The sequence below is a fragment of the Dama dama genome, chromosome 12 (assembly GCF_033118175.1).
Source record: "Dama dama isolate Ldn47 chromosome 12, ASM3311817v1, whole genome shotgun sequence".
NCBI classification, from domain to species: domain Eukaryota; kingdom Metazoa; phylum Chordata; class Mammalia; order Artiodactyla; family Cervidae; genus Dama; species Dama dama.
The window spans coordinates 29,471,573-30,048,288 of NC_083692.1; the positions used below are offsets into that span (position 1 = coordinate 29,471,573).

The following is a 576,716-nucleotide window of genomic DNA, read 5'->3' on the forward strand; positions in this document are numbered from 1 at the left end:
TAACATGGAAAATGCCTGAAAAAAGGAAAGGACCAAAAATACTCATTTTTCCTTCTTAATTGTGAAAAGAATGACTCTGTAAATTAAAAATTGTTTAATTTAATGTTCTAAAAACTCAGTGTTAAGAACACTGATTCCAGAGTTAGGAGTGAGCTTAAGTACCAGCTCTGATACTTACTACCAAATCATATAACTTGTGCCTCAGTTTACTCATTTATGTCTAAACCACAGAACCAGAGCATGATTAAATGAGATAGTACATGTAAAGTACTTAGAACAATACCTGGAACATAGTAAACTATCAATAAATGTTAACCATTAGTATGTCAGGGTTGTGTTTTCATTATTCTTATCATTATTATTACCTCCAAATTTGTGCCACTACTATTGGTAATTACTTGGGCTTCTACCAAAGGTCAACAAGTTTTAACTATCCAAGACTGCCTATTATGTTAATATAAATTCACATGTATTCTTGTTTTCAACTGTGAAACTGCTCAGTGTTCCCACACTTGTATATGAGCATGATGGCAGAGATTTTCAACCATTTCCTTTTTATTTTACTGCTAAGAAATTTTCTCTGGCCAGTGATCATACCTGAAGGGTATAGTGTTTATTACAACAAAAAACTGAGCCTTTTGTAATATCAAATCTAAGTCATTTTTTAAAGTTTACAGCAGAATGCTAATCCAATCAGCAAAGATATTTTTGAATAGTCATTACATTTGCTCAGAGTTTACTTTTCCTTTCAAAAATATATAAAATACAGTATTTTATCTGTGTATGTACGTATATTTGTGTTTACCCACACATGTGAACTTGGAAAGCAGTAATATTCAGCTTGTGTTTTCACATAATCAAAAAGGAGCTAAATAGTATGCCCTAATTTAATCATTTTTGTTACCTAACAATTCTAAAAAGCAAAATTCCCTATGGGATAAAATTTTAAATTATCCTCTTTATAAACATCCATTAACAAATGCATTTAGATGATTATAATGTGACTAAACCTTAACAAACAATCATATTTAATTACTCTCTAATCTTTGTAAGTGTTCAAATTTCATTCCAAGTCACTTTGCAGAACTGTCTAAGTAGGCTGAAAGATTACTCGAAAATGACGCAATTGACCCTTAACCCATATTTATAGTAGGAAGTTAGACAGTGACTCAGGAGAGGCAGGATAAAACCAGAAATTTTAGTACTAAGTAACATAGAGTGTTGAGCTTTTTGAAGAGTGAAACACATCAGATTCAGATCATTTAGAATGCATCAAACTATATAACAAGACCTAGTGGTCAGTAAATGATTCTTGGCTTAATGTTATTCTTAGTTCTCTTCCTCTTCTCCTTCTTTATCTATTCTAAGAACAACAAAAAAGCATATCATTTGGAAGGAAGTGCTTAGCAGATAATAGACATTTAAAAAGTCTCTTTTTCTTCTCTTTCAAGGATCAAAACAGAAAATAAATATGTATATTTGTCTGAATTTTTTAATAAGAATACACTGAGATTTTGACACTAGCATTTTTCAATTATGATAGGTATTTTAAGTATAAATTTACAAAGAAATATCAAAGGATTTTCAGTTTCTGGTCCAACATGTAAGGAGCTTGGAAGCATCCATCCTCACAGTAAGAAAAAATGCTTAACAAACTGAAAACCAACAACTCTTCTTAGATCCACCAGGGAAATGAGGCCACAAGGCCAACTGCCGCCCTGAAAGTGGGAGAGACGACAGTTATAGAGAGTCACAGCTTACCAGAGGATCACAGTTTACCAGGAACAAAAGCCAGAAGTTGAGGTCAACATCACAGCTGGAGTCAACCAATATCAGTAGGAACATTTTAAACTGCAAGTGAGGAACTGCTGGAGGCTCTAGTGGACCTGCTTGAGAGCTAAAAACTGCAAAGGAGGCTCAGCCTTTGAGGGGCCCCACAACTTTCTTAAATTTCAACTCCAAGAGCCTAAGAGATTATCAGTGTGAAGATCAGAGGAAAATATCTTGCTTTTTGCATGACTAGAGAAAAAAATAACCCTTTTGAAATACTTTCAGAGCATTCTGTTAACAAGATCCATCCTCAAGGGAAGCTATTATACCAGAGCCTAATGTGCGTTAGGGAACAGGGAACACCCAATGCCAACCCCTTTTAGCCTTCAACATTAGAGAAGGAAAGTGCTCAACTCAGTCTCACAAAACAGCTGATCCCTAATCACAGGACTATAGCATGCTTTTCTTCTCCCACACCTTGCCATACCACCACATCAGTAGGGCTTTTCAGTAATAATGGAGGATTACAGCTAAGAGAAGCACAAGCCTCAGAACCTAGTTAAAGAGTTACTGCATGCTATGCTAAGTCATTTCAGTCATGTCCAACTCTGTGCGATCCCGTGGACAGCAGCCCACCAGGCTCCTCTGTCCACAGGATTCTCTTGGCAAGAATACTGGAGTGGGTTGCCATTTCCTTCTCCTAAAGAGTTACCAGGGGTATCCAAAAGCAACAAGAGAAACAAAAACAAGTACACTAGAGGAAATTTTAGCTTCAGACACCACAGCTACAGCAAACAATAGCATAGCCTATCTTCTAGCCAAACAAATATAAATTTCATAGTAAAGGCCTATCTACCTAAGTTCCTTTTACCTGATATTCCATGTATGGTTTTCGACAACAAAACTATGACTTGCTAACAAGCAAAAAGCATAATTGAAGAGATAAACCAAACATTAAAACCAGACTCAGATATGGCAAAGATTTTGTAATTATCAGACCAAGAATTTAATATAACTATGATTAATATGCTCTTGGATCTAATGGAAAAAGAACTATAAGAAAGAACAGATGAATAAAATAAGCAGATATATGGGAATTCTAAGGAAGAATAAAAAAAGTACTAGAAATTGAAAGTAAGGTAACAGAAATAAAGAATGATTTTGATGGGCCCATCAGTAGACTGGACATAGCTGAGAAAAGAATGAATGGACTTGAAGATATGCAAAGAAAACAAGTCAATGAAAAAGATGGAACAAAATATCTAAGATCTGTGGGACAATTACAAAAGGTGTAACCTAACTATAATGGAAATCCTGGGAAAGGAAGAGATATAGAAGAAAAAAAAGAATATGTAAAGAAACAATGGCTGAAAGTTTTCCAAAATTAATGACAGACACCAAACCACAGGTCCAGGAAATTTAGAGAATACCACATAGGATAAATATCAAAAAGCTTGTTCAAACCAGAAAAGCAAAGACAAAGAGAAAATCCTGAAAGAAGTCATGGGGTAGTGGAAATACTTTACCTCTAGAGGAGGAAGGATGAGAATTACATTGGATTTCTCTTTAGAGCCATACAAGCAAGAAGAGAGTGAGTGAAATGTTTAAAATGTTGAAAGGAAAAAAAAAAAAAACAAAAAACACCTATCTAGAATTCTATTGCCAGTGAAATTATTCTTCAAAAGTGAAGGAGAAATAAAACGGAGGAAATTTATTGCTGGTAGATCTGCCTTATGAAACATGTTAAAGGAAGCTTTTCAGAGAGAAGGAAAGTAATATAAATTAGAAACTAAAATCTGCATAAAAACCAGAAGAATGTTATGGAATGAATAAATGAAGGTAAAATAATTTTTTAAATGTTTTTATTCTTAGTTGATCTAGTAAATAGCAGATTGTTCAGAAAAATAATAGTAAAGGTATATTTGATGATTATGTTTTACAGATAATGAAATGAATGATAGGAATATTAAAAGGGATAGGAGGGAAGAATTGAGAAAATGCTAGTAAAAAGTATTTGCACTACTGGTGAAGCAATATAATGTTTGACTTGGATTAGTCATAAAAGTATTTTGTAAACTCTTGAGCAACCACTAAATTTGTTTAGATGTGATTGATATCCCAAGAGAGGAGAGAAAATATATAGAATGAATCATAAGGAAAGCTTCTTTTTAAAACCAAAAAAGGCAGAAAAGGAGTAGAAGACAAAAAAGAAACAAAGAACAAGGCGAATCAATAGAATTCACGGAAACAACACAAACAGAAAAACTCTGGAATGAATAATCAACAATAGCAAGATTTGGATATAAGGTTAATATACCAAAATCAATTGCTTTCCTAAATAAAGAAATAAGCAATTGGAATTTGAATTAAAAACTTACAATACTATGAATTATATTGTATTGTATTGTATATATCATATATATCATTGTATATATCGTATATATATGTGTGTATATATATACACACATATATGTACATATGTATATATGTTGTATGTGTGTATGTGTACATGTATGTACATGTGTGTATATATATTGTATATATCGTATATATGAACTATATCGTATTGTATACTTGAAAGTTGCTATGAGAGTAGAGTTTTAAGGTCCTCACCATAACAAGAACTATAACAAAATGGTAATTGTGTGAGGTAAAGGATGTATTAACCAACCTTAGAGTTCTCAGAATTTTGCAGAAAGTTCATGTATCAAATTATCACGTTGTACATCTTAAACTTACACAGTATTGTAAGCCAATTATATCTCAGTAAAGTTGGCGGGGGGAGCGTGAGACTGTTTATATTAGCAGCCCCCTCCAAAAGAAATATTTAGGTAAAAATCTAACTTAATATGTACAAGACTTATGTGAGGAAATGGAGAAGGAAATGGCAACCCACTCCAGAATTCTTGCCTGGAATTCCATGGACAGAGGAGCCTGGCAGGCTACAGTCCATGGGGTCACAAAGAGTCAGACACAACTGAGTGACTATCACTCATTATGTGAGGAAAACTATAAAACTCTAATGAAAGAAATCAGAGAATAGCTAAATAAATAGAGATTTCATGCTCATGGATAGGAAAACTCATAATTATTAAGATGTCAGTTCTTCTCCCGTTTGATCTATAGACTCAATGCAATCCAAATCCCTAGCAAGTTACTTTGCAACATTGAAAAACTGATTCTACAGTTTATATGGGAAGGCAAAAGATCTGAACTGTAAATACAGTATTGAAGAAGAACAAAGTAGGAGGACTGACTTTACCAAAATTCAAGATTTACTGCAGAGCTACAGTAATCAAGACAGAGTGTTATTGTCAGAAAAGTAGACAAATGGAGCAATGAAATAGAATAGAGAACTCAGAAATAACCCCCACAAAAATGGCCAAATGACCTTTGACAAAGAAACAAAGGCAATCCAATGGAGAAAGAATAGCCATTTCAACAAGTGGTGCTGGAATAACCAGACATGCAAAAACTGAATCTAGAGTTCAACCTTATTACACCTTTCACAAAAGTTAACTCAAGATAGATCCTAGACCTGAATGTAAAATGCAAAACTATAAAGTTTCTTGATGATAACATAGGAGATAATCTAGGTGACCTTCACTTTAGTACCAAAACCATGATCCATGAATGAAAGATAGCTAAATTGGACTCCATTAAATTAAAAACTTCTACTTTGCAAAAGACACAGCTAGGAGAGTGAAAACTCAAGCCACAAACTGGCAGAAAATATTTGCAAAACACCTCTCATAGAGGACTTCTATCCAAAATATACAAAGAACTTAAAACTCAACAATAAGAAACTAGATAACTCAATTAAAAACTGGGTAAAAATTCTGAATAGATACCTTACAAAAGAATATATACAAATGGAAAACAAGCCTAAAAGAAATGCCCAACATCATATCTTGTTAGGGAATTACACATTAAGTAACAGTGATATACCACTACATATTTAAAATGGCTAAGATCCAGAACATAACCAAATGCTAACACAAGGAGCACTGGGAACTCTCGTTCATTGCAGGTAGCAATGCACAATGGTGCAGTCACGCTGAAAGACAGTTTGTCTTTTACAAAGCAAACATAGTCTTACCATACAACCAGCAGTCACACTCCTAGATATTTACCCAAAGGAGCATGGAAATTTAAGTCCACACTAAACCTTCACATAAATAGTTATAGCAACTTTATTCCTAATTGTGAAGAATTTGCAACTAAAACTTACCAAGAAGTAATGGACAAACAATGGAATATCAATCAGTGCTAAAAAGAAATGTGCTATCAAGCCACTGAATGGCATTAAATGCATGTTTAAGGAAGATCTTAAATACATACTGCTAAGTGAAAGAAGCCGGAGAAGGCAATGGCACCCCACTCCAGTACTCTTGCCTGGAAAAGCCCATGGACAGAGGAGCCTGGTGGGCTGCAGTCCATGAGGTCGCTAAGAGTCGGACACGACTGAGCGACTTCACTTTCACTTTTCCCTTTCACGTGCTGGAGAAGGAAATGGCAACCCACTCCCGTGTTCTTGCCTGGAGAATCCCAGGGATGGGGGAGCCTGGTGGGCTGCTGGCTTTGGGGTCACACAGAGTCAGACACGACTGAAGTGACTTAGCCGAAAGTGAAAGAAGCCAATGTGGAACAGCTTCATTCTGTATGATTCTAGCTATATGGCATTCTGGAAAAGGCAAAACTTTTGGAGACAAAACAAATACCATTGGCTGCCAGGGACTAGGAGGAGGAAAGGAGGAATGCATAGGTGCAGCACATGGGATTTTTGGGGAGAGAAACTATTTTGTATGATAATCTAATGGTGGATACATGACATTATGCATTAGGCAAAACTCATTGAAATGTACAAAGTGTGGACCCTAATGTAAACTGTGGACTTTACTCAATAGCAATATATCAATCTTGGTTCATCAGTTATAACAAATGTGACGCACCAATACAAGATGTCAGTAATAGAGAAAACTGTGGGTTTATAAGTGGAGTAAGAAGGAGTACATGGGAATTCTCTGTACTTTCTGTTTAATTTTTCTGTAAACCTAAAATTACTATAAGCAATAAAATCTATTGATTACAAAAGAAAAATGGAATACTCTCCCAAAGTCAAGTTTTCATATATTCCTGAATAAAGCAAAGGGCTTAAACCTGTAGGAATAAATCTTGATGAAGCATCCCTTTGATTAGGAAGAAAAATGATCTTTGGATATTTTTCCAATATCTGAGTCAGTTGGGAGATTCTGAAAAGTCACAGCTTCTTAAGGTTTTTCATTTCTAGAAAGTAAAGACATAAGAGAAAAGAGAATTGTTCTTTCTTTGAAAATAAATGGAACTAATACCTCTTGATCAGATCCAAATACTTTCAAGATTTCAACTTTTTTCATCTGTATAAAAGTTGATAATTTAATAAACCAAAAAAAGATGCTTATTAAGAATCTGCCTTGCCCACTTCCTAGCCCCCATCCCATCCCAGACCACACCAATATGTTAGTATATTTAAAACATATAATGTTTCACTCATTGATTCAATATATATAGTAAACCTTCTATTATGGCCAGACATAAACTTCTCGCGTAATATGCAGGTTTGTGTGTCATTATAGAGTGTAGAGGGGCTTCCCAGGTGGCATTAGTGGTAGAGAACCCACCTGCCAATGCAGGAGATGTAAGAGATGCAGATTTGATTCCTGAGTCGGGAAGATCCCCCTGGAGGAGAGCATGGCAACCCACTCCAGTATTCTTGCCTGGAGAATCCCATGGACCGAAAAGCCTAGCAGGCTAAGGTCCATAGGGCCACACATAGATGGACATGACTGAAATGACTTAGCATGCACAAAGAGTATAGAGACTTTTTATGGACAGGAACTTTTATCTTGGCGGCCCCAGAAGATAGGATGGCCACCAGTACAAAGAACAATCATCTCTTGAACACTGGCCACATTCTAAGCACTGTGCTAAGGATTTTTAGAAGTGCTCTTTGATTTAAGCATGAGGACAGCTTATGAGTTAGAAATTGTGGTGGTCCCATTATGGAACAGTAAATTTATGGTCAAAGAGCTAGAAATACAAAGTCAAAAAGCTAGGAATCAGTGAAACCATGGCACTCCTTTATGTTATTCAAACTGTGAGACCTGTGTGGCAAAAAATGCTCAAAGCAGTGGAAGATGGGGGTGGGGGGACAAAAACCTTGTGTCTGTTTTAGAATAAGGAAAAGTCAAGTAATATAACTACCTGTGTGGGTGTGTTATGCATTTGGCTAGGAAAAAAATCAAATGCAGCAAGTGAACGAATATAAAAAAGTTGTCCTGACTTATCTTGCCTATTCTTTCTTTGTAGGACCTGCTGTTACCAATTATTTGTGTCTACACAGAGATATTCAATTAGTATACCAAAAAGTCTGTCTCATGTCCTTTCCTTTTTGTACAAATGATAGACTAGTATATACTTTGTCTACCTGTTGAATTCATTTGATGTGATTTTGTTTGTAGGTTAGTTCTTCTCAATTTGTATATATCTAACAATTTCAATATTTATAACAAACAGATGTACAGTGAAGAAGAATGCAAAATCATAAGAATTTTAAAGTAAAATTAATGTAACATTAACATCTATGAAAAAGATCTCTTAAATTTGATAACAAATGAAATGGAGTTTAATCTAGATTAACAGAGACATTCAACAGCTAGAAAGACTAATTTTCATAATACAGTTTGCTTCGGGAAAACCTTACCATGTCAATTTCTGTTCGTGGAAGCTATCAACCGTAAATGAATTATAAATAGAGAAAATTGCTTTCTACCTATACACACTATTCTAACCAGTTAAAAAATATTTTTTTTCTCTCCTTCATCCTTACTATCTCTACAGCAGCTACTCTGATTTTACATATCATGATGTGCTATGCTTAGTTGTTCAGTTGTGTCCAAATCTTTGCAACCCCATGGACTGTAGCCTGCCAGGCACCTCTGTCCATGGATATTCTCCAGGCAAGAATACTGGAGTGAGTTGCCATTCCCTCCTCCAGGGGATCTTCCAAACCCAGGAACTGAACCCAGGTCTCCTGCATTGCAGTGGATTCTTTACCATCTGAGCCACCAGGGAAGCCATAGATAGCATATATTCTATTTTTCTACCTGCAAGGACATGAAGCCTCTTCATTGTAAATAACAATTTCAAAATCTGGTTCAAACCAGCTTCGCTCCATCTGATTTTTATGAAAACAAAGGGTGAAAAGTACACTATGAATCTAAGAATTCTACATTAGGAGTTTTAAGAATTTTCTTGCTAGATTTTGAGCATTTATAGTTATGATATGAATTAATATTGCATAATTATTGCTTATTTGGGACCAAAATTCAGATTTGCTCACATATCTCTAGAAGAGAAAATCTTCAAGTTCAAAATACAGTCTGCTGTATTTCTACCAAAACCCTGCTAAACGATAGCTCTTGCTAGACTGTAACCTTCCAGAATTTCTGTACATCTCCATCCAACTTTGTTTTGATGCTACAAAGAAAACTTTTTTTTTAATATAGTGATTCTGGCAGTCAGATGACTGAGGGTAGGTGAGAGAATCCCAAAATAAGTATTATGTCAGAAGTGCTTACTTTTATAAACTTTGCAGTCTAGTCATCCTCTCCAAAACAACTGTGGTTTCTATCAGGAAGAAAACAGAATATTAAAAATGCCAGTGAATATGCCATTTAAAAGGTATTCTTCTTCTAGATGGTAATTTCCACTACAGGTTGCACCTTTTGTTTTACCCAGGGATTTTCAAATAGGTATTTTTAAATGAAAAACAGATAGAAAAATTAAAGGAGAAAGAAAAGAAGGATCTCACAGTGCCTAATATTTATTCTAGCTTGGTTTTCTTTCCATGTGCCCTAAGCCACAACTCACATTTTCCAAATTTTGGGTGGATAATGTTTTCCCTTTGATTTTTTTTTTTTTTTTTGTGGGTAATGCAGAAACATTAGCTGTTTGGCTCTTATATTGGAAAATTTATAAAGGTCCTTTGGTTAAGTGTCTCAGAACTTGCCTATGAAGAACCAGAGGCAGTTGCAAGAAGTTGGTTAATTTTATACATGGACTTGCAAAGACAGATTAGCTACTCTCCTGTGTAAGTGTGAATTACAAGGCAATATCAAGGCAGCCAAACTGTCACAGCATTACCTTATTATCAGGGGTTAGGATATTGAGCATGTCCTATGTGCCAAGGTTTGGGGTGGATCTTGAGAATTACAGACATTGTCTCATTACTTCAACCAACACCTTCTAGTCCCAGTCCTCACCTTCATCTGTTTTCTGCCCCACTCTTGGGATTGTGAGAGACAAAAGGAAGACATTCCAGTAAGTTGTTAAAAGGTTTTGTATTTGGACAGATAAGCATCTGGATACATGACCTGACTATTCCCTCTACATTCCCCATGTGACCAAGCAGTGGAACATCTGTGAGCCTTGCTGCATGGGTGTTCTCCAGTCCCTGTCCAGATCCTGTTAGCAAGATCTATGGCAACCAGCTTCAGGGACAAGATTTTACCTTAAGGTTTTGTTGCTACTGGTACTTCCCTGATACTTTCTGTTGGAGCAAAGACAATCCCAGAGCTTGCCTATCCTAGGACCTCTCAGTTCAGTTCAGTCGCTCAGTTGTGTCCGACTCTTTGCAACCCCATGAATCACAGCACGCCAGGCCTCCCTGTCCATCACCAACTCCCAGAGTTTACTCAAACTCATGTCCATCAAGTCAGTGATGCCATCCAGCCATCTCATCCACTGTTGTCCTCTTCTCCTCCTGCCCACAACCCCTCCCAGCATCAGGGTCTTTTCCAAAGAGTCAACTCTTCGTATGAGATGGCCTAAGTATTGGAGTTTCAGCTTCAGCATCAGTCTTTCCAATGAACACCCAGGACTGATCTCCTCTAGGATGGACTGGTTGGATCTCGTTGCAGTCCAAGGGACTCTCAAGAGTCTTCTCCAACACCACAGTTCACAAGCACCAATTCTTCGGCGCTCAGCTTTCTTCACAGTCCAACTGTTACATCCATACATGACCACTGGAAAAACCATAGCCTTGACTAGACAGACCTTTGTTGGCAAAGTAATGCCTCTGCTTTTTAATATGCTGTCTAGGTTGGTCACAACTTTCCTTCCAAGGAGTAAGTGTCTTTTAATTTCATGGCTGCAATCACCATCTGCACTGATTTTGGAGCCCAAATATATAGTCAGCCACTGTTTCTACTGTTTCCCCATCTATTTTCCATGAAGTGATGGGACCAGATGCCATGATCTTAGTTTTCTGAATGTTGAGCTTTAAGCCAACATTTTCACTCTCCTCTTTGACTTTCATCAAGAGGCTTTTTAGCTCCTCTTCACTTTCTGCCATAAGGTTGATGTCATCTGCATATCTGAGGTTATTGATATTTCTCCCGGCAATCTTGATTCCAGCTTGTGCTTCATCCAGCCCAGCGTTTCTCATGATGTACTCTGCATAGTTAAATAAGCAGGGTGACAATATACAGCCTTGACATACTCCTTTTCCTACTTGGAACCAGTCCATTGTTCCATGTCCAGTTCTAACTGTTGCTTCCTGACTTGCATATAGGTTTCTCAGGAGGCAGGTCAGGTGGTCTGGTATTCCCATCTCTTGAAGAATTTTCCACAGTTTGTTCTGATCCACACAGTCAAAGGCTTTGGCATAGTCAATAAAGCAGGATCTCTAGGAGAATGCAAATGAGAAAATTATGTTGTAGGAAAACAGGAATCTGTCCTGAAAGTTATCATATTGGTGTCATGGTGGATACACAAGTATATCCATATTTCAAAACACATCAAATGCATAAAATGGATTTATATTATTGTTTGTGAATTATACCCCAATGAAGTTAATTAAAATTGACACGATCATAGGAGACTTACCACCTGTTTGCTGTTCCACTCTTAATTTCTGAGGCTTTACTTGCTATCATTCCCACCAGGTTATATTTCAACTAGCAATTAGTTGATCAACAGAGAGCTGTCTACACCTTAGCCTTTGCTTGTTCATCTCAGCTCCGACAGTGGCCATTGGCTCCTGGATCCCAGTTCTGTTTCTCAGATCTTTACATACCCAACCAGAAGAACATATATAGCAGTTGATTGTCAGCTAGTGCAAAGGAGAAGAATCCAGAAGATAAAATAGTTGAATGGATACTCTCTGCTCCGAAAAGTAGAGGGCAAATAAAATGGTCAGACCCAGATTTCAAAAGCTGGCTCTTTTCATCTTCCTGCTTAACCAAGGGCTGCTGGGTGTTTAGGAAATGAATGCCACCAAGGGTATAAGCAAAATACATGTGTCATGCAGTACAAGGCAGATATGAGTCATACAGGTGGTTCTCACAATCCATGTGGGTTTCCACAGACATATTCTTAGAAGACTCAAAGACTTGGAAACTACCTCTTGGAAGACTGAAACTTGAATATTAACCCAAGATGGAGAAGCAGTGGTCCAATAGAGCCTTCCAACTAAAGAAATATACTGCCCAAAAGAGTATCAGCTGTGTGTCCTATAAGCTTAAGAGAATAGGTTACTTTTAACAACACATGTATCCTTTTATGACTAGTATTTCAGTAAACTTTAAACTCTGGCAGTGGTTTTCTGTCTTGTTGAATGCTAAATCTTTAATACCTTGAATAGTGCCTAGAACAAAAAAGGAAGTCAATAAATACCATTTTGTCGACCTCCTAAAACCTGGGCTCCATGAACACTAATGTGAAAAGATCTAGGAATAAGGAGTGGTGGTAATAAATATGATATAGCTTACTTGGAAGCCTGTGGAATAAGCATGATGGACAACTGTTCATTGAATGATTTCTGATAGGAAGCATAATATCTGAGAGCACTCTTCTTTGATGTGATGAAATAAGTATGACATATGCATCAATATCTTGGATACCTGATGTTTTATCCCATCTGCTATCTAGATAACCTACTCTTCTTTGGGACTCAATTTTATCATCTGAAAAATGAAGGATTTGAGCTATAGAATCTTCAAAGTCCCTTCCAGCTCCATAATTTTATGGCAAAACTCACCTAAAATAATTTAACTCACAGCTTAAAAAAATTAGACTGAGAAATACAGAATGAATGTCATTACTTAGTAGTAGGTGGACAAAGTCAAAGACCAAAATTTTAATTAATGAGAATAATAATCCTTCATCTTTGATTAGTACATTTAATATTTTTAAAGCACTTTCATATCTATTATTCCTACTTGATAGTTAAAGCCAGTCCACAAAACTGTTGAATATAATTCTCTAAGAAATAGGTTGATGGCATGAGTTCACGCAGAAAATTAGTCAAGAGATAAGATTATAATCCAAATTTCCAGAATCCTAGTTTTAATTTTAATTTAGAATTGGGTTAGACCACAGCCTTGTCTAACTCAATGAAAATATGAGCCATGCTGTGTAGGGCCACCCAAGATGGACAGGTCATGGTGGAGAGTTCTTACAAATTGTGGTCTGCTGGAGAAGGGACTGGCAAACCACTTCAACATTCCTGCCTTGAGAGCCCCATGAACAGGATGAAAAGGCAAAAGATAGGAAACTGAAAGATGAACTCCCCAGGTCTGTAGGTACCCAATATGCTACTGGAGAAGAGTGAAGAAATAACTCCAGAAATAATGAAGAGACAGAATCAAAGCAAAAACAATGCTCAGTTGTGGATGTGACTGGTGATAGAAGTAAAATCCAATGCTGTAAAGAACAATATTGCATAGGAACCTGAAACGTTAGGTCCATGAATCGAGGTAAATTGGAACTGGTCAAACAGAAGATGGCAAGAGTGAACATCGACATTTTAGGAACTCACTCAACTAAAATGGAATGGAATGGATATATTTAACTCAGATGGCCATTATATCTACTACTATGGACAAAAATCCCTTAGAAATGGAGTAGCCCTCATAGTCAAAGAAGAGTCCAAAATGCAATACTTGGGTGCAGTCTCAAAAATGACAAAATGATCTCTTTCATTTCCAAAGAAAACCATTCAGTATCACAGTAATCCAAGTCTATGCTGCAACCAGTAATGCTGAAGAAGCTGAAGTTGAACAGTTCTACGAAGGAAGACCTACAAGACCTTCTAGACTAACACACAAAAGAGATGTCCTTTTCATTATAGGGGACTGGAATGCAAAGGTAAGAAATCAAGAGATACCTGAAAGGCAAATGTGGCCTTGCAGTACAAAATGAAGCAGGGCAAAGGCTAACAGAATTATGCCAAGAGAATGCACTGGTCAGAGCAAACATCCTCTTCCAACAACACAAGAGACGACTCTACACATGGACATCACCAGATGGTCAATACCAAAATCAGATTGATTATATTCTCTACAGCCAAAGATGGAGAAGCTCTATGCAGTCAGCACAAATAAGACCAGCATCTGACTGTGACTCAGATAATGAATTCCTTATTGCCAAATTAAGACTTAAATTGAAGAAAGTAGGGAAAACCACTAGACCATTCAGATATGATCCAAATATAGTCCCTTCCTATTATACAGTGGAAGTGACAAATAGATTCAAGGGATTAGATCTGGTACACAGAGTGCCTGAAGAACTATGGACAGAGGTTCATGACATTGTACAGGAGGTAGTGATCAAGACCATCCCCAAGAAAAAGAAAGAAAAAAAGGCAAAATGGTTGTCTGAGGAGGCCTTACAAATAGCTGAGAAAAGAAGAGAAGCTAACGGTAAAGAAGAAAAGGAAAGATATACCCATTTGAATGCAGAGTTCCAAAGAATAGCAAGGAGAGATAAGAAAGCCTTCCTCAGTGATCAATGCAAAGAAATAGACGGAAAACAGTAGAATGGGAAAGACTAGAGATCTCTTCAAGAAAATTAGAGATACCAAGGGAACATTTCATGCAAAGATGGGCACAATAAAGGAGAGAAATGGTGTGGACCTAACAGAAGCAGAAGATATTAAGAAGAGATGGCAAGAATACACAGAAGAACTATACAAAAACGATCTTCATGACCCAGAAAACCACCATGTTGTGATCTCTCACCTAGAACCAGACATCCTGGAATGTGAAGTCAAGTGGGTCTTAGGCAGCATCACAACAAACAAAGCTAGTAAAGGCGATGGAATTCCAGTTGAACTATTTAAAATTCTAAAAGATTATGAGAAATTATGTGAAAGTGCTGCACTCAATATGCCAGCAAATTGTGAAATTCAGCAGTGGCCACAGGACTGGAAAAGGTCAGTCTTCATTCTAATCCCAAAGAGAGGCAATGTCAAAGAATGATCAAACTACTGCACAATTGCACTTATCTCACACACTAGCAAAGTAATGCTCAAAATTCTCCAAGCCAGGTTTCAATAGTATGTGAACCATGAACTTCCAGTTGTTCAAGCTGGATTTAGAAAAGGCAGAGGAACCAGAGATCAAATTGCCAACATTCATTGGGCCATCGAGAAAGCAAGAGGGTTCCAGAAAAATGTCTACTTCTGATTTATTGACTATGCCAAAGCCTTTGACTGTGTGGATCAGAACAAACTGTGGAAAATTCTTCAAGAGATGGGAATACCAGATCACCTGACCTGTCTCCTGAGATATCTGTATGCTGGTCAAGAAGCATGAGTTAGAACTGGACATGGAACAACAGACTGGTTCCAAATTGGGACAGGAGTATGTCAAGGCTGTACATTGTCACCCTGCTTATTTAACTTATGTGCAGAGTATATCATGTGAAATGCTGGGCTGGATGAAGCACAAGCTGGAATCAAGGTTGCCAGGAGAAATATCAATAAGCTTAGATGACACCACCGTTATGGCAGAAAGCAAAGAAGAACAGAAGAGCCTCTTGATGAAAGTGAAAGAGGAGAGTGAAAAAGTTGGCTTAAAACTCGGCATTCAGCAAACTAAGATCATGGCATCTGGTCCCATCTCTTCATGGCAAATAGATGGGGAAACAATGGAAACAGTGAGAGACTTCATTTTGGGGGGCTCCAAAATCACTGTAGATGGTGACTGCAGCCATGAAATTAAAAGATGCTTGCTTCTTGGAAGAAAAGCTATGACCAAGCTAGACAGCATATTAAAAAGCAGAGACATTAGTCTAGTCCAAGCTATGGTTTTTCCAATAGTTATGTATGGATGTGAAAGTTAGACTATATAGAAAATTGAGCACCGAAGAATTGATGATGCTTTTGAATTGTGGTGTTGGAGAAGACTCTTGATGGTCCGTTGGACAGCAAGATGATCAAACCAGTCAGTCCTAAAGGAAATCAGTCCTGATTATTTATTGGAAGAATGGATGCTGAAGCTGAAACTCCAATACTTTGGCCACCTGATGTGAACAACTGACTCATTTGAAAAGACCCTGATGCTGGGAATGATTGAAGGCAGGAGAAGAAGGGGATGACAGAGGATGAGATGGCTGGATGGCATCACCGACTGGAGGGACATGAGCTTGAGCAGGCTCCAGGAGTTGGTGATGGACAGGGAAGCCTGGCAAGCTGCAGGCCATGAGATTGCAAAGATTCAGACATAATAGAGCAACTGAACTGACACTGATAGTTTTAATTTTAGTTTCTTATATATATATATGTATATTTAGTTATATATATACACACATAGATGTATATATATGTGTGTGTGTATATATATATTTATAATGTCCAGAAAAATCTTTTGTATTTACTCTCAGAAGGTAATAAAACATTCTAGCTGGGCCAAAACTGGAATTTGAACAAGCTTACTTATGGGCAAGTAAATAACTTCCTTTCTACCTGCATCTGTGTCTATTCTGTTTGATTTGATTTAGACAAATATATCTTGAGAAACCATAATTCAAAAAGATACATCATAATTCAAAAAGATAACATGTTCATTCCAGCACTGTTTACAATAGCCAGGACATGGAGGCAACCTAAATGTCCATCGACAGTAGAATGGGTAAAGAAGATGAAGTACGTATATACAATGGATTATTACTCAACCATAAAAAGGAATGAAATAATGCAATTTGCAGCAACATAGATGAACCTAGAGATTCTCATACTGAATGAAGTAAGTCAGAAGGAGAAAGATAAATATCATATGGTATCACTTATATGTGGAATATGAAAAAGAGTACAAATGAACTTGCCTACAAAGCAGAAATAGAAGAGTTGTAGATGTTGAAAACAAACTTATGAATACCAAAGGGTAAGGGGGAGATATAAATTAGGAGATTCAGAGTGACATATACACTCTACCGTATATAAAATAAATGACTAATAAAGACCTACTATATAAATAGGGAACTCTACTCAATACTCTATAACAACCTATATAGGAAAAGAATCTAAAAACGTGTGGATATGTGTATTTGTATAACTGATTCATTTTGCTGCACACATGAAACTAACATATTGTAAATCAACTATACTCCAATGAAAATTTTTAAATAAAATAATTTTAAAAATTAAATTAAAAAATATTAATGAGGTATGCTGTCTGCCAAGTTGCTTCAGTGGTGTCCGACTCTTTGCAACCCCATGGACTGTAGCCCACCAGGCTCCTCTGTCCATGGACTTTTGAGGCAGGATACTAGAGTAGTTCGCCTTTTCCTTCTCTAGGGGGTTTTTCCAGCCCAGGGATTGAACCCATGTCTCCTGAATTACAGGTAGATTCTTTACCACTGAGTCAGTGTGCACTAAACCTTTTTGTCTTCCAATCCTGTAATTTTCTCCATCAGAAACACAGGGAACCAAATTCTATGGTACTTGTGTTTCAACAAACCAAAATTTTACAAAAGCAAAAACAGATGCCGTAGTATAGTCAGTTTCTTAAAAATTTACAAACATGCATTCTTACAACTTAAAACCACAGGTTCTATCCCTGGGTTGGGAAAATCCCCTGGAGAAGGAAATGGCAAGTTACTCCAGTAGAGTTATACAAATAACAAATCATTGTCTTATTGTCAGAAGGGCCTTATAGTCAGTAACTGTGTTTCATCAACCTAAGTTGAAATTTTTATTGTTTTTAATGTACCAATTAATTGTTTTTCAAATGTTAACTGATATCTCATCTTTGAATTGAATTATTGCTCAATGGTAGTTCTTTTAAAATACCATATTTTGTTGCATCACTATTGCAATTGCAGTCTTAGCAAGTATATGAGAACTACCAGATTTTGCAGTGATTTTTGCAATCTTGTAAGACCGTCCATTGTTATTTTTTTACATTTTAACACTGAGTTTTGAGAGATGGCCCAGAGGGGGGAAAAAAAATTTCAATATAGCCATATTTAACTGGAAGTTCACATATTAATTTCTTTTTATTGAAGTAGAATTGGTACAGAACATTATGTTTCATGTGTACAACATTATGATGCCACATCTGTGCTAATTACAAAATGATAATCACCAAATATATATTCTTCTTAACTAAAAAAGTATTTATATTACATAACTCCAAATTCTGTTTTAAAATTTTGAAATATTCTATGCATTTACCTGCTTTCTCAAGATGTTTCCTTTCCAAGTGATCCAAAAGTCTTAATGGTTTTGTAGCCTCAGTTGCAAAAGTACTATCACAATATATGACATATAGATTGTCTTGAACAGATTTTCAACAAAATCATAGGCTGATGTTCAATAAGATATTGTTGACCATCTTTTCTATTTTGGCACTTAAAATGATTAATGGTAGGTTGAAGGACTTTTGTAGAATCATAATAATAAAATGTCAATTATTTTTAGCTAATCCTCAAAGTCCAAATCACATGTAAACACTGAGAATCAAATATAGACAACATCTACAAGGTAGTCAATGGCAACCCATAGGCACAAGCAGTGTACTCTCGATTTACAACTTTAAGATAGAGCAATCCATCAAGAGAAAACCTGCCAATCACAGCTATTGTTCATCACAGCTTTCTAGCACTCACCTTAAGTACCTTTTGTGTATTTTCTTTGAAGTCAATGTCAATCAGTTCAGTCCAGTTCAGTCACTCAGTCATGTCTGACTCTTTGCAACCCCATGGACTGCAGCACACCAGGCCTCCCTGTCCATCACCAACTAGCAGAGCTTACTCAAACTCATGTCCATTGAGTCTGTGTTACCAACCAACTCTCTCATCCTCTGTCATCCCCTTCTCTTCCCACCTTCAATCTTTCCCAGAATCAGGGTCTTTTCAGTGAGTCAGTTCTTTGCATTAGGTGGCCAAATTATTGGAGTTTCAGCTTCAGCATCAGTCCTTCCAAAGAATATTCAGGACTTATCTCCTTTAGGATGGACTGGTTGGATCTCCCTGCAGCACAAGGGACTCTCAAGAGTCTTCTCCAACACTACAACTCAAAAGCATCAATTCCTCAGTGCTCAGCTTTCTTTATAGTCCAACACTCACATCCATACATGACTACTGGAAAAACCATAGCTTGGACTAGACGGACCTTTATTGGCAAATTAATGTCTCTGCTTTTTAATATGCTATCTATTAATGTCAATGCTGGCCATATAATGCCCATGAAAATTCAATAAGAGAAATAAAACTTTGAGGAATAATGATTTTGGTCAGATAGAGTTGAACTTTGGAGAAACATGAAACATTGTAATATCTAAGAGTTTTTCCCATCCAATAATCAACTTTTGCCCTTATTCAAAATGCATGTACTGGAGGTGTTTGTACATGGGAGACAGTGAAGGACAGGGAAGCCTGGCATGCTACAATCCATGGGGTTGCAGAGTCAGACATGACTAAGAGACTGTACAACAACAACAGAGGTATTTGTCATGAGAAATGAGATGATTTGTAGTTCATGGGGAGTCTCAAAAGGAAAACCATAAGGTATACCTCTGGTGTTCTGGCTCAAGACCATGCCTTTTGCTGCAAAGGGCTATAAACCATTCAAAAACCACTCCGTAGGCTCTTGGGCCATGATAGAGACAGAGCATGTGACCATGAGACATCAAGTAGCCACTTAGCTAGTGCAACCCATCATAACTTACCTAGGGACCCACTTGACGGCAAAGGAGTGCAGCCATGGAACATGGCCAGGGATTCATCGGTCTTATCTCACTGTATCCCTCAGAGGCCATCAGTCTGATAGAGCAGTGAAACAGCCTCTTAAAGATGTGTCTGAAGCTACATCTTTAAGGTAATATCCTGTGAGCTTGGCAGCATCTCCCAGGATGTTGTGTATATCCTAAATAACAAAGATTATATGGTACTCCTGTGTTCCTACAAGAGTTTGGGAACCAGAGAACAGAAAGGCACTGTCTGTTTATATTATCATCTCAGAAACCCATTTGAGAAATCTGTATGTCTTATCCCTGCTTTGGGAACTATGGGACTGAAGGCCCTTTTATTAGAGGATATAATAAAATTCTCATTGCATTTTAAGTTTCAACATTCATTTGGTCACTTTGGGCTCTATGAGCCAAAAGACCAGTAGGCAAGGAAAAGCATCACTATCCTGGCAAAAGTAATTGCCCCTAATCATCAGGACGAGATAGGGCTACTGCTCTACTGTAGGGGCAGGAAAGAAGATGTTTGGCATGCAGGTGATCCACTGGCATCTCGCTTGGTTTTCTCATGCCCTCTTGTTAAGAGTAAATAGAGGGACTGCTCTGGTGGTACAGTGGATAGGAATCTGCCTGCCAATGCAGGGGGACACAGGTTCGATCCCTGGTTCAGGTAGATTCCACATACCATGGAGCAACTAAGTCTGTGTGCCGTGACTAATGAGGCCTGTACACCTAGAACCTGTGCTCCACATCAAGAGAAGCCAGCCGATGAGGAGCCTGTGCACTGCAACAGAGGATAGCTGCTGCTTGCTGCAACTAGAGAAAGCTCAGGCATAGCCACGAAGACCCAGCCCCAAAATATAAACAAATAAATAAAAAAAATTTAAAAGAAAGAGTAAATGGATACCATCAGCAGCCACCACCTGAGGAGGGCGATGGTAAGTAGAGGATCAGATTCCTCATGCTGCCTGGATCACAGAGGAGCTGAATGAGGGTGGATAGTGGAGGAGGATAATGAGGAGGAGAATTGTGATTTCAAGGGCAAATGCAGCTTTGTGTGCTGTACTTTACTTTCTGGGTTGCCCAGAAAACATGAGATTTCCCAACCAAACTCCTGAAGAAGCTGCTCCGAAATGGAACAAACTTGTAAGAAATAAGTGGATTGCTATGTGTGATGGAGGAATCTAGTGGATTCCATGGGCTCCACCCTCATCTACTCCTCAGTGCTGGCTCATCCAACCCATGCTCCTGGGAATGGCAACTGACAGCACAGAGCTTTGTCCCTCACAGGGCATTGCCCTCAGCCACAGAGAACTGCCTTACCACATGCTGCATCCTCTTGTGGAATGGTCTTAGCCAAAGTCTGGTTGATTTAGGTACAAAGGCACATCCCAACTGCCTTAGTTTGAGACAACTCTGAAAGGACTTTTCATAAGGCAAAAAGATAGGAAACTGAAAGATGAACTCCCCAGGTTGATAGGTGCCCAATGCTACTGGAGAACAGTAGAGAAAAAACTCCAGAAAGAAAGAAAAGATGGAGCCAAAGCAAAAGCAACACTCAGTTTTGGCTGTGATGATGGAAATAAAGTCTGAATTCATAAAGAACAATATTGCATAGGAACCTGGAATGTTAGGTCCATGAATCAGGGTAAATTGGAGGTGGTCAAATAGGAGATGGCAAGAGTGAACATCAACATTTTAGGAACTCACTGAACTAAAATGGACTGGAATGGGTGAATTTAACTCAGATGACCGTTTTATCTACTACTGTGGGCAAGAATCCTTTAGAAGAAATGGAGTAGCTCTCATAGTCAAAAAAGAGTCTGAAATGCAGTACTTGGATGCAGTCTCAAAAATGACAAAATGATCTCTCTTCATTTCCAAGGTAAACCATTCAATATCACAGTAATCCAAGTCTATGCCCCAACCAGTAATGCTGAAGAAGCTGAAGTTGAACATTTCTGTGAAGACCTACAAGACCTTCTAGAACTAACACCCCAAAGAGATATTCTTTTCCTTATAGGGGACTGGAATGCAAAAGTAAGAAATCAAGAGATACCTGAAAGGCAAATGTGGCCTTGCAGTACAAAATGAAGCAGGGCAAAGGCTAACAGAATTATGCCAAGAGAATGCACTGGTCAGAGCAAACATCCTCTTCCAACAACACAAGAGACGACTCTACACATGGACATCACCAGATGGTCAATACCAAAATCAGATTGATTATATTCTCTACAGCCAAAGATGGAGAATCTCTATACAGTCAGCAAAAACAAGACCGGCATCTGACAGTGGCTCAGATCATGAATTCCTTATTGCCAAATTCAGACTTAAATTGACAAAAGTAGGGAAAACCACTAGACCATTCAGATATGATCCAAATAAAATCTCTTCCTATTATACAGTGGAAGTGACAAATAGATTCAAGGGATTAGATCTGGTACACAGAGTGTCTGAAGAACTATGGACAGAGGTTCATGATATTGTACAGGAGGCAGTGATCAAGACCATCGCCAAGAAAAACAAAGGCAAAAATGCAAAATGGTTGTCTGAGGAGGCCTTACAAATAGCTGAGAAAAGAAGAGAAGCTAACGGTAAAGAAGAAAAGGAAAGATATACCCATTTGAATGCAGAGTTCCAAAGAATAGCAAGAAGAGATAAGAAAGCCTTCCTCAGTGATCAATGCAAAGAAATAGAGGAAAACAGTAGAATGGGAAAGACTAGAGATCTCTTCAAGAAAATTAGCCATACCAAGCAAATAATTTCATGCAAAGATGGGCACAATAAAGGAGAGAAATGGTGTGGACCTAACAGAAGCAGAAGATATTAAGAAGAGATGGCAAGAATACACAGAAGAACTATACAAAAACGATCTTCATGACCCAGAAAACCACCATGTTGTGATCTCTCACCTAGAACCAGACATCCTGGAATGTGAAGTCAAGTGGGTCTTAGGCAGCATCACAACAAACAAAGCTAGTAAAGGCGATGGAATTCCAGTTGAACTATTTAAAATTCTAAAAGATTATGAGAAATTATGTGAAAGTGCTGCACTCAATATGCCAGCAAATTGTGAAACTCAGCAGTGGCCACAGGACTGGAAAAGGTCAGTCTTCATTCTAATCCCAAAGAGAGGCAATGTCAAAGAATGATCAAACTACTGCACAATTGCACTTATCTCACACACTAGCAAAGTAATGCTCAAAATTCTCCAAGCCAGGTTTCAATAGTATGTGAACCATGAACTTCCAGTTGTTCAAGCTGGATTTAGAAAAGGCAGAGGAACCAGAGATCAAATTGCCAACATTCATTGGGCCATCGAGAAAGCAAGAGGGTTCCAGAAAAATGTCTACTTCTGATTTATTGACTATGCCAAAGCCTTTGACTGTGTGGATCAGAACAAACTGTGGAAAATTCTTCAAGAGATGGGAATACCAGATCACCTGACCTGTCTCCTGAGATATCTGTATGCTGGTCAAGAAGCATGAGTTAGAACTGGACATGGAACAACAGACTGGTTCCAAATTGGGACAGGAGTATGTCAAGGCTGTACATTGTCACCCTGCTTATTTAACTTATGTGCAGAGTACATCATGTGAAATGCTGGGCTGGATGAAGCACAAGCTGGAATCAGGTTGCTTGGAGAAATATCAATAACCTCAGACGACACCACCCTTATGGCAGAAAGCAAAGAAGAACAAAAGAGCCTCTTGATGAAAGTGAAAGAGGAGAGTGAAAAAGTTGGCTTAAAACTCAACATTTAGAAAACTAAGATCATGGCATCTGGTCCCATCTCTTCATGGCAAATAGATGGGGAATCAATGGAAACAGTGACAGACTTTATTTTGGGGGCTCTAAAATCACTGTAGATGGTGACTGCAGCCATGAGATTAAAAGACCTTGGGAGAAAAGCTATGACCAAGCTAGACAGCATGTTATAAAGCAGAGATATTACTTTGCCAACAAAGGTCCGTCTAGTCCAAGCTATGGTTTTTCCAGTAGTCATGTATGGATGTGAGAGTTGGGCTATAGAGAAAGCTGAGTGCCAAAGAATTAATGCTTTTGAACTGTGGTATTGGATAAGACTCTTGAGAGTCCCTTGGACAGCAAGGAGATCCAACCAGTCCATCCTAAAGGAAATCAGTCTTGAATATTCATTGGAAGGACTGATGCTGAAGCTGAAACTCCAACACGCTGGCCACCTGATGTGAAGAACTGACTCATCTGAAAAGACCCTGATGCTGGGAAAGATTGAAGGCAGGAAGAGAAGGGGACGACAGAGGATGAGATGGTTGGATGGCATCACCGATGCAATGAACATGAGTTTGAGTAAACTCCGGGAGTTGGTGATGGACAGGGAAACCTCACGTGCTGCAGTCCATAGAGTCACAAAGAGTTGGACACGACTGAGCAATTGAACTGAACTGAACTGAAACCCTCCCAAAGTTCCAGGGCTCAGTGTTGTTTTAACAGAAGTCTCCATTGTAATTGCACTGTGGACTGATTTCTCTCTCTGTCAGTTCTATTTTCGTGTCTTCTTTGTAGGTGTATTTCTTTAATAGGTATCCCTAGTAAGTCTGCTACATACAGCTTTTGGTTTCAAAGCATGTTTCCAGGAAAGCTAATCTGATACAACTACCTGGCCATGCAACCAAAAACTTCCCAACAAATTAACCCTGGCAGTTATCCCCAGCTCAGTCAGGTGGTCAAAGTTTTGGGGTTTAGAGAAACAAGATGTGGTTAAACAAGAACTCACTCAACTTCCTGCATCCCCATCACAAAATTACTTGCACCTACTCTTATCTTTATCTCTTTGTCTTTGAGAAAAGATATCTTGCCTCTTGTAAGCAGCTAATTCCGGCTGTTTTGTTTGGATTTCATCACCTGCCCTTTCCTCAGGGATCTGGAACACACTTTATCTCCTCTCACTTGTATCTTCAACCTCCGCTCTGATTCTTTCACCTCAGAATACAAATAAGCTCACATGCTTTCCATCTCAAAAAGAGACTCTTGCCATAGTCCCTTCTACCTACCTGATACCGCTTTTACTTCACAGCTAAATTTTCTTAAGAAAGTAGTTTACAGTCATTGTTTCCGCTTTTTACTTCCTGGCCACTGCTTATTACCATTGTCTTCTGCTTCCATCACTCTAAGATAAACTACCTTTACATAGGTTGCAAATTACTTGATTCAATAACTGATTTAGACTTCTTATCTTACTTTACTGATCTGCAGAATTCGACAGTTAATTCCTCCTTGAGACATTTCCCTTGATTTCTAGAATACCACCCTTTGCTGGCTTTCACGCCATCTGCCTCTTGTACTGCAGCTTCTTTATTTTATTCATTTATTTTACTTTTATTCTCTTCTATTCTATTTTTCTTTATTTTCTTCAGCTTCTTCTCATTTATCCTCAGTACTTTTTAATGAAGAATTTCCAACTGGAGAAAAGTTGGAAGAAGTGTGCAGTGAATGCCAATATACCTATCCTTTTCTCACTTATGTTTTCACACAGCCATTCCTATCTCATATGTCTACTTTAGACCATTTCTGTGTTCAGACCTATCTGGTCCAAATGGACTTTTCTATCTTGATGGCCCAGAGGTCTCTCAAGGTCAGCATGGTGAAATTCAACTCATCATTCTAGATTTACCCTTTATTTTTCCTTTTCCTTATCAATCAAGTCACCAAGTCCTGTTAATTCTATTTCTTAAATATCTCTTCACTCTGTCCAAGTTCGGGCTCTAACTATTTACTGTCTCAACTGTTCTTCCTGCAGCCAGCTTGCTGTCTCCAATTCATTCTTCACACAGCTGCCAGAGTGTTGTTCCTAAATACAAGCACAATCATCTTGATTTCTTATTTAACATCTTGCAGGAATTTCAGTTTAAGCTCTTAATGCTTTAGCAAGGCCGTCTTTATCCTTGTTAGCCTCATCTTTCACTATCTTTCCTCTCAAACTTTATGAACCTGACTATATGAAGCTACCTGAAGTTCTGGAGTGTGCTTCTGTGTTCAAACCCTGTTAACTTTTCTCACACTTTCCCTTACTTCTTCACCTACTCTTCTCCCTTCCAACTTCCAATAACTTTTCCAAGTTGTCCTTCAAAATTCAGTTTTGATACTACTTTCTCTGGGAAAATTTCCCCAGCTTTCCCTTCCTACCATCCTATCACCCCCTTACAGGGGACATTCCCAGAGCACTTTGTCCTTATTAGTTAATTAGTTGATTCTTTTAATCAAGATTTGAAGGCCTACAATGTATTGTGCACTATTTAAGGTGATAGCAGTAAAACAGTAAAAACAAACACACAAAAAAATCAGAGCTCCTGCTCTTAAAGAATTTAACCACAATTTGAGGATTAAATCAGTAAAGGGATAATTGTGATAAAGCGTGGTTTGCTAATGAAAAGAAGTATGCACAAGGCACTCTGGAGATTCTTAGAAAGAATACAAGTCTGGACTTGGAGAATAACGGGAGGTTGTTTAGAGGAAGATTCATCTAAGATAAGAAGGAAGAATACGAATGAGGGGAAGGGAACGAGTGAAGGAGGGAGTGGCTGGAGAAGAGGAAGGAGACAGGGAATGTGGTTTTCAGGGTGCTGGTGAATGACAGCCCGAATCATTCACGGTAGGGAGTGTCCCCAGTGCTTGGCCCAGTGCCTGACAGAGAGTAGGCACTCCGTGAACATTTATTGACCGAGTGAATGCAGGCAGGCATGAATGAGTGAATGAATAAACACATGAGGCTGAAAACAGAAGGGGCCAGATTTGAAGGACCTCAAAAGAAAAGGAGTTTGGATTTCATTCTGAGGACACCCCACTGGTGCTCCACAGAAGAAAGGCTTTAAGCAAGAGGTTGACATAATCAGATTTATACTGTAATTAAGAGTATGGGTGAAATGAATTGGAAGGAAAGCGAGAGGTAAGTCTAGCAGCAGGAGACCAGTTAGGAGGCTGGTGTGGTCATTGATGTCAAATGGTGGTGACCTAAAAGAAGGATGTACAGTTGGGATGGAAAAGAAAAACTCTTTTGAGAGATAAAGAGAACACAGGTCAAAGGACTTAGTGATTGATTGTCAGAATGAGGATAAGAAAGCAATCAAGGATGATATCCAAGTTGCTGGCTTAGGCAATTGCTGGCAGCCACGAAGGCAGGCAGGCAGACAGGATGAAGAGGTTCTGGGGATGAAAATTTGTGCTTTGAACATTTGAGTGAGTTGGAGGCATTCTTTGGTCCTGGGCCTATTTGCCCACAGATCATTTTCCTTGCTCTGTTCTGTGTCGACTTGCTGGCTACAATCCCTGCATTCTCATGTTAGCTGGTTTCTGGCTTGGTTTGGGCATGGGAGGCACTGGCAAGGGATTAGAGAATAAGAGGAGGGGAGAGACCAGGATATTGTTCCTCTTCCCTTCCAGCCTCCAGCATGTCTCCAGCTGTGGCTGCGACTGCTCTGTGGCCCTAGCTTTCTCCAGACAGGCTTGTTCCACTTTTTTCCAATAACCCCACACTTTGTGTTTGAGTGACACATCACCTGCTTGGTCTCTCCTGTCTAGGAGTGGCGGTGACTTCCTACTGTTGCCAGACGCAGGATTCCCTCAAAGCCTCCTGTTTGGCCTTTCAGCTCTTGGCTCCCATGGAGTATTAAACTCTCTTTTTATTATCATTATTATTTTAATTTATTTTTAACTGGAGCATAATTGCTTTACAATTTTGTGTTCGTTTCTGCTGTACAATGTGAATCACTTATAAGTATACATATATCCCTTTCATCCTGAGCCTCTCTCTAACCTGCCATCCCACCCTTCTAGGTCATCACAGAGGAGCAGGTTGAGCTTCCTGTGCTATATAGCAGCTTCCCACTAACTATCTATTTTACACATGGAAGTGTACATATTTCAGGGCCCTCTCTTGTCCCACCCTCTCTTTCCCTCCTGTGTCCACAAGTCCATTCTCTACATCTGTGTCTTTATCCGTGCCTGCAAATCAGTTCATCAGTACCATTTTTCGAGATTCCATATATATGTGTTAATATACTAAACTTTCTATTTTAAATATTCAGAGTGGGTTCTGTTTTTCTGAGGAACACCCAACTAGAGATACGCAAAAAACAGCTAACTGTGTAGAAGAGAGATATGAGCTCAGAATCATCAATACACAGAAAACTGGAGTTTCTCTCATAGCACGTACTTCCCTGGAGGGTAATTGACTCCTTACCTATCTGGGTGCTGCATCAGCCTGAGAGATCCTGAAGTATAGAAAGATCAGCCTAATTTCTGTCCATACTCCCAGGGTCAACTCAACACCTGGTGAAGAATAGGCACTCAGTAATGTAAGTTTATTGAATGAAGACATGAATGCCTAATCCCTACACACTATTGTTAAGCAATATTAATTGGTGGATCCACTTTTACAGTAAAACTGAACTCAAGCAACCTGAGGAGTGCTCAATCTGAATTAATAAGAAATCTGAACCACTGAATACTTGTTAGCATAGGTAGTTTTATTGCCCTCAGGATTGTCATGATACAAGTGAAACAAATGCAGTAAGTTGCCCCAGTTGTTAAGTCATTTATTGAGCAGATAAGAATAATTAGAAATCATTGCTGTTATGCATATAACTGTGTATATAAAGGATATTGCTAAATAAACAGAAGATAGCAGGTTTGTTTAAATGCGTTAAGCATTTCACTGAATCCTCTAATCTTGGATACACAATCGATTTCCCAGGGAAGGATCTGCAGAGGTAACCTCAGCCAGGGTTCCTACTACCAAATCTGAGCCGTGGATGAATAAATCAGAAGTTACAAACAAGGCATTGCAAAGTGCAAATGTTGATATGGTATTAGCAGTTTTGACAGTAAGAGAAAAAAATGCTATCAATATAGGACATTTCATATTCAGTAAACTAAGAGCCAGTTGTTGTTGTTTAGTCACTAAGTCATGTCCGACTCTTTTGCAGCCCCACAGACTACAGCCCTCCAGGCTTATCTGTCCATGGGATTTCGTAGGCAAGAATACTGGAGCAGGTTTCCATTTCCTTCTCCAGGGGGATCTTCCCAATCCAGAGATCGAACCCATGTCTCCTGCGCATCTCCTATTAGCAGGTGAATTCTTTTCCACTGAGCACTTGGAGAGCCCAAGAGCAAATTTTATTGGTTTAAATCATTCATTGTTCAATTTACTGGTTCTATGATTGTATCTTTTTACACACAAACACACACACAAAGTGGAAATTCGTTGTTTGGGGCCTGTAAAAGTTTTTGTTACATTATTTCAGAATATGCAAATGAGGGTATCAGAGAACACACTCAAATGGCATAAGACTAGTCAAATCAAGGAACACTAATGCTCAGAGTTTAGTAAAATTTTCAAGTAAAGAGGGAATTTTAGCAGCAGTATATATCTTCTATCAACGCTTACATATGGGATCTAGAAAAACGGTTAGCTGATTCAAAGGGGAGGCATAGAGGTGCAGATGTAGAGTCCAGACTTGTGGACACAGTGGGGGAAAGAGAGGGGGACAAATAGAGAGGGTAGTATTGGCATACATATGCTGCTGCTGCTGCTAGGTCGCTTCAGTGGTGTCCGACTCTGTGCGACCCCATAGAAGGCAGCCCGCCAGGCTCCTCCGTCCCTGGGATTCTCCAGGCAAGAACACTAGAGTGGGTTGCCATTTCCTTCTCCAATGCATGAAAGTGAAAAGTGAAAGGGAAGTCGCTCAGTTGTGTACGACTCTTAGCGACCCCATGGACTGCAGCCTACTAGGCTCCTCCATCCATGGGATTCTCCAGGCAAGAGTATTGCCTTCTCCAATACCTACGCTACCACGTGTGAAATAGCTAGTGGGAAGCTGCTGTTTAGAACAGGGAGCTCAGCTCGGTGCTCCCGTGATGACCTAGAGAGGTGGAATAGGGGGTTGGGAGGGAGGCTCAAGAGGGAGGGAATATATGTATACAAATGGCTGGTTCACATTATACAGCAGAAACTAACACAACATTGTAAAGCAATTATATTCTAATAAAAATAAATAAATAAAAAGATCGTTTCATACTAGGAAGGCTATCATTTAAAGTTATTGATACCTATATATGACAATTTCCTTTAAGAGCAAGGACTCTCTAATTCAGAGGAGAGTCAGGTCTGTTCTTAAGAGCTAGAGTTTCTGGGCTTTGCTTTTGTCACCAGTAGGAGGGGCCACGCTGGGTTCCAGGGCCGTCTGCTTTGCAAGCTGTGAGATCTGTGATCGGGAGGAAAGGAATGAGGCCAGTGACAGCTTCAGTTTGTCAGAAGACTGCTTCAGAGGACTGTCTTCTGGTGGTGGAGAACCCATCAGAAATATTTCCTCCTGCTTTCTACATGAAAAATGGAAGTAGCAATGAGAAGCTAGGGAGAGTGTGTTCTTGATATCATACTTTGAGTAACTGACAAAACTCGTATTTGAGAATCATTTTAATTTTGTAAAAAAACAGCAGCAACATGGATTTATCACAAAAATAAAAATAAAAAAAATTTAAGGCATGCCTAATTTCACTATGTAGAGGCAATCTCTTCTCTCAATTTGGAATAAATTCTTCTGAGACCGCTGCCATGCAAATTGCTGTAGACTGAATATTTGTGTCCTCCAAGAGTCATTTGTTGAAACCTAAGCCCAAAAGTGGTGGTATTTGGAGAGGGGCCTTTGGGTCACAAAGGTGGAGCCCGTAAGAATGGTTATTCTGTGATAATGAGACCACAGATGGCTCCCTTGCCTCTCCTCCCCTGTGAGGGTACAGCTTGAAGATAACCATCTGTGCACCAGGAAGCCGTCTCTCACCAGACACCAAAGCTGCTGGCACGTTGATCTTGGACTTCTCAGCCTCCAGAATTGTGAGATATAAATGTTGTTTATAAGCCACCCAGTCTGTGGTATTCTGTTTTAGCAACCTGAACAGACTAAGACACAATTATTTAGATTTAAAAGGGTCTTCATATTATACATACTGCTCTGTGCAAAATATGTCATCTTCCATGTCAGTACCTGGTTGCACTATTGATGATATTTTGGTATTCCATTTCATACATTCACTGTAACTTATTTAACCAACAGCCCCACAGAGAGATATTTGGCCAACCTCCAGTTTTTCACTATTGGATGCCTAAGATGAACTATTAGCAACAATTTTTTAAGGTGAGGCCTCAAGCACCTGTCATAAGATATTTGGGGATAGGGTGAGAAAGATGGAGTTGGAATTAAAAAGGCATTCACAGGAGGAGGCAGAGAGATGTTTATGAGTTGATACTGTTCTTGATGGTTCTTGACATGTACAGTAAATCAGTTAACAGGAGTGGGGTGGAGGAGGATAGTGTGAGGAGGGAAAAAGTCTGAGAGTGAAATGACAGGTATGGAGAGAGAGAAACACAGAGTCAGACAATAGATTGAGAGACAGACAGAGGGCAAAGGGAAAGAAAGAATGTCACTAGAAAAAGTAGAAATGATCAAAAAATTTATCAAGGCTACAAAAGAAGTTTTGTGATGATTGCAAAAAGGACAGTGGCATTTACACTGCTCAAGTAATCATATATTATTGAGTAAATGAAAAGGGGGACAAATTTCCCGAAACCTGGAAACTTTGGTTATCAGAGTAGATATGAAGTAACCTTCTAAAACCTAAAAATAGTAGCAGATGCAAACTATTATATATAGAATAAATAAACAAGGTCCTACTGTGTAGCACAGGGAACTATATTCAATATCCTGTGATAGATCATAACGGAAAAGAATGCAAAAAGACTATATATATACATAATTGAACCACTCTACTGTACAACAGAAATTAACACAATATTGTAAATCAACTACACTTCAATTAAAAAATAAAATAAAAACCCTGGAACAAAGAATAATAATTAAGAATTTCCATTTTACTTCACTTAATTCACTAACCCACATCACAAATTTAAAAAATAGCTTATGTTAACTGTTAACTCTGAGACTTTATGTTTTCTCTTATAGTGATTAACAGGGGTTAAAATATTTTGCATCATTGCTTTGCATCACAGCCCCAGAGAAAATGAAAGAGGAAGGTTAGCTTCCCTTTTCTACTACTGCGGTGCCTGCTTCCTGTTTTAGAAAAAATGTGTGAACTGTCGCTTTCTCTAGAAAATCATTCTTCTGTATATTTTAGAGTAGGGTGGTATGTGCAATTTGTGGGGGCTGGAAGATGGCCTCTATGGTGATATTTTCTACATGCATTTCCAGAAAACAATGAAAAAACATTTCTATAATGAACATCACTTATATACATACTACAGTAGATTTAGTTTTTTAAAAATCAACATATGTAAAGAGAACAATCCTGACATCCCATGGGAGGCTATCAGACACAAATGAAATTATTTATGTGAAAGTGTTTCTGCTGCTGTTGTTTAGTTGCTTAAATCATGTTCAACTCTTTTGAGACCCTGTGGACTATAGCCCGCCAGGCTCCTCAGGCCACAGGATTTCCCAGGCAGGAACACAGGAGTGGGTTGCCATTTCCTTCTCCAGGGGATCTTCCTGATCCAGGGATCGAACCCAAGTCTCCTGTGTATCCTGCCTGGCAGGCAGATTCTTTACCATTGAGCCACCTGGCAAGTGTTTGGCAAGCTCTAGAAGTCTGTACAAGATCTTTTTAATATTATTGAAACTTGATTATACCCTGGCATCTGCAGAATCTTCTCAAGGACAGAATTTCTTCTCCTTTCCCACATCAAGGGGTTGGAATGAGGGAATAGATCAACAAATAGCCTTGTTCTTCATTCTCCCCTAGTATGATCACTTACATGGACAGAAAAATTAGGAAAATGCCTTTTCCTTTGCTAAATCTGTAAGAATTGGTCAGGTTTTCACTCTTGTAACTGGAAAAAAAAAGAATCTACTCAAGACTGGCTCATATGAATTACATCCTGTGTGGGACTCTGTCCTGTGTCACTGACACACCCCAAGTGAAGGGAAAGAGTGGTCATTGCTTCCCAATGCTCCTAAGGGCATTTTAATTAAAGCACTGATGCTTCATGCCCCACAAGTATAGCATGACTCAGCAAGGTTAGTCACGCCATTGCACCTCTGGAGCATCACAACACATGTAGTCACATGACCTTGGAGCTCAAGGGCACCAAACCAGACTCATTTAGCGGAACTGCTCACTCAAGTCAGTCCTGTTACTGAATGACCATGGGATAGGGCAGATCAAGGGCAGCACAGACCACTGTGGATTCTTGACAGAAAGTATTTCTATCATGTTACCTTGAGTCTAAACTAAGTGTGTGCCAATCACCTCTAAAGAGGGGGTGGAGGCAAACCTCCTTAAAGATTCTGATTCGTGTCTTCCATTTGGAGTGAACTTTTGGTCTGTTCATATTTGTGGCATTTCTTTGTTCCATTAAAGACTGAGGCATCGCACACATGAATGAGCCCAAAGTATTTTAAAGGAAAAAAGCTCCACATCTCACTTTCAACCAGCTATGCCCTACCTCATCATTTTTTTCATAGCACCCACACGTAATTTAGGTCTCTCTGAGCATCCTGTTTTTCTGAAAGTGTAAGCACTGCATGTATAATTTGCTTGCTGCGTCATTCTGAAATCTCTAATGCATATGGTTCAGACATCTTGTTTGCTTTCTGTTTGATTAATGCAATGCCAGCTTGCTGCTGCTGTTGCTAAGTCACTTCAGTTGTGTCTGACTCTGTGTGACCCCATAGACGGCAGCCCACCAGGCTCCTGTCCCTGGGATTCTCCAGGCAAGAACACTGGAGTGGGTTGCCATTTCCTTCTCCAATGCATGGAAAGTGAAAAGTGAAAGTGAAGTTGCTCAGTCGTGTCCAACTCTTTGCGACCCCATGGACTGTAGCCTACCAGGCTCCTCCATCCATGGGATTTCCCAGGCAAGAGTACTGGAGTGGGTTGCCATTGCCTTCTCCAGCAATGCCAGCTTATTTACTGCAAAAAAAATCTACTTCTTTTTCTTCTGGAAGAGGAAAGTTAAATATCATATACATTTAAAGTATTCTGTGTTCCAGTCTAATACAGAAGCTGCTGCTAAAGTTTTATACTATAACACACTGTCAGGTAATTCCACTATTCTGTTTACTTTTTGGCTTTATTTTTATGTGTGTGTGTTTTTCTTTTTTAATATGGTGTTTTGTTTAACTGCTACAAGTTAGAAAGACATCTTTAATATCAATGATGTAGCTTCTTCACTCAGGAGTTTTAAAACTGGCCAATTCTAGAAGTGAAAAAAAACTAGCATATGTGGTTAGTTGTACTTTTTATGGCTCAGCTTTGTGTTTTAGAGATGTTAGGGACTCCAAATAAAACAAACAAGCTTATCTGCAACTGCTCCAGCAATTCTGGTGTGTAATTTTGTTTGTTGGTTTTGTGTCAGGGCTTCATAATCGGCATGATATTACTCATGCAGGGTCTAGTTCTGGATGTAGGAAAGGTGCTACTTGGTAATTTTTTTTCTTTTGCTTCTTGGAATTTTTGAACTCTGCTTAAAAATGACAGATGTCTGCTCCCTTGGGCTTTTGGTACCTGTCAGACTCCACATTTACACTTCTGTGCCCCCCTTTTTTTTTTCAGTAATCTTGATGGATGTTTTGGAATGTGCTCTGAAAAAAATGCACACTAACGTATACCAGAGACGTTTACTTTTTTCTAGCAGAAGCTCATCCTGTGACATGTTTAGGCATCACAGGATGGTCGCTATGGTAGATAACATCTGAAACTCGTATATACCTTGATTTCTGATCCCTTGGAAAATGTGGTCCTTGAGAAAGGGAGTGGGAATCCACATAGGCTTTCAAATACTAGATGGATTCAAATTCCAATATCGGTGCCTTTGAAGCTGTTGTTAGGAAATCATTTGAGTAACAAGTCTAGTCATCACCATATCCTGAAAACCCACCGGGAAGATAAATTACTTCCTGTAAATTGCGACATAGAACCTCCACCCACGGAGATACACTATATTACCCAGCTGTCTTTTAAGTAAATTGAAAATGGTTACAAGGAATCCAATGTAAAATATACTCACAAGTATTTACCTAAGTACAGAGATAGGTAGCATTTTTAAATGAGTCAACAGTCTTCTCACCCTTTAAATGTGCCAGTTACTGAAATTTTCTATGGCATCTTGATCCTTAAAGGAGCCCCAGGAAGTAATTTAATCCATTCCCAGACATCTGGACAGACAAGCTAATCTTATCTTATTCTTCAACAAATGTAGCCAAGGTTCCTCCTAGCCCTTACAGTTTTGCTTTATAAGTGGCTTTTTAAAAATTTTTTCTCTGTTGATTGAATATACCTGTTTCCCAGTATTGAGTCAACGACTGGGCCCATTAAAAGGAGCAGAAAAGAGAAAGATTTGCCAGGACAAACTTAATATATTTGAATTTTAATTCAGACCACACAATATACGAGTAGACAATGACAGGCATATTATTATGAAATGATTTAAGTGTGGCCCTAAAAATACTTTCTAATGGTTCCAGCCTGGCTATTGCTCCCTTTACACCTGCTCAGAAATGGAGCTCTTACATCTTCTTTCTGACAGCTATGCATAGATTTCAATTCAGGAGTAACCTGACATTCGATCCATGTCACAATGACCCAGATGGTGTGAGTGTTTCAGAAATGGAAATATATAATAAATTTGTTCCTTCTCTGGTCCAGTGCGTTGGGCAGTATTATGGCTACAACATGACCGTGTGTGCTTCTTATCTTAAAGAGTTTCTTTTTTGTCTGCTTGAATACTTTCATGACTTTTCAATGTCCAAATGTAATGTAGTATTTTCTGAAAATTATACTTTTTTTAAAAGTATCTCTTTTGTGCTTGTTATTTTCTGTAATTTCATTACTTGGTCATTCAGAAACTCTTTTAACCAGATATTCTGTTGATTTTGTATATCCAATTTATTCACTCTGGTAATATTTGTTTGCTGTTGTCATAAAAAAAGCACAGCATTTTTACCCTAAATGGAATATATCTAATCTATTTCTCTCAGGGTTAAAAAACTAAGCCCAGAGAAAACAAGTGAGCTCTTCAAGGTCAATAGACACTAGAGTAGTTGAAGGAGCTGAGTCTAGCACCTACAGCCTTCTGATTCCTAGCCCAGGAATTTTTTGGTGAGTGGGGAGGAATTTTTTTTATCACTTTTTAATATGTTTTGTCACATGGATTTCAAAAATCCTACAGATAATTTAAACGAGTGACTAGTTTCTCCTCTAATTATTCAGATTATATCCATTGTTCTTTAATGATTTAAAATTTTGTGCAAGTGGGGCTTTCTTCTATGTGAAAGCAGGTACATCATTTCCCAACTCTCTCTTCTAGGAGCCACTAAACATGAGCAAAATATTTACACTTAGATGGATATGGTGTTGTACCATTTAACTCGCTGGTGATCAGCCTGGACCTGCACTTGGAATGGCTCTATTCATGGTTTATTTTCTCCTTCTAGAGAGTGCCGAGAATACAAAGCAACTCTCACCCATCTCCTTGCTTAAATCTCACTAGAAAGAATTTCAGTAAAAACATTATAATATACAGTACTGAGGCATTCAAACTGTATCAGAAAGTAGGTAGAACACAACCTTCTAAGCCATCATCCACTGAAAGTCTCCTTTTATTTGTGATACTACTTCATTTAAGAAAGACTTCCATCTAAATTAGTACCACAGCTAAAAACAAACTAGCACATAAATCTAGAAAAACTAGGGAGAACAGTCAATTAAATCATCTAGATAATATAAATGGGAAAACACTTTCACAACTCTCTGCCTGATTTTTGCACTAACCATGATATCTTGATATTTCTTCCAAAGAGAATGCTTAAATTAAAGTTGTCTAAAAGCAGTTATTTTACTCAGGGATGGGAATATCACTGACTAGTACATCTGGATTAATTTATATCTGCATTTGCTATGTAGTAATCATCTTAGAAAACAGAAGAGCTTTGGTGGGTTTGGATCCATTTTTAGGGAGTTCAGGTGCTGGCTGGATGGCCTAGAACTGTTTCCCAAATTTTAGTCATTTGCCAGTCCCCTTTATGATTTTTGCAACTTCCAACTATATACCGTTTATATATTTCTTATGTCATATTTTCTTTTTCTTGAAGTTGAGTAAATTGAAAACTTAAATATGTCTGTTTAAAAGAAAAATTGTATCACTCTTAAGCAGGAAACTAGATTACTTGCTGTAATATATAGTAAGCGTGAATGTAAATAAGATAAAATCCAACGTTATTCTGTTTTATAGTGTCACTTCAGAAGGCTGTGATCTTCCAATCTGTCATCGTTTATGTTAAAAGTTAGGGTAACAAATTTTGCATCAGAGGAGTATTAAATACAAATTTGCATCGAACTGAGATTTTCTTGAGGTTATCAGAAGGATTGAAAGAGACTTAGAAAAAAGAAAATCTGCTTCTGCAACATCATATCCCCCAGCATTATCCCACGCTGTGATGCTGGGGGTCTTCGAGCTGTCCTGCCAATGCACAGAGTTCACACCTGCCTCTGCACCTTCACAATTGCTATTTATTCCCTTCCCCAGAAAGGACTTCTCCCAGAGTCTTACAGAGCTCTCTCCCCTACTGGCTTTTACTCAAGTCTGTTTTATCAGAGAGTTCTTCCCTGCCTGACTACAGGCAGTAAAATACAGGCATACCTCATTTTAGTGTGCTTTGCTTTATTGGGCTTCATAGATACTGCCTTTTTATTTTTCTTACAAATTAAAGGTTTGCAGCAGCCCTGTGTCAGGCAAGTCTGTCAGCACCATTTTCCCAACAGCACGTGCTCACTTCATGTCTCTGTATCACATTTTGTTAATTCTCGAAATACTCTAAACTTTCCTGTTATTATTATATTTGTTACGGTGATCTGTGATCAGTCATCTTCAATGCCACTATTATAATTGTTTAGGGACACCACAAATTGTGCCCCTACAAGACGGTGAACCTAGTTGTTAAAAGACAACAAAGGATTTAGAATATTACTTTTTCTATTTACTTTAGATTAAACTTAGTTGATAAAGTAGAGGCAAGTTTTAAGAGGATTGACTCCAATTTTGTGGTAAAATGCTATCAAATAGCACTGCAGGCTACAGAGATATCATTTATGAAAGGAAGAGACAATAGATGGGACAAATTTCATTGTTGTCTTATTTTTTTGAGAGAGTATTTTTATTGAAGTATAGTTGATTTACAATGTTGTATTAATTTCTGTCATGTAGTAAAGTGATTCAGTTATAATTTTATTATATATGTATACATGTATACATATATAATTCAGTTATTATATGATTAAGTTTTGTTAAAAAAGAGATATTACATATCCAAAACAAACCCCAGAAGAATCTGCAAAACATTGACCTCTTAACCTCCAGGTTATAGATGTCCTGGTGATTGTCACTTCTTTTGTTATACTTTAATTTGATGACTGATTTTATCCCCAGTAAAACCAGTCCATGATTACAAAATTTCTGTTTTTGTAATCAGGCAAAACAATAGTGCTAGTTCCGTGTGGAAAAATGAGTGGTGTTTAACACAAGTCCTCAGCTCATTAAAATTTGGAGTCAGTAAGAATTAGGGCACTGAATCAAGCCTTGTTTAGGTGAATAAATTTAGTGAGAGAAATTCCAGTCTACAAAGCTGCAGTTTTAATCCTTAACTCCAGGCGGTCATTTCATAAGTGGTTTCCTTTGGTCATATAAGGTAACTGTGGGTCACATAAGTTCTGTTAGAAAAACAAATCAAGCCTTCTGTCCCACTAATGGTGAATCAGGTAACTTTCTCTCCTAGGAAGAAAGAAAATATTCTATAACATCAATAAGCTTATCAAGGCTTCCCTCACCCCCTGATTCTGCTTAGTGTCTTATAGGGCAGGCTAATGCTCCAAACAAAATTTAGATCTGTTAAACTGATAATCCCATTTTCCCATTAAGAATTTATTTTGCACTTACAAAATTAAAGTGTCACCTTGTGTTTATTTTTAAAGCAGGAAAATATTGATGAAGCAAATATGTCTTTCTCATTTATTGTATTCTGGAGCAAGGTTTATTTATACTCAGTGAAATGATCACTTTTCTGGTAATTTCTCTTTTTCCCAGCAAAGAAAGCTTAATCTTCTTTCTGAAAATGATTCTATTTGGGCAGCAAATCCCACACTGAAAATTGTTCCAGATCTCAAATTACATAACTCGAACAGATGGCAGCCTCATGGTTTTGACATGTTGGGCTCCAGTCCTAGGCCGTGCGTAAGAACCAGCTCTGGAGCCTTCCAGTGGACAAGCAGACAGATCCCGTGAGCAGGCAGGCCTGTATGACCATGGGATCAGGTGGAGAACTGCAGTCTGGCTCAGTTTCCCATGTTCACGACTCCAAAGCAAATTCCTCAGGATCCTGAAAGACATACCAGTAGTCCTAGAGAAACTAGTGGTAAATTTGATTGAATCATAAAAATAAACAAATCTTCTTCTGTGAGAGAAAACAGACTCTCAAGGAATGCTATACCAGAAGAGGGATATAGTTTATGATAAGAGTTGCAATGTCACATGCAGTTAGTTATTGAATGGATATGTTCTAAGGGTGTCTTGGGTTTGGAGCACAAAGAGACAAAACAGCTAAAAATGCCTGTCTCCACAGAGCTCAAAATTTAGTGGGGACAAGGACAACTAATCAATCAATAAACAAATGAACAAATAAATGTTCACATATGAGGGTGGTAAGTGCCAAGGAGGAAAAACAAATGCAGAAAAGAGGGATAAGTGTGTGAAATTTTAGACAGGATGGCACAGAAATCCTTTTTAAAAAGGTGACATTTGAGTAAAGACTGAAGAAAATAAAAATGCAGATCATGTGTACTTTTGGAGAAGGGCATTCTAGAGAGAGGATACAGGCAGTGCAAATGCCCAGGGTCAGGGGGATAGATGGACTGTATGAAGAACTACCAAAAATCCAGGGCGACTGAAGCAGGGGAAGGTTGCATGAGATGAGACCTGGGAGAGAAAGTGTGGCCAGATTATGCAGAGTTTAAAAGAGCATAATTTGGAATTTGCCTTTTATTCTGAGTAAGGTGGAAACCACGAGGAGGGTTTGCAGCAGACAAAGGAAACAATTTGAATTATTATTTCTCAGGATCCTTTGCGTAGAAAATCAACTGTAGGGTAGTGAGTGCGGAAACAAGGGGTGAGGGAGTGAGGGGCAAAAGGGAAGCATTTAGGAGAATGAGAGATAAGGAGGTAAGAAATAATGATTTGAACCAGAATGGTACCAGTGGAGGTGATGAAAAGTGTGCAAATTCTAGGTGTATTTTTAGTGTAAAACTGACAGTTCTGGTTCATGAATTAGATATGTAAGAAAAAGAGAAGTGTCTAGGATCATTCCAAGATTTGAGGGTTGTGCAGCTGGAAGGATGGAGTAGAGCTGAGAAGTGCTGTGAGCAGGAGAAGAATGTGGGAGGAGGAGCAGATTTGGGGGTTATCAGACTTTTGAGATGTCTATTAGATCTCCCTGCTGGCTCAGACAGTAAAGAATCTGCCTGCAATGTGGGAGACCTGGGTTCAATCCCTGGGTTGAGAAGATCCCCTGGAGGAGGGCATGGCAACCCACTCCAGTATTCTTGCTTGAAGAATCCCCACAGACAGAGGAGCCTGGTGAGCTATAGTCCATGGAGTCGAAGAGAGTCAGACATGACTGAGCGAATAAGCACAGCACACGTTAGATGTCCAAATGGAGATGCTGAGTAAGCAGTGGGATATACAAGTTAGGTGTGCCAAGGAGAGACTTGGGCAAAAGATAAAAAAATCCGGGAATCATAAAGATATACATAGTATTTAAAGCTGTGTGACTTGATGAGTTTACCTAGAGAGGGGAGTGAGAGTGAGCATAGAACCAGGTAAATATAGACAGTAATCATTTGTATGGAATGCTGCTGATTAGTAAGATGAGGCAAGTTGGCAATTGAATTTAGCCATGTCAAGTCATCATTAATCTTTATAAGAGGAGTTATAGAGAGTCTAGGGCAAAAAGCCTTGTTGCAGCAGGTCCAAGAGAGAATGGAGACCTTGAAGAAAGACAATTCTTTCAAAAACATTTGCTCTGGGGACTTCCCTGGTGGTCCAGTGGTGAAAGTGTTAGTTGCTCATTTCTGTCCGACTCTTCTGCAACCCCATGGACTGTATCGCTCCAGACTCCTCTGTCCATAGAATTCTCCAGGCAAGAATACTGCAGTGGGTAGCCATTTCCTTCTCCAGGGGATCTTCCCGACCCAGGGATCAAACCCACGTCTCCTGTTATCTCCTACATTGCAGGTGAATTCTTTGCCACCAGGGAAGCCCAGTGGTGAAGACTTTGCCTTCTAATGCAGGGCGTGTGGGTTCAATCCCTGGTTGGGCATCTAAGGTCCCACATGCCTTGAGGCCAGAAAACCAAAACATGAAACAGAAGCAATATCGTAAATGGCCCATATCAAAAAAGTATTTTTAAAAATTTGCTTTGTTTTAAAAAGGAGAGGAGTGAAGTGGTAGCTAGATAGGGAGGTGGGAGCAAGAGAGGAATAAAGAAAACTTTCTATTAAAATATAATGTACATGATAAAATGCACACAGCTTACATTGTAGCTCTCTATCTTTAATACAACCAAACACCCAGAGAAGCACCCTGGGAAGCCTCAGGCCTGGTCCCTCCCAGTCACTGTTCCCACCCTACTCAAGGGCAACATCTGTCCTGACTTCTAAAACCACAGATTCATTTTGCCTACTTTGTATTTAACTTAAATGGAATCACACTGTTCGTACTCTTCTGTATTTGGCTGTAGTTTAATCTTCCTTATCGCTGTATAATAACCCCTTACAAGAATACACCAAGATTTATTTATCTGTTCTACTGTTGTTGGGCACTTGGGTATTTTCCAGTTTTACAAATAGTGCTGTTATGTACATTCTGGAATATATCTTTCACTGAATATGTACATACACTTTTTACTGGTTATATTTCGAAGAGTGGAATTGCTGAGACATAAAGTATACATATGGAGAAGGACACGGCAACCCACTCCAGTGTTCTTGCGTGGAGAATCCTACGGACAGAGGAGCCTCGCAGGCTAGAGTTCATAGGGTCACACAGAGTAGGATACGACTGAAGGGACTTAGCATGCATGCATATGAAGTATGCATTTGTTCAGCTTTAATTTTCCAAAATGGTTGTACTAACTGCCTCTCTCTCCAGTACTGTAAGAGAGACTTTATCAGTTACAGCAGTGATTTTATCTCCATATGTCACTCATTTATCTTATATCTCAATTTGTTGAGAATTAAAGTTGTAAATAGGAGTGGAATTTATTGGGCCCCCTTAAAACCTTAAGGATAAGATTCTACTGCCCACAGTTTTATGAGAACTGACCACCAGTATAGAACCTGGCACCGTGCCTGATACAGGATATATATGCAGCATGTGTTAGTCATTGCTCTTATTTTGCCATCCTTCTCTCAGACCTACTTCCAAGCAAGGGTAAGGGAAGGCAGTGATAACTGCATATGCTTTCTTTTCAACTCACACTTACTCATCTGATCTTGTTTTACAGGGCTGAGAAAGGGCAAGACTCAGGTTTCTTCACTGATCATATTGTGGGGCCAAGAACAATACAGAAGCTCAAACACTCCTTTCCATAACTCCTGTTGCAAGTGTCCATCAGATAAGGCATCTCACTGGGTTGTTGGAAGGGCTGAAAAACAGTTACACCCTGGCTGTGATAGGTTTCATTGTAAAATAAGTCAATTAATAAGCCATCTCCAAGATCCTCTAGTTAGGCACTGAACTTCTAATAGTAGCAATTCTGAGGATGGCTAGTTACACAGCTAAATATAGTACCTTGCCCTTGGCAACTATCTGAAAATGAATATTGTTTATTTAAGCCAATAAATTAAATATACTTCTGCATTTAAAAATCCCTTTCCATCATCTATATTCATCTGTAGGAAGTAGTTGTGACTAATATCATTACATCCAAGGAGATAAATTGATTGTTTTCACTGATTTGTGTCTGATTACACCTTTTAACCTCACATTGAAATATTATTTATGGTGTGAGAAGCAATATCTTTCAGATATCACAAAGATAGTACAAATAGTACAAAGAGTTCCCATATACTCCATTCTCAGTATCTCCTATTATTAACTTATTTAGTATGCTACATTTGTTCTAATTAATGAATGGATCAATATTGATATTATTACTAACTAAAGTTATGAATTTACTCAGGTTTCCTTGGTATTTACCTAATGTCCTTTTTCTATTCTAGGATCTCATCCAGGACACCATATTACATCTACTTGTATCTTAGTCTTCTGGTGGTGAGAATTTTTCCAGAGTTAATTTGTTTTTAAGGAGTACTGGCCAAGTATTTGGTAGAATGTGACTTAATTTAGATTCATCTGATGTTTTTCTAATGATTAGACTGCATGATTGATTTTTGAGGAAGACCACAACAAAGATCACTTGCATCATATCATAGCAAGGTCCATTCTATCAACATGACCTATTGCAGCTGGTCAACACCATCTCAATCACCTGGTTTGTTTGATTAGTTTATGTTTCTCCAGTGTTAATTAAGCTCCTTCCATACTGTACTCTTTTTTAAAATTTATTTATGTTTTTAATTGAAGGATTCTATACAGAATTGTGTTGGTTTCTGCCAAACATCAACATGAATCAGCCATAGGCATGTATATGTCCCCTCATACTGTACTCTTTGTAAGGAAGCCATGATGCATCGCCAACACTAAAGAGGTTCCACCTCCTTGTGGGTGTGGTATCTACATAAACTATAACTCATAGTTACTACATTGTTATACATTGGATTATATTAGTCTAACATTACATTTTTATTTTATTGCTCAAATTTCCAGATTTGGCCACTGGGAGCTCTTACAGTTGGCTCTTGTATGCCTTCGACATCCCCCTGCCAGTGTGTGTGTATATGTGTATGTGTGAGTGTTTGTGTGTTTTAATACTTCCTAACTTTCTGGAACTACAAGTTGCTCCAGGACCATTTTGCGTCTTTCCTAACCTAGTCCTAGAACCATATTGTAGGGCCATACTTCTCTGAGGAGCCCTGGTTCCTTTTTTTGGCACATGGTATTAGAAACCAAGATCTGGGCACTAGGAGTGCTCCTTGCTACTGGGATGTCATTACTTCTGGGCTCTCTCAGGTGGGAGAACAAGGCAATATACTTGTGTATACTAATCCCTGTATATACGTGCATGTGTGCATGTTAAGTCATTCAGTTGTGTCCGACTCTTTGTGACCCTATGAACTGTAGCCCTCCAGACTCCTCTGTCCACAGAATTCTTCAGGAAAGAATACTGGAGTGGGTAGCCATTCCTTTCTCCAGGGGATCTTTCCAACCCAGCGATCAAACCCATGTCTCTCACATTTCAGGCAGATTCTTTACTGTCTGAACCGCCAGGGAAGCCCTCAACTTCCTAAACTAATTTTTAAGCTTGCATACATTAAGGTTCAGCCTTTGTGCTGTGAAGATCTTTGAGTTTTGACACACGCATAATATCATGCCTTTATAATTACAGTATCATACAGATTAGTTTCATCACCCCAAGAAATTGCCTGTGCTTAATCTACTTAACTCTTCCTCCCTTCTTCCTTAAAAATCACTGATGTTTTTACTATCTCTATAGTTTTGCCTTTTCTAGAATGTCAGAAAACTGAAATCATATAGGGTATAGCCTTTTCAGACTGGCTCCTTTCACTTAGCACTATACATTTAAAATTCATCTAGGCCTTTTGTAACTTGATAGCTCGTTTCGTGTTCTCTCTGAATATCCATTGCATGGACGTATCACAGTTTGTTTACTCATTCACCCACTGAAGGGCATATTTATTGCTTTCAGTTTTTGGTGATTATAAATATAAAGTCGCTGTGAATATTCTTATGCAAGGTTTTCTTTGAACATAAATTCTCAAATCAGTTGAGTGAATACCTGGGAGTGCAACTGCTGAATGATATGGTAAGACTACGTTTAGCTTAACTGCCTTATTTAACTAACATGTGCTACTCCTTAAAATCAAGTGGTACATGTGTGTTCAGTTGCTCAGTCATGTCCAACTCTTTGTGACCCCATGGACTGTAGCCTGTCAGTCTCCTCTGTCCATGGAATTTTCCAGGCAAGAATACTGGAGTGGGTTGCCATTTCCTACTCCAAAATCAAATGGCAATTACCCCTAAAATCATCCATCATCCTCATCGTGCATTCCTTCCACACCCATTCCAATTTTTGGCACATGAACATGGTTACTGAACTTCCCTTATGTCAGCAAAATCACTCTTTATATTTTTGAAAGTCCTTTTATGGGGACTTCTCTGGTGATTGAGTGGGTAAGACTTTCAGGTCCCAATACAGGGGGCCTGGGTTTGATCCCAGGTCAGGGAATTAGATCCCACATTCATGCAGCAGCTAAAAGATCCCCTATGCCATAACAAAGACCCCACATGCCACAACTAAGACCTAGAACAGCCAGGATAAGTACATAAATAGTTTTCTAAAAAGTTTTTTCACTTCCCTGATCACAGTATCAGTACAGTAGCCAACTTGTTCGAGGGAGAATCCTGGCTCTGCCTCTAACCTCCGACTTGACTCTGGGCAAATATCTAACCCCTTTCTCCTGTAATAGAGGATACCAGTAGTGTCTACCTCAGCATGTCATGAGAATTTAAGGGCTCAAGAGTGGTGTCCTTCTTTGACCAAGTTATGCTGCTGTTTGAAGGCTCAGCCAAGATTAGCTACAAATCTGTTGATTCCTAATCCCATGCTTCCTCCACTAGAGATGAGTTAACACCCCAACTTCATTTTCCTGCTCCCTAGCCAATATGTGGAACTCATCAACACCAAGTCATTGATCTAACTAGTCAATTAAGGAAACCATCTTACCACGTATGTATGCATGGTAAGTAAGGGATTTGTTTTCAGTTAAATGGTGTGATCCAATAGCCACTGGCAGAAATAGTCTTTTTTTCATCTTTAAATGTAAGGAAAAGAACATTTTAAGTTTTAGGCTCTCAGATCAGAGAATGGACTAAGCACTAAAGTAGTTCAATGATTCATGATTAAACTGCATGAACATGAATTTAGTGCATTAAAACTCTATGAATAAATTTAAAATGTCTAAAAAAAACCCCTCTGTGGACATAAAGTGAATCTATTCAGAAACAAGTCTGGGCAGTTCACATCTGAAACATAGTGTTTTCAGAGTAAGGTTTAATTATTTTTAGAGGTTTTAGAGCTCTGTATCCCAGCCAGAGAATGCTTATCTGCTTTATGCTAGTTTTTACCTGCAGAGTTTTTGTCTCTGTGACATCATTTATTTGTTCCTGCATTTTAAAACACATTGCATAATGATGGGAACTGAGCTAAGAGGGTTAATCATACCCTGGCAGTCCTTGAGCATGCTGGAAGCTACTAAGAAAGTTTGAAGAAGAATGTTATTTCAAGATACACTCAGGTCTATTCTATACGGCCAGGTTGACTTTCTATGATTATTTGTTTGCTTATGTAAACAAATGAAGGTGCAAAATTCCTCTAGGACTGACAGACAGAGATTAATATTAGTAAAATAAGCAAACAGAAAAAAATACACAAGTGTTTTCACACACACACACACATACACACACACACACATACACACACACCTTTGCTGCAATCTTTTTGGCTTGGACTAGATAGATGTATGTGTGGGACGTGACTGGAACTATCTAAGAGTATCACTGAATTTCCAAATCACCTGCAATAATTGAGATCAGTTGAACATGCTTGAATTATCCAACTGGTCAGTGTCACAGTCTAGTTTGGAAACCATTTGTAGATAAATTACATTCTACACACAACAGAAAATTTTAAATATGCAGATATCATTATAAAGATATGTTTAGACTAAATGTTAATTATATCCTAGTATCATTAGCAAGGAAGAATAATGATCAATTCATTTAGTGTTTGGTTTATAATGTGAAGGATAGGGTTCTGTTGGGTGGGCCAAATCTTTGTCCCTGGAATATTGGTGTCAGAACTTAGAAGTGTTTACTGACCTGTGTACTTTTATTGGGAAAATCAGGAAGTGTTGAAATTTTTGTTCCTTACTTCACTTGTTTTATTCATTCTACAGACATTCAGCACTTACTATGTACCTGGCAGTGGACTCGGCACTGGGGAACAGACAATCCAGCATTTGGGGAATGGAAACAGGTCTAGAGCCAAGTGCTCTGACTGCCTACATGTTTTAATTCAAAGTGGAAGACCCAGGCACATTAAAACAACCAAAAAGTTTTGACCAGTTTTACTTGTACACACCTAATATACCCACACCAACCTTTCTTTTTTTTTTTTTCAATTATTTTTATTAGTTGGAGGCTAATTACTTCACAACATTGCAGTGGGTTTTGTCATACATTGACATGAATCAGCCATGGAGTTACATGTATCCAACCTTTCACTAAATCTTTATTGGTATCTTTGCCTTCTTTCTAACTGTTGTCTGTTGGCTATAACTCCAACAGATTAGCTATAATTGACAAACCTAAAGGCTTATAAATGCAAACTACCTCCATTTATTTACTTCAACTATTCTTGAAGTACAATGAGAGGCAAATAAATGTCATTTCATACCAAAAAATGAGGTACAAGATTTCAGACTTTTACTTAAAAACATCAAAACAGACCCAGAAATGACCACAACAGAGATGTGTGGGCATTCCTTAGAATCTCTTGCTACTGTCCATTTGCTGGTATTGCTCTATAGCTTATTCTTCATTTTGGATCACAGATGACTATTTGGTAAGTGTGTTTAATTCTCCTGCAATTAGATTTGCAGAACATATTATTTCATGTTAATGAAAACATTTTTGAACTGCAGCCAAATTGCTGTAGGACAAGCAGATTTTGTTTTCTTATAATTTCATTAGTAAAAAATGAGGATACCAATATTGAAATGTCACAAAAATGGAGTTTTAAGTCAAACATCTGTGTTCCCTTAAAGGAGAATATCCTTTTGTGAAGCTTGGAGCTTTATTAGTGAACAATTAGAAATAAACTTGCAATAAAACAAAAAGAATTCAACTAAAGGGAATTTTCTTTCATTGCAACTGTTTCAGTAGTTTGGTTGAGTTCTGTTTTATTTAAAGTTTATTTCATTATTATAACAATAGAAAAAAAACACGTAAAACTATAGAATAGGAAAAAAAGAAACCAATCACTTTGGCTTCACTCTGTATATGACTCTGATGTGCTTCCTGGAACACAAGATGTTACCTGAGCCTCCAAGAAGCTGGTTCCTCTCCCTGGCTTGACACAGCACCTGCTTCTCACAGATGACTGAAAAGATACCCTGCCCCTCCAGGTTGCTGGGGTTCATTTCTGTTCATTGCACTACCATTTTACAGGGTGTAGTTATATATTCTGTAAGAGATGGAAGGTTCTAGTGTTGAATGTTGAGTGTACTGCAAATTCTATGTGTGCTCGATGCTATGGAACTGATGTTTGATTTGCCCCAACATTCCAATGTTGAACTACTAACCTCCAATACGATGGTATTTTTAGGTGGGGCTTTGGGGAGGTAATTAAGTCATGAGGTTAGCACCCTTGTAAGTGGGATTAGTGTCATTGTAAGAACAGACTTGAGAAGAATGATCTCTGTCTCTGCCACACAAGGACAGGGAAAGAAGGTGGCCATCCATACATCAGGAAGTGGGATCTCACCAGAACCCAACCATGTTGGCATGCTGATCACAAACGTCACAGGATTCAAAACTAACAGAACTACATTTCTGTTAAGTCACTCAGTCTATTTTGTTATAGTAGCCCCAGCAGACTAAGACATCCTTGTACCAAAAAGAAAAACCACTTAATTCATGGCCCATGGTGGTACAGACAATAGGGAACATCATGTCTAGTGCTGCAAAAGAGCAAGTGAAAGAAAATAAACTCTTATTTAGATATAGTTGCAAAAAGCACATATCCAGTATGAAGGAAATGGTACCTGCTCCTCTTAGTTCTGGGGATTGATATCTTTAATAACTTTAGAGAGACAAGGATACACTGGACTGTGAGTGCACGACTATTGTGTCCTACTGACTACAAAACCCTGGTGCAGAGAACTCGGTGGACACTCACAAATAGTCAAGAATGTGAAAGGAGAACAAGGAGAAGGTAAAGTTCTAAAACAGGCCATGTGGTCAAAGAAGATGAGTACATTCAGCCAAAGAGAAAGAGGTTCAAGGTACACAAAAATTCTCTTCAAAGTATTTGAAAGAAATCTTCATGTAGAAGAATCCTTATGCTCCATGTGGGGAACAAAATAAGTGACTGCACACAGAGAAATTTACAAGTATAGTTGCTCTAAATTGAAGAGTACCCACTGTAATAACCCTTCATTAGTCTTGCCCATGCCAATTCTTCGTCCCCATATCTTCCAGTCACTGGAATTGTTCATTCATTCATCTGTTCCTTCAAAAATATGTATTGAGCATCTTCTATATGCAAGACACTCAGTTAGATGCTGGGGAAACAACAAAGAGCCCAACAATCATGGCCTCTTCCTGCATTCAGTTTACAAGCTCATGAAAGAAACAGTCAACAATGAAATCAGACTGTGCAAGGTAACTTGCTGAAACAGAAGCTGCAGGATTGTTTGTTAAAGAAAACAAAAAGGAAAATTCTGAAGGGCTGGACAAATGATCTTACTAGTCCTTACAAGCCCAGAGATGTCTGGGATTCTACATTTCCTGTCTGTATTCCTGTCTTTTGGGGAGGCCCTGTGATGATACCTGGGAGTCAGTATGTCCACCTTCATCCTCCTCCCCTCCACTTTCAAGTCACCACTGAGTGCTGACCATTCTAATTCTAGCTCCCACACCCACACCACAAGGTCATCCTCATGGTTGCTGCTATCTCCTTACTGAGTATATGTCTCTAGTCCAGAAGTTTGCAAAGGACAGAGGGCAGCATTCCTGGAGATCCTAAGGCAGCTTGTCTGTTGATCATAGGTTGAGAAATAGGATTCTTCTGTGAAGTGGGTGGAATGATAGCGTCCCCAAAGATATGTTTATGTCCAAATTCTTGGAACATGTGAGTGATGTCTTATTTGGAAAAAAAAAAAAAAAGAATTTTTGCAGACAAAACTGAGTTAAGGATCTTGAGATGAGTCAACCTGCATTCCCCAGGTGGGGCCTAAATGCGGTGACAAGTTTATTTACAAGAGACAGAGAGGAAAAGACAGAGAGAGGAGAAGGTAATATGAAGACAGAGGCAGAGATTGAAGTGATATGGCCACAAGCCAAACCAAGGACTACCAACAGCCATAGGAAGCTAGAAGAGGCAAAGGATTCTCCCAGAGAGCCTCCAGAGGGAGTGCAGCCACCTTCACACCTTGGTTTTGGGCTTCCGGCCTGCAGAACTCTGAGAAAGTAAGTTTCTATCTGTGGTATTTGTTACAACAGCTTTAGGAATCTAATACATTGTGCCGCTCACCATTCAAAACAGCCCAGTATCCACAGTGCTGTCATGGGATCTTGCTAAACGGGAATGTGACCATCTCACACTTCTGCTTTAAGTTATCCTTTGCTGTTTCTGTATAGCCTGGTAGCAGTACTTCCTTTCCTTACCAGGACTCTAGGAAAGACCGTGTTGTCCTAAGTGACTTGTGCCCCTGGGGGCACACAGGTGATAGTCAACTCACAGCATGATGAAATTAGTGCCACATTCCCTCCCACTTAAGAATTCAGATTTTAGAAGAGAACAGAGATGAAACTTTTACAGGGAGAGACACTCTGATTTAATTATTAAATGTAATTAAATTGCTTCAGTCGTGTCTGACTCTTTGTGACCCTTTGGACTATAGCCCGCCAGGCTCCTCTGTCCATGGGGTTCTCCAGGCAAGAATACTGGAATGGGTTGCCATGCTTTCCTCCAGGGGATCCTCCCGACCCAGAGATCGAACCTGTGTCTCTTATGTCTCCTGCACTGGCGGCGGGTTCTTTACCACTTCTGCCATCTGGGAAGCCCAATAAAAATGGAAAAGAAATCATTTGCAAATGCCATTTTAGATTACTTAGCACGCACCCCTGCTGATCATCCTTTGCTAACTGCCTGATGTCTGCTTTCCTCCCCAGCCTCTCCCCTGAGTGGGTGAGGTTCAGCAGGGCCAACTTGTTGCTAGTTCTGAAGACACAATTTGCTTTTTCAGGCCTCTTATCCTTTGCACATACATTTCCCTTTGCTTGGAATGCCCTTCCACACTTAGCTACCTCCTAACTCCTATTCATCTTTTAAAGCCAGATTCATACATTTACTCCAGGAAGCCTGTTTGCCTGTGTAAGATTTGATCATTCCTTCTCTTATACAATGATCTCACTTTTTATAAAATACGTTTACTTATTATACCATACTATAACCCTATGTTTATGTCTAGTTCCTTGAAGGTCACGTCATTTAAAACTCATCTTAGTGTTTTGAGTGTCTAACGCACAGAAGAAACTCAATACCAGTCTATCAAATTATATTGATTTAGAATGTACACTCTGGAATCAGTGATCACATTGAGGCTTGTGATACCGCTTTTGTGATGAAAATAGCACAAATATCAATATTTAATGGAATTTTTCAAGATTTTCAGGGAGCAGTTGTGAGAGGTTGATAAAGATAGTGAAGAAAATATAGTTATTCCTTAGGCAGTCACATTGGATTTCACAGAATGAATTCAAGAACTGAAAACATGATCTACTTTAGGAAGATCGGGTGATAAAATTGAAAGAGATACTTTTATACTCCACAAGAAGAAACATTAAGGAGTTTTGAGAATGAGATGGCATTTTCTCTTCATGTTTCACATGCAGCGTTGTCCTGGACCCTGGTTCTTGTAAATTGTCATCTGCTGAGTCCTCCTATGTAGCTTTCTCCACACCAACAGAAGGGTCCCGTTTTCCCCAGAGATCCAGAAAGGCATTGTGGCTCAGGTTTCCTTTGGGAATGGATGTTTGGAATAAAAATAACACACAATACCATTTCCACATGTTCTCTAAATGGCTTTAAAGGACATCTCTTGATAAAAGCAGTTTCTCTCCCTGTCTTGAAGCCGGGATTCTGCCTGAGCTATTTTCGGCCTTGTTTCCAGTTGCCGCTGGCCAGTGGCAGGATTTCACACTCAGCTGCCGCTTCTCATTACTGCCCACGGCTCCCTTTTTTCAGGCAGGCTTCTTCCAGGCAGACAATATACACACCAGAGGCAGACTGCAGATGGGTGAGGCGCAGCCCCTGGCCTTGCTGGGCCGGAAGGATGCTCTGGGAGGTCTGGTGTACGACTAGGCAGGACTTGCACCTCACCTTCCAGACAGACAGTGCTTTCTCGCCCAGAACTGTGAGTATGGGAGATTTAACTACTTCTCAGGAAATTGCATTCAGAAATTTATTCAGATCAACACAGACATCAATGAAGCAGACATCTCTACGCCGGGACAGTGAGCTGTATGGACAACACTGATAGGTTTCCTTGCCCTCTGGCTTCAGGCGGAGCTTGGCCAATGGGGAGCACCAATAGAGTGTTGGAAGCAGAGAAGTGAGGTCAGGATACATTTTCCCTGATTCCCTCTCTGAGAGGTTGCCTTGGGCTGGCTGTATTCCTTGACCTAAATCACCGCTCCTCAAGGTGAACACCTTGAAACACTCAAGGTGTTTCTCTGTTTTGGACTCTCTCCTTTTGAGTTCCAGTAATCATTCCCTCGGGCTTTCCTGATGGCTGCAATGCAGGAGACCCTGGTTCAATTCCTGGGTCAAGAAGATCCCCTGGAGAAAGGGATGGCAACCCACTCCAGTATTCTTGCCTAGAGAATCCCCATGAACAGAGGAGCCTGGTGGGCTACAGTCCATAAGGTTGCAAAGAGTCAGACACAACTGAGGCTAAGCACAGCACAACCATTCCCTTCCTTTGTGCTCTCAGGTACGGTGTGCTAAATGCTGTGCAATTACCAACCTTGGCTTTCTGTACTGTCCACTGTGGTTCTACTAATACCCCACACCTTGATAAGACTTCAAGTTGAGTGTTCCATCTGTTTGCTATTGGGAGTCTCACGGATACACTCACCTAGACTGGAGTTATACTAGAAGGTCTATTGAACAGGGATTTTTGTGGTCTCAAGGGACTATTTGGTTTCAAAGAATAGAAACTCAGACGTTGAATGAAAAGAGGGCTGATTGAAATGATACAGGGAAGTTGAAAGACAAAGGACATATGATAAGGTCAAGTCATCCCCTTTGAGAACTACAAAGACTCTGTTTCTTGACTTTTGTCGTTTCTTGTCTCTATTGTCTGTTCCATTTTCTCCACAGAGCATCCTCCATTTTCTCTTGATTCTTCCTTCACACCCCATCCCAAAACTTTTTCTTGTGCATGATATTGTCTTGCCAAGATCCTGACTTCATTTTGCATCTCTGACCTGCCAATTGCCTTTAGTAATTATGTAGAGATTATTGGATCTCTAATAAATAAACTAACAAGATTGTAGTTATCAATGAGGAGATGAAGCAAACGCAAATCCTTTTGGAAGAAGTAGAGTGCAAAATGAATGTTTGCAAAAGATGGAAGTTGGGTTGGTTGAGACATGAACCTCCCTAATTCTTTAGAATCATAAATGGTGACATATGTCTACTACGTACCTGTATTTCTCAAAAATGAGAGTCAGGGTCTTCCAGGAAGTTGAAAAGAACATTGTTGTTCTCAGGCATGATACTTTAGGGACAACATGGAATAGGTTCAGTTCAGAGTTACTCAGTCGTGTCCAACTCTTTGCAACACCACGGACTGCAGCACGCCAGGTCTCCCTGTCCATCACCAATTTCTGGAGTTTACTCAAACTCATTTCCATTGAGTCGGTGACGGCATCCAATCATCTCATCCTCTGTTGTTCCCTTCTTCTCTTGCCTTCAATCTTTCCCAACATCAGGGTCTTTTCAAATGAGTCAGTTCTTCACATCAGGTGGCCAATGTATTGGAGTAGCTTCAGCATCAATCCTTCCAATGAATATTGAGGACTGATTTCCTTTAGGATGGACTGGTTGGATCTCCTTGCTGTCCAAGGGACTCTCAAGAGTCTTCTCCAACACCACAGTTCAAAAGCATCAATTCTTTGGCACTCAGCTTTCTTTATAGTCCAACTCTCACAGCCATACATGACCACTGGAAAAACCATAACTTTGACTAGATGGACCTTTGTTGGCAAAGTAATGTCTCTGCTTTTTAATATGCTGTCTAGGGTGGTCATAACTTTTCTTCTAAGGAGCAGGCGTCTTTTAATTTCATAGCTGCAGTCACCATCTGCAGTGATATGGAGCCCAGAAGCATAAAGTCTTTCACCGTTTCCACTGTTTCCCCATCTATTTGCCATGAAGTGATGGACCAGATGCCATGATCTTAGTTTGCTGAATGTTGAGTTTTAAGCCAACTTTTTCACTCTTCTCTTTCAGTTTCATCAAGAGGCTCTTTATTTCTTCTTTACTTTCTGCCATAAGGGTGGTGTCATCTGCATATCTGAGGTTATTGATACTTCTCCTGGCAATCTTTATTCCAGCTTGTGCTTCAGCCAGTCCAGTATTTCCCATGATGTACTCTGCATATAAGTTAAATAAGCAGGGTGACAATATACAGCCTTGACATACTCCTTTCCCTATTTGGAACCAGTTTGCTGTTCCATGTCCAGTTCTAACTGTTACTTCCTGACCTGCATACAGATTTATCAGGAGGCAGGTCAGGTGGTCTGGTATTCCCATCTCTTGAATAATTTTCCACAGTTTGTTGTCATCCACACAGTCAAAGGCTTTGACATAGTCAATAAAGCAGAAGGCCAGAGTTTTCTGTACACAGCAGCCTAGAAGGTCTGCCTACCTCAAGCTGGTCTGAATGTCTTTGGGACCTCAGAATCTCTTTGTTTGAATATTAGAATGGTGATAAAGAATCTACAGCAACTTCATAATGGTTGAGGTTATTAGACTGCAGTATTGACTTTGAGTCAGTTGTAACACTTGACCTTTCTTCTGGTGTGCCCAGGCCCTAGGAGTAAACTGGAGAAAGGCGTAGAGGACTAAAACTCTATTGGTTTTTAGACAAGATGACATTTATTGCTAAAATATTCATGTACTTTGAAGTGAAATTTGCTCAGTTGTGTCCGACTCTTTGTGACCCCATGGGCTGTAGCCCACCAGCCTCCTCTGTCCATGGAATTCTCCAGGCAAGAATACTGGAGTGGGTTTCCAGTCCCTTCTTCAGGGGATCTCCCTGACCCACAGATCAAACCTGGGTCTCTGGCATTTCAGGCAGATTCTTTACCATCTGAGCCACCAGGGAAAGTGGCTTTACTTTAACACCCTTATCTTACATGAGGAAATTGAGGCCAGGAAATGCAATTGACCTAGTCATAGTCACAAAAAGTTGATATATCCTGTCCCAGTTCTCCTTTTTTAGTTAATTACTTGTAGTATCCAAGATGTCTTCAAATCTAAGATGGCCAGGATAGAGGCAGTTTTCAGTGTTCATGGAAAACCCTTGAGAGACTGACTTCCACAGTAGGTCAATAAGATATGAGATGGCCATATAATCTATTGTCCTAACTGGGGCCATTTTGAAAGTGGAAACAAGTTCTGTTAATAATTGGGCCAACAAGAGAAGCCACAGCAATGTGAAGCTCATACTCTGCAGCAAAGAGGAGCCCTTGCTCACCACAACTAGAGAAAGCCCATGTACAGCAATGAAGATCCAGCACAGTCAAAAATAAGTAAAAATAAAATGAAAATGATTGAGCCAGAACATCAGGCAAAATCTGAGATTGTCTCTCTATATAAGAGACCATTACAGAGAAGTGATAAAAGGGAAATTTCATGCTAATCCATGAAACTCGTGAAGCCTGAAGAACAGGTGCCAATGTAACCAGGCCCTTGTCAGTGAAGTTTGCCAAGGTCCTGAGCCTCCATTTCCTGAAATCAAGAAGATGGACTCATCTTAAACGCAGAGCTTTGGGTGGAGGTTCTTTATATAATTGTGGGTTTACTGTTTCCTTTGATGGCAAAGGAGAACCATTTATCTGTCAAATTATAGACCACTTGTCTGTTGGACAGCTTTCAGAATCACATATGTCTTTTCAAATTGTGAGGTCAAGTTTTTCAGTCTAGTACCTTGAGGAACAAAGAAGTTATGGCATCAGTTTCACCACTAATCTTGATCTGTTCTCTTTTACTTCATTAAAAAAAAAAAAAGGTAGGGGTAATGAAAGTCCTTTTATAGGGCAGATCAGTTCTCTTATTTATCTCAACTCCATAAACAGAGGACCCAGCTACATCATGTTTCCAGGTCATTGACCATTAATGCTTCTTCCATGTCTGTATCATGGCACCTCTGTCAAAGTCTAGTGTTAATTGAACTCCAGCCATAAACTGTAGAAAATAGGGCTGTATACCAAGTCTTTATTCTCTTCTTTCCTATGTATATTCAAATAACATGTTACCATTACATAAAAGAATAGGATCTATGCCTTCCAGATAGAGCAACAAGGAAGACAATTTCTGCTCAGGAATTGGCTTTATATTTTTTTAAAAATGCAAGCAAATGAACCTACTGACTAACATTAATAATTTCCAGAAAGAGCAACATGCCGAAAAAATGTCAAAAGTATAATTTCTCAATTGACAGAAAACCTTCCTCAATTAATTGAAATATAAAACAGCTCCATCAAATAGATTGTTTATTCATTCATTTGTTCTTCCCTTTCATCAGTAACCCTTGAGTTCCTTTGGTCTGATTCTAAGCGGAACACTAGGTGGTAATTTATTTTATCATGTTAATTATTGGCTTATTTTTCTTCTAATCTATCTTGGCTAACCTATCAAGGAAAAATAGTATGGAAAATTTATATTTTTAAAAAGACTTAATAAAGTTTTTTCATCATCAAGGCAATTAACTGTTAACACCTATTTTTAATATTTTTTTTAACATCAAAATTGTATTTTCCATGTTGGCACAGAACTCAGCAGTGTCAACCAAATATCTGTCTATATGCATGGTTAGATTCAATGGTTTTCTTTTGGAAAAATATTAGCCTAACTGCCAGGAACCTTCATAGCTCTTGCCAACATTGAAGAGGAATGACTTTCTCTCTGGCCATCTCTGAAAGACAACTCTTATTCCCTCATTCCAGCTTTCTCAAGTGCCTGACTAAATTGCCCTGCAGTCAAAAATAGTGTCTCATACTTTCCAGTGTCAGAAAATACCCTTTGACATTTTCCACGGTTTCTCTTGAGACATCTGATATTTGAAAGGGATACTCCAAAGATGCTGCCTGGTTCTTCTTCCAGGTTGCCTAAATTCTGTTGAACTAAAGCAGTTTCTTGGCCAATGGATCTACAATTCCTTGCATGCCCTTTGGAAAACTCTCAGAATTATATACATTGAAAGACATTCTAGGACCTTATTTTTAAGGACTTTATTTAATTAAGCATACTATAAACAGGTGAAATTTAATGTTTAAATACAAAATTATAGACAATTTTATACTCCTCTATATGTAATAATAGGAATCATATTTCTGTCATTTCCCTTTCTACTTACTCTGTGCTGATCCTCCCAAATCTAATATGAGTTCAGGCTGTTTCATATTAGACACCACTAGGAAAATATCAAAAGGAGGAAATTGTGATGAAGTCATGGATTTAGGATTTTTATTTATTTGTGATACTATGTAGGGAAATTGTAGTTTTTCCTGAGTTACTCTCTCCTCTCCTCCTACTTCTGGGGAGAAGGAGGTGTTGCTGGACTACTTACTCTTTCTATCTAACTCCCACAAAATCCAAGCAGAGGATTCTGAAAAGCTTCTGTTATCAACTCAACTATAACTAGCAGATCAGATTAAGTTTAAGACAAGAACACAATCAAGGCATGTAGTTTCTTAAAGGTCATAGTTTCTATTTCTTTTAATGAGAAAAGGTTGTACTAAGAAATTATCAATAATATTTTGAACCTCATTAATAGTAAATAATTCTATTTCACAGTGTTCATCTCTTAAAAATTAAACATAGACTCTAAACAATCCAATATTTAAGTTGAGAGGGATCATGGGGATAGAAGAAAGGAGAAGGACCATTTTGAAAGAGAGCTCATGTTGGAACTAATCTGATGTCAATACTGGTTAGACAGCTGAATTTTGCAAATTATTTACCTTCTTCTCTAAATTAAAACAATATTAAGATTATACCCATGGCAATGTCCCCAGAATTTGCATCAGATGCTCTTTCCTGAATGAGAGAAAAAGAGAAGAAAGGGATGCAAAAGAAATTAATTGCCCAGAAATGGTGGAAGTTCCTTGACAATATGTTACACTTGTAAGCATGCATAAACTTCTGCCATGATAGATCTACAGAATTAGTAGTTCTAATTCTAGTAGTTCAAAAAATAAATTTCTTATATAATTTCACACTATATTTCCAATAAAATGCCTTCACTGAATTACAATTTAATTTTATACCTTCAAGGCTTTATTTAGAATCTACATGAAAGTTCTTTTGAACACTTGCATAATTTCATAAAATTGTAGTTAGAGATATTGCATCCCATTATCTAAGGGCCACACAGCAACTCATCTTTGAATTTAGTATAAACATTATTTTATTTTGTAAATATTTTACTTCATATTATTAGACAAAGGTACAATATAGCCCAATATGTTTCTATTTTTGTCAAACCTGCTAAAAGTCTCCAAATTAGATTTATTTCCCAGCTGTAATAATTCATTTAGTTCAAATGCCTGGTGATTCTCATTTCTCTTATTTTAAAAGTTGGGCATATACTTTTGTATTTACCATAACAAAATGTAAAAGGTACAAATAAGAAGTAGATTAGGCATTCACAGTCATAAATTCTATTTGATTACTTTTTAAAAAATTCTCATTAACCATGAGTCACATTGTTTTTATTTTGTCTTTGACAACATGGGCATTTTTTTATAAGGCTGAAATATAATTTCATTGATATTATAAGTGGGGATGGACACTTGCTCCTTGGGAGAAAAGCTATGAAAATCCTAGGCAGCATATTAAAAAGCATAGACATAAATTTACCAACAAAGATACATATAGTTAAAGCTATAATTTTTCCAGTAGTCATGTACAGATGTGAGAGTTGGAACATCAAGAAGGCTGAATGCTGAAGAGTTGATGCTTTTTTTTAAATTTTATTTATTTATTTATTTATTTTTCCTGTGGTGTTGGAGAAGACTCTTGAGAGTCCCTTGGACTGCAAGGAGATCCAACCAGTCCATCCTAAAGGAAACCAACCCTGAGCATTCACTGGAAGGACTGATGCTGAAACTGAAGCTCCAGTACTTTGGCCACCTGATGTGAAGAGCCAACTCATTGAAAAAGACCCTGTTGGGAAAGATTGAAGGCAGGAGGAGAAGGGGACAACAGAGGATGAGATGGTTGGATGGCATCACCGACTCAATGGACAGGAGTTTGAGGAAACTCCGGGAAATGGTGAAGGACAGGGAAGCCTGGTGTGCTGCTGTCCACGGGGGTCACAAAGAGTCAGAACACAACCGAGATGACTGAACACCAGATGACCCCCCCCATGGGGTCACATGGGGACAGGACTGAGTGACTGAACAACAACAAAAATAAGTGGGGATCATTATAAATAGCAAGTTTGTTTAAAAAAATATAAACACATGTTTTCTCTGACACAACAATTATGAGAGGTGATCATAAAATTAACTTCCAATGCTTTGCCAAATTGCCTAATAGTCAGGAATAAATACTGATTGCTTGTTTAATGTGCTAATTTTCAGGTCTTTATCAACATGGTCTTCTTGGCTATTGGCCTTGAAAGTAATTATGGATATAGATTTGGCTTGACACTTCATTTTGGTAAATAAATACATTCTTTCTTTAGCCATGTCTTGATGGAAAGAGGGATATATTTGCATGAAGTAAGCAGCTTATTACTCTGGGGAGAGATGAGTCTGGATTGAAAAAATGGAATTTTAGTTTTATGTGACAGCAGCTGTTCTGCAATATGTGTAGCAATATCAACTAATTTTGACTCTTGTAATAAGTATCTTACATTTTCTCCTGACTTCTGACTTCCAGCAAAAGTCATGCTTAGGTAGGACAATAGTTCTTAAGGATATTCCCTTTATCAATATTAAATGTAATAACTATAACTAAATACATGTTTGACTTTGCATCTTACAATATTAATGAATACACAGCCTGCCAAAAATTTTGTCAACTTTTATATCATGAGGATCAAATTTGGCCACCTAGATAACAATAATAAAAGAAAACATAGACAAACACAAATATAAAAACAGCACCAACTGAAATAAGTTGAAGAGTAATTCTCTTAGCCTAAAAGAAGATCTGAGGTAGGCTACCTATGGTTCATGCAGTGGTTCCACAACATCTCACTGTTCTCTCATCCTCATGATGTCACTTTATGGCCGATAATGGTTGCTTGCACGCCAACCTTTGTGTCTACATTTCAGTTAGAAGAAAGGGGCAGCAAGAGAAAGGTCTGCCTCTCTCCATTTTAAGGAAACTTCCCAGAAATACCACATAACATCGTCACTTACACATATTAGTCAGAATTTAGTTATATGATCACACCTCATTGCAAGGAATATTGGAACTTTGGTCAGTGAAGTGGGCACACTGCTATCCCAAATAAATGCAGGATTCTGCAACTAAGGAGGAGAGAGGGAATGGATATTGAGCCAGGCACTGTTTTGTTCACCAGATGAAGAGTATCACGTAATGGTTGAGGGCATAGGTCTGGAATCAGGCTACCCAGTTTCAGATTCGGGCTCCACCCATACTAGTTTTGTAATCTTAAGCAAGTAACCTAACCTTTCAGTGCCTAGGTTTGTCACATGAGTTGATAATGGAACCTAACCCATAGGGTTAGTGGAAAAGAATAAAATCACTTAATACAGTGCCTGACAGAAAAAAATTAACAGTGATTGCTATTAATCTGTTTTAAATTATTTATTTATTTATTTATGGCTGTGCGGGTCTTTGGTGCTGTTTTCTATGCTGTTGCGGGCTTTCTCCAGTTGTGGCAAGTGGAGGCCAGCCTCTAGTTGTGATCTGTGTGCTTCTCATTGCGGTGGCTTTTCTCGTTGTGGGGCAGGGGCTCTAGAGCACTGGTTTGGTAGTTGTGCGTGGACTTAGTTGTTCTGCGGCATGTGGGATCTTCTCCAGCCGGGGATTGAAACCATGTCCCCTGCATTGCAAGATGCCTTCTTAACCACTGACTGCCAGGGAAGTCCCTATTAATGTGCTTTTTATGTGTGTTATCTCACTGAGTCTTTAGAACTATGAAGTACAAATTCTTACCCTCATTTTACAGATGAAAATCTGAAAGATGCAGAAGTTAAATGATCTCTGTATCGGGCTTCCCAGGTGGCTCAGTGGTAAAGAACCCACCTGCTAATGTAGAGATGTGGGTTGGATCCCTGGGTCGAGAAGATCCCCTGGAGAGTGAAATGGGAACCCAATGCAGTATTCTTGCCTAGGAAACCCCATGGACAGAGGAGCCTGGTGGGCTACAGGCCATGGGGTCACAAAGAGTCAGACATGACTTAGCAACTAAACAACAACATACATCATTCACTTAGCAAATGACAGAAGCTAGACCACAGCCCAAGTCCCTTACTACAAACTTTAAATTTTTCTATCTTGCAGATGGTTTTATTACCAGATATTGGTAATATGATATCTCAGTCAGAGCTTTCCAGAAAGCAGGTCTCAAGACAAAATCTGGGCACCGCTTGGTATCAAATGCAACTGATTCTTTAATTCCCCCCACTACTGTTGCATGAAAGTTCATATGAACTACTCCTTCTCCAAATAACCAGTGTTGGAGAAGGAAGAGAAAAAATTGTATTTGCCAGCTCCCGTCTCCCATTGATGAAAACTTTCCTCCATACGTAGGAGCGAGTGGGCCTCACAGAATCGCATTTCAGCAGCAATATGAAGGCCCCAGGGTAGAAGGTCAGATGCCCGTACTATGAATATGAGGCAAGGTATTGTCAGGTTGTTCCCACCTGAGTGATTGAAGCCCACCCAGAATTGGTGCCACAGAAGTGGCTGGAGCAGAACCTCTATCTGTAGACTGTGGACACAGGTGAGGTCAAAAGAGTTCATAAGAAGAGGGGGAGTTCATAAGAGGTGTTCAACAAATTTGACAACCGATCCTCCCTTAATAAATCTTTTATAGCTCATAGCTTGCAGCTAGGTCAAACAGGATATTGCTTAGAGTAATTGTTCAGTTTGTGCTTACCCTTCCAGTTTAATAGCAGTTAAATATAAATAGCAATGAATGCACTGTTGACTAAGGCAGTATGTAGGTGGAGTTGCCAGGTAAAATAGAAGTTGCCCAGTTAAATGTGAACTTCAGACAAACAATGCGTAAGTTTGTTTCCAATATTTCATGGGCATCTAGTTAAACTTGACTTTCAGGTAAATAATGAATAACTTTTTGCCACAAATATGTCAACCCACTGCAGTATTCTTGCCTGGTGAATTCCATGGACAGAGCCTGGCAGGCTACAGTCCATGGGGTCCCAAAGAGTCAGACACGCACTCACATATCACAAATATTGCATATGACATACTTATATTTTAAAAGTTGCTGTTTATCACACAATCGATCCTAATGTTAGCTCACATTTAGGTCACTTAAGATCACATCAGATCATTTATGATCTTAACTGAGCACCCAGAACTGGCTCCACATAAAAGTAAGTAGATACATGTGATCAAAGAGATTAACAGACCTTTTCTACCTAAAAATAATCTTTGTGTGTTTGAAACATAGGAACTGAAATTTCTACCTTTCAAATAATTTTTATGATATTTCATCTGCAGAGATTTTAATTGAACTGTAAATAAAGTAACCCTAAAGGGTTCTTCCCATCTGCTATTATACCTACTGCCAAGTCAGAATGGCTTAGTTATCATCTTGTAGCTATATAACCTGAAATATGTGAACTTAGATGCTATTAGGGGAAGTGGGACTAGAGAATTGTGCATGGGTTTTGTATAGTTCCATTGTTTATCAGCTAGAACATTTCATGCGGCACCATGCAAGAAAGCTGAGCAGTTGTCTCTGTTGCCTTTCTCATCTAGGAGTAGAGGAGGATTGGATGTCTGAACACAAATAATGAATTTCTCATAGAAAGATTTCACTGAAAGATTAGGAGAAAGCCTTAAAAGTTAGATTTTGATTAGAGAGAAGATCAGTGAAAATGATGATCTCTTCTGTCATGCGTACATGTGTGCTCAGTCATACTCTTGTGTCCAACTCTTTACAACATTTTAGATTAGCCTGCCAATCTCCACTTGGCTGGATTTTTCAGGCAAGAATACTAGAGTGGATTGCCATTTCCTCCTCCAGGGGATCTTCCTGACCCAGGGATTGAGCCTGCGACTCCCGCATTGCAGGCAGATTCTTACCCACTGATTCACTGGGGGAAGTTCCTCTTCCATTCCTGTGCCATAATTAGTAGTACTTTATTTGTGAATTGCAAAATCCTAGAAGTTTATGCAAATATAAACAGTCCCATTTTACAGATTGAAAATTTGAGACTGAAACATTGACTTGGCCAAGATAGCATAGAGACTGAACGTTCATTTGGTAGCTTAAGATTTCCTGCATTTTCTACATTAGGAGAGCTCAAATTTTTATTCAAGTGACAACATCTAAAGTTTATGATATTTCTTGGGTAACATCTACTTAATTCATAAAACTATATTATATATATACAGCTTAAAAATCAAAATCATGAGCAAACATATCCTTATTTAAAAACTGCTAAAATAAAAAATGAGCCATCTACAAGTTTTTCAAAGAATATTACTCTAGAAACTAATAAGCAATGTACAACAGCATTTTGAGACAAATACAGGTATTACTGTCACTTTGCATGTGAGAAAATGGAATAGAGCAGTAATGGCCCACAGTCAAACAGCAACCCAACCCACTTTCCATGTACACCCACCCCATTTTACTTCGAAGAGGGAGTGTTATTACTGTAGCAGGGTTCGTGGAGGAGGGAGAGCCTTATCCTCTTTTATTTCTTGCTCCAACAACTCATGGAAATACATCTATCAACCACATACAGTATTCTTCTGGAAAGGATTTCTGAGTAATATTGTTTTCTTTGTCCTATTTCTTGTGATGCTTTATTAGCCCAGTGATTTTTTAAAATTTATTAATTGAAGGATAATTGCTTTACACTATTGTGTTGGTTTCTGCCATCCATACATCAACATGAATCAGTCATAGGTATACATTTGTTCCCTTCCTGCTGAACCTTCCTGTTGAACCTCCCTCCCACCTCCCACCCCATCCCACCTCTCTAGGTTGTCACAGAGCACTAGTTTGACCAGTGATGTTTTAATGTGTCCCATTGGTTATCAGCTTTTCCATGGTGGCTCTTTGATCCAGCTTAATGGGAGTTAAGTGTCCTAGTTCTAAACAGACGAGTGTCTCCCTCTTGGATTTTTGTAGTTCTTCCTATGTTGGAACCACACAGAGAGAAAGCAAACCAAAATTCTGCAGCTGACCACCCCAAAATATTATTTTACTGCTATTTTTGGGACACTTTTGTACCCACAGGTGGTTGTGGTTTGAGCAAACAAAGATGGGATATGGTGTAAATGAAGTAATCCTCCTTGCCTCCCTGAACATCCTGATCGTATGATTTGGCAGGGTCTAAGCAGCAAACAGGTGGCATTCAAACCAGCTGAATAAAGAGAGTTCAGTGAAGGGAATACATACAAGGGTGAGGGCAGGGTTGAGGGAATCCAAGAGAGGATAGTGAAACCCCTATGCGCTAGCAATAGCAGGGTGCTGCTACCATCTCTATGACCTCTACGCCTAAGAGGGAAGAGGAGGGGGAGGTTACAGAAGTCCACCCATGAGGACCTGTGGCATTTGATGGTGGAATGCAGTCACTGTCAGACCATGACCTGGCAGGGTAGACAATCTCTGTCTTTTTCTTCTTTCTCCTGACCTTTAGCTCGTGATTCTCACTGGCTAAACCCAACCAGAAATCAGAGAGCCCAGGAGCCGAATAGATGCAATCCACAGAGGTCAGCCTCTTGGTGGCACGGAGCAGGGCAGAGGAGGGTACAGCATAGATTTCAATCAAGGAAGTAGAGAAGATCCAGTACAACTTGTACTGTAATCAATGATAACCATGTCTTGGAAATGACTGAATCTGCTCATATATTGTTAAACACAGTGCATACACTAACAATATGGGGAATTACTTATAGCTAGATCTTAAAGGTACAGCATGATTAAAAAGTCATACCTCTTGTCTACACATATTATAGATGTATTCCATAAAATTTCTGAATTCATCTTTAAGAACTATACTTTTTACACAAGGTTTTTAAAGGAATCATTACAACATCAAAAACATTATTGTATGTTCACTAAAGGCTATAATTAGTTTTGTACAACCTATGGGCTTTCAAATATGCCTTGTTCAGAGAGACCAAAATTTCTAACATTTTTGGGAAGAGAATTTACGGGCAAGACAGGGATGTTACTATGGGTTAACTGTCCATGTAGTGTGATTCACCAGCATCAGCAAATTATCTCCCCATTGGACCCTAAGATGGTACATCAAATAATTAGAAATTCATTTTTATGGATTAGTGGTTTATTGTTGTTGTTTTTTTTTTGTAAAATGCAAATGCCCTGAGAATTAGAACATCATTCACTCACTTAATTCTTCCTTTACTAAACATTTATTGTTACTATCTATGAGTAGTTTGCTAGATATTGGAATAAAACATGAATAAGATAGTCCTTGTTCTCACTGTGCTCAGAATCTAATGGAAATTTGGCAGAGTTATCAATGACTCCCGAATTGGTTGACAGATGCCATGGTATAATATCACAATATACTGTGGGAGAATATATAACTTTCTTGGAGGATAGAAGAGGGAAGGAGGATGGTGAAGATAAAGAAAGACTCTTCACAACTGAAATAAGACCTGAACTGAAGATAAATGAAAGTGCAACAGGTGGATAAAGAAAAGGTGAAGTGAGGGTAGAGATTAGATTTTCTAGGAAAAAAACTGGGCCCTTCATCAGATCATATCCAGAGGATGTGAAACTAGAAATTATTGTAAGGTCAAATGATGAAGGACCTCAAATACCATTCTCAGCAGTCAAGGAAGGATTATGTGGAGGAGTGGCTCTTTAATATTTGACCCATGGAAAAATCATCCTGAGCAGTATGGAGAATTGAGTGGGAAAGGCAAGACTAGAGAATGAATCAGTTAAGAGGGCCTTTTAAAGGTTTTAGCAAGAGATTAGAAAGTGTGAGCTAATGAGGTCGCAGCAGGAAGAGTGGAGAAGATGGAGGGATTCTAAAAGTATTGCGTCTCTGCCATACAACAATGTGAATCAGCCATAAGGGTACAAATGTCCCCTCCATCTTGAACCTCCCTCCCACCGCTCTAGGTTGTCACAGAGCACTGGGTTGAGTTTTCTGTGATATACAACAACTTCCCACTAGCTATCTGTTTTGCAAATGGTAATGTATATGATTCAATGTTCAATTCACCCTACGCTTTCCATCCCTTGCTGTGTCCAGACATCTGTTCTCTGAGTCTCTATTCCTACTCTGTAAATAGGCTCATCAGTACCATTTTTCTGGATTCCATATATATTCATTAATATATGATGTTTGTTTTTCTCTTTCTGACTACTTCACTCTGTATAACAGGTTCTTGGTTCATCTACCTCACTAGAACTGACTCAAATTCATTCCTTTTTATGGCTGAATAATATTCCATTGTATATATGTACCACACCTTGAAAGCAATTATCCTCTAGTTAAAAATAAAAGAATTTTCAGACAGCTGGTATGAGGGATAAAGAGAGTATTGTCTTAGTATTTTAGAATTTTTGTACTTTCCCATTAAAAATAATAAAAATTTTAGAAAAGTAGGAGGTTATTGGACATGACCTTGTAACCCATTTGCTGTGGTGAAGACTCGCAGAGGGTGTGAATAATTGAGGGAGGAGTCCTAATTAGAATCATGCCCATGTTATTGTCCTGGGTGACTGGGAAGAGGTTTTAGCATCAGCTGAGATGAGAAATACAGGGGGAAGAAATGTGTGCAAAAGAAAATGATTGAATTTGTTTTTAAGCATCTTGAGACAGAGCCTGGTTGAAGGGTCTGAGGGACTTGTCAGAGTATGGGTGGGAATAAAAGTGGTGGTCTGGAAGGACTCGCCTCAAAAGACTACATGGATTAAGCACAAAAGAGGTTTAAAGATTAATCTTTAGGGAAGCCCCTAATAATATATTTGAGGGACATGTTAAGAAAGAGATGAGAACCAGAGCTGACTGAGCTCATGGGGAGAGCAGTTTTTAAGGAAAAAGTGGTCTACAATATCATATACTTCAGAGAGAAGGTATATTAATCAGGATACATTTGCAAGAAACGGGATAAAAATGAGTGATGTTATTACAGATGACTTCTCAAGACATCTGAGGTGGGGGTCTCTGGTTTTGTGGCCACTTTCCATCCTTCTGCTCTGCCATTGTCAGTGCATCAAAAGTGTCTCCCTAAGGCTCATAGGCTGGCCACTCCACGCAGTTGAGAGCATCTCAAGCAGAAGGCAAGGGGAGTGGAGACAATGAAGCATTCTCTTTGTGCACCTCATTCCCTTCCAGGAGGAAAAATCTTTCTCAGGGGCCCCATGAGACTTCTCCTCATGTCTCATTGACCAAAGCTCATTCCCACTGTTAGATTACTCATTGACAAAGTGGAAGGAGTTGCCGTGACTGGTTAGATCAATCATGACTCATCCCTGAGATATGAGCAAATTAAACAGTTTAGTTAGCAAGAAGGATGGGGAAAATGACAATTTTCATCATCTCTCTCCTACAGGACTGAGTATATGTATATTAATACCAATCTCCCAATTCAACCCACCTGCTCCTTTCCCCCTTGGTATTCACATGTCTGTTCCGTCCATCTGCGTCTTATATTTCTGCTTTGTAGATGAGACTGCCTTTGTGCTGCACTGTGCTAAGTTGTTTCGGTCATGTCCAACTCTTTGTGACCCTATGGGCTGTAGCCAGCCAGGTTCCTCTGTCCATGGAATTTCCCAGGTAAGAACACTGGGAGTGGTTGGCATTTCCTTTTCCAGGGTATCTTCCCCAACCAGGGATTGAACCTGTGTCTATACCAATCTTTTTCAGATTCTACATAATATGTGTTAATACACAATATTTGTTTCTCTCTTTCTGACTTGCTTTACTCTGTATGATGGTCTCTAGGTCCTTCTATGTCTACACAAAGGACCCAGTTTCATTCCTTTCATGGCTGAGTAATTTTCCACTGTATATATGTACCACATTTTCTTTATCCGTTCCTCTATAAAACAGATACCTAATAAGAACCAACTATATAGCACAGGAAACTACTCAGTTCTCTGTAGTAATGTAAATGGAAGGAAATCCAAAAAGGGGGGATACATGTGTATGGATAATTGATTCACTTTGCTGTACAGTAGAAGCTAACACAACATTTAAAGCACTGTACTCCAATCAAACTTTTTTTAAAAATAAAAGGACTGAGGAGAATCCATTGGATTCAGCAATTAGAAGCTTATTGGTGAGCTCAGAAAGAGATTTCTGTGGGGGGCTGATTAGGGATTGGCACTGAAGCCAGATTCCAATGGGCTGAGCAGTATATAGAAGTGGGCTATAGACGACTCCTCAACTAAATGTAAATAAGTTTATCAATCCTTTTGGAAAACATATCTTGATGAATTTATCTATTTATCTATAATTTCTTGCCAGAAATTATCTAAGGATTAAAGGAAAGAGAAACCAAGAAAGAAGTTGGAACATAGAAGACAAGTTTTGCCCAATTTATCATTTGAACAAGGAACTCTCTTTGGCAAGGAACATGGTTTTCTCGAAATTTCTCCAAATTTAAATTTCTCCTCATTGCTAGGCTCAGCCACAGACTGTAATTTTTAGAAATCTGAGCCAACAATGAGAAATGGAGGTTGTTTTGAACTCTGAATAGAGCCACACTATTTCCCAGCTGTGTACAATTTGGAGGGTGGGATGTGATTAAAAAATTGCTACAAAGCACTTAAATTAAATTAGCTAGGAGGAGATTCAATTTTGAACTCCTTCCAGGATTTCTAATAGAGATTATATATTTCATTAAAACTATAAGAATAAAACAGAAGGTGGAGTGATACATCTCATTGAATAAAAGCATAGATTGTCTACTAATGCAAGGCACTACATTTTTCCCCCTCTGGCATTTAAAAATAGTTTGTGTGTGTGTCTGTCTAAGCTTCAAAATGCACCTTTCCTCTGCCTGCCCATCGCTGAGTAGAGTAGTTAATCTTTTTGGTTGCTGAATCTCTTTTTTTGGATTCTTATCTATTTTTCACCATTTTATTTTTTAGAGCAGTTTTAGGCTCACAGCAATATTGACAAAAGATGCATAGATTTCCCATACATATACTCCATGCCTTTATACACCCACAGTTTTTTTAATTTATATCTCCCACAAGAGTGGTACATTTGTTATAACTGACAAGACTACCTTGACAGGTTATCACTCAAAGTCCATACTGTACACTAGGGTTCATTCCTGGTGTTATACATTCTTGGATTTGAACAAGTGTATAAAGACATGTATCCATCATTATAGTATCGTGCAGTATCATAGTCCTCTGTGCCTCTTCTATTCATCCCTGGCTTCACTGATCTTTTGACTGTGGACATAGTTTTGTTTTTCCAGAATGTCGTGTAGCTGAAATCATATAATCATATGCAACCTTTTTAGATTGACTTCTTTCACTTAGTAATATGCATTATAAGTTTCTCCATATCTCTTCATGCCTTGATAGCTCACTTCTTTCTAGTGCTGAGTAATATCCCCATGTCTAGATATACCACAGTTTATCTATCCATTCATTCACTGAAGGACATCTTGGTTGCTCCCATGTTTTGCAATTATGAATAAAACAAACATAAAAACAAACATAATAAGCCAATCTTCTTGATTGATGAGTTGTCTCTTATGCAGCTCTGGTCACTAGAGTCTTAGGTTTTGAGCTTAAGAAAATATAAAGCAGTAAGAAAAGCTGTGTCTTGTAGATAAATTTATTGGTCAAAGTTGTCATAAGATAACTGGTGACCTCTTTCTCATTGCACGGCACTATGTTTAAACACGCATTTTAGTGAAAGCATCTTAAGTACAGAGAAACTAAATACAGAGTAATTCAGTCTGACTCTATCTGGCTGGCGCCTTTGTGAGCATTATCCAATAGGGAACAGAATTCACTCTGGGTTTTAACAATTTAGAAGCATAAAGAATCAGCACTGAAGGACTCTAAGCAATCATCTGATCAATAGAAAAAAAACAGAGATCTAGTCATCTTTGTTAGATACAGTCCTACACTAGAATGTGGGTGTCCTGACTTGAATTCGGCTGTTACTCTATTTTAGCTAGTGTCCTCACTTTCCCAAGATTAAGACAAAATCCTAAAATCTAAACTGTTGTCCAGCTCACTTTAATTTTCCGGGCTTCAAATAGCTTAAAATCCATATTGCCCTGCAACTCTTGTCCTAAGCAATGATAAGCAGCCAGCTCAAAAAAACTTTACACATGTAGAATTGCTAAAGGAAGATTAAGCTGCTATTTACTTACTAACCCAATCCTTTCAGTTTCTTTTCTTAATGGAAAGTTAAAGAAAATTTCATCTAGTTCTTATAATTATTCTTTCTTACAATAACAGGCTAGAAGCTAGGCATTGTAACAATCTGCGTTCTTAGCTGCAAATAACAGACACCAAACTTGCTAATTTGAGCAGAAAGTGGAATTTAGTAGGAAGTTATTGGATACTTCCTAAACTCTCCAGAAGGAGTAGGAATCAGGTTTAGAGCATACACATCCAAAACCAAGCTGAAAATCATGCCTTTGAACTAGTCCTATGAGCACTAGAACGGCAGTTGCTGCTGCTGGGTGGGAGACATTGCCGATGGTGTTCCAAGAATCACCAAAATTGAAACCTGGATATTGCTACATTCCCTGATGACTCTGGAAATTGAATGTAGCTGCCATCCCAGCTACTAGCCATCAACAGGAGGGATTTGGTTCAGTCCCCTCTTTGTATCTATAGTCTCCAATTTAAAGTTTGGGGCAACTGAATCTGATTGGCAGAAACTTGATCAGGTGCCAATGTTCCAGCAGCAAAGGAAGCAGGAAAAGCTAGTGTCTGGCATATTCAGTTTTTACAGTGGGAGGTTAACTCTTTCTCATAAGTTGAATAGTTCAGATGCTGGGTAGCCAAAAAGGACTAATGTTGAGTATAGTGACTGATCACAGTAGTTTCATTACAGGGTTTTTGTTTTTTTTTTTTTTAATTTAATTTAAAATTAAAAAATTATATAGAATGTTTACCTACAACATTATATCAGTTTCAAGTGTATCATTTTAATGTTTTACTATTATTGATTGTTAAGAGTAGGTAATATGGTTAATACACTACAAAATTCAAAAGATAAGAAAAGAAATACAGTAAGAACCAAGTGTCCCCCTCACATGACTTCTAGCCATCCATTCGCCTCCCTTGCAGAGTTCACTGTCACCATTTACTTCCCCTCCCTGGAGGAGGACTGTATCTCCACACTGCTCCTCCAGCCTTTGAAGTCAGTCTAGGCCATGTGATTTGTGTAGGTCAAGGAAATTCTGGGCTGAAGCTTAAAAGCCAGTTTAGGTATTGCCTCGTTTTCTTCCCTTCTACCATGCTGACTGTCAATAATCAGGCTGGCACTAGCCTGGGTTCCAGAATGAACTAGATATTTTATATTTGCGTTTACAGATTCCACCCTATCCATGATATTTTATGCCCTGGGAGGTTGCCTTTTATGGCCTATGGCAGCAGATCCCTTGTCCTCTCTCTTCTGGTTGGGTTTGAGTTATGAAAGGTACTGGCCAGAGATCAGAAGGCAGAAGGAGAGTGCTGTTGGGATATTTATTCTTTCACTCCCTCCCTTCCAGGTCTCCACGGGCTGGTTGCATTCTTCTACCAAAGATCTCCACCTCCTCTTGGGTAGCATTTAATCTCTTTGGGTTCTGGGAGCTGCTGTCATTGGCCCTAGTGTTAGTACTTTCTTTTGTTGATTTCCCTCAACCTTATCCCTCACCTTTGTAAATAGTCTGCTTATTAAGCTATCCTTAATTACTTCTTTGAATATGCCATTGAACTGCATTGAACTGCAACTAATACACAGAGTGAAGGACAACTATTGTGAACAGAAGATCCTTCCACCAACCAGCACTGGTCATGTAGCATGAACGCTGAGATCTCTGGGTTGTTTGTTACCCTAGAAGAACCATGTCTATCCTGACATACTGTGTTTGTCACATGTACGTGACATGTGACATACCCCATGTTTCTAGTTTCATATAAGGCAGTTATATTTTAACCAGTAATTGATGTCACAATCAGTATGGAGCTTAATGAAAATAGACATGCTCAGGCTCTATTCCTGGAGAGTCTAATTCAGTAAGTGTTAGGTAGGGTGTGGCTTTTGTATTTTTACTAAGCTGTACACCATTGGTTTTGAGGATTTCTGATACTAAGAATGCGATGGCCCAGTGGCTAAGACTCTGCACTCCCAATGCAAGGGACCTAGGTTTGATCCCTGGTCAGGGAATTAGATAGCACATGTTACAACTAAGAGTTTGTATGCTGCAACTAAAGATCCCAAGTGCCAAAACTAAGACCCAGTACAGCCAAATAAATAAATAAAAACATTTTTTTTTAAAAAAGATGACTGTTTCTTATAGTGGCCTATGGCTGTTCAGAGATGCACTCTGACTTATGGAATATGAGAGTATATTAGTCAGAATTCTCCAGAGGAACAGAACCAATAAAATGTATATCTATATATGTAGAGGGTTTTATTTCAAGAAATTAGCTCATATCATTATGGAGGCTGCTAGTCCAAAATCTGAAGTCCAAGTTTGAAAGCTGTCTGCTGATAGAATTCCTTCTTGTTCAGAGGAGGTCCATCTATTGTTTTGATCAGGCCTTCAACTGCTTGGATGAGGCCCACTCACAGTATGGAGGGAAATTTGCTTTACTAAAAGTCCAATAATCTCATCTAAAAATGTCCTCACAGAACATCCAGAATAATATTTGGTCACATATCTGGGCATTGTGGCCCAGACAAGTTGACACATAAAATTAACCATCACAGGGAGTTATATGATGCCTGCATAGGATTAAATGCAAATAATTGACAGGACTGGTAACCTGATTCCCTTGGCAGAAGTGGTAAAAAAAAAATTTGAATACATGTCATTATCTATATCTGTCAGCGTCAGTCAGATTAGACACTGGCTAAGTCTAATATTCACTATGTATATGTAATTTCCCTTAAATCTATGTAGAACAACTCTGTGTGGCCAAGTCTGTCTGCTTGGCATCAGACAAACCTAGTTTTGAGCCCTTGATTCCATTCTTTGCTTGCTATGTAGATTTGGACGAGCTCCTTGAACTTTTTTTTTCTTTTTCTTAAATACTTATTTATTTGGCTGCGTTGGGTCTTAGTTGGGGCGCTTGGGATCTTTCCTTGTGGCAAGGGCTCTCTAGCTGTGGCTCACCAGCTCTGGAGATCATGGGCTGGGTAGTTGCAGCACTCAGGCTTCGTTGCTCCCCAGCATGTGAGATCTTAGTTCCCTGACCAGGAATTGAATCTGCATCCCCCACACGTAAGCTGGATTCTTAACTGTTGGCCAACCAGGGAAGTTCCGCCTTGAACTGTTTTTTTAGTTTTCCTCATCTAAAAATTATTTTCTTTAATGTGAGGATTAAGTTAGAAAATATATATAAAGCACTTAGTACACAGTACCTGAAACAGAGTTGATGCCCAATACGGGTTTTATTAAGCACACAACTTCAAAAAAGACTGAATGCAAAACTGTATTATAGTTTATAGTTTATAGTCAGAGACAAACCACTGTGAAGTCATTTAGATATATTTTTCTTTGAAAAATATGAGAAATAAGGATAACATAACTCATCATTCCAGATTTTATCTGATGTACACACACCATGATAGGGTTCCTGGAAGTGAGGCAGAAAAAAAAGGGCTCAGCTAGGTGGGGTAGGAGAACAGCTCAGATGTTTCAGCATTCACTAATCTTATGTCTGGGAACAGTTTCAGATTTGGGATAGTTACATGGATGTATTGGCAAAGAGCCCCTCTCTCCTTTAACTAAGTACAAATGACTCATTCCTACCCTTAATGAGAAAAGTGAGAAAGGAAGTGTGAGCCCAGTGTTGGCAGGAAGAGTCTACGTACACTTTCTGCCTCTCAGCAATCAAGACTGTGGTGTATTGTACAAAGCCAGTCCCGGGCTCCCCTCCTTTTGCAGGGTAGAGGAAAACTGATGCTATTGAACCAGGGATTTATTCAGCTCAACATAATCAAGAGCCAGGGAAGAGATTAGCAGCAGTTGTAATTTTTATGAGTAGAGGTAATCAGAGCTAGACATGTACTCCCCTGGATCATAATCTTGACCTTTGCCTCATCATCTTAATTACTTGCAGCACATCTTCTGGGCAGCTACTAATATTCTGAGATCACAAGTCTGTGACTATCACAAACCGTGTCCTTGTTAATCTGGTTTAATCCCAAGCTGCTTAAAAGACAGGGGATCCAAAATAGCAGTATTAAAATTTGGGAGGTGAAATTCCATTGCTTCCAACAGTGCTCTGCTACTGTTCCTAAGAAAGTTTTTGGATGGAACAGCCAATAAATATTTCCCCCTTTGTGCAATGTTCTTAGCTCTTCCTTCTACTCATCACATTTTGCTTTGTTCTATTGATTACCTGGGTCCTAGGATATTGGCATCAAGGGTCTGGTGAGAACTACTTTGGATCTTTTGAATGTCTGGTCACCTTCTAAATACCTCCGCAAAAAAACTGATGAGGATTTTTCAGAAACACTCCTCTGTTTCATGTTTTCCTGCTCTTAATAGTAAAATCACAAAACAATTGTGCCATGAACTAAGTGTATGATAATATCAGTTGGGGGTAAACATTTCACAACTCTACACAATTTGATCATCTTTTAGAAGGTAACTGATTATATTTTTGAGAGAAATCTCCCTTTAGAAGCATCAGCACATCATTTGCTCTTATTGTTTTCAGGCATCTTTCTTCCTCTGTTCCTTCCTTTCCTACTACCCTTCAACAAAGATAAGGTAGTACAGGAAAAAGGAAGAGCTGGGGGGTGAATCAGGAAGATCAGTAGGACTTAATCTTCCCCAGTCACATGGTGTAACACTTGGACTCTGCAACTCCGATGGACTTTGTGGGATACAATAGAGTAGAACTACATCATCTCTAAGTCTCTCCTGCTCTGTAATTCCATGAACCCCAGGAAGTATAAACAAGGATGTTATCTTCTTCAAATGAGGAAGTGACAGGGTTACATAATACACTGCTTCATCCAAGGTTTAGGGCTACCCCTTAACGGGACATAATTGTACCCATTTTTGAAGAACTGAGTATTTATGGACCTTTGAAAAATAAATGACTATTTAAAATATTGACATGCAACTTGCTACTATCTTAAAGAATTGTCTTTCTTTTTTGTATTTTTTGATTTTCACCCTTTCATGTACTTTTCTTAAAACCAGAGTACAGTTTATTTGCAATGTTATAATAATTTCTGCTGTAAAGTGGTTCTGTGTTATATTTATAATATTCTTTTCTATATTCTTTTCCATTGTGGTTTATCACAAGATATTAAATATAGTTCCCTGTGTTACACAGTAGGACCTTATTTATCCATTCTATACACACTAGTTGGTATCTGCTAACTCCAAACTCCTATTCCATTCATCCCTCACCTCGCCTCTTCCTTGTGTTTTGCACTTTTTATTGTGGTTAAAAAGCACACACACCATAAAACTTACCATCTTAACCATTTTTAAGTGTATACTTCTGTGGTGTGAAGTAGATTCACATTGTTGTGAAACAAGTCTCCAGAACTTTTCCACCTTGCCAAACTTAAATTCTGTACTCATTAAATAACTCCCCTTCCTCTGCCTCACCTCAGCTCCTGGTAGCCACCCATTCTACTTTCTATTTCTGTGAATTTCACTACTTTAGATATCTCATGTAAAAGAAATCACACAGCACTTGTCTTTTCATGACTGGCTTATTCCACTTAGCATAATGTCCTCAAGGTTCATTCAAACTGTAACATGTGAAGGGCTTTCCTTCCTTTAAAGGCTGAATAATATTCTATTATATGTACATATCACTTTTTGTTCATTCATCAGCCAGTGGACATTTATGGTGTTTCCACCTCTTGGCTATTGTAATATTGTTGTTTTTGAAATATTGAAATTTAAATTTCACCTTCTGATTCACTCTGGTGGATTTAATAAACACAATATCATCTGTAAGACACATCTGACAATCAGGGAGCGTTGTAGCATGAGAAGAGAGCTGAAGGCAGAATCCTAAAGAATCCAACCCCTTTAAGATGTCAGCAGATGAAGAAGAATGAGGCTGAGAAGGAAGCATCAGTGAGAAAAAAGAAGCCCGGGAGATGGGGGCGTTTCCACGGGGAAGCAGACAAATGTCAGAGATAGCAGGGAAGCCAAGTAGGATAATGACAAAAGGGTGTTGGTAATAACAAAGCTGTTAGGATTGTTGCAATTTCAGAAGAAACAAGATGTTTGATAAAAAGTGGGCAGAGAAGTGAGTGGGAAGCGAGAAGGTCGAGAAATCTGTTGAACACCACTCAGCATTTAGGCATGAACAAGGGGGAAGAGATTGAGAATCGCGAGAGGAAGATGTGGTGTTTTTTGTTTGTTTGTATTATTGTTTCTTAAGTTACAAGAGACTTGAGAATGTTTGCATTCTGGTTTCAGTATAACTGAAGCCAGTTATAACTGGCAGCTCTTTTAGACTATCCCCCATCTGAACAGATTACAATAATTTTTTTATTTGGCCCCGTAATTTCGTGAGTCAAGAATTCAAGAAGGGCTTAGCTGGATGGTTTAGCTTTGAGTTAGGTAGTGTGTGAGACTGAGGGTCCACTTCCAAGAAGCTGCTTCACCCACACATGTGGCATCTGGTGCTCCTTGGCACCTCTCTTTCCTCCAGGGTCTCTCACAGAATAATCACACTCATTACATTACAACTCTCTTTCAAGAGTAATTATTCCAAGAGACTCAGATGGAAGCAGCAAGGTTTCTTTTGATTTAGGCTTGAAAGTCAGAGAATGTCACTTCCATCACTTTCTACTGGTCGTGCAAGTCATTAAGGTCCACTCATATTTAAGAAGAGTGAAGGAATAGACTATACCTCTTTGGGGGATGGCATGAACCCATAGAGAGGGAAGGATGTGATGGTGGCCATCTCGGAAACAGGTGGAGAAAGAAGATTTGAAGTTATCCAGGGAACTGAACTTGCAGGAGTGGATGAGACTTTTGAGACTGGATATCCAAAGATGGATATATTGAAAAATGTTTGTCAAGAGGAGCGAGTTCCTTTCATGACACTATAGTCCTTTATAGAGCACATATTGGAAGGTAACCTGAGGATACTTTTCAGTATGTTGCAGAGTCTCAGAGTTCAATCTACTTTTTTCAAGCAACTATCCCTCCCTGAGAGTAAGTTCAGGTACTTATGGAGCCCTTTGCTAAGCCAAAGGACACTGTGGAGGGTCACAGGTAAATACACTAAATGATCTACTGCTGTTCACTGATCTTCCGAACCCTCCCATCTCAAGTGCATGCTGAGGTACCTCTGTGGTCAAAGGGCATTCTTGCTGTCTTTGCCCACCTACCTTTAGGAGTGTAACCTTCTAATAAAGATAGTGTTCTGTCTCTTTGAAAGGAAGTATCGTGTACAGTTCCCAGAGTGAAGCTATCTACTCCACTTACTAGTGATGTGATCTTGGAGCAAATTGCTTGACCTTCCTGACCATCAGTTCTCCCATCTTTACCACAGGCAGCAATAACCTCACCATAATCTCAAAAGCTTGTTGCAGGAATAAAATAATTCATGAAAAGAGGCATTCCATAAGCTCTCAACAAAGAGATGCATTTTTATTATTAAAACTGTATGTCTACAGATGAGCTCCTCAGTTTCATCTTTGGGTGGGAAGCAGAAGTTCAGATCACTTAACAGCCAAAGGCATTTGCTGCAAAAGCTGGAAATCACGATGACTCACTCTCTACAAATGCTGCACTTTGAACAGAGTGGAATTTTACCTCGTGTGCCACAAAAGCTTTACAAGCTTCTCCAAGGACTGGTTTACAAGGAGAAAGTTTCTTGAGCACTTACATAAGACAATAAAGCTCACTGAATCACAGGGGTAAGAAAGGGACTTTGAGAGTCTGTCTAGTCTGCTGCCCCCTAAGCCACCAGACATGTGAGAATCTGCCTTTGTGCAGACATCTCCCTCCTTTCCCAGCCAGCCTTGCCCTCCCAGGACCCAGCTAAGCTCCTGGAACCCTGGTCTTGCCTGGGTGAGAGCCCCAGGCCTCCTTGTCACCCAGGAGCAAAGTTGGAACCATGGTGTTCACCAATCTCTAGTCTGACTTTAAAATGAGATATGACAACAGAGCACTTTGACTAGCATTTTTATAAATACTATAAAAGAAAATCTTCCTTGGGCCAGTTTCAAGAATGTAGGGCCTCGTGCTGGTGAGTAGCAATGTGGAACTGACTTAATCTTTTGTTTTGCCTGCCAAATACCCATGGCATTTGTAACCACCTTATAGGTTTCCCAGCCATCCCCCGAACTCTTCATAACATTCAGGTTTCTGCAGCTAGGGTCTTTCTCCAAGTGACGCTCTGCACACTCCCAGAGCCCTATTGCCCTCAAGAGTCCCAGTTAGACAGACTCTGACCTCCAAGTTTCCCTGATGCCCGTTTCATCTCCTGCCCTTGCCATGAAAGTTCAAGGGACTCAGGTGGATCCTCCATGGTTTCCCTCCAGCCTGGGCATGACCAGGGCCTCTTCCTGCCCCACCTGCTAGGTAGGGTTTCCTGACCCTTTCTTTCCATTCTCACACTCTTCACACCCCAGTTAACTCTCATAAAGACAGAGTTTTCATGGATGCTTAACTTTTTTTTTTTTTTTTTCTTACTGCATAAAAAGGGAAGAAGCCCTGATCCTAGCTCTTAATCCAAAATGATTCTGACCAGATTGTCTGGAAAGGGGAATGAGATAATGGGGGTTGGGAGTGGGTGTGTACATCTTCTTTATTCATCTGTTGATGGACACCTAGGTGGATTTTATGTTGTAGCAATTGTAAACAATGCTACTGTCAACATTGGGGTGCATGGATCTCTTCAAATCAGTGTTTATGTTTTTTTCAGATATATACCCATGAGTAGAACTGCTGCGTCATATGGTGTTCTATTTTTAGAGTTTTAGAGAAAACTTTGTACTATTTTTCGCAGCAGCTGGACCAATTTACTTTCCCACCAACAGTTTTGGAGGGTTCCCTTTTACCCATATCCTCACCAACATTTGTTATTTACATTCAGATGATAGCCTATCTGACAGGTGAGAGGTGATATCTCACTGTGGTTTTGATTTGCATTTCCCTGATGATTAGCCATGCTGAGCATCCTTCCACGTGCCTGTTGCCCAGCTGCAGTCCCTCCTTGGAAACATGTCTATTCAGTTCTTCTGCTCATTTTAAAATGGATTGTTGGTTCTTTGATGTTGAATTTTATGAGCTGTTTATATATGCTCGCTGTGCGTGTGTGTTAAGTCACTTCAGCTGTGTCCGACTCTTTTCGACCCCATAGACTGTAGCTCGCCAGTCCACCAGGGTCCTCTGTCCATGGGATTCTCCAAGCAAGAATACTGGAGTGGGTAGCCATGCCTTTCTCCAGGAGATCTTCCCAACCCAGGAATTGAACTTACATCATTTTCGGCTCCTGCATTGCAGGTGGATTCTTTACTACTGTGTCACTGGGGAAGTCCATATATGTTGGTTACTACCCCCTTATTGGTCATATCATTTGCATATATTTTCTCCCATTCAGTAGCTTGTCTTTTCATTTTGTCAGTGGTTTCCTTTGCTTTGCAAAAGCTTTTAAATTTCATCAGGTCCCATTTGTTTATTTTTACTTTTATTTCCTTTGTTTTAGGAGATAGATTTCCCCAAAATATTGCTCCAATTTATGTCAAAGAGTGTTGTCCCTATGTTTTCCTCTAGGAGTTTTATGGTATCCGATCTTACATTTAGGTCTTTAATTTATTTTGAGTTTATTTTTGTATATGGTGTTAGACAATGTTCTAATTCCATTCTTTTACATGCAGCTGTCTAGTTTCCCCGAACCACTTACTGAAGAGACTGGCTTTTCTTCATTGCATATCCTTGCCTCCTTTGTCATAGATTAATTGACCTTAAGTGCACATGGGTTTATTTATGGGCTCCCCCATGAATTTTTAATACCTGAGATACATTGTAAATGTTAGTATACTGTGTGTATATCTGTGGGTTTTTTGGTATAAAGTACACCTTTATGTTTAAAGCACAGACATACATATAGCGCACTAACACTCTCCCCAGATAACCGTTTCACCCCTTTGGAACTCTTATCATCCCTGTTGAAAACATACACTCTAGAACCAGATCAAGACAAGGCAAGTAGTTAATTTAGGAGATGAGGAAGCCTTAGTAAAGGGGACAATGGGACAGGAAGGAAGTCAGGAGAGCATGAACTAGAGCAGGTTCCCGCTGGCCTTTCACCTACCAGGGGCGCCCTGGGGGTCAGGGTGCAAGCCCCACTTCCAGGATATCTTGCGTGAGGGGCCAGGTATATACCCAGCCACTTTCATCAGTTGCTGGTTGTTGACAGTTCCCAACCACTGCTGTTAAGTCGCTTCAGTCGTGTCCGACTCTGTGCGACCCCATAGACGGCAAGGATGTTAATTCTCCAGCAATTTAATTTTGCCCCTTGCTCTGGCAGAATGGCCATAGAGGACAGAGAAAGTCCCCAGGCAGAGTCATCTATGTGACAGCGATCTGCAGTGCTCATCCAGGGCACATAAAATCCTAAGTGCTGGTGGGCTCTGGGCTGGGCACTGACATTTGCTCTGTTATTTATTTATTTAATTTTGGATAGACTTTATTTTCTAGAACAGTTTTTGGCTCACAGCAAAATGAACAGAAAGTACAGAGAATTCTCATACACTCCCTGCCCTCGACACATACGTAATCTCATTCATTATCAATATCCACCAGCAGAGTGGTCCATTTGTTACAATCAGTAAAGCCACACTGACACATCATTACTGTCCCCAATCCATAGTTTATCTTACATAGTTACATACATTACACATGTTAATTTACATGGTTCACTCTTGGTGTTATATGCTCCCTGGGTTTTTACAAATATGCAATGATACAGACCTAGCATTATAGTACCAAACAGAATAACTTCATTTCCCTAAAAGTCCTCTTTGCTCTGCTTATTTCATCTCTCCCTCCCTGTTGCATTATTTTTTGCTTCCTTCTAGTTCAAGTTACCATGTTACACAATTTGTACATAGTTATAATCACAATCAGGGCAGGGTATAATTTTGTACTGTGCTTTCTTTCACTTGAAATATTTTTTTCTGGTTGGTAATTTTTTATAATTATAAATTTTAAAGACTACATAATTTTGTTTCATATGCATATACTGTAATTCCCATGACTATTTCCTTATTATTTATTTTTAGCATGTCATTTATTTCCATTTTTCCTGCTATTATAAATAAATAAGTTGCTAGAAAGACAAAACTAGAAGGCATTCACTAAAACACAGCAAAATGTTAATAGTGGTTCTCTGTATGTGATAGAATTCTAGGCAATATTTTTTTGTTCTGTCCATTTTTCTATAATTGTTTTTATAACAGGAAAAATAGCAGGTTTATGTATTAATTGACTAGGCCAAACCTAGTTGTTCAATCAAATGCTAATCTTGTTGCTGTGAAAGTATGTTCTAGATGTGCTTAACATCTAACAATCAGTTAAATTTCTGTAGCAGAGATTATCCTCAATAACCTGGATATACCTGATGCAATCAGCTGAAAGACCTTAGGAGCAAAACTGAGGTTTGTGTGAAGAAGGAATTCTGCCTTGGACTGCAGCCTCGGCTCCTGCCTGAGATTCCAGCCTGCCCTTCCTGACAGCTTGCCCTATGTATTTTGGACTTCCCTAGCCAGGTCTCATAGTCACAGAAGCCAATTCCTTCCTATAAAAGTATTCCCTTCGATCATTACCTTAATGATCCAATAATCTCTCACTCTCCATTACCCCCTCTTCAAAAAAAGACACAGCAAAAAACATCTTAAAGCATATAGATTTACCCCCTTATTTGTACTTTTTGTCTTCCCAGCACTGAGATTTCTGGCTGTGACATGAACATATTTAACTAACATACACATTCTTTATTATGAATCCCAAATAATTGGCATAATGAACCAAGGAGTCAAATTAAAAAACGAGCCAGATGGTCATGTAATGAGGTGTTGATCTAAAATGGGTCCTGAAACATCTCTAGAAATGTAATAAGATGGAAAAAATTGTGTTCACCAGGAGCCCTCTCAAGGAGATTGCTGTGTGTGATTAGAAGAAATAATTCGTTAAATTGCTTGGGCTGGGGGCAATGAGACTTCCAAAGAGAGTGATCAAAGAGAAGTTGATGGTCTCTAAACTGCCCTCTAGAAGTTGTGGTGGTTCCAGTCAACTGTCAAAACCTTTTGTGGGCTGCAGTGTGTTAGTTTGAACCAGAGCTAAACTGAAAGGTGAGGCACAGTTCTGTTTCAGTGGGCACTGGACCATGAATTCCTTGGTCTATTCTTTAAGAAATTTGAACAAATATTTAAACAAATGTTTGCTGAATGGAGTGCCAGAAAGTCTGCTTGAGTTGTCCACTTATCTGGGCCACTGTTATGGACTTCAGGTTGAAACTTGAATTAAGTTGATAAACCACATGGAGTATATGCTTACTGCCTTGGAATGACAGGGGCAAATGTTATGATATTTTTAGGGTTTAGAGTAGAGAGAGTTGCACAGAGGTGGCGCTATGGAGAGCCTGAATCGCAGAAGATTCCATAAAAGATGTGGGGTTTCAAGAACTGTTTTCCATTTATTCAAGAAATATATTTCAGGTACCAAGCATTATATTAAGAGCTATGGGTACAGAAGTAAGAGAGACAGTGATGGACACTCCTCCTAATGGAGTCTGGGGGTAAATCAGGCAGGAACTGCATGATGATTACACATAATTATTTCACAGTAAGCCTAGTGAAACAAGCACGCATGATGCCATGAGGGTATACAATGAGTGAACAGATTTGGATGAGTCAGAATGGCGGAGGCAGCTTTGCAGAAGCAGGAGGTGTTTTGGTAGGACTGACAGATGGAGCTGACTTTTCTTAAGGTGCACCAGAGTCCCTGAATTAGAAGTGACAGAGAGAGAATATGTGTATGTATGTGTGTGTGTGTGTGTGTGCATGCATGTGAGTGTGTGCACTCACACATGTGAGGAAAGAGCAGATAGGAGATAGATGGAGGAAGTCAGTACTTGCGGCTATTCATCTCGATATTTAGAAAACTACCTAATCATATCTTAGCAAGTAGCCAAAGGAAGACAGCAAATACAGTAGGAATATGAGGAACATTCTGATGCCTTAAATAGTTCTTGTCTCAGCAGGTGCTTACTGAAGGCTAAGTGAAGGAATGCTCTTGGATCAAAGGAATGGAAATCTCCTCAGTAAGCTGCAATAAATGTTAATTCCAAAACATTTTTATTAACATAAATGTTAATCATTTTTATTAACATAAATGTTAATTCCAAAACATTTTTTTCTTCCAAGAAAACAACTTTTCTTGGAAGAAAAGTTATGACCAACCTAGACAGCATATTAAAAAGCAGAGACATTACTCTGCCAACAAAGGTCCGTCTAGTCAAAGCTACCGTTTTTCCAGTAGTCATGTATGGATGTGAGACTTGGACTATAAAGAAAGCTGAGTGCCAAAGAATTGATGCTTTTGAACTGTGGTGTTGGAGAAGATTCTTGAGAGTCCCTTGGACTGCAAGGAGATCCAACCAGCCCATCCTAAAGGAAATCAGTCCTCAATATTCATTTGAAGGACTGATGCTGAAGCTGAAACTCCAATATGCTGGCCACCTGATGTGAAGAACTGACTCATTAGAAAAGACCCTGATGCTGGGAAAGATTGAAGGTGGGAGGAGAAGGAGACGACAGATGATGAGATGGTTGGATGGCATCACCAACTCGATGAACCTGAGTTTGAGTAAGCTTTGGGAGTTGGTGATGGACAGGTAAGCCTGGCAAGCTTCAGTCCATGGGGTCGCAAAGAGTTGGACACAACTGAGTGACTGAATTGAAGTGAAGGAAAAATTGCCTAGGTGCCTTCCTATGTGACAGGCACTGTGGTAGGTGCTTTATCTAAAATTTCTCAATCATTCCAAGGTGACATCGCTACCCCAAAGGAAAAAGGAGGGAACCTCAGTCTAGAGATTTTTAAGAACTTACTCAAAGTCATAGAGCCTAATACAAAAGCTAGGTGTTTGCTGTAACTACATTGGATATAAGAATAGAATAAATAAATTTGGAAAGAAATCAACTATGAATTGAATACTTATACTGCATGTAACCCGTCCCTGTAGTATGTTTTGGAATTAACATTTATCTGTAGCTTACTGAGATTTCCATTCCTTTGATCCAAGAGCATTCAGAGAAGAACAAGTAATTAACAAAAATAAATGCTTGGATGAGATGTTTTTAACTTTGCTTTCAGACTTTTGTTGACAAGATACCTTCTGTTCCTCTATTATTTCTAATTTTTTGCCTTAACAGTAACTCTTAACTAGATGTTTTAAAAATGGTTTTGGCCCTTAATTTATTTTAAATGGAGTAAACTCTATAAAAGTGAAAGTCCCTCAGTCGTGTCTGACTCTTTGTGACCTTATGGATTGTCGCCTGCCAGGCTCCTCTGTCCATGGGATTCTCCAGGCAAGAAAACTGGAGTGGGTTGCTGTGCCCTCCCCTCCAGGGGATCATCCTGATCCAGGGCAGATTCTTTACCATCTGAGCCACCTGGGAAGCCCAAAACTCTATGAAAGTCTCTCTAATCAAAGAGAGCCTTGGGTTTTTGTCTTGCTGAATCTACTAAGATCTGACCAGGTGGGCTGGGGATAGTTGGTATGTTAGATGGGCTTTGACAAGTTGGGAGATGTGCTTTGACATTCCTGGGAAGGCCACTGCTCTACATTTTTAGGGATCTTGTTTGCCTGCTGTAAATAATTATCCTGGGCTTCAAAGTTCATCCTCAGCCTATTCTTGTGAATTAGGAATATCAGTAAAAGTTTTTGACTACAAATAACACACTGACTCTGGTTAACTTAAGCAGAGAAGAAACTCTCTAGAAGGATATCAGGGAGTTCTGAGAGTCAACTGCAAACCCAGTTGACAAACAAGTAGAAACCAAGGTTTATAAGAAGGCCAGATACCATCCTGGCACGATCACCACTTCTACAAAGATGGGTTCCAAACTCTCCTTCCATCTTTGAGTCACTTGCTCCAGATTAAAAATTCCAGGTGGAATTCTGCCGTACCTGATGAGCCAAGCTTAGGTTAGCTGTCAATGCCCCAGCTGCTGCAACCGAGAGTAAGCAGGTGTGTTCTGGATTTCCATAGTACAATAGAGTGAGGTACAAAATTGAAGGAGACATTCACTCTCAAGGTCTTCAGTTCTCAAACAATTAACAATTTTCAGCAAGAATAAATTTTAATTTTAGAGATCTTCAAATTCAGCCAAATATTTCATGGATGAACTGAAATTTGCACATAAAAAATACTACACCATGCAGCTTACAATCTGTTTCATTGTCTTAAATTTTAAACACAAATGGAAGCTCTGTGTGGTCAAATAGAATTGAAATCATGCATTTTTCTGTTTCTTTGTCTAGGCAACTGCTCTGCTATCTTTGCTTATTTCCAATCTGTTTAAATGTAGGAATGTGTTGTATCACAGGAATTAGGGAGACAAAATGTGTGTGGAAAAGGGACCTTGGATGACTTTGAACTATCACAAACATACTTTCCGAAGAATACCTGTGGCTGAGTCCATGTGTGTCATGAGCCACAACAACACAAACAATTGTTCAGAGCTTGTCGGGAGGAGTGTTTTATTATCAACACTGTTTAAATTGTCAGCATTGGTGATAAGCAGCAGCAGACTGGCTTGTTGTCAGGTTTATTATTGTTTTTATGTTCTCTGTAGTAGTGTACCCCCCCAAATTGCCTGCACCCTCTCTTTCCCATCACCCCACCATTGTATACCACTGAGCAGACCACCACACAGGAAGCTGGTCATAGAAGCTGACTCAGGAGAGGAACAATGGATACAGCGGAGAGAAAGGAGACCTGATTTGTACCAGGTCCGTATATTATTAATAACTATCCCAAAGACAAATATAAAACAAGATGGTTTCACAGGGCTGTCTTGGCTCCAGTCTCTTCTTAAGCTGAAGCCCAGTGTGTATGAACCAGCCTGCAGGCTGTGAGCCCGGAACTGTGTGGTCCAGTTGGCTGCCCCCAGCTCGCGCTGGCAGCCACCTCCGAGGTGGATGCCTGTGGCCCTGCAGGCAACAGCGGCAGAGAGATTGTCAGTTCAGTTCACAGGCAATGCGGCTGTGAGAAAGACAAGGAAAAATACACAGTCTGCCCAAGATGTGCCCTCATCTCTGAAAGATGGGATTCTACTGATTAAGATCAGATTCCTATCCTAGAAGCAGATCTTCCGCTAATTAGGCACATTAGCTTTGTGCAAGGTCGGGTGTAAAATAACTTTTCATTTCGCTCATCTCAGAAGATGGGGCTGATGAAGGCAAGAGGATCTGGCCCTCATAACAAGAGCTATGATATTCAGTTCTTCAGGAAGACATTCCCAGTGCTGCAGCTGGACTCGCCCCCAAAAGATGATTTTATAGTGTTCTTTTTTTTTTAAACTTTTCAACTTCATTAAAGAATACAAGTGTTGCCTAAACCTACCCCTAGCCCCAGACGAACAGACATAACGAATTCCCAGACACACAGACTTGGCAATGACTGCTTCACCCCCGAAAAGTTGCTTTGCACTAAGCGTTTCTGACACTAATGTTCATGCTTAAGCAAACACATTACTTAGACAGAGAATGGCTCTGTCAGCCTGCCCAGGCTGCTCGGCACCATGGGAGTTGCAGCTGCACAGGGTCTCATTCAACCAGGCTTGCAGATCCAGTCCCAGAGAAACATACCGAGACCCTCAGGTTCACACGATTTTACACATCACACGCAATTGGCATCAAACAGCTGACTTCAAGAACTTCCCAGGGACAGAGAGAAAACTTGACTGATTATTAATAAGCCTGAAATAGTTGTGTCATTCTTTCTGTTTCTCTTTCCTTTTTTTTCTTTCTCTTTCCTTGACATGAAAATATCCACATTTGTGATAAAAAGACACTGTTGGAGAATCAAAGGATTTCTAGAGAAAATTCTATTTGGGACCATTTCTTAATCTTTTCCACTGAAGTTGATTTCTTGGAGCATCTGTGTTCACATTAGCATTTCGGTTTGGGGCTATGAATTATGCTGTCAGAGGGAGTTTCAAACTGGGTTTGTTACCTGGATACCCACAAGTATGCTTGGTCTGTTTGTATAAATCTGAAAAACCTTCCTTGTCCTTAGGAAACCGGGCCGTTCTACATATTAGGAAGAGGACAGTGAGTCCAAGCTCCTGTTGGTGCTCTGGGCCATTAGGGGAACAGTGCCTGGATAAATAACTGTAGCACGGAGACAAATCCATTCTGGACTGGGTGGTTGTATTCCATTCACAAGGAGGTAGACTTCTCTGGCTGGAGAAACAGGATTGAGTGCGCCATTAGACATGCCTAAGGACAAGCTTAAGACTAAGTCATGTCTGCTTACAATCACAGCCATCGCTACTAAGAAGTTCCTCCACGTGGTGCACACGATGCCAGAAAAGAGCCCAGCTATTGATGTACAGACAAGACACAGGGACCAAAGGAGACAAGAGCAAAGTAGGCACTGGAGGGATGACAGCATTGTTTTATGGCGAAAATCCTGGACCATCTGCACTCTGAGGGGGGCTACTAGGAGACTTGCTTAGAGATGATTCCACCCATTCTTCTCTCGTCGGGTCAGACTCCAGCATGTGCTTCTGATGATGCCCCACATATGTCATCTTCACTCTCTTCATAGCCCGCTTCCCCGCAGCCCAACTCCCGGAAGCCGACTGGGAGTAAGGGCGATCACATTAAGCTCAGGACCACGGGAGGCACCAGACTCCCAGCAGGCTGGGGAAGAAGATGCCTCTGGGGGCTTCCTACCCACAGGTGCACGCCCCAGATGGCTGTTGTCAATCTCCATCACCCAAATCCCTCCAGGTTAAGGCCCCCGGGATCGACTCCCATGAGAGGGAGGGGAGGAAAGGCTGAGGGGGCCAGCGGCTGGAGCGTTGGTTCCTTGCTGCTGGTGCCAGCCAGAGGTTCTACCCGTCGCCTCTGCTCACTCATTTCCTCCTCCTCTCACAGCAGCTTCATTTTATCGACTTCAGGGTGTCTTCAAGTATGATCCAGGGTCCACTGACAGGAAGGTCATCTAGAGTGCATGGTAACATGTAGGTTCAGAATCTCTGAGTGTGGGGCCCATGCATTTGTTCTTTTAGCAGGTACTTCAGATGATTTTCACGCACATGAAAGCTTAAGAACCACTGGAGTTCTTTGGTCACTGCATTTCTATATTTTTTTAATTCACTAATTAATTTTTAATTTACCTTATTGAAGTATAATTGGCTTACAGTGTTGTGCTGATTTCAGCTTACAGCAAAGTGACTCAGTTTTTTATATATATATATATATACACATACACACACATATATATATGTACACTCTTTTCCATATTCTTTTCCATTATTGTTTATCACAGGATATTGAATATAGTTCCCTCTGCTATACAGGAGGATTTTGTTGCTCATCCAGTCTATAAATAATAATTTGCATCTGCTATCCTGAAACTCCCAATCCATCCTTCCCCCACCCCTCCCCCTTGGCAATTACCAGCCTGTTCTCTATGTCCATGGGTCTGTTTCTGCTTCATTGATAAGTGTGTCATACTTTAGATGCCACATATAAGTGATATCGTATGGTATTTGTCTTTCTCTTTCTGATTAACTTCACTTAGTATGATAATCTCTAGGTCCAGCCACATTACTGTAAATGGCATTACGTCATTTTTTATGGGTGAGCAGTATTCCATTGTATGTATATATGTTTATTTGGACCCCAGAAGAACTGAATAATCATTCATCAGTTCACACACCACTGTCATTATCTAGTCTCTTTACTAAAGTATAATTGACACACAAAATACTGCTTATGTTTAAAGTATACAATTTTTATAAGTTTTGATATATGTATATATCAGTTCAGTTCAGTAGCTCAGTCGCGTCCAACTCTTTGCAATCCCGTGAATCACAGCACACCAGGCCTCCCTGTCCCTCACCAACTCCCAGAGTCTACCCAAACCCATGTCCATAGAGTTGGTGATGCCTTCTAGCCATCTCATCCTCTGTCGTCCCCTTCTCCTCCCGCCCAAATCCTTCCCAGCATCAGGGTCTTTTCCGATGAGTCAACTGTTTGCATGAGGTGGCCAAAGTATTGGAGTTTCAGCTTCAACATCAGTCCCTCCAATGAACACCAAGGACTGATCTCCTTTAGTATGGACCGGTTGGATCTCCTTGCAGTCCAAGGGATTCTCAAGAGTCTTCTCCAACACCACATATATGTATATATAGACAAATGTGTATATATATCACCACAATCAAGATAAACTAACGTTTCCCATTCCCTTCTCCAACATGGGTACTGACCTGAACGTCTACGTATCTTTCCAATCTACCTCCACACATTAGATATATATTCTTAAAAATATTCTGTGTTGCCATTTGTGTGTGTGCGTGTGCTCTTACTTCACAAATATGGTTCTGTGCTATGGAATTCATTCCGCTTCTTACCTATTTTCTTCATCATTAGGCTTTGGCGACCCACCTTATTACTCTATGCAAATCTCCCTTACTACCTCTCACTAGCCTAGTGGCCCATCCTGTTTATGTGTATGCTTAATGAAGTTACTGCTTTATTAATAAACACTAGGTTGCCTCCAAGTCCTTGCTAACACATACACGCACATGTTTGTGCACCATGATGAACATCCTTAATGTGTATCCTTACAATATTCACATTCAAGTTTCACTGGGCACATACTCAGGGCTGAGACTGCGTCTTCTACTTCTCTAGAACTGATTGCAGAGTGGTTCCACCAGTTCACACTCCACTAGCAGTGTACCTCAGCTGTACTTGATAGTATCTAGCTTTCTGAGAAGTGATCTCACACTGATGCTTTAATTTGCATTTCTCTGATGGCTAGTGATGATGGGAATCTCTTTATAAACTTATTGGCCATTCAGAGGTTTCCCTTTCTATTGGTGTAGTCCCCTCTTACCATGCACCAAATTCCAGTCAATAGCTAGGTCTATTTCTGGGTTCTCTATTCTATTCCATTGATTAACTTCCCTTTTTTCCTTTTTAAAATTATGTCTTTGTGATATACCTTAATATCTAGTATGGCATCTTTTCATTTGCTTTTTAAAATTAGCTGCTTATGAATGTTTATTCTTCTATATACAGCTTAAAGCCAGTTTTTCAAAGTCACTCAAATTGTAGGAAGGGTATTTTACTGAAATTACATTGGATCTATAATTTGTAAAAAAGAGATATTCTTAAAATATTAAAGCATACCATATAATTGAAGTAGCACACCATTTTTTTTAGGTCATTGTTTATGTTCATTCTTGGAATTTAAATTTTTTACAAGAAAAAGTCTTGTACATTTTTGTTAGATTATTTCCTAGACAATTAAGAAATAAAAATTTTCCCTTCCCAATTCTTCTGTTATTCTTATTTTTACTTGACTAGACTTTTCCTTCACCCCAATCTTTTAACTTCTTATTTTTTATGGCGTCTTGGTCTCTCTGCTTTCCTGGCTTCAGCCCTCACTCCTCTGCCTGTTCAATTCTACTTCCTCATCCCATTCCATTGACCTGTAGCTACCTGGTCACCAGGTGTGACAATTTAGAAATTCTTTGTTCAATGGGATTTAGAGGTGTTACCTAAAGCCAAGTTGACATGTAGCCCAGGATGCCAATGAGGCTTATGTCTGAGGTAAACTGCAACTTGTCTGGGGGTAAAAACAGGATCTTTGACCTGCTTACCCAGCTCTAGGTCATGGAATGGATATGAAATTGGATTTGTTTCACAGTGAGTCAGAAAAAAAATTTTGGCTCCTACAATGCAAAATTCAAATCATACTCTCCTAAATAATGAAGGCGTTTATGATCTCACATAATAGGAAATCTGGAGGTAGTGCCACGCTTGGTAGAGAAATTCAATGAGGTCATGTTGGCCTTTCTTCAGGCCTTTCCTTCATGGTTGCAAGATAGTTGCCACGATTCTAAACATAGCAGCCTTACTTTACCACATCTAAGAAGTGAGAGGTTGGGGGTACAGGAGACTAAAGAGAGCTCTCTCCTTATACTTTTTTTCTCCTTCCATAAAGGACAGAAATCTTTCCCAGAAGCCCCCTAGAGATATCTTTCTAGCTCATTAGCTGGAACAATGTGGCAATCCATTGCTGGACAAATGGAATAAGATTGTCATGATTTGTCTAGATCAATTCATGATTTAGTCTCCGCACTGGGCATTTTGCCAACCAAACAAAATTAATGTTCTGGAAGCAGAGAACACATGGGGAATGGCCCTTGGGTAGAAAACTAACAAAGGTTCATGGTGTGAATGGGAAAATATTTGAGGCAATGTCATCCATGTTCTTCAATCTTAGGGCCTTGAAGTTGGAGTTTCTCACTTATGGATTTAGCAATATTGAGCAAGTACCTGTTACAGTGGGCACTGGAAATACCATGATGAACAATTAAAGAAACTGTCATGCTGTAATATTGTGTGGGAGGAAACATTAAATGAATGTTCCCATAAAAATATAAAGTTACCAATTTAGTGAAATGTTAGGAAGGACAGGCACAGGGAACTAGGGGAGTAGATAAGGAGGACACCTATTCTGAAGCAGCAATAATTCTTTCCATCCCAGTGAGAAGACACACAGGTGCTGGGAAGATTAGGGGCCCAGCAGAAGCCTACCATTGTCGTGAAAGGAGAGGAGTCTCGAGGCAAGTGGCTGGGGCTCTATAATTCAGTGGTGGGCTCCAGCCTACCGAGCCCTAATAGCCAGACAGAAACAAGGACACATTACTGCTTACCAGCCCAGGGAGCAGACTTGTTTAGCTATCTCATAGCAGAGATCAAAGGCAACTAGAGGAAGCTGGATGGATTTAAGGACCTTGTCTCTCCTCTCTGCCACAAAGTCCCTGACCCATAGACCTCTCTTCAGTATTCAGATACATCTTGGAGGTAAGAAGCAAAGGTCTAACATTTATTCCCAAAAAACTGAGATCTCTAAAGAAATATTCCAGGTATTAAGTCTGTATAAAATGAATGGAATAAAACAAATATTAAAGTTCTTTTCACACTTCTCAGCAGAAACTGTGAGGGAAACTAGAGCATATAACTAAAAATTAAACACATTTTTACTGCAACTGAGTTAGTGAGAGTATATTTGAATTCCTCATAACAATATTGTGAGGAAAGTACTATTATTGACTCCATTCTTTAGACAAGGAAATTGAGGCTTAAATAAGATAAGTAACTTATCTAACCATGGAGAAGGACATGGCAACCCACTCCAGTATTCTTGCCTGGAGAATTCCACGGACAAGGGAGCCTGGCAGGTTACAGTCCACAGGGTCACAAAGAGTCAGACATGACCGAGCAACTCTCACTCACTCAACTTATCTAAGGACATGTAGTTAACAAGTGGCTGATCCTGAATTTTGAACCCAGTGTGACTTTAAAAATTTCATGCTTTTAATCACCTGCTAGATAAAACTCTATAAGGTGCTAAGGGAAAAAATAAGTACAGATAAACTTTCAAGATTATGTGGAGAAGGAAAAGATGACTTCTAGAAATGGAGGACCCAAGAAAACTTATGGAAGACAAGTGATTGATTCCACCTTCTCATCACTCTTGTCCATCTTTCCCTTTTTAAAATCCAGTGGTAGTGAGTTGTCAGTCCTTGTTGACTAACTTCACATCTGAATCACTTGTGTGTTTCTGTCTGCTTTTCCTTGTGTTTCCATTCATGTGATCCTGTCTTTTGGTAGCCCCAGTACATATGAGTTGAGTGCATGACATTGTGTGTACTAAGTAACACAGACTTCAGATGACCTCTTCTTTCGGAAAGAATTTACCATTCCCACGGTGTCCAGGTGGAATGGTAGCTGATCATGCTATTCCAATTAGTGAGTCAAGTTTGAATTATAGCTCTGCTAAGTCTCAGTCTTCCACTGGTTCGTCTCTGACTTCCTGGACTTTGAACAAAAAGTCCATTTTATTCTGCAAGGCCCTACCCACCGTGGGTACTAAACTCTAATCAGAGTCTTATAGGACTGCTGAAAAAGTTCAGCTTCTCAGGGGCAGGTTTTCCACCTGCATTTTAAAACCCCTGCTCTGAACAGCCAGCAGCAGCTTTAGGCAAAAGTTCTCAGAGAGAAACAGGCTGTATGCTTGAGGGCTTTCCAAGTCTTTCACCAAAACTCTGCTGGTTTCCCTTGATCCTTTCTTTGCAGCCCTCTGCCCGACTGCACCACATCCTACCTTGGGATTCTCAGCTCAGTTGCTCAGTCGTGTCTGACTCCTTGCGGCCCCATGAACTGCAGCATGCCAGGCCTCCCTGTCTATTACCTATTAAGAAGAGGTGGCAAGAATATACAGAAGAAGTATACAAAAAAGATCCTCACAATCCAGATAATCACGATGGTGTGGTTACTCACCAAGAGTCAGACATCCTGGAATGTGAAGTCAAGTGCGCCTTAGGAAGCATCACTACGAACAAAACTGGTGGAGGTGATGGAATTCCAGTTGAGCTATTTCAAATTCTAAAAGATGATGCTGTGAAAGTGCTGCACTCAATATGACAGCAAGTTTGGAAAACTCAGCAGTGGCCACAGGGCTGGAAAAGATCAGTTTTCATTCCAATCCCAAAGAATGCTCAAGCTACCACACAATTGCACTCATCTCACACCCTAGTAATGCTCAAAATTCTCCAAGCCAGGCTTCAACAGTACATGAAATGTGAACTTCCAGATGTTCAAGATGGATGTGGAAAAGGCAGAGGAACCAGAGATCAAATTGCCAACATCTACTGGATCATCAAAAAAGCAAGAGAGTTCTAGAAAAACATCTACTTCTGCTTTATTGACTATGCCAAAGCCTTTGACTGTGTGGATCACAATAAACTGTGGAAAATTCTGAAAGAGATGGGAATACCTGACCACCTGACCTCCCTCCTGAGAAATCTGTATGCAGGTCAGGAAACAATAGTTAGAACTGGACATGGAACAACAGACTGGTTCCAAATAGGAAAAGGAGTATGTCAAGGTTGTATATTGTCACCCTGCTTATTTAACTTCTATGCAGAGTACATCATGAGAAACGCTGGGCTGAATGAAGCACAAGCTAGAATCAAGACTGCTGGGAGAAGTACCAATAACCTCAGATATGCAGATGACACCACCCTTATGACAGAAAAGGAAGAAGAACTAAAGAGCCTCTTGATGAAAGTGAAAGAGGAGAGTGAAAAAGTTGGCTTAAAATTCAACATTCAGAAAACTAAGATCATGGCATCTGGTCCCATCATTGCATAGAAAATAGATGGAGAAACAATGGGAACAGTGACAGATTTTATTTTGGGGGGCTCCAGAATCATTGCAGATGGTGACTGCGGTCATGAAATGAAAAGAAGCTTGCTCCTTGGAAGAAAAGTTATGATGAACCTAAACAGCATATTAGAAAGCAGAGATATTACTTTGCCAACAAAGGTCCGTCTAGTCAAAGTTATGGTTTTTCCAGTGGTCATGTATGGATGTAAGAGTTGCACTATAAAGAAAGCTGAGTGCCAAAGAATTGATGCTTTTGAACTGTGATGTTGGAGAAGACTCTTGAGAGTCCCCTGCACTGCAAGGAGATCCAACCAGTCCATCCTAAAGAAGATCAGTCCTGAATAATCATTGGAAGGACTGATGCTGAAGCTGAAACTCCGATACTTTGGCCACCTGATGTGAAGAACTGACTCATTTGAAAAGACCCTGATGCTGGGAAAGATTGAAGGTGGGAGAAGGGGATGACAGAGGATGAGATAGTTGGATGGCATCACCGACTCAATGGACATGAGTTGGGATTCTCAGCCTCCTGCAAAAGCCCTGAGCGTAAAAATGTATGCAGAAGCAGCTCTTTCCTCTCATTTCCCCCTTTCCAGTGCCTGAGCTTTTCCAGTTTTCCTTACTTCAGTAGCTCTCTGCCTCCTTCAAAGAGATCGTTTCCGTATTTCATTTATTTGCCTTTTCTAACTGTTCTATTGGGAGAACTGTTCTGCTGATGGCAATTCCATCCACCCAGAAGAGGAAGCGATTGAGATGGAAAGGGTGGATGGGTTTGATTATGGAACGTGACCTGCTCCAAAGAGTAGCAATGAACTTCCTGTCACCAAATTCACTGTTTTGTTTCTTTATCCTTAACCTCATTGATCTTTCTGTATTATTTGGCTCCTCCTCAGAGACTCTGCACTCTTCATCTTTTATTTTTTCATTGCTTCCCAGGTGGCGCCAGTGATAAAGAACCTGCCTGCCAGTGCAGAAGACATAAGAGACGCGGGTTCGATGCCTGGTTCAGGAAGATCCCTTGGAGAAGGAAATGGCAACCCACTCCAGTATTCTTGCCTGGAGAATCCCAGGGACAGAGGAGCCTAGCGGGCTACAGTCCATGGGGTTGCACAGAGTCAGACACAACTCCAGCAACCTAGCATGGCATGGCAGTTTCTCCTCTAGATCCTCATTCACTTTTCTTTCTAATACAAGTTTCAGCAATCATCACTGTTTCCCATGTACATACTCTTTCCTGCAGATCAACATTCTCTGGACTTCAGCAGCCACCTCTGTGTTGATAACTCCTGATTGTACGCTAAGAGCCCTGCCTTGACTCTGAAACTCCAGCCTTACTGAAATAGAAACTTAGCTATAACCACCTGGATGAGAGGAAGGATTAATGATGGGGGTGGGGAGAAAGGGGAACGATTTGCAATATCTCCTTAAAATGGAAGAAGAGGCACAAATGACCCAAAAAGTAGGGGCGATATCTGTCTGGGAAAACAGAAACATTGATACAAAGAATGTGAGAGAGGTTTAGAGGAGAAATTGGCCTGCGGCATATATATATATCTTTTTTTGGGGGGGGGGGGGTATAAAGACAACTTTCTTTAGAGCCATTTTAGATTCATAGCAAAATTGACAGGAAGTTACAGGGATTTCCCATGCATTTTATGCCCCGGCATATGCATAGCTTCTTCCATCATCAACATGTCCCACCAGAGTGGTATGTTGTTATACCTGGTGAACCTACACTGACACATCATAATCACCCAAAGTTTACATTAGAATTCACTCTTGGTGTACATTCTATGGGTTTGAACAAATGTATAACAACATGTATCTGTCATTATAGTATCATACACTGCCCTGGAAGTCCTCTGTGCTTCTCCTATTCATTTGTCCCCTCCCACCCCCTCCCCAGACTCTTAGCAACCAGTGATCTTTTTACTGTCTCTGTAGTTTTGCTTCTCCAGAATGCCATACAACTGGAATCATACAACATGTAGCCTTTTCACATAGCAATATGCATTTAAGATTCTTCCATGTCTTTTCACAGCTTGACAACTCAATTCTTCTCAGTGCTGAATAATATTCTATTGTCTGGATGTACCATCATTTATTTACCTATTCGCCTACGAAAGGACATCTTGGTGGCTTCCAAGTTTTGGCAGTCATGGATAAAGCTGCTATAAACATTTGTGTGCAGTTTCTGTGTGGATAAGTTTTCAACTCCTTTGGGTAAATGCCAGTGAGAAATTGCTAGATCACATGATAAATTATGTTTAGTTTTGTAAGAAAACTACCAAACAGATTGCCAAAGTAGCTGTACCATTTTGCGTTCCCACCAGCAACGTGTAAGAGTGCTTGTTGCACCACACCTTGCCAGTATTTGGTATTGTCAGTGTTCTGAATTTTGGTCATTCTAATAGGTGTGAAGCAGTATCTCAATTGTTGCTATAATTTGCATTTCCCTGATGATATATGATGCGGGGTTCCTTTTCATATATTTATTTGCTATCTGTATATCTTTTTTGGTCAGGAATCTGTTAAGGTCTTTGGCCCACTTAAAAGACTTTTTTATGTGAGCCATTTTTAAAGTCTTTATTTATTACAATATTTCTTCTATTGTCTATGTTCTGGTTTTTTTGGCCATGAAGCACATGGGATCTCAGCTCCCTGACCATGGATTGAATTCACCCCTCCTGCATTAGAAGTCTAGGTCTTAACCACTGGACCAGCAAGTAAGTCCCTTTGGCCCATTTTAAAAATCAGACTGTTTCTTCATTGTTTGTATACTTTGGACAACAGTCCTTTATTAGGTGTCTTTTGCAAATATTTCTCCTATTTGTGGCTTGCTTTTTCAAAGTCTTGGCATTATCTTTTGCAGAAGTTTTTAACTTTAGTGAAGTCTGGATTATCAATTGTCTCTTTCATGGATTATGGCTTTGGTGTTATACCTAAAAAGTCATTGTCATGCTCAAGGTTATCTAGGTTTTCCCCTATGTTATCTTCTAGCTGTGAATTTTACATTTCAGTCTATGATACATTTTGAATTAATTTTTGTGAAGGGCATAAGACCTATGTTTAGAATCACTTTTTTTTTTTTTTTTTGGTTTGTGGGTGTCCATTTGTTCATTACGGAAAGGAATGTTTTTGCTGGATTGTATTGCCTTTGTCAAAGATCAATTGACTAGATTTATGTGGGTCTATTTTTAGGCTGTCCATTCTTTCCTCAGTACCACAATGTTTTGACAACTATAGCTTTAGAGGAAGCCCTGAAGTCAGGTAGTGCCAGTCCTCTAATTTTGTTCTTCTCCTCTAATATTGTACTGACTATTTTGAGTCTTTTGCCTTTTCCAGTTTGTCAATATCTACAAAATAGCTTGCTGGGATTTTTTATTGGGGTTGAGCCCAATCTATCGATCAAGTGAGGTCTTACACCTAGACAATATTGAGTCTTCTTATTTGTGAAAATGGAGTATCCCTTGCATTTATTTAGTTCTTTGATTTCACTCATCAGGGTTTTGAAAATTTCCTCATACAGATCTTGCACATATTTTGTTAGACTTATAGCTAAATATTTAACTTCGGGGGCTGTTAATGTATGTGGCATTGTGTTTTAAATTTCAAATTCCACTTGTTCATTGCTTGTATATATATAGGAAGGAAATTGACTTTTTTGTATGTTAACCTTAAACACTGCAACATTGCTATAATCACTTACTAACTCCAGGCTCTAGGAGTTTTTTTTGTTGCTACTGTTTATTTATATTTTCTACATAGATGATCATGTCATCTGTGAACAAAGACAATTTTATTTAATCCTTCCCAATCTGGATACCTTTTGTTCCCTTTCTTCATCTTACTGTATTAGTAAGGGCTTCCAGCATGGTGCTGAAAAGGAGTGCTGAGAGGGGACTTTCTTGCCTTTTTCCTGATCTTGGTTGGGAAGTTATTAGTTTTTTATCATAAGTATAATATGACATTAGTTGTTGGTTTTTGTAGATATTCTTTATCAAGTTGAGGAAGCTCTCTTCCTTGTTCACTGGGGACTACTGTCATGACAAAGTAACTATTTAAGCAAAAAGAGGGAGAAAAGTAAAGAGAAGAAAATAATGAAAATGCAATTTTCCAGTGATTTTTAAGAGACTGATATGAAATCATTGGGGCTTCCCAGGTGGTGCTAGTAGTAAAGAACGCTCTTGCCAATGCAGAAGACATAAGAGAAGGGGGTTTAATCCTTAGGTTGGGAAGATCCCCTGGAGGAGGCCATGGCAACCCACTCCAGTATTCTTGCCTGGAGAATCCCATGGACAGAGGAGCCTTGTGGGCCACAGTCCACAGTGTCAGACACAACTGAAGTGACTGAGCATGAACATATGAAATTATAAGATTTATAAAGATTTTGAGGACAGTTGTTACAAAAGAAAAGTTCATTTTAACTTATAATATGTGAATACCTTGAAAGTATAGATATTATAAGGACAGTATTTCAAATTAGTAAAGAAAAATTATTTAATCAATAGTGTTGGAATAAAACTATTTAATAAATTATGTTGGAATAATTGGCTGCACATCTGGGAAAAAATGTATTCACACCTAAAATTTCAGACCAGGATAAATTTCAGAGAGATCAAATATTTAAAAGTAAAAAAATAAACCATCAGTTTACAAAAATAAGCCATAAGTCATTTTTTACAATCTTAGTCTGGGAAAGCCTGACAGAAAACACAGAAGCCATAAAATAAAAGGATTTCTAAGTACCAATAGTTAAAAGACAAAGAACAAATTGGAAAAATAGGGGCAACCAAAATCACAGATAAATCACTAGCTGCTCTACTGTATGAAAAGCTCTTAAGAATCAATAAATATTAAAAAATCAAAAATAAGAAGATCAATAGCATACTAGACACAAAATGGCTAAGAGTATAAAGGGTTTATAGGACTGAAATACAAATTGTCCTTCAATATATAAAAAGATTCTCAATCTTATTCATAAGAGAAATACAAATTCAAACTATACTGAGACACTAGTGTTCAGTTATCCCAGTTAAAGTTGATAACACATTATATTAGCAAAGATGTGAGACAAGCACTTTCAACATTACTGGGAGGGCTTTAAATTGGTACCATCTCTAAAAGGGGAAATTTAGCAATTAAAAAAAATACAAATACTCATCTTGTATCTCATATTTCCCCTTCTAGGATTTTATTCTTAATATAAATTTGTTGATGTGTAAAATAATATATTAACTACAGCATTGTATGTGATGGCAAAATCTGGACAAAACCTGGAAATAGAACTGCCATATGACCCAGCAATCCCACTGCTGGGCATACACACCGAGGAAACCAGAATTGAAAGAGACACATGTACCCCAATGTTCATCACAGCACTGTTTACAATAGCCAGGACATGGCAGCAACCTAGATGTCCATCAGCAGATGAATGGATAAGAAAGCTGTGGTACATATACACAATGGAATATTACTCACCTATTAAAAAGAATACATTTGAATCAGTTCTAATGAGATGGATGAAGCTGGAGCCTAATTATACAGAGTGAAGTAAGTCAGAACAAAAAACACAAATACAGTATACTAATGCATATATATGGAATTCAGAAAGATGGTAACAATGACCCTATATGCGAGACAGCAAAAGAGACACAGATGTATAGAACAGTCTTTTGGCCTCTGTGGGAGAAGGCGAGGGTGGGATGATTTGAGAGAATAGCATCGAAACATGTATATTATCACATGTGAAACAGATCACGAGTCCAGGTTTGATGCATGAGACAAGGTGCTCAGGGCTGGTGCACTGGGAGGACCCTGAGGGATGGATGGGGAGGGAGGTGGGAGGGGGGTTCAGGATGGAGGAGACATGTACACCCATGGCTGATTCATATCAATGTATGGCAAAACCCACTACAATATTGTAAAGTAATTAGCCTCCAGTTAAAATAAAAAAATAAAAAATAAATTAAAAAACACATCTATCTATGAGAGAACTGTTTTAAAAAACATGCTTTATTCATGCATTAGAGTGTAATGAAATGCAGCTATGACAAGGAATGAGGTAGCTTTTTGTGTACAGACATGGAGCATCCCCAGGATTTATCAAGTAAAAATGTCAAGGTGCAGAAAAGTGTGTGTGGCATGCTACTCTTTGTGTAAAACTTCTCACAGGATAATATGTGTGTGTACTTATGTATTTGGATATGTTGAAAACAACTCTGGAAGGGTATATAAGAAACTAGAGTTTAGTTCTTCGTAAACAAGGAACCGGGTAGCTGAAGACCATGGGTGGGAGCAAAATTTCTCACTATAGTCTTTTGTGCCTCTTGAATTTTAAATCATATGTCTACATATTCCTAATAAAAAATCAAAGTACACAATATCTTTAGGAAACGAAACTTTTTTTTTTTAACTAAGCGTATTTTAAAAACTTCAGTAATGTCAGATAGAAAGTGGTTTGCTAGAGAAGTGATTTCCACCAGGGGGAGGTGGGAGGGAAACTGGACTGTGTTTTATAGAACACAATTTAATAAACTAAGTGGTTACAGAGCGGCGAGTGGTGGGGGGAGGGTGGAAGAGGGGCAGGGAATTAAGCTACTAAATATAAAGTAAGCTACAAAGAGGTAATGTACAGCACAGGGAACATAGCCAATAATTTATAACAACTTTATATGGACTATAATCTATAAAAATATCAAATCACTATGTTGTACACCTGAAACTAATATAATTTGTAACTCAATTATACTCCAATAATAAAAAAGAAAAGAGTTTAATAATAAAAAATAAAAGAGTTTTCTTGACTGAGAAAAGAAAACACATACACAGGGCCCTCCTCACATTGTCAGAGTTTCCTCTCAAACCTTGCCTACAAAAAGCTTTTCTCCTTTGCTGTGTTCCCAGAGCCCCACACATTTCCTGCCTCTCTGCTGGCTCTTGCTGGCGTCTGACCTCAGTGACCTTCATAGAGTCAGCCAGGGTGAGAGCGGCACTCCTGAAAAATGCCTGGAACTTCACGACTCTGGATAAGCTGCTCCTACTGACTGCGCATGTGTCCTCGTGTGCTCACTCTTTGGTGCATCCGTGATGTCCCTTTTTCTGCTGAATTTTCTAAGGAGGACTCAGGTAACAGCAGGGGCTCCTGTATATTTAACTGCTTTCTCAAGGTGGTGCTCCAGAAACCTCCCATTTCCCTGCAAGTTCCTGGAGATGTAGAACAGAAAGGATCATCCTTTTATTAACTCTGTTTTTGCTGTCTTTGATAGACCCTCACTCTAACCATCTTCCTCCAGCATGGATTTACGGGAATATGACTTGGTTTGAGTCTCAGCTCTGCACTGTTAGCTATGTTAACCATAAACAAGTCAATTAATATTTGTAAAATTAGGGCTTTGGAACAGATGGTCTTTACATCTTTCCATATCAAAACCCTATGACCCAGGGAGAAAACTCTCCCCTTTCCCACACCTCCTAAGGATGGAAATAGACCTTGTTCTTTCTATTAAAAGTAGCATCGATTATTCAACTATTTCGTGGAGTCTAAGGAATAAGAATTTTCAAACTAGATAGTTAAAATGATAGCTAGTTCTAAAAGACTAACATACATGGATTTAGGGTTTCAGAAAACTACAAAAAACAAGTAACAGAAGAACTTGGGTGTCTGTGAGAATTTAGCATGGTAAACAAGGCATTTCAAACCAGTAGGAAGAATACAGATTATTTAGTCCAAATGTTAATGAGACAACTCGTTGGCAAGTCAGGAAAAAAGTTTAGATCCCTGCCTTATGCTACAAAGCAAATTCTATATGACTTGAAAATATAAATGTAAAAAAAACAAAAGATAGAAAAAACATAGGTAATCTTGGAATGAAGGATACTTTTCTACCCACGAATCAAAAGTAAGAAACAACAAGAAAATTGTAGGTATACTGATTCCTTAAAACAAAATAAAACATCTATATGTCTACATATTCAGAGTTATGAAAAACTAAAAAAAGAATTCACAACATATATGGCAGCAAAGGGTTAATATCTTTGCATTATGAAGAACTCTTAGAAATTAAGAAAAAGACAAAAAACACATTGGAAAAATACAGTTGAAACACTGTCAGACAGGTTACACAAAAAAGGTGAAATGCAAATAACCAAAAAATGTGAAAATTATTTTACCTCACTAGGAATATATGAAATGCCAATTAAAATAAAAATGAAAATACCTTTTAACCTATAAAACTAGAAAAGTTTGAAAAGAACGATAATAACTAGTGTTGATGAGGGCATGAGATAATAGGTACTTTCATATACTTTAAAGAGAATATAAATTGGTTCAGAGTTTCTGGAGGGCAATTTGGCAAATTGATATAGCATTTTAAAATGTGCATATTGACACTTAAATGCTCACATCTAAGGAAATAAATGCACAAAAAATGCCTCCACAAGAATGTTCTGTACTGTGTAATTAAGAATAATCAAAAATTGGCAAACCTAAATATTTTCCATAGGAGAACAGAAAGCTGTGTAATAATATTTTTAAAAATGGACAGAGATGTCCTCAACATATTCAACGAAACAAAAGATTATGTAATGTAATACATGTATATGTATATATAATATATACATCTATTTTTTGTATTAAAATAAAATCTGGAATACCAAATGTTAATAATTATCACCTCTGGATGTTTTGACTAATATGCAATCTTTGTTTTCTTGTTTATAGTTATCTGTATCTTCTGATGATTCAAAAACAATGACCATTTAAAATGTTTTATCATTAAAAGGAACAATAAAACCCTATCCTTCAAAAAAAAAAAAAAAAACCCTCTCCTTCCTTCCAAAACTCATGTGTGATCCTTAGAGATGCAAAGAAAACAATTTAGATGAGTGACGCATATATTTCCGTGACATGGCTTCTGTTACCATGGAAAAGTGCATGTCCAAGACTAAACAACTGTGTGTCTGTCAAATGTCTCAGCAAGATTTGCTTCCTCTAGCAGATGGAAAGCTGAATTTTCCATGAACATCCCACAAAATTGCCACTTTACCAGGTGGGTTCCAGCAATAATATTTTGAACAAGATCCATCATGGAAATGGTCTTTGGTTTCCATTTTCCATAGGGAAAGACGTCTAAGGCAGAAGCAATATTCAGTTGTTCTATCTCACTCGCTCTACCCACTCCACTCATTGGCTCATTCACTCCCCTTCTTCCTCCGTCTCTCTCCCTCTTCTTTCTTCTTTTCTTTTCTTTCTTCTCCTGTTCCCCACTCCCCCTTTTCCTTTTCAGCCACTCTCTCACCAGACATTTCCTGCAAGGTTTCCAGATGCCAGGCACTGATCGAGACACTGAAAGCAGCTTCAGAATCATCATGAGGGCGTGAGAACCAGTATTTCTCCACCTCCCTGTGGGTGATGGCAGTTCTAAGGCAAAATGGTGATGTTCAGATTTCAAGACCTACTTCGCTTCATGGTGAAATACTGGCCTTGATACTGTTATTAGAGTTTAAAATCTTCAGAATTCATAAAATTTAAAACATTAGTGAAGCAAGATGTGCAGTACTTTTGAAAAGCACGCATTGATAAGTCTCTTTCAAAACATTAAGGAATTGTGTAAATTATTCAAGATATAAACATTAATATACAGTGTTAAGCTATTATAGACTAGAATAAAAAAAACATGGAAAATTACCACTCATAAAGTGAGAATTTAATTAAATTTGAAAAAAATATATGCGAAATACCATAGTATTAGTATTTGATTTTCTTTAAAAGAGTGCAATTTTTAAAAACAAAGTGCTTCAGTGGTGTCATTGTTGAAGTGCCAATGTGTGTGTGTGTGGTCTGTGTGTATGATGTTGTGGAAGATATATGTACTATATGGTGAGTGTGTGTGTGTATACACATGGCATGTGTACATGTGTATAGCGTGTAGGAGGTCTGTGTGCATGTGTGGTGAATAAGTGGGCAACTATGAGGGCTGTATGTTCATGGGTGAGGTATGTGGTGTGTGTATGTAGTGTGTGTGGTGTGTGGGCATCTGGGGTGGGAGTTGGCAGAGACTGGCCAAGTTCTCTAACTCTACAATTTGAATGTAGATCTTTCCCCACCAGATCTCAGCCATCTGTAATCAGAAGGCCATGTTCATGCTCTGTTTATCCACGTAGGGACAAACCGCCACAAGGGCAGCCAGTGCTAGTTGCTGAGGCCAAAAAACTGATAGTGTTAACCTCCAAGTCACTCTGGAGCTGCCAGGTTCAGAGACAGTAGCTACTTGCCTTAAAGGATTCTGGGCAGCCCTGAGGAATGTCAGGGAACCAGACTAGGAGGCATCTCAGAGGGGATCCAGTCCAGAGTTTGTCAAGCTGAGGATTTCAAACTCTAGTGGGTAGTAAAATCAGTTTAGCGGATTGCCAAGAGCTTTTTCTGAAAAAGTAGAATAGAAAAGTGAATGAACTCATTTATAAAACAGAAACGGACTCACAGAGAACAAACTTACAGTTGCTGGTGGAGAAGGATGGGAGGAGGGGATCGTTAGGCAGTTTGGGATGGTCGTGTACACACTGCTATATTTAAAATGGATGACCAACAAGGACCTACTGTATAGCACAGGGAACTCTGCTCAATGTTATGTGGCAGCCTGAACAGGAGGGGAGTTTTGGGGAGATTGGGTACATATATATGTATTGCTGAGTCCCTTTGCGGTCCACCTGAAACTATTACAACATGGCTAATTGGCAATACTCCAATATAAAATTAAAAGTTTTTTTTTTTTAAAAGAAAAGCATACATTGCTCTAGTAAGGATAAGTACATATTATTGGAACTTTTGTCTCAATTCTGTGTGTGTATGTGCTGAATTATAAGATTATTTGTTGTCATCGGTTGTAGTCACTTTACATTTTTATTTTATATTGAGAAAACAGAGGGTACACCAAGGAAAGTGATGGGCCTCCTAAGGTCACTGCTACTAGTGATGGGAGGAGAGTCTTTCCGTTACACGGCATGTGCTAGGGAGCCAACAGTGAGTCACTAGACAGAACTCGGTAATGACTTCCCTCTTCCTTTAGTGGAAAATACCACTTTTATAGTCTTTTTCTGAAATATTATGGCTTCTCAAATTTTTTCAAACTTCCTGAAATTTCCAAATGAGAAAATTCAACAAGTCAGTTGATTGTCAAGTTTCCCTACAACTTGGAAAATTCTAGAGTTCCATGACATTAAGGAAGTCAGAGAGAGTTTGTAGGTGACTCAGTGGTGGTCTGTGGGAAAAATCATTTTAATCTAGAAGCAGTTCATGTCAGTTCAAGTGTCCCCTCGGGGCAGATGGAATTTGAGTCAAGTCACTGGACATCTTCCTCACTGTTAAAATGCCCTACTTCACACTTATTCTAATGTTGTTCAGTAGTTAAGTTGTGTCTGACTGCGATACCAGGCTCCTCTGTCCTTCACTGCCTCCCAAAGTTTGCTCAAATTGGCTTTCCTGGTGGCTCAGACAGCAAAGAATCCACCTGCAATGCAGGAGACCCAGGTTGGGAAGATCCCCTAGAGAAGGAATGGCTACCCACTCCAGTTTTCTTGCCTGGAGAAATACATGGACAGGGGAGCCTGGCGGGCTACAGTCCATGGGTTTGTAAGGAATCGGACATGACTGAACGACTAACACTTTCACTTTCACGCTATTTGGGGGGAGTCAAATGTGATCGTTGTGTTAGATGTTTGGGAAAACACAAGAGTGAGACAGAAGCTATTAACAGTGAGTTTCAATAGTATTTGGTCTGTCTTGGAGCCAGTTTGCAGGGCCAGGTATGGACTCCTAAGGCACTCTTCACCTACACAAGGTGACCTAAGGTGCTTCTCTTAATCTAGTGAGAATTATATCCTGTGATTATTACATATTTAAAGAATTTTTCAGGTTATGGAAATGCAATGACAGGATACTCCTGGAAACATTAAAATCAAAACAAAACCTGGGACTGGGTAAAACACTATGTCCTGACTTTATCAGTCACCCAGTCTGCCCACATAATGACCCCTGTGGCTGGAACTACCCCGCATGGCTCTCCAGTCTATATCCCGACCTGTGTACCCCTCACTCAAGGAGTCCAGCCACACTGGCCTTCTCTCAGGTCTTCAGGCATCCCATGCTTCCTCTTTGTCTTGGTACATGCGGTTCCTTCAGCCTGGAAAACTCCTCTGTCCATTTTCCTCTAAACACACTGGCTCAGCCTTCAGATCTCAGCTCAGTTGTTACTTTCTGGAGGCCATGTTAGGACCTCTGTGCTAAGTTCCCCCAGCACCAGAGGCCTTGGACTTGCCTTCGGGGAGTTTGGATTGTCCTTTTACATTCTTTTGTGGAATTGTTTGATTAGCATTCATTTCCTCAACTTACAAGCTCCAGGAGGGTCGAGGGTTTTCTGTCTTTCCCTCCCACTTTGTCGCCAGCACTGAGAGTGTTTAGTGCATAGTTCAGTGCTCAGAAATGATGTGCTGAATAAATATGTGTGAGTCTATAGCCCACACACAGGAAGCATGTTTCATGCCCATTTCTAACCAAGTGCTATGCTCATGGTTAGGTAACAGGTACAGAATGAGTAAGGCAGCTCTTGAGCAACTTATTTTAATCTTGTGACCAGAGGTGATTCTTCCAGAGAAAGTCCACCTCGATCGAAACCTCTTCATTGCAGGAAGGTTCTATATTCTCAGTGGGCATACTTTGCATTTTCTCGAATAGCCATTTTAAATGCTGTAGTTTCTTCCTGCTGCCTTTTGGTTCCTCAGTAGCTGAAGGGAGAGGGAAGAGAGAGGCCCTTGTTTCTCCTCTTCATTTCTTATTCACTTCGTACAGTGGAGATTCAGACCTGTTGGCATTGGTCTGACAAGTACGTCCCTGTTGCCTGGATTCATCATGCATCAAGGAAAAAGTATTTGGGTGACTGCCTATGGAATATTCAACAAACAACATTTGTGTAGTGTTTCACAAAGCACCACTGGCAATGTTACTTAATTTAAACCCTACAATGATGTTAGTGAGAAGACGTATGCATGCTCAGTTGTTCAGTCGTGTCTGACTCTGTGACTCTGTCCATGTTATTTCACAGGCAAGAATACTGGAGTGAGCTGCCATTACATCCTCCAGGGGAATCTCCCCCACCAAGGGATCAAATCTGCGTCTCTTGCATCTCCTGCATTTACCACTAAGCCACCTGGGAAGCCCTAATGAGAAGATAGCATTTTTCAAATTTCACACACAGTGAAACCCAAAGATGTTAAGTGACCTGTTCAAAGTAACAGCAAGTATTTTGGAAAGCAAGACTCAAACCCCGCTCTCTCAAGTCCAGTGTTTTATATTACTATATAACACTGCTTTGGTACCCATGTTTCATAGGCTTGGTAATTCATAATTAATTACATAATTCATAATTACTTCATAATTACTCTCTATATTTTATAGCATTTCTTATTTTTTCAAATATGCTACCTTAATCTGTGTGATATAACGACTTCTTGAGGTAGATGGGGCAAGTATTCATCCTATTTTTATTTTATTTTAATATTTATTTACTTGGCTGCACCAAGGCTTCACTGCAGCATATGGGATCTAGTTCCCTGACCTGGGGTCAAACCTGGGCTCCTGCATTGGGAGTGTGGAGTCTTAGCCACTGGACCACCAGGAAGTCCCCATCCTATTTTTACAGCAAATAAACAGATCCATACTGGTTAAATGACATATCCTAGTAGAATGGCTCAGAGAAGGCAATGGCACCCCACTCCAGTACTCTTGCCTGGAAAATCCCATGGACAGAGGAGCCTGGTAGGCTGCAGTCCGTGGGGTCGCTAAGAGTCCGACACGACTGAACGACTTCACTTTCACTTTTAATTTTCATGCATTGGAGAAGGAAACGGCAACCCACTCCAGTGTTCTTGCCTGGAGAATCCCAGGTACGGGGGAGCCTGGTGAACTGCTGTCTATGGGGTCGCACAGAGTTAGACACGACTGAAGTGGCTTAGCAGCAGCAGCAGTAAAATGACTTGGGTCAGACTTCATTTTCTGCTCTCCAGCTCACTGTCTTAGAAGGGCTTCCAAAGATGTTCAAGCGCTAATTCCTCAAACCTGTGACTCTGTTACCTTACACAGCAAAATGTAATTTTTCAACTGCAGTTGTGATTAATTGAAGTATCTGGAGATACAGAGATTATCCTGAATGATCTGGCTGAGCCAAATATAATCACAAGGGACCTTATAAGAGGAGGAGAGTCAGAATCAGAGCATGAGCTGTGATGTTGGAAGGAGAGGTCATAGAGGGATTTGAAGGTTGCTAGGCGGTCAGCTTTGAAGATAGAGGGCCACAAGTCAAGGAATGCAGGTGGTCTCTAAAAGAAACAGATACATCTAGAAGAAACAGATTCTGGGATTTCCCTGGCGGTCCTGTGGTTAAGATTCTGAGCATCCAATGTAGGGGATGCAGGTCTGGTCGGGGAGCTAAGATCCTGCAGGCTGCATGGTGTGGCCAACAACAATGACAAAAGAAAAAGATTCTACCTCTGTAAGGAATATAGCCCTGCTCACACCTTGATTTTAGGATTTCTGACTTCCAGAACTGAAATAAAATGGTGCTGTTTTAAGCTACTAAGTTGCAGTAATTTGTTACAGCAGGAATAGGAAACTAACACACCCTTCTTTTTTTTTTTTTCATTTATTTTTATTAGTTGGAGGCTAATTACTTTACAATATTGTAGTGGGTTTTGTCATACATTGACATGAATCAGCCATGGATTTACACGTATTCCCCATCCTGATCCTCCCTCCCACCTCCTTTTCTACCAATCCCTCTGGGTCTTCCACTAACACACCCTTCTAAACAATGATTGACTTCAGCAGGTAAGGAAAAGACCAGGCTATTCCTGGTATATCCTAACCCCAGGCCTGGAGGGAAAGGCTGTGGCTGGTAAGAGACAGGACTTGGGACGCAGAGAGAGGTCAATAAGCCGCACATCTCTGCTATCTCAGAGGAGATGTGAGGTCCTTGGTTCTTCCCTCTAAAGTCTTCTGATCGTCTCTAGGACATGGGGAAAAAAAACCCAGACTCCGAGATCCAGCCTACCTCTGTGACCTCGTCTTGGTCCATCTCACTCTCACTCATCACCTTGCAGAAACATGTATCTTCTTCCTGTTCTTAGAAGCCCTGGCACTTCCTGTTTCCTCTGCTCAAAATACTCTCACCCCAGAATTTCACATGGCACCTTCTTATCACCTCCTCAGAGACAGTGTAACTGACCACCTCTCCAAAATGGTATCCCCCTAGTCACTCTCATCTCTATCAACTACTTTTACTTGCATGATAAAATCCTTGACTACCCAAGACTATCTTCTTTATTGTTTACTTATACTATGCGCACCCCTCACTAATGTGGACACTCCGGGAGGACTCTCTGGCTCACAGCTCTGTCCCAAGGGCCTGAGTATATTAACTACTCAGTAAATGTTTGTTAACAGAATGAATGGACTAGGGGCAGCCTTACAGCATGAGCACCTGGCTTCCCAGGCATCTCTTCCAGCTTCCCAGGAAGAGCTCCCATTTAGACATGAGCATCGCAAGCCCTCAGACTCTTCTCTCTAGGATTCCTGGCTGCCTTTAGACATGGTCCTTGGTTCTTATCGAGAAACAGAAAGCAACTCCAAAGAGCCAGGACCCAGCCTGGCACTCACAGTGGGGCCATGGTGTTCCCCTGTTAAACATAGCTCTCTCCATAGAACACCATCATCAGACAAGGCCACTCTGTGACCATGAGGGAGCAAAACAAAAACAGGAATACTTCATAATCATGGCTTGACCCAGACAAAAAGAAGAACATTGTCTAAATCATATAAATCATCAAAGCTGCCCCCTTTCCTGGCTAGTGTGAGTGGCTGCCGTTTCTTTACTATTTATAGCCTTAGACATCTCATTCCTCCTTGTCTTCTAGGTAAGAATGATTAAGATATCCAATCATAGAATTACTCTTGTTTCCTGATAACATCCAGTCCAGAACAAGTCACCCTTCTTCGCATATTCCCCCAAATCACCAAACCTGAGCCCAAATCCTTTTTATATCAATATATTTTTAAAACTGAAATATAGTTGCTTTTACAATGTTGTGTTAATTTCCACTATACAGCAAAGTGATTCAGTTATATGTATATATATTTATATATACACACACACATATATACATTCTTTTAATATTCTTTTCCATTATGGTTTATCTCAGGATATTGAATATAGCTCCCTATGCTATATAGCAAGACCTTACTGTTTGCCCATTCTATATATAATAGCTTACACCTGCTAACCCCAACTTCCCACTCCATCCGTCCCCAACGCCCTCCCCCCGGCAGCCACCAGTCTGTTTTGTCTGTGACTCAGTTTCTGTTTCATAGGTAGGTTCATTTGTGTCACGTTTTAGATTCCACACATAAGTGATACAATACGGTATTTGTCTTTCTCTTTCTGACTTATTTCACTCAGTATGGTAATCTCTAGGTCACTCCACGTTGCTTCTGTGAGGTCTTTGTCTTTTCCTCTTACTGAGATGCTCCACGGCTCCCCTGATGTGCGCCCTTTCTCATTGCTCTTAGTCTGCAGACCCAGCATCGTTTGACTCCAGGGATCCCGGTGCTCTCTGCCTGGAGGACCTGACACTGTGGATGGGAAGGCAGGCACAGCTGTTTTGCCATCTTGGAGGGAAAAATACTAGTTGGGTCAGCTGGACAACTAGAACATCCTTAACCACTCTGCCCATGAAGAAATCATGCTGGCTGCAGAGTGGGTGAATCTCTCTCAGCTTGCACAAGAGAGTTGCTGGCAAGTTCCTGGTGGAGCTGCTGCCTTCCAGACACAGGGTATGAATGGGCTCAGCAGGTACAGCTGGGACCTGCCTGGCTCTCCTTGGGGGTGCCCCTGCCCAAGGCACAGCTCATCCCTGTCGCCCATCTATCCAAGTCAATCTCATCGACAGATTCAAAAGCCTCTCACACCTCCACTCTTTTCCCTGCCCATTCCCCATCTTAAGCTCTCCTTCCTGCCTTCGTGTTTCCTCATTGATTCCTTCTTGCCTGCATCAATTTCCTGAGTTCCTTCACCTTCCCACCGCTCCAGCCCACCACCACAGCCTGCACATCAGCTGCAGATCTGTGCATCTGTGCTGCCGGGGGCCCTGACCCCTGCACTTCCTTCCCTCTTTTAAAGTCCTCCTTGATGATTAACTTGCCTCTTCCCCAAAGTCTTCTCGGTTGTGCCTAGCTGGTTACCCAAGCTTACAGCAGCTGCTCTCAACATTTACCAAGCAAGCTCAGGTTACAGTAGCTGGGTAGGTTGATTGATGGGTTTGGGGCAATCATGTGGACAGTGAGCATGTCTGATGTGGGTGAAGTGGTGGGATTGAGATTCATAGCATTCATCTCCTCATCTAGAGCTTAAACTCTAAAGGGCAGCGGTCACATCAGCAGACTTCTTTTTTGGACCTGAGTCCAAAATGGTAAGTGCCCAGTACCCCACAGGCTCTCAATGCTCTGGGAGAAGGCCGGTCAAGGAACAGACTCTCTATGGGGTTGCAGGATGCTACCTGCTTCTCCCTCATCCCACCCCTAGGTCCACAGATGCCAGGAAGGGATCACAGGGGGCTTTTATCAGGGATCCTAGAAGCTTATTGACTATCCTGACAGGCCTAAGTTTTTTGCTCTTGACTCTGAGCTTCATGACTTGCTACCCACAAAACATTGATCCAGAATATTTTTATTTCTAGAGCTGATCATTTTTCAGCCTGACTACTCCAGAGCCCGGCTGAGTCTGGCTGGGGGTAAGTTAATCTCTGATGCCCTTCTCATCAACCACCTCTTACAAATACCTAGTGACACATTAAGAGCAAAGTCAAAGATGCATCCAAATACAATTTTTAAAGAAGACCATAGGGATAAAAGACACCCTTCTGCCTTAAATAAAACCAAGTTAATTTAAATGCAAGGCATTGGGAAATGTCCAAAATATGATGTTAATTGAAAAAAGTAAAGGTTGCAAAATAGGACATACACCATGAGCTCATTTACAAAATATTTAGTGTGTTTTGATGTATAGAAGGAGTTATAAGAGGACTTCACTTTTAAGTTTTTATAAAGTCATATTTGATATTTTTTAAATCAGTAAAAAGATAAATAAAAAAAATTTTAAATAAGTTTTAAAAAGGACTTGGGATAGAAACACTTGCTTTCATCATTTAATTACATTTTCAGTGTTGCCTCCAAAAATATGATATTTTGCTTCACCATTAAAAGAATTCTACTTAATTAAATGAGGTTTATATCTTCAAGTTTTTATTATCTATCACTTCTATTATTCTTTTCCTTCTTTTAACATGTCAAAGCACTTCAGATTTCTCACAAACTTCATACTGACACTGACCTGGGGATAACTAAGAAGCAGGGACCATCCTACAACCCCTCAGAAAAACATTTTTCTTGAGGAAATGGTTGAGGGGCAATTATTTGGTATTCACTCAACATATATTATTGACTGCTGCTGAGTACTAGGCCATGCACTTGGTGCCAGGGCTAAACAGCGGGCCGAAAGGGATTACAATTTCAAGAAAACACTCTAGGCCATTGGGTTGCACTGGACCCAGTGGCTTGCCCCAACAGTGGATCAGAATGTGGGTTGGAAAGTCAGGCTGCTGGAGTTTAGATCTCAGCACCACCTCCTAACACTCTCAGGGCCACATGCCAGTTCGGGACTGGGTCAAATGCTAGTAACAATAACCAAAAATAACACAGGCCTAAATAAGATAAAAGTTTATTTTGCCTTCTTTTAAACAAACAAGTCTGGAAGGAGCCAGTCTGAGGCTGGGACAGTAAGTCATGGTCATCAGGGTCGCAAGCTCCTTCTGTCCTGCCGTCACTAGCTTGAGGCTTCCTTTCTCAAGGTCACAAGTTAGTGCTGGAGACTTAGTCATCAAATCTATACTCTAGGAAAGAAGCAGGAAGCAGGGGGAAACAGCAAGAAAAAGCCCATGTGACCAGCCTACAGCCTTTTAAAGAACGTTTTTTGTGGTCTAACCCAATGACCCCTGCTTCCATTTTATGGCCCAGAGGTGCCTGCAAAGGAATCCAGAAGATGTAGATTTTGAACTGGCCATATTGCCTCCCCAAGATAGTCAGGGCTCTCTTCATAAGTAAGAAGGGGCTTTGCTGCTGCTGCTAAGTCACTTCAGTCATGTCTGACTCTTTGTGACCCGATGGACTATAGCCTACCAGGCAGCTCTGTCCATGGGATTCTCCAGACAGGAGTGTTGGAGTGAGCTGCCATTTCCTTCTCTAGGGGGTCTCCCGACCCAGGGATTAAAACTGTCTCCCCTGCATTGGCAGGCAGATTCTTTACCCCTAGTGCCACCTGGGAAGTCCAAGAAGGGGCTTTAGATCCTGGTAACTAGTGCTCCCTGCTCCAGGGTAATAATATTGCCCACTTTCCCAAGTACAGGGGGAGTGAATAAGATCATAAGTGTAAAGCCCTCAAAGGTCACCTCCCTTAGAAACCTTCCTCAGGTTAAGTTGGTCATTTTTAAGTCAGTGATTCAATGGCACATTCTTTTAAGTTCTAACACCGGCTGATGTTTATTGTAATTTTACTTTGACTGTGGCTTTCACCCCTGGGGATCAAGGTCAGGGGTGAGGCCTTAGTCACTTCTGTACCTGGAGTGTCAGCACACAATGGAGTCTTATAAATTTTTGTGAAATAAAAGAATTTCCCTCCCTTATTTCCTTGATGTAACTTCCTGAATCAATTTTATTTCTAAATCCAAATACCCTCCAGGCTTTAAGCCATCATCTTTGAAAAGTCACTTTCAGGCTTTGGTCTCCTCGGGCCTGAGACAGGGTAGAAAGAAAGATGGGCCTCAGATATCTGCTTTTGTCCCTTATCTGCTGTGTGACATTAGGAAAACTGCTTAACCTTTCTGAATTTTAGTTTCTATTGAGAAGTAGGAATAATATTAGTACCTTTGTGTGTGCATGTGACACAAGGATTAAATGAAAGCACGTACCTGAAATAGACCACCACCCAGTAGACATAAGCATCTTTGGTTTTTTAATTTTTTTCCTCTCCTGTCTAGAGCTAAACCAGCAATTTTTAAATAGCCAATTGAGCACTTTCTGTATTCCAGGTGCTACTGTGAGGTAGGCACTATGATAATCGCCCCATCCTACAGATGAGGATACTGAGGTTCCGGGAGTCACCCAGCTAGAGGAGAAAGGCACAGGCAGAGAAGTGTGGCTCCACACTTTATGCTTCTATCCATCACACCATACTGCTGGTTCTTGTTGCATTTGGCAACATTTAGCCTCAGTGTGTCCTCCATCAGCTCTTCCAACGTTGAGTCATTGACAATGTTTCTGGGTACCCCAGAGCCCACATCAGTCTAGAGGTAGGCCTCTGGAGGAGGGTTCTGGGTCAGTTTACACACAGGACTGATTTCCTCAGCTAAAAGTTTCCACCAAACCCTGGAAGCTGCTCATACTCCTCAGAGAGCATTAGGAAAGTAGTTTCTGAGAACAACTATGACCTCAGACCAGTCATCATTATAAGTAACAGGCACCCCCACCTCCTGAAAATCCAGCCTGTGAAAAACAGCAAGCTTATAAAAATAAGATCAGTGTATTGTGTGGGAGGGATGATGTGCATTCTGTAAAGATCGTTCACTTTATAAAGTATGGTCCTTCAGGCTTCCTTTCTTTAGCAATCTTTCTTATGCACTTACAATGATTTAATTTTTAAAAAATTCCATTTATGTGAAATTTTACAGGGACGCAGCTATTAAGCCAAGTGAGATACACCCACAGGATTCTGTGATCTTGGTATTACTTGGAAATTGCCATAAACTTTGCCTTATCTGACCCTTTCCTTTGTGTTTTTCTCTTCCAAATTTTCCTCTGAGGAGGTAGGTTTTGTATCCAATTATAAGAAGAACATCCTTGAAAATCACTCAATTATCACAATAGAAAGAAGTTAATTTTGACTATGCTGGGGAGCTCCCATCAGCTAATACTATCTTTTCCCAGCACTGGAAAATTACAAAGTTTCTTTCCCTGGTGTTTGAAAACCTGCAGGGTCTCTGAGAACAGCAGTTAAGGATCTGGCTGCCAGCCAGTAACAGTGGAATGGGGTAAAGTGCGCATGGAACTCAGAGGCCGGTGAAGAAAGAGAGGGTCCAGAGGTGGCCACCCAAAGCCAGGCTGGCCTCCATTGCTCTCAGGTGAGCTGCCCACGTGCTGCCTCCAGCGAGGATTAACGATGTTCCTTTCTGACCAGACTGTCAGTGATGGGGTGTGAAATCACTGACAAAAAAGCAGAAAGCAAGGAGGAGGAGGGACCATGAGGGGGGATGAGCATCTACAAACCTTGGAGAGAAAAGTGAAGCATATACTTTCATTATATTTTCAGAAGGTTAAAACCATACCTAATAAACAGAAGCTATGGGTTGTCAGGGACTGCTGCTACTAAGTCACATCAGTCGTGTCCAACTCTGTGTGACCGCATAGACGGCAGCCCACCAGGCCCCTGTCCCTGGGATTCTCCAGGCAAGAATACTGGAGTGGGCTGCCATTTCCTTCTCCAGTGCATGAAAGTGAAAAGTGAAAGTGAAGTCGCTCAGTCACGTCCGACTCTTCGAGACCCCATGGACTGTGGCCTACCAGACTCCTCCGTCCATGGGATCTTCCAGGCAAAGGTACTGGAGTGGAGTGCCATTGCCTTCTCTGACTAGAGGCTACTCAAACATCACCAGCCTGAACCAAAAAAGAGGAACCCCAGCATTTTGTAATTTTTAGGAGTGGCCTTCTAGAGAAAACTAGAGCTGGCTGCAAAGTTCGCATTTCAGGAAAACCTGGCCTTGTGAAGCCTCTCCTGACTCATGCTTATGGGCCAGAGCTCATATCTGTTCCTCATAAATGTTGACATTTTCTGGTAAACTATCAAAATGTGGAAAGGGGACTCAGGGCAGCTCAGAACCCCCCTGCAGGCTCTTCTCCACAATCCTGCACCTGCTTCTTTTTAACAGGATCTGACTAGGGTGAGGCTAGCAGGGACATGGTTTTTAAGGAGGCCCTCACTCTTGGGCTTGTGCAAGGACAAGGTCAGCCCTGAGAGGGAAAGCCTCCTTAAATCCTGTTCCCCAGATGCCTCACTTGACTCACTCTCTTCCCAGCCCTGCCTTTCAACCCCGACCCTCAGCAACCCCCGCCCAAACAGTAACCCCCCAATTCTAAGTCACTTGGTTTGAGACGAGGTGGAGGTAATTTTAAAAGTTCCTCAGGTGATTCTAATGTACAATCAGGATGGAGAACGAGAGAATAAGGGAACATGATGGGTGGCAAATTGAAAGAATCCAACTCAAAGCCAAGAATCGACCTTGACTTTATCCTTTCCCGGTATGTTAACTGGAGAAAAACTTCTTACCAAATTCATTTTGGTTCAGTCTGTGCACTATATTAGAGAGTCAAAGAGGGTTCTGTATAGGATTGCCTGACAAAACCCAAGACAGTCAGTTAATTTGAATTTTAGAGAAATAATTTTTTAGACTTATCTGAACTTCACATTCAACTAAACATCCTGAATTTTTGTTTGCTAAATCTGGTGGCCCTCATTCTGTATGACATGCTAAAGTACTGTTGTATAGAGCAGGCACGTCCTGGTTGGTATTACAGAACACAAGTTGCAGTAGATATAATGTGTATTATATCAAGAAAATATTTTCTAGTGAAATAAATATGGCAAACACTGGGTTAAACCAAGATAACCAGGTTTTCTGACTATGAAACTTCTCAGAGCCTTTAATATACAAACACACACTGTGACTCCTCCAGATGCAGACTTACAGAGTTCCCAAACTTCCACAGCCTGGGGGGACGTCTCACAGAACTATTGTTTCAGCAAACTTGATGTGGAAAACACTGAGGGGGGAGGTGTGGTGGAAGGGTTTTAGCAGTTAAGTGACAGTCAGGCTAATGATTAAGATACTTTTAGAAGTATCGATTTGAGAGGCAACCCTCTCTTTAGAAGTATCAATTTGAGAGGTTTGCTGCTGCTGCTGCTAAGTCACTTCAGTCGTGTCCGACTCTGTGCGACCGCATAGACGGCAGCCCACCAGGCTCGCCCGTCCCTGGGATTCTCCAGGCAAGAACACTGGAGAGGGTTGCCGTTTCCTTCTCCAGTTCTTTAGAACAAGCTAATTCCACAAATAAAGGAACTCTTGCCATTTCTGGAGGCTGGAATTAAAGACCCACAAGTCAATGCCCTCTGAGCACCAGCCATTGGGCTCACTTCCTGGGCTCATTTGGCCTGGGCAGGAGAACACAAAAAATTGATGGCTTTGGTATGAAAGGGGTTTCTTGCTAACACCCTGAAAATCTGCCAGAGTCACCACAAGCTAGGACCCATCTTTGCTGAGGTGTACAGAATTCTTGTTGATACAAGTGTTCTTTAAGTTAAAAGCAATAAATGCTTTCTGGTTTAACTTTTAAAAGAATCAGCTGGGAGAACTAGGATTCTGTTTCTTTTTTTCCTTTGTTTCTTGAGGATGAATGCATTTCTTAGCTTTTTGGTCTCTACCAATTAAATAAGGGTGCTGGCCAAAATGCAACCATTGCCTATAATCTTTGTCTCTTTTGAGTCTTTAATCTTTTCATGGCTTCTTGTTCTCAGCCTACATTTGTAGTCTACCTCACTCTGAAGATTTCCTTTGTCCAATCACCTCAAAGTATTAATATTCTGCCTTGTTATAGAGCTGGAGACTTGCCCTGCACTCTTTATTGAAGTCATCACTACTTGAAAAGCAGGAAGTAGTTCTTCTGTGACTCTCCCATGGGTCCCAGATCATACCTTGATTATGGCAAATACTCAACTGGTTGTCCTGAATCCAATGCAGAGCCTCTACCATTAACTAACTCCTCTATACCCAACACTCAAAAATTACTCATATGCTCTACTGTTGATATATTTTCTCCTTATATCTAATTGAAATCAATCACACAACAATTTAATTTCGTACCCCATTGGTAGTATGTCTCTTGCAAAAATGGCCATCCTCTTCTTTGCATCCATGCTCCTTTGTAATGTGGCTTTCCATCTCTTCCTGTCAAGGGATGGAATCCACTTTCCCACCCTTTGAATGTGGACTGACCATGTGACCAGCTCTGTCCGATAAGTCACAGCAGAAGTGATGTTGTGCCCTTCCTAAGCCTAGCTCTTAAGAGGTTTTGTGAGTTTTTTCTGTCTCCCTTAGAACTCTGCTCAGCTAACAGTGAACAAGCTTGAGTGAGCCTGCTAGGTAGTGAATGACCACATGGCCAAGTCAATCCTGTCACCCCTGTTGGCATTAGCTGAAACCAGTTAATCCCCAGGTGCAAAGCTCCTTAGCTGACCTCTAGCTGACCATGGATGCATGAAAGAACTTAGCAAAAACCAGAAGAATGTGCAGCTGATCCACCCTAAATTTCTGATATGCAGAATCATAACTTAAATAGTTACTGTTTTAATCCACTGAGATTTGGGATGGTTTGTCTCACAGAAATAGTTAACTAATACGCCGTCCACAATGTTCAAATGTTTGAAGAGTGTAAGGAACTTCCAGCCAATCATACGGCTCCAGACACATGCTTTGATACACTTTTGGGGCTAAACTCATAGCAATAAGAGATAAAGCAGAAAACAAAAACTGTATAGCTGGCTCATGGATAAACATCTCCACGACCATAAGTCAACAATGTCCCAGGAATAAAACTAGGCTGAGGTTACTTCTTAGTGTCTGCAGAGTAAAGAAAATTAAAGAGTTCCACCTGAGGCAGGGAATAAAAGTCAGTTTACTGCTTGAAGCCGGGAGTTGGTGGGGGTAAAGAAAGCCTCACTTTTGCCCACTCATGAAAGGCCGAAACACAATTGCCAAGTATTACCATTCTAATCAGGCATTCTCCCTGTCCAACCCTGCCTCCCCTATTGACTTTGCTAAAACCAACGTTCAGTTCTCAGTCCCCCAGATTAAAAAAAGAGAAGCATCTTCATACTTTAAGATGGAGAGAAAAAACCCATGCCCTCCAGACAGACTGAAGTAAAACAGCACAGCATTAGCAGTAAAGAAATTTAGCTCAAAATTTCCAGAGAGGAAATATTTATTATCTTATCTAGAAAGAGGTGACAACTGCACTGACAGTAGATTTTAAAATATTAAAGAATGGTATGTGGCTCAGCTGGTAAAGAATCCACCTGCAATGAGGGAGATCTGGGTTCGATCCCTGGGTTGGGAAGATCCCCTGGAGAAGGGAAAGGCTATCCACTCCAGTATTCTGGCCTGGAGAATTCCACAGAACGTAAAGTCCGTGGGGTCCAAAGAGTCGGACACAACTGAGCAACTTTCACTTTCACTCACAAAGAAAAGTGAGCCCAAATCATAAGAAATAATGGTGAAATAGAAATTGATTATACTTATCAATAAGTTTAATTAATTATTGACCATAAGGGTATACATATTAACCTTTTTTTCTGTTTTTTTGTATTTAAAAGGGGAAAATTCAAGCTCCACACAGCAATACTAAAATGGAAAGAAATGCCATGTTTAATTTGAGGCCTGTGCAATAGTGAAGAGGTTGCATAACTTTAGCCTTTGTTTTAAAAAAGTTCAGGGTTAAATAGGTGTGTTTTAAAAATTAAAGGGAACCACTGAAATCAGCAAGTAAATTTGTATTTATTAAAATACTGTAAGTAATGGAAACCTTGTTAGTACAGTAGAAGATAGAAAAGGAGAAATTTCCAAAATTAAAAAAATTATGGTAAGGATAAAACTCAAAAAAAGGAAGCAGAAATTCAAATATGTCACAATAAATTTTCTTGTGACATATTTGAATATATCACTGGGCTTCTCTTGTGGTTCAGATGGTAAAGAATCGATCTGCAATGTTGGAGACCTAGGTTCAATCCCTGGGTTGGGAAGATCTCCTGGAGAAAGGCATGGCAACCCACTTCAGTATTCTTGCCTGGAGAATCTCCAAGGACAGAGGAGCCTGGTAGGCTACAGTCCATGGGGTCACAAAGAGTCAGACACGACTGAACAACTAAGTACGGTACAGTGAAGGTTATCAGAGTGAATTAAAAAAAAAAAATCCAGCTAGATGCCGCTTATGGGAGACCAAATTAAAACAACACTGAAAGAGAAAGAGTGAATATAAATGAACTAGAAAGATGTACCACATGATGATAATAAAGAGAAACCTGGCTCATTTATATCAGACTAACTAGAACTCAAGGCAAAAACACCACATAACAGAAGGAGCAATCCACCAAGATGTAGCACTCATGAACCTGGAGGTACCTAACAGCCTGACTCTGTAAGCCACGCTTAAAGGAGACCTTCTTATTTTCTTTTTTTAAATTTAGTTATTTTTAATTGAAGGATAATTGCTTTACAATATTGTGTTCGTTTCTGCCATACATCAACATGAATCAATCATAGGTACACATATGTCCCCTCCCTCTTAGACCTCCCTCCCACCTCCTACCCCATCCCATCCCTCTAGGCTGTTACCAAGCTCTGGGTTGAGTTCCCCGAGTCACAGAGCAAGTTCCCATTGGCTGTCTATTTTACATATGGGAATGTAAATTTCCAAGCTACTCTTCTCCATTCCTTGCACCCTCTCCCTCCTCCCCGCCACCGCCTGTATTCGTAAGTCTGTTCTCTATGTCTGTGTCTCCATTGCTGCCCTGCAAACAGGTTCATCAGTACCATGTTTCTAGCTTCCATATATATGCATTAATATCCAATATTTGTTTTTCTCTTTCTGACTCACTTCACTCTGTATAATAGGCTCTAGGTTCATCCGCCTCATTAGAACTGACTCAAATGTGTTCTAAAGGAGCCTTTATTTTAAAATCGAAATAGTGTCTCTTAAGGATGATAGTGATTTGCCAGACACCATTTCCTTCTAAAGGTTCTCTGTTTCACTGATTGGATAAAACAAAAACCTGTTGTGTGAGAAAACTGCATGTTCTGCAAATGAGCACAGTAGACCATGATGCCTGTTGTGTATGAAAGAGCATCTCACGGTTGCCGGCATCATTCGTTAGGAATTGCCTTGGGGATAAACACAGACAAGTGACTAAACAGTGATGTCACACAATTATTTTTAATAAATGAACCAAAAAGGCAACTTGTGCCATGTTCCAACTAGGTCATAACATTTATTTAAGAAGCTTTGACCCTCAGATTTCTCTAAGCCTTTTATAATACTTTGTTTGGGCTCCTTTCTCCATGTGCCATAATTCAAAACAGTGGAACCCAAGCTCCTTTTAAATGTTTCCTGAGAAATCTATCTGCCTCTTAACTTCAGAAGACCGCTGAAGTGTCAACACTTGGCTGAGAGATTGCTTCCAGATGCTTGGCATTACGTGGAGGAGAAGAGCAGGAATATGTGATACTGTGGGGTTGCTGAGGAGTAAGTGAGGATGGAGGGAAGAGGAGAGAGAAGAGAGAGGAAATGGTCAATGTGCCATTTTGAGAGGAGCTTTACAGATGATTTGGGAAAGTCTGCCAGCCCTGCCAGGTGGCACTAGCAATAAAGAACCCACCTGCCAAGGCAGGAGACATAAGAGACTTGAGTTCGATTCCTGGGTTGGAAAGATTCCCATGGAGAACGGCATGGCAACCCACTGCAGTATTCTTACCTAGAGAATCCCATGGACAGAGAAGCCTGGTTGCAAAGAGTCAGACACAACTGAAGCAACTTAGGAAGCCTGCATACCAGCCCTACAAGTTCACAAGGTCTCTCTCACCAGACAAAACTTCTTGGTGAATAAGGAGAAAGTTCTAGACTGAGGGCCTTGGAAAGGTTGCGTGGCGGAGAGTAATTGCTAGAGATGAAAAAGGAGGATGCAGGTTCTAGATATGTGTTGTCACTGCTTTCTTACTTGGTAGATTATGCAGGTCTGCTGGGGTTGGCCATCTGAATGGTTTGGGGACCTTACTCATTTTCCAGCAGGTTCACTTTGGGGGCAGTGTTTGGGACACCACTCTCCCTGGCCCACCATCAGACTCGTGGTCTTGGTCCTGCTTTATCTGATAAAGTCATAGCAACCTGTGGGTCGATGGCACTCACAGCATCTTAATAGCCAGAAAGAGACTAGCAAATGCTGCCACCTCCAACAGCACAGTTTAGGTTTTCAGCAAATTCCCTACCTCTTCCTTTTATGCCAGAGTCTGTCTGTTTTAATTAAAATTACTTCAGAAGACAGAACATGGGGCCAATCCTGGAAGTTCACATTTCATTACTGGTGAGTGTCGAGGGTTAGGAACAAGTCGAAGATTTCTAAGCTGTGCCTGAGTATCATCATGTCTTGGGAGATGGCCATGCTATGGGATTTCAGCCCTGATCGCATTTCACCTGACCGCATCCCCATCACAGCTGTTCACTACAGAAAGACTTTCCATTCTGGCTGGGCCAAGCTGAGAATTCCTAGTCTACCAGACAGAAGTGTGAGGCCAATCTCCTCACCTCTGCTCTCCAACAGTTACTAGCTTTGAAGAAAAAAAGAATAAAAATAGGATTAGATGAAAATAAATATTTCACAGGAGCACTCAGTGAGGGTTCTGGTGGAATTTTTCAGGCCATAGATAGTGCTAGAAGATAGCAATGTTCAGCTTTTCTCTATTAGCCCAAATTTTACAAAGTTGCTCCAAATGCTAAATAATAAATATAATAGAGCCTGTCTCTACTCCTCCCTAAACCAAAGGGTTTCACTGAACACCAGTTGAAACCTCCAACTAAAAATGAGACTCAGAGAAATTGAGAGCCATAGCCTAGGCATGCCAGCTAACTGGTGACAGCACTGGGACCAGAGCCCTTTCACCCACAGAAGCATTTACTCATTGCCTAGAACTCATTGCATCATGAAAAATGGATGGCAAAGACCAGTCTCTGCCCCCAGTAATTTTCAGTGTGAGAAAGACACCATCAGAGTCAGTACACACACACACACACACACACACACAAATGTTTTCTTCAGCCCTCCAAATATGGGCAGCCAGGCTAAAACTCTTTAAGGCATTTATATTAACATGCAACAGATTATGCCTCCAGGAATTGTATGACTTCTCCTCCACCCCAATATGAGGCCCAGGCCATAGAGACAGTAAAGCAAGAAAGCAGACAAAAGAGAGATGCAGGTTTGTGTATTCCTGGGAACCCAGGCATGAATCCCACAATTGTGTCAGCCTTTTCCACTCTGGCCAGGACTTAAATTAGGCATGCCATCACATAGTTTGGCAAGGATTTTGTTTCTTTGTTTTTTTTATCTGCCAGGGGGGATAGGGAGAAAGGGTAAGAAAACCTTACTTCACATAACAGCATGGTTATATTAATAAACTATTTTAAAATTTGTCACTGTTCACCCAAATACTGCAAATTAAATAAATTTCACAATATCTCTATGAGAGCATAAGACCAGCATTCTCCTTATTTTACAAAGAAAGAACGAGAAGGAGGTCATGTGGTTTCCCCAAGGCTGTTCCATCAGTTGGTGACAGATGGGATGATCAGTGACTGAGAGAAAAACACTTTTTTTTTTTCATCAGATTCTAGACTGGGTTCAGACTCTGCCCTTTAGTAAGCATATCACAGACCCAAACAGAGGAACTGTTCTAATTTGGAGGAACAGAACGGGCAAGACATTCCAATGGTGCATGAGTCAGAAAAGCAAAAAAAAAGACAAAAAAAAAAAAAAGATGATGACAGACATCATAGAATTCCCTCTGGCTTCTGTGTTCTTTAGAACTGTTTGTAGATGATTTATGTCCAAATGTAACTTTGCATTTGGTGGATGAATTCTGGCACCATAGATGGATGTATCCTCTAGAACCTCTATTAGCTGATTGAAACTATACTTTTCTATGAAGAGCTTTATATCCATGTAATTCACCCCCGAAATAAGGCTGAAGAAACACCGAAGAGATAAGAGTGGACTCTAAAAGGAGAGAACTGTGGCAATGCCAAAGCCAGCTCCAGGAGTGAGAGGACTAATTTGGCAGCTGTCAGGACAGATCAGCTCATGGAGTGAGAAATGGGGTGACGGGAGGGAGCTCTGTCTGCAAGGACAAAGCTGGACATGTAGGTCCAATTTTTTAAGCTGCTTCTCTTCCGGGGAAAACCACCCATAAAACCCCACATGCCTTGAAACCTTTTCTGATGGAGGTAGAATGCGTAAGAGTCATCTCTAATTTCAATGGCATTACTGGGGCCTGAAATATCCACACTCACAAGTTCTGAAATAAAACAGGTTTTTCAGTGGCTTGTTTGAGCTCTCCCATAATTCCTTTAAAATGCAGAAGATGAGTAACCCTGGGTTCATTTCTGCACAGAGAGCTGGGGAAAGGCCCAGACACAAGCTGCCAACAGTGTAAAATCTGTCAAGTAAATCTAGTGAATAAGTGATTATTTTTCAGGTCAAAACCTGTCGAAGATTAAGATGTCTTTCCAGCAACCCAAGGGCTGTTCCCAGGCCTGTTTCAACTGTACCAGGAGCTTCAGGAGCTGGCAATGTGGGGCGACCAGCGAGAAAGCTACCATCATCTGCAAAGGATGGGCGTGGTTTTCAAATAAAGAATCACTTTCCAGTCAAAGAGAGCTTCTTACCACTCTAGAAGGTGATCCTGGGAACTGAATCTTAGAATAAACATGAGCATCAAAGAAAAAATGTCTGGGGAACACACATTCTTTCTTTCTCCTTCTAAGTGACCCATATTACAAGGCCCCGACAACATTCCTCAGGGCACATCTGCCTGGGGTACAGGGAACTAGGAAGCCGGCTTTGGTATGGTAGCTGACTAGTCCACTGACCTTGGGGTAATCATTTAATTTGAGATTGGTAATTCACAGCTGAAGCCATGATTACTGTGATCCAACAGAAGCGAGCCTGCCTGGGCATGGGAAGCCAAGGGTTATAATTTTAAGGATTTATTCCTTGGGAGTGGAGGCAAACGCTCATGGAAGTAAAGCAGCCCAGATTTGAATGCCTTCACAGTGAGTTTTAGCAGGACTCCCACACCTTTCAACAAGCCCTCTGGGCTTTTCAGTGGCTCTGGGGAGGCATCACCCACTTGGGATCATAGGTTCAGAAGTAGAACTTGGGCAGTTCATTAGACTCTTCATGGGAGACTTGGAAGAGAAGTAAGTGATGATGTTTTTGTTCACTGTTGTCTCACCAGAGCAAACTTCTGGAAACAAAGTTAATGCTCTCACCCCCTGCTTATAATGACTTTCCATTGTTCTAAAATAAAAGCCAGAACCTCAGTACCGCTTACACTCCAACCTGTCCCATCCCCTGTCTCTCTCTCCTGATCCCTGCTCTCTTCATTCCCCTTAATCCAAGGACTTTATTTCACTTCCTCCAATGCTCAAGCTCTTTCTCAAGCCCTCCCTTACCCCTCTTTACTTTTTAATTTCTATTTCTCTTTTGGTGTTTCACTCAAATATCACTTTCTCTGAGAAGCCCTCCTTGAATTTTCCCCTCCCCACCCCTATTAGATCAGATAGAAGTGCTTGTAATGTTCTTGTGGAGCATCCTATTCTTTTTTCCTTTAGGGCCTTTATCACAGTTGATAATTATATCCTTGCTTGTTTACTTATTGGATCAATTCCAGGCTCTCCCACCACATTACTAGCCCTGTCTATTCACCACTCTATCTCTAATGCCTACACAATGCCTTGCACTTAGCAGACACACAATACAGCAATCTCATTAGGATGAAGGTGACATGAAGTGGAAGACTGCCACATTCTATAGAAATCCAGAGCTCTGCTCTGATCCACACCTGCAAGACTGTTTTGGTCAATGGCCTTCAACATCTCAGCTAGCCAAACAACTACTTTTGGAGGAGCATTAACACCTGTGAATAAAAACAAATCCATTCTTTTCATTAGTTTTGGCTGTTCAGAACACTGGCGAAATTTGAGAAGAGAGGAAATCTCAGAATGCCCTGTTCACTTCCCTAGATTGTAGACTTGGCTTAAACACATTCCACCAGCTGCCCCATCTCTGGTGGGTGCACTGGGCAGAGGGAGGGAATCTGTGTGTGGGGACTCTGACCTGACAGCAGGATCCAACACAAGCAGATGCTTAAAAATATGCTGACAGTGGGGGTTATGTCTCTTCAATACATTGGAAGCAAAAACCCTTGTTTTAAAAAACAAAGCATTCACACAGAGCTAAGAATGTCCCTGAGTCAATAGTCCTAACCCTTTTTTTGTCTGTCCAAGAGGCCCTGGGTCTCAGATGGATGAACCAAGGACCTCCCACTTAGAGGTTACAGTCTCAGTAAACCAAACTGATATTGGTCAAGCACAGACTGGGTATAGTAGGAGCCTGGGAGATAACAGGAGATGCAGAACATGGAAAACTACTGCTGATGGATCTGTGTAGGCAGACAAGAACAAACAATGAGAACATGATTCCAAGGTTACACAAAAACAAGGGGGGAGATTTTGCTCCTGGGCAGTAAATTTCCTTGACATTAGGATAAGCTGAGATCATTCAGGAAGTCTTCCTGGAGAAGGTAAGTTGAAGCTTTAAAGAAAAAAAGTAATTGGATTGGCAAGGAAAATTGAGCTGTAAAAAGCTGGGTCCACAGTTATGTGGCTGCCTGGAGAGTTTGTTCAAGTTGTGATTCGAGATGCCTCTAATCAACCATTTTGGGATAAAGAAATCCCTTTGTAGCAGCTATAATAAACCACCCAACATCTACACGATGGGGGTGAAGTTTTGTTTTTCTTTTCAATTGGATGCTGGGATGTAATTCAGTCCCAGTGGCTCTCTGATCTTCTCACTAACCCAGGATCCTGAGTAACAATCACTTTGTTCCACCAGCTGAGTGAACCCGCCCCACAAATTTGTAACTGGGACTGTGCACTTTGGCTTACTCTTGGTTCTCTCTCCTGTTGTCTGAATTATTCTCTGTGGAGATATTTATCTCCTGAATTTTAAGCATCTGTGCCCACTTAGCTGCTGCTGCTAAGTCGCTTCAGTCGTGTCCGACTCTGTGCGACCCCATAGACGGCAGCCCACCAGGCTCCCCCATCCCTGGGATTCTCCAGGCAAGAACACTGGAGTGGGTTGCCATTTCCCTCTCCAGTGCTGGAAAGTGAAAAGTGAAAGTGAAGTCGCTCAGTCATGTCCCACTCTTAGTGACCCCATGGACTGCAGCCCACCAGGCTCCTCCGTCCATGGGATTTCCCAGGCAAGATTACTGGAGTGGGGTGCCATGGCCTTCTCCAGTCCACTTAGCTACGTTCACCTAGGCACAGATGGAAGAATAAAAGGCACAGGGCTAAACCACAGCAGCAATTACTTTCCACAGGAGTCAGAGAGTGGATGTGAAGCTAAAACATCTTCAGCCATAACAGCATCTCTTTTTAAGATAAGCCATTTCCCCAGGGAGAGTTTGCTGCTTTGAGCAAAGGCAGGACAATAAAAGATCAAGGATGTCTTTCTAAGGCTGCAAACAAAGCAGTTGACACCTTGAAGCTGGTTTGTTTTTGACCCCTTTAAAAGCCAGGATGGCAGTAAAGTGCCCACATTACATTTTCCATATGCTGGCCAAGCATCTTTTTTTTTTTTTTTTTAAAGGCATAGAACCCCAGTATTTGCAGAGAACAGGCAGGGAGGGACATCCTGGGAAATAAGGTCTCTGTCTCAGTAGGGTGTCACTGAAGCCTGTCTTGCCCTGAGCAGTCTTCTCCACTTTTCTTCCGCTTCCTGTCAGGCCCACTCTGGAAGTCACTGGTCTGTGCCCTCCTTGCCACCCACAGTTTTTGCATCTTCATTTCCAAAGGCAAGTGAAAAGAGCACTAGACAGTACAAATGGGCAATTGCAGAGAGTTACCCTCCTCTCATTTTCCCTAAAGTATTCAGTAGTTAGACCCTGGAGTTGATTCCAGCAGCAATGGGGTTAGAGAATACCGAAGCTAAAGCCAAACTGGGTTTTATTTAGGAGGTGTTCCTTGTCACTTTCATCTCCAGATAGAAGACTTCTCTGTTTTCCCCAAAAAATAAAATAATAGAATGGCAGTAACAAGGTGAGTGACTCTGTAAACAGGTAGACGAGGTCTCTGGTTGAGGGAGCAGGGTATAGGTAGTACTGGGTCTCCTTATGAGCGTGACCATTGTCCCCTACAGGCAGAGCAAGGTGGAATTTCATCCACCTGTTGAGTTTTTCCCAGGTGGGAGTAAGGGATGACTGGGACTCTACTTAAGACTACTATCAGCTGACTTTGGGTGGGTGGGGTCCTCTCAAACTTTAATCCATATGCTGATCTTCTCAAAATCTCTTTACAGGGCAGATCTCCCAGTTGGTCTGGGACAGAGCCTGCCTTTCTACCAAGCACCTGGTGATGCCGATGCCACCAGTGCCATGTGCACTTTGCCTAGGGAGAGGTTAGGTTTTTATTTATTGCCTTCCTACCCACTGCTGGGCTATGTTTCTTTATCAAAACAATGTGGTAGGAGTGAGGGCCAATTACTAGCCTCCTGAATCATCCATTGTTAGAGCTGTTTCTTGCAGAACATTAAAAGGGGCCCTCCCAGGAGTTCCCCATTACTCAAGAAGCCCATTTGTAACAAGATACTTCTGGGCAAGCAAGCCACTGTGAAAGCTGCTTTGGCTGCTTTTGCCTGCTGCCAGGCAGCTCCTGGTTGGTGTCAGAGTAGGAAGTTTTATGTGACTATATAGATGGTGCTGGTTTTGAAGGGGCTGGGGAGTTCTCTGCTGCAGCAGCTTCAGCTCCTATTAGCCCCCCTCCCCAGGCTCACACAAAGGATGGGGTGAAAGCTGGGAGAGAAGCATGAAATTCTGCAGACCTGGGGGTGTTAGTTTTCACTTTCTCTGCTACAGGACATCCCACTCCTTATATAAATATTTATAGGACAATTTCCCTCTAGAGAGTGCCCCGGTGTGGGAGTCGGTGAGGAGGATGGTTGAAGGAAAAAAGGAGGAAAAACGCAGCGCTCTTGGTGTATAAGGATTGGAAGTTGAGGGAAACCCCAAGGACTTGTTTCAGGCCAGTCTTCTCACCAGCAAGAGGAGGAGTTGGACTAGATTGGGGATAATAAACCAGGGGTCTGTGATTTACGCCAGAAACTCCCTGCAGTTTATAAGCAATGTTTTTGATTGGTGTGTAAATTTTTCTAGGGCGGGGGCGCATAGCTTTCAACGGAGTCTCACAGGGTCCATGATTCACAAAACTTTCATCAGTACCTTTTCAAACAGGATCATCTTCTAGTCCCTCCCAGAGTGAGTATTTGGAGCGCCAGGCTTCTAGAAGCTGCGACATCAAGGTCAGGCTGGGGGATTAGGAGGGTCAGGGCAGCCACTCAGAAACATTTTCATCAGAGGCGGAAGGGGGTCAGCTAACAACCCCATTTTACAGAGGGAAGGCTGAGCTGCAGCCAATTCCAGTGACTCCACTGAGCCAAGTTGGGAACTCAGGCCTGCCCTCAGAGAACAGATCTGCATTGCGGAAAAGCCCCTACAATTGGGCCGTCATCTCCGAAGGGCAAGATATTTGTGACCGCAGCGCCAAGAGCCCAGCCAGTTATTTCTAGCTCGCTGAATGTCAAAAATCCAGGCCGCTTCTCACAGCAGCCTCCACTTGTCAGACCAGATCAAGGCATCGGAGCGTCAAGCAGGCCAATCAGCTGCCTCCAGCACGGGCCTCGCTGCGCCCCGCCGCCCGCGTGGTGCACATGACCCTGTCCGCGCAGCCCCGCCCCCTTGTGACCAGAGAGTCACGTCTGTGCAGCCGCCGCCGGGTTTTCTTCCGGCGTGGAGCCTCTTGGCAGTCTGCCTTGGCTGAGTGTGACCACAGGACAGCCTCCCACGGCCTTTGACCCCCAGGGTAGGATAGCGCAGGACACTCTACCTTCTGTTTTCTTTTTTGACCCTCCCACCTTCACTTTTCTCTTTCTCAACACAACTCCCATCTCCCAGTTCCTCTCTAGATCCAAATCGATGCGCTAGTTTGTGTCCAGTTTTCCAGAATCCAATTTTACAGCAACACATAACGCCAGTCCTGAGTGTCTGCTGTGGGTTTCCCTTCATTGAAATATTAATATTAGAATTACTGATGGCTAGATTTTGAACACAGGAAGCTGACCTACCCTCAGGGAACTGGCAATCTCCTGGGGGGAAGAGAACTGTGATTGGATGGCCTCAGATACCAGAATGAGCGTCGCAGGCAGAGAGTAAACCTTAGAAGAAGGTGGGGTAGCCCTGCCCTGTAGAAAAGTGGGAGCCAGTACCTGTGATGAGCTGGGGAGGGTCCAGGAAAGGACTCTCTGAGTCAGAGAAAAGTGTGAACTTCATCCTGACAATGCAGGCTTTTGGAGGGGTTTTTTGGTTGCTTCATTTGCTTTGGAGGGTTTTAACCAGGAAGTCACCAATTAGATTTGCTTTCTTAGGTGGGACTAGACGCAGAACTCTCAACACAGTGGCATCAGCATCTTTAAGGATTGTCGCATATTCCAGCGCAGGGGCCATGTTCTCCCACGTGGAGCTCAAATTCCCCATTTTCTTCTGCTTACTCCCACCACAGCCCTGCTGCTTTATTCCTGTCCCTAGCCCCACACTGACTGGCTTGACCTTCTGCATCCCACTGGCCCTCACCTCACCTTTAGGTAAGATGCTAGATTGACTGTACCTCCAATCCACCACCACGTTTTCAGCATTCATTGACTCAATGAATATAAGTGGTTGCTCTGAGCCAGATGCTGTGCTAGTCATTGGGGGGTATGCAGAAGGGAGGATTCACTTCATTCCTGATCTCAAAGAGCTTAGAATTTGTCCAGTGGTCCCCAAATTTGCTCATGCATCAGAATCTGTAAAGTTTGTTTTTAAAAAATACAGCTGATTGAACATCACCTGGACTGACTAAACTGGAATCTTTGGAGCTAAGTTCCAGGGAGCCATATTATGGAAACTCTCCTCCAGGAAATACTGCTAAGCAGTCAGAACCACTGATCCTCAGAGGAATGATGAACTGGAACTTCTCTGCTGGCTTTCCTCTCCATGACCCAGAGTCTGACTGTTGGCCACAGGATGATCAGAAATCATCAGAGGAAGACAGGGAAATCTCAGTTGAACTGGGCTGTAAATCTAGGACCTACTCACAATGACTTCAAAGAAGCAGGAGGGTCAGTGGGGAGGGGTGAACGGAAGGCTAGAGTAGAATGTATTGGGATAGTAGGCTGGGCTGTGCCTGCCTAGAGTGGATGGGTCCAATTTTTTGACCTAAATTATATAAATCATCCATTAGAAAGCAGGAGACCTGCTCTCTGGCTTGTTGACTCCTGTTCAGGACCACCTTGATGGTCATGGTCAAGAGCTAGGGATGGTTGTACCAGGCAATTTCAAACTGTGGCTGTGATGAATAATAAGAATCATCAGGTACATTATACACAAACCCATAAATCTCCACCAGTTAAGTCTGAGTCCTGGGGCAAGCTGAAGCAAAGAGGGGTTGTTGATAGCTCATTGTTCCCAGAAATATCCCCCATGTGCTTGTGGCCACTCTTTGAGGGAATCCAGAAAGGGGCGATCCTGTGTGATCATGGCTGGAATCTCATACCCCAGGGGATGGATCTTCATGGGGTTTGAGAGGATTAAATTTCCAGTTCCACCTTTTGTCTCTTGGTGAAGACTGTTCTGAGACATTACGTACTTTTTTAGAGCTAACTCTATGGGCCAGGCCTGGGGCCTGAAACATGTGAGGCCCGGCCTGAAACATGAAAATATGTACAAGCCACTTGGGAAAGAAGGACAAAATTGTGTGTAAAAGTTAACATAAGACTTAGATATTTCCAGATCACAGAAGAACTGGTTTTGTTCTTGCTTGAGGCTCTGTATCCCAACCACTTATCCACATATATTTGAGAGCAATGTATTTGGGGTGATATACAGGCTTCCCAGTGACCCAGTGGTTAAGAATTGCCTGCCAATGCAGAAGATGCAAGAGATGCAGTTTCAGTCCCTGGGTTGGGAAGATCCTCTGGAGGAGGAAATGGCAACCCACTCTAGTATTCTTGCCTGGAAAATTCCATGGGCAGGAGAGCCTGACAGGTGTCTGGGGTCACAGAGTTGGACACGACTGAGCACACAGGCATGTTAAGGTGTAGTCTTTGCCCTCAGACACTCACAGTCCAATCGGGAAGACAGGACACATCAATATAAATGATAGTAAAAAATTGTATAGGCTGGGACAAGTGAGTGATTCAGCTTAAGCATCAGTAGGGTTTGTTCTGAAACATTTTTTCCCTCACACCCTGGGTCATCTTTCAGGAAGATAGTTCTGGTCATTTTGGGATTCATCTTAGAGTCTTATTTGTGCCAATAATGTGAACTTTTCACTGGTGTTTGCACTTAGTTCTCTCAATTATTTCTCAGAGATACCTGCAGTTTAAAAGAACAGAAACCAAGAACTGCAAGACTAGAAAAGTGGGTGGAAAGTGATTTCCACCTGGACAAAATGATGGCATCTCTGACAGAGGCAAGTGCCCTGATCCTTGCTTGAAAGCTGGCAGTGTTGACTAAGAGGCAGGTGGGGGAAGAGGCTTATGGGAGAGGTGAGGAGTCTAACTCCTGGTTCAAAAGCTATGTGTGATTTGTGTGCTTTTTCAGGCGCAACCTTTGGCAATTATAAAGGCTTTGCCTGGCAGGTCCCTGCCTTGGTGTGTAGCCTGCACACTGCAGCGCCTGGAGGGAGGTGCAGTCAAGGCCTTACCACCCCCACCTCCCCACTGGCCTCGCTCTTTGCATATTTACATTCCTAGCTCAGAAGCCCCTTCATTCCTGCGTCTGTCTGACTGAGGCCTTGGGCAGAGGTCTTCTTCAGATGCTCTTTCCTGAGACTTCCTTGTGTGGAAACTGAAGATTCTTCCCTGCCTCTCTCAATACCCAGTACTTTTCCACTCCTAGCCCTTCCTCTCCCCCCACCAACTCCAGGTTCCATAAACTGCCTTTTTTTTTTTTTTTAAGGAATTCTCTTCAGAGAGAGATGACCCTGACATTTAGGCAGGTCCACCTGACCCTAGGCTGGTTTTGCAGCTCCATGAGGGAAGTAGACACTTTTTCCAGTTGTAGACTCTTGTTTATACCATCACAGTGAGTGAGTAAAAGCCTGTTGCTTTAATTGGCTATGTGGACTCCTGATAATATAGCCTTCCTTACTATTGCCCAGTTGAGCTCTCAACAGGAGGGACCCCTCCAGCTCCTTCCCTGCTGAGAACATACACTCAAAGCATGGCCCCGTTTCTGTTGGAGGCTCTGACCTCTACTACAGGGGTTTCTATTTCAATTCTACATTGGGTTTCTCTGTCTCTCTCACATATAGTAATTGACCAAGGACAAGACAAACTCAGGATTGCCATGAAGGCTGGTAGGGAGTTAGCAGAAAAGACTAATGAAGCAGGCACTGGCCACATCAGGACTCAGAGACACGAGAACTACTCCAGCCTCAGAGACCAACTTCCCCCCATTTACACTCCTGAAGAGGAACGAAAGAGCCCAAGAGGTGAGTGACTTAGCCAGGGCCACCCAACCACAACCTAGGTTCCGAGTATTTCCAGGTTGCCTCCTTGATCATCTTTCTACTTCCTACTGCAGGTTCTGCGCAGGGGCTATGCCCCTGGTGCCCTGGACCACGCTAAGCCTTGTATGGTCAGAACCCTCGTGGAGCCTGCAGCCTAACTGGTTCTCAAACTAGAGAACTTAGAATCCTCTGGAGCACTGGGTAAAATGGAGCTTGCCAGCCCCTCCCCTGGAGTTTCTAGTTCAGTAGGTCTGGGGTGAGGTCTGAGGATTTGCAGTTCTAGCAGGTTCCAGGTGTAGCGGATGAGAACCACTGGGCCAGTCTGTATATGACCAAAAAGCTGCAGAGAAACAGAGTGGAAACTGAGCAGAGGGAGGTAGGCGGAAGGAAAGGAGCTGGGGTGGTATCATTTACTGTGCTGTTTTGAGTCATTTCAGTCGTGTCTGACTCTGCTATGCTATGGACTATACCCCACCAGGCTCCTGTCTATTCCCCAGGCAAGCATACTGGAGTGTGTTGCTGTGCCCTCCTCCAAGGGATCTTTCCAACCTAGGGATCGAATCTGTGTCTCTTATGTTTCCTGCATTGGCAGGCAGGTTCTTTACCACTAGAGGGACCTGGGAAGTTTATTAGGGCAAGAAATGAACTCCAGGGCCTGGTCCCTAGGAGGTTTGTTTTTCTCTTCCTTATCCATCCTGACTTCAAGCTTATCTAGAAGTTTTCACAGTTTCCTTCAAATCCCTCTCCCACTGCTGAGGGTCCCTGGTCCATAGGTATGACCAAAACCTCCTCTTAGATGATTAGATTCCCTAGAATTGGAGCTCTAGAAGCCCCAAGCTGACTGCTATCCCAACACTCCACCCCCTCTGCTTCCCTGTTCAGGTTGCTACAAGCTGCACAGCCGCCTGTTTTCCCTGAAGCCAGAGGGCTCATGTCCCTAAAAGGCCACATGGATGAAGAGTCTTGGAGGGTGGTTGAGGCCAACTCAGCCGTCTCTCTCCAACTTCCGCAGTGCACTCACGTTGAGTCCTGGCCGATCAAGGCTGCTGACATTCAGAGAAAGGTAAGGAGGTGGGTACATGGCAATGGGATGGGTGGAGGGATTAAAAACTCCAGTCATATTGACTCAGCTCATCTTTCAGGTTCTTCTGAATCATCAGTGAACATGGATTTGCTTTCTTAATCGTTGGGCTTGAGTGTCGGTCACTGAAGTCTAAACCCATGTTTGAATGTAATAGCATGGAGGTGAGCCAGATACATGCATACACACAACTAGTCTCATGTGGGTATGAAAATCAGAAGCGACCCTCCTCTCGAAATCTGTTAACTATTTGCCTAGATCCATTTGGCTTTGAGAAAAAACTAAGGCACAAATGCTATGTCCAGTGGCCCAAAGCTGTTCCAGGGTAAGCAGTAACCTCAGAAGGAGGTCAGAGGTTGGCCAGTACAAAGGCAGAGAGCAGGAACACTCCACTTGGAGTAGAGGTACTAGAGGGCCCAGGGCAGGGTAGTGGGAACTTGGTCACCCGCTCCTTTCCCTAAACCCCATCCATTGCCTAGTAACCCACAGAGGACCAGCCAACAAGCTTCTGGGAGCTTTGAAGACCCTGGCTGGCTCTGTAATTAAGAGACTGATAACACTTGAGGCAAAAGCAAGTCACGTCACCCAGAACGCAGACTTCTACCTGGTTTCTGGGGTGTGATGAATTCCAGAAGAGAGAATAAGGAACTTGGAATGGATTTTCCGTAGTGAAATCCAGAGAATATTTTCAAAAGATGTAGGTAGGGCCTGGGGCTGAGAGGTCCTTCATGTCATCCCATTTCCCCAAGCTTTAGGGGTGGGGAGCTTCCCTGGAGCCCCCCATTTGCAGTCCCTCCCAGAAGAGCCCATGTGTGGCTGAGGGGTGTCTCCTCCTGGAGAGGAGGTGGGTGAGGCCCTGAATGAGCTTCCTGAAACCACAGGAAAAGAGACGGTTGCTGACTCACCAACAGCTGCTTCCTGGAATTGCAGTGCCAGGCTGGCAAATGAGCGCTATTTTTCCAAGGTGATCCAGAGCTGTTACCACATTCCTCCCCTATCCCCATGAGACATTCCTGTAAGTCACCAGAAAGCTACCCAGACCATGCATTCCTGAGGACTCAAGTACACGAGATTCCAGACACACTATTTCCAGTATGCCTTAATGTCCCTCTCGAGACCCGATCCAGTCATCCCCATGCCTCTGGGCTTTCTCAGCGGGGCCATGCAGTTGTCTGGCTGGCCCTGGAGTCACGTGGAAGCAGATGTGTGGCTCCAGGTCATCCAGGAAGTTCAGGACTGACCTGATTCCACTAACGGGACCGTCAGCTGAGAAAGGAGCAGGGCCTCCAGCTGGCTTTGCCCAGCATTTCACAAAGACCCATTCCCTGGTCCTGCCCAGTTCTCCAGCTTATCTGAGTAGAAAGTTACCATGTCCCAGGCTGGCTCAGTCTTGGCCTTTCCTCAAAAATAAGAACTGGTTTGGAAGTGACCTTGCTTGACCCCGTTTGTTTCTTGACCAAGATCCCACTGCCCTGCCCTGGGCCCTCTACTCCAAGTGGAGTGTTCTGCTCTCAGAGAGACAGACCCCATTTTTCTCTCACATAAAAGAGACATGAAGGAGAATTTGAGTCCCTTTCCTGCTTTTGAAGGGTCTTGGCTTCCGTGTGGGATACAGCTGGGGAGGTAAGAAGTAGTTCTGGGCTACTCATGCTCTGCCTCCAAAACAGATTGTAGTAGGAAACAAACAAAAAATACAGCTCCTTGGTTCCACCTCCTTTATCCCTTCCTCGGCAAATGGAGAGCTAACGAGAGTGGAGGTGTCTGGGGAATATGACAGATGGAGCTGAGAATTAGGCCCTGCTCTTAGCAGCAATGACTGAACTCCGCGCCTCCTCTAGGATGAGTTGGAACATGATTCTCCCTCCTCCTCTTCCCCATTTCCCCCTCTTCCCCACTTCCCCCCTCTTCCCCACTTCCATTTCTCCCTCCTCTCCTCTCAGCTTTTCCACTGATGTCTTCGAGCATTTAGATGGGGAAATGCTGACTCAGCTAAAGTCGCCTGCTTTTAAACCTGATTCTTCAATTATGCTAACTGTAACTATAATTTGTATGGAGAGCTAAGAGCTTACAAGTCGTCCTATTTTTTTTTAAATCACCATAGTCATGTAAAGTGGATATTATTGTTGCTATTTAAACAATGAAGAGAGTGAGGTTTGGGAGTTTGCTACTGTAGGGTGAGTGCAGAGCCAAGTCTCAAGTCTGTGTCTCCTGACTCAAGGTCCATATTCTTCAAGATCCATTGTATAGTCTCAGCAGTTACTGTTGGTAGCCCCCCTGGAGTCCAGGAGACATCTCTGAGCCTCAGGAAGTCAGTCCCTAGAATCTCAGCTGGGGCCTGTCAAATGGTAAAACTAAATCTAGTAGCCATCTAGTTTGTCCTTTGTTCAAGGGAAAACCATCCATGGGTTGGGGGAGGATAGTGTCTCATGCACTCTCCTTGAGAGATTTTGGGCAACAGGGAGTCCTTTAGTACACTAGAAGAGGCAATGCTGAAGAAAGGCATGACTGGGAGTTCAGGGGCTTATAAGACTAACAGAGCCTGTTTTCTAGGCTCAGGTGAACTAGCTATAGTTGAGTTGGAGGACTGTGATTGGTGTAGACTTCCTTGACAGGTGTTTCCCATAAGTGCAGGCTAACTAAGGTTTAGATTTGTGATGTGTGCTGACCCCATCTGGGGGTCCTGACAAATAGATTAAGTTCATCAGGGCCCCAGCATTCTGGGAAGATAAGCCAAGGGGAAAATTCTGCTCTCCCTGTGGCTCTGTCCCAATGTTAGCCTGTAAGAACACATGTGGTTGTGATATTGTGATTTATAATAAATATATTGGGCTTCCCAGGTGGTGCTAGTGGTAAAGAACCTGCCTGCCAATGCAGGAGACATAATGAGATGCAGGTTCAATCCCTAGATTGGGAGGATCTTCTGGAGGAGGGCATATCAACCCCCTCCAATATTCTTGCCTGGAGAATCCCATGGACAGAGGAGCCTGGTGGGCTACAGTCCACAGGGTCACAAACAGTTGGACACGACTGGAGTGACTTAGCACACATATATTTGGTCTTGGACCCTATTCCTAGCACAGAGCTCTGAAAAGCATTGGGATTTCCTGTGATGAGAGTGATAAAGATGTCTGTTGTTATATTCATGAAGCAGTTTTGGAAAGCAGTTTTGGATGAGGGCTGGTTACCAATGGGGCCACCATGTGATTAAGAGGGTTGGAACTTCCAGTACCCACCCCCGCCACCGCCCCATACCCCTTTCCCCGCAACCCTCCCTCTGCACCGAGAGGAGAGGGGCCGGAGATTAAGTTCAGTAACCAAAGGCAATGGTGTAACCAACCAACTTACGTGATAATGGGTTCGGAGAGCTTCCGTGTTGGTGAACACACAGAGATTTGGGCAGAGCAGCAGGGAAACTTCATGCTTTTTCTCCATACCTTGCCCTTCGTATTTCTTCCATTTGGCTGTTCCTGAGTTACAGCCTTTTATAGTCAACCAGTTATCTAGTATGTAAATGTTTCTCTGAGTTCTGTAAGCCCTTTTAGCAAATTAACTGAACCCCAGGAGGAGGCTGTGGAAACCTTACGCTATAGCTGTTTGGTCAGAAGCACAGATGAATTTGCTATTGGCAGTTTTGTAGGACTTAACTGGGGGCATCTGAGGCTATCTCCCTGTAGATAGTGTCAGAATTGAGTTGAAATATAAGACACAGCTGGAGTCAGGAATTGCTGGTGTTAGGAACTCACACCTCCCTTCACCACCTCATTGAATTAGTGAACAGAATCTTAGAGGTCCTCACAGGGCTCCCTCCAGTGCTGTAATACAGGAAGAATAGAATGAACAGAGCAACATGTCTTACCCTCTCAGGATAAGCTGTAAAAGCTTTCTTTTCTTTCTTTTAAAGAATATTTCTTTTTATTTAGAGAAGTATTTGGTAATTGGGCTTCTCTGGTGGCTTAGACGGTAAGGAATCCGCCTGCAATGCAGGAGACCTGGGTTCGATCCCTGGGTTGGGAAGATCCCCTGGAGGAGGGCATGGCAACCCACTCCAGTATTCTTGCCTGGAGAATCCCCATGAACAGAGGAGCTTGGTGGGATACAGTCCATGGGATTGCACAGAGTCGGACACGAATGAGTTACTAAGTACAGCACATTTGGTAATTAAAAAGGCTATTTCTGTTGATCTTTTTGCTATTTATTGAGATATCATTATGGGCTTCCCTGGTGACTCAGACAGGAAAGAATCTGCCTGCAATATGGGAGACCCAGGTTTGATCCCTGGGTTAGGAAGAGCCCCTGGAGAAGGGAATGGCAACATCACTGTATTAGTTTCAGGTATACAACATAATGGGGCTTCCCAGGTGTCCCTAGTGGTAAAGAACCCACTCCATTATTCTTGCCTGGAGAATCCCATGGACAGAGGAATCTGGCAGGCTACATACAGTCCAAGGGGTTGCAAAGAGTTGGGCATGACTGAAGCGACTCTGCAAATACAACATAATGATTTGATACATGTATATATTGTAAAATAATAAGTTATGATCAATCCACCACAATAAGATCCATCACCTCACATAGTTAGTTTTTTCTTAATGATGAGAACATTTAAAATTCACTCTTAGCAACTTTCAAATGCACAATACACTGTTGGTAACTATAGTCACCATACTGTATATCACATGCCCAGAATTTATTATCTGAAAACTGGAAGTTTATATCCTTTTCCTTCACCCATTTCACTGTACCCACCACCACCAATCTATTCTCTGTATTTATGAGCTCTTTTTTTTTTAGGTTTCACATATATGGGAGATTATATAGTATTTGTCTTTCTCTGCCTAACTTATTTCAATTTGCATAACACCCTCAAAGTCTATCCATGTTGTTCTATATTTTAGAATTTTCTTCTCTTTTATGGATGAATGATATTCTCTCATATATATTTAACACATCTTCTTTATCCATGCATCCATCGTAATGGCCTCTTATGTTAAATTCATGTCTTAGCTATTGTAAGTAATGCTACAGTGAAGTAAGATGGAATGTATTTATTTTTTAAGGTAGTAATTTGGGGCTCGCTTTTTGGATAAATACCCAGGAGTTGGGTTACAGGATTGTATATGTAGTCCTATTTAAAAAAAAATTTTAAGGAACTTTCATACTGTTTTCCGTAGTAGCTGTAACAATTTACATTCCTACTAACGGTACACAAGAGTTCTGTTTTCTTCACATCCGCCAACACTTGTTTTCTCTTGTTCATATGAGGGAGGGTTGATATCTTACTTTAGTTTTTACCATTTATTTTAATGAAATATAGTAAATATATAATGTTGTGTTAGGTTCAGGTATAAACAAAGTGATTCAGTTATATATATATATGTATCCACACATATACACATACATACATGTATATTTCTTTTTGAGATTCTTTTTCACTATATGTTATTACAAGATATTGAGTAGAATTCCCTGTGATATAAGGTAGGCCCTTGTTGTTTACCTATTTCATATATAGTAGTGTGTATATTGGAGAAGGCAATAGCACCCCACTCCAGTGCTCTTGCCTGGAAAATCCCATGGACGGAGGAGCCTGGTAGGCTGCAGTCCATGGGGTCGCCAAAGAGTCGGACACGACTGAGCGACTTCACTTTCACTTTTCACTTTCATGCATTGGAGAAGGAAATGGCAACCCACTCCAGTGTTCTTGCCTGGAGAATCCCAGGGACAGGAGCCGGGTAGGCTGCCATCTATGGGGTCACACAGAGTCAGACACGACTGACGTGACTTAGCAGCAGCAGCAGTGTATATATGTTAATCTCAAACACCTAATTTATCTCCTGCCCTCCCCTTGCTACTCCAGGCATCCCCTTTGGTAACCATAAGTTTGTTTTCTAAGTCTGTTTCTGTTTTGTAAATAAGTTTATTTGTATCCTTTTTAAAAATTCCACACATAAGTGATATCATGACGTTTGTCTTTGTCTGATTTTACTTAGTAGGACAATCTCTAGGTCTATCCATGTTTTTGCAAATGGCATTATTTCATTCTTTTTTATGGCTGAGTAATATTCAAATGTATATATGTACCACATCTTTATTCATTCCTCTATTGATGGACATTTAGGTTGCTTCCATGTCTTGGCTACTGTAAACACTGCTACAATGAACATTGGGGTGCAGATAACATTTTGAATTATGGCCAGAGTGGTATTGCTGGATCATACAGTAGCTCTATTTTTATTTTTTTCTGTTCTCTATAATAGTTGTACCAATTTACATTTCCACCAACAGTATAGGAGGGTTCCCTTTTCTCTACCCTCTATGTAGTATTTATTGTTTGTAGATTTTTTGATGATGGTCATTCTGACTGGTGTGAGATGATTTCTCATTGTAGTTTTTATTGGCATTTCTCTAATAATTAGCAGTGTTGAGCATCTTTTCATGTGTATCTTGGCCATCTGCATGTCTTCTTTGGAGAAATGTTTATTTAGGTCTTCTGACCATTTAAAAAAAATTTTTTTTTAAATATTGAGCTGTATGAGCTGTTTGTAAATTTTGGAGATTAGTTCCTTGTTGGTTGCATTGTTTTCAAATATTTTATCCTATTCTGTGGGTTGTCTTTTTGTTTATGGTTTCTTTTGCTGTGCAAAAGCTTTGAATTCAGTTCCAATTTGTTTATTTTTATTTTTACATCCATTACTATAGGAGACAGCCTTAAAAAGATATTGCTGTTATTTATGTCAAAGATTGTTCTCCTTATGTTTTCCTCTTAGAGTTTCATAGTATTTGGTCTTACATTTAGGTCTTTAATTCATTTTGAGTTTATGTTTGTGTATGGTGTTAAGAGTATGTTCTAATTTCATTTTTTTTACATGGAGCTGTCCAGTTTTCCTAGCAGCGTTTACTGAAGAAACTGTCTTTTTTCCCATTTTATTGTCTTGCCTCCTCTGTCATAGATTAATTGACGATAGGTTCATGGATTTATTTCTGGGCTTTCTAGCCTGTTCCATTGATCTATATTTTGATTTTTGTGCCAGTATCATACTGTTTTGAAGGCTGTAGCTTTGCAGTATAGTCTGAAGTCAGGGGGACTGATTCCAGTTCAGTTCAGTCACTCAAGTCATGTCTAACTCTTTGTAACCCCATGAACCTCAGCATGCCAGGCCTCCCTGTCCATCAACCAACTCCTGGAGTTCACCAAAACCCATGTCCATCGAGTTGGTGATACCATCCAGCCATCTCATCCTCTGTCGTCCCCTTCTCCTCCTGCCCTCAATCTTTCCCAGCATCAGGGTCTTTTCAAATGAGTCAGCTCTTCACATCAGGTGGCCAAAGTATTGGAGTTTCAGCTTCAACATCAGTCCTTCCAATGAACACCCAGGACTGATCTCCTTTATGATGGACTAGTTGGATCTCCTTACAATCCAAGGGACTCTCAAGAGTCTTCTCCAACACCACAGTTCAAAAGCATCAATTCTTCTGCACTCAGCTTTCTTTATAGTCCAACTCTCACATCCATACAAGACCACTGGCAAAACCATAGCCTTGACTAGACAGACCTTTGTTAACAAACTAGTGTCTCTGCTTTTTAATATGCTGTCTAGGTTGGTCATAACTTTCCTTCCAAGGAGTAAGCGTCTTTTAATTTCATGGCTGCAGTCACCATCTGCAGTGATTTTGGAGCCCAGAAAAATAAAGTCAGCCACTGTTTCCCCATCTATTTCCCATGAAGTGATGGGACCAGATGCCATGATTTTAGTTTTCTGAATGTTGAGCTTTAAGCCAAATTTTTCACTCTCCTCTTTCACTTTCATCAAGAGGCTCTTTAGTTCTCTCTCACTTTCTGCCATAAGGGTGGTGTCATCTGCATATCTGAGGTTATTGATATTTCATCCAGCAATCGTGATTCCAGCTTGTGCTTCCTCCAGCCCAGCGTTTCTCATGATGTACTCTGCATATAAGTTAAATAAGCAGGGTGACAATATACAGCCTTGACGTACTCCTTTTCCTATTTGGAATCAGTCTGTTGTTCCATGTCCAGTTCTAACTGTTGCTTCCTGACCTGCATACAGGTTTCTCAAGAGGCAGGTCAGGTGGTCTGGTACTCCCATCTCTTTCAGAATTTTCCACAGTTTATTGTGATCCACACAGTCAAAGGCTTTGGCATAGTCAATAAAGCAGAAATAGATGTTTTTCTGGAACTCTCTTCCTTTTTTGATGATCCAGCAGATGTTGGCAATTTGATCTCTTTTTCCTCTGCCTTTTCTAAAACCAACTTGAACATCTGGAAGTTCACGGTTCATGTACTGCTGAAGCCTGGCTTGGAGAATTTTGAGCTTTACTTTACTAGTGTGTGAGATGATCACAATTGTGCAGCTGTTTGAGCATTCTTTCACATTGCCTTTCTTTGGGATTGGAATGAAAACTGACCTTTTCCAGTCCTGTGGCCACTGCTGAGTTTTCCCAATTTGTTGGCATATTGAGTGCAGCACTTTCACAGCATCATCTTCCAGGATTTGAAATAGCTCAACTGGAATTCCATCACCTTCATTAGCTTTGTTTGTAGTGATGCTTCCTAAGGCCCACTTGACTTCACATTCCAGGATGTCTGGCTCTAGGTGAGTGATCACACTATCGTGATTATCTGGTTTATCCAGCTTCATTTTTCTATCTCAAGATTGCTTTGGCTATTTGGGTTCTTTTCTGTTTCCATAGTAATTAAAAATTTTTTTTGTTTTAGTTTTATGGAAAATGTGATTGGTAATTTGATAGGGATTACATTGAATCTGCAAAATACCTCAAGTGGTATGGGCATTTCAACAATGTTGATTCTTCCAGTCTAAGAACATTGTATATCTTTCCATCTATTTGGGTCATCTTTGATTTCTTTCATCAGTGTCTTATAGTTTTCAGAGTACAGATCTTTTGCTTCCTTAGGTAAGTTATCCCTAGGTATTACATTCTTCTTAATGGTATGGTAAATAAGATTTTTCTTTAACTTCTCTTTCTGATCTTTCATTGTTAGTATATAGAAATGCATCAGATTTCTATGTATTACTTTTATATCCTGTAACTTTACTGAATTCATTGAGCTCTAGTAGTTTTCTGATAGCATATTTAGCATTTTCTATATATAGTATTATGTTTTCTACCAACAGTGACGACTTTTCTTCTTTTCCAATTTGGATTCCTTTTATTTCCTTTCTGGTTGTTGTGACTTGTCTGATTGTTGTGACTAGGACTTGCAAGACTATATTGAATAAAAGTGGAGAGAGTGGATATCCTTGTCTTTTTTTCTGATCATAGAGGAAATGCTTTCAGCTTTTCACCATTGAGTATTATGTTGGCTTAGGTTTGTCATATATGGGGCCTTTTTTAAGTTGAGGTATGTTCCCTCTGCTCCCACTTTTTTTAATCTCTTCAGATATTTTTTCAGATCCTTTCTCTCTCTCTTCTCCTGGGACCCCTATAATGCAAATGGTGGTGCATGTAACATTGTCCCAGATATCTCTTAGACTGTTTTCATTTCTTTTTGTCTTTATTCTGTTCCATGGCAGTGATTTTCACCATGGATTTTTAAAAATTCAGTTGTTTTACTCTTTCAGTTCAGTTCAGTTGCTCAGTCCTGTTTGACTCTTTGCGACCCCATGGACCACAACACGCCAGGCCCCCCTGTCCATCACTAACTCCTGGAGTTTACCCAAACTCATGTCCATTGAGTTGGTGATGCCATCCAACCATCTCATCTTCTGTTGTCCCCTTCTCCTCTGGCCCTCAATCTTTCCCAGCATCAGGGTCTTTTCAAATGAGTCAGCTCTTCACATCATGTGACCAAAGTATTGGAGTTTCAGCTTCAATATCAGTCCTTCCAGTGAACACCCAGGACTGATCTCCTTTATGATGGACTGGTTGGATCTCCTTGCAGTCCAAGGGACTCTCAAGAGTCTTCTCCAACACCACAGTTCAAAAGCATCAATTCTTCAGTGCTCAGCTTTCTTTACAGTCCAGCTCTTTAGCTCTGTAATTTCTGTTTGGTATTTTCTTATATTTTCTCTTTGTTGAAATTTGTTCTTGCATTGTTCTCCTGACTTTGGTGTGCATCTTTATGACCACTATTTTAATTCTTTATCAGGTAAATTACTTATCTCCATTTCACAAGGTCTTTTTCTGGATTTTTATTTTGTTATTTTGTTTGGAACATATTCTTGTGTTTTTCATTTTTCTTTACTCTCTGCACTGGTTTCTGTGTGTTAGATAAAAGAGCCAGCTCTCAGTCTTGAAGACATGACCTGGTGTAGGAAATGAAACTTATCATTCAACTCTGCCCTAGCTCTTGGTTGTCTTTCAATCATCTTTGATTGTCTAAGCAGCCATCTTTATTCTTGGTGACTCCCAGTATTTGAGGGAGTGCCAAGACCTGTCAGTGGAGATCTCAGTGGGGAAATCTCAAGGGGATCTCAGTCAGCACCAGATGTGGGCTGATTGGAAGCCACACCCCCAGGAAGCAGCATTTTAGGATATGCAAATATACCTCTTTCACCAGGAAGATGAGAAGGCATTTCTGTCTGCTCCCTTTGTACTGAGCCCTGGAGGCTAGCCAGTTTATAAGAATAAGAACCATTGATTTGTTGGCTACCTTCCAACTGAACCTGTTAACTCAGCCCCACTGGACATCAGACCCAAGGATGTATCTTTTGGGTGACAGCCACAAAAGCCAGGGTACCAGATGTGTGCACAAACTGCTTTATCAGAGATACTGGTGACCCTGGGGTGGGACACAGGGAGACTGCAAAGACGGACACCCACTGGCCTCCTTTGTCTTTGGAGAGGATAGTGCTCAGCTCCTAGGAATATATTAAGTTAGAAACATGACCTTCAGTCTGCAGCTTGTTTTTAAATTTTTTCTTTATTTTTGGCTGCAACTGTTCTTTGTTGCTGTGCACAAGCTTTCTCTAGTTGTGGCAAGCAGGGGCTACTCTCTAGTTGCTGTGCACAGATTTCTCATTTCAGTGGCTTCTCATTGCAGAGCACAGGCTCTAGAGCAGCAGTTCTAGGCTTCAGTAGTTGTGGCTCACAGGCTTAGCTGCTCTGAGGTATGTGGTATCTTCCTGAACTATGAATTGAACCTGTGTCCCCTGCATTGGCAGGCAGATTCTTAACCACTGGACTACCAGGGAAGTCCAAGGCTATTGCTTTTAAGATATGTAGATAGGCCTCTTTGATGGAAAGACTGGGCTTTTCAGTCTGTTGCCTCTGTACCATGCCTTGAGTGGGTAGCTGGTTAAGAACTGTTTTTCTGCCTGTTTTTGTGCTGGGAAACCCACAAATACATGCTCTGCTGGCCACCAAAGTCAGGTTATCAAGGGTTGCATCTCCTGGGTGGTAGCTGCAAATGCTGTGTACACAAGTTCCTTTCTGGGAGATACTTGTGACCTGGACTGAGACAGAGGCAGAGTGTGAAGCAGATGGCACCTGCCAGCCTCACCAGTCTCTGGAGCAAGTGTTGTTGTTTAGTCGCTAAGTAGTTGTCCCCTAGATGCCTTAGAAGCCTACCCCTCAGGCCATCACTTTTAAGATAAATATGCCTATTTTTTAGAAAGACTGGACATTTAATTCTGCTGCCTCTGCCCTAGACCCTAGACCCTAGACCTTGATGAATCCATGGGAGTTGGTTAAGAACTGTTTTTTTAATTTGCGATAGCTTTGTAGATCTCATGGATGTAAGCCCAATTGCCTTGTAGAGGCAGATGTTTTGGGGGCTCATCTCTCAGGTGGAAGTCTTGAAAGTTGTTGCACCAGATATGCAGACTAACCCCTTCACTCCTCAGAGAGAAGCTCAGAATTACCAGTTCCCATCCCAGTTGTGTGTCACTGAGCTGGGGGTGGGGTTTATGGCAAGATTGTATCTCAGCACCTTCTACCTATTTTGATATGGGTGGTTTTTGTTCTTTTGTTTTTCCCTCATTTGCCAAATATGTAGGAGCCACTCAGCTAGTTTCTGGGTTTCTTGCAGTGGTACTTGCTCCCTTGGGAGCTGTAGATTTGGTATATCCGTAGGAGGAGGGGAATTCGGGAACCTCTTATGATGCCATCTTGAGCCAGAACTGCAAATGCTTTCTTAACCTTTTCCCTCCCATGCCTTATTTTCTCAAATCTCAATCTAAGACTTCATTTCTGTTTTTCAAACAGTTGAGTATCTCGCCTCTAAGAATGGTTTCTTAATACCTCTGGTTTTTCCCACTGAACTCTTTGCCCCCCACCAAAGTGCCAGTGGTTGGGGATACAGACTGGGGCCAACGCTGCTGGTTACCTGATACACAGCCTCCTTTATCCCTGTCACACTCCTTGAACCCTGGTTGTGTCCTCCATCCTTACCCTCCAGGAGAAAATGAATCCCTCTTTGGGCCCAGTGGGCTAAGTCATAATTTGTCCAAGACTTCAACTCTAAGCCACTGGTTCTGTATTCTAAATGCACAGGAACTTTAAAAATCCCACCAATCTCACCTGGGATTCTAGGGCACCATCAGGAGCTGTGGTTCAACTTCTGTTGCCCTTGCAATGTGAGTGCTTTTAGGTATAGTCATGTGATGCAAAACTGGCTGATGGACTATGAGGGGGTAAGGTTGGGACACTTCGGGGAAGGTTTTATACATTAAAAAAAGAAGTAGTTGCGATTCAGAGGTGTTCTTTTTCTGTCCCTGGAGGTTGCTGTCTGTATGTGCTCCAAGGTGAAGGAGCTTTGATTAGTTTAGTAAATGATCTGTGAACATTACCTCATTTGATCCCCACACTACCCTCTTAGGTAGTAAATAGTTTGATCTTCATTATTATACCCATGTTTACAGATAAGAAAACTAAAAGTTCATGGAAATTTCAATACATTTCCCCTAATGACAACAGCCAGTAGAGCACAAACCAGATCATTTTGGTTCTTAAAATTATGACTTTTTTACTGTTAACCAGGGGTATGCTGGTAAGCTGTCAAATAAAACCAAACCAACCCCTGATTTGTAACATTTACTGATTTCCATGGTGTAAATAGTTTCACCAGGGCTGATTTAAAGCTGCCATGGTGAGCTCATTCATTACTGACTTGGAAAGAGATTTGTCTGACTGGTTCCTGTGAGCCAGTATGAGCCAGCTGCGGCAGAATGTGAGAAGATGGGGCAAGTGCTTGAATCCAGCCTTTGATGCTGAGATCTGTATTTCTCCCCAGCCTTTCTCTCAACACAAATCTTCCCTAAGAAGATCTTTATACTGGACTTCTGCTTGCTTAGGGAGGACATTTAGCTCTTCTTCCTAGAAAGCATATCAGCACAATGAGGGACAAACCAATAGGGGTGAATTCAGTGGTTTCCTACTGTCCCCAGGATGCTATTAATGCAGACAGGAGTCCCAGAAGGCTATTTATCAATCTACATGATGGAGAATCAAGAGAACTGTTACCATTTGTTTTACCTCTTTGTCGTCTGAGCGGCTGTGCAATTGGTGCACACTTGCTGAGCCCATCAGCAGTGCTGAGCACAGGCGCAAGGCCGTGTGGAAGCGTGAAAGCAGCAGAGGCCCTGGCCAGTGCAGACATTATGGTGAGCCAGCCCCAAGCCCGCCCCAGTGGGCCCTGGGGTGTGGCACATTTACAGCGTGCATGCTAAGCCCATTCAGTCTGTGTTGTGATGGTCTCCTAGGGTTGCAAGAAGCCTTTCTGAGATGGTCTGATCTGACTTCCTGTCTACCATCCCACCAAAGATCCTTGAAGATGTCCAGTGATGGTGAACTCCTTCTTTCCCAAGAAAGTTGACTATATGCTTGAGTGCCTTTGTGAAAAAAGTTCACTTTTATGCTAAAACAAGTTCTGTAACCCCTGTTGCAGCCTGACAAGATCCCAGTTTCAACCCTGAGAGCTCTAAATTACCAGACTTTCTCCATATAGCAAGCATTAGTCAGGATGATGTTGTTCAGTTGCTCAGTCATGTCCAACGCTTTGTGACCCCATGGACTGTAGCACTCTAGGCTTCCCTGTCCTTCACTGTCTCCCAGAGTTTGCTCAGACTCATGTCCATTGAGTTGGTGATGCCATCCAATCATCTCCTCCTCTGTCACCCCCTGCTCCTCCTGCCTTCAATCTTTCCCAGTATCAGGGTCTTTTCCAATGCTCTTTGCATCAGGTGGTCAAAGTACTGGAGCTTCAGCATCAGTCTTTCCAATGAATATTCAGGGTTGATTTCCTTTAGGATTGACTGATTTGATCTTCTTGCTTGAGATTCCAAGGGACTCTCAAGAGTCTTCTCCAGCATCACAGTTTGAAAGCATCAATTCTTCAGCACTCAGCCTTCTTTATGGTCCAACTCTCACATTTGTACATGACTACTGGAAAAACCATAGCTTTGACCATATGGACCTTTGTTGGAAAAGTGATATCTCTGCTTTTTAATACACTGTCTAGGTTTGTCAGAGCCTTTCTTCCAAGGAGCAAGTATCTTTTAATTTCATGGCTGCAGTCACCATCTGCAGTGACTTTGGAGCCCAAGAAAATAGTCAGGATGGACTAGGTTATGCCACAGTGGCAAAGAACCACCACAATCTTAGCAGTAATAAAAATATGAATAATTATTGCTGATCTTGTAAAATATCCATCAAGGGTTGGTTGAGGGCTTGAAGGTGAAAGTGTTAGTTGCTCTTAGTTCATGTTAATCATTCAGGGACCAGTCATTATGTTTCAACATGGCCATTTACTGGGAGAAAGAGAGAGTATGCTCACTGAAGGGGAAAGAGAGACTTTCTTAGCAGTGAATGGTCTAGCTGTATTACATGTACTATACATCAGTCTCCTCTTAACTTGTTGACTAGAACTCTTCACATGGCCTCATCATAGGATGAGGATAGGATTCTTACCCTATGCCCAGAAGAAAGAGAGCTGGAAACACCTGGAGAGCAGCCTTAATGATCACCAGGGTAGTTTTTGGTATACTTGAAGGTCCTTTCCTTCTCAGGCTCATGCCAAGTTTACCCCCTCATTGCTATGTTACATGCTTTTTCTCCTCCATCATCCAGTTTACTCTCCTCTGAACATGATGGAACTTTGTATCTATATGCTGGTATCCTCAGCTGAGTGCAGTTGTTTGGGCACAGTCTAATCACAGCAAACTCAGTGGGGCTCATCACCCCCTCCTCTGAAACAGTTCAGTGGGAACTCTGGGGCCTTGATTGCATTTTTATTTATTTGGCAGCCATGGCACCCTATCCCTGTATTCACTGAGCCATAAGCTCAAGGATGCTGGGGACCATGATTGTCTTGCTTGTCATAGTGTCTCCATCACTTAGCAAAAGGTCTGATAAAATCCTAATAGACATTTGTTGGATGAATACGTACATTGAATTTATTCTCTTTGCTTCTTGCCTACTTTTTACTCATGCTATCATCTCCATCTTGCCCCGATATACTCAGCTTCTTCAGACCCACATACAAGTTATGTTTATTTCTTAAATTAACTCTAGCATAGAGATGAGCAAAAGTATTATCTTTGGAGTCAGAAAGTGGGTGGCTGACACCTAGCTCTGATGGCATCATTCAACAGCACATATTTCTTTAGCACCTACAATGGGCCAGGTGCTACGGACACAATTATGTTGAAGGTCAACAGCACATATTTCTTTAGCACCTACAATGGGCCAGGTGCTATGGACACAATTATGTTGAAGGTCAACAGCACATATTTCTTTAGCACCTACAATGGGCCAGGTGCTACAGACACAATTATGTTGAAGGTAAGACCAAAAAGCTGCCTTACCACTGAGTGGGTTCATTTGGGTAAACACTGTCACATCTCTAGATTAGAATGTAGGGATCTTTGGGGTTTTTTCTTTTTTTACTTTAGTTTTTCCAGCCACAAAAGCATGTAGGCATATAGTTGATGCTTAATAAATGTTAGTTTCATGAGTGAATAGATCTCTAGGCTCCACTCTGCTCTATGTACCAGAATCTCCTGAGAAAGCATGTGTAGTTGGAAAACAAACAAGTAGCACTGTGTCTGTCATATTTTTGTGGTAGGTCATGATGTCTGAAATCTAAAGGAAGATATGAAATTTGTTTATTAATCCCAGGGAAGCAGGAATTACCTTAGGTTGCAGAACACTATTTCAGATTGATACAATCTAGTAATCACCATACTTTGGGTACCATTGTTCATTGAATCCTGCTGGGTCACAAGGAAGTAAGACTTTGTCATGTATATTTTTGAAGCTCAGTTATGTGAACCGATCATATATGCCTGATCAACCAGTCTAGTAACCATCAACAAAGAAGATTAGACTTTCAAGACATGTCTTTTATGAACCCCTGTACAATCCTAATGATTAGTAACCCTTCTGGTGCTCATAAATTACTGCTTAAATAATTCTGCAGTTTTGCCTGTACTTACCTAAATAACTGATATCATCTCTTTATCTCCCTTGGCCTACAATTCATTTTGTCAATGACAATTGTATCCTTGAAAATAATTTTCTTCGAGAAAATAGGGAACTGGGTTGAGGAATATTGCTTTCTCTTTCATTTACAAGAGCTATATTATCAGTTTCTAGAAGAGGGCTTATCCTTCTTGTGATCTTGGCCTGATGGTAACTTTAGAAAGCCTTTTTCCTTTTCATGTGTGGACAAGCATGAGAAATGTGAAGGGCAACCTTGTATGAGATATGGATATGTGATTTTTGGGGATAAGTGATCTGTGTGAGCCTCAGGGGGATTTGGGATAGAGAGAGCTTGTGGAGGTATAGGAGTGTGCCAGGGTGTAAAGGTTGTACAGAGAGGGATGGGGGAAGGAAATCTGAGAAGCGGAGGTTTTGCATGTGGTGAGGATAGTATGGAGTTGACATCTACTGATGAACCATTTTCCTCTGTTCATCTGCAGTCTTGAGAGCATAAGGCTGGAAGAACTTCAGAGATCATCCAGGCAATTTCTGACACTGTCAGATCAAATGACTACTAGACTAGCTTTGGTTTCTAATTTGAGATGTCTCCAAAGAAGATTCCTGTTTCAACCACTTGAATGTTGGACTGTACTCACTGCCTGCACAATCTTCACTTTATTTAGCCCAAACTCTCCTAGCTGTGGTCTGAGCCCTTGGAAGAATGAAACCTCTGTGGGTAAGAACTGCCTTGGTGGTGTAAGAAAGGCAGCTCTGGGTGGTCTTTGGGTGTTGCGTGAGGACAAGGGTGCTATGGCTCAAGGTCCAGTAAGAATACATAGGACTATGAGGTCTCTGGTTTTACCAGAAACCTTCATACATATCTTAAAACAGAAAAAAAAGGCCCTGTGTTCTATGATTGGCTTCAAATCCTAATTCATGCCAGGGTGCAGTGGACATTGTGAGCACATGTGTTCTATTTTCTGACCTGGTGGTGTGTGTGCTAAGTGTACAGAGCATGCCCAGCAGGTGCTGGTGTTGGGGTGTGGTTCTGTGTTATCTGGTCAGAAGTGAGTTGAATCCAGCAGAACAAAAGAATTCCTGAAAGGTTTAAGATAAGAGCCATTTTATGGAAAACCATGGGAACTTCTTAAGTCTCTTTTTTAAGGGTGAGCAGCACAGTTTCAAGCTTAACACTGATTCTGCATGTCAATCAGGGTAGGATGGACTCAGAACATCCTAGAAGTTTTTGAAAGAATCTCCTGAGAAATCTCTGCAGGCAACTACTCAGGAAAGTACAAAGTCCTCCAACTTGGAGCTAGCATGGGATCCCCATAGGCGAGATGGGCAGCGTGAAGAACGTGGGGGTCCCATTCACCCATTTTCCTGGAGGACATCACCTGCAATCTTCCCTTGTCCTCTGAAATAGCTGACGGTAATAATCACTACCACTGACCAAGCATTTTCTACGTGCCCCGCTGTAGTACAGGCTTCACATAGAGCATCACAACCAATCCCTGCAGTAACAGGACTGGCCAGGCAGGTGTCAATTTCACTCATTTCACAAATGAGCCCTGTAGACATAGGCTTATCTGAACTGAGTTGCAGATTGGACAGGGTGGGCCAGAGTGCAGAGTGTGGGCTAGAAAATGGTAACCTGGAGAAATGACTCCCTTTCTCCAAGAACACACATTAAGAGGCAGATTTGGTGCACAGATGTGGGTTCTACCCAGCTCACTCCTCTGATGTCTTGCCTCCCAGAACCATGGTGGGCAGAGCAGGCAGGGTTGCCTCAGAGGCAGTCTCTGCCTGGGCAATACCTGACATAGTGGGTAGAGTGTGGGTACGGGGGTGAAACCAAAGATGTGGAAATACAAGGGATGGATGGCTTCCATTTCTGGGCCCTAAAAGAGCATATAATGTAGGCAAATCAGGATTTTATGTCATCTTTGTGTATTGTAAACTGGCTGTATGACCCATTGGTCTTGAAAACCAAATGATAGAGGGAGGGAGAGAGTATAGAGCTGGCTTATTACACCAGGGAATAAAGAATGCAAAAGGTGAGGAGGAGAGAAAGAGGAATTGACAGGGGAGTGGAGGTGATGGGGTGCCTCTGGAACAGGAAGAAGCCGAGGGTGGCACTCTTAGCTGTGGTTCTAATTCAACACAGGAAGGAAGAGAGACAATAAAGCCTCATTGATAGCTGCACTTGGACCTGATCTGTCCAACCTGCACCTCAGTTTAGAGTGACATATGACCAGAGGGCTCATTTCTACTGCACACGTCTCTGGCGGTATCAGAGTCTTACCCCTAGATGACGTACAATGAGGAGTTATAGGACCTGGTGCAACTCTGAGCCAGGGGCAATCAGAGAGAGCTGCCTAGGCAATTTAAGTCAACACAGCCAGACAAAGCAAACAGGATGACCAAATCTGGGAATAGTGGGGACATAAAGCCTTATGGTGTTGGCCTGTGATACAGTCAAGGCCATATCTGTGACTAGAATATCTTTATAGCAATGTTCACTCGGTTAAGATCAACAAGTGATAAATGGGGTGCTTTTAATTTGGTCTTTTCTTTGCTACATCAGCTCTGTAGCTGTAACCATGCAGCTGCCCAGGTTAGCCCCAGGCTGTAGTCTCCTTTCTGATGATTCCACGTTACCAGCAGGGTGGGTGACCAAGGTGGGTTACTGAAACACAGGGGATCCCCTAGTAGGGAAGAGAAAGGGACTGGACCGCCCCTCACTAAGCTCTCTCACCTCCAAGGCTCAGAGGTTACCCCAGGGCTTCACACAGGGTTTACAGGACCGTTTGACCCAGACTATTTCCTCTTCCTCAGGGAGGTCCAAGTGCTGATTGCATCATTCTGGCCTGCCCCAGTTCCTTTAAGGGGGGGCAGGGGGCAGATGCAGCAGGGCGGGGGTGAGCCACTCCAGGCCCTTGACATGCAAATCACACAATTTCACTGCTGATAAAGGGTTCTACAGAACCGGATGAGTAATACCGTCCTGCCCAGCTGGCAGTTTATCTAGCGCTCACTGCTAAATCCAGTTTACACCCTTTTTATTGTGCTCAATACCTCACAAAAGTGGGAACAATAAAATTGACCTTAATAGAGGAATTTTCACAATTTGGGCTAAAACTAGGGACTCAGGAGTTAAACTGCCTGACCTCAATCCTGACCCTACTGTTTCACTTGTGTGACTTCAGACAAATTACTTAATCACTCAATACCTCAGTTTCCCCATCTGTACAATGGAGATGAGACTGCCCGCCTCTTGGGGCAATGAATGAGTAAATTCACTGAAAAGTGTAACAGCACCTGTGCAATAAATGTTATCCATCAGTAAGTGAAAATTCCTTCTGCAGTCAAAAGATAATCAACATGTCAGAGCAAATGCTCTGTTTTCCTTTCAAACACTCAGGGCTGCATGGCTAATAGGGTAGCATGGAATAGTTTGGGAGAACAGGGACAAATGGGTGTGGACATGAGGGAGAAGGGTGTTAAGGCCTGAAGACTTTTCAAGATTCCTTTTTGAAGAGGCGAGATGGTCTTGGGGGAGGGAAGTGGCAGTGTGACCTTGTCTTGACCTCCATGGTACCCATGGAGCTCAGGGGAATGGCTGGCCTGGCAGACTAAGCACCCGCTGATCAAATGGCTTGTGGCCAGCCCGCCTCAGGAAGTGCAGGCCTTGTGATCCTCAAAAGGGAAGTAAGGTTTAGGAGGACGGATGAAAGATATGAAACAGAGCTCCAACCCTAGGGTCGAAGACTCTCTGAGTTTTAGGCCAATATCCTGTACCTCCTCTCTCCTCACATAGAAAAGAGGGATGGGGCAGACATGTTAGAAATCCTATCACTGCCACGTCTGGCTGTCAGATAATCTAACAGGTCTGCAGTTATCGTAAAAGAATGGACTGAACCCAAATTAGGGGACCCAGGTGGCAGACTTGGGAATAGGTTGCCAAGAGGGAAGTTGCTGAGTCTAGAAGATAGTGGGGTCCTTTGCAGGCCTGTGACAGTGGATTTTGTAAATGAGCACAGGAGGCCTGCTGTTCTTTGTGGTTCTTTACACTGTGAACGAGACCGAAACTAGTCAGCCCCACAGAGCAAAAGGAGACACTGAGCTGCAAAGTTGCTACAAAGGCCAAAGAGTCCTCGAATCCCTTCCAGAAGTCTGTGGGATTCAAACATCCAAGATGTAGACTCCAGACTGGACCTACTCTTCACCAAGTCTGAAACCTTTGGGTAATCAACTAACTCAACTTCTCAGATCCTTTCTTGTTCTCGGGTACAAAATGCACCATGGTGCTCACACTGGACATAGTGGTAGAATGAGCAGCTTGCCTCACAGGGGTATTGTGACGACCTAGTAAAATTACATGAGTGAGTATATCTAAGAATGGCTGAGAGTGAAATATAAAGGGAGGCTTCTAACTACTCTCTTCATTCAAAAGTCATTTTCCATCTTGGAATACAAAAAAGAACCTCCAACAGTGATGTCATTACTGCCCAGATACCCCTTGGCTCCTCTGTAATTCCCAGTCCTGTCTGTTTTTCTGGCCAGTCTGGTGTGAGCACAGGTGATGCGTGTTCCTCCCAGGAGAGGTAGGGAAACACTCAGCGCTGCCTCCATTTCGCCCTTCCCTTCCTATGGCAACCTTGGAATCTGCATAATCAGATGGCATAGTGAAGAGTAGGAAGGGGGCTGTTGAACTTGCTCTCACTGGATGAGAAATAAGCAATTATTGTGTCTAGCTACAAAGAGTTTGAGGATGAGTCTGTGGCAGTGAGGCTTAGACCTCATTACCCTGACTCAGAATGAAAGTTGTGGTTACGAAGAGACAGGCCACATTCATTTAAGTGACACACACAATGGGATGTCAACCTTTGCTCTCAGGAAGTTGCTTTGAGTCAAAAGTTCTGTCTGTTGTGCTCAAAGCTTATTTTAATTACATATCTCCTCTCCTAGTGGGGATGGGACAAATCCTTCTAGACAAGTAAAATCCCTTTTGTTACAAAATGCATTTATTTCAGCCAGATAAAATTCTCCAACTGCATACATGGGTACATATGATAAGGTCCTTCTTCGATACATGTCCTGCTTACAAGAGCCATTTCTAATTATTAAAATGCGTAACAAACATCTTTGTCTCTTAAAATATAATTTAAATAACTTGCTAAGGTATAAGCCATAAGTCTGGTCACGGACCTGATTGGAGAGTGGTTCTCCAGTGATGAGACCAGAGCAATATCGGCACATTGCCTCGACGATGAGATTCCACTGGTCTGCTAGCTGCTGAGCTCATCTGCTGGTCAACCTGCCAAGTATGTGGATAGTTGCTGTTGGGGCAGCAAGCTGCCTTCTGTGAAAAAAGTTATGTGCAGACAAAGTATGATGTAGGCAACGTGGAGAGGCATTTCACAGAATGCACACACCTTTCGGGTAACTTAAGGATGAAAGCTTGGTGAGAGCAAGTCTGTTTACACTGCTGGGTACTGTTGCACCATCTCACTGGGCACTCAATAAATATCTATGAAGTGAAAGGAAAGATAAAAGAATAAGCTGTAGCAGTTGCCTTGATGTCCAACTGTTGTCAAGATTGGACTTTATGAGCTTTATGGACACTATTTCTTGTTCAGAGTAAGTCATTCTATTTGGAAAGCCATCCCTTTCCTTCTCGTCAAGTTCTTCATGAGCATTTAGAGACTTCTTACAGACTGCCAGTATTCGGGGCTCATTGGCTTATAGAGGAGCTGGGAGTAGGCCATACAACGTCTAGGTTTGTCCCTTGAAGTAAGAATGCCTGAGTGATTTGGAAGTTCTAGGATCTGGTTTATTCTTCACACCTGTTCTTCTTTTGGCTCCTGTTAATATCCTGAACCTGAAGTAGCCACGGAAACTCAGAGCTGAGCAGTGTATTTCTTCATGAAATCTCATTTCAGTATCCACTATTTCTAGGACCCTGGCTCCCTCAGAACTTGAAGTGGTTGATCTCTTGATGTTCTGTCCTTCACAGAGTTCTCCACCTGTTCCCTGAAGGTAAGGGTCTTGTTCGAACGTTGACACTGAGGAGTTCCCCACAGAGGAAATTCCTGGAAAAATCTCTCCTTTTGCTTCTCATACCATCTCTCCCATTCGCCACAGGCTATGGATGCAACTCTGGAGAGACAAAGGAAAAGTTTCTAAACTCATCCTGGTTAATCATAGGAAGATGTCCCTCATCAATTGGAGTTAAAACCGGTTCTTCCTTTATGAAGTCAGGGTCGAAATTACTGACGTCTTCTCGGGATTTCTGTCAAAAAGGAAACAAGGAAAACTTCAGATTCTGTGCATGAGGCTTATTAATCTTCCGTGGGACTTAGCCCTTGCCAGTGAGTTCAGAGGACGGCCCTGCAACTCTCTTAGCAGCATTAATTCCAGTTATGACAATTGGTTAAACATTGCTTTCTACTAATTCTACTGCATTGTGTATTATTAGGGCATCTGTAACCACCAATTCACTAGCCTCATAAAAATCTTGCTGAGCAGACCAGTCTTAGGCTGGGAAGCTAAGGAATTAACTTGCTCACCTGACCCAGCCAGCTGGTTCACCCTGTCCATTTCATGGAAGTACCACTTCTCAGCAGGCCATACAGGGGCCCACAAGACAATAGAGGTTATGTAAATTCACACTATGTGCTTGAAGCGATTTTCCTCAAAGACTTCTTGGAAATTCTGAGTTCAGGGAACAAATGCCTCTCACTTCACTCACCAGCAGCTTCATTCTGCCCTGCTGGCAAAACTTCCCCTCCTCCCAGAGGGGCTGGCAGGGGGATGCCCATGAAAGGAAGTGGTTTTATGCTCTGGGTGTTTGGTGTCTCAACCTAGCAGGCTGTTACAGATTAAGCCAATGACATATGGAAACGTGTATTTTAGATCTTTATAAACTAATGCTGGAGAGATCATTTTTACCATTGTGAGATCTCTCACTTCTCTTCCTGGAGTCAACGATATTTCTCTCTGAGCATCCTTGTCCCCCTAACTTGTGATGTACTGGAAGCCCAGCGTCTCTGCCTTCGCATTGTGGTTCTCTTGACTCACCTATGAGAAACAGCTCAGCTCTCAGTCTAAGAGCTGGACCCTTCAGGAATGCCGCCCTACTTAGCTTCCTCCCTTGGGGAAGCACCCATGGTACTCCCAGTATTTCCTAGACAAAAAAGGACTCGGCCCCTCTTGCCCTGAGCCCTGTGCTGCAGGGGCTGTCACAGAGCTGAGCTCTCCAAGCCAGCGAGCCAGGCTGAGGGCCCCGAGGAGCATTTCACATCCTCTCTACTTTCCTGGGGGCTTGGGAAAGGCTCCCTGACTGAGGAGCATAAGGAAATCAGCTAGAACAATGAATTTCTCAACCAAACTTTTTTGGGGAAACCTGGAAAGTTTCAAAGCCTCTTCAACTCCAGGAAATTTTAACTTGAGAGGATGGGGCCAAGGCAAGCAAGAGGTGAACACTTTTTGAGACATAACCCCTGGCACACCAAGAGATGTTGCCTTGGGGGCAAGGAGGAGTCCTGGATGAGGCTGCCCTGTAGAGCATCTGGCTGAACTTCCGGTCTGGTCATCCCCTGGTGGACCATCTAGCTGCTCAAGTGGAACACTGAGACAGTTTAAGAAAGAAGAAGGTCTACTCAGGTGGTCTCAGACACTTACGATTCTGGGTCGGAAAGGTGGTTCTACTTGGCGATGGTTCAGCTGGGCCCAGTCGATTTCCTTAAAGAAAGGGTGTCTCAAGATGGCATGCTCACCGCCTTGACTTGGGCTGCCCAAGCGCATGGTGGGGTTCTTGGTCATGAACTGAGAGGGGGAGAAAGACAGTCAATCATACAATCACACACAGTAAGGCTGTCACAAGACGGTAGGCATCAACCCTGCCAGAGGAGATGATGTGAGGCTTCATGGCTGATCTTGCTTAACCAGCTGCATTTTCCATCACAGGCGTCACAACCACTATGAATCATCCCGTCAAGGCGCAGTTGCTCGTGTGTATTTCTGGCCTTCCCCACTTCCATTTCAGACGTGGCAACCAAAATAAAACCGAAGGGCCCAGTTTTCTTTCCTGTAAATACCATGTATTTTTTTTTTCTCCCCTTTAAAGAAAAGAACCTCTCTATAAAACAGTGTGCCTTTCTCCAGCACCGCAGTTGAGGACAGCCGGCAGCTTATGAATGGGGCTACTTTTCAGAACAGCTGTGCCATTTTTCTGAGCGACCTGACCAGCCGGCCAGGATTCCCGCTCTCTGACAAGACCACGGAGAGAAGAGAGGGAGCCATTATTCTGACGCTCCGGGTGAAGGAGCCGCAGGGTGAGAAACTTAAAGTTCTGTGTTCGGGCTCCAGGAAAAACAAAGTTGGACACTTTTATTTATGCAACAAAGATATTATAGTTTTGACTGAAGAGTTTTTTCCTTCGAGATGCTCCCTTCTCTCCTGCTCTTCCATTTTGAAATGTTTCATGACTGAGACTCTTGCCACATGGACCAAAATTGGAACACATTGCCACACATTTAAGGACTGTGTGTGTGTATCCATCCTCTGTGTTTATATGTCAATTGGGCAACTTCTTGGCAACTGACCTCCTATCAAGATGTTTTGGGCCAACTCTCCTTTCATGAAGTGGTCAATACAGGCATTCTGATCATTTCCTGACCAAAGACCAGTACAGGATAATTCACTCTTCATGGCAGGATGTCATTTCTGATTTTAAAGACATACTCTTCCATAATCAAAAGAAAATGACCTTGGATAAAAACTTTTCAAAAATTTAAATCAAGTTATCTTTAAATGAATTTATAACAGCCTCCACCCCCAAACACCCCTTTCCAAGTCTGACTTAAGAACACAAGGCAAAAGTAATGAACAGAAGTTGATACTTCTTTGGAGTGGAATTTACCCAGTACATTTGAAAAGATCTTGAAGGTGTACATAAGAAAGGGTGGGGTTGGGAGATGACCAGCCCTGCCATGTCACAGGTGTCCAAAGCTGCCAAACCTCCTGGGTTGCTTCAGGTGAATGTGATCAGGTGGAAGGAGGAGGCTGCCAAGGTCCCTAAGCAAATTGACAGGAGAGACCTCATAAAATGCTACAAAAGCTTCAAACAAGAGCTAGTAAAAAATGATGGAGTTTAATGGTTTCTCCTCTTTCCAAGAGACGGGGAATCAAAGGCCTGGTGGTGCTGAATTTGGAGGTGGAACTCTAAAGTAAAAGCAGCTTTGAGAGCTACTGAGCAGTGAGCGTTCCGGGCATGCAGGGTGATCAGCAGACTTACAGGAAATGTCCCATAAACAACTCCATTCTGGAAGAGCTAGGCGCTCGTGCTGTATGGGCTCTGCCTAGATTAAGTGTATGCATCTCAGGAAGACAGGGGAAAATACACACACCGAAGAAACGAGTAGACTCCCTTCTTAGGAAAGTCAATGGGATACAATCCCTGAAGGAGTAGCTGTGTCTGTTCTAAAAGCTAATTAACAAAAGACAATGCTGCAAAAAACTCAAGCTACAAGGGCAGCAGAACAGACCCAGATGGCTTGTGGGAAACTCCCAGGCCTGCCAATGGTGCGAGCAGAGGACACCTCGTGAATGTGTGGGTACAACTTGTTCTTCTGGGCAAGAGGAACAGTGTGGGGCTCTTGCTGCCAGGGTGGCAGAAACCCCGGTGTCTGAACGCCTTTGCCCATTCTTCCCTGCCCCGGCAGAGAAGCCAAGCTTCCAAGAGGCACTGTGGAAAGGCACTGACCAAAGAAAAGCAGACCAAGCCGTGGCTGTTCTCTACAGACTTCATCCCTGCAAACAGGGTCAGGCAGAATGACCCTTTCCACTAGCTTACTTAGAATTCTGATAATGTTCTTTTGAATGACCAGGCAGTTTTGTGTTAACTTTGAATATCTTGAGCCTTTTAGATATTGCCATCCTCCATGTAGAAGAAAAAAAAAAGTTAAATTTATAAAAGTTGCAGGTGTCTATGCAAGGCAGTGAACTAGGCCTCATGGTGGGGGGTGGTGTAGGAGGTGCACAGATGATGAGGATAGTATCTCCCCATGAAGGAGCTGATCAAGAGAAGCGGGCAGAGGCAAGCACGCTTTAACTAACACAGCTGGATAAAAAGAAGACATAGTCAAGTGCAACGGAAGCTTTGGAGAGAGCCTGGGCCACTAGCACACTAGCATTGGGGAGCTGGTGGAGAGAAGGCAGGCAGTGGCCTCACAGAAGAGGGGACATTTGATGACACGAGGTGGATAGAATTATCACATGCCTGAGAACGCAGACTGGCATAGCTGCAGGCAAGCACCCGCCACGTTGGGTGTTCGGGCTGGCATGAAAGGACAGCTAAGGAACCGCGGGGGAGCCAGCAAGACCTGTCTACAGCGTATTTGACGTGAAGGATGGGAGCTGCCCTTGACCTAGGAGATGACTCTAGACACAACATGATGGCTAAATCCCTAGTAGAGAGGGAAGAGATACATGGGGGTGACTAGTTAGGAGGCTGAGATCACTGCCAAGAAAACATACGTTTGGAAACTAGAATCTCTCGTTAGTGAGAGGAAAGGCAGGGAGCAAGCCCTGGAGGGCTTTTGGAAGAAGAATGAACAGACTCCACACTGCCTGGAGCTGGGGGCGGGGGGGGGGGGGGGGGGGGCAGAGAGAGGAGGGTGGCCAGGTCCCAGGGTCCTCTCTGGCTGTTGAGTGATGGAAATGGGTGACAGAAGAGGAACCAATTAAGGTTGGGAGTACTGGTGTTAGTAGAAGTAGAAATAGTAGCAGCGATGACTTTTGTCAGAGGAATGAAGACATAATAAACATCTACCATTCTATCATTTCTCAAGACCTTACAGATCTGGGAAGTTGGTGAGCTCAGCTTTGCATCTGAGATATGCAGACATCCACCAGGAGGATCCTGACCAGGGTGAGAAGTCTGATTCCCAGGGATGATGACGACATTTGGTAAGATAGAGCTGAGGCTGGGAGGGAGGCTGGCGTGCTGGGAAGGCGGACGTGGAGGCAGACAGAAGAGAACCAAGGGCAGCCCCAGGCCACAGACATTTTATTTGGCCCACGTAGAGTGTTTTAAAATAATTTTAAGGACTTGTCAAAGAAGTAGCAAATGTTACATCACATGAAAGTCAAGTTGTCCAAATTCTCTTGGGAGATGGAATATTCTGGAATGCTGGGCCTGTACTACTTCCTGGTGAAAATGACCTGAGCTGAGCATGGCTGCCTCCTTGGCTGGGGCATGTGACCCCCGGTCCCGGCACGCCTCACGGCCTCACACCTGGCTCCACGCTCCCTGGCCTCCACATATGCCTGTGCTGGCTCCCAGCCCTGGCACAGGGTGAGAAGAAGAGCTCATGAGACAGTCAGAGGAGGACAGAGATCATGGAACAGAAACTAGGAGGGGGACCACTCCGGGGAGGAACAGGGGAGTGACCTGTGCTGCTGAGGGAGCAGAAGGCCAGTCGGAGGCGGGGCGGGGCTATAGGTCCTCTATGACTAAGCCCCACCCCCTAGCAAAGATGCAGAGATGGGAGGTTCGGGGAACACTGAACATCAGTCCCAGGCCTGGAATCTTTCTTGGCACACATCAGTGGAGGGGGCTGGGGGCAGAGAGGGTTCACGGCCCTAGGCCAGGCCCAGGACTCGCCTTAGACACCATGTTCCTGCTGCTGTGATGGTGATGGCACCATACCGTTGCAGAAAACTTTCTCTATTTGCTTATGTCCCTACTGGGACCTGAAGCCAAACAAGTTAACAACCACGGTGTTCAGAGGCATCACTCATCCATGTCTAAGGTCATACTTAAAACTTGCCTCACCTCAACTGACCTTCTCCCTGACTGTGGTCTCAAAAGGGGAAGTCAGCCCAGGAGGAAAATAAAGTGACTCCATGAAAGATTTTGGATACATTTACTAAAGGAAGCAGACTAGGTTCAATGAACCTAGGTTCAATGAAAGCGTTTTATAAGCTGCAAAGAGTGAGGAGTCCAGGGTGGAAAATCTGATTCCACCTCGAATGTAAGTCTCCAGCTAACTGGAGATCAGGGGCAAGAAAGTGTGGACACCTCTTGTATTCCCCTTTCTCCTGAGGCCCTCATGAACATGGAAAGAGGGTCCTAAAGGACTCAAAGCATACCTGCCCAGAGAATGAGAAACAACAGTTCCTTCCAGGCTGCAGAGAAGGCAGGAGTACAGTGGGAAGCAGTCAGCCAGGTGCCCCGCCTGAGAAAACACAAGTGCTATGGGCCAGGTCGGTACAGGAATGTCCCGCGAAGCCTCCTGCCGGGCCAGGGGTGGATACATAAAGGATGTGAGAGCTCCTCTGATATGCAGGGCCCAGAGGGGAAGTGGTTCCGCTCCTCAGCTTCATTACTCTGTTTGGATGCCAGTTCTTCCATGAGCTGTGTGACCCTGGACAAGTGTATTAACTTCCCTGGACTTTAGACTCCTCAACTATGAAATAGAGATTTTTTAAAATTTCCTCCTATTACGATGAGTAAGTGAATGTAAAATACCAGCACAGAGCAAGCCCTTAATCAATGCTAGTGAGTTTCAGCAAGTATCTTGTTAAAGCACTCGGAGGGCCATCCTGTTCTACCTAAATGCAGGAGCATGGACTGAAACGCCTCTCAGAGAGGAACGTCTGAGCTGAGCTTTGGCCCCAAGGTTTATCTGGCGCTCTCTCTCTGCTATTCTACTTTGTAACCAGGAAAAGGGCACAAGATCTGTTTCTGCCTTCACAGTCCCAGACTCCAACAGGGGGGTGGTAGTGATGGTCTCAGGAAAAACAGCAAAGATTTCTTTGCTCATTTTCTTTGAGGAAAGCAATTGCTTTTCTGACAGCAAAGATTTCTAAAGACAATCTGAAAACAATGATACAGACGATACTTGGGTTTTAACGTGTAGTTATATCTGCTTTAACAATAGAAGGGAAGTGTTGAATGCACGGTGAAGAGAGCACTGGAACACCTTCTTGTAAATCTGAGATCAGACAGTACCTGTCATGTCTTGTGGGCTCTGCTACACCTGAGGCGGCTGTGTAGGAGATGACTCTAGACATTTGAGTTGTCAGATGTTCCAGAGGATAGAGTTCAAACTCACGCTGTGTAACAATGCATCTAGAGATAGGATCCAAATGTACTTTGAAACCCATTCAAATGTATGCAATGATTGAAAGTATTTTTTCTTTCGGAATCTGATTTCATAGGAAGAAGACTAGTTATATAAACAGAGTGATTAATAAGATTTTCTTTCAGGAGAGAAAGAACACTGTATTTCCTACTTAACAGATGGATTTGGCTGTTGAGCAAACAAAATGACCTCCTCCTTCCATTCAACTTCAGACCAAAGGTCACAGAGTTAGCAGTTAGTGTTGGGAAGCTAAGAGGGCATGCCTCAGGACATCCCTATCAGTATTTCAGGGAAAGACTCCTAGTTAGGAAGAATGAATTTCATGGCTCTACAGAGAGTCCTGAGGCGGGACAGCAGAGAAAGAATACAGGACAGAGAACAGAATATGGTCCATGGCCATGAAGGCTCTCCCTGCATCGAAGGCAGATAAAATGCATGCTGGTATAGGTTGCAGCCACCGGGGTCTGTGTGTTTTGCTGCTGTCACAGGTAGAATCTGACATCATTATAAAGACTAGTCAGTCACCTTTTTCTCTCGCCCTGCTTCCAGCAGGCTGTGGTGTTAGGGCACAGACCCGAGAACCACCTGTGCCAGCAGCACCATGTGGCCCAGGGCCATGGTAAGAGGGATGAGGTTGGGCACCGAGTCAGGGATGGGGTGTCATGGGAGGAAATGCAGATTAGGAAACTGAGAAACAAACAATCCAATCAAAAATACTGGGCAGAAGTAAATGTCTAAATAGACATTTCTCCAATGAAGACATACAGATGGCCAAGAGGCACATGAAAAGATGCTCAACGTCACTAATCATCAGAGAAATACAAACCAAACTACAATGAAGTATCACCTCACACCAGTCAGAATAGCCATCATCAAAAAATCTCCAGTAAATGCTGGAGAGGATGTGGAGAAAAGGGAACCCTCCTACACTGTTGGTGGGAATAGACATTGGTACAACTATTATGGAGAACAGTATGGAGGTTCCTTAAAAAAATAAAAATAGAGCTACCATATGATCCAGCAATCCCACTCCTGGGTGTATATCTGGAGAAAACCCTAATTTGAGAAGATACCTGCAGCCCAGTGTTCACTGCAGCTCGGTTTACAATAGCCAGGACATGGAAGCAACCTTAATGTCCATCAACAGAGGAATGGATAAGGAAGATATGGCACATATGTACAATGGGGTATTACTCAGCCATAAAAACAATGAAATAATGGCCATTTACAGCAATGGATGGATCTAGAGACTGTCATACTGCGTGAAGTCAGACAAATGTCATATTGCTTATATGTGGAATCTAAAAAAATGGTACAAATGAACCTTTTTACAAAGAAACAGAGTCACAAATGCAGAAAACAAACAAGATTACTGGGGTGGGGGGAAGGAGAGAGGGATTAATTGGGAGATTGGGACTGACATATACACTCTACTATATATAAAACAGGTAACTAGAAAGGTTTGTTGATTATATTTTTCATCCTGTCTATGGTTGGAATCCAGCAGGCTGTTCCTGGACATATACTTAATTCTTTATCAATGCTCTTAACACTTTGTCTTGCTGATGTTTTACACTCATTATAGCTTCCCCTGAAACCCAAGCTATCTCAGTAGCTTCACTATAGTTATGTTACAGTGTTGGTTAAAAAAAGAGGTAAAGGTCAGAAGCGAGTCTCAGAGAAGGAAGCCCAAGGTCGGGCATTTGTGCCAATGCCAATGTTGTTGGCCAAGATGGTTTTATTCCTGGCAAACCAGTCCCAGGCAGCTCTGACTGATGGGGAGGATTTCATTGCTCTCCAGTAACTCCCAAATGTTAAAGGAAAGGGAAGCTCTCCTGACAGCTATGATCCTCTAAACACAGCTATTGAGAGGGAGCAAGTGTTGAAGAAGGACCATCCAGAGGCATACTACACAAAGTCTTCGTTTCCTCTTGATGAAACCCAGTCCAATGCCCTTCTTTATTCCGGATACACATTGTCTTGGGTGTCCAAACCAAACCTAACCATCACCTGCTAAAAAGGAACTCTGTGTGATAACTGGAAGTGACAAATTAAAGAAAACAAAGTATGCTACTTCTGTTCATTAGACTTTTTTCCAACTCTATCTCTTGGGACCCACAGACATCCGTCAGCAAACCTCTGCATAGAAAAGATTTCTATGCTCATTTTATAAAACCTGACATTTTTATCCTGTTTGAGATATGAAGATTAAAGAGTCATGTGATATTAATACTTCATTTTTAAAAAATCCTTCATACTGCTAGCCACAGATAAAATGTAAGTTTTCTAAGAACAGAGGTCCTAACAATCTAAAATGGGGGAAGGAAATTGAGAACAGTAACTTTAATAACATGCCAAAAATGAAGTCTCTAGGATATCAGCATTTTTCTGTCTTCTGCCTATACCAGCCTGGTCTGTCTCTGAGTACATGACCTGTTTCTATAATGTCAGTTTCAGTAAGAAGCCCAAAGCTCCATTTCCTCCTAAGGGAACTCCAGTCCTGGCCACGGGCAAGCACTGCCAGGCTGCATGTTAACCATCCTCTTTTTAAAGGATCTTTTGGTAACTGACTTCTGGATTCTCCCTGTAACAGTATTTGAAAAATCGGCTGTAATGATGGAGAGCTAGATCCTCTGCAAGACCCTGGCCCCAGGCTTCCCTCTGCTTCCTCGGCCTCCCCCTGGCTGACCACCTTTGGCTACTGCCTCAAGCACTCCAACCTCTGCCAGGAGGGGAGCAGGAAATGCCGAGGAACATGCCCAGTGCCACTGCGGTTAACTGCCTGGTGACAGGTGTGGGACACACTCAGCGCTAAAAGAGGATCCCCGATTTCTTGTGGTTCCCTCTCTGTACACAGAGGTGAGCGAGACTCCTGCAGACAACACACAGAGGAATGAAATCTGATAGGTGTGATGACAGATAAGCCCACACGCAAACATACACTTTAATTTCTGTAAAGCTCAGAAGCGAGAGCACGCTATAATCTCCTTCTGAGGCCAAGTTTACAGTGCTTCCTGACTGACAAAGGTGACTCAGGAGAACGCACCAAACTCCTTTCAGCACTTATTTAACCCGGCCACCTGTGTGAGCAGGAGGAAAGGGCGTTGACTCAGCTGAGTCAGCACTGGTGCCTTGTGATCTCTCACCGGAGATGAAGGAGCACAAAGGAACGCTCACCTCAGGGAGGCCTTCACCTTCCTAAGCTCTGGGGACTCAGGAGGACTGACCCCGCCAAGCCTCTCTGGAGCTGATGAAGCCAAAGTTCAGTGCAACTGCCGAAGCTCTAAGCAAACCATGTATTTTCTTCTGTGTCATGATTATTAGCATTTTGGGATAATTGAATGCCAGTTTAGGAAACTCAGTGACATGGTGGCCAACAGAGAATGTGTTTATACCCAAACCAAGTAAAAAAAAAAAAAAAAAGCATTTTTTAAATCATCTTTAAGGTCAGCAATCTAGAAAGTCTCCCTCTGTTCTTCCATAAGATTGCATATCTTTATCTTTCCTCTGCTACCTTCTGTGGATGTTGCCAGTTTTTATATAACTGTTCTTTGAGAGCAGGGTAAGATAGTTTTGCTTCTGAAACATGCATTTAACATAAACCTTCTCCGAGATGAGACAGGAGAGACAAAAGGGCAAGAGAGAAAAATAGTCTTCTCTATTGGAGTGGAAACTGTGGTTATTTTTAGTTGTCGGGATCACTGCTTAATGACTTGGGATTTTTTTATTTCTCACGTAGAAAATTGGGCCAAAAACTCTGTACTCCACGTCCCCTCCCCCACTGACTCTCTGCTCCAGGGGGAGTGTTCTCACCAGCAGGTTCTCAGCCCTCTCTCTCAGCAGTTTATGTACACTTTGGGGAGACTCTTGAGTTTTTGGTGTGAGGCTATCCAATCCTGTGGTGGGGGTAAAGATGATGAATGGCAGAGTGAGGGAAGGAAAGGAATAGGGGTTAGGGGCTATGTTGGGTGAGATGTTGGTGCCCACCCTGTTCAGCCCCTCCCTCACCGTGAAAGACAGACAAGAACACCCCTCACCCTGAATTGAGGGGACTCACTGATGTTAGTACACCATACAAAGCCCCCGGGTCATGAACATCTATGATGCTATGGTGTTACATAAACGCGTATCCACACAGTTTCTACAGACATGGGATAATAATAATACCTTCTATTTTAAAGTAAGAAGGCATTTAGAAAGCATTTCCTTCTGAAGGGGAAAAAAAAAAGGGCAGGAAAATATCCAGAAGACGCCAATTCCAGGAATGCTGCTGACCTTATGGTCCAAAGACAAGACTGTCGGGAAATCTCAGGAAGCCAAGTAGGGATGACCCACCACGCTGAGACAGTGGTGAGAGCGGATGTGAGGGGCTGGCTTAGGGATCCTGGCCCTTCCTGCCTCTTCCGTGGGGAAGGGCAGACCCAGCAGAAGAGGGTCACACACAGAGACAAGAGCAGCAGCATGGGCATAGCTCACCAGCGGGTGCTCTCCTTCTCCGTGTGGTATTTGTTACAAATTCTTCTTTGGGGTGCCCTCAGGTACTCAACTTGGGACTGGGAGAGATAAATTAGGAGTTTGGGATTAACAGATACATACTATATAAAGTGGATAAAAAATAAGGACCTACTGCATAGCACAGGGAACTATATTCAATATCTTGTAATAATCTATAACAGAAAAGAATATGGAAAATAATATATATATTATGTACATTATATATATATATCTGAGTCATTTTGCTGTACATCTGAAACACAGCATTGTAACTCAACTATACTTCAATTTAAAAGAAGCATAAGAAAAAAATTTTAATTGAAAAAAAAAAAAAGGCTCCTGGGAAAACAGAAATACAGCTCTCTCCAAAATAAAAAGCTAACACAACCTCATGTACAATTAAGCACTTAATAATCTTGATGATGTTGGTGGATGTTCAAAGAGAGGATGAAGATAATGACAGCTCTCAGCATGCTGTGAAATTACTACTCATAATTTAACAATACCAGTAACTTCTCCTGCATTGTGCCTACCACTTTGAAAATGCTTTCATGGTGCTACCCCCATTTGAAGTGGGTACCACAGGTGTTACCATCACCGCATTAAGGAATAGAGACTGGGTAGCAGTGGCAAATAGAGGTCTTGCGACCCTCAGACTAGTGTGTGTTCTTTCCATTCCATTATGTGAGGTTGCTTCGCCTGCCAACCAGGGATTTAGACAAACTGTTTTTATACATCCTCCATCTCTGAAATCCTGTGTCTAAGTTTCTAATGGTCACCAAGCTTCATGACAAATGATTACAATCCAGAAGAGCATGCACGACTTCCTGACAGTTTGGGGATTATGACACCCAGTGGAGTCAACATTAGGAACTCTTTTTTTTTATTAATTTGAAATATACTTGATTTACAATGTTATATTAGTTTCAGGTGTACATCACAGCGATTAAAATGTTTATAGATTGTATTCCATTTATAGTTATTATAAAACATTGGCTATATTCCCTGTGGTTGTACAATATACTCTTGTAGCTTATATATACTTTATACATAGTAGCTTGTACCTCTTAATCCCCTACCCTTGTCTTGCCACCTTCCCTCTTCCCTCTCCCACGGGTAACCACTAGTTTGTTCTCTACATCTGTGAGTCTGCTACTTTTTGGTTATATTTGCTAGTTTGTTGTATTTTTTAGGTTCCACATATAGGTGATAGCCTACAATATTTGTCCTTTAACTTATTTCCCTAAGCATGATACCCTCCAGGTTCATAACATTAGGAACTTTTGAAGTCAGTAAGCCCCCAGAATCACAGATGGTTACAAAATCCTTGAAAAAGGCCCGAAGTCCATATTTTTAAAGGAAGCAGGGTATCTTACCTTGATCTGGAATTGCAAAACAAAATGAAAGTTCATTCAGAGTCCTTAAAAATGTCTCAACCTACCTAGCTCCTAACAGATGCATTTCCCAAGCCCTAGGTTCCTGGCCAAGGACTAGCACTGAACCTGGCTAGCACTACTCAGAAATTACCATGAGCATCAGTTTCTGAGGAAAGCACGCTGCAAAAACATTAGCCTATCTCACCACATGTAAAACTAGCAGATGGGCTTCAGAAGGAGATGTTCACACAACCCGAAGTCATTCTTCCTCAACCTCCTCACCGGATCGTCTCCCACTGTCACCCCTTCAACACCCAGGCCCCCCTCTTACTCTTCACCCTCTCCCCCAGTCCACGTCTGCTCCCCTGTTCTCAACACCATGCTATAGTGGTCATCTGCCGCCTCTCTCCTGAGCTCCAGACCCACGTGACCAACTGCAAGGAATAGACCACTTTCCGAATGTCTCCTGGACCCCTCAGAGGCCCCATGGCATCTTTCCCAGTCCTCACCCTCCCCCATCGCACTAAGGGTAGAACTGGTGACTGCACTTTTTGAACACACATGCTCCACTCCCCTCCGGGTACTTATACAAGTTAGTTCCTCTGTCTAGACTACCCTCCCCCCACCCCCGTCAACCCTACCGAACCCTTGTTTGTTTCTCAACGCCCAGCCGAGACGCTGCTTCCTCTGCCTCATCCTTATGTCGCTTCCCTGTCCTTGACCCCAGAGAGAGCTTTGATCATTCCTCCTTGGCAGCGGGCTAAGTATCCGTTTACGTGTTCTCATTCCTACGAGGCTGTGAGCAACAGAAGAGGCTGTGTCTTTTCAGCTTTGCTTCCCGGCACTTCATACAAGGCCAAGCCAAGGGAAGACATCTGACAAGTATTTGCTGGGTGGAATGAGACAGGGATCCTGATTCCCTCATGTATCAGTTTCTCCTACGGTCACAGGCTCATCTCAGGTCAATACAGAAAGACTCAAATGCACAATCTTTAAATAACACTAACATTCTTATCATAAACATTATATCTTACTTTGTGGAAAGTTAGATGGTTGGCAGATTCATGCTCTGTGAGTATTAAGTACATGGCACCCTGGAAGCTTCCTCCAGTGGCTCATGTTTCTAGGATAGTTGGAAAGAATCATATCAGGGAGTTATTTGGGTGCTAAATATGTGGGGCTCTAAAGGCAAAGGATACTTATTAATGGAAAGGAGAATAAAAATGGGGAGTGGCCAGGTGTAGGCTAGCTCAGAACCCTGGACTGGGAGTCAGAAAAAACTGGATTCTGATCCCAGGGTATTTCCCCCTCACTGTGGTATAATATATAGAACACAATATTTACCTTCTTAGCCATTTTTAAGTGTACAGTTTAGTGGGATTAAGTATATTCACATTGTTGTACAACCATCACCACCATCCATCTACAGAAATTTTTCATTTTCCCAAGCTGAAATTTTTCATCCCTTAAACCCTAACTCCTTACCAACCCCTCTGCTAGGTCCTGGCAACTACCATTTTGCTCTTGTCTCTATGAATTTGATTACTCTAGGGTTCTCATGTAAGTGGAGGTCCCCTTGTATTTGCTTTATTTCATTAAACATAATGCATTCAAAGTTCATCCAAGTTGTAACAAGCGTCAAAATTTCCTTCCTTGCTAAGGGTGACTAATCCATTGTATGCATATAACATATTTTGTTTATCCATTCACCTGTTGATGGACACTTGGGTTGCTTCCACTTTTTCCTATTGTTCAGTTGCTCAGTCATGTCCAACTCTTTGCGACCTCATGGATGCAGCACACCAGGCTTCCCTGTCCTTCACCATCTCTCAGAGTTTGCTCAAACTCATGTCCATTGAGTCAGTGATACCCTCCAACCATCTCATCCTCTCTCACCCTCTTCTCCTCTTGCCCTCAATCCTTCCCAGCATTAGGTCTTGTTCAGTGAGTTGGCACTTCGCATCAGGTGCCCAAAGTATTGGAGCTTCAGCTTCAGTCCTTCCAATGAATATTCAGGGTTGGTTTCCTTTAGGACTGACTGGTTTGATCTTCTTGCTATCCAAGGGACTCTCAAGAGTCTTTCCCAACACCACAGTTCAAAAGCATAAATTCTTTGACGCTCAACCTTTTTATAGTCCAACTCTCACATCCATACATTACTACTGGAAAAACCATAGCTTTGACTATATGGATCTTTGTCAGTAAACTGATATCTCTGCTTTTTAATATGCTGCCTAGGTTTGTCATAGCTTTTCTTCCAAGGAGCAAGCATCTTTTAATTTCATGGCTTCAGTCACCATCTTGCAGTGATTTTAGAGCCCAAGAAAATAAAATCTGCAAGTGTTTCCACTTTCTCCCCATCTGTTTGCCATGAAGTCATGGGACCAGATGCCATGATCTCCATCTTTCTGAATGTTGAGTTTTAAGCCAGCCTTTTCACTCTCCTCTTTCACCTCCATCAAAGGCTCTTTAGATTCTCTTCACTTTCTGCCATAACGGTGGTGTCATCTGCGTATCTGAGGGTAATGATATTTCTCCCGGAAATCTTGATTCCAGCTTGTGCTTCATCCAGCCCAGCATTTCACGTGATGTGCTCTGCATATAAGTTAAATAAGCAGGGTGACAATATACAGCCTTGATGCACTCCTTTCTCAATTTTGAACCAGTCTGTTGTTTCATGTCCAGTTCTGTTATTTCTTGACCTACATACAGATTTCTCAGGAGGCAGGTAAGGTGGTCTGGTATTCCTATCTCTTTTAAGAGTTTTCTGGTTTGTTGTGATCCACGCAATCCAAGACTTTAGCCTAGTCAATGAGGCAGAAGTAATTTTTTTTGGAATTCCCATGGTTTTTCTATGATCCAGTGGATGTTGGCAATTTGATCTCTGGTTCCTCTATCTTTTCTAAACCCAGCTTGTACAACTGGAAGTTTTTGGTTCATGTACTATTGAAGCCTAGCTTGAAGGATTTTGAGAATAATGTTGCTAGCATGTGAAATGAGCACAATTCTACCTTTTAGATTTTGTGAATAATGATGTGAACTAGCCTATCAGGCTCCTCTGTCCATGGGAGGAGGCAAGAATACTGGAGTGGGTTACCATTTCCTTCTCCAGGGATTGAACCTGGGTCTCCTGCATTGGAGGCAGATGCTTTAACCTCTGAGCCACCAGGGAAGCCCCAATGATGTGAACACTGATGTACAAATATATTCAAGCCCCTGCTTTCAATTATTTGGGATATACAGAAATGGAATTGCTAGGTTATATGGTACTTCTAAGTTTGATTTTCTGAGAAACTGCCTGCCATACCACTTTCCACAGTGCCTGCACAATTTTACATTCCCGTGAGAGCTACACAAGGGTTCTAATTTGTTTGGTTGTTTTAAGTAATGTGCTGAATGGCCTTTGATGAGTCACAATTTCTCTGGACCTCAAGTTTCCTCATCTATTAAATGAGGGAATTGGAATAGATAATCTTTTAGGTTTCTTCTAGAAAAAAAACAACAACACTATATTGGTCTAATTAAATCAAGTTGCAATTAGAGTCAGAAAGCAGTTTGAATGGTTTGTGAGGCATGACTTGCTACCTCAAACCATCTTCCTAATACAATAAGTAGAATCATACTTTTTCAGAGAAAAGGACCAAGAGTCTAAAAATGCAAAAATGCACCCCAGTCTCATTGATGACATTGGCATCTGCTTCCTGAGCATCTAGTCTATGCTCAGCACTGTTCCAAGTATCCCCCTCGCATCATCTCCGATCCCAAGGGTACAGATGAGGAAAACCGAGGCATGGCAGAATCACACTGTGTGCCCAAGATCCCACAGCCAGCAGGTGAAAGAGCCAACATCTGCCCTAGGACAGCTCTGGTCTGCAGGCCAGTTCCTCACCACCGGGTGCTGACACTTCCCTCCTGGGTGCTTCTTCCCACGTCTTGAGAGCTCTTCAGTGTTTTCTTCCTTTTCTTTGATCACACTTCTGTTTAAATATCTCAGCCCTCTGCCAAGAACAGCTGAATTTCCTCAGCTACAGCATTTAAGCTTTTTATTTTTAGGCCTGGGGGCTGAAATGTACAAAGCTGTCTCCGAAATCCTCTCGGTGAATATGTTTTAGTAATTTTCTCTGACATCTTTTCCAGTGTTTTTCAGAAAATTGCTCTTAAGGTACACTCCTTGAGGGAGGAAGAACCAGAATGCTTACCGTGTTCCTGCGTGGCTTACGTGCACGAATTCACTGAATCTGGGGAGTAACCCTGTGACATGGATTTTATTACTTCAATTTACAGATCTTTTGAGCAAGGACACAGATTCAGAGAGGTGTGTTAGCTTGCCAAGGTCACTCAGAGCGTATATATATACTTTATACATAGTAGCTTGTACCTCTTACAAGCGTAGCAGAGCTGGGAGATAAGCCTGCCATGGACTGAAACCCAGGCTTCCTCATACAGAAAGATGCCCGACAGAGGACACAGAGAGCCACGTAAGAAAGTCAGTGCTCGGCCAGTGACACAGCGTCATCCCCTGTGCTGCTGGCATTAGAAAGGGGCCAAAGTAAAGTGAAGCCAAGAGGTTCACAACTTCCCAGAAGTGAGTCTGCAGGGAGAAGGAACAACTCAGTCCCCACTGAAGAGCAAAGTCTCGTGAGGCACCAGAGGCTGTTTTCTCCCAGAACCAAGATTGTGGAGGCAGGATGCTCCTGGATAACACATATACTAGTTACCAGCAATGTTTCTATAGATACCAAAGATATAAAGTAATTGAGGGAGGGATAAGTCAGGGATTAACATACACAAGCTACATATATAAAATAAACAAGGACCTACTGTATAGCACAGGGAGCTCTACTCAATACTCTGTAATAACCTACATGGGAAAAGGACCTGAAAAATAGTGAACATATGTATAATAGACTCACTTTGCTGTACACTTGAAACACAGCATTGTAAATCAACTATACACTAATAAAACTTAAAAAAAAGTAATTGGATCTATCTGGTTAAATATAAATCATCTTAACAGTTCCATGTGAATCTTAACCTTGCTTAGTAGCTACTCTAGGTTTTATAGGGATTGGGCTAAAAGGGGTGAAACCTGTGTCTCAGATTTAGTAGGGAAGAATTCTCTTAAGAGGATTCTAAATGCTAAAAAGAGGTTGAGGACTTCTAAAAAAATTAAGAGGAGCAGATGCGGTGATGGTCAACTCAAATACTGATATGGTCTCTAAAGATTTCTCCCAGACCTGGATTCAAAAGGTATTAAGAGTTTATCAGAGAAAGACTGAACTGGACTGTTAATCCTTAAATAGGGAACATTAAAGTTTCTTGAGGCACAGACTGACTTTTGTTTCCTACCCTGGAGAAGGACATGGCAACCCATTCCGGTGTTCTTGCCTGGAGAATCCCAGAGACAGTGGAGCCTGGTGGGCTGCCGTCTATGGGGTCCGACACGACTGAAATGACTTAGCAGCAGCAGCAGCTTCATGGTACCAAGCACAATAACTTTTATATACTAAGGCCAACAATGCATATTTCCTTATGGCATGAACTAGCATTTTCATTTGAATTATATAACTCTGGGGGGGAGGAGCCAAGATGGCGGAGGAGTAGGACGGGGAGACCACTTTCTCTCCTACAAATTCATCAAAAGAATAACTGAACGCAGAGCAAACTTCACAAAATAACTTCTGATCGCTAGCTGAGGTCATCAGGTGCCCAGAAAAGCAGCCCATTGTCTTTGAAAGGAGGTAGGACAAAATATAAAAGATAAAAAGTGAGACAAAAGAGCTAAGGACGGAGATCCGTCCCAGGAAGGGAGTCTTAATAGAGGACATTTCCAGACACCAGGAAACCCTTGCACTAGCGGGCTTGGGGGAAGTGTTTGAATCTCGGAGGGCAACCTGACTGAGAGGGAAACAATAAATAAAACCCACAGATTATGAGCCTAAAAGCAACTCCCAGCAGAAAAGTACCCCAGACACCCGCATCCGCCACCAGCAAGTGGGGGCGGCATGGAGAAGAGCGGGCGGCATTGCTTGGGGTAGGGTCCGGGCCTGAGTGCCCTGAGGACAATCGGAGGGAGCTTTTGTGAGTTGCCAACTTGAACTGTGGGAGAGCAAAAGAGAGAGAGAGAAAATTAACCGGTGGAACACACTGCCGGCCATTCGCAGAACAAAGGGACCGAGAAAGTCCAGAGAAGAGCTTGCAGGCTGCGGACCGGCCCAGCCCCGCCGGAGGCAGGAGGCAGGGGGGAGGGGAAGGGGGCAGGCTCGGCCCTAAGGACCGCATCCCCTGTCGCACTGCAAACAGGCCTCCAGTTCCTAACCAAAGACCTGAGATTCTGGATGGTTGACATCCGCCGGGAGGGTCGTGGCGAGACACAGGGCGCAGGCACCCGACCGGCGCGGGCGGGGACTGGGGCTGGGGACACGGAGGGCAGAAGGCGCACGCACCCGACTGGCGCCAGCAGAAACTGAGACTGGGACCGCGGAAGGGAGTAGGCACGCTGCCCCTGGGGAGAGTGCGCCCGTAAAGCCCCTGGCTGCCTGGACCGCTCTGACGGGGAAGGCACAAAGAGCAGGCGCAGCTTTTTGTTCCGTGCTTTTGTGGAACACCCGAGGGCTGGAACCGCGCATAGCGCGGGGCGCGCTCCATATAGAACAGCCGGGAGCCTGAGCAGTGCAGACGGAGAAAGCAGCACCAGTCCCTCCCCGCAGCGCGACAGAACTAGCTACCTGAATAAGAGACCACCTCTGCCTGCCTGTGTCAGGTCGGAAATGAGGCTCTGAAGAGACCGGCAAACAGAAGCCAAATAAACAAAGGGAACCGCTTCAGAAGGGACCGGTGCAACAGATTAAAATCCCTGTAGAAAACACTGACTACACTGGAAGGGGCCTGTAGATATCGAGAAGTGTAACCTGGAACGAGGAGCTATCTGAAACTGAGCCGAACCCACACTGACCGCAACAGCTCCAGAGAAATTCCTAGATATACTTTTACTTTTTTTTTTAAGTAAGAAAAAATTTTTTTTTAAATTTTTTCTTTTTAATTTTTTCTCTTTTATTTTCCTTTAAAATTCCCTATTACTCCCCCATTACTCCTTAACTTTCATTTTCATAGATTTTTACAATTTTTTTAATTAGGGAAAATTTTTTTTTTCTTTCTTTCTTTCTTTTTTTTTCTTTTTCTCTTCTATTTTCTATTTTTCTTTTTCTCTTATTTCTTTTAAAGTCCTCTAGTACTCCTCTACTACTCCTTAATTTTCATTTTCAATACACTATAACCTTACAAAAAAAAAAAAAAGAAGAGAAGCCCTATTTTTAAACCAAACTTCATATATATTTCTAAAATTTTTTTTGTGTGTTTTGGTTTTTGTTTTTAATATAGCATTTTTAAGAGTCTAACCTGTACTCTAGATTTTTAATTTTTGTTTTTCAATATATGATATAAATTGTGAACATTTAAGAATCCAATATTCAGTTCCCATTTTTATTCAGGAGTGTGATGATTATTCTCTCCCAATCTTGACTCTCCGTTTTCTACCTCAGAACACCTCTATTTCCTCCTTTCCCCTTCTCTTGCCAATCCAGTTCTGTGAATCTTTGTGGGTGTCTGGGCTACGAAGAACACTCTGGGAACAGACAACTGCGTAGATCTGTCTCTCTCCTCTTGAGTCCCCCTTTTTCTCCTCCTGCTCATCACTATCTTCCTCCTCCCTCTCCTCTTCTTCATGTAACTCTGTGAACCTCTCTGGGTGTCCCTAACGGGGGAGAATCTTTTCGCCATTAACCTAGAAGTTTTATTATCAGTGCTGTATAGTTGGAGAAGTCCTGAGACTATAGGAAGAATAAAACTGAAATCCAGAGGCAGGAGACTTAAGCCCAAAACCTGAGAACACCAGAAAACTCCTGACTACATGGAACTTGAAGTAATAAGTGACCGTCCAAAAGGCTCCACACCTACACTGAAACCAACCACCACCCAAGAGCCAATAAGTTTTAGAGCAAGACATACCAGGCAAATTCTCCAGCAACGCAGGAACATAGCCCTGAACGCCAACATACAGGCCGCCCAAGGTCACACCTAACACACAGACCCATCTCAAAACTCATTACTGGGCACTCCATTGCTCTCCAAAGAGAAGAAATCAAGTTCCACGCACCAGAACACCAACGCAAGCTTCCCCAATCAGGAAACCTTGACAAGCCAATTGTCTAAACCCACCCACTGGGTAAAACCTCCACAATAAAAAGGAACTACGGACCTCCAGAATACAGAAAGCCCACTCCAGACACAGCAATCTAAACAAGATGAAAAGGCAGAGAAATACCCAACAGGTAAAGGAACATGAAAAATGCCCACCAAGTCAAACAAAAGAGGAGGAGATAGGGAATCTACCTGAAAAAGAACTTAGAATAATGATAATAAAAATGATCCAAAATCTTGAAAACAAAATGGAGTTACAGATAAATAGCCTGGAGACAAAGATTGAAAAGATGCAAGAAATGTTTAATAAAGACCTAGAGGAAATAAAAAAGAGTCAATTAAAAATGAATAATGCAATGAATGAGATCAAAAACACTCTGGAGGGAACCAAGAGTAGAATAACGGAAACAGAAGATACGATAAGTGAGGTAGAAGATAAAATGGTGGAAATAAATGAAGCAGAGAGGAAAAAAGAAAAAAGGATCAAAAGAAATGAGGACAACCTCAGGGACCTCTGGGACAATGTGAAATGCCCCAACATTCAAATCATAGGAGTCCCAGAAGAAGAAGACAAAAAGAAAGGCCATGAGAAAATACTCGAGGAGATAATAGCTGAAAACTTCCCTAAAATGGGGAAGGAAATAGCCACCCAAGTCCAAGAAACCCAGAGAGTCCTAAATAGGATAAACCCAAGGCGAGACACCCCAAAACACATATTAATCAAATTAACAAAGATCAAACACAAAGAACAAATACTAAAAGCAGCAAGGGAGAAACAACAAATAACACACAAAGGGATTCCCATAAGGATAACAGCTGATCTATCAATAGAAACCCTCCAGGCCAGAAGGGAATGGCAGGACATACTGAAAGTAATGAAAGAGAATAACCTACAACCTAGATTACTGTATCCAGCAAGGATCTCATTCAGATATGAAGGAGAATTCAAAAGCTTTACAGACAAGCAAAAGCTGAGAGAATTCAGCACCACCAAACCAGCTCTTCAACAAATGCTAAAGGATCTTCTCTAGACAGGAAATGCAGAAAGGTTGTATAAATGTGAACCCAAAACAACAAAGTAAATGGCAATGGGACCACACCTATCAATAATTACCTTAAATGTAAATGGGTTGAATGCCCCAACCAAAAGACAAAGATTGGCTGAATGGATACAAAAACAAGACCCCTATATATGCTGTCTACAAGAGACCTACCTCAAAACAAGAGACACATACAGACTAAAAGTGAAGGGCTGGAAAAAAATAGTTCATGCAAACGGAGACCAAAAGAAAGCAGGAGTCGCAATACTCATATCAGATAAAGTACACTTTCAAATAAAGGATGTGAAAAGAGACAAAGAAGGACACTACATAATGATCAGAGGATCAATCCAAGAAGAAGATATAACAATTATAAATATATATGTACCCAACATAGGAGCACTGCAATATGTACGGCAAACGCTAACGAGTATGAAAGAGGAAATTAATAGTAACACAATAATAGTGGGAGACTTTAATACCCCACTCACAACTATGGATAGATCAACTAAACAGAAAATTAACAAGGAAACACAAACCTTAAGTGACACAATGGACCACCTAGACCTAATTGATATCTATAGGACATTTCACCCCAAAACAATCAACTTCACCTTTTTCTCAAGTGCACACAGAACCTTCTCCAGAATAGATCACATCGTGGGCCATAAATCTGGTCTTGGTAAATTCAAAAAAATTGAAATCATTCCAGTCATCTTTTCTGACCACAGTGCAGTAAGATTAGATCTCAATTACAGGAAAAAAATTGTTAAAAATTCAAACATATGGAGGCTAAATAACACGCTTCTGAATAACCAACAAATTCATAGAAGAAATCAAAAAAGAAATCAAAATATGTATAGAAATGAATGAAAATGAAAACACAACAACCCAAAACCTATGGGACACTGTAAAAGCAGTCCTAAGGGGAAGGTTCATAGCACTACAGGCTTACATCAAGAAACAAGAAAAAAGCCAAATAAATAACCTAACTCTACACCTAAAGCAATTAGAGAAGGAAGAAATGAAGAAACCCAGAGTTAGCAGAAGGAAAGAAATCTTAAAAATTAGGGCAGAAATAAATGCAAAAGAAACTACAGAGACCATAGCAAAAATCAACAAAGCTAAAAGCTGGTTTTTTGAAAAAATAAACAAAATTGACAAACCATTAGCAAGACTCATTAAGAAACAAAGAGAGAAGAACCAAATTAACAAAATTAGAAATGAAAATGGAGAGATCACAACAGACAACACTGAAATACAAAGGATCATAAGAGACTACTACCAGCAACTCTATGCCAATAAAATGGACAACTTGGAAGAAATGGACAAGTTCTTAGAAAAGTATAACTTTCCAAAACTGAACCAGGAAGAAATAGAAGATCTTAACAGACCCATCACAAGCAAGGAAATCGAAACTGTAATCAGAAATCTTCTAGCAAACAAAAGCCCAGGACCAGATGGCTTCACAGCTGAATTCTACCAAAAATTTAGAGAAGAGCTAACACCTATCTTACTCAAACTCTTCCAGAAACTCGCAGATGAAGGTAAACTTCCAAACTCATTCTATGAGGCCACCATCACCCTAATTCCAAAACCAGACAAAGATGCCACAAAAAAAGAAAACTACAGGCCAATATCACTGATGAACATAGATGCAAAAATCCTTAACAAAATTCTAGCAAACAGAATCCAACAACATATTAAAAAAATCATACACCATGACCAAGTGGGCTTTATCCCAGGAATGCAAGGATTCTTTAATATCTGCAAATCAATCAATGTAATACACCACATTAACAAATTGAAAGATAAAAACCATATGATTATCTCAATAGATGCAGAGAAAGCCTTTGACAAAATTCAACACTCATTTATGATTAAAACTCTCCAGAAAGCAGGAATAGAAGGAACATACCTCAACATAATAAAAGCCATATATGACAAACCCACAGCAAGCATCACCCTCAATGGTGAAAAATTGAAAGCATTTCCCCTGAAATCAGGAACAAGACAAGGGTGCCCACTCTCACCACTACTATTCAACATAGTGTTGGAAGTTTTGGCCACAGCAGTCAGGGCAGAAAAAGAAGTAAAAGGAATCCAGATAGGAAAAGAAGACGTGAAACTCTGTTTGCAGAGTTTGTAGAGAACATGATCCTCTACATAGAAAACCCTAAAGACTCTACCAGAAAATTACTAGAGCTAATCAATGAATATAGTAAAGTTGCAGGATATAAAATTAACACACAGAAATCCCTTGCATTCCTATATACTAACAATGAGAAAACAGAAAGAGAAATTAAGGAAACAATACCATTCACCATTGCAACAAAAAGAATAAAATACTTAGGAGTATATCTACCTAAAGAAACAAAAAACCTATACATAGAAAACTATAAAACACTGATGAAAGAAATCAAAGAGGACACAAACAGATGGAGAAACATACCGTGTTCATGGCTTGGAAGAATCAATATTGTCAAAACGGCTATTCTACCCAAAGCAATCTATAGATTCAATGCAATTCCTATCAAGCTCCCAACGGTATTTTTCACAGAACTAGAACAAATAATTTCACAATTTGTATGGAAATACAAAAAACCTCGAATAGCCAAAGTAATCTTGAGAAAGAAGAATGGAACTGGAGGAATCAACCTGCCTAACTTCAGACTATACTACAAAGCCACAGTCATCAAGACAGTATGGTACTGGCACAAAGACAGAAATATAGATCAATGGAACAGAATAGAAAGCCCAGAGATAAATCCACGAACCTGTGGACACCTTATCTTTGACAAAGGAGGCAAGGATATACAATGGAAAAAAGACAACCTCTTTAACAAGTGGTGCTGGGAAAACTGGTCAACCACTTGTAAAAGAATGAAACTAGAACACTTTCTAACACCATACACAAAAATAAACTCAAAATGGATTAAAGATCTAAATGTAAGACCAGAAACTATAAAACTCCTAGAGGAGAACATAGGCAAAACACTCTCCGACATAAATCACAGCAAGATCCTCTATGACCCACCTCCCAGAATATTGGAAATAAAAGCAAAACTAAACAAATGGGACCTAATGTAACTTAAAAGCTTTTGCACAACAAAGGAAACTATAAGTAAGGTGAAAAGACAGCCCTCAGATTGGGAGAAAATAATAGCAAATGAAGAAACAGACAAAGGATTAATCTCAAAAATATACAAGCAACTCCTGAAGCTCAATTCCAGAAAAATAAATGACCCAATCAAAAAATAGGCCAAAGAACTAAACAGACATTTCTCCAAAGAAGACATACAGATGGCTAACAAACACATGAAAAGATGCTCCACATCACTCATTATCAGAGAAATGCAAATCAAAACCACAATGAGGTACCATTACACGCCAGTCAGGATGGCTGCTATCCAAAAGTCTACAAGCAATAAATGCTGGAGAGGGTGTGGAGAAAAGGGAACCCTCTTACACTGTTGGTGGGAATGCAAACTAGTACAGCCACTATGGAAAACAGTGTGGAGATTCCTTAAAAAACTGGAAATAGAACTGCCATATGACCCAGCAATCCCACTTCTGGGCATACACACTGAGGAAACCAGATCTGAAAGAGACACGTGTACCCCAATGTTCATCGCAGCACTGTTTATAATAGCCAGGACATGGAAGCAACCTAGATGCCCATCAGCAGATGAATGGATAAGGAAGCTGTGGTACATGTACACCATGGAATATTATTCAGCTGTTAAAAAGAATTCATTTGAATCAGTTCTAATGAGATGGATGAAACTGGAGCCCATTATACAGAGTGAAGTAAGCCAGAAAGATAAAGACCATTACAGCATACTAACACATATATATGAAATTTAGAAAGATGGTAACGATAACCCTATATGCAAAACAGAAAAAGAGACACAGAAGTACAGAACAGACTTTTGAACTCTGTGGGAGAAGGTGAGGGTGGGAAGTTTCAAAAGAACAGCATGTATATTATCTATGGTGAAACAGATCACCAGCCCAGGTGGGATGCATGAGACAGGTGCTCGGGCCTGGTGCACTGGAGAAGACAGAGGAATCGGGTGGAGAGGGAGGGGGGAGGGGGGATCGGGATGGGGAATACGTGTAAATCTATGGCTGATTCTTATCAATGTATGACAAAATCCCACTGAAATGTTATGAAGTGATTAGCCTCCAACTAATAAAAAAAAAAAAAAACCCTCAACATTCTAAGAATGAAAAAAAAAAAAAAAGAATTATATAACTCTGAGGTCTTTCTTTTAAATAGTAAGAAAAGCTAAATCAGCTGTGGTAATTGGACTAAATATGTGCATCATGAAAAACCATTAGTACTGTGATGGTGGTCACTGCAGGCCACAGGGGATTAGCATGCCTTGGGAGTCAGAAGGACCCCAACTCTAGACCACAGGACTGGGAGAGTAATAATTCAAAAGTAAGCCCAACTCTGCAGCACAATTTGTTGTGTTATCATAGATTAGGTCATCCACATTTTCCTTCCAAGGGTTGAGAAATTTTAAGGCATAAATCTATAAAGACAAGCCCTTCTCTCTGATTTTTTATTAATGAAAAATTATAAAAGCCACATTCTCCTTAGTCTAGATTTTCTACTAAATATACAAATAAATTTTTCTTATGAAAACAGGGTAGATAGAAGACATTTGATAGAATCCCAAAGTACTTCACTTTTATTTCTATGTGCAATTAAAGCTTCTTCAATATTAGGAGAGCACTGGTGCCTGAACTTGAGAATCAAGTAATAAATTACGATTCACTTGGGCAATATTTGCCTGAGAAGGATTTCTGTGATCATTTCCTGAGAAATCTCCACTTCTAAAGTGGAGACTTCTCAGGAACAAGCATTTTATCGGCCCCAGGACAGAGTACTCTGTAAACAACATGTCCTTAAAGTGACACTAATTATATGACTGGAGATTTCCAGAGAGACAAGTCTCTCACCAACAAAGCTAGTATTTCCCGAATTTAGTTTTTTTTGTCTCCAATCACTGGAAGTGATATAATTTGAACAAAGTAATTTCTGTTCATAGATACTACCCATAGATACTACCCCAGAGAGAATGGATTGTTCTGATATTCCCCTGTTTGAAGAATATTCATCTTTATTCTCTCTGTGCATATACTGGGAAATAATACCTGATTTCCTAATAGGGTATTGACCCAAATTATGTTATTCTCGCATTACATGTTAACTTTTTTATAACTTTATATTTTACTGGTATATTCAGGGTCTATAGGATATATAAGACTGTAAGGACAATAGGTGATGTCATATACTGGTAATAAACAATACAAAAAAATTAGTTATCATTCTGTACATTAAACAGGTCCTAGAATCAGAAGGTTATTGGCATATGGCAGGGCCCCTGATCAAAGCCCTGGAAGAATTTCTCTTTCTTGTTGGTTGTTCCTTCTTAATTTTTTTTGTGGTTTTCTTCATCTATCTCTTTTTAAAGCTTTTTATTTTATATTGGAGAACACTGATGAACAATGTTGTGATAGATTCAGGTGGACAGTAAAGGAATTCAGCTGTCCATATAGATGTATCCATTCTCCCCCAAACTCCCTTCCCATCCAGGCTGCCACATAACGTTTAACAAAGTTCCCTGTGTTACACAGTAGGATCTCGTTGGTTTATCCATTGTGTATATTATTTGTGACTTTCTTATTTTCAACATAAAAGCATCAAATCCACGTTTCTTCCACACTTGAAAATAAGGCTTCCATCACATTGCCTTAAATGCACAAAAGAAAGACTTTTTCTACACGATATTCCACACTGCGCCTAAATTGTGGGCCTGGCACCTGACTTACACAAGGACAACATGGAAGCAAATGAGATCTTGCCCAAATCTGAAAAACCTCTCTTCTCGGCCAACACTACTGGAAAGGCCCCTTCATCCTGCTCCTTGGATGCTGCCGACAAAAACACAATCAGTACAGAAACAACTGCTAGCGCCATTTACATAACCCAACAGCCTTATTCGTCCTGACTGGACGAAATAGGAGCATCACCTCACCTACACTGAAGCCACAAGTGGTAGAAATAACTTGACATCTGGCCAACAATGCTATCAACGACTATTACATGTGCTCAGTTGCTCAGTCATGTCAGACTCTTTGCAACTGTATCCCACCAGGATCCTCTGTCCATGGGATTCTCCTGCCAAGAATACTAGAGTGGGTTGCCATTTCCTCCTCCAGGGGATCTTCTTGACTCAGGGATCAAACCCGCATCTCTTGTGTCTCCTGCGTTGGCAGGCAGATTCTTTACCACTAGCATCACCTGGGCAGTTGGCTCCAAAATAACTATTGCATAAGAGGACAAAAAAGCCTGAGAAAACACTGGTTCTTTGATTCTATAGATTAAAACACACATTTCAGTTAGAGCTGGTAGGTGGTATCAAAAAACAAACAAACTTCAAACCCAAACAGCACAAACAGCATGCTGGTTTATAACAGTTGGAAAGCTGGCTGAGTATGTCACACTTACAGATTTCAGGATCCCTGTGGCGTCTTCATGCAGCCATGTAGGGTAGACCACTTCATCATTCAGTATGGCCTCAAAGAGATCATCCTCGTTCTCTGCCTCGAAGGGCGCGTGGCCACATAGCATCTCATAGAGCAGCACGCCCATAGCCCACCAGTCCACTGCGGGCCCGTAGAGCATCTCCTGGAGGATCTGTGCAAAGGGGTGACATGAGAAGAGCTCTGTGCATCTAGTGAACAAACACACCCTTAATGACTACAGAAAATGAAGGATTAGGAGCTGAAGTAAAGCAAGGGAATTCCTGCACTGGCATGCATGTTGTGCAGGACTAGATGCACTAGTCCATCTCTAGATTGGGGTCTATTTTCCTGGGGTCAAAGCAGAGAGAGGCCTTCTCATCCAGGTGGTCAAACATCTATGATTTACTTAGGCCAAAGTAATAGTATACGCCGATCCAAACCAGAAAGCGCTTTGGGACTACATCTGTGGAGGAGGAGGAGGTGGGCTCACTGACTCATATGGGGGCAATTCAAGAGCTTGTGGTTATTTCTGCTAAATGGGGCTGGGATCAAAGCTCTGCGTAGAGACAAAGAAGAAAATTAAGTGGGCCAGGTGTAGAATGCACTTTCTCCTCATTCAGGGCTAAACCCTGAAGCAACTGCAAAGTTTACAAAACTCTTTTGGACTTGAATTTGTACTGGGAGGAACCGAGGACAGTTTCAGCCATCATTCACCCAAGGAGCCAGAGAGGAGTCTGGAGGTGTCAGCTTTCAACGCCGCCCACAAGCTGCAGCGTCTGCTCGGCCTTGCCTTTCGGATGGGGCTCCTGGGGAGTCTGGATTCCCAAAGCCGCTTAAGCAGTGAGCACACTCACCTCCGGAGCAATATAGTCGGGCGTGCCGCAGAAGGTGGCTGTGGTGACCCCGTTGCAGATCCCCTCCTTGCACATCCCAAAGTCTGCCAGTTTGCAGTGGCCCTCATGGTCCAACAGTACGTTGTCCAGTTTCAGATCCCTGCAAGAAACACAAAGCAGCAAATATGGGAGGGCAGCCGGGCCCCAAACCATCCACCTGGCTGAACTAGGTCATGAGATGGGGGTCAAACAGCCGGGAGAGCTTTCTGCACCCACCCTTCAAAGGGGACACACTTGTTTGTGTTATCTGGATAAGAGATTGAGATCTGCTCTCGAAATCTGCCTCATGGTCCTGGATGATGGTTCCATCTGAATGGGCTAACCACGCATCAAAACACAGGCTGCCCATTAAAAACTGACAATGTGACTGCCAGGCTTCCCACTGACCTTCTATCCAGGAGACATCCACCCACCCTACACCCTGTTCTGCGGCATCTCTCTCTGCCCACTGGCCTTCGCTTGGTGAAGTCCTAGAGCACGTGGCCACTGCGCAGCACACACTGGGATAGGCATCAAGAGCAAGATGATCCTTCTCCCCAAGAAACGCACTGTGTGTTTGGGAGACAGATAGATATTCACTTGACTGTCTGCTCCATGGAGGAGGCATCAGATGCATCTGGTTCATGCTGTGCCTAGCACAACGCACTCAATAAATCTTTGTTCAAAGTATATACACATAGATGTGTGTGTGTGTGTGTAGATACATAAATATGTGTGTATACATACACACATACATTGGGGGAAAGAGGAAAGGAGATGGGGAGGGAGATAGAACCAACTGTTGTGTAATACAAGTGGCATGAGAGAAGTAGGAACCATGTGCTGTAAGAGAAAAATGAGAAGGAACAATTAATTCCTATTAGTGGCAGGACAGAGGGACAGTTCCACAGTAGAGGCAGGAATTGAGCTGGGTCTTACAGCATGAGTCAGTCTCCTAGGTGGGGAAGCAGTATGAGATGGTCACTGTGGGCAGGTGGACAGGGCCAGCGCACAGAGCAAGCGCAGAGATGCAGGTGAGCTCAGGAACCCCATTTGGCCTAGGAGGACTCACAAGGAAACACTGAGGCCATCACAATGCCAGGGCTAGAAAGCAGAGCTAGGTCCATACTGTGAAGGGCCCTGCATACCACACTAAGGAGTTCTGATACTTAGATATTAGGCAAACGTGATCCACTGAAACTCTCTAAGTTTTCCAGCTGATGAAAAAAGATCAGCTAGAGGGGAGCTGAGAGAGTCCAGGGAAGAGATGTTAAGACCTGAACCAGGACGGTGACAGATGGAATGGAAAGTAAGGGTCAGTCAGCAGTGCTTTAGTGAAAACACTATCAGGATTAAGGCCTGATGACCACTTAAAGGCAGATGAAGAGCAGCAGCAGAACTGATGACTCCTGGGTTTCTGCCTTAGATTCAGTGGGTTAGTGGGGACATTAATGACCAGGGAAAAGCAAAACAGGAGTGAGAACAGGGTTTGTTTGGGTATAACCCAGATACATAGAAACCTCAGATATTACGGTGAGTGTATGGTAAAGGCACTCACCCTCCCTCCCCTAACCCAGAGGAGCAGAATCCAATCACGGAAGTGAGTTTCCAGCAGCAGAACTGCTTGGTGAAAGGTATCGATGGAGGTAGGAACGTGGGTCAAATGTCAATAAAACTGTCTGCAAATGAAAGGCAGTGCTTCTAAACACCCCCTCCCCGACATAGGCTTCTGGCATCAACTGTGTCCCATTGCCCACACATACCAGGCATCATAACAGAGGGAAGCTGGCACCACAGCAAGCTGGGAAAGAGCACACACCTACATCCCATTGTCTGCCTCTCAATCTAGCCTTGGGGAGGATCAGGGGAGCAGCCCTGCCTACAGGGCGACAACCTCTATCCTTTGATTTTTCAAGGAAAGACGTGCTCAGAGGCAACCACACTGGCTTAGCAGTGAAGGAGGCTGCCCAGCCAGCAGCAATGCTAGACCACCGCCCTGACCTGGAGGTCTGCAGTCGACTGCCAGGTGGGAAGCTACAGTAGCCGCGGCCTCCTGGGGCTATGCTATGGGGAGTGACAGTGGCCCCTCACTGGGCATCTCCACAGTGGGGGCTACTGACTGCTGCTCTAGGTCTTTGCATCCCCAGGGGGCTGTGTCAGGGTATTCATGGCTCTGTTTTTCCATATCTTCCCATCTCCACTCTGACAATAAAGGCCTGTTGGGCTGCTTGGCCCAAGGGGAGAGTCTGGTCTCTGTCCACCCCGGGATCACGTTGCCTCTCCAGGGAGGCAGGTGATGACAGAACTGGCAAGACTGGTTTCCACACTGGGCCCAGTGAGTTGATGCGGCTGGACCACGTGGGACCTGCAGACAGGGGTCACTGGAAGCCACCCAGGAAGGAGAACCAAGTCCCGTTTTCCAGGAATCCCCGGAGAAGCAAGATGAGAGCAGCAGCGCTTTCTCAGGCCAGCCTCCACTCTGCGCTCATGCTCCAGGTGTCTCCCGGGTGTCTGGTGGAGATATGCTGGGTGCCTGTGCAGCCACTTCAGCAATGCGAGGCTCCTCCACCTCTAAACCAGACTCGGCCCCGGCCCCCCAATCAGCCTCCTGCGCCTTTCCCTGGGCAGAATCCCACGTCCCACACAAGCTTTCAGTGGGCTCTGGTCTGTGGAAACCATGTCCTCCTCCACTGCCCTCTCAACACACACACAGTGTGAGCAAGATTTATTAGCCCGCATGAAGGCAGGATCCCAGAAGAACAGGTGTGTGTGTTGTTGGGGGGCGGGGAGGATTCTGGTCATAGCCACTGTCAAGAGCATGGTCTCAGTCGTTCTGCTAGAAGTGGTTTCAGACTCGAGGCCCTATTAGTGCCTGGTTGTCTGGCTCCTCTGGGGACTCATCAGTCCAAACGCTGTCATCTCTAATCTCTGCCAGCTCCAGCTTCTCATCTGCGGCTCCAGGAGGGATCACGGCCTTAGGGGATCTGAGCCTCGGGGCTGGCTTTATCAGCCCCATGTTCCAGCCCAGCAGTCCACGTCTGTGTGGTCCTACACTCAGAGACCTCTGATTCTCACACTGCCAGAAAGGGTGGATGCATTTCTAAAATCTCCTGAAGCCAATGCGCCTGCTGAGAGCTCAGAAAGTCTCTCCTTGGGTAGAAGAAGCAAGTGCTAACAGAAACCCACGATGGTCTAAAGAGCCAAACTGACATTGCTCAAGAGAGCTTGTGACTAAACGTCCCAGCTAAGAGGTCTGACTGCCTCTTACTCAGCAGCCGTCACAGGTATCAGGACTTGTTCGGGGAGGGAAAAGCGCTTTGTCATCAGTTTCATATGCTGCCCATCACAATGCCCTCTGCTCAAAGAAGTCTTGGGACACGGCCCCGCTGCTCAGGACAAGGAACTGAGCGGCCCTAGGGATGTGACTTGGCCTGGTCATAGGATGCCCCAGGGTACAGAGGCCATTTCTACACCTCAGTCCTGGCTTTGCAGTCTCCTTTTAGGCATTTTCAGAACTGGACCAGCCTTGAGGGAAATGCCATTGCTGGTTTCATACCAAGTACTACCTGAGACCTGATGCTCGGAAAGATTGAAGGCGGGAGGAGAAGGGGACGACAGAGGATGAGACAGTTAGATGGCATCACTGACTCAATGGACATGAGTTTGAGTAAGCTTCAGGAGTTCGTGATGGACGGGGAAGCCTGGTGTACTGCAATCCATGGGGTCGCAAAGAGTCGGACATGACTGAGCAACTGAACCGAACTACCTAACAGGACAAAACTCTCAACTAGAAATAATAAGGGGGTTTGATTAAGAGCATAAGATAACCTGAGGATTCAGTTCTGCCCTCGGTCCAAACGTCTCATACCTCTATTGTGAGGTCTGTGCCGATGTCCCCAGATGGTCAGCTCTGCCCCCAGAGCACCCAGTTCACAGCTCTATGACTGATAACTTTCACTGCATTCCAGAAGACTCTTGTCTATACACCTGTCTCACCCCTTGGCTGGGGCTAAGCCTTATTGCTCCCTGGCCTCAGCACACACCTGACACAAGATGCTGACCAAAGAGATAAACAGAGGCATTTTGGATGGGTCACAGTGAGTTGCACCAGCCAATTCAGAGCCTATTTTATTTTGGTGGGAAGGAATGAAGTTCCATAAACTTCACTGGAACCCTTGTGCCAAAGTAATTAAACCTACAAAAATCCATGTGCTTTTCCTCTTGGAGAGAGATTCCAGAGGTGAAAGAAAGAGCCCCGAAATATAATAAATTCAAATTCTCTGCTTTAGGGGAAAAGACACCACTTTAGGAGGGGCAATTATAAAGCAGAGAGGACCCAAGCATAATCCTTTCCCTCAGCTCACACACAGATGAAAGAGGAGAACACAGAGCCATTTGTGGCTATTGTCAGCTTCCACTCTAAGGGTAAATAGCTATCTTCACTTAAACAAAAAAACCAAAGCAAAAAAAAAAAAAAGTCACTCTTTGACTCCTGAATTGAATATGAAATAGGCAGAGAGGTCAGTTTTTGGCTTTGGACTTCCTCAGCCTCCCCAGCCAACATGTAAGTCAGCAGCCGAAGTTAACAAGGCTCCACAACGAAGATTACAAGTTCATACAGGGCACAGGCTCAGATCCTAAAACACCAAATACACAATTATGGCCTCATCATTCATTAGCTTATTGAGCAGTGGTATTTAATAGCTCTACCTTTGTTATGCAAGCACAGAAGGGTAGAAAGAGTTATTTTATCCTCCCTGATGGTCTGAAAGGTACATTGTTCTTGCCAGGGTAATGAGGGTTACTTAAAATGCCCACAGTGGTTTCAGAGAGGATTCTGAAGTGGTTGAAAACAAAGGAAATTCAGAAATTGTATTTGTTTTGTTTTCACCACGAGCTATTCTGAGAGTCATAAAACAGAATGACAGGAGTCTTACTGCTTAGATCTCTGGACTCAGTTATTCTTCCAAAAGAAATAAAGACCAGTGAGTTGAGACTGGCTCCTTGAACAACAATGCATCTAAGAGGCTATTCAGAAGCTATTTTTAATGTATCTTAAAAAATTTTATCATGGAACATTTCAAACTTATATGGAAGAACAGTGAATAACATAACATCTCCTGTAGTGATCACACAGCAAATACAGCTATCAATGCCCAATCGTGTTTCAACTGTACTTCTACTGCCTTCTTGACCCATCCTTTTTGTCGGATCTGGAAGCAAATCCAAAATATGAAATCGTCTCATCTATCCATATTTCAATATCTAAATCTAAAAGACTATTTTTTAGATAGAGTACAACTTTGGTATTAGTTATCTTAAAATATACAGTCAATATACTATTGTAAGTATATTGCTTTTTGTCTGTTTGCTTATTTGGGTGTGTGTGTGTGCCTGAAAAAACCTTCTGTAGATGATGATAACAAAATAACAACAACAACGATTAGTGTCAGTAGTAGTAACATACACTGAATGTTCACTAAATGCTAAGTGCTTCATCCACATTCTTATTTTACCTTCAACCCTATGAAGTAAGGTCTACATCAACGTCATTTAGTGAGCCAGGGATAAAGTCAGGATTTGAATTCAGTTCTGCTCACCTCCCTCTAAGGCCTGGGCTCCAAACCCACCACAATAGGCACACTCTCTTCCATATAGTGCTACTGTGTCACTGGCTAATTCTCCTAGTAGGCTATTTCCTGAAAGAACTTCATCAGTTGAAACAAGAACCATCTGAAAATCAACAAATATCCTGAGACTGATTTATGCCAAAAGGACATGTGACACGTTATTAAATGCATAATCAAAATTCTAGAAAAATAAATTCTTTGTTTGGTTCTTAACTTTTGCGTGGAGGAGTTGATTGGATTTCATACAATCTTGAAGGTACAGGAGTAGGGGAACACATAGCAAATCTCTTTCTAGTTGTCAAATACTATAACGATAACTCTCTACCCTTTTCTAAGGAAGAAAAGCTGACATGTAGGCAAGAGTTAAGAGGTGGCATTTGCCAAGAGAGTGAATTTGGATTATGATCTCAGTCTCAAAACAAAACCATTTAGGGTTAGTTTGTGTTTTAAATATCTGGGTTTATAAAAACTTGACAGCTTTTTGAAGCAGGGCCAATTGTATTAAATTGGTAAAAGAATTCTAAAACGTCACTGAAAAAGCAAAAGCCTAAGTGGTTTTATCACCTGTTATAGTAATGCCATTTGTGTGTTACCTAACAGAAGACATTCAGCCATTCATTCATCCAACAAATCTCTGGGTACCATCCACGAGCCAGGCAATATGCAAGGGGCTCAGAAGATTAAAGGAGACAGGAAAGAGCAGGACCTCATACAGCAGGGTCCAGTGAGGATTTCAGTCCTTGGTCCAAGAGGGAAAAAAAGAAAAGAAAAACATTGAAAGGTCTTAAACAGGAGAAGGATGGCATTAATCTGATTTTACAACAAGCCCCTCCAGCCACAAGGAAAACAGGTCAGAGGGGAAGAGACAGAACATGAAGAGACCAGTTGGGAAGCTACTGGAGTATTCAGAAAAGAACTGATGGTGGTCTGGGCCAGGGTGGGGCAGTAATGTAAAGAGAACTAGACAGACGGAGAACTACCAGGGGAAGAAAGTAATAGGATTTAGTAATGGAAAGATGCAGAAGGTAAAAAAAGAAGAACGTATGAGCATGTTCTGGCTTAAAGAATTTATTTTGGACATATTGAGGTATTTTTTTAGACATCTGAGTAGACATGTTTAATGGGCAGCTGAATATACACTGCTAGAGCTTAGATGAAAGGCCAGGCCAGGGATAGAAAATGAAGAGTCATTAGTTGGGTGTGGACGAGTTCACCTGGGGAGAGAGAATGGAATGGAAAGGCAAAGGCTTGGGATGAAGCTTTGGAAAGAGCATCCTGAGGATAACATCCCTGGTCATTTTCACACTCAGAGCACAAACACTTTGTTGTTCAGTCATTCAGTTGTGTTCAACTCTTTGCAACCCCATGGACTACAGCACGCCAGGTTTCCATGTCCTTCATTATCTCCCTGAGCTTGCTCAAAATCATGTCCATTGAGTCGATGATGCCATTCAACCATCTCATCCTCTGTCACCTCCTTCTCCTCCTGCCCTCAATCTTTTCCAGCATCAGGATCTTTTCCAGTGAGATAAATTATAGTCAGGGTGGGTAGCATAACTGGATACCAGGAAAGAAAGAGCCAACTGTTTTGCTTCCAATGAACCAAATGTAGTCCTGTTAAGATTTAAAAGGCTTAGAAAATGTTACCCTTTCATGTTCAAAACCATTTCATGAATTCTTTCTAGGTTAAACTCTCAACCTCTGCTACATGAAGGGATCCTTTGGGGAGTGTAGACTTAGGTTTTTTACTTTACAAAGATGTTTGTTGCTGTATTGTGCATAACAGAGCAAATTTTGGAAGCAAGCTAAATTATTTATTAAGAGGGGAATAGCTAAATAAATTATGGTATATCCATGACAGAATTTTATGAAGGCTATTAAAGTTGTATGAGGTATAATAAAGGACAAATAAATGCAGGGAAATGCTTATGACAGAAATTTTGTCTTTTGAAAATGATTTCTTTTGTGATTATACAAGTACTATTTTCATTATCTTAAATTCCATCATTCCTGAAAAAAATTATGGAGAAAACAAGAACAGGTTTTTAGTCATACAATCTTTCCTTAATGCCACACTAACAAATGTTATGAAGTAACTTTTTTCTCACTTAATGAACTTTTGGACATATTTCTATATCCTGTAGATCTGCCTCATTCTTTGTAATGGTTACATAAAATTCCATTATAAAGATGTTCCATAATTTAATTAGGTCCTTTTCCATAAACATGTAGATTGTTTCTAATTGCTTGCATCTTTAAACACATTACTCCATGTGTCCATGGAGTAATGAACATTATTGCACTCTTGTAGGAGGGTTAAATTTTTAGAAGTGGAAATGCTGTGTTAAAGTGTACAAATGTTTAAAATTTAAATAGACGTTGAGTAACTGCCCTCTAAAAAGCTGGCACCAATTTATACTCCCACCAATAGTGTACAAGAGCATCCATTTACCTTCCATATTCAAGTTAGATGTAATCACCCTTTTATCCTTGCCAATTTGCTAGGGGAAAATGATCTCACTGTTTTACCTTCATTTCTTGATTATTGAGATTAAACTTTAAAAAAAATCTATATGGTTAATGGCCATTTGTATTTCTTCTGTCTGTTGCCTACTCACAAGTTTTATCTGTCTTAAAATTCGAGTTGCTTTTTGGATTATATTGTAGAGATTCATTACACATAATGGACAGCAGAAATTTGTTATATTGGTTGCAAATATTATTGTTCAGCTTGTTTTGTTCTGTTTATGATAACTTTCATATTTTTATATAATCAAATCTATCAATCTTTTTATAGCTGCTGGGTTTCATGACTTATTTACAGGATGATACAATTCTAAATGAAAAAGCAGAACACAAAATTGTACTTTCAATATTCTCTTAATTATGTTACAACTATTGGAGAGGGAAGGAAGAAAGACAGGAGGGAAAGGGAGTTGGGAAAAGCTAAAAGATTACATGTCTAGGTGATATGTTCATGAATGATTTTTTCTTTTATGTACTTTCTAAATTTTTTGTAGGAATTATGTATTACTTTGATAACCAGGAAAAAGTCTTAAGATATGTATTTACATATTTTGGCTTTAATCCTTTTCTTTAGTCTCTCTACTCTTTCAGGCTATAATTCCCAAGGAAGATGTGTAGGGAAAGTGATCTACTGGTAGGAATGGAAAGGATTTATTCTGGAAACCAGGTTGCAAGGGCATGTTGAAAAAAAATCACCTTACTTCCTTAGGGAACATGAACATTTGTGGACTCAGAATTCTGACCTGCTGTCAGAAGCTCATTTTTTTTTACCAATGAAATTATTTAAAGTGTCTCACATGTACATAATTATCATGAATGGCATTGATATTTTCAAACGCTCCATGATATGTCCCTAAAGTCTTAACCAACTTAAAGATGAGAATGAGGCCCCTGCTAAATGAAGCAACGTTCTGAATTATTAAATGAGGTCCCCATGCCATTTGTCCTCATAAAGGGACATTCTAGCTGGTGTTTGTGAGGCGGATCTATTGCAACACCGGCTTAAGAACTAATATATGAAGCATGAACATTCATCATTATGAGAGTGGATGTAAAATAACTTATTTTCTAGTGAATGAAAAACTGTATACAACAATTTCCAGCCCAGAAAATGTTAGAAGCACCTTTGTGGCTCTTTTCCCTCTACCTTTTCCTATTTCTTCCCAACAGCTACTTGAGATGGGAAATGATCATAATAAATGACTCTGTGGCAAGGTTGGCTATTACACCCCCTTTAAAACAGGGCCAGAGACTCACAAACGAACCCCCTCAGGCCAGGTGCTGGGCTCCATAGCAGGCAGCTTGTTTCCACCATCACCCCTGTGTACACACAGGACCAACTTGAGCAAAGGGCCTGAGAAATTTCCCCCTGCCTTGTCTGACGGTAGGGAAAAAAAGAAGCACAGAGGAAACACTCCCTGACTCTCTGGACAAATGCAAGAGGCAATGAGTTTGGCTGATGTCCACCCTGTGTGGATCACACACCTCCTGAGGACCATCAACTGAATGAGCCATCAAACTGGCAGTTGAGCCTTCCACATTTTTTTTTTTTCATTCCATTTCCCCTACACTTCCAGGAGGGTTGAAATTCCCTGGCTGAAGCAGCACAAATTTATTTAGGAGCTCCTTACAGTACTTTTATTTTATAGTTGCCAAGAAAAAACTCTCACCGATCCTTCTTGTCAAAACACTTCCTACAAGATGCCTGGCAGCATCCCGTGGGAGAGCAGGAGGCGGAGTGGAGGGCTTGGGACAAAGACACCAAGGAGATGACAGCCCCTTGGTGGCCAGGGACCTTCTGGCCATCGGGCCTAGGTCCAACAAAGAAGAGATGCTGGGTACAACGTCATACCTGGACTTGATGATTCAGGGGAAACAAAGTGATCAACAAGCTGAATCCTCCTTTAACGACACAGGCCCCCCACTGCAGAGAGCCAAGTGCAACTGACCCATGGAAAACCACCTGCCAGGGCAGCTTGGCTTCCCAACCACAGAAATACAACAAGGAAATAAAGGTTCTCCAGCTGCAAAATCACCAATAGCATCAGCGAGTCATGGGGATTCTGAGAGCCTGCAAGCTGGGGTCAGGGTAGACAGGCAGAAGCTCCTTACTGGCTGGCTAGTTGCAGGGCATGTGCACAAAGACGAGGATGGAAAGATTTCCAATAAGGAAGAATCAGAGCACAGCTCCCTCCTAAGCAGGAGGAGTCTAAGGACAATTGGGGCAGCTGTGGACTGGATGGGGATCCTGGTCGACAGATCCTACCAGGTTTATGTTGGACACACAGCACCAATACCAACAAACAGGTTCATAGAGTGCAGCTCTGTTAACATTACAGGGCACTAGGAAAGGCCAGCTGTGGTTGCTGCCATCACTGCTGGAGACAATGGAGACAGTGTAAATAAGGGACAACGAGAACCCTAACCTGTCCTGCTGTGGCTACTAGCTCCCTGAAAGGAAACCCAGGGCTCTTCTGACTAATGGGGCTAGATCCCGTCACTGAGGCAGTTCCCTGAAGAGAGGCTACTGCGAAGAGATAGTAATGTCCCTCCTTTGCCAGAGTTACTACCTGGGATGAACAAGTAGCAAGAGTTGTTGCAGTGGATGCTGAAGGAACATGCAGCCTTGCAGAATATGTGAAGGGGACACGGGTACTACTGGGAGGGGGTGATGAGGAATAGTTTATGGCAGGAAGGAGTAGAGTTTATAGCCCCAACCCAGGAAGGGATATGCTTGGCAAATGGCTAAACACAAATCTTTGCCAGCATTAGTAATACCTTACACAATAGCAATTTCAGAGGGGAGGGGCGGGGAGGGGCGAGGGGAGGGGAGATGGAGGGAGACCAAGGCTGACTTGAACCGGAACTTTCAGCCACACCTACGGGTCTTATCCAGTTACCTGCTCTCCCCATTGGAGAAGAAACCTGAGCCATCTAAAGGGAAGTCTCTGAAAAGCCCAAGGACACCTGGAGTTCAGAGCCACTCCCAGGTCCTAAGAATTCAATGGAAACCTCACATCTTAGTTCTGGCTTATACTCGGTACTGCTTTGTCTTCTAATTATGTTTTGCACAAAAAGTCTTGCTTTCCCAAATCAGATTACAAACTCCAAGAGTAGGCCTGGAATATTCCACAGGTCATTTCCAGGCTGCTGATCACAAGCTAGATGCAGGGCAGCAACACACATCTGAGTTCCTTTCCAAGAAAGAACTTTACTGGTTTCCTCCGAATGCTATGCATATCAGAGCAAAATGTGCAAAGCATCAAAATTTCCTCTAAGACATTCCCTTTGGGAGAAGTCATTGCTACTTCCTCAACACCTACCCTATCCGTTCCCAGGACTTAGTCCTGAAACCAAAGAGCCCATGTTTTTCAAGAAAACCATTTATATGGTTTACTTTGAAATATGTGAGCACTTATATGTGGAGATGCTGTCCAAAGAATATTATGTAGTAATATTCTTTTTAATTGAACAAACTCCAGAAGATAGTGAATGACAGGGAAGCCTGGCAAGCTGGAGTCCATGGGGTCACGAAGAGTCAGACACAACAATTCTTCTTATTAATCTGTTAAATGTGTAAGTGAGAGTCATGATAACCTCCTATGATCTTAAAAATCAACAGAATTCACAAATCATGAGGAAAAGCATTTTTAGTTTGTACATCTTAGTTTTGCTTTGGAAAGTATCACCTAGCTTGCAAGCAAAAGTAGCAGATGAACACATCTTTTGAGAGGAGATTAACAGTCTTCTGGCCTGAATGCTGGACTAATCTTGATCCAATAAATATAGGCTAGTTCAGTTTGGTCACTTTCCCAGCACCTCAGTTTCTCTATTAAAACACTGTTAAGTTCTCCAGAATAGATCACATCCTGGGCCATAAATCTAGTCTTGGTAAATTCAAAAAAATTGAAATCATTCCAGTCATCTTTTCTGACCACAGTTCAGTAAGATTAGATATCAATTACAGGAAAAAAAATTATTAAAAATTCAAACATATGGAGGCTAAATAACACGCTTCTGAATAACCAACAAATCATAGAAGAAATCAAAAAAGAAATCAAAATAGGCATAGAAATGAATGAAAATGAAAACACAACCCAAAACCTATGGGACACTGTAAAAGCAGTGCTAAGGGGAAGGATCATAGCATTACAGGCTTACATCAAGAAACAAGAAAAAAGCCAAATAAATAACCTAACTCTACACCTAAAGCAATTAGAGAAGGAAGAAATGAAGAAACCCAGAGTTAGCAGAAGGAAAGAAATCTTAAAAATTAGGGCAGAAATAAATGCAAAAGAAACTACAGAGACCATAGCAAAAATCAACAAAACTAAAAGCTGGTTTTTTGAAAAAATAAACAAAATTGACAAACCATTAGCAAGACTCATTAAGAAACAAAGAGAGAAGAACCAAATTAACAAAATTAGAAATGAAAATGGAGAGATCACAACAGACAACACTGAAATACAAAGGATCATAAGAGACTACTACCAGCAACTCTATGCCAATAAAATGGACAACTTGGAAGAAATGGACAAGTTCTTAGAAAAGTATAACTTTCCAAAACTGAGCCACAAAGAAATAGATCTTAACAGACCCATCACAAGCAGGGAAATCGAAACTGTAATCAGAAATCTTCCAGCAAACAAAAGCCCAGGACCAGATGGCTTCACAGCTGAATTCTACCAAAAATTTAGAGAAGAGCTAACACCTATCTTACTCAAACTCTTCCAGAAACTCGCAGATGAAGGTAAACTTCCAAACTCATTCTATGAGGCCACCATCACCCTAATTCCAAAACCAGACAAAAGATGCCACAAAAAAAAAGAAAACTACAGGCCAATATCACTGATGAACATAGATGCAAAAATCCTTAACAAAATTCTAGCAAACAGAATCCAACAACATATTAAAAAAATCATACACCATGACCAAGTGGGCTTTATCCCAGGAATGCAAGGATTCTTTAATATCTGCAAATCAATCAATGTAATACACCACATTAACAAATTGAAAGATAAAAACCATATGATTTTAAAAAAATTTAAAAAACAAAAAAAAACCATATGATTATCTCAATAGATGCAGAGAAAGCCTTTGACAAAATTCAACACTCATTTATGATTAAAACTCTCCAGAAAGCAGGAATAGAAGGAACATACCTCAACATAATAAAAGCCATATATGACAAACCCACAGCAAGCATTACCCTCAATGGTGAAAAATTGAAAGCATTTCCCCTGAAATCAGGAACAAGACAAGGGTGTCCACTCTCACCACTACTATTCAACATAGTGTTGGAAGTTTTGGCCACAGCAATCAGAGCAGAAAAAGAAGTAAAAGGAATCCAGATAGGAAAAGAAGAAGTGAAACTCTCACTGTTTGCAGATGATATGATCCTCTACATAGAAAACCCTAAAGACTCTTCCAGAAAATTACTAGAGCTAATCAATGAATATAGTAAAGTTGCAGGATATAAAATTAACACACAGAAATCCCTTGCATTCCTATATACTAACAATGAGAAAACAGAAAGAGAAATTAAGGAAACAATACCATTCACCATTGCAACAAAAAGAATAAAATACTTAGGAGTATATCTACCTAAAGAAACAAAAGACCTATACATAGAAAACTATAAAACACTGATGAAAGAAATCAAAGAGGACACAAACAGATGGAGAAACATACCGTGTTCATGGCTTGGAAGAATCAATATTGTCAAAACAGCTATACTACCCAAAGCAATCTATAGATTCAATGCAATCCCTATTAAGCTACCAACAGTATTTTTCACAGAACTAGAACAAATAATTTCACAATTTGTATGGAAATACAAAAAACCTCGAATAGCCAAAGTAATCTTGAGAAAGAAAATGGAACTGGAGGAATCAACCTGCCTGACTTCAGACTCTACTACAAAGCCACAGTCATCAAGACAGTATGGTACTGGCACAAAGACAGAAATATAGATCAATGAAACAGAATAGAAAGCCCAGAGATAAATCCACGAACCTATGGACACCTTATCTTTGACAAAGGAGGCAAGGATATACAATGGAAAAAAGACAACCTCTTTAACAAGTGGTGCTGGGAAAACTGGTCAACCACTTGTAAAAGAATGAAACTAGAACACTTTCTAACACCATACACAAAAATAAGCTCAAAATGGATTAAAGATCTAAATGTAAGACCAGAAACTATAAAACTCCTAGAGGAGAACATAGGCAAAACACTCTCCAACATAAATCACAGCAGGATCCTCTATGACCCACCTCTCAGAATATTGGAAATAAAAGCAAAACTAAACAAATGGGACCTAATGAAACTTAAAAGCTTTTGTACAACAAAGGAAACTATAAGTAAGGTGAAAAGACAGCCCTCAGATTGGGAGAAAATAATAGCAAATGAAGAAACAGACAAAGGATTAATCTCAAAAATATACAAGCAACTCCTGAAGCTCAATTCCAGAAAAATAAATGACCCAATCAAAAAATGGGCCAAAGAACTAAACAGACATTTCTCCAAAGAAGACATACAGATGGCTAACAAACACATGAAAAGATGCTCCACATCACTCATTATCAGAGAAATGCAAATCAAAACCACAATGAGGTACCATTACACGCCAGTCAGGATGGCTGCTATCCAAAAGTCTACAAGCAATAAATGCTGGAGAGGGTGTGGAGAAAAGGGAACCCTCTTACACTGTTGGTGGGAATGCAAACTAGTACAGCCACTATGGAAAACAGTGTGGAGATTCCTTAAAAAACTGGAAATAGAACTGCCATATGACCCAGCAATCCCACTTCTGGGCATACACACTGAGGAAACCAGATCTGAAAGAGACACGTGCACCTCAATGTTCATCGCAGCACTGTTTATAATAGCCAGGACATGGAAGCAACCTAGATGCCCATCAGCAGACGAATGGATAAGAAAGCTGTGGTACATATACACCATGGAATATTATTCAGCCGTTAAAAAGAATTCATTTGAATCAGTTCTAATGAGATGGATGAAACTGGAGCCCATTATACAGATTGAAGTAAGCCAGAAAGATAAAGACCATTACAGCATACTAACACATATATATGGAATTTAGAAAGATGGTAACGATAACCCTATATGCAAAACAGAAAAAGAGACACAGAAATACAGAACAGACTTTTGAACTCTGTGGGAGAATGTGAGGGTGGGATATTTCAAAAGAACAGCATGTATACTATCTATGGTGAAACAGATCACCAGCCCAGGTGGGATGTATGAGACAAGTGCTCCGACCTGGTGCACTGGGAAGACCCAGAGGGATTGGGTGGAGAGGGAGGTGGGAGGGGGGAACGGGATGGGGAATACATGTAAATCCATGGCTGATTCATGTCAATGTATGGCAAAACCACTACAATATTGTAAAGTAATTAGCCTTCAACTAATAAAAATAAATGGAAAAAAAAAACAAAACAAAACAAAACACTGTTAAGGTCACAAGGTGATCAATCTTAGTCTAAACAGATCCTAACCCTGGATTTCACTTCATAAATAACCCATGCCACAGCATTATACATGCCTCTATGTATATTAAAAAAGAAATCTAAAGATCTATTGCAAACATAAAGTCTCATGCAGCAATAACTATTTTCTGAAAGTGGAAGTTGCTCAGTTGCATCCAACTCTTGGAGACCCCATGTACTATAAAGTCCATGGAAGTCTCCAGGCCAGAATACTGGAGTGAGTAGTGTATCCCATCTCCAGTGGATCTTCCTGACCCAGGAATCAAACTGGGTCTCCTTCATTGCAGGCGGATTCTTTACCAACTGAGTTATTTCTAATCCTCCTGTGGGGCATATTTGACATTTCCCGGGGACTTCCCGGGGAAGTCCATGCTGATGACTTGCTAACAATCCAGAGTGACCAATCCTGGAGAGAGCAAACCAGGTCTTGTGGCCAAGAATGACAGATAGCCAGAGGCCAAGTGAGAGCTCTCAACTACGCCCCCATTTACCTCTCAGTCTGCTTCCTTTCCCCGCCCCCAGGTAACCTTGGGGAGGTCATTCGACCAACTTTTGCCTGCCTGTTTCCAAGAGGTAGTGTAATGTGTGGTTAAGGGACTCTGGAGCCAGGCATCCTGGGCTGGAGTTTTGGCCCTGTTCTCTACCAGCTTGGGATCTTGGGCCAGTTACTTAACCGCCATGTTTATTTCCTTATTGTGAAATGCAGATAACAGCAGTTCCTGCCTTATGGGAATTATGAGTTTTTAATATGCATTGCTTAAAACACTGCCCACAATGCATTGAAGTGCTATGGAAGCATTAGTTATTATTTCCTCATCAACCAAAAAACCAGATAACAGATCACAGCATGGCCTATTACTTCAGATTTTTATGGGAATCAAAAATAGAGTATACACAGACTTTTAAAATTCTAAGTAACTACTGTAAGCTTCTGAGTTTGGGGCAGGGAAGTCTATTATATTATTAAGTGACGCACCTGGCTTATAAATGGCTCTGCAGGGAAGGGATCAAGAAGTCAAAGCAGGTTGCCATGCGGTGCCCCCGCCTGGCGCCAACAACCAGCAAAATGTCTCAAGAACTGGCACAACCTCATCACCCAACACCTTCGTCTCCTTTGCACATCTTTGCTGAGACCACATTCTGAAGCACTAAGATGCTCTGTTCGGCAACAGCAGCCCCACCCAGCACAGCAGGAGAAGATTGGTTTAAGTTCATCTGCCAGCCAGTTCACTACAGGCACAGTTCAGTACTGTACCATTTTTTTTTTAAATACATGTTTCAATGCTATTCTCTGAAATCATCTCACCCTCACCTTCTCCCATAGAATCCAAAAGTCTGTTCTTTACATCTGTGTCTCTTTTGCTGTCTTGCATATAAGGTCATCGTTACTGTCTTTCTAAATTCCATATATATGCGTTAATATACTGTATTGGTTTTTTTCTTTCTGACTTACTTCACTCTGTATAATAGGCTCCAGTTTCATCCACCTCATAAGAACTGATTCAAATGTATTCTTTTTAATAGCTGAGTAATATTCCATTGTGTATAAGTACCACAGCTTTCTTATCCATTTGTCTGCCAATGGACATCTTGGTTGCTTCCATGTCCTAGCTAATGGAAACAGTGCTGCAGTGAATATTGGGATACACGTGTCTCTTTCAATTCTGGTTTCTTCAGTGTGTATGCCCAGCAGTGGGATTGCTGGGTCATATGGGAGTTCTATTTCCAGTTTTTTTCCTTAAAAAACTATACCATTCTTATAAGCAGTATGTACATGCATGTGTACTCAGTCAAGTCCAACTTTTTGCAACACTATGGACTGCAGACCATCAGGCTCCTCTGTCCATGGGATTCTCCAGGCAAAAATACTGGAGTGGGTTGCCATTTCCTCCTCCAGGGGATCTCCCCCACCCAGGGATTGAACCCAAGTCTCCCATGTCTCCTGCATAGACAGGTAGATTCTTTACAACTGTGCTACCGGAGAAGCTCTTTAAGTAGTATAAGCTGGAGGAGAAGAAAGTCACTAAATCCTACTGTTGCTACAATAACATCACTGTGAAAGTGTTAGTCACTCAGTCACTCAGTCTTTGAGACCCCATGGACTGTAGCCAGCCAGGATCCTCTGTCCGTGGAATTCTCCAGGCAAGACTACTGGAGTGGGTAGCCAGTCCCCTTCTCCAGGGATCAAACCCGGGTCTCCTGCACTGCAGGCAGATTCTTTACCATCTGAGCCACCAGGTAAGCCCCACCATCACTGTGGCTGGGGACATATATTTCCTTTCCGGAGAACTGACATGAAATCCACATCTCACAATGCAATCAAATAAAACTCCTCATCTTCTACCCTCTCCCTGCCTCATTCTTTGGGACATACACCCAATCATGGAGATGGGCCTCATACATTCAATGAGGTGATAAAACCCAGATGTTGCAAGGACACTTTTGGGAGATGTTGCTACAAACTGTTCACTGTTTAAACAATGGGATGATAAATGAAGGTATCTTTTCAGTGTATCCAAGTCTCTTTTTTTGTCAAGCGTTTTCACCAATGAGCAGTCAACTCCGAGCACCATGCTTACACTGAAGCATTTCTATCAAGGCCACTGCACTGGTGTTCGCTTTCCTTTAACCACAGAGGTCTTCAAGGGAAGGGGTGGGCAGAGGGTACAAGGTCCAAAATCCTGCCACGGGCTGCTGCTTTTTTATGGTTCTTGTTTTCCCAACTATATGTGACCTCCAAGGAGGTGCCTCCTGGTTTTCATTTTTCTATCTTTGTATTTTTTAGTTTCCCTTGGTGCCTAATACAGTGCTTTGCACCTCCTGGGCCCTTAATAAACGGCTGATATTCTGAGGAGCCTGCCCCCTCTGCCGTCTGGTGTCGGATTGGTTCTGAGACCCCAGTGAAGCCAGATTAAGGGAGGCTGGAGGGGGGAGACTCTTAGGAAACTGGTCGATTCTGGTTTGTGCTGACACCCTGGCACCTCTCTGGGATCTCTGGAGCAAACATGAAGCTGCCGTTGCCTGCTGGGGTCCTGTCTTGGGGGTGACCTAGGACCAGGATGGCACCCCAGGAAGCTCTGGGGCTCTGAGCACACTTTCAAGTCTACCCCACTCCAGACAGGAATCCTTCCTGACCCATTTAGAACCAAACCAATTCCAACCAAGAGATATCAGAAAGGAAAACTGGCTGTGCTTGGGGATGGCCTGTTAACATTTGGCTGACAGGTGAGAGCAACCTTTGTTCCTGCGAAAGGAGGATATTAAGAATTCTGTTAACTGACTAAACAGGATGTATGTGAATCTAACTGGCTATCAGAGGACACAGCGAACCTGGAAGTGGCTTCTGACATTAAGACAGTAGTTGTGAGGAGAGCACAGGGAGTCGGGCCCTCTGGCTGAGAGCCGCTGGCCAGCACGGGGGAGGGGAAGCGGGGGTCGGGGTGCAGGCTGGCATCTGGGCACACCAGAACCTTCTGACAGACGTGCATCCTACCCTCTCCTCAGAGGCAGCACAGGGGTCAGGTAGTCAAGCTGGAAGGCAGGTACTATCTGGTGCCCTGTCTGATCAGTCAGTCAAGGGAGAGGGACATTTGTTTCAAGCCAGAAAGCAAGGTTTCTTGTCTCAGCTCTGCCACCACTCTGGGCCTCAGTTTCCTCATTTGTAAAATAATGGAGTGGGACCGGACGACATTTCCTCTCTACTGTGAACATCCAATTAAACACATCCAGTGAAAATTACACCTCCTTCTTATATTTAGAATTGGATACCTTCTTTGCACCACACTGCCACAGGCTCTATCCAACCCATCTCTTGGATCACTGCATTTCCTTATTGGCCTCTTTCTCCTTTTCAATCCTCCATTTTCCATGCTCTGCCAGTTATTTTTTGGAATGACGATTCTGATCTTGTCCCTTGAACATCTGAATTTAAGAGGCTCCCGTCTGGCTGTAGCATCTGTAATGCTCTACCATCTGGCCTCTGCCGGCCCTGCCAGCCTTCCTTCCTTCCTACACTGTCCCCTGTCTGCTTTTCATTCCCAGATGAGCAATGTGCTCCCTGGTGGACAAACGCTCTCTGGGCCTAGAGCAGTGCTGCTCAATGTGTGGTCCGGGGACTGGTACTCACCTGCAAATTGCTACTGGCCCACAGTGAAGTAGAAAATGAATGCATGAGGTAGCAAGGAAGTAAGTAGAAACCTTGAGAGTCAGCATGTATTTAGTAGACACTTTTACAACTATTTGACAGTAATTTTATGCCTGCTGAATCTAATAAAAATTTGGGCTTCTATGTATGTTTTCTTTTAAAGTTCACTTTTCTTATAAAATGAATAAAATAATAAAAAGTTTATTACATTTTATACAAGCTTTGATCCTAAATGGATTGGAAAAGAAGAAAATCCACTGGTTTACCACTGCAGAGAGTTCAAGGAGCTCTGGCCAGCATCCTTCTTCCTTCCCCTCTACCAGGCTTGTTTGACAACGGCAGTCTCACTGCAGGCTCTGTGTCTCGGAAACCTCCTGTGTCCCTTCCTCAGACAAGCATGGTGTCTCTCCTCCATGCTCCGTGGGAATTTGGTGCATACTTCTAATTATAGCATTGATTGTACTGACTGTAATCACTGGTTTCCCTGTAGGTTTTTCCCAGGCTTATTTCAGCTCTCTAACCTCAGAGCCAAGGGCCTGGCACAGGGCTGCATGGACAATTATGTGCTGGTTGAACTGAACAAGCCCTCAGTTTTCTACCCTGAACTCTGGACCTGCCTCTTGAGAAACCTGTATGCAGGTCAGGAAGCAACAGTTAGAACTGGACATGGAACAACAGACTGGTTCCAAATAGGAAAAGGAGTATGTCAAGGCTGTATATTGTCACCCTGCTTATTTAATTTATACACAGAGTATATCATGAGAAACACTGGGCTGGAGGAAGCACAAGCTGGAATCAAGATTGCCGGGAGAAATAGCAGTAACCTCAGATATGCAGATGACACCACCCTTATGGCAGAAAGTGAAGAAGAACTAAAGAGCCTCTTGATGAAAGTGAAAGAAGAGAGTGAAAAAGTTGGCTTGAAGCTCAACATTCAAAAAACTAAGATCATGGCATCTGGTCTCATCACTTCATGGCAAATAGATGGGGAAACAGTGGCTGACTATTATTCTGGGCTTCAAAATCACTGCAGATGGTGACTGCAGACATGAAATTAAAAGATGCTTGCTCCTTGGAAGGAAAGTTATGGCCAACCTAGACAGCATATTAAAAAGCAGAGACATTACTTTGCCAAAAAAGGTCCGTCTAGTCAAGGCTATGGTTTTTCCAGTAGTCATGTATGGATGTAAGAGTTGGACTATAAAGAAAGCTGAGCACAGAAGAATTCATGCTTTTGAACTGTAGTGTTGGAGAAGACTCTTGAGAGTCCCTTGGACTGCAAGGAGATCCAACCAGTCCATCCTAAAGGAGATTAGTCCTGGGTGTTCACTGGAGGGACTGATGTTGAAGCTGAAATTCCAATACTTTGACCACCTGATGCGAAGAGCTGACTCACTGGAAAAGACCCTGATGCTGGGAAAGATTGAGGGCAGAAGGAAAAGGGGACAACAGAAGATGAGATGGTTGGATGGTATCACCGACACAATGGACATGGGTTTGGGTGGACCCCGGGAGTTGGTGATGGACAGGGAGGCCTGGCGTGCTGCAGTTCATGGGGTCGCAAAGAGTCGGACACGACTGAGCAACTGAACTGAACTGGTTACACCCCTTGAATATAAAATACTTCTGGCCAGTGTCTCTCCCTCCAATGCCTATCTGGTGTTCTGTATATCATGGGTGCCTAGGAAATGAGGACGAAATGACAGGACATGTTATCTGTATCTGGGATTGACTTCTTTGTGCCATTGAGCCAGTTGTACTCAATCCTCTGGCTCTCAATCTAGTCCTAGAGCTAATATAAAAAAGCTGGGCTTGTAGGTACAACAACCCATGACTAATGTGTGTGCCTAGTGATTAAACATCCTTACAACAGTGTGGTATTATAACCAGACAAGACAAATCACCTCTGTACATTCTGCATAAAATTAAAAGGTCACTCCAGGAAGAAAAAGAATAATGAGATCCCTGAAGTCCTTCATCAAGTTGAAAAGCTCATTTAATTTTTTTTTAAGGCATCTTATGGAAAACTCCAAAACCAGAAGGGATGGAATATTACAGAACAATTAACTTTAAAATTTCAGAAAATCCTTTAAGCCTGAACTAAAGAACACAATTCCCACCGTGTGGTACTACTCTCTTTTTGAAAGTTGGTAAGTGAAGTGAAGTCACTCAGTCGTGTCTGACTCTTTGCCACCCCATGGACTGTAGCCTACCACTCTCCTCTGTCCATGGGATTTTCCAGGCAAGAGTACTGGAGTGGGGTGCCATTTCCTTCTCCAGAGGATCTTCCCAACCCAGAGATCGAACCCGGGTCTCCCCGCATTGTAGGCAGACGCTTTACCATCTGAGCATAACTCCCGAGTTTATTTGGGATTCACTGGTAACCAGCGGTTTTTCCAGAGAAGGCAATTTGAGAACATATTTCCTAAACCTCAGCTTTTGGGATTCTACATTTACACTACACTACACTTACACTTTCTCTTTGAAGCCATGGAAAAATTCTCTCTGCTTCAGAGATCTTTCTTTTAAAATGGTATTTCAATCACCTGCCCACTTTCAGGATGTAGGGTATGAAATCATCCCAAGGCTTCATGAGGGCTTCTGAAGCTGGGGCCCCTAGATTCACATATGGTCAGGAACCAAACAAGCCTCAGGAACAAGACAAGTGATTTTTTCCCCCATTAGAGAAGGAACTCTTCCTCATTCAAATTGAAAACAGAGAATCAGTTAATGAAAGAAAAATCACCAATATTTAAGATCTAAGTGATTATTCTGAAAACAGAACATTCTGACCGACTGATGTAGGTAATGTACAAGCCACAGAGTTCCACCCACTCTGATGAACTCCAGTTTCACTCTGAGTTTCATGGCCATTCGCAACAATGTTTTATCTGCCTATGAGGCCTAGGTCCCCCAAGTTCACAGATGGAACTTTTGGAACTTTTGGTCTGGGTTTCATGACACCTTTCCGGCCAGGAAGGCGGTGCTATTGCTCCTCCTGTAACTTTCCACCAATGCAAACAAGGTCACGAGTGCTAGGAGGCAGCAAGGACAGGTCTGCGTGGGCAGAGACTCACGCCAAGGCAGGGTACATGCTTTCTCTTCTGCAAAAAGCATTTGTACCATCCTGTGGGTACACGTGGGGGAGGCTGTGAGCGCTGTTCTCATCTGTGGGGGAGGCTGTGAGCGCTGCTCTCATCTGTGGTGACAGACGAGACAGCCTCCAAGCCATGGCTCTGGGAATGTCTTCTCCTCTCTGCATGGCTCAGGAGGCGTTAAGTTTCCTCTGCCTTGTCAGGCCCTCAGAGGTCAGGACTCAGGGCCATCTGAGAGGTTCTGCCTGGTCTGGTCTGGGAGCGCCCCCAGCAACTCCTACCTTCTAGCTGGCCAGAGCCAAACGTGACAGGGGTGAGTGGCCTGAGAAAGTGCCCTTTCCTAGAGACAGCGAACACAGCCTGCCCCCTAGGAGTCATCAGGGTCAGCTCTGGAGTGAGCACTTCAGAGACATCTCTTCACTCTGAAAATGCTCACCTGCCCAGTGCTGGCCCTCAGCAAGCAGGGCCACAGATTTGATGATGCTACATCCTAAAGAGATGAAGACTCTTAACTAGCCCATTGCCCAGGATCCCTTGGGATATGTGAGAAGGGAAAACCAAGGGATATTATTTGCAGAGGCTACACCTGAGTCCTTAAACTAAATAAGTTGAGAGCTCACTGAGCTGGGACTACTTTGTTAGGTAAATTCCAGGACAACTAAACTCAGTCTTCCTTAAGTCTCTAACCACTCCTAAGTATCTCCATTCTGGGCTCCTCCTCCACCCTCCCTTGAAGGGAGGGCGGTTCCCTGAGGTTCTGTTCTTGGCCCTTGCCTGGGTCTATTTCCAGCACAGATGCTAGACCATATGGCGCCTTTGTGCAAATTAGAGAAAGGCACCCCTTTTCTCAAGACATGTTACCACCACCTCCTGGGAAATTCAGAGTCATCATGCACATCGTCACAGACTCTGACAGAGTGGCACTCCCTGGAGTTGTCCAGTGCACAATCTGGCTGGTTGTGTGTGCAGTGAAAGCCCTGGACTCAAATATCACCCTGGACAGATGGCTCCTAATTTGAAACCTTGACCCTGATACCTCTCTCCGGAGATCCAGAGGTGTATGAGAAGTTAGCCATTAACCGATTTGGGAGCATCGCTGCTAGAAATATTTCAGCCCTTGAAACACAAGAGGATAAAACTGGACGCTTCCCACTGCTGTCTTCACTTAGTTAAAAACTTTAGAGTTCTCCACAGGAAATCTGAGTCGACCTGAATGCGTACTCCATGGTCCCCATATCCACAGAGTCCTCTCAGCTTTCCCTCCAATCCACCACCCGTTCCTCTCTTTTTTCCATCACTGTCACTGGCATGATTTATGACCAAGTCTTGACTGACTTATTCCACAATGGTTGGAGTTGTGGAACTCTCAGCTTCCAGACTTGCTCTTCTGATCTCTATTTTAACATGCCACACTTACTTCCTACTAGTCTCTCTCTCTTTCTCAAAAGCTTCTGATAACTTCCATTGACAGGCAGATAAAACCCAAACTTCCTAGGCCACATTCCAAAACCTTCCATGCTGTCACCCCAACTTACCTCAAACTGCCACATGCCCCCTGCTCTGGCCCTTCAGTCACACGGAGTCCTCACGATTCCCCAGCTCAGAACACTTCCTGTCTCCAGGCCTCTGGCCCTAGTGTCCCAGCTACCTGGCATGTATTTTCACGTTCTGCTGTTAACTAAAAACCTACAGCCCAAATGCCGTCTCTTCTCCAAAACCTCTGTTGACCCTCTGCATGAGAATTAATTGCTTCCTTTTTGTGGGGTTCTCATTGCATTCTGTTTATGCTTCACTCTGAGAATTTATGGTACCATGTCTTAAATTGTAAATTTACATATGTGTTTGGAGCCCTCAGTAGACTAAAGCACCCTGTTCTATTTATCTTCTGGTCTTCAGGTACAAATCCAGTACAAAGCAGATATGCAGGACATACTGAATGAGTAGCTCAATGGTGGAGATGGAAAGACTTAAAGATAGTCTACTCTGAGCCTGCATGTTTTAAACTCCAGCCAAACAAGGGCAAATGAGAGCACCACAGCGTGTCAGGAGGGGTGAAGGGCAGCTTCCAGACTGAAAAGTCCATTTAACACAAACACACATTGATGCCATAACTCACAACCTGCATCAAATGTGATTCCTGGAAACCAAAAGCTCTTGGCAGGGGCTGAGGCGCGACTCCTTGGAAGAGAGCTGGCAGGATTTGGGGCTTCATTCTGGAGTCCCCTTCTGCCTTTGCACAGCTCTCCAGACCCTGGATTGAAGCAGGTCCACCACCCTTGCTAATAACACGTTAGAGGAATTCTGGACATGACAGAATAATGCTCTCCTTGGGAAAGTGAGTACCTGGATGGCAATGAAGTGACACCAAATGGGAGGTTTGCGAATCTAATTAGTAGCACTGTTTGAGAACATAGCAAATAAGTTGATTATAAATTCTGAGTGGAATAATGTCCTCAAGCTTCGCTCGTTGAGACACATTTACAGACATGAGAAATCCTTCAAAGAAAGACCATTTACAGAACAGGGACCTCATGTGTAAGACACATTCAACCACCTGACCAGTATTTCTTCGCTTTTACCTTATGCATTAATAATACTAGGATAGGCAAACCTTCTCTTATCTGAGACTGGGTTCCCCAGTGTGGGGGAAAGAAATGACCAAGAACACAAATCTACCCAGACAGAGACAGAGGAGGAGTAGACTGACTTTGCTCTTCTGACACACAGGAAAATGGTGTCTGCACATAACCCTGTCCTTTATACACTGTCTCCTGCAGAAGCCTGACTAGCACAGAAAAAAAGGGAAGAGACTTCAAAGTCAGCTGCTCATAAACTTTCCTTGCCATCTAGGTTTCTGTTTCCCTTTCACTGTCATGGCTCCAATAATATCATTAACCAAGCCACCCTAGACAGCATATTAAAAAGCAGAGACATCACTTTGCTGACAAAGGTCCATATAGTCAAAGCTGTGGTTTTTCCAGTAGTCATGTATGGGTGTTAGAGTTGGACCATAAAGAAAGTTACATGTCAAAGAATTAATGCTTTCAAACTGTGGTGTTGGAGAAGACTCTTGAGAGTCCCTTGGACCACAGGGAGATCAAGCCAGTTAATCCTGAAGAGAATCAACCCTAAATATTCATTGGAAGGAATGATGCTGAAGCTCCAATACTCTGGCCACCTGATGCAAAGAGCTGACTCACTGGAAAAAAACCTGATGCTGGGAAAATTGAGGGCAGGAGAAGGGGGTGGGAGAGGATGAGATGGTTGGACGGCATCACTGACTCAATGGACATGAGTTTGAGCAAACTCCAGGAGATAGTGAAGGACAGGGAAGTCTGACACGCTGCAGTCCATGGGGTTGCAAAGAGTTAGACATGACTGAGCAACCGAACAACAAAAACCACACTCACCATACCTAGAGTGGGGAAAAAAACAAAAACAAAAACCATCTATCACTACCTAGAGAAGAACGAAACTCCAATCCCTGTATTGCTTGATGCTAAGATTCGTGCCCACTGCATCCCACGGAATGCTTTTGTAACAGGAAGTTCCTTGAAACTAATGACAAAAAACTTGTCAGTTGCCAGTATTCTCATTTTCATCACATCAGACATCACCAGCATTTTGTGATCTTTGGTTTCTTGGAATCAAGGATGTATTAGTTATTAGTATGCATTCTCCTTGTCAGCTGCCATGTTAAAGGTTGAGGGAACCAAAGGGAAGGAGATGTTAACAGGGAAATGTAGGACTTATGCATACTGATTCACCTTCAAACGAAACAGTTTAGGTAATTCCATTTGAAGACATCAATGCCTTCAAAGAGGCTTCATGGAAGGCCACTGGCTGCAAAAACTTTGTTACAACCAAACTACTGCATTAAATGTTGTTCAGGAGGAGTCACTGTGGCCAATAGGAATAAGAGGCAGTTAGGTTCCTCCCTATTCAGGTTTCTTTTTCCCTTTCTGTCTTGGTCTCCGAAAGAGCTCCAGGGAACCACAGGGCAGAGGACTGATAGCCTCTCCCATCCTTTACAGAAATCTAGGTTAAGGATAGTGTCTGGTTTCTTAGGAGATTCATTCTTGGCACCGAAGAGAAATTTTCTGGGAGAGTGGCAGGGGGTGGGCATTGGCTAAAGACGGGAAGATGAATTTTCCAGAGTCAGCCCACCCAAGAACCCAAGAAAAGCGGACTTGGCTTTGGAAGGTCATCATCATCCGCTCAAAGGAGCCTGCATTCCAGGGCTGGCATGGAAGGTGACACCACGTAGCCCCCCGCACACAACTGTGGAGCTGGGCAACTGCCAGAGCCACTCTGATTCGAGGCCTAAGGCTGCAGTGTGGTGACGTTCCTCCTGCTGACTCATGCGCGCGCTGCAGAAGTGTACAGAAATTCCACGATGAAAGACGATCATCCTGACATTTCTGCTAGCACTCGGGTTCTCCAGCAGATTTCCTGGAGCAGAGTCTGTCTGCCATCCAAGCTGTGGAGGCAAAGCTTAATGTTTTCCAAAGCAAGGCGGAAAAGCTCCCTGTGGCTGTGACATCCTAACACGGCCCTCATTTCCTCTGAGAGAGCCACATGGGGACCAACTGCAATGGGAGACTTTGAACCAGGCCTGTGGGCACCGATGTGGAGTTAAAGGACATCTGGGTGTCTGGGAGGAAATGAGTGGCCAGGGCCAAGTGGAGTGTGGCCATTTCCTGCTGGTCTGGCCTCGGGTTCCCTGTTTTTCATTTTTAAACTGAACTTTAGTTGTATGGACACATGAGTTCTATTTGGTTAGAACGGTGTGACTTTGTGTCCCCTTGGGTCCATATTCTGAAGCTATTTGAGTTCGAGACCCCAGGTCAAATACTTTAGACATTCAACAACGAAAGAAGTAGACAGAAAGGTATTCATCTGTCTTTCTCTCTCCCCCTTTCTTTAGCTCCACTGAGTAAAACTAAATGTGAAAAACTCACTTACTTCCTTCCATGTCATTTTTACAACTGGCAGTTACTTTTAATATGTTTACATTATAATATGTTTACATTACAATATATGCTTCCTATAGGCAGGGTCCTGGCCTGTCTTGGCCACTATAGTATCCTTAGACACAAAGTAGGTCTCAGTGAAGATTTGTTGCATGAATGAATGAATGATGGGTAAATAAACAGATGCACAAATAAATAATGAATGTGGACCCATATAGTTAAGACTACTAACAAATTTGTATCTCACGTAAATATATTAAGGTATCATGCAAAGGAAATAAAACATGGGACTCAGGGGAAAGGCAATTTTCTTCCATGTGTCTTTCAAATCAAGATGGTGACCAATGCAAAAAAGATATTTTTAAATGGTTAGTAACTAAATTTACAATTCATGGCCTGGGGGGGGAAGAGTCCATGAAAGGAATATGCTGGGAGAATTCCTTTCCTACAGAAAGGGAACCCTTTACACTCGTAAAAAATATCCCTTTGTCTTTGGTTCTGTCATCTCACAGGAGGAAAAAAAATGGTTTTAGAATGCGGACCCCTCTTTGCAGGGTGACTGTACAGTATACTGTCCAAAATGGGACTCCAAGTAAAAGGGGGCTATTCAGGAGGAATCACAGGAGCAAGCTGGGACTTCTTGGGAAAACTAAGACACAGGGCTGACTCACCTCTCCACTGCATAAGCTACCCACTGAAAGTAGAAGCAATTTCTTGTAATTCATCTCTTAAAAAGTGCTGTTCTTTTTTTTTTTTTAATTTATTTATTTGGCCATGCTGAGTTGCAGTGTGCAGGATCTTTAATTGCGGCATGTAAACCTTCAGTTGCAGCATGAGAGATCTAGTGTCCTGCCCTGGGAGTGAACCTGGGCCCCCTGCACTGGAGCACAAAGTCTTAGCCACTGGATTACCAGGGAAGTCCCACAAAGTGCTTGTTCTTTCCTGAACTCTTCTCATCTTAACTTTCTGCTGAGTTGTTATCTTGAGAATGGATTCTTAGGAAGCACCCTATCTTGAGCTTCTCTGGAAAATTATTGGTTCTGGAGTTAACTCTTTCTACTCCCAGTGTGACCTAGACCACCCTTCCTGGATTATTATCTAGTGAGATACTGTGAAAATGCTTTGCACTGTAAGCCCTCGACGCTCCCTCTTTGTTTGGATGCAAACACAACATCAAACTATACCCTAGCTGCCGCAAACTGGACAAAGCCAGCCGCCCCTCAGACGGACTGCGGAGGGAAAGTGCTTTTTAACATACTTCTTCTGGCGGTGCCACAGCACAAAGATTATACTCAGCCTCCCCGGCCATAAAAGTTTCAGTTTTTCCCATTCTCGCTGCCAAAGCTGAAATGCCAAGAAATGCTGGGAACTGTGATTATACACACTTCATATTTTATATTCTGAAACCCCAAGGAATAAGCCTCGGAGAACAGAGTCCTATTTCTTCAATGGCAGCTGAACAGATAGAGCACTCGACTTCTGCGGAGCAGGGCTGAGGATTTGCATGGGGAGAAACAAACAGAGACCTCACAGACGCTTCCCGTCTGTGTGGACCTTCCTGGCATCTGGGAGAGACCTTGGCTAGCTTTTCTCGTTGCTTTCTCCTTTGCTATTTTTTAACTTTCTGAATTACTCATCCAGATTCTTACGGGAAAAAAAAAAATTGATGCCACACATACAAGTCAGTCATAAGGAAACTCAGTGACTGCCTCTGACAGGTTTGAACCTGTGTCTTCACAGACAAGAAAACAAAACTTCAGTGTTCTTCAGGCCAAAACTGAATCCCTCCCCTTTTTGAAGAGTGGCAATAAAAACAGCCATCCTGACAACATTCAACCCTCAGGTTGGCTTTGTCAAAATTTTCCTCTGTCAATGGAGTCTTAAGTCAATTTCAAGCTGTCAATGGAGTCTTAAATTAATTTCACCACCCCAGCATATTTTTCTCAATTCCAGTGACTAGTGTAGGAATTAGAACAAACAAATAAACACAAATCCCTAAAACAGGTCTTCCTTCCTCCCTCCCTCCAAGAATTAACACAAGAGCCCCGTGTCCCTCGGGAAAGGCTCATGACAGCAAGACCCATTCTCCTAAAGGGTGAATTTCATGACTCACTATCACCTGCTTTCCTGTGTTGCTCTGTTCCATTTCTTCGTCAAAGGAGTGTTAAAATCCTCACTAAGGGCAAACGAGGGAGGGGCAAGCGTCTCATGCTTGGATTAAACAAACATTTAACACCGCTCTTGCTTCCCCGGTGGCTCAGCAGCAAAGAATCCACTGGCCAGTACAGGAGACTCGCGTTCGATCCCTGGGTCAGGAAGATCCCCTGGAGAAGGGGATGACAACCCACTCTAGTATTCTTGCCTGGGAAATCCCATGGACAGAGGAGCCTGGTGGGGCTACAGCTCAGGGAGTGACAGAAGAGTCAGACACAACTCAATGACTAAACAACAACAACTTGCTGGATTTACAGGCTCTGGAGAGCTCTCACATGTTTTCAGAACCTAAGAGCTCATGTCTTATTTTTTCTCCCTTTGACAATGCCTGCTCCAGTGCTTCATAGAGAAAGAGGCTTGAGAAACTTGGTAAATGAGCACTCTCCCCCAAAGCAATGCAAGCCCCATGCAGCCAGCGTGGACGTGTGTGCTGCTGCTTCTTACCACTGATGCAACTGCAGGATGTATAGGGCTGGAAATAAATTTCTCTTTGTAACTATATAACTGCAATAAACTTTTATAAGCCTGTTGCATGATCTGAACAGATCTGCACAGTTTCTCCAACAAGAGCAGAATTCTTTGCAGGTTTGAGCCCTTACCCATAGACCATTCTCAGAGAAGAGAAGGAGGCTCAAAACTTCTAGCTTTTTACAGGAGTTCAGAGTTGGTCTTTCAAAAGGCTTAGGAAAAACCTCTGTTCTTCGAGCATATACTATAACACCCTTTGTTTTTCAATAGGAAATACCCTTAAATATAGAGCTTGTGTATGTGTGTAAACCATTTCTGGAAGGACGTACAAGAAATGGATAACTGATTGCCTTGAGAAAGAGAAATCAGGAGGCTGGACTTAGCTTTCACTGTAATCTTTTTAGAATAGCTCAACATTTCTTTTTATCAGATTATGTATTAACACATCTAAATAAGTTACATCAACACTGCTCTTTAGTCAACAACTAATCCCCTATTTATATCCATCTTTCTATCATTTATCTCTCCCAATGTGATCTCCCCAGACAAGCTCAGCTGCTAGACATAAAAACAGAAATGAAGAAAACAAAGAAGAAACATTCTATACCATGTGTCAGAAATGGAGGGGTAGCGATTAAAAATGAACAAGGAAAGCAAGGCTCTGGATGCCAAGCTCTGATAGAGCCATGACAAATGCGAGAGAAAGCCTGAGGCTCCCAGCTCTTCATCCTGCACCCCCCCAGAGAACATCCCTTCCTGGGCTGACCATCCCTCCTCGTGCACTGCTGATTGATTTCTCCTCTTCCTCTGCCCCACTCCTTTTGCTTCTTTCATTTAAAAATATTGGTTCTCAAAAACCACAGAAGTAACCCATTCTCACCACAATCTGTGGTACAATCTGAAGACACATAATGAAAAATTAAGAACTGTCCAACCCATCCCAGACTTATTTCTGCTCTCCCACTTCTTCCAAGCACATGTCTAGGCACAGTTGGCTTTGCTACTTTTTTTTCTAAGCAAAAAATGGGACTTAAATGAGCATACGTACTATTCAACTTATTTTTCTCACTGATTTATCAGGAGAAAACCACCCAGGTGAATAAACATATGTCTAACTCAGTCATTCTTTCAACAGTTGCATAATATTCCTCAGGATGTATATACCATAATTTATTTATCCTTTTCTTATTAAATCTGTGCACCTCTTAAATGGATTCACTGTTCACATTTCTTTCCTGGATCATTTTCTAACTGATAACATGTATGGAACATTAACTGATATCAGACATGGTATCAGGATTATCAGAAATAAACAGCATGAATTGAATTTTCACAATAATCTCATGTTATGGATTAGGGATTAGAAAACTGAGACTTAGAGGAATTAACGAGTTCATCCAGTATCACAGAGGTAGTACACTGTGGAGGTAAGTTTCAAATCCAAGTTTGATTCCAAAGTCTTGCTCTTAACTGTAAGTCCATACCTCCTCATTTGCAGTGTTGCCATGCAATCAGCCTGGAGCCTATGGCCACTGAAATGTTAGCCTGGTATTTACAACTTTGAGATGGGTCATTGGACTAGGAGTTCCACATGTTCCTCTAACTTGCAGTGTTCAGGTCTTCATCTCCTCCATCCCCACATCAGTACTCATCCTATGCCTCACCTTCGCAAAAGGAAATTCTGAAGAGCCTAACATCACACCAACAATCAATTTCCCACTAGGCTTGCTACCCCTATAATCAGTACCAACAAAGTTCAGTTAAAGCTTAAGTCTTATTTAAGAGGAATAAAATGAGCTAAGCAAGTCCTAGCTATGATACTGCTGATTTTACAAAAGGAGAATGTAACACAGCAATTAGATACTTAATCAGGAATGAAAAATTACATGGATAGCTTATGAATGCTCAGAAATCAGTGACTGAAAAAGACAACCAGGATGAACAACATCACACGAATCATATTTCCTTCTTTGACAGACAAACTAAACTGGAAGAACCAAATTGCTTCCAAATATCTGAAAGGCTTTTTTGTGTGTGGAAGATTTGTGTTTTTTCAGTCTCCTCTTTATGAGTGGTTCAGAACCAGTCAATAGAAGATACTGAGAGTTACGGTTTTAGTCAATACAGTGGAGAAATTTCCAGTAGTCATTGATGCCTGGAAGTGAAGGAAACAAGTTCCCCTCCATTTGGAGGTGTTTAAGTATAGACAAAATGACCATGCAGCAGACTATTAGGTATGCATGCTTTGAAAGAGAAGGGTATATAACTGAATTTCCTCCCAACCCCAAGACTCAAGAATTGTGTCAGTGGGACATGGACCAGGTAAATATTAAGAATGTAGGCTAGAATGCAGGACAGAGATTCTGTATGTGAAAGACAAGGTTTGGAAGGATATTCTGAGGTTGAGGAAGGAGAAATGAAAGGTCACACAGTCAAACTGCCATCTCCCCATTGTGAGCAGCATCACACATTTTGGGACCTGGATCCCTCAATGATGTCATTCTTCAAGGTGAGAGGCAGTTTGCCTGTCAGTTTCACTCACTCCTCTTTGCAACTGAACCCACAGAATTCATCAATGTCTGGGCATATTTGCCAAAAGGTGTTTCACTCACTCCTCTTTGCAGCTGAACCCAGAGAATTCATCAATGTCTGGGCATATTTGCCAAAAGGTAACGTGGTTGTGGCAAGTTATATTTCTTCTTAGGAAGTTTGCTGATAAGTAAAACTTGATATTTGCAAGACAATGGAAAAAGATTCCACCTTCAGGCAGGCTATCTATCAAAAGGCAAATGGTAACACCACATTCCGCTTAGCTATCTCTCCTGCCAGGCTTAAGTACCGGGATCCAGGAGGAGGATTTGGTCTCAACACACTGGAAAATATAGCTCCAAGACTAACATACACGGCTCAGTGAGCCAAAAGAATGGCAATGCCTTCAGCTAATCCCCAGCTGTTCTCTCATGTCAACCCACAGTGTGTTCAACTCCAGCAGGTGCTATTCTCTTCAAGGTTGAAATTATTTCCGGGTAGATTTTGTACCATCAAGTAGACACAAAGCACCTTGCTTCACATAATAGAAAACATTGAAAGCTTAACAAACATATGAATGAACCACTGCGATGGGCTGAATGGTTGCACACCTCCCAAATTCATATCTTGAAGCCCTGACCCCCCTGTCCTTGGAGATGGGGCCTTTGGAAAGTAACGGGGGTTAGATAAGGTCATGAGGGAGGGCCCCCCATGATAGGAGTAGTGCCTTTATAAGAAGAGACATCAAAGAGCTTGTTTTTTCCCCATCAGGCATGTGAAGATACAGCAAGAAGGTGGCAGTCTGCAAACTGGGAAGACAGCTCACACCAGAAACCAAAATGGCCAGTGGCTTGATCTTGGATTTCCCAGATTCTCCAACTACAGACATGAACTTCTGTTGTGTAAGTCACCCAGTCTACAGTGTTCATTATGGCACCTGAGTAGACTAGGATGTGACTCACAGACGACGTGATCACAGCCTGAAAGCCAAGGCTTGACAGAACTTAACTGGCACAGCAGCAACAAGGCACCTATTTTTGACATAATCAAAAACCTTGTATTAGGGTATATTCAATACCACATATGAGATCCCTTTTGAAAATAACATTTTATAATTATTAAAAAGGCAGCGGTTGTTCTATGTAGAATATTTTAAAAACATTACAAAAAATAAAAACCACCTACACTCCCTCAGATACTCAGACAACCACTGTTGATCTGCTGATGTTTATCCTCCTGGAACTATGTTCTCTATAGAGAGTAAAGCTGACAGAAAAGGAGGTCTTTGAGGGCTTTCTTCTGACCATGACCATCGCTGCATTCAGTCACCTAGAAGAACTGCATCCTCTTATACTCACAAAGATGTTACTGAGAAGTGACTTTACTTTCAGGCTCCTAGTATGGATATTCACATCATACAACATCCATATGGAATCAACACTGGTTGATTAGGGAGAACTGAAAGGAGCACCAGGAAACTTTCTGAGATGATGGAAATGTTCTATTATTTGGAGAATTGATCACATATTGTGTACACTTGTCAAAACCTATCCAACTGTACATTTAAGATCTGTCGGGGGAAGTGAATTGGCAAGATCAATACAATCCATGTGGTAACACCAATACCCATCATTAAAACATGTGCTTTGATGCATTTTTTCCCAAAGAATGTTCAAAAAGTGAACATTGTTGAGCATGCACAACATACTAGGCTCCAGGCTAAAGGCTTCACATGCACCTCTCAGATGTGCATTTCTCGGATCTGTATTTTATCAGTGAAGAAACTGCAGCTTTAGCAGGGTTAAGTAACTGGCTCAAAATTCCACAGCTGGGAAGTGGCAAGACAGAACTGGAAGCCAGGTTCCTCAAATCCCAGCAAAAAAATTACAACAATGCGAATGTCTTTTGACTCAGCAGTAATACCTCTAGGAATCTGTTCCAGGAAAAAAAAATCAAAGACTGATCCAAAGAGATGTGTACAAAGAAATAATAAACTCACCACTGTTAATAAATCAACTTAAATGTACTATAAGTTAAGTAGGATCATATGATAGACCACTTTGCATCATGTAATATTAGGTTTAAAAGAGAATACAAAAGACTTTCATGATGGGGGAAAATGATCATGACAGATTAAGTGAAAAAAAATCAAGTTAAAAATGTATATATAGTATGATCTCAATTTTGTTTCTTTTTTTAAAAATGTAAATACATTTTAAAACTCTAAGGAAATATATCTAAACAAAAATGATTATCTGTCAATAGTAGGATTATAGGTTATTTAATTTTTAATTTAAAATTTTCAATGGTTACTATATGTTCCTTTTATAATTAGAGAGGAATCAATTTTATTTTCAAAATAAAAAAAAACAGGGGAAAATGATTGTTCTCACTGAAGAATATATATCCCATGAAGACTATACATACACATTGTTATGAGAAAAATATTTGTGTACAGCCCCTTAATAACTTTAGGGTGTTAATGTCATTCAGTAACTTATACATAATCATAAAAAAAAGTGAAATCACCAGGATTTCTAACATAGTCATATATGTATTTTATATATTATTTTATAGGATGGGAGAGTTCTACCACAGGTTGTGTGACCTTGAACAAGTTACTATACTTCCCAGAGCCTCAGGTGTCTTTATCTGTAAAAGAAGGAAGACACAATCCTCTGGGAGAGATGTAATAAGAAGGTAAAACTAAATAGGTCCAACTTCTTACAGAGGCGTTTATCCACACAAGATAAAAGCTCAGTGCATGTGGCTATTACTTTGAACAGCAGCATCAGGCAGAGAGCTCAGGTTATCTCCTCCTCGCTACCCCAGACCTCCCTGCACCATCATCCTTGTCCTTGCAGACATGCCCCTCCCACAGGCTGTGCCCTGCCATTCCTTCAGACCAGAATGCTCTTTCCCCAGATATTCACAGAGAGCCTGTTTCCTTGAGTCCTCAGGTCACTGCTCATCTGCTCAAACAGTCCTTACAAGAGAAACCTTTCTTAATCCACTATGTGTTAATAAACAGTAAAACTATTCTCCTCAAGCTTTATCTTCCCTGACAGAGCTTTTTCTCCATAGAGTTTATCACCCCAACACTCAATATATTTACTTTTTGTTTGTCTGACCACCTGTGCTAGAATTTAAGCTCCTGGAGGGTAGGGGGTATTGTCAGCTTTATTTTCAGAGCTTTGAATAGTGCCAGGCCCACAATGGATGCTCAACCAGTAAGTATTAAAGGAATGAACAAGAAACCCAAGCTGGAGGGCAGGACTCTCTTTACTCCTCTTTTAGTCTCTGAGAGTCTGACATAAAGCTTTGCATTAAGTAGGCATTTCATAAGCAGTTGTTGAACTGAACAACTGAATCACTTGTTACAAATGGCAGTGTTCACCTGATACCTAAAGATCAATGATTATATTTTTAGAGCATAGCAAATAAATCCAAGGTTGTATTTAATTATAATGAAGCAGTAGATTGCTTAACCAATTTGGTGAGGAATAGAGCAAAACTGGTGGTCTGGTTTCATTAGCCAGTGGAATCAATTAACACATTTATCAGTTAGTCCCAAATAACCACAGCCTTTTTTCATGTAAAGGTCAAGCACTGATGAGGTAGTCCAGGATCTGTATTCTGATCTAATAAGTGAAGTATAGAAACAATCAAAGTGTTTCAGGGCTGAAATTTCTTTCTGTCATTAATCTGGGTCCTTGGAGAAATTGCACCAGGATATTTACTCTAGTAACGGTGTGAAAGTGTTCTTGAATCTCCCCTCAAACAAGCAACCAAAATATTTGCTTCAAATGAAGCAAACAAAATGACTTTGACTGTTTTCCCCATACATTACAGAGACAGTTGAAATTTAAACAAAATGTTAAGAGTACAGTCTCCAAGTTTTACAACCTGTCCCCTATGTTCCAGGGTTTCCTAAGGAAATATATATATATATATATACATATTTTAATATAAATTTATTTAATTGGAGGTTAATTACAATATTGTAGTGGTTTTGCCATACACTGACATGAATCCACCACCGGTGTACATGTGTTCCCATCCTGAACCCCCCCCTCCCACCTCCCTCCCCATCCCATCCCCCTGGGTCATCCCAGTGCACCAGCCCCGAGCACCCTGTCTCATGTATCAAACCTGGACTGGCAATCTGTTTCACGTATGATAATATACATATTTCAATGTCATTCTCCCAAATCATCCCACCCTCACCTTCTCCCACAGAGTCCAAAAGACTGCTCTATACAACTGTGTCTCTTTTGCTATCTTGCATATAGGGTCATGGTTACCATCTTTTTAAATTCCATATATATGCGTTAGTATACTGTATTGGTGTTTTTCTTTCTGGCTTACTTCACTCTGTATAATAGGCTCCAGTTTCATCCACCTCATTAAAACTGATTCAAATGTATTCTTTTTAATGGCTGAGTAATATTCCATGGTGTATATGTACCACAGCTTTCTTATCCATTCGTCTGCCAATGGACATCTAAGTTGCTTTCATGTCCTGGCTATTATAAACAGTGCGGCAATGAACACTGGGGTACACGTGTCTCTCAACTCTGGTTTCCTCGGTGTGTATGCCCAGAAGTGGGATTGCTGGGTCATATGGCAGTTCTATTTCCAGTTTTTTAAGGAATCTCCACACTGTTCTCCATAGTGGCTGTACTAGTTGGCATTCCCACCAACAGTATAAGAGGGTTCCCTTTTCTCCACACCCTCTCCAGCATTTATAGCTTGTAGACTTTTGGATAGCAGCCATTCTGACTGGCGTGAAATGGTACCTCATTGTGGTTTTGGTTTGCATTTCTCTGATAATGAGCGATGTTGAGCATCTTTTCATGTGTTTGCTAGGCATCTGTATGTCTTCTTTGGAGAAATGTCTGTTTAGTTCTTTGGCCCATTTTTTGATTGGGTCATTTATTTTTCTGGAATTGAGCTGCAGGAGTTGCTTGTATATTTTTGAGATTAATTGTCAGTTGCTTCATTTGCTATTATTTTCTCCCATTCTGAAGGCTGTCTTTTCACCTTGGTTACAGTTTTAAGGAAGCTATCTTAAGGACTTACAATAAGTACACATAAGTATAGTAACTACACACAGTATCAAAATGTGGCTAAAATGTGAAGAAAATTATTTGGTTTGAAAGAAAAGTATAATCAAATTTAGTTTATTATAAAAAAAGATTGGTCTTCTTTCAGCTCAGAGGAGGCCAAGGTGCAACTTTCTTTGTTCAACCTGAATCCCAGTTCATGTGACACCAGCTGCCTCCACCACGCCACTTAAGTTCAATCCCAGTGAGATCAAAAGCATACATATGAGGTGCACCAGAGGGGGATTTGGTGCTACATCTGCCCTGGGCCAAGATCGGCCCCCTCGGTCTGTCTCCAAAAAAGGCCAGTGATGACATCACAAAGGCAAGTGGTTATTGGGACGGTCTGAGGATTACAGTGAAACTGGCCATTCAGAACAGACCCAGACTGAGGTGGTACCTTCTGCCTCTGCCCTGATATCAAAGCCTTCAGGGAACCACCAAAAGACAGAAAGAAGCAAAAAAACATTAAACACAGTGGAAACATCACTTTTGATGAGATTGTCCACACTGCCTGGTAGGTGCTGTTGAACTGAACAACTGAATCAACAACTGATGGTGCTGAGAACTTTCTGGAGCCATTAAAGAGATCCTGGGGACCACGGGCTGCAAAGTCGGCGGCTGCCACCATCATGACATTATAGATGACATCAACAGTGGTGTGGTGGAATACCCAGCTAGCTAAGAACTACAAAGATTGGTCTTCAGATCAGTTCAGTTCAGTTCAGTTGCTCAGTCATGTCCGACTCTTTGTGACCCCATGAACCACAGCACACCAGGCCTGCCTGTCCATCACCAACTCCCGGAGTCCACCCAAACCCATGCCCATCGAGTCAGTGATGCCATCCAGCCATCTCATCCTCTGTCATCCTCTTCTCCTCCTGCCTCCAATCCCTCCCAGCATCAGGGCTTTTTCCAATGAGTCAACTCTTCGCATGAGGTGGCCAAAGTACTGGAGTTTCAGCTTCAGCATCAGTCCTTCCAATGAACACCCAGGGCTGATCTCCTTTAGGATGGACTGGTTGGACCTCCTTGCAGTCCAAGGGACTCTCAAGAGTCTTTTCCAACACCATAGTTCAAAAGCATCAATTCTTCGGTGCTCAGCTTTCTTCACAGTCCAACTCTCACATCCATACATGACCACTGGAAAAACCATAGCCTTGACTAGATGGGCTTTTGTTGGCAAAGTAATGCCTCTGCTTTTTAACATGCTGTCTAAGTTGGTCTTCAGAGGGTTGATTTTTACAAGCCACAGATCCAATTTCTATGAAGTGAAGTGAAAGTCGCTTAGTTGTGTCCGACTCTTTGCGACCCCATGGACTATACAGTCCATAGAATTCTCTAGGCCAGAATACTGAAATGGGTAGCCTTTCCCTTCTCCAGGGGATCTTCCCAACCCAGGGATCGAACCCAGGTCTCCTGCATTGCAGGCGGATTCTTTACCAGCTGAACTACAAGGGCAGCCCAAGAATACTAGAGTGGGTAGCCTATCCCTTCTTCAGCAGACCTTCCTGACTCAGGAATCGAACTGGGGTCTCCTGCATTGCAGGCAGATTCTTTACCAGCTGAGCCATGGGGGAAGCCCAATTCTCTACTATTGAGGACGCATCTTGAGCAAAATTTCAGCTGAAGCCTAAGCCACAAAGAAAATCCAAATCAGCTGATAGCATGTATGCAAAGAATAATCTCATTTGTCCACATAGCATGTTTCAAAGAGCTTTCACATGTCCACTTCCATCTAATTGGAGCTTCATTAACACCCTGCAGGGAAGTTATGTCAATGGTACCCCTCACTGAACAGACAGGTAAACAGGCTTGGAGCTTTCAGCAACCCACCCATGTCCCCAGGACCGTCACGAAATGGGCTGAAAACTAGGCCCAGCATTCCTTCAGTTCAAAGAAGATGATGATCTCATCTAGTCCTATGATCTGAACTAACAGGTGTGTCCTGATGACTTCCAAATATTTAGTTCCTGCCCATTTTCACTGGGCTTCAGACTCAAGTCCATCTGCCTATTATGCATTATGTCTCAAGTACCTGATAGCTTACGCTTCTAATTCTCATCTTCTTCACCTGCCGAGGTCTCTTTCCAGGCTCATGATACCTCCTACCTAATGGCACCATGATTCGTTCAGACTTCTAACTAAACACCCAGGTATGACCCCAGGTTTTTCCTTCACCCCCTGGGTCTACCCAGTCACCGAGCCCAGTCTGTTCTACTTGCTGGTACCTCAAAAACATATGGCCTTCTCCTCAGACCTACTACCGATGTCTCAGAGCCTCCTTATCTTCTTACCCAGAACACAGTAACAGGCACAAACTCAACCTTCCCCTTCTGCCCCATGCACATATCCACACAAAATATATGTAAAATATAAAGCCAGTCATGTCATCCAACTTGCTGAAGATTCTTCAAAGACTCTCCATTACCTGCTACATAGAGCCAAATTCCCTGGTATCAAGTTTGTATCTGATAGTGCAAGTTTTCATCAAATAATTATTCTCCTTCTTTTTCCATAATAAGAGAACCCTAATTTTTAGCTAGAACATGGCCATGTAATAACATCCTAGCCTTTACTGCAGTTAGGTGCAGCCATGTGTGACCAAGCTCTGGACAATTCCATGGTAAGTACTCTAGGAAAGTTCAGGGAGGATCTTTAAAGAAAGCTGACTCAACTGGAAGGAATGTCCTTCTCCCTTCTTGTTCCAGTACTGCCTTGTATTGGAATACAGAGATGACTTTTGGAGCTACAGCAACCATTTTAAGACCATGAGGTGACTTTGAATACAGCAGAACACAAAAGATAGAAATCTAGGTCCCGGAGGACTCCATGGAGTTTTCATGGCAGAGCCAGATCTCCTACCTCCAGACTTCTTACAGGGAAGAGAAATTCATTTCTATTTAATTTAAGCCAATGTAATTTTATATTTCCTATGACAGACAATGGTGCCAAACCTCAAGTGATACTGAATTCAAGCTCCTCCAGAATATTAAGCCTTCTATAACTTCGTTTCTGTCAACTCTTCTAGCCTTATCTCCCACCATACTTCAATCTTTAGGCTTTAGTACTACTAAATTTCTAGTAGTTTTCTACCCCACCCTCTGTGGACTTTCACACTTCTCAGCATTAAGTTCTAGAGCTTGTCCCCTACCTAAACACCTACTTAACTTTATTCAGCTTTTAACTTTACATACTCAGCTCAGGAATCATCTCTATAGGAAGTTTGCCTAAATCTGAATCTTAGGCTAAGTGGCTGTTCCCTGTGCTCCCATAATGCCCTGGGCATGCTTCATTTTTGGAACCCACCTGCTATTATTTATGGGCCATCTCTCCCACCCCACAGAAAGAACCTTAGGGCAGACACCACATCTACTCATGTTGTATCTTCACCTCCTAACACCAGTGGAAGCTCTAATTATGTCCTGAGATCCACTGCACTTTCCTCAGTGAGATGGAGTGAACAACGCCACGTGCTTCTGAATGTCTTGTTTAGCCCTTAAGCTCAGCGTTCTATGAAGACTGAATGAAAATTTCCTAATGGTGCTATTTTTTTTTCTGAAGGTGAAAAACAAGTTGCAAGTGAGCCCTCCTAAGAAAACATCCACCCTGAGAAGCAAGTTACTGTTTGGATATTTCAGGCTTGAAATCTTTCATCCGTAACAGGGAACTTGGCACTAAGTAATCTTGGAGGTCTCGTCTGGTTCTGACATTTTGTGATTTCATTGTTGAATATAAACACATAGATCTGGACACAAGGAACTCACTGTGAGCGGATGGCTCCTCCAGGGACTGACAACATGACCAGCCTTACCCAACTTTTAGGTAAATTATTTACAAGGAGTGCCTAATAAAATCTTAAAAGTCACCAGAGGACAGAGAGCACACTAAGTTAATGAAATGTCAACTAAGGGAAGTGATGCCTCCTGGCTCCCAACCATACTGAACTTCTTTCTCTAAAAGGTTTTGAACTTGCCATGTTCCCTCCTGATACTGGGCACCTCCATTTGCTATTCCTCCTGTCTTGAATGCTCTTTCTTCCCTCTTTACTTTACCTCAGCTCATGAGTCACTTCCTGAGGAAAATCTTCCACCTTTCCTTGACCAGACTAAAACACCCAATGAGATCTTCTCATTCAGTGCAATGCATTCCTCTTCTTCACAGCACTGGTCACAGTGGCGATTTGGTATTAATATGATCATGTGATTGATGTCTTTCTCCCTCACTCAACCATACTCTCTACAACATAGCACTTTTGTTTTTGCTCATCACTGTATCCATATCCTTGGCAGAGAGTTGATGCTCCATAAATCCTTGTCAAATATCCCCAGAGGCTGTGCAAGGGAGGACAAAAGGGGCCGATGAGTTTCACTGGAGGAGGAAATGTCAGGCTGTTCTAATAAGCTGGTAATTCTCAGAGCTCTCCATCATACCTTTGAAAAAAGATCTTGGGAGTTAGGGATTGAAGTCACTTTCTGGTGATGGAAGAGCAGGCATGGAATGAGGCCACCAACTGGCAGAACAAGCTAAGAAGAGAGATGGCAAGCATATGACTAAAAAGTTTGGAGTTCCAGGAACAATGCTAGGTAAAAGCTCATGGCCAAATCCAAAGTGAAAGTTACTAACGTACTGAGAATCTCACGACCTGTGCATCCTAAAGAAACAAGAGCTACTATATGAAGATTAAAATGACAATTGTCACTGTTTTTGTAGCACGCATATCAAGAAAGAGTAAACCTACTTCTTGGGGCAGAAGGAATGAGGCATTGTATGGCAAAGGGAAAACAGAACTCCTAACTTTGACTTTCATCTTTATCTAAAAAGACCATCACTAGAATGAGTAGAATGAATATAAATACAGAACTGAATTCCAATACAGGTAAGAGTCCAGAATTCTAGGCTCAAATGAAAGACATATGGGGACTCTGTAAGTTCTGCTAATACTTAGGAGTTAGAAAGGCCCCAGGAGATAGGAATCAGACAGGTGTTACCCCAATTTTCAAGAGAGGGAAGAGCTAGATAACAGAGAACAATGACTCAAGCACATGCAGCTACCACCGACCCAACACCAAGCTGATCTGGAAGCAGATGACTTGTGACTTCTTAAACCTGAAAGCAATGCTCACAGAGGTGGCTTCTAGCATGGGCTCTCTGAGCAAAGCAATGCTCAGCTAACTTTAGATCACACAGGAACGTGAAGTCAGCAAGGAATCTGATGGTCCCTTACAGTATCTTTGAGAAACAAGAGTCAGATGATATTAGAGACTGGTGTATTCATGCAGATGCTACAGCTGTGCTCAGAGAGAAGCTTAAAAATCTCATCTGGCAGGGATATTGCTAATCCTCTCAAATTCTGAATTTATTTAAAAAGTCAAATTAGGTAGTGATTGTTCTCTAATTTGAGGAGAACTCAAAACTGATTTTCTTTTAAAACTAAGGTGCTGCGTAAGTATATGAGTACAAGACAATATGTCAAGTCTGGCAGTCACCCTCTGTGACCAGTCCAACATCTGGGAAACAGGAGAGCAAGTGACCCCAGGAAGCACTTGGAGCTTGAGGAGTAAACACCGATTACCACGCACCCCACATGCTGAGAATTGCACAGGGCACAAAGCAGCTAGACGTGTAAGATGAAAACTGCATTGAAATGCACCGTGTTCAAGTATAGCCTCAGAAGGATGAATCAAAACTTAAACTGAGCTCTTCTATAAATTCTTCCTCTCTCAACCTATTTTAGATACATTCCATGTTTTCTCAGAAACAGAAAATCCAATGGGTGCTGGCTGGCTTTGGGAGCTGACATGTCAATGACGGCTGAGTTCCCGTAAGTAAGTTCCTGTGAGCAAACCTTAATACAGCTTACGAAACAGGATAGAAGTGGTGCCCGTAATGCTGGCAGGCAGATAAATGGGATGCGGGGCCCTTTGTTTGCCCAGTTGTGTAGGGCTTGACTCTGGAAAAAAGTCAGTGCCCATGTAAATTATTCATGAGTACTATCTGGGCTTCTAATCAGCCAACAAGCCCCGAACAAAGGAATGAATGGTCTATTTTCCCCTTAGCAAAGTGACTCATTGACTGCTTAATTCAAAACCCTCTAGACTTGGTCTGTGGCCACACCAAAGCTCCAGACCTTCCAACCAAAGGCAAAGGGGCAGCCTCTTTCCTTGCTGTAATGCCCAAGAGCCAGACTTCTGTTCCTCCATGAAATGCAAGTGAACACATGAACACATCTGAGAAATCAGGGTCAGAACGTAAGCAGAAAAGCACCTGAATGTAACTGGCCTGTGTCCTCTCATACAAGGCACAGTTGGCAGAGAGAGAGAAGAGGGTCATGTCAGAGGGAGCCTAAGGCAGTACCTTCTAAAGTCCCATTTGATGATGACTTGCAAATGGCACCATCTTTGTAATTCACTAGAAAAGAAATACTTCCCCTGGAAAAATAAGACAAAACAGCCAAACGACAACAATCCTATTTGAATAGATCAGAGGTATCATTCAGGGAGATCTTTTTAGCTCTGATAAAGGCCATCCCAGGACATGTATGATACACGGAGGCTGTCCAACACTCCTACTGTGCTCTCTGGATCAAATTCATACCCCTGGGATCCAAATGTGCCCTTTGCTATGTGTGGATTCCAGGGACTTGGCATCCAAAGGCTTATCCTTAAGACTCTGCTCTCAGGCCAATACCCTGAATGGAATTAAATTATCCAATGAAATAAACCCACAGGATGAAAATAGCATTGGAATCTATCCTAATTAAATGTGTTCCCTTCGAAGTCAAGCATATCAGTAGAAACTGCACGTGGAATTCAAGTGAAAGAGTACATTAAATTCTCAGATTTGAACTGCAATACCAAGAACTGAAATAAAAATTCTCAAGATGTGGGCTGATACTGCTTCACCAGAAACCACATCAGGTTACACTGTCCATCCTCCACATTTCAAAGCAAAAGAAACAAGGAGATGGAGACGCAGATGAAGCATGTGCCTTGCATGAAGGTAATGCAGTCCTATGAAAAGCCAGAATATTTAAGTATTCAAGTGTTTTTCCCCCTTGCTGGTCTGAATATTTGTATCTTCCCTTCGCCACATTATATGTTGAAATCTTAATTCTCAAAGTTGATAGTATTAGTAGGTAGGGCCTTTCAGGGGTGCTCAGGTCATGAGGATGGGGCCTGATAAATAGGGTTAGTGCCTTATAAAAGTGGCTCCAGAGAAATCTCTGGCCTCCTTTACCATATGAGGTCACAGCGAGAAGGCACCAGCTAGGAACCAGAAAGAGGGTCTCCATCAAACATGACCATGCTGGTGCTCTGATCTTGGATTTCCAGACTCCATTGTGAACAATAAATGTTCATTGTTTATAAGCCACCTAATCTGTGCTATTTTGTTACAGAAGCCTGAATGGACTAAGATACCCATTCTGCCCCATTTTCACAAATCAAAGTCACTCTGTCACCAAAGGGGGAGTAAGAAGTCCACTCTTCAAGGGGTTTACTTGAAAATTTACTTTACAGTTGTACCCTAAGCCTTTAGGTCTCTCCTGAGGAGACAGTGTAGCTCAGTGGTTAAAAACATCACTGGAATTCTGGCTCCACTACCAGTGAAATTGCAATCAGTTCAAATTGCAATTGAAAATCAGTAACTCATCTAAGTAACATGGATAACACTAGTGTTATATAATTTATTATTAGGAGGATCAAGAAAGAAAATGCAGGTCAAGTACTGGGCCTGTAACAAGTACTCCATTTAGCTTTTGTTGCCATTTTTTTTTTGTTTGTTTGTTTTTAAATTAACAACACAAGCCATTGTCAAACAGGAAAGTGGTTATTCTTAAAAATTAAATGTGGAGAAGGCTCTCCTTGGGGTCCACAGACCAGAGATGGGTAGCTCAGCCACGGAGAGGAGAACAAACACGGAACACACAGTCCAGAGTCCCAGACCACCACCAGGAAGGACCTAGAACCCCCTCCAGCATCAGAGACCATGTGAGCAACCACCAACAATCATGTGCTGGGCTCCAGGCTGAGACAGGAGACATGCCCTGCTGGAGCCGCCAGGACAACAGCACGGCCGGGTCAGGAAAGCAGAGAGCACAGACCTTCCACGGAGTAACCTGTGGCCGCCTCATGACTTAGGAGTGAGCGGAGACTCTTGGTTACCTTCAAGGGATGACCCCGCTGCAGGCTATCCTGCCTAGCACCCCACTCTGCTACCTCACAGTGGGGGCTGTGACAGAGCACTGTGTCCACTTGAGCTTCCACGGCTCTGCACTGAGAATTTACTAGAAGACATTTTTGCACCACGCCTGCTCCATCTCGTTTTTCCACTTCTTTCTGGCACCATGGACCAGTCCTGCTGCATTCTTTACTGATCTCACTTCTCTTTGCCTATTTTGTTTCCTCTCAGGGTACTTAAGAATATTTAGTTTTTAAAGCTCTCTCACACTTTAATAATGATGTTCATACTGTCACCAGCTCACAAAGGAACAGCAAAACTAATAAACGGCAAATTTCAATCAGGAAATTCTTTACATGAATGCACCCGAGAGAGAATTTTTCTCAAAGGAAACAAACAATTGCCTCTCAAAGAAGGAAAAATAATGGAGCATATGTGGCAACTAAGTTACAATGTGATGTAAAGGGCAGGAAGACATTGTTGACAATGGGAAAAAAGGAAAACTTGAGGATGAAAATTACCTAACGCTATTATATTTCCCACCATACTCAGCTTTGTGTCTGAGTAAAGGTTACTTTGATCTGCTCTGAGATCTAACAACATTAACCAGATTTCAAGCCCATTTAACATATGATATATTACGATAAAGACTGTGTCATGAAATGAAATCAAACAAGATTTAGGAGGGGACTTCACATGATAGACATCATCAAGCAGGACTCTGCTTGTCAACAGGTCACCTCTTGGCTCCTGGACTGGTGAGTGGCAAGCCTATCTGACCATGATTCTTATCATAGCCATTTAGGGCAAGAGGTATTCACGCTCTGCAGTTTAGGCATGGATTCTGAAAATGGGATGAATCACTCCTAAGGTTAAAACAGAGGAGACCAGCAAGTTCAGCCACTTGAAAACCCCAGCTGAACAAATGCATGAACAGTCTCCTTTCGAGACCCTCAAGCCTATTTTACAAATACCACACAGGCACGAGCTTTAGTCTTCAGGCAGTGCTTATCATTGTGTTATTCATTTATTCTAACGGACATGCAAAACTTTGTGAATTTCAAAAGGAGTTCAACTGTCCATCATGAGAACTGGAAGGACAAGCTGAATCAGGGGAATGAACCAGGGATGAATTTTGAGAGGGCTTACCAGCACCCAAAACTCACCTATAGATGATTCCTTTGTCATGAAGGAACATAAGTGCCGAAATGATCTCTGCAGCATAGAAACGAGCCCGTGCTTCATCAAAACGCCGTGACTTCTGAATGTGAAACATCAAGTCGCCCCCATTCACAAACTCCATCACAAAAAATAGACGATCCTGGGTACAAACACACACAAAAGGATTCAAGGTGGTATAGCCATCAGCCTAGAGATCAGTCAGCATCATACGATCTGGGACTGCAGTGTGGGGAGAAGAGGTTGTTAAATGGAGGTGCTCAATGGAACACCCTGACAGCGGCTCAGGGCAAAGCAGGAGGGTCTAATGGATTAGATCTGGGGATGGTGGGGATTGGTGGGGGGGGGGGGCAGTAGGTGGTGATAGTAACACCTGGATCTCTTTTAAAGAATTCCACACAACCTTGAATTTCTGCATTAAGTAAAAAGTAGAGAAGGTATCAGAAGCTGTTGGTTCTAATTCTGCACCTTAAACACCATGTAATCTTGAATTAAAATTTTTTTTTGGATATTCAGCATTAGTAAGGTGAGAATGATGTCACTATCTCTACCAAAATCATTGAGTTTCATAAACTGAAAGAGAGCAACATAATCAAAAGTGCATGCTTTTTTTTGTCTGGAACGTGCAGAGTTATCACAGCAAGTAAGAGACATCCCATAGGTCCCCACACCTGGGCAGAGAATAACCAGAGAAAAAGGAAAACAGTTTTGACCAATCAGCCAGACAACAGTCTAATGAGAGCCTCAGAGTTGCCTGGATGTTAGAAATTCCATTTAGCCCATCACAAGGTTCCTGAATCAGAAAAAGGAACTTAAAGTCAAGTGAGATGCTGTCTCCATCTGGAATAAAACTCTAACCCAGCAGGTTAAATGGGCTCTTAAAAGTCATTGATGCAGTTGGTATACTAAGTACTGTACAAGTGTCATGAATAAAGTGCTGTGGAAAGCAACATTGCTTAATGGAAGAAGTGTACAGGTCCCCTTTAACAAGTGGTGTCTCCAAAAGGGACAGTGTAAAACACTTTGCTTTGGGAACCTCTGAGATCAAAGGATTTGCTTGCTCCCTCTCATTAGCATGTATGGAGTCCCAGGTTAGCCACGTGCTGGGGTAGGTGCTGGGAACAAACAGAGAGTAAGAGAGGCATAAAACATAGTCTCTGTCCACAGTGCGTCTGCTCTGGGAGATGCACGTTACTTTAAAATAAAAACACAAGGTCATATAACCAGGTAAATTTTCCAATTCTGGTAAATGCTGTGAAGGAAAAGTGGAGGAAGCAATGACATCATATCATCTGTTTGTGGAGCTGGGAAGGTCACTCTGAGCAAGTGATGTGTGAGCCAAGACCTTCAGAATGAGTGCCATCAGGGCCATTGGTCATCTTTTTGGGGGGTAGGAGGGTGGGAGGTTGTTTTGTAAGGAATCTGGTATTTTACCAATTCACAAAGGATATGTATATGCACCCTGAAGCATTTTTATTTGTGGTTTCAGTTCAGTTCAGTCACTCAGTCGTGTCCAACTCTTTGCGACCCCATGAACTGCAGCACGTCAGGCCTCCCTGTCCATCACCAACTCCCGGAGTCCACCCAAACCCATGTCCATTGTGTTGGTGATGCCATCCAACCACCTCATCCTCTTTCATCCCCTTCTCCTCCTGCCCTCAATCTTTCCCAGCATCAGGGTCTTTTCAAATGAGTCAGCTCTCCACATCAGGTGGTCAAAGTATTGGAATTTCAGCTTCAACATCAGTCCCTCCAATGAACACCCAGGACTAATCTCCTCTGTGGTTTCAAGTGCTGCCAGCTCTGCCAGGGGCTGCCATACAGTCACAGCTGAATGGCAGACAGAGAGGGCAGAGATTGTGTGTGCTCCTGTTCACCTCCTGATCTACCACAGGTTTAATCAGGCTCTTCCCTATTGGAAGACACTACCATTATGACCTCTTATTCTCGATTTAAGACAGACCTTAATTAGAAGAAAAAAAATCCTCTGGGTCTATGAAACATCTCTTCCTGCTGATGAGAAACAAGACTTCAGGAGTAAAGATGGAATAGCAAGATTCACACACACAAAACCAAAAACCAAACATCAGTAGAACAACTCTTCAGGCTGGCCAATATAAGCCAACAGAAAACTAAAAATACCAAGTCATCTGACTAAGCTAGAGGCCTTCAACTGAGTGGGAGTGACTGGCCAGGGGAGAGGCCAAGTTGGGCAGGACGAGCTTGGATGAGCAACAGGGCCCCCTGTTTCTTGTATGGGGCAGGCTCGTGTGGAAGGAACAGGTTAGCAGTGGGTGGGGCAGAGGGTGAGCCTGTGACAGAGGTGGGGCCAAGAGCTACAGCCACATACATGGACGTTGTTATGCCCCTGCTGTGTTTATTTGGAGGGGCCTCAGGGGCCTGGATGAGGATCCAGGCCTCAGCAAGAAGGTACACCTGGTACATTTTTGTTAACTGGCCTGTCCACCTTTTCATGGCTGTGTCTGGCAGCCACATGAATTCCACTAGCTTAAAATGCCTTGTTACTGGAACTGGGTCAGTAGGTAAGTGGCTACTCTGTAAGCTGTGGACATCAGTGAAGTTAGCACGAGCGTCGACGACAGCAGGCATCAAAAAGATGAGGGCATTTCAAGGGAAATTGCATCCATTTCTAGCTTGCCCCCAAAACAATCCTCATAACTTCAAGTCTGAAAAGCCAGACTCTGGGCTAAATTCCAGATCTGGGGAAGGAAATACTGCCTTCCTGCCTTGGTCCCACTTCTCTGTCTCAATCCCACCACCTGCCCTAGAGGCAGATTCTCAGATAATGCAGGGGTTCCTGGGAGGCATGCACACCTGGGATGCACAGGAAAAGGTCATAAACTTTAGAACTGAGAAAGCAGGGGTTGCTTTTCACCCAGAGTTTAACTCTAACCTCCTGTCTGGCACCACCTAGAACAGAGGGTACAGCTCATAGCCCTTGGGCGACACATGACGCTTTAAGCAAGCAGGAAGGGAAAACAAGCCAGTTGAGACACAATGACGCTTTAACAAAAAGTAATGGCCCATCTTACCAAAGACCTACAATAAGGTCACAAGGGAGAAAAATAAAAGCATGTTATCAGCTAGCAAAATGCATTTGTTGTGAAGAGACCTTCTGTTTACATACAATTCTGTTCACTCTATTTTAAAATGTCTGCTGCAGAGACAGTTAACATTTGGCAGCAATTTCCCCACACTTTCTTTTGCAGAGGTGGAGATAAATGATAAAAATCTCCAGCTTTTAGCCAAGAAGATTCACTCATCATTAGCTGGGGGTGAGTGAGAAGCCATCCTCAGCAATAAGCTTTCATTAAACATGTCCTCAGGTGGGGCTTCTAGAAACTGTGCAATAAACAGTAGGGGTTGCTGCTGCTGGCAGCTGTAATGGGGAAGATGTTTCACATCAGAAAAAAAAGATCATACACATGAATGTACAGAATGATTTCAGTTATAGCCAAATGCTTATGCACAGAAAAGATGAAAAAAAAAATGCTTACATATGACAAGTTGTTTTCAACTGTGAGATCTCGGATGACATTTATCTTTTTTATGTTTTTCCATATCTCTGAAGATTTCTATGATGACTGTTACAATCAGAAACAAACCAAAGTCACTCATGGCTTCCTCCATTTTCTCTGATTTTCATATGAAAGCTGGGACATTGGAAAGGACAATTTTGAGACTGTCTAAGAGCAGGTATTCAGGCAGTAGGAGGTAGGATTAGGAAGCCAATAGAAAGAAGGGTCTTTACATCGCTGGTTGTTCATTATTAAGGCCCCTAGTAACCACCTTCTCCCTTAACAGCCATTCTGATGCCTGATGTAAGCATGCCATCAGGCTGGTTGCAATCACATCCAAAGAGAGACTCAACAGCCTCTGACTTGGGTCCCAGGGCTCCACGGGGTGTACGGGGTCTGAGTTCTGATATGGGCTGTACGGAGTCTACTGAGTCTTTCAGAGAGACCTTGTGGGCTCACGTTAAGAGTCTCCACAAGGAGGGATAAATGTTTGCTGGGCACACACTGTGCCAGGCCCTGGGTGGGGACTGAGCAGCATGGAATGAAGGAGAGCCCAGGCCTCCTCCCGGGAGCACGGCAGCCCAGAGGGCTAAGCGCAGTACCTGGGCACAGGGGGTGTCAGGGGACACAGATCGGGGACACTGGAGAAGCCTGGAGGCTGGGGCGGGCTTTGGGGAAAACTAGGAGGAGCCGATTTCACCAGCCGTGAAGGATGAGGAAGCACGAGGCAGGCTGGAGTGGGGATGGACAGGGCAGGACTCAAGGTGAATGAACAGCTGGAGTGTCAGGGGTGAGGCAGGGTGTGGTGACTGCCAAGGGGGACACTCCCCAAGCACTGAGGGTGCTGAGTGGGGGCCTCATTGTAGCACATGCGGCTTTCATGATCAAGTGCTGGTACAAAAAGCCAAGGCTAGTTAGGATGCTCCCCTTCACCCTTTCCCCAGGTCACCCACAGCTGAGAAGAGGGTCCTAGACCTAGGAATACACGGGATCCCTCACTATAGGCTTTGGTCATAATTACAGGCCCAGTGTCTGGGCTAGAACATGTGGCGACTATGCTTTTTCAAGGGCTTGGTTTGAAAAAGACTCCAGGAAGTGTTGGAACCTGCCACAAATAATAAAACCTCAGCTACAAAAACCAGTGACTCTGGCTGAATTCTACTCCTATGGAATGAATGCCACCAAGCTAGAAACCTTTCATGTTAAGCAAATGACCTTTAAAGGCAGAGATGAAGCAACGAGGCAGAAGATCACCATCCACCTACTACTCCACGATCTGGGATGCTTAAGACCTAGTCTTGCTGGTGACCTCACAAACACTAAGTCACGCTGAACAAACCCAAATGGGAAGCAACCAGAGGAAGCGTCTGCTGGGATCCATGCATTTAGGGAGGCCCTCATTGCATGGCAGAGTGGATTAAGGCTGCCATGAGTCATTTCTGGGGCACAGATGAGCTTCCAAATCCCACTGTGGGCAGGGAGGGCAGACGGCTGCTTCTGTATGTAAGCCTGTATAGACAGCATTCCAGTTTTTCTAAAATCCAATTTCCTAGATGCTGAGCCTGGACACCTGCACAGCCTCTGGCTCCTCGAAAGGAAGTCTTGCCCTGATCTGCATAGCAGCAGATTGAAGGTCCCGCAGACTAGTTGAACCTCAGCTCTAAAGCCAGTGGCCCAGCCCTTTGTCTGTCCCGTGCTCCTCTCTTTTGTCCCTGATCCAACCAACCACAAACGCAAGTTATTAATGTGGAGGAATAAGAGCAACTCAGAAATCCCTTTGTCCCAGGCAGCCTAGCCCAGCCCAGCGCAGCCCAGCCCGTGCGAGTTCCAGGAGGCCAAGGAGCTGGTGCCTGGTTAATAATAGAATTCCTGTCATCACCTGCCTGCTTCCATTGACCCGCTGCAGGCTGGGCCAGGTCCATCTGGGCTACTGTCAGTCCTGGGCTGCTACCTCCCCAGGCCACAGGGGATAAAAATATCCTGTGACCTGAAAGTGACTGTCAGTATAAGCAGTGTGCATTCCCTAAAGCCCCTCATAAGGACTGTTCTTTAGGAGGTAGAACTGGTATGCAATCCATGAGAAAAAACTAGAGACAAAACACATGTTTAGGACTTCCCTGGTGATACAGTGGATAAGAGTTGGCCTGCCAATGCAGGGGACATGGGTTTGATCCCTGGTCTGGGAAGATTCCACATGTCACAGGACAACTAAGTCCGTGTGCCACAACGACCCAGCCCATACACTGCAACTCACTGAGTCTAAGTGCTGCAACTACTGAAGCCCTAGAGCCTGGGCTCCACTCCAAAAAAAGCCACTGCAATGAGAAGTCCATGCACCACAACAAAGAGTAGTCCCCACTTGCCACTAGGCAAGGCCCATGTGCAGCAAAGACGACCCAGTGCAACCAAAATAAAAAAAAACCTACCCCTCCAGATAAAAGTGCTATGGTACCTGTGGCAAGGTGACCCTGCCGAAGGAGGGTGATTCTAGAGAGAGCAGGGGCCAAGGATGAGACGCCTTAGGGTCACTGCGCCAGGCACCTCCAGAGGTGTCGGCTGAGCTCATTGAGCCCTTTCTCAGAGACCTGCCCTGGCGCAGTCACACAGGTAAGTGCTGGACACACTGCCCGTGGTAAGTTGGACCAGGCTGCTCTTCCGCCCCCACCCCAGGCCCCTTCACAGAAAACTGGAACTGAGATGGGCAGGTGTTCAAGAAGGCTGTGCTGAGCATAGGACCCGAGGAGGCATGAGCCAGGCAGCAGAGGCTTCCACCTTTGTGATGTGAACACACGAAAAGTCTTGCTGTGTCAGAGGGGTAAAAGCCTGGATGGGCAGATGAAGGGGAAGAATGAGGGCAGAGACAGAGAGCATGAATGGCTGAGAAGGAAACCGTCTGGGTCCCTCACAGCCTTCTAGCTTCTGGTCTCTGCAGAGACCTGGCCAGTGTGTGCCCTTGGGTTCCATGAGACACCCCTGTACCTCTGAATCTCTGTTTTCACTTCTCCTTTTTTGAATGACCCTGGTTTAGTATTATCCTATTATTTTCTACCAGGAAAAATTTAACTGAAACATTCACCAAATTTTAAAGGGCAGGAGGATTCCTGATTTCTAAATCTGGGGTAATAACATCTCTAATTACACTGATCGTGTGAAGATTAAACCAGAAGCCAAGTGCTTGGCGTGGCACCAGACCCAGAAGAGGATCTCAACAAATAGATACTACTGTTATTACTACATACCACAAAGAGGACCAAAGTTACAGCTGGCAGACCTTGTGCCCAGCACTGAAGTCCCTGGTGTAGCTAAAGGGAAGCAGTGTGGTCAGGGCCGTGGCTTCCGGAGCCGGGGAGCCCGAGATACCAAAGCAGTTCCTGCTGCGCTCTATTTTCTCTTCCTCAAAACTCTCATCTACAAAATGGGGATAATAAGATGACTGAACTCACAGGTACTGGAGGATGAAATGATTTAAGCTTAGAATTTCAATCAGTATATGGCACATAGTAAGAGCTGGATAAAAGTTACCAGCTATTAGTGAAAGTGAGTGTTAGTCACTTAGTCGTGTCCGACTCTGTGCGACCCCATGGACTGTAGCCTGCCAGGCTCATCTGTCCATGGGATTCTCCAGGCAAAAATACTGGAGTGGGGTGCCAGGCCCTTCTGCAGGGGATCTTCCTGACCCAGGGATCGAACCTGTGTCTCCTGCCTTGCAGGCAGATTCTTTACCATCTCAGCCACTTGGGAAGCAGCTACTAGTAGTAGTACGATTGATGTCTTCCTCCTCATCGCCACCTCCCCCAGGCTGCAGCCACCCTGGCTCTCTGCTCCTGGGGCTCTGGCCCCTGGGGTGGGGGTTGCAGCAGCCTAGAGAAGGAGCACCTGGGGCAGACGTGGAGATGGTGCCCACAACAGAGCACTCGGCCTGGCAAGTACACGGGAACGAAACAGCAGCCGAAATGCTACTGCAGCAGCTTCCTGATCCTCAGCTCAGGACAGGATTCTCGAGGGTTCAGGGAGTCAGGAGGACCCCAGGGCAGCTGCTGGGACGAGGGAGCACTTCCTGCTACTGCACGGTCATGGCCTTGACCTGATAAAGAGGACTTATCTTTCTCTGACGTGACTACTGAACAAGGGGTCACGAAACTAGATTTGATAAGCCAAGCCACATTAACTAAAGTTTCCTCTCCAGCAAATTTTCTCCTTTTTCTAATGTTAGATGACAATTCATACTATTTTAAGAGCTTTATAATAATCATAATTATTATTGCAAGGCAAATGTGCTCCCCCATGAACTGCAAACTTTACGGGACTTCTTATAGTGGCTATTCTCCCCTTCGATGGCGTTCATTTGTTCTCATACACAGAGTGAGAAAGATTTTTCTGTTTAAAGCAAGAACCCATAGTCACTGCCATTGACACATGTAAATCTCACCGAAACATGTATTTATAGGGAGGATACAGGTTACCTTTTGGAAATAACTCCAAGAATAGAAACAACACTTAAAGTTAAAGACTAATTTAGTTATTGCTTGAAGATAATGTTAGGCTGGGAGCCACATCTATACTTACTCATCCAAATCCTAAGAACTGCTATGAAATTACTTCTAAATAAGTAACATATCAACCTGGTATCAAACGCTGCTATTGACCAGCTGTGAACAAGCAAAAGGAAACCTCCAGGAATAGACAGCATTGTGCTGCATTTCTCGTAAGTGCCTCCTGCTTTAGGATTTTTCTCTGACGAAGTCATCTACAGGGTGAATACGGAGTTCAGATCAACAGGAACAGTTACTGACGTCAAAGAGGGGACAGTGGAAAAGCACCCTGGTGAGGAAATCTGATTGCGCCATGCCTGAACTGGAAACCACTTGAACTTAACCACATTAAGAACAATTACAAAGGCTTCAAGGAAGAAACAAAGAGGGGGAAGCAAATGGCTTCTTCGTTTTTTGGTTTTGTTTTCTTTTTTTCACTCATCATTTGGTGTAGCCCAGAAGAGAAGAGAAGTTAATTCAATCACCCGGCAAGTCTTCTGTTAAGCCCGCAGGCATGATACATCCTGTCTGAGCTCAGACACTAGTCTTTGGGAAGATAAAATATGTCTCCAATATAACAAGCCCCAAGGAGCTTGCATTTGAAACCTTGGAGAGACACACAGTTCTTTCCAAAAACCAAGTGTTCTCCTGGTAAACTGGACACATCATGGTCTTCTCTTGTAATGCAACTTGACAAGGCTTACTGGCATACATACCAGATGAGAGAAATGTCTGACAATCAAACCTGCAGTTTAGTCCCCTGTGAAGCATCTGGGCCGGGATACTTCTTAAAGCATAAATAAGTTGCAAACATATGATAGGGGATATAGTGAAGCTGGTATTCAAGTCCTCCCTTTCTGGGGGAGCCTCCTTTGTGCCTCTGATCCACACATATCTTCCCCAGTATCACTGAACTGGCTGTTCTGGCTTTCTGCACTTGTTCTTGTTTTCTCTGGAAAACCTGCAACCTTTCAAGGCAGAGCCCGGATGCCAAATGATGTATCTCTAGTACCACCGCCCCTGGTGCCTGGACCACGCTTAGGATTAATAAACCCAAGGAACTAACATAGCAGGAGCCAGAATATCAGAAAAGCTGGAACAAACTGCCAAAGACTAGTTTCACCAGCCATTTTGTGGGAGTCAAGCGCAAAGAACTAAAGTGCCTTGCCCACAGTTAAAATAGTTGGTGGGAGAGCTCAAGAGAAGTTAGGTCTGCTTGACGCCACTTCATCTCCCTTTATTTATAAAGCTTTGGCTTTTCTGTTTATAAAAGTAATTACATGTTCTTCATTCAAATGTAATTACAAAGTAAATACATGGAAAATTGAGGAAAAAATAAAATAGCTATAATCCTGACACCCAGAGATAGAAGTCTAAATACGAGGAGAAACAAAATTATTTATGGCTTTTAGCAACCAAAGAATTGCAGACTTTAGAGCACATAAGATATTTGCAAAATAATTTTAACTATGTTTGGTTTCTCCCTTATGTCCTAATTATACTTAATACTTCACAGCATGAGAAAGAACAGAAAGGGAGAAAACAAAAAGCATACCCCTTCTTTTTCACTTACATTACAAATATTTCCTGATGCACTCAAGTCATCAAAACCGTGATTTTTTAAGTTACGTACTATTCCCGATGCCATTTCTATGAAATCCTACAATTAGCTAGATTTCTGCTTAAGTTGATCTGAATAAGAGGATATAGTATTAATAATCTAGTCACTGTACTATGATAAAGATCAGATTTATTAGCTTGGAAAAACAAGCATCTCTGACAGCAGATGATTACTAGCTGGACATGGTGTTTTAATTCTGAATGTAGACTCCCAAAGAAGAAATCTTAGGTCAGGAGTCCCCAGACTCTGGGCCACTGACTGATACCTCCAGTCAGATCAGCAGCAGCATTAGATTAGGAATAAAGTGCACAATAAATGTAATGTATTCGAGTAATCTTGAAACCATTCCTCCCAGCCCAGTCCATGGAAAAATTGTCTTCCATGCAATCAGTCCCTAGTGCTTAAAAGGTTAGGGACCATTGTCTTAGGTGATTATTCACTTTTTTTTTTTTTTTTGGCTTGTTTGAATTTATTTATTTTTAATTGGAAGATAATTGCTTTATGATATCATGTTGGTTTCTGCCAAATATCAACATGAATCAGCTATAGGTATATGTATGTATACCTCTTAACCTCCCTCCATCTCCCACCCCATCCTACCCCTTTAGGTTGTCACAGAACACTGGCTTTTTGATTATTCACTTTTTTAAAAAGGTTGGGTCACTTAAAAGTATATAGAATAGGATTTCTTTAAATCATCATTTCACACAGTACATTCTTTTAAAAAAGATTTTGGTTTCAGCATCATCTACTGAAGATACTTACTCATTTAGTTTGTATAGGGTGATAAAATAAAGAATAAAAATGCCATTACGCCATTTCACTTATTTAGATCCTTTTCGAGACAGAGGTTCTGAAACTTTGCAACTTTTTAAAGAAGATTTCATCTCTCCCTTTGATTTGTGGATCACTTAGACATGTCTGCCTTCTAAGAAGAGATTCCAGGTTACAGCTGTCTGATTAAACACTTTTCCCAGTTAGGGAGGTATCGAATCTGGCCAAGAATATCCATGTCTGCCTTGAGAAGATGCCTGGGAATCCACTAGCTGAGAGGCTCTTCCTTCCTCTGCTCTATGTGCTGCAGTTTCTGTCTGGAATGTGCCTTCCATGTGCTATTTTGAGTCTGATTTTTCCAGTGCAGCCACAATATCGTTCTTCTCTGGCCCTCAAACTGGGGAATAAAATCCCCTAACCCCCCCTACAATCTCCTGACCCTTTGTTCAATGTGGGAAAAATATGGGTCTCCACGGTCCACTGAGGAAGAAAGATGCAGACCTTAGTGTAAAGGGTGTGTGTGTGTGTGTGTGTGTGTGTGTGTGTGTGTGTGTGAGTCGCTCAGTTGTGTCTGGCTCTTTGCAATGCCATGTCCTATAGCCCACCAGGTTCCTCTGTCCATGGAATTCTCTAGACAAGAATACTAGAGTGAGTGACCATTCCTTTTCCAGGGGATCGTCCCAACCCAGGAAATGAACCTGGGTCTCTTGAGACCCAAGTAAAAGAAGCACAGCTATAATAAGATGAGGGTCAAAGTAATCAGAAGTAGATGAAAAAGGTTTACCCTGGGGAGAGGATATTGTGTTGACTTTGTCAAGAAGCTTCAGCTGGTGAAATAAAGTTCAGAAGTGCCCTTCAAACCCCAAGGATGAGAATGGTGATTAAGATAGTGGCACCAACAATCACATCCCAGATTCAATGGATAGTTTTGAATCCTTTGGTGAACTGACTTCATCATGGTACTTGATGCCTCCTCCTACGAAACCTCTTCCTTCTGATTCTTCTTTTTTCCCCCACTTAGAAATTTCTAACTTAGGGCTTCCCTGATAGCTCAGTTGGTAAAGAATCTACCTGCAATGCAGGAGACCCAGGTTCAATCCCTGGGTTGGGACGATCCCCTGGAGAAGGGAAAGGCTACCCATTCCAGTATTCTGGCCTGGAGAATTCCATGGACAGTCCATGGGGTCACAGAGAGTCAGACATGACTGAGAGACTTTCACTTTCACTCTCCTCTCTTCTCCCTCTGTAAACATCTATGGAAATATTTAAAATTACAGTTTCTACTATGCCAAGAAGAACTAAAGAGCCTCTTGATGAAAGTGAAAGAGGAAAGTGAAAAAGTTGGCTTAAAACTCAACATTCAGAAAACTAAGATCATGGCATCCAGTCCCATCACTTCATGGCAAATTGATGGGGAAACAATGGAAACAGGGAGAGAATTTATTTTTGTGGGCTCCAATATCACTGCAGATGGTGACTGCAGCCATGAAATTAAAAGATGCTTGCTCCTTGGAAGAAAAGTTATGACCAACATAGACAGCATATTAAAATGCAGAGACATTACTTTGCCAACAAAGATTTGTCTAGTCAAAGCTATGGTTATTCCAGTAGTCATGTATGGATGTGAGAGTTGGACTATAAAGAAAGCTGAGCACCCAAGAATTGATGCTTTTGAACTGTGGTTTTGGATAAGACTCTTGAGAGTCCCTTGGACTGCAAGGAGATCAAACCAGTCAATCCTAAAGGAAATCAGTCCTGAATATTCATTGGAAGGACTGATGTTGAAGCTGAAATTCCAATACTTTGGCCACCTGATGCGAAGAACTGACTCATTAGAAAAGATCCTGATGCTGGGAAAGATTGAAGGTGGAGGAGAAGGGGATGACGGAGGATGAGATGGTTGGATGGCATCACCGAATCGACCGGCATGAGTGTGAGTAAACTCCAGGAGTTGGTGATGGATAGGGAAGCCTGGTGTGCAGCAGTCTTTGGGGTTGCAAAGAGTCAGACATGACCGAGCAACTGAACTGATACTGGCACTATGCTAGGAGGATACTGATGACACAAATCTAATCTTCCATCTGGGTTACCATCTAATCTTACCACTGGGTTTTCTGTAAAGTGAACCCATGTATTCCATTCCCCCAGGCTCCCAGTGGGTCAGAACTCTGGCCACTCCTCTCACTCTTTTACTCTAAAAGTCCTACCAATTCCACCTCCTACGTGTTTCCCTGACTCCACTCTTGTGACGGCTGCCTTGGGGCAGAAAGGTTCTGCGGGCCAGTGGTTCAACGGCCTTACCAGGGCTGCCCCCTGTCAGTCTCCTCTGCAGACAGCCACCTACAGCCCTCCCCAAATGCAGATCTTAGGTTGCTCTCTGACTTGACATCCTCTGCCAGTTGCTTTCACCTCTGAAGAGTCTAAACTCTTCAGCACAGGATGTCTTCTTTCCTCCCCATATTTCCTCTCCTGCAATCCTGCGCCATCAAGTTATTTGGGGGCTCCTGGCCACATCATAGTTTTAAGCCTCTATGTCTTTGCCTGGCTGTTACCTCCGTCTGGAAGACCCATCCCCTTTATGTCTCTGTAGGGCTCCTATTCATCCTCAAAACCCAGCTCAGAACAGCCCCTCCCAGGGAAGGTCCTCCCAACCTCCCCAAGGGCCACGCTATGACTATCTTCTATCACACAGTGATGAAACGTACCTGTTTAGGATAGGGTGATCCTTGAATGAAAGCAACCAAAGGACAGTCCACATTTTATTCTTCCTTATGCTTTCAGTCCCTAGCATATAATGTCCCTGACTCAGGAAACATTTCCTAAATTGAATTAAAAATGCAACATACATACAATACTACCATTCAACATATCAACAGGTAATGTCTCTGGTGGCTAGGATCTACTTGTCTTTTTTTTTTTTTTAGTTGAAGTATAATTGCTTTATACTGCTGTGTCAGTTTCTGCTATACAGCAAAGTGAATCAGCCATATACATATATAAATCCCTCCCTTTTTTTTAATTTCCTCCCCATTTGGGTCACCACAGAGCACTGAGAAGAGTCCCCTGTGCTATAGAGTAGGTTCTCATTAGTTATCTGTTTTATACATAGTAGTGTATATATATCATTCTCAATCTTCCAATTCCTCCCACTCCCCTGCTTTTCCCCTTAGTATCCATACATTTTTTTTCTCTATGTCTGCAACCTCTATTCATGCTTTGCAAATAAGATCATCTTTACCATTTTTCTAGATTCCATATATATGAATTGATATACAATATTTGTTTTTCTGACTTACTTCACTCTGTATGACAGTCTCTAAATCCATCCACATCTCTGTAAACGACACAACTTTGTTCCTTCTATGGCTTAGTAATGTTCCAGTGTACATATGTACCACATCTTCTTTTTCCATTCCTCTACTGATGGACATTTAGATTGCTTTCATGTCCTGGCTATTGTAAATAGTGCTTCAGTGAACACTGGGGTACATAAATCTTATTTAATTAAGGTTTCTGTGGGTATATGCCAAGGAGTGGGATTGCTGGGTCATATGGTAATTCTATTTTTAGTTTAAGGAACCTCCACACTGTTCTCCATAGTGACCATATCAATTTACATTCCCATCAACAGTGTAAAAGTGTTCCCTTTCCTCCACACCCTCTCCATCATTTACTATTTGTAGATTTTTTTGATGATGGCCATTGTGACCAGTGTGAGATGATACCTCATTGTAGTTTTGATTTGCATTTCTTTAATAATTAGGGTGCTGAGCATCTTTTCATCTGTTTGTTGGCCATCTAAATGTCTTTCTTTGGAGAAACATTTATTTAGGTCTTCTGCCCATTTTGGGGTTGAGTTGTTTGTTTTGATATTGAGCTGCAAGAGCTGTCTATATATTTGGGGGATTAAACCTTTGTCAGTTGCTTCATTTGCAAATATTTTTCTCCCATTCTAAGGGTTTTCTTTTCATCTTGTTTATGGTTTCCTTTGCTGTGCAAAAGCTTTTAAACTTAATTAAATTCCATTTGTTTATTTTTGCTTTTATTTCCCTTACTCTAGTAGGTAGGTCAAAAAAGATCTTGCCGTAATTTATCCTAAAGAGTGTTCTGCCTATGTTATTCTCTAAGAGCTTAATAGTGTCTAGCCTTACATTTAAGTATTTAATTCATTTTTAGGGTCTACTTTTAACATGTAGAGACCACACAATTTTGCATACAGCCTCTATGGTATCTGTATCTTAAGCTGAAATGACATTTCCATACATGGAAAACAAACAAAAGAAAATAGCAAGTCTGTTTTCCCCTAGAGTATGCTTGTATTGCTACCAGCACATATTTTCTACACTGATTGGGAAATGTTTCTTAAAACTCGATCTCCGTCTGTAAATTCCAGTTATATGCAGCACACAGAGGACAGGAGTCTGACTCACAGATAAGAACCCCTTTAAGACCACTGTGACGATGATGAGTTTCATAAAATGTCACTCATTCAGGGCCTTGTTGGCAAAGCAGAAATCAAATCATTAAATGCCAAACCATGAGAGCTGCACTATATGGACCGCTTGCTTTCTAACATAATCCATTTTAAATATATGCTCGCTGAGCTAATCTTTTGTTCCCTGGATGCCCCCCGCTCTGATAACTCTGCCCCATCACAGCAGCTGGCAGCCTGCTAACTCCTGCTCACATTCAACAGATCCCTTATTTCCACCTCCTCTTCCCAGCTCAGGGCCCCAGTCCCCTCAAATGCCACAGTCTAGCTGCTGACAGCTGTTAGCAGCCCCTAAACAGGAACTCTGTCTACACACTCAGGAAAAAAAAAAAGATATAATATTTATGTTTTTATAAAGAAGATCTGACACATTTTCTTTGACCTCTGTAGAGAGTAAATTGATCTAGCTTACTTGACTTTCCGTATGTAGGCTGGACCACCAGATGTTCACGTAAGGCAGGGGTTTTCAATTGGTGAGATTTTCCCCCCAGGAGCACCTCTTCATGTCTGGAGACTTTTTTGGTTATCATAATTAGGCACGTGCTATTGGCATTAGTGAATGGAGGCCGGAGATGCTCTCATCCTACAGCACACAGGACAGCCCCCACCCTCTCATAAAAAAGGGTTATCCTGCCCCCAACGTTAGCAGTGGGCAAATCTCATCACATTACATAAATAAGTCATTCAAATTTTATATAAAATTTTTAGTAAATTTAAATAAATTCATATATATATGTATATTGCTATTGTTTACTCATTTAGTCATTTCTGACTTTGTGACCCCATGGACTGTAGCCACCAGGCTCCTTTGTCCATGGGAATTCCCAGGCAAGAGTACTGGAGTGGGTTGCAATTGTCATTCCCTTCCCCAGGGGATCTTCCCGACCCAGGGATCATACATATATATGTGTGTGTGTGTATTTTTTTTTTTTTACTGGAAAGGTTGATTATTCATCAGTCATTTAATTCCTTGACATATTGACCTGCTGGTGAAAGTCAAGGCTGTGGAGGTAAAGTTCTGAGCAATGTGGAGGGAACTTCCTGCTCCAGATCTGACCTGAAGCCAAAGTAAAGAGGGACAAATTGAATTTGTGAAAGTGTTAGTTGTTCAGTCGTGTCCCACTCTTTGTGACCCCATGGACTGCAGCCTGCCAGGCTCTTCTATACATGGAATTCTCCAGGCAAGAATACCGGAGTGGGTTGCCATTCCCTTCTCTAGGGGATCTTTCCGACCCAGGGATTGAACCCAGGTCTCCTGCACTACAGGCAGATTCTTTACCATCTGAGCCACCAGGGAAGCCCCTGGTGGGTTTATGAGCAGGATCTCAATTCCACAGGTTCCCAAAAGAGCAACCTGAACCAGTCTGAGGTCCAGCTCCCTACTTGGCTGGCTGTGCCTAACTCATTTTGAACCACCTTTCCACCACTGGTAGACACACACTAGCACAGAATATCTGGGCTAGTCATGGGCACAGGCTACTTCCCACTTTGCAAGGAGATCTGAAATGAGGAGTGAGAGGAAGGACAAGGATGAAGGCACTTCCCATGGGCACAGGATTGGGAACGCACGTAGGGAAGAGGGGAGGCGTTTTGCTGGAAGGGCTCTCCTCTTGTTTTGGTTGGGAATTAAACATTACATCATTTTAATGTTGAAAATATCATATACCATAAGGATGAAATTGAGTTTCTGGGAAGAGTTCCAAGACACTCTTCCTAAGACCTGAGCAAGACATCATCGCAGACCATCCTAAGGAAGTGGGAAGGAGTGAGCTCCAAATACAGCAAGCTCTTTTGCTGTGCAAATATACTGAAAGCTGGATGTCTGAACAGAAAGAAAACAGGAGCTCCCTGGGTGGCCCTAAGGGGAGACGGGGCCTCTGCCAAAGCCTCTGCCGGTGTAGCACGGAGGGTCTCTGGTGAGAGGAGCCGAGGTGCTCTCTGGCTTCAGAAGGCAGGAAAAGGAACCCTGCACAGAAGCAGTCAGTCCTGAAGGCATGGATATGGGGGTGGGGGCAGGGAGTATTGTCCCGCAGCCTCCTGTGGGGCTCTCAGGGAAGAAATCAGTCCTCTCAGCAGCAGGAGGAACTCTGTACCAATAGCAAAGGTGAGCGCGGGAAGTAAGCTGAGCTGCTGCTTAGCCACGACACCTCCTGCTTTGGACTCCAAGCCCGTTGCCCTCCCTGCCCCCAGGAATCTCCATCAGGTCTTCAATTCCCTGCACCAGATGGGAATGCACAAGCAAATACAGCTTCAAGACACTTCTCCTGGACTCTCCTGTAAGCAGATGGCTGCTCTGAGCCTGCCCTAAATAGTAATCCCAGAAATTCGACCATGACCAGCCACTGCAGAGGGGTGACTCTCTGCTATGGACCTGCTCCTCAGGTCCCGAATTCCCCAGGAGGACACCGGCTCCATGAGGGAAGGGGCTCCTTCCTGCTTTGTCCACTGCTGTGTCCTCAGGGCTCAGAGCCGGGCCTACGCCCTAGAGGAACTCTGTGCACATTTGCCGAATGAATGAACACCCCTGATCTTTACCAACTGGTGGACGAGTCTCTGAAATTTGAGGTTGGCAAAGTTTATACTGACAGACAGGGCTGACTTTGTCCTGAGAGGCCCTCGATCTGGAGCCCGAGAAGAGATGGACATAGCTGTGTTCTGACCGGTGATGAAGTAATTATGGAAAAAGCAAGTATTTCAAAACTAGGAGACATTAGTCTGTGGTTTCCACCCAGTGCAGTTGGGTTTCTAGACTGCATGATTCTGGAGGGGACTTGCTCCAGCCACCCACAGATGTCACCTTAGGTCTTGGCCCCAAGGTCCTAGTTGGTCCTGACAAAGGCCAACCCAGCTTCCCAGGGAAACACCTGTAGGCCACCCTAGGGTGCTAGTTGGACTGTTAGTATTATATTCTGGTTGCCCTTCTGAGGAAAGACTGGCCCGGAAGTAAAAATTTCCCCCAGAATCCAGAGCTCCTTTTCAGCTACCTTTCCTTTTGTAGCAGGGAGTAAACACAGTCATCATACTATCTATGCCACGTGCACGACTCTCCTCTTGCCAGCTAGACTGAGCATTGCAAACACTGTTTCTTTCCCTTGCCCTCCATCAGTGTGATTCCGGACTGGCTGACTTGTCACTAAACTATTTGGCAGAAAGCCCATCACGTTCTCATGCCTGGAGCCACTCCCGGCACTTCCAGCCTGGAGCTTTAGAACAGGGCCCCGCGGAGGTCTGAGCATCCATAGTTTGGCAGGTTCCCAGGCATGGTTAGGGAAAACCGTAACCAACACTCCCTACCACAAAGCTTTGCCGGTCATCAGACACACAGGGGATGAGTCTGACCCTGGCAAGTCTCGGCCAAGCCAAGGGAAATGACACACAATCCGTGAACCGCCTTCCACACACTGGAGGTGGGGGGTCCAGGCCATCTCTAGGTCATCACCGTGGGTGACAGCTAGTGACAAGGCCAGTTGCAGCTGAATAACCTCAAAAGGAAACACATGCCAACCCTTTCAAGCCCTTTGGTCACACCAAGTGTTTTGGCATCCTCCCCGAGCAGAGACAGCCAAGGGAACAGCAAGAACTCCGGGTTCTCCTATTTCTCATTCATTTTCACAACCCTATTGAGTCACAGATAGTCGGGAAGCTGGGATGCCTCTGGGGACAGAAGCAAAGGTCCTAAATCAGCCCCCACCTCCCCCGCTGGAAATTCAGAGCCCAGAGACGGCCCCTGTGCATTCTGTCCCCAGCGGGAACATGATTAATGTCAGGAACATGCCCAACTGGGAAACACCACGTTCTGGCTTGTTCTCTATTTTGATCTGAGCCAAAGGCAAACTATACCAAGTGACCCATAAGCAGACCACCTTGTGTTTGTGGCACTCAATGCTCAGTGGAAGGAGGAAGCCCAGTTGCAAACAGGCTAAGAAGAAATGGCCTTTCCTTGGGTATTTTATAAAAGGCCACAAAAGCCTATGCTGTGAAAACCTGCCTTTATTCCTGCCTGATAACAGGCAGGGGGCCCTCCTCAAGACAAGGGTGCCATTAGCTCGGCCAGAGAACCCAGAGCTCGCCTATGGAAGGCTCAGTGCAGTCACCTCCTGACTCCGGAAGATGCACCCCAGGGCGACAGGATGACTCTGCTGCCCATCTCTCCTGTCTGTGTCTCTCTTTGACACCTACACCCCTCTGCTAATATTTAACATAATGACAGAGAAAATAACTCAGACTGTTCCCCTGCACCCCTGTTGCCGGGTGACTTTCAGACATATTTTAAGGGTGACTTATGTGCACTGAATCAGTTTGCACCGGTTGGGTAAGCTGACAGCACTTGGGTCACAAGATTCCCAGCCACCCTACCCTTCAAAGGCAAGGTTTCTGCTTTACTGATGGACACCGAGGTGCGGCTTCTTAGGGAAAGCGATGGCCCCCCGCCAAGAACTCCAGGTGCATGGCTTTGGGAGCGCCCCCCGCAGGTGACACCTGACGACACCCCATCAGCAGGGAGGTGAGAGCGCCCGGCTTCTGTCCCCGTCAAAGGAGGCTCTGTGTAACGCCTCCCCCGCCCAGGGCAGCAGATCACCAACGCACAAAGGGGCTCACGGCTCCAACGCGGCCCGGGCACCGGGCACAGTGTGTCCTATGTTTCCCAAACGGAAACCTTCGCTCTCACAAACTGGGTCTCTGCACAAAGGCTGAGGCATCTGACCACTGTTTACTCTGCCCCTGCCTCTTTGTTCCTCCCGGTCTCGGCCCTCAGCTCTCAGCCAGGCTCCGGGAGCGCCAAGGAGAGCCCGGGGAGCTGGGGGTGGGGAGACCCGGATTCCAGGCCATAAATGCCAGCAGGCTCAGCTGCCGACACAACAGTCCCTGGTTAAGATGAAAGGAGTGTGAAGTGAATTTAACCTGAAAGGCTGGGAAAGGCAGTGTACCCCAGGCCAGCAGCCCGGACCTGGGCCCTCCTGACTTCAGGAGGCCTCGCTACCCCCACCCCATCGACAAAGAAACAGAAGCACATTGCAGGCACTGGCAAACAGAACAAAGAAGAAAAAGATCATCCAGAATTCCACTACCTTCATAAGAGTCCCTGATAGTTTACTGGCATCATTTCCTTTCTGGCTTTTTTTTTTTTGGAGGAGGAGGGGACAGGTTTGCCAAGTTGCTCTCCCAGGAGGAACCTGAAATGGATTCATACTGCTAATATAAATTCTGTACTATTTCCTGGCCTCCCATCTCCCGTCCTACCATTTACTCTGTTTAATTTTGGGCAAGTAATTTAGCTTCTCCTTCAGTTTATCACTCAGCAAAATAAAGATAATAATTGTACCCATCTTCTAGGGCTGATGTCAGAATTGTATGCAATATATCATATATGTTAGATGCTCCTGAAAGTAACACACAATCTTTAACTACTTAATATTCAATCATATCTCTACTGGCCAAAATCTTCATCAAGTAGTATGTTTTTATTTATTTTTTTTTCATTTATTTTTATTAGTTGGAGACTTATTATTTTACAATATTGTAGTGGTTTTTGCCATACATTGACATGAATCAGCCATGGATTTTAAAAGTAGATTCCTATCACTGAAGACTGAGGTTGTTTCCAGTATCTTCCTATTATAAATTATGCACTGAAAATTAAACATATTTATGCATAACATTTTATTCTTTATGTTGCTTTCTTTGGCTAGGTTATCAGAAATAAAATCAACAGATCCAAGAGTATAGCGTTGATTCAGACTGTAAGCCATGATCCAGATTAATGAATTATTCACAAACTATTAGAATTTACAATGCTTTCAGAAATTTATGAGAATGCCAATGGAATGATGTATTTGCAAGTAACATGTATTATGATAAAAAAAAAAAATCTGAGGCAATAATTCACGGGCCCATAATTCTAGGGAGTAAACTTGACAAATTATCTAATATTTGAAATTTGCTTATCTTTTTGTTTTGACCAAGAACAAAAAGCGCTCCCAAATCCCTACTTTGTGAGTGTTTATTGTCACCGTCATGCAGGGTCTGTGCTGCCCCTGGGAGTCCTGGGACATGTTTTGGTGTGGGGAAGGAGTCATCACAACACCCATTTGGTTCACTTTTGAACCATGTCATGCATGTGGCAAGAGTGTGTCTGCATTCTCGCCTTTGGTCCTCACAGCAATCCTGCTTTCATCTCCACCAGGAGAACTCTGAGGCTCAAAGGAATTTTAAGGGAGTTGCAAGCCATTTAGACAGAGGAAAACAGAGCTGGAAGAACTCAGCTTCCTTTCCCAAGGGCAAGACTGCTGCCATATCAACAGGTTGGAGGGGAGCCAGTGGAGACAGGAGGGGCTTAAGCAGATGCTGAATCAACAACCTCAATGTTGTACAAGATACCAAGTGGACGGAGCCAGACTCCAGAGTCAGCCTGACCCAGAGATGAACCTTGTTTCCACTATTTAGCTCAAGGGAGCCTTAGCAAGTTGCTCCCTTTCTCCTGGGCCTCAGAGACACTCATTCCGCAGGCCTGGAGAGAAGCACTGTTTCTACCAGCATCTTCACAATGAAGTGACACATTGCAAATGCTGGGGAGTGGCTCCCACGCTTCACCTCGGGTCCCTTCTAAATTCTGCAGGGGTGACTGTTACAGTTTGGCATGACACAGTGATCAGCATCTTCTTTTAGATGTCAGGGCCTGCCAAACCCAGTTGCTGAAAAGTAGTCATTTACCTGCTGTAATTTCTCATAGTAACCGGCATTTTCTGTTCTTCATATTTAGTTTTTCAATAGCAAATGGAGATAGTGACTGAGGACTTCTGACAGATGGACTGATGCAGAGAGCAAATAACATGCATATGTAGAGTCTGATACCTTGCAAATCTGAGAGATGGCTTAAACTATAGCAACATGAAAATTGCATATCTTTATCTCAGCATAAGAAAAATGCACTTGATTCTTTTAACCTGTTCCTACCACTTTATCATCTAGACTTAGGGGAGGGGAAAATTACCTTTATCCTTTGCTTTGGAGACATCTACAGCAACAGACAAATTTTAAACCCCAAAGTCAGCTCCTCTCTGGTGCAGAAATAAAAATCACCTTGTGGTAACGACTGCCACCTTGTGGCCATATATGAAACTGTCACTAAAAATAGATGGCCAATGTTAAAGGCTTCACCCGCTGCAGTCCATAGCGTCACAAATAGTCAACACACGACTGAACATGTATTATACACACATACATCAGTTGAATACTGTGGAAATCACATGAAGACACTGAGATCTGGGGATATTTTACAGTTCACATTTTCCTGGAAAGTTCTGCATGGTATATTGTATATTTACAGGCCTTCCAATCTGTTTCAGATTAATTTATTTTCTACTACAACACCAGCTAATTGTTCGTAAGAACTTAGACTGCTTCTATGGAGTCATGGGGATTTCCTTGGGTAGGTAAAAGCCCCCTGGAGTTGGGCAGGAGACACTTCTTTATTTGTTCATTAGAATAACTTTAAGTGGCCACTGCATGACCATGTCAGTCAGCTGTCTGACTCAAAGATGATCACCAGTTAGTATCGTCCAACCCAACGTCACAGAAAATTATCTGCTCTTTGGTGCGGCCCTGCATGTAGTCCTGCCCAGCTCATGAAACGGGGAGGAGCTGAGCTTGACGCCCAGGTGGACGTCAAGCGCCACCCACCAGTCTTGCCTTCCTTACAAGGGTGCTCTCAAACCCAGAACCGTCACCCCACTTTTCTCTGAGAAAACAGCTGGATGAGGACCAGCAAAAGACCTAGGTGGACAAAGCACAGGGTGTGGGAAACAATGCTTTGAGGTTACTCCGGGTAGCAATGGAGGATGGGCAGAACTGAGCTCTGACGGAACGATGGACCAGAAATGGGAAGCAGAGAATCGGGGGCATGGCGGCAGGGGCAGCGTGGGCTCCAGGACTCCTGCAGCCACTGAGGACTCTGAGGAAGAGGGTGTGGCCTCCAGGGGTCCAGACTATGAGAGGCAAGAGGAAGGAGTGCAAGGGAAACTGCAGCCCAGGAAGCTATTGGTTGGACCCCGAGGTGCTTCGACACCACGGGAGTGCATGCCATGCGTCCCTTTTCACCTGTCCTCCTGTCTCCTGGCTTCCCTGCTCCATCCATCTCCATGCTGCACGGGTGCCTCTGCCAACACAAGGGGCCCTTACACACATGTGATGCTCAGCCTCACTTACTCTTGGAGAACTGCCAGTTAGAACTCCAAAGTCACCTTTAAAAAAAAATCTCTCCAGCCATCAAAATGATAGGCAGCATCATGACAGGAGAGGAGGGGAAACGAGCCTTCTCACATGTGGTTTGGGGGTGTGAATTTAAAAATACGGCCAGCAAGTGGAAACAGCTTGGGCTCAGCAGTCAGACTGCCTGGCTTTAAAACATCTGCCACTTGGAAGCTAAATTGCTTCCTGCCTCAGTTTGCTCATTTGTAAAATGGGAGTGATGCTAACAGAACTTACTTCACAGGATTACCATAAAGACTGATAACACACATAAGGCACTTAGAACAGTGCCTGGTATATAAGTGATAAAGTCTTAGCTATTTCCAGCCATGACAGGGGAGAAGCCCCACTAGACTCCATCAGAATCATAAATCCATCCATTTCTGACCAAGCAATACCACTTCCAACAGTGTCCCCATATAGAAATCATAGCACAGGTACATAAAGATAAAAGTACAAGGGAATCATTGCAAATTTGATTGAAATAAAAGTTAAGTATAACCTAAGTATATACCAATGGGAACTAGGTTAAATAATTTGTATTATGTTCTTAAAATGGAATAATATGCAGCCATTATAAATGAGGCAGTCAGGTACATACAAATATGAGACAGTCTCAAGATACATTATGTTTTTTTCAGACAAATAAGGTGAATGGGGATGCAATGTACAATGTGGTGACTATAATTAATGATATAGTATTGAATATATGAAAGTTGTTGAAAGTATTTCTTAAAGGTTCTCAACACAAGAAAAAAATTCTGTAACTAAGTGTGCTGATAGATGCTAATTGGACTTAGTTGTGGTGCTCATTTTACTACACATGCAAATATAAAATCATTCTTTGTACACCTAAAACAATGTTAAATGTCAATTATATTTCATTTTTTATATGCAAATTTTTAAAAAGTATACATTTTACAAGATGTGTTACAGATATTTACTCTCTTAATAAAACCATTTTGGATTTTTTCCTTAAGAAGACAGGGCTGGGGGGACTTCCCTAGTGGTCCAGTGGTTAAGAATCTGTCTTCCAATGCAGGTGACACAGGTTTGATCCCCGGTCGGGGAACCAAAGTCCCACACACTTCGGGGCAACCAAGCCTGAGCGTCACAACTACTCAGCACACGTGCCTCTACTAGAGAGAAGCCCCCGTGTAGGAATGCAGAGTCTGTGTGCCACAGCTAAGACCCAAGACAGCCAAACATAAATAAATGTTTTTAAAAAGGAGGGTGCAAAATGGTATGCCAATATATACCACCATTTATGTTTTTTTTTAAAAAAAACTAAATACAGATGCATATATGTTGTGTGTATGTATGCTTTTGTGTACAAACAATTCTCTGAAAGGCTATACATGAAACTACTAGTTTCAATCAAAGAAAGGAGATGAATACTTGAAGAAGGCTTATCTTACCCACTGCACACAAAAAATTTGCTTTTTTATGGTATAAAATTGCAATCTGCTTAAATGTCTTTCATTCATTCTTAGGGCTAAAATACAAGCCCTTTTAACAGAGCCTTCAAGGCTCTCACAGCCTGGTCCTGGTCTGGCCCACTTCTGCAGTCGCAGTTCTCACTAGGCCCCTTCTCAACCTCACATTTTATGCTTGTGGGCTTTATGCACCCTTCTTGTTCCTGTTTACTGGTGGTGGTTTAGTCGCTAAGTCGTGTCCGACTCTTGCGACCACATGGACTGTAGCCCTCCAGGCTCCTCTGTCCATGATATTTTCCAGGAAAGAATTCTGGAGTGGGTTGCCATTTTCTTCTCTAGAGGATCTTCCTGACCCAGGGACCGAACCTGCATCTCCTGTTTAGGAGGCGGTTTACTGACTGAGCTGCCACGGAAGACCTGTTTACTGGTAGACCCACCCGAAGCTGTTCACCCTGTACAACATACTCCCTTTCACTCTCTCTGCCTGCTTGATTCTAACCGGTCCTTCTGGTCCCAGTGTAGCTGTCACTTTCCCTAGAAATGCCTTGCAGCATCCCTAGACCAGGTGTGATGCCCCCATCCCACTCCTCCCAAGGCCTTTACATCCCTGATGGTGGCAGAGACAAGGGACGTGTCCTGAACTCTCTTTCAGAATGCCTCTGACAAGCAAGAAGATTGGGAAATAACTGCCAGACCCTCCCGATGCCTTCATAGGAGCCTTCTCCCCTCTCCATTGACAGCAGAAGCCCAGCCCTGAGCCCAGTCTAAGTGGGCTGCAGAATGCCCCGCCTCAGGGATGAGTCAAGGTGGATGGGAGCCCACTGTGACAAAGCAGCTTATCTCGGCTAGATCTTCACCCTTCCAGCCTCCTCTGCAACTCAGGATGAGCCTACAACTCAAGCCTAGGAAAGCTTTTTCTACCCCTGATAAGAGGAAAGTGCATGAAGCCCTTCTGCCTCTCTTCCCTGTGCTTCCTGCGTTAGATGCTGTCATGTGACGTGTGATGGCTAGGGCTGTGATATAGGGTGAGTACCTTGAGACCTCAAGAGGAAGAGATGCCTAATGACACTAAGCATCTCATACAATCCTAATAGTGCTATCATCAGACTTCTCAAGAAAAAAGTCTCTACTATGAACTAAACTCATCCTGTTTATTGTGTAAACCACTATCAGTCATATATTCTGTTAACTGCAGCCAAAAGCATTCCTGCTAATTGCACCCCATGATGAAAGTGAAGTTGCTCAGTCGTGTCCGACTCTTTGCGACCCCATGGACTGTAGCCTACCAGGCTCCTCCATCCATGGGATTTTCCAGGCAACAGTACTGGAGTGGGTTGCCATTTCCTTCTCCAGGGGATCTTCCTAACCCAGGGATTGAACCCAGGTCTCCTGCATTGCAGGCAGATGCTTTACCCTCTGAGCCACCAGGGAAGTTCCCACCCCATGATGGGGTAGACAGAATCCCAGGATCAGTCCACAGAATCAAGCAAAGGGTCCTTGATTGAGGCCAGGAGCAAGGCCTTGGGACATTACAAATCAACATGCCCTCTTTGGGCCTATCCTGGTCTGAACTCTTTTTCCCCAGGTCAGAAACAGTTTAGCATTTAGCAATGAAGCCAAGGTCACAGTCACCAGGATAAGCAGCCCATGATGTTTACTGTCTTCTTGGACTTCTGTAACCTTCACTCTGCTAGAGAAGACTTATATACAAAGACATTTTCAATCTTAGGACACACAACCCTCAAAGTGATCCTTCTCCAGGACAGCATGAAAGGAAGCGGTTAGTTCATTGGTTCTGGTCATCAGAAGTCACTGGGTACTTCAAATGACCCTATCTTGGGAGTCTCCAACCCCCAAAGTTTCTGATCACTTTATGAAACCTTCACTTTATGAAATTCAACATATCGCAGTCTCAACTTTTGAAGAAAGGAGGCCATGGGATGGTGACTGGGAGTCATACTTACAGGGGTCTGAAAGCAGCAGAACAACTGAGTGAGGAAGGGGTGATTGCGGGCCAGGGACAGGATCCTTTTCTCTGTCATGGTGCACTCCACGTCATCGTCCTGCAGGATCACGTCCTTCTTTAGCACCTTCACAGCATAGAGGTCTCCTGTTTCTTTTATTCTTGCAAGCATCACCTATGGCAAAGCAGCAGGAAGGAGCATGAGCAGGAGAACTCCTGCAGCTCTCAGGGTATGGCCTTGTCTGGGGCAGAAGGCAGATGGGAAACAGGCACGTGGATACATTCCTGTACATACAAACAGCCTCCATGAAGCAGGCTTCCTTTAACCCAGACAGTTGAAACTAAGACTCACCTTCCCAAAGCTGCCCTTCCCCAACACTCGGATGAACTCAAAGTTGTCGATCCCAAGTCGGTTGGAGGAATTTACCCCAATGCCATTTCCTTCTTTGGTGCTCTCCTTTCCCTGTCGTCTTAGGGTTGATCTAGAAACAAGCTTCTGCAAAGAAGAGATACAGGGAGTCAGAAATCCCAGTGGAACTTGAAGCAGTTACAGATGGAGAAGACCTTACTTGCAGCTTCACCCCTCAATATAGCTCATGGGGAGCTATTAAATACAGCTTGACATGTGATCAGGTTCTGCCATTCAAAGCTGCTTCAGCATAAACTCCTGATCTTTGCTTACTGTATTTGGGTAAGAATCATTTAAAAATATATCTAAGCCACCGAGTTTCAGTTTGTGCTCAAATGGCAGTATACAGAAACACTGTCTCAGCCTGGTCCACCCAGTTGCTTTCTACAGGTGACCACATTCTAAGAGCGCCATCTGGTGTCCATGTCCTACAAGTAGCAGATTTCACAACTGCTCAGAAAATCAAAATGAGAACAAAAGAAGCAACGTTATAATATACATTTTAAATTATAGAAGAGAAATGAAAATTAATGTAAACATTGGAACAATGAGCAAATATATGAAGGATAATATCGAAATTACCTATAATCTCATCAACAAAAATAAAAACAATATACACACATCTATCTTTACGCTTGATTTTTAAAAAGACAATGGAATCATTGTTTCATAACATTAATTTTAATTTAACGTTTTTCATGCTATTATCATACTAACATATTATGTTAATTGCATGCTATTAACATATTATCCACAGTTCTAAATGTCCTTTAAGAACATGAGTTTTAAAAAGCTGTCCAATAATCCATTTTATGGATATATTGCAATTGATTCAATAACTCCCCTGATACTGGACATACAGATTATCCCCCATTTTTCTCTATATAGATAGCACTCAGTGATCGTACTTGCACGCAAATCTTCCTATCACGGTGATAAGGAGTCTGGGCCCTCGAGCAGGCTGCCTGGGTTCAAATCACAGCTCTGCAACCCAACCCTGTGACCGTGGACCAGTCACCCACCTCTCTGTGCTTCAGTTCCCCTCCTAACAAAGGGGATGTTACAGCAGCTGCCACATGGATCGCTATGAGGAGTAAATGAATAACTGCACCTAAAGCTCTTAGACCAGTGCCTGGCACATTCAATAAACCTAAGCTGTATTGTCATCATTATAAGCAAGATCATCTTTAGCATCATCTATTCAGATAACTTTCCAAAAAGGGAACTCTTTGAACCAAGGATTTAAGTTTGAAGACTTGGGATGCATGCTCAACTTGCCCTCCAGAAAGGTTAACCGCCAATACAATGAGAGCTCCTAGCTCACCAGATGGAACCAGAGGTGGGTGTGAACTCTTCGGGGAGTTCTCCAGCCGCATCCTGCAGAGGACGCTACCTACAGACATGGCGACGGTGCAGATGTCCATCTTGGGATATTTATAAGACAAGCAGACCAGAAGAGACAAGAGACCAGAAGTCTAACATCTTGGAGTATTTGACATATTAAAAAACCAGCTAATTTGGGACAACTTCTAAGCAATGTTTGCAATAAATAGCTGGGCAATAGCCTGAAACTGCAAGGATTGTACTTACTCAACTGAGTAAAACAGTAATTGAAGATACAAAATGGATCATTTTTAAAAATCCAATTGTTTTAATAGTTTCTCCTCATAAATTTTTCAAAGACAGAAAAATTTTACCAGCTTGAATTTCACTTCCTCCACCTAAATCTTTCCCCTCGTTGGGCTGGCCCTAGCCAGAAAACTTCAACCCAGTGTTTCTCAATCTTTTTTTCCTTTTAACCCATTCTTCTCTTTTGAGAGACTAAAGACATCTCTCTTTGGTGATGAACTGTCAGATAATAGGTAATTTGGGTTTTCTTACTATTGTCAGAACATTAAAGACACTTGATTCAAATGACATGTGACCCTGCCCATTCCTGGAGGTTGTGCTGCATGGCTCAGCTCATTCCCACGGAGTTTCAGAAGCTCTGGGGCAGGCTGAAAGCCTTAACCTGACAATCTTCAGGCACCGCTGTCTGCGAGCGTGCATACTAAGTTGCTTCAGTCATGTCTGACTCTGCGCAACACTAAGGACTGTAGCCCGTTAGACTCCTCTGTCCGTGGGATTCTCCAAGCAAGAATATTGGAGTGGGTTGCCATGCCCTCCTCCAGGGAATCTTCCCAACCCAGGGATCGAACCTGCGTCTCTTACAACTCCTGCATTAGAAGGTGGGTTCTTTAACACCAGCACTACCTGGGCTTCCCTGGTAGCTCAGATGGTAAAGAATCCACCTCCTAATGCAGGAGACAATCCCTGGGTCAGGAAGATTCCCCAGAGAAAGGAATGGCAACCCACGCCAGTATTCTTGCCTGGGAAATCCCATATTTGCTGAGACCAGGACTTGGATTACACCACACATGATATGAGGACTCACCACATCTGGGAGGGTATGGGTCGCTCAGGGAAGGGACAAGACAAAACGTACACAGCAACAAACCTGCTCCACCCACCCCCCGAGAGCCAAGAGGAAGGAACTCCTGTCTGTGGCTGGACCAGAGATAAATTCACGGTCCATAAACAAAACCTTCACACTGGATTCCAGGGCTGTGGAGAATGTTAGCTCTTCAAGTTCAACGCCTTCAGAGAGGAGGAAGCAGAGGCCCACAGTTACTGGTCAACTGTACACCCAGGGACCCCACCAATAATAGAACCTAGGCCCCTGGATTCCAGGCTTTTCACCAGACCACAATGACAGGAAGCCGATTTACCAAAAAAAAAAAAAAAAAAAAATCCTTTTTCTGCTTATTGCAATATCTGCACACTCACTATGTGTTGTTACATAACTGTATATAGAATCTTATTTGCAGAAGAAAATGCTCTTTAAAAATGCAGTAAATCTGTTTACCGTATTTGCTGAGACCAGGACTTGGATTACGCCACACACGATATGAGGACTCACCACATCTGGGAACGATGTCCAGATTACAATACGTGAAATCAGTAAAGGCTCACCGAGGTTGGAGAAATATTTCCGGGTTGGAGGCCCATTCCCGCCAGAGTCTTGGCCAGCTCCACTGCGTTTACCCCACAGTTTGGGGCCACGTTCGCCTGACATCGAATGTGTACGTTCATTTTACATACTGGAGGGAAGAGGAGAGAGAAATCCACATTCAGAAAAGAGCCACGTCAACATGAGATGCGAAACAGAACCGTGATAACCTGAAAGACTGTGACGGGGCAACTGCACAGGCTGAACAATGCCATCTTCTCTTAAAATTCAACCGACACAAATAATGATCCCTGACGGGAGCCTGGTGGGCTGCCGTCTACGGGGGTCGCACAGAGTCGGACACGACTGAAGCGACTTAGCAGCAGCGGCAGAGTGTAAGTAAATCCCTGACTTTCTCTATTTCTGTTTTGTGCAGAAGCAGAAAGCCTAGAATACTGAAGAATAAGAAATTTCAAATACCTTTTTTTTTTTTTCACCACAACTTGATGAAAGACATTCAACTATGTTACATTTTAACTGTCATCACTGATTTCCCAGCATGATTCAACACAGATTAAAATGCTCATCACAGGGACAGCTCAGTCAACTAAGTAACAAGGACACATGCCAAGTGACTTTATACTCTTCTTGTACCTCTCCAAAAAAAGTAGCAATCGCAAAGCCATGTGTAGATGGCTGTTTAAACAGTGAAATGGTGAGTCTGAGAGAAAAACCTCTAAGTATAGCCTTCTTTCTGAGCACTGTCTTTGGGTGGCCCTCACAGCTCAGAAGGCAGCATCCTGTGTGGCTGCATTTCTCAGGGCTTGCAGCCTGTGGCTTCATGGGTGATGAAAAGCAATTGTTTTAAAGGTCAAAGTAAGTGGCAGTTGGAAGAGCAGACTGAAGTGAAGCGAAGCTCCTGGCGCACAGGAAGCTGACTTGGGATGATGAAAGCCCTGAGGTTTAATCAGCACAAGGTTCTGAAACAGTTTCTTGACCTGGCCCTGCAGAGGGGAGGCAGGAATGAAGCAGCATGATATGTGTTTGGGGTGCATCAGCCCATCTTTGGAAGGATGCACAGATCCAGATTTTGTGGGGGCTGAATTTATGCAATTTAGGGTTGCCTTCTTTGAGAAGAAGAGCTCTCTGGGGCTTCCCTGGTGGCTCAGTAGTTGGGAATCCGCCTGCCAGTGCAGGAGACACTGGTTCGATCCTTGGTCCGGGAAGATCCCACATGCTGTGTGGGGCAGCTAAGCTGGCGTGCCACAACTGTTGAGTCTGTGCTCTAGGGCCCGGGAGCCGCAGCTACTTGAAGCCCACACACCCTGGAGTCCGTTCTCCCCAACAAGAGAAGCCACCGCAATGAGAAGCCCGTGTATCACAACTACAGAGCAGTCCCTGCTCCCTGCAACTAGAGAAAAGCCCATGGACAGCAACAGAGACCCAGCACAGTCAAAAATAAATAAATAAAATCACTTAAAAAGAAAAAGAACACTCCATCAAGTAGAGACCATGGAAGGTGCCTTGCAAGGGAGGGACTCTGAGGCTTAAGCTTTATTAGCTTCATAGCACATCCTCCTCTCTCAGGAAGGCTGGTACGGAGACATACAAGCCAGTAGTGGCTTTTCTAAAGCACCACGTGACCATAAAAGCAAAAATTATAAGAGCCAGAATGCTGTAGGTGTGCTACCCTCAGCACCACCAGGGACAAGAACCATGCAGATGAGCCCCACCCATGGCTCTGTACAGAGCATACAAGAGCAGAAAGTGACTTTCACCCTAGAAAGGGACACCACCCAGCTAATGATCAAGCAGTGCCTGAAACAAAGCCACACGGGCACTGTCTGCTATTTTGGTCGAAAAAGAATTTATTTCACGTATCTATGAAAAAAGAACCCTTGTGACCCCCAGGGACTGTAGCCCTCGGGGCTCCTCTGTCCATGGGGATTCGCCAGCCAAGAATACTAGTCTGGGTTGCCATGTCCTCCTCCAGGGGATCTTCCCAACCCAGGGATGGAACCCAGGTCTCCTGCATTGCAGGTGGATTCTTTACCTTCTAAGCCACCAGGGAAGCCCACACACACAAAGAATACATGAACAAAGAAAAATCAAATGGGGCTCTGGAGAAACAAAAGAATTGGCCTTTCTTAAAAACAAGGGACTAGCCCCTTTTTGGTAATAGAAGCAGGTTTGTTAAGTCCAGCCAGTGGAAGTTGCCCAGTTTTATTGACATGAACTCTGCCTTCCTCTGGTGACTTAGAACGTGTCTAAGGCTTTAAGCTGAACTACACATGTATTTCAGCAGGGGACAGTGCATCCCATGACAGCCAGACTGTTACAGAAACACTCAGTGAGAGATGACTCCAGGCCAATAGCCTCTCAACTCCTAACAGGACAGGGATCAGCCCCCACACTTCCCAACCCTTTGCTAAGGTAAAAGCTCAAATCCCAGGCTTCCTTGGGCATAGCTGTTGAAGTACAAGCCGGGGTGGGGTCAAAGCTGAAGAGTCCTTCATTCTGCCTACCCTCCGATCTCTATCAAGCTCTTTGACAAGGCACAGGGCAGCTCCAGCTACGCCTCTGGAACTCAATTTCTGCTTATTTCTGGTGAGGTCATCAGACCACCTCTCTTGCCAGTTCTTTACCCATAACCCAACCTTCTCTACTGACCACCTCACCTCCTACTAGCTTCCATTTCTGACCAGATGCCATTTTTTCCTCTTTCATATACCGACTGAAATACACAAGGACTAGCCTGTACTCAGCACTAAACAGAGGATGGCCAGTAGGCTAGCTAACCAGATGGGACATTTAATTTAGCAACTGTGTAAACATGCTGAAGCTGGGAAATCTGTGGATCAGATTTCTCTACATGCCTGACAAGGGGTACATTCGATCTAGAGTCTCTCTACCTGCCTGACAAGGGGTACATTCGATCTAGAGTCTCTCTACCTGCCTGACAAGGGGTTCATTCGATCTAGGATCACAGAGATGTTTGTTTATAAAAGATATGAAACCATGAGTTCTAGGTCAGATTCTGAACTGCAGAATTTGGAAAGCTCTCAGCAAGGTGTTCTCATGAGGAAGCGGGCACCCCACCCACCAGCATCTCACTTTTACACTGAAGTCCTTGTCGCATTATACCCCAGAGCAGGGAGCCACAGTGGTCGCAGAACGTCGGCACCTTGTAGTTGTGGACGCTGAACTTGTGTGGGATGTTGATTCCAAACCTCTGCTCAGCAGTCTGTGAAAAGGAAACAGGAGGACGAGAGCTGCAATGTCACACGTTCCGCGAAAACCGTAACAGGAGCCCACCAAATCAAAGCCCACTGTACCACCTGAGATGGGTACCTCATTACTGCTCAGCAGCAACAAATTACCCAGGCTTGACAATGCAGATTGAGCACGTGTTCTAGGGAACAAGACCGGACAGAAACATGTGGTACACAAGATTGTTCTCCATCTTGGGGGATTAAAAGAAATTTGAATTTTCATTTCATCTTTTATATTCAAGCTGTGTGTCTCTCTCTACCAATCCCCTGACACTTATGTTGATTTCCTAGAACCTGTGAACTTCAGGATTATACAAGCCTTTTGTAGACTACATACACTTACTATCATCACAAGTTCTTCCAAAAATCGATTATATCATGAGGACAGGGCAGAGGGTGGTACCCAGAGGACATGGAACCACCTAAGGAATTCATTCCAAAGTGACATTCAAGTGGTGATCTTATTCTGCCCTTCCAGCCTCTGCCTGTCTTTGCATTTTGGTATCTCAGTGCAAAGATTCTGCTTTCATGTCAGGTACAATCTACTTCTTGGATCAGGTGTAATCTCACATACTATTTTCAGCAAATAATTAGATAAGGCATATGCTCTATAGTCTACATCAAATTTAAAGCGATAACAACAGAGCCACGCATAACAAGGAGTGGGTAATATTACTCCTCTTGAAAATTTTCTGGCCTCTTTCTCAAAAGAAAGAACACACGCCTCTATGTGTACTCCATAGCAATCCTGGGTGTACACTGTAAAGGACCATCAATTCAGAGCCAGACTCTCCAGTGCACCTGTGAATTTACCACTAACTGTTGGTCATACTTCACCTGCCTTCTACCTTCAGAATTTACACTGTTATAGCCACCTCAGCTGGATGCAAAATGGCAAGAGTGAAGTTCAAGAATTTATGTATAAATAAACATCCTCCTTGAAATTCCTTGAGAGGCTGGAAGGAGCCAACAGTCACTTTGTTTAGGGAGTGCAATTTACAGTTAACATATTTATCACATCAGTTGTATCTTGCAGTATTGATCCTATTTTAAGATATAGGCTGAGAGAGAAGCTAGCTAGCAGAGGGTGGATTCTACATTCAAATAGCAGCCATCCAATGCCAAACTCGGGGAACTTCTCACAATTCCAAATCTCTCTTCATATTAGAAGAACTGATCCCTAGAGCTTTTACCCGGTTGATCACTAATGGAATTATCTTAAGGACAGGTTAAGCTAAGCAAGTATAGAAACACAATGCCATAATATAAAAAGGAGAGACATTTCAATTCTGATACCATTGTTGGCTTCAAAGAGTATGGAAGGGAAGTGGGGGGCGCAGCAAAGAGGGACAGAGGGGGAGAGAGAAAGAGACAGAGACAGAGAGGGAGAGGGAGAGAAAAGGAAGAAGGGAGGGAGAGAGAGAATGTGCACACATAAGCATGTGTAGACATTCAGCAAACTGCTATCTTACCTTTGAATCCACTTTGTTAATATTGTTTTGGCAAGTGCAGGCTGTAACAATTAGATGATGGCAGCGCTTGTGGACGACACAGGTGCACACTAGGGAATCAAATCCAGCAGTTATACATTTATCAGAGGCTGACAGCCTAGCCAGTTTCAGTAGAGCAATAAGGGCTGCACATGCCAACATGGCCTGATTTAGATGCTGGGCTCACAGGAAGCCTGTGCTCCCGTCCTTCCTATATTCTTTACCCTCACCCTAACTCAGGCCTTTGCTGAAGCTCAAGCTATTCATACTCATATCTGGAACCAATGTCACCATTCCTGGCTTTAATCCTTCCTGAGCCCACCTCCAGAGGAATCATCTCACAGTTTGATGCTGGTATCCTCAGCCCCAGGATCTAAAGCACTCATTCGTGTCTCACTATAAGTCAGAACAGAGCTGAAGTTTTCCAGGTGAGTTTCAGGCTCTCTCAAGCCCACCCTAGACTCACTTGTCACATTTCTTCTCTGAAGGTTTTTTGTCCCATTAAAAAACTAGACTAGTTTCTCTTCCTGGAGTAAGTCTTCACCCTCCTCCACACACTGTCCATGTCCTTCTCAATTCCTAGGATATCTTCCTTTCCTATCACTTGACTAAATCAAATTTATAATAGGACACAACTTTTAATAATGTTTCTTTCATGGAAACTCACTCCCCATGGCTTCCCTTCTAGACTGAAACTCTCTTCCTCCTCTGATCTCCTAAACTTTTAGCTGGCCTCCCTCATTTAAATTGTTCCATATATGGCCTCCAGTGTACTCAGGATTCCCAGCCAGCATGATGACTTGAACAAAGTAGGCATTCATTAAGTGTTTGCAGAACGACTCAATCAATTGTTTGAATAGCTAGAACTTTATAAATAACTTTTTCTTCATTTTCATTTAGATAACTAACAGAGTGTAGATAGAGTCCAATTTCCATTAAAAAGCAATGAAGCAATATAAAAATACACATCATTTTTAAGATCTTTCAAGACATATGAAAGTTTCCAGGATTAAATACATAAAGACAGATGACAAGTCAGTAAACAGTACTATGACCTAAAACAAATCTAGCTTTCAGCAGATCGAATTCTCAGGAGAACCAAACTGAAAGTGCCCAGGGAGCTAACTGGTCTTTTTATATGAGGGAATCCTTCACATAGAAAAAATTTATATTCTGAGGCATTTGTGGTTTTCACAGTCGGCTTGGCTACAGGTTTATTAATTTTATTGATATTTTCAGAGAACTAGCTTTGGATTTAGTGGATTTTTTTTATTGTTTCCCTAATTTAAATTTCACTGTTTCCCACTCTATTTTTATTATTTATTTTCTACCGCTCATTTTAGGCTTAAGTTTCTCTCCTTTCTGAGATGGAAACTTATTGATTCTAGATCTTTCTTCTTTTGTAATCTATACATTTAATACTATAAATTTTCCTCTCAGCACTGCTTTCACTGCTTCTCACAAACTTTAATAAACTGTATTTTCACTGAGTTTAAAATATTTTTAAATTTCCTTTTAAGTCTTCTTTGACCCATGAGCCATTTAGAATATATTGCTTAATCTCCAAATACTTGGAAGTGTTTGAATTATCTTTGTGTTATTGATTTTCAGTTTAATTACACTGCTGTCTGAGAAGATACTTTTTAGGATTTCGATTCTTTTATATTTGTTATGGTTGGTTTTATAGCCTAGAATGTGATCTCTGTTGGTAAATTTTCCTAGGAAACTTATGAAGAATGTGTATTCTGCTGCTCTTAGATGGAGTATTCTATAAATGTCAATTTGATCAAGTTGTGATAATGCTGTTATGGGGTCTCATTTGACCTACAGAGAGTTATTTATCAAAATATTAATGGAATGTACCCTGTTTCTGCTTGGTATAATCACTTAACACAGGAACAAGATTAAATATACTTTCAAAAATATTTTCTTACCTTGGCATTGATAGCCCTGTTTTCCAAATACACCCCTGGTTCAAGACAATAGAGAAAAAAGTAACCATTAGTCAAACATTTCAGCAACAACTCCTATAATTACAGCACTTAAGGAAAACAAATTTCATCCTCTAGTCCTTTATAAAAAATAAAATTTCAGAGAAGCAGCAGTGATGATGTCCTTTTTGAGTGCTTGTTACCGTGAGACAAAAAGGAAATTGACAAATTAAAATACTCCAAATCATAAAAACAGGTAAGTATTGCCAATTCTCATTCTACCAACCTCTGTGGCAATCCCCCTAGTCCTTAGTGAAAATAAGCCCTTCTCTGTGTGTGACTGAGCCTCAGGCTAAAGTGTCACTCTACCACCTAACTGAGCATTCTCGCTCACATAAAGATGTGCAGAAGGTGAAGTAAGCAGATGCAGATATACATACAGAGGTAAACAGGTGAGTCCAGTGGACCTGACTGACCTGAGGCATCTTTCCTCTTCTCTGTGCCCACATCACCCCAGAGTCCACACGGGAGAAGTACAAGATGCCCATCATGTTCATAGCTCCCATCTCTGTCTCTCCCTAATACAGTCTCTGAGTGACAGTGATACAATTTTCACCCTCATTAATAAAGATCACATTTTCCTAAGGCTATAGAATGTGCTAGGCAATGAGCCAAGCAGCTAACATGTACTATCTCACTTAATCCTCACAAAGGCCATGTGAGGTAGCAGACATGATAGGATGACTGAGAGCACAGATCATAAAGTCAGATGGCCTGGATGTGTGTTGGGGCAAATTGTTAACTCCTTTGAGTCACTGATTCTTAATGTATAAAAGGCCCAATGATAACAGTACTTACTTTATAAGGTCATCATGAAGATAAAAAGAGTTAGTTGATAAAGACTTAGACCAGTGCCTGGCACTCTAGTGTACATAAAATTTACTATGTAAAAAAAATAAAATAATCATCTCTGTTTTGCAGATGAAGAGACACTGATGGGTTATATAACTTGTCCAGGTTCACATATCTAGCTGGTGATGAGAATGAATGCCAGGGTCTATATGCTTAATCATATATATATAAAACACATATACCACTATTATAAGTGTGTGTGTAGGGAAGGGGGAGGTAGGTGGGAGTTAAAGTTCCTTGGTAGAAAAAATTTAGTTAAATTATCAAGCAACTTTCCATTTAGAATGTTAGTTGAGATCACAAGTTCTCACCCAAAATGCCTACTAAACACCTGTAGTAGCCAGGTCATGTAAAGAAGAGAAGTTGAATGGTGTGACATGAAATGAACAGCAATGGACAGTCACTCTTCTGGTTGGGCAAACCCAGGGAGAGGTGTGTCTACAGCTAACTGGAGCATATAAAGAAGAGAAATGGGCTCAAAGTTGCCAGAGATGCTAATTTTTCTCATTTAAAAATGGAATAGGAATCTTTTCTTAAAAACTATAACTTTAGGCTTCATCATATCAACAACCAGTATAGGGCCTTTGGTTTAGACAAGACTCTCTTTCTTTTTTTTTTTATTTAATTTTTTAATGTGTACAAAGTTAGGGTCATTTCTTTTTTAAAATTTATCTTATTGAAGTATAGTTGATTTATGATGTTACATTAGTTGCTCATGTACAGCAAAGTGATTCACTATACATAGGTTCTTTTTTAGGTTCTTTTACATTATAGGTTATTAGAAGATATTGAATATAGTTCCTGATATTATATTCCTTGTTGTTTTTCTATTTTATATATATATGTGTGGATGTCTGTTAATCATGAATCCTTAATTTATCCCTGTCCCCTCCTTCCCCCTTTGATAACCATAGCTTGTTTTCTATGTCTGTGAGTCTATTTATATTTTGTAACTAAGTTCCTCTGTGTCATTTTTTAGATTCCATGTATAAGTGATATCATATGATATTGATCTTTCTCTGTCTGACTTCATTTAGTAAATGAACTTGGTTGAAAGGACACAGAAATAAGACTCACCTATGTTACCTACAAAACACTCACTTCAGATCTAAAGAAACACAGACTGAAAGCCAGGGGATAGAAAAAGGTATTCCATGTGAATGGAAATCAAAAGAAAGCTCAAGTAGCAATATTTACATCAGACAAAATAGACTTTAGAATTAATACTGTTACAAGAGCTAAAGAAAGACACTACATAATGATCAAGGGTCAATCCAAGATGATGATGTAACAACTGTAAATATACATGCATCCAACATAGGGGTACCTCAATATATAAGGCAAATATTAACAGTCATTAAAGGGAGAAATTGATAGTAACACTATAATATTAGGTGGCTTTAATACACTACTTACAGCAATGGACAGATCATCCAGACAGAAAATCAATAAGGAAACACAGGCCTTAAATAACATATTAGACCAGATAGATCTAATTAATATTTATAAAACACATCACCCAAAAGCAGAATACACATTCTTTTCAAAGTGCATATGGAACATTCTACAGGATGCATTCTCCTAGATCACATGCTAGGCCACAAAACAAGCCTCAATAATTTTAGAAAATTGAAATATCAAGCATCTTTCCAACCACAGCACTATGAGATTAGAAATTAACTATAAGAAAAAAACTTCAAAAAACACAAACATGTGGAGGCTAAACAATATGCTACCAAACAACCAATGGGTCACTGAAGAAATAAAAAGGGAAATTAAAAAAAAAGATACCTAGAGACAAATGAAAATGAAAACATGGCAATCCAAAACCTATGGGATGTGGCAAAAGTAATTCTAAGAGGGAAGTTTATAGTGATACAACCTTGCCTCAGGAAATAAGAAAAAGCTCCATAAACAGCCTAACCTTACACCTAAAACAACTAGAGAAAGAAAAAACAAAGCTCAAAGTTAGTAGAAGGAAAGAAATCACAAAGATCAGAACAGAAACAAGTGAAATAGAAACTAAAAAACAATAGGAAAGATCAATGAAACTAAAAATTAGTTCTTCAAAGAGATAAAATTGATAAACCTTGAGCTAGACTCATCAAGGATAAAAAGAGAGGGCCCAAATCAATAAATTCAGAAATGAAAAAGAAGTTACAACTGACATTACAGAAATACAAAGGCTCATAAGAGACTACTACATGCAACTATATGCCAATAAAATGGACAACCTAGAAGAAATGGAAAAATTCTTAGAAAGATACAATCTCCCAAGTCTGAACCGGAAGAAATAGAAAATCATAACAGACCAATTACCAGAACTGAAATTGAATCCTTAATAATAATAATTAAAAAAACCTTCCCAACAAACCAAAGTTCAGGCTCAGATGGCTTCACAAGTGAATTCTACAAAACATTTAGAGAAGAGTTAACACCTATCTTTTTGAAACTCTGCCAAAAAATCACAGAGGAAGGAAGACTTCCAAACTCATTTTATGGGTCCATCATCAACCTAATACCCAAACCAGAGAAAGATACCACAAAAAAAGAAAATTACAGGCCAATACCACTGATAAACATAGATGCAAAAAATCATCAACAAAATACTAGCAAATCGACTTCAGTAATACTTTAAAAGGATAATAGACTGGACCCTGTTCATGATTTAAAAGACCAGAAACATAAGCTAAGCCTGGATTCTGACTTGCTAAAAGGTATAAAATCAAAAGTAATCACAAAAACCCCACATCAGTTCAGTTCAGTTCAGTCACTCAGTCACATCCGACTCTTTGTGACCCCATGAATTGCAGCATGCCAGGCCTCCCTGTCCATCACCAACTCCTGGAGTTTACTCAAACTCATGTCCATCGAATCAGTGATGCCATCCAGCCATCTCATCCTCTGTCGTCCCCTTCTCCTCCTGCCCCCAACCCCTCCCAGCATCAGGGTCTTATCCAATGAGTCAACTCTTCACATGAGGTAGCCAAAGGATTGGATTTTCAGCTTCAGCATCAGTCCTTCCAATGAACACCCAGGACTGATCTCCTTTAGGATGGACTGGTTGGATCTCCTTGCAGTCCAAGGGACTCTCAAGAGTCTTCTCCAACACCACAGTTCAAAAGCATCAATTTTTTGGTGCTCAGCTTTCTTCACTGTCCAACTCTCACATCCATACATGACCACTGGAAAAACCGTAGCCTTGACTAGATGGACCTTTGCTGGCAAAGTAATGTCTCTGCTTTTTTTTTTTTTTTTAATTTTTTTTATGTCTCTGCTTTTTAAAATGCTGTCTAGGTTGGTCATAACTTTCCTTCCAAGGAGTAAGCGTCTTTTGATTTCATGGCTGCAATCACCATCTGCAGTGATTTGGGGATAAACCCCACATAATACAAAGCAATTGATCAATATGCAGAAATGAATCAAGTGTTTCTGCCTTAAACAAAATGACTAAGTTCAGTTCAGTTGCTCAGTCGTGTCCAATTCTTTGCAACCCCATGAACTGCAGCACACCAGGCCTCCCTGTCCATCACCAACTCCCAGAGTTCACCCAAACCCATGTCCATCGAGTCAATGATGTCATCCAACCATCTCATCCTCTGTCGTCCCCTTCTCCTCCTGCCCTCAATCTTTCCCAGCAACAGGGTCTTTTCAAATGAGTCAGACCTTCGCATCAGGTGGCCAAAGTATTGGAGTTTCACCTTCAACATCAGTCCTTCCAATGAACACCCAGGACTGATCTCCTTTAGGATGGGCTGGTTGGATCTCCTTGCAGTCAAAGGGACTCTCAAGAGTCTTCTGCAACACCACAGTTCAAAAGCATCAATTCTTCTGCACTCAGCTTTCTTTATAGTCCAACTCTCACATCCATACATGACCACTGGAAAAACCATAGCCTTAACTAGACAGACCTTTGTTGACAAAGTAATGTCTCTGCTTTTCAATATGCTGTCTAGATTGGTCATAACTTTCCTTCCAAATGACTAAAGTTTGCAACAAAAGCAAGATGCAAGAGTGTTTTTCTTCCTTCTGAGAAGGGTGTGTGTGAGTATGTTTTGTGCAAGTGAGGGAGTGTTTCTTCTTTCTCTCTGCAAATAAATGTGTTTAACGTTGCCTCTAATTGAAGACTAAAGGAGGAAATGGAAACCCACTCCAGTATTCTTGCCTGAAGAATCCCATGGGCAAAGGAGCCTGGCAGGCTACAGTCCATGGGGTCACAAAGAGTTGGACACGACTGAGAGACTTCACCTTCACTTTCTAACTGAAGATAACTACTACTTAAATTTATTTCACATTATAGATTTGCCTCTTAGACTTAAGCTTGAGTGACATATATAATAAGATTATTCCAAATCATCTAGAATTTCTCAACTGTTAATTATGTTAATTATTCTTATTATTAAATAATTATTTAATTATTCTTAAAGGCCAGGGATTATAGTATGTGGTCACTGAAAGCTATTACCTTCAGCTACATATGATAAGGCTGAAGGCCGCTGTATGCTTAGTATAGCTGAAACAATTTCTGTAAGTCATCATGTGATTCATGCCTTCTTAGAGAAATACTGTTGATATTTCTTTCCTCTTCAGGGGCAGACCATTTATTAATTGATTAGCCTCTCTCTCTAATTACTGCTTTTTGATCAGTTCATGATTCATTTAACATTTTTACCAAAATGACTAGCGAAAGAAATAACATGTAAAACTTAATCTGTAAATTGTGTAATTTTTTTCTGCTGGTTTGGGGATTAAAATTTCTAGGTCAACATATTAGAATAAGAGGGGGAAAATCAGATTCTAAAACAATTCTTAATAATCATGTTTTCTGCTGAAATCACATACAACCAGAGGAAGTCTCAGCTCATGGCAGGAGAGAAGCCAAGGAGCCTCTTACCAGATAAACTCCCTGCAGTGAGAGCAGTATGTGGGCTGCCTCAGGTACGTGGCCATGAACTTGTGTCCGTTGATCTGGTGGACTCGCCTTCGCATAGCCCTTTGGCGCTTCCTGGTAAAATGTTTGAAGATTCGGTCTCTCTGGAGAGTAGCTATATATTAAAAGAAGCGGGGGAAAAAAAAGAGTGTAATGAATCTATCTGCACCTAATGTATGAGAAAGTTGGATAGTTCAAATACTTCCCAGATTATTATTATTTTTTTCTTTCTGCAAGATGCAAAACAGCCCAAAAAATCATCATGCTTTGTTGGACCTATGGAACTCTGAGATTCCCAGTGCCTGACTATCTTGGACTAGTCTCTCCAGCACAGAGCATGGGGTCCCCAGGGTTCCGATGTCCCAGTATGTGACAGCAACATGGTCTCATGGTACCTTTCCAGCTGTCCAGGACCTTAGATTCACTGACTGGCTGGCAAACAGGAATCCTCATTACTCTCCTTCCATGCTAGTGTCCTCACAAAACTTAGTGACGGAATTGCCCCCTACACAGTGAGAGCCCTGCCCCAAAGCATCATTTCCAGCACCATCTCTGTGAATTTGGAATACATAGAAATTAACTGGGAATACACTCAAAGTTCCTTTTCTAATCTCACATTTTAAAGATAGTGGCTCCTAATCTGAAGACTTGAGAATTGTGCACCATTTAAAGATAGTAAATGATCTTTTCCACTTTACTATTCTAGAACGTTCCCAATGTATGCAGAGACTTGTGATTATAAAATAAAGATTCCTTCTTCAATAATGCTTTTAAATAAATCACTGCTCCAAAGGAAATTAGAGGAATCATACAAGAATAATCTGCTAATAAATTTTAAAACCTGGGAAAAAAGTAGAAGATTTCTGTGTAAACATAATTAATGATCAAAATTCACTAAGAATTACATAAAACAATAGTCTAACTCTTTAGAAAAAATTATAAAGATTTTAAAGGACTACCTCTAATTTTGAAGTAGTCATTTTAGGTAGACTTTTCCCAGTAGCAATTATACTCAAATAACCAGAAACAACTGTACTACTCAGCATTACCTTAAAAGAAAAACTCATTGTGACCAAGTAGGAATTTTCTCAGAAGCATAACAATGGGCATATTATTACAAAATCTATTATATCTTATTCTATTAATAGGTAAAAGAATAAGTATGACAGTTTCAGTAGATGTTAAAAAGGCACTTGGTAAAATTTAACTTGTAATCCACTAAAAAATTCTTTTAAAAAGACTAGAAGAGTGTCTTTTTAACATGACTAACACATGATTTCACAAATCAAAAGCTAAATGGTAAGTTTTTAAAAATTCCAGTGACAGTTAAGAATAAGACTAATTCTCACCACTATTGTTTAACATTATTCTGAAAGTAATTGCTAAAATTATTAGATATGAAAATTAAAGATCAAACTATGAGGAAAAGGTGCCAAAGATACCATTATTTTAAGTTATTTCATGTATGACTAGAAAACTCAGGAGAATTTAGCCTAATTTATTAAAAAATAAGTACAGTATGATGGACAGTAATAAGTCATTAAAAGCCAAGGTATTTATTATGTCAAAAGAACTGATTAGAATAATCTTAAAAATCCCATTCATATAGCTACAAAAACCAAACTATCTAGGAAATAATTTATCAGAAGTGCAAAATTTATATGAAAAAAGACTATAAAACCAATTGAAGAAGATGAAAAGATGTGTAAAAATGAAGTTCTTAAATTGGAACACTCAATAGTATAAAGTTGCCAATTCTTTCTAAACTAATCTCTAAACTGAACAAAATCACAATCAACATTCCCAAAGGATGCTTTTAAACTCGACAAGTTTTTTCAAAGTTTATTTGGTACCATAAATATTTTAAAGCTGTTCAAAAATTTCAGTAAGAGAGGACTTGCTGTACATGTTAAAACATATTATAAAATTACAATAATTTAAACAGTGCTTTACCCCTTCAAGAACAGTCCAAAACTAGAAATCAATTTGGCTGAAAGATAATATGGTTCAAATCAGTAGGAAAGACGGATTTATTCAATAAGCAGTGTACAGACAACTAGGTAGCCTTTTGCAAAATATCTTTACCTCACTTCTTACACCTAAATAATCTAAGATAAATATGAAGGTGGAAATTACAGAAAGAAAGAAACCACAGGGGGGAAAAATATTCCTAGAATGGGATAAGGATAACAAACTTCTACAGCCGTAAAAGATCCACGGATTTGTAACCTATGAAATTTAAAGTCCTACTGTCAATAAATAAAACAGAGTTGAAACAAACTGGGGATAAAAGGATTTGCAACACATGACAAACTATTACATTTATAATATGTATAAATCACTTAGAAAAGAGGATAAAAATCTAGTAAAAAGGAGGGGCAGAGGAAGTGAACAGGCAACTCATAAAATTATAAATGCAGACAGAAATTAAGCATGCCAAAGATGTCCAACCCTATCCAAGATAGCCATGTAAGAATCGCGAGGTAAATAGCATTTTACCTCTTAGGTTGGCAAATACTTATAAAGATGGTTAACATGCCCATTCTTACAACCTGGTAGGGAAAGAAGCACCTCCAGCTTCTGCTGGGAGGAGGATAAACTTGTCTCTAGTCCTGGCACCGCCGTGCTCTGGATGTATTTATCCTGCTAAACTTCCCTGTTCTCATCTATAAATCAGGTACTATCTTCCTTCTAGGTTTTTTTTCCCCCAAGGACTGAATGAAGTAATGCATTAAAAAGGTTTTGGGTAAAGATAGACACATGGTAGCATTCAACACATGTATCTATTTCGAGAATGATTTCTTTTGATAACCAATTTGACAATACCTGTCAATGTTTTTTTCCAGTTTTATTGAGAAATAACTGACATAACATCACTGTATATGTTTATGGCATATCAGCATGATGGTCTGATTAAATACTGTGAAATGATTACCACAATAGGTTCAACTAACATTCATCTTCTCATAGAGATATAATAAAAAGAAAGAAAATATTTTCTTCTTGTGATGAGAACTCAGGATTTATTCTCAACTTTCCTATTTATAATACAGAAATGTTAGCTGTAGTCATCATGCTGTTCACATTATATCCCTAGTGATTATTTATCTTATAACCAAAAGTTTAAACCTTTTGACCACCTTCCTGTAATTCCTCTTCCCCCTCCAGCCTGCCTCTGGTAACCACAAATCTGAGATCTTTTTTTTCTGTGAGTTGGTTGTTTTGTTTTTCTGTTTGTTTTTTAGATCATACAGTATTTGTCATTTTCTGTCTGACTTCTTTCACTTAGCGTAATACCTTCAAGGTCTATCCACGTTGATGTAAGTGGTAAGATTTCCTCATTTTTTAAAGCTGAGCAATATTTAATTGTGTATATATTATCTCAGCTTCTGTATTCATTCATCATCGATAGATACTTAGGTTATTTCCATGTCTTGGCTATTGTAAATAATGCTGCTACAAACATGGGGGTGCAGATATCTTTTCAAGTTGGTGTTTTTGTCACCTTGTTCAAGTGTTATGTTCATTTCTTTGCATGTAACAACTTCTAGGATTTTTTTTCCTATAAAAAATACCAGAAAGCAGGAATGTATATCAATTGTATTTATATAGCATCATATCAATGTATGCTATATTCTTTTTAACAATAAAAATGAAGTTCAATACAAGAAATCTTAGAGAATGAAATGCAAAAAACATCCAAATAAATTTGGCTAAGACACCAACTCTCCAGAGGCTCTAGTACAGTTAAAATCATACCTACTTGAATTTTTGTTTTGTAGTGTGTGTGTGTGTGTGTGTGTGTGTGTGTGTGTGTGTAAGTTCTTTAGTAAGCAGCCTAATCACTTTCATCCTCAGGTTTCCCATCTATCCAAAGAAGATGAAAATATACCCCAAGTCCTCAGTCATATGGGGAAAGTATTATATAATCAGTATTCCTGAGAGGGTCTTACAACTTTGGATAAGGGTCACATGAGAACAGAAATCACTCTACTGCTCTCTTTCACAATAATTCTAGAAGCCATCTAGTAACCACTAAGCAGATTTTAATGTCGCTTTGCTGACAGATGATGAAATTTAGCCTAGATGATAACACCCTATATCTGATCTACATTATCACCAACCTAAGACCCAGCTCAGCACTGGCCAAAGTAAAACTTGTACTGAATTACTGAACACATATCACATCTAGATGCAAATTAAATTCTCCCTGGGGAGTCTAATTACCAATAATTTACTTATATAATCCCTTAATACTATAAAGATTGGTTAAAAGGTCAGCTCATTTGCAGTTTTAACATTTCATAAATTGAATCCTTTTCCCCCCCTCAACAGGTATTACCATTGCAGTAATATGACCTATGAATCTTCTAGGTGATCTTACAGCCAGAAGGACGTAGGAAGAAACTGCATGTAGTTGTTCACCAAGTCAGTCATCCCCCAATGCACTCACTCCTGCCTTTCACCCTTCCTCAAATGTTCTTTCCTTGGGTTTTTTTTTTTTTTTTTTCTTCCCTCAAATGAGTTAACATAGACTTTCCTGTGTGTCTCAGAGCCTAAGTGGCTGCCCCCAAACCCTGAATCAGGGTGAAATGCTTCTCCTCACCCTGTTTCGATAGCAACCTGGGAGCACACCTCCATCTTTTCCCTTATCCCAGGAAACTAGGGACTGTGTCTCTTTCACCTCCTATCCCAGGTGCCTCACCAGACCTCATACGTGGTCATTTATAACTAAACTTCACTCTTTCTTCCTCTGTATTCGTTTGCACATGTGCCTCTTTCTATTTAAAAAGCAAACACATATTTACCCACATCTTGGAATCTGCAAGAAACTTAAGTCATGTAAGAAAACTGGGGCTGCTGTGGCTTCATATGGCTTTCCCTGTTGCCCTGTCTTGCTGGCTGCCCTGAGCACAAGAATGAACTCTGGGACTGCACTCTGTTGCTCTGAGTACAGACTGAATCCCCGCTTGAGAGTGCAGGGATATCTTCCTCATTGTCTGCATGGCCTCATGTTGATTTAGGACTGAGAAGGGCTTAAAAAGACAATTTAATCCTGCTGTGCTTTAAACCACCCTGGGCCTTGAGAAACCTTTCAGATCATCTGTCAGTTGAGCATGTCAAGCAATCCTAACATGCTTTGCAGCCAAAACTTGCATCACAACTTCCATTTAGCTCCTGAGGTGCTCAATGCCTCTAAGTAAATAGGAAGCTGGCTCCATGTCCCAGCATGGAAACTCACATTGCCATCTCTGGAAGTGGGCAGGTCTGGAGCCCTGATCTGTCTTTCTAGGAGTTGGTTTTCACAAGCCCTCCCAACCACAGAGTGGAGACTAATTATGTGAAGTGTAACGATGATTATCTATTTTGAAATAAAATTGTGTTTCATAAAATCTGATTGTCATCCCACACATTCTTTTTCAGAACCTGAGAAGGCATAAGTGACCAGAAGCCACCCCAGGGTAAGTTCTCCTCGTAGAAAATTTTATTGGTATGAAACTTGTGTTGCTGGCGGGAGGATTTGTAGGGGAGAGATGGCTTTCTGAAGCCTCCATCAAACTGTCTTAATTTTATCTCAAAAATGGTAAATATTCCATCTTTTTCAGTCTTCTGCTCTCCCTACCTGAATTTAAAGTTTCACACACCAGACATGGGCTTCCGAGGCGGCAGTAGTGGTAAAGAACCTGACTGCCAGTGCAGATAGACGTAAGAGACGCAGGTTCGATCCCTGGGTTGGGAAGACCCCCTGGAGGCGGGCACGGCAACCCACTCTAGTATTCTTGCCTGGAGAATCCCACAGAAAGAGGAGCCTGGTGGGCTACAGTCCATAGCGTCCCATAGAGTCGGCATGACGGAAGTGACTTAGCATGCATGCATGCACGCACGCATACCAGACATAGAAATCCATGTTTGAAGGCACTTTGGAAACATTCTGATGTGAGTCAAAATCATAGTTTGACTATGATATTGAAATATCATATTTCAATATGATTCAAATATCCTATTTGAAATCATAGTTACAAATTTCCAAGTTAAAATCAGACATAAAAAATCTATGGCATTTCGTAATTTCTATAATTACTGACATAGAATACATAAAGGGAATACTTTTGAATTTAGTGTAGAATGCAATTTACGTTGAATTTGCTCAGCAGCACCAGTATTTGGTTTACTATACTCTGTAACTGGTCTTCAAGGGGCTGTGCAGAGGAAGTCATGAGGCCTTCATTTGTGACCACAGGTATAAAGGCCTGCAGGTGGGTGAGGCAGGTGAGGGCCTAGAATCTGGAGTGCAGCTGTGAATCCTGCATCTCCCCCTTATAAACTGGGTGACCTGGAGCACGTTGTTCAGTCTATGCCTCAGTTTCCTCATTTGTAGAATATGAAGGCTAGAGAACCCTCCTCAAAGGGCCACTTTGGGGACTTGCTGAAATAATGTGTAACATATTTAGAAAAATACCTGGCAGGAGGCGACTGTTACTAATTACAACTGTTGTTAAAACTCTTACTTCAGCATTCAAGGAATAGAAAGGATTTTTAATCCAGTCATCCAATTGCCTCGAAGAAGACTCAATACCTAGGAAACCATTTCCTAAAGAAGCTCAACAACATTCCCAAGGCTCATCTAGCTACTTAGTACCAGAACCACCCCCGGAATCCTCCACTCTTGATTTTATCCCAGGACCATATGGCTAACATCATACTGTACTTTGTCCTTTATTAACATTATTAACAATGGGTTTCCTAGAATCTCCTAGAATCAACTGGGTCTCCCCCTGGAAAGTAGTAAATTTTCTAGTGAGGAGACAGAAACTCACAGGAAGGTTAAACGAGGTGAAGCAGACAGTGATCGAAGTGGGTACGCCAAACCTTGTTTACTGTGTTGAACTACTGAGCAATGCTATCAAAGTCTTTTTTCTTCTTCCTGAGATACCCGTTTTATCATGTGTGCACATGGGAGGGAATAACTGTGGGAAAAGCAAACAGGAAAACTTTTGTGTTGAGCAAAAGTTACTAGTCAAGAAAGAACCACAGAGTATGATGTTGTTTATGTCTCCCAAATACATCCCTGAAAGGTAATGCAATAAGGTAGTGAGAGAATTTTGCTTAGTATTATCCAACACACTGAAGAAGAAACCATGTGATCACAGAACTGTGTGGTAAAGAATAATGCTTAAGAGTTTAACTTAGGTGACTCCTGTCTGAGACAATAATGATAATAACAGAACGATTAGCACACATATAAGGCAAATACATAACTTAAGTAAATCTTTACAAGAACACAACACCAGTGGGAGAGAGCATTTAGTGAGTGTTGAGTGAAGATGGAATCACAGGAGATGTGTACCTAGTCCTTTGATTAATCAAGGAAGATTTGACAAATGGGCAGAGATTAGCAGTTGTTTAGAAGTGGAAAGGGAGCTTGGTGACCCAGGATGGGGAGAAGATTCTGAGAATTTGTACCAGCAGCGATGACAATGACAAAGAGTATTGGTATTAAGAATGGCAGGCAAAAGCCCCTAAGTGGCACTGAGCAGAAGAGAATCTTCTGTTTTTTAAAAAGAGTTGAACCACATGACTCACAGTTATTTCCAAATTCAGAACGAGTGACTAGACTCAATGTATAATGAGACCTGCTTCTTCAGAAGCTATACACAGATGTTTCTCAGGGACTTGGCTTCTGAGGAAGCCCAGCCTACAAAAACATCTACCATCATGCAAACTCACGGAGATGACTATCAATGGCAACAGAAGGAGAGAAAAATAATTTGTACTAGACTGACTCTCTCACGTGGGACTCATGGCTCATAGCACTGTGAAAGCTGAGCTCATCCTCCCCGCCCCCACCCACCCATCCCTCCAGCCTCCTCTGTTAGCAGAAACAGGAGCAGAACAGAGGTCCTGGATAAGGCCATCAGAAATGGTACCCAGGTTCCATTAGAAGCCAGTACTCTCCTCAGTACTTAAAGAAAGGGATCTTGGCTCCAACAACATATGGTTCCTCTCACTCCACAGTTTCTCAGTCTCCTGCACCAGCTAGTCTCTCCACCCAACCTTTAAACATGTGCATATCCCAAGGTTCTTTGTACATCATTCTTCTGGTCTTTCTGGATGCTCATTCATCTTCTACAAGACTTCATAAGATCTCTTGACTTCCAACAATTGCCTGTGCACTGAGGACTCCCAAATATGCAACTCTAGTTCTGGCTTCTAACTACTAAACTTGTTTCTAAGTAGCTTCTCAGCATCTCTTCAAGACATACCCACGACAAACCTAAAACTTGACATTTGTAGGCTGAACCCTCTTCCCCAACTTATTGAAGCCATGCTAGGGGTAGTAGCACCACTCTGCCTGAAGTCATCCAGAAAAAAACAAAACAAAACAAAACATAGAGATGCCTTCATATACTTCTTCACTCACAACAAATTGATCATCAAGTCCTGCTAAACCTTCTATGATCTAACTGGGTCTTTCCCTCCCATGCTCGTGCCTTCTTCCTCTCATCTGGACTGTGAAATAGTTTCCTAACTAGTCTCCCTGTGTAAGTTTGTTCCCTTCCAAAATCGATCCTTTATCCATCCAGTTATACTTATAAAATATGCATAATTCAGGGTATGTGAAACTCCTAAGGGAAATTAGGTTTACTGTAGTTGTCCTATTCGAATCATATTTTATTTTAAGGTAATAGGGCATAGATTTTCCCCAAAGGGTGGTGCTTCCATTGTCCAACATTTGAGAGAAAGTTGAGTCCTCAGACAGCAAAATACCTTTCAGGTGGGCCTTAGGTAGGAGACTAGTCTCTCTCCTTGGTCCTCACTTTTTGAGGTTCAGACCTGAGGTCCCGGGAATGGGGCATCCCCAAGGCTCTACAGAGGAAGACTGAGGTAGACTGGGAATAAGCCCAGTAGTAATGGGCTTGGAGGACCAGGGTTCCTTTCATTAAGAACCTAGCAGACTCCTCTAATAAGTCTGTCTGGGATTTCCTCTTAACTCAGTCAGTAAAGAATCTGCCTGCAATACAGGAGACCCAGATTTGACTCCTGGGTGGGAAAGATCCCTTGGGGGAGGAAATGGCAACCCACTCTAGTATTCATGCTTGGAGAATCCCATGGACAGAGAAGCCTGGCAGGCTATAGTCCACGGGGTCACAAGAGTCAAACACAACTTAGCAGCTAAACCACCACCACTAAGTATGCTTAGTAGATACCAAGGTCAACCTCCTTATCTGAACACCCACAGCTCTCAGGAACCCATCAAATCTTCTCCATTTCAGCCTGCCACCTGGGTTCCTTCAGGGATCTCAAAGGGTTGGTAGATCATACTCAAGGGTCAACGAAACTGGGATATTTATCCTCTAGATCTCATCTGACATTGATTAATGGCCGCTTCAAGGAAAGGGGACGTTAATTCTCCAACATTTCCACCCTTCCTTTGTGGGCCGAGAGGAAATATGGGTGGATCACTCATAGTATCTACCATAGAATGAATTCATACTTAGCCTGGCCCTGGTTTCTTATTTATATTTAACTGATATATATATTTCTTAATAAGGAGCTTCAAATTCTTTGTGGAATGAGATGAAGTATAAATAGAAAACCCTTACAACGATAAACTTTATGATTGTGCCTACTCTTTTCTGCACACATAACTTAATGAAAGAAACTTCCTCTTGCTCCCTATGATCAAATGCAAGAATCCTACAATTCCTTGCTGCAAAACAATGGTAAGAAATTCTACTCTGTTAGCAAGATTCTACTAATATTTTATTTTCCCCCACTGCTTTCATCCATAAATGGACTTCCAGCAGCCATTTCTTCATTCCTCAGTTTTTTAAAAGAAAAGTAAACACTGCTCAGTGAATTATTAACCATCTGCTTTCAGGATGAGGAGGAAACACGTTTCTGTCCCATCAGATTTGTGTTGCAGCCTTGGAGATGTGCCCATATCATCCCTCTCACTGTCATCCTGACTATCTGGAAATTACTTCAAAATGACATTATCCACAACTTGAAGCTTACGTTAGATAAAGTATCTTGGTTTTATATGCTTTAAAATGGAAGCATTTTCCAGTTTTCTGGCAATTTCCTTTTATCCTTTGTTACTAAATTTAACTGGAGAGACAATGCCCCACTCACGGACTCCTGTTCCTTTGATAACCTTCTGCACTTCAGAGGATAATGAAGCCATGATGTGGTTTCACTTGTCAGAGCAGAGGTAACATAAAATGTCTTTTTGCTTTTTCATTGTAGCTGTGTACAAAGATAATATATGGTCACTATAGAAAATGCAAATGATAAAGAAAATAAAGAAGAACATCTTCTTTTAAAAAGTCATCTTCAATCGTACTATACAAATAATCACTGAAAATTTTAGTTAACATGCCACATATATACACTGTATAGATATGCAATCTTATATAACTGATGTCACTCTGTGCTATTTCCCAACTACTTTCCAATTAAAACGTCTTTCCATATATTTTTAAAGACTATTTTTTAGAGCAGTTTTAAGTTCACAATAAAATTGAGAGGCTGCACAGAGGCTTTTCATATACCTCCTGTACCTGCCCTGCACACGCATAGTCTTTCCTATTATCAATATCACTCACCAGACAGATACATTTGTTACCGAGGATAAACCTACATCAAACACATCATAATCACCCAAAGTCCACAGATTACCTTAGGGTTCACTCTTGGTGTTGTATATTCTACAGGTTTAGATAAATGTATAATGATATATATTCATCATTATAAGATCATACAGAGTATTTTCACTGCCCTAAAAATCTTGTGCTCTGCCTATTCATCTGTTTCTCTCCCCCCAAGTCTGGTAACCGCTGATCTTTTTGATTCTCCATAGTTTGCCTTTTACAGAATGTCATAGAGTTGGAACCACACCGTATGTAACCTTCTCAGACTGGCTTCTTCCACTTACTAGCAAGCATTTAAAGTTCTGCTGTGTCTTTTCACGGGCTGATCGTGCATTTCTTTTCAGCACTGAACAATATTTTATTGTGTGGATGTACCACACTTTATCTTTTCACCTACTGAGGGATAACTTGGCTGCCCCTGAGTTTTGGCAATTATGAATAAAGATGTTATAAACATTCATGTGCAGGTTTTTGTGTGGACATAAGTCTTCCCTATGTTTTTAAAAGTTACTATTTCTGCTTTTATAGCAACTAATGCTAAAGTTACCATTTAATCATATCTTATAAAATGAAAATGCAGCAAGGCGAACTTAAAAGTAAGCTAATAGTATTAGCATATCATCCCTATGAAAGTAGAGTTTTCCTATCTGAAAACTGTATTTTTTCCTCATTCACTCAAAGTTTAGAGACTGTTTTCTCTACCCCCACCCCCAGCCTCCAAGCTCAGGTTGGTCTTCCTTCCTCACAAAAAAGATTCTTACACAAACAATCTGTCCAACCAAAATCTTTTCCAGATAAACATGTGTTTCCTGCTGAGAACTAAAAGAATCCTGCCCTTTAGTTTGGCTGATTCCATTTCCCTTTCATTTTTTTTTCCCCTTTCCACTGGTAGACTTCTGAGGTCCCTTCTAAGCTCCAGAGTCCTGATTTCATGATTTTAGAAAAACTTCACAGGATATTAGCCATGAAGAGTATGATGTCTAATCATTTCCTTTTCCAGCTACATGGCTGGAATGAAAGCAATGTTGCTCCCTCACGTTGCTGATTCAACATGATTTTTAAAACCACTGCACCACTGCCCACTGTAAACAGACTAATTCAAAACCTAACACTGAGGGTAAAACATCTTTATCACACAACCAAACTTCCTCTAATTTCCAACACCAATGCCAGGGCTTTAAACCTCAGTCAACTTTATTTGAAAATTTAAAAAAGAGAGAAGAGATAGCTGTTCTAACCAAATGTCATTTATATCATACGGTCACATCCTATTAGAAACTAACAACTTAGAAGTGTATATTTGGCTATTAGATTGGTGGGCTTTTTTGTTTTGTTTTTTGACAATTGCTTTATGCCTTAAATTAAACAGGAACCAAAAAAAGGCAATAAATTAAACTTTTTAAAACAATGTAAACAAAGGTTTGGTACTGACAGGGATTGAAACCATTGATAAAAGCAGAGTTTTGGATTAGCAATAAATTCCTGTCTTCATGCTCCAGTGTTATTATTTCTGTGCTACCAGAAAAAACATTCCACTAGTCAAAGACAAATGAATTCTCTTTTCTTAAAATGCATTCAAAGGGTTCTTTCTTTATTATCATTTATAGTCCACTCTATATCCTTGAATCAGAGTTCTTATATTTCGAGGAAAAGCAGAAATGTATATAAGTATATACCAAATAGCTGGAAAAGGCGGGACAAATGCCTCCAAATTCTAGAGCACTTAGTACTAGCTCAACACATCACCTTACAAAGTCTGTATGTTTTGGTTTTAATTCAGAGCTTTATCATAACCTAGTAAACATAGTCTAAATACACAATAGTTCAACAAACTGCTAGGGTTCTATGGGAAAATGAAGAGCAACAGACTTCTCAACCCTAACCTGTCATTCAACTCACGAATCACTTTGGGGATAAGGAGGTATTCTGCCCCATCTTAAACATTAAAGGGCAGGTCGGTTTTGCTATAACCTTGGTCCCCAAACAGGCTCTAAGGACGTACAACCTCTTCCTTCTGTATCCTGCGCTTAGTCGCTCAGTCGTGCCCGACTCTTTGTGACCCATGGACTGCAGCCCACCAGGCTCTTCTGTCCACGGGGATTCTCCAGGCAAGAATACTGGAGTGGATTGCCATGCCCTCCTCCAGAAGAGCTTCCCAACCCAGGAATCGAACTCAGGTCTCCTGCATTGCAGGCAGATTCTTTACCATCTAAGCTGCCAGGGAAGCACTTCTCTATCCTATGTGTATTCAATCCACAGATTTTTGAATCTTTATTAGATGTTGGACTTTGCAATGGGAAGTAGGGGTATGATGGTGAACAAGGTACAGTAATGCCTTCAACAAATGAAAGTCTATGTTGGAGGCAGACTATAAATAGCTATTACTGTGCAGGAGTGTGGAAGGGCAGAAGTCTTACCCACACAGGGGTGATCAGAGGTGGCTTCTCTTAACGACAGTTCAGTTCAGTTGCTCAGTCGTGTCCGACTCTTTGCGACCCCATGAATCGCAGCACGCCAGGCCTCCCTGTCCATCACCAACTCCCAGAGCTTACTCAAACTCATGCCCATCGAGTCGGTGATGCCATCCAGCCATCTCAGCCTCTGTCGTCCCCTTCTCCTCCTGCCCCCAATCCCTCCCAGAAGCTACAAATTTCAGAACAAGTGAAGGGGAGGTGAAGGAACAGGAAAAATGGGCTTAGTGAAGGGAAGGAACAGGAAAACTGGGGAGGAGTGCTGCAAGAAGAGGAAACAGAAAGTACCCATGTCCAGAATGAAGAAAATACAAGAATCAAGCAATCCCTAATAGTCACCTTCTGACCTAGTCACTTTAATACCTAGTAATACCACTATCATCAAATATTTGCCAAGTGTCTACTATTTACTAGGGCCAAGAACACCAAGAAGTAGGATAACATTACTCCAAGAGGTTCTCAAATCATTATGGTGGGGTATAGGAAGAATCTACTGCACCTTCTATTTACTTGTTTCTCACATTCCTCACTTTGAAAAGAAAACGTTTAATTTTATATTGAAGCATAGTTGACGAACAATGTTGTGTTAGTTTTAGGTGTACAGCAAAGTAATTCAGTTATACAGTCTTTTCCATAGTATTCTTTTCTTTTCCATAGTCTTTTCCATTTTGTTGTTCAGTTGTGTCTGACTCTTTGCGACCACGTGGATTGCAGCACACCAGGCTTCCCTGTCCTTCACCATCTCCTGGAGCTTGCTCAAACTCATGTGCATTGAGTCTGTGATGCCATCCAACCATTTCATTCTCTGTCATCTCCTTCTCCTCCTGCTTTCAATATTTACCAGCATTAGGATCTTTTCCAGTAAGTCGGCTCTTTTCATCAGGTGGCCAAAGTATTGGAGCTTCAGCATCAGTCCTTCCGATGAATATTTAGGACTGATTTCCTTTAGGATTGTCCCTGTAGTCCAAGGGACTCTCAAGTGTCTTCTCTAACACAGTTCAAAAGAGTCAATTCTTCGGCACTCAGCCTTCTTTATGGTCCAACTCTCACATCGTTACATGACTACTGGAAAAACCACAGCTTTGACTAGACGGACTTTTGTTGGCACAGTTAAGTCTCTGCTTTTTAATATGTTGTCTAGGTTTGTCATAGGTTTTCTCCCAAGGAGCAAGAGTCTTTCAGTCACCATCTGCAGTGATTTTGGAGCCCAAGAAAATAAAATCTGTAATTGTTTTCATTGTTTCCCCACCTTTTCTATTTAGGTAGTTACACAATATTAAGCAGAGGGGCCTGTGCTATAGAGCAGGTCTTTGTTGATTATCCATTTTAAATATAGCAGTATGTACATGTCAATCCCAAATTCTTACCTCAATTCTGTGATACTTTGTGTTTATAGCAACTATAGTATTATATACACACCACATATATATAATCATATATATATATATATAACTTGTAAAAAATATACATATATGTGGGGTTCATGCTCAAAACTTGTTCACTGATGTCTCCTTGATCAAAAAAGCTTGAAGGCCATTTATCCCAATAGATTTATATTCCAGTTTGAGTCACAGCTATAATGAGATAAAAAGCACCAAGCAGTGAGGCTAAGTGCTACCTACAGGTGTTGGAGGAGTAAGGGGTGAGAAGAGCTACCTGAGAGCTATGGTGTTAGGAGAAGCTCCAGAGCAGAGACGGCATTTCATTCAGGTCTTAGAAGAAGAATAGAACTTAGACCAAGGTACATTATAAAGGTTAGGGAGGACATTCTGTCTAGGAAGACTGACATAGTGCAGGAATACAGGTCCTAGGGAACAATGAGAAAGCCAGCTTCTCCAATACAAAGGCTTCCCAGAGAGGCACACTTTTTTTTTCTTTTTTTTTTTGTACCATCACTAGCTGAGTAAAATAATCCAGTTAAATTTTAATATTTTTGAATTTTAATAAAATAACCTCAATTACATTGATTCTATTTCATCTCCGTTTATAACTCCTACTCTGTCGCTTCAGTCGTGTCTGACTCTCAGCGACCCCACAGACTGTAGCCCACCAGGCTTCTCTGTCCATGGGATTCTCCAGGCAAGAATCCTGGAGTGGATTGCAATTTCCTTCTCCAGGGGATCTTTCTCACCCAGGGATCAAACCCTGGTCTCCAGGATTGCAGGCAGATTCTTTACCTAGCATATACATGCATATTTTTTTTCTGGCCTCATTAAAATGAATCATGTTATATCTTTGTCAAATTCCTTACTTACTAAAATACATTTGGTTTTAGCAACTGCTGCTGCAACTATGGTAGAGACTGCAGGACACAGATTCCAGGATTCCTCAAGACTCTGGAAGCACCAACAATGGATGTGCCACTCACCTTCTTCATTTGGAAGTAGCATCCCTAGCTACTGATGCTGATCTTTGCTGTTGATCTTTGCTGTTGTTCAGTCACTAAGTCATGCCCACTCTTTGCAAGTCAGGCTCCATGGACAGCAGCATGCCAGGCTTCCCTTTCCTCCACTATCTCCTGGAGTTTGCTCAAATTGATGTCTGTTGAGTCGGTGGTGCTATCTAACCATCTCATCCTCTGCCACTCTCTTCTTTTGCCTTCAATCTTTCCCAGCATCAGGGTCTTGTCCAATGAGTCAGCTCTTTGCATCAGGTGACCAAAGTATTGGAGTTTCAGCTTCAGCATCAGTCCTTCCAGTGAATGTTCACGGTTGATTTCCTTTAGGATGGACTGGTTTGATCTCCTTGCAGTCCAAGGGACGCTCAAGAGTCTTCTTCAGCACCACAACTCCAGAGCATCAGTTCTTCAGTGCTCAGAATTATGGTCCACCTCTCACATTTATAAATGACTACTGGGAAAAAATACCTTTGACTATACAGATATTTTCTTCATAGCCTTCTTTGATCACAAAGATCAAAAACAGGGGATCAGAGCATGCCCTCTAATTGTAAGGCATTTATAAACCTCCACTATTTGCCCCTGAGAAACAGAATGGCCACTCAGTTTTATTTGAGCTATTGCCCAAAGCTTACAAATTGGTTCCTAAATGTAATTCTGATGAAAGGAGCCTAAAAAGTCTCTGTGGTCTTTCTGGCCGTCTGTCTCATTTTTCTCAGTTTCTTACTTGTATTTAATGAGAAGATAGGAACCGGTTTCACTTGATCGGTAAGGAATGAAGTTTTTCATGTTTCGCTCTACTCCAGATCACCTGGACACTCAATGTAAAACGGTGGGAGTCCTCCATATAAGAGATAAGTCCTCTTGCTTTAATTTTGCTTCAAGAACTTGGTGTTGATTGTCTTGGAGGCTAGCTATGGCGTGGACGAAACAAATGGCTCACGTGTCCACTGGTGGCAAAGCACTGCACAAGCAGCTGGCCACCGAGGAGGCCCACTGAATGAATGTGAAACAGGGGTGCGATGGGAACAATGACATTCAAAATTCTTTAAACCATCTATGCGACAAAGCAAAAACTGCTGTTACTCAAAGCTTGTCCACTTCACTCACTCCCCCTTTCAAAAAAGGGGATATTTTAAAGAGACATTTTAGAGAAAAGTTCACCTAGTCAAAAAATATCTTTTTTTAAACTTTTAGGCAATGATTGAATCTCAGAAGCAAACCAATGGGGAATATTTTCTGTGATTGATAGACAGAAATGTTTTACTTTCCCACAATATAAGAGTCCCCAGTAATATCAATGAAGTATTTTTGGTGTTTAAGTGCCAAGTGAAAGCTCTAGCTCATAGAAATAAAGTGGACCAATTCTCAATCAACCTGTTTTGGGAAGAACCCCACAACAGTCATGGCCTATTCTCAGTATCTGGTGTATACTGGGGACAAAGCGGAAATTCTGAGGGGAGAGCCACGTTGCTGCTCTTGTGAGCACATGTATTTCCCCATTACAAGCTGACTCTAATCCACTTTGGTAAACTGCATTCCTGAAGCAGTAACTCATGAGAGATGAAAGAGTAGAATTTCCTCTAACAAAATTTTCTGCATTTTCTTGTAGCTGTGTGAGAAAATTCCTCCATGAACACAAGGATGAGGTACTCCAGCTTCACACTGTACTTGTAGATAAAAGGCTGGGAACAGAAATGATTTTAAAATAAGCGATAGCCTTTTACATAAAACTGTATAAACAAGGGTAATAACAGAAGACTTTCTTCTGCCAGTATTTGTGGCCAGCTCTAAAGAAAACAAGAGTCTTCACGGGAGTCCTCTTATACCTCCTTGGGGCAAAATTTCCATCTAAGACTACAAAGAAGCTATCTCGGATCAAAGGGTTGTTAAGAAGTGACACCTCTGATGGAAACATCACAGGCTGTCTGCCCAGACTTGTGAAAGAGCAAAGAACCTGGCTTCAGCAATGACAGGGGCAGCGTGAACCAAAATTTTATTCTAGATCACGTGTCTGGTAGCCTGAGCACTGTGTTTTGGGTGAGTAACTAAGAAAATCATAGTCTGATTTTTTTTAAACCATTTTCCCTGAAGGCCCTGGCAAACACATGGCACCATGGGGAACATGACAGCTTGGTGGTGTGAGCAAGGCATGGGCATGAGGAACAGGTGGGATATGAGAACCCTCCTCCCTAGGAAAAGCCAGACAGAACTGTCCCTGGATGCAGCCTGGCCTGCTTTCCACTCACTAGGAACTCAAGTGTGGCCAGAACTCTCCAAAAAAAAAGTAGTAGATAGTTATCTCTTAGATAGGGATTTCCCTGATAGCTCAGTTGGTAAAGGATCCACCTGCAATGCAGGAGACCCCAGTTTGATTCCTGGGTCAGGAAGATCCACTGGAGAAGGGATAGGCTACCCACTCCAGTATTCTTGAGCTTCCTTTGTGGCTCAGCTGGTAAAGAATCCACCTGCAATGTGGGAGACCTGGGTTCGATTCCTGGGTTGGGAAGATCCTCCGGAGAAGGAATAGGTTACCCACTCCAGTACTCTGGCGGACAGCACTGAGCGACTTTCACTTTTTAGTCTCTCAGCAAAGTCATGCATTTCTGAATCTAAGGTGAACAGAGTAGGAGACAAAGAAAACCGACCTTTAAAGGGCTGAATTTGCCTGAAACAGGCAATTGCCCAGATCCCCAGCCTTTTCTTTAAGGCACACCTAAGCTTGGAGCAACGTCCCCTTCCAGAGTAATACCAGAGGCCCCTCTACACAAATCTGCTCCAAACAGGTGTCTCTGTCGCTCAGAGCCCTTCCTCCGGCCAGACTCTGCCCAGGTCACTCTCTTGAGCATGACTGGCTGTTCACCTTCCCAAAGCCAACCCTCATTCAGGTGCTTCCTCTTCCCGAGGTGAATGCAGACCCCTCCAGCCCCTCGTGCTCTCCCCTCCTCTTCCTCCTCATCACCTCGTGGCCTGATGCTCTTCCATGGATAGCACCCCACCTGGCCTTCACCAGCTCACAAAGTCACTCAACTGTGCATCTTCCCCTTTTGCCTCAAGTAGATGAAAGATGTCTTGGAGGCCAGAGCTACTTTTTACAGTTTTGTATCCTCACAGGATTCCATTAGTGGAATCCTTGCAGATTATACCAACACACAATTGAAAATCATGAAATGCAAGTTAAAGGCCCCTTCTTTCCCATTTCTGGGTATGCAGAATGCTGTGGTTCAATGGGACTGCTTGCTTCTCTGGGGCCATGACAATGTGGCAGTTTTAAGGTAGTGAACTGTAAAAGGGCCTGGCCTCAGAATCATCTGGGAGATTTAATTTTGACATCAACACTTACATATATATATTTGTTCTATTCATTAGACCAAACACTTGTAGCATACCACATCTGTACCAGGCACTCTGTTAAACAGTTTTAAGTATGACTAAAACAAAGAGTGTGAGTGAATACAGCACATACACACGTACGTAAGACACTGGGTCGCATTAAGCTCACAGTCTGCTGGAATATTTCTTATCAATAAGTGGAGATTCCCAGACTCTGAAAGTGAAAGTTGCTCAGTCTTCTCCGACTCTTTGCAACCCCATGGACTATACAGTCCATGGAATTCTCCAAGTCAGAATACTGGAGTGGGTAGCCTTTCCCTTCTCCAGGGGATCTTCCCAACCCAGGGATCGAACCCAGGTCTCCCTCATTGCAGGTGGATTCTTTACTAGCTGAGCCATAAAGGATGCCCTCCCAGACTCTATTCCAAACTAAATCAGAGTATCTGGGGTAGGAAGCAAGAATCTGCTTTTTAAACACCAAGAGCTAATGGTCTAGCAGGAAGGACCCTCAAGTTAATTGTTAAAACACAAAAGCAACTGTTGCCTCATTTCTAGGCTGCGTGTCCAGGGTGTCATGAGACAGGGGAAGGAGCCTGGAAAGAGCCCAGAATCTGGAGCAATGCAGAAGAGACGTGGCTGAATCCAAAGCCAAAGCAGTGCTGGATCGGCGGGGGCGGCGGGGGTGTGGGGGGGGTGGTGTGGGAGGGGAAGCAGAAGGAACAGGAAACCCTCAAGAAGGTCTTTCTGAGCCATTACTACCCAGCTGGCTCCTACTTAAAGGCCTTTTAGTGGCTGCCTTCAGGCCTCAGGGCAAAGTCCTTAAGGCAGCACACGTGCTGGTTTATCTCTCTGCACCAAAGTGTTATCACTCATCCAACCCTGCCTGGCCCTGGGCTCTGGACCAGCCTCATCTCTGCCTTCCTCTCTCCTCTCCTTACTCTCCTACCCTGCCTCCCACTAAGATGACTTACTTTAAGATTTGCCTTGTTGAACATGATTCAAGTCAGGGTTTAACTGCCCTCCCAGTAGTGTCTCCAGCCCCAACACCAAAATTCTTATCACACAAACTCTCATTTATCTGTTTAGACTGAACTAGGGGTATGTTGGGATGGGAAGATGTATCCTTGGGCTTCTCAGGTGGCTCAGCAGTAAAGAATCCGCCTGCAAATGCAGGAGATGCAGGAAACGCAGGCTCGATCCCTGGGTCAGGAAAATGCCCTGGAGTAGGAAATGGCAACCTATTCCAGTATTCTTGCCTGGAGAATCCATGGGCAGGGGAGCCTGGTGGGCTACAGTCAATGGGGTCACAAAGAGTCAGACACAACTGAGCATGCGTGCATCCACCCAGCAAAGAATGAATGAGTGAGTGAGTGAATGAATAAGTAAACAGAAGTATAAAAGAGTTTGCCACATTCAGATACCTACAAGTAGTATACTATTAACACAACTGGAACTACAGTGAGAGTGAAGGACTAGTAGGAGATGAGGTTTAGAAGGAAGATGAATAACAGACCTGGGCAGGAATGAGCCTTCACAGATCAAGGAAGGCACCTAGAGGATTCAATGTTATCAGATTCCTGAAATTCTCTTGAGATAAGGCCAAGAGAGTATCCAGGTCACAAGGGCTGGTTTCTGATGATTAAAGAGGAAGATACATGTAAAAACAATGTATACATTATAACGTCACATATAAGTATAAAAATACTTTCTGCAATGCCTATCTCCGAAACTCATTCAATCTTACACAGTTAGTTTTCACAGTCCAGCATTACCTAAAACTGGCTGCATATTTTGATGATAAAAGGTGACAAAAGTGCAGAGGTCAGGAAATGCAGTCATGAATCCTAGGAATGCCACTCTCCTTTCAAAATAAACCAGTTACACCCCTGGGTCATTCATCAAACCATCCATTAGATCATGTCTACTATAGATTCATCTCAGTGGTAACCTTTGCTGAGCCTCTGTTTTTAGCTCAATGGTTTGTGTACTTAGAGCAATAAACCACAGCAAAGATGCAAGTCAATAAAATTGATTGCAAACCTTAAGCAAGGAGTAGAACCCTTTTTTTCTAAATATTCTTACAACAAGCTTCCCCATCATGAGGCAGAGGGGGCTTCGGGGTGTCTCAGGTCCCGTACCCAGTTCCAACCTAAGGTGTCCTCCTGAGCTCCTCTCCTCTAGCCCAGGCAGCAGCAATGGGAAAGATGGACGAAGACACATCACAACCGGCCCTTAACAGCCTCCTCCAGGAATTCTAAGCAAACCTCTCCAGGGCTCCTGCAGGATTTGGGGCAATAGGTTTCTAAGAAGGGTTAGAGATTCACAGATGAACAGATAACAATAGTTTTACTCATTCATTTGTCCCCATAGCTCACTGCAATGGTTATACCATCTTTGAGGAAAACAAAGGCTTTAAGTGCCCAAGACCTTCACCAGCAGCCAGGCAGATGGCTGGGAGGAGGAGCAAGTCCTCGAACAAAACACAAGCTCTCCAGGGATCCAACGCAGGACTCCAGCTGTGGCATGGGGTTAGAAGGAGTTTGCTGAACAGACGGAGTCCTCTGGGCAGTCAGTCCCCTCCGCCCTGAGCCCGTGCATCTGCCCCAGGGTGAGAGTGACTCACTCAGCAGTACTGTCTTTGACACTGATGCCCACATACCTAGGCTACAGAGTCTGCCTGTGGGACAGACTTCCACACACTTGCATCAGCCTGGGTTAGGGAGAAGAAGGTGGCAGTGGCACGTGCCCAGGTTGTATTTCCCCACCCCTACCCCTAACTGGTAGCTCAGCATGGCAGGGGACGGGAGACAGCGCTGGGCTCCTTGAAGGAGAGGCGTGGTCACTCACACACATACGAAACACGTGTTACTCCCGAAGTACAAAGCGTACAAGTGTAAAAACCCATCCAATGGTTTTGAAAAACCATGGTCCAAACTGGGATCCAGCCAGCATCTGGTTGAAAGAGGCTGCAGAGACGAGCCCGCACTGTGCAGCAATCTGGTTCTGCTGAGTCTTGTGGAAGCTGGGGTTCACGCAGCAAGGGTGGGCTCTGGCACAGGGCTGGCATCTCCGGTAAAACATGACAAAACATGGCAGCCAAAGCCCAGTGCATAGGGGGTTAGGTGGCTCTCTTCCAACCACCTCTCCTCCCTTATTCTGTACATCTAAGCTCACCTACAAAGTACACCTTCGTACACATATAACTGTTCAGCATACAGCCAAAACATTTGTAAGTCTAATTTTTAGATTTTCTTCATTTTAAGCAGTTCCCCATGTTCCAGATCTTAAAAATGACAATCGATCCCTCTCGGATTGTGTCTCTGTGTAATAGCTCAAAGCCCTATACCAGTTCCTTAAATACCACCAGTGAGAGTCAGGGACCCTGGACAGAATTTGGAAGAAGTTTTATCCCACTTCCAAAGCATTGGTTCCTTTATTTTTTAAATCAGTTTTACATACTGTACTCTATTGGCTTTCAACGGGGTATGATTTTGCCCCCTGGGGACATCTGGCAATGTCTGGAGATATTTCTGGCTGTCACAACTGGGATGAGGGTGGGGTTGTTCCTGGCATCTAGAGTGTACAGGTCAGTGATGCTACTAAATGTCCTATAATGCACAGAACTGCCCCCATGACAAAAAATTATCCTACCCAAAGTGTCAATCGTGCCAAGGTTGAAAGAACCTTATGGTATTTGGATTCTGTAGATTTCATTTGGAGGAAAAAGAAAGAGTATTCTGTTGCTTAAAAATAAGTTTGAAAACTTCTGCTCTTGGACACCTGCCTGGACCTGAACTATTCAACAGCTGATAAAGGCTCTTTTGTATTGAGCTTCAAAGTCCTCAGATAGTACATATTTTCCCATCAGACATTTGCTTTTAAATTCCCATAATAGGTCTTTGGAGAAGCTCTAGCTGCTAGAAGAGTTAAGACCTTGTCTTTTTATCTTTAAACACGGGATGGGAATCAAGGCCAGGTAGCCACCTAGTAGGACTTAACACAAGACTCCTACTGAGCCGGTGTAGAATCTAAATAACTTCAACCCAAGCTGGAGAAGATCAGATGGACGCTGAGGGTTTGTCCTGCTGGGAAGCCACGGGTGTTGGCTTCATAGAGATCAACCTTCCATTAGTCAGGCAGAAAGCCAGAAGTTAAATATATTACTTCTTTTAGGAAGGAAAATGAACAATGGCCTCTTCACTTGAAACCACGATGGGAATTTAGGAAGTGGCAGAGCTTAATTCTCAGGATGGAAAATGGCCCAGGCTTCAGGGTTAACGTCCTTGTTCTTGTGAGACAGACTTCAAGAGGTTTCCAGTCTCTGCCAGTGAATTCTCTATTTACTAATTCTAATGCAAAACCCAGGGATTAAGTGGCATCTCTGATGCCAAGCAAAGAGATAATTCTGACTCTGGGGTCAGAGGAGTAAGCAGAGCTGCCCAACCTATTACAAAGGCTTCCTGGTCCTCTGAGGGTCTCTGAGACATCTCTCAGTACCTGAAACTGACACTCCTGGCTTAGGCTAATCCTTCCAGATACAACACAGAATCCACATAACCCATCACATGTGGCTCTTCCCAAGCCCAGGCTCACCTTCTATCCCCATCTTCTCTCCTGAGGCCATCAGGCCTTCCAGGAGGCGCCCTTGCCCCTTGTATGTAAACCATGACCTGCCATGCTGACTGTGTTTATTCCCCTCCAGACTGAGGGCAGGGATGCTGTCACAGTCACCTTTTTATTCCTAGGACACAGGCTAGTGCCTGGCATGCGAGGGGCTTAATATTTAATGAATGACTGAATGAGCCTGACCGTCAAACATGCAACATGCTTCAAAGTATGACCTCCCCAAACTGGACCCGGCAGGCCAAACCCGCCTTCACACTTGTACGTGCAGTTCACGGTGTGAATGTAAGGGCAGAACTCACTTTGGTAAACACAGCCGAGGAACAGGATAGACCTGTGCAGATGTTAGATCTTTCTGCAGGAACCACTCCATATGGAAAACAATTGGAGGGTGGATAAATTCAATAAACAGCTGCCCTTTGAGGTGGCAAAAGACACACTCTCCCTTTTCAAATGTAATCAGCGGGTCAGATGACCTTGCCTCAGCCCTTCCAGCAGAGAAACAAGCCTGGTGTGGCTTCCTCATCAGTCCCTTAGTAGCATCTACAAAAACCCTCACACCCAAACCAGCTGTGCACACAAACATACTTTCAACCTCGACACTTTCAAGTTTTGTCAGATAAAGATTCCATCACTCCATAGGCTGTTTTCTTTTCTTTCTTCCTTTCTTTTTTTTAAAGAAAACTGGCTATTGGGACCATTCCCAAGCTATGAGTTTATAGTGCTGGGGTGGACTCCTTATAAAGGAAGATGACTCCACAATGCCATCAAACACTGTCTCAGACCACAAAATATACAAAATAAACACAAGTAGTGTTTATATACTTTTGTAAATTAAAATCTAATTAAAGACTTTACAGAATTTAATTTTGCCATTAGGTACATTCCTGGTCCAAAAAGACACAGAGTCTAACTAGCTACACTTATGTGAGGCACTGGGAAATTCAGCAAAGGCTTGGTAACCAACAGAATTAGAAACCACTAAGCCAGCCCATTTAAAGTTGCTGCACCAACACAAACAGCCCTAGAAATAAGGCTCTTTCAGTTACAATGATGGTAGATGAGGAAAGATCACCAAAAGAGGAGACACTAACAGGGATTCTATTCGGTAAAGCAATCTGGGGTACTGAGAATGAGAGGAAGCCCTTTCAAAGAAGTTCACCCCAAGGACACATCTCACATCTGGAGACACTGCCCTTGCAGTCAGTAATCATATAGTCATATAGAACTGGTGGTCGTTTAGTCACTAAGTCATGTCCAACTCTTGTGACCCCACGGACTACAGCCTGCCAACTGGGTCACTTTTAAATTTAAGTGTAGCAAGACGTTGAGTGGGAATTTTCTTGACGTCCTCGAGGTTTCACTGAGGACAAAAGATACTAAGCACCCCAAATCTAAGTTCTGAGCACCCCCTCCCAGCAGGGCTTCCTAGGAACAGAACCCTAAACCCCACTACCAGATCTGTGCATTCCCTCAAAGTCAGAACCTGTCTGAGAAAGGGAGGGGGCTTCAGCATTAGAGGGGGGTCAGAGGCTATTCCCTCCCCAGCCTGAAGTGGAGGGAGGGAGACTGACTCCAAGAGAATCACTCTTCGGGGAGGAAAGAAGAGGAAGGGGAGATAGAAAGGACAGAAGGGGATGTTGGATCTCAGGATGAGACTGTGCCCTCCTTCCAAAAAAATACAAACTTCCAGTTAAAAAATAAGCCACGGGGATGTAAGATACAGCATGGTGACAACAGTTAAAACTGTTACATGTTTAAAAGTTGTTTAGAGAGTAGACCTTAAAAGTTCTCATCACAAGGATTTTTTTCTTATGTAACTATGTATGGTAATGGATGTAAACTAGACTTATTGTGGTGATCACTTCACAATACATACAAATATCAAATCATTATATTGTACACCTGAAACTAATGTCATGTTATCTGTCAACTGTACCTCACAAGAAAAATAGACTTCATTGTCCTCTTCACTCCAGGCAACCAAGTCACGGTTGGGAGAGGTGAGCCAACGAAGTCTCAACGGAGTGTGAGACTGAAGCTTTCAAAACGAACAGGATTTAGTCTAACATATTAATATGAGAATGTTTTGAAACTGAAGGTGAGCAGTCCAAGAGTCCATTGACAGATGAATGGATAAACAAAATGTGGCATTTACAGAAAATGAAATATTAGGCACTCTTAAAAAGGAAGGGAATTCTGATACATGCTACAACATGGATGAATTTCAAGGACCTCATACTAAATAAAATAGGTCAGTCACAAAAGGACAAATACTGCATGATTCCACTCATGTAAGACACCCAGAGTGGTCAAATTCAGAGACAGAAAGAATGATGGTTGCCAGGGTCTGGAGAGAGGGGGAATGGGATTTATTATTTAATGAGTAGAGTTCCAGTTTCACAAAAACTCTGTTCAGTTTCAAAAAAAGTTCTAGAGATGGTGATGGCTGCACAATAATACAAATACAATAAAAGCCACTGAACTGTACAGTTATCACAGATTTAAGATAGTAAATTTTTATGTTAAAAGTATTTTGCTACAATTAAAAATAACTTTAAAAACTGAAGGTAGTGATGGATGTGTTAATTAACTAGATGATGTATATGTATTTCAAATCGCTATTATGTATACTTCAAACATCTTGTGATTTTATTTTTCAGCTGTACCTCAATGAAGCTGAAAAAAGAAACTGGAGGTAACAGGACAGTGATGGAATTGGCCCCATATAGTGTTAAGGAATCCACCACCCAAAGAGAAATAAGACTGTACATAGCACAGTCTAAAGTAAGAGTGGTTATAATAATTCCAGTAAACATCCCCAGTGAGAATCCTCATTAAACTGATTCCACATAAAGAAGCTTAAATGGCTAATCTTCTCCCCAAGCTCCCTTTCTGGGTGGAAATAGAAATCTGGGTGAAATCTCTTCCAAAAATATCATTTCTATGTGATTCAGTTCAGTCGCTCAGTCGTGTCCGACTCTTTGCGACCGCATGAATCACAGCACGCCAGGCCTCCCTGTCCATCACCAACTCCCAGAGTCTACCCAAACCCATGTCCATCGAGTTGGTGATACCATCCAGCCATCTCATCCTCTGTCGTCCCCTTCTCCTCCTGTCCCCAATCCTTCCCAGCATTGGGGTCTTTTCCAATGAGTCCTTAATGTCAAAGTTGGAGTGGGTGGGGGCTCTGCAGATGCTTTTTAAAACAGGAAATGGTAGGAGCCACTTCTCTCTGCCTCACTTTATGCCCTCACAGATCGACATGCTGGGGGTGGGGTGTACAGACAGAGGTAAAAAGCAGAGCCGAAACTGTGCTTTTGGTTTTAGCTGGAGAGACAAAATGCGTAGGTGGGGGAAATATGTGGGTTCAAGCTTGGTGTCTAGAAGAGAAGTAGCAAGGACAGAAATGGAGTAAGCAGAGGTGGCTGAGAGGGGAGGAAAGCAATGACTCGGGTCTGAGTCCAAGGGCTGTGAGTCTGAACCAGGGCTCACAGGAAGAACTGAGGCTGAAGGTAATAACTGACAGTTTCCCTGAAGATGAGAGACCCTGTAAGGGTAGGTGCTTAATTTTAAGATACAAGAGGCGGAATGGAAGCCCACAAAGGCAGAGGAAAGAAGAGATGGAGCAGGATCAGAACAGGATTAGCACCAAGCAGAGGAGGGCTGCTTCCTTTCATCATCAGCACTTCATATTCAACAGAACATGGAGATGGAGATTTGGTGTTTAGTCGCTAAGCTGTGTCTGACTCTTGCCACCCCATGGACTGCAGCCCGCCAGGCTCCTCTGTCCATGGGACTTCCCAGGCAAGAATACTGGAGTGGGTTGCCATTTCTTTCACCAGGGGATCTTCCCAACCCAGGGATTGAACCTGTGTCTCCTGCATTGGCAGGCAGATTCATCACCAATGGGCCACCAGGGATGCCATGTTTGCTAACTGAAAGAATGAATGAACAACCACGGTGGGAGTGCCCAGCATGTGACTGGATGTGGAATGCCGCCACTCAGGAGAGTGGGCTGGACCGCAGATGAAGATATCAAGGTAGACAGCAAGAGGCAGAGTGAAGCCCCTAGACAAACACAGATTCCCCAAGGATATGAGTGAGCACAGCAATGGACTGAACCCTGGAGAATACAAACTGAAGCGGGATGCAGAGAAGCCTAAAGATACAGAGAAGGGAGAGTCAGGGAGGACATCAACAGATTTCAGTGTTGTGGAGGTGGAAAAGTGGAGGGCCCTGAGCTGGAAGGAGTGAGGACATTGTCAAATGCAACAGAGACGTCCTAAGACGAGGACTGAGAACTGCCGACTGGATCTGGCAATGCAGATGCCCCTGGGAACCTCATCAAGGGCTCCTGGAGTAGAATGGTGTGAAGGAAGCCAAGAGCTTCAGGAGTGGCTGGGGAGAAAACAGAAGGTGAAGAAGAGGTGAGAGTGTACACAGGCAGGGCACACTCTGAAGATGTCTGGATGAAAAAGAAGAAACACAATGGAAAGTACCCAAGAAAGTGCTGGATTTTTAGGCTGAGAACATTTGGCCATCTTTACAGATTGAGGAAAGAATCCAAGAGAGAGTGAAGTGAAGAACTAGAGGTAGGGAAGCAAAGTGTTTGGAGAAGCTCAGGTCTTTGGCAAAAGCAAGGACAACTGTCCTCTGGGACAGAGGCTAAGGAACAAAGACGGTGGGGATGCAGATAAAGTCAGGAGCAGGATGTAGCTGAGAGAGGTCACACCTGTTGCAATTTTCTTAATTGCTTAGGATGCAAAGCCACCTGCTTCGAATGAAGTGTGTAAGCTGCTCAGTTGTGTCTGACTCTGCGATCCCATGGACTGTAGCTCACCAGGCTCCTCTGTCCCTGGGGCTCTCCAGGCAAGAATACTGGAGTGGGCTGCCATTACCTTTTCTAAAGGATCTTCCCGACCCAGGGACCACCAGGTCTCCTGCATTGCAACTGGATCTCTTACTGTTTGAGGCACCAGGGAAGCAAGCAAATGGGCTCTTGAAGAAGATAAAGGTTAAGTCATCATAGAAGCGAATGGGAGAAGGAAATGGAGGTGCTGAGGATCACCACTCAGAACAGAGGGCAGATATATGCAGTGGTGATTTGAGGCTCCCCAAAGAACAGGAAGCAGAAACAAATACAGCAGCAAGGTCAGAGCAGATGATTGTTGAGAAAAGCTGGTATGTTTTGTACTCAGGAGGTGGCTGAACAAGAGAGACTCAGAGACTGAGGTGAAAGTAGGTGGTCAGGAGCAGAAACAGAATATTTGTCAAGATTTGTTGTTGTTGTTCTCTCACAAAGTCAAGTCCAACTCTTTGTGACCCCATAGACTGCAGCACGCCAGGTCACCCTGTCCCTCACCATCTCCCGGAGTTCACCCAAGTTCATGTCCATTGAATCAGTGATGCCCAGATAGTTGGCTATTAAAGTGGAAAAGAAATAGGATGGCAGCTGAGGATCAGGTGAAGAATTTTTTTCTATCAACATAACCAAAGGAGAAGCAACCAAAAGCAACTAAGGGATTGTACAAAGTGTAGTCAGACCAGATAAGTGAGCAAGTAAGAATACATTAAGAGGCCAGAGACGATGAATCTGCCCAGGAAAAAGGTGTAGCCTCTGTGAGAAGAGAGGTTTCCTTGGCAACCAGCAGAAAGGAAGAAAGGAAATAGCCATACTGAGAGACAGTGGGCACATAAAGATAGAAGTTATTGCAGGATATATTTTAGCAGAGTATTAGAACCAGAATTTTTGTGAGAGGGCAAAAAAGGCTTGCAAGTATAATGGTTTTGGAGTTGCTGAAAAACCACGAATTTTTGCTGAGCACCTGGTTATACACTGAGAATTCAGATGCATTCCTTGTCCCAGGAGCAGTGCTGTAGAATAACTGCTTACGTCTGGCACTGGCAGAGCAGGCATGAAGGAAAGTAAAGGTACAACTGACTCCTGGCATCACTGAGTCAACACTGATTGGTGACCCCTAATCTAGGATCAAGAGAACACTGAACAGACCAGGACGGGCTTAGTGATCAGATAAATCAGGAGGGGCTAGATTTGGGTCATGTGAATTTGACGGAAGTAGCATTAGGATTAACTTATAAAAGGCCTGACTTAGGTACATCATGTTGCAGGATCCAATTTGTGGGTTTTTTTTAAATCTTCCTTCTCTGTATTTCACTTTTTTGAACATAGGGAATAGTCATCATAACTGTTTTAATGCTAATCCTAACATCTGTATTAGTTCTAGATCAGTTTCAATTAGTTAACTGATTTTCCATTATAGGTCACGTTTTCTTGATTCTTTGCAGGTCTGGTAGTTTTTGATAGGATGCCAAACATTATCAACTTTACCTGTTGAGTACTGGATAGTTTTGTATTCCAGAATCTTGAGCTTTGCTCAGGGACACAGTGAAGTTACTTGGACATTGTTTGATCCTATCAAATTTTGATTTTTAGATTTTTTAAGTGGGCTAGAACAGTGCTCAGCCTAGTGCTAGTTATTCATCACCAGGGAGGCAAGACCTTTCTGTATACTCAACTCAGTGCTCCCTGAATCTTGGTATTTTCCCATCCAGTTGGTAGGAACCGGCAGTATTCCTGGCCCTTTGTCAGCACCAGGCAGAGTTCTCTCTAAAATTCTTTTGGGGGACTCTTTCCCCTGCCCCAGGTATTTTCTTATCCTCACTAGAACTCAAATACTAAAGGGGTCACTCTGCATATTTGTGGAGTTCCTTTTCTTGGCAGCTGTCTCCACTCTGCTATTCTAGCCAGGGATCTCTAGCTGCCTTCCTCTTTATGGACCCTCAGATCCCCATCTCCTCAATTCAGAGAGTCCATAGACTCCACCTGAGAGAAGGGATGGGGGAGCATCCAAGAATATGGTGAGGACTGCAGAAAGAGGACCTTAACCATGATAGCTCCCATGTCACAGTCCATGAGTTGGAAACAGTGCTAGAAGAAAGAAGCCAGCTCCCAGATCTAGATTCTTGTTCACCCTTGCAAACAGCAGCACTTCCCCAAGACCCCTAGAAGAAGAGAGTCTTTAACACTGTTTGATGACATCTGTCAGGCTTCCCTACCCTCAGCCTTTTGGATTCGTATTACCCTCCCTACGTGTACCATGCAACAAAGAGGCTAACCTAATCTAAATCCACACAGAAGTTCACAGATTTTCAGCATGCACTCCTCCTTCATGTGCAATGAAGTTGTAATTTTGCCTCCAAAATGTGCAAGAGATATTTTAATTAATAATTAAGTACTGGGTTTAGAGATGGATTTTCACTTGAATAGAACATCATCCTTAAGTTAAGAAGGAACCGGGTGGTGGTTAAGCCCTAAACAGAATAAGCCAGCCTGCAAACAAACCCTGCTTATGGGCTCAAACAAGAGACACCATCTGGTAATACAAAGACAACCAAGCCTGTAAAATTAAAAACCACAAAAGTCAACACACAGTTTGACTGATAAATGAGAAACTAATTTAATAAACTAAGGCAAATATTTGGGAAAAGACTAAAGGCTACAAAAACATCCACATGCAGTGAACCAATTGCAAGGTGTGAATAAACAACAAAAGAAAACAGTTAGTGCTTTTCCGAGTTGATGGACAGCACTTTGGTCATCAGCCTGATGACCAAGCCTAACAAAATTCTGGTACAGGAGAAAAGACAGGGAGCCAAGGCCAATGCCGCCCGACAACTTACAATGTCCAAGCTGGCACTTCAGATTAAGTCCTCTAGGGATAAGAAATTAACAGCAAGTAGCACATATCAGTTCAGTTCAGTCACTCAGTCGTGTCCGACTCTTTGCGACCCTATGAACCACAGCACGCCAGGCCTCCCTGTCCATCATCAACTCCCAGAGTTTATCCAAACTCATGTCCGTTGAGTCGGTGATGCCATCCAACCATCTCATCCTCAAGTAGCACATATAATCTGCTTTTAAAACATACCTTTATTCTGGGACCTAGAAATATCTTATTAACTCATTCTTCTTAAAAGAGCTATGGAAGAAGGTACTCATTGCATCTACATATCTGCACCAAAGAAACCAGCCAACCCTGGGAACTGGTTTACAATATGATCTCAAAGGACAGTTCCCTGGATCCACTGCTCCCTGGGTCATGCTAGATAAGGGTGTGGACTCTAATGCCTGTCCTGTTGTCCTGTCAGCATTCCTATGGAGCGATCGTGGCAGTTACACACACACACACACACACACACACCTTCAGCCCTCACAAGGAGACACCATACAATCCATCCAGGCATTGGCTAAACTCTGAAGGGATGACTTGGGAAAAGATGTAGTATTGGGTATGGTGGGCAAATTTAGGAAGAGGGGCAACCTATGATCCCTGAGACCTAGCAAGCAGGAAACTGGTGAAGCAACATCCCGTTATAGGGAGAGAATCCTTCCCATACCTTCTTTTCCATCCAGGGCTTCACTGACAGCAGCTCCCATCAAAAGCACTTAGATACACAGACTGGAATGTACCGTGTACCCTTCCAGAACACGAAATCCACGACAGGTTCAAGCACTGTCTAGGATTTGAAACGATGGCCGAGAAAGGAGGCTTATGTTATTATATCTTTCCCAGTGTCTTTTAGATGATGCACCACAAAGTACATGGAAATACATCAGGTATGGATTTCCTTCCCAAATGGGTGGGTACATAACATGCATCAGGCCATATACAATACTTTGTGGGTGTGTGCAAGCATGTGTCATCTCATGTAACCTTCACAGCAGTCCTGGGGGTAGACACCACCAGTCTTGTGCTTTTCACATAAGGCAGCCATTGCTCAAGGTCACACATGGCTGGGAAGTGCAGGAAGCAGAGCCGGGTCCATCTGATCTAAAGCTGATGCCCTTCTACCACCAACCCCACATCTCGAGCACAGTAAAAGACCCCCTCCCCTGACAGCAGTTCCCAGGGGACTGTATCTATGTGGTTCTGTTAATGACAGGGTTAACATGAACACCAGAAATGAACTTTGGGGGGTATTCAGGAACCTGGAGACCTATTATCTAAAAGCCTGACTTATTTTCTTGATTAAAAAAAAAATAAAAGAGAAAGAGTTCTCTCCCTACCCTTCCCCCTAAAACTCCCCAGACCATGAGACGCCGTCTGACCCCAAACCAGAAGTGGGAGTGCTTCTGGGGTCGGCTGGGATGCTAAACGGTGCAAGAGAGGAACCTTTATGTTCTTCAGCGAAGGGAAAGTGTTTTCAGTTGACTCTAGCAAAGTGATCCTTCCCCTTAAAAAAACAATTAAGAGTGCCCCACGGCTACTACACACTGCCAAGAAGAAACACTGAACAAACACTCATCTGGGGTTGCAAGCTGAGAGGTGGAGACATGGAGATGTGAAGTCAGAGGAAATAAGACAACTGGGAGTGCTGGGGACAGGGGTGCCCTGGAGAACCCTGGGTCTGAAGAGTTCAAGTTGAAACACTTCAAAAGCATTGCACTGTGCCACATACCAAACCAAACCCGCCTGCAGGCCAGTCTCAGCCCATGGGAAGTTCATGGTTCCTGGTTAGAGGCAGAGAGAGAGAGGACTGAACAGACAGAGCTAGCATAGAGTGAATATCCTGCACATGAAAGAGAACATCTGCAAGGCTGGACTTAGAGTGACCCTGCAGCATTCACGGAGGCACTATCAAGAATGTAGTGATTAGAATATCCACTAAGAATGTGCAACCCATGAGGCAGAGGCATAGAACAAGACACTCACTGACTGGTCAAAGGCACCCTTGAGCAGGACTCGTATACTATTCCTTCTGCATCTTGGTTGAGTGTCCCCATGGTATCCTGAAGGGCCAGCAGGAGGCATCAGTCCTACTGAATCATCACTTGTTAATAAGTTTAACAAAATTAATGGTTCCCCCTGACAGTTAAGTTCAGTCTTTGTCAATGAACTTCCCTAAAGTTCACTGCTGGAAGGACCGCTCCGGGTATTTTTAGGCACTCCTTTGGGTAGACTCTAAGCAACCATTAGGTGAGACAGTGGTACCCAGACATGCAGTCACTTCTACATAATGATTTCTGAACACTACAGACTTAACTGTTGTTGTTCGGTTGCTCTTTCATGTACGACTCTTTGCCACTCCATGGACTGCAGCATGCCAGGCTTCTCTGTCCTTCACCATCTCCTGGAGCTTGCTCAAACTCATGTCCATTGAGTCAGTGATGCCATCCAGACTTATTTCAGAGTTATTACACCTTTTCTAATAAATAAGTTATTCATTTCATTCCACTGAGACACCCAAACTCATCAACTGAGTTTTCATTATCAAAATCCCTGTAATAGTGAGATTAATATAGGTGAACTAAATGCTCAAAGCATAATCATCAAGGGAACACTTGTAAACTAGCCCCTTCTCTGACATTCCTCCTTGCTTAAAACTATCCTAATTCTTGCTCACCATGTGAACAGCTGCTGTTTTCATTTTCTGAGTATCAGCTATATTCCATAATACAAGTTACACAATAAAAATCAGGTGCGGGGTCAAAGCGAGACCTTGTAGTTGATGCAAGTCTTGGAAGTGGTTGACAACCTGCTCCAATCACAGCTACTGTGCTGTGTGTGGTTGCTTAGTCATGTCCAACTCTTTGCGACCCCATAGACTGTAGCCCACCAGGCTTCTCTATTCAGAAGATTCTCCAGACAAGAATACTGGAGTGGGTTGCCATGCCCTCCTCCAGGGAATCTTCCCGACCCAGGGATCGAATCCAGGTCTCCCACATTGCAGGTGGATTTTCTACTGTCTGAGTTACCAGGGAAGCCCAATCACAGCTAAGCCCCTGACAAGGTAAATCTGTGTATCAGGTCCACCACCACCGAGCAGGAGATCAACACCAGTGGAGCTATGCCCAGCCTTTGGAAAACTTGATGATACCTTCAAATATTTTTGCAAAAATAACTCTCCTCATGAGAGTGCTGAGAAAGTCAGTGTAAAGTGGAAGATATAAAACCTTTGAATCAGAAAAGTACATACTGAGTTATTTAATCTGTTCTTGGCTCTAAGACTTAGCATACAGGTGCCACTGTAACACAAATACTGATAAATAAAAGATGAAAGACATTTTCATAATTCTTGTCATTTTTAAAGACAGAACAGCAATCAAATCTTTTAAAACATATATGTTGCTTTTTAAATGTTGCTTCTATTGTAACTGGAATCACTTTAAATCGCCTTTTCCTGATCCCAGCTACTCAAAGAGAAGGGGAAACGCCTAGAAGTTGTCTCAAAGCCAACATTCCCATCTTGATTTTATGCATTCAATCCTGATTTGAGTCTCAGCATTAGCACCAAATTTAGACATATATACATATATACTAAGCAAGGCCCTTAGCCTCTGAGTCTCATTTTCTTCTCCCAAAGGTGCAAAAACTGTAACCCGACCTGTTTATGTCACAGCATTTTAAAGTTTCTTAAAAAAAAAATGCATTTGGGGTTTTGTCAACTCTTAAAAGATTAGAGCAAAGTAATACACTCTGCTATGCAGTTTTTTTTCCTTTTTTTTTTTCAACCTGTAAACTTCCTCCCAATCACCAAAATTTTCCATTAATCAAATTAGATATGATTTAAAGTATAACAGGGGCATTCAAACTTGGCCAAACATTAGAACCACTCTAAGTGCTTATTAGGAATCTGTTTTCCTGGCCTCTTTCCAGGAGATTCTGATTCAGTCTGGGGCCTGAAAAAAAAATCTGCATTTTTCAAAATTCTCAAGTGATTTCATTGTTCTAGAACAGATCCTCCTCTCTTGCCATTTCATACTTTTTGAAGCCCGATTTTCAGGACTTGGTAATTCTCAATTGAAGGACTCAGATAATGGAAGTATCCTTGTTTACACAAAATGCAGTAAGAATTAACCTTCAAAAAGTTATATACTAAGTCTCCTATGTGCCCAGACTGACCTTTAACCTACTTACTTCTCCAAATGTCATAGCATTTATTAAAACTCAACAAAAGTGAGTTTCCACCACATTCATGGACAGAAGATTCTAGCTGAACCAAATTTTCTGACTGTGTTTTAGATAGGTCAGGTGAATAAGAGTAATTTCCTAATAACCTATAATTGAATTTGAATTATACCTAATTATATTTAGTAGTATATGGAACTGTTATATATTGCCAGATAGTACATTTGAACTTTTAATGCATATTAAACTATGCAACTGATCCTAATGTAGCTTAGAACAATAAGAAACCCTGATGGAATGCACAGAACTCAGGATAGTCTTCATGATAAATTTAAAAGTTTTTGCTTAACAACTTACATTAAATCACTATAAGCGGATGTAAATATGGTGCTCTATGGGCTCCTAGACGAAGAAGAAAGATTATGTTCAGCCAGATGGTAAGACAGCATCAAATATAGGTGAACTTCACTCAATTAACAAAGATGTGTTCCTGATAAGGGAAGCGACATTAACAGGGTGCAGACTTCGTCAACGAGGATGCTAGTACCTCCCCTGAACTTGAGCGCTCAGTAACAATCTTCTCCTCTGCTAACACTCACTCCCCCTCCACACTCCCCACTGAAGGTTTCTGTATTTCCTGTCCCCTCTTCCCGTAACACAATCTCATGGTCCCTCCTTCCCTTTAGGTCGGCAGCTCCAACACCAACCTAATTTGAACAGAATAGCACACACACAGTCCTCATCTCTGTCCCCTCACTCTGCCCTATTTTTTCCATAGCATTTACCACTTGGCATATTATGTTAATTTGTCTAGTTGTTTGTGTCTCCGCCACACACCAAACTTTGAGTTCTATAGGAATAAACTCAATGTCATTAGTAAGTACCTACCTACACACATGCATGCATACATATATCACATGTTATACGTAAACACACTGTGTGTCCAGAGAGAGTTCTCTTGACCCATTGGACCCAAGTGGTGATAATTTAGAAGTACTGCCCAACCCAGTAAATTGTGTAACCCAAGTAAATTCACAGAGATAGCAACCGACTTTCTCCAAAACAATGTTAGAACTAAGCTGCGGCTTAGGAAAATCAAAGGCAATCTCTGACATACACAGAGAATGTGTCTCCAACCCTAGACCACTAAGGCTCCCCTCGCCCACCCTCAGCCTCCCACAGGAAGTCAGCTAGTGCTGAACAGAAGTTTCAAACACCAGGATGAAATCCTAATGCTGATGACAAGTTTCAGGGGAGAAGAAACAGGTCTTCCTGCCTCAGACATTACTGACACAGGCGTTACTGGGGAAAAAACCCTACTAAAAGGGATGTCAATATAACTGGCCTGGCGCACAGAACCTCTGCTGCCTTGCTCATTTGAAACAATAAGAGCAGAGAGCACTGGGGTTGCTGGAAATGAGACTGAAGCACAATGAAACCAGACTCTGTAGCAATTAATTTTTCTATCAAAAAATTAAATCATTTCTGTTTTCCCCAGATCTCAGCTCCACTGAGAGAATTCTGCATGAGTGTAATTCCAACTAAAAAAAAAAAAAAAAGAAACTTGAGAAAATGAAGATACTAGTCAGGCTCTGTGTTCTGCACGAATCTTGATTTCAGATGAACATGCTAGTGGGTGAGTGTCACAGAAGGTGAATCTGCGGATGCTGCCATCCATTGGCTTTTGAGCTATTTTTGTGGTTCAGCTTTTAGTGCTAACAGCTCTGACCACTTGCTCAGAAGTACTGCGACTGCCTTGTTCTGCTCAAATCAAGCAAAGGTTTAGCATCAAGCTACCGATAGCAGCATCTCTAAAGTTAGAAACCACCACAGGTTTCTGGGTAGTTTGGGTGTCATTTCCTGACCTCCCTATTTTTATGAGAAAGGGCTTATAAGAAAAACTGGCTGCAGAAGTACACCACACGGTAAAAAATAATTAGAGAAAAAGGATAACAGTTTCAAAAAATGACTGAATTTTTCTGTTGCGTATATCACCTAATTGTCACCTAACATCAGTCCCAGTAGAGCAGACACAAAAGCTTGTCAGTTCCTTCTTCTTTAAATTATCACAAAAAGTGCTGGACTTCTGAAAGAAAAATTAAAGGGGAGATAACCTAGAAATTCTAGAGATAATTTGGCCTCAGGACCCTTTTCTAGTCTTAAAAATCAAGGGCTCAGTTTGTTTATGTGGGTTCTCTCTACTGTTATTTATCATGTTAGAAATTAAAATTGAGACTTTAACAAATTTTATTCATTTAAAACAATAACAAGTCCATTGCATGTTAACATAAATAACATTCTTTATGAAAGAGAACTCTATTTTCAAAAAAAAAAAATTAAGTGAGAAGAGTGACATTGTTTTACAATTTTGCAAATCCCTTTAAAGTGTGACTCAGAGGCCAGTAAGATTCTTAGATCTGCTTCTGTATTCCATCTTCTACAACACTGTTTTAGATGAAGTATATGAACAAAATCTAGCCTCATACAGGGTAGTGGAAAAGAGAGTGTTTTAATAGCTTTTTCCGGTGCTTCTTTAATTCTATACCAAAACTTGACAACTGGTAGTTTAAGAGTTAGTTGCAATGTAGAATCTATATAATTGATGAGATTTTTATACTGTTACACTAAATCAATTAGTGTATCTTAAGCTTTCAATGGATCCTTGACTCATGCATGGCTTTGTAACATTTTGTATTGGTCATTTTGAAAATGAGGGTTTACTGAATTATGCAGATCTTCTTCCAAATGTTGACCTATTTTACAATATTAAAAAAAAAACTCACGATTGTTAATAAACAACAAATTCATAAGAAGAGTTGTTGTTTTTTTTTAAGTATTGCAAGCTGACAAGCTCATATGGTAAGTATAAAATTTCCAAAATTCTACCCATGCCTTGCAGGATCCAATTTTATCACTAGCATCATACTCAGCTTTTTGCTTGGAAATAAAAAGCTCATTTCATTCATTTTTAAGAAAATACCTGACAAAATCCTATGTCTCCATAACTACAGTTTGTCATTCTTTCAAGTAAAAATGATGTCCCATGGGGTGAAAAAAGTAGATCAATTATTCAAGTGTTCTTTCTTAAGACACAATAGTATTGTAGTATAGAGTGCCTTATGCATTGTTGTCGTTCAGTCCCTAAGTTATGTCCGACTCTTTGCAACCCCATGGACTGCAGCACACCAGGCTTCCCTGTCCTTCACTATCCCCAGAGTTTGCTCAAACTCAAGTTCATTGAGTCAGTGATGCTATCGAACCATCTCATCCTCTGCCACCCTCTTCTCCTTTGACTTCAATCTTTTTGAGCAAGAGCACCTTTTCCCATGATTCGGCTCTTCACATCAGGTGGCCAAAGTATTGGGAGCTTTAGACTCAGCATCAATCCTTCCAATGAATAATCAGGGTTGAATATTCTGGAACTCCCAGAGATCTGCAGGACCACACTTTGGGAACCATTTAAAAGTTCATCATCAATAGTCAATGAAAGTAACAGAAGTAGTCAGAATGAAGCCAACAATGGTTGAGACATAACTAAGCAAATATAGCTATCATATGCTAACTGAACTTGTCTGACTTAAAATTTTTCCAAGTTCTAGTTTAATGCTTTCAATAAGAGAACATACTGATGATGATGGTAAAACTCAGCAAATCTCAAGCTCAGTCTTCCCAGAGTTCTCTGATCTATACCTGGTATTTAAGAAGGTAGTACCTTTCCCAGGTTACTGTCAACCTTTAGGTGTAAGAAGGAGGAATCCAAAGAAAGTCTCACAAAAGAACATTATCCCAAAAGAAAACAAAACTCTGCGAAGGTTGGGATTATATCACCTAAAGGACAGTTTTTATCCAAGGTAGAATAAAGAGAAAACATGGAAACACCTCCCAGATAGTGGATGGCCTAGGAAGATCGTGGACCTCAGCATCCCAGTCTGAGCTTGTGTCTGGGTTCCAGCACTCTTTATTCAGGAGACCATAGCAACTCAGCATCCCTGAGCTGGATTCACCGCTTGCATACTGAGAACTATATCAGCCTCAGAAGTTTGTTGTGAGGAGCAAATGAAATAATATGCATGATGGCATGAACATATAGACAGCAACTATTAGGAGGGTAAGAGGCTATCTTGCTACTGGAAGAAAATGAAACAAGAGCTGCTATTGCTCCTTGCTCAGTTTCAGGCTGAGCACAGTGTCTGGTCCTCAGAAGGAGCTCAATAAATGAGCCTGCTCTCATGGGAAAGAAGATCAGGTCAACCACGACATGGGCAGTTTAGTCTCAATTCTTTAAAAAGATCATTTCTTTTTCCAGCTTTCCTTTTCTCCCCATTGCCTCAATGCCTCTTTGTTACCCCCCAGCCCTGTCTCCAACCCAGCAGTCATTTCCAATGGGAGCCACAGAACTGCTTGGACCACCAGGAGGACTGAAGTAGCCACTCATCCCTCAGGTTGAATGTACAGAAAGAATACGTATTTTTTCAAAAAGCTAACTTTATATCAACAATATGTCCCCAGGCTTGAAACATGAGAAAGGAATACTGAAAACTGCCATCAGAGATGACTTTTCCCCCTTTAAAAATGACGCACAGAGAGTGTGAGAAACTGTGAGTTGCAGCCTCCAAGCAGTTAACACACGTTTCATCTGCCTTGGTGCATGCGGCCATGATGATTTAGCAGAGAACATAATTACGTGTAAACCAGTGGTTTGACACAGGAAATCTGAGGGAAAATGTTTCAAAAAGATCAGAATCTCACTCAACCTTATAGTGCACTCCCTTAGAAGAAAGAATACTTTAGGCAGATACCAAAATTCCATCACTTTCCATCCTCTCCCCAGGGGAAATGAGTATTAGCTCCAAGTAACATAATCTAAGAGTCTGAAAGAGGGGGGCAATTCAAAGCTTCAGTGACGCTTTCTCGATGAGCTTCAAATCCACAAATGACAGGTTCTTTGTCAGACTGTATTTTTGTTTATCTTTTAAGAAATCACTTTTTCCTCCAAACTGGTACAGAATACTCTCAACTTTGCTTGGGGAACTCTGGGGAAAAGACATGTCCACAAGATTTGTCTACCATTAATTCTTTTGCTTTATGTCATTCTTTAAGAAAACTATCTTAAAATGAAACTTTCTAAGGACAAAGTGTTAAATGAAACTTTCTAAGGGCAAAGTGTTATGTAATTGTTAATAGATGATTTACGTGTCATTGGTTATGAGTGAGAACTTTACAACAGAACGAAAGGATTTGTCTTACTCATTTCTTCCTACCTGCAGTTTTTGACTCACAGCTTAGTATTTATTTAGAATCTTTAAAAATATTTCTGAAGTACTCTAGTCATTTAAATGTTTAGCTCTTCCTCTTCGTCATACATAAAAATTGGGAATTAAGGATAAAATGTATAGAGATAAAAAACACCAGCTTTAATTTATAAATGAGAATAGATATCATGTGTTCAAAGTTAAAGCATCATTTGGATGTTCCAGAGGCAACCCACATACTGTTTTTTGTTTAGGAAATAGGTATTTTAAATGTGTAATTTTGATTTCTTATTAAGGAGAATTTCAAACACATGAAAAAGTAGTCAAGCTTATAAACCTACATGTAACTGTCATCTAGCTTCAAGAGGCAACTTGTGGCCAATCTGGTTTTATCTGTACCCTCTCTCCCCTTCTTCCACCTCTGAAATACTCTGAAGTATACCTCAGGAATCATTTTATCAGTAAACATTTCAGTATGTTTCGCTCATAGATGCTCTATTTTAAACAACCAAAATGCTTCTTTCTCAAGATTACTTTGGCTATTCGAGGTTTTTTGTATTTCCATACAAATTGTGAAATTCTTTGGTCTAGTTCTGTGAAAAATACCGTTGGTAGCTTGATAGGGATTGCACTGAATCTATAGACTGCTTTGGGTAGAATAGCCATTTTGACAATATTGATTCTTCCAATCCATGAACATGGTATGTTTCTCCATCTGTTTGTGTCCTCTTTGATTTCTTTCATCAGTGTTTTATAGTTTTCTATGTATAGGTCTTTTGTTTCTTTAGGTAGATATACTCCTAAGTATTTTATTCTTTTTGTTGCAATGGTGAATGGTATTGTTTCCTTAATTTCTCTTTCTGTTTTTTTCATTGTTAGTATATAGGAATGCAAGGGATTTCTGTGTGTTAATTTTATATCCTGCAACTTTACTATATTCATTGATTAGCTCTAGTAATTTTCTGGTAGAGTCTTTAGGGTTTTCTATGTAGAGGATCATGTCATCTGCAAACAGTGAGAGTTTCACTTCTTCTTTTCCTATCTGGATTCCTTTTACTTCTTTTTCTGCTCTGATTGCTGTGGCCAGAACTTCCAACACTATGTTGAATAGTAGTGGTGAGAGTGGGCACCCTTGTCTTGTTTCTGATTTCAGGGGAAATGCTTTCAATTTTTCACCATTGAGGGTGATGCTTGCTGTGGGTTTGTCATATATAGCTTTTATTATGTTGAGGTAATCTTGAGAAAGAAGAATGGAACTGGAGGAATCAATCTGCCTGACTTCAGACTCTACTACAAAGCCACAGTCATCAAGACAGTATGGTACTGGCACAAAGACAGAAATATAGATCAATGGAACAGAATAGAAAGCCCAGAGATAAATCCACGAACCTATGGACACCTTATCTTCGACAAAGGAGGCAAGGATATACAATGGAAAAAAGACAACCTCTTTAACAAGTGGTGCTGGGAAAACTGGTCAACCACTTGCAAAAGAATGAAACTAGAACACTTTCTAACACCATACACAAAAATAAACTCAAAATGGATTAAAGATCTAAATGTAAGACCAGAAACTATAAAACTCCTAGAGGAGAACATAGGCAAAACACTCTCCGACATAAATCATAGCAAGATCCTCTATGACCCACCTCCCAGAATATTGGAAATAAAAGCAAAACTAAACAAATGGGACCTAATGAAACTTAAAAGCTTTTGCACTACAAAGGAAACTATAAGTAAGGTGAAAAGACAGCCCTCAGATTGGGAGAAAATAATAGCAAATGAAGAAACAGACAAAGGATTAATCTCAAAAATATACAAGCAACTCCTGCAGCTCAATTCCAGAAAAATAAATGACCCAATCAAAAAATGGGCCAAAGAACTAAACAGACATTTCTCCAAAGAAGACATACAGATGCCTAGCAAACACATGAAAAGATGCTCAACATCACTCATTATTAGAGAAATGCAAATCAAAACCACAATGAGGTACCATTATACGCCAGTCAGGATGGCTGCTATCCAAAAGTCTACAAGCAATAAATGCTGGAGAGGGTGTGGAGAAAAGGGAACCCTCTTACACTGTTGGTGGGAATGCAAACTAGTACAGCCGCTATGGAAAACAGTGTGGAGATTCCTTAAAAAACTGGAAATAGAACTGCCATATGACCCAGCAATCCCACTTCTGGGCATACACACTGAGGAAACCACATCTGAAAGAGACACGTGCACCCTAATGTTCATCGCAGCACTGTTTATAATAGCCAGGACATGGAAGCAACCTAGATGCCCATCAGCAGATGAATGGATAAGGAAGCTGTGGTACATATACACCATGGAATATTACTCAGCCATTAAAAAGAATTCATTTGAACCAGTCCTAATGAGATGGATGAAGCTGGAGCCCATTATACAGAGTGAAGTAAGCCAGAAAGATAAAGAACATTACAGCATACTAACACATATATATGGAATTTAGAAAGATGGTAACGATAACCCTATATGCAAAACAGAAAAAGAGACACAGAAATACAGAACAGACTTTTGAACTCTGTGGGAGAAGGTGAGGGTGGGATATTTCAAAAGAACAGCATGTATACTATCTATGGTGAAACAGATCACCAGCCCAGGTGGGATGCATGAGACAAGTGCTCCAGCCTGGTGCACTGGGAAGACCCAGAGGAATCAGGTGGAGAGGGAGGTGGGAGCGGGGATCGGGATGGGGAATACGTGTAAATCCATGGCTGATTCATATCAATGTATGACAAAACCCAGTGAAATGTTGTGAAGTGATTGGCCTCCAACTAATAAAAAAAAACCAAAAAAAACAGAACTGTAAACTTTAAAAAAAATAAAATAAAATAAAATAAACAACCAAAATGCCACAATCACAGCTAAATAAGGTTAATAATTCCTTATTATTATGATGTACGCAGTCATACATTTTCCCAGTTGTATCCTGAGAGTTCGTTTTGCAATTCTTGCTTGATATGTTTCACATGTTGAAGGTGGTTAATATGTTTCTCATTTGTTATTTTGGTTTTCTCTCCTTTTTTCCTTTTTTCTTCCAATTTTTAATCTTTTGCTATTTTTGGTTTTCCCTTCTCTTTTCTTTTTCTCTTCCAAGTTTTAGTCAAAGGAAGCAAGTCTCTTGTCTTATCAAATGTTTCCACATTTTGAATTTTGCTGATTGTATCTCGTGGTGTCATTTTAAATGTGTTCCTATCCCCCTATTCCCTCCACAATGGTGGTTAAATGTGGAAGCCTCACCAGATTTGGGCTTGATTTTTTGGCAAGACTACTTCACAAATGGGATGGTGTACTCCCATAAGGAAACACACGTCATTTGGTTCTCGCTCTGTGGGCCAATCATTGAAGTATGAGATACCCTGAATCCAGGCAAACTTCACTTATATAAACTACACTATCTTCAAATCTTAAACTGTATTTCTTAATAGCATTACAGTGCAACAACATCTTTTTGGATTTGTTGAGGGGATATCACTATTTTAACAATTTCTTTTGTTGCTTCTCTTCCAATTATAAAAGTGACGAGTTTAGTTCAATGCATTTTCAACAATACTTCAAACTTTCTTTTTCTTGGCCACTCCACTCTTCCAGGTAAGAACTACTCCAGCATAGTGACCATCAAACAGAGCCACAGTGACAGCATCTAGAGGTTGCATTAGAAGTACAGGTTTCTTTCATCACTTTAATAAAATTTCAGCTCGATTAGGTGGCTGATCCAGTGGTTAGCTCCAGAAAGGCTTAGTCAGAATGAAATAAAGAATGACATGAGACAGCCCTTTGAAAACAGTAAGTCAGTTCAACTGTGTCTTGGCAGCTGTGCTGAGGGGAATTCTATATCTGATCAAGAGTGATAACATCTTTCTTAATATGAACAATGGTGATGGGTTTTTGATCCAGTTGACAATGTTATGCCTTCGGCTCTGTGACAGATCTCCATGAAGAGTTTTTCTTGCTCCATCTCAGTTCAATGTTGGGTTTTGAAGCAGGCGCATCTTCTCATCTTAGCATTAAACATAAATCTATACATAGCATACTTCATGATCAAATTGTGAAGCTACTGATGTTAACACCAACTAATGTGTAACTTTTTTTTCTAAAAGTCCTTTATGTCTGTACTTTTTTCAAACTTCATTAGCAAACATTTTGATGTCAATTTGTAAGATGTTCTACCATCTGGCAAAACAGTCCCTAACATGCACTAAGCACTCAAATATTATTGAATAAGTAATAAATATACTAACAAAATGAGTGTTCATTAAGTAAACCTTCAACAGAGTTTGGGTGAGTTTGACAAATTATAATCTGTGAGCCAGATTCTTAATTATTGGTGTTCCACAGAGTTCTGCTCTTAGTCAACCTTGGTTTTCTAAATCTTCTCAGTGGGTCCCAGTCTCCCACTGGCAGCCAGGGTTACATCTCACGCCTAGATGCCTTAACAAACTCTAGACTCTTATTGCTACTAAGCATCTCCTCCTGTATTTCTCACAAGTGTCTCAAACTCCACCTGCTCAAAGTCGAATTCACCACCTTCTACTGCTTTGTTTCTAATCTGGTGAATGACTGCACGACATCCTCTGAGCATCACTGGAGTCTCATCCTTCTTCATCCCTGACACCCCATGAACTGCCAATTCCTGCTGGTTACATTTCTCATAGCTGTCCCCCACTCTCCATTTATCCCCACAGATTCCAACTTAACTCCAGTTCTAGTAATCTCTCTCTTCAGTTCAGTTTAGTTGCTCAGTTGTATCCAGCTCTTTGTGACCCCATGAACCGCAGCACGCCAGGCCTCCCTGTCCATCACCAACTCTCGGAGTTCACCCAGACCCATGTCCATAGAGTTGGTGATGCCATCCAACCATCTCATCCTCTGTCGTCCCCTTCTCCTCCTGCCCTCAATCTTTCCCAGCATCACGGTCTTTCCAAATGAGTCGGCTCCTCGCATCAGGTGGCCAAAGTATTGGAGTTTCAGCTTCAGCATCAGTCCTTCCAATGAACACCCAGGACTGATCTCCTTTAGGATGGACTGGTTGGATCTCCTTACAGTCCAAGGGACTCTCAAGAGTCTTCTCTAACACCACAGTTCAAAAGCATCAATTCTTCGGCACTCAGCTTTCTTCACAGTCCAACTCTCACATCCATACATGACCACTGGAAAAACCACAGCCTTGACTAGACGGACCTTTGTTGGCAAAGTAATGTCTCTGCTTTTTAATATGCTATCTAGGTTGGTCATAACTTTCCTTCCAAGGAGTAAGCGTCTTTTAATTTCATGGCTGCAGTCACCATCTGCAGTGATTTTGGAGCCCAAAAAAATAAAGTCTGAACTGTTTCCACTGTCTCTCCGTCTATTTCCCATGAGGTGATTGGACCAGATGCCATGATCTTAGTTTTCTGAATGTTAAGCTTTAAGCCAACTTTTTCACTCTCCTCTTTCACTTTCATCAGGAGGCTTTTTAGTTCTTCTTCACTTTCTGCCATAAGGGTGGTGCATCTGCATGTCTGAGGTTATTGATATTTCTCCCGGAAATCTTGATTCCAGCTTGGCTTTCCATCCCAGCATTTCTCATGATGTACTCTGCATATAAGTTAAATAAGCAGGGTGACAATATACAGCCTTGGTGTACTCCTTTTCCTATTTGGAACCAGTCTGTTGTTCCATGTCCAGTTCTAACTGTTGCTTCCTGACCTGCATACAGGTTTCTCAAGAAGCAGGTCAGGTGGTCTGGCATTCTCATCTCTTTCAGAATTTTCCACAGTTTATTGTGATCCACACAGTCAAAGGCTTTGGCATAGTCAATAAAGCAGAAATAGATGTTTTTCTGGAACTCTCTTGCTTTTTTGATGATCCAGCAGATGTTGGCAATTTGATCTCTGGTTCCTCTGCCTTTTCTAAATCCAGCTTGAACATCTGGAAGTTCACAGTTCACGTATTGCTGAAGCCTGGCTTGGAGAATTTTGAGCATTACTTTACTAGCATGTGAGATGAGTGCAATTGTGTGGTAGTTTGAGCATTCTTTGGCTTTGCCTTTCTTTGGGGTTGGAATGAAAACTGACCTTTTCCAGTCCTGTGGCCACTGCTGAGTTTTCCCAATTTGCTGGCATATTGAGTGCAGCACTATCACAGCATCATCTTTCAGGATTTGAAATAGCTGAACTGGAATTCCATCACCTCCACTAGCTTTGTTCATAGTGATGCTTCCTAAGGCCCACTTGACTTCACATTCCAGGATGTCTGGCTCTAGGTGAGTGATCACACCATCATGATTATCTGGGTCGTGAAGATCTTTATTGTACAGTTCTGTGTATTCTTGCCACCTCTTCTTAATATCTTCTACTCCTTTAGGTCCATAACATTTCTGTCCTTTATTGTGCCCATCTTTGCATGAAATGTTCCCTTGGTATCTCTAATTTTCTTGAAGAGATCTCTAGTCTTTCCCATTCTACTGTTTTCCTCTATTTCTTTGCATTGATCGCTGAGGAAGGTTTTCTTATCTCTCCTTGCTATTCTTTAGAACTCTGCATTCAAATGGGTATATCTTTCCTTTTCTCCTTTGCTTTTTGCTACCCTTCTTTTCACAGCTATTTGTAAGGCCTCTTCAGACAGCCATTTTGCTTTTTTGCATTTCTTTTTCTTGGGGATGGTCTTGATTTCTGTCTCCTGTACAATGTCACGAACCTCCATCCATCTCTCTCTTAGAAAACTTTAATTGTCTCTTACTGGCTATCTATACCCATCTCCTCTTATGATCCTAGTAGCCCTCTGCCCCCAGCCCCATGTACCCATGGCCACCAAGTAAGATTTTCCCACTCCTTAAAACCCTTCACTGGCACTCCATCATGTCTGCGAGCCTAGAAGTAGTGTAACCATGCAGTTTATCCTCTAACCTGGGATCCTCATGATGCTGTGAGTGGTTACACTGGTCCAGCAGACAAACTCAGACTGTCCTGGGCAAACCTACACATGCCTGTGGGCTCAGTTTCTCGTTTGTGTCTGACTCTTTGCGACCCCATGGACTGTAGCCCTCCAGGCTCCTCTGTCCATGGTATTTCCCAATTATACTGGAGTGGGTTGCCATGTCCTTCTCCAGGGGATCTTCCCGACTGAGGGATTGAACCTGCATCTCCTGTACTGGCAGGCAGATTCTTTACCACTGAGCCACGAGCATGAGGCCCTCCCAAGTCTCTGCCGCACTTCCTACCGCACTCCCTCTCACTCGGCACCCCTCTCACTATGCTCAGTCTTAGGAACTCTTCACTGTTCTCTCACCTCTATACCTATCTTCCCCTCTTAAACATTCTCCTCCGCCAGCAATATTTCTATTGATCGTTCCACTATGCTCCTCCCCAGTGGAGCTTCCTCTAAAATCTCCTGGCTGATCTGATCACATGTTCCTGCCAGCCAGCACCGTGCCTTGAACTTATTCCTGTGCTGGGTCCTGGGCCCCCACAGCAGAGGAGCTCGTTCCAGTGTCTGTATCTTGTTCATCTTTATATCCCCAGCATCTGTGATGAGATCACAGGTCTGTACCCAGCAGGCATCGCTCATGTCATTTCTCATGTCATGTCTTTTATTTAACAAAAACTCTTTTGCCTTAGCTGCAAATTCAGCACAATTATCGAAAGATGAGAAGATGAGACAGGATGAAATAAGGACTAGTCAGCAACTCCTAATGCCAGTCTGGTGTATCACAGACCATACCTCCATTTAAGCAATTGCATTTTAAAGGAGAGCCTTGGGATTATAGCATCTCGGTTAATGGCAGAACCCCTAGAACAGGCCATGAAAGGGAAACAGGCATGGCGATAAGCCAACATCACATTAGAAACTGTCCACTAAATTCTTGAGGCTTCTAGTATAAAAGAAAAACAGTGCCGAAATAAAATACACCTGCTGATTATACGTGGGTGCCACGCAGGGGTGGGGAGAATGACAGGACTCTTGCTGCCCTGACAACAGGAACATGGAGATGTGCCTTCAGAGAAGACTTTCCTACACATTCTATCATCTGACCTCCCAAACAACCCTATGAGATAGATCAGGTATACACTGAGGTTCAACCAACATGTCTTTCTTTTTTAACTTCACTTTTATTTTATATTATAATTGATTTACAATGTTGTGTTAGTTTCTGCTGCAAAGCAAAGTGATTCAGTTATACATATATCTATGCTTTTTTCAGATTCTTTTCACATACAGGTTATTACAGAATATTGAGCAGACGTCCCTGTGCTATAGGTCCTTGTTATCTATGTTAAATACAGTAGTGTGTATATGTTAATCTAATCGCAACCTGCTAATTTATCCTTCCCCCACCTTCACTTTCCCCTTTGGTAACTATAAATTTATTTTCTGAATCTGTGATTCTGTTTCTGTTTTGTAAACAAGTTCATTTGTATCATTTTTTTAGATTTTACATATGAATGATATCATATGGTATTTGTCTTTCTCTGCCTGACTTACTTCACTTACTGTGATAATCGCTAGGTCCATCCATGTTGCTGCAAATGGCATTATTTCATTCTTTCATCAACCAACATTTCTTGAGCCTTGACCATCCCTCTGGGATCCCAGGCCAATGCCCCCTTCACAGCCTGCGCCACACCAGGCAAGCCTGACTCACCCTGCTCCTTTATGGAAAGCCCTCCAGGACCCCAGGTGGGAACTAGAGCTCCCAATGTTCTCCAGCTGACCTGTCACCTGATAGCCAGAGATGATCTAGGGTGGCTGACAGGAGAGAGGCCAAACCAGGGGCATTCTCACAGAGCCAGGTCCCTGTGCTGACACGGCGGAGGCAGGAGTGTGTGGGCTGGGGAGCACCATTCCTTCCTTGCGTAACACGCACAGAGACAGTCATCACATTCTCTGCATCTGACAAGGAAGCTGGGCCCTAAGGCGGCAGCAACGTGCCAGCTCAAGTTGAGCCCTAGCCTAGGAGCTACACTGACAAGATAAGGCTCCCACAGACAGGGAGATCAGCTCTGAGCTTCTAAAATACAGCCCACACAGTGATGCTATAGATCCTGAAACTTGAACATTAAAAATCTCCTTCTCATGGGTAAAACAGCCCTTTTAACATCATTTAAAAATACACACACACACACCCCTAAGAGGGGCAGAATGCGAAGATATCGATCACTATCACTTTAGTGTGAATTAGCCCATGAATTCCCTGTCTTCCTTTTTAGCAAGTGTTCCTGGAGAGAGGAGATCACTGAGCATCTTTCTGGAGTAAGAGACATTTGAAGACAGAGAACAGGAAGGACTAACTTAAAGGGGAGGTGGAATTACCAAAGATGAACTTGGCCTGCCTTGCCATTTTACCCAGGGTCACCTCTGAAAGGAATATTATTGCAATGGCCTAGTAAGCACTCACCCCAAGTAACACTTGACATTCTTTTATCATCACCATAACTAATAAATTAATACTACGAGAATATTGAGGACTATTCCAGTACCACTGTTCTGATGTTTCTAGTGTACAATTAAGGAAGATAGAAACGTAATAAAATTTATTCTTAGAGAGCCAGTATAACTCTAAAAAGAGATGTAATGTAACAACAGCACCATCAGACCTGGTCTAACACACATGGCCTCACTCCTCTGGCCCGTTGCAACTTACGGCAGCATACTCAGCGAGTTCAGCATATTCAGAATCTCACCCACTCCTCATTCATGCCTCTACACTCACTGTTGGGTTTGTCTATACCATGGTTGTACCCACCTTCCATGTGCTGTAAGAATGTTCTATCAGCAATGTTCTGTAATATTACATTATATTTTATTTGACTGAGTTATGAGCAGATTCATTTTTTCTCATGAATCCTGTTTGTTCAAAATGCCAAGCAAAACCAAAAGATGTGTGAGCAGGCAGAAGACCCCTAAACTATAATTTGGACGGTTTTTTCATGTTCAAGTAACCTAAGTTTCTGCTAATTTCAATATCAGAGCAAAAAGATAAGATGCAACAATTGAGACAAGTTGAAAAATACTAACCTTAAGATAATTTGCCCCCATGAAGGAGAAGGGTTGAATGTGATAAGAGACAATCATTTCTCAAAGGTGTCACCAATTTGCAAAATGCCAACACCAAATAGACAAACCATAAAGCCACACCTCTATAGACCTTTGCAAGGATTTTAGTAATGGTAGAATAGCTTGCAAAGGACTAACCCTGCCAACGAAAACAATTAAATATTTAGAGATATATTCTAAAACAATTAATTGGAAACACTGGAAAGCCACTAGAAAAGGGACAGAAATTGCAAGGAATTTGATATGCAAATTAATACAAGTTATCATTCCATAGCCACCAGCATGTCTAAAATTAAAGAGAATTACCACATTAAATGTTGGTGAGGACATGGAGTAATTAGAACTCTATCATACATTCCTGTTGGGAATATAAGAATACAACCACTTTGGAAAATCATGTGAGTTTCTTATAAAGTTAAACATGTATCTACTCTGTTATTCAGTAATTCCACTGCTAGGCATTTACCCAAGAGAAATCAAGGTGTAATTTATGTACAAGAATATTTATGGAAGCATTCTTCATAATAACCCCAAACAGGGAAAACTCCAAAATGTCCATCAGGACAAGAATGAGCAAACAAAATTGTGCTACATTTATAGAATGAAACATTCAGCAATTAAAAAGAATAGAATAATAATATACACAATGACATGAATAGATCTCACAGAAATTATGCTGAGCAAAATAAATCAGACACAGAAGAGAACATGTTCTATAGTTCCATTTATATTGACTTCCAGAAGAGACAAAACTAAACTACAATGAAAAAACAAAACAAAATACTGCATTCACTATCTCTGGCAGCAGGGGATTAACTAGGAAAGGACACAGGGAACTTTCAGAAGGATGAAAATGTTATGTCTTGGATTGAAGTGCTAGTTACATGGTTGTACGCATTTGTCAAAATCAAATTCTTCACTTCTGATCTATTCAATTCACTGTATATAAATTTTACCTCAATTAAAAATAAAGGAAAGTGGGAGGTGAGGGTAGTGTCAGGGGAAGAGGAAAAGAATCACTCGAAGGACAGGATGAGATAAAGATTATAAGGAAAAGAATATGCTGCTTCAATTTTTAATACATTAAGAGGCAAACTAAAGGTTTGGCCCAAAGTCAAAAATTTAAGTACAGTTTAATAGATATGAACCAAAACAGGCAAGAACTTCTTGCACTAAAAAGATGATGAATAAAAAACAAAACACAAGATTGCCAGAATTAGCAAATATATTTGCTCTGGCAACCAAAACCAGTAGACCATTAGGCAATAAAATACCAACCAGCCTAATTTAAACAGTTAATATTTTAAAGCACCTTTTATAAAATATTTTTATAATTTCTATGATAGAAATTCCTATTGAGTATGAACTCAATAGTACACAAATACCAGAAACCACCCCAAATTCACTCTTACCTTCAGTGAAACTCCCTGTTAGAGTTATTACGACAAATACTTTCCCTTCTGGCTCCAGATCCACCTAGAAAGAGAGGGGGAAATGTGTTATATTCTAATTTTGAAGTATTCTTTTGGTGGATCTCAAAAACTTCTTTCCAGAGAGGCCTCAATGTGCAAATCACAGCCACAGATCAGATCTCGGTCTTTCACTGAACAGCAGATGGGCAAGAAACAAGTAACAGTGCAAGAAGTTGTAAAGGATGAAAAACAGATCTGAATGAAACTATCCTCGCAATGTTTCCCCTCTCTTGAAATTTCTCCTCTTTGAGATATTGATAAGCATTCATACACAAGGTCACCGTTTCTGAAACATCCCTAACTGTGTGCAACATCTGTAAGAACAATATTTTGCTAAACCACGTGGGAAGCGTATAAAGTAGAGAAATAATGGCAACACAAAAGGCTATGAACCCATGTGATGCGGTCAGCCGCACACCTGTAGTTTTGGGAAGTAAAGAGCTTGACTGGAAGACCGCTGTCTCTGTACCACTTCCACTTGAGTGCCATCCATCTTCAGGAAGCACCAGGACAGGCAGTACATGTGCTGTGCATTCACTGCTCTCAGCTGTTCACAGGAATATCAAGGCTCCTTTCTGTTCTCACCTGCGAGCTGAGAAAACAAGATGGACATCCTGCCAATGAGGCAGCTGGACGTCTTCTCACTAGATCCCATCCTCTGAAAACATGCCCGTCTCCCAGAAGCCTTCACCCAGCATGGCCCCAGGACAGGGCAGTGCCCTCCATGTCTGCTCTGACCACACGGACCCAGGTAGGCAGGCTCTGCCCTCTTCATGCCAACCTTGAACTACCCATGAACACCTCTAAGCCATGGATTCTGATACATAAACTTACACAAATACATAAATTTACAATATTTTAATTGTAATTAAACACATAAATTTACAATTGTCCTTAAATATTTGTTTAGCCCATGACTTCAGTTCTGCCTTTGACCTGAAGACAGAAAGGTCTGGAGAAGTTGAGTGTAGATATGGATGGTATTTTGAGTAGAATATTAAATTTAAGTGAGCTGCAAATCATATGGTACAGTGTTCAAAGCAGACTAGAACATGGACTCCAGTCTGACCGGCACAGTGGCTCTGGGCAAGGTCTTAACCATCCCCTGTTTCAGTGCTCACATCTCCAAGTCCATGATATCATTACTCAGCGTTTCTGACATTGCTCCCATGAGACGACCTCAAAGAACTTTGATAGTACTATTTACTGCTTGTACTATACCAACAGGTGACCCCTACTGAAGGGGAAAAAATGCATTGACCATACGCTAGCTCACTGCCACCTGTCTCTAAACACTACATGCTGCTTATACTTTTTCAAAAGTACTGACAAACAGTACAAAAGTACTGTCCTGTACAGACTCAGGAAGCTTCATCTACATCAGAGCTGATTCTTATAAACTCTGCCCTTCTCTGCCTTCAGTCTACTACTACCAGCGTGGTTACCGCACTGTAATTCACCCCAGTGTTCAAACCAGCTTCTTGCATCACGACTACTGCTAACTTAACAACATCCCCTTAACTACCTTAACACCACTTGTGAACCCTTACAGAACAGCTCTGAAAATAGAACTCTCTGGAGAGATGACTAAACAGGATGTCAGTCTCTAATTGTCTCCACTCTCTGCCTTGACTTGTTTCAAGTCAAAAATATGTTATTTTTAAAAGCCACTCCCTCATCTTCAATATAAAATCCTGTCAGAGCCACACACATGCACACACACTGACCTCACATCATCAACTGCTGCTGGCACAGAAGGAGCTGCTGCCAGCCGACAGACAGACAGACTGCCAGGCCACCTCTGTGACCCAACACGTGAACTCCCTCCAACACTGCCTGATGGCCTACAAAGAAGGTCCCTCCACCTCACGGGTCAGGAGCTGCTCTGCCAGACAGCAGGAGACTCCAGCACGGAGAACCAGGAGGTCTCACAGTGCAACAGGTTTGAGCCTCAATTTTGACCCATGCCACCGTCGTGGTGGAAAAGCCAGACTCAAATACCATCTGTAAACCAAGTTCATCTAAGCCCTCTGACCTTAGAACGAGATTTTACCAACTGCAGGTCGAGACTCATAAGTGAGACACGAAAATCATGTGATGAGTTTCATACAACAGAGATTTTTAAATGGAACAGAAAACATGAACAAACCAAATAGGAAGGAAAAGTACCATGTCATGAAAATTGTTTGCAGTTCTGTATGCATAATAAGGGCATACTGGGCTTTACAGTAAAAATGTATTCCTTACTGTGTTACAGAGAAACAGTTTGACAATGTGGCCTTAGCAGTTATCTGCTTCATCTACACAGTGCAATGGCTTGGCATCTATTCATGGTGGCTGTTCAGACACTTTCAGTGACAGCCATCTGATACCACTGCAGCTGACCTCTTTCATTCCTGTCCCCCAGGGTAATCTTTCTCTGTAACCAACAGCTTCCATTGGTGGAAATGCAGTGACCAATATCTTCCATTCACCAACCCTAGTATTGTCCCCTATAGTTGTAGCACATATTTTATCTCTAGGCGAAATATCCATGCCAGCTTCTGGCAACAGCGCTTCAGCTTTGAGAACTAGCCTGCCCTCACATTAGTCCATGGCTCAGCTGCGATTCTATCCCTGCTTCAGAGTGGACATGTGACCCAAGTTTGCCAAGCAGAGCACTGAATACCCTCAGCCACGATGACTGGCCTGAAAGCAACATAAGCCCTATATCACCATTTGCGTACTTGCTACTCCCTACCCTCAGTCACTGGTGCAGCTTTGGGCAACAAAATGCAAATAGGTTCAATCAGGAATCCTGGATCTATAGGGAGAAATACAATCTCACTCCAGCTGAACTTCAATCTGGAAGGACAGAAACTTGGGAAGGTCTGGCACCATTTTGTGACACTGGGCTGCAGAATGAAGCCAATAAAGAAGGGAGAGCTGAGAAAGAAAGAGACCAGGTCTTGATGTCATTCAAAGCTTCAGATCAAACGCTGCTTGATTCTTCTGGACTTCTCAGTTATTTGAGCCCATACATTCTTTTTCCTTTAGCCAGTTTGAGTAAGGTTTTTTTTTTTTTTTAAATCACTTGCACCCAGAAAGGCTTATCCAAATTGGCAGCCTAAGAGAATAAGTCATATTTTTAATAAAGTCAATTATCACCTCCCCTGTACACCGTCTAACACCCATGCCATCCCCTACAATCTGTTTCCCTGTCTCTTCCCAGCACTGAAACAGCTCCTGTAACCCATGTGCGCACCTGATGGTCAGATCCAAAGATGTGTCTGTCTTTCCCTCGGCTGACTTCTCTGCAGTATCTCATGCTCTGGCCAGCTTCCTCTTTCATGAATCTCTCTATAAACCCTGCTGATCCTAAGTCCCCTTTTCCTCCCATTGGAATATTCAGACCTCATGATTTCAAAACCCACTTGAGATTTTTTTGGAGTAGGAGAAAACACAAACACATCAGAACCTCCAAAAGGGTATGGTCACTTACGTAAGTCTCAAGCACAGACTTTACTTCCAAACCTATCTATGCACCTTTTCTGAAAGTCTCCATCTCTACATCTCATTGAGACAAGTCCCTTTAATTCAACACATCCAGAGTGCAAAGTCTCATCTTGTACCCACTAATTGACTCCCCCTATTCCTGATTCCACATTTTCCCAGCAGCCCACACTCCTCCCCACGTGCACGTAATCCTACCAGACCTCTCCAAGTCCACTTTCTGAGAATCTCCTCAGCCCACCCCTTCCTCTCTATCCTCCCACTCTGCCTCACCTAGCCTCTTGCAGATCTGGCCTCCTAGCTGGTTTCTATCTCCAGACTCATTGTCCTCCAGCTGTTACCACTGACATTTCAAAAGTGAAAGTCTGACTTTCTAACTTAAAATCCTTTTATGTGTCCTCTCTCTTCTATGATAACAGCCAAACTCCTCAGCAGGGCACACAGCCCTGCATGCTGCGTCCTCACCATCCCAAACATGTACAACCCGTGTCTCAGCATCTTTCAATTATCTGTAGACTCTGCGGGGAGGCATGTTATTTCATTTATAAGCTGAGAGATCAACAAAATGGATTCTGGGTCAGACAGCATAATGGAGAATGTGGTCAAAATGGTGGAAAATACCCATTACCTGTCTGAAGCTTATTGCCTAGTGATTTGGGGCATGTGCCTTTTTATCTAGAAAATCCTTCTCTTTTTAAACTGTCAAACTCCTATTTGCCCATTGAGAGTCAACTCAAAACTCACTTTGTATAGAAGACCTTCTGAGACCACTTTTGTTTTAATTATTTATTTTTATTATTACTTTTTAAAGATAGCTTTATTACTTTGCCAGGTAAAGAGGGACACATCAGGCTTGTTTTTTATAAGGGAGAGGGATCGATTTATTTATGGCTGTGCTGAGTCGTCTTTGCTGCTCACAGCCTTCTCACTGAGGTAGCTTTTGGTTACAGAGCATGGGTTCTAAAGCACATCAGCTCAGTAGGTGTGGCGTGAAGGCTTAGCTGCTCTGCGGCATGTGGGATCCTCCCAGACCAGGGATAGAACCTGTGTTCCCTGCATTGTAAGGCAGATTCTTAACCACTAGACCACCACGGAAGTCTCGAGACCTCTTTTAGACAAGTGGACAACTCTACCCCATTACAGAGACCATTGTTGGAACCCACTTGTAGTTATAGTCATCATGCCCTGGTCACTTAGGATACTGCCTTGCACATAAGAGGACTGAAATGGTTTTGTGAGTGAGTAAATTAACAAACCAGCAAGGATATTCCAAACAGTTTCATATAGGACATGGTTTTCTCCTCCTTTACCATTCTGATAAATGTCCTCCAGATAATTTCTCCACACCCCCATGAAAGAGTGAACATCAGCCCACAGATGCAACCAAACCTTAATGGGATAAAGCAAGGTTATCACAAACCTTGATGTCAACACTGACAGTGCCGTTTAGTGACGCAGCTACAGACTTCATGAACACTGGAGAGAAGATCCAGTGACCCAACCCGAGTGTGTCATCAACTAAAACCTTTGCACCTTTTCTACCTGCTCTAAGGCTCTGCTTTCCACATCCTAAACAGTGATTAGGCCCCAAATCCTAAGCTTTGTATTTTTCTACAGAATTTCAGCTCACTTCTGTGGGTCCCAAGGCTCAATGAATTCCAAATCGAGTCATTCAGTCACTCTGCTCATCAGCTTCATGGCCTTCCACTTCAGGGCCTGGGTTACCTTGTCATCATCTATGGTACTTACAGAATGTCCACTATAACAGGGCTGAGGTCAGAGTGCCCAGGAGGTCCCACTTATAAATGCAGGCCTTGAGCATTCTTTCTGGAACAATCATTCAGGGAGAAGAGAATAAACTAAGCCCTCTTTCCTATAGACCACTTCTATTAGTGAGGAGGGCAACTCCTGAGTCCTTGCTGAAATTCAGAAAGCAATGGCCTTCAAAATGTGGCATTCTTACGAATCCATATAGGATGTTCCTATACATAATACTGAACTTCAACTCACACACGGTAGCTTATACAAAAATTAACTCAAAATGGATTACAGACCTAAATATAAAGCCTAAAACTTTAATACTTCAAGAAAAATAAATCAGAGAAAATCTTAGAGACCTTGGGTTAGGCAAATATTTCTTAGATATAAGACCAAAGTGCAACCCATGAAAAAACAAAATCATAAACTGGACTTCATCTAAATGAAAATGTCTGCTCTTTGAATGATACTTTCAAGAGAATGAAAGACAAGCTACAGATAAGGAGAAAATACATGTATCTTTTTCTCATAAAATAAAGAACTTGCTTAACTCTGTTTTAAAACAAACAAACAAACAAAAAAAAAAACCAATTTTTAAAAAATGAGCTTCATCACTTAATTTCACCAAAGAAGACATATATAAAGATGGCAAATAGGTACATAAAGACAAGATCAACATTATTAGTCATTGCTGCCAAGTCGCTTCAGTTGTGTCCGACTCTGTATGACCCCGTAGACGGCAGCCCACCAGGCTCTGCCGTCCCTGGGATTCTCCAGGCAAGAACACTGGAGTGGGTTGCCATTTCCTTCTCCAAGTCATTAGAGAAATGCAAATTAAAACCAAAATGCAAAAACAATGCATACCTATTAGGAGGTTTAACATGAAAAAGTCTGATGATACTAAATGGAAGAATGTGGAACAATTGGAATTCTCATATGCTGTTGATGGGATTGTAAAATGGTACCATCACTTTGGAAACAGTTTGATATTTTCTTAAAAGTTACACATACATCTCCCATTTGACCCAGTCATTTGACTTGTATTTAGGGAAGAATACTGCAAGCATATGTTCAAAAATATGTATGCAAATGTTCACAAGGGCTTTTTGAAAAATACAATATACCCATACAATGGAATGTGTATCAGTCGCTCAGTCGTGTCTGACTCTTTGCAACCTCATGGATTATAGCCTGCCAGGTTCCTCTGTCCATGGACTTCTCTAGGCAAGAATACTGGAGTGGGTAGCCATTCCCTTCTCCAGGGGATCTTCCCAACCCAGGGATTGAACCTGGGTCTCCAGCATTGCATGCAGATTCTTTACCACTGAGCCACCTATGAAGCCCTAGTATTCAAGAATAAAAATAATAATCTATTGATGTATGCAGCAACATGTAAGAATAGTAAATGAAAGAAGTCAAACACAAAAGAGAATATTCTGCCTAGAAAAAACAAGACAACATATAGTTTTACATGGCTATAAACATATAGCTTCTATATTGGCAGAAAACATATCTGTGGTTGCCTGGGGATGGGTAAAGGAAATAGAACAAGTGGTAAAGAGGGATTAAAAAGGGGCAGGAGAGCATCAAGGCGAAAGAATGGAGAAAGAATACTCTTTTTAACAAATGGTGCAGTGACAACTGTATTCCACATGCAAAAGAATAAAAGCGAACTCCCACCTCACACCATATGTAAATATGAAATCAAAATGGATCATAGACCTAAAACTAAGAGTTATAGCTATAAGACTCTTAGAAGAAAACAGGAATAAATTTTCCTGACTTTGGGTTAGGCAATGGTTTCTTAGGTATGACATCAAAATGACAAGTGACAAGAAAGTGATAAACTGGACTGCACCAAAATTTAAAACATCTATGGTATAAGAACAAACAAACCAAGTGTCTACATCTCACTGCCCAAATGCTCTTCCCAAAGTGCCACTCTCATCAACTTTCCTCCATCCAAGCCTCCAGAGGCTTCCCAGTGCCTCCAGAAGAAAACTCATTCTGCTTGACCTGATTTTCCAGGGCACCATGAGCTCCTCTCTGTCTCCCCACTAATTAAACCAAACCTCTTCTTCAAATTTCCATTCTTTAAACTTGCTCTGCTAGTCAGGTCTGTCTCCTCACTGTGGCACAGCCACACCTGTGCTTGGGCTGCTGTCTCTGCTTAGAAAGGCATTCTTTCTCCATCTATCCACTCATCCCAACCTTGGCTGGATGACTTCTAGGGTCAGGATCATTGCCAGGTGCTCAGAATTTCTCAGAGAAGCTCCCTGGGGCTGCGGGTAGGAGGAGCAGCTGAGTGTACCTGGCAAAGATGATGTAGCTACAGAAGTTGAAGGAAGAAACTTTTGCCAGGAAGATCCTGACAGGCGCATTGATCCCTCCAGTCTCAAAATTCCTTTCTCAATTATTATCTTAGTATTTACCAATGCCCTTGAACAATTAGATAAAATTTCACAGACTTACATCTCATCACTTGCAGTTATGTTTGTAAGCTCCGTTCCCAAGGGAGCTGACAATTTTTTTTTTTAATTCTCCAAAGGACCTAGCAGAGTTCCTTGAACCAAGTAAGCACTCAACAAACAGCTGCTGATTTGGTCTAGTGAGCCAAATTGGGAGGTCATCTGACCATCTCAATTTCATCACCTATAAAAGAGGAATGACAGTATTTTACCCTACAATAAATACTCTGTGACAGTACTTCATAAAATACAAAAGCACTTCAAGATGGCTCCAAGGCAAACCAGTAGCATATGGACTACACAGGCCCACTGCTTAGGGATCATACTCAGATTGCTTAACGTGCCACCATACTGCCAGCCCCTCTCTCCCCTCCCTCACCACACATCTTGAGCCAGTGTTTCTTTTGGCATCACTTTGCAGAAGTTGAGCGAATCACCTACATCCCGAACCTGGTCTTCTTGTCCATGAAACAAGACACTTGTTTAACAACCTTTCAAGCTCTAATGTTCCATGATTCTAAACAGGCTTGGATAAAAGCCTGCACACCGGACTCAACGGAAACACTCATTTAATTAACTGGTAATAATTTACAACCATTTCCCTTCACAGAAGGCATTAGAATTGATCACAAGCAGGAAACTTCTGGCTACTTGATATCCATCTGAGCATGAGATAAGCAAAAGGCTCTAGCATATTAAAAGGAAAAAAAAAACAAAAAACAACCACTAACCCTTTATTGGGCAGAGGTAGAAGGTTCACCTAAACTCTATGGTGAGTTGACATCTTCAGCCAGACATCTGTGATACACCTAGATTCTTGGCTAGGTAAATCCTTTCTATAACTTTCCTAGGTCTTACTCTAGGGATAAGTAACCAAAGAACCTCAAAACACGATAAAGCACTTCACAATTCTCTTCCAGCTACAACCATCAGACTTAAAAACAAGAGCTCAAATTCTTGGAGGGAAAAAAATTCTTTACAGAATTGTACCAATAACCCACCAGGAGGCATGCAGTTGTGTCTGTTAGCAACAGAAACAGCAGTTACTGTGTGGTAAACTCATCAATGTGCAGGGCCCTGCCAGGTGCCTGACCTACACTATTTCTCAGCTTCCCCGACCCTCCCACGAGGTAAGTAATTCCACCACCAGTGTACAGACAGGAAAAGGGAGGCTCCGTGAGGTTACGGAATTGACGAAGGTCACCCAGCAGTGAAGGCCAAGCCAAGATCCAAACTCAGGGAGGCTCCCGCCCCAGCTCCACACCAGCCTCCCTGGAGGCTGCTATGCCTGCCTCTGCCTGTGGGTCGCCGCAGGTTTGCCCGATGCCTTCTGTTCACTGAACCAGCCTGTCTGAGCTTCGCGGCATGTTAGCTCAATCACACCACCCATCTCCCTGGGAACTCGGGCTGGACTTGTGCCCTCAGCACCCGAGGGCACTCCCTGCCAAATGCCAAGCCTCAGTGTTCCAGCCTCCCTTCTTCGCTGCCAAGGCCAGTGGGAGTGGCACCAGCCTGATGGTGTCGCCTGATGGCTCTTCACAGGGGCACGTGGCAGGAGCCATGAAGTGTGGCTAGTCTGTGCTGGGGCCGGCAAAATGCAGCGGGTGGCTCAGGTCCCATTAGTCAGCTGCCTGGAGGACCTGAGTCAGGGTCATGTGCTGCACACACACACAGCACGTTGCCTTGTCATGGGAAGGCGTTTAAAGGGAAAGGGGGTAAATGAGGTAAATCCTATGTCCCTGCTGATGTTCTACTTTCACAATCAGTCAAGGTTTGCATGTTAAAAACACATTAAAAAGCACCACAGATTAAAAACGAGAATGGATACAAGTATATGCAAGGCTGAGTCCCTCCACTGTTCAGCTGAAACTATCACAAAGTGGTTAATTAGCTATATTCCAATACAAAATGTGTTTGGTGTTTAAAAAAAAAAAGAAATGGCATCATGGGTTGATCCACCTGTCCAACTACAGGAAAAAAAAAAAAAGACAATAAGGTGAAACTTATCAAATCTGACTGTAGTTTAAAATGAAGGAAAATACCATCATTTGTCAGTGACTAAATCCTCATCTTGCTAAGCCTGGACCCTCCGCATAGTTGAAGAGGATGGTAGGGAAAGAGCCCTTGGCTGTGACCACAGCTCCCGTGGCAGGTCATCTGGCTTCCACACCTAGACATTGAAGGTGGACTAGGCTTTAAGCCCTTTTCATATCTGAAATTCTACAATTCCAAGCCAGAAACAGATTTTGAACTCCATGGAGGAAGTAAAGAAAACACAAGAGTCTGTCTCTCAAATGCATGTTTAAGCTTCATGATAATTCTTAATTACCAATGTTGAGCCCCATCGCCAGCTCCACACACCCAATCACGGTAAATTTAAATTTAGAATTATTTCAATTCAGAGTCCATTACCCCTATATTCTAGTGTAAAATGTGTATCTCCTGGCAAAACTGGAACTTTTCTGCATTAAAATTAGTTTCCAAAGTCTCTCTGCCCAAAATGAAAAATCAGGAAAAAAGAGTCCAGACTGGATATCTCTTAGATATAGAAAGCATTTTTAGTGAGCTAAAGATAGATAGAAATGGTCTACTGTATAAGTGCTATGTGTGTGTCTCAGTCTTTGACTCCAATATACAAGAAACTGAAAATGTCAATCAGATGATGGATGCCTTAGGCTCTTCAAAACACTCCACTACAATTCCTCCCTCTTCACTCCTAGGGCGTTCAATTCTGTGCTGGGAGGGCTACCTGACACCTGCTTTATGAATAAGGATGGTGGCTCTGAAAGGATCTGCCCAGCCAAGGAGATCCAGAGCTGTTGCTACTCCAGATGGACAGAAAAGGCTGGGTTGAGCTCTTCTGAGTCAAATGCCCACCCTTGAAACTAACAGAGGACACTCAGAACAGCACCCTTCAGAACTAGGAAGGCACTTTCTTTCTTCTCCAATAAGGTGTCTGCTCCAGCAAGAACCTCATGCCAGACCAGACCTTGAACTGAGAGAGGAACCACAGTAATTGTGCTCCTTACATCAAAGAACACCTTAGAAGTTCACGTTCGACATGATCTCCACCCTTCTCTTGTCTGTTCCGTAGACCTCTCCAGAAAGATAACATATGCTATCCTTGCCAGGATGAGATAGTAAGTGAAGGGGACAGGTGACCTTTGCATGTGGCTGGAGGTGAGAAACGCCATCCATGTCCCCCTTCCTGCTCAGAGGCCTCCACAGCCCCAGGGGGTGACCTGGGGTGAGCTGTCAGCCCCACAGTGAGCCTCCTCCTGAGGCCACTCTCCCACAAGAACGGAGAAATATTAGGAGATGGAGATTCCAAGTTTTTGCCACAGAAGATCTCAGCTTTTTTTTAAAGAAAAGGATATAAATAAAACCAGAGCTATTCTACTTTATAATGGAGGAAGAAAGCCAAGCCAAAGCAAGAAGTCAAAACTACATATTTAGCATACTTAAGCATTCAGGATGTTTTATAGGCATGTCTACTTAATTTCTCACTGCTCAGGCTCTTGGTCACCTTTAGACGACTGTGAATCTGAAGGACCATTAGAAAATGCATCAAGCCCAAGGTCTCTCCCAAGGGTTACTGTGACACTTTCACTCCCTTTGGTCTTCCAGAGGGAAGGAGAGAGGAATGCTGTAAAGAGGTGACATATGTGTCCTACCTAGATATACAGGTAGCAGTTTTCCAGATGGGCTAGGGAAGGAGAGACAGGAAGTATGTGCAAATGCACATCGACTATTAGGGTTGTATACGGTGGAATGCAGACTGTGTAAATGAGATGGGTCAGAAACAAGGCTGGAGAGGAAAAGCTATCAGTGGCTTCCTGGCACCCTGGAAAGTATTATTAAGTATTAGTCGCTCAGTTGTGTCCGACTTTTTGCGACCCCGTGGACTGTAGCCCGCCAGGCTCCTCTATCCATGGGATTCTCTAGGCAAAAATACTGAACTGGGTTGCCATTTCCTCCTCCAGGCACCCTGGAAAGCTAGCCCTTATTCCAAGGGAATGGGGAGCCACTAAGTGCTATCTGCATGTTCCAGGATTACACGAACATGACAAAGCCCTACGGGTATTGGGTAATAAGGGGAGAGGGGCTGGTGGCGGGAATGCAGAGTTGAAGGCTATTCCAGAGGTCTTAGCAAAGGATGCAGATGACCTGAGCTAAGCCAGCAACAGAGGAGGGGAGCAGAAAAGGAAAGATAGGGGAGGAAGCAACTGCTAGACTCTGCAAGCAGAGGTGGAGTAGAACATGAAAGAGAAGTGGGTACAGAGAGAGTCTATGAGGCCAATGACAGTCATGGTACCATTAAATAAGATGGTCTCTAAAGAGATGAGCTGATCTAGAGGAAGGAGAGTTCAACGTATGACCATTACCATGTCTACTGAGCACCTACTGGGCACCCTGGTGGTTGTTCAGAAGCTAAGTCATGTCTGACTCTTGGCCACCCTTAACAGCTTCTTAAAGTTTAGATGGAGAAGTAGGAATACCACACAGATAGAAAACACAACCCAGTACACTCTCAACGGAACAGGTGAGGACAACATTAAAAGCACTACTGAGATCAAGAAAAGGAGCTATCAGAGACTTCCCAGTTGTTAAGACTTCACCCTCCAGTGCAGGGGTTGTGGGTTCAATCCTTGGTCAGGGAGTTAAGAACCCACATGCCTCACAGTCGAAAAATCAAAACATAAACCAAACAACATTGCAGCAAATCTAATAAAGACTTTTAAAATGGCCCACATGAAAAAAAGATTCTTTTAAAAAAAGGAGCAATCAGATGACATGATATTATACAGAGAAAACCCTAGACACCATCAGAAAATTACCAGAGCTCATCAATGAATTTGGTAAAGTGGCAAAATACAATATCAATATATAGAAGTCTATTTCATTTCTGTACACTAACAACAAAATATCAGAATGAGAACTTAAGGAAACAATCCCATTTACTATCACATCAAAAAGAATAAAATACCTAGCAATAAACATACATAAGGAAGCAAAAGACATGCACTCTAAAAACTGTAAGATACTGATGAAAGTAATTGAAGCGAAAACAAATGGATGGAAAGAGAGCAATATTGTTAAAATGACCATATTATCCAAGGCAATCTACAGATTCAATGCAATGCACATCAATGGTATTTTTCATAGAGCTATAACAGAAGCTTTAAAATTTGTATGGAAACATTACAGGCCCCAAATGGCCAAAACGATCTTACAAGAGAATAATAAAGCCAGAGCAATCATACTGCTTGACTTCAGACTATCCTCTAAAGCTACAGTCATCAAATCAGTATGGTACTGGCACAAAACAAGACACATAGATCAATTAAACAGGATAAAACACCCGGAAGTAAATCCATGCACTTATGGTCAATAATTAATGACAAAGGCAAGAATACACAATGAAGAAAAGACAGTCTCTTCAATATATGATGACGGGAAAACTGGACAGCTACATGTAAAAGAATGAAATTAGAACACTCTCTAACACAATACACAAATAAAATAAACTCAAAACGGATTAAGACCTAAATGTAAGACCAGATACTCTAAAACTCCTAGAGGAAAACATACACAGAACACTCTCTGACATAAATCATGCAATGTTTTTTTGGATCCATCTCCCAAAGTAACGGAAATAAAAGCAAAAATAAACAAATGGGACGTAATTAAACTTAAAAGATTTTGCACAGCAAAGGAAACCATAAACAAAAAGACAATCTACAGAATGGGAGAAAATATTTGCAAATAATGTTACCATCAAGGCTTAATTTCCAAAATACTCAAACAGCTCAATATCAAGAAACCAACAACCCAATTGAAAACAATGTAGAAGACCTAAATAGACATTTCTCCAAAGAAGACATACAGATGGCAACAGGTACATGAAAAGATGTTTAGCATCTTTTTCTAAATAATTAGCATCACTAATCATTGCATGCTCAGTTGCTTCAGTCACGTCCGACTCTTTGCAAACCTGTGGATTGTAGCCCACCAGGCTTCTCTGTCCATGGTATTCTCCAGGCAAGAATACTGGAGTGGGTTGCCATGCCCTCCTTTAGGGGATCATCCCAACCCAGGGGTCGAAGCTGTGTCTGTGTCTCCTGCACTGCAGGCAGATTCTTTACCACTGAGCCACCTGGAGAAATGCAAATCAAAACTATACAATGATGTATCACCTTGCACTGGTCAGAATGGCCATCATCAAAAAGTCTATAAATAATAAATGCTGGAGAGGGTGTGGAGAAAAGGGAAACCTCCTACACTCTTGGCAGGAATGCAAATTTGCACAGCCATTATGGAAGTTCCTTGCTTCCCTTGTGGCTCAGCTGGTAAAGAATCCACCTGTAATGTGGGAGACCTGGGTTCGATCCCTGGATTGCGAAGATTCCCTGGAGAAGGAAAGGGCTACCTACTTCAGTATTCTGGCCTGGAGAGTTCTATACACTCCATGGGGTCATAAAGAGTTGGACACGACTAAGCGACTTTCACTTTCACTTTTCATGGGTGTTCCTTAAAAAAATTAAAACAGAGTTACCATACGATCCAGCAATCCCATTTCTGGGTATATATCTGGAGAAAACTACAATTTGAAAACATATATGCACTCCAATATTCATAGCAGCATCATTAATGATAGCCAAGACATGGATGCAATGTAAATGTCCACTGACAAACGAATGGATGAAGAAAATGTGGTGCATACATACACAATGGAATATTATTCAGCCAAAAAAAAAAAAGAATGAAAGAATGAAATAACGTCATTTACAGCATTATTTACATGGATGGATCTAGAGATTATCATACTAAGTAAGTCAGACAGAGAAAGACAAATATCATATGATATCACTTATATGTGGAATCTTAAAAAAATGATACAAACGAACTTATTTATAAAACAGAAACTGATTCACAAACGTAGAAAACAAACTTATGGTTACAAAGGGGAAAGGTGGGGAGAAATAAATCAGGAGTTTGGGATTAGCATATGCATGCTACTATATATAAAACAGACTGAAAAACAAGGACCTACTGTATAGCACAAGACACTATATTCAATATCTCTTAATAACTGATAATGGAAAATGATAAATATACATATACATATTTATAACTGAATCACTTTTCTGTATCCCTGAAACTAAGACAACATTTTAAGTCAACTCTACTTCAATTAGAAAGAGAGGGAGGGAGGAGCAAGCACTGGGCTAGGACAGAGCTTCAGCTGGGTTGAGGCCTGAAGACAAGTTTCAGTAAGGGGGAGAGGAGATCCCTGTGAGTCAGGAGCACCTCATGAGCAGAGACAGAAACAGTATCAGAACTAAACTAACCCAGCGAGGCTGGGGAAGTGTTCACACAGAGGAGTAAGAGAGAAGGTCAGAGGCAAAAAACTGTAGAAACAGCTGCCTTCAGAGAATTTTAACCTTATTAAAGAGGAGTTACTAGAAGTTTTGATTATGTAAATTGATGGAGAATAACACGTAAAAGAGGATATTTTGTCTACTAGACCAATGAATGGGGAAACAGTATGGTCCAGAAATATGAAAGGTCTCTTGAGGGTGCAGTCAGAAATTAAAATCATACAAACAAAGCAAACAAAAGCAGTAGGAAGGTCAAAGGAATATTGAATTAGAGGCCTAGGTGACCTAGGTCAGAGGTCAGCAGACTATGGCCTACAGGCCAATTTCAGCCCATTGCTTGTTTTTGTAAGTAAAGCTTTATTGAAACACAGTGACCTTCATTTTTGTTTACATATTATTTATGTCTGCTTTTGTGCTTCAAGGGCAGAGGCGAGTGGTTATGACTGAGACCTTTGACTCACAAAGCCAAGAATACTTACTGGCTGGGCCTGTACAGAAAAAGCCTCCGGGCCCCTGTTGCCATTAATCAAGCAGGGAACGCAGGGGGAAGGAACACGTTTTAGAAGGAAGGAAACCAGTTCAAATTTGGACACAAAGGAACCCAAATAGAAACATCTGGCAAGAAGACAGAACTAAAGACAAACTGTGGAGGGAGGACCAGGCTGGAGTTCTCATCTAGGAATCTCTCCCAAAAGGTGATCACTAAGAGCCTTCAGCTTTTCAAGAAAGAGCACAGGAAAGGGAGAAATAAGAAAGCAAATTCATTTTACAAGGCAGAAGAAAGAAAAACCAGAGGTGCCATCTAAGGGATGGGTGGATTTGCCCAAGTGTGGTTTCACGGGAGGAAGCAGCTTCAGAAAAGAAGCCACAAGCTGCAGAGGTGGAGGAAGATAAGGACTTGAATGGCATGCCAGGCTTGGGAACCAGAAAGTAACAGTGGGGCTTCTCCCATGGAACCCACTCCTCCTAAGCAGTTCTGTTGGAAAGGTCCTCCTCATACTTACCTAAAGTTCATTTATACCACTGAATATTCTACCTGGAAGTTTAATTCCCCTCTAAAATTTAACCTGCCAAGATAAGGGCGGTGGGGAAAAGGAGAGTGCATAGCACTGAAGCAAGAAGGAACATGTAGTTCAGCTATATAGTTTAATTAAGCAGGAAGGTAAAGCTGGCAATTCAAGTTGTGCCTTGGATGCCAAGTTAAGATTTTAAATTTAAGAAAAATTAGACTAGCAATAGTAAAGGAGGACAGGCTGGGAGACAAGTTAGAGGACTGGGGGAAGAGGACACTCCATTAGCAACAAGAATACCCACTGCCCGGAATGTGGTTTCTAATACCATTCTCCAAAAAAAAGGAACCAGCACTCCTGGGGAAATGTCTGCTTCTACGGCTGGTGCAATAAATATATAAAATAAGCCGGGACCATTTGTAGTGCCAGAAAGAAAAAGGAAGTGCTCAAAACATAAAAACAAAACAAACCCACAATGATGGGGTTATGTCACCAACAGACACAGGAGCCTACCCAAAGAGCTCCCAAAGACTGAAGCTGGACAGTTTGTACAACCAAATAATGGAGTGTTGGATTGTAAGCTAAAGTATAAAATAAATATCCACAAGTTCAACTGACCTAAACAAAATGTCAAACAAATAAATAAATGGGGAAGGGGCAAATCTCACAAGCAGAACACCAAATCATGTATGTACATACTTCTCCCTGCCCCTCAGCCCAGGAAATGGAACCTAACTCTCCAACCTTACATGTGGCCTGGACATAGTGACTTCCTTCCAAAAAGTATGGGAAGGAAAGGGGTGGGGGGGGGAGGGTAAGTGCAACCCCATGGGAAAAACCTGACAAACACGAGCTCATCCATGCAATCAAGGTTCCCATCAACATTAATAATGCATTTGCTAGTATGTGTGTGTAGAATGCATGCTGATGTAATTAATGTGATGTAATGAGAGACTGTAAAGCAGAGACATCACCCTGCCGACAAAGGTCCGGATAGTCAAGGCTATGGTCTTCCCCGTGGTCACGTCCGATTGTGAGAGCTGTACCGTAAAGGAGGCAGAAGGCCAAACAATTGATGCCTTCACATTTCGAGCTGGAGAAGTCTCCTGAGAGTCCCTTGGACAGCAAGGAGATCAAACCAGTCAATCTTAAGGGAGATCAACCCTGAATATTCGCTGGAAGGACTGATGCTGAAGCTCCAGCATTTTGGCCATCTGATGCACACAGACGACTCATTGGAAAAGTCCCTGATGCGGGGAAAGATCAAGGGCAGAAGGAGAAGAGGGCGTCAGAGGATGAGATGGCTGAATGGCAATGAACATGAACTTGCACAAACTCCAGGAGATGGTGAGGGACACGGAGGCCTGGCTTGTTGCAGTCCATGACACGACTAGAAAGTGAACAACAATGACAGACTGTGTGTTATCTCTGGTCTTCCTCCCCACAACCCCATCACCTCAGTCTAAACATCAGACAAACCCAAACTGAAGGATATTCCACAGAATACCTAACTACTACTCAAGTTTTTAGTTCATCAAAAACAAGACAAATCTGAGAAACTGGGACTATCTTGAGGAGCCTAAGGAGATATGACAACTAAATATAATGTAGTATCCTGAATGGGATCCCAGCACAGAAAAAGGACACCAGGCAGAAACTAAAGAAATCTGAACAAACTATGGAGTTTAGTTAGCAACAATGTATCATTATTAGCTCATTATCTGTGATAAAAGTATGATGCTGATGTAAGATATTAAAAGAGGAAACTGGGTATGAACTGTGTGAGAACGCTCAGTACTATCTTCATAACTTTCCTGTAAACCCGGAACCATTCTAAAATAAAATGTCTATTTAAGAAGTAGCTTTTAAATAAAAAGTGCCTCCATAGAGCCCTGATTCCAAGCAACCTCTAGAGAAATCTGAATTAGGAACAATACTACAGGTGAGAAATGTGAACCCTGCAATATATAGATGAAAAGCCAGCCAAAGGCAGCAGAGCAAAAGGACCTGACTTTTTTAGGTTGTGTAGGTAGCTTTGCCCTATCAAAGTTAAGTGGGTCGTTTCCAAATTTCCCCACCTTGCGAGGGGTGAGCCCACCCCAGGCTGAGCCAATTTTTTCATACTGCTGCCTTGAGTGTTGCTCCATGCTCCTGGAGAAGGCCCCCACTGAAAACCCAAGACTGTTCTTTTAAGAAGTACTCCCATTCATTCCTTTTCTCTAGATTGTTTTCAGACGAGCTGTTAGTGAAGGGTCTTCCCTTAAGCTAAAAGTAGAAGAAGAGAAAGTGAGAGAAAGAGACAAGGAGAAAGACAGGGGGAGAGAGACAAAGAGAAAGACAGAAAGAGAGAAAGACAGAGAGAGATACAGAAAGAGAGAGAGAGACCAATGGGCCGGGAAAGAAGGGAAATGAGCCACTCACTGCCTCCAACCAGCATCTAACATAACAAGGTTTTATTTTTTTGGCACTAACGCTGTGTAATGCAAATGATGTCATGCCCATTACACTATCTGATTTCACAAAGAGTTGCAGAAAATCTGAACAGGAACTCCTCATCCAAAAAAAAAAAAAAAGCAGGATAAGGACTAGAGTGCAGGTTTTCAAGACACCTCAGTTTTTCATTTTTCTCCCCAGTGCTAAAGGAGTAAGGGCTGCAAGAACTTCTCTAGGCCCCTTGAGCCAGAGTCTCCTGATTTGTACTTAGTACAAATAGGCCCCAAGCCCAAGCCCAGTAAACCAGCCTCCCATGTAACAAACCCCTCAGGTGACTGATGCACACTAAAGCTTGGCAACCACTTAAGTAGTTCTTCCTCCCCTCTTCTCACCACTACCTCCCTTCCCTGCTCATCCTACAATCCAAGAAACTGTAAAGTTTGCTTTTATACAGTAAGTGAAGTCGCTCAAGTCGCGTCCGACTCTTTGTGACCCCATGGACTGTAACCTGCCAGGCTTCTCCGTCCATGTGATTTTCCAGGCAAGAATACTGGAGTGGGTTGCCATTTCCTTCTCCATTTATATAGGAAGGTTCTCAAAAAATATAAATTTCTGTTTGTACGTTATATCGTATTATCTATGCACCAGTTGTTTGAAAATAGCTCTCTCTATATTTTTTTTTACTGAGAACTTTCTCACCCTATTATGCCTCCTATCCAATTTTTAAATTTTCAATCCACTTTGGTTTGTTTTGTTGTTTAGTTACTAAGCCATGTCCAACTCTTTTGTGACCCCATAGGCTATAGCCCATCAGGCTCCTCTGTTCATAGGATTTTCCAGGCAAGAATACTGGAGTGAGTGGACATGTTAGTTGCCACTAAAATTTTGACTTTTCCAGAGAAACTGTTCCTATAGCTAATACATTAGCCAGATAGTGCTGTCAGTTGCACAACCTGTATAAAAACCAAAATCATTGCACTGTACACTTTAAAAGAGTAACTTTTATGATTTGTGAATTATACTTCAATTATAAAGAGCATATATTTATAAATGAACAAAAAAGTAACAGTTTAAGTGGATGTATATGAATAATCTATTGTTAGTGGTTATCCCTGCCAAGAATTCCACCCTTAACTCAAACAATTTAGAGTCAATTGTTAATCTCAAATATGACAAGTATCAGACATATATTTTACCAAGAGTACTGTGTTATGAAAATGATACATCAAATAAATTCTGTTAAACACACCTATTCATTCATTTGTTGTTGTTTAGTCACTCAGTCGTGTCCAATTCTTTGTGACTCCATGGGCTGCAGGCTGCCAGGCTCCTCTGTCCATGGGATTTCCCAGGCAAGAACACTGGAGTGGGTTGCCATTCCCTTCTCCAGAGGATCTTCCCAACCCAGGGATTGAATCTGTATTTCTTACTTAGCAGGTGGATTCTTTACCACTGAGCCACCTGGGATATTTACACTAACTACATATTTTTACAGTGAAGTAACAAAATATGTGTCTAATATGTTTAATATATGCATCCCCTACTAATAGGGTAATTATTTTAAAAATTCAAAACTACAGATTGGTTGGCTAATGGTCTATCCTGAGGTCTAGACACCTGATTTCCTCATTTCATTCTGTAATTTCAGTTAATATAAAGTAACTGCTATGTTAATATACCATTCTTGAGTAAAGATTATGACTTTGAACAATATTCACCATCCTTTCCCATTACTACTGATTTTTATAAAGCCTAATGACATAGCTTTGGGAACTGTAACCACTTGCTAAATAAATATTATTTCTAGATTTTGAATTTAAAAGTCATCGATCTTCACTGCAGCAGACAGGAAAAGGTCTTTGTTTTCCAAATACCCCCAATGACTTTTGGAAATATTTACTGATACAAACTGTTTACGATTGTAAAGTAAAAAAAAAACCATAGTATTTTATAGTTCATTTGAAAGCCAAATGCCCAAGAAAAGAACAGTGTTGGCAATCATATTTATCAATATGTACTACATTCCACAAAACACAGTTTATAGGAAGTTATATAGTAAAATTGCAAAATATAAACAGGTAAAAAGATAGAATGGGGAAAATGAAATAGACAGTCAAGGCTGGAGTCAAGTTTAAATGTAAATAGTTTAATTTTTATTGAAGTTGAGCTAAAAATTTCAATCCAAATTTCTGAAGCAAAGCAAAATGAGAACCAAGATCACAACCATGAGTTGCATTAACCGTAATAAAACCACACCAATTTCTGAAAAGGAGCAGAACTTGCAAGGCTCTTAGAAAGAAATGCCTCTAATGCAGCAGCTCTCCACTGTAGTCCCCAGACTGCATCAGCTGTGGGTCATGTCTGACTCTTTTGTGACCCTTAGACTGTAGCCCACCAGGCTCCTCTGTCCATGGGATTTCCCAGGCAAGAATACTGGAGTGGGTTGCCATTTACTTCTCCAGGAGATCTTCCCGACCCAGGAATCAAACCTGCATCTCCTGCATTAGCAGGCAGATTCTCTACCACTGACAGCCATGAGGGAAGCCCAGGCCACATCAGTACCACCTGGGAATTTCTCAGAACTGCACACAGTTAAGCACCCCACTCCCCTTAACCAGTCAATCAGAAATTCTGGGGGTAGGCCCAGCAATACGTACCTTAAGAAGCCCTCCAGGTGGTACTGACACAGGCTAAAGTTTAAGAACCACCATTTTAGTGTATCGTCATAGATGACCCACTGAAAGTGGTTACAGACTTGCTCAGAAATGTATCAGTGACTCTATGGTACATTTTGCACAGCAAATTCTAAGAAGCAGCTTTCTTCTAAAGCTAGTTTACAAAACTCAAACCACATGGCCAAGTACACAGCTAGGATGTCAAAAGGAAGTATGGGCCCAAGTATGTTTCCAGGGTCTGGCACATATTAGATAGGCTTCCATCCATTCTCTGAATAAATAAATAATGAATAAATGCATACATATTATTAAATACCCTTCAAAAAATTCTCCATAAGCACCAATTACTATCAATTATGCTTTGGATGCCTCTATCAAACACATAATTTCAAAGACTGCAAAAATGTCTTATGAATTTATTTGCAGGAGAGAAATCACCATTTATAAGTAAACATTTTTCTATTAATATTTAAATTTTTGTACACATTTTGAGAATATGCAAACCTCCACAGCACGCTCCCCTCTTACCTCCAGTCAGGAGGTAATGGGTATCTAGTTTTACGGATGGAAGATCCCCCCAGGAGAGTGACAGGAGCTGCAAACAGGCACATCAGCATGAAGTCCTCCAACTTCAGGCCCGGCTGTTCCTCCTTTGTTGCTTCATAAACATCCATGTGTCTGCTGAGCAGAGACTCCTTCAAGTCAGCTCTGCCTTCAAAGATTTTCCTGACAAATCAGTCAGGCTGAGGGCCATCAGCAGGAAGTCTTCTTCCTGGTCGGGACACTCACCAGGCTCAAAGGCAAGATCATCTTGGGGGCACAGTTTCCTTTTTTTTTTTTTCCATAACAAGAGGCAAAGGGTGACCTCTGTCAGGAACCTCCTGCAGATGCTGGAACTTGAATAACTTGGCACGCCCATGCAGGGGTGAGGCTGGGTTAAAACCCTGCCCCTCAGCCAGGCTGGGTCACAGACCCGTTCTGACTCTCTCCCTAGAAAATCCCAAGTTTGCATCCTATTCCCAAGCTCCGGTTTAGAGCCTCTCTATCTGAGTAACGCATTATTTGCAGTTGTAACAAGAAAGTCACAAGCAGGACACAAACCTACTCTGAGCCCTCTCATTCCTTGTATAATGATTCCAGGTCACAAAACTCTCAGCAAGAGTCAGAGTTAGCACCCAGTGACTCATCCAGCAAGCATTGATTGAGCACCTACTGTAGGCTAGGCATGGATGGGTGCCAAAAATAGGGAAATCACAGGAAGAGAACGGCACCAAGGGCAGCCCGGCCATGCGGTGCCTGTTGCATGTACCCTCACCCACTGTGACCTCACCTGCTATGACCTTGATGGCAGTTACATCAGGGCTGACCTCTGACACCTAAACGCACACACACACTTGCAATGCAGGAATTGCACCACCTTGGATTCATTTTCCTGGTGCGTGTCCTCCAAGGAAACTGAGTCAGACATGGATGTTTAGATTGGGGAAGAGGCAGACACATCCCTTTGAGAGCCACTAGCTGACTCGATCCCCTCCCTGTGGATGTAACGCAAGCCTTCTTCAGCTTCTCATCTCTCCTCTCTCTCCACTGTTCTTTGTCATATATTTTTGTCATATTTTCTGCCTTCTTGTATCTCTAGGTCCCCAAGCTGCCAAAGTAGGAAAAAATCATGCTTACAGCCCTTGGGTCACCAATTCCATAAGCAGCAAAAGAGTGGACCAGTGGAGGATGTAGGCAACTGGATATAGTCAGGAAAATAGAATTCCCTACTCAAAATATTTAACTCAGGAATTTTACTTTTAGTCCATCTTACTATTGCTACCTTAGAGAAGGGAAGTGAGACCACACCAAAATGACCACCTCCCTAGACAGAGAGGTACACTCAGTGGATTTGAGGCTAAAGGTCCATGGTCCTATGTTTATCACCATTACCCTAGAGCCCAAGAGTCCTGGATGCCTCAAAGTCTTTGGCAATTGGGGCAAGTATAAATATTTGCATAAACATGGACTAGAGAGTGGTTGAAGGATCAATGGATGTATAAGAAGGGTCCACATTAGTTACAGTCTGGGTATAAGCTTCCTTGCCTAATTCATATCATATCCCCAAAGCAATTAGCAGTAAAATTGATATGACTAACACTCACGTCCTTATATCGAGGAAATCCATGAATTCTGAGGCCACGGTCTCCAAAATGCCAGGGGCCAAGCTGGGTTCACCTAAAGTAGTTGCCAAGAAGTCTGCAACTTCCACTAACTTTTTTAAGGACACCAGGTGAACAAGTGAATTACAAATTATTTTCCTCCTAAATTGGAATCTGGTTCCTCTCCTGTTTTGCTTACTACTTATTGTCTTTGCTCAAGGAAATAAAGATTTAAAAAAGGATACATGGCCACGAAAAGAGTTTTTCCAAAGTAATCATTGGTCTAGTAGTTTTGCATAAAATGTCTTCAAAGTTTTATGAGTCTTTCCTTATTGTAAAAAAGGCCAAACTTTTAGCAATATACTAATTCTTTGCATCTCAGTAAATGGGAACAATAGAAACTAATAACCTACAACTTCCAAAGGTGTGCAATATGTACCTTCTACACATTATTGAAGGACCAGGACATATCTGCAAAGAACTCTGCAATCACTGTCTCACCTCCTGACAGTTTGGGAGGCAACATATCATCATCATTCCCTTCTACCAATTGGGAAATTGAGCTGAAAAGTCAGGCAGAAGCTGTCAAACAAGGCTTCATAACTCCCAAGGTTCAGTCCCTCTACGTAACCCTGATCTTCTTTCCCTTCATTTTCTGTCATTAACACCCCTTCCTTTACCGTCACTGCCTGAAATGGCCTTTCTTCTGAACTCCAGTAGACCTGCTGTCCAAACAATGTGTCTGTCCATTAGTCATGTCATGTCTTGCAATTTACATCCTGCATAATTATTTAACTTTTCCTGTGTTTACATCTTGCTTCTTCAACTAAATTCAAAGCTATCAGGAGTCAAGATGCAAGTCTTATGCGTCTTTTTGTCATCATACCACCCAGCACATGGTAGGAGATGAAAAACTACATGCGATTTGCTTCTATTTTTTCTTATCTTAGAAGACATAACTACAGTTTAAGAAATCAAATACAGAAATATATAAAGTTGAAAATGAAACTTTAGGTGGAATTCAAGTGTATATAATTCAGCATCAATCTATTGCTTTCCTTAGCATGAGAAAATACTTAAATTTATCTTAGAGCTTTCAGATCTTTTTGTTAATTACCCATCCTTTTATTCCGTGAAATATAGGGGTTATATACCTCTTTCTACCCTCTCTGAAGAAAGTAGCAAACTAAAAATTGACTTTTAAATAGATTACCCAGAACCACCACACTAAACTGAATAGCAAAATGTGAAATATCTCTGAAAAGTATAAAGTACTATCATAAATTACATTCATTGTCTAAGCTTTCTTATTTTCCTCCTTAAAGAGACGCAAACCCGGACTTTTCCCCACACTTTAAATAAAAGCATTCCAACAGGTGTCTTCAGAGACACTGAAGGGAGATGCCCCGGCATCCAGGCAGACTGCTCAAAACATCTAGGACACACACCTATCTATCATGCTCTTAAACATCCAAACACAGTTTTATTCTACATACTGTCCTGTGATTCAGAGTGAATCTTACAAGTTTGTCCAAGTGGAATCAAAGTCTCTTTTCTATAGTTTTTCTTATGGGTTGCCCTCCACTCAACTGGTCGTCGCTGCCAGGCCACTTCTGCCACCCACTCCTATGACCACACCCTGGAACTGCTCTGTCCTGAGATCAACACCCCTCTCCAGCCTTCCCCACGGCCTCCATTCTTTGGGCACAGAGAGCACTTCAAGGCCGTAAACTGATCCCTTTCAACGCGCGAGGGCACCTCCTGGTCACATGCCTTCCCAATTCTTGCCAGCACCCCTGTGTCCTCACACCTTCCTTTTCTGCCACATCTGATCAACAAAACCCCACCCTGGACCACTGTCCTCATCTGCTTCCTCTCCTCCTGCACACCAGCTAAGGAGTCACATACATGCCGGGGCCACGGAACGTTCAGAGTTTCTGATCTCAAGCCTTAGCACCTCTTTACCTTTCTTTCACTCTTTGTTAACTCAGCTCTGATTTTCTCCAGTGACTGGATTATTCCGAAATAATCTCCAGTCTCTTCAAATGCCCAAATCCATTCTACCTTCACTGCTACTTCATCCAACACTTAGAGTGGCCAGGAGTTAGGTATCTCAACGACAAACCTCTCAAAAGCCTCCCTGCCCCCCGACCACCAGCTTCTAGGACAAGCACAGATGCCACCTTCAAAGCGCCTTCTCTCAGTCTTTTCTGGGAATGTATTCTTCCACTTCTCATACTCCCTAGGACTGTTCTCTATCCACTGCCTTCTTCATTCTCTGTTCTCCTTGAGCATCAAACTATTCACACTGGTTCTAACTACCACCTCTATTTGGGTGATTCCTAGGTCCCTGTCTCCAGCCACCCATCTTCCCAGAGCTTCAGGATCACATTCAATTGGCTGGTAGACACCTCAAAATCAATACACCACCTTGGCCCCCACACCAATTCTTTCTCCTACATTCCCTAGATCCATTAACACCACCAGAATTTTAGAGGCCATCCTGGTCTCTTCCATCTCATCCATTCCCCATAGCTCACTGATCAAAATCACATAAGCTTCGTATCATGGGAACTTCTCCTATCTACCTTCTTTCCAGCCCTAATTTCCATTGCTTTCCTGCATGACTGATCCTCTACCACGATAGCTTCCTATCATTTAGCCTCAAACCTATGATCCACCAAGCTGCCGTGGCAACCCCCAAAAGGCAAACCTGACCATTTACACTTCGAGTTAAATTCTTCAATGATGAGCTTCCCTGGTAGCTCAGTGGTAAAGAATTCATCTGCCAATGCAAGAGACACAGGTTCGATCCCTAGTCCAGGAAGATCCCACATGCTGCGGAGCAACTAAGCCTGTGTGCCACAACTACTGAGTCGGTGCTCTAGAGCCCAGGAGCTGCAACTACTGAAGACATTCACCTTAGAGCCCAGGCCACTGCAACTAGACAGCAGCCCAGGCTCACTGCATCTAGAGAAAATTTCATGTAGGAGCAAAGACCCAGCAGTCAAAACTAAATTAATTTTTTTTAAAAAAAAGCATTTCTTCAGTGGCTCCCCATCTACTAGAGCATATATCTGAGCTTTACATAGTATATCTGACTCTTTATGGTCTGGCCTCCAACTACACCACTCCCCTTATAGCCCTTGACCCCCCATCCCATGCTTCATATTCAATTAACGTTAAAAGGCTTGCACTTACCAGCATACACAGGATGTTTAATGCATTAACACTCATGCTGTTCCCTCAGCCTACAATGGCCTTCTTCTCGCCAACCCATTCATCATGTGACTAAGTCCTACTCGTCATTCAAGACTCAGTTCAGGTGACTTCTCCACAAAGACGCACGTGAGGAAAGGAGCTGTTTCCTGTGATCTCCCAGCTCCTTGTCACAGCACTCATCATCTGGTGCTGACATTGCCTGTGCTCATGTCCACATTCCCTTCTACGTGATACGCGTCTCTAAGGCTGGGACACATCTTCTACCTCTGGGAATTAGCTCAGTACTGGGTGCAAAAGGGTCATCAATACACGCTGTGGCTTCGACAGAACACACGTCTTCAGCAGTGCTGGCCGGAGCAGCCCAGGCACTAAGGAAAAGGGAACTTTGTTTCCTTCTGTGGTGATCACTATAATGTTCATGGGAGGAACATTTGATTATTCCACCTCCTCTGTGTCAGAGTCACATGAATCCTGACTTTTGCAAGTCTGTGATAATGTCTGTGATCACTCAAGACTGAGTAGTCTGTCCTCAAAAACTCTCTAGAAGTTAAGCTGGTTTCTTTATTTCTCTTAGGCTAGATGGAAATCAGTGAACAACAACATTCCTCAAAACAGCAAAATGTTCAAATAATCAAGGGTTTTCGAACAAATGAACATCCTTTGAATTTCTCAGCTTTCTCATTTCCCTTGGTCCCTTTGTTTTCTTTTAAATAATACAGTGCTTTATCTTAAAAGGAACTGATCCTTTCAGCACATTCAAATTTATTTTCTGATTAATTTCCTGACACTAGTACAGATTCTGAGGCTCTCTAATTTCACCACGAACTCTCTCTCCTTAAAGTTTTATAACACTAAGTGAATACATGTGGTAAAACTCAAAAAAAAAAAAAAAAAAAAAAAGATCAACATAATCATAAAAGTGATCAAAAAACGACATGTTTATTTTCAAAGGTCTTTCTGAATATGAGTCAACTTGATTTAGTTTTGTATTCCACACACGAAAATGTCCTTCTCTTGCCCATGAGGTAAGCATTATTATTCCCATTTTGCAGGATGTAAAAATCAAGGCTCAAAAATTTAAATAACTTGCACAAGCAGTGACCATGGGTTTCCATCCCTATCTACCTGCTCCAAAGCCCACATTCACAACATAAGGTTAAGCTGCCTCTTTTCAAAAGAAGCCATAAAGGGTATAAAATGAGCCCCATTGCGATGAAAGGAGACAGAGTTGAAAGTTTTAGAAAAGACTCCACAAATAATTAACTCCCTGAAATTCTAATGTTTCACTGAGAAGTAAAAGTTCATTGGTAAAATATACTTGTAATGTGGGTCAGGAACCCACTTGACCTACACTATAACCACTGTGATTATTATCCAGGACAGACAGCCTTCGCTCCCCACTCTCTTACAAACCTTTCCACACATTACTCCAAATTACAGGCCCTCTATTCTCTGCCTCAATAACGAAGCACCCTAAGAAGACAAAGGTACAGGAAGGTCAAAGCAGAATTCATTGTCCTTCACTCCCAAGCTCACATCCCTCCTCTTTAAAGGGGTTAAACTGAAGAATGTCTCCAGGCACTGTTTTAAACAGAGTAGGGAAAGAAGCTGCTACTATGAAATCATAGCCTCCATAATTCAAAGAAGGTCCTACCTGCCATAGCCGCTGAAATGGACTTCAGAAGCCATTCAAATGGGAGTCACTTATGGCTTCCTGGGGTCTCTATTTTTCCTGTCATGACCTCTTATTTTTATTTAAAATTTTCTTAATTGGAGTATAACCGCTTTGCAATGTTTATTAATTTCTGCTGTACAATGAAGTGAATTAGTTATATGCATACATAGATCTCCTCCCTCTTGGACCCTCCCTCACACCCCCACCCCATCCCTCCAGTTCACCACGGAGCACTGAGCCGATGTCCCTGTGCTATACAGTAGATTCCCACTAGCTATGTATTTCACACACAGTAATATATTTATGTCAAACCTGATTTCCCAGTTCATCCCACCCTCCCCTTCCTCCCAAGCCCATGACCACGTGCACGTCTGTGTCTCTTTAATCAGGTAATGACTCACACCATACTTCCCTGGGCATGGCAGCCAGGGGTGAATCTGTGTGAGATCAACTGTACAGGTCTGTCACTTTTATTCTTTCTGAACAATCATTCCAATCCACCCCCCTCCCCATCCCTCAATGATACTGGCATCCAAGGGAGTCAGTGTTAAAAGTTGCTGTTCCACAATGCAGTAGTCTAGTGAGTTCCATGGTACTATAAGGTAGCTCGAGTTTCCCAGCATGGTTCCAGTTAAACTAAATCTACGCTTTCTTCTTAAATTTCTCAGGCCACCAGAAGCTAAATGGATAAGGCAAATGTGAAAGAAAACAGAAGAAAGTAGAAGACCTTGCCTTCATTTTGCTTTTAATTTTTTAAGTGTTTTAATATCCAACTATACAGATCATTTGTTTCCCTTTTATCCAGCACACCCCCACCTCCACACACACACTTTCTCACAGAGAGATAACATTCTTTAATAAATGCTATTTAATTCCAGGATGTATTTTAGCTTCTGAGTTTTTCTAGTAACGTGAATCAAAGAAAAACAATTCCATTTATTCAACTCACATTCATTTTCCCCCATGAGGTGTATAAGAAAACATTTCCAGACAAACTATACAGCATTTCATGTCTGAATGTCACTGTCGCTAAAGATAAAGACAAGATCAAATGATAGGGTGATATAATGCTATATACTCTATATAAAATGATACAGCAATTATATGGTGTTCCCAGTAGGAATTCTTATTGCATAGAGCTGTAAAACCACCTCTGTGGTAAGGTGGCTTTGATATTATCCAACAAGAATTTTAGATTCAAAAAACAGTGTGTCCAATAGTACTTTCTGCAACGAAGGAAATGTTTTATATCTGAGATGCCCAATATGGTAGCCTCTAGCCTTACGTGGCTACTGAGAACTTGAAATGTGGCTAACACAATTGAGAATCTGAATTTTTTTAATTTTAATTCTATTTAAACTTAAGCAGCCACACGTGGCTAGAAGCCACAGTATTGGGTAGCAGAGTTCTAAAATGTCCTAAGCTTTTCAGAGTTCGGCTGTCATCTTTTTAAAATAGAAAATTAGGAAACAAGCAGCCTCTCAAGTAGGTCAGTCTATTTTCCATCACTAAAGATGTTCTGTCTCATGGTATATGTGCTCTCTATCTCCAAATCAATGGAAAGTAGTTCTGTCCTGCTGTAACACTACTCAGAAAACTTAACACCTGTGGTATCTCCTATCAGGGAAGTTCTCATGCAAATAGAAAGTGTTAACACTACCACAGGTTTGAAAATATTAAAGTGTTCTCTGGAAAAAAATTAATCCACTACTGTGACATATTTTATTCTTCACAGGAATAATTTTCAGGCTCAGACAGTCGTGAGCTGACAGTCTCACTGCAGCAATGCTACCTAGGACAAGGAACTCCAAAGAAGCAATACCAGAGTGTCTACTTCAGCCGTGGCTGCCCAGACATGGCTTGAACTGCTGAAACCCAGTCCTGCCCCAGAACTAGAAAACCAAGGTTGTTCTGAAGTTTGCTTGTTCTTGAATTCAGTCATTCATCTAACAAACATTTAACAAGTATCTACTACACATCAAGCACCAAGTTAGGTACAAAAATATAAGTTTGAATGATACATCATGTCTGCCCTTCAAGATTTATGTTGAAAGAAAAGACCACGAATAGATCATGACCCAATGTGGTAGGCACACAATGAGTACAGAGAATCACAGGATTCTTGGAAGATTACCAGGCTATCCTGGGAGGGTCCAGGAAGGCTTCCTGGAGGAGGTGGCAACTTCGCTGATTCCTCAGGAGAAGGAATTAGTAAGGCAAAAGCAGGGAAGATAGCATTCCAAGCAGGGTAGATAATAAAGGTGAGAAAGAGCCTAAACAGCGTGGATGGACAGGGAACAGTACAGGATATTTTTGTTCATGTACACAGCTGGAGTCAGGGAGTGTCAGAAAATAAGCTAAAATGCCACCAAGGCTATGGGGGACAGCCAGGTATACCACATTAAGGAGCTTGGTCTTTGACTTACACCAGAGGGCTTCAAGGGTAGAGAGAGGTCCTGTTAGACAGAGATAGGACACCTAGCAGCAGAGTGGACTTGCAGGTATGAAGAGAAGGCAGGAGACCGTGGTCTCACCTTGGGGAGTAATAATGAGACCCTGCATGCAGGTAGTAGTAATGAGAATCAAGAGAAGAGGGAAGCTCAGAAATTCCTAGGACTAGAAAATAAATGGTAATTAGAAATCAGCCACACAGGGTGACTGGCTGGATAAAAGAACCAAAGAAAATAGGTTTTAAGGATGACTCAGTGGATAAGTGTAACTAAAAGAGACCAGCACCAGCAGAGCAAACATTCACTGTACTCTTATTCGGAGCCAGGCGCCAAACAGGTGCATCAGTCTACCTCCCAAGAACTTTCTGAGACAGGTACTATTTTTAATCCCCATTTTAAAAAGGAAGACTCTGCGGCTGGAGAATTAAATGATTTGCTTATGATCAAATATCAGCAAGTATCAGAATCCAGGTCTGTCTAATTCTAGAGCATCAACCTTCACCACCAGATGGGAGAAAGGGGGCACTTAGGAGGAAAGGTGCTATGTTCAGCCCCTGGACAGTTAGGGAGCCTTTCAGATATACATGTGATAACCAGTCGATGCCGGAAACCAGGCTGCAGCATAAGGCAAAGAACTGGGGAGCGGGGAGTCACAACACATATGTGGTGATGAAAACCCAGTGAGTGAATGAAGCCCTGAAGCCAGAGTATGTGAGAGGAGAGAAGTATTCCTCCCAGAGCAGAGCTCCAGCTGCAAGGGGTGAGTAAAGGAGGACATATCCACTAAGCAGAGAAGCAGCAGGAAACCCAGAGGCACGGACCATCCCTTCTAGAAACCAAAGACTCTTCAGGAGAAGACAATAGATAAGTTGTGTCAGACACAACAAGGATGTCCAGGGCAATAAGAACTACACACGTCCACTGGATTTAACAAACAGGTATTAGTAAGTATAAGAAACGCAAACACAGGAAACACTTAAGAGCTATTCATAGCCAAAGGAAAAGAGATACTCAACACGTAAAGGTTGAAAATTAGAGAGGAAAGCACAGTAACTAACAGGGTAAGGCTTAGGAGGAGGAAGGAGGGTATGGGGAGAAACCTAAAGGAAAGCAAGTGATGTGACGATACATATGTTTGCAGGTATCAGAACAGGAAATTGGTAGAAATCATTCTAGGAAGTCTCAGGTTTTTTTTTAATGAAGTCAGATGCAGGGTCATCTGAGTGAAAGGGTGGAGAGGCCTTTGGGAGAACCAAAAACTTGGAGTAACTTTTCAGTAGAAGGGGGATGAAATGGACAGCATCAACCGCCCAGGGGCAAGTCTTCTCTGCACAATTTGGTAGTCCAGACACGGGCATGGAGAAGGCATCCTGGCTTTGGTCTGGGCCTGAGGTGTTGCTGGTCAAGGAGAAACCATAGAACCAGGGAACCAACCAGTCTTCAGATGACCTACCATTCCCCTCCTCGTCACTGGCTGTCTACTGAAGTCTTCATTCTACCTCTTAGTGGGTTCTACTGAAAGTAACTGAGAAACAAAGAAGATAACTCTTTTCCCCCAAGATGTTCCAAGACAACCCTTAATAATCAAGATAGCACCTTACTAAGTCCTTTGACTCTTACTATGTAAGCTTCTCAATTGAGACAAAAACCAACTAACAAAACATGTCAGAGGCAAAGCCAGAAATAGCCTGTAAAAAATCTTTCAGCTCTCAGATTTCACAGAAATTTTACACAGAAGAATCTCAATTCTTAAAATGATGCTAGAACTATAATTAGTAGTGCCCCAGGGATCAGTGTGAGGCGAGTATAAGGGATCACAAGCAATCCAGATTCTGAAGCAATGCAAGGATAAAATGGATACAAATTCCCCTCTTTAATAAAATGGTACAATACATTTCCTTCGACATCGACAATGAAGGGCATGATTCCAACTCCTCCCCTCCCCCAAGCAACCACCCAACTAGAGCTAGCCGTCTACAAAACAGTGGAAATGTCAGGTCACCCTCCTATTGTGCCCCCCTCCACTTCCTCTTTCACCCTAGATGAGTTGTCATCTTTCCATGAAAGAATGCCAAGCGTTCAGTCAGTCTGACTGGCAGTTCCTGCTCTTCAGGTTCTCTGGATGCTTCAAAAGGGTGGTAATGTGTTACCGGAAAGACTACCCTCCTTGGCAGTCTGTTTTCCAGGCTTCCACCCCTGGTGAGTCACCTGCAAGTTTCTATTATGTATAAGGAGATCTATGATTAAAGGAGACTTCATAGCAGTCTCATGAACCTGAAGTTGCCTCTCTTGACAGTGACACTTTTGAATTTAAATTGAATTATACAGGTGTTTTGGTGGAGATCTTCCAGATTCCAAGTCAGCTAGAATGTGGAAGCAGCTACAAATAAAATCATGACGTAGCAATACTAACAACATCGGCCCTGAGTAGCAACATTCCAAGCAATGAATTTAGAAGCTACCCATTAGGCAAATGATAAGTCAAAGCAAGAGTAGTCAAGAGATTTAAATCTTGAGCATGTGACTACCAAATCCTCCCTTAAAATTTATTTACTGTACATTTTTAGTACAGAGGTAAGAATATAAATTTTGGTCCTATTATTTAAATACTTATTTGATGATCATCCTTTTAAAAAATCCTTTGACCCAAGGGATACATTAAAACATATGTAAAAAAAATAGCTAACAAACACATGAAAAGATGCTCAACATCACTCATTATTAGAGAAATGCAAATCAAAACCACAATGAGGTACCATTACACGCCAGTCAGGATGGCTGCTATCCAGAAGTCTACAAGCAATAAATGCTGGAGAGGGTGTGGAGAAAAGGGAACCCTATTACACTGTTGGTGGGAATGCAAACTAGTATAGCCACTATGGAGAACAGTGTGGAGATTTCTTAAAAAACTGGAAATAGAACTGCCATATGACCCAGCAATCCCACTTCTGGGCATACACACTGAGGAAACCACATCTGAAAGAGACACGTGCACCCCAGTGTTCATCGCAGCACTGTTTATAATAGCCAGGACATGGAAGCAACCTAGATGCCCATCAGCAGACGAATGGATAAGGAAGCTGTGGTACATATACACCATGGAATATTACTCAGCCATTAAAAAGAATTCATTTGAACCAGTCCTAATGAGATGGATGAAGCTGGAGCCCATTATACAGAGTGAAGTAAGCCAGAAAGATAAAGAACATTACAGCATACTAACACATATATATGGAATTTAGAAAGATGGTAACGATAACCCTATATGCAAAACAGAAAAAGAGACACAGAAGTACAGAACAGACTTTTGAACTCTGTGGGAGAAGGCGAGGGTGGGATATTTCAAAAGAACAGCATGTATACTATCTATGGTGAAACAGATCACCAGCCCAGGTGGGATGCATGAGACAAGTGCTCCGGCCTGGTGCACTGGGAAGACCCAGAGGAATCGGGGGGAGAGGGAGGTGGGAGCGGGGATTGGGATGAGGAATACGTGTAAATCTATGGCTGATTCATATCAATGTATGACAAAACCCACTGAAATGTTGTGAAGTGACTGGCCTCCAACTAATAAAAAAAAAAAAAATGTAAAAAAAATGAATTTTCTGATGGAGAACAATATGGAGGCTCCTTAAAAAACTAAAACTAGAACTACCATATGATCCAGAATCCCACTCTTGGGCATATATCTAGAAAAAAAACCATAATTTAAAAAGATACATACACCCCAATGTTCACTGCAGCATTATGTACAATAGTCATTTCACAGAAGTAACCTAAATGTCCATCGACAGAAGAATGGATAAAGAAGATGTGGTACATATTTCTATGGACTATCACTCCATAATGAGTAATGGAATATTACTCAGCCATAAAAAAGAATAATATAATGCCATTTGCAACAACATGGATGGGCCTAGAGATTGTCATACTAAGTAAGTCAGACAAAGACAAATATCTACTATAAAGTTTTTATGTGGAATCTATAAAGATGATACAAATGAATGTATCTACAATCAGAAACAGACTCACAGATTTAGAAAAGAAACTTATAGTTACCAAAGTGGGTAAATCAGGAGTGTGGGATTAACATATATACACTACTATATATAAAATAAACAACAAGGACCTACTGTATAGCACAGGGAAGTCTACTGTAATAACCTATATGGGAACAGAATCTGAAGAGGAAGAGATATATATGTATATATATATAAGAATCATTTTGCTGTACACCTAAAACTAACATAACATTATCAACCACACTCCAATACAAAATTAAATTAAAAAAAAAAGAAAATGAATTTTCCAAAGTATCCTATTCAAAGTTTTTTTATTACCAACCCTCTTCCACATGAATCTTTATTAGATACTATTAGAGATTAAACCATCCCTTCCCTCAAAAAACTAACAGTTTTTGAAAGGGCATAAGAACCAAAATAGGAATAGTCATCAGAGAACACTAGTAAAACAGACCCTGAAAAAACATATTTTTTAAAAAATGAGGAAAACAAGAAAAAAAATGTCAAAATAAGTCCAAACCGTGAATATTTCTGGTATATAATACAATGATAGATCAAGGATGATTTGTACAGAAAAGCAATAGCTTTAGCAGAAAAGAATTTAAGATGAGCCCACTCCTACTGCAGAGTAGGGCAAAATCAGGTAAGACACTGAATAGCGTGTTGGCACTGAGTCTTCCTCCAGCAACTTTGTTGCAAGGGGGAAAGGTTTATTTTCATAAAGCAATAAATAAATGAATTTCAATCACTGCTTTATGTAATTTGCCGTGTCTGACTCTTTGCAACCCCATGGACTGCAGCACCCAGGCTTCCCTGTCCATTACCAACTCCTGGAGCTTGCTCAAACTCATGTGCATCGAGTTATTTATTCAAGCACTCATTTATCAGAGATATTGGAGTGCCTAGTAAAGTACCAAGGGGAACAAGTCAGACATGGACCTGTTCTCAGAGTTCATAGTCTACTGAAGAAGACAGAAATAAAACAAATAAACCCAAAATGACTATGTGTTTATAACCATGATTAAATGAGAAGAAAAGGTACAGAAAAACCCAAACTACTTTGGGGGGACTCACAGAAGACCTCTCCATGAAGTGGAATTCAAATGGAGAATTAACCAGGCAGGAGGGAAGACAGATCTAGGAACTGGCCATAACTTATGCAGAGGTTCTAAAACTTCATCTCTATATCTCCAGAACCTCAACACTTAGCAGGCACTCAATAAATGATTATGGATACACTTTTGGTTCTTATGACATTCAGAAAATCTTTCAAAAGGAAACAACCCCTAGATATAGGAGGGGAAATAAAAAGGAAGACCTACTGGCACAGAGTGTATTCTTTATGAAACAACAACAACAACAATTAGTAATAGCAATAAGGAGTCAACAGATTATGTAAAGCAGTGACTGAAATATTCTGCAGCTATTATGCAGATAATAATTTGCATAATTTGCAAATATGCATATGTTGCAAATTTGCAACATACAAATAGTAATTATACAATTAAGAGGGGAAAGGTAACAAATGAGTATATTTTGATTACAAACATGGAAAAAAGTGAAAATTAAGAATAATATATGTCCTTATGTATCAACTGATAAATAATCAACTACCAACCATCCCACTTATGTTTCATACATAAAACTGCAAATTCCTTCAAATTTGGAGGAATTCTTCCAGTTTTCAGACAAAGCCCATTCCCATCAACTCCATTCATTCTGGGCCCCCAAAGAATTGCAATATTACTTCAATAACATCTTTTATTTCTTATATTTCCATAAAAGGCCTTATATTTCCATGAAGTGTCTTCCCATACATGATATTTTGGCTACTAAATATATAATTGTTTCTTCCATGTGATTTTTATTATATAATAGGTTAGTATAATGTGCTCTACAAACTCTAAGGGCAGAAAATGAAGACAAACTAAAGAGCCTCTTGATAAGGGTGAAAGAGGAGACTGAAAAAGGTGGCTTAAAACTCAACATTCCAAAAACTAAGATCATGGCATCTGGTCCCATCACCTTATGGCAAATAGAAGAGGAAAAGTGGAAACAGTGACAAATTTTATTTTCCTGGGCTCCAAAATCAGTGCAGCCATGAAATTAGAAGATGCTTACTCCTTAGAAAGAAAGCTATGACAAAATTTGACAACATATTAAAAGGCAAAGACATTACTGTGCCAACAAAGGTCCATACAGTCAAAGCTCTGGTTTTTCCAGGAGTCATGTACAGGTGTGAGTGCTGTGTGCTTAGTCACTCAGTCGTGTCTGACCCTTTGTGACCCCATGGACTGTAGCCCACCAGGCTTCTCTGTTCATGGGTATTCTCCACACAAGAATATTAGAGTGGGTTGCCATGCCCTCCTCCAGGGGGTCTTCCCAATCCAGGGATCGAACCCAGGTCTCCCACATTGCAGGTGGATTGTTTACCATCTGAGCCACCGGGGAAACCCACAGGTGTGAGAGCTGGACCGTAAAGAAGGCTGAGCATCGAAGAATTGATGCTTTTCAATCGTGATGCTAGAGAAGACTTTTGAGGATCCCTTGGACAGCTAGAAGATCAAACCAGTTAATCCTAAAGGAAATCAACCCCGAATATTCATTGGAAGGCCTGATGCTGAAGCTCCAATACTTTGGCCACCTGATGTGAAGGGCCAACTCATTGGGAAAGACCCTGATGATGGGAAAGATTGAAGGCAAAAGGAGAAGGGGGCAGGGGATGAGATGGTTAGATAGCATCACCGACTCAATGGACATGAATTTGAGCAAACTCTGGGAGATAGTGAAGGACAGGGGAGGCTGGCATGCTGCAATCCATGGGGTCACAGAGAGTCGCATATGACTTAGCAACTGAACAACCACCACCCAGTAAGGAGAAGGAGGCTCCTGACCTCCCACATGGGACTCCAAAGGACATTTTTTTTTAACTACTGACTTTTTAATTACCATCACCTATTCTTTTTATAGTTTTCTAATATTACTATCTAGAAAAAAATTTAAGTATATGTAAGTTATAGTCACACTTCATAAATGTGAAAAATTGAGAAAAAATATCACTCAAATCTTAATGGCCTAACAAACACTGCAATGGATTTGTTAAGTGTGCTTTTAGCTGTTTTACGCGTATCTTTAGTCACTTTTTTCTGATTATAAAATTAGACATGCTCCCTAGAAAAAAACACATAATTTGGAAAATAAAAATGTTTTGTAATTCCACCCCACTTCTACAGCCAAAAAACCAATACTAAAAGTTTGATACATAATCTTCCAGGTCTCTTCCCTTTAGCTTTACAGGTCCATAATCCCTTACTTACAATCCTAATACTCAAAAAGCTCCAAAACATGAAAAATTTTTGTAACATTTGTTGTCAAACTTGACCTCAACAAACATAAGACAATTTGCCATCTTAATTTATCCCACTTAATGTGAATATTTATGTTTCACTACAGAATGTTAATGTTTTGGATGACAGGGTGCCATCCTAACCCCCAGGGGAAGTATTACTTAGTAGAGGACGCATGGCCTTGCGTAAAACCAAAAACTCCTGAATTCAGGAACACATCCGGCCTTAATAGCTCAACTAAAAGATAGAGACTTATACTAATATGACTACCATTCATTATCATTATTATTTTAGAAATGGACCATACTGTGCCTACCTCTCTGCAAGTGGATTTTTTTCACTCAGTAATATCAGGGACATCTTTCTTTCCATATCAATTCTCTGTATTCCTTAACGGCCACGTGGACATGAGTGAGGAGGTAAAGGATAAAAACAATGAGGCAATCCCTGGTTTTAAGGAAAGGGTAAGTAATTCAACAGTCAGACCTACAAAAATGGCTAGAGAGAAAGTCTCCAAGAGTAGATATTGCAGAACTGAGAGCCAGAAAAGCCCTTAGAGATAATGGCCTGATTTCTCTGTTGAACAAATAACCTCAGTGTAGACAGAAGTGATGACTCACTTGAGTTCACTGTTCTTCAGCAGTCAACCCGGGACTGTCCCCTCAGATTCCCAATCTCCCACCCTTCCTACCACACACTGCTGTTGTTCTAAGACTCTGCACTTCATGACTGACCGAAAAATGTGAAAGTAACTTTCTCTGTGAGGGAGCACCGACTGCTCCCGGGGTTAGCCCAGCTGTAAGCATAGCAATCTGCTCACCTGCCATGATGAATAGGAGCCATGCAAACTTAACAGCATTCTTTTTTGATAGTTTTACAGCTAAACAGTAAGACATATGGGAGGTCATCTTCTCCTTGAATTCATTACTAATAATTCAAGCTCAAAGTTGGGTCACTTTTTCCTCAATACAAACCACAGTGTGCCAAGAGCATGTCACTTTCTTGACTAATTTGGACTTGTCTTTTGGGTTCCAAAGAGCTAAATCTGTACCAGAGGAAAGGACTACGCTATCAACTGGAAAACCACCAACACCATTCAGGTCTCCCCTAGAACTCCCTGCCCCTCACTCTGCCTCCAAACGCCATTTAGTTCACTTGAAGACGTCCCTCCCAGCTAGAATGCTTTCACTAACATACAGCAAATCTTAAATACATATATGCTCCCAGAAGACAGAAAAGCAAAGGGGAAAAGACAGACTAAAGCCACAGAATGTCAGCCTGCTTCTCCCTGCCCTCTTCCCCAACAGGCCCCCAACCATGACCACACGTCCTGCCCACTCCCCTCGCCCGCAGGCCCAGAGCAGGAAGTGTGCAGAAGTAGAGCTAGAAGCACCATCTGTGAGAATGAAGATTTAGAAACACATTCCTCCAGAATCCTGGGGCCCTTCAAAGGAACCCTTACCCCACAAAGACAAGGGAAGTAAATGACAGTGATGCAGCCCTCACTCAGCACCCCTGGTGCTACAGCCCAATCATTTATTTGGGGGATCAGCAGCTACCTTTAAGTTATTTAATCGAGTCTCATTTCATGAAGCCACTACAATGGTTTAAATGAGCATTGCTTAAACTGTGTAAATTACGTGATGAGAAACACGTGTCACGCACTGCTTACCCTGGGATTCTCACCCACAAAGCAAAGTGGTGCTTCATCAAAGGTCCAGGGTGAACAGGAAGCACCAGAACCTACTCATTTCCTTGGCTGAGGCTGCATGAGGCAGACTGGGATCTTTCAAGCAGAGTCGAAACATTACCTACAATCCCTCAACATAAATACCTGCCACTAAAGGACTGATCTCTGAGTGCTGTACGATCAAAGTCACCAAGGATATTCTGGAATTATGTGAAGGTCTAAGCTAAGAGAAGAGCTTTTTTTTAAAAATTATTTATTTTAATTGGAGGCTAATTACTTTACAATATTGTGGTGGTTTTTGCCATGCATCAACATGAATCAGCCACGAGTGTATATGTGCCCCCCCATCCTGAACTCCCCACCCACCTCCCTTCCCACCCCATCCCTCTGGGTTGTCTAAAGGGTTGGCATAGTCAATCTCTCTGTTCCCACAAAGGAGAACTAATATTCCCTTCTTTCTCTCCCAGGATGCTGGAGCACATGGAGTTACAGAGCACTCTGAGTTTCCCGGTACAGGCAGCCACAGGGATGAGAGAACATCCTGGTAGTGTCTTCAAGAAGCACGGGACTCTGAGGAAGAGATGAGGACAGAGACTCTGCTGCAGCTTCCAGGCCCAGTTTCAGAAATGATACAGAGAGACAATGGGATGTTCTTAGTCTCCAGAGGAGTATGGAACCAGCAGCCAAGGCACAAACACTGCCCAGATAAAAGGAAAAGTAATCTTCATTTCCTGTACAAGTCCAGAGATCTAAATATCTGTTGGTTCTCTTTTATTTGTATACTGTTTGTATACAACACAAGCCAGGTAAATAAGTGTACAGGTGTTCTTCTAGGGCCCAGTAGCCAACAGGTGGCCTTTGGATGGACTACTGTCTTGACCTCAGTTCTGACAGTGAGGGAGAGGGATGGTGGAGAGGAGAAAAAATACAAACGGGGTGACCGTGAAAGCCAGAAACATCATATGAATACCAGTGTCGGTTATCTTCCCAGCTTTACATTCCTGTAACACACAGACCTTTTGGAGGTCTTTATAGGGCTTCCCTGGTGGCTCAGATGGTAAAGAATCTACCTGCAATGCAGGAGACCCAGGTTCAATCCCTGGCTCGGGAAGATTCCCTGGAGAAGGGAATGGCAATCCACTCCAGTATTCTTGCCTGGAGAATCCCATGGACAGAGGAGCCTGGTGGGCTATAGTCCATGTGGTCGCAAAGAGTCAGACACAACAGAGTGACTAACACATAATATACTGTCACAATTCTCTGTATGGTCACTTTATTCATCCTTGCATCCCAAGCACAGTCCTGGCATCTCACTGACATTTAATAAATACAGTATTTCTAACACCACCATGAGCACAAGAATGAACATAATGAACTCTATGGCTGATTCATATCAATGTATGACAAAACCCACTGAAATGTTGTGAAGTAATTAGCCTCCAACTAATAAAAGGAAAAAAAAAAAAGAATGAACATATAGACAGCAATCAGAATTTCTAAAGTGACAAGTATTGTTCCCCATTCCCCACCAGAAGGATCAGCAAGGTGTCAGCTGGCACCCTCTGTAACAACAGCTGTGCCCTGCAGCACAGGAGAACTGGGCTTGGACCCAGACTCTATGTCTTTTGTTAACACTATGCGTCTCTGGGAAAGTTACCTCTCAGAGCCTCCATTTCCACATCTGCAAAATGGGGATAATATCTCAACTGAACTGATGAGAGAGTAAATAGGTAACAAATATTAAGGACTGATACACAGGAGGCGCTCAATAAACATGGGGGCAGGGGAGGAGCAGCATAAGACAGCAGATCGGTCATCAGGCCCCAGCTACGCCCTGTAAGTTACAGGCTGCGTGACCTCCTGAGTCCCCTCAACTGAAAGGGAAATGATGATCCACCTGCCTCAGAGAATGACGGTGAGGGTCAAAGTAGGAAATGCAAATGAAAGGAAACAGGTAAAATCCTGTGAAACCTGTAAAGCATTAAGCAAACTGTCTCGCGGGCAGACTTGTAAGAATGTAAACTGACACCAGCGACGTTTTATCAAATTCTCAGAACGATTCCATGTAACAGCACTTCCAAAGAATGCCTCGGTGTTCATCTGTCAGTCTGCTGGTCAACTGGACAACCAGTGCTAACTGGTCATCTTCCAGGTGCTGAGCGGCTGCTGGGAGCAGAGGATGCGCCTGGACCCTGCCTTCAGGAAGCTTAGAGTCTAGGAGGGGATAACTAATCAAATGCAAACAACAGTGTATAAAGTGCTACAAGGAAGAAGTACCAGTTGCTAGGGAAGTGTAAGATGGGGGGAGCGGGGACTAACCAGGCCTGGAGGATTCACAGGAAAAATGATATTCACCAAGGGCTACTTGGCTTTTGGTGACTGTGACAGCGAAGAAAGAAGAGGAAAAACTTCAGCCACAGGAGTTACATACCAAGGTTGGTGCACAAAGCAGCTCAGCAGAGTTTCCTAAAATTAAGAACACCAGTAATAAAGGCCCAGGATTTCTTGGTAGCTCAGCTGGTAAAGAATCCACCTGCAATGGCAGGAGACCTGGGTTCCGTCCCTGAGTTGGGAAGATCCCCTGGAAAAGGGAACGGCTACCCACTTCAGTGTGCTGGCCTGGAGAATTCCAGGAACTGACTGAATAGTCCATGGGGTCGCAAAGAGTCGGACACGACTGAACGACTTTCACTTTCTCTGTTACTGGCCCCCGTAAAGAACTAGAGAAGTTTTCCTCCATTTTGACACAATCAAAGCAGAAAAGTGGCTTATCAAGCCTGTACATCAGAGGCAGAGTTTTGTTTCCCTCCATTTGCTGGCAAATCTGGTCCCACCTCCTTCCTCTCCAGAGGCCCCACGTGGTTCAGAGGGCCTCACTAGTTGATCCACCCAGCCTTTCCTTTTATTCATTCAAAATACACTTTCTGGCCATGCACCTCCAAAGCATTCTAACACTGGGCACCCTACTCTGGCTGTGACCCCTTCCCCAAAACACCACACTGTACAGCCTGCCATTTAGGAGGACGTAAAAATATAACGCGGTGCAGGCAAAACTAGATGGTTGACCAGTAAATCAACTGATCTCAGATCGTATCAGAAAGAAGAAGAGAAAGGAACTGGGGAATTCCTTTGTGGGTTTCGACAACTTTCTCGGCACCTGGATGAACCAGCTTTGGGAAACAAGTGAGATACTCTCTTCCCAGACCTATTAACCTTCTTCCTCATCCCACTGCCCCAGCCAGGCTCAGTCAAGTGCATTTCATCCCACTCCTGAAGAATCTGGGTCCTCTCTTCCTTTCTCTTTGCACAAAGGTGGTTGCATCCTTCCTTACTCTGAGGAAACTTCACTGTGAGTGAAGTTAACATGCACAGCATAAAATGTTTTAATATCTAACACCTCAGATCCTCCAGTATAAATTACTAAGGAGATTCATTACCAACTACACCAGACTTCTGGTGTGTAAAACAGAAATATTATTAACCAAATTCTAATGAAAACGGACTGAGTACCTCTCCTCAAGGGACATAACTTAGGTGTCTTGCCTCCTATGACCCCTGGATTAACAATGGCCACCACTTAAGGGTAATTAAATCTAAACTGAGAGCACAAATTTCCACAAAATGGGGATTTTTGAATAAACGACAAATGTTCCAACTGCATGAGGCCAAAAAACACCACTGCTAAGCCCAGCAGGCAAGAGGTACCAGGTGCCTGCCAACCACCTGGATGTGGGCACCGAGGCCTGAGAGCGCGCAGGTGACAGAGGAGCGGTGGACGGATGGGTCTGTTCTGACACGTTCCATACAGTCTTGGAAATCATCAGAAAATTACCATCAGCACAGGATATCATCTAAAACTGCAACACCCCATCTCAATGACTCCAAGGAAAACAGTGAGGCAAGGAAAACAAGTGAAATAAAAAGCAACTGCATTTTTTAAGTAATTAAATTTCCTTCAAACCTGGCACAAACCAGACCACCTTAGATAAGCAGCGTCTCCTGGATTTTCACCTAAATGCCATCAGTTTTTGGAATACCTATCACTGGTTCCTCTCGGGATCAGTCCCCACCTCTCACTATCAAACTCAAAGGAACTCAAACACAGTAATCATTAGTGAACAGACTGTAAAATAAGGGGCAGCAGACAGGTCCAAGTAAATATATGGTGCAATTCCTAAGCCATCCCTAAACTTAAAAATGACTTGTGAGAACTTCATTAGCTAAGTTATGGAATGAAGACATGAACGAGAAAAACTAATGCTTAGGAAAAGGAACTCATTTAAATATTCATTCCTATAGTGGTTGTCTGGTTGAAGTCTGGGACAGAATGGTTCACAAAACACAGGCAGAAAGATGTGAAACGTTTGCTCATGCTTGCTTTGCTCATGAAGTTTAATTTCTTTCAAATTCTGCATTAAGGCCATATTGGACATAAAATAAATTTGTGGTCCCTAGAAGTATCAGGGTGTCTGTTTCCTCTATGAGGTAAGCTCCTTGAAGATAGAGAACCTATCTTTTTATTTCTTTATGATCCATATCTAACAGAACCCCAGACACATAATAAGTGATTCAAGAAAGTGCTGAACCTGTTGCAAAGTAACAGTTAATTTTAAAATATCTCAAAAGAGTTTTTTAAAAAAAGGCCATCAGCAAAAGCTATAGCCTTAAGCACTAGGAAATTCCCCTGACTACCTTCAGTGACTATTTGTAGGGTACAGCCAACACTTTCTGCACCAGCTTGTGCTGGTAAGTTCTATTACAAGGTCTCTACCTAGTAATTCACTGTTCTACTAAGAGAGCATAAAATTAAAGGTAGAAGAAATGTATAGTGCAGCAAGCACAGGGTTTGAGGGGAGGTAAGTCCCAGAGAAAGCCCATCAGATGTGTGCTATGAGATCATCTGATCTCACCCCACTGCTAGGACAGGCACCATGGTGAGGACCCAGTGTCTGCTGCAGAAGCACACTTAGCACATGGAACATGTTCTCTGTAACCAGGACCTATGAACTCTTAAGCCCTTGATAATTTCTTTGGCACAATATCAGAGTTAGGAGATATATACCGTTAAAAGGCAAATACATGGAAGTTCATCTCCAAGTTTTACATCTTGCTACTAACCAATCACCTGAAGCAGGTGTAATGCCACCTGGTGGTTCTCTGCAGGGGTTCAAACTCACTTAACTAGGCAAGTATCTTAACTTCTTTGAGACTCAGTGGCCTCAGAAGGAAGGGCTAATAAGAAAAATACATCTCAAAGGCATTCTGAGGATTGGATAGGTTAATGTGTGTGAAGCACTCGGCCTGACACCTATCAACCTTACTGAGTACCTACTTTTATTACGCATGATCCCACCTTCACATGACTCCATTTATCACTTCTCTGTTCCCTCTGGACCCTGTAGCAGAACTCCTGGAAAGCACAAGTTGAGACTCATGGTGGAGGATCATTTATCCTCTTCAACATGCACAGTTCCATCAGATTTGCCTCACCATCAAATACTGTTTGAGGCTCTGTCAACCTGGTCTCCAGATACAAATACTGGAAGTTTTGGTCTATGGATGGGGAGAGGATATGAATGACTTGCCACTCCTACGTAGTGGTCAATGTTAACTAGAAGCCGTGGGAGATTAATACATCTAACATAGGCCCCTGTCTTTTTATGTGAAGTCTAAAATCTACGTAATCTGGAATAATTCGATATAAGTGGAGACCTCTAGAAAAGATTTGAAAACACTCTCCTCATGATAGTCTTAAAGGGACCACAGGTGACAGAAGACCCTAGAGAGAGACTGTCCTCCATAAATGTGCTCACAGAAGGTTCTGAGAAGGGAGAGTATCTGTATGTGAATATCTTGGGATGTGCTGCCCTAAAAGCAGGGGAAAGGGGAAAATGATTTGTGAGGAAATATACTAGAAAAGGGAACTGCTGGAGGGTGAGTGTGCAGTCTAGTGTTGTGACAGGAACAGAAAGAGCCCCTCGCAGGTCTGAGAAGGTCATTCTCTCAAAGTGGAAACCAAACAACTATCACATGAAGTAGAAGCCTTGGTAAGCAACTCGAGCCTGGCCTCAGTCATTCCACTGGGAGCTCGAGGCAGTCACTGGAACCTGAAAAAAGAAAGGAAAACCTAAGCCCCAGATGGTCTTTTAAGATCCATCTAGCTTGAAGGAGCTAGCAATCTGGATCTGGTGAAAACAGAAGGTCACATAACCAGCCATGGGAGGCGATTTTAGAGTCACACCCAAGCAAAGATCAGCAGGGCCAGTACCCTCATCAGAGCAGACCAGCAGGTGACCAGCCCACCTTTCTTATCCACGAGCAAATCTGTGGATTACAGGCCCTGGTGGTGTTCCAGCTGTACCTACAGCTGGTGTCTGCCTCGGGGCTGGCTCTGCCGGCTGAAAAGAACAAGTCTGGTCACATAGCAGCCACCCAACACTCTCCATGGGCTCTTCTCATGGGGAAGTTACTTTCAAACATCAAATACTTTGTTTATGTGCTGCGTGCTAAGTCGCTTCCGTCATGCCCAACTCTTTGTGACCCCATGGACTGTAGGCTCCTCCTCCCAGCTCGTCTGTCCATGAGATTCTCCAGGCAAGAATACTGCATTGGGTTGTCATGCCCGCTTCCAGGAGATCTTCCCAACCCAGGGATCAAACTCATGTCTCTTATGTCTCTTACATCTGCAGGTGGGTTTTTTACCACTAGCACCATGTGGGATGCCCAAGCTTCATTCAACAAAATCACCAAAAAAACGGGGTAAAAAAGGATGAAATTGGGACTTCCTTGGGGGTACACTGGATAGGAATCTGCCTGGCGGTGCAGGGGACACAGATCCAATCCCTGGTCCAGGAAGATGTTACAGAATAGCACATGCTGCAGAGCAACTAAGCCCATGGGCCGCAACTACTGAAGCCTGTACACTCCAGGGCCGGCAAGCCACAGCTACTGAGCCTGCGAATTGCAACTACTGGATCCCGTGTGCTGAGAGCCTGTGCTGCACAAGAGAAACCACTGTAATGAGAAACCCATGAACCACAGCTAGTGAGTAGGTCCCACTTGCTGCAACTAGAGAATGCCTGCACACAGTACCAAAGACCCAGCACAGCCAAAAATAAATAAATTTTTTTAAAGAAAGGATGAAATCGGTCACTCATCCCAGCTTGCAGTGTGCTACACCTGCCACATGGCATCTTACTTTCCTGGGAACCCCTGGCACACAATAGACCCGTCAGCCTGCCTCTGTGTGCATCACAAGACACTTTTGCAATGGCTGAGAAATGCCAGGCAATGTCTCACTTGACTCCTGACCCACTTCCCACTGACCCAGTGGACTTATGTCTCTCATTTATTTCCTTTTCTTCTTCCACCTCCAGTGTCATTAAGCTGCAAGCCGGGCAGCAGACGTGGATGACATCAGAATTCCCAGAGCTGGGGGAACTTTCAGAGATCTGCCGGTTCCATCAACAGCCTAAACCAAGGCTACACCTCTTTCTCAAGCCCATAAGAAATCGTGTCCTTCAAATGAGAACCTTCATGGTGTTTCAGAGGTAAATGGGCATCATTTCAGGACGACGAGGGAAGATTACTAAAGGCAAGAAGTCACCATCCGAAAGAGTCACTATTAACAAAATATAGGCCTGGTGTAGCACAAAGGGGATGTGATTCTGGCGGTAGAAGGCTCACACTTGAAACTGTCAGAATCCTGGAACCGAGAGAAAGCCAAGAGGTAAGGCTGTGCTTTCCACAGAAGATAGAACTTGGAAAAAACCTATTCTAAATAATCCAGACCAACTGCCTTGTGCCATATATAATTCCACTCATCTCAGCCTAATAAGTTATAAATGACATTTTTTAAACATCTTCAGACACAATAAAACTAATGTTTACACTTTCACCGTGTGTCATGTGTTGTTACACAATGAGTATTACTCAAAATATCACTTGGTTACCAAAAAAAAAAACAGGCCAGGTCTTACTATTGCACATTAGATAAACATTTTAGGTTTAAGACAAATGTCTAAAGAAATCTGTCACTCTGCCTTTGTATTTTCTATTTCTGGTTCTATCATAGCTCCAGAATGAATGAAAAGTTAAGACCTTCTCCTTATACAGCCTAGTTCTTTTGTAGTTTTATAAGAGAAATCAACCAGTCTGAACAGATGAGTCTTCTCTATCTAACCTAGTGTCTTATTTTTCAATGAGCTGGTCACTGTTTCTCTAAAGAGCCACTCTTCTGGAAGATCTCTCACTTGAGTCATAGTCATTTGAGATTCATTAATTTCCTAACAAGAGTTACAGTGACCCTTTCTCCAGGCAGTACACTAGCCTCCCAGCCATTCCTTTGACTTATTAATCCAAATAACTACTTGATTACAGCAGTAACTGGTCTGCCATAAATACCAATCAGGCATAACGTGAAGTCCAGTTAATAGCCAACTATTCCCAGCCCCCCGGAAGCACTCAGAAAAAAAGGAAAGCAAGTGATTCAATTAGAACAATTATCTGCTGATCCACGAGACACTGAAAGGGTCAAACCTGCATTTGCCAGAGATAAGTCTTAACTCGGCTTACTGAACGGTAATGTCTTTGGCTGTCTTAACAGAGATGCTACACAGTTCCTGGACCTCACCAGCAATTTACACAGGGTGTTGTCTAATGTTAGCTGCTAGAGACAGACTAAACGGCCTTTCTGGACGCTGATCTTCAACGGATCATTTACACCTAATAATCAGTTCTTAAGTGGTAATCAGTAAACCTGGTTTTAAGACTCCACGGTGGACCAGAACACACTGGAAAATTTGCAGTGAGAGATGGAAAGATCTGTGGCATTTTCAGTGAGGGCTAAAACACCTCCGCCCTGTGGGTTCTGCCATACAGCCACAACAATGACACTGGCGAAGGGCAGAGTTCCTGTGGAAACACTTACGGTGCGACTCTTCTGGTGGAAAAAACAAAGGCCTCATGCCAGATAGTAGGCAGCTATCGAGCCCAGTGGAACCAGGGGTTGAGCGCAGATAGTTCCGAGCCCAAACCAAGATAATCATTAACTTCACATACATGGAGATAAAAATCTGTAATTAACTGGAGGACAAAGCCCACAGATATGACATGGTCTGGTATTTTTGAGATTTTCGAGCAGCCGCCCTTTGAGTAACTCATAATCCAGGGCATATCTCCCAGGCTTTTCTGCAGTTAGGAGAAGGCAAAGCATCAACATCTATATTTACAGGAGTTCGAGTGATCACGTTATATGCTAATAAATGAGCTAGCTCCACCTCCACCACCCTCTGCTTGAGTCTAATTACTAATTTAGCCTTTAAAAGGGCACTCCCTTCGGCTGCAAATGAGTCTGGCACTCCTGTCCAGAAAAGAGCTGGACATCTAGCCTGAATGCTGCCCCTCCCAGGAGCCAGTCCGGCTACACGGCACAGGCAGGCCACTCTGCTCAAGATGCCATCGACCCACCCCACACAAGCCTCAACCATTACCCTGACTTGTACCACCTCTGGGGTAAAGAGGAGAACCCTTTCTTATCCCTCCCCTCAAGACGCCCGATTCAACCATTAATTCAGCACCTACCAAAACTAGCCACTGGGAATCAGCAGGGTTAGGATAGTCCCTTGCCCTCATGAAGCAAGTTCCTGCCAATGGTCTGAACCAGACACGGTTTGCCTTTATTAATTTTTAAAAAATTTTAAATGAATTTAGCCTTTAAAAATTTTTTTTCAATTTTTAAATTTTTTATTGAAGTACAGTTGATTGACAGTGTTGTGCTGGTTTCAGGTACATGGCAAAATGACTGCTACATATGGGTCTCCCCTGGGGGCTCAGTGGTAAAGAACCCGCCTGCCAATGCAGGAGATGCAAGTTCAGTCCCTGGGTTGGGATGATTCCCTTGGAGGAGGGCATGGTAACCCACTCCAGTGTTCTTGCCTGAGAAATCCCACGGGCAGAGGAGTCTGGCAGGCTACAGTCCATAGGGCTGCAAAAGAGTCAGACACAACTTATCTACAGAGCATGGCATGGATTTTAATCTATATAATCTTTTTCAGATCTTTTTCCCATATAGGTTATTACAAAATATTGAATATAGTTCCCTGGGCTACACAGGAGATCTACGTTATCTCTTTCGCATATATATATACAGTTTGCTTTTAAAAGGCACTGAACTGTTAGCCCTGTATAAAATGACCCACATGGGTAAAATCCTAGGGAAAAAATACAAATCCCCAAGGGAGATACGGGACAGGAGGTTGTGCCACCATAATAAGCCTGATGAATACTGCCTTTCATATGAAGACTGAACTTGGGTGTATCCTCCTCCACGGCGTCCTCCCTGAAGCAGGTTTACAATCCCCTAGTCCTGCACCCATTTCTATTCCTCAGCTCCCCGATCATGCAACAATGGGCTTGTGCCGTCTGCCTCACTACAAGATGAACTCCTTGAACTGCACCCCTAGCACCTGATGCTCCTCTGGCTGAAGCAGGTGTCCTGGGAATGCCATGTGTGTTGGTATGTTTATCTTCATGCCCTGGCCTGTCTGTGGGTGTGTGGATGGTTACATAGAAAGTGACACATTTTTGCTACGTGACCTCCTTCACCCCTGTCTCCTCCAGTGTTATGTAACAAGTCTTCTATCCAAACTACAAAGGAATACCTGCTCTCCTCCCCCAATATGTACTGAAAACGAAGGCAATTAGTCATGAATAGAAGCAAGAAAACCTAACTAGCTCATCTGTACCTAGAACATAAACTGGGAGACAAGGAGAGATGGGAGAAGGAGTGGGGGAGGGAGATAAGGGCCAGACTCGTGGGAATCTTCCCAAGGGGCCTGAACTTGATAGGCAATGGGAAGCCTTTAAAAGACTGCCAGCAGGAGAGAGGTTAAGGTTGGGTTCCAGACAGCTCACCCGGGCAGCTCTGAGGAGGACAGATTTGAGGGAGCAGATTCGTGGTGACGAATTCCAAGGCTACTGAAACAATTTATCTGTGTGATAAGGGCCTGAACAAGTGTGGTGCTGATGGAAAAGAGAAACTGACTCAAGAATATACAGCAAGCCAATTCAGAAGGACTTGGCAGTTGATGAAAATGGGAATGAAGCAAAGGGAGAGAAAACTGCACAATGAAGCCCAGGTGCCCAAACGATGGTGAGATGGGTTCTCAGGGAAAATGCATGGAGGAGCAGGCAGGGATAAAGATGGGGTATTTAGTTGTGGGCAGTGTTGACTTCAAGACACCTGAAGGATGCCCAAGAAGCAGCGAGCATATTAGACATGAGACCTTAGGCCTGTTCTGAACCTTCGATGCCACAGTTTCCTCAGGTAGGAAACGCAGGAACCATGAACTGTTCATCCCTCAAGACTGTTGCAAAAGACTGAAGGAGACAGAGTATAAAGCCCTTCACCCTAAGCCTGCCCCGGTCCAAGAAGCATTAATCAAGTTCAGGGACAAAGACGGGAGACAGAGTTTTAGAAACTCTTGGCCTACGTGCAATACAATTAAGACCATGAGAGCAGATGAGACTGTCTGCAGTAAGGAAGACAACAATATAAGGACAAAACCCCAGGAAACACCAATATTAAAGGAGATTAAAGGATGAGGAAAGAGATACAATAGGAAACAAAAAATTCCCAGAAGGTGCTGAAGAAATACTGAAGCAGGAAGGCAAAGAGAAGGAAGCAGCAGAAGTAAGTGACAGGACTACAAGATCGTCCCTGGGCTTTGCAGGAGTGGTATTCACCGAGTGATGTAGGCAGAAGGCAGCCAGCACTGGAAGAATGAATGGGCTGGAGAGGACAGATGCAGTCGGCTCTTTGGGAAGATGGTTGAGATGAGAAGGGGAGACACCGAGCCTCACCTCGAAAGGGAAACAATCAAGACCAAGACAGGCCTGGGTCATTTATGCTGTGGGGTTTGGGGAACTTGAGTGCTTAGGGATCTGGGTCATTTCTAAAGGGAAGGCGTTGGGAGGAAGGGAGAGGATGAAGGTACAGGAAGTGAATACTGACCCAGACAGACACAGGGGGGACCCAAACAGAGCAGGTATAGGACTGGGCCTCATCCCAAAACGCCTGCAGGATACGCCACAGGTGGGAGCAGGAAGTTCACACCTGCGCACTGCAGTTTTCTTGGAACATCAGGGCCCTTGACTACAGAGAAGACGCTGGGTGTTAGGAAATACACTTCAATTCTGAGTATAACCAGGACTCTAATCTGAGCTCTTCCCACTAATGACTCAAGCAAAAGACAAGTAAGGAAGCAAGGGTCTTGTGAAGAGTAAGGAGAGAGGGAGTTGGGGAATGGTGCTTGGGGATACTTCATTATTTTTCTTCTAATACTCTCAGTTTCTTCCTTTTAATGTAAGCTTCACTGAAGCAAAACTGTCAGCAGGTAACTTGACTTCAAAATACTAATAGAAATGATATTAATGGAAAGTCTCCTTTAATATCTTGACAGGAACAATTTTTCAGAATCATTATTTTCCCTGTTTTAAAACAAAGTTCTACATTCACAAGCCCAACAGGACCAAATTATAGCAGAAGGAATTGACAATGAGCATCAGAAATTCCATTCAGAGAAGAAAATGCACACTGGACTCCTAATTAGGCAACTTCACAGGCCACTTATTTATCTTTCCAGAAACAGGATATGTTTTTAAGAAATAAGCTTAAATGGCAACTATTCCTTCAAGGTCACAGTTAAACCACTATCCAGTTTATGCCCTCACTGGTGTCCTTTTCTTACCAAAGGCAGGCTGTTGTTAATAGAGTCCTGACATCTGGTATACCAGAAGATGGTTTGAGTCAGTTTTTCCTACATTGAAAACCACCTCTTATCACTTAAACACAAGTTAACATTTTATTTGGGGAACCTAGGGTTCAGTTTAGTCTTTCCACACACCTTTTACATGTATTTAAATAATCAAGGGAAGAAAAATCACACTGGCATATTCACTCTCCCGAAACTACTCCTGAGGCTGCTCTTAAACTCAAAGTATTAATGTTTGTATCTGAAATAGGAATATTTTTAAAGAGATGATCTCTTAGCACAAGTGGATGACAGTGTTTGAATTCTGAGGCTGACTCAAGACATGAGAACAAGGAGGGGCTTCTTCAGTCTACAAAAGTTTCCTGAGTCCCTCCCACATGCAGGGGACTTGGCCAGGGACCAGCGGGGGCGTTGAGGGTCACCAGTGCTCACACAGATAGCTGGATGCTCACACAGACAGTGGTACAACTGGGCTGAAAGGAGGTCAGCGGGCAACATCAGGCCAACACCCACGAACACATTCTCACTCGCCCCCAGACATCTGCAACAGCAGCGCCCCAGCAAATCAATACAACCACAACCCAGGTACAGGATGTGCATGACAAGAAGGCGAGGGGGCCCAGCAGGGAGACTCAGAAACAATGTCTTCTCTGCGAAGCTTAAGAACCAACCAAGACTTCTGAACAGCCAAAACCAAGGCTGCACTGAACATCACTATGAACGCTGTTGGGCCTTACTATGGAGCAGATGAAACTTTTGTTCTGAGAAAGTAAACATTTTCATATCAGAACACATCTAACTTAAAATCACCCATGAAAGATCTAGGACCCCAAACAACTGTTGAGTTAACTGATAAAGCTATAGATAATCGATATGGGGGAAACGGTCATATTTTCTGTAAACCAAATCACTATTGTTGGCATCCTTGATTCACCCAGAAATCCACAAGGTCAAATGATGCTCTTATAAAATTGTAGTTTTCCTCCTTGAAAGCATGAAAGAATAATTCACATCCAATGCATTATATGTTCAAACTTAAGGAAACATCTTTTAATACCTATTCAAAGAGGCTATTTACCATCTTTTCTCAGCAATAAACATGCTCACTTCAGCTTTTGAAAGCCAGCTCCATTAGACTTTTGCAACTAAAACATTGCAACTTTACTTCTTTCTGGTTATTCCCCCTAACTCAGAACCTTCTCCCTGTTCAGCATCAGATGTGCTAACCAACAAACTCAAGGTTTTCCATAAGCTAACTCTGGCCAACTTTGCAACTATAGTAATTCTAGCTTCAATTCCCCAGATTCCTTTTGAGATCTTTCAGAATGGACATGTGTGCAGAATTTTCCCTAAAGCCAGGATAAGGAAACCATCTCCTCTTTCACCAATAACCACCCTATTGATTTACACACCAGAATCCTAAATAAAAAGCAAACGTGCCAAGAAGGTTAGACTCAAAAACCCTTTCTAAAATTCTAAATTCTAACCTCTAAATTCCTTAAAATTAAAAACTCCAAAATTCTGTGTAAATAAACATCTTACTGCTTTGAAAGCTAATTTCAGAAAAGGCTGGGATCATGACTTCATATTTAAGTACTGGGGTAGAGTGGTGGTAATTGTGACTTTGACTTTTCTACAATGGTATATGTCATGCACTTGTACTAGTTTATGTAGGTCTTCACTATATTGTCACGCAACCCTATGAGATAGGTAGTAAGTTACAAGGAGAAAGCTGGGGCTAGCAGAGGTTAAGTGACCTCGTTAATAAGAGGCAAAATGAAGAGTTGAACCCAATCTGGCTGACACTCAACCATCATACTGTGATGCACTGCTAATTATGGTCGTTGTCCAATAAAACATTCCTCAAAGCCTGTATTTGTGTGCTATGACTCTGTCAGTATAAATTCTGCATTCTGATTTATATGGCTTAGGCAAATGCTAATGTGTCTTTTTACATTCAACAGAGACCAAATAGATATTGAAGGGATGGTCAGAAATATTCCGGTGATCAGGCAGATGCCAAAACAGGCATGATCCAAAATTATTCAAAAATAGACAAAATTATCCAAAGTTAATTCCTCAAATTATACTCAATCAGGTAAATGAGCTTGCAGGAGTCAGCAAGAATCAACTGTACCCACTTATAATTTTTGAGGTTTTATTTTCTTTATGATTACTGGCACTATGGTTATTAATTCTCCACACATTTATAGTTTCCTAAAAAATTAAAACACGTGGAACCCTATCAATTATATCACTGCAGTACAATTATCTTATCTAAGTATTAAAACATTCCATTAATACTTATGACTCCATAGAAAATAAATATATCATTTAAAAATTCAAGAACCTGGAATAAACTTTGATGTCTTTGTTTCCTTTCCTCTTTATATATATATATATATTTTGGAACCTCTAGCACTGAAACAGGTCGCAAGCAGGCAGATGCCTTGGTGTCATTTGAGGGATGCCCACAAGACTACCAGGTGGGTCAGCAATAAAGACTCTGCCTGCCAAAGCAGGAGACACCAGATCAGTCCCTGGGTCAAGAAGATCCCCTGGAGTGGGAAACCACAACCCACTCTAGTATTCTTGCCTGGAAAATTCCATGGACAGAGAAGCCTTGCAGGCTACAGCCCATGGGGCTGCAAAGAGTCAGACACGAGTGAGTATGCACGCACACGCACAAAACTACAACCTCCCCCATTCCTCAGGAAGCGCCTACATCACCACCTTCATTGTCTAAAGTGAAACCATCCGAATATCTTTCCTTGGCCAATATGATTATTTTCAGAAGGTCCTTGTCAAAATATTAATGTCCTTGGGAGATTAAAAGCAGCCAAAGCTACCATTTCTTGAGGGCCTATTTTGTGCTGAGCATGTTTTATGTATTAAATCTAATCTTTACACCAGTCTTCTTTAGTAGCTAACTAGAACACCGTTTTCCAGGAGAATACAGCTGAAGGAACAGGCTCACTGTGGCAGAGCTGGGATAACACACTGCACCTGCTAACACCAAGTCTATCCTCTTTCTCATACCTTCTGCCTGTTCCTCCACATGTCACACCTGTTGCCACCTTTGGGCCTTTTCCTGAGCTGTCCCCTTGGCCTGGATGCTCTCTATAATCTTCACATGGCTGGATGCTTCTTGCCACTTGGGTCTTGGCCAAAATGTCACCCTATGAGTCCTCCGCCACTCTAGATAAAGCAGTCACCTTGTCACACTCCATCACACCTCCCTGTTTTAATTCTCTACTTAGCACCTAACCACCATGGGCTATTCTTGTCATTACCTGTTTGCCTGCTTATTGTCTTTCTCTCCATGAGAGGGCAGAAGCCCTGTGAGAGCCGAGATTCTGAATGTTGTGTTCTCTGCCCCAACTATAACACCTTAGAACAGAGTGGGTCACCCAGCAGGCACTCAATATAGGTCAATGAACGATTGAATGGCTTTTCTGCTGCCTCCTCCACACAGTAGGATGGTGTCAGGAAAGAATCAAGTCCAGAGAGCTAGATTCAAGCTTCACCTCTGACTAGCTAGGGGGGTTCACTCTGGGCAATCTTCATTCGGCTCAATTTCTAGGATCATCAGGCTATTTTCCAAGGCGTCAGCAAGGTGAGCTATAACTCAGAAATGGAAAATCTTGTTGGGCTGGTGGCTCAGATGGTAAAGAATCTGCCTGCAATGCGGGAGATCTGGGTTTGATCCCTGAGTCGGGAAGATCCCCTGGAGAAGGGAACAGTTACCCACTCCAGTATCCTGGCCTGGAGAATTCCATGGACAGGGGAGCCTGGCAGGCTACAGTCCACGGGGTTGCAAAAGAGTCAGACACTGAGTGACTTTCACTTTCAAGACAGACCCAGGCCACAGGAGACCCGGAATCACAGGACAAGAGGAGCAGGCAAGCACCACTGATTCCATCGTTTTGTCTTGGACTAGCACAGTGGTTCACCATAAGGCCCAGAACAGCTCAAGAAGAGGGTCAATATTTTAAGTATACTGATAAATCCTATCTCTTTTTACAGGGGGTTATCTTAACAAAAGACATCAAGCCAAGGTCATTCAAAATGTCCCAGTTTTTCTTTTTTTTTTTTAGCTTTCTATCTATTGCAAAGCTCAAAGAAACCCTTCAACAGTAGAGACTTCTGAAAATACCTAAATAACACAACCAAACAGGTCCTAAAATAGGTCATCATCTAGTATATTTCACGGGGAGCCAGAAGTGAGAACACATTTTAAGTACATACCCTAGGAATTAGAAATTAATAACAACCTCATTTTTGATACCTTTTAATACCTGAAGCCGGGTATCCACAGTCAGGCTTCTGGGGACCACGAAACTGATGACACGGTTCCCAGCATGTTGTCAATATGCACATATGTGCATTTTTCTAGAAACAGGGTCCATAGCTTTTATTATCACTAAAATGGTCCAGGGTTCAAACACGGTTTCAGGAGCATTGCATCTACTAAAAACCCATTCTGAACTCTTCCGGACTGTGATAAATCAAGAGTAATATATAATAAAGCACTTAAGAGATGCACAGCTCACAAATTAATAAATGCATTTTGTTTAGGAAATGCTGCTTATACAGCTCTTCCAAAAAGAATTTCAGAGCCTAGAACAAATCAACATCAGCAGAACAATCTCCAGAAGACATTTCAGAAGGGAGCAGAAACTGCACTGTCTAATGGAACAACGATCAGAGCCACGTAACTCTGATACTGGAAGGGGCCACAGAGCACAGGTTGCCCAGCCCCTGCCATCACAGACAAGAACATTAAGGCCCAGGGTGAGGACAAAGGCACATCAAATATAAGTGTTAGGAGACAGATGCAGAAATAGCACCAAGTAAGTGCAAGAGATAGATATGACTTGCAAATAAAAATTCAGCTTTGTGGTTCTGGTTTAAGCACTTGGAGAACAAGCACTACATTGAGAACATGCTCACACTGGCCCCATATGACTTATTTCATTAAGGTAATTATGAGGGGCTCATGTTGGCCCTGGTTCTATCCTCTGGCAAATTTCTTAATTTTTTTTTTTTCTAAACCGTAGAGCAAACTAAACACCTTTGGTTACCTTTTAAGCATTTCTCCCTCTGTAAGGTCAAAATTGTGTCAGGGTGAAACTTATGTAAAAATCAAAGGAACTTTCCAGAAGGCATAATTAAAGCACTGTTGGTATAGTCATTCTATTAAAATATTCTAGATGCTTTGACAATCATTGCTCTAATGTACTGGTGCTACAGAAACACACTAACATAATAATCTTGATAAATCTCTTTATATGATTCTCAACAAAAATTTCCCATCTCATAAAATTCTCCAGTATAGCACTTAAACACTAAAATAGCCAATACCCTTGGGCCCATTCTGCCATCTAATTAAAATGTCTATCGTACAAGTGATTTATAGGACTTGTCATCACGTAGGGTGGATCTATAGACTGGTGGCTACAGACACCTCATGACAACAAAGCATTAATTACCATGCTAGTGAGAATGGCTTCTAGCAAAAGCTCAAAAGGTGGGATTCTCAGTCTCTCTCTGGTGCAAGAAAACAGGGACATAACTTACCAGTCCCACAGAACGAGGAGCCCATTAGTGTAAATCAAGAGATACAATTGCATGACTATTTTAAAATGAGAACCCACTGTAATTCTTTAAGGTTGATTCTAAGCCAAGGAAATAACACCAACATCACTACCAATGCTAAAAGTCATTTAGACATGAGCTAAATCCTCTCCAAGCCTGAGCAATTTAGATTTGGACCAATTTAATTCTTAGGAGTTACTAACTTTGATAAGACATAAGTCATTTTGACTGCTTAAAACCAAACCAATTACTCCAAAAGCAAAGAAATGATGTAATTGCCTAACATATGGAGGCAGCAGCTTTAGAGATGGAAGGGTCCCTAGAGAGACTCTAGTGCAATCCCCTCCTGCTAGAAACAAGGGAGCTGAGAGCCTATTACACAGAGGCTTGCCTGAGGTCACAGCTGACAGATGGCAAAGCCAAACCTTGACCCCAGCTCTCCTGACTCTCAGAGCACAGTACTTAGATATTGCTGTAAGTTGCACAATGAGGTACAAAGAGTTTCTTTTTTAATTGGGTAGTTAATACCAAACTAATTTGCAGTTAAAGTTAACTTCCCATATATTCACTAATAAGCCAGCTTCCACTTTTAGGAAACATATTAATAGGTAAATAAATATCTAAATAAGCAAATATCTAATTTAATATATTTAATAAACGACTACATATCTAAATAGATTTGAATAAGTATATCTTCATATCTATGTAGATGTTAGTGTATAAGTGTGTGTGTGATGTTAGTATATAAGTGTGTGTCTGTTACATATCACATGAGCTAAGGAAACAGTAATGCTTTAGCTAGAGCTTCGGTTCCCACATTCTGAAAACAAATACTTGAGCTATCATAGATGCAAAAACTCAAAAATCTCCCAGGATCAAGCAGCTAATAGGGGACTGAGTATTAGGGAGTGGTGAGGTCTGAAGCAAACCCCACAGAACGAAATGTCTTCAGAGTCGATGTTAAAAACATCTCTGTCAAATGAATACATCTGCAGGGCATCCATGGGCCTAAGAGTTGTCAGGCTTTTTGTTACTGTTCCGAACAAGATGACCTTCCTGCGGCAACATCTATGATTCTTTTCTGATCTGCACAAAACTTGGGATGTTTGATGGTTCAAAAAAAGGTGCTACTGTTTTCTTTCTTGGGGAGTTAAATGTTCTTTCAGGTCATCTGTTCACAGACATTGAAATTTAGTTCCCTCCAAACTTTCAGAAGATGGAAAGCTTTCTAGGGATCAGGAACATTTACCTTTCAAAAGGATCGGTGATGTCTCTCTGGGAAAACATTATCAAGTCAGAAGTTCCTTTTCTTCTTTTGAGGGATGGTTTTTCCAAATCCTTTAACTGAAGTAGACCTGAGCGGCCATGCTATCTATACTGAAGCCTTAAAAATTAGCTGTTTTTTCTCCAGGAAAATGTTTCTGGTTTCCCCAAAGTTGGCACTCACCAGCATCATAGTTCTTACTTCTGTCCTGTCATTTCCTAGTTGTTTTCCCTGGTCACCACTTCCCCAATCTCTCTCCCCCATGGGATTATGAGGTTTACGAAGAAAAGGGCCACGTCTGTCTTGCCCACTGGCCTCTCCAGAGCAGAGCACCATGCCTGGTACATAGGACATGCTCAATGGTGGAGGAAGGCTCATTCAGGGCTTGGCATTTCATAGAGAAACATGTAATAGTCTGTCAGTAGCTACCCCAGGGGCAGAGGGGATGAACCTCAGTCAACAGCCCACACTTTTAAACCCTGAACTCGTCTGATCAATATCATACACTTCCATGAGAGCCCAATCAATTCATACATCTGTCCTTTCAGGAGAGAGGGGAAGGGGACAATAGAGATCTTAGGGTGCTGAGGGAACACCAAGGAGGAGGAGAGCCAATCCCAGACTTGGCATGTCAGGGAAAGTTTCCTGGGTCAAGTGATGTCTCCAGTGAGACACGAAGTACAGGCAGGAATTAGCATGATGGCTCTTGAGGAACTGAAAGCTGCTCGTTGTGGCTGGAGCATGAAAGTGTGGGTTGGGGAGAGGTGAGCCATAAGGCTGAAGAGGAAATCAGAGCCCAGATCATGAACATTCTATACCATTTTAAAGAGTTGTACTTATCTAAGGGCAGTGGGGAACCACTGAAAGGTTTTAAGTAAAGGAATGATTATCAGCTTGGCAATTGAGAAAGATAATTTTGAATACAGCAGTGATGAAAGTGGAAAGAAAGTGATCAGGCACTGAGTTTCAGGCCTCATTTTTATCATATTCTAACAAAATGGGGCCAGCAGCCAACATAAATGGAGTACCAGACCTAGCCAACTGTTCTGCAAAATAGAACAAAGACTACAAAGAATCCAAGGCATCTCTCTGATTCTACGTAAATGCTACCCACCTCGTAAAAAATTACTGCACTTTTACTATCACAAACAGTCATCATTCTAAACTCTTGCTAGATACCAAAACTGTACTAAGAATTACATAAGATACAATGATTCACTCTGCCCACCAACCTCATTAGCTCTCCACTGTTCAAGTACAACCAAATTTAACATGTCAGGCTCACAAATTACCAGTGAACAAAGTTACATCATATTAACAGGTTTGGTGATCAGTCTTTTAAAATGAGCAAAAGCAAGTAATTTTCCAAATGCAATTTTCAATTTATTACCATATACAAAGGACAAAAATCTGATCCAGTCTTTAAAGCACAAGTTGATGTGCAATTAATTAATTTTTTAAATGGAACACTGATCATTGGAATAACTGGTCACTCCTCAATTACTTCCATTTATTTCTTTTTAAAAAAATGAATGTTTAAGTAAAAATCTTTCCAAAGTGCTTACATTCTACTTGCTCCAAAAACACATTTTGACAAATATTTAGTACCTACTATACACCTGACATTGGAGAAGGCAATGGCACCCCACTCCAGTACTCTTGCCTGGAAAATCCCATGGACAGAGAAGCCTGGTAGGCTGCAGTCCATGGGGTCGCTAAGAGTCAGACACGACTGGGTGACTTCACTTTCACTTTTCACTTTCATGCATTGGAGAAGGAAATGGCAACCCACTCCAGTGTTCTTGCCTGGAGAATCCCAGGGATGGGGGAGCCTGGTGGGCTGCCGTCTATGGGGTCGCACAGAGTTGGACATGACTGAAGCGACTTAGCAGCAGCAGCAGCATACACCTGACACTGCTCAAGATGCTGGACTTAGAACAGTGAATAAGAGAGATGCGGGTCCCTGATCGCAAGGTGCTTACAGCCCAAAAGAGAAGGGTATAATAAAACAGATTAACAATGATCTGAGAGTGTTGAGTGCATTGAAGGGTAATAGATAATGCGGTCTGGAAAATGCCTGAAACATTTGAACCACAACTTAACCATGATGAGAAGCAGCCAGCCCCACTGCAGCAAAATTCTTATCATGAAACTGAAGACACAAAATATATAATACAAATCACATATACTGGGATAAGCCTCCCGATACACGCTAAAATGTTTTCCTCCTAAACACTCCACCCCAATTGACTCCAAAGCAAAACAACCATGAGAATGAAAAACTACACAACAAAATACAAAAGAGAACGACCCAACAGATAGTGAATCTAGAAGATTCAATCTGATGCTCTAAATCCATGCAGCTGGATCCACGAATCAAGGGCAAAGACAATCAGTGATTGCCCAGTGGTAACCTGGCCGCTTCCTGACAAGACCACCAGACAGGTACCCTGAGTGAGAAGTTGAGAGAACGTAGCCCTCCCAGTGCTGGAGGGAACAGAATGTCTTCAGGAGGGTTGAACCAGGAAAACAGCTTGGGATCCTGCCAAGCAAGTCCTTCCTTCCTGAGGGGATGCCAAGGTCTTTCCATGACGCAGCCTCCAGCTCCTCTTGCCTCCTCCCATGTCCCCATGTCCTGCAATGAGTATATTAGGTGCCAGTCCCCATGTGGAAAGCTAGCAAATAACAAGCAAACAAGTGAAAGAAGGAAATAAGGTTTTAATTTGGACAAATTTTCGGGTATCACAAGTCCAGGAATTATACAAAATAAACCAGTTCGAGAAGGAACAGAAAAAAAGCTGACAGTGATAATTTAGAAAATGAGATTGTCGTAAAGTCAGAAACTATATTGAATGACTTTGTTTTTTTTTTAAATGCTCCTACTCTGATCATTTTTATCTTTTTTTTTTTGCACTAAAGAGACAATGTCATTTTCGAGAGTCAGCCTTGGCTCAAATCTAATTCAGGCATTTTACTTACTTAACATCTTCTTTGGAAAAATAAGGATAATAAATCCTCATTGTTTTTTCTCTACAGCTTTATTGGGTATACTTGTCCACATGCACATACTTAACAGCGAACTATCTGAAGCACTTAGACATAAGTATATAACTGGGAAACTATCACCACAATCAAAATAATGAATACGTTCATTTCCCTCAAAAGTTTCCTTATGCCTTCTTTGTAATCCATCCCTTCATCACTTTCATTCCCCTGGCCCTAGGCACCACTGCTCCGCTTCCTATCACTGCAAATTACATTTTTCTATAATTTTACGTAAATGAAAACATCCACTATGTACTCTCTCTGTCTGGCTTCTTTCAGTACATAAAGTACATATTTTGAGATTCATTCATTTTGTTGCATGTATCAACAGTTCATTACTTTTTATTATTGGGTAGTATTCCATTGTATAGATACATAATTTGCTTAAATATTCACCTGTTGACTAATATTTTCCAGTTTGGGGGCTATATAACAAATAAAGCAGCTAAAAATATTTATGTACAAGTCTCTGTATAAATGGCTTCATTTCTCTTAAAAGGAGCTAGGTCCCACAGTAAGTACATTTCTAACACTAAGAAAGTGTCAAGAGTTGTTTTCCAATGCGACTATCGCTTTATATCCCTCACGGTAGTATATGACAGTTCAGTTACTCTACTTGCTCACTCACGCTTGGTATGATCAGTCTCTTTAATTTTAGCCTTTCCCGTGAGTTTTAGTCTTAATTTACTTTTCCTTAACTAATCTTTTACTGTGCTATTTTCCATGAGGGGTGCCTATTCAAATCTTTGTCCCATTTTTAATTTGAATACATTTCTCATTGCATCCCATTTTTAAACTTAGTATTTTTCTCATTGTCATTTTATATATTCCTGTTAAAAGCCCCCTGTCTGATGTACATGTTACAAATAATTTCTCCCAGTGGACTGTGTCTTCTTCTTCTTAAGAATCTTCTGAAAAGCAATGTTAATAGTCTGATTTGATTTCTTTATAGTACTTGCTTGTTGGGTCCTATCTGAAAAATACTTGCAGTGACCAAGGTCACTAAGATTTTCGTCTACGCTTTCTTATAAAAATTTTACAGATAAAATCCTACTTTTAGGTCTATGATCCATTTTCAGTTAATTTTTGTGTATAATGTAAGATTAAAGTCAATGCACAAGTTTCTGCATTTAGCTATTCAATTGTTCAAGTAGCACTTGAGAAAATTATCATTTTCACAAGGGAACTGCCTTGACATCTTTGTCAAAAGAAAATCAACTGATCATATACGTATGAATCTATTTCTAGACTCTCTTCTATTCCACTGATCTCTCTGACTCTCTTTAATACCACATTACCTTGATTACGGTAGTGTTGTAATAAGTCCTGAAATCAAATACTTTAAGTCCTCCAACTCATTCTTTTTCAAAATTATTCTTAGATAAGTCTGGGTCCTTCACATGTTCATATAAACTTTAGAATTAGCTTGTTAATTTTTACAACAAAGCCTGATGATATTTTCACTAGAAATGCATTAAATCTATTGAACACTTTGGGAAGATGTGAGGTCTTAAGAATATTGAATCTTCCCATTTATGAACACAGTATTTCTCTCCATTTATTTAGATCTTTTAATTTATTTCAGCAATGGTTTGTCATTTTCAGTGACCAAGTCTTACATGTTTTACTAGATTTATCCAATTTCATGTTTTGATGCTCTTTTAAATGGTATTTTTCTATTTCAGTTTTCAGTTGTCCACTAGAAGTATGAAGAAACAAGTAACTTGTAGATTGGTTTGGATCCTGCAAACTAGCTAAACCTAGCCTGTTGGTTCTAGTAACCCTTTTGTAGGTGTCTTAGAATTTTCTATAGACACTTTAACTTCTTCCTTTGCAGGCACTTTATTAATTGCCTGTTGCACTGACTGTGACCTCCACTACACCGCTAAACAGAAGTGGTAAGGGTAGTTATCCTCGCCACTCTTGATCTTAGGGGAATATTATTCAGTTTTTCACCATCAACATGTTACTTGTAGGTTTCTCACAGCTGTCCTTCATCTGGTTGAAAAGTGCCCTTCTATTACTAATTTGTTGAGTTTTTATCATGAATGGATATTGACTTTTGTCAAATTCTTTAGCTATTGACCTAATCATGTGAATCTTTTTTTTTTTCTGTTATTAAACTATTCTGTTAATTTGAAGAGTTGCACTGATTGATTTTAAATGTTTAGTCAACCATGAACCTTGCAGTCCTGGTTATAACCCCATTTGATCATTTGCTATATTACTGGGTGTGATTTCCTAAAATTTAAGATTTTTTAATATCTACACTCAGAAGGGGCATTGGTCTATAGTTCCATTTATTTGCAAAGCATCCATCAAGTTTTAGTATAAAGGTAATGTTGGCCTCATGAAATGTGCCAGGATGTGTTTCCTTTTCTTCTGTTTTCTGGAACAGTTTGTATAATTGCCAATGTTTCTTCCTTAAATGTATGATAGAACTCACCAGTTAAGCCACCTGGGACCTCAAGTTTGTACTGTGGAAGGTTTTTTAACTACAAATTCAATTGCCTTAATGGACATAAAGCTAGTTGTTTGAATGAGTTTTGGTCATCTATATCTTTCAAGGAATTTGTTCATCTCATCTAAATTGTGGAATTTACTGGCATAAGGTTATTCATAATATTATTTTTTTTTAACGTCCATAGAATCTATAGTGATGTTTTCTCATTTCTAACACCGGTAATTTGTGTCATCTTTTTTCTTGATCATTCTGGCTTGAGATTTATCAATTTTATTGCGTGTGTGTATGTTTTTCCAAAGAACCAATGTTTTTGTTTCATTGATTTTTCTCTACTGTTTCTGTTTTCTACTTTACTGATTTCTGCTATTGTTAAATTTCTTTCTTTCTGCTTACCTAGGATTTAACTGGTTCTTACTTTCCTAGTTTCAGGCAGAAACTCAGATCTGTGAAATCTTTTCTGACTGAAGAGTTTAACACTGAATTTCCATTTAAGAACTTCTTTAGCTGTCATATTATATCTCACTACCTCCTTGGATATAATGCAAATTAAATGAAATAAATGTAGTTAGGAAAGAAATGGTTGACTGCCTAATCCACGGCAGGCACTGTGCCTGGTACTAGGAATGTGTGCATGTGTGCTAAGTCACTTCAGTTGTGTGCGAGCTTAGGAAGTGTAGCCCGTGAGGCTCTCCTGTCCAATGGGATTCTCCAGGCAAGAATACAGGAATGGGTTGCTGTGCCCTCCTCGGTACTAGGAATATAACTGCATAAAATAGATCTCTTTCTCTCATCAAGCTTAGAAGGTAATATCAATGAAACTGGTACAAAATCAATATCAAACGCTATCTTCTTAACACTTAGAAACTATGTTAAGCAAAAAAGCATAACAACTTTGTTTTATTCTAATAATAAAGGTATCTTCTGTTTTTGTCTCTTCTCCTGATATAGGAAGAATTAAACTGCTAGTTTATTTTCATTGTTTAGCAATCTGTAATTTCAGTTGCAAAAAATAAACTTATCGTGGAGTAAATTATGCCATTTATAGCTTTCTGAATAAATTACGCATTTCAATTTAATATGCTAAGGACAAATAAGTACTTCTGTAATTCTAAATTTCAAAACCACTTTAGACCTATACAGGATCATTTAAAAAACAAGTGTTCCATATATTTTCAAATATTTTAACAAAATTATTTTCTTAACAAAAATTTTTTAAAAAAGGAAACTCACTGCCTATTTTATCTACCCTATCATCACAGTTTCAAAATACCAAGAATTTTTAAAACTCTGCCTCCTCACTGAATGAGTGTCTGACAAATCACCAATTTCAAGGTCATTTAAATGCTGATATATCCTACCAAACCCTCGTATTTTTCAGAACACCACTACTGGGTTACATTAAACACCTAATTAATTCAGACAATTAGGATATGTAAATTTAATTTACATTTAAATCTACAGCCAGTGGGAAAATAGGCAGATCTAAATAGGGATCCCCACTTTTTCAAGTAACCTGAATCTTCCTATACTTAAGCTTCTTCCAGCCCTTACCCTGTGGTCTTCATTTAGACTACAGGTTCTCAAACTTGACTGCCACTGGGATCACCAGGAGAGCCGAAAAATACTGATGCTGGTGTCCACAGCCAGAGAGTCTCGTCTAGAGTCTTTAAAAGTAGGGATTTTTTAAAAGTCCCTCAGGTGATTCAAATGTGCAGATTACAGGTAAAGTAAACCAGCCTAGGATCTCTCTTGGAAAGCATGCTTCTAATGGCCATTGGTCAGTCTGCACCATTAAATTTCAGAACCTGGTTCTTTAGAACTTTGCCCAACCTAACTCCTAACCGGACAGTAACTTAATAATTCCATTCAGATTCCTAGACTGACCTCTACTTCCTATTCAGAAATTCACAAAATAAAATGTCAATCTATATTTTGGCCGTTCCTCTCCAGTCCACTTCTAAATTCCACAAAGTAAATTCAGCTGAAGGGAAATTAACTCAATATAATTTGATGTTACAGTTAAACAGTCGTTATGGTTTCTTCTCCTATTTAAGAGACTACTCCACAAGAGAGCTGTAATTTTACAAAATATATGATAAAAGTATCAATTCCTCAAAGTGTAAAATAAATATCTAAATGAGTCTTTCTTATTATCGATCTGATTCCCCCACTTGTTAATTTCAAACAGGTTTCAATTCTGGCCTCAAAACTGACATCCTCCAGAATTTAAATCATTAAACTCCTGAGAGTCTTCAAAGGACTTATTTGGCCAAACCAGACCACCTCATTCTAATTATCATTTCATCACATAGATGTGAGAAGGAGAACACCTGCATCGCAAAGGCAGTATGAAGATTAAGAAGCAAAAGCATTTTAGCACTGTGTAGAGTGCTCTAGACATTTTAATTTATTTGCAGCAGACATTTTGCCTCATGGGAACTATGTGAAAAGTTCCTACAGGCAAGTAGGAAGTTACGGGTAACTACTTGTCAATACACAGAAACACAAGCAGGTGAGGTGAGAAACCGGGGGTGGTTCACAAACTGCTGAGGAGCCCTGGAAACTCTCAAGACCAGTAATAGCACTAACTGCAGGAATCAGACCTCTTGGGCTGAAACTGAACTGAAGTTACCTGCAAACACATGTAAACCTCATCTCCTTGAAAAACTGCTTAACAAAACTTTGCCAACTGCAGACCCAGGCACTCCGATCCCTGCCAGTGTAGGTTATTTACCTCTGGGATGTAATGGACGTGCATGCTGAAACACGTGTGCACGTCTGAGCGGCTGAACCAACACGTATCCATAAACATTATGAATAATACCTGCGAGAATGCAAGGCTTTCGCTTAAGAAACGCTTAAAGATCTTTACCCAAATCAAGTCACTTTCCTAACAGACCTTCCTTGCCTTTCCTGTATTACCCGCGTGCAGAGAGTTGGGGCGCCTTACTCAAAAGTCTGGGCAGGGGCGGGGGGGGGGGGGGGGTGACCGCCCCTTCCCCCGACTTCCCGTTAGCCCAAGCTGCCATCCCCAAGAGGAACCGTATCCAGGATGGCTTCTTCGAGGCACAGCTGTACCCTCGCACACCCACCGCGGTCGCATCACCAGTACCACGGGCCACCTGGACGTGGACCAAAAGTGGAGGGAATTCCTTGAGCCGCGGAGCCTGGGAAGATGGGAAAGCGGGGCCCGGGCAAGTTCTGTAACATCAAGGAAGGGAACGGTGCGGAGTGGACACCAAGGGGAGGGCTCCAGGTACTCACCCAGCCCTCGAAGGTGTCCGAGGCACCGGCCGTGCGCAGCAGCTCCTGGAATTGCAGGGTGCAGTTGGCCACAAAGTGGTCGTAGCCCAGGGGCGTCTCGTGGAAGACGGCCAGCTCCAGGTGGCCCCCGTCGGTGACGTTGGCGCAGAACTCCTCATTGTACGTGGGCTTGTTGGTCTTCTGCTTCGTGCTGGTCTGGCCCACGCGGACCTGGTCCACGCTCACCGTCAGGTAGGGGTCCAGCAGCTGATAGCCCTTCTTGAAGAGCGAGTGGCGCAGGGACCAGCGGGTGGGTTGCAGCCCCACGGCCTCGCCAATGCGGACCCTCAAGTAGCCATTGAACTTCATGGTGCCGGACGACATGCCGACGCCGCTGTCCCGCCCCGGGGACCGCGCGGTCTCGCAGCCAGAGAGCGGGGAGTCCTCGCTCAGGCCAGCCCTCGCGGCGGCCGCAGGAGTGGAGGCAGCTCCCGGGAAAAGCAGCACCCAAGCTCCCCTCGACCGGCCATTCTGCCTCCTCCGCCGGACCTTCCCTCCCCTCCTTCCCTCCCTCCCTCCCTCGCGAGGTGGAAAGGAGGGGAGCCGGGCGCCGAGCCCTCAGCGGGCCGGGGTCGCCCGACCGTCCCTCTCGAGCGCGCGGCGCCTCCCGGGGGCTCGCACGGGACTCGCCCCTTCTTCAGGGCCAGGAAGCGCCTCTCCCGGGAGAGCCGGAGCGACCCGTCCGGTTAGCTCGAGCCTCCAGCGTCTCCTGCCCCCGCCTCCGCCCGCTCCGGCTCCGGCTCCTGCCCCCGCCTCCGCGGGCTCACGCTCTCCCCCACTCGGCGAGCTTCAAACCAGGAAGCAGCTGCCGCCGCATCCCCGGCAGGAGCGTCGAGCCGCTCGGCTCCAAGTTCACAGCCAGCCTACAAGGGGCTCGGGCGCAGTGCAAAGCCCGGGGGCGTGGCGCGCAGCCGGAGCCCAGCCCTGCGTTCGGGCAGTGGCCGGGCGCACGCAGCGCGGGGAGCCCCGCGCGGGTCGATTCGCACCGCTCTGGGCGCACTCGCTGCAGCAGGGTCTGGCGGGGCGCTCGGGGCTGGAGGCTACCCCAGGTGCAAGCCAAAAAGGGAAGGGCTTGTGGCCCAGCCCCAGCAAACACCTGAGGCGTGGGAGACAGACCCAGCGAGAGCTGGAAGGCGGGTTGGAGAAGGAACAGGGAACCCGCACGGCTGGGAGACGCCCGCGCCCACCTTCCCACCCTAGGAGGTGGTCTGGCTACCCAGCCTGACCGTCTGGGAGAGGCCCTGGCCCGCCGGAGGCGGGTGCATGGCGGGGAGGTTCCTTTTCCTAATCTTTACAGGGATGGCTCATCCCGAGTTCAGCTCGGGCCCATCCTGTTGTGCGCCTTTCCTGCGGAGAGTAATTACACGGTTGCTGTGTGTGTGAGTGAGTGTGTGTGTATGTGTGTGTGTTTTAATAGGGCAGTAGTAATGATGTCCGCCTCCTTCCTCGGAGAGGTGTGTCTTGCACAAAGAGCAGGAAAGGTCGGTTCTGAAGAAAGACGTGGCCGAGACTACTAAATCTCTTCCTCTGTGGGGCGGTTCCTGGTCCGCCCAGCCCTACAGGACAAGGGCAGGAGATGTTCACTCACACAAACACACACGCACACACAGACACAGTCCCCAGTACACGTGCGCCGAAGAAATCGCCTCTTCTAGGAACACTAGCTGTTGCTGTTTGTGAGTCAGAGGGGGCCGTCTCCAGTTGCTTCTCCACTCAGGGCTCCTGCAGTTTTTGTCCCCTGGGAGCTCCTCACTCCCTAAGGGCCACCTCAACCAATTTGTCTCCCATAAAGCCTAGGCCATTGTTAAGATCCCTAATTACATTCTCTTTGGCGACTCTGAGTCTCCTGGGAACAGGTCAGCCTTTCTATTCCCTTCTTCCCACTGCGCTATTGGGGGCTCTCAACCTAGGTTCTCAGCATTTCACTTAGGCACACTATGGAATGAAAACAGAAAAGAACAATGGTCAGTGGGGAAAGGCAGGTCTTAAAAACAGCATTTCCTTAGAAGAACAGGGGAGGGATGCAGCACGTCGCCCAGATAACACCTTAGCTTTAGACGGAGCCATAAAGCAAGCTCTCCAACATCCGGGGAGCTCCTGTATGGTCCCAGTGGAAAAGGTCAAGGGGATCATTTGGGTCAACTTTGTCATCCTCTCTTCCAAAGAGTAGGACTCTAAGAACCACTGAAGGATTTGCTGCTACTGGATCTCAGCACTAAGAGAAGACAGTCCCAAATGCCGGGCAGCTACACAGCTGCCCTGGGGTTGGGTGGTGAGGCCCCCGGGTACTCCATTTTTGCCCTGTCAGTGCCAGGTGTGGGTGGGCAGTGGTGGCCGAGCGGTGAGCAGGACAGCCATGGTGCCTGCCCTCCCGGGGCTTAACAGTCCCACAAGGGAGGAAAAACAGTAAATAGAGGGTGAAGTGGAGGAACAGACCAAGGTATCTTGGGATAATGTAACCGGAGGGGTGAGGGGAGCTAATCAGAGAAGGGTTACCTAAAAAAATTCACAGCAGAAGGATCTATTTATTCAGAGTTCCTGAGGAAACAGTTTGTCCTGTTTGGGGAGCCAGGAGGATTCCATGTGGCTGGAGGGACAAGTGGCTGAAGAGAGCCTGTAAAGGTGGGTCGGGGGCCAAGACTAACCAGATGGTAGGTCTTTGGACCTTAACTATAGACACCTGCAAGCCTCTGGAAGGCTGTTAAGCAGAGCCAGGGCAGGATGAGATTGAGGTTTTAAAATATCTCTCTGGAGGTGTGCAAAAAATGGACAGGAAGGAGCCAGCACAGGTGTGGGGACACCAGTGAGGAGGCTGTGGCTGAAGTCTAGAAGGGAGAAGGTGGTGACAGAGACTCGGGTGATGTGATGGCGATGAAGCTAAGGAGGTGGAACTGAGACGGAGAGTGGACAGGTCTCAGTGATGGATGGAAAGAAGGGAATGAGGAAGAGGAAAGCATTAAAAGAAGCATGCTGGAAATGGACTTGAGCAATTGTGTGGATGACGGAGCCGTGAGTGATTAGGAAACACTAGGGGAGGAGCAGCAGATTTGTGGAAGAGGGTGAAGAGTTCAGTTCAAAACATGTCAGGTTTGATATCCCTTTGATACATTTAAGTAGAAATCCAAAGTGGGCAAGTAGCTATGTGGTTGTGAAGGTCAGAGGTGGAGTCAGGGGTGAAGGCATAAATGGAGACACCAATAGTGTAGAGATCACAATCAAAGCTAAAATAGTGGTTGAGAGCTCCACTAGAGGAAAAGATAGGAAGAGAACATAGTTTGAGAAAAAGAAGGGGCTTAGGCTGCAGACTTCCAGAAACCCCAACATCTACAGGTAAAGGAGAGGCAGACAGTGGGGTTGAGAAGCGGCAGGCAGAAGTGAGAGAAAACCCAAGAGGATGTGTTTTCCAGTTATTGTGGAAGCCAACTCAAAAGTTCTCAGGCAGGAAGGAAAGGTCAGTTAGGTCAGAGGATGCTAAGGGATTAAGTAAACAAGACTAAAGAAAGCCTGTGGAGTTGGACAGTTCCTGAGTAATCTTTGAGCTGATTCAGTAGAAGGGTAAACGTGGAAGCCTATTTAGAGTAGGTTGAGGTGAAAAATAAGAGTGAAGAGAGTGAGTGTAGATAATCTTTCAAAACATTTGGCTGGAGTAGGGAGGAGAGTGAGAACTGAGGAGAAGATCAACTCACCAGGTGGAAGGCTTTTTAGTAAGGAGAGTCGTGCAGGACAAGAGAGGGTTTGCACAGTTCTGAGACCGCAGGAGCGAATGTCATCCAAGGCATAGGTGAAAAAAGGGGCCTTAGTTTAAGAAGCACCTATGCTTGTGGCTCTTAGCCTGCTCTCTAAACTTGCCTGCCAGGGAGATGGTCTCCAGCACCCTCAACTTCCTGGTTTTCTAGTTTAACAGCCCCAGAAGAATGATAATTTTCTCTACTAGCATCTTTAAATCAATCTTGAGGAAGACTCTGATGGTCTCCAGCCCACGTCATGTGTCATTAGGTGGCTCGTAGGGGACACTAGACAGCCGATAGCACCTCGTGCAAAGTCCCTGTAGGGAAGGACTCGATGCCAATACAAACCTCACCTACATGACGGCTGTTGTGCAGAGCTGATTCTCCTGAGTTTTAATGAAGGCAGGGGTGAAAGAATTTCGCTCTTTCTACGCATCCCACCCTGATCAATAGTGGCTTGTACATAATACAGTGTAGAACTTGCATATCTGTATGGTAGTGGTTTAGTTGCTAAGTTGTGTTCGACTCTTGCAAGCCCATGGACTGTAGCCCTCCAGGCTCCTCTGTCCGTGGGATTCTCCAGGCAAGAATACTGGAGTGGGTTGCCATTTCCTTCTCCAGGGGATCTTCCTGACCCATGAAACGAACCCAGGTCTCCTGCATGGCAGGCAGATTCTTTACCAACTGAGCTATGAGGGAAGCCGCACATCTATATCTGTATAGACTGTTTTAAAATATGTATTATAGGTTTTTTTAATAGACTAGAGGTTTGTTTTTGCTCCACTTATCACTATAGTAAAGTGCACTACATCCAAATGAGTTCTAGTCTGAGAGCATGTTCATTAAGTCCAACAAAATTACACTTAGGTGCCCAACTAACACAATCAGCTATACAGTACCACACTGTAATAGGTCTATAATAATTTCATACAAATAATACATAAAAAACAAACACAAAAAATAAAACATTTTAAATCATACAGTACAGTACCTCGAAAAGTACAATAGTACAGTACAACAACTGGCATACAGGGGCTGGTATCAAGTGAAGAGGCAAGAAGAGTTATTGACTGGAGGAGGGAGAGGAGATGAGAGATGGTAGAGCGAAAGGAGCATCAGCAACAGGGGATGGAAGGCAAGCTGCAATTTCACTCAGGCCTGACACAGATGGAATGCTCGGTTGCACCTTTGACAGTTTGCAACTTGAGGTTCATATGTAGGGGACTTACTGTATTCTTTTTTCTTGTCTTAGTCACACTATAACTTTGGACTTCTCTATATACAATTCCTACTACATTATCTAAGTTCTTTTTTACTGCTTGATTGACAAAATCATTGCTATTGTTCAGTTTTCTTATGGAACATGTCACACAACCCCCATTCCATTTTAAAATAGAATTAGAGAACTGAGAGGAAAATGCAGCTGGGTCAAAAACCACCCCATGTTACTATAAAATAACATAACCTTTGATACCAAGGAGGGCAGTCTAATACCATACATCAGAAGCTTTAAAGTTGGAAATCACTTCTTTGCCTGAAGAGGTCCAGTTCAATTCAGTTCAGTCACTCAGTCGTCTCCGACTCTTTACAACCCCAATGGACTGCAGCATGCCAGGCCTCCCTGTCCATCACCAACTCCTGGAATTTACCCAAACTCATGTCCATTGAGTCAGTGATGCCATCCAACCATCTCATCCTCTGTCGTCCCCTTCTCCTCCTGTCCTCCATCTTTCCCAGCATCAGGGTCTTTTCTAATGAGTTCGGCTCTTCGCATCAGGTGGCCAAAGTATTGGTGTTTCAGCTTCAACATCAGTCCTTCCAATGAACACTCAGGACTGATCTCCTTTAGGATGGACTGGCTGGATCTCCTTGCAGTCCAAGGGACTCTCAAGAGTCTCCTCCAACACCACAGTTTAAAAGCATCAATTCTTCGGCGCTCAGCTTTCTTTTACAGTCCAACGCTCACATCCATACGTGACTACTGGAAAAACCATAGCCTTGACTAGACGGACCTTTGCTGGCAAAGTGATGTCTCTGCTTTTTAATATGCTATCTCGGTTGGTCATAACTTTCCTTCCAGCAATAGTGAAATGACTGAGTAAATTACAGAATAACAACTCAGTGGAATATCACATAGTCATTAGAATGACATATGATAAACAACATAGGAAAAAATAGTGAATAACATTTTAAAAATCTAAAGTAAGAAATATAAATATGTCATGAAATACATAAAATATGTATACCAAAGGATTAAGATTGGAATGCATTATGGATAAATGAAAACAGTTCTTAGGATGTTGAATTTACAAATGAATAACGAATGTACTCATCTGTGAGGGCTCTGAAGATAAAATATTTAATGATTCAATACAAAGCATGTGATACATTGCCAAGTACATGGTACATTTCAGCTGTTGCCCTGACTGCCATATTATCATTTATTAAGTATTCACCAGCACTGTGACAAAGCGCTTGACACACATTTCATTTGAGTCTCATGACAACCATGGATGTAAGTGTTATTGTCTATATTTACACATAGGAAAAGTGAGGGCCGGAACGGTTAAGTGAATTGTATCACACACTTAATACATGAAAGAGCTAAGATTTGGCCCATTTTTCAAAAAATGCATGCCTAACCCCTATCCCAGGTGGTTTTATTGCACAATAGGAATGAAAACTGTTAAATACACCGAGTACAGAGAGGAGGAAGTTGGAGATTCTCAGCAGGCAGAAGCAAGTGGTACACAGGGCAGGGGTTCTAGCAGTGCTGCTTCTCATCCATTTTTAAATATGCAAAGGTAAGTATGTAAAAGGGTATATGCATAAAGGTACATATAATGTGGCAAAGGTGGACCACAATGTCGTTATACATGTTCCAAAAAGAATAGAAAAAGGTAAGCTACATCACAGAGATAATAACATTTCTCAGGATGGAAGGAAGACATGAGTCTCATATTGAAAAGGACACTGTGTACCAGGCAGAATGAATTAATAAAGATCCACACCTAAACACATCACTATGAGGCTTCTGAAACCAGGATAAAAGGAAAATCTTCAATGACATGGAAGAAGAAACAGAGGCCAAGTCAGAAGGGAGGGTGGGGTGGGAGGAGTCTGGGATGAAGTCAGAGTAGTGAGGTCCTCAGAGAGCCACAGGGTCCTGACACCAACAGTCCATGTCTCAGTGGATGAACAGCTCATGCTGAGTGAGGGAATGAGGGAAAGGAAGGCTGAGGGGCAAAGTCCTAAAGTGCAGATGGAGGAGACTGGCTCAGCTTCTCAGCCTTCCTCAAAAGACGGACCTTCCAGGGACTGATCTCAGAACAGAGGAGCAAACATCAAAGCAATACACCCTTAAAAAAGCAGTCAGGTTGCCTAAACATAGCCTGGTGATAGGGAGCAATAACTCAGTAAGACATTTCTGCCATTGTTTTCTAACAGGAAACTCCACTCAAGTTAAATATTTTCTGAATATAAACGGAACAAACACAAATCTCTCCCATGGCTGGTTTACTTTCGACATAACTCACCTACTTGAATCAACACATTAGAATATTTTCACTTGAAACTTTTACATCACCCAAGAGCCTTTCCTAATAGTAGTATGTGCATGTTTAGTTGCTCAGTCATGTCAACTCTGTGTGACCCCACAGACTGCAGCCCACCAGGCTCTAGGCTCCTCTGTCCATGGAATTTTCCAGGCAAGAATACTGGAGTAGGTTGGCATTTCCTGCTCCAGGAGATCTTCCTGACCCAGGGATCAAACCCGCATCTCCTGCACTGCAGGCAGATTGTTTACCTCTAAGCCACCTCTTACAATCCTAATAGTAGTATGGAACCCTGGAAAACTTTACAGGCATTCTGTTAAGAAACAGATTCATAAAAGTCCTTGGCCTAGATTACAGTTATGTAGATTTATTTAAAAAGACATACCTTCATATAAAATAAGAGATAAATAGGGGAGCTAAGGCGAATCTCCTTTTAGTAACTTCAATTATTTCTTCATATCTACTTCTATAATTACAACCTATGTCACCAAATGAGACAAAAATATTTTTTGAAGCTAAAGGAATTTAAAATTCCTTAATTCTGAATAGAGAACTTACTATAACTTTTCATTTTAGTATGTTTCTTAATATTTTAATATTTCTAAAAAGCACTAGTAATAGAAAGCAAGTGTATACGGTTTAAAATAGTAATAATTTTCTCTAAACCTATTATTAATGTAGCTAATAGTCATTAACGGTTCCATTAACTTTTATCATTTTGTTCTAGTCCACTAACAAACCAAGTGGCTATTAAGTGGCAAGCAAGTTATTAGATTTTATGGGTTGTGTAGGAAATCTGTGAGAGGAAAATGATTATTTTGCTCTGATGGTATCTTTCTTTGGCCCTTTTCTGGGTTTTCTCTCTGTCTCATCGATGGCATTCTCGGGTTTACTCAGTGACTGTCTAATCAGTATTCCATTCTGCTCACTGGGCAGCGTGCTCAGGCTTTTCAGAGCCCTCAAGAATTGCCTTTAGGTCATGTGTAACAGCCTCAACACGTTCTTTCAGCCTTGAAATTGAATAGTAGATAGTAATAAATTTTAGTACGTGGAACGGCTTTGGCCGAGTCAAGCAATCTTAACAGGAAGATCACTTGGGCCTTCATGGCTATACTTTTTCTTAGTTGTACAAAGGGAGGGGGAGGAGCTTCACTTTAAACAGAATATTTTGCCAATAGGATGTAGCAGTTACTATTTACTAGAGGAGCCATTATAGAAGTTCACAATATGCTATTAGTGAAAAGAGCAGGGATCCTATTTAGTGTAAAGTGTGCATGTGTATGTTGTATGTGTATGCATGTGTGTGAGTGTGTGTGTGTATTTCTGAAAGGGTAGAACCCCTAAGTGTGAGCATGGTTATCTGGGGTAATGGATTATAGAATAGAGTCTGGCTAGTGGCGATTTTGAAAACATGGTCTCTGGAGGCAGATTGCCTCCACCCAGATCCTATCCCCTATAGCAGTGTGACTTCAGGCTCTACCTATTCTTACTATGCTTCAGTTTTCTCAGCTGTAAAGTGGGTTGCTGTGAGCTCTATAGAAATTGTTTGTAAAGCCCTTGAAATAGTGCCAGGCACATGGTAAGCAACTTTATAAATGTTATTATGGATGATTTTTTCTTCTTTTCATTTATCTGTATTTTGTGATTTTTCTATTTTTCTATAATTGCTGCATTTCAGTAATTTAAATTGTTTTAGTTAATATTAAAAACTCCACACCAAATCACAGATAGGTGGACTTTAACCCCTTCAAATTGTAATCATTTCCTGTCATCTTTCTAGTGAAGCTTGAACGTCTTCTGGTTCTTGGAAATGAAAAAGCAGTTTGGCCCCTGTTCCCAAGAGCTTATAGTTCATAATAAGGAGGCATAAAAAAAGACTTGCCGTCCTTGAAATCTTGGTAATGAAGTATGAAAGTTTCACATCAGCCTCAATCATTTTGTCATGTGAGGACACTAAAATCGCCCAAGTAGCTTCCCCTTTGCCCTTTTAAAAACTCTGAATCCAGGCATTTGTTTAGAACACAGAAAGTTAGCAAACTTTTTTTAGATACTAGAAAAGGTAAATACTTTATACTAAATCAAGGTACTGTTTGCTTTCTAATAATTTAATGGAAAATAATCACTATACCGTCAATATAATTTTAGCTCTAGAAGCCAACAGGTGAGAGAAGTGCAATTCAGACCTTCTGGCCATGATTTTTGGGGTGAAACAGGGAGTGGGATGACCCAGGAATTGGCATTTTCAATAAAGTTTAACAATCTCAGGTGATTCTTTTATACTTCAGTTCAAGAAGCCCAGACATAAAGGACAAAAGCATTCAAAGACAGGTTTGCATCCTCTAAAATGGCTAGATGACCTCAAAGAAGTTACATAATAACACAGAATTAAATGAGAAATGAACTTCAATGCACATGGTGAAGTCCTACAGTATTTCATAAATGTTATCAGTTCTTCCTCACCCTATTGTTCACTTTCCCTTCCCCTATCCCATTCTCGCTGCTTACGCTCCATGCCATTTGTCCCCCTGGGCTGAGGAACTGGTACTCAAGAGCCAGAGGCTCAATCCCAGCACATGCAGAGGCTCTTCAATCAGAGGCAGGATTTTTGACACATTCTCTTAGTTCAAATATCAAAACAAATATAATTGCTCATCAGTCAATCCTAAAGGAAATCAACCCTGAATATTCAATGGAAAGACTGATGCTGAAGCTGAAGCTCCAGTACTTTGGCGACCTGATGCAAAGAGCTGATTCACTGGAAAAGACCCTGATACTGGGAAAGACTGAGGGCAGAAGGAGAAGGAGGCAATAGAGGATGAGATGGTTAGATGGCATTATCAACTTAATGGACATGAGTTTGAGCAAACTTCGGAAAATAGTGAAGGACAGGGAAGCCTGGCATGCTGCAATTCATGGGGTTACAAAGAGTCAGATAAGACTTAGTGACTGAGCAACAACAATTGATGTGGGTGGATGTAGAGTCTGTCACACAGAGTGAAGTAAGTCAGAAAGAGAAAAACAAATATTGTATATTAATGCCCTGGTGGCTCAGAGGATGAAGCGTCTGCCTGCAATGCGGGAGACCTGGGTTCGATCCCTGGGTCGGGAAGATCACCTGGAGAAGGAAATGGCAACCCACTCCAGTATTCTTGCCTGGAGAACCCCACAGACAGAGGAGCCTGGTAGGCTACAGTCCACAGGGTCGCAAAGAATCGGACACGACTGAGTGACTTCACTTTCACTTTCATAGAATCTAGAAAAAATGGTACCAATGAACCTATTTGCAGGGCAGGAATAGAGACACAGACATAGAGAATGGACATGTGGACAATGAGGGAGAAGAGGAGGGTGGGACAAATTTGGAGAAGAGCAATGATATATATACACCACCATGTGTAAAGTAGATAGTAGGAAGCAGCTATACAGCACAGGGAGCCCAGCTGGGTACATGTAATGACCTAGAGGCATAGGATAGAAGCTCATGAGGGAGGGGATATATGTATACATATAGTGATTCACTTCATTATACAGCAGAAACTAACATATATATCATTGTAAAGCAATTATACTCCAGTAATAAAAGTAGAAAAAATATTTTAAAAAAGGGTAAATGCAGTGATTACAACACAAAACAACCCAAAATATATAATCACTCATATTGAGATTTTAAATATGGAGGAAAACTTGAAAAAAATACCACTGGTAACAAGACAAACAAAAGAGACTTCTGGTGAGTGTAACAAATAGGGAGAAAAATAAACTCGTGGGCTAAATGGACAGGGAAACACAAAAACTTCGCAGAGTAGGAAGATAAAACTTTGGTTCAGTACAGGCAAAAGGAAGCCAACAAAGGAATTTTACACATTTCCCTGCCTTACTCATTTTTTTTTTTTTTTGAGAGTCTGAACAACTGAAATCAGGAAACACCTGGGCTTGTTAACATTAGTTAGGAAATGACTTTAAAAACTTGGACTCAGTTTGAGATAACTGATGGCAGGCAGTGATATCATTCCAGAGTCTATATTTCCAGGTATGAGCTACTTCTCTGAGTTTGGGTCCATTCTTGTAATAGCCATCAGAGACTCAATGCATTATATTTATGGGGTGACTGTTTTCTTTTTTGTTTTAAAATTACCTGGCACTCTGCCACAGATTTGTTTTTGTTCACATTCATAAGTATTCAATGAATGTTAATAACCACCCAGAAATACAGCTGTCATTACTTTGAGATGAAAATAAATGTATAGAGTGAACATTTTAAGATGACAGACAAAAGTACAGCATTGTAATAAGAAGATGGGTCAGAAAGTAAAAACACAAACACAAAAAGGATGAGTCCTTTGATCTGGAAGACATGCCTGAGAATTTTAGGTCAAACCTATTTTACAGATGAGGAACCAGAACCAGAAGTCAGGCATTTCTCATGTTGTTTATTACACATTTCCTGGGTCTTCAGAATGTGGGGCCAGAGCTCCTCAGAGTGGGTTCTAGTCTCAGGTAAACTGCTGACTCAACATGTCTTATCTCTCTAATTGAGTTATACAAACAGTGGTATCATATATATCGCTTGCATATGTTTTGTTAAACAATAAAACACATAAATTAATGTACAATTGATTATTTATAGCAGTTTCTTAGAAATTCACTTTTGGGAAAATTTGTTTCAAGCATTAACTTTGATGTGCCAATCAAATTACAACCAGTGAAAAAGGTTATTTTTGTCATCTTTAAGAAAATTACAAATTGGATTTTGTGCCAGTAAACAACAAGGTTTATATACAGCATTTTACTGTCTCATAATTGTATTATATCCCATTTTTTAAAATATGAGGACATTAGAATATACTTTGTTCTACTCATAGGTTGTATTAATGTCTTGAAAAATGTCTTTTCAATGTTTGATAAACACTATAATGAGTCTCACAGATATTAATGTTAATTATTGATCTTTATGATTTAGAAATGTTAATTACAATGATTTAAAGGAACTTCAACAAACTAATGATTATGGAGGTTTGATTAAGAATACGTAATAATCATGTGGAATCTGAGAAAAATTGGTATAGACGATCTTATTTACAAAGCGGCAATACAGACACAGATGAAGAGAACAAACACGGACACCAACAGGGAAGGGGGAGGGTGGGATGAATTGGGATTGACATATATACACTATTGATACTATACATAAAATAGATAACTGATGAGAACCTACCGTCTAGCACAGGGAACTCTCCTCAGTGCTCTGGGTAACCTAAATGGGAGGGAAATCCCAAACAGAACAGATATGTGTATTTATAGCTGATTCACTTTGTCATAAGTAGAAACTAATACACTGTAAAGCAACTATACTCTAATAAACATTTTTTTTTAAAAAATAGTACATAATAATCATCGAGAACAGTGCCCTGACATAGAAATGAAATCAAGATCTTTATGTGAAAAATAGGAAAGTGATCTTTTGTTTAGTATTTTATTAAGGTGCACAGACTGTACCAAAGCATGCAGAAGAGGACACCCACTTCTGGCCCTACAGAGTGACTGGTACTCGGCTGACCCTTCACTGAAAACAACCATAAATACCTGCGGTAACGATTTCTGGCACTTGGCAGTAAACGCCATAGGACTATGATACTTGGGAGAAGGGAAACACCGAGAGCTCCACTTCTTCAGTTCTCTGCCTGGGGACACCAACAGAATGATAAGGAAGTAGAATCCAATGCATGTTCTGCTGAACAAAAGGGGTACAGACCGAGTTTAGAATACACATGGTCCCTGGAATTTGTAAGGCAGGATATCAAAAAGGAAGAAGCTGTTCAGAGGAGGGTGACAAAGAAGACTTCATGAGTGTTTCCCTACAGCCAGTGTGCAGAATAAGAATTCATGAGCCCTGAGAATGGGCTCATGCAAGTAAGAGAGCTGGGCCAAGATATCATAGGCCATGTAGTACTGGAAACATGAGAATGTTGGCCCAGACACAGTGGCACGGCCTTACTAAGCACCTAATGTGTTCAACTGAAACCCCAAAGAGGCCACACCTTAGGAGAAAATACCATGCCCCAGAGAAAGGGCCATACCCCAGAGAAAGGGCCACACCCAGGAGTAAGGACAAAACTGAAACAGAACTGTCTTAACAAATAATAAAACAAAGCCCAACAAGATCAAGAAGATTTGCCAGTAATTTAACAGCCTGATAGAAGAAACCTCAACACCCTTTAAAGGAAGATAAAGTAATCCAGACTCTCTATAACTCCCTTATAACAACATTCAAGAATAATATTTAAAATATTAGAGATATGAAGAAGCAGGAAAATGTGACCTATAATCAAGAAAAGGAACAGTCAATAAAAGCAGAATCCAAAAGGACCCAAATATTAGAATTAGCAGATGGGGTTCTTTAAAACAGCTATTATAAATATATTTAAGGGTCAACAGAGGAGGATTAGTATCTTGAGTAAACAGATGGGGAGTATCAGCAAAGAAATAAACCAAATGGATATATGAGAAATAAAAAGTTTTACACACACACACACACACATGGGCTTCCCTGGTAGCTCAGATGGTAAAGAATCTGCCTGCAAGGCAGGAGACCTGTGTTCCATCCCTGGGTTGGGAAGATCCCCTAGAGAAGGGAATGGCTATTCACTCCAGTATTCTTTTCTGGATAATTCCATGGACAGAGGAGCCTAGCAGGCAACTTTCACTTACTCACTCACTCACATATATATACATATACATATATGCACCTATATATATATATATATGTACACACACGTATATATCTGTGTGTATGTGTATATGTGTGTGTATGTGTGTGTATGTGTGTGCGTGTATGCATGTATGTATATGTGTGTGCATGTGTGTGTGTGTGTGTGTGTGTGTGTGTGTGTGTGTAATTTGGGTCCTAGTAAAAAATATGAAAGAGAATGGAGTAGAATAAAAGTTGAAGAAACAATGACTGAAAACTCTTCTAATTTGGCAGAAAATATCAGCTTATACATTGCATAATCAACAAAATCCAACCAGAATAAATTCAAACACCACACCTAAGTATGTCGCAGTCAAAAAACTGGAAACCAAAGAAAAAGAGTGAAAAGCTAATTACCTACAGGGGAACAACACTGGGAGTTTGAGTTGCCTTCTTACTAGAAACAATGGCGGCCAGAAGAGGCATCATGAAAATGATAGAAATAGTAGTAAACCCAGAATTATAAGTGCAGTAATAATATCTTTCAAAAATGAAAAAAAAGACATTTTCAGATAAATGGATGCTGGAATAATTCACTGTGAACTATGAGAAATAGGAACAGAAAAGCTTTTGAGGATGATGGGAAATGACAGCAAGAGGAAGCCTGCCCTGGAGGGAGGGAGCACCAGGATCAAGGACACTGCAGGAGGAAGAGCAGTGGAAATGCAAGTAGGTGTGTAAACATGAAGGACCGTCCTCTTCTCTCCTTCTCATAATTTATTTAAATGACAAAACACTGCTAGAAGACAAATATATTGTAGGGGGTTTAGCTCACGTAGTAGTAAATATATATGACAAACAATAACAAAGAGGGTAGAATTAAAATGATAATATCATGAAGTTCTTATATTTTATATGAGGTGGTTAACTCTAAGTAGAATGATAAGGATAGAGGACTTCCCTGGTGGTTCAGTGGCCAAGACCCCGTGCTCCCAGTGCAGGGGGTCCAGGTTCCATCTCTGGTCAGGGAACTAGAATCCACATGCTAAAACTAAGAGTTTGCATGCTATAAGTAAAGATCCTGCATGCTCCAACTAAGACCTGACACAGCCAAATAAATAATTAAAAAAAAAAAAGCTTTGATCTTTAAAAAAATATTAAAAAAATAACAAAGAATGATAAGGATGTGTCATCCTATACAGAGGTCACTAAAAGCTATGACAAATCTAGACAGCATATTAAAAAGCAGAGACATTACTTTGCCGATAAAAGTCCATCTAGTCAAAGTTACGGTTCTTCCAGTAGTCATGTATGGATGTGAGAACTGGACCATAAAGAAGGCTGAACGCCAAAGAACTGATGCTTTTGAGTTGTGGTGTTGGATAGGACTCTTGAGAGTCCCTTGGACTGCAAGGAGGTCAAACCAATGGGTCCTAAAGGAAATCAGTCCTGAATATTCATTGGAAGGACTGATGCTGAAGTTGAAACTCCAATACTTTGGCCACCTCATGCAAAGAGTTGACTCATTGGAAAAGACCCTGATGCTGGGAGGGATTGGGGGCAGGAGGAGAAGGGGATGACAGAGGATGACATGGTTGTATGGCATCACCAACTCAATGGCCGTGAGTTTAAGTAAGCTTCAGGAGTTGATAATGGACAGGGAAACCTGGCGTGCTGCAGTCCATGGGGTCGCAAAGAGTCGGACATGACTAAGCAACAATAACAAAAACCACGAGTGACTAAAACTTAAACTTTAAATTAAAATTAAGCATAATTTAAAATTCTGTTTTTCAGTTCACTAGCCACATTTGAAGGTCTTAATAGTCACATATTAAGCTCTTATATTGGAAAAGCACATGAAATATTTGCATTATGAAAGAAAGTTTAGTTGGAGAATGTGAGAAACCACTGGGAAAAAATACACAAATGTATAACTTGAAACCAGTAAAGGAGTTCAGCTAAAATAGAGGACTGATCACCTATCGTAAGTTCAATCGATGCAGAAATATTCACTTTATTCACTATCGTATGTAACACCAGGCTCAATGGTAGGCATACAGAAATTTTACAATTATTTGTTAAATAAATGAATGTATCAGCTCTTCCAAGTCTTTAAAATTAAATAAAACAGAGTGCTAAAAATGTTTTAGCATTTAAACAAAACAAAGAAAAAAAGGAAGAATATGAGGAGAAAAAAGACAGGACAATAGAAAACAATTAGCAAGGTAAAAGACTTAGATTCAACCATATCAATAATTACATTAAGTGTAAATGAACTGACTAATCCATTAAAAAGGAAGAGATTGCAAGGATAAATAAAAAAGAAAATTCAACTATATGTTGTTTGCACATGATGTGTTTTAAAGGGCCAAAGAAATTGAAAGTAAAAAGACAGGCCAAATAAATCTAAGGAAGCTTGTGTTCATACCATCATACAAGATAAACTTCAAGTCAAGGAAAATGATCAGAGTTGAAGAGTAATAATTCTTTATTAATAAATGGTCATTTCATCATGAAGGCATAAAACAATCTAAATATCTATGGGACTAAAAAAGCTTTAAGTACCAGAAGCAAAAATTAGAATTTAAAGGACAAATACACAAATCCATAATCATAACTGAAGGTTTTAACACCCTTCTCTGTAACTGATAGAATGAAACAAAACAAAACAAAAATGAATAAGGATTACATTATTTGAACAATATTATCAGCCAACTTGATCTAACTAATAGTTATAGGGTATCACACTTAGTATTTGCAGAATACAAATACATAGTATTTTCAAATGTGCATGAAATAGTTACTTTATTAGTGAAAGTTCTCCAAAGAAACAGAACCAATAGGATAGATAGGTGGGTAAATGGGTAAACAGGCAGACAGATAGATAGATAAGGATTTTAGTATAAGGTATTGGTCCACATGATTACGGAGACTGAGAAGGCCCTGATCTGCTGTCTGTGAGCTGGTGACCCCCCCCAGAAAAAACAGTGGTGTCCTTCAAAGACTTGAGAACCAGAGACTGATGTTGTAAACTCTAGACTGAGGCTGGATGCCTAAGAATCATGAGCACCGAGGGAAGGAGATCAATAACCCAGCTCAAGTGGTCACTTTCCTTTTTATTCTATCTAGGCACTCAGTGGACTGGATGAGGTCCATTCACCGTGGGGGAGGCCATCTGCTTTACTCAGCTCACCGATTCAAATGCTACTCTCTTGTAGAAACACCCTCACAACATACCCACACAACATGATTCTAGATAACTTGTATGTCAAAAAAGAAATCACAGGGAATTTAAAAAATACTTTCACCTGAGCTATTTAGGAACAAAAAAAATGTCAAAATTTGTTGGATACAGCTAAAGCAGTACTTAGAGGGAATTTTAAATATTTGTATTTTCATTGCAGAAAAATAAGGTCTTAAAAGCCGAGGGGAAGAGCCAACTAAACCCAAAATGAGTAACAGAAAGGAAATACTTGAGAGCAGAAACCAATAAAATAGAAAACAGAAAATGAATAAAGTAAAGAATCAGTTTTTTTAAAGATTAGTAACATTTAATCTCCTAGCATGATTTATGAAGGGAAAAAAACTCACACAAATTACCAATATTAGGACTAAAAAGGAGACCTCACCAGAGGTCATATAGATATTAATAAAAAAGGAATATTACACTTAACATCATGCCAATGAATTCAACAACTTAAAATAATTGGAAATATTGAAAAAACATGATATATTAAAAACTGACACAAGAAACTGACACAACAGAAAATCTGAATAGTCCTATATCTGTTAAAGAGAACAGACAAAACTTTGGTAACAGAAACCAGATCAACCATTGCCTGTTGAGCCTGGTGCCTGTTAGAGGTCTTGAGAGAATTCTCTGGAATGATGGAAAAGTTCTGTACAGCCAATTTTTTGTGCTGGTTACAAGGATGTATCATTAACACATTCATAACATTATATTCTTAAGATGAGTACATTTCACTGTTATGTACATTTCACTTCAATTAAAAATAAATAGGCTGTATCCACTAAACTACAACAGAAACATAAAAAAGATTGAAACATTCTGAAATTTTAAATATACAATTTTTTAAATAATTGAAATTTAAAGTTCCATAAGATATGTTAGATTGTATAATGCCAAAATGATCCTATAGCCTTATCTGAAAAATGTTTCCTCCTTTTTCCTTCTGAATTAAAGTTGTAGAGTTCAAATCCAACTGAATTTCTTTCTGCAATTAAAATAAGTGGGCCAGTCCTGACTTCCTTGTGGTCCTTTTGCAGTGTGATCTTTCTGGAACCACCAAGAGGGTATAAATTCTCCTTTAGCTCCTTTGCCCCCAGTGTATATCTGCCTTACAGCACCTATATACTGCATTCTTATTGTTTAAAAATAGTTACTCTCTTACCCTACACTATGAATTCTTTGAAGATAAGATTGTGCTTTTATCTCATTTCCCCAGTGCCTGGCATGATTCCAGGCTTAGTAGGTACTCAATAAATACTGATTGAGCAAATAGTCGAATGATATTCATATGGAGGTTCTTTGAGCCAGAATACACTATTGGTCTTGAAAAAAGTATCTAAACATTTTCCCTTTAAATAGGATTCCCTTCCTGTTACACGTTATCTAAGGAAACATATTCCATAAGTGTATTCCAGCACCCCAGAGGAAAAATAAAACATCCAACAAATATTAGATAGGAGATACTGAATGAAATGCTCAAAAATGCTCCAGTCCAAGATTAAGTGAAAAAACAGAAAAGATAAAGGAAAATTATGAGATAAAACGAAATGGGGAAATGAGGCCATAGGCTTTAGATTATAAAAGGAAGAAAAGTTTACATATGGGAAGGAGCTCTTTCTAAATCACTTTCTAAAAGGTCAGATAGTATTCAAACTGTATGAAAAAAATTTATTTATCCTTTGAAACATTTATTTTAAAATAGCCTGTCTCATAATGGATAAATACCTATGACCACATTGTGTTATCCCAATTAACAATATAGCTCGCTAACTTCTGTAGCCATCCTGTGAGCTGCAGTGCTCTGGTTTGATTTCAAGTTAGGTGGAGTGTACTCAAATATATATGAACTCTTCGAGATAAGATGTGTGCTATACTATTAGACACAGTGAATAATGTTTAGCACGAGAGCCTGTAAAACTTAAGAAGTCTCCAAATTAGCATCAGGAAGATGGAAGAAAAGTAATTTAGCAGTTAGAGATCTATGATCAAGAAAAGCAAGAACCTATTTGCAGGGCAGGACTAGAGGTGCAGACGGAGAAAAGGACTTGTGGAAACGGCAGGGGAAGGGGACTGAGAGAGTAGCCCTGTCATATATATACTACCGTGTGTAGAATAGCTCGCTAGTGGGAAGGGGCTGGGTAGCACAGGGAGCTTGGTGCTCTGCAGTGAACTAGAGGCGTGGGATGGGAGGGTGATAGGGAGGCTCAAGAGGGAGGGGATATACATATACATATGACTGATTCACGTGCTGTTAGCAGACACTAACACAACATTGTAAAAATATAAATAAATAAAAAGAAAAAAAGAGCAGGAAAGAAGGCTCTCCATTTACAGAGAACTAAGCAAGACTGCTTATCTCAAGAAACTGTAGTGGGAGATGGGAATGTAGGATTAAACACCTGCAAGGCAATGGGTTACAAGGCTTTTTGCAGAGTTTGGGGCTGGGGATGCTCTGATCTGAGTCAGAGGAGATGGGAGGCTTTGGTAACAATCTGCCCTTTTACTTACAGATATTGACATACTGAATGGGACAATGTGTTATGGCTGTTAGTATCCTCAACCAAAATAATCATAAATATATTTCCTGTCAAATTTCCAGATAATATATATAGTAGATAAATAAGGTCATGAGCTAGAGGCAAACTACTTGTGTCCAAATCTTGCCTCCTCTGCTCATTCCTGGGTGAGTTACTCAATCTCTTGGTGCCTCAGTCTTCTCCTCTCTAAAATGGGTATGCTAACACCTGTGTCAAAGGGTCTTTCAAGGATGAGTTAACTCATGTAAAAATGCTTACAACGGCATCTGGCACATGTGTTTAAGAAATAATACTATACAGTGTTACTACAGAAGGATAATCAAGTCTCTTCCTCTGAAGGAAGTGAGTACACAGAGGTGCTAGTGGAGGGAAACAGGAGTCAGAACACACACACATTCCTCACACATACCAGAAACTCTAACAGCCTCACTCACACGTTATGGGACCTAACACCCTTAAATGGTTGCATGAGTAGTTTTCACCAAGCGATGGTTTGTGGCTGTAAACCCTGGAGTTTAAAATTTTTTTTTTCTGGCAAGGCTTTATGGGGGCCCCTGATGCAGCAGAGGGGAGTGAGAACAAACAACAGGTGCCCCTGCTTGTTGAAGGTAATAGCCTTAAAAACAAAGCCAGGCCTAAACCCTCAAATCAGATGAAAACTTAGTCTGTCTTCGTCATATTTTGCAGCATGATCTTTGGAAGCAGGAAAACCCTGTTGCGTCTCCACTCTCAGGAAATACCTGATGAGGACACTGTCCTGCCCTAAAGTGTGCAGAGTCTCGTGGAGATGGTTCACACCATTTCCACATAACATACATGCTCTGACTGAGGTCTGTGCCCACGCTATGATGGTCTTTGATGGAAAGAACACACTCCTGCCGGGGTGAGCAGAGAAGGTGATGGACCTGGGTTATAAAGAGTGAGTGGAAGTGAGTTGTGTAGATCCAGTCTTCATCCATTCAAAAGATATTTATTGAGGACCTACTATGTGTTAAGAATTGTGTTGGATGATGGAGATAGGTAGAGAGTGATTTATATGAGAATTCCCTGGTGGTCCAGTGTCTAAGACTCTTTGCTCCCAATGCAGGGGCTCAGGTTCCATCCCTGACCAAGGAACTAGATCTGCAACTAAGAGTTCAAAGGCCAAAACTAAAGATCCTGCATACCACAATGAAGATCGAAGATCCTGAAGGCTGCAGCTAAAACCCAGCGCAGCCAAAGAAAGAAAGAAATTTGTTTCCTACAGTCTGCAAAGTAGACTAACAGACTGTTACCATACAGTGTGATAAGGGCTGTGGTAAGCAAGGAGAACAAACCAGTCCATCCTAAAGGAAATCAGTCCTGAATATTCATTGGAAGGACTGATGCTAAAGCTGAAGCTCCAATACTTTGGCCACCTGATGCGAAAAACTGACTTACTGGAAAAGACTCTGATGCTGGGAAAGATTGAAGGCAGAAGGAGAAGGGGATGACAGAGGATGAGATGGTTGACGGCATCACCAACTCTACGGACATGAGTTTGAGCAAGCTCCAGGAGATGGTGGTGGACAGGGAAGCCTGGTGTGCTGCAGTCCACGGGGTTGCAAACAGTCGGAGACGACTGAGCGACTGAACTGAACTGAACTGAAGCAGAGAGCTCATCCTATCTGGAGGTGCTATGGGGAAGATTCCCTTCCCAGAGGCAGGGAAGTACATCTAAGCTAGGATGTACACAGGAGATGTGAAGGGGGTGGGGGAGGGGTGTGGGCGGTGGAGAGGAAAGAATTTCAAGGGGGAAGGTGTGTGCAGGAGGGAGAAAGTCCAGCTGATCCGATAGGCTGACAGGTGTGTCAAAGGACAGAGTACAGAGTTTGAGACAAGGGAGATAAGGCCAGAGAGGTGGGACAGGCTCAGGGCCTTATGTTCACGTTAAGGAGTTTGGATCTGTCTTGAGAGAGACAAGAGGCTATGGAGGATTTCCAGCAGGATCTAAACATGGTGATATCCCCATTGTATACAAGAATCAGTCTGGCTACAATTTTTAAAAAATGAGCTCAGAGGGACCAAGACCAGGAGAAGGTTAACAATCATCAGCCAAATGAGAGATGATCCAACCCATGCCCATAGTAGTGACAGAATGTTAAGGATGGGGAGGGGAGGGGAATAAAAGCAAAAGAGGGCAGAGCCTGACTTCTCAGATGTCTGCATAGGCAACTGCATGGATGAAGGTGGCATTGCCCCAGAGAAGGAAAACTAGTTTGGAGGTAGGCAGCACTCATTTCAGATGAGTTCAGAATAACAGTGCCTGAAGACGTCTAAGTGGAGGAAGTGGATACAGGGAAGACTAGGAAACAATGACACCAAAAGAAAAGCAGAGTGCTGGGCAGAGGAGAGACGGCTCAGTGAGAACTGTGGCGTGGAGGACAAGGGGCCTCTGGCCGGGCTTTAGAGTGACGGGCAGTACAGCGGGAGTAATGTACACGGGGGGGGGGGGGTGGCTGGAATCAGGGGAACAGCGGACCATTGGGACAGCAGGCACCGGGGTGTATTCTGTCTGGGAATCAGACCTGAGAAATAGCTTCCATTAGTTGGTTAAAGAAAGTCATGAAGCTAGCTCCTAAGAAAGCCATTTTCTTCTCTTCCAGAGTTAAAGCTAGCATTTTGGATAAAATCTAAATGAATTTGCATCCTATATGTAAACGCTTCCAGGAATAAGGTCCTCAAAGTGAGAGAATATAGCTACACTAATGCAAAGTTATCAACAATATTAGAAAATCAGGACCACAGTGCTCCAAAGGGGCGGTGGAAGAGTTTTTGTATCTCATTCAACTCAGAATTCCAACACTCCAGTCTCAAAGTCTAACAGGCATTGCTTTTTTTTTTTTTTTTTTTTTTAGGCGTTGCTTTTATGTGACATAGGAAGGAACATTTTCTTTCTTCAAGGAGAGTTTCATGTAGGACTGTGGGATAATGCTCCAGGTTGTTTTTAACAAATTTTAATACTGGAAATTTTTATGTAAAAAATAAAACGTTTCTGCCCTCACTGACAAAAGAAAGTGATAATTTTAACTAATACAAATTACTTTCTTCTGCACAGCCTGGCATTGGAATTTCATGTGATTTTCATATTTGAGATGAACAGCGCCACCTAATGGCCACAAACCATATTCCAAAAGAGAGGACGAGAGCTAACATTGAAAAAACTAAAATAGGGCATCTGGTCCCATCACTTCAAGGCAAGTAGGTGGGAAACAGTGGAAGCAGTGACAGATTTTATTTTCTTGGGCTCTAAAGTCACTGTGTATGGTGACTACAGCCATGAAATTAAAAGACACTTGCTCCTTGGAAGGAAAGCTATGACAAACCTAGACAGAATATTAAAAAGCAGAGACATCACTTTGCTGACAAAGACCTGTAGAGTCAAAGCTACGGTTTTTCCAGTAGTCATGTATGGTTATGAGAGCTGGATCAAAAAGAGAGCTGAGCGCCAAATAATTGATTCTTTTAAATTGTGGCACTGGAGAAGACTCTTGAGAGGCCCTGGGACAGCAAGGAGACCAAACAAGTCAATCCTGAAGGAAATCAACCCTGAATATTCATTGGACGGACAGATGCTGAAGCTGAAGCTCCAACACTTTGGCCACCTAATGTGAAGAGCCTACTTATTGGAAAAGACTTTAATGCTGGGAAGGATTGAGAGCAGGAGGAGAAGGGGGCAACAGAGGATGAATGGTTGGATGGCATCACTGACCCGATGGACATGAATTTGAGCAGACTCCAGAGCTAGTGAAGGACAGGGAAGCCTGGCATGCTGCCATCCATGGGGTTGCAAAGAGTTGGAAATGATTTAGTGACTGAACAGCAACAACGAAATCATTAGAAACACCTTGGATGAAATAATATATTCAATGATGATGATTCTATTTTTTTTAAAAGAGGTAAATTAGGAGTATCAATATAAGGATTTTATCTTGATTTCTACAAGGCTAATGTGGGACTAGTCTTCTGCATGGAAATAATTATTCCACACACTCTCCCTGGGGATATTATGGGTCTACCGAATGCATCTTGGACTCCAGAGAAGGAACCCTAATTCTGTTGGGAAGGCTGTAGCATGTGGCATGACCCTTTGCCAGCCCAGCCCTGGAATCAAAGGAATTTTCCATTGCTCACACATGCCATCCAGTTCTGGGGGCATAAGTGAGAGAAGGGATGGGAGGAGCATGGCTGTGCACCATCTTAGTCAAGCTTGCTACTCTAAGAACAATGCCTCCCAGACTGAGACTTGGGTGTGGGGCTCCCAAGTCAAATGAGTCACCTTCCCTTCCAGGTCACTAGCGTCTACAAGGCTACGTCATTTTGGTCTCAGTCCTTCTGAGGTGGTTTGAACCATAGGCTATAGAAATCTATAACTTCCTGGAAGAATTGTTCTAAAATAGCCTGCTCTAATTGAGAAGGGATTTTAAACAATAAAGTGTGCTCTTTCACTCTTCCCTCATCACACAGAATATTCAAAATGACCAAAATTCCACTAAAATGTGGAAAAGTAATATTTTATTGTGTAGTCTTTTCTACCTGCTGTTAAGTTCTTTGGGGAGTGAAGATCACACACTGCTTTATGTACAATTGCAAATGTTTCTTGAATTAACTTCCAGGCTTACAAGAATGCAAGGGGACTTCATAATGCAAAAGCTCCAAAAAAGCAGCAAAAGAGCTAAACAAAAAAGTTAAAACATAAGTTTTTTTTTTAATGTAAGGTTTATTATATTACGTGGCACTAGTGGTAAAGAACCCGCCTGCCAATGCAGGAGACATAAGAGGTGCAGATACAATCCCTGGGTTGGGAAGATCACCTGGAGGAGGACATGGCAACCCACTCCAGTATTCTTGCCTGAAGAATCCCATGGACAGAGGAGTATGGTTGCAAAGAGTTGGACACGACTGAAGAGACTTAGCATGCACGCATGCATGGAGATCATCAGAAATGATGATTTTGCAAATTGGTGTCAGTACTAAACAATCACTTTCTTTGCTTTCTTCTTGGACTCAGATAAGTTCCCAAAATATGTTGGAAAGGGAGAAGAGGGAAGAGAGGTGATAAGAAATGGCTTGAGAAGAAATTTGAGAACTGTGGGCTAAATGTCATGGAGACCAGGATATCACTTACCAGGCTTCACCACATGCCAGGCACTGGATTCAGCATCTTGTGTGCATTACTTCATGTTAGCCTTATCACCATTCTTGAAGATAGATGTTACCATCCCATTTTTGAAGAGCAGGCAAAGAGAAAAGATATTTTGAAGCTTGGTTGTTCGGTTTTGTGACCCCTTGGACTGTAGCTCGCCAGGCTCCTCTGTCCATGGGATTTCCCAGGCAAGGATACTGGAGTGGGTTGCCATTTCCTTCTGCAGGGGATCTTCCTGACTCAGGGATCAACCTGCATCTCCTGCTTGGCAGGCGGATTCTTTACCACTGGGCCACCGGGGAAGCCCCCAAGTAAGGTATATCTATAAGTAACTAAGTGGTTCTGTCCACTCGCTGGTCCAGGGGCTGGCAATAGTAGTTTCACCTCGTGCTTCTCCCAGGGGAGATTTTTTTTTAAATCTCTTCAAATAACTGTGTTCAGCACAATGGTCTGAAAAACACTTTCTTGGATCTGGAGGAAGGTCTTTAGGGATATGCCGTAGGGATATCTCTAATCTTTCTCTTTATTTCTTTTGAATTTTTTAAACTGTAAAATGCTTTGTTGTTTCCTCTGTTTATAAAAGCAAGCCATGCTCAGTAAATAATTTTTTGGGCGATTCATACAAGCATTAAAAAAATAAATAAAAAATTATTAGTAGTGTGGCCCCTCGGAGATAAACCCTGACTTTTTTTGCATGCATCTCTCTCCAGGCCCTCTTCCATGTTTTACATCAGTTCAGTGCAGCTGCTCAGTCGTGTTTGAATCTCTGCGACCCCATGGACTGAAGCACGCCAGGCTTCCCTGTCCATCATGTTTACATACCCCCACACATATTTTAACAACAATAGAATAAAAAATGCATACTATTGAACAAATTTTTTCAGTTTCCAGTATACTGTGGACACCTTTCCATGACAATAAAGAGATCACCAATAACACATAGGAGCTCATCTTACCATCAAATAAATCTACACCTAGTAAACAAGTCAACACTGAGGCAAATCCAGTCAGCATTTTCAAGTAACTTCTTTTTAAAAAAAAATTCCTGAATTCATTATTTATTTATTTACTTATTAGTTTTGGGTGTGCTGGGTCTTCCTTGCTTCAGGCTTTCTCTAGTTGCAGCGAGTGAGGGCTACTCTCTCCTTGTGGTGTGCGGGCTTCTCATTGCAGTGACTTCTCTTGTTGTGGAGCAGAGGCTCTAGGGCATGTGGGCTCAGTAGCTGCAGCTCCCCGGCTCTAGATCACAGGCTCAACACTAGTGGTGCACGGGCTGCATGTGGAATCTTGGCTGGACCAGGAATAGATCATGTGTTTCCTGCATTGGCAGGTGGATTCTTATCCATTATACCACCAGAGAAGCCCCCAGTCAGCATTTTGATTGGTGACTTGAATGAAGGATTATAAGTTGGGGTTAAGGTTATTTTGATCAAATATTTAGATAATACAAAACTAGCCGAGATGGCTAATGCTCTAAAGAAGCAGAATGTAAATCATCTTAATAAATGCAGTTATGACTCTAAATTGAAGTAGAACAACAAATATAAAACTTCAAGTCTGTGTAGCATCTCCCTGACCAATCCCCATATTTGGGGAGAGTTCTGAAGAAGGGGGTGAAGACAGGGCAGGCAAATCAATCACCCACCTCAGTCAGTATCAACAAAGAAAGCGTAGCAAGAGAAGCGGTGCAACATAAGCCATGAGAATGATAAATCTCAATGCAAACTTATTACCTCAGAAGAGCTTGGTCACCCATGCTATAGATGGGCAGGTTCTGGGGCATTTTCCCTGGTAAGATCTTCCTGGGAGAAATCCTGATATTTAGATCACGGGTGCTACCCAGAGGCTAGCTTTTCACAGCTTGCAAGGAGGAGGCTGACTGCTTTGTGTGCAGACAGAGACTGGGACCTGGCAAGATCACTGAACACGTTTTAAAAATTGAGCTAAGTAAAACTCTTATTAGAGAAGACTGATCGCCCACAGATCACTTCTAACAGAGAGCTCGGATCTTACCGAACTCGCTATGTTGGGGAAATGAAGTGATTTGGTCTCCAAGACGAGTGTCTGTACAAGTTGGATAGTGGGGACTCTGCCATCTCAACGTGGGGATGAGCTGTCATCCCAGTTGAATGTAAGGACTGCCAGAGGTCAACTGTGTGAACTTACAGGGGGAGGGCCAAATAGGGGTCATCCCGCTGCTTCTCGAAGGAAGACCTAGGACCAGCACTTCACAAGGCTGTTTTCTGTTGCTGTCACCCTCCCTGTCCAGGCACTGGGGTGCTGTCCCTGGAATGGTCATTAGAGATGGGGTAAAGAAGGGCCTACAGGTAGCCAGAAGTTTCTTCTTTGAGCCTTAGCTGGCAGGCCCTGAAAGAAGGCAGGAGGCTTACTGGATCACAAGGCTGTGGCCAGTCAGGCCTTTTAGGGCTTTGCCTTAACAGATTCCTTTTGCCAACCTGGGAAGTTAATAAAGATGAGCTTACTTTTGATTGATTTTACAATTTCCCACTTTCACTGCCCAATCATTCACAGTTAAGTACATAGGGATCCTCACACATACTATTCTCACAGATATCTCTTTCAAAGGGTTATCACACGGCTCTGTGAGTAGATAGGAAAGATCCCTTGTGGGTGGTGTTTTAATTTCTCCTCATTGATTGGACCAGAGTTAAGTCTATCACATTTTCCCTAAAGGCAGTCATGTACTGATTTACTAGATGGTCTATCTAAAATGTATGTCACTTCCCTGTTCAAGGAATTCTAGGACTCCCGGGCCAATGTTCTACACAGAGGGAACTGTGGGCACAGCTATTCTACCATCAATCATTATTAAACTCTTTGTCAATCTAGTGGAGCAATCTAACCAGAAAAACCTGCAGTGTTTGCTGCTTTTATCGTTTTTCTATTACCTTAGACTCTGAAGACTGTAATCAGTTGTAGACTGGGATATACAAGCTCAATATTGAGGCCCCAGGCCCATTTCCACCCTCACCTGAAAGGTTTATAAGAAATCCACACCTAATACTACTGTGTTTCAAAGTCAGCAATAACAGTCCATGGATGGATCAGACAACACCAATGCCATGGTCTTAATATGAAGAACCAGAAAGGCATAATCACCAGCTGACCCCATTTTTTACTGTTGTTGTTTAGTCACTAAGTCGTGTCTGACTGTTTGCAACCCCACGAACTGCAGCACACCAGACTTCCCTGTCCTTCACTAGTTATCTTTTATTATCACAAAGAAAAGCCAGTTGTTCTAAATCCAAAACCATCAACTTCCTAGTTTTACATAATTTTTAAACATACATAGACCCTTCTCAATATAAAAGGTAGATGTTCTGTGAGAAATTTATTGAGATTTGCTTATGGATAAAATGCGTGTTTGGTTATAAGAGATATAAGTTTTTCAAGCTACAACCATTGAGGCTATATGTTGAATATCAACTTGTTAGAGCAAATGCCAAATTATCTCTTAAGGAGAATCTGGGCAACAACAGATGGTCGTTTCTTAGCCCAGCTCCAGGTGGAGGTACAGTGGCCTTCTGTCCACCATATGTGCCTGTGAGTTACCTCCGATTTAATAAGAAGTTGTCAATCCCTCCCTAGCTTGCTTGCTTATTAAAACACATGGCTCTGAGTTTAACTGGGGCTCTAGGAACATACCATGATGTTTCTCATTTTCGTTTTTTAATTAAATGATTTTTGGCTGCACTGGGTCTTCATTGCTGCATGCGGACTTTCCCTAGTTACAGTGAGTGGGGGCTACTGTCCAGCTGTGGTGCATGGGCTTCTCATTGCTGTGGCTTCTCTTGTAGCAGCTCACAGGCTCTAGAGTGCTCCAGCTTCAGTAGTTGTGTCACACGGACCCAGCTGCCCAGCAGGATGTAGGATCTTCCCGGATCAGGGATCAAACCCGTGTCTCCTGCATCGGCAGGCAAATTCCAAACCACTGGACCACCAGGGAAGTCCAAACTTACCATGATGTTTAATCTTGGAACTCACAGCTGCTCCTTAATTATTGAAAACTTCGGAAAATGAACGATATTTATGAAAGACTACCTGAAGGACAGCAGTGCACCCAGTCTTTAAGATCAGCCATTTTCAAACTTCTTTTTTAACCAAAGAACTCTTGTTCAAACAATGTTTTTCTTAGAAGCCAAGGATCAGAGAAACGGGATGCAAAGGCGGGACCAGGAGCTTGGTTCCACCACTGATGGGCCCCTCAGAACATAGCCTGAGGACCACTGATAGAGCCTCTAACCCCATTCATAGACAGCGGGGCAGAGAAGCAGAGCGGCACGTGCAGACTGGACTGGGGACCTTCCTAGAATGGCTTCACGGAATTGTGCTTTAAACAAGCATCATCATATCTCACTCAGGCAGATGTTGTAAGAAACTGCTAGGAAACAAATGCAACATTTACTGCAAGGTTGTTGTTAAAGATATTGTTTACCTGGTTTTGTGACATCTTGTCTGGGAGAACCCCAAGGAGGAAATACTTCCTAGTCTTTGGACCAGAAATCACATTCTTTTGAGCTAATGGTTTTTTTCCTCCTATGGATGCAATGGTTGATCCCACACTCTTGGTGTTGGTCACTAGAAAGTTTCAGAAGCAAGCCTGCAGACTATCCCCAGCAAGTCACACAATTTCACAGGAGGTACTTCAAGAACCACTTCTCCCTCAGCTCCACCTTGTTTTCTAAAATGTATTCCCTTAGCCTTCATTCTTTTGCTTTGAAGTACTTTTTGTATGTTGTTTGATTGCATATTTTAAAGCCACCTCAATATTTTTTAAAACATCATGTAAGAAAATTCTTACTAAGAACATCTTCCAGGACCTCCCTGGTGGTCTAGTGGCTAACACTCTGAGTTCCCAATGCAGGGGGCCCAGGTTGGATCCCTGGTCAGGGAGCTAGATCCCATAAGCTGCAACCAAAAGATAAGCACATGTCACAATGAAGATCAAAGATCCTCATGCTGCAACTAGACCTGACACAGCTAAATAAACAGATATTTAAAAAGAACATCTACCAACTCAAGCAATGGAAGGCGCCAAGGATGATGAATGTCTAAACTCAAAAAGGACCGAATCAGGAAACTAAGCAAGAATATTCTGGAAATAAAAATCCTGGTGCACACATGATAGCCATCTTCACCGTTCTTCCCTGGTGGCTCAGACAGTAAAGCGTCTGCCTGCAATGCGGGAGACCTGGGTTGAATCCCTGGGTTGGGGAGATCCCCTGGAGATGGAAATGGCAACCCACTCCAGCACTCTTACCTAGAAAATTCCATGGACGGAGGAGCCTGGTAGGCTATAGTCCATGGGGTCGCAAAGAGTCGGACACGACTGAGGGACTTTACTTTCTTTCACTTCCTTCCCCCAGTGATTTTGCTACTTGGCCAATTTGAGAACCACTGGATCAGGTATCATGTTGGGTCCTGGTCCCTTTAAGATTCCCAAACTTTGGTTTAGAAGTTGACACAATACAGCTATCCTCACAGTATCCTTCCTACTAAAAGAAAACTGAAAATTTTAGACACAACCACTTTCAAATTCACATTTCAGAGAGAAAGGTCAAGGGCCCCTGCCATCCTTCAAGGGTAATATAATCTTCAGATTGAACACTAACAAGGCACTTTGATCAGCGCACATGACAAGTACAGGTTCCCAGCTTCTGGGCCAAGGTATTTAAATATTTATATCCATGACCTAGATAGTGAAATTAGAAGTATGTTTCTTCAGTTCATTGATGCTATCAAAGATCATTAAGCACCTCCTTCTTGGGCACTTCAGTTTTACTAAGATGAGCCCTCCCTCCTCACATTATGGGTGGTAGAACACAGGGCTTTGTCCTCAGGTGGCAACCAACATCTGCTTTATTCAATTTCAAAGCTGACAACTTTTTGAAAACAAATTTTAAGTGTTTAACTATTCACTCCTGATTTAGTCAGGAATTCCTAGGTTTCAAATAGATATTGCCAGGACTTCCCTGGTGGCCCAGTGGCTAAGACTCTGTGCTCCCAATGCAGGGAGCCTGGGTTCGATCCCTGGTCAGGGAACTAGATGCCACACGGCACAATGAAGATCAAAGACCCTGAGTGCTGCAACTAAGACCCAGCACAGTTAAATAAATTAATTAATATTTAAAAACACAAATAGATATCATGACTGTGTGAAAGAGAAAACCAGAGGATATATCACATCTAGGTGAGGGTGCCCTCTAGCCTCAACAGACAGGCTGGTTCCTTAGACACTGCTCTGACCCTGTCCCCTCTCTCTTCCCATCCTCACCCTCATATATGCCCATCTCACCTTTCACAGTACATAGCCCAATTCACTTTTGATTATACACTTTCTTGTTTCTAGTTACAAAGCTCTTCCTTTCCCTCTATCTCAATTCTGTCACCCAACTTGTCCTCCTGATACTTTGGGTGCCTCTCTCTTCTGCCAACTCACCAAGTACAACTCCTGCAACCAAATTTTATGCACACAGTTCAAGTCCAATCCCATCACTTCTGGTTTGTCCAGCCTTTTAACCTGGCCATCCCACATCCAACGCCTGTACCACCTATCTTGGTCCCATTGTTTATTTTATACTGGCCCCTGCAGCTCAACTCACCCAATTCTGCTTACACATGACCTCCACTGTTTTTTCAGGAAGTTAATGACCAAAAATCCCAACACACCACAGCAAGGAGTGGAAAGAATTCCTGTCTTTTCTGCCTTTAGTGCTTGCAGTACTGATTCACTCAAGTTTCTCTGTATCTTCCACTAGGGGGTACCACCCCATAATTTTTGAAACAGGAAGTCTGCTGAATACAGTTCTTAATGAAAAATGAAATCCAGGCACAGTGGATTTTTTTCAAACTTTTCTGAACACATGCTGTAATTTTATGAAGCAATTTAATTTGATTCCTTTAAAATAAAAGCTGCCCCATGGGCAGAGTAATAGGCAGCAATCTTGAGCTGTATAAACTTATATAAGGGAATGCCAATTAAAAACCCTTGGCTCTATTACAGTAAGATAAATAGTCATGAATTAAATGAAATAAATGCAAAACCTGAGTACAGCCAGACAAGTGAAATTATTTTTACTTGAGCAAGAGAAATAGACATGCTGAACAAAAGTTGGCTTTAAAATGAAAACTTTTGTTAAACAAAAATAAGGCAACTCAGATGTTCTGGGACTTGGCATAAATGGAACAGAATTCTCTTATCTTTGGGCTATAAAGGACCTGCAATGCTAAAAATCGGTTCAATTCTTAGGGGTTTTTTTAAGAGGAAGTATGCCCAGACATTACACTGTAGTGACTGAAAAGGCAGGATGCCTGAAATTTACTTTCCAATCTCCCACCTACCTCTATAAAAACTTGGCCAGTCTCCATCTCCTTAGCCTAAATCTTAGTTCTGCATCAGTTTGATGGCTTTAATGATAGGACCAACCACCTAGGTTTCGGGTGTGAATTACATGAGCTACTGCATATAAAATGCCTCCAGAGTGATGGCCCACAGTAGGTACTCAAGAAAGGCTAACTATTTATTCAGTGAGTCAGTGCAGTGTACGGAAGACCTCTTAGGATGGCTAAGACAAGATATCTTTGCATTGAAAATGATATTTACTATCATTTTGGCAAACACACTCATACAGATAAGTAATCAGGAGACCAGAGAAGTTAAGCAATTTGACAAAGGTCACACAGCTATTTCTTGAAAAACTTTAGAATAGAACTTGGACTTCCTTAATGTCAGGCAACTTTCTTTCCCTTATCCTATATTGTTTCTCCTAGTATCTGATCATTTATTCACGCAGATTTAATACATTCTGGGGCTAACAACTAGTTTTGTTGGCAAAGTTTTGGTGAATGTAGCCAAGTAAACACTGTTGCAGCAATGTCAAAGACTCCAGCAGTATGTATCTTTAACAGGTTTGACTTTTAAGCCCCCTTCCTACTTTTAGAAATTTACCCTTAGGAAATAATATAAAATGAAAGGTTATATGCAAAAAGATGTTTGCCACCATATTCTTTGGAATACTGAAAAAATAAAAATAATCTACATGTCCAACAATAGGAAAGTAGTTTAATATGGCAGAAGCATGGATTCTGGAACCATTTAAAAATTATGAAGACCACAAAGAAACAGAAAATATTTACTTTATTCATCTCATTGCATAAGGAGGTAATTTAACACATAGAATGATAATGTATTTTTGTAATTAAAATCAATTAAATAATTATATAGATAAATCCAGAAAATAAAAGAAAAAATAAAGTGATTTTAGGAATACTGGAATTAGAAATGACTTTTTCTTTTACTGTGAGTTCTCTTCATGATAAAGAGATGCAATAAAGACTTGTTGAATGAACTTTCTTTATCGGGACTGGGAAAGATTTACATGATCCAAGTATCCTTTAGTGCATCATGATGACATATAGCCAAATGAAAGACAGGTCAGAGTCCTCACCACACACTGAACTGAGGCCCACAGCAATGTATCCCCATCCCTGGCCTCTCAGAATTTACAAGCTGATAGAGAAGACATGACATAAACCTGGATCTCGACACTGCTCCACCTGCAAAATGCTTAACATCCCATCTCAAACCAGGGCAGTTCCCCTCCCAGCTTTCATGCCACCTGCTTATTAACATCATTAGAATTGCCAGTCTGCTGGTCCCTATGCTCTCTTTTGTTCCCACAGCTTTGTTTCATTTTTCTTTGCTATTCTGCTTAAAGACTAAGGCATCTCACTTTAGCTACCCTGTCCACAATAAACTGCAATATCTTAGACCTTTATTTCTAATTCATCTGAGCTGAAAGCCCCCATGAGCTGGATGTGTTCACTTGTCTTGGCCCAGCCTGGGCTGCGGGACTTCCCTAGATGAAGCCGCCCAACATCTCTTCCTATACCCCTGGTCAATTTCCTCTCCTGCTCCTGGTGGTCCTGCCTAGTCTCAGGCTTTCCCTTCTCCCCCCAGCCCCCCAACGCACTTCACTGTACAGAAATTCTTACATGAGAAATTTCTTCCCTTGAGCCAAGCCCAAAGTCTAGCTGCATTCTGCATCCATCCTTACTCCCTGCCTTCCAATTTCAGAGGTGACATGACCCTGCATGTGCCCTCGAACCCAGCACCTCCTGCCTATTCCCACTTTTGTACCATAAGCTTGTTGCCCCTCTGTTCAACTTTGCCTGAACTATGATCATCTTCCTTCAAACCCTTCTCCCCTCCAGCTCTTGCCATCATCTATAAAGAAGCCTTTCCCTTGAGATGGATACATACTCTTCTAAATGATTACCACTTGCCTTTCTCCTCCCCTCCCCCTACCTTGGCTGTCTCCAAGTCCTCTTCGCCTCATCTGAGATAACCTGACTCCTCCCACTCTACCACCCAAATTGTTCCCACAGAAACTAAATCCAAAGGTGCCTTTTCATTTCATATCTCACTAGAAATCCTCAGCTGTGTTTCACCCTGTTAACCATTCCTTGTCTTGAAATATTCTCTTGACTTTTGGGACACTCCACTGTGACCTTAGTTATTGGATAGTTATGTGAATGAAAAAACAAATGTCACTTGGGGAGGGGAGAGCTAGTAAGGCTCTCAGCTCAACAATAGGGCTCACGCTTCAGGGGGGTGGTGGCAGGGCAGGTGTTAGATTTAAAATCCACTAGATTAAGTTTTGGGAACTGAATTCCTTCCTAGGGACTAGTTTTGTGAACTCTATGTCAAGCGAACTGATGACTCAATGATAACAGTGGTGGATGGAACCCATCGAAACCATACAAAGAACTGTTTATTCTTTTATCTCATGGAAGGACAGGTGTAGTGGAGACTGGATCATACTACAGGAACTTGTGGACAATGCTGGGATTTCCTCTCTTGAAGATGATCAGGAGTGAGGGAAGTGGAATTCAAGTCAGCTGGGTCTCCCTCAGTCTTCTCTAACAGCTAAAGCTTCCAAACTGCATTCATTCTATTCAATAAGACAGAGTGAATTTTCCATTATTAAAAAATTACTTTTTAATTTTAGTATCATTCTTGTAAAGTACAATCTGGTACTTAAGTATAAAATGTCTCTTATCTATTTTGATTCTTTCTTAATTTTAAGTAATATGTCTTCTATTAGACTGCAAAAGGCCTTGATGTCAAGGGTTCTTTTTAGTCTAATTGTCTTGTCTTCTACATTCCTTAGCATAATAAGACTGACACTAGAAAAATGCTAAAAACAAAAATCCCAATTAAAGACCTAAATGTTAGATCGGACACTAGAAAACTCTTAGAGGAAAACATAGGTAGAACAGTCTCTGACATAAATCACAGCAAATCTTTTTTAATCCATCTCCCAGAATAATGGAAATAAAAGTAAAAATAAATAAATGAGACCGACTTAAACTCAAAAGCTTTTGCACAGCAAGAAAAAGCGAAAGTTGCTCAGTCATGTCTGACTCTTTCCCACAGACTATATAGTCCATGGAATTCTCCAGGCTAGAATACTGGAGTAGGTACACCTTTTCCTTCTTTCCAACCCAGGAATTGAACCCAGGTCTCCCGCATTGCAGGCGGATTCTTTACCAGCTGAGCTATCAGGGAAACAAAACAAAAAGACAACCCACAGATTGGGAGAAAGTACTTGCAAATGGTGTGACTGATAAGAGATTCAGTTCAGTTCAGTTCAGTCAGTCTTCCGACTCTTTGCAACCCCATGAACTACAGCACACCAGGCCTCCTTGTCCATCACCAACTCCTGGAGTTCACCCAAACCCATGTCCATTGAGTCAGTGATGCCATCAAACCATCTCATCCTCTGTCGTCCCCTTCTCCTCCTGCCCTCAATCTTTCCCAGCATCAGGGTCTTTTCAAATCCGAAATTTACAAACAGCTTATGACACTTAATAGCATCAAAACAAACATCCCACTCAAAAAATGGGCAGAAGACCTGAATAGACAGTTCTCTAAAGAGGATGTACAGATGGACAATAGGCACATGAAAAGATGTTCAAAATCACTACTTACTTGAGAAATGCAAATCAAAGCTACAATGAGATATCACCTCACACCAGTTAGAGTGGCTACCATCAAAAAATCCACAAACCACAAATGCTGGAGAGGGTGTGGAGAGAAGGGAACCCTCCTACACTGTTGGTGGGAATGTAAATTGCCACTATGGAGAACAGTATGCAGGTTCCTTAAAAACTAAAAACAGAGCCACCATATGACCCTGCAATTCCACTCCTGAGCATGTATCCAGAGAAAAACATGGCCTGAAAAGATACATGCATCCCAATGTTCACTGCACACTATTTACAATGACCAAGACAGGGAAGCAACTTTAATGTCCATCAACAGAGGAATTGGGTAAAGAAGACGTGGTATATAAATATAATGGAATAATACGCAGCCATTAAAAAGAATGAAATAAGGCCACTTGCAGCAACATGGATGGACTTAAAGAGTGTCATACTAAGTGAAGTAAGTCAGACAGACAAGGAGAAATATAACATCCTTTATATGTGGGATCTAAAAAGAAATGGTACAAATGAACTTATAAAACAGAAAGAGACACAGAAAACGAACTCATGGTTGCAGTGGGGAAGGGATAGTTAGGGACTTTGAAAAGGTCATGTACACACTGCTATATTTAAAATGGATAACCAACAAAAACCTATTGCATAGCACACAGAACTCTGCTCCATGTTATGTGCCAGCCTGGATGGGATGGGGTTTGGGAGAGAATGGATACATGTATACGTATGATTGAGTTCCCTTCAGTGTTCACCTGAAACTATCCCAACATTGTTAACTGGCTATACCCCAATACAAAATATTGTTGGAGTTAAGAAAAAGAAAAAAGAAATATACAAACAAACAAAAAAATCCTGTTGTTTAATTTAGCAAGTATTTTAACGTTCCAAATTTCAACTGACTCCAGAATGTGATATATTATTCTAGGTGCAGAACTGTCATATAGAAAATATTTAAGTTATTTGCATTTTATGAATGGGAAGAGAGGCAGAAACACCTCAATACCTAAGAAGGATTTGGCACAAAGTTGAAATGGCCTGACACCTTCTTGTGTATATTGTACCAACCTAGATATAAAAGCTGGAATCCCAAGCAATGTTCAGAACTAACTTGGGTTTTCTTTGCACTAAGTCCTACAAATCCTTGTAGTTCACCTTAGGCCAAAAGTCGTAACGTCCTTGACTGTGGATAGCAGCTAGGTCTTTTGGAACTTTGGATTAGGCTTTTTTTTTTTTTTTTCCAGTCAGGGAAATAATCTGAAAAGAGAAAGAAATTACATGTAGTCCAGTGCATTTTTCTGTTTGTGTGGTTTCTCCACCAGCTAAAGATATTTAAAGGCTCTGAACCTCTTGCATCTTTAATTCTCTTTTTTAAGTGTCATTTTATTTTTAGATAACTTTCCTTTTTTTTTTTTTTTTAGCTCTACAGCCAGATTAGGGCATCTAGCTGGAAAATCATTTTCCCTTAAAAAAAAAAAAAAAGCTAGAATTTGAATGCAGGCATGGAATTCCAAACATTTACTACAGTGCAATTCTTCGGACATTAACATTTATCGCTGAAAGATAACTGAAAAGGGTCCTTAAATTAACCTACAAAGACAAGAGGCTCTAGAGACACTTTTCCCGCCTTTTAGATAAAAGAGGATTCATTACCTGTAATCTTCAAGGCTCCAGGACGCACGATGCAATCCCTCAGTGGAACTTTGTGCTAGAAGCTGCAGCTTCTGTGATTTCGGGCAAGACTGGCCCAGGCACTCCGGTCACATAGAAAGCGGAAGGGAAGAAGTACCTGAGCAAGGTAGGAGCCACTCAGAAGCAGCCTGGGGCCGCCACTCACCTCGAGGAGGAGGAGCTGGCGCCCGGACCCACCCGGATGGAGAGGACAAGTGAACCCGGGCCCGCCAGGTGAGGGAAGGGAACGCCCGCCCTACTCAACCCCAGAAGAGGCGGGGCGCGGCTCGCGATTACCCGCAGGGGCGGAGCCGGTCGAGCACCTGGGCCGAGGCGGAACCGAGGGGATCCAGTCACCACCAGAAGAACCTGGTCCTAAGACTCACCTGTGCGGGGGCCTGAGGCCGGGCCGGGGCCAGAACTCACCTGAGCCGGCGGAAACCTGCCCCGGAGGGCGAGGCACCCCCCCGGGCCGCCGCAGCCGAGCGCCCCTTCGTGGGTCCGCGCGGCGCCATGACCTGGAGCGCCACCGCCCGGGGCGCGCACCAGCCGGACAACACCGCGTTCACGCAGCAGCGGCTCCCCGCCTGGCACCCGCTGCTGTCGGCCAGCATCGCGCTGCCGCTCTTCTTCTGCGCCGGCCTGGCCTTCATCGGCCTGGGCCTGGGCCTCTACTACTCCTCCAACGGCATCACGGAGCTCGCGTACGACTACACCGGCGACTCGGGCACCGGCAACTGTTCGGTGTGCGCCACGGCCGGCCAGGGCCGCGCGCCGCCGCCCCCCTGCTCCTGCGCCTGGTACTTCTCGCTGCCCGAGCTCTTCCAGGGCCCCGTGTACCTCTACTACGAGCTGACCAACTTCTACCAGAACAACCGGCGCTACGGCGTGTCCCGCGACGACTCGCAGCTGAGCGGGCTGCCGACCTCGCTGCGCCACCCGGTCAACGAGTGCGCCCCCTACCAGTACAGCGCGGCCGGCCTGCCCATCGCGCCCTGCGGCGCCATCGCCAACAGCCTCTTCAACGACTCCTTCTCGCTGTGGCACCAGCGCCAGCCCAACGGGCCCTACGTCGAGGTGCCGCTCGACCGCACCGGCATCGCCTGGTGGACCGACTACCACGTCAAGTTCCGCAACCCGCCGCTGGTGAACGGCAGCCTGGCGCTGGCCTTCCAGGGCACCGCGCCCCCGCCCAACTGGCACCGGCCGGTCTACGAGCTGAGCCCCGACCCCAACAACACCGGCTTCATCAACCAGGACTTCGTGGTGTGGATGCGCACGGCTGCGCTGCCCACCTTCCGCAAGCTGTACGCGCGCATCCGCCAGGGCAACTACTCGGCCGGGCTGCCGCGGGGTGCCTACCGCGTCAACATCACCTACAACTACCCGGTGCGCGCCTTCAGCGGCCACAAATGCCTCATCTTCAGCAGCATCTCGTGGATGGGCGGCAAGAATCCATTCCTGGGCATCGCCTACCTGCTGGTCGGCTCCCTCTGCATCCTCGTGGGCTTTGTCATGCTGGCCGTCTACATTCGCTACCAGGACCAGAACGACGACGAGGAGGACGACGAGTGATTCCTGCTTTCAAAGTACCCTTTCTGCTCCTTGCCAAAACTCTTGCAAACTTCTTTAGGCTTCTCCCTCTCGACTGTCACCCAATTCCAACTTCGCCTCACTTTGCCTCCTGTTGTGGATGAGGGGACCAGAGAGAGAGAAATTAACACCCGATCAGGGGCTTCCAGGCTCTTTTAGGGTGTTTGAACTGCTAGAACGAGACATTCCTACAAATTTCCCCCATCTCTTTCACGAGTGGACACGTTAGGTTCTTTGAGCGAGGAATGGACGCTTGCTTAGACACGCTTATTCAGCCCCCATCTGATGAAGAGACAGACATGTAGATGTTAAAGAACTCGTTTGAGATCTGACAGCTACTCATTGGCTCCTGGTTCTGATTCTGACTCTGAAGCTAGAGCTTTAACCACTGTGGTACAGTGGTTTTCTTTTCTTGGGGGTAGGGGTAAGGGTAGAGAGTGAAGCCCACAAATAACCAGCAGAGGCATGGAGGAGTGGAGGAGAACATACTCTTTTAAAATGTAGATAGATTAGAAGGCCCCATCCCCAGAAATTCTGACACTATAATATGGCTTTGGTGAGACCCTCGAGGCTGCAGTTTTAACAAACCCATCTGGAGATTCCTCCTGTATTCCCTCAAGTTTGGGAATCAGTGCCCTGAACCAGGCAGCAAGTAGGAAGCTGTTTCCCTACTCCCTCATATGTCTGAGGCTAAGTGTGACTCCGTCACTGCCGTCCAGTTTTTCAGGTGGTCGTCTTTTCCCAGGGGCAGTGACAAGCATAATGTTCCAAGTTTGGTCTCACTCCTCCTTGAACATAGGAAGCTCTCTGTAAGATGCAGAGTAAGTGAAAACAGCAAGTTGGCATATAGATTTGCAGAGCAGGGTTTGTAACAATTCATTTGCTATTTTAGTGCAAGAAATGTAATTTTTTTTTTTTTTTTTTTTGGCCAGGTACTGTGTAGAGACTTGAAAATGTCAGGTCAGTTTGTACAGTTCAGTGGGAAGGTTTTAACCTTAAAATCAGATAGCTGAAGGGGACCTTAGAGGGAAAATGTTTTTCCTAAAGTCATATTGTGACTCAGTCTTGTCATCTAAATGATTTTTTATGCTTAGTGATTTTTTTATGCTTATGTTTCTCATACCTTTTCCCTTGTGTCAAAAAAAAAATTAATGTTCTCAAATGAACCATGTTTGTTTTTAATAATATGTTGAAGTGAATACTAAGAAATTAGTCTTATGTAAATTAGACTCTTAAAAATTATTTGAACCATTGAGATAATGTTAAACTTTGACTACTCTAAAATCATTCTAATATATTGATATATAAAGTTACTGTAAGAAAATAGAATTTTTAAAAACCCTTTTATGGCAAAAGAACTTTAAAAAGTGAGATCATCTGCACAAGTTTATTTGCTGAAAGCAAACAGTTATTTGGTCTTCTGTCAGACTTCTTAGTGCCTGTTCTCTATTACAGCTACTTTTCAGTTACTACAATTTTTGCTCATGCCTATAAAGCAAGGCAATACTTTGAAGTTTTTTTTTTTATTGAGTAGTCACAGAAATATTGAATTGTACTGAATAATTTATATTAATTTTATTTTATTCTTCTGGTTCTTTGAAAAATAATAGACATAGACAGCATGCATGTTCGCTGACATGTGTTGGATCTTCTGGAACAGTTGTGACTTAAGAGATTCTGTCCCAGTATTTACATAAGCCAAAAAATGTTTTATAATCCAAGTATGTTGGCTTCCTAACTCCTGATATGACACAATTTTACTGTCAGATTGTGTAGTGTGATTTTAGACTGTGGATATGTGATTATATGTATATAGAGTAATTTTTATTTATCATGAATTTTTGATCAATCGACTGCTTCTTTATAATTTACCACATTTTTTTACTACTTAGTTGAGAAGAACCATGTATATTACTATCATTTTTACAATATTCATTGCTATAAAATTTTAAGAGTCTACAAAATTAAAGGTATTCTGATTAAATCAATGAATATGGTTCCAGGCTCTCTTCTCTGGGTTTTTGAAAGAGAATAAAGGTTATATTTGTGTTGCCTTTGTTATCACATTTGCTTAATCCTTTTGAACTATGATCTTAAAGCCACAGACGTCAAAAAAGTTACCAGCTACCATCCACTTTGCTCATTTGTTATTAGCAGATTTATACTGCAGCAAGAAAATCATCTTTCAGAATAAAGCTCAAATGAACTCAGTCTTTCAGTGTTAACTTCCTAACAGAATTTGAACTTACATCAATATCAACATGTAGTATGAATCAGACAATCCTTGACTGTTGTTTGAATTTGGTAAAATGTGGTCAATTTTTAATAATATTTAGTATTAAAAGTTACTAAAGAATGTGACTGCAGCAATCTTCTCCATTTCTGCATTTTACCCAAATTCTAAATTACAATTATTTATTGGGTATTTTGGACTACAAAACTTCAGAAACTTTAAAAGCAAAAAATGAAACATTTTCCTGCACTGTAGCATTTTGTTTAGTATCTCTGGATTCTAGCTAGGTTTGAATTCTCATGTTGTCCAGTAAATGCTTCCTAGCTAGAGCTGTGTAATCTGGAATGAGACCGAAAAGTGAACCTCAACAATTGGACTGGAAATGTGCTTTGATCTACTTTGTAAAGTAAACCACAAACAAAAGAGAAACTAATGTGGTTGGCAGGAACTCCCAATACAGAATAATGTAACAAGAAAGACTTTCCAAGAATCTCCAGAATCAAATTAACAATTCAAGGACTAGACAATTGTTTCAAATCAGAGACAGAATAACAGTCTGAGATTTTCTTTAGTAATAAGTACCACTTCACACTATATAACCACAACCCTTTCGGCATCCTGGTGTCTGTGCCCTCTTCTTGTCATTGGGGATCTCAAAAGTCTTGAGTAAATTCTCAGTTATTGGTAGAGCTACAATGTAATCAATTCCTTATATGTCCCTGGGCACATCAGTTATGGTGTACAAGTAACTGTAATAATAGTAAATGCTCTCTTCTTTTATTTTCATCAGGCATTTCTTTGCACCCTAGACTTTTTCCCACAGATAAAACATAGCTGACTGATTTAGATGACAAAATTGAATTTTTTTTAACTTCAATTTTTTTCCCCCAGGAGAATTTCTCATAATTTCCCTCCAACAAAAGCAGTCACATAAAGTGTCATTAAGGAAGTCATTCAGTGAATCTGACTGAAATATATTAAGTTCCCAGAGAGATTTTACCCGAGAGTAGTACTTTGGTGTCAAGAATTTGCAAAAATTATAAACAGTTGTCGACTCACTGTATACTACCATCCCCCATGGTTTCTTTGATAAGACTAACAACGTGTATTCAGGGAAAAATACTTCCCCACTGGTTTGCCACCTGGTGTTATAATTCTCACTGTTAGTGGTAATGATGTAAATTTGTTCACCACAGCAAGGTGGTATTTCTTTCTTTATGCACTTGGCTGAGCAGCTCAGCATGGCACAAGAAGACCCCAAGGCAGTGAAACGTACCATAGACTGCGGGGTGTGGAGGAAGAGGAGAAAAGAAAGAAAAAAAAGGTGCAGTTTGGAGCGTGAAGCATTTTGGTGTCATGAAGAAGGGGGAGACTTGGCTGTGACTGGAACCCGCTGCAGAGGGCAGAGCCCACAGTGACCTCACTGATGACAAACCTTGGAGAAATTCAGTCAGTGGATGGTAGCTCACCTTCTGAACCTCTCAGCTTGTCTTTTTGATGAGTTTCAGTGTGATTTATCTTTTTCCTTAGAAGCAAAAGAAATTACTGTCAAGAACCTCCTCTCCTTTCTCTCCGCATTGAGTTCTTAACTGAATTCCTGTTAAAGTGGCTGAAACCTTACATTACTGATGAAAACTGTAAATGATGTGTCATTAATTATGACACTTTGTTCTTCTAAAAGGCCTTTGTTCTGAAAGTCCAAGGTGCTTAACACTATTATACAGTTTCATTAATTTTAACCATCAAAATGCATGAGGTTTTAGACAGTCATCAGGACTGATGAGGGGGAAATTCGTTCTATTTTGCTCAATTTTGTTCAAAAGTCAACGAAAGCAGTGTTCTACAACAAAAGCACAACCTTCGGATGGAGCAGTCATAGTCATTTCAATGGGGGCACTTGAATATTCTCAAAGGAAGACTTGATGAAGTCTTGCTATAATTTTAATAAGTTAAAGACATATTCCATTTTTGTTAAAGAATCCAAAATGAGAGCTCCATCACTTCATATTCATAGTAAATGACAGAATGTTATTGTTATTTACTTGCTAAATCATTTCCAACTCTTTTTGCAATCCCATGGACTGTAGCCTGCCAGATTCCTCTGTCCATGGGATTTCCCAGGCAAGAATACTAGAGTGGGGTGCCATTTCCTTCTCCAGGAGATCTTCCTGATCCAGGGATAGAGAACCCGCATCTCCTGCATTGCAGACAGGAGCCACCAGAGAATTCTTTACCACTGAGCCACCAGGGAAGCCCAAATGACAAAATGTGAAAGTGTGTGAAAGTGTTAGTTGTGTCTGACTCTTTGAGACCCCATGGACTATAGCCCACCAGGCTTCTCTGTCCATGGAATTCTCCAGGCAAGAGTACTGGAGTGGGTAGCTATTGCCTTCTCCAGGGGATCTTCCTGGCCTAGGGTCGAACCCAGGTCTCCTGCATTGCAGGCAGATTCCTTATCCTTGGAGCCACGAGGGAAGCCCAAAGGACAGAAAGGAAAACACTTTTACTCTTTCCTTTTTGTTTTTACCTACAGGGCTTTAAGGGTGAAGACTTGATATATCAATGTAATTTGTAAGTAACTGAATGATGGTATCTTTCATACCATTAGGAGGCAACTTAGCTCATTTGTTCACTCACTTTCACGAATCTTTAAAAACATTATTGACCATCATATAAGTAAATGGCATAATCTCTACCTCCAATTCTAACTTCTCTCCAAACTCACACGTCCAGCTGCCTCTGGGACACGCCTAAATGTCCTACAAATAGCATAAGCTCTACGTGGTCAGCAGGAAACCCAATGACCTTTCCTCCAAACCCATTCTTCCAAGAATAGCCCCAGATGCTGAAAATGACTCATCGATCCCACTCAGTCATCCAAGCCCCAAACCTGAACTGCCTCCTTCGCTCCTCCTTCTGTTTCTTCCCACATCCAACTAGTTACCAGATCCTGTTGCTGCTAGATCCCAAATGCATGCTCAATCAGGTCTCTCTCTGTCACTGCCCTGGCCCAGGACTTTGTTATTTTCCATCTGGAAGCTGGAGGAGCCTGCTAATTGGGCTCTAGTTTATTTTCCACATCCTAGCCACGAGGAGCTAGCCAAAACACAGATCTCATCACGTGACCCTCAACTTCAGCTCCCTCACATCTACACACAGCCCACAGGAGAAAGTCTAAGCTCCTTAGCAGGGACTACAAGGCCTTCCTGGTTGGCCTCGCTCTGAATCTTCATGCCTTCTTCCTCCAAGGCTCCACCAAATTCCAGCTATATTGAATGATTTGAAGGGGCCTGAACCCAGCATCTTCTCATGTCTTTGCCCATGCTCATCTTGCATGTCCACTTGACCACCAGAATGTGTCCAGTCATCCTCAAGACCCTGCCCAGTGTTTGGGTCATCGTCTCTGTGAAGTCCTCCACAAGCTCTCTTTGCCCTCCCACTCTCTGCCCTCAGCCTTGTCTTCCCTTTGTGCTTATTCCTTCCTCACAGCATTTGATGCATTGTCTAGAAATTGCTTATTTGGTTATATACCTCCATATTCAAACTTAGTTCTTTGAGCACTGAGGATTTTTTCATCTCATCTGTCTTTATTACTGCCAGTGCCAAGCTGAGTGACTAGCCTGTGGTGGGTCTTCAAACATATGGTGAATAATTATTGGGAAATAATTGTGATTCCATTACTTTGCTACCACTGAACAGATTATTTCTTATGATATCACTAAAAGCACAGGACATTACTGAGGAAACAAAGATGACACCCTAAACTTTTGAAAATGTTATAATAAGGAGTGTCGTGAAGGCACATATATTTTTAACAGCACCAAAGTCTAAGCTTAGAGTCCCCATTTGGATAACTTACATGTGCAGTTGGGTTTTCCTCCATAAACTAATTTGCAGAAATGAATAGCAGATGGGTTACATTAGTTCGTTGATAGAGGGGACAGTTACTTTATACTCAGAAGTCCTCAGTGTCTCTCCTATTAAACTGCAATAAGTTAATAGAATGTTTATATTTTTGTGGTGCTTCTTTATAGAGAATTTTTTACTTACTGTAGTATTCTATAATAAAATGTAAATGAACACTGCTTTCCTTTGCCAGATAATTACTCCAGAAACCATTTAAGTAAAAATAGCATTTGTAAAGAAATATCCAGAAAGAAAAGCAAAAATAAATGGCATACTAGTGTTCCCATTTGCTGGCTGATGTTTGGTTTATAACATTTGGCACATCTTGATATCTACATAATAGTAGTTTTCAAACCATAAATAATATTTTACAGAGGTCACACCATAGTTATTTAAGTTCAGGGGTTTATTTCCCTGAGCACTAAGTAGCTATGAATGAATTATGTTTAGTCTGATCTGCCTCAGAAGGGCCATAAACCTCCAAGTCATAGCAAACCGTGGAATATTACTTCAATACGTCAGGAAAATTGTACATGTAAAAGAATAATGCATGATAAGGGAAAGGTATTTTTATTTTTCTAAAGTAATATATGTTACTGGGCAGGAGCTATAAAATTTTGTTATGTTAAACTTTCGTCTGATTCTGGAAAACAAGTTAAGAAACAGTTTTGCCTGGTCAGACCTAAGCCAGCAAAGCAGGCTGTGGAAATAGAGACGGCCTAGGAAAGAGTTTGGCTTTGGTTTTTTCCTTCTGAGAATCCTGCTCTTCAAAAAGATGAAAACAAGGAAAAGTTGCAAGAATGCAAGAGACAGTTTCACAAACTTCTGTTAACAATCAGCATTCTTCTCCTGAGCAAACGTTTTCGATTTCCAGACAAGTGTTTTTGTAGATACCCAGAAGTATCTACAAGAAGAGAAGGTATAATTCTCTTATAAAATTAAATCTACTTAAAATGCTTAAATGAAATTGCTAAGGATTTCCCAGACAACATGCTAAGCAATTTTCTTGGTCTCCTCCTTTAACTTATATAACAAACCCTAACATTATCCCCATTGGGCATACGTAGAAACAGAGGTTTGGAAAAATAAAGAAACTAGTCCAAGGTGACATGGTTGACAAGAGACAGCAAGGAGGTCACTGTCACTGCAGAAGTTCCCAGCTAGTCAAAATCGGTAGCGATGCCTTCCAGGCAACGTTCTCAATGCCTTACAGATGTTCCCCCATTGTAATCCTCTTTACAATCCTGTGAATCTGCAGGGTGCAGATGAAGAGCCTGAAGCTCAGAGAGATAAAGTAACTAGCCTAAGGTATCAGAGACAGTAATGAAGAGCCAGGATTCAAACCAGCTTATCAGGCTGAGCATCCACACTAAGGCACTCAATTTCTCATCCTCTCTGAATATTAAGAGTAATCTCATAAGGGAACAAAGGCAAGACACTCCTGAAAAAAGGAACAGGGGGATGTGGGAGTGAGGAGGTGGAAAGGGAATTTCCCTTGACCCACCAGAAATGAAGACTTACTGCAAAGTTTCAGTTATTTAAACAACAGGGTGATTTTAGACAAGAGGGATGACAACTAGACCAATGGAATAGAAGAGAGAGGGCATAAGAGCATGAAGGAGAGACCAGAAGTGATTATAATTCAGAAGAGTGGTTACTTCTGAGAAAAGAGGAGGCAGAGAGAAAGAAGCAGGGATGAGGGACAGGAAAACAGGGGCATCAAAGGTACTGGTCACATTCTATTTCTTAAACTAGGAAGTGAATACACAGGAGTCCATTATGCTAACATCACTTAAACTATACAGGGCTTCCCAGGTGGCCCTGAAAAGTGAAAGTGAAAATGAAGTCACTCAGTTGTGTCCGACTCTTTGCGATCCTGTGGACCGTAGCCCACTAGGTTCCTCCGTCCATGGGATTCTCCAGGCAAGAATACTGGAGTGGGTTGCCATTTCCTTCTCCAGGGGATCTTCCCGACCCAGGGATTGAACCCAGGTCTCCCGCATTGCAATCAGACACTTTAACCTCTGAGCCACCAGGGAAGCCCCCACGTGGCTGTAGTCGTAAAGAAATGCAAGAGATGAGGATTTGATCCCTATGTTGGGAAGTGCCGGGAGCCGGCACACAAGATCCCACCCATGACAAGGTCATGAGGGAGAAAACCTGACGGGCAAGGCGGATCAGGTTTTCAGGGGTTTTGAAAAGGCCAGCTCACGAGATCCCACCCATGACAAGGTCATGAGGAGAAAACCTGACAGGCAAGGCAGATCAGGTTTTCAGGGATTCCGAAAAGCTGCCCCCGGCGCTCACCTTAAAGATGATATCTGTCTTTCTGATGCTTGCTTCAATAGACTACTCCCTAATTTCTGTGACACAGGCAGAAGGCCTTCCCCGATCTCTTTCCAAATAAGAATCAATTTAGAACTTTAATCAATAAGTTTCCCGGGTGGTGGTATTTTATGGGATTACCCAGGGTGAAAGGAGTATTTTAATTTAAACTCCTTTGCTGGTATTTTAGTTTGTTTGGCAAATGCGTTTATGCCCTTGGTACTAATATGCATGATTGCTTATAATAGCCTAATCATAAAATAACATAAAGAACCTGATCATATAAAGGCCCTAATAGACATAGAGCCCTTCGGGGGGTGAGGAAGTCCTATCAGAAAACACAAGAAAAATTATTCTAAAAGTAGCTATTGGGTTAACATTTGCTTGCTGTGTTTTTGCTCTTAATGTGCTAAGGTTGTGTTATAGAAACCATTGTTAATATAGTTATAGATCTAGAAAAATAAGAGCTTAGCCCTAGTGTGATAACAATGAGATGGTTGCTAATTGTCAGCCAGGAGTGCTAGGCAGAGGCTGCCTCACTGAAGCCGCAGAGTCTGTGTGGGGTAAACTTCTCAGATAAACACAACTGACAACTTCTGCAGAAGGATTAATTTTTGTGTTAACAAGGTTATACTTCTACTCTGTACTGTTGCCCTATGAGACTGCTACCTTTCAGTTAAGGTCACCATAGAAACAGAAAATAGGTTTACATTCACCTGACCTGCATAAAATATTAATAGGCCCCAAGACCAGAAGATAATGTACAAGACCTCATAAACAAAGAAGTATGCAGAAAACACCCTGGTTTTGTGAAGAACAAGCTGATGTAATGTTAAATTATCTTCCCCTTAGAAATGTACTAATTTAGGGTATAAAAACCACAGTAAAAAATAAAGCATTGCCAGACTCTGCCAGACTCGGCTGCACCCCCCGACTGGTCACTCTCTCTCTCTCTCTCTCTCTCTCTCTCTCTCTTTTTCTCTCTCTCTCCCTCGCAGACTTGGCCCTATCAAGGCTGGTCTCACGTGTCTTCTCTCGCCGACGTCGTACATCCTAAGGGTACCCCCTGGATCCTGCTGGGGTGGACCCCAGCAGGGAAGATTTCCTGGAGAAGGGAATGGCTACCCACTCCACTATTATTGCCTGGAAAATCCCAAGAGGAGCCTGGTGGGCTACAGTCCATGGGGTTGAAGAGTCAGACATGACAAGCATGCACCCTTAGGCTATGCAGATGGCATAGTATTAAAAAATAATAATAACCCAGGAAATACATCCTGTCCTTGTGAAAGGCTTTTGGGGGTGGGGGTGGTTCCCATGCTCTTAGAACATGATGCTCCATAACACTCTTAGAGTCCACTCCTTTCTGGGGTGGTTCCAGTATTTCTATAGACTCATGCAATGCACATGGTTAGAAGTCATTCTCAAGCATTTGGTAATTCATTAAGAAATCTGGAACATTTTTTTAAATTTAACATTTTCTTTAAATTGAATGATTAAAATGACTTTAGATGGACTACTGCCCGAGCATTCCATTCTAACCGAAAGCTCAAAGGCACCAAGCAGACAGGATGGTCGGTCCCCTGGGAATTCTGGAAGGCTGGACATTCTCAGTTTGTCCAAATATGGCAGGAAGGAAGCAAAGCTCTGGGCAGGGATGGTAATAGAGAGGCAGAAGCTCACACAGGACCAAAGCCTCCACGTCTCCTCCTCATTGCCCTTCATCAGAGCAGAAACTAGGAGGAAATGCAGCTTAGACTGAGAAAGGAATGAGTCATGTTTTACCGCATCCCATTCAGTTTGTAGTCAAAGGTGAACTCAAGCAGCCAAGCAAGACTTGGTCCCAGATGCTTTGCCCATCACAGAGTCTTGAATTGTTCCTGTATCACACACCCCTGGGCTGAAGGAGTACATCCCACAGAACTGGGAAGAGGAGGCTTCAACTCTGCCACTTGGCGCCCTAAAGCCAACTCTTCATGGCCTTGTTGACCCTGCCAAGGACTGTCACCGGATGCTGACTCAAAAGACACGGAACGCCATGTACAACTTAGTTGGTGAGCCTCCCGCCAATCTGCAATCGGAATCTCTCTTCTAAAGATGCGCACTACTGCCCTCCGCTGGACAGAGACAAAATCGCCAGCCTTTAACTACCTCTGGACCTCACGTAGGTGGGAAAGGAAAAAAAACCTTAGGTGATTGTGTAACGCTGGCCACCTGATGCGAAGAACTGACTCATTGGAAAAGACCCTGATGCTGGGAAAGATTGAAGGCAGGAGAAGAGGACGACAGAAGATGACATGGTTGGATGGCATCACCGACTCGATGGACATAAGTTTGAGCAAGCTCCAGGGGTTGAAGATGGACAGGGAAGCCTTGAGTGCTGCAGTCCATGGGGTCACAAAGAGTTAGATAAGACTGAGTGACTGAACTGAACTGAATGCTCATGTGGAATACTAGTTTCCAAAATTAAGGCTCCTGAGAGTAAATAAAATATGAATGCTTATAAACTGCATAATAATTCTGTTTTAATATATTCCAATTAATCTATCAAAAAAGCTGGAATGTTTATTTTTTATTTATATTCAAATTATATGGAATATTTCCCTCAAATATAATTCTAGTGATTACTACCAATTTGTTTTTTCTGCTAAAAACTGTGTGCTTATTTTAGAGCTATGTCATAAAGAAAAGATTCTTGACACTATTTTTGGAAAAGTACATGCCATCTACTTCATTGTAACTTAGGTACAAAAATGAAAAAGACTGCTACTGGTCTTCTTTTCACCAAATAACTTTGCCAAATAGGCATGAAAATGTTGGTTTTTATTAGAAATTTTTATTCAGTTCAGTTCAGTCATTCAGTAGTGTCCAACTCTTCAAGACCCCATGGACTGCAGGACGCCAGGCTTCCCTGTCCATCACCAACTCCCAGAGCTTACTCAGACTCATGTCATTGAGTCAGTGATGCCATCCAACCATCTCATCCTCTGTTGTGCCCTTCTCCCACCTTCAATCTTTCCCAGCATCAGAACCTTTTCCAATGAGTCAGTTCTTCACATCAGGTGGCCAAAGTTTTGGAGTTTCAGCTTCAGCATCAGTCCTTCCAATGAACAACCAGGACTGATCTCCTTTAGGATGGACTGGTTGGATCTCCTTGCAGTCCAAGGGACTCTTAAGAGTCTTCTCCAACACCACAGTTCAAAAGCATCAATTCTTCAGTGCTCAGCTTTAGGATTGACTTATTTGAAATTAGAATTTGGATTTCTTATAGTGAGAGGTTAATAAATATTGGCAGGCACCTTTCCCAGGAACTACATGAAGCTGCCTCACAGTGTTAAGAGACTGACAGATAAACCCTCCCCATGGCCACGTTTTTAAAAAAAGAAAGCCTATAGTCTCTCTGCAAGCAAAGTAAGTATGCTCACTAGGATCCGGTGAATTGCTTACACTTAGACAGTAATTTGGAGGTAGCTAATTTTAAACTTTGCATTTTTTTTTTCTGGGGTTGAAGTTGAACCTTGGAAACAAAAAGAGAAATTTTTGTAACACATTTCTGAATTTTGTATACATGAATGTTGTACATGCCATGCTTTGAGACTGGGAGATGCCATATTTCTTCCATTCTAAGATATACCTTCCCCCACTCCCACATTTTAACATCTCTAAAATCAGGTTGTGTTTCAGTTTCCTGGTTTCGCACTATCCATGGCTTCTTACAGTTGCTATCACTTAGACTCACTGTCAGCCAGGCCACGGTCATGGTGTGGTTGTCATTGTGTTGCACCATCATCATATTTTGGGGCAAAACACTGCATTGTGCATAATCATAGACATTGAAAAATCTGTCTCTAGAGGGATTAAGAAGAGTTGGGCTCTGGGTATGAAGACATGTTAGGGGAAACTTAGCCAGTTTAATTTTACATATACTTTCCTTTTTATTTCTGCACAAGTGGGACATAATAAAACTCTAAATAAGTGTAAAAAAAATCCCTTGAATAAGGATAAAATACAAAAATTTAAACATAACTAGCTACTGGTTCCTCTTTTAATGGGCAGCAATTTTTTCATAGTGATACATAAAATAATGGGACATGTCATGATTGATGGCATCTTAAATTCAATGAATTATATGGCACAATAACTGTGCAGTGGAAAGAATGCTTCTGAATTCAAAACCAGATGACACAAGAAGGCATTAACTGAAAAGGCATATTCACTCAATTTCCACTGTCTGGACTATCGATCAATTTTGAAAAGGAAATGGAATTTTAAAAATTCTCTCACTTCTCTGATGTACCCAGATATTAGAAGAATAAAACAATGTGGCAGATGCCAGCATGGATCATCCCCTCAGTCTTCAGCATCTCATTGTAATTACTGGATACAGGCCAACCAACCTTCTGGATCACAAAGAGTATAGGTGAGGGGCTCAGAGATCAAAGCCGACACGGAGCTCATCTGAAGCCCAAGTAATATACGTCACTGGAAGGATGCACAGGGGAATACGGTGTGAGAAGAGTGAGAATATTGAAGTGTCTTTCTCAGTCCCTGCGGTCTCCTTTGGACCAGGAAGCTTCGCTGGACAGACATACATCACAGCTCTGTATATTACATCTCTCTGTGCTCTCTAAGTACAAGTTGTATGTGAGTGTGTGAACTTGATGACCAAATATAAATCAGAGTTATTTCTGTTGACAGGAAATAAAGTTAGACCATCAGACATGCTCAGAGCCAATATCTGCTTTCATGTTTTTCAAAGTTATGGGGAAAAGATGGCTCCCATTATTATGACTGTCTTGTCAGAGCTAAGACGGAGCCAATTCCATTCCACCTCAGTTCTTTTACTTAGCCAAGAATGGAAACCATACTGTGATAAAATATTGCCAAGAGAGAGTTCTAAATAAAAGCCTCCCAGTCAATTTAGACCCAGCTGGTTGAAGACTCACTTCAACCCCACCCTCTACCACCCTGACCAAGGAATCAGGTTTTTGCTTCTCCTTCAAAAATGTGTTTCTTGTTCCCCACCATCTATCCCCACCCTCCTCACCTCCCTCCTTAGCAAAGCTCATAGAATCAGATTTTTTTTTTTTTAACGTATGCAGACACAGATTCTTATGCCAATTTTTAGTAGCATAAAATGTACACAAATATGGGGAATAGCAGGTTTATAGGTGACTCAGGCAGATCAAGTTGTTTCTAGTTACACGTTTCTTATGAGACAAATCCTCTTCTGGCCCTTTGGAAGATACATTTCCTCTGCCTTCGCTCTCCATCCCTGTTCCAGGGCTGAGTCAAGCCCCTGGTTCAAAGGCTGGTGAGTAATTCTCCCTGTAATGATTAGTGTTTCCTTGCAACTCCACCATTTCTGTACCTCTGACTTCCTTGAGTTTGACAACTTTCCCACTTGATGGCTTTACGCAGCTTCAGTGTCTGTTGGGCACTGCATACTTTCTGAATCTGGAATATTTCTGAAAGCATTGCGTGCGTGCCTGCTAAGTCGCTTCAGTCATGTCTGACTCTTTGCGACCTTATGGACCATAGCCTGCCAGGCTCCTCTGTCCATGGGATTCTCTAGGCAAGAATACTGGAGTGGGTTTCCATGCCCTCCTCCAGGGGATCTTCCCGACCCAGGGACTGAACCCATGTCTCTTATGTCTCCTGCCTTGGCAGGAGGGTTCTTTACCACTAGCACCACCTGGAAAGTGCTCTAAAAGCTTTTAGTCAATCTAAGCAAGTTGCTCAGTCATGTCTGACTCTGCAACCCCATGGACTGGAGCCTGCCAGGCTCCTCTGTTCATGGAGCTCTCCAGGCAAGAATACTTGAGTGGGGTGCCATTTCCTTCTCCAGGGGGTTTTCCTGACTTGGGGATCAAACCCAGGTCTCCTGCACTGCAGTCAGATTCTTTACCATTTGAGCCATCAGGGAAGCATTCGTAATCTCTGAAATTCTCCCCAGTCCTGGAGCACCCTTCTTTCAAGTTCTAGCGCTCTTCTCCTAATCTAGTCTCATCCTAGGCAAACATTAACACAGGACACTGGTTGAAGAAACATTTCAGTTTTGTGTTTTCAAACCCCAATGAAAACGAAGTGCTGTGAGTGACGGGGTGGTGACACTGATGAGCGCTGACTCGGGAGAAGATCCTGCTCATGGCCGCTTCTCCGTCCTGTGACTCCGGTAAATTATTTAATGTTTCGTGCCTCGTCTGCAGAATGAGGCTGGTGGACTAACCATTAGATGCCTTTCCAGTGATAGAATTCTGTCATTTCAGATTTACATGGAAATTTTACAGTGGACTGGGCATAGGATTAATGTTTTGTTTTAATGTTGAAGGATTAATCATTCCCCTGGTGGTTCAGTGGATAAGAATCCGCCTGCCAATGCAGGGGACATGGGTTCGATCCCTGGTCCAGGAAGATTCCACATGCTGTGGAGCAACTAGGCCCGTGAGCCACAACTACTGAGCCCTTGCTCCAGAGCCAGAGAGCCGCAACTATCGAGCCTGGATGCTGCAATTACTGAAGCCCAGGCGCCTAGAGCCTGTGCTCTGCAACAAGAGAAGACACCGCAGTGAGAAGCCCGCACACAACAACTAAGAGTAGCCCCTTCTCAGCGCAACTAGAGAAAGCCCATGCAAAGCAACAGAGACCCAGCTAAGCCAAACATTAATTAATTAATTAAATTATACATAAAAAAATCATCCCCCTGAAATGTCTTCTGCAGGTTATTTCTATTTTTATGAGATGCTATTTGTAGGTGCTTTGCTGCATTGTGGGGAAAGTCCATGGTCAGACAAGTCCAAATAAGCTTTTTTCCCCTGCAGGACTTTTCAGAGCTTTTAGCTTACAGTTCTCCAGGAGTGAGATCAAATACTGCCAAACTATGCAAACATATTTGAGCAAGTACTTCTTGTTCAAACACTAGTCACTATCTTGTAGATACAGGGTTCTGCATAAGGCGTCTTGGAGAATGGTGCCCAGCGGTGGTTTCATGAGAAGAAATGCATTTGTCAGAATTGCAGGAGTTTATAACAGAGGAGAATCCTGTTGCTTTCCACTGCAATTTTTTAAATAGATTATACTGAGGTTTATTTTGGACTTGGTTTCTTCTAATCTCAACGTCTAAAATCTTTTTAATGATATGCATATTTAGTCCCAAGCATGCGGGGGAGGAGGATTTGGTATCTATAGCCGTCTTAACCCTTTTCCTACTCCAGTCCCAGCCCAATTCACACTTGTCCATCCCTCCTTACTCCCCTCACAACACACACCCTGTCTTCTAAATTGCAAACCAAGCCTGCATCCTGGAAGAGCTAAAATCTAAGGAATCCAAGCCTCTATGTTTCACTGCCAAGCACTGTTCCAAGAAGTTCACTGATCTCTGAAATCCGCCAGCCCCTAAATCGCTGAAGGGGGTCAGAAGAGTTAAAAGATTCCAGATGGGGCCAGAGCAGCCTCTTCAATTTCTTCCGCCTCTGTTGTTCATTCAGAGGGTGTGACCCGTACAGGTCACTAAATCTCTGCGTGCTTTCAACTCCCCATTTATAAAATTTGGCTGATACATATTGATTTCTAGAATGTTTAGAGATACCTGAATTCAAATCACAACAAATGGCAAATTCCCGACCTGATTTTTGTGTTATTACCCAGAGAGGTTGTGGGTACAGTTCAACAGTCAGAAAGCAGCATGGGTGAGAAGTTGCAGAAATTGACCAAATCAGACATTCTTAGCTCTGGAACCTCTGCTACCCAATTAAATCTGCACATTCACATTGGACAGCATCTAGTTTATAAAGGCAAATATTTAATTAGTGAGACCTAGGATCAGCAATACTACTTCTAACACATGTAACAAGATATCTCAAACTTGGGAAGCAAACCCTGTAAACTTAAACTACTACAAAATTATAAAGTTTAACATAAAAATGGAAAATCTTTAAATGGCTGTTTTGTGCAATGTTCTTCACAGACAAGACTGCCACACAATGGAACTGTCTAACGGCTAGCAGCGGGCACTCCAGGAAGATAAAATAAACTGGCTTTATGGACCCGAGGAATTGATTTTTAATGAGATTCTGCTTGGCTGTAATGGCATCCTGAGAGAGTGATCTAGTTTCTACAGCCTCTGGTATATAGTTATAAGGTACAGAGCAGTACTTGCTTAAACAAGGCCCATGCATTTGCTCTTTTAGAATATGAGATGAAATAAAATAAGGATGCTATTCTAATACACACCCCAGAATGTGCATGTGCACACAAGTGTATGGGTACATGCTACTATATACCTTCTGACACTATTCCCAAGACATTACCTGCTTGTATACTCTGAATTTTAAAGGACTAAAATCCTAGAAGTGATACACATGTATAACTTTTCTATTTTTCTTTACCAGAGTATAAGGACCCACCCATAAGTTATTACATAGACTTGATGGATTCTTTCATGCTCCATAACTTGGGCTTCATGCCGACATTTATGTTTGCATATGTATTTATATTGTATATATGTATAGAGGTGGGTATAGATAAGAATAGGTAGAGGTATTGATAGAGATATGGTTATAAATTACAGATGATATAGAACAGAGAAGGAAGTGTAACATATTGGTTAAAATATGTTAACCGATTTTAAGCTTTAAATCTTATTTCTACCACTTCCTAGCTGTGTACTTGGATATATTAATTTACTTCTCTGAGCCCCAATATTATCTTCAATATGTGGCTTAAAATCCCTATTTCATAGGCTATAACAAAGATTAAATGACTCAGAGACATAACAATTTACATGAATCTCAGCAATATAATGTGAAAAAGTAAATGCCAAAAGATTATATATATTTTTTCATAAAGTTAAAGCTAAGTAACATTTAAATCTACATGTACAATAACTCACAAGCTTTAATAAAACTGTATGTAAAAAGGAAAGAAAAGGAATGGTAAACACAGAGTTCAGATGATGGTTACCTTGAGTTGGGGGAAGTTGGGAAAATGGGAGATAGAATTATAGAGCTAGATAATAGGTTACAGTCAAGGTTCTAGTTAGTTCTTGGGTGAAGGTCTTACAAGTATATATTATGAATAACTAGCTAACTGAATAAAACTAGCCATGCATGGACCAAAGATAAGAATATGTCATGAACCAAGGAATAGGGCTAATCCAATTTTATGCACTGGAGTGTCAAAGAAAAAGGGAAGGATAAATAGATAATAGAAGAATGTGATTAGCACAGTGCTTGGTACACAGTAAGTACTCAAGAAACGTTCAGGTAGCTGGCTAGGGACTTCTATATCCACATACATTGCATCCTTATTGAGTTTCACATCCCCCAGCATCTCTGATTTCCCCTCATTTCTTCTATTTCCTGATTTCCTCTTTCATTTCTTTTTTCCTGGTACAGCATCTGTATTCCCCAAATTCTTCACTTTTTAATTAAAAAAAAACTTGAGAGATAATTAACACACAGTACCACATACAGGTCTTAGGTGTTCAGTTCAGTGTGTTATGTCAATTGTATTCACAAACACAACCATTTAAAACAAGATATAGAACATTTCTATCACCTCCGATAAGTTCCTATGTGACCCTTTACAATCAATTACCCCCATACTAGAGGCAACCTTTTTGACTTCTGACTTCTATTATTGTTGATTAATTTTAGCCATTCATGGATTTCATATAAATGAATTATGCAGTATATACTCTTTCAAATCCCCCTTCTTTTGATCAACCTAATGCTTTTAAGATTCCTCATATTCTTGTATACCAGTAGTATTTTGTTAAATGCATATATTACAACTTGATTATCCTTTCTCTTGTTGATGGACAACTGGGTTGTGTCCAATTTGAAACTGTTATGAGTAATGCTACTATGAACATTGCCATGTAATTATTTTTGTAGATGTATCTTTCGATTTCTCTTGGGTAATCCTTAGGAGTAGAATTGCTGAGTTGTAGGATAGATGCCTGCTTATCTTTTTGAGAAACTGCCATTTTTTTTCAATGTGGTTAAAAAATCATTTCAAATCCTTAAGCTTGTAACATCTAACTCCACTGAACACTGATTAAGTAACCATACTGGCAAGGACCCATTTGTGTCTGGTCCCTGTCTTTTATCAACTCCAAAATGATTCCCAGGCCAGTAAAACAAATTTGAAAAAGAAAGAGATGAATGTAAAGAGCAATAGGTGAATGTAGACTTGTCTGATGGTAGAATGTACAAAATGGAACAGCAAGAAAGCACTTCCCTGCTGATTCAGACCATGAAACGAATCATTTTTAAGACTGCATACTACTAGAGTGAAGTGTGAGCCTAAATCATAGGTTCTCCAGCTGGGTGGATGAAGCTCTTGGCTTCAACAGACAGACTGAATAATCTTTGGGGGGCAGGGGTGGCTGACGGATGGTAGGGACATTAATTGCTTTCCATTGGCTGGTTGAGTTGGTTGTAAAGGGAAAGACCTGCCCTAGCCCCAAAGAGCTTACATCTGTTTCTCATACCGCTCAGCCACCCGTGCTGCTTCAACTGTCTCCTACTGCTGGCCAGGCTACCACTTTATTGATTTCTCCCCCTGCCCTTTTAAAAAGATGAAAGTTCCTAAAAGCTTTTTGTATGCAAGTACGTGTGTTTGTATGCATGCACGTGCATGTGGGTGACAATGGTTTTGGTTAGCAAACTAAACAGCAGCGAGGAACCATCAGGTTTGTTGTGTGTGTGGGTGTGTGTGAGTATTTAACCAATTACTCTAAGATTGGGCACCCCCAGTGGCTGAGCTGGCAGAAGCATAACAATTAGATGTGATGACAACAACTTAAAGATAATTAGTTGACAATGACTTGAGACCTCATTAATCCCTTTAACACCTCATGGTTTATGATTAAAATGAAAAACTTGGAGACCATTTTAAGGACGTCTTGTCTCACTACCAGAAGCTGTTAAGGTAGAGCTACAATATTTGATAGTCTTTGATATGGCTCCCATTCTTTATAACCACGAACAATAATTATTCAAAACAGTTATCATTATTCTATGGACATCAGTGGATTAAGGATCTGTGTTTGCACTCAGAAACCTATTCTTTCACTTCTTTCCCCAACACTCTCCCAATCTCATCCAGACTTTCAAGTAAATGATAGTCAAACTTTTTAAAGTCAGCCCCATTGTCCTTATAAATTACATGGGTTGATGATGTCAACTGTGATTTTTACTGAAATCGCAATCCAATTGGGAATTTACAAGTGGAGGATTCCACCATGAAAACTCACAGGTGTGTGTATGTTTAGATGAAACTGGGATATTTCACAAACCTGCTAAGCTCAGGCTTCAATAAACAAATGTTTTTCATTTTTCTTGATGGGTCCTCAATAAATATTTAATAGATGAATTGATGCTGAGATTCCACTATCTTCCAAACTTTGTTCAGCTTCATGTTGCCTCTAAAATAGACACCATTTAAAACACTGGAAGTGAAACCTAGTGGTTCTATCCTTCATTACTAAATATTTCTTAGGAAATAAGTTTCGGTGCTTCTGGGACAATCTGATTATAATACATATTAAACTGCAAACATCAGACAACGTTTGAATTTGTAAGGAGGTTTGAAATAAACTTTATTTGATTATAAAATGTTGATCACCTATAAAACTATAGTCTCTTTTTAAGCTATAGTCTTAATATCAGTTGTACTATTTAGATACATAATCAGTTGTAGTGTTTAGACATTACAACCAATTATTTGATGTGGCAGTTTCACACTAATAAGGTCAATACTGCTAATTTTTTCCATTTTCAGAACAATGATCTTTAACCTTTTTGGGGGGGCGGTTCACAGACCCATTTTAGAATATGCAGAAACTGCTGATCTGCAAAAAACCTCTATTCACTTACATGCCAAGTTGATAGAATTTGCTGGGATCTATGGATTCCCGATTAATATTCTTTTATCATCAGTAATATAGAGGTGATTTTAATCTTCCAGACATGTGACAATCTATAAAACAAAAGAAGGGGAAATGGACCATTTACGAACATGTTGCATTCAAGTTAAAACTATGTTAGTCAATCAGAAAAATGGTGTCTTATTATAAAATAAGGTCAAGTGTGCAGTGGATGTTTATTGAAAAGATTTATTGACCAGAGTTCTGAGCAAGGGCTTCTCACAATATAATCTATATGACTCCAACAAAATTAAGAGAGATGCTTATTTAAAATGCATATACCCCAGCTCCATTTTTGGCCAAATAAACTGGCATCTCCTGTGATGGGAGCTGGCGTCCTATAGCACAGTCGAACTAATTTCCAGGTGATTCTAATACACAGTTAAGACTGTCTCTTACATGCTCATTCTTAACACTTAGCTTATGTCTTTTGCAAAGTGCTTTATTTATATTAGTATTGTTAGTCAGTCAATGTGGATGAAGATCTTACATAAACATCCAGAAAATGCTTTTGATAAGTCCAATTTGGATAGTGGATGTCATCAGGGAGAGAGCCCTTGGAAGGCAGCTGCAAACAATTGTCACTCCACTGCACTTACCATCAGAGTCAGGCCACTTTAGATTGGCCCATCACATTGTTTCATTTTTTGGTACTTAGTCATTTGTTACAATAAAAATTAAGTTACAGGGAAGGAACACTGTGACAGGATAATGGACTCCTGCTCAGAAGAAACCAGCCTGCCTCCAATTCATCACGGCATTTATAGTGCATTAGAAGACATTACAGTGACAACATCATTCCTTTGGGGCAGGAAGAAAAACCAGATTGAGTGGAAAAGAGGGAATTTACTTCATGAACTTGGCAAAAGTGAAATAAAAATAGAATCCCGGGGAGGTTTAAATTGCCATGTTCAGCAAAGGACAAGGGAAAAGCTAACCATCTCTGAGGCTAACGTTCCAACATGTTAAAAAAAAAAAAAAAATTAGCTTAGTTCACCTTGCATCACATGAGTAGTTTGTGGGTTAAAATGAAATGGTTGCCTAAAGGAATAACAGAGAGGCATGGGAGAAAATGGGCAAAGTTAAGGCAATTTAAAATGATTAAAGCCCACAGAATATTTTGCAAATATAAAATCCTGGAGAGAAGCTTAATAATAATATTTGTCCAATGGACTGAGCCAAAGATATCTATATTGTCTAGGTATTTTAATTGGAGGCCTGAAGTATCATTATAAAATCATAAGAAATCGTGTCTGTGTTCTCATAAAAGTAAAAATGGTTGTTTGATGTTAGAAAGCAATGTCTTGAAAAGTAGGAGCTAAAGGAATAGCATTGGGTAGGCAAGTCTGGCAATTTAGACTTGGGAACTTAATAACTTTATAGTATTTTTACTATTATACCCACACTAGGTTAAGCCTGGGGGGGAGAAATGAGAGGGCACCAGGCAACTTGGTATAATGGAAACAATGTCTTCATTCTCTGATTTTTTTTTTAAGTGCCATTTTTCTAAACTACACTTTTTTAGAAAGTAACATTTTTTTTTTTTTTTTTTTTTGTAGATCTCAGATCTCTCCAGTGGGGCGACGTGGGGAGGGGAGATTCTGGTTTTCTCCTTAATAAAATCTTTAATTCACTTAAGAATCAATTTGAACAAAAATCTGTGTGGTCTCATTTTCTTCCCCTGTCAATCTGTGTTATTTCCAGGGTGAAAGGTAATTTTGTCCGTAAACATGGTTTCTATCACACATTTCTAATTTTAACCTATTTGTCTCCATTTGATTTACATTGGGTCTAGAGCAAATTAACTATTGTGAGCTTTTATTGAAAATTAATTAGGTGCCTAAAGTGCCCATGGCAGTCTCTGCCAGTGCACGTTTCCCTCTCGGTCGCCAGCCTTCTCCAGTTAAAACACCTCGCAACTTAAAATATCCATAAAACGAATGATATAATTAGTTCCAGAGTGGAACTCAATCTCTTTGAAATCAGATGCTTTCTTCTAGTGCTGAAGGGCCATGCTATAGCCAGCATTTTATGGTATCAGGGGATTTTCCTGGGGGTAAAGAATAGCTCATTGCAGCTGAATCATCTCACGTGACTTACAACAGGAGTCCCTGTGGTACCAAATACAGTTGCATCTCTGATCAGATTCCGAAGTCAAAGCAAGGAGAAGAGGGAAGCTGGGCTTTACCATACTGTAAATATAAAAAACAAGCCACCCATGAGTGTGTGTGTGTGTGTGTGTGTGTGTGTGTGTGTGTGTGTGAAGAAAGAGAGATCTTATACTTAAGAAAAGCCAGGATGTAAATGTGATTTATTGTAAATAGTTCCACAACATTAAAATGAGTTTTTATTTTCGATGTATGCTGCTTCAAAGAAGAGCTCTGTGGGCTCATAAAAATGCAGAGAACAAATAGGGGCCTCTAAGTCCAATTTATATGCCATGCCCACTGTGCACTGAGACACATATAATCTGTAAAATGTCAGCTTCAAAGTTCCACCGAAATGGGTGTTAACCCTGACCTCTGGCCTCGCTGCCTCTGGCTGGGCCTGCGTGCTTTCTTTACCAGCTGTTTTAGATAAATGTGTTCCATTTTTAAGAGATTGTCTCAGCGTTTTTTTTACATGAATAGTGGTAATATTATTAACTCTCACTGGAGAAACCACCTTTTCTAAGAGGGTTTTACAGAGGAACCAATCATTTCATGCCCCATGCAGAGAGGAGTGGATTAATAAATATGTCATTGTCCTGAAAATATTTAAACAACACTGGGAGAAAAGAGCAAGGCACACAACAAAAGGAACGCATATTAGTAGTGTTTCCTGTCAAAATACACAGAGGAAGCACTTTATTTGGACCATTTTCTCCATAAAGAGACATGGCGGGCCAAAATAAACACAGTGAAGGAATCTGGTTTATCCCACTTTGGAGATTGGAGACCATCAGCTCAACCAATGTTATGAGACCAAAACCAGGTTTTCTCTCTTGAGGCTGCTAAGTAAAGCCATCGACAGAGGCAAGTAGATAGACTTAGTGGATCCACAGTGCACGGTTAAGTGGTACACACAGGTACTATTTCTTACAGGGCTGAGCAGAATAATTCACTTACAAGGCTCAATAAGCAGAAAATTCAGACACATATATAAAATTTTCATGTAGGGGATTTACCCAACCAAGACTATAAACAAAGGTTTCAGAGTCCGAGGATGTTTTTCCATTTCCACAGAACAAAGTAAATCCTGACAATGTTTACTGAGTGATTCCTGGGTGCCACATAGTTCTTGATGGGAAATGGGTTTAAAGACATGTTTGTTGTTCAGTCACTCAGCTGTGTCGGACTCTTCTCAGCCCCATGGACTACAGCACACCAGGCTTCTCTATTCTTCACCATCTCCCGGAGCTTGCTCAAACTCATGTCCATTGTGTCCATGACGCCACCCAACTGTCTCACCCTCTGGCGCCCCCTTCTCCTCCTGCCTACAATCTCTTCCAGAATCAGGGTCTTTTCCCGCGAGTTGGCTCATCAGGTGTCCAAAGTATTGGAACTCCAGCTTCAGCATCATTCCTTCCAGTGAATATTGAGGTTTGATTTCCTTTAAGATTGACTGGTTTGACCCCCTTGCAGTCCAAAGGACTCTCAAGAATCTTCTCCAGCACCACAATTTGAAAGCATCAGTTCTTCGGCACTCAGCCTTCTTTATGGTCCAACTCTCACATCTGTACATGACTACTGGAAAAACCACAGCTTTGTCTATACAGACTTTTGTCGGCAAAGTGATGTCTCTGCTTTTTAAAACTCTGTATAGGTTTGTCATAGCTTTCCTTTCAAGGAGCAAGTGTCTTTTAATTTAAGGATAATTTCTACTAGCCTAAAAAATTGACTTTCCAGGATCAAAAAGCCAGTCAAACTTCACAGAGATGAGCACTGTCATTAGGAAGAGCAAGTGTAAATGGAAATGAAGTTATGAAATACATAGTCGTGGGGAAAACAAGAAATGAAGTTACATATGATGGGACGTAGTGATGTATGGTGAGCTTCATTGAGGTGATACACTCTGAAATCAGTTCTGATGAACAACTGCTCAGACCCAGGTTAGCAACTTTTGAGAAAGGGAATACTACACTATTTGCTAAAGGGGACAGAAGATGGAAGGGATACAAGAGAAAAACAGACCACCTTTTGGTGTGACGCATTCATTGTAATCCACATGAAGAGAGGAAAGTGGGGCAAAATGACCAATTCATTCTTGGTCAGCTTTTGCCAGCTGTCAGAGTCTCTTGTTCTGACTGGTACCCATTTTGATGAATCTTGGAACTACAGTTTGCAATGTGTTCAGAATTTAATACAAGGATAGAAAACATTACAAAATCCTGAAATTATTACACCCCTTCAAATTCACATGCATTTGAAATAGGATCCCAAATTCTCAGCATTAAATTTTATGTAAGGATAGTTTTGAATTCTTTCATGTGTAGAGACTGATATCATTTAGATTGAATAAGCCACAATGAATGTTTTTTTAATGTGAAAAAGTTCCTCAAAATACCTAAGACTGTTGAAAGTCACTAAAGAAATCATTTTGAAAGGGTAGATACGCCTCCTTTAGAATGTCATATTATTAGTAAATTTGGCGCTCCCAAATGTGTTACCCAAAAGTATTAAGTCTACACCAGGTGAGAAGGTTGTTTTTGAAATTGATCCTGCAGAATTGTCCCTTTAAAGTGGCTGCTTTCATGAATCAGCCAGTATTTATATATTATTATAAAGATAATACCCTTACTTTACTTCACAAGGGTGTTCTGAGAATTAATTAATGTTTGCCAAGTACTTTGAGCTCTGTAGATGAAAGGTGAAGTGGAAATGCTAAGTAGTATTATTATTTTCATCTGTATTTGAACTTGCCTCTTATAAAACAATCTTTTTTTAAGATAATGATCTCTCCTTTGGGGAGAAAAGGCAAAAATTGCCTCATCCACAATTAAACCCTCATAAGGAGGACAGGTGTGATTATGAGGATTTGGCCTAAAGTACAAATTGAAGTGGATGTCAAACTTCAAAAGCATATATTCCCAAATCCCAAGACTTCTCCTGGGAGTCCCACAAGTGCCAAGTTCATCCTATAATCCCTGTCGAGATATGGCCAAATGAAAAGGCCAGGACCAGTTAGGTATTTACATGGCATATAAATAACAACCCAAACCCTTTCAATTAACCTCTTTCCTGCTAGGTGTTTGTGAGGTCCACAATCCAATTACTGAAGAGAAAGATACTCCCTTAATCCTACCAAGAAGTTAAAGGACAATGTTGAGAGATTGGTTTGGCTAAACCAGTTGGATAAATTGCCTTGAAAGGAATTGATTTTGCTCTGTTCTGTGTCTTTAAGTCTAATCCTGGTCAGTGGAGGAGAATGATTGCTAAAGATTTCGACGGGTCCCTCTGAGAGTATGTCAGACTGCAGTGAAGAAGGACAGTGCAAGTCTCAGGATCCTGAAGGACTCAGAAGTTTTTTCCTCCTCCCCTTACAGAGTGCGTCCTTTTCACGGGCAGAGAATGGATCTTTGTTATCAGCGTCTCTTCCAACACCTGGTAACCTGGTAGGTACAGAGCTGGTGAAGGAGGAACAGATGGCATACTGGCGATACACTGGGGGAACCTGTCTACACCCAGAAGACCAGATTCCTTCCTGAAAAGTGGTTTGAAATTCCTTGGAGGCTTGTAACTCTGTGCTTCAGTGGAGGTGTTCATATAGGCAGAGAAACTTTAAAATCGACTTGTTTTTATTCTTGCCCCAAATTAAAGACTTGCCTACCATCAAGGACTTCCCTCTCAACAACTGACATATACAAGTGCCAGTCTTTCAGCATGTTTTTTTTAATCATGATTATCTATATCTTCATCTCTAAAATTCAACATTTTCATCTAAAGCTAATCGGGATTATCCCGGGGTGATAGGAGACAGGTTTCAGCATCAGTCACTGAACTCTCCCAATTACCTGTTGAAGTGGGCACTATAAGCAACCCCCTTTTACAAAGAAGGAAACTGAGACATAGGAAGTTTGGAAAACTTGCCCAAAGTTGCCTAACTAGGGAGTGGCAGAGTCAAAAACAGGTGTGATTCGGCATTTTGACATGAGAGGCAGTGAACTGAAACACTGAACCGTTTCCTCCATGCCCCATAACAGAGTGTTTAAAGAAGATATTGCAAAGCACAGCACATTTTAGTCCATCAGGATATATACTGTGCATAAGGAAACATCCTCTTTAAAAATAAAAAAGCATTCATCCTCCAAATTAAGGACCTAAGGATTCTCAAAATATCTAAATTACACAGTGACCAAAGGAAAAAGTTTGGTTAAATGTGTCAAGTTTTCTTTGAATGTTTCCAACCCTGTTGACCTATCTCAAACACATCCCTTTCCCCAGGCAGTTCTGAAAACTCAGTCTTGAAGTTCACCATATGCTTTCAGGTTTATCAGAATTACTCCTGATCCTGCAGCAGACACACTCCTGCCCGTGCACAAAGACCTCAGAGCCCTGGCAGGCAATTAGATGGAAAAGAAACAGTTCAGCTATTAAGCTGCTTTTAGATGCCCTGCACAGAATAGACGCGCTCTTAAAAAATCACTTAACGTTAAGTGTCAGGTGCTGCAGAAGTGGCAAACACTCAACCAAGTTTGTTTCTAGAAACTTAAATAGGAGTAAGACTTTCAGGTTTGTCCTTTAATCCAATAAATTTAAAAAATATGATCAAATGAAACAATTTTTCTTCTCCTCCAAAAGCACCACTTTAAAACATTTTCTTTTTTCCTGTGTTAGTGCCTGGCTATGCTAGTTTGTCCTCATTTATCCAGCAGGGGTCACTCTTGCCCACTGTACTCTTTAAAGGAATCCTTGCTTCGCTGCACTATTTTCGCGGGCTTGCGCGTGTGTGTGTGTGTGTGCGCGCGCGCGCGTGTGTGTGTGTTCGTGCACGCTCAGTCATGACTGACCTTTATTTCAGGCAGCAGAATGAAGAAATATGGACAAAGATGTCAGGCTTGAGAGACTGAAGAGAAATCTGGTTTTGGAGGTAGGATTGCAATGTTGGGGAAATGGATGCTTTGATAAAGACTCTGTACTAACAAGTAGGCTTCAAGTCAGTACTTCAAATTTCTCAAATAAATTAGTCAGTCCTTGTCACAAGATGATTAGCCTTAACTCACTCTTGCTGTTAAACCTGAGTTTTTGAGTAAGTGAAAGTTGCTCGGTTGTGTCAAACTCTTTGTGACCCCATAGACTATACAGTCCATGGAATTCTCCAGGCCAGAATACTGGAGTGGGTAGCCTTTCTCTTCCCCAGGGGATCTTCCCAACCCGGGGATCGAACCCAGATCTCCTGCATTGCAGGCGGATTCGTTACCGGCTGAGCCACAAGGGAAGCCTAAACCTGGACTGATGCTGTGTCTCTTTTCTCTGTGTCATTATTAGGCTTCTAAGTAGGGAGTGGGGAATGGAGCTGCATGTACTTCAGTTTATCTAGGCCATTGTCAGCCAGACCCTTCCTCGGGGTTCAGCCTGGCCCTGGTGATCACTCATACCTTGCAGAGCAATGACTGTCTAATACTGATTATCACTGATTGTATATCACTGATTGTTCAGTCTTGGGTGGAAGTTAGTCTTTTAACTGTAGCAACTTCTTCCCATAGGAACTCAGGGCAGGTTCACATGGGCCACTCAGATCACATCCTGAGTCTCAGGGTGCATGTGAAAGGGGTGCTAGGGAAGGCATGGTCTTCCCACCTCCCCACTTCAGGAACTTCTCCTGAGGCCACACAGGCAGCCCAAGCAGGAAACAGCTTGATGCGTGGCCAGGTTATGACACTGAGGAGTGGAGGAGTGGGGTTCTAACACTGAACAAAGTGGTCGGTTGAGGATGGGGCTGCATCAGTAAAGACACACGAAACATAAAGCACCACTTTTGATTACTCAACACCTCTGTATACCTCTGGGTGACCAAACACTGATATTTAAATCAGATATTTAAAAGACTCCCTTTTACTCTGCATGTTTTTCTTTTTAGTGCTCTAGTGAAGTGAAAGTCGTGTCTGATTCTTTGCGACCCCATGAACTGCATAGTCCATGGAATTCTCCAGGCCAGAATACTGGAGTGGGTAGCCTTTCCCTTCTGCAGGGGATCTTCCCAACCCAGGGATCAAATCCAGGTCTCCCACATTGCAGGCGGATTCTTTACCAGCTGAGCCACAAGAGAAGCCAAAGAATACTGGAGTGGGTAGCCTATCCTTTCTCCAGAGGATCTTTCTGACCCAGGAATTGAACTGGGGTCTCCTGCATCGCAGGCAGATTCTTTACCAACTGAGCTATGAGGGAAGCTCTAGACTTAAAAACAAATAGACCTTAATTTTTAGAACAGTGCCAGGATCATAGTAAAATTGAGTGGGAAGCACAGAGAGTTTCCAGATACCCCCTGTCCAGACTTGCATGCCCTTCCCCACTATCAGTATCCCACAGGAGAGGGTACATTTGTTACAACTGATGAACCTATACTGATACATCATCATCACATAGAGTCTATAGTTTACACTAGAGCTCACTGTTTGTGTTGTATGTTCTACATGTTTTGACAAATGTATAATGTCCTGTATCCAACATTGTAGTATCATACAGCATAGTTTCATTGTCCTAAAAATCCTGTGTGCTCCACCTATTCATCCATCCTGCCCTGACAACCACTGATCTTTTTACTGTCTCCATAGTTTTGCCTTTTCCAGAATGTCATGTAGTTGGAATCTTATAATAAGTAATCTTTTCAGACTGACTTCTTTCACTTAGTAGTATGCATTTAAATTTCCTTCTTTTCATGGCTTGAGAGCTCATTTCTTTTTAGCATTCAATAATACTCCATTGTCTGAATGAAATACAGTCAGTTACTTCTCCATTCATTTATTGAAGGACATCTTGAGTGCTTCCAAGTTTTGGCAATGATGAAATAAACCTGCTGTAAACATCCATTTATGGGGGTTTTGTGTGGACATAAGTTTTCAACTCATTTGGGTAAATACTAAGTATAGCAATTCCTGGATGAAATAATAACCTCAATACCTTTTCTTCATGGTCTTCACAATTGTTGTATCAACATCTTACCTTCAAAATTACACAACAGATGCTTTCTGCAGTTTGCATTTGGATGGATGACTACTCCCTCTGCTCCCCAATTCTACCATCAACTCCCGGAGAAGAGCGCTGTGTCTGAGCCGCACTTGTCAGAGGAGCAGCAGCTATGCTGAGGAGGCTGCAGTCACCACAGATGCCTCTTCAGATGGAGACAAAAGTGGGGAGGTGTGGTTTTATGAGTGGTTTATCCAAAATTAGACCAAACCATGTACAATGAAATACACTGTTTATAATACTGGGGTTTCCAATTGCCCCTGAATTCAATTAGTTTCAGCTTCTTATTCGGGGAGTGGGGAGAGGGCATGGAAGAAAATATTGTGTTGCAATGGTGGTGGTGGTGGTGTGTGTGGGGAGGGAGGCTTTAATAAATAATTTGGTGTCAAATTTGTGTCCGAGCATTGGATACTTGTTAAGAGGAGTTGGAGTTTCTGAACTATGCCCTTGCTCTTTTTGGCTCCATGGAGTTTTCTTGTTTATACCCCCAAACTGTGCCAGTGGAATCGATGAGCTGCTGGATAGATTGAGAGCTATTAGCCACCAAACGCCAGCCTCCACTGTGCCTGCCACATGTTGTGCAACGCCAGCCCGTATCTGCTTTGTTTACACTGCTGATGTCTCTCTGTTATTAACATCCTTTTTATGACAGACAACTTTTGATCTGCAGCAAATAGTTTTCTAAAAAATAAACCAACTCCAGATTATTTTGATGGTTGAGATAACATGCTGAATGTAAAAATGGACATTTTCCAGCAACTCCAGTGGGTGATCTCCGGTGAAATAAATGAAGCTGCTGTCTCGAGGTGGCCCAACCCACTATTCCAGGAGCACTAGAGAATACCAGGAAGAAAAAGATACCTACAGGATATCGATTTTAAAGGATAAATAATGTTGCCAGAGCTTGTGAGAAGTGAGGTATGTTCGACCCACATCATTTAATGCCCCCATGCCTTAGAAACAAATCCCAAAGTATACGGAGTAATCCTACAGCTACACAATTGTGAAACAACAGACACTAAGTGATTATGTCTCCACTAAGCAGTTGAAGTAATTTGTTTTAAAGCCATTTTAGAGTTACGGAAACTGTTAAGAGCCATAGGGACAAAGAGGTCAGCCTATCAAGGCTGGTAATTCCAAAGGATCCCTACTATTGTCTTCAGGTAACAATGTCACTTTACTTCTTCCACTGGAGGGTATTTGAAAGCCTCCCTAAATCAGATGTCCTATGGTTTATTTTTCTATTCTTTCTAGTTATTCCACCAAAACATCCTGTATAAATGTTTGATTTTTCATTTACATTAGTACTTAAGCAGCTAAGGTATACACGGAATACATAGAGAGAACTAGTACCATTAATTAAATATCTATACTTTTGTGTTTCTCGGGGCTTAAAGAAACGTCTAATGCCCAGGGAACCTGATTTTGGGAAACACTTCCTGGCAAGTTGTCATTTGGTTTAGTTCATCCAACAATGTCTAACAGTAATTCTTGCTCAGTGCTGCATTAAGAGGATCCGTTCATACACACAGGGCATCATCCTCGGCCTTCTGATGCTCCCATGAGGAGATGGGACATTTCAGTGTGATGTGGGGGTGTTGTATAGGAGGGGGGTCAGCATCTTTGAACCCCAACCTGGAGGTCTTACTCCCGACACACCTCAAAACAACCAGGATGAGAGCAATTTGGGAGGGTGACGACTTTGTGTGTCCCTGTATACCCAGTCTCCTCTGAATGCCCTCCCTCACCCCTAAGCATCCCAAGATCAGAGGCCACCAACTTCTGGGTTTCAAAACAGAGACAGCTCCTCTTTCTCCCTGCCATACCTGCTCTTTGATGCCAGAAAACCCTTTAGGACAAGGATTAAAAAGAAGATGCCTGCACAACCTCTAACTTTTCTTTCATGCTTATTAGGCTTGGGATGCTAAAGAATCTGAGCAAAGTAACAGATTGCCTAATCTGATGTCTGATCCTGTGCTGGTCGTTTGCTTTTGCCCCTTCAGATGGATTCTCTGCTCTTCCACGGCCACTCCATGCCACAGGACATTGGCTGCTGTAGGCAGCACCACCAGATTCTCTTGCTGAAGCTCCTGCTGGATTCTCATAAGGGTTCCACCACATCTGGCCCCTTGATGTTGGGGTGGGAGTAGCTCCCTAAGGTAAGAGTCCCTGAGTGCTCCTCTAGCCTCTCACCAATTCTACCAGCCTTGCTGTTCAGTCGCTAAGTCGTGTCTGACTCTGCGACCACATGGACTGCAGCACACTAGGTTCCCCTGTCCTTCACCATCTCCTGGAGTTTGCCCAAACTCAGGTCCATTGAGTCAGTGATGCCATCCAACCATCTTATCCTCTGTCGCTCCCTTTTCCTCCTGCCTTCAATCTTTCCCAGCATCAGGGTCTTTTTCAATGTTTACCAGCCTACACTTTGCTAAATAGCAGCTTCATTTCATTCTTTGCAATGTGAATGACTCTTTTGAGAGTTTCCTGCCATCCCTCTGCTGATATAGGTTCTTTACTGCGTTTGCACTTGGGTAGGACACTGAGCTCCTGAGCATGAGGCCAGCCATGGGGAAAGGAAGACATCAAGAAAGAGGACTCTAGGGTCATAGACGACCTCCTTCATACCTATTGCATGGGTGCCTGGCTGCCCATCTGCCTATGTGGCCTGTGAAAAGCTGGCTTCTCAAATCTGGTTTGAATTTATATTAGAAAACTCCTGAATTGATTTGTAACTTTCAATCTGTAATTCATAAGCACTCCATCAATAGGTATTTCTTGTCTAAGTGTGTAACTTAGTAGACAGCAGAGGAAGGGAAACCAGAAACATACAGCTGTCGTCTTAAGTTGTGCACATAACAGAGTCTTCAAGGGTTAAGAAACAGCCACATGGTGTGCGGCAGGTACGGTAGGTTTACCAGAGGTTTTCTTTTGTGCTTCTACAATAAAGTGGTTGGTGGTCTGCTGGCTGCAGGCTGTTATACATTCCTTGCTTTTATTAGGATAACCATAAGCCTCAAAGACCCACCCTGATGTCAGTGGCAGGTTTTATAGAACACTCACAAGTTTCTTCTTGTTGTATTCGGGGGTATATAAAGTGTGAGGCATAATAGGTAACAGGTTGAAAGACCAGTTCAGGGCCGACCAAAGTCCCAATTCCTGATGTGAATATTTAATACCTTCTTATTACAGGAAAAGTTGACTACCAGATGCCTGTTACCATGGCTCCAGAGCCCACTAAAGCTTTGAGTTCCTCCAGGAGAGGGTGGGTTTTGGCAGCTCCCCCTGCTGTTCGAACAACCCAGAAGCCAGGACACACCCTGCTGATTTAGGAACGCTGGAGAGGAGCATTTGCTGGAAACATCTCTTCTGTTATTCAGTGGCCAAGTGACCAATTACTTCTAAGACAGTGATTTCATGAGATGATAGAGCGTGGTGGTTTAAGAAGTTGTTTTAAATAAACTCAAAAGCTTCACAACAAATGCAGGCTCCACACTGGTGTGTTTGCATCACTAAGACAGCATTTCAGGATGTACATTTATGGAGGTCCCTGATATATCCCCTGAGCGCCAGTTGTAGTTAACTGACATGACAGAGACCCAGCCCTGCACTCCTGAGCAGAAAAACACCCTCACAACTTGTCAGGCTCTAGACGCTGTAGTTTGTCCAGCTGTGCTCTGACCACAGCCAGTCTGGGAATTACATCATTTTGCATTTCCAGGGAGGGCATGTTTCCTGACATAATATTCCCTGGGGTGGTGGGAGGAAGGGTCCTTGCAGCCTGGCTTGCACCACCTGCTGCAGTCACATTGGCGTGTCCCACGGCCTTGGACTGAGAGGGGACCCAGGCTGCAGTGCTAAGCTGCTGCCACTGTCCCAGGTTCCCTGGGTAGAGGAAGCTGATGTTCCAAGAACACTACCTTGGGACTTGCCTGGTGGTTCAGGGGTTAAGACTCTGAGTTCCCAATACAGAGGGCCCAGGTTCAATTCCTGGTCATGGAGCTAGATCCCACATGCTCCAACTAAGAGTTCATATGCCACAGCTGAAAAACAAAGATCCCTTATGCTGCAATGAAGAGCTGGTGCAGCCTAAATAAATATTTTTTCAAAAAAAGAAAAAGAATAACCACCTATTATAAAAACACTTCTACTCAATATTTTTATGTTGAGTTGGCCAAAAAGTTTGTTTGGCTTTTTAAGATGTTACAGAAAACTCAACTGAACTTCTTGGCCAACTCAATATATAGGGTGGGTCTACTGAATTGGTTTTTAAAAACTAAATTCAAGAACATCTAAACTGTAAATAACAAATGATTTTGAAATACTTTTTTGTTTTTCTTTTTAGAAAAAAATCCAAAACGGAAATAGCTATATGTTAATATCTTGCTTAAAACCCTGGCTCTCTATTCCTCTTAAAATCAAATGCAAAGACCATTAAAAGGATCTGTGAGGCCATCTTGCTCTTACGTGAATTTCCTCCTTTCCGCAAGCAGTAAGCAATCTGGCCTCCTTTTAACTCCTTAAACTCGCCATGCCTCAGGGTCTTTGTACATGCTAATCTCTACATCTGGAATATTTTTCTCTTTCTTTCCTCTTCCTCTATCCCTTCAGATTTCAGTTTCAATACTATTTCTTCAGAGAAGCTTTCCCAGACTCTAGCTTAGGTCAAATCCCTCTTGATTTCATAGTTACCTAGACTTCTCTATCAGGCATTATTGTCATTGGAAGCATAAATTATTAGTGTAAATACTTATTCAATGTCTTATTCCTTTCTAGATCATAGAGATGAGGAGATAATGGATACTGCATTGTCAGTGCTTAGCAGAGTACCGTCCATATAGACAAATGTCTAATTGTTAAATTAATAATTCAAATAATACATACTTATTACAAAGCAGATGACCAAAGTAAAGAAAAAGGTAAATAAAAAAATTAAAATAATCTATATCTCTACATCCCAGGCAGAACAACTTTAACATTTCAGTATATTTTCCTTAGGTTCCTTAAAAAACAAACATATGGGGTGGGTGGATAAATATTACCTGCTGAAAGCTGGATCCTTTGGACATTTAGAAAAATCTTACAATGCACCAGGCTCCTGGTGTTCAAAACTGTTACTGGGGGAGAGTCTGAGCAGGGAGATCGCCATTCACAGTCTCCACGCACCCTGTGTGCATGCTAAGTTGCTTCAGGTGTGTCCAACTCTCTGCAACCACAGACTGCAGCCCGCCAGGCTCCTCTGTCCATGGGATTCTCCCAGCAAGAACACTGGAGTGGGTTGCCATGTCCTCCCCCAAGGGATCTTCCCAACCCAGGACTGAACCCACGTCTCTTATGTCTCCTGCATTGGCAGGTGGGTTCTTTACCATTAGGGCCATCTGGGAAAACCCTCCAAGGCTGGGGAGGGATCATAAACCAGCTCTTGGGAGCATCCTATCCGACTCCACCATCATTTTAAGAATGTTTATTTAGACTTTTAGTACAGTATCGATTTCTTAAATATTTAGAAATATGTCACCTTACAGTTTAATTTGTGCTGCTACTGTTACTCTTCCCCTAATTCATTTGTGAGGGACATTTTTAGAATTGTGGTTCCAGATTGCCAATTCCCCGCTCTTCTGCAAAGGGAGATGTGTTTGGAAACAGATTGGGAGCAACGGCGATAATCTCCATTCCCAGATAACTGCATGATTTCTTTACCCCAGATGCTACCACAGTTCACTGCATAGAATCCATTTCTATCAACAGGGCTAAATTCACGGAGCAGGTACTGTTGTCCATTTTATACGTGAGGACATGTGGTATAAAGAGGTCACAGAACTTGCCCACAGCCACACAACTAATCAGTGGCTGTGTCAGGCTTAAAACCCAAGCTGGCCTGACCCCAGAGCCCAGGATCTGAGCCACCACACCACGCTGCCAAAGCAGATCCCTCTAGATTCCACCAAGTGGATCAGGAATATGAGTGGACTTCACAGGGCCTTAGAGCTTCCTGGGGAGCTCAAACAGTAAAGAATCTGCCCGCAGTGCGGGAGACCTAGCTTCAACCCCTGGGTTGGGAAGATCCCCTGGAGAAGGGTATGGCAACCCACTCCAGTATTCTTGCCTGGAGAATTCCACGGACAGTGGAGCCTGGCGGGCTACAGTCCACAGACTCGCAAACAGTCAGACACAACTGAGCAACTAACACACTCACAGGGCCTTGGAAACCCCTGAGCTTGTATAAATTTTCTGTGTCTGTACAGATTTTTATCTTTGTCTGTATTTTTTCCTGGGGAGAAGTTCTCTATATTTCATTAGATTTATTTGGAACAAGAAAAATAAAAATTCATCTGGATTCACAATTATGCTAGTGTTTGTTGACTGGTTACCAAGTATGGTTCTAAGCACTTAACATGTATTAAATCCTTTAATCCTTACAATAACTCTGAGCCACTAGCACTATTATCCCCATTTTATGATCAAAGAAACTGAGACACAGAGAGGCTGTCACTTGCCCTAGGTCACACAGCCGACCATGGTGCAGGGATCCTATCCAGGCAAGTCCTTAGCATCTATGCCCTTATTAGACCACAGAGAACGAACACCTTCTTCACAGATCTTCCAATGTCTCGTGCATTTCCCTCCCTGAACCTGAGATGTTATCTCCCTGTTTCTATACACGATTCATGTAGTAGTTTTTCCTTCCTCCCCTTAAAGCTATTAATAAACTGGCTATGGATCTTACAAGAGGACACCCCAGAATAAAAATTAGCAACTGCCCCCAGGAGGATTAGTCATATTAGTGATTCACACTACCATAAAAACTATCTTAAAAGACTGTCATCCCTCTGGTTTGAAACCTGCACTTCATGGAGTTGGGGTTTTGAGTTAAAAGGAGGTCCTTCTGGTGGGGATAGGGACAGAGAAGTGACCAGGAGGTGAAAGGGGATCCCACTGCCAGTCACTGAGTGTATGGGCGTGGTCAGAGTTTACATATACCTACTCTGCATCTGTGAGTACACACTTCTGTTCTAAATATGGACCAAGACACACTAGACTTATATGTATTGATTAAGATGAAGTTTGAATGATGTGATACTTTCTCTGCACCTTTTGAGATAATGAGGCACAACCTAAATTGTTCCCAAATGGCTTTCATGGATTACTGTGTATGAAGACTAAACACACTTCACGGTTTTTCCCTTTACAGATGGAAAAATAGAGGTAAGAGCATCGGGCTACTTGTTCAGGGGATTCTAGGGGATTTAATATAAAGCTAAGGAGAGAGTTATGACTTTCCTCTCCCTGCTGAGGAATTAGCATTTTCCTGATTAAGTGACATTGAGACCAAAGACTGAAATAACAGAGCCTCAGAGATGAGAATTGAGTCTGCCCCAGGGTCCAGATGAGGTGAAAGACAAAACAGGAAGCAAGTGCACTTAGAGCATGATGCCTTGGCCGGCACGAAACAGCCTTCATGGTTTAGGCTGAGTGGGTGTGGGAGGCCTGAAAAATACTCGCTAGGCTGGCTTTCGAGAAAAGAAGATCTTATAGTGTTTTTTTCTCTGAACGTTCAAATTCTGGCAGACTCCTACTTTCAGACCCATTAAAATTCAGGAAGGGAAAAAGGAAAAAAATTGAAACAGTTTTCAAAGAGGAAAAAAAAAGCAACAAACACACCCACTCTTGCAAAAATAAAATCCCACCCCAAGAAAACCTTTATGAAATGTTTTTGAGCTTTTAAAAACAGAAAGGGTTGAAATGTCAATGGGGCACAGGCTGTGGACCATGGAATGACTATTAAATGTGGCATTCCCACCAGCGTCTGGGCATGAGTGTCTTAACTTTGATCCCTGGAGAGAAACAGCCCTGTTTCCTCCCTGGAAGAAGGAATAGAACCCATTTCTATGGATGGGCTAGATCCCACTGTGTTAATGTGGTTAGGTGGAGTGCGAGGAACAATTTGTTCTAATTCACTGCCTCAAAATAAGAGCCTCTCACTCTGGAAGTTTCCTTTCCAACCCACCCTCCCATGCAATCAACGGTCCAAGCCAAATCCTTCCTTCAGTCTCAGATTTCAGTTATATAAGCTGTTCTATCAAACAGACTCCAATTCAGACCAGGGTAAAATAGCCATTTATACAAACAGCTAGTGGTTTATGTAACCAGAGCCACTCAGGTGCCTCAGGTGAACAATGGCAGGCGGATTCCGCAGCTCTGGGCTCTGATCATGGTGGAACTTTGTTCCAACAGCTGGACTCCTCCTAAGAGGTCAGTCCTTCCTGCAGTCTCTTTCCAGGTTAAAAAGCCTCATTGTAAGGTGCATGTTACTTTGCGTGCCTTGCAAATTCTTGTTCTTCATGGAGAACAGATTAAGCATTTTAATATCAGGGATCAATGGTAGATTTTACTCATGACGGTATGAAACTTCTGATGATCAAAGAAAGCTATGTATATTCAGAATTTCAATTTGAAAAATACAGAGAAATAAGAAAATCAAATCCACCTATAATTCCACTACCCAGAGTTAGTTACTTTTAACATTTTGTGTATATCCTTCTAGTCTTTTTTCTATGCATATCATATACATACATATCTACATGTACATGTAATGTACTATATATGTATACATATATTAAGGTGTACATGTATTAAAGTCATGCACATATACATAATATTTAAATGAATGATATATTATGACTATGCTGGTCATTCTATGTTTTACCCAACAATGACATTATCATCAACTCATTTTTTTATCTTCATTTCTGTTGTCCTTCTAATGCCCCTGTGAGTTATCAACACCCGCATATAGCAGCTCGAATTTAAGGCCTCTGACATCTGTGATGTGAAGCCCTGCCTTATGTCTCACTGCTATTAAATGCTTCCCTAAGGAAGGCTATGAATGACTGGCATTCCCATTGTATTCTATCTAACACATCCTCTATTTCAGAGTGTTCAGAAAATTTCCATTTGTGGGGGGCATTCTAAATAATTCTGTGAGGAACATTCTCTCATATAAATATTTATACTACTATTCCCATAGTATAAAATCCTAAAAACGGAAATTCTGGGCCAAGGATATGCCCTTTTTGATGACTTTTTATTATATACTGCCAAAATGCTTTCCAGAAAGTGGAAATGAATTTATATTCCCATCAGCTACTGCTCAATATTCTAACCAAAGTCAGAGTTAGACTTATAAAATATAAATTTTTGTAATTTAAAAAAATGATTAAAAATGAAAGAAAATATCATTCTCAAGTTGCTCTCCTTAGGAAAATAAAAATACATACAAAAAATGTTTGAAAATCTGCCTATTCTCTCATTTACAATTATAACATTTCTAGAAAAAAAATCACTGGGGGACTAAAGTATATTTGTGAACTGCTAGGGCTTCCCAGGTGGATCAGTGGTAAAGAACCTGCCTGCCAATGCAGAGATACAGGAGACACGAGTTCAATCCCTGGGTCCAGAAGATTCCCTGGAGGAGGAAATGGCAACCCACTCTAGTATTCTTACCTGGAAAATTCCATGGACAGAAGAACCTGGTGGGCTATAATCCACAGGGTCGCAAAGAGTTGGATACGACCCAGCGACTAATCACGCCACAAACACACACACAGACACAGACACACGAGATTGATGTGATGAATTCACCTTCGGCCCCCAAAACATAAACCCTCCAGTTATTTTTTCCCTCCCTGTTTTCCCCTGCCCTGCAGACCCAGCCACAGCTTCTAATCACCAATCCTCCACAGGCTCATGGGAAGAGGCAGCCTCTAACAACACAGCAGAAGGGAACTTGCAGGATGGGGAGCAAAAAGGGCTCAGGTTCGCTGCTGTCAGCAAAAAGCTCCTATAAACAGAGAAACACATTAAGCCCTTCTGTTAATATGCTGTCTAGACTTGAAAAGATTGCTTTTCTCTCTGTCTTCTAAGCTTCAACTTTTGACCTTGTTTCTGTCCTTGTGTCTGTACTGGACTCAAGCAATTCTTCAACAGTCAATTTACTGAATTACTTGTCACCTAAGCTACTGCAGTGACTGGGTGGGGACATGATCCCTATGAAATGAATGGAAAACTTGACGACACTTGACCCCCGAGGCAGAAAATGCAGGGAGTCCCCCTTCTTCTGGTTTAAGGGTAAAATGATACTCTCCCCAGAAACTGGAGCAGATAATCCCTTTGTTGATTGTGGATGGAATCTTGGAAGGTACTGGAGGGAGGGTTGAGAAGAAGAGCTTATGAGTTCCACACTTGGGGATAGAAACCAGTTCCTAGCAACATGAATGTGAGTCTTTTTTTGGATTATGTTTTACTCTGGGACGTTTCTTCTTCCTCTCCACATTCCCAGGGCCTTCATGCTAACAGCTAGTTGCTCAAGTCTCTCTCCAAGACATAATATTTATTAAGCATGCCAGGCATTTCTAAACACTCATCTAACTGTTCTCTTCTAATCCTCCCAACTGCAATATTAAGATATTCCTGTTATTATCATTCCTGTTGTACAAATGGAGAAACTGAAGCAGTAAGAAGTTATGGAACTACCTGGGTCACAGGGGTTCTGGCAGCCACTATGGAAGATGGTATGGAGATTCCTTAAAAAATTAGGAATAAAACCACCATATGACCCAGCAATCCCACTCCTAGGCATATACCCTGAGGAAACCAAAACTGAAAAAGACACATGGATCCCATTGTTCATTGCAGCACTTTTTACAATAGCTAGAACATGAAAGCAACTTAGATATCCATTGACAGATGAATGGATAAAGAAGTTGTGGTACATATACACAATGGAATATTACTCAGCCATTAAAAAAGAACGCATTTGAGTCAGTTCTGATGAGGTGGATGAACCTAGAACCTATTATGCAGAGTGAAGTAAGTCAGAAAGAGAAAGAGAAATATTATATTCTAACAAATATGTACAGAATCTAGAAAAATGGTACTGAAGAATTTATTTACAGGGCAACAATGGAGAAACAGACATAGAGAATAGACTTATGGACATGGGGAGAGGGGAGGAGAGGGTGAGATGTATGGAAAGAGTAACATGGAAACTTACATTACCATATGTAAAATAGATAGCCAAAAGCAATTTGCTGTATGTCTCAGGAAACTCAAACAGGGGCTCTGTATCAATCTAGAGGGGTGGGATGGGGAGGGAGATGGGAGGGAGGTTCTAAAGGGAGGGGATATATGAATACCTATGGCCAATTCATGTTAAGGTTTGACAGAAAACAACAAAATTCTGTAAAGCAATTATCCTTCAATAAAAAATAATTAAAAGAAAAGAAGTTATGAAACTAGAAGATCATGAAGGCAAATGTCTGACTCTTAGAGTCAAAGGCTTAACCAGTGTTCTATGCTGCCAATCAATCTAGATTTGTTGTTGTTGTTCTAGATTTTTCTTCTCCATCATCAAAAAAAAATAATTTGTCCCCTTAATCTATCTGGGCCTGGCAAAGTTGGCTAAATTAACCCAATAAACACATTTAGTCTGCTAATGGTTAGTGATGGACTGAAGCATTACCCGTATCAGTGATTGCATAGTTCTTTAGAACTTTCACAGTTAAAAGACTAGTGGTGGCATCCAGGGATATCTGAGAAAGACATGTTGGTGGGAGGGGTTGATGGTAGTAGGAGGTGATGGGGAGATGGGGATAGATTAATCTTTAGTGGGGGACCTCTGTCAGTCAATGGCTCAGTTAGCACACAGAACAAGACAAGCCCTGGATGTAATATTTAGGCCTTTATCAGGAATGACCAAAAGCTCAGCTGTTTGTCTCACAAGAAAGTATTTCAGAGAACTCAGAAGTGCTTAATGACAACCATCATCTGCCAACCACTGCCAAACACCATGCTCTGTGGGAATCACATAATTCCACAGTCTATCCACAACATCCAGTTTTCCAGCACATTTTTGTGATTAAGGACAGCAAGAGGAGTATGACAGGATTGCCCCATACAAATCTGTCACCCCAACTGGGAACAACCCAATTGAAACATCACAAAACCACAACAAGTTGTCACATCCTTTCTATTTGATTGACCCACAACATCCTGCAAACACTTTCCTCTCCCGACTCTCTCTGGGGCCAGAGCAGATTGTGGAAGAGAAAAGATGACTTGATGAAGGGTGTGGCCAAGAAAAAATATAATCTTTGGCTTGAAGATGTATATTTTGGTCTGGACAAGTGTATTTGAAAGATTTTAATGAGTCACGAAGGCCGTGCTGACACTTAGAACAATATTTTTCATGCTTTTTAGGGTGAATTACTAACACAGTAATTCCTGGGTCGGGAATATCCCCTGGAAAAGGAAATGGCAACCTACTCCAGTATTCTTGCCTGGAGAATCCCATGGACAGAGAAACCTGGCAGGCTACAGTCCATGAAGTCGCAAGAGTCAGACACGACTGAGTGACTTTCACTACTACTTCTACTAACACAGTGCCTGGCTTAGAGAAATGCCTGTTGGTTGAAAGAGCAAGTGAGTACTGAGAACCTGACATGATGTAACTCACCTACAGTTAAGACTGCTGGAACAGAGGTGAACCTTTAGTGGGGTCTTGAAGGGGTGTGAGACTTGGACTATAAAGAAAGCTGAGCACCGAAGAATTGATGTTTTTGAACTGCGGTGTTGGAGAAGACTCTTGAGAGTCCCTTGGACTGCAAGGAGATCCAACCAGTCCATCCTAAAGGAGATCAGTCCTGAATATTCATTGGAAGGACTGATGCTGAAGCTGCAACTCCAATACTTGATGGCCACCTGATGCAAAGAATGGACTCCTTGGAAAAGACCCTGATGCTGGGAAAGATTGAAGGTGGGAGGAGAAGGGGACGACAGAGGATGAGATGGCTGGATGGCATCACCGACTCAATGGACATGAGTCTGAGTAAACTCCGGGAGCTGGTGATAAGACAGGGAGGCCTGACGTGCTGCAGTCTGTGGGATCACAAAGAGTCGGACATGACTGAGCGCCTGAACTGAATTGAACTGAACTGAAGGGGCTTCCAGAATTTGGTAAATGATTGTCCTTTCGTCAGTCACTTCTATAAGCCACATCAGTTGATACAGGCAATTTTCTTCTCATTAAAAATACTCCCATTCTGGGACTTCCCTGGTGGCCCTGTGGCTAAGACTCTGCACTCCCAATGCAGCAGGTCTGGGTTCGATCTCTGGTCAGGGAAGTAGATCCCACATGCTGTAACTAAGAGTTCATATCCCGCAACCAAAAAAAAAAAAAGAAAGAAAGAAAAAAGGTGTTGCATGCCACAATTAAAAGATCCCACATGCTGCAATGAAGATTGAAGATCCTTTGTCCCACAACTATGACCCAGCACAGTCGGATACATATGTACATACATACATACATATTAAAAAACACTCCCATTCCTGAGATTATATTTATATTTTTCAAGACTATGCATGTCCACTAGAGATTGTTGTTTTGCCTTGCTTATTTTTATAAGCTGACTGAAAACAGAGGAGTTTCCATGTTATGCTGCAGTAACAAGACAGACAATATCTGCTCATAGGCATGTAGAGCCACCTCCTCCAGAGCCTCAGGGAGCTCATGAATGCTATTATGCACCCAGCCTCCTTGCCCCATGACCCCTTCCCAGGGGACAGAGGAGGAGTTTCTGTGCCCTGGAGTCTTTGTAGTGCATCACTTCTAGACATCAAGAGCTGCCCCTCTTCAGTTCGTCTGATTCCTGTTATGACGTGTTTAGCAAGATGCTCTGCTGGGGCCTCATGTCACCCTCTCCACTTGACAGGTGGCAATTCTGAGGTCCCAGGAGAATGAATTTCTCAAGCCCACAGTGTGGGAGGGAGTGGTAAAACAGAAATCAGTTCAAAGAGTTTTATTTCCCAACAGGAAGTTCTAGAGCTAGGACTACAAAGCACACATGCCATTACAAGTCTGTATGCGTCAAACCGCTCCCCCCCCAAACACTGACTGTCCTATGAGCCACACATTCTTTTTCAGAACTCAGATTAAAACAAAATCCAGTGTAAATCCACTGAAATTTAATGGAGAGAGCGTTTTCCTAGTGCCAGAGCACTGTGGTATTCACCCTCGTAAAAGTGGATTTTGATGTAGAGGGGTCGCTATAAAAGCATGATTAAAATGATAGCCTGAAAGCTCAGCAAGCTGGCAAGTGTGTGAGCTCCCTCTGAGAAAGTGCGAATGTATCAGAAGGTGAGATCCTGCTGAGAAAGTCTGATTTTGGAGCCTCCATTCAGAGGAACAGTCTTAGCACAAAGTTTGGTGCTCCAAAGGGCCCTGCCAACTTACCAAATACAGATTAAGGAACATGTCAACCCCGCCCCCATTGTGGGCCACTCTTAGGGACTTGCTTCTAAAGAGCTGAGTATGAAAAGGGGGGAGAGGGAAGGAAGTCAACTCTCAATGGAGAAACCTGGTAAACATCACCCCAGCCAGGTGATCAAGGTCAATGTCAACAGCAATAAGTCATGTTGACAGCAGGTACCTGCTAATCTGATGTGATGAGAAAAACAGTACAGCTCTGTGGTCTCTGGACCGCAAGGAGATCAAACCAGTTAATCCTAAAAGAAACCAACTGTGAATACTCTTTGGTAGAACTGATGCTGAAGCTCTTTGCCAGTACTTTGGCCACCTGATGCAAAGAGTTGACTCACTGGTAAAGGCCTTGGTGTTGGGAAAGATTGAAGGCAAAAGGAGAAAGGGATGGCAGAGGATGAGATGGTTAGATAGCATCACTGACTCAATGGACATGAATTTAAGCAAACTCTGGGAGATAGAGGAGGACTGGGGAGCCTGGCATGCTCAGTCCATGGCATCAGACATGACTTAGCTACTGAACAACAGCAGCAACAGATCTGTGGTCTTCCTCTCAGCCTAATTATGAGGAGAACATCAAACAAACCCCCAAAATACCCAACCCAGCACTCCTCAAATCTGTCAGCATCATTAAATACAAGAAAATTCTAGGGAAATGCAACTAAACACCACAATGAGATGTCACCTCACCACTGTCATTCAGAAGACAAGACACAACAGGTGCTGGTGAGGCTGTGGTGAAAAGGGAATCCTTACACATGGTTGGTGGGAATATCAATTAAGCCCAACCACTGTGGAAAACAATAGGGAGGTTTCTCAACAAATTAATTCCATCTCTAGTTATATACCCAAAGGAAATGAAAACAGGAGATATATATACTCCCAGGTTTATTACAGCAATTATTCACAATAGCCAAGATATGCAACCAACTCAAATGCCCATCAATGGATGGATGGATAAGAAAGATGTAGTATATACACACAATGGAATATTATCCAGCCATGAGAAAGAAGGAAATCCTTCCATTTGCAATAACATGGATGGACTTTGAGCACAATATGACAAGAAAGATAAGTCAGACAGAAACACCTTCATGTAGAACCTAAAAAGTCAAACTGTAAACAAACAAACAATTTAAAATGGTGGTTACCAGGGAAGTTGGGGCAGAGGGATAAGACAGATGGTGTTTAATGGTACAAACTTGTAATGAGTTCTAAATAAGCCACAGAGATATAATAGACTGTATATGGAATATAGACAATAGTATTGTACTATAAGTATGTAATGTGATAAATATCATTACAATGGAAATCATATTATAATATATAAATAGATCAAAGCAACACCATGCTATAACCTTAAATTTACACAAGGTTTTATGTCAGTTCAGTTCAGTTGCTCAGTCACATCTGACTCTTCGCAACCCCATGAACCATAGCACGCCAGGCCTCCCTGGCCATCACCAACTCCCGGAGTCCACCCAAACGCATGTCCATCATGTTGGTGATGCCATCCAACCATCTTATCCTCTGTCGTCCCCTTCTCCTCCTGCCCTCAATCTTTCCCAGCATCAGAAGCTTTTCAAATAAGTCAGCTCTTCGCATCAGGTGGCCAAAGTATTGGAGTTTCAGCTTCAACATCAGTCCTTCCAAAGAACATCCCGGACTGATCTCTAACTGGTTGGATCTCCTTGCAGTCCAAGGGACTCTCAAGAGTCTTCTCCAACACCACAGTTCAAAAGCATCAATTCTTCAGTGATCAGCTTTCTTTATAGTCCAACTCTCACATCCACACATAACCACTGGAAAAACCATAGCCTTGACTAGAAGGACCTTTATTGACAAAGTAATGTCTCTGCTTTTTAATATGTTGTCTAGGTTGGTCATAACTTTCCTTCCAAGGAGTAAGTGTCTTTTAATGCAATCACCATCTGCAGTGATTTTGGAGCCCAGAAAAATAAAGTCAGCCACTGTTTCCACTGTTTCCCCATCTATTTGCCATGAAGTGATGGGACCAGATGCCACATGATCTTAGTTTTCTGAATGTTGAGAAAGCCAACACTGAGAAGTTTAAGCCAACTTCTTCACTCTCCTCTTTCACTTTTATCAACCAACTTTATCCAATAAAAATTTAATTTAAAAAAAGGTAAAAATCTGTAAAACTATCACAACCAAGAGGAGCCAAAAAGATATGATGACCAATGTAGCATCCTAGTGGGATCCTGGACCAGAAAAAGGACATTCATGAAAGATGAATAGTGTAAAATTTAGTTCATACTTACATACAATGCTCATTTCTTGATTGTGACTAATATACATGGTAGTATAAGATAATACCAATAGAAGAAATTGGATGAGGAGAATACAAAAGCTTTTTATATTATCTTTGCAATGCTTCTGTAAATCTAAAGCTATTCTAAAATAAAAGGCTTATTTTAAACACAGGTAGAAAAAGAAGCACTGAAAGGATATATAAACACTAATACAAGTGGTTACACATAGCAGATGGGGATAGGGATGGATCCACCAAGTCAGGGGTGGGAGTAAGACTTCTCAACATATATAATTTTAATACCATTTTGAGTTATACACAATGTAAATGTATTACCTGTTTTTTTTAAATACACAATCTAGGTTTGCAGATTGTTTAGACATATTGAATGGGAACATCAATGACAAAGATTAAGCTTATTAGGCAAAAAGCTAATTTTTAAAAAATGGAGCCAGTGTCCCAAGTGAAGGCCAGACATGTGAGTATAAGGTTGCACTCCCCCACAAGGACCTGTTTGTGGCTGCCTGTCTGGACCGTGGAACTGTGAGTGTGAAGCTTTGAAAAACCAATTTGGCTCTGAGGGGCCTCCAGAGGGCTGGCTCTTTTGCAAGCCTCTGGCCCGTCCCCTCTGGGTGCTGACTTTCTACCACTGTTTATAACAAGCAGCGCCTCTCGCCCCCTCTGCTGCGAAGGTGCCATGTCAGACAGGAAGCGTGGGGTTGTATATTGTAGACTTGAGTCCTAATAAATAAATTCAGAGGCTGATATTACAGTGTATAATGGAGTGTGGGAAAAGAGCAATAAAGATCAGGCAACAGAGTCTTCCCAGGAGGCTGGGGAGGAGGGCAGGAACTGGGGAAAAGCTGAACTTGGGCCAAATGGTAGGAGCCCGAGGTGAAGTAGTAGGCCTCAGGCCGTGGAAATTATGCTAAGCTCACCTCAGTCATGGCCTCAAAGGCAAGACACTCTAGACGGTCTGAAAGCTAAAGAAATGGGTTGGAGGGAACTCTGTCGCTTCATTTTAAACCCAAATCAAAAGTGAAATCTTTAACTCACAGCTTCTTCTTGTCTCTGTGATGTCGGCCACTTTATAGGGCTCGCTGGTGGAAAGCATACAGAATCTGAAGGTTCCAACAATCTCTTCTTGCTGTGTAAAGGTTCCCCAGTATTGTACCGTTCCTACTCCCTTCTCCTGGATCCTTTCCTGTGTTGAAACTGTTGAAATGGGTGAGACTGGGGTGCTTTTCACTTCTAAAAGCCTATGAAATATCTTTGCTTGAGGGGAATTGGGTTTCAGAGCTTAAGTCTCCTGCGGCAATTCAACAAGATGAAGAGTTGGCTGGTTGGTGCAAAGTTTAAAAAAAAGACAGAGTCAATAGCACTTTTTTAAAAGTTAAAGAAAAAAACAAAAGTGTGTCCTGACAGGACAAAAATATCTCCCAAGTTTTCCAGTTCTCCTAAATATAATGGGTGTGAAACTGGCCACGGGGAATAAAATATGGAAACAGGAATAGATTAATTAGTTGAATCTTTGAGGTTCAAATTTCATGAGCTCATGAGAGCTCTTTGGTTTCCTGAGAAGACAGAATATATGCAAGAAGCTGAAAGCTTTTTGTTCATGCAGAGTTTATTTTCTCAAATGCCGCTTATCCATTATAAAACTAACAGTCTTTGCTGAGAGATCATCTCATGAAACATTTCAGGTGGAAGTAGGATGTTTTATGCAATCATAAATCCCATGAGGAAACCCGTCCAAAACTCAAGTGATTCACACACAGAAAGGTTCATGGAGCTGTTCATGTTTGGACTCACAATTCTCGGGAGACACATTTGCTTGTTTGATAAACCAGAAAGAACAGTGTTTCTTGAGCAAGTATTTTAATACAGGAAATATGAGTTTAGTCTGTATCTCTCCAAGTCCATGTGTATGAGGGAATTTTGAAGTAAAATGCCACTTGAGTCTCCAAAACATAGTAAAAAGAGATATATGTAAGGATGCTAGTGAGGAAAATGCTTCTTTGGTCTGTACCACATAGAAGAAATATCAAAAATGCACACGTGCTAACATGAAGAACAGAAGTGAAGCAAGATGCTGAGCAACCGAGAATCATTTCAAAGATACGGATTTGGCTAAAAAGTTCATTCGCATTTTTTTCGTAACATTTTACGGAAAAACCCAAATGAACTTTTTGGCCAACCCAGTATTTGCCTGTGAAAATCTGTCTCAGTGGCCCTGGACACACTAGTTACTTGATAAAACCCAGCACCACACATCAAATTTTGTAACAGAGGGGAGGCTCAGAACCAGTCTGACAGCTTTTCTGGGATTATAAAAGGGGAAAATATCACTTTACAGGATCTGCTTTTCAGAGGCGGCCTCAGCACTATGCAGAGATAAGGGCCAGGCCAGACAGTGCTGGGAGGGAGCCCTGTGTGGGTGACTCTGTCTCCCCTACCGGGACCCCAGAGAACTCAGCTAAAGAGGATATCACACGGGGAAGCAATCTCTGTGGACTGTTTGGATCGTAAATACTCTCCCAAGCAGCCTTTTAACAAAAAGTCACCTGGGGAAAAGGCACCAGTAACTCTTCCTTCTCCCTTCTGGTGAATGTTTTAGAAAATGACACTGCAGAGCTGCAGCAAGAAGGAAAAGGAAGGCAGCCTGCCGTGCCTGGCTTGGAGGAAGGATGCTACCCTTCTGAGGAGCAAGAAGATAAGAAGCTGCTGCAAAGGCAGTGGTGGTCTCAGCCATGAGGTTATCCATGGGACCTCAGACCGCTTCCAGGAGACAGAACCAACACAGGAGGAATGCAGGAGGTCAGATCCCAGACCTCAGACAGGGATCACCCTAACATGCCTCCTGTCCTCTCACAAAGAAGGAGAGGAGCGAAGGACAGAAGAGAATGGGGAAGCACATGAGGGGAATAAGATGATGTGCAAATTTTTCCCGAGAAATGAGGCCCAAAAAAGAAAGAGAGAAAAATGGTAATTAAAATGTGAAAAGCAGAACTTATTGTGACAGTGTCTAACGTCTAAACCCAACTCCAGTGATTTTTGTCTGAGCTTACGGCTAATAATATTAATTTAAAGGAAAATCCCTAGGGAATTCCCTAAGGGAAAATCCCTAAGCAGCCAAAAAGACAACTTCCAGGAAGTCAATGTCTCTTGTCCATAGGGGATCTGGCAGCTGGGTTTCTCTCATTCTTGATCACTGGCAGGTTTTCCACTTCCCTCCAAGCCAACTGCTGCCCACTGACACCCCACCTTCTCTTTGCCTTCATCCTATTAATATTTCTCTTTATTTCTTTTAACCCTGCACATTTGTCCTAAATCTGAAGCTCAAAGATTCATTTTTAAACAAATGACCTGCCACTACAGCATGCAATTTTTATAAATGTCTGCCCAGCATAATAGCACCAAGTAATAAGATTCAAATCCCCAAAGCAACATTATTCTGCTAACCCCTCCCTTTCCCCCAGACTTACCAGAGTGTGGGACATCTGCCAGGGAAATACAATAAAATGTGGGAACAGGAATAAATAAAAATGAAAATTTAAATTCTGTATCTTTGCCTGTTTAACTGTCCTTTTCAATTTTTAATCCCTTTCTTTCCCTTCTTGATCATACCATCAGATTCTCTATTGTTACCTATCATTGTTTTTGCCTCCTGTGCTGATGATGTTAATGTATCTGCCCTTTCTTTATGAATTTTCCAGGCAAGCAGATTGCCTGCACCATTGGAATAATTCCCTCTCTTGCCTTTTCTTGTTGTATCTTCTGCGTGGAGTTGGTGCTTCTAATCAAGCTCTTCTCTGTCTTTTGTGTTCTGTGCCATGTTCTATCTCTTGGTTTCCTCATTGTTGACTCTTGCAAATCTTACTAATTCATCTCACAATGTTTCCTTCTGTCACTATTTGTAAACTCCACCACCATTTCCTGTTGCATTTCTTGAGGATAATCCTTTTAATACTCAGATGCCCTGCTCTTCCTAACTGGCATGAGGGGTGATTTGGGGCTTCCTTTATCTTTACCCAATCTAGTAAACTTTGAATACTGTGGGGTTTTTTTCCCTCCTGTTTAGTCCACCAGCTATACCTCTGTCTGGGATGATCAAAAAACTTTCCTTTTTGGGTGGACACCTCCCAGCTGGACTTTGCCACCTGACAGGAGAGGTATCCTTAGGCAGGATTATCAGCCGCATTCACCAGTAACATAACCATTTGGGGTTGGGGTACATGCAACAGGATGTTGGGGTTTGCTGTTGGAATGACTGGGAGAAAGGGGGGATTCTGGGGGCCCAGGACTGTGCCTTTCCAAGGGTTCTCTAGGACAATGCAACATCTCTTGTCATTTACCACTAGCTCAAAAATACATATTGCTGCCCCAATGCAATCCTTCTACCCTTATGAGAAGAATATACTCCAGGTTCTCCCAGGGAACATAGTCGAGAGGCAGATTCTTGAGTCTTACACAGAAAATCTATTCTAACACTGCCATCTCCCTGAACCTTCTGACTTCTTTTTCAATATTACGATAAAGCAGTTCTGACATTTCTACCTCATTTCTTATAAGTCATTTTTCTGTGGGCTTCAAACAGCAATGACAAATGTAATTTATAAGGAAGCTTTGTTACAAAGTTGAAAAATATGACAAAAATTTCTAAATTATTACCACTAGAGGTAATGATAACAACTCAAATGCTCCTTTTGTATGTTTCTATTTTTTATTTAATAACAGGTAATGGTAATGACTCATCTGAGTAACATCAAATAATACAACTTGTAGGGTAATAAAGCTCTAAGATACAGAACTGATCCATATAATGACACTGTTTAAAAATTATTTTATTGAAGTATAGCGAACTTATAGTGGTGTGTTAATTTCTGCTGTATAGCAAAGTGATTCAAGTATACATTCTTTTTCATATTCTTTTCCATTACGGTTTATTACAAGATATTGAATATACCTCCTTGTGCTTTACAGTAAGACTTTGCTAGTTACGCATTCTACATCTAATAGTTTGGATTGTTAATCTCAGACTTTCAATCCATTCCTCCCTCACCTTCCCTCCTGCTTGGCAACCACAAGTCTATTCTATGTTTGTGAGTCTGTTTCTGTTTCATGGATATGTTCATTTGTGTCAGATTTTAAATTTCACATATAAGCAATATCAAATAGCATTTACCTTTCTCTTTCTGACTTACTTCATTTTGTACGATAATCTCTAGGTCCATCCCTGTTACTGTAAATGGCATTATTTCATTCTTTTAATGTGAGTAATATTAAATGAGTAATATTAAATATTAATTTAATGCTGAGTAGTATTCCATTGTATATATGTACTGTATCTTTTTTATCCATTCATCTGCTGATGGAGATTTAGGTTGTTTACATGTCTTAGCTTCTGTAAATAGTAGCTATGAACACCAGGGTGCATGTATCTTTTCAAATTGTAATTTTGTCTGGGTATATGCCCAGAAGTGGGACTGCTGGATCATATGGCAACCCTATTTTTTTAGGAAACTCTATGCTATTTTCCATAATGACTGCACCAATTCACATGCTCACCCTTTCTAGAATTTATTATTTGTAGACTTTTTGATGATAGCTATTTGACTGGTGTGAGGTGGTACTTTATTATAGTTTTTTTTTTAAAAGATTATTTATTTTTAATTGGAGGATAATTGTTTTACAATATTATATTGGTTTCTGCCACACATCAACATGAGTCAGCCATAAGTATACATATGTCCCCTCCCCCTTGAACCTCCCTCCCACCTCCAACTTATTATAGTCTTTATCTGCATTTTTTTAATAATTAGTGATGTTGAACATCTTCTCATTTGTCTGCTGGCTATCTGTATGCATATAATGACAAACACTTGAAGCATTTAAATTCTGGCTTATTGGGGAAGAGTGACTATGGGCAGCAGTTTCCTTCTTACTTATGACGCTAACTCACCTGAAAAAGAGCGACAGGATACCAGTCTTAAGGAGAAATCATAAAAACAAAAATGACCCAAAGTTTACAGATGGAGCTTTACAGAAGCCTGAGCCTTGCCTCAGTAAGAAGGAGGTAATATCAAGAACACCAAGGATCCTTCTACACTCCTGGAAATTATTGCAATAACATTACAAGACTGGCACAATAACATCAATAACACCATGGTAGCCATGCAATATTTGGGATAGCAATACTAAAAAAATATTATCTATCTGAATCAAACTTAACTAGGCATCCCTTCTTTATCTGGTAACCCTACTTGTACTCAACCATCACACAGCATACTTCATTCCTACAGGGGTCTGAGGACAGCTACCCATCTGCTAACGATAACGTATAACACACCTATGAGAGATTCAAATTCCTTTCCAGCTCCAAAGCCAAAGAAGGTTTATGAAGTCCAATTTCGGGTCATTTCCAGACACAGTTTGGACTGTTTACTTCAGGGACCCCTGATTAAGTCATATATTACAAGGAAGCCTCCCATTGCCCCTAATTCGAAACAGCTGAGCCAGCTTCTCCTGCCAACCCAGGCTGACGGCGGAAGCCTCAGGAGGGGACTGTGCTTGGGAGTAAGGGGAGGGCAATTGGGGGACAGGTTTAATATTATGTGGGGACATGTCTTAATGCTCTTGTGGAAATGCTCTTTATGGAGCATCAGGTTACAAAGCCCCAGTTACAGGGGGTGGGGGGAGGGGTGAGGAGGTATGGGGTGTAGGAGGGTGCTGGAGAAATCACTGTAATATTGGAGGATCAAAGAATCCAGCCTGTCAAGGGCTATGATATTTTTTCAATGAGGAAACAAGCTCACATTTTCCCCCTGAGGGCTGAGAGACAAAAGCCAAGGTTCAACTACAACTTTTAAAGACCATTTTTAAGCCGCCAAACTATGTCTGTGTATGCTTTGCTTCCACTCTCACTTTTTTTTTCCCCTTGAAATTTGGAGAGGCAGGCAGGAGAACATTTTATTTTGAGGCAGTACTGACGAACGACCAGCTAGGCACATTTGGCCATGTTGAAATGTACAAAAATATTCATTTGGTGCCCATAAATCTGGTGAATGTGTAATATTTTCTTACCAAAGCTTATCATTCAAACACTGAAAGAGGATGTTTTACCTAAATCTATCAATACAAGGTGATGGAGGGGTGGCTATGGGTGTGCCTATAGCTCAAGGAGAGAGTATGGAAAAAAAAAAAAAAGAGAGAGAGAGTATGGGGTTGGAGGATAAGGGAAGGAGGAAGAAGCCAGGAGGATGGGAAGATGGTTGTGATGAGTGAGGTAGATGTATTTACCCTCCCCCCTACTGCCTTTAATAAATATTTCAAGTTTTGCTTTTTTGAAAAGAACCAAGCTTATTTCCAGTAGCTAATGCTTCTATGAACTTGACTGAATCAGAAAAGAGACAGAAAGAGAGTCAAAGTAACTCTGAAACATCTCACCTCGGGGTAGTTCTGTATTCATGTCTACTGGCCATCAACAAAACACCAGCTATGCAAAGAGAAACAGAAGATAAAATCAAAATATCGTTCACCTCCAGGGCAGGCCCTATATTTTCCTTACCATAAGTGGGTTTCCCTGGTGGCTCAGATGGTAAAGAATCTGCCTGCAATGTGGGAGACCTGGGTTCGATCCCTGGGTTGGGAAGATCCCCTGGAGGAGGGCATGGCAACCTACTCCAGTGTTATTGCCTAGAGAATCCCCATGGACAGAGGAGCCTGGCGGGCTATTGTCTATAGGGTCACAAAGAGTCGGACACAACTGAGTGACTGAGCATAGCAATATTTACAATATCTGTTCTAGCCTGAGCAAAGTTTGAAACGTATAAAACATGGGTTCTCTTCAGAAGTACAAGAGGGATTTTCAAAGAGCAGAGGCTGCCTGTCAGAGATCCTTGCCAAGATCTGAGTCAGCTCTGTGAATCCAGAGTTCACAGCTGTGTACCACAGGACCAGAGCTATGTTTTTTTATGCCAGAATAACCTTCTTCCCAGTCTTGATGTGATTTTCCCATATCTATCAAGAAGACTCCAGCAGAATTCCCACTTGCTGGTGGGGAAGGAAAAGGTGATGATGTTCCTGTGGAGGTTGAGGTGATGCTGAGGAGAGGACAGGAAAACAGTTGGGAACAGAGGAGAAGGCTGGACTAAGGAGACACTAGTCTGTGTCTCGAAGTGATAATGGGAATTCAAAAGATGGACTCAACACCAACCTACCCTCTACATTGTCAGATCCTCTTTGTCTCCTTTAAACTGAGATATAGTGGTACAGCTTAACATCAGGGGAAAGCATACACCTTACATATACAACTTGATGACTTGTTAAAAAGGTGTGTTCCCATCTAGCCACCCCCAGATTAAGGATCTGGAGTTCCCAAAAAAAGCAGCTCTGATCAGAGCATTTCATGAACAAGAGTTTCATATTTAATGCTAGACTAGCCTTTCCTGGCCTAGCCCCCAAGCTTTCCCCATGGAGTAACAACCATATTAAATTAATTATGAATTTTTAAAATCACTTTAATTTTGTAACACGAAGCTACAAAAAACATCTGAAAGCTTTCACTTTTGCTGTTGCTCCTGCTAAGTCGCATCAGTTGTGTCCGACTCTGTGTGACCCCATAGACGGCAGCCCACAAGGCTCCTCCATCCCTGGGATTCTCCAGGCAAGAATGCTGGAGTGGGTTGCCATTAAACCAGCCATGTGACAATCTAAGAACTAGCTCTTCAGCATCCCAACTTCTTTTAAGTCTGGAAAGCAGTGAAGGGCTTTCCATATGAGGATAAAAGCATGAATTATGAGCTTGCAGAAGTTAGAGGTGGAATTTATTAGGCTCTCCACCTTCAGAAGGCCTGCAAATGTCTCCCTTGAACTGTTTACTACTCTTTCTTATTTCTTTGGTAACCCTTGACTTTTGAGTTTCCATTTATATCCCCATGTTTTCTGCCAACCTGAAAACAAAATGTGCCTAGGATCTGAATCACAAAATAAATGTGAAGAGAAATAGCCAAGAAATGCTGTATCGGCCAGAAGATTATGTGGAAGAACTTTGTACCACGAACTTGTACAAGGGAGACTCTGTAGTCCCAGAGGCCCATGGTTCTCCTGGATGTCCTGAAAATTTGTACCAATTCTGAGCAGCAGTCTTCATTCTGACACTGGCACAAAGGTCTCCTATATCACACAAAACTGAACATACATTGAGGAACAGGATATGAATTTAGAAATCTCTCCCACAGCTTTACTGTTAAACGAAACAGAACTAAGGCAGAATGGTACATACTCTTTTATTTAAAAATGGCAAGTCCTAAGAGGGAGGTAAACCTCAGGATAGAAGCTTCGATAAATCATACAATTAAACAGCAAGCACTTATTCAATGCCTTTTGTTCATAAATACATTTACTTAGCAGATATTTCTAAATATTTATTGAGCATCTGTATTAGTTAGGATCCTTGAGAGAAACAGAACCAATAGGATATATTTGTTTGTGTAGAGTGAGAGAGAGAGAGATTTATTTAAAGAATTGGCTCGATTAATTGTGGGGGTGGAAAATATGAAAACTATAGGGCAAACTGTGTATGTGTGTATGCTCAATTGTGTCTGACTCTTTGTGACCCCATGGGCTGCCAGACTCCTCTGTCCATAGAAATTATCAGGCAAGAATACTGGAGTGGGTTGCCATTTCCTCCTCCAGGGGATCTTCCTGACCCAGGAACTGAACCTGTGTCTCCTGTATTTGCAGGCAGATTCTTTACCACTGAGCCACCTGGAAGGCCCATAGGGCAAACTAGCAGACAGGTAAGAGTTGATGTTGAAATCTTGAGTTTAAGTTAATAGGCTTGAAATTCTGTCAGGGTTTCTATCTTTCAGGCTTGAGGAAGAATTGCTTCTTCTTTGGAAAGCCTCAGTCTGTTCTTAAGGTTTCTAACTGATTGATAAGGCCTACCCACATTATAGAGGGTAATATGGTTGGCTTAGGGTTTGCTGGTTGTAGATGCTAATCACATCTTAAAAACACCCTTACAGCAAAACCTAGCCTGGTGTTTGACCAAAGAACTTGTTACTATAGCCATGTGAAGATGATACATAAAATTAAGTATCACCATACCTAATGGTTTAAACACTGTACTAGGAACCATGAATAACAGTCATGGAAAACAAGACACAAAGATTGATAGGAAATAACTTCCTCAAGGAGCTTATAACCTAGCAAAGCAGGGAGACATAAATGCTTTCCCTTCTCTTTCCAGAAATATGGTCAACTAGATCATCTTAAAAGTCCGTCTGATAAAGTATTTTTAAATTATGATTTAAAGAATAATTTTAAATGATTTGCTGAACTAAAGGAAAGTAATGAATCTGCAGAGGCCAAAAATTCACTGAAAGCAGGAACTCTAGGGGGGTATCCATCAAATTTTGGTGACTTTGGGCTTTTATTGTGATGATGGCTTAGGATGTGAGATGGGATGAAAAGCCCAGGACCCAATCAAGGTAAGGAATCAAACAGGAGACCTTCTCATAAGGCTGGGATCCCAGTGAACCACATGTCTGAGTTACAGTAGCCTGAAAATAAGCTCACACTATAGAGGGAGCTATCAAGGAAACTTGGTACTGAATAGAGTTAGTCTTCATATTGGTTAATGACCTGAATTCATACTACCTCTGTAGGCTAAAACTCTTAAGAATTATTAAAAGTAGTTCCAAGTTGTTATTTCCCCTCAGCAACTAACAACAGGAAATACAGATCCTATTGTATATCAATATACTCTTACTTATGTATGAAATAAAATCCACTTGCATGTCTAATAATTATCAAATATTTTTGACTTAAAAAATTCTTATTGAATATAGTTGATTTACAATGTTGTATTAATTTCTGCCATATAGCAAAGTGACCCCATTTTATATATACACACACATATATAAATTCTTTTTCTTATTCTTTTCCATTCTGGTTTATCACAGGATATCGAATATAGTTCCTTGTGCTATACAGTAAGTCTTTGTTGTTCATCCATTCTACACATACTAGTTTGCATCTGCTAATCCCAAACTCTCAATCCTTCCCTTCTCCCTCCCCTCTCCCTTTGCAACCGCAAGTCTGTACTCTATGTCTGAGTCTGTTTCTGTTTTGTAGATATGTTCATTTGTGTGGATTTTAGATTCCGCATATAAGTGATAGCATATGGTATTTGTCTTTCTCCTTCTGAATTACTTTGCTTAGTATGATAAATCTCTGGGTCTAACCATGTTGTGCAAATGGCATTATTTTGCTCATTTTGTGGCTGAGTAGTATTTCACTGTATATATGTATCTCATCTTCTTTATTCATTTATCTGTCAGTAGACGTTTAGGTTGTTTTCATGTCTTGGCTATTGTAAATAGTGTTGCTATGAACATAAGGGTGAATGTATATTTTCAAATTATAGTTCTGTCTAGGTATGTGCCCAGGAGTGGGATTGCTGAATCATATGGCAACTCTAGTTTTTTGAGGAACCTTCATACTGTTTTCCACAATGGCTACACTAATTTACATCCCCACAATAGTATAAGAGGGTTCCTTTTCTCCACACCGTCTCCAACATTTATTATTTTGTAGACTTTTTAATGTGGCCATTCTGACTGGCGTGAGGTGGTACCTCACTGAGGTTTTGATTTGCATTTCTCTAATAACTAGTGATTATGAGCATCTCTTCATGTGCCTCTTGGCCATCTGAATGTCAGGAAGCACAAATCTTTTCTGAAGTTGCCAGTTGCAGCTCAGGTTTCAAAGAACTCCAATGGACAGGTACCAGGAACACGAACTCACAGTCACAAAGCATAAACTCACAAGGCATTGTAAATAACAGTCGGCAAAATTACTGTTATGAAGACCAGGTACTGAAATTGTCAGATACAGAATGCAAACACAGGTTTACCATGCTTTAAGAAACAATAGAAAGACCTGAAAATATAAGCACAGAACAGGTAATTAGATAGAGAATGAAACAGATAAAAAGAGGACTTATAAACTGAAAAAGAAATTTAAACAAATGATCCAGAAGTTAGTCTAAGGAAACAAAAAGATAGATAATATGAAACAGTGGCTAAGAATTATGGACAAATTGAGAAAGTCTACCATAAGTCTAGTAAGTGTTTCAGTTATTTCCAGAATTACTGAAAAATCACAAACCTGATATTCAGGAAGTCAATGGCTCCCAAGTAAGATAACTAGAAAAATATATCTAGACATATCACAGTGAAGCCAAGAACAGCAAAGACATAAAGAGAGTCATGAAAACACCTGGAAAGAAAAGACAGAACAAATATAAAGGAGCAAGTAGTGCTCAGTAGTGAAATGAAAGGCAAAAGACAGTGGAGTGATATTTACAATGTGCAAAAGAAAATAAGTCGAGTAAAATTTTTATACACTGAAAAACTATCAAAAACAAGTACAAAAAAAGAGACAAAAAAGAAAGCTTAATGCAAAAAAAATTCTCATTCAAGGAGAAATATAAAGAATATAAATTTAATCCAAGAGGGAAAATAAAGTTAACAGAGGAGACAAGGCAAATAGAAGGTACAAAATAAGATGACAGAAATAAATGTAAATACACTGGTAACCAAAACAAATGTAAATACACTGATAACCAAAATAAATGTAGAAAAGAAAATCTAGATATATGCTGTTACAGAGATTCATAAGAACACTGAAAGGTTTTAAGTACATTGGGTGTAAAACCACTTTTCAGGCATGTAAGCCAAAAAATTTAAAAGTTGATATGTCAATTTTACTATCACACCAAATAGATCTTTAAGAAAAAAAGCTGCTATGCTAGTGGTAAATAAGGTCACTAGAAAATGATAAAAGGTTTGATATATTAAAAATAGATCATAATTCTAAACTGATAAGCATTTATTATATGAAGTAAATATATTAAGAAAACATAAATGTAAAAGAGGATAGCATGTAAGTTTTTAACTAACAAGTATTATAGAAGAAGAATGAGCAAAACAGTATGTTAATTCAGAGGAGAAAGAGGATAATGGTTAATAACATTGGGAATGTATGACAGAACCAGATTGTAGAGGTACTGAAAGTTAGAGAAGTCTTGATTCAGCATGATAGGAAGTTGGTAACCAATCATATCCTTAGCCAGGAAAGTGACTTAATGGAAACGGTTTCTTATGAAGGAAAACACAAATCTGGCTATTGTGTGCAAGATGAACTGGACAGGTCCACACCAGAGTATAAGCAAAGAGGGGGTCATAATATCCTATATTTGGGGGACAAAAGACTTGGAAAGGGGGGGGAATCTAAGAGACAGTTCATAGATGAAATCAACAGGAAATGTTGGCACAGTGCCATTTGGTATCTCCTGACTGCAGGAAATACATTCCCCAAAGACAACTATGTGAAAAGAAACCTGGATCCTGGCTGATTTCCACAAGGCTCATCTCTGTTAGTCTCAGAAAGGAAGGTCAATGACCCCAGTTTTTGTGGGTCAAGGTCACTCTCTACTTGGTTCCTTTACAGATGGTTTTAAAACATGGAATAAATGAAACACCATGGGAAAACTGTGGCTCTAGAACAGTTTGAAGACCATTCTAAGTGTATTCACCTTTTTGAAAACTAATTTTATTGAAGAATATTTGCTTTACAATGTTGTGTTAGTTTCTGCTATATAGCAAAGTGAATCAGCCATGCTATGCATATATCCCCCCTTTTTTGGATTTCTTTCGCATTTAGGTCCATAAAGCATTGAGAAGTGTTTCCTGTGCTATACAGTAGGTTATCATTAGTTATCTATTTTATACATAGTAGTTGTATATATGTCAATCCCTTTCTCCCAATTCATCCCACCCCACCCCTCCCTCCATCCCTGGTACCCATATGTCTATTCTCTATGTCTGTGTCTTTATTTCTGCTTTGCAAATAAGTTCATGTGCAGAGACATGGATACACCCAGAGACTATCAGACTGAAGTTTAAGTAATCATGAGCAGGTGGGGCATAATCAAGCCAGATCCAGAATTGCAGATGGTTTACGAGGTAGATTTCTGCATATACATCCTTGAAAGTTTTGTGTTGGCTGAAACTATCAGTATCATAACTGTGGCATAGGGAGTAGAACAGTTGGCCTTGGCAGCTTGTGAGTTTACGTATTAGCATAGATTCAAATGGTTTCTGAGGAGACTGCTCTACCCACCGGGCTCCCCAGGCTCAGCTGTAAGCATAGATAATCTGGCTGCTGATTCACACCTGCATCTTTCTTTTTCTTTAAATTTTTCAGTTTTTATAGAATGACATTAAATCTAATCTCAGAACAAATGTCTACTAAGTCATGTAGGTCTACAACCAATTAGAAATAGAGGGTAACTACAACTGCGATAAGGCAATGGCAACCCACTCCAGTACTCTTGCCTGGAAAATCCCATGAATGGAGGAGCCTGGTAGGCTGCAGTCCATGGGGTTGCTAACAGTCAGACACGACTGAGCAACTTCACTTCACAACTGTGATAGAGAACAGAGAAGAAAATTCAAGTGCGCTATGAGTTAATATTAGCAAGCATTCAGTTGCAAGGACAATGGGGGTTGCTTGAAGGAGGGCATCTATTTTTTTTAAGCAATACTTTGCAAGATATTCTAAAGTCTACCCATGATCAAGTAAGGACAGCTGAGAACCAGTAACCTGGCCCACAGCACGTCCATCCCTGACAGGTGGATTTTGCTGAATTCTGTTTTTGATAAGACGCTATCAGCCTCTGTTGAGGATCATTATTTTTAAAACTGTCATGAGATTTATTGCTTTTTTTTCCCCAGGAGTTGTAAGGAGGTTACTTATAAAACCATACAGTTATCCCATACCATAATTCTGGAAGAAATTTCCATCCCATCCTAGTGTCAAAAATAGTTGCACTTCTGAAGTTGGTATTTATTTTCTGAACACCAAGTTGCATAATAGTCCAAGTTTCCCTTTCATATTATAACCAAGCTTGTGGCCCACATACGGGGAATATGTTGATTAAAGTACACATTTTACCTTCAATCCTGGCATCTTTCTTAGGCTCTCCCCCATTTTCTTTCTTCTTGTCTTAGATCTTTATGCAATCTTGTTGCATTTTATACATCTTTAGAGTCTGCCTTATATCCTAAGTAGAACAAGTTTGGTATAAATAAGTAAATCAACTGAAATGGTTTGAGATAAGGTAGAATTCCCCTGTAGCATTAAGACAATGCACCATTTGTAGGATTTTGCCTGAAAGTCACACCCTGGCTTAGCTTCCTTCCCTTCCTGTACTGTTCCTCCCACTCAGGAGCACTTCTCTAAGAAATCACTGACTGGCACATCTCTATCTCAAGATGAGCCCCTCTCATGGAATCTCCCTCACTCTTTACCATCAAGTAATCATTGAGTCCCACTGAATCTGCCTCCTAAATGTCTTCGGAACCTGTCTGGTTCTTTCCATCCCCACTGTCCCCATCCAAGGCCAGGCCCACTTTCACATTTCCATTGTAGTACTATAAAAGCCTCCTGGATGCCAGTCTTGTAATATACAAATCCACTCTCTGCATGGTAGTCAAGAAAAATTTTCTCAAAAATAAAACTCTGGAGACTTCCCTGATGGTCCAGTGGCTAAGGTTCCATGCTCCCAATACAGGGGCCCCAGGTTTGATCTCTGGTCAGGGAACTAGATCCCACATGCCACAACTAAGAGTATGCTTGTGTGTGTGTGTGTGTGTGTGTGTGTGTGTGTGTGTTCAGTTGCTCAGTTGTGTCTGACTCTTTGCAACTCTATAGACTGGTAATCCGCCAGACTCCTCTGTCCATGAGGTTTTCCTGGCAAGAATACTAGAGTGGGTAGCCATTTCCTCCTCCAGGGGATCCTCTCAACCCAGGAATCAAATCTGTGTCTCCTGCATTGCAGGCATATTCTTTACCACTTAAGCACCAGAGAAGCCCTAAGAGTTTGCATGCCACAACTAAAAGAGATCCCATATGCCATAATAAAGTTGCATGCTGCAACTAAGACCTGAATTAGCCAAATAAAAAATGTATATATATTAAAAAGTCATCCTTAAAAAATTAAAATAAAACTCTGATCATGTCATTTCTCTGCTTACAACTCTTCAAGGATGCCCCATTGTCCTTACGATAAAGTCTAAGCCTTTAACTGGGCTTATAAGACCCTCCAATATCAGGACTCCTCTTTCCTCTAGCATCTTTCCTTCCTCCCCATCCCTGCCTGGCCCTTCTCTCCCCTGCCTACTAAACTTCTTTCTCTCCCCAGCCCTGGGCATGCACTGTTCACTGCTTCCAAACACACCTCCTCTCCTCCTCACCCAGCTCCCCTCTCAGTATCTGTTTGGAGAACTGTTTATTTAATGGAGATTTCTTGAGGCCCCACCAGGTATCAGTCGTGGGGACTGGCCCTGCGGAGTGCAGCAGTCAACCAGACCCCCTGAAGTTCTCAGCACAGAAGCCACGTTCCCACAGACTCAGTCCACCCACACTCAGCAGGTGCCTCACAGGCTTCTCTGACCATCTGAAACAACTACCATGTTCTGTGCTACCTGCCTGTCTCATGTGTGTACCTTCAAGTTGTCTGTACACTGCAGACTCCCAAACAGCAGGGTCTGTCTTGTTTCCTACAGATTCTGCTGAGCAAAAGCATCATAGCTGGCTTTCAGTAGGTGCTCAGTAAATAACTGAGCAATGAATTAGTTACTCCCCTTCATGCATTAGGAAGATGATAGCTCACGTGGTCAGTCCTTTCTGCTCCAGCCCTATTTGATGTAGACTCAGGTGCCACCAGAAACAACAGAGGAGCCTCACCTGGGCCCCTTCTTAAACCATCACTGCAGACAGTTTGAGTTTAGGAATAATTCAAAGTGCCTTTGTCCAGAAGATATTTTTCACCCACCAATTTTCATAACGCTATTTGAGAGGAAATTTGAACCAGATGTTTTAGGTTCATTTACATTAAACTCATCACCATGTGATATTATAACAGCTTTTGATGGCCATGAAGTCCTTTTTCACAAACCAGGCAGTTGCCTTTTTCTAGTTCTGAGTGAGTGCGGGACCCCAGTTCTTTGCACTTAGGTCCAAATTTAGCAAGGATTGGGAGAGTGCAAAGTTTGGCAATTGCACATTCTCCCCTCCCTGCTGAGGCATGGGTGGGATTTTACAGACTTTGGAATGAAGATTTCCGAATGATTCAGACAAATGTCACAATGTGATGGTCTAATCTACTGAAAGGACAATGAAACAAGATTTCTACTTGTCTTTGTGATTTCTTCTGACCACTTTAAAGAGAAGTAGGAGAAAGAAGAGAGGGGAAGGAGGGAGTTTTAGAAGAGTAGACAATTAAGCATACACATGAGCACACACAACATTCTTAACAGCCTAATAATTCATTAATAGCACCAGGGAATTTAAATAAGCTGGTCCCTTGGCAGGCCGAGTCAAGGCCCCCTCCCTGGGCTTTTCTCCATCCACCCCTCTTCTTCCTGACATAAGGGTAAGTTTTGGCAGAGAAAGATGATTCTTCTTTCCACTGAATTAACTCAGTACTGCACAACTAACTCAATGTGATCTGTAAGGATATTTTATGACTCAGAAAATTTTCATACCAGGGTTCTCTGGAACAACTGGGAAAGGTTATCTCAGCATAATAAGTTGCTCCCTTCTCTTCTCACTGAGCATGTTCTTAATATGTTGTAATTTATCCTTTAAAAGGCTATTACCACGAATAGACTGATAAGACCCAAGGCAGGAATTGTTTGTTCTTTTATACTTAGAACTTAGTATCTGGCACATAACAGTTGCTCTTGAAATGTCTGATGAATGAGTGAGCGTATGTATGAATGAAAGTGTGTCTATGTTAATAAGAACTGTCGAATTATTGTGCCACTACATAGATCTAGAGAGACAGACTGATAGATATAAAGAGATATAGACAGAGAATGAAGAGAGAATATGGAAAAGGAAGGGAAAACTCCTATTTCTTGAAAATCCTGTGAGTGGAATGAGAGAACTTTAAATAACTCAAGCAAGTAGCAGCAAAATATAGATTTGAGCATGCCTGTACATTACTCTTTTGTTCTACTTTTTGTTTCCCCTTTAATAGGCATTTGGGGAGGCAAATCCCTGAAAACAGACACTTCTCAGCCTCCCAATGATGCCATATTTACAGCTTTCCTGCAGCAGGAAAATCCATGCCTTCAACAATATTGAAAAACATTCTACAAATCCTTCAGTGAGCCAGGACAGTTACACCCCTGCTTAGGTTCAATGTTAATGGCATCTGTTTATAAAGGGGAAAAAAGAGATCATAATTTTTAAAATTGTGTGTGACTGGATTTTCCAAGTCAACCTAAAAACTGCATGCCTGCTAGACCACAACAGTGCTCTAGAGAAGAAGCGGGGAGCCTCTGTCTGAAATGGAGGAAAGGGTGATATCATCCCCAGCAGTCAAGGACTGAAGGGATTATGAGATTTGAAATGGGATTTGGAAACATCTCTGGTGCTGTGAATATTGGGGGGTGCTGGCTGTGTCTTCACCTGGGCAGAAATGCCTCGCTCTTGCCCCTCTGGTTACCAAAACTGTGTTATAATTACTTCCCTCTTGGCTAACACCGTGGCAGGTTATTTATTTATTTATTTATTTATGGTCATTTTTTCCACTCCAAGTTTCAAGGGCTTTTTCCACTTTTCTTCAAATCTATTTGACAAGGTTTCAGATCATGAGCAACTGTTAAAGTGTGGAGGGATATTAAAAGAATGGTACGCTTGGCAACTTGGGAGCTACAATGGAGAAGCAACTAAGAAGGAGAGAGTGGGCTGCCATCAGCTGGGGGTCACTTCAAGGCTCTGAAGTCCACACAGCTGTGTTTGGCGGACCTGTGCGGAACTGCAAACCAACAAGACTAATATTTAGATTACTTCATCAAAATGGAACACAGTTGCAGAGTATCTTGTATGCAGCATCCTCTTAGATGTTGTGTCGAATTGTAACACTTCATAGAGCCTTCCCTTCCACCAAGGCACTTTCAAGTCAGTAAAATCTATGCAAAATGTGTGATGTGTCCACTTAGCCAAGCTGAAATTACCTGTCCCAGAATCTCCTTCCCTGTTTGGTTCTGGGATACAGATGGCCACATGAGAAATTTGTGGATGTGAAGGCGCCTCCAGGTTTATGTTTGGAAGATTGGTGTGGGTATCAGGTCCTGCTCACTCTGCCACTGATCTGCTGGCTCCCCTGGCTCAGTGAGGGGCACTGCCTGGCCCACAGCTCCTCCTTCAGTAGCTCCAAGTCCTGGGCCATGTGCCAGTGTCACTCCATGGCAAAGGGACCAGCTTCTCCAGCAGGGCCACCCAGTACCTAGACTGGAATTGTTGAGGGCAAAGGCAGGTTCTCCTTGTGAAGTCCAGTTATCTAGATGGGTTCCAGTTTGCCCTGGCTCTTGACCATATTCATATTTCCTTCCCAATTACCACTGCCACTGACACAGAGGGACTTTAGGCTCAACACAAGATGCAGAGAAAGCAGCCTGGCATGCACACGGCTGCACACAATCTAAGCCAGTTACTGAATGCTTCATTCCACGTCACTCCCAGAGTTCTACTCCCCTGGTCCACTCCTGACTGATACGGACCATACACCTATGAAAGACTCTTGGTCTATTTAATGCAATTACTAGGGACTCCTATATGTTTATTCCAATGATGCTGACTGACCGAGGCGTTAAGAGACTTGCAACATGACTTTATTCCCCCTTGGCCTCATCTGTAAAATGAGGAGCATGTTCCACCCTTGGCTTTTAAGCTCTGTCCCATGCAAGGGCTGAGTCAGAACCCTGGAACGGGGGACAGCCCTCATGCAGGGAAGCAGGATGCCGGGCACTGGGGTGAGAAGCTACCAGCCTCACGGGGACTGTCCACATCACACAGGTGATCTCAGAAGTGGGCTGAGGGAACTTGGGAGAAAGCAACAGCAGCATCCCTGGTGATGGCTCCAGCTCACGCAGGGCTTCCTTCCCCTTGCCGGTGCAGGCCCAGAAGTGGGGACTGAGCTTCCCAGGACTGCTCAGCAAACCCTTGTTGGTTTACCTTACCTTGCCCACATTTCTGTACATCTCTTCATTAAACTCTCTAAAACTTCAACTGCTTCTGTCTCCTGCCCCAGAATCCTGACTGACTGGAGTGGGGCAGAGACAGGGGTCTCACAGAAGGCCTTTGTCTCCCTAGAAGGAAATCCAGGAGCCCGCTTAACGTAAGCAAGCCCATCTGTCACTGCTGGCCATGGCAATAGTAATTCCAAGTGCAGTAGGACCTCCGTGCCTACTGTCTACAATTCATTATCTTTCTAAGGATCACTTGTTTAAGCCCTGCTGTTGACTCAGGGTTAGTGATGTTGGTCAATGGAGAAGAGATTGCAAAGCTTAGAAAATTCTGGTCTCAAGCAGAACTCGAGACTCTTTTTATATCTATATTAAGCTTAAATCTGAATTAAAATTTCATCAAAATAATAAACAGCACAGAATAAAATACTATAAGAGTCTGTGTCCAGTTTTAGTCTCTAGAGAAATTTTATTTTAACTTCTGGTTTTAGTTATTTTGTTGGTAACCTCCACAGTTCTAGATAGTATACGTAGACTCTTATTTCTTAATTTATCAAGTCTAAACAATATCCATTGCCTCTCCAGTGTAAAAGACAAAAAAAGATCTTACCCCTCCTTTTCTCACCTGCTCTTTGCAATATTTAATATTTATACTTTTCTTCTTTTATTAGTTATCTTTGAAATTTAAAACTTTATATAAAGTACTACATCCTCAATTCTTGTTTCAGCAACTTAGTTTTGTATCTTAAATGTTTATTATGAAATGAGTATAGAGAATAATATAACACCCATTTATTTCTTAAATATCTTTTATATAAGCATTTGTACATATCTATAAACAATACATAGTATTGCCTATGTTTAAAAATGTGTGTACATGGTTTTATTACTTTGAACATCTTATAATTTGCTTTTTCACTCAACTTGATGTTTTCAAATTGTATGCATGTTAACACAAGTAAATTATAGTTCTTTCATTTCAGCAGCTGCCTTGTATTCCATCTGTGAATGTGCTACAGTATTCAGGCTTTGTTGATGGAAAATAATAGTAATAATAACAACAACAACACTGAGCGCCTACTCTCAGCCACGTTGCTCCAAGTACTCTCCATTGCTTGGCTAATATGATCCTGTAGCAATCCTCATCCATCTATAAGAAAACTCAGAGAGGAAGTCACATGCCCAACATCTCAACAGCTAATTAGTGACCATCTAGCTTGTGTTCCCTCTTTTAACCACTATGTACTGCTTCTTCATCTACATCAGTTCCTTTGAACTATTCCACATGTTGCTAGGAACTTCTTCGTACTCATGTGTGAGCAATTCTTTAGGAGAATGATTGGAGTGTACAGTAGGGGGCATTTTCAGTTTGCTTAGCTCTATTGTCAAATTAGGGCTTCCCTGGTGGCTCAGCAATGCAGGATGATGCAGGTTTGACCCCTGGGTCGGGAAGATCCCCTGAAGAAGGAATTGGCAACCCACTCCAATATTCTTGATGGGAAATCCCATGGATGGAGGAGCCTGGCGGACTAAAGTCCATGGGGTCACAAAGAGTCGGACATGACTTAGCAGCTAAATAACAACAATAACAGCATGGCCAAATTGTTTTCCAAAAAATTCTTCCAATTTACATTCCCACAAATTTCCATTCACTTTGAACAGTGTTCTTTGACTCCCTACTTTACAAAAATGAGGCAATGATTATGTTGCTCTGTCTTCCTTCTTCCTTTTCTCCTACCTCCTCCCTTCTGTTGGTTGCAGTTTATGGCTGATGTTGTTGACATTTATAGTCTTTACAACATCTAACTTTTCTCTGCCTTGCCAATAGGTTGACTCTAAAAGTTAGATGCCAGTGACAAGTATTTGAATGTTTCTAACAAAGGATTATTCCACCCCTAGGAAAGCAGTGAGCTGGAATTGCAGTTCCTTCCCTATTGGTCCTATTTAACCAAGGACCACCTCAAGTAGAATATTTATAGCATTAATGATTAATGGAGTCTCTTTTCCTGCATTTATCATTTGCTTTAAATCACATCATATTTAGTTGCCTTAAGTTCTTATATGGCTTCCCCTGGCCCTTGAGATTTCTTAAGTTTTAAAATTTTCATAGTGTTTTCCATTATCATGGTCTCAAAAATGTCCCAAACTCTCCATCATAACATCTTTTCTACTGAATGACTTGGCCTCCCCCTCCTAAGTCCTTCCGTTTTGAAAGTCTCTCCTCCTGTACCAATCTGGACTTGCCCACATCTGGGCCTGCTATACCACTGTCATCCCAGAGATTTTTGTCTGTCCCTGTTCTTCTGGGTCAGAGTTCCTAATTTATGGATGGCAACTTGGCTTACTTCCTTCTTTTGCTGGAGTAACTTCCTGAAGTAACTTCCCACAAAAAAGGGCATGGAAGACAGAACTTTCTAAGTCCTCACAGTTCTGAGAATTTTTTTTTTTTATCCTCGCACTTAATAACTGGACTCGATATAAAACTCTGACCAATTGTTAAACCATGGGAACTCCCTCAAGTCCAAATGAGAAGATTATTATTTATATGGGACATCTTAGCTTTCCCCTAGGTTGCTAATTCAAACATTTTTAGAGCAGAGCGGACAGATTTTCTGCCATGGATGAGTGTCAGCTGCTGTGCTTCATGCACTAAGGTGGGAGGCCAGGGATGTGCAACAGGGCAGTTGTCTAGTTTTCCACTCCCGGTGATCACCGTGAGCCTTAGCCATACCTGCTGATTCTAGCAACAGAGTCGCTTGGTGACTTTTTCAGGCAGACTGGCTCCAGTCACCATTGCAGCCCTCCAGGGAGAATATGTGAGGTGGCAATTTTCTCTACCTGCGTGTGTCACTCAACAGCCTTCTCCCATCCACTTTCCATCTTGTGGAAAACTATTGACTGTTTTCTATCACTAGGGTGCTTCCTGCTTTTTCCCTTTTGTGGTTTTATACTTTTGTTTCCCCATTTATTAGCATGTGATGAGAAAAAATTTTAAGCTTTGTGTATCTTAGTTTTCTCATACATAAAACGCAAAAATCTAGAAACTAAGTTTGTTACGAGGATTAAAAGACTTAATACATTTAAGGCACTAGAACAGTATTCAGCACATGCTTAGCTCTATAATACAATTATTAGTACTATTCTTACCATTATTATTATTATTTGGTGGGGTCTTGACAGAGATGGGAGATAGGATCCCAAGATTACTATTGGCTGAAGTACTTACTAAGAGCTCTAATCTGAAATGGAGAGAACCCATGGAAGAGACCACCTGAGGTTCATAGGCATGGTTTACTCATTTTTAGCTTGGAGTCCCTGAAGGAGTGCTTCTTAAATTTTAGGGTGCATCATAATTGCCTGGGAACTGTATTAAAATGCAGATTCTGATCTAATAGGTCAAAAGTGAGCTCTATATCCTACATTTCCAATAAGTTCCCAAGGGATGCTAATACTATTTGCAGTGTGCATGTGTTTGTGTGTATACTAGATGTCAATATGAAATGTGTTTTTACACTAAATCACAGTAAAAATATTTAAAAAACATTACCTAGAGAAATACCTTCCAGCCTCATTCTCAGCTGTCTCCACAAGAGACAATACTCCGTGCCAATACTGGGAATGAGGTTTGATTTTTTTCAGGAAGCAGAAGGGCTCTACACTGTTCCTAATCACTCAGCAAGGAACAAACCCCAAGTCCTATTATTTGAGGCCCCTTCCCCACAGTGCCTGAGATGCTACCTGGCATTATCTACATCTCCTGCTGGTTTTCCCAGCAATTCTGGGCTTCTGACTTGGGGCCTCTTTGAGACCACCAGAGACCTGGCATCCCCCAGTCCTTCCCTGGGATATCTGGTTTCATTCTTCAGCTACTGGTTTAGGGTTTCTCTTCCTTGGAAGACAGGGACAGCTGGGAATGCGGATCTCATCCTGTCTGGGTTTTCCCCTGACAGGTGGCGGTGGTGGCAGGATGTGAGGTGCTTGAAGACCACTCATGATGCTATTATCACAGAGAGCAGGGTGAGTAATGAAAAGAACAGGTGCAGTAGGCTGGGTTTCATTTCTTGAGCAAGTGGGAATAGCCAACAGGGCAAGTACCGGAATCAGGACTAACACAGATCTTTTAAAAGTCAGTTACAGGGAGGGACTGTAAAGGAAATGTGAAAGTGAAAGTGAAGTTGCTCAATCATGTCCGACTCTTTGTGACCCCATGAACTGGAGCCTACCAGGCTCTTCTGTCCATGGAATTTTCCAGGCAAGAGTACTGGAGTGGGTTGCCATTTCCTTCTCCAGGGGATCTTCCCAACCCAGGGATCGAACCCAGGTCTCCCACATTGCAGGCAGATGATTTACCACCTGAGCCACCCGGGAAGCCCAAAGGAAATATACTCCAATTGAAAAAAAAAGTAAATAAAGATGGGAGGGGAGTTTGGGGGCAAATGGATCTATGTATATGTATGGCTGAGTCCCTTCTCTGTTCACCTGGAACTATCACAGCATTGATAACTGGCTATACCCCAATATAAAATAAAAAGTTAAAAAAAATCAATTACAGGGAGGGATGAAGCACATGGGAGCACATGGGATTTTTAAGACAGCGAAACTATTCTGTTTGATACCCTAATGGTGGGTATATGTTATGATACCTTAGTCAAAACCCACAGAATGTGCAACATAAAGTGAACCCTAATGGAAACCATGCACTCTAGCTAGTAATAATGTATTAATGGGCTTCCCTTATAGCTCAGTTGGTAAAGAATCCACCTGCAATGTGGGAGACCTGGGTTCGATCCCTGGTTTGGGACGATCCCCTGGAGAAGGGAAAGGCTACCGACTCCAGTATTCTGGCCCGGAGAATTCCATGCACCATATAGTCTATGGGGTCTCAAAGAGTCAGACATGACTGAGTGACTTTCACTTCACTTCACTTATTCAATGTATTAATATTGCTTCATTAATTGTAACAAATGTACCACAAGATGTTAGTAATGCAAAATGCTAGTAATAGGAGAAATTGGGGAGGGAGGTGAGGGTAGATATATGAGAACTCCCTGTACTTTCCACTCAATTTTTCTGTAAACCTAAAACAATTCTAAAATATAAACTCTATTAATTCAGAAAAAAACTTAAGTAGAGACAAAAACTAACTTTGCAGGCTACTGCAATGATCAAAATGCAAAAAAAATATGAAAGCCCTGAAACATCAATTGTACCAAAAGAAAATCAACAAGCCATGACAATACATGAATACATTTGCCACCTCACCCATCTCCCTCCTCAGAGGTGCCCACTGCCTTCAAGTGGTCTGTATTCTTGCAGACCTTTTGTATGCATTTTTGTATACACATTAGGAAGATAATGGGGCTCCCCTGGAGGTTCAGTGGTAAAGAGTCCACCTGCCAAAGCAGGAGATGTGGGTTCAGTCCCTGGGGTGGGAAGGTCCCCTGGAGAAGGAAATGGCAACCCACTCCAGTATTCTTACCTGGGAAATCCCATGGACAGAGAAGCCTGGTGGGCTTCAGTTCAGGGGGTTGCTAAAGATTCAGCCATAACTTAGCAACTAAACAACAACAAGGGAGATAATACTTTTGAAATACCTCCCAGTATTCTGCACTCTTTTCAGTAGGATATTTTCCCTGCCTGTACCCCATCTACTATTAAGGTCCAGCCATGAGGCTTATTGTGCCCTGGAATCAGCATTAGACAGAGATCAGAAGAGGAAGTAGAACCTACTACACCTTATTGCGCAGAAGTAAACGTGAAAGAAAAGAGGGTAAGAAATTCAGGCAGGAGGGCCCTTGTTTTCTCCCATCTCTAGGCTGTATGTTGGATAGGAGGGGATTTAAAGACATTCAGATTTACGTAAAGGAAACCCAGACCACTGGAGCAACAGTGTTTACCCAGCACACCTTACACGGACTGTAGTTCCAGCCTTTGGAATTTCACTCAGAGCCACATCTGTGTGTCCACAATGAGCATTTTTCTGGGATGGAAGCCTAGATGTTGACTTACTGAAGTAAATATTATGGGCATGGTTCTTATTATAAAACATAAAGTGTACACATGGAAATAATCACTTAAATGGAAAAGTATAAAATAAAAAGTAAAAATCTCACTCCATGATTTCCACTCCAGGCCTACTTTTCACAGGTAACTTTTTCATCTGTTTATAGCTTTTTATTTTCTGGTAGTCCTCCACATAACTGGAATAACATGTTTATACTGTTTCTTGATTTATCAATTTTAAGAAGAATCTATTGAGTGCTACTTTTAAAATAAAAAATTTGGCTTAGTTATTTTCAACATTCTTCCATTTTTAAGCTTATTTTTATTTTTAGTCCTATTAGCACTTTTGTATAACTTTAAAAATTCTGCTCTTTTGATACAGTAACATTAAATAATATCTCTTTTACTGGGAAATATGAGGCAATACATACTCTTTTCCCTTCTCTTTCTGCCTCTTTGCCCTAACTTCCTTCTATACTATTATGTTCCAAGATAATAATGTTAGCATTCTCTTTTGTAATTATAATCAAATTTTACATACTTTATATATAAATAATTTTTATAATGATTATGTAAATATCACTTATTCCTGATTAGGATAATATGTTATTGTTGTTCAGTCAGTAAGTCATGTCTGACTCTTGGCAACCCCATGAACTGCAGTACACCAGGCTTCTCTGTCCACCACTATTTCCCTGAGTTTGCTCTAATTCATGTCCACTGAGTCAGTGATACCATCCAACCAACCCACTCTCTGTTGTCCTCTTCTTCTCTTGCCCTCAATTTTTCCCAGCATCAGGGTCTTTTCCACTGAGTCAGTTCTTCACATCAGGTGGCCAAAGCATTGGAGCTTCAGCTTTAGCATCAGTCCTTGCAATGAATATTCAGGAATGATTTCCTTTAGGATAGACTGGTTGGGTCTCCTTGCAGTCCAAAGGACTCTCAAGAGTCTTCTCTAACACCACAGTTCAAAAGTGTCAATTCTTCAGCTCTCAGCTTTCTTTATGGTCCAACTCTCACATCCATACATGAGTACTGGGAAAATCATGGCCTTGACTATATGGACCTTTGTCAGCAAAGTGATGTCTCTGCTTCTTAAAACACTGTCTAGGTTTGACATAGTTATTCTTCCAAGGAGCAAACATCTTTTAATTTCTTGGATGTAGTCACTGTCTGCATTGAATTTGGAACCCAAGAAAATGAAATCTGACAGTTTCCACATTTTCCTCATGTATTTGCCATAAAGTGATGGAACCAGATGCCATGATCTTTGTTTTTTTTAATGTTGAGTTTTAAGCCAACTTTTTCACTCTCCTCTCTCACTTTCATCAAGAGGCTCTTTAGTTCTTCTTTGCTTTCTGCCATAAGGGTGGTGTCATCTGCATATCTGAAGATATTGATATTTCTCCTGGCAATCTTGATTCCAACTTGTACTTCATCCAGCCCAGCATTTCACATGATGTACTCTGCATGTAAGTTAAATAAGCAGGGTGACAATATACAGCCTTGATGTATTCCTTTCCTGATTTGGAACCAGTCTGTTGTTCCATGTCCAGTTCTAACTATTGCTTCTTCACTTGCACACAGATTTCTCAGGAATCAGGTCAGGTGGTCTGGTATTCCCATCTCTTGAAGAATTTTCCACAGTTTGTTGTGATCCACATAGTCAAAGGCTTTGGGATAGTCAATAAAGCAGAAGTAGATGTTTTTCTGGAACTCTCTTTTTCAATGATCCAATGGATGTTGGCAATTTGATCTCTGGTTCCTCTGCCTTTTCTAAATCCAGCTTGAACATCTGGAAGTTCATGGTTCAAGTACTGTTGAAGCCTGGCTTAGAGGATTTTGAGCATTACTGTGCTAGCATGTGAGATGAGTGTAATTGTGCAGTAGTTTGAGTATTCTTTGGCATTGCCTTTCTTTGGGATTAGAATGAAAACTGACCTTTTCCAGTCCTGTGGCCACTGCTGAGTTTTCCAAATTTGCTGGCATATTGAGTGCAGCACTTTAACAGCATCATCTTTTCAGATTTGAAATAGCTCAGTTGGAATTCCATCACCTCCACTAGCTTTGTTTATAGTAATTATTCCTAAGGCCCACTTGACTTCACACTCCAGGATATCTGGCTCTAGGTGAGTGACCACATCATTGTGGTTAACTGGGTCATTAAGAGCTTTCTTGTATAGTTCTTCTGTGTATTCTTGCCACATTGGGATAATATACCCTAGCCCAAAATATTATATATCCTAGAGGTAAAGCATAAAACTTAAAATAACTCTGCCACTTAAGAACTATGTGACTTGATATGGTTATTTAACTTCTCTGTGCCTCAATTATTCATCTGAAAAACTTGGGATAATAATACCTAGCATATAGGGTTGTTTGAAAATTAAATAAAATTATCTAAAGCATTTAGCAAGTGCCCGTCAACTAGTAAGAATTTAAGTAAAAATTAATTATTATTATTTTGATAGTGTGAATGAACCCATTTGAGAGATGTGTACCTCTTATGTTACTAAACCTGTGCCATGCTAAGGAGACTATTCCTAATACCAAAGTTGAATGGATTCTCTCTCAATACTCCATCAGTTCAAAATCATGTTATAGTTTAATTTGCTTCATTTTTAGACCATGTTTTTTTTTAATCTCCTGACATTTCTAATTGCCTTTGTACTTTCTTATCAAGGAAAGAAACTTATAATAGCCTATATCATACTGTGTGTTGAATGATCAGTTTTGCGAAGAGACTGTACAATTCCTGACAAATGTGGAGCGAGAGAGAACCCCTGGTTTCTGAGTTTGCAGTTGTTGTCCCCATGTGACCTGGCCTTATTCCATTCCTCAGATGGCTAAAAGAGTCCCTGTCACAGCCTTATAATAGCCCCCTTACACACACACACACAATACATACACACACATACAAACACACATACGCGCTTATTAAATATTAACACATGATGGTTTCTGGATTTCCCAGGTAGTGCTAGTGGTAAAGAACCCTCCTGCCAATACAGGACACATAAGAGATGCAGGTTCTATCCCAGGGTCAGGAAGATCCCCTGGAGGAGAAAATGGCTATCCACTCCAGTATTTTTGTCTGGAAAATTTCGTGGACAGAGGGGCCTGGTGGGCTGCAATTTATAGGGTCACAAAGAGTTGGACACGACTGAAGAGACTTAGCATGCACACATGATGGTTCCTTTCCTTGAAACCCAATGATATTGTGTGTAGCTGTCACTCAGTTGTGTCTGACTCTTTGCAACTCCATAGACTGTAGCCCACCAGGTTCCTCTGTCCATGGGGATTCTCCAGGCAAGAATACTGGAGTGGGTTGCCATACCCTCCTCCAGGGGATTTTCCCAACCCAGCGTTTGAACCCAAGTCTCCCACGTTGCAGGCAGATTCTTTACTGTCTGAGCCACCAGGATTGCAATGAATACATCTAGGTGTTCTTTCAACACTAACATTTTTGTACATAGTTTTAAGCTCTGTTGGTGGTCTACTTATCCAGTCTTTCCACTCAGGGTAAAGGTATCCTGTGTTATCTCTCTGTCTCCACTCCACCTCTCCTCTCCTCCTTAATACATTTAAAGGGATACTATATAAAATGAAACTTTTAATACATCAGATCCATAGTCACTATACAGGAACAAGAAGGAACATTTTTTGCTTCTTAATAAGAAAATAACTGATCATTCTGAATAACTTAGCAAGTATAAAATCAAAATTAGGAGGGTGGGAGTCAATTCAAAATTCTTGAAATGTCCTAGGAATGAATATCCTTGGGGTGTAGCTTGAAATTTTGCTTAATTCCAGACTTCCCTGAAGACCAAAGAGGAGGAGTACATCATAACAGGCGTAAGTTCTCTATAGGGAACTAGTGCCTGATGTTTGACAACGCTTTCCAACAATGCGAATGGTGTCAGTTCCCCTACATCGACTGTGGTGTTTTAATAAATCAAATTATCAAAGCTTCATAGATGTTAAAAAAATGAAATGAAAACAAGTGAAGCAAGCATAGTTTGCTACTCTAACATCAAAGAAACCCAAACCATAAATCCATAACATTCACTTTCAAAAGCAGATGATGAAAAATATGGAATGAGTTTCTTAGATTTAATTTTAAAACAGCAAAAGTATGTGAAAGCAGAAGAGAAATGCTGAAAAGCAGAAACCAGAGCAGAGGGCACTTCATTTTAGAATTTTTAGCTTCTCCAGGGAGCAAAAGAGCTTAGTTCCTTGATGGCTCGACAGCCATAGGCAAAGTTTGCAAGCTCTTTTTCTGTATTGAGTCCAATCATTCAGCTCAAGTCAGTAAATCAGATACCCAGGGGATACATAACACATTATTAACTTTATGCAAGAACTCTGAGTTCATCAAGAAAAATAAAGAAAGGTGCTAAATGTCAAGAGCGATTTTGCTGGTAAGCAAACCATCCAATATTAAATTGATTTTTTAAGTCACATAGTCTCCTTTTCTGCAAAGTCTCATCATAGTAATAGACACTTGTCAGTCTTTTTTTCTTTTTCTGAATTAAACACATTTCATTTTCCTTCTGCTATCATCCCAGTTTCCTTTCAAAGTTGTTTTTCCCCTTTGTGTGTAATCTTAGTGGGCATACTACCTACTCAACTCCCAGCCTTGCAACCTGACAACAGCAGGTGACATCAACCCAGTCTGTCCACAAAGTGAGCAAAGTCTGATGTGACAGTCAACTAATGGCATACTCTCCCCATCACGAGTATGAGACTAGAGATCTCTTCAGGAAAATTAGAGATACCAAGGGAATATTTCATGCAAAGGTAGGCACAATAAAGGGCGGAAATGGCATGGACCTAACAGAAGCAGAAGATGTTAAGAAGAGGTGGAAAGAATACACAAAAGAACTATATAAAAAAGATCTTCATAACCCAGATAGCCATGATGGTATGATCCCTCACCTAGAGCCAGGCATCCTAGAATGCAAAGTCAAGTGGACCTGAAGAAGCATCACTACAACCAAAACTAGTGGAGGTGATGAAATTCCAGTTGAGCTATTTTAAATCCTAAAAGATTATGCTGTTAAAGTGCTGCACCAATATGCCAGGAAATCTGGAAAACTCAGCAGTGGCCACAGGACTGGAAAAGGTCAGTTTTCATTCCAGTCCCAAAGAAAGGCAATGCCAAAGAATGCTCAAACTACCACATAACTGCAGTCATCTCACACGCTAGCAAAGTAATGCTCAAAATCCTCTAAGCCAGGCTTCAACAGTATGTAAACCATGAACTTCCAGATGTTCAAGCTGGATTTAGAAAAGGCAGAGGAACAGAGATCAAATTGCAAATATCCATTGGATCATTGAAAAAGCAAGAGAGTCCCAGAAAAACATCTACTTCTGCTTTATTAACTATGCCAAATCCTTTGACAGTGTGGATCACAACAAACTGTGGAAAATTCTTCAAGAGATGGGGATGCCAGACTACTTTACCTGCCTCCTGAGAAATCTATATGCAGGTCAAGAAGCAACATTTAGAAGTGGACATGGAGTAACAGACTGGTTCCAAATCAGGAAAGGAGTACATCAAGGCTGTATATTGTCACCCTGCTCATTTAACTTCTATGCAGAGTACATCATGTGAAAGCTGGGTTGGATGAAGCACAAGCTATCAATAACCTCAGACATGCAGATGACACCACCCTTATGGCAGAAAGTGAAGAGGAAATGAAGAGCCTCTTGATGAAAGTGAAAGAGGAGAGTGAAAAAGTTGGCTTAAAGCTCAACATTCAGAAAACTAACATCATGGCATCCAGTACCATCACTTCATGGCAAATAGATGAGGAAACAATGGAAACGGTGAGAGACTTTATTTGTGGGGGGCTCCAATATCACTGCAAATGGTGACTGAAGCCATTAAATTAAAAGCCTCTTGCTCCTTGGAATAAAAGCTATGACCAACCTAGACAGTATATTAAAGAGCAGAGACATTACTTTGCCAACAAATGTCCGTCTACTCAAAGGTTTTTCCAGTAGTCATGTATGGATATGAGAGTTGGACTATAAAGAAAGCTGAGCACCAAAGAATTGATGCTTTTGAGCTGTGGTGTTGGAGAAGACTCTTGAGAGTCCCTTGGACTGCAAGGAGATCCAACCAGTCTATCCTAAAGGAAATTATTCCTGAATATTCATTGGAAGGACTGATGCTGAAGCTGCAACTCCAATATTTTGGCCACCTGATGGGAAGAATGGACTCCTTGGAAAAGACCTTGATGCTGGGAAAGATTGAAGGTAAGAGAAGGGGGACAACAGAGGATGAGATGGCTGGATGGCATCACTGACTCAATGGACATGAGTGTGCAAGCTCCAGGAGTTGGTGATGGACAGGGAGGCCTGGTATGCTGCAGTCCATGGGGTTGCAAAGAGTCGGACACAACTGAGCGACTGAACTGAACCCCAGTTCGAGAAACCAGTGGGAGGGATACAATGATATAAATGGTAATCAGAATTTATTTGTCCCTCCTGATCTCCCCTCATGGGTTCCTCTTGGGTCCAGCCTGTTTTTCAAACCCAGTCTTCCAGCCCTTCATTGATCTGTCCCCAGTAGCCATCTGAAAAAGTCTTCATTTTCTTTTTGAGATTATCAGAGTCTATTTCTGTTGCTTGTGATCAAGAAACCCAATGTATTCATTCATTCAAAGACTACATTTCTTGCACATCTGCTATGTTTAGCACTAGGAATATAGAAACATGGTTTCTGCCCTCAGACTGGTTGCAATTGTTATGTAAATAGATAATTACAGTGCAATATATGAGGCATCATTGTAGAGAAAAAGATTACAAAGGAAACTGCCATTAACTCTGCTTATGGAGCAATACAAATGTTCCACAGAAGAGATGAAACTTCAGTCTGGTTTTGAAGGGCAAGTAGCAGTTTCCCTTCGCCAAAAGAAAAGAAAAGAAAGAAAGAAATGGGGTAAGTTTTCCAACAGAGGAAACAGCACACACAAAGGCATAGAGGTATAGAAGAGGAAGACACATTTGAGATGCTTCCAGAATTAGGCGGTGGCAGAAGCTATATGAGTGAATGTTTGGATAAGAAACTGAGGTTACATTATGAAGGATCATGTGCTCAGTGCATTAGGACTGGTGTTGAATAACCAGCCAGTGGAGTGGCTGATGCAAAGAAAATCAAAAGCACTGCCATCAAATTCACAAGATCTTAAAAACAGAATCAGGACAGAAGTAAAACTTAAAATGGAAAAACTGATGCTTCAAATCAGTCATGAAAAATTTTGTTTTTTAAGGATTAATTCAGAAAAATAAAAATATTTGCAGAACAATATTTTAAAAACAATCATTTTGAATCTCAGGAGATTCCACTTTTGATAATGTACTTAACTGGTCACAAGAATATCAAGGAGATAACTGGCAACTCTTACTAGCTGCTAAAATGTTAATACTTGGGATAGGTTGAGAATGACCTACAAGTGGGAGACTTCCATGGGGGCCTCACATTCTGTTATCTCCATAGTAGAGACACTGGCTGCCCTTTGTTTCAGACTCCTCTTTCAAGGATGTGTGAAGGGTGGGCAACCTCAGAATATGGTGATACTGTCCCCTCTGGAGCAAAGGCATAATATTGAACATCTGTTCAGGGTTCACCACTGGCTAGGCCCTGTGAGAGGTATGAAAAAAATAAGACATAATCCTTACTTTCATTATACGTAGGGAGAGGGGACCAACCCTGGAGTAAATAGCACAAAATAATATAGAATGAAGTGCTACAGACTCTAGCAACAGATATCAATTTATATTGCTTAGATGCTTAGTAAAATGTTTTGAATACTGTCAAATTTCAAAGGAAGCAAAAATCAGTGAAAGCCCTATGATGCCAAGGAAGCTTCTTTGGAAGGAAACTTCAGCTAGGCTCTGAAAGATGGGAGGATTTTTATGGGAAGAGACAGAAGGGAAATATTATGAAAATCGAGGACCAGATGGTTAAGGAGCAAGTTGGTGGATGCTGGACACCCAGGCTGTCTCCTGTCTTTGTCCTCTAGGTGTCTCAATGTCCCTATTTGTGAAATTTGGGTGATAACGTCCCTATCCCCCAGGGAAGTCAGAGGAAAGCAAGGAACCAGCGAATGTGAAACTTCTTCAAGTGGGAGCACATAAGACACAAGATAAGTACACTGATTAAATCAACAGTTATTACTGCTGTCTTCTCTTCAGGCTAAATGCGCCCCAGTGACTGTAGTCATGTGTCACGTGGCATAGCTTGAGTCCTATCCAATGGTCTGTGTGACTACAGTACAGTTTATATTCTTCTCATGTGTGGTGATCAAAATTCTCCAGAATAACCTGACAGACACAGACTGAGTAGACTTTCACCTTCTCTGGTGTAGATACTGTGCTGTACCAATGCAGCCAAAAATGCCCCTGGCATCATTAACTCTTACAGTCCCAGCAACTAAAGTTCCCCTTTAGTTGAAAGTGATAGTGATAGTTGAAAGTGATATATTACTGTACTTTTTCCATCCTGTATTCCGGGTCTCAAAAGCAGGAATTTTAATTCAAGCTTCCGTTTGCTGTCTGTAGATGATAGATGATACAAGATGGTAGTAACAGTTGAGCAGGTCAGCAACCTCAAGGGTGTGTCAGAAAGTTACCTAAACTAGACATCACTATCCAACTGGAGGATTTGGGCCATTATCAATCTGTAGTCTCCAAGCACAGCTGGGCCTTCAGCAATCACATATTCACCTTCCTCTCTAACACCCCACTCCTGATTACCTCTTATTCTCAGATGACTTTGCCTCCTACCTTGGGCTGGAATTTCCTCCCAGGACACCTACAGATGTTCACCTCCACTGGCACCAACACTTTTCCCTTCTCTCTCAGATCCAAAGCTCTGCTTTTGATTTTTATGGTCATCATTCCAATAGCCCATGTTATCGCTTCTATATCTTTAATTATTCCCTCATATAGGTTCTTCCGCATCAATACACACAAAAAATCCTTTCTATCTTGTTCATAAGAACCCTCTGTCATGGACTGAATATTTGTGTCCCCTCAAAACTCATATGTTGACGTCCTAACTTCTAGCATGGCTGTATTCAGAGATGGGGCCTCGAAGGAGGTAATTAAGGTGAAATGAAGTCCTAAGGGTGGGCCCTGACCCTAATCTCCATCTTCCATGTGAGTACAGCAGGAAGGCAGCCATCCAGAAGACAGGAAGAGAGCTCCCACCAGAAACAGAACTTGCTAGTGATTTCATCACAGGCTTCTAGCCTCCAGAGAAAATGGATTTTTTGTTGTTTCAGCCACCCGTTGGCTGTATTCTGTTGTGGCAGCCTGAGCAAACTAAGATGCCATTCCTTGGCCTTCCCTCAGGCCAGCTATTGTCCAACTGCTCCACTTTGATCAGAGCCAAGTTTCTGGAAATAGTTCCCTAGGGTCCCTGTCTCCACTTTCTCTCTTCCCACTCACTCTCCAACTCACATCATGCAGCTTCAGTCTCTACTGCTCAGCTAAATACAACCCTGCAGAGGCTTCCTAGGACCTATATGATGAAAACCAGGATTGGGAAATTTTGTACCATTTGGTTATGCCTTCCTTTGTCCACTGTGATGCTCCTGGACTTTCTTCCACTCTTCCAGCCATGCTTTTCAGTCATCTTCCCAACTACTCTCCTTTCTTACACCCTTCACTGATGACCTCTGCTTTTCTTCCTCTGTATTCTGATCCCTGAGTGACTTCAACTCAACTTCAACCATAATCTACAATGTGATGACACTCAAATGTCTATTCATGGTCAAGTTCTTTTTGCTAAAGTGACACTTACCCAATGCCCTAGGCTATTTAAATATCCCTAAATTACTCAAATACTTCCCTGGTGGCTCAGATGGTAAAGCGTCTGCCTACAACTCAGGAGACCCAGGTTCAATCCCTGGGTTGGGAAGATCTCCTAGAGAAGGAAATGGCAACCCACTCCAGTATTCTTGCCTGGAAAATCCCATGGACAGAGGAGCCTGTTAGGCTACAGTCCATGAGGTCGCAAAGATTTGGACATGACTGAGCGACTTCACTTCCACTTTTCAAATTACTCAAATGTTTCCAATACTGAACTTATACTTTTTCCTTCAAATCCATTCCTCCTCTAATATTCCCCATTTCAATGACCATCATTCTCCTAGTCACTGGAGCCTGAAACCTGGGGTCATCCTAGATCTATTCTTTTCAATCAGTATTTGCATCTATATAAATATGTGTGTATATTCACATATAAATAAGAGAAAGAATGGAACGCTAGCCTGCATTAACAATCCACTATATTATATAATTTAACCCTATAAAGTGGATTCTGTCTTCCTTCTGCCCCTACTTACAACTGAGGGAAGAGATTTCTAGATGTTGAGTAATACAGCCAGAGTTGAACATGTAGGAAATGGCAGAGTAAATTGGAAACCAGTTACATGTTACTCCAAAACTCAAACTCTTAACAACTACACATACTACCTTGCAATAACTATTGTTTCAAATATAACTATTATTCATGCCATAACTTTATCTCTACAGTTACTCATCATCCCATCTCACCTAGCTTACTGCAAAAGTTTCCTAATTATTGCCCCCTGACTACACTCTGGACCACTCCCAAGTCAACTTCAACACTGCCACCAGAGCAATTCTCTAAAAACACAACTCTGATCTACTTGAGGCTCTCTGTTGCTCTTCATGGCCTGATTCTTTAGCCCACAAGGCACCTTGTGTTATGGCCACTGTCTCACCTTCAAGCGTGCTTGAGCATCCCCATATGTTCCAGAGCTATTTGTAGTTCTTCAAATGTGCATGAAATTTTACAACTCCAATCTTTTACACATTTGTTCCCCACCCTTACATTTGTGGTAGATACGGCAGCTGACTAATCCTTCAGCCCCAGCAGGTTACCTCCCTCCCCAGAGGCCTGACAGACACTCTTTGCCAGCTTCCTTGTACCTGAGCGTGGTCACATGACCCACTCTGGCCAATGGGATGCAAAAGAATGTCTGCTGTGGAACTTCTAGGGAACTGACAGGTATGGACAGTGCTAGCCTTCCTTCTTTTCCCACCTTCAACAGGGATGCTATTGTTGGAGTTGTGGCAGCCATGTTGAAATCACGAGACCATGAAACATGAGGATGAAAAGCCACCATACCAAAAATGGCAGAGCGGAAGAATAGAGTTACGAGCACAAATCCCCAGCTGAAGTCAATGCCGAAGGTCTCGGTGTGCTATGCTTAATCGTTCAGTCATGTCTGACTCTTTGCAACATCATAGACTGTAGCCCACCAGGCTCCTCTGTCTATGGGGATTCTCCAGGCAAGAATACTAGAATGGGTTGCCATGCCCTCCTCCAGGGGATCTTCCCAACCCAGGGATCGAACCCAGATCTCCCGCATTGTGGGCGGATTCTTTACTGTCTGAGCCACCAGGGAAGCCCAAGAATACTGGAGTGGGTAGCCTATCCCTTCTCCAGCGGATCTTCCCAACCCGGGAATCAAACTGGAGTCTCCTGCATTGCAGGCAGATTGTTTACCAGCTGAGCTACCAGGGAAGTCCAAAGGCCTCTAGATTACTCTTTTAAAAAAAAAAAAAAAAAAAAAAAAGGGCCTCTAGATTGCTCATCTAAACCACTGTTAGTTATATATTCTGTTACTTTCAACAAAATGACTCTTAGCTGATACACGAGTCTAACAACTTCTACTCTTTTAAAATTCAATACAAGATCAAGGTATCTCTCCTGAGGAATATTCCCTGATCCTAATTGTGGTGTTCTTCCTTTGGCTCCTAAAATAACATGCATAATTCTATCACAGGACTTACTACACATGATATAACATTGGTTGGCCTGTTTTTCCCACAAGGCTGAGCTATTAGAAGACAAGTTCATATCTTATCTTTTATTCCCAGTGACTAATAGCAGTGAAACAAGTATACTATCAAGGGTGAAACAGACCACCAGCCCAGGTTGGATGCATAAGACAAGTGCTCAGGGCTGGTGCACTGGGAAGACCCAGAGGGATAGGATGGGGAGGAAGGCGGGAGGGGGGATCGGGATGGGGAACACATGTAAATCCATGGCTGATTCATGTCAATGTATGGCAAAAACCACTACAATATTGTAAAGTAATTAGCCTCCAACTAATAAAAATAAATGAAAAAAAACAAAATACCCTTATTCCCAGTGACTAGCACATTGCCTGACACACGGTAGGCCTTCAAGACCTGAAAACATTATAGGTTTTGAGTCATAAAATGCACTTTGAATCCTTACTGGACAAAAGTCATAGCTTCAAATCATAAACTATAAACAGTCTCATAATTATTGTAGTGTATCATTGAAGCTGGGAAGACAAATTTTTGTGTATAAATTTGGGCAGAGAAAAGTGCCACAAGTAGAAGAAAAGCTCGCAGGTAGATCACAGAACAAGGTTTGAAATTAAAACTCTTAAACAAAAATCAAGAGAATGTGTTGATAGTAGACATTTACTTAGAAGAAATGCTAAAGGAAGTTATTTAGGCAGAAGGAATGTAATCACAGATGGAAACATGGTAATACAGGAAGGAATGCAGAGAAGTGGAAAAGGTAAACATGTGGGTAAAACATAATGAATAGACATAATGAATATTGACTGTTTAAAACAACAAGAATAATGTTTGTGGGTTTAAAAGTATGTAGAATTAAAACATATGAAAATAATAACTATAGCCCAAACAGGAAAATTGGCTTAAATGTTGTACAGTTGTTTCATTGTCCAAGAAAAATTAGCAGTATTAATTCATAGTATAGTCTAATAAGTCAGTGATGTGTATTTGTCATTTCTGTGGTAACCACAAAAAGAATAATTAAAGAATGTATAATTAGGCTTCCCTGGTGATCTGTGGTTGAGACTCTGCCTTGCAATGCAGGTGACGTTGGTTCGATCCCTGGGAAGATCCTACCTGCCGCGGGGCAGTTAAGCCCACGTGCTGAACGGGGCAGTTAAGCCCCAGCTGCTGAATCCATGCTCTGAGCTCGTGAGCCACAACAGCTGAGCCTAAGTGCTGCAACTCCTGAAGCCTGCAACAAGAGAGGCTACTGCAATGAGAAGCCCTTGTACCTTACCTAGAGAGTAGCCCCTGCTCGCCACAACTGGAGAAAGCCCAAGTACAGCAAAAGACCCAGCACAGCCCAAGATAAATAAATAAATAAATATTTTTTAAAACGAATGTATGATCAAGAAGCTAATAGTGGAAATGGAATAATTTTTAAAATACTACATTAACATAAGAAAGGATAGAAGATAAGAATGGAGAAAAAGGAATTTAAAAAAAAGATGGGACAAATAGTAAACAAAGAAGATGGTAGATTTAAACTCAAATAGGCAGCCATGGTAGGACTACTGTTTGTCACATAGGGAAAACCAGCCTTATCTTGGAATATGTGCATGGAGGGAAACAAAAAGAAGATGTCTTGTGCCTTAGGATAAAGATGGAGAGAGAGATTATCAGACAAAATAACTGATTATACTTCCTGAGCATGAGTTTTTCTGAAAGTCTCCTATACCTTCACAATAAAGTCTCTTTCTGAGATAATTTCAGACAGTTCTATTCCAACCTTCTGTTGCAAACAAATGACCCTTGACTGAGACAGCAGTCATGGTTAATAGGAACTGAGAAATAGGGTCTCATTAGACGGGCCTCTGGGGAGACAGAACCAGTGTCTTGGTCATGAAGCTTCTATCACAAGAATGCTTTCATATTCCAGGTTTCTATAGTGATGACTGTTTTTCTTAATATTTTGGAACACCAGACAATCACTCTCTGTATTATTAACCTTAATAGAAAAGTGGTCTTGCTTAAATATAATCAAATTCTGAAATCTGTAAAGTAAAAACGTTTCATGCGAAGCAAACAAAAGAATAATAAAGGCCTCTTGGTTGATTTTTCTACCATGACCATCTGGTTTTATAATTAATGTCCTGCCAGTGTACTAAAATATTTTCTATGTAAATCTTTTACATTCTCACTGCATTTTCAATTAAAGTCTCTGAATTAAAATTTTGTACCATGAGTCAGCAGTTAAAGCAAACATGTTTTTTCCATTTATCTTCCTTTGGGAAAACCCAGTCCCCAGTGCAGAATGCCTGCCATCCTTCAGTTCTTTTCATCAATCCAGATGTCCATAATTACTTCTGGAGGTTACTACTGTGGTTTGCCCTGCCATCTGACACCATCTTTCCCATGACTGTCGGTGTGGCTTCCCTTGCCTTTCACTGTTTCCTGTAAATACTCTTTCTCAGTGAAGAGCATAACTGTGGTCTGCAGATCATAAGACCTGAAGACACCTCACGCTCATGGGTGGCTTCATATATGAATTGCCCTTTCAGATCCATGCTGGGGCAAAGAGAGTCTGTTTAGGTCCTATTTTAGAAGCAGTTGTCCTCCTCACTGAGCTAACTTGCAGAAAGTTAACATCCTAAGGAGGAGAGAAGATGAAGTTCCAAAGGTCATGTACACAAAAGTCATGAGGTCCACACAGGGATTACTTATGATAAAGTCCTCCAATGTGTGGCCCCAAACCCATCATGACACTCATCAACATTTGGTTGGCTTTGAACAAATGGCCCGCTGACCAACTGCTGTAGATGCAGGTTAGGAAGGATGCTGAGCATAGTGGTATCTGGTTGTCTAACTATCTGGGCCAGTTTTTCTTGAAGAAGCCCTTTTGAAAAGCTGCTCACCTTGGCCAACTGGTCACCCTGAACATTCCTTTCTGCCCACTCCTTTCCAGATGCACCCTATAACCATCTTAGTAATGACAGTGTCATGTAGACCTTCATCATAACTTCCTAAACGCTAGATGGGTAGGACCATTTGCCCCTTGTTAAAACTCTACTATAAGTCATACTTTAGTCTCAGAGCTTTACAGACATTATCTTTAATCCTCACAACTTTGCAGATTGGACATGTCTAACCCTGTTTAACATTAGAGGAGGAAATGGCAACCCACTCCAGTGTTCTTGCCTGGAGAATCCCAGGGACAGGGGAACCTGGTGGGCTACCGTCTATGGGGTCGCATAGAGTCAGACACGACTAAAGCAACTTAGCAGCAGCAGCAGCAGCAACCCTGTTTAACAGATGAGGAGACCGGCTCAGAATAGTTACATTAACTTGCTTCAAACCACATGGCTAGTTATTTTCTCTTATTGACATGGCTTTTATACATGGAAAAATTAATTTGGTCTGGATGTATTTGCTCAGGATTTGAATAGAGAAGGAAAAATTCTGAAATGCCAACAGTAAACAGAAATCACTTCTTTTAAAGCAAATTCAAATAATATGGAATTGTATCATCCATTGCTTAAAATCTTCCTATTTCACACATCAGAATAATATCTAACTATTGGATTTGCTATTTGGGACTCTGAGCTAATGTGCTATCATTTCAGGCACACATATGAAAAGAGTTTTAGGAAAAGTTCCTTATTCTCTGCATACTCTAAACATGGATCCCCCTGCCAGTGATCCTAGGATAAGATGAGCATAAATGAATCTAAACATGTGGATTAAATTTTTCTGGAATACATATGAGCATGTAAACTATGGGGGGGGGGGGGGGCAGAGAACTAGGGAAAAAGTTTATTCAATCAAAATTACTCAGAAAAAAATGCAATTTATATAATCTGCAGTAGTTCAATAAACTCCCAAAGCCATCAAAACCAATAGCCTCTAAACAACCCAGGCCAGGCACATCAGAAGGAGACAGGGCTTGAAAAAAATTCAGACTCAATTCTTTAGTATATTTTGTTTCTAGAATTTTCTCTATGGAAACCAAAAATTTCTTTTAAGAAAATAAGGCCCATTGGTAGGGCCTGAGGAAAAAAAATGAGTAAGCCAGCAAAAGCTAGTTCTCCTAACAGACCTAGTCAAGTATGGGTTGAATATATAAGAAATCATCATAATTACAAAAATTAACCCATTCTCTCTTCCTGCTTTCATTGAAGCTACTTGGGGAAATTTTTTTCACCTTCTTCATACCAAAGGGAAGTCAGATTGTTTTACCCTTTTGTGAGTCCTTCAGTGATTTTTCTGGGATAGGATTGTATCCACCCAAGCTCTGACCACAGACCACAGGCTCAGGCATCCTATTGATGATCTTTTCTGTTGCTTTGATTTTAGAGATTGGTTAATTCGTGACCGTCTCTCCTTGCTTTGAAAGCTATTGCAGTTGTTTCTATGATCCCTTGGCTTAAGGTCCTTGTTTATAAGTTATTTTTTCCACCTAAATTATAAGATCATTTATTCAATCAATGGATGAATAAATAATGAATAATAGTGCTATGGAAATGCACAAGGTGACGTAAGTAGAGGGTAACTGAGGGTGGGGTACAAGTGCTACTTTAGATCAGGTAGTGGGATGGCATCTCTGAGGAGGTGACATTTGAGTTGAAAGACTGAATCACCCAGGAAAACAGAGCTCCAGGCCAGGGAACAGTGAGTGCAGAACCTTCAGGCAGCAGAGAGTTTAAAGCCATCAGAGAATGCAAAGGTCAGAAAGGTGGTCATGGAGCTGAATACAGTGAGAGGGAGAGTGGTGGTGGGCCGGCTGGGGGATGATGGTGTAGCACAGGTCTTTGTCCAGAAAATGCAGTTTAGATCTCATTCTAGGTATAGCAGGAAACCACTGAAGCATTTCCAGGAAAGGAGTGATACGCTTTGGGATTTCTGAGATGTTTGTTTTGTATTATTTTGAATTTCTGTTATTTTAAATTATTTTTAATGGAGTACAGTTGATTTACAATACTGTGTTAGTGTGAGGTGTACAGCAGAGTGAATCAGTTATACATATAACCACTCTCTTTTAGATTCTTTTCCCATATAAGCTGTTACAGAGTACTGAGTGGAGTTCCCTGTGCTATACTGTAGGTCCTTATTACCTATTTTACATCTGGGACTTTCCAGGTGGCACTAGTGGTAAAGAATCTGCCTCCCAAAGCAGGTGATGCAAGAGACTCGGGTATACAGTGGTGTATATACGTCAATCCCAATCTTCCAATTCATCCCTCCCTCCTCTTCCCCGCCCTGGTAACCATAAGTTTTAAAGACCATTTCGGCTGCTGGAGAATGGACTGAAGTGGTACAAGGGTGAAGGCACACAGATCATGCAGAGGCTGAAACAGATGTTCGGTTGGGAAAGAAACTCCTGGTCTCCCTTTCCAGGAAATGATACTAGTATTTAAGTTGACCTTGAAGATCTGCTTGCTATAAGATCCCAGAGGCTGGAAACTGTTAACTGAAGTTTTCTTAAGCAGTAGAGAGTTGGGGTGGGGGATTATCAAAGTAATTTTATTCAGGAGAGCAGCACTTGTTATTAGACCTGTCCCTACTTAATGTATTCTACATGATTACAGTTAATATATCTTATCAGTCCAAGAATCTCATATCTTGGACATTATTAACTCCATTTTTCTCATAAAGAAGCGAAGGCTTGGAAAGTTTAAATGATATCCAAGGTCACAAAGCTAGCAATCATTGAGGATGAGACTTGAACAAATCCCTGCTTTCTCCATGGAGAGAGAGAGAGAAAATCAAATAACAAGCTCTCAGCCAAAAAGGAAGGAAAGAAAGGAGGAAGGGAAGAAGGAGGGAGGCAAGGAGGGAGGGAGGGAGGAAAGGGCCCTACTGTAAGTAGGAAATAAAGCCCTCCTTCCTGAGAGGCAACATTTCCAGTCCAGAGCCTCCTCTATGAAGGCAGTGTCTGGGGCAGGCTGAGCGGGAGGGCAAAGGCCCTCCATCAGGAACAACTCAGGGAAGGAGATTATCTTGGAGGGAACCACAGGGCCTTCCTCCCTCTGACTGCCTTTTCCATAAATATAGCCAGCAACTTTGCAAAAAAACAAACAACACACAGACAACAAAAAAACAAAAACGAATTAAGGGCTTTACTGTTACTGTTTTTTAAAGAAACACTGACCCAGTGAGAAACCTCTGCAAGGTCCAGGCCAGAGACAGGCTAGCTGGGGACCCCCACTGGGATTTCCAAACACACGTGGCCTCCCCTTCCCAAGGGCCCTCCGGTATTTCATCATCATTGGCAGGGATGGGGGAAGACGGCGAGTTGCTGCCTCTCATTTAATTTGGCTCAGAATAAGCAGATCATCTTTGAATTATCTTCCCCTCAGCTGCTGCTGTTTTGCTTTGTGTACTGTTGTGGTTTTTTTTCTGTTCAAAATACACCAATGTCTGGGGGTGGATTGCCCCAGGGATCCCCGGGAGGATCCCAGATACAGAGCGGAGGCTGGAACTTGGATGCCCCTGAGCTGGGGGCCAACGAGCAGTCCAGGGCTGCCCCGTCAAAGCCAAGACCAGTGGCCCTACTTTCTTCCCATCCCCACCCTGGACGGCAGAGAAAGCTGAGCCCAGCACTCCTTCCCCAGCTGGCAAAGGCAGAGGCGAAACCAGCTCTTGTTCTTTCGGCAGGTCTGCTCTGGGTTCAACGCAGTGGGGAATAGAATATATGATGTGCTAAGTCGCTTGAGTCATGTCCAACTCTTTGCGACACCATGGAGGGTAGCCTGCTAGGCTTCTCTGTTCATGCGATTCTCCAGGCAAGAATGCTGCAGTGAGTTGCCATGCCCTTCTCCAAGCATATATGATAGACGCTATTTATTCCAATATAGATCACATATACAGCCGGCCCTTAAAAACAAGGGTTTGAACTGAGAAGGTAGAGGTCTACCTCTCCATGGACTTTTTTTCAGTAAATACCTACTATAGTACTATAAGATTCATGGTGGGTTGAATTGGTAGATGTGGAACCATGGATATGGAGGGTAAAGTTATAGGCAGATTTTCCACTGCATAGAGATGGTTGGGGCCCCTAACCCCTACTTTCAAGGATCAGCTGTATATGGCATGCTTTATCTCACTTAAGCCTCCTGGCAACTTAACCTGAAGCTCGAAAGGGTTAAGTAACCTGCTCAAGCTCACAGAGCTAGTAAGTGGGATGCTGACATTCAAGCTCAGACCTTGACTCCAAAAGCCTTGCTCTTAATTTGGATTCGCGCACTGATTCAGCAAATTTATCAAGCACTTACTATGTGCCAGGAAAGGACAAAAACCATGGGAGGTGCCAAAACTCTGAAAAGGTAGTGTCCCCCTGCCACCACACACACATTTTATGTGGAATTTGATTTTTTTTCTTTAGATTTCAACATTTATAAGTCAGCTGAATTTAAGATAAGCGTCTTTGACTTTTAATTTCAGTTTTTCTGATTGAAAAGTTCTGAATAAGTTCAGTGAGGCTAAACTTCCCTCTCTTGTGTGTGCACGCATTCAGGCGCATGGCTTGGGTAAGACAGCCCAGGTGAGGACAGCAGCAGCAGCCTTCTCTTCCAGAAGCTGGGAGCCCGAGCAGAGGCTAACAGTCCACTAGGAAGGGAAGTCTGAGGCCTCACTCCAGGCTGCCCCCCACCCCCAACCCCCGTATCTGGCCTCCTAATAACCTGCACACTGCCCCCTCACCCCACCACAGCATTGTCAGACCCCAGAGAAAATTGGGAGGCCAGAGAGCAGCGCTCCCTGGGTCATTAGGCTCCCTGGGGTCATTGGGCCCGAGCTGCCCACAGGTGCTACACAGGTGGTCTCAACCCCAAGCGATGACCTCAGAAAAGCCATGGGACCACTCAGCTGCAACCAATCCTCCAAACTGCCTGCCTTCTTGAAATAGTCCAGATTTCACTTACTAAACATATTAATCCGAAGTTAACAATTTGTGGTAGTTTCGCTATATGGCTGGAAGAATGTAAGGAAAAAGCATTTGTTCTGATGGGAAGGCTTAACCCTGATGGACTCGTATCCTGCCTTTGAAATAACTGGAAATGGAGGGACTGTTCACAGAAGTGGAGAGTCAGAGAGTAAATCTAACTGGAGTCAAAGAAACACAAACAAAACCCATCCCCTTCTCGGCCCCAACCTGCCATGTGACTCTGAGGACATAGCTTACTGCAGTGACAGCATTTTAAACAGCTGCCCAGAGGGGTTTTAAATAGACTTGATGCAATTCAATGATTTATAGAGCATGGGTTACCAAAATATTAAAGTTCTGAAATGCCCCCAAACCAAGACTGTGGCCTCAGCGTTCCCCACTCTGAACCAAATAATTCTCTGCTATGGAGTGTGGTCTGAGTAGCTCTTTCAGAAAACTGTGGATGCTTTGAATGAGGGGCCAGAAAAAGATAAACAGTCTCTAATGAATAGATACTTTCATTTATTTACACTCAGCTCATCCCAGGATCACTGTCAGGGAGATCCATGTTCCAAGTATGTGAAGAATAAGAAACTTTTCCAAAACATTTCTGTGTGAGTGTGTGTGTGTGTGTGTGTGTGTGTGTGTGTGTGTGTGTGCCTAAATCCTGGCACACTAGCCCACAGTCCTAAATAGTCAACTCTAGTAGTTAGGGTATTTTTTCTTCCATATGAAAAAAATACTCTGCCTGTCTTCAACAGCTCAGTCCACAGAAGGGACCAATCTCCAGGAAACAAGCCAGGCAATTTATTCTTTAACTGCACATCAAATATAAATATTCAAGCAAATTGCAGGGGAATAGTCAAAGAAATAAATCTCGTTAATGAAAAGCCCCCAGACCTCTATATTATAAAATAAGCCACAATTCTGTAAACATTTTATGGCCTTAATCAATATTGCCCTTAAATGCAATGGTCTAAAAATGCACACAAGTTTGGAATTGGAGATCTTTTCCAATCTTCCATTACATTTTTTATTACCTTGGAGCAAACCCCCTTTTCCTAATCTTTGTACCTCTCTCAGCCTTAGAGAGAATACCCTGAACCAAGGGCAGGTTTCAGATACTTCTGACAGTTTTGTTTATGTCAAAAATAATGAAAGATGACAGGCTATTGCATTTAGACTTGTAACATGATCATTCGCTCTAGGACTCCCTGCTAAGATTAATTTGGAGACAGGGAAGAAGAAGGAGAATGAGAAGGAGGAGGAAGTCAGGGAAGGGAGGAGGATGCTCCCTGTAAAAGCAAGGAATAGGGATGGGCCACCTGGTAGGTGCTTTTTTCTCAGCTCAAGGGGCAGAAGAAAATTGAGCAAATCTCTGTATGTGGGTTTTTACTTAATGTCCCTTATGTTCTCAATGCTTATTTTGCAGGAGGGCATTACACTGAGAAACAATAACAACCATCTGTGATAATGCCTCGGGTGTAGAAGGAACTGGTGAGCAAGACCGTTGTCTCCTGGGTGCTCATCACTACCACCATCACCAAGTCTACCATCATCACTGCCGTCCTCAGCACCACTACCCCGCCAGTACTACCGTCTCTTCCACCAGCACCACCACCCCGCCAGTAAGGAAGCATAATTTCTTTGGGGTAAACTTGTATACCCCTTAGTTACTTGCCCTCTTCCTTTCAATACAAACTAAACTACAGACTTCGACTTTTCTGTTTTGCAAGGATCCTTTCTCATCCTCTTGGCAACCCACTCCAGTATTCTTGCCTGGAGAATCCCATGGATAGAGGAGCCTGGTGGGCTACAGTCCATGGAGTCGCAAAGAGTTGAACACGACTGATCAACTTCACTTTCACTTTCACTTTTCTCATCCTCAAGCTAAAGCCCTGACCTACCAAATCAGAAAAATGAATCTCAAGGAGATAGCTTATTTTGTGAAATATGCCTCAGCTTTGGGATTGATAGTCGAAAGAAGCCAAGCTAACATGGTAAGCAAGGACCTTCTCTCCCAGATGGACTTGGGAAACAAGATTTTCTGCTAACACACCTGGATACAGAGACAGAACACTTAAAACTTTAAGCCTCGCATAGAAATTAGCATGCAAAGACCTCTTTTGAAAGAGATAAAAAGGCGGTAGATCAAGAATCCAATGAAAGAAGGTTTCATATCAAAGACTGATGCCCAGAGACTGGCTTCCTGAGACACTGGATTGAAAGGTGTTTTTTTGTTTGTTTTTTAGGTTCAACAAGAGAAAGGAATACAAACATCACATATATGTAGCGCTTAGTTGTTAACTGTATGCCCCTCACAGTGGAAGGAGGGGAGGGCAGCAAGAAGAAAATGGAGACCTTTCCACTAGTACTTATTTACTACCTCTATTCCTCACCACACCCGCTCCCAGACAGCCCATGAGTCTGCTAATTCCATATTTACATGTGATCACATCCTAATGCACTACCCTCATAGGTTTGGTACCAAGAGATCCACTGCTTCATATTCCCAAACCATACAAAGCCAGAAGTGACCTGAATAGAGGTCTTCAATACCACCAGGATGCGCCCTGCTTCTCTTGATGGTGTCTGCTTTGCCCTCCCAAACCCACTTTCCCCACACCACTGGCTATGAGTATTGAAAGCATTAGAATCACGCTCACGGAGCAGAGGGGGAAGACTCTTCCTCTTTCCCCACACCAGCTTTAGTTTGGAAAAAAAATCCTAGGGGAAAGACTCAAATTGCCTTAGCTTGAATCACAGGCACATTTCTGCACCAGTCACTTGGTACGGAGGTGGGCCACAGTGACTGGCCCAACTCATGGCAGATGCCCACCCTCAACCCATGATTATGGTCAGATAAGTGAAATCCCATAAGAACAAAGCTACTCTAATTCGAGCCCTATGATTGTTGGGTCAAGGGGAGGTGGAGGGGAGGAGAGATTAGTCCCCCCAAAGAAGAATAAGTAGAATAGTTATAATTGCTGGGGCAATTGGTATAAGTAACATGGCCACTTCAATGGGGCGTACTACGGAAGTGACTTTAAAAAATCCATAGAGTGATGTAACTAAGTTATGCAAATATTTTTATTATAAAAATATTAATATGGTAATACATTAATAGTATTATGAAAAATATTATTTTCAGTCTTGAAGACCATGCCAGTTCCAGAGACAGTGTAACAGAGATGTTGATGAGCACTAGTATGAAAGTATAAAAGAATCAAATAGTGAGGGAAGGACGATGCTTAAAATACAGATTCCTGGTCCCATCCCCAGAGATTCCATTCCATTTGGTGCCCAGGAATTTACATTTTCAAAGCTCCTTCCCAAGAGCAATTTGGACAGATCAGGTTTACGGAGCAGACTTTGCGAAACACTGGCCCAGCATTTTATTTAACGTTAAAATCCAAGGTGAGATGCGTGGCCAGGTTCTAAGGAGAGTGGGAGTGGGCACAGCAGGAAAATTTCATCTGTTTCCAGCTGTCCAAGTCTTTTTCTATTGTTTTCAGTTGTGGGTTGAAATAAACTACCCTCTCATTCCCAATACCTCAGTTCTAAAGTCTTTTCATCAGAGTCTCAAAAGCCCCATGCCTCCAGCTTCCAGCTAAATCTACTGCCCCTTGCTTTCTCCTGAGAGTGGATACTATGGCACTCCACCCAATTTTCCTTCAGGGCTGAGGTCTCATCCCCCACCCTCTCCCATCCCTACATCCCACCCAGATGCTGAGGGTATAGCCGGTGAAGGCTGTCAGCTGAGTCCCTTTCCAAGACTTACCCTTAGATTATACCTTGTCTAAAGTCATCCCTGGCAACCTGCACTCAGTGACAAATTAATGGAGGATATAAAGACACCCCCCTCCTCTGAGAAGGGCAACTCTGAAGGGTTATTCTAGCTTTCTAGGGATCAGCTGAGTCTCAGTGATAACTACACTCATCATTACAGCCTAAGCCTCCATCTGCTCAGTCCTGCTCCCTCCACTCCACCCCTTAATGTTGACCCTCAGTGAAGTGAAAGTCGCTCAGTTGTGTCCGACTCTTTACCTCCCCATGGACTATACAGTCCATGGCATTCTCCAGGCCAGAATACTGGAGTGGGTAGCCTTTCCCTTCTCCAGGGGATCTTCCCAACCCAGGGATCGAACCAGGTCTTCCATATCACAGGCAGATTCTTTACCAGCTAAGCCACAAGGGAAGTCCAGACCCTCAGAGCTCTCCGCAATAAACTTCCTCGAAGCAATGTCCATCTCAGGTTCTATTTCCCTGGGAACCTGAACTAGAACCCCCTCCAACCCAAGTCCCCCATCCTCCAAAACATTGCACTTCTTCCTCTTATTAAACCCATTCCTGTTTTCAAGCAACAAACAAGTTTAACCACAAAGATGATGGGTTAATCAAGGAACCTACAGGTAACAATGAGCAGTTCAGAAAAGCTACCTAGAGAGAGAGAGACTTCAGGGAAGACGTACAGGTAAGAAAAAGCTGATACGAGCCAGTCAAATCACCTCAAAGTTTAGGTCCTATCCAAGTGTGAGTGGCCACTCTCCTAGGAGACCACAGGAGGCAGCGCAGGCCAAGGGTGACTGAGTGAATGAGTGAGTGAGTGAGTGTGTGTGTGTGTGTGTGTGTGTGTGTGTGTAAGGGCAGGGAGCTTGTCCTTTCCTGGAAAGGACAGGGAGAGAACAGGCCTTGGAGAAATGAGGACAGGCCAAGAACAAATTAACTCAGCTCTGAAAAGGAAAAGCGATGTACAGATGGGACATTAGCAAGGATTCTGGAGCCCCAGGGTTCAGCGCTGACTCTGTCAATTCTAGCAGTGTTGCAAGGACCTCTATTTTTTACCTGTGAAATGGGAATAATAATGCCTGCCCAGTCTCTCTCTCCCGGAAATCTTGTGACAAGTGAGAGAATGCACGCAGCACTCACGGAACAGGGCTTCTGCACCTGGCCCTCCAGGCTCCTGACCCTGAACCCCATAGTCTCTTCCTGTCCCTCCCCCAAAACTTTGGAGAGCAAGGACCCAGTACTTTCCAAAGCGCTTTCTTCTAAATAGTTGCACCATTTATTGAGCACTTAGGAGGCACACTTCCTGCTAAAAGTTTCCATGACAGGGCAGAGTGCCCCGGTCCTGGAAAGTGTTTTCTCCATTTTCTAGAGAAAGAAAGTGAGAATCAGAAAGTTTATCAACTTCCCCAGAGTCACACATCTAGTAAGAGAGGGAGTCAGGGTCTGAGCCAGCTCTGGCTGCGACCAGAACTCTCTACCACCAGGAAAACCTGTCTGAAAACAAAAGAATGATCCAGGTGTCCCCTCAAATTTCCCCTTGAGCTGTGCTGTGCCTAGTTGTTCGTCTATGGGATCTTTGGGATCCCAAAGACTGTAGCCCGCCAGGCTCCTCTGTCCGTGGGATTCTCCAGGCGAGAATACTGAGTGAGTTGCCATGCCCTTCTCCAGGGGATCTTTCCAGCCCAGGGATTGAACCCAAGTCTCCTGCACTGCAGGCAGAATCTTTACTGTCTGAGCCTCCAGGGACGCCCACATTTCCCCTTAACTATGGCATTTTAGAAAACTTCTTAGCAGCTAACGGAGTTGGAGAAAGGGTTAAAAATGCAGGCTCCCGTCCAAAACGCACTGTAACGTTCTCCTTTTGTTGCATTCCAAACACACATGTACTTCCCGCCTGCTGCAGGGCTTGTAACATCCTTGCAGAGGCTGCGGCTTACAACCTATCAGCACCTTCAGGATCAGCCTGGAGAGCAAGAAAAATATTATGTGAGAGGTTTTTCTCTCCTAAAGCCAGTCTTAGGGAACCAGCCATTTTCTGAGGAAAAGCAAGATTGTTGAAGGCCAATACACAGTGGGTTTATTTTAGCCCTATGTGATGCAATAATAATAATAATATATTTTCTAAAAAGTGTTGCTTAAGAAAAGGCTGCGAATTGGGACTCGGTTGGCTTGGGTTTAGGAGCTGGCATGCAGCAAAACAGCCAGATGTAGTTCTTTGGGGGAAAAGAAATCTTAAAAGAAAAAAAAAAAAAAGAAAGAAACCTCCCTAGGTTTGGGAAAGGGCAATAAAGCATATGAAGGTGTGTGGTACCATGCCAAAAGCAAAAGAATATTTCACTAAAACCACAACCCCAGTCACATGTTATTACTTATGCTATGGTTGACAATGACTGGCATAGGGCATGAAATAATAATGTCTGGTGGATTTGGCATCGCTCTATGTTAACAGGAAACTGTATTCTTTTGATTCCGTTGATTGGTTTCCTGCTGAAGGCCATCCATGACAGAGCAGGGAGTATACAAGACTATTGTCTAATTTCCAGTTTTCCCAGTGCCTCTTGCTTCTGGCTGGGGAAGCTGGCAGCCTTCATTTGACATGATCAGGCCCCAGTCTTGCAATAATGCATGCGAGACTGGTTGTAAATGTTGCATTTAGCAGATTGGTTAGGGAAGGAAGAAATCACTGAAACGCAGAAGCATACACATGTTCAAACAAGCACAGATGAAGCACCATTTGTTCTGTGGCAAATGCATAGACTCCATTCATTCCCTGCCATCAGCATCAAGGGGCCATGTCACAATGTAGCAGAAGGACTGCCTCACAGGGAGACCTGGAAATGTTTCAAAGGGTTAGACCATCATGAGGGAGGAGAAGGAGAATGTTTCGGCTGCGCCTGGCTCTCCTTCCTCCATGATTTCTAAGCCAGATCATCTGAGAAGTCATGAAGCCTTGGTCGAGAGTAGCATGGCTGGGCCTAAGCCTGAGAAAACGTCTGTTGCTTAATCAGCAGCCTCTGCCAGGCCACGTCCATGTGCATTCTTGGTGCGCTTAGTAACATCATGGATAGAATTTTATATTTGTTGGACATAGTGCATATTTTTCATTGACTTGATTTCAGGGTGGTATTGGGAGCAATTTATTTTAATAGCATGTTGGTAACAAAGTAATTCTCTTTAAAACAATGAAGGCAGGGAATTCATGTTAATAAGGGGCATTGGCTGGACCCTGGGAAGGCAACAAAGCTAAGTGCCACATCCTGCTCTGCCCCTCCTCAACCACCCAGCCACCAGTGGGGATAGGAATTCTCTCCTCTTTGATCAGAGACAAGATGAGCTTCAGAGGCTTACCCCAAATGTCTCGTAACTCTGGTCACTGACCTGGCCCATTAGCACATCAGACACGCCATCTCCTTTTTCAAGCCCTAGCAATGGCAACAACAACAGTTTAAGAATGTATTTCATTTCCAGGTAAGAAATTTTAGGTCACACAACATACACAACAGTTAAGTTACAGGAATGGACTCAATCACAGATTCAGCTGGGGGTAGCTTAACTTATGTCTTTGGACCACCCTCAGCTAAAAGCCTTCTTAGTACCTGATCTGTAAAACCCAAACCCTTTTTGCCAAAGCTGTAAGTACAACATCTCCACTTCCCTGCGTGCACACCGGCACATCAGGCATACATATATGGGCACCCCACCCACCCAGGCTGAGTTCTAGGTCAAAACCACACCCTCGGCAACCATCCAAGCTCTGATCTGGTCACTTCCCTTGACTGACCTTAATGGGTGGCCTGGGGACTAGGTGTGGCTAGAGCCAGATGGACAGAAAGAGGAGCCAAGACCCCACCGAAAGAATGAAGCTTCTTGGGAGGGGACAGGGCAGGAGGGAGAAGCAAGCCAACCCTCTCCAGGTTACTCTTGCAGGTGAGGGTGCCAGGGTGAGGGAAGAACTTGAAGAGACAGCCACCTAGAGGACAGCAATTAAGAAGCAAGTTGCTGGGGAGAAGAAGCTGGGGCTGTGCCTTCATCACCACTGGAAATCAAGAACCAGCGCCGGACACATCCCAGCTCCCTTTTTCTCAGCATCACTCGCTCTCACCCCTCCTCCTGAGGCCCCAGTCAGCCTTTAGCTGAAGCCTTCATGCGGCGGTCCCTCTCCTTCCATGCTTGTTTTTCTCTCCCCTCCCTGCCACCTCTCTTCTCTCTCTCCTTATTGTCATATTCTGCCCTCCTGTCTTTCACAAAGACTTGGCTGCAAGCTGCCTGTCCAGGATGGATGGGTGTGCGGTGGTCCCTGGAGGTCAGTTGGGAGGATGGGCCCAGAGGGTGGGCCAGAAGATAGATAAGGTCCAGGTGGCCAGGGGGCTAGGGAGGGAGTGGGGATGTCAGTGAGCTCTGACCTGGATTTAGAGAACACAGGGCACCGTGATTCAAAACTGGTCTTGCCCTCAGCAGGCAGGCAGCCAAGCAGTGGTCCTTCCTCCAGGTCCTGCTGGCCCAGCCTCCCTCAGCCAGCGTCACTCAGGTCGCAGGAAGCATCTTAATCCTTCTCTGGCTGCTTCTTCAAGGTTCAGTGAGACGCTGGGTTCCTGGCCTCTAACTGCAGCTCCTGCCTTTGGTTTATTTCTCATCTTCCCCGGTACCCACCCTCTTCCCAAGTGTGCCTGTTTCATCCATGATGGAGAACCTCGCCCTGGATCTCCTCATGTTCAGTTCTGCATCCATCCAGCCTGCAGGACTGCCTGCCTCTCCAGGGCCAGGTAATGGCAAGTCCGGATAGGAGTCCAGATCTCTGGATCCTGGTCCTTAGCTCCTTCTGCTTCTTTGTACCATCTGCCCACACTGCTGTCTGGTGGCTGTGAATGGTCATTTGTAGGAAACAGGATCAGAACCGTTCTTCTGGGTCAAGCAGAAGTGAAGCTAATTTAGTGCAAAGTGTTTTCGGTTTGTTTGGTTTGGTTTTTCTGCTGGTTTGGAATCCTACTGGACGTGGGACATGGCTTTTCCTATCTCCAGATATACAATGAGATTTACATTAGGAAGGCTCTTAACCTCAGGTGAGGCTTCAAACTCACATAATAGGAGGATCCAGGACTTCAATGGGACTCCTTTATTTTTCTTTCCCAGGCAGCTCCACACCCCTCTGGTTCTTCTAGAGACGGGATCCCATGTATGGAGTCAGGCATCTATAAGAGCCTGGACTCCAGACAAACCTTGGAGGAGCTGAAGCAGAGTGCCCTTGACGGGACCCTTCACTCCCCCCCCCCTCACGCAAAGTACACAGACTTGTAATATCCTGCGAGGACATTTTGAATGCATTTCTGTTAATCAGTCAAAATGGCTGGATTGAAAGATGCTTTTTTATTCACTCTGCTATCTTTCTCTTCCACTGGGATCAACCCTACCAGGCAGGACTTTGTGTTGTCTGGTTGCCTAGAATAGAATCTGGAACATGGAAGGCACTCAGTAAGTACCTGCAAAATAAAGGCGTGAACAATGGCTCCACTCTTAGGTTCTAAATTTCTGTAACCGCACTAAGAGGCCAGAGGCAGAGTCCATCTATGCTGCCCATATCCCTTCATCACCAGAGAGAGACCCCAGTTCTAGATATCCCATTGGAGCTAGATGATTCTTGCCTCCTCAGCAACCTTCCTTTCCTGCCTTGTTCTTCTTGCCATTCTTGCATGTCTTTAAACTCTCCTACCAGTAACTCAAGTGATCCTGTTTCCGCTGATGTTTCCAAACTACCAGCCATGCCATCTTCCCTTCAGTTTGTATCTGGTGAAAAAAAAAAAAAATTCCTCCCAGAAATGTGACTCAGAGGTAATCAACGTAAATGTCATCCAAGGCCAGGGGCAATTTCTCAGCCATGAGTCACATCCCCTCTGTTGAGAACCTGGGTTTCAGTCAAGGCAGAAAGTTTGAAAATCCAGCCCCGGAGACATCCCGTTCCTCCCCAGTCCCACGCTCACTGGCTGCAGGAATCTCGCCCTGTCACTCCTCACTGATGCCTTGACCACATCAGGTGATGCCTCAGGCTGCCCTCCCTTCCCCGCAAGCATCAGTGGCTTCCCGGCAGGAAGGCCAGCTGCGTCTCCTCTCCAAGGACAGGGAGGCATAGCTCACCATGGGCTCAGGGCCAGGGCACCTCCAACCTCCCACTCCAGCTGGAAACAGGACATGAAAGGCACAGGTTAGGAAGGACCCATGGCCATCGAATTCAAAGGGCACATTCATGAAGTTAAAAATAATAAAAATTTTCCAGCATTTAGATTGCTCTGCTTCCCTTATTCTTTCTCTTTTCCTCTCAAACTTGTAGAATGGCCCCAATGCATGAATTTAAAACAAGACACAAGGAAGGAAAGAAGAAAGGAAGGAAGGAAGGGAATATATGTAAAGGTCATCGGACCACGCAGGAAGGTGACACCCAGGCACTTGCTGTGGAAATAGAAGGGAACTGTCTGCACTCAAACTTGAAAGGCAGTGACAAGGTGAGAAATTGTTTTCCAGGTCACAGGAAGGTCACTGACAAGTTTCCAGGGCTCCGGTGAGTAGGAAAATGACTGAGGCTTGACTTAGACTGAGGATAACCTTGAACGGGAGAAGCAGACAGCACGGGGTGAAGTGCACAGGCTGGGAGCCAGGCAGTTCCTGGTTTCACATTGTAAGAAGCAAATGAAAGAAACCACGTAAAAAGAATGATCCTGGCATATAATCGGCCTTCTACACGTAACTGTGGAATGAATGAATGAACATGTGAATGCTTAAGTGCCTGCGGCACAGGCAGCTGATCACTCAAAAATAGCAGGAGCCATATCCCCCGAGCTCTTTGCTAAAAACCTTTGGGATCCCTTTCTGTCACTGAGCTGGGGCTTAACTGACAGTAGTCAGAAAACCAGAGGGCCAGGAGGAAGAGGAGACTCAGCTACACCCAGAGCATCTCCTCCTGCAAGCCTGATGATGGCTACATCACAACGGCCCAGACAACAGGAACAGTGAAAGGTCACTGTCTTCAGAAAGGGCCATGTCTAAAGGGGTGCAAACCAAACCCCTCTGAAGATGCCAAGAGTTATTAGTTCTCTGCCTGGGGACTTTCTTGGCTAGCCCTCGCAGGTCCTAGAAGCCATCTCCTTTATCCTGTGTCTGCATTACTGCTCACTACAGGCAGAACCTCTGACTTTCCAGGCAAATCTTGAAATTCAGGGTGTCTTCTATCTGAAGTTGGTTAATTTACAAGTCAAAATGTGGCAGAAAGTTTCCCAGAGCTGGGAGAGAATTTGAACATTATCCAAGCTACCCTGCATTAGCCAAGTCTCTGCATTACTCGAAAAACCCATCTCAAACTACTTCAAGCCAAAGAAGAAAATTTCCTGGCTCACAAAACCAAACTTCCAGAAGACAGGAGTAAAATTGGCTTTAGGAACTGCTAGGACCAGGAACTGAAAACCTGGTCAGAACTCGTATCTAAACTTCTGGCAGTTCCAGGCTCATATCCAAGCTTTAAGATGTTCCAGCTTCAGTTTTTCCATCTGTATAACTGGAATATTAACTTTCCTGTCTACTTCACAGCATTATTGTCGAGATCAAGTAAGAAAATACATGAACAGAGGTACGATGTGTAGTCTGGGATAAACACTTGTTTTGAAAAATGCAAATTTATTCCAGTTAGGTGAGTATATCATGGAACAATTTGAGCATACCGTAGATTTCTCATGGGTAATTATTGTCTGTGAGAAAAACTAGGTTAACATAGAAAACTGCACCCGGGTGAACTGAGTCTTGGATAGGATGCACCCAGGCACACACTTCACACATCTACCCTCTACCTTGAAGCTGTGTTGTCCTACACACCCTTACTTACCCTAACCAAGTGTGTTGTCATCCAAGGTTGTTTCACTATTCTTTCACACTTGTTAACTTTTCTGTAGTTGAAAAGAAACAACAACAACAACTCATTCAGCATGTGAAATATGTCTGAGCATCCCGGTTCAAAAACACCAAACAGGTCATGAGAAAGAAAAGCTTTGTGTACTAAGGAAAAGCTTTATGTGAAAAAAGCATTTTGAAAGACTCAAGAGAACACCTGACATTTTCCAAGCAACAAGCATAAAAGAATCCACAATACCATGACGAGAAAAGAAACATCTACACATGGAAATCTAAGTGCTAAAAAGTCAGTAAGAATAAGACCTGAAGTTGGAAGAGATGGAAAAGATGAGTATTGTTGAGACTGAAAACCAAAGAGTGAAAGATGGGGGATGACCTTTCTCACAAAAAGAACACACTATCTGTGTACAAAGATCTTCATGAAAAATGCTATATTCTGCAGAAGTGGCACTTTCTAGTACTGTCAGTAGCTAGTTGGGTAGTTTCAAATATTGCTACAATTTTCAAAGCTTTCAGCTGTTAGACAAAGCCCCAAGAGCAGATGAGAAAGCCATGAGAGAATTTCCAGCAGGGATACAGAAGTTAACTGAAAAAGATCATACATGGATTTAACTTTTCAATTTCAGTGAAGATGGTATCTATTATACCATAATATAATTGCATACTTCAAAAGGCCTATATTTCAAAGTCAGAAAAATAAGCTCCAGGATTTCAAGACTGAAAATTTTGATAACCTTCCTTCTATCACTTTATAATAACTCACAAGCTGCAAAGCCCACTTCCACAAGCAAACTTCTGGTTTTTTTCAAGATAAGGTACTATATTTATTGTGGTATTTACATATTTCTTAATTATTTAACATGAGACTGTGCCACCATTTTTATTAGATTCCTATCTTTTTTTAATGTCACTAACAAAGCTTTTAGGTATTGTACCTTTGATCCATTTTCAATAAACCCTGTAGTTTTTATTGTGTAATTTTGCATAATGAGGTGAGTTTTCGGCATGCATGTGTTGAGCTATAGCAACACTGATGTACTGAAATGAAATATACAAGTGTACTAGGATGTTACTATCTGGATCTTTTCATTCCTACTCAACCGTGGTTTGGCCACTACAGGCTACAGGTGTGAACTACTAAATTAAACTTGTCTCTCCCATCTGGGCCCCGGACCAGAGCCTCCTAAGATCTACTTCATTCCTTGAGGTCCTCAGGGCTGAATCAAACATCTTGAAAACCCTACACTGCGCAGCACCTTTTGGAAGGACTGCCCAGGAACCCCATTCGTCTCTGGCAGCATGTTATTTCACCTTCGACTCCATCAATCTTATTCTTTCTCTTTGAATCTACCTGCTAGAAGCCTTGTATATCCGTGCAGTTCCTATTTGCTTTCTATGGAACAAGCACCTCTTCGCTTTCTCCACTGTTAAGCAGTGCTGGCTGAGTCGACAGGACTGAATGGAAGTTGGCGCCCCTTCCTGAGTAATGAAGGAAGCAGCCCTGGAAAGCCAGCATTGTGCTTATGGGACCCAGACACATTTTCAGGAGCCTGCGTTGTGGGCTGAGCATCCTCCAGACTTTCCTTGGCCTGTTTGGAAAGGCTTGGCTCTTCTATAAGACTCGGCAGACCTGTCTGTGCAAAAAACAACTGGGACCAGCCCTGCAGGAGGTGAGGAGAACAGGCTGGAAACCAGACCCATGGCCACCTAGCAAACCATATTTCAACTACTGCCATTTGTGAAACGCTTTTCCTGGGGAATTTTATTATTCTTTCCTGACTACCTAACACATGTCAGAGTTTGGAGAGTTAAGGAAATCCCCCACTGTGTAAGCTTTATTTTACTTTAAAAAGTGAGTTTCTAGCCCTTCCTGTTTCTAAACTCCAGTAGCTTTGTCTACATAAGAACACCACTGTGCAGCTCAGCTAAGACAACCCCAGAATGAAAGGTGTAAATTATGTCACTCCAAAGAGGCAGCAACTTCAAAACTGCTTTAGTACGAAAGGTGGCGGCGATCAATAGAATTCTTCTCAAATTTGACTTTGTTTAACCCTTTAGTTCAGCTGTATGGTTTAGGAGTGGGGTTTTCAAGGGGATAACATTGAACTTGACTAGCAATTAGAACTGCTTTCTTTTATTTTGTAAATATAGGAACGCTTTTTAAAAATTGAAGTATAATTTATTTACGAAGTTGTATTCATTACTGCTGTTTAGCAAAGTGATTCAGTTATACATGTATATACATTCTTTACATATATATTCTTTTCCATTATGGTTTATCATAGGATACTGAAAACATAGTTCTCTGTGCTATACTGAAGGACCTTGTTTATCCAGGAGAATTGCTTTTGATTCTATATTCATCTCCTGACCTCTTTGCATGTAGATACTTCAGCTCTAAATCACAGACCACAATAACATAATACCAAACTGTATATACCGTCAAAGTGAAAAAGGTAATGTTTAAAACCTGAAGGATGGATGCATACTGGGAAAGGTGTTTGTGTGGAAACATTTGAATTAGAAGTGCATCGAATCAGAAGTGCATCTACACCAAAGGTCAGGGATTGGCCTCAGAACATTCCTGCTTGGAAAGACGGTAGAGTCTGTGGTGTCAGGCTGCCTGGGTTTGATTCTTGGCTCTGCCATCAATGAGTCACCTGACCTTCAGGAAGTCACTTTCTGTTCTTCTTTTTTCTTAACTGTAACATAAGCATCATAGTGACACCTGACTGCTAAGCCTTATAAAAATTCAGTGGAGAGTTCAAGGAAAACACCAGGTACATAGTAAGCACTCAATAAATATTTGCTATTTTTGACCTTCTCAAACAACCTTGTGAACAGTCTAGAATAACATGTAGTTTTATTCAAACACAGGCACTGTGGTTATTTGTCTAAAATGTGTTATTCTAATAATAATACCTTTCTCATAAAGATTAAAGGAGTTAACACATGTAAGATACCTGATACATAGTGGGTACTCAATAAATATTACATGTTTTGAACATCTCAAACTGTATTGACTAGCTCTGGGATAATATTTGAAGGAGATTCAAAAGTATTTATTCTTCAGATTTTATGAAAGGTGCAGCCCTTAGTCCTTTCTGCCTATTTGGGTCCAAATCCAGGTTTTGGTTCTGATAAATGCTTATTTTCAACCCTGAGTTCATGAGGTCATACTTGAAGTAATCACAGTCGCATGTTGGTTGTTTACATTGAAAGAGAAGCAGAAACTCACAGAAAGCAGAAATCTATAGAAAATACACCGATTCCCCCAAGAATTTGCTGGGCCCCTCCCTCTCCTGCAGGGAGCCTGCTCGCCCAACCATGGGCAGTGGACCCCTGGAGCCTGCTCCTCCCATCTGGCCAGAGTTGGTTTTGCACATTTTTTCCCAACTCCTCTTCAAGGGACTCCTGGTTCAAGTTGGGAGCCTAAAATTAGTGAGGGTGTTTACACCATGAAAATTGGTCAATGCCACAAACTTGAGATTCCTTTTCTGGACAGCCATTTGCAAAACATTTACTAGCCCATGCTGCGTGGTGGCGCCAAAAACTTTGTCCCCTCTCGTCTGAACGCTCATTCCAGAGATCTTCTGCAGGCTAGGGACCATCTGCCACCCCTGCTGCTGGCTCCGCTGTGGGGGTGCCGAAACCGTCTGGCCCCTCTGCAGAGATGTGGTCCTCTTGATGGGCGGCCTCCTCTTCCCTGGGGAGAGAAGGAGGCAGGAGGACTCCCTCCCTCTTGCCACTTTACCCCCTCAGTCACCACAATATGAATACACAGGCTGCAAAGACACAGGCAAAATTTCTTTATTAATGGGTTAATGCACATTGAGAAAGAAATTATAGTGTAAGAGAGACAAAGTCTGAAGTTGAAGTCAATTTGGACTTTATGGGTTCAGAGCCCATCCCCAGGGAGAAAACTTTATCCCTTTTCCTGGGAAATCTCTATACCTCCCCCTACCCATGGGAAGAGGTCTCACTCTCAGAATGCTTATGGAGAGCTACAGTTTGAATGAATCCCTCCCCAACCACCTTCAGTAGAGTGGACACAAATGCTTATTGCCACCTCTAATTGAAACAAGAGGGAAGGAGACAGGGAACAACCTTTAAAAGAATGACATGTCCACATCTCATGACAAAGACTGGTTGGAATCAACTGAGTCCAAAATGCAGAAGATTTAACTTCCAGTGGACCTTGGGCCTCATCATAAGCTCATTGTAATACATTAGCATGCTAAATGCACATCCACCAGGTATCATGACAGTTCTGAGGCCAACCATAAAAGGCCAAAAAGGGAGTGGTGGCCCAATTCCTGGAAATCTCTGCCCTTTCCCCTAAAATAATTGGAATAATCCTCCCACTCATCAGCCTATGAAAAAACCCATCCCATGAAAACTAACCACCTCACATTCCGAGGCTCTTACACTTTCTGAGATGACCCACACTCTGTGGAGTGTATTTTTCTCTAAATAAATCCACTTCTTACCAATCATTTCATCTCTAAATTCTTTTGCAATGAAACAAGAACCTTAAATTCACCATGAACATAAGCATGGAGAGCAATGGAGACATGAACATGTGTGCGCTCAGTCATGTCTGACTCTGCTACTCTAGTAGCCCACTAGGACCTTTGTTCATGGGATTTTCTCACAAGAATACTGGATGGGGCTTCCATTTCCTCCTAAAGGGGATCTTCCTGATCCAGGGATCAAACCTGCATCTACTGCAATGGCAGGCAGATTCTTTACCGCTGAGCCACCTGGAAATTGCAGAGACATGAATTTTGTTGTCGTTCAGTCACTCAGCCATGTCTGACTCTTTGCGACACCATGAACTGCAGTACACCAGGCTTCCCTGTCCTTCACCATCTCCCGGAGCTTGCTCAAACTCATGTCCATTGAGTCGGTGATGCCATCCAACCATCTCATCCTCTGTCATCCCCTTCTCTTCCTGCCTTCATCTTTCCCAGCATCAGGGTCTTCTTTAATGAGTCGGCTCTTCACATCAGGTGGCCAAAGTATTGGAGCTTCACCTTCAGCATCAATCCTTCAGGATGAATATTCAGTGAGTATTCAGGATTGATTTCCTTTAGGATTGACTGGCTTGATCTCTTTGCAGTCCAAGGGATTCTCAAGGGTCTTCTCCAACACCACAGTTCAAAAGCATCAATTCTTCTGCATTCAGTCTTCTTTAAGGTCCAACTCTCACATCCATACATGACTACTGGAAAAACCATAACCTTGACTATATGGACTTTTGCTGGCAAAATAATGTCTCTGCTTTTTAATAATCTGTCTAGCTTGGTCATAGTTGTTCTTCCAAGGAGCAAACATCTTTTAATTTTATGGCTGCAGTCACCATCTGCAGTGATTTTGGAGCCCAAGAAAATAAAGTCTGTCACTGTTTCCATTGTTTCCCCATCTATTTGCCACGATGCCAGATGCCATGATCTCAGTTTTTTTTAATAATTTCATGGATGAGGGTGGGTGTGAATCCTTGAATGAAGGTTTACTTTGCAACCTTCCCACAGTAAAAGAGATATAGGACTGCCAATTTTATATTAATTGACCTCTTAAAGTAAGTACCTCTCCCAAAGACAAATATTAAATTTTCTCAGAAGCACTACAATCTAAGCCAGCAGTTCTCAACTCTGGTTGTACATTAGAATCACACAGGGAGTTTAAAAAGAAAAAAATACTGGGTTTCTCACAGAGTTGGGTTTGGGCCCAGCCCTTCTTATTTTTTAAGACTTACCAGGTGACTCTAATGTGCAGACACATTTGGAAACCACCGGTCTAAATCCACAGAGAAGAATGACATTTTCCTAATTAGCAGGCCTGGCCTCAGAGCGGTGGGCCTCTATCCTTATATCATGGAATTCTCTTGATTACCGGGGCAAAGAATTGGTCTTGATTAAATTCTTTTAATTTAGCAGTCCCCCTCTGATTGGAATGGGACAGAGGTGAAAAGAAAGATTATCAGTCCTCTCAACATGCAGTTTACTTAATCACTAATCTTTCTATTTTGCCTAAGGATTCAGATATGAACTTGAACTTTTTTAACTGCAAAAAGGTAGCACAGATGATCAATTTAACTTTGTCTCTTTTTCCTATCTTTTCCCCCTCTGAGGCTCTAATCATCAGTTATGAAGAGAACCAAGAGCACAATGTTGTCAATCAACTAAACTTCAATTAACAAACAGAAAACCAAGAGAAAAGAGTAGGAAGAAAAAAACCTTGAAGATTTCAACAACTTGAGTCATTGCCGTGGTCACAAGTATTAATAACTGTCTTTTGCCAGTATGCACCTGCCCTTGGCTGGACAGACGGAGAGTTTCTATACCTGCTAACACTCATCTCAGGAAATGAAATACCACTGGTGCAAGACACCACAAACATCTTTTCCCCGTTCTATTTCCATTGACAAGTGTCTCTCTAAATTTCTGTAGCTGTTCATCCCAGACCAGTAGACATTTCTCTTCCCAAGACCTGGACACAGAATTCATTGAGTTCAGTGGGGTCCCCATGATCAGCACAACCCAGACTCCCCACAGTGGGGCTCCCCTGCAGCAGGGAGTTGGGTAAGAGGGGAGAATGGGGTCTATCCCCAGAAGCCAGAATTGGAGTGAAAATATTCTACCAGGATGGCTCAAAGTGAGAAAAGCCTGATAGCTAAACTGGAACAGAGTCTGGAGAAAGAATGGAATTGAAGATGGGAACCACAAGGTAGGAGGATAAGTGGAACTGAAAATGAAAACTATTTGCTACTACATTCATGAATGAGGTCCGGTCACGATGGCTACCACAGTAGAGAGTAGTGGGCTTCTTTCAAAAAAGATGCTTGGGGACCTGCCCAATGTAGACTTGGACTGCTCTCAATTGTCAACAGAATCTCTCATTTCTCTGAAAATTTATTTCGTTTCCAGGAAGAAAAGACATGAAAGCTTTCCTATCAGTAAGACAGTTGAGGTATAAATACCGAAAGCAGATTCATATTTGTGGAGACAAATCTGCATGTTTTGTTTCCCATGTAAAATTTAAACAAAACATTCAGTTTGGAATGCAGTCTGTTTGAGTTTCCTGAATGTTTTGAAATGGTTTGTCCTTTTAAATCCAGTCCTAAACCTAAAGTATGTTTGGCTAGTTCTTAATTATTAAAATTTGGGGTAACTTCAAGGGAAATTGTATCCATTCATTTCTGGTCCATTTGCATTCAACTGATCAAAAAAATATTTAAATGCTACTTCAATAAATCTTTACAGAATCAAAAATCAGGAAATTCTATTTTAGAAGGAGTAAACAAATTTAAACACCAAGCTGTTCTCATTTGGTGGGATTTGCCTAGACCAAAGAGATTAAGTGGATTCTAAACATGGCAAAGTACAGCTCTTCTCCCTCACCAGACTTATTCTATCATATGCAAAACACCACAAAGTGCTCATAAGAGAAAAATTTTAAATATATCCTTGATTTGCGCACAAAGCTTTGTTCATATCAAACTAGAAACTTGAAAAGCATGCAAAATTTCTGCTCTTTGTGTTGTGGTTTCGATCTCAATTTCTCGTGGGATTCCACAGCCTTGGGCCAGTTTTATCATTTTGCTGGAGCTCAGGTCTCTTGAGGAAGAGAGAGTCCCTGCATGTGTCACTCCCATTAAAAACATGCCAAAGTGTTTTATTCATTGACTACAGAGCCTACAACTGGAATAATTTATTTTGTCATGAATTGTAGTGATTCTGTGAACTGCCCTGATACATTTAAAGAGAAAGTATATAAAATCCCTAAATGGTTTTCGATGATAGCTAACTTGTTAACTTTTTTTTTTCTTTAGTTGTTCAGCTTTTCCACTGGGAAAAGATAAATAAATGCTGGCATTGCAAATACCAAAGAGCTTAAGTAAAGTTCACTTTTCGATTGACCAGATGACCATAAATGTTTGAATTTTTAGTCTCTTAGAAACTACACAAAACCCAATCACAAAAATATTAGACTAAAGTTCAAGAGGTAATGAGAAATGACAACATCAGAGGATCAGGCCAAAAGGCTGGAAGGAAAGGAAACATGAAGATCGGTGTGAAGAAGCAAGAGATTCTTTATCAAGGGTAATTCTTTAAAGCTCCAACAACAGGCAGTTTCTATTATAATCAAACCCAATACAGTAGATTGATTTCAACAATTGCTCCAATTCTTCACCTTTTCCTGCATCTACATAATTTGCCATGCAACTTTCCATTTGTCACTCTGATGTGAAGTCCTGTCTATATCTAGACCCTTTAAAAATCAGCTTTATAGAGTTATAATTTGTATATAATAAAATTAAACCTTTAAAAAATGTATAGTCTGATCAGTGTGATTAATACACAGAGTTGCATAATCACCACCACAATCAAGATACAGAACATTTCCAGCGCTCAAAAAGCGCTCAGCCCCAGTGCAGGCAACCTCATTTCACCATCTCCAGCCCCAGGCAACGACTAATCTGGTTTCTGTTACTACAGCTTTGTTTTTTCAGGAATTTCATATACATCGAATCAGACAGCATGTAGTCTTCCACATCTGGCTTCTTTCACTTAGCATAATGCTTTTGAGCTTCCCCATGCTGTTTCATGTATCAGTAGTTCATTTCTTTTTGCTGCTAAGAAGTATTCCACTGTAACGAAATACTGCAATCTGTTTTTCGGTTCATCAGTTAATTGATATTTGGATTGATTTCAGCTTTTAGCTACTGAAAATGAAGTTGCTAAGTATATTCATGTACATATCTTTGTGTGGACACATGTTTTTATATTTCTTATGTTCTTATCTAAGAAGTGATCATAGGAAAAGTGCACATTAAATTTTATTAAAAACTGGCCAGGGGCTTCTCTGGTGGCTCAGTGGTAAAGAATCTGCCCACCAACACAGGAGACTTGAGTTCGATCCCTGATCCAGGAAGATCCCACATGCCTTAAAACAACTAAGCCCATGTGCCACAACTATTGAGGCTCTGCTCTAGAGCCGGGATACCACAACTATTGAGCCCGCCTGCCACAGCTACTGAAGCTCATTGCCCTTGAGCCTGTGCCCTGCAACAAAAGAAGCCACTGCAATAACAAGCCTGCACAATGCAATGAAGAGAAGCCCCTCCTAGCTGCAACTAGAGAAAAGCCCACACAGCAACAAAGACCCAGCACAGCCAACAATAAATAAATTTTAAAAATTATTTTTAAAAAAAAACTGGCCAATTGTTTCCCAATGGACTGTTCCATTTCACACTTCCCATTAGTACTGAAGACAGTTTTTCAGTTGCTCCATGTCCTCACCAACACATGGTATTGCAAGTATTCTTAATTCCAGTCATTCTAGTGAACATGTAGTGATACCTTATTGATTTTAATATACATTACCCTAATGATGAGTGATGTTAAGCATTTTTCATGTCTTTATTTACCATTTATTGTCTTTGGTGAACTGCCTGTTTAAACTTTTTGCCCTTTTGTTTCTCTTTTATTACAGAATCATAAGAGTTCTTTAAATAGTCTCGCTACAAGTCTTTTACAATACATCTTAACAAATATTTTCTCCCAGTCTGTGACCTGTCTTGTCATTTTCTTGACAGTATCTCTTGGAGAGCAATAGTTCATGATTTTGAAGGAGTCTGGTTTATCAATTTTTATCTTTGAAGATTTTTGCCTTTGTATTTTGTCTAAGAAATATTTGCCTCACCCAGTTCAATTTTTTTGTCTATTTTTTTCTAGAATTTTATAGGTTAGCCCTGACATTTAGGCCTGTTATCTACTTAAGATAGATTTTGTATATGACGTGAGATAAGGGGCAAGGTTCAACTTATTTCCTAATGGACATTCAGTTGTTTTCCTTTCTCCATTAAATTACGCTGGCACCTTTTTTTGAAAAATGATTGACCATATATGTGTGGTCTATCTCTAGATCCCCTATTTTTCTCTTTGATTCTGTCTTTAGGCCAATACCATACTGAATTATGTAGCTTTATAGTAAATCTTGAAATCAGATGTATAATGCCTCCACATTTGTTCTTTTCCAAAATAGTTTTGACAATTCTAGGTTTTTCACATTTTGATAAATATTTTAAAATAACTGTCAATTTCTTTTTAAAAAATTTGCTGGAATTTTGATTGCTGATTCTGTATATTAATTTGGGGGGAACTGGAATCAAGATTGCCAGGAGAAATATCAATAACTTCAGATATGCAGATGACACCACCCTTATGGCAGAAAGTGAAGAAGAACTAAAGAGCCTCTTGATGAAAGTTAAAGAGAGGAGTGGAAAAGTTGGCTTAAAGCTCAACATTCAGAAAACTAAGATTATGGCATCCGGTCCCATCACTTCATGGCAAATAGATGGGGAAATAGTGGAAACAGTGGCTGACTTTATTTTTTTGGTCTCTAAAATCACTGCAGATGATGACTGCAGCCATGAAATTAAAAGGCGTTTACTCCTTGGAAGGAAAGTTATGACCAACCTAGACAGCATTTTAAAAAGCAGAGACATTCCTTTGCCAACAAAGGTCTGTCTAGTCAAGGCTATGGTTTTTCCAGTGGTCATGTATGGATGTGAGATTTGGACTATAAAGAAAGCTGAGCACCGAAAAATTGATGCTTTTGAACTGCGGTGTTGGAGAAGACTCTTGAGAGTCCCTTGGACTGCAAGGAGATCCAACCAGTCCATCATAAAGGAGATCAGTCCTGGGTGTTCATTGGAAGGACTGATGTTGAAGCTGAAACTCCAATACTTTGGCCACCTGACGTGAAGAGCTGACTCATTTGAAAAGACCCTGATGCTGGGAAAGATTGAGGGCAGGAGGAGAAGGGGACGACGGAGGATGAGATGGTTGGATGGCATCACTGACTCAATGGACAAGAGTTTGGGTAGGCTCTGGGAGTTGGTGGTGGACAGGGAGGCCTGGCGTGCTGCAGTCTGCATGGGGTTGCAAAGAGCCTGACACAACTGAGCAACTGAATTGAGCTGAAGTTTTGACACTATTATGTTTTTTGACTAAATATAGTATCTCTCTCCACTAATTTAAACCTTCTTTAGTTTCTCCCAACAGTTTTATGTTTCCATGTGTAAGTATTGTGCATATTTTGTTAAATTTATCCCAAAGTATTTCATGTTGTTAGATGTCATTGTAAAAGTCGTATTTAATTATCAATTTCTAATTATTTGTGACTAATAAATACATGAGGTGTATATTGTCACTCTGCTTTTTAAACTTAGATGCAGAGTACATCACGTGAAATGCCAGGCTGGATAAACGACAAGCTGGAATCATGCATTTCATGATGTATTATATATTGATCGATTTTATTTGCTCATATTCTACTAAATATTTGGGGGGCGGGCTACATTATGAAGAAAGTTGATTACTATTTTCTTTTCTTCTAATGTCTTTGGTTTTGGTATCAGTGTAGAGGTAGCTTCATAAAGCGAGTTAGGAAGTATCTCCAACTGAATTAGTAATAATTATCCCTTAACCTTTTATATCCAGTGCATCAGAGAAGCCTTTGATGCCTGGAGCTTTCTTTGTGAGAAAGATTTTAGGTACAAACTCAATTTCTTTAATAGATACAGGACTATTCATGTTAGTAAAAGTCAGTCCTGTCCGACTCTTTGCAACCCCATGGACTATACAGTCCACGGAATTCTCCAGGCTAGAATACTGGAGTGGGCAGCCTTTCCCTTCTCCAGGGAATCTTCCCAACCCAGGGATCGAACCCAGGTCTCCCGCACTGCCAGCAGACTCTTTACCAGCTGAGCCACAAGGGAAGCCCAAGAGTATTAGAGTGTGTAACTTATCCCTTCTCCAGAGGATCTTCCTGACCCAGGAATCAAACTAGGATCTCCAGCACTACAGGCAGATTCTTTACCAACTGAGCTATCAGGAAAGTTCATATTCACACTATTTATACTTTTAAAGAGCTCTGGTGGTTTCTGTCTTTTAGAGAATTTGTCTTATTATCTAAGTTGAATTTATTGGCACAAAATTATTTACAATATTCCTCTATGGTTTTTTGTTGTTAGTTTATTGAAGAATAAGTGGCAAAGAGGAAAATCTGCACTTTTTAGGTATGTTGTGGTTGTCAAGTGGCCAAGTTGTGTCTGGCTGTTTGCAACCCCATGGACTGCAGCATGCCAGGCCTCTCTGTCCCTCAGCATTTCCTGGAGTCTGCCCAAGTTCATGTCCATTGAATTAGTAATGCCATCCAACCATCTCATCCTCTGCTGCCCTCTTCTCCTTTTTAGGTATATTGTTCTATAAATTTTAACAAACTTATGCAGTGATGTAACCTCTACTACAGTCAAGACATAGAACATCTGCATCATACCCAAACGTTCCTTCATGCTCCCTTAGAGTTCATTCCATCCCTCCAGGTCCCTTGCAACCAGTGACCTAATATCCATCCCTATTAATTTGCTTTCTCTATACTGTCATATAAATGAGATCATATAATACATAGTCTTTTGAATCTGTCTTCTTTCAACTTACCATGTGCTCTGCATGTATCACTAACCCATTCTTTTTCACTGCTGAGTAGTATTCCATTGTACGGCCATATACATTTGGTTATGTGTTCATCAAAGGAGATTTGGCTTGATTCCAGCTTTGGCAATTGTGAATAAAGGTATCAGAAACATTTTGCCACATGTTTTTATGAAAATATATGCTTTCATTTATCTTGGATAAATATTCAGTTTTTCCTCATGTTTTCTGAAGCTTTCTTACTAGGTGCAAACACATTTAGGATTATTATCTCTTTGATGAATTTATTCCTAATTCATTAAGAAATGTCTTTCTTTGTCTCTGGTATTATTTCTTCTGTTGTGGACCGATATACTGAGTTCACAAAATAGTTTGTTTAAAAAAAAAAAGTTCCAGAGGGTTCTAGATGGTCTTTCACTCTGAAGAGTGAATTGAGATCAAGGTTTTCCTGGTTATCTCAGTCTGGGGTTACCAAGCAATGTTTGAATCACCTTCAAATCAGAGTCTAGCCAAGGAGAAATCCAGTTGGCAAGAGTTACTGAATTGCCTTCAAATATTTTTAGATATCACAGTCTCAAATCAACTAAAATCAACAGGAAGTTAAAATTCATTGAAAACGCCTATGTCAAGAGCCCCAAGCCAGAATAAGTCAAAACGAGATGATGCAATGTCAGGACTGATTTGTGAGGTTTTGATTCATGACCTTTTTGACTGCCTCCTATCTTCCTCTGTTTTATGTTCTCCTCAGTTTCTTCAAAACCTTTTGTAAATTCAGGTAAATCATGTCTGGCTGTGCCCACGATTTCCACAAAGATTGAGTATAGAAAGCTGTCCTAATGTTCTTCTATCATTCCTCCCTCCTTCCTTTATTTTTCTCTTCTCATGCATCCCTTTTCTTTCCTCCAAGTCACTGAACATTTATTTACCAAGTGCCTGCTATACATAAAGTACAGTGGTGCAGTGGTGGTAGTTTAGTCACCAAGTCATGTCCAACTCTTGCGACCCCATGGACTGTAGCCTGCCAGGCTTCTCTGTCCATGGGATTCTCCAGGCAAGAATACAAGTGGGTTGCTATTTCCTTCTCCAGAGGATCTTCCCGACCCAGGAATCGAACCTGGGTCTCCTGCATTGCAGGTAGATGATTTACCAACTGAGCTATGAGGGAAGCCCTTCAATCAAGAATGTGGAGTGGGTAGCCTATCCCTTCTCCTGCAGATCTTCCCGACCCAGGAATCAAACCGGGGTCTTCTACATTGCAGGCAGATTCTTTACCAACTGGGCTATAGAGGAAGCCCCAAAAACCGAGTGGAGGATGCGGGCGTTGATCCCACTACCTCTCACATGCTAAGTGCACACTCTACAATTTAAGCTAATCCCCCAGCAAGAACAGTGGTGCAGTTGATCTCAAAAATTTTGATCATAAAAAAAATTTTTTTAATTTGATCATGACTAGGAAACACATTTATATCAAAACCCAGTTTGCTCTCTCTGTCTCCCCTTTTCCTTCCCTGTCTCTCCTCTGGTTTGAGGATGGAACTGCTGGGTGCTTCCCTGGTGGCTCAGAGGATGAAGCGTCTGCCTGCAATGCAGGAGACCTGGGTTCGATCCCTGGGTTGGGAAGATTCCCTGGAGAAGGAAATGGCAACCCACTCCAGTATTCTTGCCTGGAGAATCCCATAGACAGAGGAGCCTGACAGGCTACAGTCCACGGGGTCACAAAGATTTGGACACGACTGAGCTAACGAATAGTGGACACCAAAGCCAAGATCCTGTCTGCCATGATTCCAATCCTATTGGTGTGGAGTAGAACCCACATACCCTCTTCAAAAGCTGCCCAAGTGATTTTAACAGGGAGTCAGGATTGAGAAGCATTCAACAAGTATGCAACGTCCTTGTATCTCCCTTCCTGGGAAACTGAGGTTAAAATATTGAAGGAATTGGCCCCAAGTCATTCAGCGAGCCAAGACTGGAGCCCCAGTATTCGGTGTGAACCCACACCACACCCCTACATGCCTAAAGAGGACGAATACACAGGCATCTCAGTGCCCTCTACCTGGCACAGCCTAAGAATGCCTGTCTTCTCTTTTGCTATAAGTTTTTAGGCATTTTATCTCTGCTCTTACTGGTTCTTAATAACCTTGATACTATCAAGAACCTAAAGTGTGCTCACTAATAGCTGGGAAGCATCTTAATAAAGGCCCAGACTTTTTCAACTAATTGACATTAATCATTACCTCTGGTGAAACTGGCTGAGACAAAAGCCAGAACAGGGTTTGTTCTTTTTGTAATTGGTTGAGACTCCATGAGGAAGTGCAGGCCATGTGACGTCCAGGCCTGTTCCCCATGGGGTAGAACCAGGCCGAGAGCAGACAGGAGAGGAGAACACACACATCTCCCTCTGCTGATCTGATGACAGGGCCAGCCTGCTGACAGCTGACGTGTCTGGTTCAGACATTGGAGCTCAGGCTGGGGTTTAGATTCCCTTGAACAACCCGCACATAAGGAAAGGAAAACACCAACGTGATTTTGACACTTCCTCCCAAGTTCCTGCTCCACTATTATTGTTAGAAATTCCAGAAAGAAACACACTGAATTAAGCATTACATACATTCTTCTCTGTAAGAGAATTGAGTATGTGGGTTTGGGGTTTATGATTAAAGTTCCTGTGTACCAAGTTACTTGATAACCCAGGAAAAGCCACAGAAACACCATGCCTCGCTTCTCTAGCTATAAAATGTGGTCAACACGTTGACTTCAAAGACCAGGCTACTCACGCTAGCCTTGCTTGAGTTGTCCTGATTGGATGTTGGGTTGTTCAACAAAGGGGTGGGCCTTCCTCGGTAGAAGCAGGCAGGGTCCCAGTGGGGACAGGGGGGTGGGGTGCGGTGATGGAAGGGATTTATGAAAGGACAATTGGCAGAGGTGTGGGTCAGCCTACAAGGGATGACGAAGCACCCAGGGGCTAAGGGCCTTCCCACCCTCAGGCCTGAAAGGACGAGGAGAGCAAGCAGTGCCCAGAGTCTGGTGAAGCCCATCACCATAGGAGCCGAGGTCTTCAGTGGAGGCGTGCAGCTCCACCAACCCACAGCCTGGCAGGAAGGGAGGGGGGAGTAAACACCCCAATCTCACTGTCCCCCACCCCATGATCTCCCACGTGCCTCCTTTTGGCTGACCCCAGCAGAAAATGAGGGCAAAACAGTCCAGCTGATGCAATCTGCATGAGCCAGCCTCCCAGGACACAGAGCAGGGTGGACAGGGGGAGAGTGGGTCCAAGGCACAAACAGAGAACGTTTAGTAGAGCTGGACAAACAGCCTCCAAGCCGCCCAGAAAGGAACAAACCCTCAAATATGCATCTACGATGTACATGCCTCCTTCAATATTATACCTGATGCATGACTGTTAAATAGGACTGTGTACACAAAAGCACATGACCAACCATAAAGACCTACACATAATCCTATTTATTATCATCATGTCATTATTATTCAGAGCGGCCTTAGAAGCCCCTTTGCCATTGGATGTCAGAAGCTGAGCTAATAAAACAATCTAGTAAGATGCAGGGGTTATTATCAGGCTGCTGCATCTGGCCCCGTCTGTAACACCAAGTAGACCTGCTGAAATTTCCAACAGCATAAGCTACAGTCACTCAGCCTGCCTGCTGTTGATTTTCCTCTCTCCTCAACTCCCGCGGGGTGGAATGTCAGCTGAGTGGCAGGGAGCCTGCTCACCAAGGGGCTGGATCACTGCTTTGGAGACACATCCCTCTACTGGAATTTATGAAAAACCACCCATCAAACACAGGGTGGGGGTGCCGGCTCTTTAAATGATGCTTTTCTTTAAGGGGAAAAAAAAATCTGTGCCAATAAAAGAGGAGAAAGAATCTACTTATTCAAAGATGGAAGAAAAATGTTTTTAATTTGTAACTTTGCTAATTTCATTCCCCTGCTCAAAATTCTTTGATGGCTATCATAACTAAGGGAATAAAGTTCAAATGTATTTAGCCTGAGCTCTACCCTCAGCTTTTTCTACCCACACTCTCATTACTCTCCTTCGATTGTTTCTTCCATCAAAGTGATTGACTCAGAGGACATAGTTTGGACAATTCCAGGTGTGCTCCTACACAGTTTTTCCACGCTTTAGACCAATGGTTCTCAACCCAGGACAATTTGCCTCTTAGGGGACATCTGCCAATATCTGGAGACGTTTTGGGCTGTCACTACAGGGGAGGGGAAGGTTCTACTTGTATCGAGTGGGTAGAGTCTAAAGATATTGCTAAACATCCTCCGATGCATAGGACACTTCCCACAGCAGAGTGGTATAGCCCCAGATATCAGTCGTGTCAAGGTTGGGAGACTCTGCTTAGATCATGCCTGATGTTCTCCCAACCCCCACATCAAAATCCTACCTGTTCCCCCAATGTATACACACACTGTCCAAGAGAGTAGTGGCTTGTCACCTGTGGCTAATGAATCCTGGAAATATGACTCGTCCAAACTCAGATGAGTTGTATCAAATACTCATCAGCTTTCAAAGAATGAAAAAAAAGGAATGTTAAATGTTTCATTAGTAATTTTTATACTGATTACGTGACGAAATGATAATATTTTAGATCTTCTGGGTTAAAATATACGTCATTAATTTTACTTGTTTATTTTTGCTTTATTAGTGGGGCTACTAAAAAATGTTAAATTTATGTGACTGAATAATATTTCTGTTGACACTAGTCCAGACCAGGGATTGGCAAATATTTTCTGTAAAGGGCCAGATAATAAATATCTTAGTCTTTGCAGACCACATGTGGCCTGCCATGTACTTTTTCCTTTTCCTTGACTTCCTACAGCTCTTCTTCCTCCTCCTCCAACCATTCTGAGCTCCAGGGCCATAGAAAACAGACCCTGGCCCCAGGTTAAGCCCATGGGCCATAGCTGATACACCTGTGGGATCAGTGAGCTACAGAAGCAGTCTTTTCCTCCTGTTCTTTCACAAGGCACTTGTAGTTTCCATTTCCTTTGCTCTGTGTGTGTGCTGTCCTAAGTCACCTCAGTGGTGTCCAATTCTTTGCAACCCCATGGACTGTAACCTACCAGGCTCCTCTGTCCATTGGATTCTCCAGGCAAGAATACTGGCGTGAGCTGCTGTGCCCTCCTCCAGGGGATCTTCCTGGTCCAGGGAATGAACCCAGGTCTCTTATGTCTCCTGCACTGGCAGGCGGGTTCTTTACCATTAGCGCCCCCTGGGAAGCCCATTTCCTTTGCTCTACCTGGAACTAATGGTAGAACCTAACCCAGAGTGAGTGTGAGGACTGATGGAAAAAGAGACAAACAGGGTACTCCAGCACTTTGCTGTGAACATAGCTGTGCTAGTACTTTTAAATAGTGATTATTGTAATTATTAAAAATTAACTATTTATTGAGATCTAGAGATGAGACAAATGTGAGAAGTATTCTTATTCTTCTTGTTGCTGTTACAATTATATTTTTAAAACCCAAGTACTTGTGAAGTGAATTATAAAATCTATAGAACTATGGTCTACTGCTTCCAAAATCCTGATTGTTTTTCCAGGGAGTTACACACACGCATGAATGTGTATATGTTGGCAGCTCAGAATTAACAGAGTATTTTTTTAAGTTCTGAATTCCTCTCAAATGGGAACGAAGTGTTCTTCTGACCCTTCCTACACTCCATATTACTGTCGACATCTGCAACTAATTGATGATCTATAAGTCAAAACTGTGACCAATGCAAAAAACCTTTAGCCAAGCCTGCCTGGGTTTGGCTGACCTTCCTAATGTATTTCAGATTAAGACTAAAACCAGCCACCTTTTAACTGTTCAACTGAGGACTGAACAGTAGCAGTGAATATTTATCAAATATCAAATAATCACATGATCAGATAACATGTTTACAGTGAAAATCTGATTTAGAACATTTAAACAATTTCATTTGAATTTTTAAAACAAAGACCTTTTTTGAAAGATACAGAGGAATATATTGTCAGCATGCAATTTGATTGATTAAAGTCACCCTTTAAGCCGAAAAATCAAATTATGATCAACTGAATGTCTTTGTTGTAAAGGAATGACATTTTAAAAAGCAATGGAAAGGAGTAACATAGTATTTTTGATAAGAATTTGAGTCCTGAAATAAACAGACCTGAGTTTGTGTCCCAGTTTTGGCACTTTCTAGCTGGGTGATGCTGGACAGGTTACTCAACCTCCCTGAGTCTCTGTCCTCATCTGTGAAATGGGGACAATGAAAGCTCCCTTTGGGGAATCCTTTTGAGGATTAAACATGATATATTTAAAGGGAAGTATATATTTAAATGGCAAACTATGAGTTTCAAACATTAGGAACAAAAAGACTACAAAATGTACAGTCTGACCAGTAATGATATCTTTTTAAAATTAAATTATATAAAGGTAATGGACTTGATAACCTATTTGTGTGTTTACTAACTGGCCTACTCTGTGCTCTTTAGGAGAATGGTTCAGTAAACCTCCCTTCTACTCATACTGGCACCAACTACATAGAGTTGCCCATGTGAGAAGCAGCTTGTTGCAAGTCAACAACCACATTCCAACTGAAGACTCATACACACTTATTTGCTTTCTTGGTTCAGCATCTTAATTCTGGAGCCAGTCATTCCAGCTGGCAATCATGGCTACCTGTCACCAAATTCCAGTTATATTCTCTCTGGAAAACGATGACTTGAGATCCCCCCAAAGCAGAGCCAGCCTTTTCCATTATATGAACCTAACACTCTCCAAATTTAGTAAAAACTATGCACCTATTTTCACAAGATGTAGTAAAGTCAAACAAGAAACAGAAACTTCATTTCTAAAGCACAATTTTGTTCATTTTTTATCAATGTAATGCAAAAATGCATTTGAAATGATAATGTTTACATATTTTTAAAGTATTCGATAGCTTGACAATGATGAAGAGACTTCAGAGTTTTTTCACAGCTGTCTCCTGCACATCTCAGGCTCTGGGGCAGGCAACTGTCTAACTGTAGACATCTCTTTCCACCTGAACTGCTGCTCCTTAACATTGAACTGCTAGCCTACAAAACATGGTGGCCTGACATCCTGACATCTCTGCCCATGCAGGATGCCCAGAGGGAAGGCTGCAGGCATAGTGGCCATGTTCTCTTCAAAGTGACATGCTCCAGGGCTAGAAGGCTGGTGTTGCATCAGCCTTTCTCCATCTGTAGGGTTCTGAACCTATTCAGAGTACAGGTAAGTATTCCAACCCACCAGGCCTCCATGCCCTTCTGGCAGTGGCACCACCTCCAACTGAATATCAGGCCACCAAGGAGCCCTGAACATGATGCTCTGAGGCCACACTTTGGAGAAAAGGTGTCCTCCCACATCTAAACTCACCAACGGGCTGGGCTAGCCTCTCTTCCTGGATCAGCAGAGGATGGGTCCCTTGGGCAATGGAGAATCAGTGGGGACCAGCACCCTCGCCCCTCCTCTATCCTCAGCACACCCTGTGGCATGGGAGGGAAACATGGCTACTGACCAAGGTGCTTAGGCAAGGTTCTATGATTTGTGCGTAACATCTCGTTTAATGCACAAGATAACCCTTGGAATTAGGCCTTTTTCTCCCCATTGAACAGCTGAGGAAGTCAAGGTTCAAGAAGGTTAAACCATTTGTCCCCATTGGTCCTGCAGATCATACCTGGCTGGGTCTACCCCAAGGGTGACCAGTACTTCAGACTCAGGTGACTACAATAGGCCAGTGTGGGGTGGGTCTCAAAATTGTCCCTTGATGGACACCAGTGTCAGGGTCACTGTGACTGGGTCTTTGTTCCGATGTGGAATGCACATGTGTGTGTGTGTACGCATGCACACGCACGCGCGCACACACACACACACACACACACACACACACACACTCTGCAGGGTGCCAGAGGAAAATGGCTATGTGGTTCTGCTCTGAGTTTCCTAACTCGCACTGGCGTCCTCAGCTCGGCTTGAATTCCTTCTAAGCTGAGAGCTGGCCAGGCCTTAGAAACACAGGGCCGTCCATCACTCAAGTCTTAGGTTTGCTCCTCAGAGAGCCGGAGTTGACCACAACTGCCTTGGCACCGTTCCATTGTGAGGGAGTCACAGAACTGGCATTTAAGTCCGGAGCGGAAAAAACACCCCAAGCTTGTTCGTTTTTTTCTGACAGGTGCTGGAGCCCATGAAAGGTCAGATTCCAGCTCACAGTCACATCCTGGCTTAGCCGGCTCCAGGCACACAAAGGCCTGTCTGTCTCATCCGAGTGCAGGGAGCAGGGATCCAAGCCAAGGGCTTAACATGGCTGCCTGATGGCCCGCGCCTGCTGATCCGGCCCTTCACGGGCATGGGCCTAAATGAAGCATTGGGAAGCCCAGCTGCCAAGGATGTGTGAAGCAGGCGAAATGAAGAAGAATGCAGGCTTTTTTCTGATTTGTAATTGCAAGAGATATTAACCCCCCAGCAGCCCATGAATCCATAGCCCACGTCCAGCCTGCTGTGGCTCATTTGTAAAAGCCCTGGGATGCTGCTATTTCAAGTTTAAAGCCTTGCAGGGCTGTAAAACTGAGCAACAACGGTCCCTCCAAGCCCAGCAAGGATGTCGGGAAATGAAGGAGTTTGTTCGCTTCCTTGCTGATGCACCAGGGATCGCTCAGAATTGCGGTGTTATTGGAACAGAGGGTGTGTGTTTAAATGCACGTAGCCTCATGCTTTCAACTGGGAGCGTTTGTTTTTGCAGCCTTTAAGAAAACATCTCCCAATTCACAATGGCTCCAAGGACCCACATCCTGGATTTTAAGTTCCGCGTCAGCAGTGGTAGGCCGAGGTTCTTTAATATGTCTAACTTCTGCAAAAGATGGTCCCTTTACCAGCTCTCCCAACCTCTCTAGTCTGTATTCCTTCCCCTCTCCCTCCCCCACCTTCCTCATAACTTTACACCAAACTGGTGCTGACAGGAAGCCAGAAGTTAGAGTGGCTACTGCATACCACCCTGTAAAGAAACCTGGGAGATCTTGCTCTTGTAAGAAGTTCGTTTGAAAGCTTCTGTCAAATAGCAAGCTTGGAGTACCAATAAAATTCTTTTGATCAAGGAAAAAAAAAGAGATTAAACCTGGTTATGGAATAAAAAACAGTTGCCCTCCTTGGGATAATTTTTCCCTCCTGGTCTTGAGACTCTCATCGTAACAAGAAACCTTCTCAGTAAAACAAGCTGAAGTCTAGAAATGGGGGCCCTGGACTCTTGTCCTAGCTGTGTCACAGAGTTATTCTGGGTCAAAATGTGTTCATGCTCATTCCACGCAGGAGTCCTAGCTTTCTAAGGGGTGAACAGCAAGACTCTGACTCCAAATCTCTTCCTTTGTCAACCCCTCCTCCCCATGTGTCCTAAATATGTCCCTAGTTCCTTAAAAGCCCTGTCCCTAACATACTCAGTTGGTAAGATTCCACCCCATATACTCAATCAGCGGTTAGACTAAAAGAACCCTTGCTAGTAGCCTCTGTGAAAAGCCGAGCTGTCCTTGGGGCTGGTCCCACAGCCACCACGTAACTGAGTCTCCTCATTTCTCACCGGAGAACAGAAACACTTACAACCTTAATAAGCATATTGCTGGTCACACCTACTATGTGCACATACTATGCTAAGCTCTTCTCTGACGAGGTCATATGATTTCCCTGCCATTCTATGAAGCAGGGATGACTCACCCCATTTTGCAGAAAAAGAGTCTGTGGTTCAGAGAGGTACCCTGATATGGTAGAACCAGCATACAAACTCACATAAAGCTGGTATGAAAGACTGTGCTCTTAGCTACCAGGCTTCAATGCCTCTCAGCCTGAATATAGCTATTAGGAATAAATAACCTCTAATAATCTTTTTAGAAAACAGTAGAAAATTTTTACTTCAGGCAAAATAATTATCAATTATTGGGCTTTTTACAGACACCGGGAACAGTGAGGAGCTTTGTGTAAATCTCTTATAACATTCCTGCAAGGTAGCTAGTGTGTCCCCATTTGATATGTCGATAGCTTGACAGACATGCAGGACAAAGCAAAACCCTGAGCTTGATCCCAGAGTAAGAGGACCTTGGCAGCGTAGCTGGACTACATACAGTATGAATCCGGCAGCATTCAAACAACTTACTGCTGCATCACTCTTATTTATTATTATCAGAAGTAATAACTGGCGTTCACAGAGATGAACACCACATGTCTCAGGGTTCCCTTCCTGGCTGGTTTGCGTTCCTGCTTTGGGGATGTCAGCATTCCAAAAATGTGATTCCTGTGATTTCCCAGACTGCCTGGGGCTCCACACGGATATGTGTGCATGTGTGGGTGCCTGTGTGTTTGCACACACCTGCCATGTGTGTCTGTCACACTGCAGGGAGCTTTTCCTCATTTAAACAGCCAATTAAAACCCACTTTGGCACTTAACGCATGTCACTGCTGCTCGGCACCCAGCTGCCTTCCCAGCAGGCCTTTAATTTGATAAAGAGCTTCTAATAACGACTAGCAGAGGCCCAGTAAGTTCATTAAACCTTGTCCTTTATTTTGCTTCCAAGGTGTGCCCTCCTTGTAAAAGGCCCAGGGTCTGTGTTTTTGCAAATGACTTTAGACAATGTTCCATGCTCCAATGAGAAAAGTATGTCTGTCATGTCCTGGCAAGTTACACTTAAAGTCTCAATTTCAGCATCATGTCAGGCTTTCACGGAGGCCAGAAGCAGATGGAAAAAACCTCTGCACCCAGTTGTATGGGAGCCAGAGTTAGCAATGGAAGATGCGTTTCCTCTGAGAGTATAATGCTGAAAGACGACCTGGCTGTCATATCTAACTCCATTTATTCCATTTCTTTAAAGTAATCTGAGAGCCCAGATGGGTTGTATAAACAGAAGAGGAGGTTCCTGGGAGTTCACTAGCTTAATGAAGCCAGTATGTTTGACTCATGTAATAAGTATTTAATCATGCTGATGAAATTCATTTAAACCTCAGCCACACAAGCTGGTGTTGAAGCCCTAGTAATGTCCTACATCACTTGTGCTGGCCATGCTGGAGCAAGATTCATAAGACAGAAAGTTGGTGACATTTCACATGGTAAATGGGCTTTGGAGGGTAGTGCAGGGGAGAGAGAATGAGCTGTGAGATGCTGACCTGGAGCTCCAATGCCTCTGAGTCCTTGAAGTTCTGCTCCACAGTCACCCCTGGTGAGGTGCAACAGGCTGAGTAATAACTCATGTGTCTTCTCTGCTGAGTTTCTGAGTGGTCAGCGCAGAGACGATACATCAGTTAGGAAGCTCTCTACTGCTAGGAACAGAAATCACAGCCCACAGAGATTCAACAACCTGGAGTTTTTTGGAATGCCCAGAACTAGAAGTCCTGAAACACAGTGCTTTCAGCAGCTTGATCACATCACCAATGACTTGAGTCCCTTCCCTGTCTCTGTTCTAAAATCCATGAAGTATGAGTTGTCCTCAGGCCAGCTGCCTTCATGACCACAAGATGCCTGTCAGTACTAACTGCAGTGGAGTATGAATTACTGCAGTGAAATAAGAGAAGCCACCCCTTCCTTTATTGATAAAGAAAACTTTTCTTAAAGCACTCAGTCCTGTCCCGGAATATTTTTTGGTCACAGGCCAATTACTACAGAGAGATGGGATCACCATGATTGACTTTGACCCGTGGTCCCTGGGTGGCCATAGGGCAGCTCATATCAGCTCACAAGAGCTGACAGCACACATCTCTCCCCACACCCTCCATTTGGTGATCTCCTGTTGGTAGCCTGAGGCTGTCCATGGTGGGCATATTTACACCACAGGAATTGGCAAACATGACATACATAGTTTTTCTTTTTCCTAAAGAGCCATCTTGAAGATAAACATCTAGCAAAAGGGATAAACATTATTGCAAAAGGGTCCCCTTTAAGGCTGAATGCCAGAACAAAACTGGGGTTCTTTTAGCTAGGAAGAAAAATAGGGAGGTGGACTCAGAACAAAAATCAATATGATCTGAGGAGGGCTCCAGTGCTTGTTCACTCTCTTTGGAAAACACAGCACTGGGGGTCTCAGTAAGACTAAAACAACTCATAAATAGGGGAATCCAAATGACTTTAAAAATATCCCAAAAGAACTTGCCTGGGTAGGAAACACTTGTTTTTGTCAGTTGACCTCATTTTCCTGCCAAAATTGAAAACTTCTCTACCAAGGCTCTTGGTTTCCTTTTAGCTAAAATGGCTCCCTACACTTAATGTATTTCACAATCACCTGGGAGAATCTGCTAAATCTGCAGGTACCCAGGTGATTTCGTTCGTAATCTGGTTCAGTGGGTCTGGTGTGGGGACCAGGAAGCTGCACCTTTAACAGAATTCTCCTCCTCAGTGACTCCGACACAAGTTGTTCGAAATGCATTTCCATGGGAAAAAAAACAAAAAACTGCCCCTTGATAATCTAACTCAGAGTTTGGTAAACTATAGCCCTTGAGCCTAGAAATGTTTTTGTAGTCTTAAATGATTTTTAAAAGTCAAAAGAATAGGGGGGGAGGAGCCAAGATGGCGGAGGAGTAGGACGGGGAGACCACTTTCTCTCCTACAAATTCATCAAAAGAATAACTGAACGCAGAGCAAACTTCGCAAAACAACTTCTGAGCGCTAGCGGAGGTCATCAGGCGCCCAGAAAAGCAGCCCATTGTCTTCGAAAGGAGGTAGGACAAGATATAAAAGATAAAAAGTGAGACAAAAGAGCTAAGGACGGAGATCCGTCCCGGGAGCTCATAGGCGGCATTGCTTGGGGTAGGGTCCGGGCCTGAGTGCCCTGAGGACAATAGGAGGGAGCTTCTGTGAGTTGCCAACATGAACTGTGGGAGACCAAAAGAGAGAAAGTAAATTAACCGGCCCGAACACACTGCCGGCCGTTCGCAGAACAAAGAGACCGAGAAAGTCCAGAGAAGAGCTCGCAGGCTGCGGACCGGCCCAGCCCCGCCAGAGGCAGGAGGCAGGGGGGAGGGGAAGGTCGCGGCGAGACACAGGGCGCAGGCACCCGACCGGCGCGGGCAGGGACTGGGGCTGGGGACGCGGAGGGCAGAAGGCGCACGCACCCGACTGGCGCCAGCGGAAACTGAGACTGGGTCCGTGGAAGGGAGCGGGCGCGCCGTACCTGGGGAGAGTGCGCCCACCGAGCCCCTGGCTGCCTGGACCGCTCTGACGGGGAAGGCACAGAGAGCAGGCGCAGCTTTTCCTTCCGCGCTTTTGTGGAACACCCGAGGGCTGGAACCGGCGCGCTCCATATAGAACAGCCGGGAGCCTGAGCGGCGAAGACGGAGAGGGCAGCGTCGGCCCCTCCCGGCAGCGCCAGCCCGTCCCCGCGGCGCAAGCCCCGCCCCGCGGAGCGACGGAACTAGCTACCTGAATAAGAGTCCACCTCCGCCCGCCTGTGTCAGGGCGGAAATGAGGCTCTGAAGAGACCGGCAAACAGAAGCCAAATAAACAAAGGGAACCGCTTCAGAAGGGACTGGTGCAACAGATTAAAATCCCTCTAGGAAACATTGACTACACCGGAGGAGCCTATAGATATCGAGAAGCGTAAGCTGGAATGAGGAGCTATCTGAAACTGAGCCGAACCCACACTGACCGCAACAGCTCCAGAGAAACTCCTAGATATAATTTTACTTTTTTCTCTCTTTTTTTTTTTTTTCTTTTTTTTTTAATTTTTTTATATTTTTTTCTTTTTTCTTTTTTATTTTTTCTCTTTTATTTTCCTTTAAAATCCCCTATTACTCCCCCATTACTCCTTAACTTTCATTTCCATAGACTTTTACGATTTTCTAATTAGGGGGGAAAAAAAATTTTTTTTTCTTTCTTTTTTTTTTTTTTTTTCTTTCCTTTTTCTCTTCTATTTTCTATTTTTCTTTTTCTCTTATTTCTTTTAAAGTCCTCTAGTACTCCTCTACTACTCCTTAATTTTCATTTTCAACACACTATAACCTTACAAAAAAAAAAAAAAAAGAAGAGAAGCCCTATTTTTAAACCGAAGATTATTCTCTCCCAATCTTGACTCTCTGTTTTCTACCTCAGAACACCTCTATTTCCTCCTTTCCCCTTCTCTTCCCATTCCAATTCTGTGAATCTTTGTAGGTGACTGGGCTACGGAGAACACTCTGGGAACAGACAGCTGCGTAGATCTGTCTCTCTCCTCTTGAGTCCCCCTTTTTCTCCTCCTGTTCATCTCTATCTCCCTCCTCCCTCTCCTCTTCTTCATGTGACTCTGTAAACCTCTCTGGGTGTCCCTAACGGGGGAGAATCTTTTAGCCATTAACCTGGAAGTTTTATTATCAGGGCTGTATAGTTGGAGAAGTCCTGAGACTACAGGAAGAATAAAACTGAAATCCAGAGGCAGGAGACTTAAGCCCAAAACCTGAGAACACCAGAAAACTCCTGACTACAAGGAACTTTAAGTAATAAGTGACTGTCCAAAAGCCTCCATACCTACACTGAAACCAACCACCACACAAGAGTCAATAAGTTTTAGAGCAAGACATACCACGCAAATTCTCCAGCAACGCAGGAACATAGCCCTGAACATCAACATACAGGCTGCCCAAGGTCACACCTAACACATAGACCCATCTCAAAACTCATTACTGGGCACTCCATTGCTCTCCAAAGAGAAGAAATCAAGTTCCACGCACCAGAACACTGACGCAAGCTTCCCTAACGAGGAAATCTCGACAAGCCAATCGTCTAACCCCACCCACTGGGTTAATCCTCCAGAACAAAAAGGAACCACAGACCTCCAGAATACAGAAAGCCCACTCCAGATACAGCAATCTAAACAAGATGAAAAGGCAAAGAAATACCCAACAGGTAAAGGAACATGAAAAATGCCCACCAAGTCAAACAAAAGAGGAGGAGATAGGGAATCTACCTGGAAAAGAATTTAGAATAATGATAATAAAAATGATCCAAAATCTTGAAAACAAAATGGAGTTACAGATAAATAGCCTGGAAACAAAGATTGAAAAGATTCAAGAACTGTTTAATAAAGACCTAGAAGAAATAAAAAGGAGTCAATTACAAATGAATAATGCAATGAATGAGATCAAAAACACTTTGGAGGGAACCAAGAGTAGAATAATGGAGGCAGAAGATAGGATAAGTGAGGTAGAAGATAAAATGGTGGAAATAAATGAAGCAGAGAGGAAAAAAGAAAAAAGGATCAAAAGAAATGAGGACAACCTCAGGGACCTCTGGGACACTGTGAAACGCCCCAACATTCGAATCATAGGAGTTCCAGAAGAAGAAGATGAAAGGCCATGAGAAAATACTCGAGGAGATAATAGCTGAAAACTTCCCTAAAATGGGGAAGGAAATAGCCACCCAAATCCAAGAAACCCAGAGAGTCCCAAACAGGATAAACCCAAGGCGAAACACCCCAAGACACATATTAATCAAATTAACAAAGATCAAACACAAAGAACAAATCTTAAAAGCAGCAAGGGAAAAACAACAAATAACACACAAAGGGATTCCCATAAGGATAACAGCTGATCTATCAATAGAAACCCTCCAGGCCAGAAGGGAATGGCAGGACGTACTGAAAGTAATGAAAGAGAATAACCTACAACCTAGATTACTGTATCCAGCAAGGATCTCATTCAGATATGAAGGAGAATTCAAAAGCTTTACAGATAAGCAAAAGCTGAGAGAATTCAGCACCACCAAACCAGCTCTTCAACAAATGCTAAAGGATCTTCTCTAGACAGGAAATGCAGAAAGGCTGTATAAACGTGAACCCAAAACAACAAAGTAAATGGCAACGGGACCACACCTATCAATAATTACCCTAAATGTAAATGGGTTGAATGCCCCAACCAAAAGACAAAGATTGGCTGAATGGATACAAAAACAAGACCCCTATATATGCTGTCTACAAGAGACCCACCTCAAAACAAGAGACACATACAGACTAAAAGTGAAGGGCTGGAAAAAAATATTTCATGCAAACGGAGACCAAAAGAAAGCAGGAGTCGCAATACTCATATCAGATAAAATAGACTTTCAAATAAAGGAAGTGAAAAGAGACAAAGAAGGACACTACATAATGATCAAAGGATCAATCAAAAAAGAAGATATAACAATTATAAATATATATGCACCCAACATAGGAGCACCACAATATGTACGGCAAACGCTAACGAGTATGAAAGAGGAAATTAATAGTAACACAATAATAGTGGGAGACTTTAATACCCCACTCACAACTATGGATAGATCAACTAAACAGAAAATTAACAAGGAAACACAAACCTTAAATGACACAATGGACCAGCTAGACCTAATTGATATCTATAGGACATTTCACCCCAAAACAATCAACTTCACCTTTTTCTCAAGTGCACACGGAACATTCTCCAGAATAGATCACATCCTGGGCCATAAATCTGGTCTTGGAAAATTCAAAAAAATTGAAATCATTCCAGTCATCTTTTCTGACCACAGTGCAGTAAGATTAGATCTCAATTACAGGGAAAAAATTGTTAAAACTTCAAACATATGGAGGCTAAATAACACGCTTCTGAATAACCAACAAATCATAGAAGAAATCAAAAAAGAAATCAAAATATGTATAGAAATGAATGAAAATGAAAACACAACAGCCCAAAACCTATGGGACACTGTAAAAGCAGTGCTAAGGGGAAGGTTCATAGCATTACAGGCTTACATCAAGAAACAGGAAAAAAACCAATTAAATAACCTAACTCTACACCTAAAGCAATTAGAGAAGGAAGAAATGAAGAACCCCAGGGTTAGCAGAAGGAAAGAAATCTTAAAAATTAAGGCAGAAATAAATGCAATAGAAACTAAAGAGACCATAGCAAAAATCAACAAAGCTAAAAGCTGGTTTTTTGAAAAAATAAACAAAATTGACAAACCATTAGCAAGACTCATTAAGAAACAAAGAGAGAAAAACCAAATTAACAAAATTAGAAATGAAAATGGAGAGATCACAACAGACAACACTGAAATACAAAGGATCATAAGAGACTACTACCAGCAGCTCTATGCCAATAAAATGGACAACTTGGATGAAATGGACAAATTCTTAGAAAAGTATAACTTTCCAAAACTGAACCAGGAAGAAATAGAAGATCTTAACAGACCCATCACAAGCAAGGAAATCGAAACTGTCATCAAAAATCTTCCAGCAAACAAAAGCCCAGGACCAGATGGCATCACAGCTGAATTCTACCAAAAATTTAGAGAAGAGCTAACACCTATCTTACTCAAACTCTTCCAGAAAATTGCAGAAGAAGGTAAGCTTCCAAACTCATTCTATGAGGCCACCATCACCCTAATTCCAAAACCAGACAAAGATGCCACAAAAAAAGAAAACTACAGGCCAATATCACTGATGAACATAGATGCAAAAATCCTTAACAAAATTCTAGCAAACAGAATCCAACAACATATTAAAAAAATCATACACCATGACCAAGTGGGCTTTATCCCAGGAATGCAAGGATTCTTTAATATCCACAAATCAATCAATGTAATACACCACATTAACAAATTGAAAGATAAAAACCATATGATTATCTCAATAGATGCAGAGAAAGCCTTTGACAAAATTCAACACTCATTTATGATTAAAACTCTCCAAAAAGCAGGAATAGAAGGAACATACCTCAACATAATAAAAGCTATATATGACAAACCCACAGCAAGCATCACCCTCAATGGTGAAAAATTGAAGGCATTTCCCCTGAAATCAGGAACAAGACAAGGGTGCCCACTCTCACCACTACTATTCAACATAGTGTTGGAAGTTCTGGCCACAGCAATCAGAGCAGAAAAAGAAGTAAAAGGAATCCAGATAGGAAAAGAAGAAGTAAAACTCTCACTGTTTGCAGATGACATGATCCTCTACATAGAAAACCCTAAAGACTCTACCAGAAAATTACTAGAGCTAATCAATGAATATAGTAAAGTTGCAGGATATAAAATTAACACACAGAAATCCCTTGCATTCCTATATACTAACAATGAAAAAACAGACAGAGAAATTAAGGAAACAATACCATTCACCATTGCAACAAAAAGAATAAAATACTTAGGAGTGTATCTACCTAAAGAAACAAAGGACCTATACATAGAAAACTATAAAACACTGATGAAAGAAATCAAAGAGGACACAAACAGATGGAGAAACATACCGTGTTCATGGATTGGAAGAATTAATATTGTCAAAATGGCTATTCTACCCAAAGCAGTCTATAGATTCAATGCAATCCCTATCAAGCTTCCAACGGTATTTTTCACAGAACTAGAACAAATAATTTCACAATTTGTATGGAAATACAAAAAACCTCGAATAGCCAAAGTAATCTTGAGAAAGAAGAATGGAGCTGGAGGAATCAACCTGCCTGACTTCAGACTCTACTACAAAGCCACAGTCATCAAGACAGTATGGTACTGGCACAAAGACAGAAATATAGATCAATGGAACAGAATAGAAAGCCCAGAGATAAATCCACGAACCTATGGACACCTTATCTTTGACAAAGGAGGCAAGGATATACAATGGAAAAAAGACAACCTCTTTAACAAGTGGTGCTGGGAAAACTGGTCAACCACTTGTAAAAGAATGAAACTAGAACACTTTCTAACACCATACATAAAAATAAACTCAAAATGGATTAAAGATCTAAATTTAAGACCAGAAACTATAAAACTCCTAGAGGAGAACATAGGCAAAACACTCTCTGACATAAATCAAAGCAAGATCCTCTATGACCCACCTCCCAGAATATTGGAAATAAAAGCAAAACTAAACAAATGGGACCTAATGAAACTTAAAAGCTTTTGCACTACAAAGGAAACTATAAGTAAGGTGAAAAGACAGCCCTCAGATTGGGAGAAAATAATAGCAAATGAAGAAACAGACAAAGGATTAATCTCAAAAATATACAAGCAACTCCTGCAGCTCAATTCCAGAAAAATAAATGACCCAATCAAAAAATGGGCCAAAGAACTAAACAGACATTTCTCCAAAGAAGACATACAGATGGCTAACAAACACATGAAAAGATGCTCAACATCACTCATTATTAGAGAAATGCAAATCAAAACCACAATGAGGTACCATTACACGCCAGTCAGGATGGCTGCTATCCAAAAGTCTACAAGCAATAAATGCTGGAGAGGGTGTGGAGAAAAGGGAACCCTCTTACACTGTTGGTGGGAATGCAAACTAGTACAGCCGCTATGGAAAACAGTGTGGAGATTCCTTAAAAAACTGGAAATAGAACTGCCATATGACCCAGCAATCCCACTCCTGGGCATACACACTGAGGAAACCAGATCTGAAAGAGACACGTGCACCCCAATGTTCATCGCAGCACTGTTTATAATAGCCAGGACATGGAAGCAACCTAGATGCCCATCAGCAGATGAATGGATAAGGAAGCTGTGGTACATATACACCATGGAATATTACTCAGCCATTAGAAAGAATTCATTTGAACCAGTCCTAATGAGATGGATGAAGCTGGAGCCCATTATACAGAGTGAAGTAAGCCAGAAAGATAAAGAACATTACAGCATACTGACACATGTATATGGAATTTAGAAAGGTGATAACGATAACCCTATATGCAGAACAGAAAAAGAGACACAGAAATACAGAACAGACTTTTGAACTTTGTGGGAGAATGTGAGGGTGGGATATTTCAAAAGAACAGCATGTATACTATCTATGGTGAAACAGATCACCAGCCCAGGTGGGATGCACGAGACAAGTGCTCCGGCCTGGTGCACTGGGAAGACCCAGAGGAATCGGGTGGAGAGGGAGGTGGGAGGGGGGATCGGGATTGGGAATACATGTAAATCCATGGCTGATTCATATCAATGTATGACAAAACCCACTGGGAAAAAAAAAAAAAAAAAAAGTCAAAAGAATACTGTTTTGTGAATACTGTTCTGTGATGTTAAAATCATGTGAGTGCTCTCTTTGGCAGCACATACACTAAAATTGGAACGATAGAGATTAGCATGGCCCCTGCACAAGGATGACATGCCAATTCATGAAATGGTCCATATTTTTACATATGTATACCTGTGACTGATTCATGTTGATGTATGGCAGAGGCCAACACAATATTTAAATTATCCCCCAATTGAAAAAAAAGGAAAAATTCTGTTTGAAATAATAAAAAATGATATGAAATTCAAATTTCAATGTCTACAATAAAGATTTATTGGAACATGGCCACACATCTGTTGTCTGTGGCTGTCCTCACACTATAATGGCAGAGTTGAACAGTAATGACAGAGACAATATGGCCCAAATAAAGCCTAAAATATCTGCTCTCTGGCCCTTCAGAGAAAACAGTTTGCTAACTCTTGGTCTAATATGTTCCATTCAATGAAGAACCAATGCAATGGGGAAAGACTTCATCAATTCCCTAGTAGAAGGGTTTCCAGCTGATTAAAAGCTGGAGCACATCCAGATAACCAGCACTTCTGTTCCCCAGAGCACTCCAACCCGTGGAGAGTCCCCTCACCCTGGTACACAATAATAACAATGATCATTATGACTTACATTATATAGAAAATTATGATTTGCAAATCATATTGACATGCAGTCTCCAATATCACATGGTAGGTATTATTGCTATTATCTTTGTTTTACAAAGATATAAAGCAATAAGATCACGAGTATCATAAAGAAGAATTTGGACTCTAACCTTTGTATCCTCATCCTATCCATGATCCAGTCATTAAAATGAAGTTGTAGATATTTATTTATTCATAAAGAAATATGGTCAAAATGCACTATGGAATTTTTAAAAAATAGGCTTTCAAATTGTGATGCTGGAGAAGACTTTTGAGAGTCCCTTGGACTGCAAGGAGATCAAACCAGTCAATCCTAAAGGAAATCAACCCTGAATATTCATTGGAAGGACTGATGCTGAAGCTCCAATACTTTGGCCACCTGATGCAAAGAGCCAACTCTTTAGAAAAGACCTTGATGCTGGGAAAGACTGAAGGTGAAAGGAGAAGCGGGTAGCAGAGGATGAAATGATTAGATAGCATCACTGTCTCAATGGACAAGAACCTGAGCAAACTCCAGAAAATAGTGGAGGACAGGGAAGGTTGGCGTGCTGCAGTCCATGGGGTCACAAAGAGCTGGACACAACTTAGCGACTGAACAACAACAACAAAAGGGGAAGGCGGGGAGGGATAAGTTAAGAGTATAGGATTAACAGATACACACCACTATACATAAATAGATGAACAACAAGGATTTACTGTATAGCACAGGGACCTATATTGAAACTCTTGTATAACTTATAATGAAAAAGAATCAAATATGTATATATGTGTGTATATATATATATATAAAACCAAACCACTTTGTTGTATACCTGAAACCCTGTAAGGCAAGTACACTCCACTTGATTTTTTTTAAAAAATAGGCTACAGAAGAGCCATTTATCACTTATGGGAAAATATCACTAGAATATAACAGAGTCAGATCATCTGTGCTCAGATCCTGGCTCTGACACTTCCTGGTTATGCGACTGCTATGAACTGAACACTTGTGTCCAAATATTCTGTCTCAAATCCAGATGTTGAAGCCCTAATCCCCAGTACGAAGCTGACTGGAGGTGGGGCCTTTGGCAAGTAATTAGGATTAGATGAGGTCATGAGGGTGGGGACCTACTAGTGAGATTAATGCCTTTACAAAGAGAGAAAGAGACATGAGATCTCTCTATCCCTCTCTCTGCCATGTGAGGATAGGGTAAAAAGGCAGCCATCATGTCAATGTATGACAAAAACCACTACAATATTGTAAAGTAATTAGCCTCCAACTAATAAAAATAAATGGAAAAAAAAAAAAAAAAAAGGCAGCCATCTGCACATCAGGAAGTAGGCTCTCACCAGATACCGGGTCTACCTGCTCCTTAATCTTGGACTTTCCAGCCTCCAGAACTGCAAAAAATGTTTATTGTTTGAGCCATTCAGTTTATGGTATTTTGTTAGAGCAGCTCACGCAGACTAAAACAATGACCTTGGGCAAGTCACGTAAATTCTGGAAGCCTCACTTTTCCCATCTGCAAAATGAGTATAACAAGAATATATACTTCATGTGGCTACCATGAGGAGTGGATGAGAAAACCTGTATGTGGTAGGGAGAAAAACGGTGCCCCAAAGATGTCTGGGTCCTTGGCAGTTTACTCTCAAGGTTTCATCCCAACCAGGTAAGTCCAGGAGGAGCTGAGAGGTTATGCTAAGTGACTCTTCCCCCTGCCATCCCCAGGAGCAGAGGAAACCAAAGCAGCTGGTGGCTGCCTTAGAATCGTCCTGGGAGTCAGAGGGGTAGGTGGTATTTCTGCTTTGCCTCAACTTATATTTTGGGAATTTACTTGCTTTATCTGAACATCCTAGATTTAACTATTGTTTGGAATTTTGACTAATTTACCTAGTGCTTCTTAAATATATGAATTCTTAATAACCCTCATGGAAAGCAGTATAATTTCTTTATTAAGCACATGAGCAAATGGAGTCGTGTAGAATTCTTGGCTCTCCCAATTACTAGTTGTGTGATAATTATTTCTCAGGAAGTTCAGTTTCCTCATCTGTGAAAGTTGGAAAAAAAGGCATTCCTGACAAGTTGTTGAGAGGATTCAGTGAGATGATGTAAAGTACTTAGCATAGTCCCTGAGAGGCAGTAAGTACTCCAAAGTGGTATCATACATTACTAATCCCTACAATATGCCTTCAGGCTTCCCAGGTGGTGCAGTGGTAAAGAACCCGCCTGCCAATGCAGGAAATGAAAGAGATGTGGGTTCAATCTTTCGGTCGGGAAGATCTCCTAGAGGAGGGCATGGCAACCCACTCCAGTATTCTTGGCTGGAGAATTCCATGGACAGAGGAGCCTGGCAGGCTATAGTCCATGGGGTCACAAAAGAATAGGACATGACTGAACACACACACAATATACCATCATCCTGAGAGCAGGGGCTCCTGGATCAAGCACTGTGGACACCTTCCCCACACCCCACGAGGCCCCAGAGCATCCCAGTCTCCAGCCCACACTTCGTTTGGCTCTGCTGATGAAAGGGGTATAGGCAGGCCCCTCGAGGCTGGGGA

The 576,716-nt window shown here is 41.8% G+C and overlaps 2 protein-coding genes, 2 long non-coding RNA genes, 3 other non-coding genes and 1 pseudogene across 7 annotated transcripts; 5 read left to right on the forward strand and 3 right to left on the reverse strand.

Annotated features, from left to right (window-relative positions):
* Positions 1-157,010: 157,010 nt before the first annotated feature.
* PRKCH (protein kinase C eta) lies at positions 157,011-398,952 on the reverse strand. Its single transcript, XM_061156926.1, has 14 exons — positions 398,148-398,952; positions 329,915-329,978; positions 277,737-277,887; positions 271,934-271,968; positions 269,982-270,070; positions 268,352-268,481; positions 265,261-265,388; positions 262,192-262,335; positions 261,841-262,014; positions 235,223-235,377; positions 187,663-187,801; positions 186,792-186,980; positions 159,692-159,835; positions 157,011-158,300 (listed from the first exon to the last, which is right to left on the reverse strand). Exons 1-14 carry the CDS (start codon positions 398,508-398,510, stop codon positions 158,154-158,156), a joined length of 2,052 nt encoding a protein of 683 aa, XP_061012909.1. The 5' UTR covers positions 398,511-398,952; the 3' UTR covers positions 157,011-158,153.
* On the reverse strand, positions 174,130-174,201 carry TRNAW-CCA (transfer RNA tryptophan (anticodon CCA)). Its single transcript has one exon. It is a non-coding gene; the product is annotated as a tRNA-Trp (tRNA).
* LOC133065857 (large ribosomal subunit protein uL11-like) lies at positions 223,986-226,627 on the forward strand (annotated as a pseudogene).
* Positions 398,953-432,866: 33,914 nt separating the features above from the next.
* LOC133066147 (uncharacterized) lies at positions 432,867-436,051 on the reverse strand. The gene is made up of 3 exons (XR_009695095.1): positions 435,783-436,051; positions 435,198-435,386; positions 432,867-433,081 (listed from the first exon to the last, which is right to left on the reverse strand). It is a non-coding gene; the product is annotated as an uncharacterized LOC133066147 (long non-coding RNA).
* A 115-nt stretch (positions 436,052-436,166) lies between these two features.
* TMEM30B (transmembrane protein 30B) lies at positions 436,167-439,381 on the forward strand. Its single transcript, XM_061156927.1, has one exon. It carries the CDS (start codon positions 436,314-436,316, stop codon positions 437,373-437,375), a length of 1,062 nt encoding a protein of 353 aa, XP_061012910.1. The 5' UTR covers positions 436,167-436,313; the 3' UTR covers positions 437,376-439,381.
* A 28,334-nt stretch (positions 439,382-467,715) lies between these two features.
* On the forward strand, positions 467,716-470,411 carry LOC133067182 (uncharacterized). The gene is made up of 3 exons (XR_009695218.1): positions 467,716-467,868; positions 468,954-469,109; positions 470,140-470,411. It is a non-coding gene; the product is annotated as an uncharacterized LOC133067182 (long non-coding RNA).
* Positions 470,412-519,509: 49,098 nt separating this feature from the next.
* On the forward strand, positions 519,510-519,581 carry TRNAC-ACA (transfer RNA cysteine (anticodon ACA)). Its single transcript has one exon. It is a non-coding gene; the product is annotated as a tRNA-Cys (tRNA).
* Positions 519,582-573,561: 53,980 nt separating this feature from the next.
* On the forward strand, positions 573,562-573,663 carry LOC133067506 (U6 spliceosomal RNA). The gene has a single exon (XR_009695298.1). It is a non-coding gene; the product is annotated as a U6 spliceosomal RNA (small nuclear RNA).
* Positions 573,664-576,716: the final 3,053 nt, after the last annotated feature.

Coding starts and splice junctions, on each gene's coding strand:
- PRKCH (XM_061156926.1), bottom strand. CDS start 398,510: ATGTCGTCCGGCACCATGAAGTTCAATGGCTACTTGAGGGTCCGCATT. Junction 235,378..261,840: donor TCTGCTGCTTTCAGACCCCT/GTAAGTATGACT, acceptor GTTTGTACCCAG/GATCGTCTATTTTTTGTGAT. Junction 186,981..187,662: donor CCGACTATATTGCTCCGGAG/GTGAGTGTGCTC, acceptor CCCTTTGCACAG/ATCCTCCAGGAGATGCTCTA.
- TMEM30B (XM_061156927.1), top strand. CDS start 436,314: ATGACCTGGAGCGCCACCGCCCGGGGCGCGCACCAGCCGGACAACACC.